The following is a 531,566-nucleotide window of genomic DNA, read 5'->3' on the forward strand; positions in this document are numbered from 1 at the left end:
AATCACCCCCCTTTCCCTAGGACTGATAGAAATCTAAATAAACAGTAAAAATCATAAACATATTAGGTATTGCCACATCTGAAAATGCCCGATCTATCAAAATATACTAACGTTTTTTCACTGCGGTTAACCCTGTAACGGAAAATCCCGCCCAAAGTAAAAAATGGCACTTTTTTGCCATTTAAAAAAAAAAATTCTATAAAAAGTGATCAAAAGATTGTAAAGTCCTAAAAATAATATAATTGAAAACATCATCAATTGGAATTTTTTTCCCCGCTTCCCACTACATGGCAGGGAATATTCCATGCCACCATTATGAAGTGCAATTTGTTACTCAGAAAACAAGCCATAACACAGCTCTTTCCGTGTAAAAATTAAAAAGTTATTAATTTTTGAAGGTGGGGAGTGAAAAATGGAAATGATAAAACAGGAAAGGGCCCGGTCCTGAATCGGTTCAAGCTGCTCTGGGTATACAGACCCAGTTAGTCATTCTCATAGCAATGAAGTATTATGTTAAGAAAAGTCTAGAAGTACTGTGTTAGGGTTCATTCACACGACCGGTTGGGGGGGCCTACATGTGGCCGCATATAAATCCCCATAGACGGCACATGCTCTATCGTTTCCCGTGTGTGTGGCTTTGTGCCTCTATTTCCTATGGAGGGAGGAGGGGTCACCTCCTCTTCCTCTCCAGCACACGTGTGAATGAACCATTATCCAAGAATCAAAAATCTGATGTAAATACTTTTGTGTAAAAACTACAAAAGTGCTTAAGGAATTACACCTTTATTGGCTAACCAGAAAAGTTATATTTGTTGCAAACTCCTGTTTTATTGCCCCATGCTCATCTTAATTGTGTGTCACCACATGTACTAATTATCTTAGTTTAATATCTCTCAAATGTTGTGTTTTTGTCTCAGTACTTCATTTGTTTCCTTGCCCGATGAAGGAGCCTGTGTGCCCTGAAAGTTTGCAAATATTTTTTCTGGTTAGCCAATAAAGGTATCATTCCTTAAGCAAAAGTATTTACATCAGATTTTTGATTCATAGCAAAAAAATTTAAATCCACCTAATGCACAAGTATAAATTTAGAAATGTTGAATTTGAGGATTTAAAATTTTAATTCAGTAAATGTGCAATTGTGAAATTTCAAATTTAAACTCAGCAAATACACATTTTGGTCATTTCAAGTTTAAATTTAGCAAATTTAAAACTTTATGATTTTTTATTTAAATTCAGTGAATACGTCATTTACAAATTTAAAAGTTAAATTCACTCTGTGAAAGCTCAATTAGGCGCTGGCACTGCCAAGTCACGTGGGATTCATGCCTTGTTCATCTTAATGAACGTTGGGATATCCATGTTTTGTGTGAACAGTCAGATCCTCTTGTCAGTGATGACAACAACGGCAGTGTAGAACACACTCGGACACACTAGCCGCAGGGCAGGACAGAACCTGCAAGGCATAGAGGGCATAGAGGGCAAGCTAGGGTCTTGAAGCTAATTTCACCTCCCAGAAATTGAATGCGGAGGACACATCCTTTAGTACCTGGAGACGTGTGGACAATTAATCGTCCACCATTTGAGTCAGTCTGCATTCTGGTACCATGTGCCGTATCCAAAGTTGGTGAAGGTAGTGGCGAATTGAACATTGTTTTCCACTATGTGGCCATGTGGCCACTCTCCCGCCTGAGTTGTTGTTGGTGTTCATAGTGTGCTATTGACTTTCCACTTCTCCTTGTGCTACCACTGAGCTGTGAATGTCAATGTCAGATGGGGCCTCCACCAATCTGATGTTCTACTCCCTCATTTTTCACTCACACTCTAGTAGAGTAAAGAAGGATGCTATGCTATCCTTGTATCATGGATCCAGCAGGTGACCACCCAATAATCAGAACTAGTGATTATCTAGGCAACCCTGTCAATATGCAGGCACTGAAGCATATATTGGCTCATGTGGGCCAGTCCCCATCAAATCTTTAAAGCTGACCATCTCCACAAACCTGAATGGGTGATTTTCAAAGGCCAGAGATTTTTAAATGCTCATATTCAAGGCCAGAACTAATGAGTGAGAAGGCTCAAATTTCCATTTTCTCTAAATTATTTTTGGGACTGAAGCTAAATGGATGGTGTGGGCAGGCTTGTTGATGTTGACAGTTGTGCTGTTGGTGGTGTTCTGACATCCTCCCCTTGCGGGAAGACAGGTGGTCTTGCCAATTGGGAGGCAGTGGTACCAGCTGAGCGGAGAGAGCCTCAGGTGTCTATAAGCTTTTTTGGCATCTCATCCACTGCAGCTCACATTTTCTTTGCATGTGCTTGGTCATACATGAGGTACACAGATTGTTCAGATATTGCCCTCGATTTTGACATTGCTGTCACAACTTGAATGACACATGCTTTGTCTTCACTCTGGCAATAAAAATGCCACACCATCGACACACTGTGGGTTGGTCATTTTGTTCTGCATCCCTGGGCGACAGTGGGCAGTAGCAGGCAATCTAGTGGCCACAGAGTGACCATGACATCTACACACCCTTATGCCTTTTCTGCTGGCTGCCAGGAGCTTTCTGACCAACATCTCTTCATTTAAACATCCAATCCAGCTTTGTGTTCGTCATCACCCCTAGCTTCTTCTACCACCAAACCCCAAGCACTGTCCTTCTTTTCAGAAAGCATTTGGCAATTGGGTGTCCTCTCTTGTGATGTTCTACCATCCACACCCTAATTCTCCAAAATAAGTTCTTGGGAATGTTGCAACTCTATGAGGCATATTTATCAGGACCTCTAGCTTGTTGCTAGCACTTGCGATTATTTGCCCCAAACTGCCACCTTCACGTCAGTGGGGTGTGATGGGGAGTGATGGGGGGTACGGCTGGCCGAGCAGAGGGCGTAGCAGGCCGGGAGTAGGCCGGAGCACAGCGTTACTGTCCCCTCGCTGCCGCAGTCGCAGCAGCACTTGCTGCCATTGGCAACTTTTCACATATGAAAAGTCTCGGGCTGCGTTTATTTTGCAGTTGCCGGCTGCCTGGTGTTGAATTAACGCTGCACGGCAGCCTCCCCGATACATCAAGAGGGGGAAGCCTCTTGATGCATGACGCTGCGAAAATGCAGTGGCGGGTATTTCATATACCGCCACAAAAACGCTGGTGTATTATAAATATCCCCTATGTCTGCAACTGGGGCAGGTGAATGAGCCATGGAATCACAGCTAGGAGAGTCATTATGCAGCAAGAGTGCATCTGGATGAATTTTGTCTGAGACAGCTTTGCTGTTTTGAATCGTGTTTTGGGGTGGAGAGCAGAAAGGGAGGAGAGTTCCCAGCTTATGAAGTCTCTTGATTGGAGAACTTCCCTGCTGTTGCACATTGACGTCAGGTCCGCATTCCTTAGCTTCAAAACTTTGAGGTGTGGTCTAAGATCTCGGCACCATCTTGAGTTCATTGTTTCTATTACAGTACTTTTTAGGAAAATAAGACAAGTAGAAATGACAGGATTTGATCTATCAGCTAGGTTTACCTTAACATAGGCTGTGGATAGTCATGTGCCTTAACCTTCTATGATAACTCTTTAACATTCAGTTAAAAAGATAAAAATCAGAACATAAAGTTAAGAACGTGTAACAAGCAGCACTTATATCACTTTCAGGCATCTCAAACTACTTGCTCAGCAGCACATTATATTCAAGAACATAAACTATACACTGCTTATTGACAGTATTATACTACTTGTTCATTCACTCTTATAAAACACAACTTCTGGGTTTATCAGACAAGACGATCAACTTAGTATTTCCATCAGTGTCTACAATCAGTCTTTCCTTTTTTTATCCTGTTAAATCACAGCTCCTGGGAGACTTTTTCCCAACCATGAATGGCGGGCCGAGCTCATTGATAAACTAAGATAACTAAACTCAGAGTTCTAGTAATGGTTTTAATGTGTTTCTTGCTTTAAGAAATATTAAATATGGGGCATAGAAAGGCCTTTTTTATTCTATCTCACTCCTTTGTGTTTTATAACCATAAATGTAAACATTTGCCTAACCACAGTTTTAGAGGATAATATACTGGCCGTTTATCACAAACTTTTACCCAGAAGCAGAAGAATGAACCTGAGTGAACTTGCCCCCCCCCCCACCTTGTTCAAAAACTAACAAAATTGGTGTCAAACTTTTGTGCTACGTTTGTGATGTTTTGTGCAGCAGACATTTTCATTTGGAAACTTTTATTAATATCTTAAAAACAATAGCGTTACAGAGGTCAACCAGCCCCCCCCCACACACTTTGCCCAAATCAAATAAAAATGGTGCCAATCAATTGTGCTACATTTATGCTGGTTTGTGCTGCTCAAATTTTTGTTTGTGCTGGTTTTGTTTTGAAGATATAAAGCAATTTGTAAAATCAGGAATTTTTTCAAAACATTTTCAAAACCAAACCAGCACAAACAGAAATGTGAACAGCACAAACCAGCACAAACATAGCCCAATTGATTGCCACCGGTTTTGTTTGATTTTGGCAACGTGGGGGGGGGGGGGCTGGTTGACCTCTAATGACCTCTGGAAACTTTTATTAATATCTTAAAAATGATAGCGGCACAAATGAAAATTTCTACTGCAAAAAACAGCAAAAATGTAGCACAAATGTTTGACACCAATTTTGTTAGATTTGAACAAGGTGGAGGGCCAACTTCACTTCACTTCAGGTGTAGAATGAGTATCCTGGAGAAGGAGTAGTACTTCAGATGCCACTATCTTAGTCTCTATAGCATCTAGAACCATGCTTTTGGTATATTATTGTGGTCCAAACTACATCTTCAACTACCTGTATCTTTATTTCTATACTGCATGGAAATCCTGATGAGATTCTCATCTCTAACTTTCTAAGGACCAGGCCGATATCATCATTTTTTGTGTTTCCATTTTTTCACTCCCCATCTTTAAAAACAGAAACTTTTTTTTATTTTTCACTTTACAGAGCTGCATGAAGCCTTGTTTTCTGTGTAACAAATTTTATTTCCTAGAGACAGCATTTCATATTCCATGCCGAGAAGTTAGAAAAAAAAATTCCAAATGTGATGAGATTGTAGAAAAAACGCATTTAAGCCATTTTCTTGGACACCGTTTTTTTTACAGCTTTCATTGTGTGCTCCAAATGACATCTTTGCTTTATTTCTTGAAGCGTTGCGCTCACAGGATTACAAAACTGATATAGGTTTTATTGTGTTTTAATAGATGTAGAAAATTAAAAGATTTTGCTCTATTCTGATGTTAACTTTTTTATACTTCGCGGTATGGATCTTTTTAAGATGTCATGTTTGAGGGACATGATGACATTTACATTGCTACCATTTTGGGGACTATACAACCTTTTGATTTTTTGCTGTTGTAAAATGTGGCCTTCACCACCGGGAATAACCATTTTTATATTTTGGATAGATCGGTTTTTTTTTAATTTTTTTATAATTTTTTGAACTTTTTTTAACTTTTTATACACCTAGCGGCACTTTAGCCCCTGGGGGTCTGATTGTTCCTACTACATGGAGAATTTACTAAGCATATAAGAATTTGTGCCTCTAGGACACTTCAGAGTGCTATCGGAATGGATAGTTGATCCCTGATGACATCACAGGGTGCAACAATCCAACCCGAGGTGGTGGCGCCATGGTGACAGCCATGGTAACAGCCATCGGTTGGCAGCGCTGATGCAGCTAACACCCACCATGTATCAAGATGGCTTAGCATGGACTATTTTTGTGAACATACAGTTTAGAATTGGATTAAACACTGGTGACATATGAACCACAAAAAATGGACCACAGTGTTTCTTGTTGATTTGACTAACCCTATGTGAAGCACTCACAGTAAAAAAGCACTGCTTTAGAGTTGATTATATTAAGTGACATGTACTTCTCATTAGAGCGCGGTAACCGCGGTGTTTAGTGTCACTTTGTGAAGGCAGCGGCTACGGATAAATTAGAACGTCACTGTGATCTAAAATACACTGCGAGTACCGACAATATAATAATGAAACTCCCATTGTTATGAATCTTGATAGCACTACAGTAAAAAGCCGAATGCCATCTATCAAAGAGCTGTCATTTCTAGCTCTGTGTTTTCAACTGTGTTATAAGCTGTGCTAAGATTTCACATTCTCAGCATGTTTGAGCAATTCTTTAGTAAAATTATGGCTTAAATACAACTGCATCTGTATAAAAGCCACTTTGAAACACTTATAAACATTTAAATTTGCATAAGCTGACAACTTGTCAAAGTTGACTTCCAGGTGGACTGAGAATCTCTTTCTATACATGGCATATGGCTTTCTATATATTCGTTGCAGGTAATCCTTTCCACATGTCACAGGCATTAGGACCTGGGTTGTCATGTCCTGAAAGACATCACAGTAGGTTGATGCATTATCTGGACTTTTGGCAACTGCTCTGGCGGATTACAGCAAATGTTATTCTGCCTCATTAAAGAAGTTGTTCGGGTGTTTAAAAAAATGAGTTTGGATGGTTTTGAGTGCTCAAGTTGTCCCGGGCCACCTGTCAGTGCCGTGGCCCTTTTGGTTTACAGAGGAAGGCACGCTGCACCCCAACATTTTCTGCCTGGACGGTTGGGTGTGCCAGCTTGGTGGAAGTTGTTGGTGTGGAGCCTGTCTGCCTCTGTAGGGACACAGTTCTCACAGGCTGCCTGGGAAAACGGGAGTGTCGGAAAAGGTAAGGTCGTTTTTTTTAAACTCTTGGACAACCCCTTTAAGTTTATTGCATACTTGAAACTGTAGTTATCCTACTGTGCATGGGTTATGCTCATCTTCATCTAGATATGAACAATGTATTTATAATGTAAGCTATGTACCAGGAGAAAAAAAACTGTAGTGAGGAGCATGACCACTAGGGCTTTTTTTAGGAAAAACATAAAAATCATATTTTATGTTTCCTATGATTCCAGCTGCCCTATCTGACAGAAGCGTAATATCAGATGTAGAGAAGATGAACTTCTATATGATATATGAGTTTTGAGATATATGAGATATATGAGTTTGGTGAAAGTCCTGCTTAGTCCTCCCTGTCGTTGTTGAGATTTCTTGGAAATCAAACTAGTTTTTTTGAGTGGTTAAAATGAAATTAAAAAATATATAATAATATATGTATATATTAATTAGATTATATTTTTTCTGCACTTAATTTTTATTTCATGCATATAGTGGGTGAAATAAGTATTGAACACATCCACAATTTTCTAAGGAAATAAAGTTCTTCAGGTGCTATTGACATGACCTTCTCACCAGATTGTGAATTTCTTTGTGATTTACATTGGGCCTTGGCCAGTAACTTGTCCAACTGGGGGCAGTGACTGGGCCTCAAAGAATCCTCTACAATGTCTCTCTACAACCTTACAAACATACTGATGTGCAGGGTCGGTGTAAGTAGGAGTCTCACTGCGTCTTTTGGGAGTTCTGTCAAGACTTTTAACTTGAAAACCCTGCTCCATTGCCACCCAATGCGGCAGATTTATCAATATTTGTATCACATTTTTCGGGTGTACAAGCCCTTAGTGGCAATTCCAGGCACAGGAGTTGCAACTATTTACCCTTTCACACCAACTCCATGGCAAACAGGCTGCTCTGCTGCTTATCAGAGTGTGCTGGCAAGGTGCGTTCCTGTCCTGTGCCTATGCACTACTTAGGAACTGGCATAGGCTATAGCGCAACTGTAGACCAGGTAGGAGCTCCAATCTCTTCATCGATGCACCAGCATATCCTAAATCCCATTAGGATAAAGTTGTTATCCTTGTCCCCTTCCTTTTATATATACACAGAATTAAAATAAAATAAATGAAATCCATATTTGAAATGAAATGTATGGACAGTAATGAAATCACTTGTTGAAACCTAATGGTTTTACAATACCTATTTGCATTCCAAAATTTAGTAAATCATTTTGCACATAAAGATATAATCCTGTGATAAATAATATTCATTTAATGAAGCCGGCTGCTGTCATAATCATATTTTTCTGCCTTTCAAATCGAGTAAGCAGAGCTTTATCCTTCAGTAAAGTGACACATTCCAGTTCTAATCTCCCCACACATCCTGGAGGTTCACATATCCCATTAGCGGGTTCCTTGTTACCCCATTGTTTATATTTTGAAAGATGTGTTACTTTGTCATTGTGCGGATGTATGAATACAATAAGTGAGCACCTCATAAACTTCATACCATTAATTATAATTCATACTTTAAGAATGGTTTCTGGGTCTGGTCATTGAATATGTGTGATTATTTTGGATTATAGGGAACATTTGAGGACATGTGGGGAGGGGTTTATGTATGTATTGTAAAATCAGTCTACAGTTCCTTTTTGCAATTTGAAATTTGAAAATTAATAAAAAAAAAAGTTCAAGGAAATCTACCATCAAAATCAAGCATGATAAACTATGGGCACTTTTTCAGGCACCGTGACTGTGTAATCTTATATTTGTTATCCATAACATACAAATTATGTTAATGAGCCAGAAGTGCTCCTGGGGCTGTTACTAGAGCGCTTCATGCTGTAGATTCACTGGCCGTTACACTGTACAAGGAGCACTTTCCCCCTCCCACTCTCTACTGAAACTTCCTGCAGTGAGATTAGTGCCCCTGGTTTATCATGCTTGATTTTTTATCTTAGATTTTCTTTAAATCTACCACAGACCCATTTGCATAATTGTAAAACCTTTTTTTCCTTAAAAAAAACAAGGGAATAGGAAGCTAAAAGAAGAGCAGATCCTCCCAGAGGGGACACACACCAGTATGTCATGTGCTTGGTTTACAATCCTTCATCCTGGTGGTAGATGTGTTTTAAGACAAAGAAAAACCCCCTGTAAGATTTCATTGATCCCATTTGATGCATATCACTACCCTCTTAGTCCCCTTAAATTACCAATCAAGCAAATACAGATTCCATCAGCACAGTTTACATGCAGATCTATCATGTACATGTAATTTGGTGCTTCTGCTTATATATCATGGAAAGCTCTTTCCATTGCTTTAAACTGTATTGGTGTTCTGAGGAGATTATTAGGAGATTATTATGCCCCCCTCTTCAGGGCCCAAAACAATTGCTTGAGTTGATTTATTGGTAACCCATCCTTTAATCATGCATCTGCACAGGATCCCATGGGCAGCTAAAGACGGTGCTATATCTACCAGCTGGGGACAGTATGATCAGCCTTTATCTAGTATATAAAGCTGAATGCATGTGTGTGTATGTATGTATGTCAACATACATGTATGGAGAGAGATAGAGACAGAGAGGCAGGCAGGGAGAGTAAGTAAGTGACAGAAAGACAGGCAGAGAGTAAATTAGTGAGTGACAGAGAGAGGTGGGGAGACTGAGACACAGTGAGACAGGCAGGGAGAGTGAGTGACAGGCAGTCCGGGAGAGTGAGTGAGTGAGTTACAGAAACATAGGCAAGGAAAGTGAGTGAGTGACAGGCAGGGAAATGGGCAGGGATAGTAAGTGGAAGAGAGAAAAGCAGGGAGAATGAGTGACAGACAGACAGGCAGGGAAAGTGACAGGCAGGGAAAGTGACTGAGAGATAGGCAGGGATAGTGAGTGACATAGAGACAGACATGGAGAGTGTGTGAGAGACATATATATATAGACAGGGAGAGTGAGAGAAAGGCAGGGAGAGTGAATGAGTGAGAGACAGAGAGACAGGCAGGGAGAGAGAGTGACAGAAAGAAAGGCAGAGAGAGTGTGTGAGTGAGTGACAGGCAAGAAAACTGGAGAGTGTGTGAGAGACATATATATATAGGCAGGGAGAGTGAGAGATAAGCAGGGATAGTGAGTGACAGAGAGACAGGCAGGGAGAGTGAGTGACGGAAAGAAAGCCAGGGAGAGTGAGTGACTGGCAGGGAAAGTGACAAGCTGTAGTTAGTGATATAGGATCCTTGCGGATAACCAGTGTATGGAACAGATCATAAGGGAAGTGAGAGTCTGACAGGTGTTGCTCGTTCAGCAAAACTGATGTTTGGTCCAAAGATAGTAAATTGCAATATTTTGACAACTTGTATCTCTTATAAATCTTTGACTTGACTGGCACTGGTCTGCAGGTAGTGCATCCCCCCCCCCGTGATTCAGCAATAGACATGGCTGCCCCACATTGCAGTGTGATGTCTCAGCTCACCTTCTCTATATAAACAGAGACCATCGGGACAGATGACTGAAATGGAGTGACATAGTGTATATTGCCTTCAAAGAGGTCGTTTGGTGTCTGGAACAAAGAGTTTGTAAATCCCGAGGAGCTACTCCCAAAAAAGCCAAGGATATACAAAACAAACAAAAAGTGTCAGTGCTCTACTCCATAACAGGCTCTTATTCCCAATCGGCAATGAGGAATCTCACCACCTCTTTTTCTGGGTTAGGAATAAAGGTCTCCTATGTTCAACATCCCTCTCCCTGTCTCCACTCACTGGACCGAAGTATGCACCCGTCCCACTCTCGTATCTGAAGTTCACCGCCGTCCCTGTGTTGCAGATTGTGGACAGATAGTGTAGAACGCCAGCAAAAACAGTACAAACGATTTGTTTTGTATATTCACAAAAGAATATTAAATGGTTCGCGGTCGGGTCGCGCTGCATGGAGAGGGCTCACGGGCTTACCGGCAACACCCACGATCGGTGCTAGCAAAGCAGCCGGCAGCCTCAAAAAGATAGCGCCGCATGGGCGCCGCCGTCTTAAGAAGACCCTAGGCTATTTTGTTTTAACGCCTTCATTACAATGTGCTGATAGCACATTGTAATGTATGAGGAGGAAAATCCCCATATACTGCCATACTGTAGTATGGCAGTATATGATAGGATCGATCAGACAACCTAGGGTTAAAGTACCCTAGGGAGTCTGAAAATAGCAAAAAAAAAAAATTAAAAAAAGTTTAAAAAAAAATTATAATAAAAAAACCTAAAAATTCAAATCACCCCCCTTTCCCTAGAACTGACATATACACTGACCGGCCACTTTATTAGGTACACCATGATAGTAACGGATTGGACCCCTTTTGCCTTCAGAACTGCCTCAATTCTTCGTGGCATAGATTGAACAAGGTGCTGGAAGCATTCCTCATAGATTTTGGTCCATATTGACATGATGGCATCACACAGTTGCCGCAGATTTGTCGGCTGCACATCCATGATGCGAATCTCCCGTTCCACCACATCCCAAAGATGCTCTATTGGATTGAGATCTGTTGACTGTGGAGGCCATTTGAGTACAGTGAACTCATTGTCATGTTCAAGAAACCAGTCTGAGATGATGCCAGCTTTATGACATGGCGCATTATCCTGCTGAAAGTAGCCATCAGATGTTGGGTACATTGTGGTCATAAAGGGATGGACATGGTCAGCAACAATACTCAGGTAGGCTGTGGCATTGCAACGATGCTCAATTGGTACCAAGGGGCCCAAAGAGTGCCAAGAAAATATTCCCCACACCATGACACCACCACCACCAGCCTGAACCGTTGAAACAAGGCAGGATGGATCCATGCTTTCATGTTGTTGACGCCAAATTCTGACCCTACCATCCGAATGTTGCAGCAGAAATCGAGACTCATCAGACCAGGCAACGTTTTTCCAATCTTCTACTGTCCAATTTCGATGAGCTTGTGCAAATTGTAGCCTCAGTTTCCTGTTCTTAGCTGAAAGGAGTGGCACCCGGTGTGGTCTTCTGCTGCTGTAGCCCATCTGCTTCAAAGTTCATCGTACTGTGCATTCAGAGATGCTCTTCTGCCTACCTTGGTTGTAACGGGTGGCGATTTGAGTCACTGTTGCCTTTCTATCAGCTCGAACCAGTCTGCCCATTCTCCTCTGACCTCTGACATCAACAAGGCATTTCCGCCCACAGAACTGCCGCTCACTGGATGTTTTTTCTTTTTCGGACCATTCTCTGTAAACCCTAGAGATGGTTGTGCATGAAAATCCCAGTAGATCAGCAGTTTCTGAAATACTCAGACAAGCCCTTCTGGCACCAACAACCATGCCACGTTCAAAGGCACTCAAATCACCTTTCTTCCCCATACTGATGCTCGGTTTGAACTGCAGGAAATTGTCTTGACCATGTCTACATGCCTAAATGCTAAATGGAGTTGCCGCCATGTGATTGGCTGATTAGAAATTAAGTGTTAACGAGCAGTTGGACAGGTGTACATAATAAAGTTGCCGGTGAGTGTATATAAATAAACAGTAAAAATCATAAACACATTAGGTATCGACACGTCCGAAAATGCCCGATCTATCAAAATATATTTACGGTTTTTCAATGCGTTTAACCCCGTAACGGAAAATAGCACCCAAAGTCGAAAATGGCACTTTTTTGCCATTTTGAAAAATATAAAAAAATCTATAAAAAGTCATCAAAAGGTTGTACAGTCCTAAAAATTATATCATTGAAAATATTATCAAATTTCGCAAAAAATGACACCACCCGCAGCTCCGTAGACCAAAGTATAAAAAAGTTATTAGCGCCAGAATTTGGCAAAATCAAAAAAATAATTTTTGGACAGGAGGTTTTAATTTTTGTAAATGTCTGAAACATTAGAAAACCTATACAAATTTGGTATTCCCTAAACCGTACCTACCCAAAGAATAAAGTAGACAAGAATAAAGTCATTTGGGGCGTTTAGTGAAAGACGTAATATCCAAGCCCACAAGAAAATGGCGCAAATGCGTTTTTTCACTATTTTCACTGCATTTGGAATTTTTTTCCCGCTTCCGAGTACATGGCATGGAATATTTAATATCATCACTATGAAGTGCAATTTGTTACGCAGAAAAAAAGCCATCACGCAGCTCTTTTTGTGTAAAAATAAAAAAGTTATAGATTTTTGAAAGTGGGGAGTGAAAAATGGACATGAAACAGAAACGCCAAACCCCCTACTGACCCAGGTTTCGCCTCTTCAGGCTTCTTCCGGGGCTTCAAAATATATCGGAATTTCCGTTTTCGGGATTTGCGCTGCTGTGACAGGTATTTATTAGGTGATTGTGTCACACGTGATTTTGCCGTTCATGCAACAGAAGCTGGGGGGACATGCCATCGGATGATCCGACTGATTGGGACTGATTGCGGGATTTAACTTTCAAATTGTGTCGCAAGATCAATCGCTTACATGCACCAGGAAGAAGTAGGTGAACTCCAGCGGACCTAAGCGGGGAAGCGACACATGTGCCCCAATGTGTCTGCTTCGAGAGTCCCCGCCCACACTTTGGAATTTTACACTGAACATTACTGAGTGATAGGAGCTAAAACAGCAATAAAACTGAGTACAAATTGTAAAGTAAGGGGTTTAAAAATGATCTTTATTGTATAAACATCTCTAGGAGGTTGAAATTTAAGAATTTTCTTTTATGGTTAAACTCTCATGAGCCTGGAGCTCCACGGGTTCATTTGCATAATTTTTAAAGACTTTGTTTGCAAAAAAAACAAGAGCATAAGGAGCTAAAAAGAGAGTGAATCTTGTCAGAGGGGGCACACACCAGTGAAATTGATTCTGGGGGAAATATGGAAATATTAGCAGTAAATTCTAAGACCAGGTTTACAGGATGCGTTTTCATTGCGTTTTGAAAGGCACAGCAAATGCATCAGGTAAAATGCATCCCAAAACACATCAGTATAAAAGGGGTATTCCCATGTCAGCAAATAATTATTATTTTATTGTAAAATAAAGGGTTTTACAATTCTCCAATATACGTTCTGTATCAATTCCTCACTGTTTTCTAGACCAGTGATTTTCAACCTTTTTTGAGCCGCGGCACACTTTTATACTTAGAAAATACTGGGGCACACTACCAACCAAAATGACACTAAAACAGTCATATTATACATATAGTTAATAATATAGATTCTAAATTTACTCCGCATATGAGCTGGTACTTGTAGTACTCCAGCCTCATGACTATAGTATTTCTCATTTTACATTTCTCATTGTTATATGCAGTATACTGCTGGAGTACTAAAAGTACCAGCTCATATGCTGAGTATTCTGCCAACACTTCATATACTCAGGCAAAAGCTCATATAGTCAGCATTATTGGTGGGCATTACCTTGGCGGTGGCCAAATGCGAGATTCTCTCCGCTCTCAGGATGATGTGCCTCGGTGACATCATTTTGTTGCGCGAGGTTCAAAGCTTGCGCATGTGTTATTGTACACGTCTCCTACATTGTAAGAAGCCGTGACTGCGCATCGCTGCACATTGCCGGGAAACAAAACACAGGGGGCACCATAGTTTGGGGAAATTTCCCCGCGGCACACCCAACCATGTGTCGCGGCACACTAGTGTGCGCGGCAGACTGGTTGAAAACCACTATTCTAGACCATGGTCAGATTTCCCGCCACTGGAAACACTGAGGCTTTCTATTGAATGGCAGCAAGCAGAGATCTTAAAAACTGTGAGGAATTGATACAGAAAGTATATTCAAAAAATGTATAATTTTCATCATGCGAACAATAACAATAATTTTCCAAAATGAGAATACCCATTTAATGACAGTTAAAACAAGGATGTATGTTCAGATATTTTGCAATGTAATTTAAAACGCAACACAAATACAAAATGGGAACGGAGCAGCTAAAGACCATGTGCCCAAAATGAGTTTGAATTGTGTTTTAAAATGCATTTTAGGCGCATCTGGAGAATCTCCTCCCAGAATGTCTGCATTCAGATGTCAGGGAGGAGAGTCCCCAGATGCGCCTAAAATGTAATTTATTCTTGTGAATATGAATGTAAGGTCCAGCTTTAGGGTTGGACCTATTGAAAGCAACCATTCCCTCTGCAAGCTCCTATTGTGACCCCTCCCCTCCCCCTTATATTGTGGCCCCTTATCTCCCCCTTATATTCTGACCTCTGACCTCCCACTTACTTTGTGGCCCCTTCTATCTCCCCCTCATATTATGTCCTCTCATTTCCTCCTCATACTGTGGTCCCTCATCTTGCCCTCATATTGTGGCTCCTCTCATCCCCCTCTCATAATGTGGTCTCTCATCTCCCCCTCATGTCGTGGCGGCTCTTATCTCATCCTCATATTGTGACCTCTCACCTCCCCCTCATATTGTGGCCCCTCATCTCCTCCTCATATTGTGACCTCTCAAGTCCCCCTCATATTGTGGCTCCTTACCTCCCCCTCATATTGTGACCTCTCACTTCCCCCTAATGTTGTGACCCTTCATCTCCTCCTCATATTGTGACCTTTATCATCTCTCCTTTATATTGTAGCCTCCTCTCATACCCCCCTAATTGTGGGCCATATTTTGGCCCCCTCTCATACGTTTCATATTTTCCCCCTCTTATTACCCCCATAATATGGGCCTCCACTCTTACCACTATAATGTGGGCCTCTCTCATATCCCTACCATAATTTGGGCCCTCTCTCATACATCCCCCCTAATTGTGTAGGCCTTCTCTTATACCCCCATATTGTGGGCCATCTCTCTCACCCACAATATTGGGGCCAACACAGTCACCCTCTTCTCCCTGTTTCAAATTAATTTAAAAAAATAGACACCACATAGTAACCTGTCCCTCAGCAGCTCTTCTCTTCTTATGTTCCTCTGTGCTGTGATGCTGGCAGATGATACATCATCACTCCGCACCTGCTGAAATCCTCAGTCCAAAATGACAGTAAATCTTATGGAATATTTAAGGTGTCCTGTAGCTTTCATCTTTAAGAGTTATGTATCATTGACACTCTAGTTTTTATTTTTTTTCTTTATTAAAATGGATTTTTAATCAATATTTTCTCTGCAAACACTTGGAAGCTGGATTTCCCCCTTTCTTTATTTTCCAACTACTGCTGGTTCCCCAACCTAAACATCTGTGCTACCCTTGTGCAGATGATTATATGTCACCCACTGCCATAAAAGACACAACAGGAAAAACCAGGTCCTTCCTCTCACTGCCATCAAAGATGCAATGGGAAAAAGTGGCCCTTCCTCTCACTGCCAGAAAAGATGCAATGGGAAAAAGTGGCCCTTCCTCTCACTGCCAGAATAGATGTAATGGGTATCCCAATAATTTTTTTTGTCCATTCATCACTAAACAGGACAATTGCCATGCAAAAAATGTAGGTAGGCAACACTTTATCCACTCATCCAGGCGCTGGCAAAGCCAAGTCCCGTGGTATCCATAGATGGTTTATCTTAATGAATGCAAGAATGTCCACATTGGCTTTAGATAGTTGGAACCTCTTGTCATTACCAGGAGACGTGTCATCAGATAATCATTCACCATGTGAGTCATTGTCACGGGTGCTCCCTCATTGTCACGGGTGCTCCTTTGACCCATATCGCGCGTTGTGGGCTCACCCGTGCCCCTCGGTGTCCGCCGGTGCAATGCCTGCACTTCTCACCTTTCCCCGTTCCGGATTCCCGTTCCGATTTCCCGTCCGCGGCCTGTGCGCACGTGTGTCCCCGTCCCCTAGGGCGAGCGCCGGCTTCAGGAGATTTAAAGGGCCAACACACCGTTAATTCACACTGGCAATTTCCCAGAAGGCTATTTAAACTTGCCCTCTTCCGTTGGGTAGTTTGTGGTCTTTTGGCCTGAGAGATTCAGCATTGCCTGATGCCATTTCCCCATGGGCTGTCGTCCACTGCATCTCGTTTTTTGTTTGTAGGGGCCTGATCATACATGTGGTACTCATATTGTTACTCGCTGGCAGCACATTGCTTGAAAAATGCCCTCAGATCTCATTCTATACATCACCGCTGTCCACATCCTCCTCCTCCAATACAAGGTATCATGGAAATCTATGCCTGCAACTCGGAGGGTGGCCGGTGGATGGCCTGTGGAATCCAAGCTAGGAGAGTTATCATAGCACATTAGTGACTGCTTCATGACCTGTGGATGAGATGACCTTGCTGTTTTGAACCAAAGTGAGGTAAAGGGCTGCGCTCCAGGGGTGGAGCAGATTAAAGACAATCCAATGGAATTTGAGGCAATCCTTGCAAGACATTTACCAATGACTCAATTTCGTCAGGCCTCTCCATTCAGAGAGCGCTATTATGGCCTACAAGAATAGGCTATAGAGCGGGGCACCTGCGTGCACCAGAGGAAGTTGTAGCAGGCATAGATGTAAAATGTCCTCTCCCTGCAGCAGCAGCAGAACCACGTCCATGTCCCTTATTTGCTGCTTTCCTCATTTTTACACCCTTGTAGTTCTTGTCAGTGTGCTATAAGACAGTACAAGTATACAGCCGCTGTTACTGTCACTGCGCTATAAGAAGGTGTGTGAATACACAGTCAGTAAGTACTTCACACTGCCCCGAAAAGGCCAATTATTTACAATTTCTAGCTGCACTCACTGTTGTTCTAGCAGCCTCCTCTCCCACGAACAGTGCGGTTCGGGTCCGCTCATCACTACCTATACCCTCTTCAAGCGCAGTGTTTTTTCTTTAATATTTTTACAATTATTTCTTTGTTTATTTCATTTTTTTATGTTATTATTTTAAGTATTTTTAGTCTATTTTTTGTCTGGACAACTGCCCTATTATTACGGCCCTATTTTAAGGTGTTAGAATTCAGGTCCTGATTGATTTTAATGTGGTTCATGTTCAGGTTTAAGTTGGGGATCAAGTACAGGTCTCAAATCGAATTTTTTTTCCAAAGTTTGGCTGAACTTGTCAAAGCCAAATTTCGACAAACCCGCTTATATCAGTGATCCATTGAAATAACTGTATCTTTTTAATGCATCAAACATTTTTGTACTTTCTGGTATATACTACTGTCAGATTATTAATAAGTCATACTAATTAATTTCTTGTTTTTGACTTGTTTTTGTTTTATGGTTTATGTAATTAGTCTTTCTGATGCCCAGCACCTCTCCGGACTATGCTGCTTTGTCCATAATCATGCACCCACTGGTCACCCCAGGGCGCCCGGCTCCCTCACATAACAGCAATGTCACTTCTTAGGATCTGTAGTACATACATTCCTGAAATCTCTGCCTCTTTCCAGGGATTCCCCATGAGTAAGTTTCCACAGTTAATGAACTAGTTATAGTGTGAATAAGCATCAGAATAAGCTGCTGCCAGCACAACCGGCAGTGGAGAGGTTAATCCCCTCTCGCTCTGTGATCACTGAAGTGAATGAACTCATCCACAAGTCTGAGCCCTCGGCCCCGCCCCCCGGCCAGCGGCAGCCTGTCATTGGCTCCCCGCGCTGTCCTTCAGCACATCCAGCCCTCTATTCTTTTTACTATGAAATGGGGAGAGTTGTTGGGTTTGGGGAAGGAGCTGAGGACCAGAGCGGGGAGGGATGAGCTGCGGGGGCCAGCAGCAGCATCTTCATCCCTGTACAGCCCTGGGATGGGGGATAGAGAAACTTCTGACTCATCTGTAACAATCTCCAAGTACTGACAGAGCCCCCAGCTGGGTGCAAGTGGGCACAAGCTTGGACTACACATGATCTGCACCCAGGACAGATGGATCTCCTGATGCCCAGCTCCTACCTGTGAGCAGTCCTTTATGCCCCCCCTGGCACTGCCAGCCTGGCAGCCTCATCCTCCATGTGATGGCAGCAGCTATGGGCACACTGGGATTGTATAAGTGGAGCTTGAAGCAGAGCCTGGCCACACTTGTCACACTTGGGATGCTGTTTTGCAGAGGTAAGCCCATAGCCCAGGGATGCCAGTCTCCCTGTGCCCGGCAGAGAGCTGCAGCCATTCAATCACATGTGCTTTTCATTACCCCTTAAAGGGCACTGCCTTTAATGCTTTATTGTTCTTTATTGTATCAGGAGTGGATTAGTGGGCTCAGATGTGGATCCTATTACATGCTGAAGTACTTAGGGCGATCACATACTGCACTGTAGTCTACATGTTTATTTCTTTACTACAACATTGTAACTAGATTCATGTAACTACAAGAGAATTCCCAACACATACATATTAGGAATGTTCTACTTTCTTTGACTTCTGATTTCTTCATATAAGACACAAAGGACTCAACATTTAAGTGACAACTTGTTTCTTAATAAAGGTGGATATACTCAGGAGTGACATGTTCTAGTGGTTGTACATCAGCAGAGGATCCTATGATGTTTGACATCTTCTCATCCTGCCAGTCCTCTTGTCTTTCTTGAGCGTTGCCCCTGTGGGCATGCTTTGGTGGGTTGCTGTGACCCAGGGGATTACAGCTGAGAGACTGCTTATTGTTGAACAATGTTTAAATCCCCTGCCAGCCCTTTTCTCACATGGCACTTGAAGACACCATTTCTCCAAGTTTGAATCCTGAGGGGACTCAAAGACACCATTTTGTCACATTCCTGCCCCACATAGATTGTACGGTGTAAAAAGCAGAATGTAGCTTCAAGAAGCAGTTGTGTCAATGTGTCAGTTTAGGTCAGAGAACTTTATGTGAGAGCGCATCTGCCAATAAATATATATCCACACTCTGGATAGCCTACATTGATTTGTGGAGACATCCTGAACTTGCCAGAAGCATAGCGTGTGTAGAAGCCTTGAAAACCATTGAATATCACAATATATGAACTACTATGGTATTTAGCTATAAGAACTAAATGGATCAAAACTTGTGAATATATTCACTCATTTGCATTGTAAATATGATTCATTACACTTTCATGTCCTTGACTCTACAGCCTTCGAGAGACAGCTAGCCCCAGATCATTGAGGGCTGTGCCCAGATAAGGGTCATATAGAGGCTGGATAGCTGTTCTGCTATCATAGCGGAGATTCCTGTCCCTCAGCTGGGACATACCTGTAATGCAGCTGTGCGCCACCTAAGTGCTTGGCGCTCACATTCATGTCATACATTGGATCAGTGCAATTTCTTTTGTGCTGGCGAATGTCTGTGTGCAAGTTACATCTCCAAGAGCTCAGCAGATCCCTGGTAGTCTCCTGCTCTTTATTGTATTAACCATTTAGTGTCATTGGCTATGGTAGTAATTGTGAACTCAGATGAGGTTCAGGAGTTTAGTCTCTCTGTTGGTGTCCTTTATATTCTAAGTCGCAGTTGTATGATGCTTTTGTTTGTTAGCATTGTTCTATAATGGAGTGTAATGTAAAGAATGTTATGTATGACCTCATTGTATTGTGTGAGGATAAGTTATGGTTTTCAGGTAGCGGAAATCAATAATCCCTTTACATTTTCTGTAATGCTTCTTTTTATTCCTATTTTACCTGAATGTGTCAATGTGGAAATCCCTTATAAGAGCAGAATTAGGGACTTATGGGGACTCACGCTCATATAATAAGAATAGTTTAGTCCATCTGATGTCGTAGTGTTGGGTTTCTCATGTGGAACAAATTGTGGTTATATCACACTTTGTGATACATGAACACAAGAAAACACAAAGTTCAGCTTTGTTATGTATGCATATTCATCCCATCTATAGCTGTAGTATTAAATATTATTATTTTATTAATGTAACACCTTATCAGACAAAGATGTACATAGATACATATATTACATAAATTGTCATTACTTATTGTCCCCTTGAAGCTGACAATCCAAATTCTATATTTACCATTCTACAGGGGAAAACCTATACAAAGTGGGGAGATTATACAAATTCCATTTAAATGTGGCTCTTGCTCAGATTTGTAACAACCCATTGTGCTGCAATACTACTTAACACTAAGTCATCATATCAATGTCCCATGTTGGGTGCATACGGAAAAAAAGAGAAAACATGATAACTTATACTTCATTGATTCAACTTTGTATGCCACACATTCATTATGGCAACTAAGAAGGTGGCAAGGCCAATACAGAGAGGCTTAGTTAAGGGAAAGGTATGTCAGCCCCCCCCCCCCCTCCCAGCTTTCAAGATCTCTTAATATTTAAACAGATTTCCTGGGAAACAATTGGGCATTGTGAGGGCATCTCCCTCTGCAAGAACTAAGATCAGCTTCAGCTCAGTGTTACTGCTTGGAAGGCAGTGATTGTGCCAGGATCTACCAACACCACCAGCAGCTGCTGAGAGCCCCCGATTATGGCTCATTGAGATAAAAGGGTAAGATATTAATTTCCTGCAGGGAGCAGGGAACACTGTCTGCATCAGGCGGTGTGATTTTATACTTCACGGGCTCTTCTGAAAGGCCCTGCAAACTTATTACAATGTCAGCGTGCCTGAGCTCCAAGAGAGCTTTAATTGAGTGATCCTGGCCCCCCTCATCCGGCTTGCAATCCCTCTCTGGGTTTTGTCTGCTGAACTGTAGGATTAAAGCTCTTAGAAGGATGTGGTTCTCACAAGCAGCGAACAAGCTAAATTCCAGGACTAGTTATTTCTTTTAATTAGATGTGTAGTATCAACACAAACATTTCCCTTCACAATTGTGCACTGTTATTATGTGCCCTTGCATTACATTATACAGTATGCTTGTCCCAGGATGGGTTTCGTTTATGATTCCGCCATTGCTTATATTCGTGGGGGCCCATTCTATGTTGTTGGCTTGTTTTCCTCTTGAGGCTGAAAACAGAATAGTTTCACATAATCACTTTAATTACACATAATGTTGTTCCTTCAGATGGGACCAGCTCAGAACATGGATTATTAATGCTAGACTAAATACTAAATATAATATCAATACACAGGGTGCTGATGTATTTAGAAGTATTCTAACAGACTAAACAAAGCTCTGCAATCTATCATGGTGGATTGGGAACTTAATGTGGCCCTATGCTGTGGTGGGCCAAGATAAATGGTCAGACTCGGCCAATTACATGCTGGTGGGGTCGATCAGTGTTGCCGATAAATGCTGCTGGTACAAATTGAGGTGTAGGACATATATTAATGACATATGGTAATCATAAACTCCATTTGTAAACCACTGTGGAGTGGATCTATATACTACCATTATATGATCTAACCTATGTCTCCATAGATCCAGTATAGAAATACACCAACTAAAAATAATGCATATTTTCTTTGATTTTGTGAAACATTGATTATTCTGGTTAAAAATGTTTTGAAAAATGTAAAAGCTTGAGTATGGTTTGTAGGACAAGCCCTACGTAAGGTGATGTGCATCAACAAAGGCCTCTAGGCAGTCATGGAGCAAGACCACATACACCAGTAATTACCAGGGACTGACAGCCCAAATACTCAGGATCATGTCCCACAGACCATTAGGCTTGTAGTCTACGTTCTTTTTAAAAAGGTGAACAGACAGGCTAACCACAGAAACCTTATCATCTGCTCTTTAAATATATGTGGTATAAAAATGTAAAATATATCAAAACGTTTGTGTAAACATGTCCAAAAAAATTCTAAAACCAAATTTTCCATTTATTGAAATCAAAACTCAATCTTGGGAAATTTTTCCAGGCACAGTTGTCCCACTGATCAGGAAAGGAAATTCCAAAATTTTATATATTTAGTGTATGGTATGATATGTCATTATTAACCCCTTCTCGACATGTGGTGTAATGGTACGGCGCACATCGGGTGCATGGAGAAGGCTCACAGGCTGAGCCCTCTCTATAGTCATTAAGTCTTTGCTACATATTGCTAGCAACGATCACCACAGTCAAAGCTGCCGGCGGCTTCAAGAAGATGGCGGCGCATGGGCACTGCCATCTTTGTGAAGATCGTTGCTCCCGTGACGTTATTGGGGACAGAGATCAGGTTGTCATGACAGCCTTGAATCTCGATTTGCACATTGTAATGAATAAGGAGGAAAACCTGTAGTATGGCAGTATATGGTATGATCAATCAGACAACCTAGTGTTAAAGTACCCTAGGGGGTCTGAAAAATAGTAAACCATAAAAAAAAAACTTCAAAATAAAAATTATATTGAAAAAACCTAAAAATTCTAATCAACCCCCTTTCCCTAGAAGTCATATTAATATAAATAAACAGTAAAAATCATAAACACAAAATAATCACATAATAAACACATAATAATCGCTGTGTCCGTAAATGCCCCAATCTATAAAACATATAATAAAGTTTTTTCACTGCGTTTCAACCCGTAATGGAAAATAGCGCCCAAATTAAAGAATTTACCTTTTTTGCCATTTTGAAAAATATAAAAAATTCTATAAAAAGTGATCAGAAGGTTGTACAGTCCTAAAAATGGTAGCATGAAAACATCATCAAAAGTCACAAAAAATGACATCACCCACAGTTCCATACACCAAAGTATAAAAATACAGAAGATGGCAAAATCCCCCAAAATATTTTTGTACAGGAGAATTTGATTTTTTTAAATGTATGAAAACAATATAGAACATATACAAATTTGTTATCCCTGTGATAGAAAAGAAAAAAAGTAGACATGTCATTTGGGGCGCACAGTGAAAGCCGTAAAATCCAAGCCCAAAAGAAAACAGCACAAATGCGTTTTTTTCACCATTTTCACTGCATTTGGTATTTTTTTCCTGCCTCCCAGTACATGTTATGGAATATTAAATACCATCACTATGAAGTCACTATGAAGTGCAATTTGTTACGCAGAAAATAAGCCTTCACAGAGTTCTTTATGTGTAAAAATAAAAAAAGTTATAGATTTTTGAAGGTGGGGAGTGAAGAATGGAAATGTAAAAAAAAACGTCCAGGTCGTTAAAGGGTTAAAGGTTTATAAAAATGTAAAAATATGGCTGAGGGGGCTTTAAAAATAATAAAGATAATATAATTATAGCTATCCCACTCATCTGCAGCACTGGCCTGCACCGTGACCCTGAGCCTGCTACAGCTTGAAACTAACGCTGTAGCATTCACACAACTGTGGTAACAGAAACTGTCAGTGACGCCCGCCTCCACAGCTAAGCAGGAGGAGAGAATTAAGTATGTGCTCCTTATTTTTAAAGCCTCCCCAGCCAAATATTAACATTTTTATAAACCTTGATAACCCCTTTAATGTATGGGCCTCAATACACACAAAACATCACTACATCAGCTAAATGTGTATTACACAGGACACAGTAGGGAAATATGATGTAAGTTGCATGATTGAAACCGAACATTGTACAATAACTAATGAAAATAATAACCATCATACAAATGGCAGCTCTACGGTTTCCTTTTACTGCTCAGATGGTTTGGTAGCCTACTCCATGCACCTTTAAGGTCACATCTAGAATGCTGTTATTTCCATCTCCACTGATGAGGAGGTTCTGGGAGGAGAACACCACTGAGTAGCCAGGTTATGGATGTTTTTTCAGTAATCACTGCCATTTTTGACCATTTCTTACCAATAACATAGCAACCAGAATATTCCATAAATTACCAGTATTCCAGCTGCTTTACCTACCCTAGTCATGCCCTCCAACCCCCACAGTGCCTAGTATTGCTTCTATTATACGGAGAAGTCTGCAGTGTAAATAGCCAATTTACCTATGAGATTGGTTGTGGTGTATCTAGCCGGGGGAGTACCATGAGATCAAACAGTCACAGCAAAGAAATACTTCCATTCTTAAATTAGTAGAAAATCATTGCTTCTAATCCTTACCCACTGCACCTTCCTATTAAATCTGCTCACCTTCCTATGTAGATTTTTTGTGTATAATTTTCTATGGTGTGAGAAAAAGCATATCACAAGATGATGCATAACCATAGTATGAGCCTTGCGTGTATGTAAAAAATCTATTTTTCCAGCAGCAGATTGCACCTATGGCTGGAAGAATTACTTCTAGGATGTTTTCATCAGTTTCATATTCATTTGTCTAGAAAGACTAGTAGGATTTATTGACGCGCACTGCCCTACGCCAGCTAATATTCAAGTGTGTTTAGAAATGTGAGGGCTCTTTCTCACTCCTATCTTGAAGGAAGCTCTTAATTGGACAAGTGAAGCCTCTTGGATTGGTGCGCTTTCTGTCCTCTGGTTTACATTTGTCTGCCACTGTCACTTGAACGAGTCTTCTTTGCTGATTTAGATATTTTCTTGTGTGTGATCAGCTTACTTGTGTTACCAACCAAGCAGCAATCGGTTTCATTCAGCAAATTATGACACATAACTGACACCTCTTAATGGAAACTGCTATTAGTAATATTTCTTTTCAATTATTGACTGGATTTCCTGAAATATTTCACTAAAATAGAATAAAGAGTACAATTTTTTGGTTTATTTTCTCTATCATCATTATACTTTATTGTAGATGATAATGAAAGAAATCTGCTAGTCTCGGCAAGTTTTAAAAATTTTCGTATAGTGTCAGAACCTCCTGAATGGATTCTGGCTGCAGTGTTCTGAGCTTGTTACCACACCCAGCTTTTGTGGAGCTGTGATTGACAGCTGCCTGCAGAGTTGATTTCCCAGGCTGAGCTGGGTGTGTGTTTTGTGGAAAGCTGGGTGGTTGTATCTTGCTTCTGAGCAGCATCCAACAACACTCAAATATCCAATCCTCAGTTTAATAAGTCTGGTTATACTTTCTCCTTTGATTTCTAGTACTTCTATGTTTGTGTTGTCTTGAGCCTGAATAATGTCTGATCTGGAACACTATATACCATCCTGATCCAGAAACCCCAAACCTGAGCCTTAATCTAGACAGACTGCCAAACCCTACCCGAGCCTGAATTTCGTCTGAACTCCGAACCTCATTCTTGAGCCTGTTTCCTGATTCTCTTGTTTCTGTATATTTATGTGTCTCTATATTCATTTTCCTCTGTTTTGGGGACATACTCAGAGTAGAGATTGTCAGCTAGCAGTCCCTTACCACTAGGGTTTTCAAGGCTATTAGGTAGGGAATCTGGGTTGTCGGTGAGCTCAGATCCTGCACCCCTTACACTCCCATGACAGACAGGTTGTGTTTGAAAGTGGCTGGCTTAGTCCTATAGCTAAACAAGCATATGGAAAGAAGAAGCAGTTGAATTAGCTATTCAACAAAAGATAGTCAGCAAGAAGAAAAATGTTTTTATATCTATGGGTCATAAACCATCCTGTTCTGTTAATCTTATAACATAAAAGTAGGAAAATATACTGTATTACCAGCTTCTTGTTGTATCAGTATCACCCTCAGATCAAGGGAGGGAAACTGGAACATGCTGTACAGGGGTCTGGATATAAGGAGATTCACCACATAAGGGAGGTTTTTCAGGTTGCTGCAGAAAACCTATCAAACTGTTCCTGTTGCCTACTGTAAATAACATAATCCCACCCTGATGTGGTATTCACTTATAGATTCCTCAGAGAGTCTATTGGGTTAATGTAGAGCCCAAATGTACAGTTAGTAACACCACAACATTATTACTGTATGCTACGGGAATCCAGAGTACCAGGAGAATCCCCAGGAGCTCCCATCGGGTGAGCTCTGGCAGGCAGAGACTATTTAACCAAAGCCAGTCCCCTTAATACAAGTCATCAACACAGACAGAATCTACATGAAAATGAGGTTCCGTGACCTGGAGAAGTGGTCTGAAATAAGCGTGATAGTGCCCCATTTGTTTTGTAAGGTTTGCTACAGTTCATACAAACCAAAAATTAAAGGTATGGCGAAGGATAAACTTTAATAGAATGTACAAATTGAGGTCAGATTCATTCAGCTGAAGGAAAAATGCTTTGTCTCTAGAGTTATTGCTGTTGCTGACTTTGTCTTACTGTCTCCTTGTTGATATTCAGCTTGTCTTCTATGATTTGCTGTTATTATCAATTTTGACTATGCCACTGCCTAATGATTTTGTACTTCACCTCAATCTGGTTTTTGGACTAAACTTAACTGACCTTGCCTTGTTGTCTACTACGAGTATGTTTTTCTTTCTGTACTGATGCCCATTTATCACCTGTGATTTAATAAAGGGTTGGCAAGTCGGTGGGAACAGAGGTTGTGGGAAACTCAGCGCTCATGTCACTGGTGCTCCTGCGACCCATGTTCCAGGTCGCCGGTGTACCTGTGTGCCTCTCCACACCCCTGCAGCCCCACGGCAGCACTCACCTTCCCTTTTTCCAGTGGAAGTACCCTCGCTCTGGTGCGCGAATTCCCATTTCCTAAGGCACTCACAGCGCCGGCTTTCTGAGATTTAAATGGCCAGCACTGATAATTGGCGCTGGCCAGCCGCCTTCAGTGTTGAATTCTGTGCCTAGTAGCTTGTCCCTTATGTATAGTGCTCGCCTTGTGAATTCCCATTGTGACCTGTGTTCTGTCCCTGACTATGTTCCTTTGCTGCCCTGACCTCCTGCTTTGCCTTTGATGTTGATCCCGTGCTGCCTGTCTCGACCTCCTGCCTGTCCCCGACCATGGTTCTGCCTGACGACTCTGTACCTTATCTTGGCAGCCACCGCGAACATAGTTGTGCTTTTGGAGCGACCTGGTGGTACCACGCCAAAGCAAGTCCAACCCGCTTTGTAGCATGCTCTGGTGAAAACCGGGTGCCACTTAGATTCTGCTCCCAGGTGTCGGCTTACGTCATCATCCGCGGTAGTACAACAGGTCCTATCCTGAATCCTGATAGTTCACACTTCTTCCCTGTCTTGCCAGTTATTATGGTTGATAGGTTGCACAAGTGGGGTCTGGATGCCATTCTTAAGAAAAAAAATTAGTCTTTATCGGAAAAATACATTTTCTTATTTTAATAGCTTGAACTGTAATTTTTCCAACCTTATCTACTATAAAAAGTCTATGGTATATAACAATTACCATTTTTTTTAAAAAAAATTGCTTGTTCAGTGGTGCATTGGACTAATAAAACAATGATATTTTGCTTGTTCATTCATTCATGGTGTTTAATTTTAATCAGATGCGAAGATCACCACTTCATCTATACTAGTTTTTCAAATGCTAAATTTTCAGTTTTCTTATATTCTAGATGTACAATTCCTAATAAATAAAGTACATTTCTATTTGCTGGGGATCACAATTATGGGGCTCACAATTGTCCAATGTGAATAGAAAAGTGGTACTCATGCTCTGCTACTTCTGAGGGATGATAGAGGGTGTTGTTTTCAGCAGTTGTGTTGAATAGAATGAAGGCTGAGCATGTGCACCACTGTGTTATGCACTTGAGCGGCACTTAGGGGCACTTGCAGACCCTGGGCTTCTTGTGATTCAACCTATGTTTTCTATATTTCCTACTCAAAATATAGGCACAAAGGAAGATTCAATCATCGGGGAGTTAAGGAAAGTAGGTTGACAGAACTGTTGAAATGTAAAGTTCATATGACTTAGTACCCAATTTTACAAAAAGATAACCTAGCTATAAATTTAACAAAAATTCCAGTACACGAGATATGTGTTTTTTTTCTACATGACTTGGATTAGCTTTTCTCTCTCTATAAAATAATATCATATGCCTATTTGTATGGGAACAGGATGTCATTCAGTAGACTTGGTACATTTGTGTGATTGGCTGTGAAGGAAGACATCATAAGCTGGACAGGAAATACAATTAAATGCCACTTTGCTTTGGAAACATTTCCTTGGCAATAGAGAAGTTGAACAGCTCACTTAAAACTCCCTTTTACCTTAATTCAGTAAGTAATTTTCCAGTATAAGTAACTTATATAAAGAGTGACTGTACGCAGCTTATTGAAAGTGCACTTAAAACTTCATACAGATAAGCAATGGTGGATATGGTCAATCGAGCTCTCCACATATAAGGCAGGTATTGAGGTCATTGATCCTGATATCTGGATGTCTGTTCTTCATTGACATGTGAAAACTTCTACAGATTACAACAGGGTAACCATGAAAAATAGCAGATAAGTAAAATAACAGTTTACAAAGTAAGGATATGCGCCCAATTTTAACCTTCATTCAAAAAACTACGAACATGACAACAACAATACTTGGGACAACCCCCCTAGATTGTTGTGGTCACAGAACACCGCTCCCGACTGCAGACTCTTTACCACATTCCCGATAAGCAGAGCCTAAGCGACTAAATTTGTTTTGGAGTCACGTCCACATTATACAAATTTAACGCGCAGAATAAATAACCACTGTGCTGAAGATAATATGATATTGACTTCTTGGGCTGTGTTAATTTCAATTGATCAACACAGCATGGAGAACTTATGCAGTATGTGACAGACCGCCTACCAGCGACAGGAACGGTGCTTCCAAGTAATACTACTTTGTTAACTCAGAGGGGGATGCTCTTGGGACTAGATTCATCTAAATTCCCAGATAGATTATTGGTTGCATGATTTCATAATTCCTACAAATAATTTAGGAATGCCATGCTTTGCTTGTCATCCGTTTCCTCACCAGAATCATAACTCTTTGGCACGGTTTGGAATCAAAGCAAGCCTCCTACTCTATTATAATAAGGTTGTCTCGTACATATGACTCATGATTATTCATTGTATTTGGAAAGTTATTATTCTTGGTTGCAGAAAAAAGGTACAGCTGTCAGTGGTAACATATGTTACCTAAGGAGTTAAATTTTACTGCTGAATTGCTGGTCTATTATCTTCCAGTGATTTCACCTGCTATCTAGTTACTGGTAGATACAGCGGGGTGCCCAGCCAACTCTGCAGGGTGCTCAATACTGACACTGTTTGTCTTATAACATTTAGCAAATGAAACTCCAAAGGGAAATTTAATGCTGTACATACATCTAAGTCATCAGGTACATATGTCAACATAGGTGCATATGCTTGTGTGAACCTAAATACTAATAGGAACCACAGCTCATATACAAGTATGTTTGACATATTTAGTGGCTATTCACAATTCCCTTAGGTTTATAACCTTATTAAATCGGGCTCTTCTACTGAAAATATTATAGATATGTTTAGCTGTTATGTAAATTAATACATGTATTTTTTACCTGTATATTTGTAGTGTATCTTATTGTACATCTATATGGAAGTTACTATTGAGATAAACAAGAATAAAACGAATACACAACAACATGTAAAATTGATAAATAAATTCAAACCAGTGATCCCCCCCCCTCTACATTTTATTCCTAGTCCCCATTTATATATTTATTGCTTTCTATCTGTCACTTAGGTCATGCAATCTAATTATGACCTATTCAGAATTACATACCTTCTGTACCATAGATGCTCTACATGGAGTGGTGGTCAACTCCTATCACAACTACTGATTATTATCAGTTACACAGTTCTAAGGATGGGATAAGGAAAAAATTGCCTCTTTAGCTACCTTCTCAGCAGCTCCCTTAACATAAAGCATGACTTTCAGGAACCCTAATGACATAATGTTGGATCAAAGCCAAATCGGCATATCTATTCCAGAAGAAGCAGATTCGCAACTGTTTAACTGTTTACCCAAACCTAGAAATCTAACATTCATGTTGGTGTCTGATGCGAGCGTAGAGGATAGTGCACTTCAGGGCAGCGAGTGTCTTTTACACCGTGTACTTCCATGTACTCTGCCATAAAAAGAACATAGAGATAGATGTTTTTGGAAGTCTGTAGTTCAATTGACTGACTTTTATTATGTTCCTCAAAATGACAATTCTAAAAGTCCATAGGGCACATTAGATACTAGGATCCTTCCACCAGTTTTCTGTCTGACTTTTCTTAAATACATGTCCAAGCAGTTTGCACATAAAAGAACATGCAGAGTCGGCGATGCATATGTGTTGCACGGCACTCATTTGTACACAACTAATTTCTGCACTGAAGGGGGTGTTCCGGTGCACAGTCGAATTGTGCAACATATCTAGTCTGACAGAAGTGTGTCACACGCCCCATGCTAAAGGTGCACCATAAAACAGTTTGGTGCACTCTGTTGGGGCAGTGCAGGAGGCATTCATGAAGAACGTGCACGTTTGTGACCTGGACTTATACTAACTTAGGCTACATTCACACAATGTATGCCCGCCATACCATAGTACGGCGGGCATACATCGGCGCTGCGGAGAGGAGCAAGGGATGAGCGCAGCTCACCCCCGCCCCTCTCCATAGGGAGATTCAGCGCACGGTGCCGTATCACAGGAAAAGATAGGACATGTCCTATCTTTTCCCGGGCTACGGAGCGGTGCGGTGCCGCACGTGTGCTGCACCGTACCGCTCCAATACAGGGCCATGAGCCCATAGAAGTGTATGGGGGACGTATATCGGCCGTATATACGTCGGCCGTATATATACGTCCTCCGTACATGTGTGTGAATGTAGCCTTAGAATGGGCCCAAACCACACCAGGACGCGGTAAGATAATGAGATAATCCAAGCTGCGATGTGACAATACACAGAGTGCAGATGAGATAGTATAAGATAATGCGCACAGTGATGTTATAAAGGGATGATGCATACTGCCATGTCACAGTACATGTATAATATTGTGATGTCACATCTACAGAGTAATATAACACAGAGGAAGAGGCATTCTACTATAAATTACACAAGAGCTGATGCACACAGCTCCTGGAAAAAATTCTGTAGAAATAAATTGAATTTCACATCCTCATCACTGAGTATGCCTTAGTTTAAATAGGCCAACTTTATTGATGGGCACCACAGCAGCTGCTATTCCAGCCACTCTGGTAGTAATGGCCATGGCCAATAAACTTTGATAAGTGTATACAAAAATTTGCGAGCCTTTGCTAAAATTGTAAGAAGGCGTTGACTTATATTGCAGGGAATAGTAACAAGGCATAGTAAATTTATCAATTGTTTCTTCTTTTAACAAGAAATACTGCATATTAAAAGATTAGAGCTCACCACATTGTCACAGGTTAAAGCACTACTTTAGAGTAATATACAAAACCTGTAGCTCTTACCAATCCATATGTATGTAGCATTACAGCTACAGCCATCTAAAAATAATTCAAATAATTATCAAATTCCGAATTAAAATAATTAAAAAAGAAAAGAAAAATAAATGCTCATTTCATGTGTTATTTATGCATTACATATTTTTCATTTTTTTTCTGAAGATAAACAGGACATTAAATCTATAAATCTTCCAATTCAATGCAAGCTACTGCCAAATTTTATCGAAATGTCACGATAATTTGCAACTACAGATATTAAAACATATTCTGAAGAAGCAAAGAGCATTGCACAGAATAGCGGAGGAGAGTTTAACACTTAATGCCTCCTCTGTGATTGACAACATGGATCGGACTTCAGGATATCTGCTGTTCGGACTTCAGGAGATCTAATGTCTCTGGATACAGGACCATCAGTAAAAGTAAAGGGGACTTTCTGAGGAAGAGAGAGCTTGACTTCAGTGTAAAATTCTCCGCCTCCTTGACATTATACAACCAGTTTACATCCTTCTTCAAAGTTGATTTTCTGGATGATGACACCACACTGGGAAAGAAACACAATCAGGAAGGTGTTCAGCTACTTAGCAACATACTGGTAGTGGTTTATTATGTCAATATCTGCTGACAGGTTCCTTTTAAGCTACCACAGAATGATAGCCATTAGTTTGCACATTCTGCTTTTGGATCAGGAACAATTTGGGCAACCTGCTTAATATTACAGAACTTGATTATAATGTTGTGTGTTTCTATTATAAAACATAGGGCTTTTTAACTTGGATTATGTGTCTTTATTCTTGGTGAAGAGAGATATGTTACAAATAGCATGGTATCAAGCAAAAAAATCTTTCTGCCCTTTTCTCTTTCTCATATTAATTTTCATGTTTTGATAATGGTATGCCTTGACAATCATGAGAATGAGGAGTCCCATCCCATTATAGCCACATATGTGGTCACTTTACCTTGAAATGAATGAAAAAAAACATATTGGGGCAGATTTACTTACCCGGTCCATTCGCGATCCAGCGGCGCGTTCTCTGCGCTGGATTCGGGTCCGGCCGGGATTTAATAAGGTAGTTCCTCCGCTGTCCACCAGGTGGCGCTGCTGCGGCACCGAAAAGCATCTGAACGCACCGGAATTCACCTAGGCTGGCTGAGTGAAGGTAAGTGCGTCCCGAGCGACACATTTTTCGTTTTTAAATGCGGCGTTTTTTCCGAATACGTCGGGTTTTCGTTCGGCCGCGCCCCCCGATTTCCATCGCACGCATGCCGCCGCCGATGCGCCACAATCCGATCGCGTGCGCCAAAATCCCGGGACAATTCAGGTACAATCGGCGCAAATCGGAAATATTCGGGTAACACGTTGGGAAAACGCGAATCGGGCCCTTAGTAAATGACCCCCATTATGACTGAAAAGTGTGATCAGAACCGGTGGTGTTGATGAGGAGGGGGTCTGTAGTTTGAGGAAGTTTATTGATGCACAAACAGAGGCACATGAATCTGTTCTCTGTGTGGTTATAGCATAGCTATATACCACTATTGGTGTTATTTTGGTATGTGTCAAGGGGCTGACCAATAAACCTGAACATGAATTAATTTCCTATGCAGTAATCACATGGATAGGAAGAACCAAAGAACCTGACAATACTTGGAATACAGTCTAGATTACAAGTAAAAGAACAAGTCATCACCAACTTTTACATAAAACAGTTGATGAAACAAATAAGAAAATCGAAGAGCTTTATATTAAACACATACATATAGGACTAACCTTCTTCTAAAGAGAAATGGTAATGTAGTGGGGGCTGGAAAGGTTGGAATAGAAAAAGGGAAATGGATAACTGGATCTCTGCACTATTTAAATAATGGGGATTTAACTGAAATGGATTTGTCTGTATACACATAAGGCTCCGCGGACCACATTTCCGTCGGGTATCCCGATAATTTCCAATTTGCGCCGCATTTAACAGGGGTTTTTGGCGCATGCGTCATCGAATTTTGGCGCAATTGTGCCGACTTTCATGCAGCGCAAATCGGACTGTGGCCATCGGACAGCCTGATGGATTCGGACTACGCGTGGGATTTAAAATTCAAATTGTGTCACAAGACACGCACTTACAAGCGCCAGGAAGAAGAAGGTGAACTCCGGCAGACCTGAGGGGGGAAGCGACAGGAAATATGGCGCACGAGCTACCTGAATCGCGCTGGACTTCATCTTCTTGAAGGACCGGGTAAGTACATTTGCCCCAATGTGTAAATAATGTGTAAATACTATGGTTTAGAAATGGCAAACAGTCCAATTGTGGAGCAGCACAGCGAGTGTAATGGATCAAGTCCAATGGTGGGTGCACGCCTCCAACAAACCCGGTCCACCGGTTTGTAAGGTCAGATATTAAAAAAAAATGCAATGAGGCAGCACTCCTGTAAGTATAAAGGTGATCTTTATTCACCCATGGCAAAATAAGGTGCAACGTTTCAGCTCATCCATGCTTGATAATGGCTCTATGGATGAGCTGGAACATTGTACCTTATATTGCCATGGGTGAATAAAGATCACCTTTATACTTACTGGAGTGCTGCCTCAATTCATTTTTTTGGATATGGTTTAGAAATGTATGTTATATTGTTTTAAAAATATTATGATACGGATGTATAAAAGGCCATCAGAAGTCTATGGAGTGGTGAAACTCCTGGATTGGGCATTGTTGTTTGGAAATATGTACTATATTCTGAATGACTTTTAAACGTTTGTTTTTAACGGAAAACCTGGTGAAACAAGCAGATTTAGGGTGGTTTCACATTGGCTTTTTTTCACATCAGTGATTTTTCACTGAAACCATTTTGGCTTATGTACACAAACAGATCTTCTTTCTCTTCCTGGATTTAGTTTTTCACTGATGTCTTACTGACCCATTTCTTTCACTTGGCTTTTTCACACTACAGTTTTTTTTCACTGATCAGTGATCTGCTTAGAAACTTTTTGAATCAACAACTGATCACTGAAAAAAAAACTGATGCGTGAAAAAGTCCATTGAAAAAAATGGTTCTGTAATACATCAGTGAAAAATCACTGAAGCCAAGAAGAGAAAACCAATCTGTATGTGTCCATAAGCCAAAATGGATTCAGTGAAAAATCACTGATGTGAAAAAAAAACGCCAATGTGAAACCACCCTTAGAGAGGGCAACTTTGTTGTGTAGAGACGCATTGGCATCTAGTCTGCACAGTGTTCGATTCTCCTTCAAGAGAGTTGTTCACTGTGGTGGAAAGAATCTACAGTTTTATATACTTTTTTATAGAGACGTTGGTTTATATGTCTCAATGTTAATAGCAACAGTTGAAAATACCGATATGGTAATTAAAGACATTTATCTATGCCAAATGCGTAGGCAGTTATTATTGCCAGGGCACATTATAATAGGGTAAACAAGTTATATAGAATCGCACACATTGGGTATAAGAATCACATGTGCTACAAGTATGACATATTAAATGTAATTGGGCCCTTGTTGTCAGGCCCATGGAGACTTGGAAGATAAGACTTTGTGACTTTCACTGTTCTCCTGTTTTCATTGCCAGTAAAATAACAGTGGAATAATTGGAAGGAATTCACTACTGAGCAGAAAATAGGTCATCACTTGCATGTCAGCACATTACAGAACAAGGTGTGAACAGGGCAAGTGGAAATACATTGAGTTTATTATCTTTGGTACAAAGCACGTGATAGGAAGGGAGAAGAAACAAATTGGTATTATATCAATATATCTGTCAGTACATGGTAATCCAGACAACAGATATGAAGCACTTTCTTTTTTTTCCTTTATTTTTATACTCTGTTTTGCAGGGTTTTTTTAAAATATTATTTTTCTGTTTTATTCTGTCAGGTAAACTTACGGTTTAGTCTTAACAATGTGAGCATTTTATGAGCTCCCATAATGCACCGCTCTCTGCTACTAGCTGAATTTGTAAGTTCCCCTTGCTGTCTAAAAAGCAGCTTAATCATCATGCAAGTGAAAAGGAACACAAGATGAGTAAAGAAATGCATTTACACAATTATATAACGAATCCATCAACACATCCTGCACTAGAAGCCTTGTTTCTCGGGGATGACATAGTCTTGTTTGAGAAAGGTAGAATTATCCTTCAGAAAATGTTCTTTGTATTCTGATTTCGGAACCATACTGAGATATTATAGCCCCAAAGATTTCTGTAGATCCCATATTATAAGCTGTTATAACATAAAATCTGTAAGACTACAATGTACAACTACATATAGGCAACTGTGCATTTTGGTTCATACTTTTAAGGTACAGTAATCTTCACTAAATCTTCAACATACATAAACATATATCACTAGTGCAGTGTGTGTACATAAGAAAAAACACTGTTTCTGACAATTAATCTCCACAAGCTTCCTTGTGAACTGACCTCTATTAGTATATATTTGTCTTACTGGCAAGATGGCAGAGATTGATTCCAGTTTAACATGGAGAAATGGAACTAATAAGTTTAGAAAGAAGCTTTGATAAGACATATTGCAAAGTTTATTTATTAATTTATTCTGGTCTGTTGCAAATTTAGTCACCATGTCATTGATATATGTCTAAGGTTACAAACGTACGGCTGTGTGCTACCCGTACCATTCCATTTTCATACATATAGCATACAGCCACGTTCATTTCAATGGGCGATATAGCTATCCATTTAAGTGGCCATATTGTCCACTGTACCGTACCGTCAGCATGTCATGAAAAAAATGTAGATCATGTGCTAAATTCTCCAGTATTTCCATTTTTACACCCCATAGAAGTCTAAGGGATGTTAAAAATACAAATTGCACATGTGCTGCATGTGGTTTTGTACCGTATGCTGCCGTACCGACATGCAGTATGCAGGTAGACCAGAGCCAATGGGAGGTGCATTCTGTCAGCCAGCCAATAGTCAACCAGCCATCATTTGTTAGGCTACCATATTTTATACAGATGCAGTATAGATATGGTGATATACAGGCGGTCCCCTACTTAAGAACACTCGACTTACATACGACCCCTAGTTACAAACGGACCTTTGGATATTGGTAATTTATTGTACTTTAGTCCTAGGCTACAATAAACAGCTATAACAGTTATCAAATGTGTATGTAATGAAGCTTTAGTGTTAATCTTGATTCTTATGACAACCCAACATTTTTAAAATCCAATTGTCACAGAGACCAAAAAAGTTCTGGTTGGGATTACAATGATAAAATATACAGTTCCGACTTACATACAAATTCAACTTAAGAACAAACCTACAGACCCTATCTTGTATGTAACCCGGGGACTGTCTGTACATGCACATGCGGATGAAAAACGTCACATATATACAGATTCACATGGCACAGAAATAAAGGACTGGAGAAACAATACATTCTTATGAAAGGGTCTAAAGATGTAGGCCATCATATTGAAAAGTATTCATTTTACCATTTGCAATTTCACAATCCCAAAGTTTAGCATTTTAAACTTTTAAACAGAAATTGATTAAACCATACAAAGTCCAACTTGTAATGCTGAGGAGGTGACAATTTAGCTGACAATGCAGCGCAATAATCTTACTCATCTCGAATATATCCACACACATATTTGTAGACCGTTTTTTTCTTAGTAAATGTATAACTTGAACGTGAATCTAAGATCTTTTTTCTTTTTGCCAAATTCATGAGCGCTCTAATTATATTGTGCCATGCTGTAATTCTTTTGCTTGAGCTATGTGGATTCCATCTTTGTAATTATACTTCAGATAATTATAGAAAAGATTGAGAATGAGTAAAAAACATGTTATTGCATACTGACAGCCCAGCTTACATAAAGATGGAATCGACTGCAGCTAAATCTCTTTCACTTCTCTGGAGCTGCAATGAGCGATGCAACATGGACAGGATTTTTCCGGAAGTAGGTAGCCATGATGTTAGTATCCTGCATTACCCTTTAAATGAAATCTACCATGAAAAAGATACAGGATAAACAAGGGACAGTTACTCCTAGATCCAGGCAACATGACACTGATAATCTTCTTATATTTGTTATCCATGGCCTCCTTCCTTCTAAAATCAACTTTTAAAATTATGCCTATGAGCCCGAAAGGCTATGTATTACAGAATCCCATAGTGTCTTGATCTATTAGTAGATTGATATTGATGGTCAATTTCTTTTAAGATGGTACCTATGCAAATAGTCGGTAGCTTCTAGTTTCTGCAACTTCCAGCATCATCACTGTATCTTTTAAGATTACCCATCAATACGGGTCTTTCCACATGCATTGAGGGAGTCTTAAAAAAACCCAGAATACAAATATGTATGTTTCAGAGATAGCTTATTCATTGTACAGTTGCTTTAACATAAAATGCTTACATATCCTATCTGTATGATTCACAGTGTACCTTTATATACCACTGCTAGTAAAAAAAAAAAAAACAGATATTAGTTTTTCATAGTGATAAGTTATTATGATGCAGTTACATCCTGTACCTTACAGACAGGGCCGAATTATAGTAGGATCTTCAAGGGCACGCACACTGGGGTCCCCAATATTTTACAAATTTTACTCCACCGGCAATGTTTAACAGTTAGCTCACTGCTCTGGTGGTGAGCCGCAGGGTACCCCTGATTCTAAAATGTGACATTGACTCACCCAGCCGTCTCACACTTTATCACATTCTGCAATGCAGCTTGCATTTTAAAGGAAACCTACCACTTGAAGTGGTAGGTGTAAGAAGGCAATACCGAGCACCAGCTCAGGGTGAGCTGGTGCCAGAGCTTATTTTTGTTAGTGTTTTAAACCGCTGTATCTGTAAATCGCTGTATCTGCTTCGGCGCACCATGCGTGCGACCATGCACGCGGCTCTCCTTCACTTCTTATGTAGCCGCGCGCAAAGTCACGCCCATGGTGCGCCGAAGCAGCTTCGGCCACAAAGTTTATAAAGCGTTTTAAACCGCGATACAGCGGTTTAAAACACTAACAAAAATAAGCTCCGGCACCAGCTCCCCCTGAGCTGGTGCTCGGTATTGCCTTCTTACACCTACCACTTCAAGTGGTAGGTTTCCTTTAAGAGCTGCACTGCATGCTTAGTGACTTCTGCCCCCTCACTTAGTACCCAACACCGGTTGGCTGAACTCATTGCCAGTCATGTCCTAGGAAATCAGTGTTAGGTCTAAATCCTCACCATCATTTAACCTAATCTATGAAAGGAGGAAAGAGAACTCTCAGGGAAGCAGTGGTGTCTAGGACAGGCTTGGCGACTAGGACTAGTAGTCAGTACTACTGCCACTGTCACTGTGCCAGCTAGACCAGCAGCTAGGCTAACACCACTGCCACTGTGCCAGCTAGGCCAGAAGCCAAGCTAACTCCACTGTCACTGTGCCAGCTAGACCAGCAGGTAGGCTAACACCACTTCCACTGTGCCAGCTAGGCCAGAAGCCAAGCTAACTGCACTGCTACTGTGCCAGCCAGGCCAGAAGCCAGGCTAACACCACTGCCACTGTGCCAGCTAGGCCAGAAGCCAAGCTAACTCCACTGCTACTGTGCCAGCCAGGCCAGAAGCCAGGCTAAAACCAATACCACTGTGCCACCTAGGCCAGAAGCCAGTCTAACACCACTACCACTGTGCCAGCTAAGCCAGAAGCCAGGCTAACACCACTACCACTATGCCAGCTAGGCCAGAAGCCAGGCTAACACCACTACCACTGTGCCAACTAGGCCAGAAGCCAGGCTACCACCACTACCACTGTGCCAGCTGGGCCAGAAGCCAGGCTAACACCACTACCACTGTGCCAGCTAGGCCAGAATCCAGGCTAACACCACTACCACTGTGCCAGGTAGGCAAGAAGCCAGGCTAACACCACTACCACTGTGCCAGCTAGACCAGCAGCTAGGCTAACACCACTGCCACTGTGCCAGCTATGCCAGAAGCCAAGCTAACTGCACTGTTACTGTGCCAGCTAGACCAGCAGCTAGGCTAACACCACTGCCATTGTGCCAGCTAGGCCAGAAGCCAAGCTAACTCCTCTGCTACTGTGCCAGCCAGGCCAGAAGCCAGCCTAACACCACTGCCACTGTGCCAGCCAGGCCAGAAGCCAGGCTAAAACCAATACCACTGTGCCACCTAGGCCAGAAGCCAGTCTAACACCACTACCACTGTGCCAGCTAAGCCAGAAGCCAGGCTAACACCACTACCACTATGCCAGCTAGGCCAGAAGCCAGGCTAACACCACTACCACTGTGCCAACTAGGCCAGAAGCCAGGCTACCACCACTACCACTGTGCCAGCTGGGCCAGAAGCCAGGCTAACACCACTACCACTGTGCCAGCTAGGACAGCAGCTAGGCTGACATGTTATAGGATAGTAATGTTCCCCCACCAGATTATGTGCCCACCACCTAGATCCTGCTTACAGAGGATGGCTTCTCTGATTCTATCCATTCTATTTATACTATGATAGTTCTTCATAGCTTGGTCTATCCTGGACAGTCCAATCAACATAGTACAACATAGTATTAACTCCTAGTTATGCTTTAAATAGTTTTAGTCTCCACAAAGAACAAAGCCCTCATTATGCCCATTGCAAAATTAGTATGCTTCCTTTGTGACCAACTATTATTATTACCCTTCTTGGTGTTCCTAGACAGTAACATTGTAACAATAACCATGTGCGCCCCCAAAGTAACAGTTCCCTTTTATATCACCATTGATGTGCCCCAGAAAACAATCCACCCAATACCCTGTACTTCATTCTCTGTTCATATATTCTGAAGTCATATAGAAAGCCCCATTTAACCTTGTACCAGGTTTTTCTGCATAGTGGACTAGTAAAGAAAATGTCTACCACATGCCAAGGTATTCTGCATAAGACTGCTAGTAGTTTATGCACTGATGGAAGTAAACCTTGAGAAAGTCTCTGATATTGGTATACTACATGCTTGATGAAAGGCTGAAATGTTTCAGGGAAAGAGACATGTTTACACAGAATAGCTATAAATCACTAAATTATGTATATAAGGACAAATGTGCAACTGGGAATAAATCACTTTTTGGATCAATAGAGAAAATGGATTACTACATTTAGAGGGGAAATGTCTGCATATGAGGGGCATTTTATTGGTAGGTAAAAGCCATACACGACCTAAATCCACCTACTAATGAGAGTCTCAAACAGTGTGACTGTCTACAGTGTTTGAGTTTATTAAAAAATACAATGCCGAGAAATCTAAAGGTTACCAATGAATTAGTTTATTGAATGGCTCTGTGTAATAAAGTATATAGTTTGTTTCCTACAACAGTTCCTTTGATAAAGCCTCATGAAAGTCCTCTGCTTATCTCTGTATTCATATATACAGCAGGTCCTGTTTTGTTCAGACAACAGACTGCAGGCAGTGCATGTTCAAAGGCTGTACCATACCCGATGCTGTGTGCATGAAGCTGAGATTTCCTACAAGTGACCTCTTTACCAGCTTTGTCGTGTCTTTGATGACAGCATTTGATGTTCCTGTGTATTGATATGTACAATTTTCAAACTCACAATAGGATTAGATAAGCTTATACTTTAATGTTTAATGAGATTAGACCACATCAGATGCACTACGGACAAGAGGAAATTAGGTGCATAGAAAACTATTCCTTATGGCACTGCTAATAAGAAAATCATTATACTCGCGTAGGATCCTAGTTTTCTAACTAAAAATTGCTTGCTAACTGTAGATGGGTATAACATATCGCAGCCTCAGCATCAATGTTATTATACTCTTGAAAAAGGGGGACTTCATCCTGAAACGTGTTGTAACATATAGACTTCTACTCATTATATTGATTCCGGAATATTTTATCACGCATATCTACCCTTCCTTGAGTGTGACATTCAAAAAAATCACTTCCAAACATTTTTAACCATAGATGGATGACACACTAGTGCGCTTACCCCACGGTACTTGTTTTATAAAGAGGAAAGAATTGACCATACAGAACACTTTATACGGTGTCTATGGACCTGTTGCCTGCAGGTCCCTTTTTCAATGGAAATTCATATTTGCAGATAATGCTTCCTGCAAGAACATAAGTACAGTTCACAACCCACTGAAGCAAATCTCTAGGAAAATTCAAAGAATGGGCGGTTGTACATTTTGTTCTGACAAATTTGCCCTATTTGTCTGCAAGGTGTAATGGGCCAAATGTCCAGTTCAGTAGTTCAATGTTTGTGCTGGTAAATCCCTGGTGATGAGACATATCACGGCTTTTATGGCAAGGAATTGGTACTTTTCCCCCAAGTATTCCACCACCATGCCAAAAGTAGCATGGAAAGAACCATGTCAGGGGTGCAATGGGCCAGGGATGTCTCACACTGGAGCAATTACTATAGCCTGCTTTTGGTTGCTGGCAGAGTGGCAAAGACTCTTAGTGTATCCGATGGAACTAGCAGGGTGGGGGTACAACTACAGCTGGCACACATATTGATAGGTTGAGTTAATTTTGCTTGTGTACAACTTGCAGTATTTTGTGAATGACCCTGTAAATTTAATAATGGGTCAAGTTAATAATGTTGCATGTAGTAAAACAACTGGGCTAGTGCATACATGTGCTGGAAAGCTACTTATTAATTAAAGGACTTCTCTTTTCATATTACTTTAGAATCCCTATGTGTATGGGAGATCCCATATAAACCAAGTACATTTGTTTAGTTGTGTTCAGAACACTCATGGAAGTGAACAGAAAGAGTTCTTTCTGTGCAGCTATATCAACAGTGACACCCCAGTACAGGTGGTAACGGTGCTCCCATTCTAGAGTACGGTGCAAAACTTAATATTGAAAAAGAAAAACTGAATATTTAGTAGTTGTATTAGTTGTTTTGCCTTGAAAACAGACTGCAGTTAAAACAGAAGCAAAAAAATAAAAAAAAAATTCCGGCTATCATCCGTCAAAATATCCTCTGACACATCCTTCGTGCTGGGAATATATATTCCAATTAGAGATCGTTTGGCCTGTGTGGTTAATGAATGATTAATACCTGGCAGTGCACCACATGTCAGGGATATGTTTTACACATTATAGATTTTTTTGCATACTGTCTGAAACTCAATCAACCCCTGATTATAAAGAGGTCACAGGCACATTGTGGCTGCAGCCATTTTTCAGCTGTGTAATAAAGACAAGGGATTTGTTTGTTTCCTATGTATTCCATTTTTTTTCCCTAAGGTTACTTATAATTACCAGCTTTTCTTGTAAAACAGTAACAGAAAATTCTTAGAATGAATACATTTCAGGATTATTTGCAATGCTATTCACAGAACGGGGGACGTTTACTTACCCGTCCCTGGCGCGTTCCCTGTTGTGCGTTGTCCGACTTCAATGCACTGTGCCACAATTCGCAAAGATTGTGTGCTCGATATCCTGCATCTGTCGCTTCCTCGCTCAGGTCTGCCGGAGTTCACCTTCTTCTTCCTGGTGAATGTAAGTGCATTGGTTACGACACAATTTGAATATTAAATCCCACGCTCTGTCCGAAACAGTTGGATCATCTGACGGCCCATCCCCTGATTTCTGTCGTGTGAAAGCCGGCATGACTGTGACACAAAATGATCATGTGCGACACAATTCCCGGCACGATCCCCGAAAAGTTAGTAAAACCGAAGAAAATGTGGCCGCAAGACCCTTAGGAGATAACCCCCAATATGTTGTAAAAAAAATATCCCATCCACATGCTACAAAAAAGCCAGGCACCTTATCATAACCATAGCAGGACAAGGGGGTATGAAAAAGTGACCATAAAATCCCTGCAGTAATGGAAAATATTGTCAAATCCCTTTTGCTTGTGAAGGGAGTAAAAGAAAAGAAGTTAGAAATTCACTTTGAATAAAATTCCTGCCCTGACAGTGACATTTGCTTAATATCTTTTACACATCATTGTTTGGAACATACTAGAAGTAAATACATGAGCAATTAAAGAAAATTCTGACAAGTCTGTTCTGTCGAGAATTAATTCCAATTTGAGACTAATGGCCTAGAACAAAGTAAAGTAACAGATCACTGGGGCAGCAATGACCAGAAAGATTTCATTATGTCTCTTTGGATATCAATGAAAATAGAAAATATGTAAATTGTCTCTTAAATAATACAAGTCTGAAGTGCTCAAATTTCGTAGTACAACAATTGTAATCTTCATGCTTATACTGTATGAGGATGAGGGGCTTAGAAAGCCTCTTGTTTGGTTGATACATCAAGTGGCATAATGAATTTATAAAGGGACACAGATGGGTTGTGACTGGAAGAAGCATCCAGAAGCTGTGTTCAGTGGTGGGCCATAGATGGATTTGATAAACCCACTGTACTGGTCCATGCCTTTTATTGGATATGGGCAGATGCATACAAAAGTGAAAATCTGGGTAAGTGTCCATGGCTCTAAAAAACAGCTGTATACTGATGCAAATTGGCTGTCAAAAATTGACTTTAAAATCTATTTAAAGTCTATTTTTTATTTATAACGTTCAGTTTTTCTATGTTCATGTGAAGGCAGCCTAGGAGAGGTGAGGATTACACTACAGTCTTGCAATTTGTCATCCAGCTGTGAGCCTGAAAACCACTGCAAACTGCATTGTATCACTAAAGCAAAAAACATATTATAGAATTGGGTTATTTTTCTTTGTCCTGCCTTAAAAGTGGACAAATGCACACGAATGTATGGGGAATGTATATACGGCCGCAAATTTACCTATAGTTGTCTATGGCACCCAGCTCGGTACCGTGCCTTGGCTGGAAAAAAAAGTGTGCTCTATCTTTGGCTGTTAGAAAGGCCGTCCGCCACTATTCTCTATGGAGAGGGGAGGGGCGAGCAGTGCTCACTTCTATCTCTCCAGCGCACCCGAGGTGTGCATGGACCCTAACAAGGGTCACCCAGTATTACCTTATATGATAGGCTCAGCTATTCTCGTAAGTCACATACAAGTGAATGGAGATAGCACTTCAACTGTTTGCCACATTCTGTTACTTACACTTCCTTCTCCTCAGTCCTCGCTATTTATTTCAAAGTTTTCTTCTCCCAATGAGCTAGTTTAGTTTGATTTATTCTACAGTCAAAGGTTTGGCTTATTCTTGTCAAGGACTCACTTGTTTTCTCTGTTTGTAGAACATATTACATTGAAAGTCTTTACCAATAAGCTTGAACTCTTGTTTTCCTTTCCCCTTCATTTAGTACATGTCTTTTACAGTAATCCACATATAAAATTAGAATTTGCTTTGCTAAAAACATTACTTTAAGAAGTCTATCTTCGAGAAGCCTATCTTCTGTTGCTATGATCCATTATAGATGTTAGATGTTAAACTTAGCTTGCAATGGCCACTATTCCATCAACCATGATGTTGTGATTACCATCAAAATCAAGCATGATAAACTAGGGACACTAACACATGAATTCAGGCACAGTGACGGTAGTAATCTTCTTAAATTCATTATCCATGGACTCCTACCTTCTGAAAATCAACTTCTGAAATTATGCTAATGAGTTTGAGGGGCTACCCTAGCCCCTCTGTGATCTCACTTTAGAGGCTGTTGCTTTCTCACACTACCCCTTCTCCCTCAGCACTTGTTCAATGAGCAAGAAGTGCTCTCTACATAAGTGAGGAAGCAGGCGAAGGATGAGACAATGTGACAGCCTGTGAAGTAAGAGTACGGAGGGGCTCTGGTAAAGCCCCCCAGTGCCCTTCTGTCTCATTAGTATTATTTTAAAAGTTGATTTTAGAAGAAACGAGGCCATTTATAAAAAATATAAAAAGATTACCACAGTCTCAGTACCGGGATCTCGTTTATTATGCTTGATTCTGGTGGTAGATTTTCTGGCTGTCAGAGAATGGTCAGCATCCACAATGTATTGAAAGATTAGTTTTTCATTTTGTAAACCATATAAACCCTTACCCAGTAGGGCAAATATGATTTTGATGTAAATTACAAGAAAATTCTAAGGATCTGCTAAATGTTAAAATATGGCAGATAATGGGGCACATTTACTTACCCGACCCTGGCATGATCGCCGATCAGGAATGTCCGACTATAATGAACTCTGCCGTGATTCACCTAGATGCGCCCCAATTTCGTGCATGTGTCGCTTCCCCGATCAGGTCCGCCGGAGTTCACTTTCTTCTTCCTGGTGTATGTAAGTGCATTGTCTTGTGATACAATTTTAAAGTTAAATCCTGAGCTCAGTCCGAATCCGTTGGATTCCCTTTTAAATACCTGTCCCAGCAGTGCAAAACCGGAAAACGTTGGAATATCCGACGAAAGTGCGGTCCGCGGACCCTTAGTAAATAAACCCCAATGTGTTAATTAGCAGAATGACAAGTAAAGGGCAATATGAATAATTGTATGTTCTGTATAATGTGTTCTTTTATGACCTGCAGTTTATTATGGAACATTCCAGCAGATGAAGGGTGTATTGAGGGAGCACATCCAGGAATAGCATTATGCTATGTAATTACTCATTAAACAGTTTGTTACTATATGTGGCTCAGATGTGGACCTCATTTTCCTAAATGCTTACTTGAACATGAATGGACACATCATTCTGCAATGACTATACCTGTGCTTAGGGGTAATATCTCCAGGGGTTGTACTATGGGAAATTACTAGAAATCTCCTTAATTCACATCTTGTGAATTCTCATACAAATGACTATATTCAGTTGTGGCTGTTTAGAGACATTTTCTGTGAACGGTCTATTTCGATACATAACAGATCGCTGAACTGCGGCTGTAATATCTATTAAAGCAAAGACATGGGTCACTTATTTGTAACATTTTCCTCTCCTCTGGCATGTCAACTAATAGCAACCGTCGCCTCTGATGCCTTACGTCTTTGTAGTTGGTAAGGTTTCAAAATTCACAATGTCTTAAGCTAAGATCTCTCCTGGGAAGCAGCGCTGCGGGCAGTTTCTGAACTTATATGTTCAAGTCCTTTATGGAATTTGCGAAAATCAAATCATTTGCAGTTACAGAAACCCTGTAGATTTACAAGAAGCATGACCTGGCATTTCCATTTCAAACGATCTTCTGCCTCCCTGGAATATTAACACTGACACCAGTAGAAAAGACAAAGCTAATGTTCACTTCTTGATTAGTCCTTAATTATGCAAATGATACATTTCACCACCTCTGCTAAACTGATTTCTTCAGAAGGAAATCGGTAGCATTCATTGACTAATTCTTACACTGTTGACATTGATCCTCATTGTGGAAATGAGCACGTAGTATTGATAAGCTGAAGCAATCAATAGCGGTCTCTACCCTCCTGTATACAGTATGAATATGCAGATAGAATAATATACAATGGAGATGGTTTTATCACAACCACAGTTGTAAACATACATACAATATTTTACACAAAACCGTGATTACTGGTCGTTGCAAAAAATATTGTGAATGAATATTTAACTGTACTTCAGCATTACACATATTTGCTCAGATACTCCACCAAAATTACAGATGAAAAATTCTAGCAAAGAGGACAGACTCCCTAAAAGCCCAACAGACCCTACTATAATCAATGGGACCATGTGGTCTGTTATTGGTGTCCCTTTTCTAAAGTATGTAGTTTTCATTTTCCTATTGTTTTGCTCATGTAAGCAGAAAACAGCCCAACATCTTGTCTTCCTTCATTGCCATTGTCCTGCTCTCCAATAATTATCCAATTATCCAATCGTGTTGCATTTTGTCCGACACCTTTGAAAACTGTGCACATAAGGGGTGTGGTGGTATGTCAGAAGAACAGGGGTCCTATATACCCTCGTTGCTCCCTGAGATGACCGGATCAGCCAGTCGCTGCTTTATTCATCTCTATGGAGCTGACGGAGATTGCTAAGTACGGCACTCGGAAATCACCGGCAGCTCCGTAGTGATTAACAGTGAAGCCGCTCATGTGTAACTGGCTGTTCTGGTCATTTTTGGGAGCGACAAGGGTACACAATAGATCTAGTGATCTGTGGAGTCCCATCACTGAGACCTACACCGATCATCAAGTTAGGCCGTATTCTGTGGGTAGGGTCTAATTTGCTTCGTGGGACAACCCCTTTAAGCTTTTGCACCATTATTAAGTGTGGCCCCAGGACGGTAAAACTATTAAAGTCTGAACATGAACTTCAGTTGCATAACAATTAGAAAAGTGGTTTTGCAAAGGTTTTTTTCTCATAAGCCAGTGATCACGTTCTTAAGATTTACCATCCAAATAGCACTTATTCTCCGCTGGCCACACGCCGAAATGGATTTCTTATTCTCTTAATGGGCCCTTATATACTCACCTTGGTCTTTAGAGAAATCTTTTGCTTTATAATGGAATGGAGTTTTTGTGGTCTACATTTAACTTGTGACCCAATGTAACTGGTCACTGTTCTTGTAGATTGTCAAAGCTAAAATTACATTAAAACCAAAGCTCTGTATACTTTCAATGTTACAAGTGTAGCTGTTAAACGTTTTTAGTTATACAAGTCTTCAATGACAGACACATAAAATTGGTTCCTACGGAAAATGCACATAATTGCACGGTGCCAACCATTTCCCTTTGTAAACCAGACAATAGGGAGTCCTTTGCAAGACGGGTAGGGCAGTGAATATGATGAAGCGGGCACTGAAGGTACAGGACATTAGTTAGATATAGAATTTTTCATTTTTTATTTTTCTTTTCAAAATTATATACTTTACACTCCTCCCTAGTTTATCTCAAGAGTTGATAAACAGAGAAATGATCAAGAAGCAGAGAGTGCCATTCTCTAAAAAGTGGCTGAATCATGTCACTGTAGCTCAGCAGCCACTCAACTAAATGGCAGTTCATCTGCAGTAACCTGCTCTGAACAGAACACATAGAAGGAGCTTTATCAGGACTTGTGCAACAGTTTTTATCCTGAAATATTCCCAATTACTAGCAAACTGCTCAGCCCATTCTGCTGCCGGCTGCACCCCCTTCAGACCCCCCACCCCCACTTAACATTGACATACCAGTGCGACCAGTGAATGGTCTCTCCTGCCTCAGGTTAAAAGTTTGCAGGTTATAGCACAATTTTATCATCCACAGGAGCAACCAATCTGCTAGATACATCAGGATGCCATAGCCTACCAATGTATCTGGTAGCGTCAGTAGGGCTCATGTGCCGGTGAATGATAAATGTCCCCCATAGAATGAAGCTGTCTGCTTCCTGTTCCATTCCCTGATTAACAGCTGCTGAGTAAAGTTGATCTGTGGGGTTACTGGGTATTGGACCCCAATATTTTGATGGTGTTGACCTATTTTATGGATGTTAACAATGTTTACATTAATGCAAAATCCCAATACCAGCAATACGAGTGGTCAGCAGAAGTGTTGGGAGTTGGACTCCCAATGGTCCAGGAAATCTACTGAGATCTTAAATATGTGACATTAAATGAGAGCAGTTGGATCCACAATAGATGAAGATGGCAGCACAGCAGTGTGGGATCTGATGGAGAGTCTTATTGCCAGCAGGTTTCTTTCTGCTCTTAACACGATCTAAAACTTCCCATTAAATATATTGGAGTAATCAGTAAATAGATACATATTGTTATTTGTTAAAAATAAGCCAATAAATGAATCATTGAATTTCATAAAGTATTTGTGTGGTCTCATGGACTGAAACGATCTACATGAAAACAAACTTAATATCCTTTTATAGTGTATTATGTGAGTTTAGGATGATTTGCAGTTGTCATTTTCCCCAGGAACAGGGAAGGCATAGTATAAATATTTAATGGCACGGAAGATTTATAGCAAGTTGTAAATTAGCGTATTGCCAAATGATCAGGAACACAGTGATGTTTAATAGCAATAACAGTGTTCTGCATGCAGCTCCCGAATAGACAAACAGCATTATGTGATGTGGATACCTTAGCATAATGCAGAAAAAGCTAAACCAGGACATTGTCTCTTCTTTGTTTTCTGTGGTTCACCATTTTGAGACGGAATTCAATAACCTTAACCTCTGTAAGTCCAGGTATGTTTGCAAGGACATATACAATCTTGACACAAATAGAATAGAGTGTACTTGTTTTGTATTGTTGTTTCATAAACCACCTCTACATAATGGTTATAGAGTTGCATTTAGGAGGAAATTTGGGAACTTGAAATATACCAGAATGATGCAGTACAGTTTCTCCATATGGCAGTGTATTACTTAGCCTACCTGTGTTTGCCAGGTTCCATTCCCCCTTCTGTTATCAAAATAACAGAAAAAATAGTGCATGGTACTTTAGTGCTGCTATTGATAACCATAATGTTATATTGAAGACAATGGGGAATGGAAGGTGCATCTAACACCTTCTTTTTTAGTTTCTGTTAATAATAATAATAATAATAATCTTTATTTATATAGCGCCATCAAATTCTGTAGCGCTTTACAAATCATAGGGGGCATATACAACTATATTACATTACAAAGAACAAACAGTCATATGGAACAATAGGAGTGAGGGCCCTGCTCACAAGAGCTTACAGACTATGAGGATGAGGGGGTGACACAAGAGGTTGTAGAATGGTCCAGCCATTCTTTATAAGGGAACAGTTTCGCTCTCTTAATTACACAGAATGTAACGGACACCCCCAACGCAAGTGTGAACTAACAGACGTGTCGACACTAACTCAGTTTGAATTTGGTTAAATATTTATATTTTTATTCAACGTATTCAATATAATATTGCAATAAGACAGCAAAACCTTTGATAATCATGGTCGCAGACATACAGGATATTAGTTTTTAACACAATATTGCAAAGTATTGGGTGTGTCTTTATTTCTAAGACTGTCTCTACCCTCTTTACAGTCCCGGGGCTATCTGCATTCCGTTCCTCAAATCCCTTACAACCTCATAATATTTCCAAGAGTTGGTTTGTCTGTCTATTTTATAAACCTAACCTCTATACCTATACAAACTACTGTTCTACTGAGACAACTTTGACAGTATTACAGCTACAATAGAACTCCCCCAGCATGTAAAGGAACTAGATTTTTGCGTATTCCATTGATGACATAGACCGCTGTTTTTTGATCCGCCAAGACCAGACATGACTAAACTTATACTAGCCTAGAGGTAACAACTTGATGGTTTCTTACACTGAATATGAGATCCTTATATAGGGCTTAAAAGGTAAAATCTAAGGGCCACAATGGCAAAGCCCAAACTAGTCCTGAATAGGGTTCTGTATGTGATAGGAGTTAAAAATAATAAAAGTTGTAAGTCCTGAATCTGGCTTTGCATGGCGTTGCACTAGCAGTAGATCCATGTTTACACCAGTATTGTGAGTGTCAGAAATAGTCCTGTGCGACTTTTTAGTAATGAAAAGTCACAAAAACCTCTATGTGACTTTTTTGCTACTTTTTTACTCAAAAAAAAAAACAAAACCAAAGATAAATGTCCCCCATTGCTAAATTTTTGTACTTTGATGTGGATTCCAGCCCTAATTCTTAAAAAAAAGTAAAAAGTTATTTCCTCCTGTCTGTATTAGTAATGCTTCATAGCAGGACCCAAATTGTCTTTTGTGCTCATGAACTGCATTAGAATGAGGAAATTAAACATCTTTTAGTAATTTCCAATAATTTGACATAACCTGTCAGACACGTGGGTGGAAACTTAATTACCTCTTACGTTACAGATTAGCCCTTGCAAGTTATCACTGAGGTTGCTGGCATGCTTGTACAAAGAGTATCACTTTTCCACTGCCAGCTTGTTCCCGGAAAGGTGTCATTCTCCCAATATGTCATCATCCTTAGCCTGATTCAGTCTTGTCTCTGCCCTGGGTAGGCTCCACATATATCTCAGAAAACTCTAGAAAGTCATGAAAAAATTCTTATACTGCTGTAAATTAACTCATGTTTACTCATTTTTGGTGATAACATTATTCGGTCACAATCCACAGCTGCAGTTTATCCTTTAACCAATGAATTTCTATGTACATTTAGGAACCTGTATATTTCACCAATTTTCTTCTATACAGCTCAACAGAGTATCATCACATTCTATTGGAGAAAACATAAGGGAATATTCCAACCTTGGTTTCTGAATCGAGACAACATGATAAAGAGGGTTATAATAATAATAATTAAAAAATAATCTTTATTTATATAGCACCACCATATTCTGCAGTGAGTACATGAACAAATAAAACAAGACATTACAGAGTAAGAATTTTAATTTATTAATATAATAATCAGATGAAACAATAGAAAAAGCCAGGTAGCTGTGTTGAGCTGTCGTAGAGAGGAACCAATCTTTTAGATATTTTTTTCTCGTTTATTCCTCCTTTTCTTGCTTGTTTGCTCTCTGCAATTGGTTAGTACCGTTGTGCTTTTGACCCAATATATTTATCCAACCACTATCTGCCTTCTGTCTTGTTTCTTCTACAGTCTATAACTCCAAAGTGTTTGTAATTTGGATTTTATATTTAACTACTGTTTTTTGACTGCATAAATCATCACTCTCTCCCTTCATACCTGTCTATGCTTGCTGCCAGTAGCTGTTTGGTGAATGCTACATTTCCTACCCCACTAGCGGGGATTACTCACTTGTAGGGCAAGTTTATCAAAATCTAAGCAACTAGCCCCAGGTAGGCCTACTTCATTGACATTTAGAACCTATGTGACAGATTTATTTAGAAATGCCAAGTAAAATGATGGACACCATGACTGAAATCAAATCAACCCCCTAATAGTCAATGGTCCAGTGGATAATATTGATGTCATTAAGCCTACATTCATGCCTACATTCAGGCCTGTTCAAAATGGAAACATAATGAAAGTGATCTTTAAGTCATGTAAAAGTAATTAGCATCACTTGACTATAATAGGGCCTGTTGGGTTTCTGTTATGGTGTCTTACTAGACAAAATAGTAACATCCTGACTCATTTTGGCTGTCATTTCTGATGGAATCGGTAACCAGGATTCCCAATGTGAATGAAACCATATAAAGAATGTGTGCACCCTCTTCCCTTCCATATCTTTGCACGAATTAAACTTGCTTCACTGCACCTACCAGTATAGCTAGTTACACTCTGATTAAAAACAGATCCTATAGTTACAGTCTTTTCAGAGACAACCCATACCTTATTAAATGCTAACATTTATATTGTATGTATAATATAGTGCAGAGCATGTAACGAATAAAGAAACATCTTGTGAAAGTAACAGTGTCGCATATGACTTGTACCAAAAGGTGGGGGCTAACCTATAGAACACGAACCAACCACCAAAATTAAAGCCCTTAGTACCCCTACTTGAATGGAGAGTATCCCACTCTGCTCAATGGGACAATGGGAAAACAGTATAGATGAACAAATCATCCAAGAATCACTGAAGAATCATTAAATTTTTCAAACAATTCAGGTCTGGTCTCAACTCGGGCCAAACCGATGTTGCTACAATTGCCTTGGAAATTGTCATATAAACCCTTCTAGTTCTCTAAAGCATTTATTCATTAAAAGCTCCTATCTCGTTTCATAATTTGTTTTTATTTACCCTTGCCCCATCTGTAAGCTCTGGGATGAACTACCTTCCATTTTCCAATTCCAATTTTATTTGTTTCCATTTATTGGTACCAAATCTTTGAACCAATGGCTATTGCGATTGGTTATAAAGCGATATAATAGCGATTTGTTATAAAGTTGAATGGAGTTGCAGTGAACTTGTATGACAAGCACTCCAATTTAAAAGATGGGATTGGCTCTGGTGGAAAAGTGGTCAGTAGAAATCCCAACAGTTGAACCCCCAATAATCCAAAATTTAGTGTTTTATGTAGAACCCACTTAACTACAGATTATAATAACATTTGTCATTGAACTACCGGTACATCTCTAAACATGCTCTATATTCATCGCTACTTGAATAGCCGCCTAAGATCCTCAGCTCGCCTATACACTGTGAGCACTGTATTTTCTCTCTTGTATTATTACTTTCTCACCTCCTAGCAGCAGGCATTATAGCAAATCCATCATTCTTTGTGAATCATTGTCCTCCACAGTGGGAAATACCGTAACTATGTACATCTTTTTTTAATCTTCTATTATATCACTGGCTCTTAATTAGATCATGAATTGCGCGGAGCAGATTCATTTTGACGGTATTGTTCGAGTATGAATGGTGTGACATGCTTTGTTACAGACTGTTATATCTATCATGTAGCATGGTGGATTAAGACATGCTTTTCAATTGCACTGATTTCTCAGATAATTACAGTCGCAACAATAGTTTCACTTTCTGTCACTTTTATATTACAATTTTCTATCATCAATATTATGTCGGGATTGCTCTAAATATATTTCATATTCAGACACAACTCATGCTGTCTTATACACCACAATGTTACTTTTTGTTTGTACTCTATATTAAAGTCACTCTTATATTTGGCTGATTGACCCATTTTCTTTCCATCTTTCCAATGGCAAGAGTGAATAAAGACTGAATACCACCAGAAAATGCCTGTTTTCAGAAAAAGCGCCATAAAATCTATGGTTGAAATATTGTTATTTATAGATGGGACCAGGTGTAATTCAGTTTAATGTTGTGGATGATGGATAAAGGTGGCTGCATAGCAGGGGAATAATTATGTAGTTACCTTCATTTATTCCATGCAACAACAACATAATTGCCAGTCAATCTATTACTAGCAGAAATCAATATGGGAGAGAATCAAAAACTAATGTAGACTGTTATTGCAACCCATCCACTATTGGGTATCATTTCATTATGCATTGTAACATGTGATGAAGTTGTCAAGTATCATCACTGATCATTGTAGTCACTGGGGCAAATACATTGTATGTACAAACTGTATTTGTAGCTGTAATATTAAGCCACCCATAATGGGCACCCATTGGTTCTTTATCTATGATTATCTAGGTATATATACTAATGGAACGACTTTATGTTTTCATTCTTCCATCATCATCTGATGAACTTTGTTTATTTATCTCTTATCTATTTAGTTAATTAAATATTTATTCTGGTAATTTGCCATTTATCCTGGGATTTCTCTGTGTTCATATACAAGTAATTTTATTGACAATCTTTAGATTACCTACTGCGCTTTTAATATATATTTGTTGTCTACTATCTTTTTACACTATATATACACACATTATATAGAGTACAAAATGTATGTATTATTATATACAGTATGAATGTATATATGTATTTAATTACATTTTTATCAATGCTTTATATAATTTTATTACAATCAGCATTGATTATAATAATAATTTATGATCTGATGAAGATGACAATAAAGCGTTGAAACCTGTTGCCCTGACCTTTGTGTCTTATTCCTTGGACCATCACACAGTAGAACACAAAAATACCAAAAAAAAAAGTACCAAAGGGTGACAGCCTAAGAGTATCTACATAATGACAGATCTTGTGGGTTCTTTTGAGTATGCGTGGTTGATAAAGCATTTATATAGATGATGAGCAGACCTGAACAGCAGAACACAAACTCAGAAGCCAAAGAAATGGTCGGTTACACCAGATGCCCACCATATGTGAAGGAAAACATCTGCAATCGATGTTCTAATTGGTTGGTTTACTGATATGATTGATTTTATTCCATATATGATAATTTGTCTATTTTTAACTGTTTACTTCTGAAAAAAAGTTATTAAGTAAGTGCCCCTTCCAAACCTAATGAAATAGGTGATGATAAACCACCAGGTCGCCTCCTCATCATACAGCTATTTGCTATGACAGTGTTTTTGGAATGCAGAGAATTCGAAATTGAATTCCTCCCCTTGTTTGCTATTTCCATTTAATAAGATCTTGCTTCTCGCTGACGTACTGACCCACAGTCAGTGATTTAGTTAATTACATTTCAACAACATGAAATGTGTAAGAAATCATTGCAGATACATGATGTTTGCAGTGAACAGACCTGGAGCTCAAGAAACAACAAACTTAAAAGCAAATCTATTGCTTATTTCAATAGTAATTGGAGGATAATTTTCATTGGATTGGTGTAGAATGACCAATGACAGTGATGTAAAAAGTAGGTAGGTAGATAGATTTAAAACATCCCCTGTTGTGGGAAAAAACACCCACCTATTTGTAAATTTGCTATGTAAACAATTAGAACAGATGCAATTAGATTGCAGATGTTTTCCTTCACATATGGTGGACATCTGGTGTAACCGACCATTTCTTTGGCTTCTGAGTTTGTGTTCTGCGGTTCAGGTCTGCTCATCACTAGTAAACATCTGTATCAATGCTTTATCAACCACGCATACTCAAAAGAACCCACAAGATCTGTCATTATGTAGATGCTCTTAGGCTGTCCAGGTCTACATGATGTGACATGGTAGCGGTGGCATGATTTATTCTTCTATTATATAAATCTTATGGCTTTTACAAAAGATTGTATACACGATAGATATAAGGACTGTCACGGGTGCCCCTGCGACCTATGTTCTAGGTCGTGGGCACACCTGTGCCCCCGGCGTTACCTGTCCCTGTTCCTGCTCCAGCAGCCCAGCATGCCCCCCTCCCCCTCCTATGGTGTGCGCGCATCGGCACTCAAAGATTTAAAGGGCCAGCACACCGCTGATTGGGCCTGGCCAGTTCCAAGAAATTGATAAAAGCTTGCCTCTCCCAGCATTCCCTGCTGGATCTTGATGCCTAGTGCCACTGCTGTTGTGACCCTGGTTCCACTATAGTTTCTGGTCCTGTGCTGCCTGTCCCCGACCACAAGTTTGCCTTATGATTCTGTACTTTGCCTGTGGAACGACCTGGTGGTACCACGCCACAACAAGTGCAACCTGCTTTACGGTGGGCTCTGGTGAAACTGACGTCACTGATCCTGACAAGGACAATTTATACCTGGGTCTTTACACTGTGGTGTCAACATACAGTGAGTACCATGATAGTGGATTAACTTGACTTTTAACTCTAGTCCTTAAGAATACATTCTCCTGGTCTGGGTTGTATCTAGAAATCCACAGCAGAATATAAAACAATATACAGTATGTGAATGATTTGGCAAATACTAATAGTGTATGGCAAAAAATTTAACAGCTTATGATAATTTTCAACCAGATGAATCCTCTAAGCAAGGAATGCACTCCTATCAAAAAAGACAACAAGGGGCAGATTTATGAAGCTGTCTGAAAGTCAGAATATTTCTAGTTTCCCATGGCAACCAATCACGGCTTTAATATATTCATGAGCACTGTTAAAATGAAAGCTGAGCTGTGATTGGTTGCCATGGGCAGCTGGAAATATTCTGACTTTCATAAATCTTCATAAATCTAGCCCCAAATGTCTATACTGACAGCTCACAAAAGTATGTAAAAGTAGTGGCCGGTAGATACTAATATTGGTGTGCAGTTATGCTGTGAACTTATCCATATATTGATAAAACCTAGTTACAATATACAACTCCTATTTTTTAACTTTGCTTATTTTCTCTCTCTCTTTCTCTCTCTCTCTCTCTCTCTCTCTATCTATCTATATATATTTATATATATATATATATATATATATATATATTTTTTTTTTTTTTTTTTTTTTTAACACTTATGGCCAATGTTGTAGCGTCAATCTATAAGTGAATTAATAATGTTCTCAATTTCTACATATTAAAATCCAGTGCCAAAATAACTCGACAGACGAAATGTGGGTTTGCTGATTGGTGTCATATAGAATGAAAAAGCTGAGCATGTTGTGCCGTTATGACCAAGGCTACAAATGCAGATATGAACAGTACCTAGTCTGAAGTTTTTATAGGTCTTCTCTATTTTTAAAGTGTAATTTAAGCTTGCCCCCACACTGCCTGGGTTATCTTGTAGCTTGTTTTGGCTCTTTAGCACTCCCTTTGAGACAGACAGAACAATTCCATTTTATTGGATCCCAAACTTATCAGATGTTAATGCCACTTTTATGAGCTTTTCAGGGATCATGTCCTTCTATACAAGAGCACTTTGTTCTGAAGCGGAGCTTAGCTACGGGGCTTTTTTACCCTTATCTCTATGGCTTGTGTGACAGTTTGAAGCTCAATATCATCAGAGTGCTGATGGATACTTCTCGATACATGCTCAGGCCTTGTTACGATGGCAATCGCAAACTTTATTCTCATTGCTTCATACTGTTACTGGGCCTGCAAAGCTGACATGTGTGCAGAAAAATCTTAAATCCTGCTGAGCAGAGATCCAAAGGCCATTAAGAAGTCCCAGGGTTGTCTTATATCCAATGTTAACTAGAATAATATTTTCAGGCTTTGCATCTTTTCTAGTGCCACCTTTTTCTTGTTATAAAGCACATTCATTCTAATCCTCTAGCCTAGATTCTTCCTATTGTTAATTTTCTTCTAACAACTGTCCTAATTATCTATTTCATTATATCTTCTACTGTATACGGATGAACAAAGGCTTGAGCAAATGTTGGATAAGTGTGAAGGGATGTTTCATTATGATATGTACTCAATAAATTAAAGTCTAAGGAAGCATAGGTATCAGCTCTTTTCACTGAAAAAAAGCTCTTGTTAAAAAGCTCTGTTTTTTTTTCAAGTAGGCAGGTAGATTTCAATTATCTCTTCAAGAAGTAAGGAAGCAGAGTCTTTATTTCCTTTCATGCCCATTAATTATGACATTTTCTTTTTATCTCTTAAAATTAGTTCACTTACTGTTAATTGTTGAGATGAGAAAATGAGACCTGAAAGCATTAGAAGTTCTCTGTATTATCAGACTCTTATTATAAAGCAGGAGGCTTGTCAGAAAGTGCACTTTCAGTTAGGGCCATATCTATGAAAGTGGTGCAACAGTTTTCTGTTTACACTGAAAAGAACATCTTTGGAGCTTGCACATGTTGCACCAGTTTTGTGTCAAGGCTGCACTGTGCCAACAAGACAGAAAAAATTTGCACCTAAAGGGGCGTGATAGAGCGTAGTCAGAGTTTCCGACACATTTAATAAAGTGACTTGACGAAATTGTGTTGCACACTGTAAGTTAAAGGTGCACGTAAAAACATTGGTGAACACTTTCTGAGCAGTGCAGGGAACAGCAGATGATTAAAGACCATGCTCCAGTATTCAATAATATGGTGCACCCTGCAAATTTGTTTTGAGTAATCTGGACCATAGTCTTACCAAATGTGTTGAAATATTTAGTTACAAAAAATCTAATGGTCAAGAGTCAGTTAACACACAACAGTTATGCTCCAGCTAGACATAACTGATGACATCTGGATCTTAAATTTATCCTGTTCTGATTTAACTGATAAGTTTTTCTCCAGAATTTCTCCACAAAGCGGTAGTGAAACTCAGTCAGTCAATTATGACCACAACATAATCTGCTGTGACCTTCAGTACTAGCAATCTTTTAGTACTAGCATCCACATGCTAGACACAGTGGGGGTTATGTATCATTAGGGACAGTTCTGTGTCTGGTCTTGGAGCTCTGTTGCCTCTGTGTCTGGTCTTGGAGCTCAGTGATGAGACATCCACAGATCATGAAAAACGTTGTCGTGACTGTCTGCTCCATTCATCTTGGGGAGCTACCCCCGTTGAACGCCATGTTCACGTGATCGGTGGGGGTCTAATCACTGAGACTCCCACCGATCAACAAGTTAGGCTTTGGCCCTTTAATTAATGTTCTTAAGCTGTAGTTGCTGTGAGGGATTTCTTTTTTTCAAAACATCCTAAAAAAGTTTCAAAATACATAAAAATTTCCAGCACATATGCCAGCAAGGGACTGTAATGAAGTGGGGGAAATAGTCCTGTGCAACTTTTTATCAGTATTAAGTCACACCATCTCTCAATGTGAATTTTTGAGACTTTTTTTTCCAAAAAAAACCAGACAAAATCAGAGATAAAAAACCCCAGTGTCTCCCATCTTAGTCTAAAAGTACTTTCCGATGACACCTTTTTTTATCAAAATAAAAAGTTGAAGTGTTAGAAACTATCTAGAAAACTTGTTAAATGTGCTTCACTAAATATAATTTGGTGCACATTGCACTAGAAGTTTGGTACATTAGGCGTAGTAGATCCCCCCTCCCATTGTAGTCATATCTAGCAGTGTGAGTGAATTGTTGGTTGTAGTGAGTTGACAGCCTATATCAAAGGCTAAGGATTTTGCCAGTGAATCATTTACCAATCAGTGAATTTGCAGTTATTATATATAACTGGATTGGCAGGTTCCAGAGATGTGAAATCTGAAACGTCTGTATATACCATGGGCAGAACTGCTTAGGTAATTTAAAAAGCAATTTTATCCATTACAGATAATGGTTAAAAAGAATGTCTGTATTAGTTATCCAAAATGTGAATTAATGAAATTCACAAATAACATCTATAGTTCTTTATCCTTATGTCACAAACCAAGAATATGAATAAGGTGAAGAATACTGTAATTGGCAGCTCTTATTCCCATATAAAATCTTTTATACTTTATTCCCAAAATAGAGGTTTACAAGATATCTTGTAAGTTGGATATAAAGCCCGATCTGCTGTTGCTGTATAATCAGGGAAGAACATTGTGACTTTCAGAGTCACTGTTGTCACTTTAAATAGAAATTGGTTTCATGTAGGACTTTCCAAATTATATAAATTTGCTCAACAGCCAAAACATGAAAACAGCAAATCATATAATTTTCTTTTTTTTTTCATTATACATCCATAAAAAGAGAACCACCTGCAATCTATATTCTAAGGTACAAAATACCGGGCAGGATCTAATGTGAAAACCATGTAATTACAAAATGCATTCCTCATGTTCCATGCTAAATGCCATTGTAAAATGAAACTTGTAATGGAAATTTTCTCAAAGTCAAAAAAAGGACCGGATTTTTATATATGAATATACAAAAAAAAAAACTAGTGCACAACGATTTACAATTATCTTTTTTTGGTGTTTAATCTTAAATTTACTATGAAGCTTGCAAATTGAAAATAATTGACCTGATGGAATTAGAGCTGTCATTGAAACCTCCAGCCAGTTCTATCTGTAAAATATGAATCTAGACTTTAAAGGCAGCCGCAGATTTGTCATGCATAGTTCTGTGAAATGTAGCTGTACAGAAATATCAGATTTCCCCTGCTTCTGTAAAATAGACTTTCTCTTGCTGTTATCTGAAAATGGTAAACAAAGCAGCTCAATAATCTTCAGCTTTTTTCAGGTATTTGCCTGGTGTTTGAAATGACAAGTCGCTTGTTATCAGATAAGACCTGAGTTATAGCATTTCAGAGACATCCGTAACGCTATGTGTGTAAGTGACTGATAGAGCACCTTTAATTAAAAATAACAATCTTATAACATTAACCAAGATTATACTTTATCCAGTTATTTTATAACAGGCTCATGGAAAACCGTGCACTAATCTAGAGCTTCCACTGCCCCAAGCCGGTTACCGCAGAAAAGTAATTTTCTGCATATCCATATGCAAAATTGTGATTTAGAGTTATATGTAATATAAAATAAGGGAACGGGTTACCAATAAGATTGCATAGGATCAGATTGGGTAAGGGTTCTTACTCCCCCAACCCAACTGTTCTGTTGAAGAATTTGACTCAGTTACTCTTTAGTTACTGTATATATTACCCACAATTATGAGAATGGAACCCCCAGCGGTCCAGAGAATGGGGGTCCCGTTCTCACTCATGGGTGTAGCGGGAGGTTGAGCTTGCATCCTGCTGCTCCATTCAATTTTATGGTAGCGGTCAAGCACAGTGCTCAGCTATCTGCAGTACATCTGTCCACTGTAAAGGAGAATAATAATAATAATTCCTGTATATAGAGCACACAGATTATGCAGCGCTGCATAGAGCTTGCCAAATCAGTCCCTGTCCCCATGGGGCTCACAGTCTAATAAATTTACCAGTATGTTTAAGAGTGTGGGGGGAAACTGTAGGACCCAGAGAAAACCCACTCAAACACAGAGAGAACATACAAACTCTTTGCAAATGTTGACTCTGGGACTTGAACCCAGGTCCCCAGCGCTGCAACGGTGTAATGCTAACCACTAAGCCACCCTATGCCAGAGACAACGGAGTGCTGTGTTCACCAATCCTATGGATAGGGAATTGCCTTCTAAGTTGGTACAACACATTTTACACCAAAAAAAGTAGATGCTGTTTTCACAAACTAAACTTGATACATTTATCCTGCCATTTTCCTTTTACAGTCTCAGGAAATTAGATGTTTTTAAAAATATATATACTAAATGTAATTCAAGATGTGAGAAAATTAATGGACTGGGCTTCAAATAGCCAGTTGAAAGTGCATCCACATAGACATCATTTTTGCTTGATAACTGTAATTTATGAATGTCAGAAATGTTTTAGATTTCTGTCTTCATAAAAGGCTAATGCCTTAAGAAGCATAGGCACGTATTCACCAGCCATGGTCCGTGTGGTTGTGTAGTTATAATTTTCCCATTTGTTGCTGCCCAGGGGTTTGTAAATTGTGTGGGGTCAGCCATTCAGCCCTTCACACTTCATTTCAGTTTGTTCTTGTGACCAAATAGCCCAGCAGGGATTGTTGTGTGCAACCTTTAACCCCATTTAGAAATGCATTTGCTAATGAAGAAAACAATTTAGATAACATTTTCATATCATAAGGCCATTCCTGGGAACATCTTGGTTATATTGTAGGAACAACCTAGTAGGCCACCAGTCTCAGCTGTTTGGTCTTGGGTCATTGGTCGTCTGGTTTTCTTCTAATAGTAATGGGAGTCATTTTCACAAAAGGTAATGAAAATTAAGCAGGAATTGTAAACAAGTTTAATGCATTTTGGAAAAACTTCAAACAGATAATTAAATGTGCAATATTCATTAAGTAGTCTCAATAAAAGACACAAACTACTTAAAGAATTCACAAATTCTCTGTGCTGTTTACTCAACGACTTCTGTTACTCACTCCATTCATTCCACCTAAAAGTCAGTAGCTGGTACACTAGCTCTGACCTTTTAGTATATCCTTGCACCCAATTATTTCTACCGTAGGTCCTGCCTGGAGTATAATTGTGCTATATAGTGCAGGTTACAGTTAATGGTCTGATGCAGGTGTGTCTGGCGCACTCTGTGACCCTCCCCAACCACTTGGCATGGAGATGGCATTTGGAAAGGAAAGTGTTAATTCCTAGCTGTGCGCCAGGCATTGGGACTTTTCATGGCTTGTATGCCAGTAGAAGCCATGATAAATGCCCCTCATTAGTTACAGCATCTATGTACTTATATAAGGAAATATCTAAAAGAGCATGGTCTCGACACAGATGTTTTTATATGTGCAAAGGGAACTGTCCAGTGATCATGGCAGCATCTGCACTCTCTCAAGCCAACAATATCAGTGTATGATATTATGTCACAATAAATACCTTTTTAACTAAACAAGAACACAATCCTAATTCGTGCCCCCCCCCCCCAAGCTGCCCCTACCTGCTTATTGGGCCCAGTAAAATAGGGTCTGGGGACAGTAACTAGTTGTCATTGCCTGTCACTGCCCCAAAGTGTAGCCATGTAACAAGACAGACGAATGCAAAATAAATAACACAAAGGGGAGGTTGACAATCCGAATCACAACAAAATAGCAAGCACAAAAGCACAACTTTAAATAGACAGGGGAAGAATATTCAAGGGTATAGCCAAGACTTGCCGACGACACGCCCTCTAATTTGCTTGGAGGCCAGCTGCCACAAAAGGGTCATGTGCGACACAATAGCGGGCAGACATTTCTTAAATACCTGTGCAAGCTGTTTTAGCCGAGAAGAAAGTGCACAGACTAACAAAAGTGCCCTTAGTAAATGTGCCCCACAGTGTTTAAATCAGAGTGATCCAGTTGAGAGAGGCAGGGCTCTGAACATGTGAAAGCCTTAACCCTTGCTGGTCCAGAGCAAAAATTTTAGAGAGACAGCAGTCCAGCAAATAAAGCGCCATTCAATGAAAGTATGCTTACATTTGTAATGAGAATATCATGGAACCATCCCAAATGTAACAAAAAAAAAATGCAGTTTATATGTGCAGATATATGAATTGTGGCACACGTTCTTCTTGAATCTTGCATACCCTGCACTGCTCCACCTTTTTTTCGTGCAACACAATTCTGTAGGACACTACATGATAAATGTGGAGCACGCTCTGACTGTGCGCCGGAAAGCCCCTTTCTGTACAGAAATTTGTGTTGTGGCATAATACAGCTGTGACGCACTACTGAAAAGAATATGCAACGTCAGACAGAAAACTGGTGCAGGGGCTTTAATAAATCTGGGCCAATTACCTAAATAGATTTCTTTAATGATCCCTAATGGATACTGTTGACTTTCAACAGGTTCTTTCCGACTTCCTGAAGAAAGCATAAAACAGCCCAACATTAACCATATAGTATAGAGAAAGACTGCATCTGCTAACATAGCAAGTCTGTGAGAATAGAAGTATTTTCAAACCAGTGTCAAGTAAATTATGTAACTTTTGTGCTGCAGAAATCATCATTCTTTTCAGATTCTGTTTTTTTAATTTCATACTTTTTGCTTTCAGGTCAACAGCTTTCTACATAAATAATCTTTATTGAACGCTGACATATAATATAATTCCTAGCTTGCAGTTTTTGTGAAATATCTTGCATTGAGAAAAGACGGAGCTTAGTACCTTCAGCATCTGCAGAGGGAAGGGCAATCTTTACATACAGAGGTCATTGGTGCATGCAGTAAATATCTGCCAGACACTTGGATACTATTAGCTGGGTTACAGGAATTAATTTGAATTCAGGTGCAAGGCTAATTCAGGAAGAAATATGACTGTCACTTTTATCAGCACATTCATAGTGTAGGGTATTAAACATGAGCTGTGAGAGGGAACAGATACAAAAAGAAAGGACATGTTTACAGACCTTAAATATTTCTGGGGCATAGAGATGTGACTTATTAGAGGTTGCTAATCCCAATTATACTTGAATAGTCTGCATTCTGCTAAATTACATTATAGCATTTCCAATGTACGTAAAACTAAAATAGTTTCCAAAACCATCCAAAAAATCTTTTTTTTAACCCTTGAATCATCTGGCTATGTAACTTACATGGAAATGAGTAAAATAGACACATGTAGGTGGAAATGATTTACTATCTAATGTAAATACCAAAAGAGACCAGAAATATTCAACCATAATTAGCAAAGCTGCTACTAGAAACATATATACCTACATATAGACTACGCATCAAATATTGAAAGACTACCTTGAACGTAACATGATATTCCAAAATTGAATTTTATTTGTACATAACAATACATATCATAGTCACTGGGACTAAAAAAAACCATACAAACAATAATGGCATACAAGTGGTGTGGCGAAAGATCCTTGGAATGTAAGAATAGAGTATCCAATGTATATTACACAAGAAGTAAAACAAATTTCAGATAAAGTACCAATATAAAGTGGCAGTGCCTACTTCATAGTTACAAGTACATAAACAATTACCATCCAGACTGCATGATGAAGCGAGGACAAATTACCACACCACCACTTGTTGTTCCTGTGAGGCATGGCAAAAATCCCCAAAACACTGCTTTCTGGAATATAATCAGCTCACGTGGATGGATGGCCATTGTCCTTGCTCATCTGTTATACTTACCTAATTTAATGCTGCTCTCTTGGGATAGACAAGGAGGTAAAAGGAAAGGACAGACACAGATAGGGAGCCCTAAAGCTAAACCCAACCCGCTTTACCTCCCTAATTTCTTATCCTACCCTAGAAAGTAGGTGACAACTCGTTCCCCCCCTGCTCCAAAGTAAAGACATAGAAACAAGAAAATGGGGCAAACAAACATAAAAGAAAGGTTGTACAAATATGGGTCAAAAACAAGAAGACAATGCAGTATAGTTTCAAGAGACGAACGGAAGATCAGAAGACTTTCAAAATATCAAAGAATAAGGAAGTCCAGAAAAAGCTATCAAGCTCCATAAAGACTTATAGCAAGCATTGGGAAGTGCGCAGTGAGATATCAGAGTCCTGGTACAGAAAGTGATTGGACAAGTACCCTGGAGGAGGAGGATGAGGCATCCTTCACAGCTATCTTCACCTGCAACCCAGAACAAAAATCTATTGGTGATGGTGAAAAAATTAAGACAAACTGGAATGGGAAATAAGGCACAGTAAACTCGATATATAGATAGTGCTATTGACTAAAACTTTACAAATATGGACAAAGAGGTATCTTTCAATGCAACAACAACTTTGTAAAATTATGTTGGCTTGGCTTCAAGTGGCTGGGATGAGTAGTAGATTTCCTATAAAGATGCCCATACAATTGATTTTGCTTGGGATGGTGATGGCCCTGGATGGCACTGCACCCCCAGTTTGGGAGGCAGAGTGACAACTAACCATTCTTGCCCTCCCCTAAAATGTTTTAGTGCTGATAGGATTTCATATTTCCAAAAAATTCCTAAAACGTAGTCATTTCCAAGGCAAAGTCATTTAAGATTTCTAAGTCTAAATATGGACTAACACTGCTGGCTCATAAATGCACCAACAATTTAGTACATTTGCATGTTGTTTGCATTTACAGTTGTGTGCAACTGCGACACTCTTGGCTAGGACACACGTAGTTGGATCAGAGAAATACACAGCCATAGCAAAATGTATGGGACTTTTACATGACACAGTAATTTAGACCCATGTATCTCAAGACTCAGAATGTTCTTTGTCACAAATTACAAAATACTCCTGTCTTTACATTAACAGAATGACATATCCCAGATAGAGTGAAGGACTTCATTTTTCACTTTAAAAACTGGTGCGTATGCTATAAAAAGGCAAAAAAAAAAAAGGATTTACTCTGGAGATCCAGGAAGTGATCTCCTCTCTATGTAATCTGTGTATAGTAACATCACTTGTAACTGGAGCAGCTTCTGCTGTAATGTAGGGCTCTATTAACCAGGTGAGCATTGGGTTGTGTATACATGGGGCACATGTATCAGAATATATGGGGGAGATTTATCATAAGTCTCTTAGAGTGGAACTGGTCTAGTTGCCCATTGCAACCAATCATAGCTCAGCTTTAATTTTCCCACAGCTGTTTATAAAATTAAAGCTGAGCTGTGATTGGTTTTCATGGGCAACTAGTCCTGTTTTACCCCCTGTATGTGTGTCATAGTTCTGTGTCATTCAGTTTGAAGCCAAAACCCATAAAGGATTATGTACAGTAGTTGTGATGTAGAAAACCATTTGTGAAGGGATCTGCACAGCATGAGACACAGATACCTCCTGTCTACATTCTTAGCACCACTCATTTGTGATTTTAAATCCTTTCAACATCTTTCTACTGATTTCCTAAGCTGTGGCGATCGTCATATTGGGATAAAGAATTAGGCAAAACCCTTTATTGCTAAGTAAGATCTGAGAATGGAATCCGTATCCCTTGTTCTTAAATATCTTGCAGAGCTATTCAGACAATGGTATTAAATCCATCCTCCCCCTTGTGGTTTCATCTGCTATGAAATGTAAAGAGAATAAGTAGACGCAAATGAAATCCGGACCCAGAAAAGTAGTTAAGCTTGGTGAGAATGCACAAATAAATGTTCTGTATAAAAATGGTATTTTGAATGCAGAATAGCTTGTAGCTGCTGTTCAATGCAATTTACAAGAAAAGCTATTTAACCCCTTAAGGATGCAGGGTTTTTCGGCTCATTTCTCGCTCTCCAACTTCAAAAATCCATAACTTTTTCATTTTTACGTGTACAGACCTGAGTGAGGGCTTATTTTGTGCGTAACAAATTTTACTTTCCCATTATGTTATTTATTTTAACATGCCGTGTACTGCGAAGCTGAAAAAAAATTCCAAATGTGGAAAAATTGAAAAAAAACCGTCACGTTCTTGTGGGCTCAGTTTTTACGACTTTCACTCTTCGCTCCAAATAACACGCCTACTTTGGTTCGGTGCGATCGCGGTGATACCAAATTTATATAGGTTTTATTGTGTTTTAATACATCTTCTGATGCTAATAACTTTTTCATACTTTGGCGCACGGAGATGTGTGAGGGGTCATTTTTTGCGAAATGAGACAATGTTTTCATTGCTACCATTTTGAGGTCTGTGCGACATTTTGATCATTTTTTATTTCATTTTTTATGTTATGTAAAAAGGTGTAAAAGTCGCATTTCGGACACGGACTCGGAGGTCACCGCCGCCCGTAACCGTTTTTACATTTTGGTAGATCGGGCATTTTGGGACGCGGCAATACCTAATATGTTTGTGATTTTTACTGTTTATTATGTTTTATATCCGTTCTAGGGAAAGGGGGGTGATTTGAATTTTTAATATTTTATTAATTTTTTTTATTTTTTAAACTTTTTTTTTTCTTTTTTTTTTCACTATTTTTTAATGTACCCTAGATGGTCAGATCGCTCCTACCATATACTGCAATACTTCTGTATTGCAATATATGGCATTTTTGCAGCACATCTTTACAATGAGCCACTGGCATACGAGACCCGAGGCTACCATGGAAACCAATCGCATTAAAGATGGCACACATGGTTTATAGCTGTGGTTATTAGCGGTTGGGGTTTTATGCAAAATGCGAAAACCCCCACCTTTGTATGAAGAGGACTCAGCCCGTGAGCCCTCTTCATACATCCCTTATACCTCTGCGCCGTAGAGCTACGGCGCAGAGCGTTAAGGGGCTAAAAGGGTTAAAAAAAATCCAAAAGAGTTAACATGAATTACACTTCTAAACTCTTCATCATAATCGCAACTATGGTCACTGATTGTTTGTAATCTATTTTACCATAAATGGTGACTGCAAAACAATAAACACTTTGAAGCAGCTAAAAATAACTGGGAGTATGTCCAACACTGCTGAGGGTCAAACCACTTTCATAATCGCATTGGTTCCACCGCGTTGTCAATGTATGTATAAATATTCAAGAACAGTAAACAAAGAAAGAAATAGACAGAAAAGATACTTCCAAATCTATGTCATTATCCTAGTTACATTTTGACAAGGTTACTATTAGAAATGAGCGAGCACTAAAATGCTCGGGTGCTCGTTATTCGATACGAACTTTTCCCGATGCTCGAGTGCTCGTATCGAATAACGAACCCTATTTAAGTCAATGGGAGTCCAGAGCATTTTTTCACTGAAAGAAAACATTAAAAGAACAGTGCAGAATAACACATTACAGATGTTTACTGATGTTTTCCTTGTAAGAACACATTGATATAACACTATTCTTCACTTTGCCGGTGTTCGCGTGTGTCTTCCGCTAAGTTAGGAGATGTGCACGAACATCTGGAATGTGAAGAATAGTGTTCTTTCAATGTGTTCTGCACTTAAATGGTCCTGTGTTCACTGTTTTCACTGTTTTAATTCTATTCTACACATTGCAGGTGTTCGCACGTGCCTTCCGATAAGTTCGGAGATGTGCGCGCACATCTGCAAAGTGAAGAATAGAATAAAAACAGTGAAAACAGTGAACATAGGACCATTTAAGTGCAGAACACATTGAAAGAACACTATTCTTCACATTCCAGATGTTCATGCACATCTCCTAACTTAGCGGAAGACACGCGCGAACACCTGAAAAGTGAAGAATAGTGTTATTTCAATGTGTTCTTACAAGGAAAACATCTGTAAACATGTGTAATGTGTTATTCTTCACTGTAAACACTGTTCTTCACTGTCTTTTATTAATTTAATGCTCGTTCTCGAGTCGGCGAGATACTAGTCCGAGCAACGAGCCGGTCCGAGTATGCTAATACTCGACCAAGCAGTATACTCGGACAAGTATACTCACTCATCTCTAGTTACTATTTTTGCAACTTAAAAGGTACCTATCATCAGGTTTTCACCGTTAAACCTAATGACAGGTTCCCACATAATCTTCATACTGTACCCCATGCTTTTTTGTATAAAAAACCATAGCTCAGATCTACCTAAAATCACTTAAAAAAATTGCTGACACCTAGCCATGAGACTCACCAAGTCACAAGAAATGTGAGGGAGGGAGAAATGAGGGAGGTGTTGTCTCTGTGTGACTGCTGAACAGAATTCCTGAGGAGGGGATTATAAGGGAGTTGAGAGAGACTTTGGCTGTGTGTGACTTGCTGAAGGGAAATCCTGAGGGAGGGTGGAATCAGGTATGAGTATGAAGTATTACGGAAATATAATCATGGTCCAGCCAGGTTCCCGACAGCATAGAACTTTTATTTGGTTACACCATAACCACTCCATGAAACAATTCTTAGTAGGCAACGCGTTTCAAGCGGCACACCCACCCTTACTCATGACAAATATGAGTATGAAGTATGAAGACTTCCGTTGGGAGCCTGTCATTAGGTTCCCCTTTAACATTGTACCACCATAACTTCTCATTTTTTAATTATGTTTGTATTGGTTGAATTTCAATGATTGCTAACCATTTGTCCTACTTTATATAAACTAATGTAGAACTGTATTAAAACATAAATGTATCCTCAGTAGTAAAAAATGTAGACTACAAACAATCTAATTTAAAAATTACTAAAAGCAAAAATGTAAAGTAGAGTGTCCAGAAAAAGTAGGACACAGCAATTTGTTTGAGAGGTTTTGACCAAAGAGCTTATGTTATGTAACATGTCTTATTAATATAGGCTTGGTTAAGTCCTAACATAAATATAGAAAGCCTCATGGCTTACTTTCCAGATCCATACGACATTATAACTAATGTAAAAATATGAGGTCTTTATAATATGAGGGCTTTGTAATTTAAGATCATAGGCCATGCCATGTTAAAGAGGGAACAGTTATCATTTGGAATCTATTTTATTTAACATTTTATTGTTATTAACTGTTCCTCTTCTAAAAACAAATTGTTTATAAATAATGTTATAAGGTTTAATTGAGCAGGCTATCTATTAAAGGTCAATGTATTACATAATAAATAGTACACTTGATTAATCCAAAAATAATTTATAGTATAGAATAATGATAAAGGAATAACTAGTACATAAATAGGAACATAATGGGGCAAGGGGTTTGCGGCCTCCCCAATGGCCTAGAGTTTTTAAATCATCTGTTGTTTATAGTAATAATCTTTAAATATATGGCGCCATGAAATTCTGTAGTGCTTTACAGATTATGGGGAACATATACAAATAAAATAAGACATTAAAGAGTATTTACATCGTCAAATGAAACAATAGGGATGAGAGCACTGCTCACAAGAGCTTGCGGAATATGAGGATGACACGGAGAAACAAAAGATAGAAGAGCTTGTATAATGGTCCTTCCATTCTTTATAAGGGAATGGAATACAAATAATAATTCAAAATGCTGCTGCTTGAACCAGCCATCAGCTTCCATCTTATATACAGAGTCCGAGGTTAATGGGACTGCAGAGAAGGCTTAAGGTTGGTAACATATGGGGAAAAGACATGGAATAGGTTAGTAAAAACAGAGTTAGAGTCGCATGCAGTTGGGCAATGTGATAGGCCTGCTTAAAGGATTGGAGTTTAAAAGCATGTTTGAAGCTTTGGAGGTTGGATATTAGTCTGATAGACCAGGGTAGGGCAATCAAGAGAATTAGTTCAACTCAAGAGAAGTCCTGCAGTTCAAATTAAGGTAAAGAATAATCCAAGATCACTGGCAGATTAAAGAGCTTGGGTTGGGCGATAGACTGAGATGGGAGAGGAGAGGTTGGAGTCCAGCACAACACTAAGACAGCAAGTCTGTTGCTGCATTGTTATGGTGATATCACAGACGGAAATGGAGAGGTCGGTGTTGGTTCTGTAAGTAGACGGTGGAAAGACAAATAATTCCCTTTTGGGAAGATTAAGTTTCAAGAAGGAGAGAGACATAATGTTAGAGAAAGCAGAGGGATGATCACTAGTGTTCCACAGCAAGGTAGGGGTGATATTACTTGCAGACTTATACAGCTGAGTATCATCAGCAGAGAGATGATACTGAAAACTAAATCTGATGATGTTTTTTCCAATGGGGGCTGTATAGAGGAAAAAGACAAGAGGACCTAGGACTGAGCCTTGGGGAACCCCAACAGTGAAAGGAAGAAGAGAAGAGACAGAACCAGAGAGGGAGACACCGACGTGTAGTCATAGAGATAGGAAGAAAACCAAGGGAGTACAGTGTTTAGGCCAAGGGAGCAAAGCATCCTTAGGAGTTGTTGATGGTCCACAGTATCAAACGCTGATGAGACATCCAGAGAATAGTCACTTTTGGATTTAGTATTGAGGAGATCACTGGAGACTTTAGAAAGAGCAGTTTCAGTAGAGTGCAAAGAGTGGAAAATAGATTGTAGGGGTTCAAGGAGGGAGTTAGTTGAGGTCAGTGGCCAGTGAGATGGAGAGCAACAGAGTTGGGAGTTATAATTTCCCTTGCGCCACTGCAAATTTGAACAATTAATCAGAGGGGTAGGGAATGCTGGGACTTCAGGCTAAGTCTCCTTTTCTGTACAGCCTGTGACTAGAGCCCCATTATTTTCCCCCTAATTGCAAACCAGGTCATGGTTAATAGTTATCACCTATGTAAATACAATTGGTAATGAGATATCAAAAGACATACTGGTAGAGAGATGATATCCAAAATATCTTATCCAAACAACCTTAGTTGTGAGAATACTGCCATTTCACACTCACCAACAGGCATAATAATGGTTCTAGTAAGAAGATCCAAGAGACACAAGGAAGTAGAAAGTCACAAATGCACCTTGAAGCATGTTTTCCTCCCAAAGTTGCATTCACAAGATAGCTCATCCACACCACATTGTTGGGGTCTGACACCCCATGCTATTTAATAGCGTTTCCTCATTTTAGAAAAAAATAGCTTTAGCTCATTTTTTTGTGTGTGACCTTGTAAGATGTACAGTAGATTAATTGTATTAAATAAGAAATAAATTAATATTATGAAAGTCCTGTTCAAAACATCTTTACCTTAATTGACTTGTATCGTATTTCCTTCGTATTACCCATCATTGAACTTTCTTTTGTTTCTCCCTACTGGTATAATTAGTTTCTTGTACATTCATGGGAAAATAACTTGAGACTAAACCATGTCTAATTTTAACAGACTAAAAGGACAAAGGCCCGGTTCTGATTTAGTGATCCATGCTCTAATTCAGCAGTCTTCAAACTCTTTAAGGGACAGAAAACTACGGCTTACTTTGTAATGAATCTCACAGTCATTTTGTTCACACCACAGGGAAGCTTTTGTGATCTAAGGTTGTTATAGGCCTCAGAGAATCAAAGATACATATAAAGTATTTTCTTGTTGCAGGTCTTAGACCTGAGGTGAACTTTTAGTTGTAAATTCTTAGGGGGGCAGAAACGGACCAATAAATATCAGTATATAACAAGTGGGTATCATTCAAATCATTACATTTGAAAATTGTATAAATTGTATAATTAACTTACACATAAACCACCATTACACAAATGTTTGTATGTTAATAATAACTAGTTTCAGCTACCAGTTTGCAGCATGCAGTGGTAAAGCCCTTAGCACATATGTTGTAAGGGTTTCCAGTAATGATACTTGGAGCACGTAAGCTAATAAACACAGCCCTTGTACTATGTATGATAACCCCTTTAAACAAATTCATAGGCCCTCTCACAATGAACAGAGATCATTTTGGCCTGATTTTGACAGAAATATTAGGGTTGGCATTTTTTCTTTTTTCAATGTATTGACAGACAGCAAAGAAATGAATAGAATGAGGTATTCAAGTCCGCTAACATGGGAACCGATGGGAGATAGATGCCACATGGCCTTTTGTTAATTTATATTTTCAAGATTTCTGTGAGAAAGTCATCCAAGGGAAATCGTGGACACTTGTTGCACTATGCAAAATGTTTCCTGGCTTGATGAAGGACCTGGGTGGCTGAAACAATCAATGCTTACCCTCAAATTATCCTCAAAATAAGATAAATTAGGGACACTAACTTATCCAGGCACTGTGACTGTGGTAATCTTCTTATATTTTTTATATATTTGTAATCCTTCTAAAATCAACTTTAAAATTATGAGCTAATGAGCCACAAAGCTCTAACAGAGCCCCTCTGTACTCTTGCTTCATGGGCTATAACACTGTCTCCACCTCCCCCTTCTCCTTCAGCACTCCTTCTAATTCTTCCTGTTGTAATCCCACAGCAACAAACAGTAGGCAGGATGAAGAACCTGTCATTGCTGAAGATATGTAACAGTGTGCCAAATTCTCCATATACTGCAATACAGTAGTATTATATATAGTTGCAATATATATAACAAGTGAACCCCCTGGACCACCACGGATGATGACCCACGCCGACACCTGGGACCGGAATCTTAGTGGCACCTGGTCTTCAGAGCCCGCCGCAAAGCAGGTTGGTCTTGCTGCGGCGTGGTACCACCAGGTCGTTCCACAGGTGCAGCTTGTCCGCGGTGGCAGCCAAGATCGAGGTACACAATCGGCAGACAATTTCGTGGTTGGAGGCAGGCAGTAGGTCGATGAAGACAGTGAAGACAGTAGAGGTTCAAGATCAGAGACCAGGCAATAGGTCAAGGCTGGCAACGGAGGAGCAAAGTCGAGAACAGGTCCGGGGTCACAACGAGAAATCCAATATCTACCACGAGGCGCAGGGAACAGCTTTCTCATTGGCAATAGCACAAATATCTGGCGGGAAATGCTTGGAGAGGCCGGTTTAAATCAATTGCCTGGAAATGGCCAGCACCAATTAGCAGTGTGCTTGCCCCCAAGTGCGGCCGGCTGCCGGAGCAGGAACGTGGACAGGTAATGTATGGAGGGGAGCCGGGGACCGCGGGGAGGTGCGGGTGCGCCTGCGACCAGGGATGTGGGTCGCAAGGGCACCCGTGACAAACAACTCTGTACACCAAAGTATGAAAAAGTTATAAGCATCTGAAAATGACAAAACTAATTTTCTTTTTTCGTTTTCATTTTTTTAAAAGTGTATTAAAACAAAATAAAACCTATACAAATTTGGTATCCCACCAATCATACCGACCCAGAGAATAACAAAAAATAATTTGAAGTGCACAGTGCGTTTTTTCACCAACTTCATTCATTTGGATTTTTTTTCCTGCTTTCCAGTTCACGGCATGGAATAATAATAAATACCATCACTAAGTAAATAATTAGCCCTCACACAGCTTTGTACATGGAAAAATTAAAAAGTTATAGATTTTTGAAGGTAGGGAGAGTAAATTGAATGAAAAAAGGGATCCTTAAGTGGTTAATATGATATTCCTGTTCCTGTAGTCCATTAAAGGAGTTTTCCCACAAATGAAAATTCTCTAATTTCAATTAGTTTATCTGACTTTTTAGGGATTTACAGGCAGGATATGGGGCACACGATCTTAGTGCATGATTGTCGGACAATGCACTTTCGTAAGCTCCGCAGGACCGGGTAGTTAAATGTGCCCCATTATTATCCATATAGTCCTGTGGGGTGACAATGTGGTAAGATTATCAGGGTACATTTGTATCTACACTTTCTTCTAGCTTCTGACATTGTACTAACACACTGACACCAGGGCTGATAGAGACCGATTGGACTTATATCTGTGAAATGCTGTATTTTTGTTAATTAACAGTGAATTATAAAATGTGCTATTTTGTTGTCCTGAGTACATATAAGAAACTTGTCTTAGTGGGAATTCTCCTTAAAGGAACGAAAAAAGGTGACATAGTCTTTTTTCTATTACCACATATATTTGAGTATAAGCCAAGTAACTTGGCTTATACTCGAATCTATAAAAAACGCAAAAACTGTACTCACCTTTACACCGGTGCGTGTGACAGAACCGTGCAGGGACACGGAGCTGGAGCATTGCCAGAAGGCAGAAGAGGACCTGTGGAAATGTTGGAAGTACAGTGTCTGTTTGTTTTTTAAAGGCGGGCTATTTAATGAGGACAGGGGGCTGCCAGGCTATAAACTGGAGCAAGGGGGCTGCCAGGCTATGTACTGGGGACAGAGGGCTTCCAGTCTATATACTGGGGATAGGGGGCTGCCAGGCTAAATACTGGGGAAATGGGGCTGCCAGGCTATATACTAGGGATAGGGGCTGCCAGGCTATATACTGGGGACAGGGGCTGCCAGGCTATATACTGGGGACAGGGGCTGCCAGGCTATATACTGGGGATAGGGGCTGCCAGGCTATATACTAGGGATAGGGGCTGCCAGGCTATATACTTGGGACAGGGGCTGCCAGGCTATATACTGGGGACAGGGCTGCTGGCTATATACTGGGGACATGGTCTACCGGCTATCTACTGAGGGCAGGGGCTGGATGGCTTTATACTAGGGGAAAGGGGACTAGCTATATACTGGCTGTGACCAATGCATTTCCAATGCATTTCCCACCTTGGGGTTATACTCGAGTCAATAGGTTTTGTCAGTTTTTTGTGTTAAAATTAGGTACCTCGGCTTATACTTGGGTCGGCTTATACTCAAGTATATACAGTATATTTTCTTAATTATGGTTCTGAAAAGTTCTGTGTCTAAGTAATATTTTCTTTGAGTGTAAACCTAGACTTGTCATCCATCTGAGAACAGTATCAACTTTGAAGCTATTTTTTTCTTCACTTCATCTTTATAACATTAGTTTGATGCCGATCTAATAGAATGGTTACCAGAAAACCATGCAGCATCTCAATTTTTAGACTGAAGCTTGTACTCCTAAATACAAGTCCTACCAGATTGCCTCCCCTTCATATTTTGCCATTGATGGAGGTCTTATGGGTCTTAAACATGTGCTAAGCATTATACAAAAAAGAAAAGCTGATTCAATTGCTCACATATTCTTTGTTCTCGCAGCTTCTCACGATTAGCATAACTGTTGCTTTAGAGAATATGTTTTCATTCAGATCAGCCCCAGTGTGGTAGTCACCGAATTAATTACTCTATGCAGGAATTGGGTTTCTTTTAAAGAGTTTCACAACTTTAGCTTTTAATGGCTCTCTATCCCCTGCTGAGGCTATGCTCCAAGTTGTCAAAGCATTTGCAGTGGGTGTATGGGTCAATGCTTTCCAATAGACAGACAAAGCTCTTGAAGACATTGATTTCAAAGTCTTGATTTTCTTCAAGTTGGGCAACGGGGAAAAATGGAACTGAGAGGCCAAGGTCAATGTTTGTTCAGAGGAACACAGAGAGGACTTCTTTAAAGCATTTGTCACACTTGGACATTGGTGTCAGTTTATGGATGTAATCATCAAAAAGAGCTATTATATTATATGTGCTTTACAGGTGGCTTTCCGAAGATACTTTATGAAATGATATAAAATGTGACAAGTAATGGAGTGCGTCTGCCCACAATTTATTATATGGGGAAATAAGTATGTATAGATTTTAAGGCTCCTTACATTTTTATGTTGTGTCTCAAGGTTTGTTATTGCATTTGCCTGCCTTTTTTATTTTCTTGGATGTCTTTGTTGTCATTGTAATTCTCAGTGAAGTTATGGGGCTTCTTATACTTTGGTTGATATGTCTTACCTGAAAATAAATTAAAAGATATTATTTTATATTATTTTATTATTGTATTTATATTATTATTCTTGCAGTAACTTGCAGTAAAAATGTACTTAAAAAAAAATCAACATTTGTTATAAGTATAAAAGTGGACAATTATGATGCGCCAGTATATAATGAAAGCACCGCCCTCCACTGCACTGGATACATCAGGATGCTTTTACATGATCCGCGGTGGTCCAGTGGGTCCACTACCCCTGAAGCATGACAGGCATAACTAGATGATTGGAACAAATAAAAAACTTTTGCTGTCCTTCACACAGGCCGCCACAATGTACAGCAACCACATTTTTAAAATTCATTTTGTGCCCCACCCCACCACCTAGTGTACTCATAAATTATAATACTACTCGTAGTGCCCCCCTTATAGTAAAATGTCCTCTCTTAATTTTTCTATAGCCCTTCCTACTTATAAAACTCTCTCTGATGGCCATAATTTTTAGTGCCCAACTTGTTATTTATCTTATGCCTCCTTTCCATAGCCATCTGCAACAAACCCCCTTCCTTTCTGGAGCTCCCCAACCCTTGACCTCATTTCTATAACCCCTTTTTTCTCTTTCGCAGTCATATGAGATACTTACCTTTCTCCATTCCCTTCTGTTCCCCAACAGATAGGATGCTATCATCATATTGCCTGGTCCTCAGCAGCACACAGCAGGAGCAGATGCACAACAGTAGAGAGTCAATGGAGATAGAGTGGTCTGCAATGTCGGGCACCTCACTTTGTGATTGAAATATTGTACATGTCAAGTATAATATATATAAATATATATATATATATATATATATATATATATATTTAAAATTATTATTATTTTATTTTTTTTATTTCGAAACAGCTGTTTTTAAATTTTCAATAACATAGAAGTATTTATTGAATGTATTGAATTATTCACCTATACTACTTTTTCAACTGCTTCTAATTATAATAATTACAGATAACTACCAAACGGTTATAATGAAATGAATTATAGTTAACTGCTGCTAATGATAACAGAGATAATCCTTACATTTTAAGGAAAATGTTACATATTCAATCTGTGGGTGGTATTTCATGTTCCCACTATTACTATTATTACTTTCCTTGTAAAACGATTTCCTTTGAATGTACAACTATTTTACATGCTCCATTTATTAACACTAAACCGTTCGACCACATGCTTTTCATATTATGCATAGACAGCTTACAGCAATTGCCTTTGATTATACAGTATAATCTATAATACTGAATTCCCATCATTTATCTACAAAATGTATTGCAAAAGTCTTTTCCTATAGAAGCATTGCTTGGGGAGAATACTACGCAGTATGGTAGGATGATGTAGTGCTAGGTGACTTGGTCTACAGTTTTGTAAAAGGAACTAGAGGAGCACTGAAGCCATAAAGGTGTTCAGGAGGTCACCAAATGGAAAACTTGATTGCAGCATAGAGAACTTTTTAGAAGAGGTAAGCATGGATGATATCATATTGAAGTTTTTTTCTGGCCCCCATAAAAATAATTTATCCATGGAATCAGTTGCATGGGGAGCGCTTTCCTATCAATCAGCTGTGATATACCTTGTTCAGAGACAGGTGAACACTGCTCCGTCTATAGGGGCAGCTCCCATTCACTCCACTTTAGAGGGAACTCCAACTGTAGTTTATAACAGCTATTAATGATCTATCCAAGGAAAAACATTAGTAATATACACCAGAAAAAAATTGCACAATAATTTTTGTAGAGCTTTACTATCTGTCAAAGAGTAAGCGTAAAAAATTGTGTGCTGTAGCAATACATATAATATATATTTAACATAAATGTTTCACTGTGTATATCTGGTTGTGCCATGCCGGGCACAAGCTTCTCATCCTTCCTCTAGATGTTGGTAATGGCTATTGCATGCTTCATTAATGCCAGCTGTCAGAAACATAAGATGTGATAAGTAGCGCGTGGGACGCAACTAATTAAGAGTATTTGCTTTGAAGACCTCATTCAGTTGAAGTGGCAAATCATTTTTCATTTAGTAATGTATATTAGGCTATTCATTTATTAATTTAACATTAGTGAGTTATGTAACCAGTAGAGAGTCATAATAGTGATAATATAACTATTTAGATTGGCAGGTTATGGATCAATCATGTGGTAAAGTTCTGATTTGTTCTGTATTTTAGAATCAACAGAGATTAGAGTACAGGTACATAAATGAAATAGTAAATGGGGGACATTTATCTTACTTTTTTTTTTTTTGGAGTTTTTTGCGCATCTGACTAAAGGCACATTTTGCATCTATGTCCAGCAATGTTTGCTACAACCTTTTTTTCAATGTTGTGCCTCATATATATCTATAAAACCCAAATGTGGATACATGAAAAAGTAATACACTTTGCGAAATTGTGATAAAAGTCACAATTTTTGTGCAAATAAACTTCAGTCCCTTGCATATGTAGGCAATAGAACGGTATGGGTATCATAAGACCCAACTTCATATACTTATGGGTGCGTATATCTGATAACCACTGCCATCTGATAAGTCAAGTGACATTGTTTCTTACATATATCTGAATAATTGATTTATGCAAAGTTAGTTAGTGTGGATTTTACTAACCACTAGTCCTGATGGTACAGGCAAAGAGGGGGCTGCTGTTTAAAGGGTTTGTGAAACTGACAAGTTCTTCTCCGATCTCTGTATTTCCTGCTGCTTTACTACACATTTTCTATAATGTACAGGGAGCAGGGTATTAGTTAACTTACCAATATAAATCTGCTAACAATTCTGAACCACCTTCTTGAAATGTAAAGTGAAATGTCTTTTAACTCCTCAGCTGCCATTACTGTCCACAAAATGGGAACAGAGAGTGGTCATGTGATCCTGTATACCTTATGATAGTGTTCCTGAACATAATCTTAAGGTCCTGGATGGTAGATTGGTCGTGGACTTTTAGGATCTATCTCCTGACAATTTATAGACATGAATGAATGATGAACCAGGAGACTTCATTTTACATTTCAAATGGTACAGAAGACGATTTATTAAAAATGAGAAGTAAAGTTGCCAACCCCTTTAACATTAGAGCAGGAAAATCAAAGATAAGACTGACTTGGAATGTTAGTGATATTGGTAAGGTCAGAATGATTGATCTCTCATAAAAGAACATAGTAGAATGTGGCTTAGATATATAAAACTGGTGCAATGTGCCGAGTTTTTAGTTTGCACTTTCTTTGTGCAAGTTTTGCCACATTATTTAATGTGATCTGGTCAGTTTTCAGGGTGTGCAAATAGTTACACCTTTTTTATTTTAATCTTTGCTTCATATAGTCCTCGATGTATTTTCTTCCAACCTTGCTCATAAGGCTGAATAGAACGCTCCTTGTGCATGATTTACGCTCTACAAGTTGTATTGCTGCGAACGTCGTTAAGGTGACAGCTATTTATGCTTCTCAATTGGTCACAATCTTAAGATATAAATATTGGTCTTTGAGCGTTTTTTTATGCCCGAATAGCTTTTATCTTTATGTTTTATTTATGGAAAACTCCTATATTTATGACTTTCAATTGTGTATCATAGGAAGGTAAAAAAATAATCCTTCGTAACTGGAAAAACAAAGTAGAAAAAGATCAAGCTCCGAACATTTTTTACCCTTCATGTGAGTGTTGATGCTACTTATTAGGGAGTTAAACATTTCAATTACTTTCGAATTAGAATGTGAACAAACTTCAAAGAAACAATCTAGAAGCGATGCTTCTATGGTATGGGAAGTTCATTTTAGAAGGAGATTAATTCCTTAAGGTGACAAACACTTTGAAGGCAACATTGCTGGTAGTTCAATCGTGCAATAATAACACGCAGGAGCCTCGTCTACATCAAACTGGGGCTGTAGATTTGATGTTCTGGGTTAATCTATCTTTTCTATAGGCATAACATTAAAAGGATAGGGTGCAAATCTTATATTTTATAGACCAACCCCATATTCACAGTATGAATTATATTACAGACATCAATGCTTACTTTCTTATACAAATGTTAGCTTCTCTTTCGGAGGGTTTGGTTATATATATTACCGAGCCTAACATCTGTGGATATTATTTTTATGTAAAAATGATTCATCTATGTACTATAGTTACGTAGCTTAGATATACTCATATATACTGTTTCAATTATGTATATATGCAAACACTATGTAAAATCTTTTATCGGATAAGTGTCCATATAGTGTGACAGATATGTTAGGCGATTATCAGTTTTCAATGTCAGTTTCACACATTTCATGAGAACATATCAAACCATGAAAAACCACTGACATAGAAAGTCATTCTTTCATCTTGGCTGGACATATCACGATTTGTGTGTCTAGAAATGAGCAGCCTTGTTTATACCTGAATCTGTAGTATAATATCACAAGATGTCTGTGTATAGCTGCAGCTTTACAGTGGGGGAATTTATAATGGCTCATATGCCAGTTTTTGTTGTACCATGAAAAAGTTCCAATTATTAACGATAGCCTGCACAGGTTATAGCTCAGTAAGAGCCTCTCAGTATACCCAGTGGGATGTGCACAGCAGAGGGCACAATGCACTAGCTATTCATAATAAAAAGTCTTTCTTGTGAATCTGAGTTCATTAATGAGAGAATCAAGCAAATTTAAAGCACACCTGTCTCCAGGAATGTCATTTCTAGCTGGTGACAGGTTCCAAAAGCCTATTCTCTTCTTATTTTAAAAATGTCTTCCTCAGTAGTGTGAATCCTTTCAGTATTTTATGTAAGTTTAATTCACATTACCTGGCTCCCTGTTAGCAATGTGAGTCCCCAGGGAGGGGCAGCCTGTGCCTGTGTCAGTCTCCTCTCCTCCACACTCATGCAGCTCCCTCATCCCTCCCCACTTCCTGTCATGTGCATTGAGCAGGAGAGGGAAGAAGAATAAATAAGAGAAACACAAGCAAACACAGGCCGGGACTCACTACACACTGCTGGAAGGGAGCCAGGTAAAGTAATTTAAACTTATATAAAGTACTGGAATGATTCAGAATGTTGACAAAAGCATTTTGAAAATCAGTGCAGCATAGGCTATTGGAACTTATCGCCAGCTGTAAATCACTGATGACAGGCACGCTTCAAAGGTTATGGGTTAATACTTCTATATACTGAATCTATCTATGTACGAACTATGTCATGCAGATGCAGCATGCTCCAAAGTTGCTTATGCCAGTACATGTCATTCACACAAAGAAACACATCACTGTCTATGTAGAGTTGTATATTAAGTTGAATGATGTTGTGCCACAAGTTAACAGAATCTATTACTAGTTTTAAGTCACTCATGCAAGACCTATGCAATGTAGAAAAGTTGTGACAAACTGTGTGAACACTTTATTATGGCTCCTGATTGTTAGAAGATACTGTGTAGTAGACACACAATATTTACATTCTAGTACTTTATATTCCATTTTTTTGCACTGAATTTACTCACTTGGGGTATGATTTGGAGAGAGTAGACTAACTCTTAGGCACAAGTATTCAACTTTCCATAATCTGACTTGCAATTGGGCAATTTATGAACATAGTCGCTCAAAAATATCAAAGATGGTTTTGAAGTTCAAGTGAGGACTGGTAATGAAAGGATTATGTGTACCCCTATCAGAAGGTTAACAGTAGGTAGCTGTCTTTATGTGTACTTGCTTTGCCATATCTCCCCCTGTCATATACTCCACTGGGAGTTGTATAAAAGCCATCCACTGAGAAAAAAACCTGCTGCGCTACATAGAGTCACCTCTAGAAATTCTCCTTGTCACATCTTCGGCACCTATTGAAACACAAAGTGAGCTTCTTATAACATCACTAAGTATCTTCCAGCACTGGATGTTTTTTCTACTAGAAGATTAACACAGAACATTTAAGGACATTTATAAGCTATCACTATCCCTACACATAATTTTTCATAATTTTTCATAATTATGAATTACAAAGCAGCTAATGCACAATTAATCAAAAGATTTCAAAGGGATCCTGTCAGCAGGTATTTACCTAATAAACCACTACCAGTATGTTGTTCAGCAACTAAGCACCTTACTGATCAAGTTTCTTTCATGACCCAGCATGGTGGCATCATCCAAAAAAACTTTGAAGATTAGGGACATGCATTGATCAGCGCTGAAGTCATGATCTCTCCACCTCACAATGCTCCCTTCACTGTAGTTTGACATTGCTGCATCTAGGAACATCTTAAAGAGGACCTTTCACCTATAACAAAGGCACTTACTGTTTTAAGTAAGTGTTTTTAGTAAGCAGCTCCTAGCCCTAGCCTATTTTTAGCAGTGATAAACTGCTAGCTTTATCAGAACCCTCTGATAAAGCCGGCCTATGTAGTAGGAGGGGCGGTCCGGGGGAGAAGCAGCGGCTCGGACCACCCCCTCATCAATTCGCCGAACCACTTTGAGCATGGTCCGGCGTTGCTAATGTACTATGCAGCAGTGTCTGTGAGCTTTATCGTAGGGTTCCGATAAAGCAAGCAATTTATTACTGCTAAAAATAGGATAGCGCTAGGAGCTGGTTACTTTATGTCCTCTTTAACTGATATATCCAGCATGCAGGAGGAGGGAACATCATATGGTGGCACACTATGCGCCTGTGTTTAATAATTTAGTCCCCAAGCATAATTATTGATCTGATATTGTATGTGTTACAAACACGCTGTCACATGACTTGTGTGCTACTGTAAGGGGTTAATAAATTTAGCTGTGTCAAACTTGTGCAACATCCCCCACCGGGGCCTAGCCTTTGAGGTGAGGCCTGGAGACAGCCGGGGCCCGCGGTACCGGAGTGGCTGGCGGTTGCGGCCTAAGCACGCTTGTGTCACGGTGCTTGGTACGGGGGAACCGGAGGGCTGTCCTACAGCCTGGCAGGTCTCCAGCAGGGTGGTGTTGGCAAGAAATGAAGAGGGAGCGGCTGCTATAGCGGATCTCCCTGGGGCAACCCCTTAATGTCCCGAGTGTGAGTCTCTGGGTGATGGACAGGGTGCCGGTGATGAAGGCAGGGGTAGTAGCAGGGACCAGACGGAGGCAGAGGTTGAAGAAAACAACTTACAGTTCTTTATTGGAACCGACAGGAACATCAGCATTAACGTGCCTTTAACAAGATGGTGGAGCACTGGAGAGGTATTTGGAGGGAGCCACAGGATGTAGTTCACCAGCCTGGATGAAAGAGCAGGCTGGGAGACAGCTGTGTCCTTAGAGGAGGCTTCAGCTCGGTCCTGGATCTCTTCAGGTATCACCCTTGAAGGTAGGATGATACCCCTTTTCCTCACTACACTAACTCTAGTCTAATACTCCACTTCAGGCAGGGGCTAGGCTCTTCCTGCACTGGTCTGGTGTGCTAGAACTCTGAGCTGCTGCTCAGCTAACTATTCTCTGCTTGCGTCCTGCAGACCCAGAGGGCCTGACTAGGACCGGTCTCTTCTCCCTTCTGGGGGAGACTGCTCTCCTCTCTCTCCTGAGAGAGACTCCTCTCGGAGTGTTCTCTAGAACATTCCTGGCCAGGGGGTTTTATTACCTCCCTTTGGTCAGGTGGTGGCTGCTCCTCCAATTACCTCTCAGTTCACAGAGACAGGATGTAACACAGATCATTGGATACTGGACTTTTACATCATATACAGATTTAACTTCTGCCTTGCCAGGCAGGATTAACCACTGCAATTTCCCCTTTGTGATGTGGTGACATGTTATGGGGCTTATTCGCAAGCACCCACTCGCCATTGCATCGGCGAGGGTGTTGCATACCCCGGGGGCAATTGAAAGAGCCGCCCTCGGCTCGACTACAGATGGTTTGGGGCACAGAGGGGGCTAAAGGCACTTCTAGGAAGTGCAGGCTATAGGAGGTGTAGGGACAAACCGCCCATGGTCCTGGAGACAGGCACCTGGGTTCGTGTCGGACTAAGACAAAAATATGTAGCTGTATGACAGTTGGTCGCTGACGCCATTAAACCGAACTGTACAGTAGGAAAGGTGTGGTGTCATGTCCTGTAATCCACTTCTTGCACCAAGGCCTGTATATTTGTTTTATCAACGCTTCTTCCCTGGCGACAATTATATAGTGTGTCTATCTGCATTGCGTTAGCATATGCGACACGAGTACCTCCTGACTGGCATCCTTACCCATGTATGGGTGGCATCCAGGTGCTAACTGTGTAACACCCCCGGTCCCCTTAGGACCCGCAGTTTACGGACTACCCCCACGTGCAAACCTCAGTTTGAGGGATCAGGTAGCGGTCAGTGTTTTACATAAAAGACGGTCCGACACAGCCACACTACAACCTGAAAAGCCTATGAAAGGGTTAATGCAGACTACTGGCAGATATGACAGTGTGCAAATATTTGGCAAAAATCACATTGGCTTAGGAGCCCAATGGGTACACATCTTATAACATTGCAAACGTTACAGAGGTGGATAGGCTACTCAGGGTAGCACGATAGCAAATGTCTCTTTTTCTGCAAAGAAAAGGCATAAAAAGTGCAAGCAGAATGTCCATACCTAAAAATGAAGGCATTAAGTGCAAAATAATAATCAATAGACATAGCAACTTTTCCCTGGAGTATCTGGCAAAAGTCTCTCAGAAGGTCTCTAATGACAAAGTCCATCTTCTGGGTACAGCCCTTGATGTGGGGGAAAAGTGCAATGAAGAAGCAAAGGGTCTCCTCTATTTGGAGAGGGACAGAGTCCTTTGAAGAAATCTCTGCTATAGCAGAGGAAGGGTGCTATCATAGCACATGACAGTGTATAATCTCTTGACTGAGATAAATAAGGGTGAGAGTCTCAGGACAGTTTCTGGCTCTTTGGGGAAAGGACAGAAGTATACACAATATGTACAATACCTGAAGTGGGCTACAGCCCTTCAGGGGTTAGTCAGATGCACCTTCGCTGGGTTCAGCAGGGACAGGATCCAAAGGCAATAGGGAATCCTGTGCGTCCTCAGCGGGAGTAGGTGCCGGCTGGGGACACCCGGCGGCAGTAGTGGGTACTGCAGGTGCAGCAACATCCTCCGAACCTTCAGGGGGAGGAGCGCTGTCGCCCGGGGTGTCGGCTGTTCCAGCCGGGGGCTCAACTGAGCCAGGGACCACGGAGGGGTCCAGGAAGAAATAAACAGAGCCCGGCGGCCGAGCCGCGGCTCCTTCCAGCTCCGGTTCTTCCGGGGCCGGGTCATCACCCCATTGGTAGCCGGCAAGGGGAGATGTGGGCCTAGATGGAACCTCCGGACAAGGTTCGCTAGCCGGAACGTCTTCTCCCACAGAAGAGCCGCGGGACCTGGCAATGCTCCCGGCAGGGGAGACGGTGGGGGTGGCGCCCTGTATCATGCCCGACCCATGGATGGCAATGGGACCCGTACTCACGATTACCGTGGATGGGGCATTCACGTGGGTCACCGCCCGGGGACTCGCAGCCGAGGAAGAAGAGGTGTTCGGAGATTCCGGCCACTCGTCGTCCTCATACCAGTCATCGTGCGGGTAGTAGCGGTCCTCATCGGAGTCGGGGATCCGGATCACACCAGCCGCCCAAGGTCCTCGGGGCCCCTCTTGCAGGGAGAACTCAATGCACTCGCCTGGCTTCAGGTTGTGCTGGCTCTCCGGCAGATCAGGCCTCTTGACGGACCGGCGGGGTATAAATACTTCCCGTCCGGTGTAGTCCTGGGTGGCGAAGCCATAGCCCCGCTGCTTATCAAAGAACCGGACCATGCCGGTGGTGCGGTTCTTCTCCACCCAAGCTCCAGCTGTAGACCGGCCGGCCATGTAACGTTGGGCCTCCTTCTCGCGGCGTCGCTGCTCCGAGACAGCATCCCGGAGTCGCTAGCGGGCGGCCTCACCTCGGCCACGTGGCTGCGGAGGTGTCGGTGCTGGGGCTCGTGGCTCCGGTGCAGGCTCGGACCTCCGTGTTGATCGGGCAGGTGCCGGAACAGGAGCGGGAGCAGCCGGAGGATCAGGAACCGTCACAGCAGGGCTGGTAGGCCGAACAGCAGGGATGGTAGGCCTCGGAGCAGGTGGCACAGCCGCAGTAGGCCCAGGCGTTGGCTCTGCAGGAATCGGAGCCTCCCCACGTGGCGCCTCCACGTGGGCCTGCGGTACCGGGATGGTAACCGGGATAGGTATCAGGAACCGCCCGGGTGGGACCTGGTACTGCGTCACCGTTTGATAACACATCCGGGTGACGATGGCCCGAGTCAATCCTCGGTGCAGCCGATGTCCAGCGGAAGGTCTCCGGACCGGCTGCGCAGAGACCACCACCATAGTCTCTAGGACTTCATAGAACTCAGGCCGCTCCACAGGAGGGAAGGGCGGAGGACCCCACATGATGTTGTCCTCACTGTCCAAAATCCACTCGAGTTCTGGCATTTCTCTGAGGCAGGGCAGGAAGTCCGCCTCTAGCCAGTGGGAGGAGTCCAAGTCCTTCCCGCCAAGAGCTGTGGCGGGCTCTAATTTTTGCTGCGCCACAGGAGGCGGGGTTCGCGCCCTTTGCGCGTGGGTGGAGCTTGATGCGTCATCTGGGTTTCCCGCCAGTGAAGGTTTTGGCGGGCTTGAATTATTTGCTGCGCCACTGTTTCTGAGGTAAAAATCTTCAGGCGCGGCAGCGCCGGATGTAGCAGAGCTGGTACAGTTCTTGCCAGGATTAACCTCTGGGGTGCGGGAGCGGCGCTCGACAGCACATGGCAGCAGTATAACACAGTTCATTCCAGAAACACACAAGTCCTTGGGCCTAAACCCGGATGGCAGCAGGGTTAGGCAGCACAGTTTTTTCAATAAAGGAAAGTCTTTAATGCCGTAATAAGGCACAGAAGTATCAATCCTGTTCGTGACGCCACTTGCAACATCCCCCACCGGGGCCTAGCCTTTGAGGTGAGGCCTGGAGACAGCCGGGGCCCGCGGTACCGGAGTGGCTGGCGGTTGCGGCCTAAGCACGCTTGTGTCACGGTGCTTGGTACGGGGGAACCGGAGGGCTGTCCTACAGCCTGGCAGGTCTCCAGCAGGGTGGTGTTGGCAAGAAATGAAGAGGGAGCGGCTGCTATAGCGGATCTCCCTGGGGCAACCCCTTAATGTCCCGAGTGTGAGTCTCTGGGTGATGGACAGGGTGCCGGTGATGAAGGCAGGGGTAGTAGCAGGGACCAGACGGAGGCAGAGGTTGAAGAAAACAACTTACAGTTCTTTATTGGAACCGACAGGAACATCAGCAAACGTGCCTTTAACAAGATGGTGGAGCACTGGAGAGGTATTTGGAGGGAGCCACAGGATGTAGTTCACCAGCCTGGATGAAAGAGCAGGCTGGGAGACAGCTGTGTCCTTAGAGGAGGCTTCAGCTCGGTCCTGGATCTCTTCAGGTATCACCCTTGAAGGTAGGATGATACCCCTTTTCCTCACTACACTAACTCTAGTCTAATACTCCACTTCAGGCAGGGGCTAGGCTCTTCCTGCACTGGTCTGGTGTGCTAGAACTCTGAGCTGCTGCTCAGCTAACTATTCTCTGCTTGCGTCCTGCAGACCCAGAGGGCCTGACTAGGACCGGTCTCTTCTCCCTTCTGGGAGAGACTGCTCTCCTCTCTCTCCTGAGAGAGACTCCTCTCGGAGTGTTCTCTAGAACATTCCTGGCCAGGGGGTTTTATTACCTCCCTTTGGTCAGGTGGTGGCTGCTCCTCCAATTACCTCTCAGTTCACAGAGACAGGATGTAACACAGATCATTGGATACTGGACTTTTACATCATATACAGATTTAACTTCTGCCTTGCCAGGCAGGATTAACCACTGCAATTTCCCCTTTGTGATGTGGTGACATGTTATGGGGCTTATTCGCAAGCACCCACTCGCCATTGCATCGGCGAGGGTGTTGCACTTGCACTCACCTTTTACTGAGGTCATAAATTGAGCATAAATCGCACCCACAGATAGCCCTCCCACATGCTGCCACCACCTATTGCATTCCGGGCCAATAGATAAATCTGCTCTTACCTCTCAAGCAGTCACCTTACTATCCCACTTGAAATGCACGCACAGCTCTCTAGCAGTCACCCAGCTTACCATACATGGCTTTGGATTCAGAGAGCATTCAGGTTACAACATTAAAGTAAAAAGCTTTAATACAAAGGGGATGCATGTAATACGTATAAAAAGATAATAATAAGATACAAAACATACAAGGGGAATAATTCGGGTGTCTTTGAAGATAGGAGAAACATGGAATACCAATGAAGCATGTTACCTGTTTCAGATTTCAGAACCACCCATTGATAAATTAGTCAAAAGTGTTCTTAATGGATAAAGTGTTCATTAAGGGGGGAATCCATAAATGTTTTATGACATTTCTTTGGATTTATAAATAAAGCTTTGAATTTTAAAAAAGCGAAAGAATGGAGAAATATTTAAAAAGATTATTTGTATCTAATGTTCTTTGGAGGAAGGGTGGAGGGGAGATGTCCATGTGCCCCTTGGAAGTTTGCAGAGACCATGCTTGAGGTAAGGGGCTATCAGGCTGTATCACACCATCCTGTCATAAACTGCGCTAACAAATTCAGAAAAACTCATTGCCCCATAGCTGACCAATCAATTTTTAATATTTTATCACAGTATTACAGATGTTTTTTGCTTGTTATGCCCTTTCTAATTTTAAAACCTTTTAATAACCATTTGTATTCAATATGACTTTGTATAGAAAACCATAGATCTCAAAGATCATGTAGTGCTTCCCTCATATTTTCAGTATGTGCCTTTGCATCACTTGTATTTGTTTATCAGTAAGCAGGCAATACAGACATCTATAAAGGATCAGTTGATTAGAGTACAACATGCTTCCCTTATGCGTACAGAAGTCACTCTATTATTTCTCAATCTCATGACCGAAAATAAACTGAAAAACCTCTTAATATTATTTTCAGTCATGTAATTCTACTCTATCTTCTGGGAAGCTGCTTTATGATGTGGTGGACTGCACACTGGTTGTTGAGCACAATGGACTGCATCTCCTTCAAATTAAAATTGCTTTCAGGTGGCTACACATAGCTAGGATACATTGAAACATTTAGTTCTCCTACTAAGCTGGGGTGGATTAAGGCTGCCATGGGCACTGGGCTATATGGATATTATGTGACCCTTCTGCCTGTTTTCAAACAGTGGTTTCAGGGCCTTTGTGTACAAGTGTATTGGAAGCAGGGGCAGATGTAGGAGGATTTCATGGGTGAAGGTCCTTCTCCGTATAAAATTTGATGGGTGGTTTGGGTGGCCATGGGCCCCTAGGCACTGGGCTACTGCCCAAACCGCCAATATTATAATCAACTACTGAAGCTGGGTCATTCATAATGTCTAAAATCTACTGCCAGGCTGTATCTGTCATTAAAAAACAATGGCAAGTACAGGTATAGGCATACATTTAATGGTAGTCCAAATTGGTATGACAGGGGTAGAATGTATTACCTTAAAAAAATGTTTCATGTTAAAGATTAAACTATATGATGTTTCATATTAAACTATAATTATTTCACGCTTTTTTTACATTAAATACAATTATGTTTTCCTTATTGTCTCAACATTCCATTTCAGATATAACCTAGAACATAGTGAGGGGCCATCTTTATTCATTTGTGTATGTCTTTTTTTTAGTTTTGCCCGGCTTTTGGACTTCTTTGATTTATCTTATAGAGTGATATATTTCGCTTTGAGTTTGATGGTTTTTGTGACTTTGCTAGGTGGGTGAAAAAGTCACAAATTTTTGGACAAATATTCAATAGGTCAAAAAGGCACAAATATAATAGAGAAAAAGAACATATTCAATAAAGACCATATGCCTCATGAATCAATAAGGAAAAACCAGTAAGATACATCAGACCAACAGAAAATCCAGGGAAAGTCCCAAAAAAGCAGACAGATAAAGCCAGTCTTTTGATACATGTCCCTCATCTTTAATCCTAAAGGGGGTTTCCCTCGAAGGAAAGTTAGGCCCTATCCACAGGAACCATTGCTGAGACCCCCGCAGATTGCAAAAACCAGGGTGCGGCTCTTGGTGATCTCCGTCAACTCCATAGAGATTATTGGAGCAAAGCGGTCATGTGCAGCTGTCTGCTCCATTTGTCTGGAAAGAGACGAGGGGTCCGACAGACCTCTCACTTTAACGATCTGTGGGGGTCTCAGCACTGAGATCCCCACTTATCAGCAAGTTAGGCCCTGTCCCATGGCCTTAAAGAAGATTGTTAGTAACACACTATGCTGGCATGCAACGTTCCCCTGCTCATGCCATGCCTGGGTCATGTGGTCAGAAAAAGATCAGAATAGAACTAGTTGTGGTTATTCAGTGTGTTTGGAGGAAGAAGGAGAATAAGCACAACTCACACATGTATTTGTATTATTACATTTATGTAAATTAATGATTTATTTAGCTTTATATTTCAAGACATTATAAAAAATATCTGCAAATATGACAAATTGCACTGGGTCATTACCAAAACTTATCCATAATGCAGAGGCAGTGTTTGAAAAAATGTAACACCGCAATTGCTACTAAAGGAATTTAGAGTGAAATTGGAAGACAGTTGTTGGTAATCAAATGCCCTTGATTGGTAGCCACTGGCAGTTTTCTGAATATTAAGGTTTCTGTTAAGGTGATGGCGAAGAAGAAAGTCTGGTCTCAGACTGTACTTGCCTCAGTTGGCATTGTTAAATGTTCATGACATTACAAATAGTAAAAGTCTAGCATGGCTTGTTTGGGAGGATTGCCAGGATTGGTATCACAGCTGAGGTTGAGGATTTTTGCCATAATGTACCATGGCATGGTTGGCAAAAAAAAAATATATATAACTGTGAAGCACTAAGTAGAACTATAAACATTACCAAAAATAATTGATAAATCAAAAAGACAGAACTGCATGATAGAAATAAAATGTAATGCTCTCCAAGATGCTTTTGCTTGACAATTATTATATGATTTCCAGTCTCTATCTACGATAGTAGTAGAACCTTCTTGACTTTCTATGTGAAGTACCATAGTCAAACAGCTATAAATATTGGCTGCCCCATTATAGTGCATCATGAATCACTATATGGGTCATTTATCTCATCTTTACTTTGCTAATTTATCAATCTCACTTTTTCCTTGTGTGAAATGGTTTTGTACATTATATTTTATATCTTTTTTGTGACATTGGTTACAAATGTCTCAAAAATGTCACACAAATGTCTCTTCTTTTAATATTTTAAGTTTTCCTTAAGCCAAAAAATTTTAGACAGTTGAAAAGATAAATCTCATTTGCGATATTTAGCACATCTGAAATAGAAGATTAATGTGTCTTACTCACGATAAACTAATGTCCGGCGGACTTCAGTTCACACACAAGAATTGTCTGAATACAAGCAAAGTGTAAAAATACCGGGATACAAAGAGTAGGATATATAGCATGCAAATAACTTAGGGCAGGCAGATATATGTGATGGCAAAGACCTGACTCCAGGAAGTGATTGGACCAGAACTCCAAAATCCAGGCAAAAATCCAGATAAGACAGAACAGAAGGGAATAATGTGAATAGAGGAAGAGTTTTAGTAACAGCGAGTTAAATACTGATAATCCAGAGCATAGCAGGAGACAATGGGCAAAATCAATCAAGATTTTCAGAGAAAGAATTACATAAATCTTCCAACAAACAGCAAGAAACAGACTGAAATATCAGTCCATCATCCGCCATACCGTACAGACATAGAAGGACATAGGCACAGATGTTACATGTACATTACAATGTTGCTGGGTTATGTGACAATCTTTGGTTGTAAGACAGGTGTCACTCATGTCACTGAATATCCCCAACCAAAATCTTTGGTGCAAACTGTTATTGTGCAATTTATCCTGCCAATGAAAATAACTACCTGTCCCAGTCCAGAGTAAACAGAATGCTTAGGTATATCGAAAAAATATGATCAAGTACTAATCCTATAAATAAGAACTATCAGAACGATAATTCATGCCTTAGAAGCCTCCTATATATTTTAAATTTAATTCACTGTACTCAATGACATAAACAATGTATGCAATTTCACAGTTAACTCTAACAGGACTCAGCCCTTCATTTTTGCATTTCTGTTTTTTACTCCTCTCATTCCAAAAGAAATTACATTTTTATTTTCACGTTTACAAATGTTAGGGCTTGTTATCTGCAGGATACATTGTATTTTTTAGTGGTGCCATTTAATTTTCCATGCAATGTACAGGCAGTCCCCGGGTTACATACAAGATAGGTTCTGTAGTTTTGTTCTTAAGTTGAATTTGTATGTAAGTCGGAACTGTATATTTTATAATTGCAACTCCAGACAATTTTTTTTGTTCTTTGTGACAATTGGATTTTAAAAGTATTTGATTGTCATAAGAATCAGGATTAAGAATAAAGCTTCATTACATACACCTTTAAAAACTGTTATAGCTGTTTATTTTAGCCAGGGACTAAAGTACAGTAAATTACAAATTACCAGATGTCGGTTTGTGACTAGGGGTCAACTGTAAGTCGGGTGTTCTTAAGTAGGGGACGGCTTATACTGGAAAGCTGTAAAAAAAAAATTCCAAATGTATTTAAATTGACAAAAAACACATTTGTATTTGCATTTGCATTTTTTTGTGGGCTCTGTTTATACAGGTTTTATTCTGTGCTTTAGATGGCACTTTCTCTTTATTCTTTGGGTTGCTACGATCACAGGTTTTATTAGGTTTTAATTAGAGATGAGCGAACATACTCGTCCGAGCTTGATGCTCTTTCGAGCATTAGCGTACTCGAAACTGCTCGTTGCTCGGACGAATACTTCGCCCGCTCGAGAAAATGGCAGCTCCCGCCGTTTTGCTTTTTGGCGGCCAGAAACAGAGCCAATCACAAGCCAGGAGACTCTGCACTCCACCCAGCATGACGTGGTACCCTTAAACGTCGATAGCAGTGGTTGGCTGGCCAGATCAGGTGACCCTGGAATAGACTAGCCCCTGCCTGCGCTGCTCGGATCATTCTGTGTCTGGTTGCCGCTAGGGAGAGAGCTGCTGCTGGTCAGGGAAAGCGTTAGGCTGTTCAATTAGAATAGTGTTAGGCAGGAGTGATTCTACAAGAACCCAACAGCCCTTCTTAGGGCTACAATAACGTTATACTTTTTTTTTTTATTTATTTGCAGCTAGTACCATATTGTGAGGAATTTGCAGGGGGACTTGCTACCGTTGTGTTTAGCTCTTAGTGACACACATATCCACCTCAAACACCAAAGTGGGAAAATTTATTAGGGGTTTGATTTCAATTAGGCACAGTCTGCCATTTACTTTTTATTTTACGTTTATTTTTTCATAACTCAGCGTCATCTCATGTGGCATAGCAGTGTGCTTTCATACTTGGCTAGAAAATAGCCATAGGAGAATCCAAACGGCTTACTTACGCCTACAATAGCGTTATATATTTTATTTCTGGTTGATCTGCTGGTGGCTGTCCTTGCTGCAGTGCATCTACTACCAAATAGTGAGGAATTTGTAGTGAGACTTGCGACCTTTGTGTTTAGCGCTTAGTGACGCACATATCCATCGCAAAGACCGAAGTGGGAAAATTTATTAGGGGTTGGATTTCAATTAGGCACAGTCTGCCATTTACTTTTTATTTTACGTTTATTTTTTCATAACTCAGCGTCATCTCATCTGGCATAGCAGTGTGCTTTCATACTTGGCTAGAAAATAGCCAAAGGAGAATCCAAACGGCTTACTTACGCCTACAATAGCGTTATATATATTTTATTTCTGGTTGATCTGCTGGTGGCTGTCCTTGCTGCAGTGCATCTACTACCATATTGTGAAGAATTTGTAGTGAGACTTGCGACCGTTGTGTTTAGCGCTTAGTGACGCACATATCCATCGCAAAGACCGAAGTGGGAAAATTTATTAGGGGTTGGATTTCAATTAGGCACAGTCTGCCATTTCCTTTTTATTTTACGTTTATTTTTTCATAACTCAGCGTCATCTCATCTGGCATAGCAGTGTGCTTTCATACTTGGCTAGAAAATAGCCAAAGGAGAATCCAAACGGCTTACTTACGCCTACAATAGCGTTATATATATTTTATTTCTGGTTGATCTGCTGGTGGCTGTCCTTGCTGCAGTGCATCTACTACCATATTGTGAGGAATTTGTAGTGAGACTTGCGACCGTTGTGTTTAGCGCTTAGTGACGCACATATCCATCTCAAAGACCGAAGTGGAAAAATTTATTAGGGGTTGGATTTCAATTAGGCACAGTCTGCCATTTCCTTTTTATTTTACGTTTATTTTTTCATAACTCAGCGTCATCTCATCTGGCATAGCAGTGTGCTTTCATACTTGGCTAGAAAATAGCCATAGCAATAGGATAGCATCGTTTGGTGTTAAAAACTAAAAAACACAAAAAAAAAAAAAAAAGTTAAAAAAAATATTAAAGTTATAACTTTCATTTTCAAAATGTTTAACCCGAGGGCTAGGGGTAGAGGACGAGGGCGGGGACGTGGGCGTCCAACTACTGCAGGGGTCAGAGGCCGTGGTCCTGGGCGGGGTGAGACACCACCTGCTGATGAGGGAGCAGGGGAACGTCGCAGAGCTACACTCCCTAGGTTCATGTCTGAAGTTACTGGGACTCGTGGTAGAGCACTGTTGAGGCCAGAACAGTGCGAACAGGTGATGTCGTGGATTGCCGACAATGCTTCGAGCAATTTGTCCACCAGTCAGTCTTCCACGCAGTCCACCCATGTCACCGAAATCGGCACTCCTCCAGCTCCTGCACCTCAGCCTCCTCCCCCCCAGTCTGCCCCCTCCCAGGAAAATTTGGCATTTGAACCGGCATACTCTGAGGAACTGTTTTCTGGACCCTTCCCACAGTCACAAACCACTTGTGCGGTTGCTGCTGAGCAATTTTCCGATGCCCAGGTTTTCCACCAGTCGCAGTCTGTGGGTGATGATGACCTTCTTGACGTAGTGGAAGAAGTGTGTAAAGAGGTGTCCGACGATGAGGAGACACGGTGTTCAGACAGTGGGGAAGTTGTTGTCAGGGCAGGAAGTCCGAGGGGGGAGCAGACTGAGGGATCGGAGGATGATGAGGTGACAGACCCAAGCTGGGTTGAGAGGCCGGGTGAACACAGTGCTTCTGAGACGGAGGAGAGTCCTCGACCAGAACAGGTTGGAAGAGGCAGTGGTGGGGCCAGACGGAGAGGCAGGGCCAGAGCAGGTGCATCAGCGCCAAATGTTGCCCGTAGTCAAGCTCCCGTGGCGAGGGCTAGATTTTCAGAAGTCTGGAGGTTCTTTAAAGAAACACCGGATGACCGATGGACTGTGGTGTGCAACCTTTGCCAAACCAGGATCAGCAGGGGTTCCACCACTACTAGCTTAACTACCACCAGTATGCGCAGGCATATGAATGCTAAACACCCCACTCAGTGGCACCAAGCCCGTTCACCTCCGGCCGTGCACACCACTGCTCCTTCCCCTGTGTCAGCTGATAGTCAGCCCCCTGCCCAGGACCCTGGCACAAAAACCCCATCGTCGCCTCCACGATCCTCCACAGCATCCACCAGCGTTCAGCTCTCCATACCCCAGACGCTGGAGCGGAAACGGAAATATAGTGCAACCCACCCGCACGCCCAAGCCCTTAATGTCCACATCTCCAGATTGCTTAGCCTGGAGATGCTGCCCTATAGGCTAGTAGAGACCGAGGCCTTTCGCAACCTCATGGCGGCGGCCGCCCCTCGGTATTCGGTCCCCAGCCGCCACTACTTTTCCCGATGTGCCGTCCCAGCCCTGCACCAGCACGTGTCAGACAACATCATCCGTGCCCTGACCAACGCCGTTTCTGACAAGGTCCACCTGACCATGGACACGTGGACGAGTGCTGCCGGGCAGGGCCACTATGTATCGCTGACGGCACATTGGGTTAACTTGGTGGAGGCTGGGACCGAGTCTGACCCTGCGGCTGGTCATATACTGCCGACGCCGAGGATTGCGGGGCCTACCTCGGTCCAGGTCTTTCAGGCATACTATGCCTCCTCCTCCTCCCACCCCTCCTCCACCTCCTCCTCCGAACTACCATCCGTGGGCATGGCGCCATCAGTCGCTAGCTCTAGGCACAGCAGCAGTGCCGTCGCTAAGCGACAGCAGGTGGTGCTCAAACTGCTGAGCCTAGGCGATAAAAGGCACACCGCCCAAGAACTATTACAGGGCATCACGGCGCAGACTGATCTGTGGCTGGCACCGCTGAACCTGAAGCCAGGCATGGTTGTGTGTGACAACGGCCGTAACCTGGTGGCGGCTCTGCAACTCGGCAGACTGACACATGTGCCATGCCTGGCCCATGTGTTAAATCTGATAGTTCAGCGTTTCCTCAAGACATACCCCAATCTGTCTGATTTGCTCACGAAGGTGGGCCGCATCTGTGCGCATTTCAGGAAGTCCAGCACAGATGCTGCCACTCTCAGGGCAGCGCAGCGCCGCCTCCAACTGCCCGCTCACCGACTGTTGTGCGACGTGCCCACGAGGTGGAATTCAACATTAACCATGTTTACCAGCAGCGCAGAGCGATTGTAGACTGCCAGATGTTAACTTCCACCAGAACTGGTAGTCAGGTCAGTCAGCTTCCTCAAGTCTACAATGAGGAGTGGACGTGGATGTCTGATATCTGTCAGGTGCTGAGTAACTTCGAGGAGTCAACACAGATGGTCAGTGGCGATGCCGCCATCATCAGCCTCACCATCCCGCTGCTTGGCCTGTTGAAAAACTCTCTGATCAGCATGAAGTCGGAAGCTTTGCGCTCGTCACAAGAGACGGGGGAAGAAGATTCCCTTGTTGATAGCCAAAGCACCCTTAGGTCTGTTTCTCAGCGCATATCGGAGGAGGTGGAGGTGGAGGAGGATGAGAAGGAAGAGGAGGAGAATGTTGGCGAGACACAAGAGGGGGCTATTGTTCAGTCCTTCACTGCTCAGCATGTATGGGCAGAAGAAGAGGGGTTGGAGGAGTTGGAGGAGGAGGAAATGGACAGTCAGGCCAGTGAGGGGAGTGAATTCTTACGCGTTGGTACTCTGGCGCATATGGAAGATTTCATGCTAGGCTGCCTATCCCGTGAATTTATTCCAGCACCGATTACTGGGTATTCACTCTCCTGGACCCACGGTACAAGCAAAATCTTTCCACTCTCATCCCTGGAGAGGAAAGGAGTGTGAGAATGCATGAATACCAGCAGGCCCTGGTGCACAAGCTGAAACACTATTTCCCTTCTGACAGCGCTAGCGGCAGAGTGCGTAGTTCTGCGGGACAAGTAGCGAGGGAGAGTAGGCGAGCAGGCAGCTTGTCCAGCACTGGCAAGAGTACGCTTTACAAGGCTTTTGCCAGCTTTATGTCACCCCAGCAAGACACTGTCACCTGTCCCCAGTCTCGGCAGAGTAGGGCTGATCTTTACAGAAAGATGGTGAGGGAGTACGTAGCTGACCATACCATCGTCCTAAATGATCACACAGCTCCCTACAACTACTGGGTTTCAAAGCTGGACATGTGGCACGAACTGGCGCTGTACGCCTTGGAGGTTCTTGCCTGCCCTGCCGCTAGCGTGTTGTCCGAGCGGGTTTTCAGTGCAGCTGGTGGCATCATCACCGATAAGCGTACACGCCTGTCGACTGACAGCGCTGACAGGCTGACGCTTATTAAGATGAATAAAGCCTGGATTTCTCATAATTTCCAATCTCCACCAGGTGAAGGAAGCTCAACCTGAATAATTTATGCACTCCTCCTCCTCCTCATTTTCCTCCTTCTCCTCCTCTTTGTACACTAAAGCAGAGGAAACTGGCTATTTTTTGACAGGGCCCACTGGCTCTAGCTATAGTACTTTATGCATTTAATTTTTCTGGAGGGCCACCTACCCGGTCCTCTGTTTTAAACAATTTTTGGGAGTGCCACATACAGGCACTCAATCTATTCAATTTTTCTGGAGGGCCACCTACCTGCTCCTCTGGTTTGAAAACTTTTTTGGACTGCCACACACAGGCACTCAATCTATTTCATTTTTCTGGAGGGCCACCTACCTGCTCCCCTGGTTTGAAAACTTTTTTGGACTGCCACATACAGGCACTCAATCTATTTCATTTTTCTGGAGGGCCACCTACCTGCTCCTCTGGTTTGAAAACTTTTTTGGACTGCCACATACAGGCACTCAATCTATTCAATTTTTCTGGAGGGCCACCTACCTGCTCCTCTGGTTTGAAAACTTTTTTGGACTGCCACATACAGGCACTCAATCTATTTCATTTTTCTTGAGGGCCACCTACCTGCTCCTCTGGTTTGAAAACTTTTTTGGACTGCCACATACAGGCACTATCCAAATTAAATTGTCTCCATAGCAGCCTCCACACGTTGTCTCCATTGCTACCTCCAAAAGTCGTCCATATAGCTGCCTCCATACATCGTCCCCTTATCGAACGAGGTGTGCCAGAAATTTGGGTTGTTTTCGTGTAATCCACATCAAAGTTGTTAACTTTGTCGCCACCCTGCTGTGTTATCCACAAAATATACTGGCAAACTTTTACCATTTACGGATATTATTTCAGCGCTTCTTGCGCATCTGTTTACATTCCCCTCACCCGCCATATCCCAAACTTATAAGAACGCTACTACACTTAACTTGGTGCAGGCTGGGACCGAGTCTGACCCTGGGGCTGGTCATATACTGCCGACGCAGAGGATTGCGGGGCCTACCTCGGTCCAGGTCTCAAAGGCCTACTATACCTCCTCCTCCTCCCACCCCTCCTCCACCTCCTCCTCCTCCAAATTACCATCTGTGGGCATGGCGCCATCAGTCGGTAGCTCTAGGCACAGCAGCAGTGCCGTCGCTAAGCGACAGCAGGCGGTGCTCAAACTGCTGAGCCTAGGCGATAAAAGGCACACCGCCCAAGAGCTATTACAGGGCATTCCTCATCAAACTTGTTAACTTTGTCGCCACCCTGCTGTGTAATCCACAAAATATACTGGCAAACTTTTATCATTTACCGATATTATTTCAGCGCTTCTTGCTCACCTCCTTTGGTTCCTCTCTGCCACCCATTGGTTTGAAGCCTGAGTCCATTTAGGGTATGTCGCCATGCCACTCTCTAGCCTGCCGCTGCTGCCGCTGCCTCCGCATGCCATCCCCTATAGTGTCAGGGTCAATTATTGGATGTTTTAGATGCTATCTAGCTTCATTCTGTTACTCTGTCATGGCCATGCTGTTGCCCATAATTTTGGCATAATGGTGCATTTAAGCAGCCTCAGCGGCATCCTGTCCTGCTGTTTCCTGTCCATTTCCGTGGTGTTTCCATCCTTTTCTGAGGTTCCCAGGTGTTTGGCCAAGCTTCCCTGTGCACAGCCTTGGTCCCCTTGAAAAATGCTCGAGTCTCCCATTGACTTCAATGGGGCTCGTTATTCGAGACGAGCACTCGAGCATCGGGAAAAGTTCGTCTCGAATAACAAGTACCCGAGCATTTTAGTGCTCGCTCATCTCTAGTTTTAATAGATTTTTAAAATGTTTTAATTTTTTGTACATTAAATATATTTTCCATTTTGCCAAATTTTGAGGCCAATAACTTTTTCACACTTTGTTGCATGGACCTATGTAAGGTGTCCTTTTTTGCGGTATGTGCTGGCGTATTAGTTTATATCAATTTGGGACTTATATGACAGTTCAATTGCTTTTTTTTTCCAAATATTCATGGATGGAAAAATGGGGAAAAAGTGGCAATTTGGACATTGGGCGTTATTTTCCATTACAGTGTGCAAAGCTGGGAAAAATCATTTTTATACTTCATATATCATGTTTACGATTTTTTCTGTTTATTTTTATATGTGTTCTAGGGAATGGGTGGGCGATTTAAACTTTTATCTTATTTTACTTTTTGTATATGTATACATATATATATATATATATATATATATATATATATATATATATATATATATATATATATATAATTTTTTTTTAAAATTTTTTAAACATTATTTTAACCCTCCAGGATATTTTAACCCTGCAGGGTCTGATTGCTAATACTATATACTACAATACTACTGTACTGCAGTATATAGCAATTTTATGGCTGATCTCTAATAGTCATCTGCTGGCTGTTAGAGATCATTACACATGGCAAGCCTACAAGTCTCAATGAGACTGTAGGCTGCCATGGCAACTGATTGCCGCCCTCCGATGATGTCACAGGGGGGGGCAATCAGCCATCCAAGATGGTGGCGCCCATGGGATGGTAAGTTATTTGCTGCAGTCGGGTTCAGCCACAGCACTTAACAGATTAACTGCCAGCACCAACTGCGGCAGTAACAGGTGGGTGTCAGCTGCAATTTAGAGCTCTCTATACACCCCGGCAGTACCAGTATGTTATAGCATTGTTGTGAACAGAGCTTATCAGGTGACTGGGAACACTTTATCAAATATTATTTTAGGACACAGAAGTATTCCTAAGAGTAATTCTTAGCACCCAGAAAAGGGTACTCCCATTAAGGATTGTCATGTGATCTACAAACGCCAATCATGTGAACTGCATAAAATGTTACCATTGTATGTATATATAAACAATGGTAACAAATTGTTCTATGACTATAAACCATTTTGGCTCAATGGGAGAATAAAGCTTTGAAAACCTTTATCACAATATACATAACTCTTTTTCTTCAAAATATCGTCATGGATTTCCTATAGGTCATTGTATTCTTCTATACATCTTTTAGTAGAGTGTGAATTATATGTACTCAACAATTTTAGTATCTAATATTCACCATTTTAGCATTTATGTAAAAACTTCTATTAGATAGCTGACATCTTAAAATGGCTTCACAAACATTCCCAAGTGATATTTTCCATTTATTCTACAGCCCCAAGTAGAATAACTGCTTAATATGATGTTGGCAAAATCCATTGTGTGAATGAGGGCTTGCTGGGAAGGCCATCATTGTGAGAGGCTTGCTTCTTTAGAGGTGAAAGTAGAGCTGGTTTTCATTTTGATCAAATTTTACGTTTGAAAGCCTCCTACTGCTATGAACCCAATTGGAAGAAAAAATCAGATGAAACACATTGTGGTTTATGTGTCTGGTGCAGTGTTTTAGCTTGTCTAGCTCTCATTCCAAGGTGAAAAAAATCAAGGAATTAGATAAGGCAGTTGTTTTCACTTACTACTGCCGGAGTCCAGAAAATGGAAGATTTCTGTTTATTACTATTTGATGCCTTTGAATAAAACTATCATGAATAGTAATTATACTTACCAAAAAAATGTAAACAACGGCAGTATTAAATAATAATTAGAGATGAGCGAACATGCTCGTCCGAGCTTGATGCTCGGTCGAGCATTAGGGTACTCGAAACTGCTCGTTACTCGGACGAATACTTCGCCCGCTCGAGAAAATGGCAGCTCCCGCCGTTTTGCTTTTTGGCGGCCAGAAACAGAGCCAATCACAAGCCAGGAGACTCTGCACTCCACCCAGCATGACGTGGTACCCTTACACGTCGATAGCAGTGGTTGGCTGGCCAGATCAGGTGACCCTGGGATAGACTAGCCGCTGGCCGCGCTGCTCGGATCATTCTGTCTCTGGATGCCGCTAGGGAGAGAGCTGCTGCTGCTCAGGGAAAGCGTTAGGGTGTTCTATTAGCTTACTGTTAGGCAGGAGTGATTCTCAAAGAACCCAACAGCCCTTCTTAGGGCTACAATAACGTTCTACTTTTTTTATTTTAATTTGCATCTTTTACCATTTTGTGAGGAATTAGCAGGGGGACTTGCTACCGTTGTGTTTAGCTCTTAGTGGCACACATATCCATAGCAAAGACCGAAGTGGGAAAATTCAGTAGGGGTTGGATTTCTATTAGGCAATAACTCAGTGTCATCTCATCTGGCATAGTACTGTGCTTCCTTTGATACTTGGCTAGAAAATAGCCATAGGAGAATACAAACAGCTTCTTGAAGCCTACAGTAGCGTTCTATATATTTGATTTCTGGTTGATCTGCTGGTGACTGTAGTTTCTGCAGTGCATGTACTTGCCAATTCTGAGCAATTTGTAGTGGGACTTGCGACCGCTGTGTTCTGCGCTTAGTGGCGCACATATCCATAGCAAAGGCTGAAGTGGCAAAATTCAGTAGGGGTTGGATTTCTATTAGGCAATAACTCAGTGTCATCTCATCTGGCATAGTACTGTGCTTCCTTTGATACTTGGCTAGAAAATAGCCATAGGAGAATACAAACAGCTTCTTGAAGCCTACAGTAGCGTTCTATATATTTGATTTCTGGTTGATCTGCTGGTGACTGTAGTTTCTGCAGTGCATGTACTTGCCAATTCTGAGCAATTTGTAGTGAGACTTGCGACCGCTGTGTTCTGCGCTTAGTGGCGCACATATCCATAGCAAAGGCTGAAGTGGCAAAATTCAGTAGGGGTTGGATTTCTATTAGGCAATAACTCAGTGTCATCTCATCTGGCATAGTACTGTGCTTCCTTTGATACTTGGCTAGAAAATAGCCATAGGAGAATACAAACAGCTTCTTGAAGCCTACAGTAGCGTTCTATATATTTGATTTCTGGTTGATCTGCTGGTGACTGTAGTTTCTGCAGTGCATGTACTTGCCAATTCTGAGCAATTTGTAGTGGGACTTGCGACCGCTGTGTTCTGCGCTTAGTGGCGCACATATCCATAGCAAAGGCTGAAGTGGCAAAATTCAGTAGGGGTTGGATTTCTATTAGGCAATAACTCAGTGTCATCTCATCTGGCATAGTACTGTGCTTCCTTTGATACCCTGTTTCCCCTAAAATAGGACATCCCCCGAAAATAAGACCTAGTACAATTTTGTTCAAGCTAAGACATATAAGGCCTCCCTTGAAAATAAGACCTAGCGGCAGCCATTGCAGCAGCTGCCCCCATGTGGTACATTAATATAAGTAGATCATTTAGATACCATAAGAGCTTGTGACCTGCGGGAAGAAATCATGGGATAAAGTCTCTGACTGTTGCACTGAAAATGTGATACAAGCAGCTTGATGGAAGAAGGGGATCATTTAAGGAAAGTGCTATTGCTAAACATGAGAGACTGGGGCCAATGATTCCAATAGAAATGGAGTCACAAGAAATTCTGCATGAAATAAGTTTGGAGATTTATAAGGATGCTAGAGAAGTTGAATTTTTTGTCCAACAATAAATGTGAATTATTTTTCATGGAAATATAAGAAATCCCCTGAAAATAAGACCTAGCACCTGTTTAGGAGCAAAAATTAATATAAGACACTGTCTTATTTTCGGGGAAACAGGGTACTTGGCTAGAAAATAGCCATAGGAGAATACAAACAGCTTCTTGAAGCCTACAGTAGCGTTCTATATATTTGATTTCTGGTTGATCTGCTGGTGACTGTAGTTTCTGCAGTGCATGTACTTGCCAATTCTGAGCAATTTGTAGTGAGACTTGCGACCGCTGTGTTCTGCGCTTAGTGGCGCACATATCCATAGCAAAGGCTGAAGTGGCAAAATTCAGTAGGGGTTGGATTTCTATTAGGCAATAACTCAGTGTCATCTCATCTGGCATAGTACTGTGCTTCCTTTGATACTTGGCTAGAAAATAGCCATAGGAGAATACAAACAGCTTCTTGAAGCCTACAGTAGCGTTCTATATATTTGATTTCTGGTTGATCTGCTGGTGACTGTAGTTTCTGCAGTGCATGTACTTGCCAATTCTGAGCAATTTGTAGTGGGACTTGCGACCGCTGTGTTCTGCGCTTAGTGGCGCACATATCCATAGCAAAGGCTGAAGTGGCAAAATTCAGTAGGGGTTGGATTTCTATTAGGCAATAACTCAGTGTCATCTCATCTGGCATAGTACTGTGCTTCCTTTGATACTTGGCTAGAAAATAGCCATAGGAGAATACAAACAGCTTCTTGAAGCCTACAGTAGCGTTCTATATATTTGATTTCTGGTTGATCTGCTGGTGACTGTAGTTTCTGCAGTGCATGTACTTGCCAATTCTGAGCAATTTGTAGTGAGACTTGCGACCGCTGTGTTCTGCGCTTAGTGGCGCACATATCCATAGCAAAGGCTGAAGTGGCAAAATTCAGTAGGGGTTGGATTTCTATTAGGCAATAACTCAGTGTCATCTCATCTGGCATAGTACTGTGCTTCCTTTGATACTTGGCTAGAAAATAGCCATAGGAGAATACAAACAGCTTCTTGAAGCCTACAGTAGCGTTCTATATATTTGATTTCTGGTTGATCTGCTGGTGACTGTAGTTTCTGCAGTGCATGTACTTGCCAATTCTGAGCAATTTGTAGTGGGACTTGCGACCGCTGTGTTCTGCGCTTAGTGGCGCACATATCCATAGCAAAGGCTGAAGTGGCAAAATTCAGTAGGGGTTGGATTTCTATTAGGCAATAACTCAGTGTCATCTCATCTGGCATAGTACTGTGCTTCCTTTGATACTTGGCTAGAAAATAGCCATAGGAGAATACAAACAGCTTCTTGAAGCCTACAGTAGCGTTCTATATATTTGATTTCTGGTTGATCTGCTGGTGACTGTAGTTTCTGCAGTGCATGTACTTGCCAATTCTGAGCAATTTGTAGTGAGACTTGCGACCGCTGTGTTCTGCGCTTAGTGGCGCACATATCCATAGCAAAGGCTGAAGTGGCAAAATTCAGTAGGGGTTGGATTTCTATTAGGCAATAACTCAGTGTCATCTCATCTGGCATAGTACTGTGCTTCCTTTGATACTTGGCTAGAAAATAGCCATAGGAGAATACAAACAGCTTCTTGAAGCCTACAGTAGCGTTCTATATATTTGATTTCTGGTTGATCTGCTGGTGACTGTAGTTTCTGCAGTGCATGTACTTGCCAATTCTGAGCAATTTGTAGTGGGACTTGCGACCGCTGTGTTCTGCGCTTAGTGGCGCACATATCCATAGCAAAGGCTGAAGTGGCAAAATTCAGTAGGGGTTGGATTTCTATTAGGCAATAACTCAGTGTCATCTCATCTGGCATAGTACTGTGCTTCCTTTGATACTTGGCTAGAAAATAGCCATAGGAGAATACAAACAGCTTCTTGAAGCCTACAGTAGCGTTCTATATATTTGATTTCTGGTTGATCTGCTGGTGACTGTAGTTTCTGCAGTGCATGTACTTGCCAATTCTGAGCAATTTGTAGTGAGACTTGCGACCGCTGTGTTCTGCGCTTAGTGGCACACATATCCATAGCAAAGGCTGAAGTGGCAAAATTCAGTAGGGGTTGGATTTCTATTAGGCAATAACTCAGTGTCATCTCATCTGGCATAGTACTGTGCTTCCTTTGATACTTGGCTAGAAAATAGCCATAGGAGAATACAAACAGCTTCTTGAAGCCTACAGTAGCGTTCTATATATTTGATTTCTGGTTGATCTGCTGGTGACTGTAGTTTCTGCAGTGCATGTACTTGCCAATTCTGAGCAATTTGTAGTGGGACTTGCGACCGCTGTGTTCTGCCCTTAGTGGCGCACATATCCATAGCAAAGGCCGAAGTGGCAAAATTCAGTAGGGGTTGGATTTCTATTAGGCAATAACTCAGTGTCATCTCATCTGGCATAGTACTGTGCTTCCTTTGATACTTGGCTAGAAAATAGCCATAGCAATAGGATAGCATTGTTTGGTTTTAAAAACTCAAAAAAAAACAAAAAACACAAAAAAAAAAAAAAAAACACAAAAAAAAACAAAAAAAAGTAAAAAAAAAAATAAAGTTATAACTCTCATTTTAAAAATGTTTAACCCGAGGGCTAGGGGTAGAGGACGAGGGCGGGGACGTGGGCGTCCAACTACTGCAGGGGTCAGAGGCCGTGGTCCTGGGCGGGGTGAGACACCACCTGCTGATGAGGGAGCAGGGGAACGCCGCAGAGCTACACTCCCTAGGTTCATGTCTGAAGTTACTGGGACTCGTGGTAGAGCACTGTTGAGGCCAGAACAGTGCGAACAGGTGATGTCGTGGATTGCTGACAATGCTTCGAGCAATTTGTCCACCACCAGTCAGTCTTCCACGCAGTCCACCCATGTCACCGAAATCGCCACTCCTCCAGCTCCTGCACCTCAGCCTCCTCCCCCCCAGTCTGCCCCCTCCCAGGAAAATTTGGCATTTGAACCGGCATACTCTGAGGAACTGTTTTCTGGACCCTTCCCACAGTCACAAACCACTTGTCCGGTTGCTGCTGAGCAATTTTCCGATGCCCAGGTTTTCCACCAGTCACAGTCTGTGGGTGATGATGACCTTCTTGACGTAGTGGAAGTGTGTAAAGAGGTGTCCGACGATGAGGAGACACGGTTGTCAGACAGTGGGGAAGTTGTTGTCAGGGCAGGAAGTCCGAGGGGGGAGCAGACTGAGGGATCGGAGGATGATGAGGTGACAGACCCAAGCTGGGTTGAGAGGCCGGGTGAACACAGTGCTTCTGAGACGGAGGAGAGTCCTCGACCTGAACAGGTTGGAAGAGGCAGTGGTGGGGCCAGACGGAGAGGCAGGGCCAGAGCTGGTGCATCAGCGCCACTGTCAACTAGTGAAGCTCCCGTGGTGAGGGCTCTTGCGGCGAGGGCTAGATCTTCAGAAGTGTGGAGGTTCTTTAAGGAAACACCGGATGACCGACGGACTGTGGTGTGCAACATTTGCCAAACCAGGCTCAGCAGGGGTTCCACCACTACTAGCTTAACTACCACCAGTATGCGCAGGCATATGAATGCTAAGCACCCCACTCAGTGGCAACAAGCCCGTTCACCTCCGGCCGTGCACACCACTGCTCCTTCCCCTGTGTCAGCTGCTAGTCAGCCCCCTGCCCAGGACCCTGCCACAAAAACCCCATCGTCGCCTCCACGATCCTCCACAGCATCCACCAGCGTTCAGCTCTCCATACCCCAGACGCTGGAGCGGAAACGCAAATATAGTGCAACCCACCCGCACGCCCAAGCCCTTAATGTGCACATCTCCAGATTGCTTAGCCTGGAGATGCTGCCCTATAGGCTAGTAGAGACCGAGGCCTTTCGCAACCTCATGGCGGCGGCCGCCCCTCGGTATTCGGTCCCCAGCCGCCACTACTTTTCCCGATGTGCCGTCCCAGCCCTGCACCAGCACGTGTCAGACAACATCATCCGTGCCCTGACCAACGCCGTTTCTGACAAGGTCCACCTGACCACGGACACGTGGACGAGTGCTGCCGGGCAGGGCCACTATATATCGCTGACGGCACATTGGGTTAACTTGGTGGAGGCTGGGACCGAGTCTGACCCTGGGGCTGCTCATATACTGCCGACGCCGAGGATTGCGGGGCCTACCTCGGTCCAGGTGTTTCAGGCCTACTATGCCTCCTCCTCCTCCCACCCCTCCTCCACCTCCTCCTCCGAACTACCATCCGTGGGCACGGCGCCATCAGTCGGTAGCTCTAGGCACAGCAGCAGTGCCGTCGCTAAGCGACAGCAGGCGGTGCTCAAACTGCTGAGCCTAGGCGACAAAAGGCACACCGCCCAAGAGCTATTACAGGGCATCACGGCGCAGACTGATCTGTGGCTGGCACCGCTGAACCTCAAGCCGGGAATGGTTGTGTGTGACAACGGCCGTAACCTGGTGGCGGCTCTGCAACTCGGCAGACTGACACATGTGCCATGCCTGGCCCATGTGTTAAATCTGATAGTGCAGCGTTTCCTCAAGACATACCCCAATCTGTCTGATTTGCTCACGAAGGTGCGCCGCATCTGTGCGCATTTCAGGAAGTCCAGCCCAGATGCTGCCACTCTCAGGGCAGCGCAGCGCCGCCTCCAACTGCCCGCTCACCGACTGTTGTGCGACGTGCCCACGAGGTGGAATTCAACACTGACCATGTTATCCAGAGTTTACCAGCAGCGCAGAGCGATTGTAGACTGCCAGATGTCAACTTCCACCAGAACTGGTAGTCAGGTCAGTCAGCTTCCTCAAGTCTACAATGAGGAGTGGACGTGGATGTCTGATATCTGTCAGGTGCTGAGTAACTTTGAGGAGTCAACACAGATGGTCAGTGGCGATGCCGCCATCATCAGCCTCACCATCCCGCTGCTTGGCCTGTTGAAAAACTCTCTGGTCAGCATGAAGTCGGAAGCTTTGCGCTCGTCACAAGAGACGGGGGAAGAATATTCCCTTGTTGATAGCCAAAGCACCCTGAGGTCTGTTTCTCAGCGCATATCGGAGGAGGTGGAGGTGGAGGAGGATGAGGAGGAGAATGTTGGCGAGACACAAGAGGGGACCATTGTTGAGTCCTTCACTGTTCAGCGTGTATGGGCAGAAGAAGAGGAGTTGGAGGAGTTGGAGGAGGAGGAAATGGACAGTCAGGCCAGTGAGGGGAGTGAATTCTTACGCGTTGGTACTCTGGCGCATATGGCAGATTTCATGCTAGGCTGCCTATCCCGTGACCCTCGCGTTCAAAGAATTTATTCCAGCACCGATTACTGGGTGTTCACTCTCCTGGACCCACGGTACAAGCAAAATCTTCCCACTCTCATCCCTGGAGAGGAAAGGAGTGTGAGAATGCATGAATACCAGCAGGCCCTGGTGCACAAGCTGAAACAGTATTTCCCTTCTGACAGCGCTAGCGGCAGAGTGCGTAGTTCTGCGGGACAAGTAGCGAGGGAGAGTAGGCGAGCAGGCAGCTTGTCCAGCACTGGCAAGGGTACGCTTTACAAGGCTTTTGCCAGCTTTATGTCACCCCAGCAAGACACTGTCACCTGTCCCCAGTCTCGGCAGAGTAGGGCTGATCTTTACAGAAAGATGGTGAGGGAGTACGTAGCTGACCATACCATCGTCCTAAATGATCACACAGCTCCCTACAACTACTGGGTTTCAAAGCTGGACATGTGGCACGAACTGGCGCTGTACGCCTTGGAGGTTCTTGCCTGCCCTGCCGCTAGCGTCTTGTCCGAGCGGGTTTTCAGTGCAGCTGGTGGCATCATCACCGATAAGCGTACACGCCTGTCGACTGACAGCGCTGACAGGCTGACGCTTATTAAAATGAATAAAGGCTGGATTTCTCAGAATTTCCAATCTCCACCAGGTGAAGGAAGCTCAACCTGAATAATTGATCCACTCCTCCTCCTCCTCCTCATTTTCCTCCTTCTCCTCCTCTTTGTACAGTAAAGCAGAGGAAAATGGCTATTTTTTGACAGGGCCCACTGGCTCTTGCTATAGTACTTCATGCATTTAATTTTTCTGGAGGGCCACCTACCCGGTCCTCTGTTTGAAACAATTTTTGTGAGTGCCACATACAGGCACTCAATCTATTCCATTTTTCTGGAGGGCCACCTACCCGGTCCTCTGTTTTAAAAAATTTTTGGGACTGCCACATACAGGCACTCAATCTATTCCATTTTACTGCAGGGCCACCTACCTGCTCCTCTGGTTTGAACAATTTTTGGGACTGCCACATACAGGCACTCAATCTATTCCATTTTACTGGAGGGCCACCTACCTGCTCCTCTGGTTTGAAACATTTTTGGGACTGCCACATACAGGCACTCAATCTATTCCATTTTACTGCAGGGCCACCTACCTGCTCCTCTGGTTTGAAACATTTTTGGGACTGCCACATACAGGCACTCAATCTATTCCATTTTACTGGAGGGCCACCTACCTGCTCCTCTGGTTTGAAACATTTTTGGGACTGCCACATACAGGCACTCAATCTATTCCATTTTACTGCAGGGCCACCTACCTGCTCCTCTGGTTTGAACAATTTTTGGGACTGCCACATACAGGCACTCAATCTATTCCATTTTACTGCAGGGCCACCTACCTGCTCCTCTGGTTTGAACAATTTTTGGGACTGCCACATACAGGCACTCAATCTATTCCATTTTACTGGAGGGCCACCTACCTGCTCCTCTGGTTTGAAACATTTTTGGGACTGCCACATACAGGCACTCAATCTATTCCATTTTACTGCAGGGCCACCTACCTGCTCCTCTGGTTTGAAACATTTTTGGGACTGCCACATACAGGCACTCAATCTATTCCATTTTACTGGAGGGCCACCTACCTGCTCCTCTGGTTTGAAACATTTTTGGGACTGCCACATACAGGCACTCAATCTATTCCATTTTACTGCAGGGCCACCTACCTGCTCCTCTGGTTTGAACAATTTTTGGGACTGCCACATACAGGCACTCAATCTATTCCATTTTACTGCAGGGCCACCTACCTGCTCCTCTGGTTTGAACAATTTTTGGGACTGCCACATACAGGCACTCAATCTATTCCATTTTACTGGAGGGCCACCTACCTGCTCCTCTGGTTTGAAACATTTTTGGGACTGCCACATACAGGCACTCAATCTATTCCATTTTACTGCAGGGCCACCTACCTGCTCCTCTGGTTTGAAACATTTTTGGGACTGCCACATACAGGCACTCAATCTATTCCATTTTACTGGAGGGCCACCTACCTGCTCCTCTGGTTTGAAACATTTTTGGGACTGCCACATACAGGCACTCAATCTATTCCATTTTACTGCAGGGCCACCTACCTGCTCCTCTGGTTTGAACAATTTTTGGGACTGCCACATACAGGCACTCAATCTATTCCATTTTACTGCAGGGCCACCTACCTGCTCCTCTGGTTTGAACAATTTTTGGGACTGCCACATACAGGCACTCAATCTATTCCATTTTACTGGAGGGCCACCTACCTGCTCCTCTGGTTTGAAACATTTTTGGGACTGCCACATACAGGCACTCAATCTATCCCATTTTACTGGAGGGCCACCTACCTGCTCCTCTGGTTTGAAAAATGTTTGGGACTGCCACATACAGGCACTATCCAAATTAAATTGTCTCCATAGCAGCCTCCACACGTTGTCTCCATTGCTACCTCCAAAAGTCGTCCATATAGCTGCCTCCATACATCGTCCCTTTATCAAACGAGGTGTGTCAGGCAGAAATTTGGGTTGTTTTCATGGATTCCACATCAAAGTTGTTAACTTTGTCGCCACCCTGCTGTGTAATCCCCAAAATATACTGGCAAACTTTTACCATTTAGGGATATTATTTCAGCGCTTCTTGCGCATCTGTTTACATTCCCCTCACCCGGCATATCCTAAACTTATAAGAACGCTACTACACTTGATCTTATACAAAAGGTTCTTAGAAGTGCTGTTTGGGGAGTAGCCTAGAGACAGGGGCTTGGATTGGCGAAAGCTCGCCTGGCAGCGGAACGCCAGCTCCATGCGCATCATGCGCTTCTTGCGCATCTGTTTACATTCCCCTCACCCGCCATATCCCAAACTTATAAGAACGCTACTACACTTAACTTGGTGCAGGCTGGGACCGAGTCTGACCCTGGGGCTGGTCATATACTGCCGACGCAGAGAATTGCGGGGCCTACCTCGGTCCAGGTCTCAAAGGCCTACTATACCTCCTCCCACCCCTCCTCCTCCTCCGAATTACCATCCGTGGGCATGGCGCCATCAGTCGGTAGCTCTAGGCACAGCAGCAGTGCCATCGCTAAGCGACAGCAGGCGGTGCTGAAACTGCTGAGCCTAGGCGATAAAAGGCACACCGCCCAAGAGCTATTACAGGGCATTCCACATCAAAGTTGTTAACTTTGTCGCCACCCTGCTGTGTAATCCCCAAAATATACTTGCAAACTTTTACCATTTAGGGATATTATTTCAGCGCTTCTTGCGCATCTGTTTACATTCCCCTCACCCGGCATATCCTAAACTTATAAGAACGCTACTACACTTGATCTTATACAAAAGGTTCTTAGAAGTGCTGTTTGGGGAGTAGCCTAGAGACAGGGGCTTGGATTGGCGAAAGCTCGCCTGGCAGCGGAACGCCAGCTCCATGCGCATCATGCGCTTCTTGCGCATCTGTTTACATTCCCCTCACCCGCCATATCCCAAACTTATAAGAACGCTACTACACTTAACTTGGTGCAGGCTGGGACCGAGTCTGACCCTGGGGCTGGTCATATACTGCCGACGCAGAGAATTGCGGGGCCTACCTCGGTCCAGGTCTCAAAGGCCTACTATACCTCCTCCCACCCCTCCTCCTCCTCCGAATTACCATCCGTGGGCATGGCGCCATCAGTCGGTAGCTCTAGGCACAGCAGCAGTGCCATCGCTAAGCGACAGCAGGCGGTGCTGAAACTGCTGAGCCTAGGCGATAAAAGGCACACCGCCCAAGAGCTATTACAGGGCATTCCACATCAAAGTTGTTAACTTTGTCGCCACCCTGCTGTGTAATCCCCAAAATATACTTGCAAACTTTTACCATTTAGGGATATTATTTCAGCGCTTCTTGCGCATCTGTTTACATTCCCCTCACCCGGCATATCCTAAACTTATAAGAACGCTACTACACTTGATCTTATACAAAAGGTTCTTAGAAGTGCTGTTTGGGGAGTAGCCTAGAGACAGGGGCTTGGATTGGCGAAAGCTCGCCTGGCAGCGGAGCGCCAGCTCCATGCCAAGATCCAACTAACATAGTTTTAACTGCAGCACCTTTAATCTACTACTAGTTCACTGCCTCCATACATGGTCCCCTTATCAAACGAGCTGTGTCAGGCAGAATTTTGGGTTGTTTTCATGGCTTCCATGTTAACTTTGTCGCCACCCTGCTGTGTAATCCACAAAATATACTGGCAAACTTTTATCATGTACCGATATTATTTGAGCGCTTCTTGCTCACCTCCTTTGGTTCCTCTCTGCTACCCATTGGTTTGAAGCCTGAGTCCATTTAGGGTATGTTGCCATGCCTGCCGCTGCTGCCGCTGCCTCTGCATGCCGTCCCCTATAGTGTCAGGGTCAATTATTGGATGTTTTAGATGCTATCTAGCTTCATTCTGTCACTCTGTCATGGCCATGCTGTTGCCCATAATTTTGGCATAATGGTGCGATTATGCAGCCTCAGAGGCATCCATGCATGCTGCCCCTGCTGTTTCCTGTCCATTTCCGTGGTGTTTCCATCCTTTTCTGAGGTTCCCAGGTGTTTGGCCAAGCTTCCCTGTGCAGAGCCTTGGTCCCCTTGAAAAATGCTCGAGTCTCCCATTGACTTCAATGGGGTTCGTTATTCGAGACGAGCACTCGAGCATCGGGAAAAGTTCGTCTCGAATAACGAGTACCCGAGCATTTTAGTGTTCGCTCATCTCTAATAATAATGTTATTTTAAGAAGGTATCCAGGATTGCAAAAAACCTGTCTGCCATCCTCCAGAAACCGCATCACACCAGCATCACACTGGTAATATAGTTAACTTTAATCTTCCGCACTGGGGCTGCACAGCAATATAGGCATTCCCCAGGTAACGTACAAGATAGGTTCCATAGGTTTGTTCTTAAGTTGAATTTGTATGTAAGACGAAACTGGATATTTTATCATTGTAGACCTAGACAAAAAAGATTTTTTTGCTCCAGTGACAATTGGAGTTTCAAAATATTTGCTACAATTGGACCAATGATTATCAATAAAGTTTCATTAAAGACACCTTACAGCTTATCATTGCAGTCTGGGACTATACTCAAGCTTCTAGAGAGCTTCACCAGAGGTCACAGTGGTCTCTGCTGCTTCATAGAGGAGATGAATTTTGAAGACATATTTGACTTAAAGGAAATCTACCAACAGAAGTTTCTGAGGAATATAGAACAATTATAAAAGTTATAAATATTAGCCTAGGGCACTCAGGATACATCACCTGAGCGCCTCAAGGAGCCTCATATTTTAATGTATGCACACACCCCTAGCATTAGTGGCCCCACCCATCACGTATCTATGCACTCGGGGGAAGGGGGCAGGGCCGCTAGCGCATACATTAAAATACTAGCCTCCCTGAGGTGCTCGAGTGATGTAGCCTCAGCGCCTTGTGTTGCTCTACTCATAGGTGCAGGGTCTTTAAAGCTCCCTTGAAGCTGCAACAGTCCTGTGTGTGCCCGCTGTATTTGCTGGCTCTGAAGCTGGCAAACATGATGATGTCATCAAATTCTGTCAATCAAATTCAGAGTTGGCATGTACAGCTGCTGCACACAGGACTAAAGAAGAAGACTGCTGTAGCTTTGGGGGAGGAGTGAAAGGTGACTAAATGTTTTTGTGTTCCCACAGCAGGATATACATTGAGAAGGGGCTGCTGACTGCTATGAGGTGCACTTTGGCAGCTATGGGGAGCACTTTGCTTACTATGCGAGGCACTCTGGCTACTGTGTGGGGGCACGGTGACGATGTGGGGGCATTGGCTACTGTAGGAGTATATGCTGGCCATGGCGTTTTTTTGGGTCATTTGTTGGGTTTGTTGTGTAGCTTTGTGGTTGCCCTCTGACACTAATAACATTCATATATTTGTGTACAGAGCTGTGTAAGGGGTGGACAGTATTCTTGTATTTATGCCATTTTGGCTAATGAATGTGTATCTTTCTATCACTTTGATATTTACGCTGTATGAAGTAATCATTTTTATATTTTGATACAACAACTGGGGGACATTTTAGGTTAGTTCACAGAATGTATTTTGCCATAGATATTTGTGGTTTGCCATTAAATGAATTGTAGACCACCATTACTTTTTCTGTGAAGGGCATTGTGAGGTGAGATGGAACATAATCTTTATTCCAGAAAGAATTCCAGCAGGTGATGCTCAGAATATATAGTATTTGACACCCATTTTCAAGCAGAACACCTCTGCCATATACAGCTTGAACATAATATTTCCTTTAGTTTCTTTGTAAAAAGTTGTAAACATGTGAAAACACAAATTCAAAAAGTGTATTATGTATATACCATATTACAGTATATTATAGTTCTGCTTTTGTGGATTACTGGTCTCAATTCACTGTAGATATCATACAGCATCACATATTGTCATAACACCTGTCATATCTGGTCGCAGAGATGTAATAACAGAACAGAATTTACATACTTTCATCGATACCTTATTAAGAAGACAGCCAGCTATGAAAACATGTTGGCATTCCTAGGGAGAAGAAGCTGTCGTGGACCACACATAATGCGGGCAGTGCACAGGTGCATGTCTGAATCCCTGGTCATGTTACACAGGAATAGCGGATATGGTATAATGTTCTGGGCCACTTTCAATGGCACCTTTGAGATCACACAAGAAATCATGATCTCTGCCAAAAACACAACAAAGACCAGACTTGTTATGTGCTGTACATGGATGGTCCAGGAATATTTTATCCAAAGAAAAGACAATTGGCATTACTCACTTATCACTACTGTAATCTTATTTGATTTCCAATTGCTATGCATGTGTATGGTTAGTTATGTAGTTAAGGCCATATTAGATTCTGGCAAAACCCTTTAATTTTTACAGTATCAATCTATGTAACACATGAAACATTACCATTACATGGAATGCACTTTACATTTAACCATATTCTGGATTTTGAGTGCTGCATTTCTCCTATCTATCTATGTATCTATCTATCTATCTGGAAATGTTTTCTGATGGATTTGTAAAATTTGGAAACATTTTTGCTTATTTCACTATATATTCATATATATATTCAACAAAAGACAGTCCCTCATCTATAAAAGTCACAGATTGATAAAGATACAAGACGTAGAAGGTATATGAATTACTTAAGACTTTCTACTGTTCTCACTAGGTAAGTTTTGCAGACCTCCTCAGATATAGCCAGAGCCAGTAATGGTCTATCGTTGAAGAGCTTATCATGTTGTTTTAGTGGAAGCTGTGCATAATGCATGGACTACATGTCATCTTGTAAATGTTGTCCCAGATTTTACAAATTGCTCTATCTACAGGAAACACGTTATAGAAAACAAAGAGCTAAGCAGATTTTACAAAGTAACCTTTCTTCAGACAGCATGTTAAAGAGCGTGAGGAACTGAGCAGATTGTAAATGGTGTTCAATAAGGAGGGAGCATGTTATAGAGCAAGGAGAACTGAATAAAGCTTACCGCGATGTACATTATGGCCTGGAAAAATTGTAGAAATATCCAGCATCCAGGCAAAAGGGGAAAATAAAATCCACTTTATTGAAGAAAAATATATTTCTGGCATGTTTTGAACCACAAGGGTCCTTAGTCGTAGCCTAACAATTATATAGTGCAGAATATTTAAGCATTAGGACACCTGACTGGAAACACAGTCTGCGTTCAGCATGTGATTTGTTTGGCCAATGGAAAAAACTATCAATCGTGCATAGAATATATTCAAAATGTGCCAACAAAAATGCAGTTTATTAAAGATACATCAAATCATACAGTGTCCTCTCTACAGACAGTATTTATAGAGCAGGAGGTGCTAAGCAGAAAATTGTAAATTGTGTTCAACATAGAGTTAGAATGTTATAGAGCAACAAGAATTGAGTACAGCTTATCACAATGTACATTATGGTCTATCTGTAGGTAGAGTCTAGTTGAGTAGGGGAGATTGTACATAGCGTCCTATCCGCAGGCAGCATGCTTTAGAGGAGGAGATGGTACAGGCAGTCCCCGAGTTACATACAAGACAGGTTCTGTAGGTTTGTTCTTAATTTGAATTAGTATGTAAGTCAGAACTGTATTTTTTATTAATGTAACCCCAGCTAAAAATGTTTTGGTCTCTGTGACAATTAGATTTTAAAAGTGTTGGGTTGTCATAAGAACCAAGATTAACACTAAAGCTTAATTGTAGACACCTTTGATAACTGTTATTTTTGTTAACTTTGTTACTAGGGGTCATCTGTAAGTTAGGTGTTCTTAAATAGGGGACCGCCCGTTTTGACAAAATTATACAGAGTCCTATTTACAGACAGTATTTATAGAGCAGGGGGTGCTAAGCAGATTGATTTTTAGATTTTCAGTGAATGAATGAAAAAAAGACTATGGGTTGTGGAACGCACTTTCGTTGGACTGTTTGACATTTTCAAGGATTGCACGGCTTGGAAAGGTATTTAACAGGTGTCTGCGCTAAAATTGGCTTGCATGTGACACAAACTGGGGATGTGCCGTCGAACGATCTGATGGATTCGAACTGAGCACGGGATTTAACTTTCAGTTTTTGTCGCAAGACAATGCACTTACATGCACCAGAAAAAAGAAGGTGAACTCCGTCAGACCTGAGCGGGGAAGCGGCACATGCACGATATCAGGCGCATGATCCCATGATGAGGATGAAGTCCGGCATGATTCTTCAAGATCGTGAGTCCATTTTCCTGCATCTGTCGCTTCCCTGCTGAGGTCCACTGGAGTTCACATTCTTCTTCCCGGTGTATGTGAGTGCATGTCTTGCGACACAATTTGAATTGTAAATCCTGCGGTTTGTCCGGATCAGTCAGGTTGTCCGTCGGCCACGCCTCCCCGATTAGTGTCGCATGCTTGCACCAAAATATGATCGCGTGCGCCAAAAACCCCACTTAAATGCGGCACAAATCGGAAATAGTCAGGAACCCCGACAAAAAAATGCGCCTTGCAGACCATTAGTAAATGTGCCCCATTGTGTTTCACCATTTCCTATAAAACTACAGTATATATCATTCTGCTGCTCTATAACGTACTACCTGCAGATACGTAAAGTAAATAAAACAACAGGATTACTTGTTATTTCTTGTAGAATAACCAATATGACTTCATTAGTTACATACTGCACAAGTTTTACAAAGTAGCCTCCCTTTCTCCGTAGCAGCTTGTCAAACCTTTCTCTCATTGCCACTTGGGATTCTTTTCCGATTATCTGAAACAAGGCTTTAGGTATGACAAGCTCTTGTTGACTACTTTTACTCCATGTACACAATAGCGAGTATGCTGTCCAACTCGTATCAGACTGGAACGTCCAACCCGATTGCTGACAGCCGGAATTGAACTGACATATTGAGTTAAGTTCTGGTTGTTCAGCACTCGTGGTGGTCATTCCTTACAGCACACCCTGTGAGTCTGATGTAAGTTGGACGCACACACTTGCTCATTTTTAAGAGGCCTAACTCTGTGGTCCAGCACATTGCATACAGTCCAGTCTCTTGTCAGAGAAAGGACCTTCTTCCCACATACTTGAATAAGTTTCCCTCAGAGTTTATATATATACTGTATCATGGGTTGTTCTAAATGTCCACCCAGCACTGCTGTGTAGATACTTGCACTATAGCTCTGCTATGTATTACCACTATGTAGGCAGTATAAACTCCCATTGCGCTTGTGGCATTTATATCCATTTTTACATGTCAGTGGTTTTGTCTTTCACAGTTGCTTTGTATCTTTGTGGAAGCTACTGCTGTGTGGGTACAATTGTTTGGTTGGCACAATTTCCATTTAAGCATTTTTTCGTAATAATATATTGCTTTGTTCTGAAAATCATAGAGTAACAGTTTTTAAAACTGTGTTTTAGATTTCATTAGATTGCCTTTGTCTAAAGTACACTTTGCAAAAAATAAAACATTCAGTATAAAATGTAAATAGAATAGGGGTGTGAATATTTTTATATTGTAGATATGTTTTTGATGCTAGGGTCTTATATCTATCTCCTCCAATCCTTCTCTTTTTCCTACATTCCTAACTCTAAAGTTGATGCACATTGTAGCGAAAAATGAGCACACATACTGCCACAAAACAAGAACAAAAAAACCAAGATAAATAGTTAATTTATTGGAGAGTGGTAAAAGGGAAGCCATATGACATAGATATGCTCTCCCTGTCAGTATTTCTCATTCTAATTAGCTATGAAAACACTCAATTTAGACTTTAATGTTAAATTTAGCTGCTGGTCCGAACACTTGAATGCTTTGAATCCTAAACCTTCATTGTGTTGATCTGATTAATTCCAATATCTGTCAATATCACTAGACTATATAAAGTCATGCCTGTGCGATGGCCCCTGCAATGCAATAAAAAAAATCTAAATTAATTTTCATGGAAATCTGCAAATGTATGCAGATTTCTGCCTAATGTATCTTCCTCTAACCTTTATATTAGAAAACAGGGCATTTTATAAGTGTCAGATTGAATGAAAATAATATGCATGCTGCACTGCAAACATTAGCTGGAGAAGTATAATTGTGTCTGCAAAAGACACATAAATTACATGGGGCAGAATTCATTTTAGCAAATTAATCCAGAATATGTGATTTTCCCGTTATTTTTGCTTAACAGTCTTAACAACAACCCAGAAAAATGTAATTAATAAATGTGTATTGGAGACATGACAGATTCAACAAGGAAATGAATATGCATATAATTTCTGTTCGAAACAGGAAAGGCCCATATACCTAACTGTGCATTGTTTACCATGAAATGCTTTCCTTTCCTAGGGAAGAGGTAGGGAAAAAAGGAAAACAACAAAGGACGGCGCCTCGGGTGATATCGTCAGATAATCGGCAGATGTGATGCAATGATCAGGGGTGCTCACCTTAGTTGTTCTTGGTATCAAAGCGTATACTTGTAAAGTAGGTCCACATCCAAGGTGTGAAGGTCCCGAAGTCCAGACTGGTGGTGTCTTTTAAAGGTAGGTATAGTGGTAGGGCAGGCAGCTATAATGAGCAGCTCACACAACTCCAAAGACCGGACTCCCAGGGGGCCGGTAGTGACAATGTATACAGAAAAGTGAAAAAGAACGGAGTACACATGGAGCGCTTATAGTGCCAATACCCAAAAAATCCAAGATACCAATACAGTTATAGTCTTAAAACAGCAACCTTTTAATGCTTAAAACTTACAGTTACAAACACGATTAAAAGTGTCCAGACCCTTTTTCAAATAACGGACCAAGCAATAATTATTGCTCCAGAGGTATTACTTTGTCCACGGTGGTGGCCAAGATGAGGTACAGAATTGTGAGGCAGAGATGTTGTCGGAGACAGAAGGTCAAGACAGACAGCATGTGATCAGAGTGGGGGATGTAGCCAAATATCAGGACAGGCAGCACAGGAGTGCAGTCGAGAACAGAATCAAGGTCACAACAGGAAATCCCTATAAATGCAGAGGACATAGGGAACAAGCTTTTTCTAAGGCACAAGGCTCAAAGATCTGGCAGGGGACACAGGAAGGGGCTGACAATTTATCTGGGTAGATGGCCGGCCAGCGCCAATTATCGGCAAGAGGTGCTCCCGTGTGCCTCGCTGTGCCCCGGAGCCATTCTGCAGCCTCACTTACCTTCCCCGGCTTGAGCGGCGGTCAACGCACTCCATTCACGTTCCTTCGCGGCACGTTCCTGCATTCTAGTGCGCATGTGCTGCAGGGGCTCCGGGGCACAGGGAGGCACACGGGTGCATCTGCATCCTGGGATATGGGTCACAGGAGCACCTGTAGCATATAGGTTCCTTTTATGGGGTAGGCATAACAAGGGAATTTCATTAAATGTTGTTTTATGATCTTTAAAGGAGTTTTCAAAGAATTTTAAAAATTGTTCACTGAGCAAAAAAATGATCATTCTCAGTGGTACTGCTTACAGGAATTTACATTATACGGAGACCTTTAAACTATGTAAGATAATTGATCATATTTTGATGTACGGTCCATAGCATGAAGAAGAAAAACTAATGTTACAGTAGAGTACAGTACTGAGATAGATAAGGAAAAAAGGAAACTAAATGGCCCTAAGCTATGATGGCCTCATTTTAATTCCCTCACATTGACTATGCACATTGTGGTCATGTTATTTTATACAGTAAATTAAAAGTATTTTTAGATGTATTTTAGCTATGTTGCCTATATTTTCTCATATAGGCATGAAATGAATATTACCCGATTAAACAATATTACAATTACAAAGCTATTTCCTTTAGTAAGAGATATTCAGTCAGTAAAAAAATGTCTTTATAGCGTATATTTTTTAAACCTTAAAGGGAACCTACACCACTATTCTACCTATAAAGGTAGAACGGGTAGTAGGTGGATGTTTGGGACATGAGGATAGCCCTTTTTAGGGCTAATCCTCACATCCCTGCTAACTTTTTAACTCTTAATACCCTAATATGTAAATGTTCTCAAGCATCTACTGGGGCGTGGAGTAGCCAGACATGAGGATACACGTTGCAGCTACTCCACGCCCCAGTAGCCTCTTTTCTTCTCCTACCCTGACATCTTTGGCACGCAGCTACGAGGAGCTGCGTGCCCTCGTCCGAGACACTGGAGTTCTGCGCATTCACAGTAGCTCCGGCTTCGGAGCACTGGCCGCACAGCCACGGGCCGGCCGTTCTGTGCATGCCGAAGATGTCAGGGTAGGAGCAGAAAAGAGGCTACTGGGAAATGGAGTAGCCACAACGTTTAGCCTCATATCCAGCTACTCCACGCCCCTCTAGCCGCTTGAGAAAATTTACATATTAGGGTATTAAAGATTTTTAAAAGATAGCGGGGATGTGAGGATTAGCTCTATACATCCCATACATCTACCTACCACCTGTTCTACCTTTATAGGTAGAATCGTGGTGGTAGGTTCCCTTTAAATGTATCCACTATTTACCGAACTATTATTTTGGCAACAAGTTTTCTTAAGAAGTTGTTATTTTTAAGGAAATTATGCACAAGTCCAAAATTAGATTTAAAAAAAGTTTTTATTTGCCTTTTTTATTCTTTCCTACTGGTAAAAGTACTTTCTTTAATTGCAACCAATTTCTGTAAAATCTGGAAAGAAATACCTTAAATGTAAACCTGTTTTAAATCTAGGTCATATACAGCATGAAGTTATTGGGTTCTGTAGATAAGAGGTAAAGTACTACCCACATTTTCAAAAATGTTTAGCATTTCATAGAGACATGACAAAAGTTTTCATCTCTGAGGATTAAAGAGCTATTCCCTCAGAAACTGCTAAACTCCTACAAGAATACAGTCCAGGTTCTGTTGACTCTGGGGAGATATTCTCTCCCAAAAGCATTGCTTCTAAAGGAGAACACCTCTTAATTTATAAAGTCTCATGTAATATGACACACTTATTTCTCTTACTTGTGTATGGAAAGACTAAAACTAAGATACTCCATGTGACTCTGTACAACATTGAAGACTTCCATGTAGACAGCCAAGTTTCCTTGTACCACTTTAACAGCTCCCTTATGACCCTGTACAAAATGACTATGTAAATGATCCCAGAGTGTCCTAAAGTACAGCTGGTTAACCTGGAAAATGCTTGATGCTTCAGTCCTCCGAAAACATGTTCATTTTTCATGCTTTTAACTTTCACCAAAACTTTCTTCATCTCAAATACTAAAGCTGTAGTTAACTAAACAAACTGCATAAAGTTTTTTTTATTATGTATACTCTATCTCCTTACTGACAAACCTAGCTTCCCTTTATTAATGAGAGACATGTAACTCTCTGAAGACAATTTCTGAGGTTTATTTCTCTTTACGTAGCCTGGTCTTTCTCAGGCCCCACCTTTCTGAGGGAGTGGTCAATGATGTAGCAGGGCTATGTCACACACAGAACCTGGGCTGGAGGATAGGTCACTGGTTGTGCCACCCTATGTGTAAAAATGGGACGTCAGAAAGGCGCTGGTCATCAGGGTTAAGAGGTTTCCTTTTATTCAAAGATATTTTGGACAACGCGTTTCGCACTCCAACAAGTGCTTCCTCAGGTCTAGGCTTGTTGTGCTGGAGAAGCCTAGCCAAGCCTAGACCTGAGGAAGCACTCGTTGGAGTGCGAAACGCGTTGTCCAAAATATCTTTGAATAAAAGGAAACCTCTTAACCCTGATGACCAGCGCCTTTCTGACATCCCATTTTTACACATAGGGTGGCACAACCAGTGACCTACCCTCCAGGCCCATTTGCTATACGCCCTTGTTACCCAACCTTGGGGCGAGGGTGGAGACGCGGCAGCGGTTTCTTGTCACATATGCCTGACCCAGCGTTGTGCCTGTCTCTAGCACAACCAGCAAAGGTGAGTACCGAATCTCACCCAAGAGCACCTCTTCCTCAAGAGCAGCCCCGAACTAACCAAGGATAATCTCGCACTAGGTAGCGCTGTTTCCCTCTGTCACCATCCCTTTTTCTCTGCATATCCACAGTGAACACACAGAACCTGTTTTTCTCTCTCAACATTCCAGAAAGGGATTATGTAGAATTTGTCATTTTGGCAGATGCTGGGGAAAGTAAAGGGAGCTGTATATGTCTGAACAATGGCAGATGGATCCTAAATATTAGTTCCATACAGTCAGCATGTCCTAGCAGTGAGACCTGTCAATCAGGAACAAGGGGAAAGGGCACATGCAGCACCCCATTAATATCATTGGACTCCCATCAGTGGAGTTGCATATAAGTTTGCAAACAGTTTTTTTGCAGACATGTAAAAGAACCATTTAGGCATAAAGGCAATACTTTTTAATCAAGTTTTTTTTAATTATGTATTTATTTTGGGTGGGTTATTTTTAAAGGCAGTTTCCCTTTAAAGAAGAACAACACTATTTTAGACATCAACATTGTCCAACAAATCTGATATACACTCACCGGCCACTTTATTAGGTACACCATGCTAGTAACGGGTTGGACCCCCTTTTGCCTTCAGAACTGCCTCAATTCTTCGTGGCATAGATTCAACAAGGTGCTGGAAGCATTCCTCAGAGATTTTGATCCATATTGACATGATGGCATCACACAGTTGCCGCAGATTTGTCGGCTGCACATCCATGATGCGAATCTCCCGTTCCACCACATCCCAAAGATGCTCTATTGGATTGAGATCTGGTGACTGTGGAGGCCATTTGAGTACAGTGAACTCATTGTCATGTTCAAGAAACCAGTCTGAGATGATTCCAGCTTTATGACTTGGCGCATTATCCTGCTGAAAGTAGCCATCAGATGTTACAGGGTACATTGTGGTCATAAAGGGATGGACATGGTCAGCAACAATACTCAGGTAGGCTGTGGTGTTGCAATGATGCTCAATTGGTACCAAGGGGCCCAAAGAGTGCTAAGAAAATATTCCCCACCCCATGACACCACCACCACCAGCCTGAACCGTTGATACAAGGCAGGATGGATCCATGTTTTCATGTTGTTGACGCCAAACTCTGACCCTACCATCCGAATGCCGCAGCAGAAATCGAGACTCATCAGACCAGGCAACGTTTTTCCAATCTTCTTCTGTCCTATTTCGATAAGTTTGTACAAATTGTAGCCTCAGTTTCCTGTTCTTAGCTGAAAGGAGTGCCACCCGGTGTGGTCTTCTGATGCTGTAGCCCATCTGCCTCAAAGTTCAACGTACTGTGCGTTCAGAAATGCTCTTCTGCCTATCTTGGTTGTAACGGGTGGCGATTTGAGTCACTGTTGCCTTTCTATCATCTCGAACCAGTCTGCCCATTTTCCTCTGACCTCTGGCATCAACAAGGCATTTCCACCCACAGAACTGACGCTCACTGGATGTTTTTTCTTTTTCAGGCCATTCTCTGTAAACCCTAGAGATGGTTGTGCGTGAAAATCCCAGTAGATCAGCAGTTTCTGAAATACTCAGACCAGCCCTTCTGGCACCAACAACCATGCCACGTTCAAAGGCACTCAAATCACCTTTCTTCCCCATACTGATGCTCGGTTTGAACTGCAGGAGATTGTCTTGACCATGTCTACATGCCTAAATCCACTAAGTTGCCGCCATGTGATTGGCTGATTAAAAATTAAGTGTTAACGAGCAGTTGGACAGATGTACCTAATAAAGTGGCCGGTGAGTGTAGTTCAGCACATAGACAAATACAAAAAAAAAAAAAAAACAGAAAAAATACATAAAAAAGGTTAATAAAAATACAACCCATAAAATAATTATTCTACCTACCTCTAATGTTTCTCCTCTAGTAACAAGGAGGGATATGGACTCTAATGATCTTATATCATATCACATCTGAGGTGCGGGAGCCTGAAATGCATCACACTATTTCTATTAATAAAATGGGTGCAGCACAACTTGGGTTCCCGTGGCACATGTCGTGGCATCAGCATGTTGGAGTGTAAAGACTCCTTCATTTGTAAAGAAATTCCCACACTACCCCTGGGCTTATAAAAAGTAAGTGTCTTATCATATCTTATTTTGGTGAAAGCTACATCTGTTTTATGTATGTTAGAGCTAGAATTCAGGAAACCTGACCAGTAATCTAGAGTGTTTCTCACGGCTCTGCTTCAAGCCTATCAATGGTTTGTACTAGAATATTTCAAGCCCCTATGGAGATAAGTGTGCCAGCCTAGTATGAACTGTCATATGCTGCCAGTTTACAGGACAAAATGATGTCTAGATATAGTCGGAGGAGAATTTTAAACAAGTTATTTATTAAGAATCAGATATGGCATATTCTCTGAAATACCATTGCCAGATCCGTCCAGGTCGGGGATGTACACATTGAGAACTATTGCTATAGTAGATAAATATACAACATGCTCTTGTATTGTAATCCTGAAATGACATTTGATTCCAGATAGAGACTGGTTATGCATTTCACTGCACTGACTTGTCAGTCTAGTAAAGCTGAGTCTATCAGACATGTCCTCCCTGTCAGTATTGATAAGGTGAACGATTCCTATGACCTTCACAGACCTTTCCAGCTGAGAAACGAGTATACACATTTTTAAGGTCATCAAATGATTGAGAGAAACACTATAAATTGGAAGTGAGACAGATCTGTAGTTAGTAGAATAAGAAGAGTGTTACATGTAGTAAGATACTTGTTTATCATCCATCAGCAGAGTATTGCTTTACAACTGTGTTGTACTGTATTGCATTGCTCGTGGTCTTTCTTCTCAGCTGGGACGAGTCCTCTCCAGTTCTCATTTTACTTGACTAGCTGTTTTAAGATAAGAGTTTATGGACAAGTCAGATGGACTCATTCCCTATTTTAACCCATTCCCGTTGATGCCCTTTTACGTTTTTGCATTTCCATTAAACCCTTAATATTTATTTCCCGGTGCGATTACGTGGATACCGATTTTTTTTTTATAGGTTCTAAAAAATGTAAACCTTTTATGCGAAAAAAATATTTCTTAATTCTAATTCTTAGATTCTGAAGCTAATAACTTTTTTATACTTTGGCATTTGATACTGAGTAAAGTTTCATTTTATGCAAGATGTTTTTTTTATTGATACCATTTTTGGGATTGTTTGACCCTTTGATCAGTTTTGGAATGTTGCGAAATGACATAACAGTAATGTTTTGGACATTTGGGCACTATTATCTGTTACAAGATTTACTACCAGGAATTACTGTTTTTAGGTATAAATATAAAGCGGGACCAGAGGTGTAGCTACATGGAGGGCAGGGGGAGTCCAGCTCTGTCTGTGTCCCTGGAACACAGGGTTGTATGCAGGGACTATGCTCTCTATTGTAATACATGTGTACCGGCTCCTGACACACATGCAGTACTGTAGATCTTTCAAAACTTGTAAAATGAGTCATCCATAGGTCCTGTTTGTGAACGGAGACAGAGCACATGTGTGTGGTACGTAGTATGTGTTTTCTGTGTGTGTGTGTGTCTATTTCTTTGTAACTCATTCACTTTTTTTACACTATCTTGTATATATAGGCATATATATATATATATATATATATATATATATATATATATATATATGCATAGGTCAGTTCTACTTCCCTTATCCTGTATATAGGGGCACAGATCAGTACTACTACCCCTATCCTGCACATCTGGGTACAGCACAATACCACTACTCCCATCCTGTATATATTAGCACTGATCAGTAATATTACCCCTATCCTGTATATATGGGCACAAATCAGTACTACTACTCCTATCCTGTATATTTGGGCATGGCTCAGGACTAGTAATGAAAAAGCCATGTTGCTATTACCCCTATCCTGTATATGTGAGCCCAGATCAGTACCACTACTCCAATCCAGTGTATATTGGCACAGCTCTGTACTACTACCCTTATCTGGCATATTTGGCTATGGATCAGTACTACTACTCCTATCCTTTATATATGGACACAGCTCAATACTAATACTTATGTCCTTTATATATGGACTCAGTACTACTAAATCTATCATATATATATATATATATATATGGGCACAGCTCAGTACTACTACCCTATTCTTTATATATGGGCACAGATCAGTACTACTACATCAATCCAATTGTTTCATATGACTCTGTAAGTCATTAATCTGTAATGTCTTATTTTATTTGTACATGTTCCCTGGAATCTGTAAAGCGCTATAGAATTTGATGGCGCTATATAAACAATGATTATTACCCTGTATATATGGACACATCTCAGTACTATTACCCCTATCCTGTTTATATGGGCACAGATAGGATCGGACTGGCCTGCCAGATACCTGTCAAAACCTGGTGGGCCCTTATCATAAGTCACCATCTCCTGCCTGTGTCTGTGCAGGCACATTCAGCTGAGGCTGGAGGAGGGGGGCAGCAGGGGGGACTATGACGTCCTGCAGGAGGGAGAGACTCTCTGCTCTTCCCACAGCAGCGCTGGGGCAGTGAGTAAGACATGTCCTCCTCCCTGCACTAAGCACCTCAGACCCTGCGTCACTGCAGGAGAACCTAGCCCCTGATTCATTGCTGCTGCCTCCCTGGAGGAGCAGACAGTGAGCTGTCACTAATTACAGACCAGGAGCTTGATGAGGAGCTGCTGCTCTCCACATGATGGCTTCCAGCACAAGATAAAGGTATTTCTTACAAAATAAAAGTGCATCACATGTACACACACACAGTGCACCTCATTACATCCCTGCAATGTGTATATACATACAGAATAACTGAAGAACTACAACTCCCAGCTGTTGAATTTGATGCTGAAAGTTGTAGTACTTTGATTGACTGTATTAAGTATTGCTGTAGAATAAGGAGTGATGTCACATGTAACACGCTGACTCTGTTTAGAAATGGAATCAAAGCGCAAGGGGATGGGATGGGCTTCTATGCAAACGCGTGCGATGGGTAACCCGCGCCCAATGTCCTGTATTGACCCTAGGGCTGGAGGAATCAAAGCGTTACATGTGACCGCAGCCTCAGTATTACCAGCATACCCCGCGTTACGTGTGGCTGCAGCCTCAGTATTACCAGTATACCCCGCGTTACGTGTGACCGCAGCCTCAGTATTACCCGTATACCCCGCGTTACGTGTGACCGCAGCCTCCGTATTACCAGCATACCCCGCGTTATGTGTGACCGCAGCCTCAGTATTACCAGCATACCCCGCATTATGTGTGACCGCAGCCTCAGTATTACCAGTATACCCCATGTTACGTGTGACTGCAGTCTCAGTATTACCAGCATACCCCGCGTTATGTGTGACCGCAGCCTCAGTATTACCAGCATACCCCGCGTTATGTGTGACCGCAGCCTCAGTATTACCAGCATATCCTGCATTACATGTGACCGCAACCTCAGTATTACCAGCATACCCCGCGTTACATGTGACCCCAGCCTCAGTATTACCAGCATACCCCGCGTTACATGTGACCGCAGCCTCAGTATTACCAGCATACCCTGCGTTACGTGTGACTGCAGCCTCAGTATTACCAGCATACCCCGCGTTACATGTGACCCCAGCCTCAGTATTACCAGCATACCCTGCATTACATGTGACCGCAGCCTCAGTATCACCAGAATACCCCGTGTTACTTGTGACCCCAGCCTCAGTATTACCAGCATACCCTGCATTACATGTGACCACAGCCTCAGTATTACCAGCATACCCCGCGTTACGTGTGACTGCAGCCTCAGTATTACCAGCATACCCTGCATTACATGTGACCGCAGCCTCAGTATTACCAGCATACGCCGTGTTACGTGTGACCGCAGCCTCAGTATTACCAGCATATCCCGCGTTACGTGTGACCGCAGCATCAGTATTACCAGCATATCCCCCGTTACGTGTGACCGCAACCTCAGTATTACCAGCATACCCCGTGTTACTTGTGACCCCAGGCTCAGTATTACCAGCATATCCCACGTTATGTGTGACCGCAGCCTCAGTATTACCAGCATACCCCGCATTACGTGTGACCCCAGCCTCAGTATTACCAGCATATCCCTCGTTACTTGTGACCCCAGCCTCAGTATTACCAGCATACCCCGAGTTACTTGTGACCGCAGCCTCAGTATTACCAGCATATCCCGCGTTACGTGTGACCGCAACCTCAGTATTACCAGCATACCCTGTGTTACTTGTGACCCCAGCCTCAGTATTACCAGCATACCCCACGTTATGTGTGACCGCAGCCTCAGTATTACCAGCATACCCCGCGTTACGTGTGATTGCAGCCTCAGTATTACCAGCATACCCTGCATTACATGTGACCACAGCCTCAGTATTACCAGCATACCCCGTGTTACTTGTGACCCCAGCCTCAGTATTACCAGCATACCCCGCATTACGTGTGACCCCAGCCTCAGTATTACCAGCATACCCCGTGTTACTTGTGACCCCAGGCTCAGTATTACCAGCATATCCCACGTTACGTGTGACCGCAGCCTCAGTATTACCAGCATACCCCGCATTACGTGTGACCCCAGCCTCAGTATTACCAGCATATCCCTCGTTACTTGTGACCCCAGCCTCAGTATTACCAGCATACCCCGAGTTACTTGTGACCGCAGCCTCAGTATTACCAGCATATCCCGCGTTACGTGTGACCGCAACCTCAGTATTACCAGCATACCCCATGTTACTTGTGACCCCAGCCTCAGTATTACCAGCATACCCCACGTTATGTGTGACCGCAGCCTCAGTATTACCAGCATACCCCACGTTATGTGTGACCGCAGCCTCAGTATTACCAGCATACCCCGCGTTACGTGTGATTGCAGCCTCAGTATTACCAGCATACCCTGCATTACATGTGACCACAGCCTCAGTATTACCAGCATACCCCGTGTTACTTGTGACCCCAGCCTCAGTATTACCAGCATACCCCGCATTACGTGTGACCCCAGCCTCAGTATTACCAGCATATCCCTTGTTACTTGTGACCCCAGCCTCAGTATTACCAGCATACCCTGAGTTACTTGTGACCCCAGCCTCAGTATTACCCCCCCACCTGTCGTGGTGTCCAAATTGCAGATTCATCACCATTTCAATGCACTGAAATCACTGGCAATGTCAGCTTATCCAGCTCCGTACATCAAAGTTTCAAAAAGTAAGAGATGTGTAAAAGTTGTAAAACCGAGCCTGTAATAAAAATAATGCAACTTTTTTTGTCATTTATACCACATTTGGAATTTTTCTCCAGCATCCTAGTACTCTGCACGGGTTTGATTTTCCATTTTTACCTCCCCGTCTTCATATAAATCCATAACTGTGTTATTTCCATGTACAGAGCTGTTTTCTGCATAACAAATTGTCCTTCCTAGTGATGGTGTTTAATATTCTATACCATGTACTGGAAAGCGGGGAAAAAACCCCAATGCGGTAAAATTGCCAAAAAAACGTACTTGTGCCATTTTCTTGTGGGCTTTCACTGTATACTCCAAATCATACCTCCCCTTAATTCCTTCAGTAAGTGTGATAACGAGGACACCAAATTCATAAAGATGTTATTCAATTTTTATATAAAAAATGAAAACCTTTGGTACAAAAAAAAATGTCTTAAAGGGGTTTTCCCACGAAGACAAGTTAGGCCCTATCTACAGGCAGATAACAAGCCTCAGGCCCCATCCACAGGTCGCAGTTCTTGATCTGTTTTAATTCCAATTAAAAACACAACAGGGAGGGGCTCATTCCAGAACAAAAGTGTTTCAGTAGAAAGACACATGTATTCTGACAAAGCCCTTCCCTTTTGCGGTTTCCAATGCAGTTAAAACTCATCAAAAAACAAAAAGTATGCATGGGGCCTGAGGCTTGTTTTCTGCAGGATTGTTGTACACATCCTCATTCACTTCTATGGGCTCATGCACATGGCTGTGAATTTCACAGCCCTGTTTATGAGCTGACTGCCTGAGCTGCAAATGACAGAGCAGGTCCTAACCATGTTGTACTTACATCCCGATGACAAGCAACCCATGGCACCATTGTTTGCATGCCAAGAACTGTAAAAGTGTAGTGTGCAGAAAGCCTGAGGCTGCGTTCACGCATTACGTTTTTTTTTTTGTTGCAGAAACTTTAAGTTTGTGTGCTGAATGGCAAAAAGACATGCATTCCAATTGACAGATCGTCTTTCCAAAGCGTAGAATATGCAACAAAAATTGCAATGTGTCAACATGGCCACGGGCTGCATTCACACCTTGTATTTGCAGCACGTTCAGAAACGCAAAGAAAATATACATGGGGGCGGCTCGCACGTATCCATGAAGCAGCTGGTGAGCCCCCAGAATTAATTTCACTGGTGGGCCCTTGGCACCCCAGTCTGACCCTGGGCACAGATCAGTACTACTACTCCTATCCTGTATGTTTGGCCATGGCCCAGGACTAGTAATGAAAAAGCCATGTTGATGGATATCAATCGGAGATTCTTCTTTCATATCTGCCATCATGGACACCGTTGTCACATGAAAGTGATGGTTTCACCAAGTACATCTTGTTGTAAACTTAAAGGGAATCTGACAGGTGGATTTGGGACACTAAACCACCCACAGGTCTTTATGGATTGGTGGCTAAGTGTTCCAAATCGCCCTGTATAATTCCTGTTCGTGACCACACAGAAAAATGTTTATACCTACCTCTGTCTGGGGCTCTTGATGCTGGTAGTGAGGCTGGAGTAGTACACCTTGGCTTCACTGCACAAGTGTTGTAGGTACACAGCGTGTAGTATGAAGTTGGAGTAGTACACCCTGGTTTTGCCACTGATCTGGACCTTTGGAACACAGTGATACCTAACATGTTTATAATTTTTATTGTTTATTTTTTTAGCAGTCCTAGTGAAATGGGGATGATTTGAACATCTAAACATCTAGATTTTTAAATTTCTTTTAACTTTTTTTTTTACTATTTTTTAGATCCTCAAGAGTACATTTAAGGGTGATTGATGCTAACATATTCTGCAGTAAATAGCAAGTGCTGGGGTCTAATAAAAACACCAGGCTTTCATGATTTATGATGTCATGGGCAGCAACAATCACAGCCAAGATGGTAGAACCAATGCACCTCCGACTGTTACATGCTGCTGTCAGTTTTGCCGTAAAGAATCAATGGTATAGGATTACCACTCTATGCTGCAAACACCTAGTCTGTATGAAGAGTTCTCAGTCCATGAGCCCTCTATGTACACCCCTTGCCGGACTATTACGTCGGTTTGCGGAAAGGCACTAATTGGTGGATATTTGTCCTTACAGTGTGTGATCACTGTATGTCATGAGTATTTTCCTTAGACGCATGGACATATATTGTTATACTGTACTTTTTATGGAAATATAGGATTCATTTTCATTGTTTTCAAGGTCAAGAGATATTTATTTGTTACACTTTTAAAAATGTCTCTAGGGCACGACCAACCAGACACAAGAAATCAATTAGGGCTCTGAGCATGCAGAAAAACCTGAGCAGCTTGTCTGCTTAGCGGAACAGCATGGGGGACAGGCTGATCAGCCACCATTCAGTCCCAGGAAAGTGCCCTGTAGTTCATAGTAATTAATTACTCTGGAGGGAATCACCGAAAGCAGAGATAATAGAGAGCGATGGAAAAGTAGAAAGCTGGTGGGAGGAGAAGAGGCTGATCTAGTAAATGCTGCCTGATACATTGCTAATGAATGTGGCTGCCAAACAGAACATCATCCCACCAATGTCTATAAATAAACCGCCAGCACCGAGCAAGTTATGAAATATGACGGTAGAGATTTATAATCCAGGAGACATTACACCTTTGGTTTAAAAAGGAAGCAGCCGAGTAGTACAGTCTATAAAATATATCACAGAGAAATATAGGTGTCAGCTTTCTATATTTATTTTCTGGTGGGCAGCACTTGGTGTGAGTGCAATATTAATTGTTAATGAAGCTTTCTAATTTCTTACATTTTTTAAGTTTTCAAATGTTTTTTTTTTACTTTTCAAATGGGTTGTTCATTCTCTCACATTAAAAATAGCCACATTATAATAATGATATTTATTTAATTGCATAGCGCCAACATATTTCACAGCACCATACAATTGTATACGATTCATGAACAGACAAAATTAATGTTAACCTTTATAACAATAGGAGTGGGGGGAGTGACTTATCTTCTGCAGATCGATGGCCATTTCGGATCACATTCACCTAGATTAGGCTGTCTGATTGATGTGTGTTAAAAGTTGTATTTTTAAAAGCAAAGTGCTCTCTCATTGACTTCATGCTCAAAGCTGCCACACTGTCACCCCCAGAGCACCCTTGATGACTGAGTGGGTCCAGGAACTCCTACACCTTCAGATAATGGAAGAGATGATGCTATCCTATGATAAGCAACCCATGAGATACTATACGACCTGAGACCCCTGATTCACTTTCCAGCTTTCGGACAGTTTTGCATCCTACTCCTAAGTAGCTAAACTCCCAGATGTCTATCTGGATTGCCTTACATGTGCACACCCCGACACCCTTTCCTTACCTCTCTCACCCCTCCAATCCCCCCATTACTGCCAATCTCTGTCTTCAGCAGTATACAATCCTTGCCTGTGATGGCCCACTGTATTATGCTTATCAACAACACTGTATGGGTTAACTATGTTGTTCATTGGTATTTATACTCATGATTATAGTTCTATTGTGTAATAAGCATTTGCCTACTTTTACATCTCAACCTTGTACTTATCATCTGTTTGCAACTTTCTTGATGTAGACATTTATATTAACACAATGGTGGGTATTTATCATACACCTGGGCTTTGGTCTCTTGATGTATCCAGCGACTTCTCAAACATGAGCTGCAGCGAGGGCGTTGGCACAGGGACAAGAAAGTCCCACAATGGTTCACTCCCCCACTGACATTTGCCATTATTTCACAGCTTCTATACCACTTTAGTAGCGTAGAAAGTAACCCCCAATGTTTTTTACTTCAATAAACTTTTGAATGAAAAAAGAAAATGTTTGTAGATGTTTTTTTAGTATATGGAACAGCACATTTTGTAAATTTATCTGTGCTAAGACAAATCACTTTGTGGTTAAAACCAAAAAAGTTTTGATAGAATTATGAAGTGAATCAGTGCAATGATATACAAGATAGGGGTGCAGTGAGATGGCAGATTGATAAACCTGCATACAGGAAAGATTGGAGGGATATAGTAACAGTTTAGTGAGGAATGACCCATTAGTAACAGTAAAGTATTGGAGAATTAATTGAAGGCAACGATAAGAACTGTACATGTTTTACACCAACTAAGCAAGGGATTCTGGAGATGTATTTGAGGCTGATGGTCCATGTGTGCAAAGTATGGGATAATTATGATCGAACTTAAACGTGCAATTTTCTTCAGCAAGAGTTTCGAATTCATCTTGAAAACCCTGTGACACCATCAGGGAGCGACAATCCTTAGTTACATGCCAAAAATTTGATCACTTGCGCCAAAAACCCCACTTTAATACGGTGCAAATAGTCTGGAAACCCGATGAAAATGTGCCATGCGGACCCTTAGTAAATGTGCCCCACGAAGTTCAGTTTTAGAAATGCTTGTGTCAGTAGTCCAAAACTGCAGACAGGCAATTAAAGTGTTTTGATATAGTGCAGGAGAGACACAATGGTAAGAATTACATATATGAGTATCATCAACTTAGAGATATTATTGAAAGCCAAATCTGCTGAAAAGACTGAGAAAGAAAAAGAATTAGAAATAAATTCTAATGAACCGTAATAGCAAGTGGAACAGGAAACATTATTAAATCCTAAATGTGTGGGTCTGATAGAAGAAAAAACTGTGTCTTTTATGCCAATAGTGTGCAAAATATTGAGAAGTAGTCGGGGGCTATGATGTGTGTGCAGAGATGCAGGAGCATCAATAGGAACTCATTTTATTAGATTTTGTTGTAAAGGAACCAATTGTCAGGGAAGTTGCCTGGAGTGTATAGTATGGAAATCAGATTTTCAGGAGTCAAAAGAAATTCAGCAGTCAGATAACAGAATAGAAGAACATTACGAGGCATTCCAAGAGCTTAGAGATCTATTGGTAGTTAGAAGCATAGGGTCTCAAGATATTTTAGTAATGGTTTATGACATCATACTTTTAAGAGGAGGACAAGAAACCATAATATTTTACATAGATGGGAAGTGACAGCCAGAGATCTAGAGAATAGCATCACTAATACTGGCAGTAGTAGGGCAAGAAGAATACACGATCCTGGAAACTTCTTTAGAAAATGTATTCAAATGTTGCAAGCACAGGAACAAAGACGTCATGCGTAGAACAGTACAAAATAATTAATCCTAAACTCTTCACCACTAACCCCATTCTGACACTTCCTGGGTCCTTACAATTCTCCCATGTTTCTGATCCTGTAAGAACCTATTGAGACATACAAAATAGAGAAACAGAACATCATTGCAGAAGCAGGAATAGCAGCAGCACAACAACAATGGTTTTCCATGCTCCGGCTGAACTGAACACTGGTCACACTCAGTTATGCTGAGGGCTACATCAGTACTATGGTGGCCTTTAAAGGCCCAATTCTAGTTAGAACTGTTTCATTTATAGTCTTATAACAGAACAGCTTAAGCCTAGCCAACAACCATCTTTGGCTGAAAGTTAAGGAATGTTGGGGGGGAGCCAAGTTGATGTTTATAGCACATGGGCTTTATCTGCTAAGGTTGTTGTGGGTGCCTGGAGTGTAATCAAGGCAGAGCTTCTTTTAGGGTGCTAGCTCTTACTGAATGACTGGTAAAATAATAGGAATCACCCAGGAGGTGGGACAGAATTTTTTTTTTAATTATTTAAAATCAAGATTTTTGCCATCAAGTAGAGAAATACAATTTTAGTCATAGGGGAAAACCAGAAGCTTTCATTTGTATTGTGAGTATTCTACTCAGTAGTGTCAACAAAATTGTGGGAATTTGATCATATATTCTAAAAGGCAGTAAACATTTCATTTTGACCTGTAAAACAAATATTACCCTGCAGATGTAGAAAGTAATTTATTGCTAGAGAATTATTGATACAAATTTGTATTGCTTTGTACTGCAACATCCCTTTTTTAAGTTATTAACATACTTGTTCTGATTTTATTTTTTTGCCAGTGGCACAATCTAGAGGGGTCCCAGAAAACTTCCAAAGGTTTTCAGCACCATCAACATATCTACCTGTAAATTATCGCATTTCATCTGCAGAAACTGCCTTTCTCTTGAAGGATAACAATCAAGATTTTATGCGAAATTCCAGCTTGCAATCCCGAGTTGAATCCTTCTTTGTTCACAAATCTCGTAGAACTCCTGTCTTGAATGCCAGTTATGGACCTTTTTCAGCAGAAAGAGAGATTCCAGAAGATCTTCTTGTGTCGCCTTCTCTTTTCGCATCCAATAAATTTACTTTCAACTGGAAACTTAAAACATATGTCCTAAATGAAAAGGTATATCCCAACAATCCCAAAGTGCAAGTTTTATTCTACATCACAGGCAGGGACTGGGATGATTACAGTGCCACAGAAAGACTTCCTTGCCTGAGACTGTTTGCCTTTCGAGAAACCAGAGAAGCTAAAGGAAGCTGCAGATTACAAGGAATATTGGGCCTATGTGTGGCAGAACTAGAATTCCAACCCACTTGGTTTACTTCACCTCCAGTAGTAACAGGTCGCAAGAGAAACCAAGAGCAGTCTGAGGGCATTCCTGTAGAACTTTACTACAGCATTCATTCCGAGGAAGAAAAAAGTGAGTGTACAGCAGAAGAAGCTAGAAAAGGAAATGCGATCCGTCCTGGCAGAGACCAAGGAGAAGACTCAGTTTCACAGTTACAGCGGATCACAAGTATAACTTTATATCGTAATCCAGAAAATTCTCAGCTAACTGAACTCAGGCTGGACAGTAATGTTGCTGTCTGGTTGCCATCAAGGCCTGCTAGGCAAGGAGATGTTTTACATGTTTACGTCACAGTGGCAAACAACTCAACATTGGATCAGTTCACATTGAGGTACACTGAGTTATTTTGTTATATTTTTTACTTATTATGTGCAATATTTTGGTATGCCACCCATTTTAAAGAAATTTGTCACAAAAAGAGATGGATTGGTCAAACCAACATCCTCTAATAACAAAATCTGATGTCACCACTTATCTAATCCTCTCCCCTCGTCTACAACTCTCTCATAGCCCTCCACGAGTTAGCTTCAAGGCCTTAAAGCTACTTTCAAGCATTTCACCAAATGAAGCTACAAGGGATGTCCGAGAGCATAAAAAATCCATTCTTGTCCAGGAGGGGGCTGGTTAGAAAAATAAACATTTACTCACCTCCATGGTCCCTCCCAGCATCCCACGCTGCCATCTCTCCGGTCAGTGCCCCATGCAAACAAACAGGAAAATGGAAGCTGCACTGTCGGCCACGCCCAGCCATCCCTATTCCCAGCGTTGTATAATGCGGGACAGATGAACGTAGCCAGCCACTTTGACCGGCGGGAAGCTAAACGCAGCACAGCTTCCATGCCACTTTTTGTTTACATGGAGCACGGACCAGAGAAATGGCAGTGCAGGATGCCAGGAGGGAACACGGTGGTAAATAAATGTTTATTTTTTCAACCAACCCCAATGGGTTTTTTACGCTCTCTGACGACCCCTTTAAGAGAAGTTCAGGTTATCAGCGCCATAGTAATGAACAGAAAATAGAAGGAAAAAATGTATGATCAGGAGATTAGAAAAAAATGGTATCTGGTTTTAACAAGTATAAAAGAATGCTGATATATTCCCTCTAATGACTAATGGTATCACGTGGAACAATATTATATTGATTTTACAAGGACATTGCCATTAAACTAGAGCAACCCCTTTACCTGAGGGTTTGCTTTGTTCCATTTTCATTAAAAAAGAAGTTGTGATGAGACAATTGAAGAATTATTGTCACAGCCCTATATTGCCATATAAAATGCATGAAAGTATAAAACTATCCATTATGAAGTAATTACAGTGGTGCCTATTGTGTCTGCTGTGTTATCTGAGCACATTGCCGCAATGTCTTGCTTGATATGCCTATTATACAGTGAAAAATTGGGATTAGCATTATGGCATTATGTCATATTTTATTTTATGTACAAAATAGATATAACATGTTTGCACTTAAAGAGGAACAAATACTCATCATAATTGTTTTGTTTTGTACAGTTTGTTTTCTATTCAACATCCTTAAATAATATAGTACTACATTAACAGACACAGGCCTCGCAGAAAATGGGCAACTATTTCAGTCAAAATATATACATGGGCGTAACTAGGCTGGGCCCTATAGCAGATTTCTGAATTAGGCCCCCCTTAAAGAAAACCTACCATGAGGAATATCCCATCAGAAGTAGATCTATTGCAAGATTCTTCCTGCCTGTCCCTGCCCTAATCCGTTATTTAGTAAACCTAATAACTAACCTAACTTGTTAAAAACTTTATTTTAGTATTATGTTAATTAACTGCATAGGCTACTGGGGTGCATATAAACACATATGTACAGAACACAGACATACATTATATACACACCCAATATCACAAATGCTGGGGCCCCCTCACAAGGTGGGTCCCATAGCGGCTCCTATAGCTGCTACCACTGTAGTTAAGCCCCTGTATATACATATATAACTTTAAACCCACTTGTATAACATGTTGTGGTTTACCTTCTTGCAGTGAACTGTAATCCATGAAGACATGCACTATATATTGTTACATCTCTAAAGTTGTCCATTAGCTACAGGTTCTTTAAGTCCATTAGGTTGCTTGTTGTGTCATGATGGATCTATGAATTTTCGTAGTTTTTTTTTGTAGACCAAGTGAACACTTTGAGCTAAAAACCATTTGGTGAATGCTTTTAATGCTACATGTACATGAATATAGTTTTTATTATATTCTCTCTGTTGATACAGTGGATAGCGCAGGGAAATATACATTTTACGGGTTCATGCACATGTCGACCCACATGGAGAGACTTCACACTCTGATGCCAAACAGGTCACAAATAACAGACTTTGGAGTTTAAGCACAGAGTTTAACACAAGTGCATGTATTCTAAAAAGACAAATGCCTACAGGGAATTTGGGAATTTAGGTAGATGGTCAAAATAGTCACCGGAATGTCAGCATCCAAGATATCTCCATGGACATTGTCCGGAGCACAACACTGCCTCACAAGCAAAAACTGAGCAGAAAAGCAGACCCTTTCAGGTTCAAGTTCGGTTTGTGTCTGGGTTTAGGCATTGCCACTATTGTGTCAACACTAGACTGGAACCAGAACTTCTTGCTAAAGTTCGGTTCCCCGAGTCCACTCATCCACACTCATAAAGGCTAGCCTTCAATTCCAATATGCTTTAATCTGTCAGTGCTTATATGTTTATCATTCCTTGGACTGCTTTAGGTAACTTATGCACACTTTGGTCATTCCACAAACTTACTATTTTGAAGGTACTCTGACTAGAGATGAGCGAGCACTAAAATGCTCGGGTGCTCGTTATTCGAGACAAACTTTTCCCGATGCTCGAGTGCTCGTCTTGAATAACGAACCCCATTGAAGTCAATGGGAGACTCGAGCATTTTTCAAGGGGACCAAGGATCTGCACAGGGAAGCTTGGCCAAACACCTGGAAACCTCAGAAAATGATGGAAACACCATGGAAATGGACAGGAAACAGCAGGGGCAGCATGCATGGATGCCTCTGAGGCTGCTTAATTGCACCATTATGCCAAAATTATGGGCAACAGCATGACCATGACAGAGTGACCGAATGAGGCTAGATAGCATCTAAAACATCCAATAATTGACCCTGACACTATAGGGGACGGCATGCAGAGGCAGCGGCAGGCTAGATTGTGGCATGGCGACATACCCCAAATGGACTCAGGCTTCAAACCAATTTAAAAAATTCCTTTTGACGAGGATAACGTGTAGCACTGTATGTATCAGTATTTTGCCTGGTTAAGGTGGCAGAGAGGAACCAAAGGAGGTGAGCAAGTAGCGCTGAAATGATTTCCTATGTGGACAAAAGGTTGATGGTATATTTAGTTGATAACACAGCATGGTGGCGACATAGTGACTAAGTTCCATAACGAATTTGGTGAAACAACCGAAAAATGAGCCTGACACCGCTCGTTTGATAAGGGGACGACATGTGGAGGCAGCCATGGAGACGACTTCCATGATTAAGAGTGACAGTATGGGGCATCCATATTGCCCTGCTATGATTGAAACTTCAGGTCTCCAGCATGGCGGCAACAGATGCGGCGAGTTCCATTATGTATCTGGTGAAACACCTGAAAATTCTGCCTGACACAGCTCGTTTGATAAGGGGATGATGTGCTGTATTTCCTCTCGTGCTCCAGCGTCTGGGGTATAGTCAGTTGAAAGTTGCGCATGGAGACATTGGTGGACGCTGTGGAGGATCATGGAGGGGAAATGGACAGGAAACAGCAGGGGCCGTATGCATGGATGCCTCTGAGGCTGCCTAATCTTGGGATGGAGCTGGCGGTCCACTGCCAGGCGAGCTTTCGCCTGTCCAAGCTCCTGTCACTCGGCTCCTCCCCACCCAAAATGGGCTTGGGGGCCAGAAGTGTTTACTTTGAAAAAATTATAATTTTCAAAGCAGACGGGGTCGTTTGAATATTTCATCTAGGAATAATGGAATAGCATAGCGGTTCTATTTTAAAATGTTTTTTTCGGAAATGGTTCCATGATTAAGAGAGACAGTTTGGGGCATCCATATTGCGTTCACCCGGCCTATCAACCCAGCTTGGGTCTGTCACCTCATCATCCTCCGATCCCTCAGTCTGCTCCCCCCTCGGACTTCCTGCCCTGACAACAACTTCACCACTGTCTGACAACCGTGTCTCCTCATCGTCCGACACCTCTTTACACACTTCTTCCACTATGTCAACAATGTTATCATCACCCACAGACTGCGACCGGTGGAAAACCTGGGCATTGGGAAAGAGCTCAGCAGCAACTGGACAAGTGGTTTGTGACTCTGGGAAGGATCCAGGAAACAGTTCCTCAGAGTATGCCGGTTCAAATGCCAAATTTTCCTGGGAGGGGCAGACTGGGGAGAAGGAGGTTGAGTTGGAGGAGTGCTGATTTCGGTGACATGGGTGGACTGCATGGAAGACTGACTGGTAGACAAATGGCTAGAAGCATTGTCTGCAATCCACGACATCACCTGTTCGCAATGTTCTGGCCTCAACAGTGCTCTACCACGAGTCCCAGTAACTTGAGACATGAACCTAGGGAGTGTAGCTCTGCGGCGTTCCCCAGCTCCCTCATCAGCAGGTGGTGTCTCACCCCGCCCAGGACCACGGCCTCTGACCCCTGCAGTAGTTGGACGCCCACACCCACGCCCACATCCTCTACCCCTACCCCTAGCCCTTGGGTTCAACATTTTAAAAATTAAAGTGTAAACTGTAAATTTTTTTGTGGTTTTTTGTGTGTTTTTTTTGTGTTTTTTGTGTTTTTTTTTGTTTTTTTAACAAAACAATCAGAAGAAATCACACAACAACCACATGATGATGATTGCTATGGCAAGTTTCTAACCTACACTGACAGCACTCAACAGGATTTTGTGCTGTGCCTGTGATGACTTTCAGTTTTGAAAAAAAAAATAAATTGGCAGACTGTGCCTATTTCAATAAAACCCCTGATAAATTGTCCCACTTAGGTGTTTGAGATGGATAAAATAAAATACATAACGCTTGTAATGATGGCTCGGGGATACAGGGACAACAAACCAGACAGTGAGCCCTAAGTCTGAGCCCCCCAATGCTGTCACCTGCCTACTTGCCTCCGGTATCCTATTGATACGGGACAACCACGAAGACGATCCCTTCCTAGGCCACAGTGCAGACAAAGAACACGACAAACAAACAATACACAAAGGTAGCGAAGTCAGGTAAACCGGGTCACAACGGAGAGAGCAATATATAAGCAGAATCAGAAAGCGAGAGCCGAGGTAAGTAACGAAAGCCAAAGTCAGAATGCCAGAGAAGTCAATATAAGAACAAAACGCTGAAAGGACTGGGGAGCTGAAAATACGAATATTACCAGCGCTGAGGAACCTGTGCTGGGAAGTAATATAGGTGACTGGGGAACCTCCCCTCAAGGTGACTGGAGGAGAGATCTGTCATTCACAGCAGGTTAACTGTTGCTAGACTGCAGGGAAAAGGGTGTGGTGCGACAATAAACCATGCAGCAATCTCAGTCCCAGTTCACACACAGGAACACTGAACAACCTCAACGCCTTCTAAGCCGCATACCGCGGACAGAAGACGATACAGGCAAAGACGTAACAGTACCCCCCCTTTTATGAGGGGCCACTGGACCCTCATTATTCCCACCTGGTTTAGAAGGATTTTGGCGGTGGTATATGTTGAGGAGACGTGGAGCATGGAGATCTTTACCAGAGACCCAGGTACGATGTTCCGGGCCATAACCCTTCCAATGGACCAGATATTGGACAGAGTTTTGTACCCTGCGGGAATCCAAAATCTTTTCTACCTCAAACTCTAGTTCACCTTGGACCACCACAGGAGCTGGTGGTTTAGTCACGGGTAACACGGGAGGGATATATTTTTTCAGAAGAGATTTGTGAAAAACATTATGAATGCGAAGAGAGCTAGGTAATTGTAACCTAAAAGAGACGGGATTAATAATTTCATTAATCGTGTATGGCCCAATGAATCGAGGAGCAAATTTCCCAGATGGCACTCTGAGACGCAAATTTCTAGTAGATAGCCACACTCGTTCCCCCACATTATATTCAGGACCAGGAGATCGTTTTTTATTAGCCTGACGCCGTTGGGTATCTTGGGCTTTCACCAGGTTCGACAGAACCCGTGCCCAGACTGAGCTCAGCCTTTGGAACGTTGCTTCAGCGGAAGGGTTAACAGACTCAATGTCTTGGCAGGACGAAAACTTTGGGTTGAACCCGTAATTACAAAAGAACGGCGACATTTTAGATGAGGTACTAACCCTGTTATTTAAGGCAAATTCGGCGAGCGGGAGGAAGGATCTCCATTTCTCCTGGTTATCGGAAATAAAGCATCTTAAGAACTGTTCAAGCGATTGGTTAAGTCTCTCTGTCTGCCCATTAGTCTCAGGATGGAAAGCGGAAGAAAACGAAAGAGAGATTCCCAATTGACCACAAAATTCTCTCCAGAATTTAGAGACAAACTGTACCCCCCGATCAGAGACAATATTTTCTGGTATACCATGAAGACGCAAAATATTGTTTATGAACAATGAGGCCAATAATTTAGCACTGGGTAATTTCCTGAGGGGTACTAAATGACACATTTTCGAGAATCGGTCACAAACCACCCAAATGACAGTTTTCCCTTGAGAGACAGGTAAGTCAGTTATGAAGTCCATGGAGATATGAGTCCAGGGTTTTTTAGGCAGAGGGAGAGGTTGGAGAAGTCCCTCTGGTACTCTTCTGGGCACCTTAGACCTGGCACATATATCACATGCTGCTACGAACTCCTGAACGTCACGTGACCACGAGGGCCACCAGTACAACCTTTCTAAGAGATACTTAGTGCCTGCAATACCAGGATGTCCGGCGAGCACAGAGCAATGGATCTCCTCCAAGACCCGGAGCCGAAGATTATGTGGCACAAACAATTTACCCATAGGAAGATTACTAGGCGCAAGATCTTGAGAGTTCGAGATAGCGGTGGCGAGGTCATGGTCAATAGCAGATAACACAATACCAGGCGATAGAATCTTATCTGGGACAACCTCTGGGGTATTGTCGTTACCAAAGCTACGTGATAGAGCATCAGCTTTGATATTCTTAGTGCCTGGACGGTAAGTAACAACAAAATTAAAACGAGTAAAGAAGAGTGCCCAGCGAGCTTGTCTGGGGGACAGTCGTTTAGCATTATCTAAGTATAACAGGTTTTTATGGTCAGTAATCACAGTTATGGGATGTTTAGCTCCTTCTAGGAAGTGTCTCCATTCCTCGAATGCCCATTTTATGGCCAAAAGCTCTCTGTTACCCACATCATAATTATGTTCGGCAGAGGAGAACTTCCTGGAGAAGAACGCTACAGGTTTTAGGTTAGTGAGAGCCTTTGATCCCTGAGATAACACTGCTCCCACCCCTACTTCGGATGCATCAACTTCAACTACAAAAGGGTGATTCAAATCAGGTTGAGTCAAAACTGGCGCGGTTACAAAACATCTTTTAAGCTGTGCAAATGCTTGCTCCGCCTCTGGAGTCCAATTGGTCAGATCAGCACCCTTTTTAGTGAGATCCGTCAACGGCTTAGCCACAACAGAAAAATTCTTAATAAATTTGCGGTAATAGTTGGCAAACCCTAAAAACCGCTGAAGGGCTTTAAGAGTGTTGGGACGTTCCCATTTCTCGATAGCCGTGACCTTGAGTGGATCCATACAAAAAGATTTAGGGGTGATGATATAACCCAAAAAAGTAATCTTTTGGACCCCAAACAGACACTTAGACAACTTAGCACATAAGGAATTCTTACGTAATCTAGAGAGAACATCCCTGACCTGTCGGATATGGGTTGACCAGTCAGGGGAAAAAATCAGAATATCATCCAGATAGACTACCACATATTGACCCAGGATATCACGAAAAATATCATTCACAAATTCTTGAAATACTGCTGGTGCATTACACAACCCGAAGGGCATCACACAATATTCAAAGTGTCCTTCGGGGGTATTAAAAGCAGTTTTCCACTCGTCCCCCTTTTTGATGCGAATCAGGTTGTAGGCCCCACGGAGGTCAATTTTGGAGAACCAGCGGGCACCCACCACCTGGTTAAGCAAATCAGGGATAAGAGGAAGAGGGTATTGGTTTTTGACAGTGATGTTATTCAGTTCACGGTAATCAATACAGGGTCTAAGTCCACCATCTTTTTTCCCAACAAAGAAAAAACCAGCCCCCATAGGGGAATTGGAGGATCGTATATGACCCTTTTGAAGGCTCTCTTGTATATACTCTCGCATAGCCTCTCTTTCTGGGGAAGACAAATTAAAAATCCTTCCCTTGGGATATTTAGACCCGGGAATGAGATCGATCCCACAGTCATAAGGCCTATGAGGAGGCAGGGACTCGGCAGTCTTTTTATCAAAAACATCAGAGAAATCAGAGATAAATTCAGGCAGAGTTTCTTCCTCTGACTGACATTTAGAGAGGAACAGCGTATTACAATGGGAGGAACACAGCGGATCCCATTTAACCAGTTCTCCAGTGGTCCAATTAAATACAGGATTGTGTACAGATAACCATGGAAACCCCAAAATGACATCAGCGGACAAGTTTTTTAAAACAAAAAACACTACCCGTTCGGTGTGGATAGCACCAACCTGCATGGTTATCTGTGGAGTTCTGAAACAAACTCTACCCCCCCTTAAAGGGGTAGAATCTGCCCCCACAACCAGGACAGGAGGATTCTGGTTAACCAACTCCAGCCCTAGGGCTGAAACAAAAGCAGAGTCAATAAAATTAGCAACGGACCCAGAATCAACCATAGCTTGTCCAGATATAGACTTATCATTAGCAAACAGAGACACTGGCAACAAAATTTTAGATACAGAGTCGGAAGATACCTGTGCGCCTGAGTGACACTCCCGATTATCACTCAGGCGCTGAAGTTTTCCGCCTGTGGCCTGGGTCTGGTAGGGCAGCCTCTCAGGAAGTGTCCAGATTCACCGCAGTAAAAGCAAAGACGATTCTTCTGGCGATGCTCTTTCCGGGTTTTGGCTCTCGCCGTGCCCAACTGCATAGGTTCTTGTTCAGATATAGGAGAGACAGAGTTTTTAGGAGAGAGTAAAGGTGACCCGGAGGAGTGACTCGCATCTACTCTATCTTTTCGTCTGTCCCGTAGGCGACGATCAATGCGGACTGCTAAGGCCATGGTTTGCTCCAGTGAGTTTGGATCAGGATGACCAATCCAGGCATCCTTTACAGGTTCTGACAGGCCTTTTCTGAAAAGGGCTTTCAAGGACGGTTCACACCAGTTCAAGGTTACGCAGTGTTTGCGGAATTCCATGCAGTATTCCTCCACAGAGCGGGTACCCTGCGAAAGAGACAGCAAACTGGACTCCGCAAGCCCAACATGATCGGGTTCTGAGTATATGGCCCCCAAGGATTGAAAAAAGCGTTCCAAAGAGGACCACTCCTCTGCGGCTGGAGGTAGTTTCAGGGCCCATGCCTGGGGATCCCCCTGGAGTAAGGAAATAACCACCCCCACCATTTGAGTTTGGGAGTATAACGGGTTAACCCGAAAATAAAGCAAACAGGATTCCCTGAAAGTCTCAAATTTCTCTCTATCACCTGAGAATCGATCCGGGAGTAACATTTTTACCTTGTTAATACTGGGGAGTGGAGGTTGCGGAGCAGCAGGAGACGTGGCAGGGGTCTCTGCTCTAAACTGAGTTAGAACATGGACCTGGTTAGCCAGATCAGCCACAATGCCTGCTAGGCCTTCCATGCGATGCACAAGATCCGGGATGGAGCTCATCCTGGCGGATCCGGAAGACGTAGCAAACTAAGGATTTTTAAAGGGCTGGTAATAATGTAATGATGGCTCGGGGATACAGGGACAACAAACCAGACAGTGAGCCCTAAGTCTGAGCCCCCCAATGCTGTCACCTGCCTACTTGCCTCCGGTATCCTATTGATACGGGACAACCACGAAGACGATCCCTTCCTAGGCCACAGTGCAGACAAAGAACACGACAAACAAACAATACACAAAGGTAGCGAAGTCAGGTAAACCGGGTCACAACGGAGAGAGCAATATATAAGCAGAATCAGAAAGCGAGAGCCGAGGTAAGTAACGAAAGCCAAAGTCAGAATGCCAGAGAAGTCAATATAAGAACAAAACGCTGAAAGGACTGGGGAGCTGAAAATACGAATATTACCAGCGCTGAGGAACCTGTGCTGGGAAGTAATATAGGTGACTGGGGAACCTCCCCTCAAGGTGACTGGAGGAGAGATCTGTCATTCACAGCAGGTTAACTGTTGCTAGACTGCAGGGAAAAGGGTGTGGTGCGACAATAAACCATGCAGCAATCTCAGTCCCAGTTCACACACAGGAACACTGAACAACCTCAACGCCTTCTAAGCCGCATACCGCGGACAGAAGACGATACAGGCAAAGACGTAACAACGCTATTGTAGCCCTAAGAAGGCCTGTTGGGTTCTTGTATTGCTAGTTTCTAACCTACACTGACAGCACACAACTGGATTTTGTGCTGTGCCTGTGACTTTAAGTTTTGAAAAAAAAATAAAAAAATCGTCAGACTGTGCCTAATTCAATCAAACCCCTAATAAATTGTCCCACTTAGGTGTTTGAGATGGATATGTGTGTCACTAAGAGCTAAATAGAACGTTCGCAAGTCTCCCTGCAAATTCGTCACAATATGGTACTAGCTGCAGTACTAGTGCCAGCAAGGCCAGCCACAAGCAAAGAAAAAAAGAAATTCTAGCCCTAACAAGGGCTGTTGGGCTCTTGTAGACTCACTCCTGCCTAACAGTAAGCTAATAGAACAGCCTAACGCTATCCCTGACAGCAGCTCTCTCCCTAACGGCATCCAGACAGAGAATGATGCGAGCAGCGCGGGCAGGGGCTAGTCTATTCTTCTAGCCATCACAGCATTAACAATGAAATCTACATCTGTTAGTAGTTGTAATGTTATGGCTGATCAATGGCTGCATTTAGTATTTTATAAATCATATATTTTAATCTTGTCCTACCAAGTTCCATCCATGACATTAGTTTCCTTCTCTAGAAAGGTTAATCACTGTTAGGAGATGACAATTGAGTCCACATTGCCACTCTTCAGAAATATGTACCATACCATTATTCCCTCAACTGACTTGCCGTAGAGAAGCCAAGAACAGCAATAGAGGCATGTATGCTTGACTACTGCTCCACATATTTCCAGAGATGCAGTAGAACACTCTAACAAAGGTCTGGGGTCTTCAAAGTAGTTCTGATTCCTCTGATCAGACAATTATCAACCTTAATTTAGATAGAGGTTAATTTTAACCTTGAGAAGAAATGCTCATTCTTGATACAACTAGATTTTTAAAGGAACTCTTCATGATTTCGAGTACAGTTATTCTAATATTAGGCCTTTAGAGGCAGCAATGGACGCCTGAACCATTTTCTACATTTCATTGTGGTCATTTAAAAAATGTTATAAAAAGTAAGTGTGAAGATGTTTCTTCGCTGTCATACACCTTACTACGCCTCCATTATATATAATAGTTGCTGCTATATGTCCTTAGTCTTGTACCAAGAGAACTTCATTAATGTGGTTATTCTCTCCTTTAAAATATTGTATTAATAGAAAAAAACATAATTGTACAACTTACTTTTTTTATAATACTGACATTCGGTTCCCTGCCAAATACCCCATTTAATTAGGTGGTAGTAATTTGACTTTTCGCTGTGAAGGAATATCTTGTTAACGTCTTAAAGTCTTAATGAGATTCCTTTACATACGTTGTAAGTTCTGAGAAATGTAAATAGGGTGTATCTGCTGCAGAGTATAAATCTAATGGGAACTGCATTAGTTAAAATGATTTCTCCTTCTCTTAAGCAAAACTTGTCCCATAGGATTACAGCAGTTAAGTGTTTAGAACTCAGAGCACTGAGAATTAGACTAATGGGCAATGATTTGGAGCAAATGAGGCCTTAGAGATGTAAAACATTCATACAGTTCACAAATGATTAAAAAAAACTATTATATTTACCAATGCATGAGTGCATGTCATATACAGAAGGGAAAACTTGAAAAATTAACCGAAAACCTTTGCAAGTTACAGAGATAAGAAATAGACTTATTTATAATTACGGTACTTGATGATGATGTCATTCTTTTAGTATTATCATTATACAAATTAATGTTGAACTTGAACTTATGGAGATGATTTGTTAATATTTTTATTGTTACTGTATAGTCATAATCCTGAAAATATTTCTGTTATTTACTTATAGCATTTTACTTTGTCTTTCTTAAACTCCCACATCATAGATAAGACAAGATAATCCCATATAATAAAAGCTAAGCCAGAAAGCTGTAATGGAGACTTGGATTGTAGTGTGTTGCCACATTCCCTTTATGCTGTATATATGCTTTTCTTGTAGGAATTCAGCAGTGAGCCTCTATTATAAAAGGTTCCATTAAAAAAATGGTAATACTATCAGAAAATTGTAGTACGCTAATGTTTGTAATACTGGGGGGAGTTTAGTCACAAGGCAACATTGCAACTGCCAGGTAAACCAATTCAAGACAATAGAATGCAAAAGCAAGAAAAGATAATGTATAAACATGAAGATGACAAAAAAAACACTATATACAAAAAAACCCACAATAGAAAGAAAGTTCATCATAAAAATAAATTCTACTTTAATTGTTAGAAGTTGTTTTACCATTTTTTATTTTTGGGATCTACCCAGTGAGTGATAGCATTCTTTCCTAGTCGATTATACATATTTTATTAAATATTCATGCAGGATTGTTTTTATTACTAAATTATTATCATTGTTATTATTAGATTATAATAATATAAATATCAGCTGTTTTAAAGAGTCACTCTGATAATAGTTTTTATTTCACAAATCAATAGCTTGTGCCAATTACTTTAATTTCTTGCAGTTTCTTTGCAATCCTCTTCAGTTTAGCCTGTTCCTGCAGTTGTTGTCTATCCTGTACTATTATCTCTGTGAAACTGTATTTAGTTTATACAAGGAATTGGACTGGAGTAATTGCCAAAGGGTCCTGCTCACACTTGAGGTAGGGAAGGGCACCTGATGCTGCTTTGTGTAGCTAGCGTGAGAACCTTGTGTATGCAGCTTTGTTAATGCATAAGTCTTGGGCTAAGAATAATTAGTTAGAAGGGCTCCTTTGCTCCCTATCAGTCCTGCCATCCTAATCTGTTTTTCTGCATAACTTCCCTCTTTGTCTCTACGCACCTATCATTGATGCTTTACTCCAAGCCTAGGGAAAGGAGTGAAGGTATCATGGGTACTATGACCAGCATGTAATTGACTCAGCTCAGGGAAAAGACAAGTAGATCTCTTCCTACTTCACTGCTGCTGAGGAAGATTTCTGACAAGTAGCTTTTTAAAAGAAATATGCCAGAACACAGGGAAAAAGTTGAGCAGCATAATATAGTCATCATACTTTTTGTTTTGAAAGGTGGAATCATACATGACATATTGGTGAAAAGCATTTTCTTTATTCACTTGAAAATTGGCCTATCAGTATGTTTTTAATGTATGAGACTGAATTGTTTTGCTATGAAGGAGAAGCATCTTCCTCAAGTAGGACCATGGTGCTAGACAATGAAACAATGGTAATATATGTGTCTCCCTTGACTTGCCTGGGAAAATTACAGCTCCATAACAGAAAATCTGCCACAATAAAATAGATAAATGTCAGTTCTTGTAGATCTACCATGTTGACAAATCTTTTGCTGCTCTAATTTCTACTATTTTAACAAAGTTGCTTTGTATGTTATATTAGCTAACCAGCTTGCTGGTTCACAACATGGTACTTTGTAATGTGCAGCTCGCTGTTCACAGCTAAAATGGGTAGGGGAAAATTGTAGGCAAAAATCCACAGTGAGATGTATGCGGCGGCCTATTATAGCTGAGAGAAAAGCATAGATTACTTTATTTAATAAACCTTTTTTTCCCTTACATATTTATATGGTAATTTTCACCTCACACCTTGTACTTGATGGTTTGCTTTTTAATATGTAAATTACAGTATATATTCATCATTATATTGAAATTTTGCAACCTAGCAACCTGTGAGTTCCCAGTACATTCAATGTGTGGAGAAAGCACACAACCAAATTAGCTTTTCAAGGCACCATTTGTTTGTTTTGGAGCTTTATCATTTCAAAAAAAGGAATATTTGAAAAGTGTTTGCAAAAAAAAGCCAACTGTGCTATCTAAATTATGCATATAAATGCGCCACTCTATATTTAATTCAAAAATTTGAAAGGAATGAATGTGCTGTATGGCCTGTTTTTTATTTTCTAGTAGTTTCTGAATGAAAACTATTTAAAAGGTTGAGAGCATTTTCCTTATTCTATGAAAAGGACAAGATTGTTCTACTGACTAATAAAAGGTTAGGCAATCATAATATATTTTATATATTTCTACTAGCTATTCCAACTGAGTCTGATGTTTGGATTGTAACAATCCAGAATGTTGTGACATAAGTAACTCAACATGATGTATTGCACATTTATTAAGCATGTAAAATATAGCTATTTGTAAATGTCTACTCCATTTTTTACAACTTTTTACAACTTTGAAGCAACAACTGAACCATGGTTGTTAATCCTGTATGGAGAGGACTCACAGACTAAGGTCCCTCTGTACAGGGGAGGTGTCACTATAACTAAAATATTTTTACTTTTGTATTTAAATTTTATTAAAATAAACATGTTGCCACTTTGTGACAAATAAGTGGCTTTTTTTTAATGTAAATTTTTATTCAGAATTTTTCCCAAACATACATACAGTCGAGAAGTAATACATTTACAATGTTTCTTTTTCCTATATTCTAAATATATATGCATTTCTATATATTAGATGTTTACATATTGGGTAGTTAGTTTTGTTAGTTAATGCTTATTTATCTTCTAATTCTTCTCGGGTTTCACCCAGGCTGAACTTTTGTGCACTCAGTCAACAAGGTTTATCATCAAGGGTATAGGGCAGTGCCATCTCTGTGGGCACCCAGGCCTGTCACCCCAGCACAGAGTTTTCCAGAAACTTCCTGCAGGAAGAGGAAGTAGGTGTACATAGGGCTAAATTATCATTGGAGCTTCTGCCCACAATTTTTCTTTCTCAAAAGGATCCTGGAGCAAAGCTACATTGATTATCTGAATATCCCCTCCTTCATTTACTGGTATTGGTCCTCAATACCAATATTGGTCCTCAATATGCCAATACGATTGAAAGCTGTGGAAGAGCAGTGAGCAATAATTTGCTGATTAAATTACCCTGTTGGCACTTTGTGATAAATAAGTGGGTTTTTGGCTGTAGTTTGGGCACTCGGCCTCTAAAAGGTTCGCCATCACTGGTATAGGGAATACCAATACGTCTTGGTACAGGCCCTTTAAAATGAATACATAATTGTAGTACAAATCCTACTAGCGCTACACAGTTGTTAAATTATTCATTTCATTTCTTAAAGGAAAAATTGAGGAATGGCAAAATATATGAAAATTTGGTTCTCAGAAGTTTATTGAAACTTGTCAGAATATGGCAATATGGAAAAATAAATTCTAAATATTTTAATTTTCTTTTGTTTCTGGGGACTGCTTGTTTACTATACCTCTGTTGTTACCTATGCTCTTGTATTATCAACATACTCTTATATATACCACTTGAGCATCCACCCAATGAGCAAACAAAAGAGTAGTTATAACATCTGTAACTTATGTCCAATATGGATATAATCTTGTAATCACATGCTAGCAAATATTAAAGAGGTTGTCTGTAGGTTAAAAAACATGGCCGCTTACCTTCAAAAACAGCACCACCCTGACCATGTTTTGTGCTGGTAGAGCAGATGTATGTAGATGAATGGAGCTTAGTTGCATTGTCATGCACTACCCGTGATAAGGAGAGGAGTTGTGTCTGGAAGAAAGCAGCCACGCTTTCCCACCTCTTTAAAAGCACTCAATTTTAACAAAATATGAGACATTTCTACAAAAGCAGGCGAAGATATCAGTTTTTCTTTTCATTCTACATGTTACCAGATTTTCGGCATGCCATCTCCGGGTTGAGGCATACACCACCTCTCCCAAGAAAGCATGGATAATGCATTTATAGAAATGTGAGATCACCTTATGCTTGCATACTGAACCCACTTTTCTCCCTATCCATAGAATAAGAGTAAAGAATCTTAAAAACCTCAGTAAAACCTACCAAATTGAGCAATAAGCTTTTCAAAGTGACTGGATCCAATAACCGCTATCCGGTATGGATCTCAGTTCCTCAAAGTAGAAATGATCCCAAATTAGGGTACAAGAAAAAAAAACCTTAATATGCACATTTTTGAAATTTTGAAAGCACCCCAACTCTTATCAGTAGCATATCTTCTATAATTATTGTGGGAAAGTTCCCCACTTTCGAGAAGTGTGAAAATAAAATCCCTTTCTCCAACACTTAACTTTATTTATCTATCAAAAGCACTATTCCTCATTGTGCAATCTGTGCAGTAAAAATATATCCCAAAAAATATTGTACACCTGAACCCCCTTTCTCTATAGTGCAGTATCCTTAATAATAATAATCTTTATTTATATAGCACCATCAAATTCCGCAACACTTTACAAATCATAGGAGACATATACAAATATAATATTACATTACAGAGTAATAACTGTCATATGGAACATTAAACTTCAACATCCGTCAACACTTCCACCTGTCTCAATGAGGTATTCTTTTTTAACCACTTCTCAGTCTGTCTAAATTCCTTCTTTTTCCAATTTCTTTCTGAAAAGTAGATCCCACGTACAAATTACTTCAGCGAATCCCAAACCAATATAGGGTTACAACACCACAAATTAACAAAAAATCCTGTATCAACCATGACATCCTTCCCACGCTGTCCAGAATTGAAAGCCAATGAAGATTGAGTCTAAAGAGTTTCCTCCTAGCCACTAACAGGTTGATTTCCATATTAATCTGAACAGAAATGGGAGCATGGTCGGAAATTACAATGGATTCGTATTATATCCCAAAGAGCTATCATTAACAAGACAGAGATCATTTCTAGACAGTGTGGAATGACTGAAGCAAGAGAATGTGGTTTTATCAAAATACTTAGTAGGCCAAACATCCCTCAAATTCCAATTTTTCCCAAAAATTTTAAAACTTGGGGAACCTCCCCCAGTCTGTAGAGAATGGTGTCTCAAATCTCATCATCAAGAACCATGTGAAAATCCCCAAAAGCCAAAACTGGACAATCCGGCTTGTCACTTAATTAAAAGATAAAGAAAGTGAAACTTTAAGGAAAATAAAGGGAAAAGGCAAAATTGAATGATGAATCTCCTATGTTTATTAACCAAATGGAATAATACAATTTATCCACTTTACTATGGATTAAAACCGAGACGCCCCTGTAAAATGAGGATTTGTTTCTAAGGAAAACAAATAAAAGCCTATTTCCTGTCTAACCAACAAGATGTTTTGGGGTTAAATGGGTCTCAACCAAACAAATAATTCCAGGAAGATGGCTACTCAGTATATCATTCTCCATACAATGTTTCCTTTGAAAAGAAAAAAAAACAGAAAAACATAATACAACTATCATATTGTGTCATTTGCATCACATAGCGAAAGCTATAAATAGGGCACCTTAGAAAATGACACAACTATGTTTTGTTGTCAGTTGTACTACCTTTGGAATTTTTCCCAAAGCACATTACATGAACTAGGAAGTAAAGCAGATAACAAGCCCTTATATGTCTCTTTAAAAAAATAAAAAATGATAAGCGTTGTAAGGAGTAAAAATGCACAAAAATTAAAGAGAGCATCTGTGGAGACGTAATGAGAACTGTTGCTTGTTGTCTACTAAAAAGGGTCTTACTTGTCTACTGTGAAACTGATCACTGGTATACCTTACACGCAGACATTTTCATTCCTGCAAGTTTATTTCAAACAACAAAAGATTGAAAGGAAAATTCTTATCTGAACTGAAACAGTAATAAATCATGAAAACAGCTCCAAGAAAGGGAGGTTGTCACTGCTATGTGGATGTCAATGGTACAAATTGAAGATATGAAAACTCCATGGAAGTTGTTCATGAAAAGTTTAGATTTGTATGAGTTAATTTAACATTTATGCCAGTATCTACCTCTGTCAGCAGAATGCAGCTTTGGATGCGTTCACATTTCTTAGTGTGAGCTGTGTACAGCTAGTACATCGCAGGTTATATTCCGGGCTAACTTCACATTTTCTGCTCTGGTGATTCTTCTGTATCCCTGTTAACCAATATTGGCTTTTGTATATTGACTATCCCTTTGTGCTCTGATTTTGTGCCTTTTCTGCCATCTCTTCTGTGACCCAGACCTCTGACCAGGCATTATTGTGTTTTCCATTCGTCTATCTTATTTTATTCCTGCACAGTGACTTAGAGAGGAATTGTTTTCAGGGTAGTCCTGTATAACGTAGGAAAGACAGGCAGCAGTTTGGGGGACTCAGTTTAGGGCTCCCTCTACTGCCTCTCTTCCTTAGTCTCGGTTCCCATTACATTTAATATCTACAACCTTACACATAGGAAATAAATACCGGTATGTGTGTTTTACCCATTACCCTAAAACTCAGGAGGTAATCAGGATTATCCAAATTAAAATTTATGTATAGGGGAACTCATAAATATATTAACCCCTTCCCGACATTTGACATAATAGTACTGCATCGCGGGAGGTGCGTTCACGCAAAATACAGTACAATTACGTCATACTTCTGGCCCCGGCTCCGTTCAGGATCTTCCGCGCAGCATGCTCAGTGTGTTGCATTACACAGTGTAATACATTACATTGTGTAATGTGAAGAAGAGCTTGAACAAGCGATCGGTGGAAAAAGTAAAAGTAAATTAAAAAAGTTAAAAACATTAAATAAAAACATTTTTTAATAAAAAGAATTAATTAAATAAAGTTAAAGTCCCCTAAACACAAATAGTCCCTATACACATGCAATAAAGTGAAAAAAACACAAAATCGTCAAACGCCGTAAAAACGAAATCCGAAAAACACGCCAAAAACGTACATTTTTCATAAAATCTCTCCACAAAAATGTTCTAAAAAGTGATCACAAAAAGTTATGTGCGCCAAACTGGTACCCCTGAAAAGAACAACTTAACACGTAAAAAGCCCTAAACTAGCTCTGTAAACCAAAAAATATTAAAGTTAAGTCTCCGAAAAGATGGTGATGCAAAAACAAATGAGATTTCCTCTATATTAGTTTTTATCCAGTTAAATTGTAAAAATAAATGAAAAACTATATAAATGAGGTATCACCGTAATCATAGTGATCTGTAGAATAAAGATAATATTGTATTTTTAGTGTACGTGTACCATCCACAAATATACGAAACGAAAATAAACCAAAATTGACAATTTTCTTTTCCTCCATACATTCAAGAGTTAATAAAATCTCAGCAATAAGCTAATGACTCACTAAAATGAAGTATTTGTAAAGTGCATCTCATGTTGCAAAAAATAAGCCCTTATATGTCCAAGTTGCCAAAAAAAATAAAGATTGTACAGCCAATAAAAAGGGTCAATGCATAATCTGTTCTGAATGGCGCAGCTTCCCTTTGATGCCCTGGCGTGTGCCCATACAGCAGGTTACCACCACATATGGGGTATTTTTATACGCGGGAGGGATTGGGTATCAAATTTTGTGGAGCGTTTTGGTATTTTATCCACTGAAAATTTGTACATTTTTTGAAAAACACATTCATTTAGCCCAAAAAATGTTACTTTCAAAATTGCATCCGATTTTGTTTTAACCCCTGTAAAACAAGGGCTGCGCGCCCTTGTGCGAATCCCCTGCAGGCCTATGGGTGCGCGGCCGTAGCTCCAAGGCCGGCGCTACTGCGCAAGCGCAGAACGCCGATACTCGGACGAGGTCGCGCAGCTACGAGGAGCTGCGCGCCGAAGATTACCTGGTAGGCAGAGGAACGAGGCTACTGGGGCGTGGAGTAGCCGTGACTAGTAGCCTCATGTCCGGCTACTCCACGCCCCAATAGCCGCTTAAAAAAATTAGCATATAAAGTCATTAAAGTTTACAAAAGGATAGCCGGGACGTAAGGATTAGCCCAAAAAGGGCTATCCTTATGTCTCATTCAACCACCTACCACCCGTTCTACCTTTATAGGTAGAATCGTGGTGGTAGGTCCCCTTTAACCTATTCCTTATACCCCATTACAGACTTTGTAACCCAATGCTGAAAATTTACTCTGAACCCAATGTTTGACCTTGTATCCTGATCCTGAGTCTGTACCGTTATATATGCCTGTCCCCTGATATTCTTGTGTCTACCTAGTTTTCCACCTTTACATAATGGGCTCCATCCGGAAGTATTAAAAAATATCAAAAGTAGTAAAATCCTTCATACATTCCTAGCTTCAAGGGGTATACCTATTAGATGTATTGCTTAGTTACCTCTGAGTCTCACATCTGTCACATCAAACCCCTACATGAAGCTGTGCCCCAGATGGCAATACTGCTATAAGAATGCATGTATTCCCTCTGCAAAGAATTGAGGATAAATGTCTGATTGCCGATAGTCCAAATGCTCTTCACATGTGTTCAGGAGATCATCCCTCTGAGTTTCTGAGTCCTCACTGTGAAGCAAGTGCTGGCACATGCATAATCAAACTCAACACCTTTGGCTTGTTAGCGGCTATATGAAAATTTGTGGCCAACCAGTGACCTCAACTGTCACAGAGGAATGCTAACACTCTAATCCTACAGCAAACAGCTAATTACCTTGTAACTTGCTTTGTCTTTCCCATGTTCTTGCCAGAGTATAAATGGAAAATCCCTTTAAAATACTATTGACTAATAAAAAGGCCATAACCTTGTGCATTGACATAAGCCATATCTATTTCGGAGTATTTGTAGAAATGATCTAATTGATCCTGAGCTGAAATATTATTGTTATCTGCCATTTGAAGCCATCAAACTATTTAGAATAGAATTACTTATAGAATTGTATGGAAAAAAAATCACATCTCGTTTTGTTACTTAAGGGAAAAGTTTTAAAGAGGAACATGAAAGAAAGTTCAAGGCAAGACATCCCTCATGCACTGCTTGAGGTGTTTTATGTCTGCAGCTCTTCTGTTCTATCGTGACCTGTACATTGTTGTCTCACAGCAGTCATAGACTTGGGAGACCAAACCTATTTTTAATTCTTTAGACCAAAGGATGTAGGCTAAGATTTAAGGGTATTTGTAATATGGAAATAAAAGTGGGGTCACAGTCCTTTGTCCTACTTGGTTTTATTTTCTAGCAGTGGGTGTGGGCACATAAGCTTCCTTGAAGTATGGATTTGTACTGAATGCAGTGGTTACGTATCCTTTTGTATTGCTGCATATATCCTGCATATAAAAACAGTCTAACACTGAATTTGTTAAAGGAAATCTACCATCAAAATCCATCATGATAAACCACTACTTAATCATATATCCAGGCATCCCATTTACAGCAACCAAGTGGGAATTTAGGCCATCACTGGCTCTCACACAAGGAAATCTATCAGCAAAATCCATCATGATAAAACAGGGCCCCATTACGTATAGATCCAGGCACTGTGACTGTGGTAATATTCTTATACTTGTTATTCATGGCCTCCTTCCTTCTAAAATCAACGACCTCTGGGGTATGTCTGGCTTACCCCCTGACACAGAGGGATGGGTGAATTGCTCCTTTACAGTTAAACAGTCAGTGAAGCTACAACCCGGGGGAGATCTGGTACCAGCCGCTAGAGCCACTGGCTTGGCAGTTTTTATAAGTTGATTTTAGATGAAGGCAGGACATGGATAACACATATAAGAAGATTACCACCGTTTCAAAGATTACCAAAGATTCAGAGAGAAATCAGGTTTTCCTTCTCATTCTATCAATTATAGTGTCCTCGTTAGGACACAAGTTGTCATCTAAATCCTTGTTTCTTTCATTGTTAATTGATTTTCATTTTCCTGTTTGCTCTTTCATATATAAAATGGATTTTAATAGAAAAGCAAAAAAAGGTGTCAAAATAAGCTAAAGTTGACCACACAGCCGTATGTCTTTCAGTCAGACAAATCATGGATAGTCTAATGCTGTTTATGTTTGATAAAGACCACCTATATGGTCGAAACGTTGCACCATAGCTCTGATAAATAAAGGAAGACTTTTGATTTAATACTTCATCCTGGAGTGCGGCTGATATTTTCTGATTAACTACAATTGGATTCTGACAACTAGGATCAACATCTGGCGTGCACTAATTTTTGGCTGACTGGATGCTGCTCCACACATGAATTTACATAGATTGTGGTGCAAGGGGTAAATGAATTGGTACAGGGCCCAAAAAGGTTCTGAACTGTCTCCACATTCATGAAGGGGAATTAAAACCTGGTAAACCAACTTTTAGCTCCTCTATTTGAAAGCCAAAAATTGCACCAAAAAAGTTTTGGAAACCTAGAAACACAGGAGAATTACTAAGCTGCACCTACATTGAGCAACCACAAAAAAAAAAGCGTAAATGTTGTAAAAGGAGCAATATTGGAGACTTTAGAAAAGACAGTGTCAGTGGAATACATAGAGCGGAAACCAGATTGCAGGGTGTCAAGGAGGGAGTTAGCTGAGAGATAGCGGGTTAGTCGAGAATAGACCAGGCGTTCCAGGAGTTTGGAGATGAAAGGGAGGTTAGAAACTGGTCTGTAGTTAGTAGCATTGGATGGGTCCAGGGAAGGTTTCTTCAGTAAAGGGGTGACTACAGCATGCTTGAAAGAAGAGGGGACAGCAGCAAAGAGAGAGATTTTCCATAAACTGTTTTGAAGCTCATGAACAGAAGAATATCTGTCATCAATTCTGAACATAACTTCCAATAGTTGTAGGGCTACCTTTATCAAGTAAAAATAAATACCAGGGGCAACTACCATTATTAACCATATAAAGCCAACAAAATCCTCAACCAAATTTGCCCGCAGATAACTCAATTTTCCATCACAGACTACTACTGAGTAGTATATGTTCATAATGTAAAACATTAAAAGTGGTCGAAGTGATTGAATTTACTACGTTTCCTGTCTACAGATAATCATTTTTATAAGATTGTGGAGAATGTGTAACTGGCGTGTAGCCATACTAGGTCATTACTGCCTGTAGTCTATTACCATCAGGGCTCCTTCTGATTCTGAAGTATTTTAACACCACTCTGACAACAAAATACCAGTGTGTGATTCATTAGTACAATCTATTTAATTGAGAAGGGGTCTACTTATTAATCAAGTGCTTCATTCAGTTTAATAGCCCGGCTTCACAGGATTACTAATACACCACATGGCTCCTCATCAGAGAAAAAGATGTCTGTCTGGCATTTAAGCAAAGTTTAGAATTTTACAATTTTACATTTACAATATACTTTTTTTGGGAATCGTTGTAGTTTTCGTTTCTATCTTCTACAAAGTCTTATCTATTTGGTGTGGAATTCTTCTTTTTCAAGGACCTTTAAAACAATGCATTCATTTGATCCATTTAAAAGAATCACAGACAGCATACAGAGCTGGGTTGTGTCTTTTCCACAATTTTATGACTTTCTTATAATCATGACACATTGATCTGCCTGCTTTTTCACCAAAGTATTTGCAAAAAATTCTAATACCAATAGAGAACAAAATATAGCTTTCAAGTAAGGTTATTCAATAGGATACGATGAAGTACAAGTCTTTTTCTAAAATTAGATCTGATAGTGCTCAGGTGTTCTGAGATGAGGCGCTGTGGGGGTCATCACTTTGTTCAAATATGTGTCAATCGGGTTAGTACTTCTCTGTGAAGTGTCCATGGTTTAAAGATTATGATTAGAGATGAGCGAGCACTAAAATGCTCGGGTACTCGTTATTCGAGACGAACTTTTCCCGATGCTCGAGTGCTCGTTTCGAGTAACGAGCCCCATTGAAGTCAATGGGAGACTCGAGCATTTTTCAGGGGGACCAAGGCTCTGCACAGGGAAGCTTGGCCAAACACCTGGGAACCTCAGAAAAGCATGGAAACACCACGGAAATGGACAGGAAACAGCAGGGGCAGCATGCATGGATGCCTCTGAGGCTGCTTAAATGCACCATTATGCCAAAATTATGGGCAACAGCATGGCCATGACAGAGTGACAGAATGAAGCTAGATAGCATCTAAAACATCCAATAATTGACCCTGACACTATAGGGGACGGCATGCAGAGGCAGCGGCAGCAGCGGAAGGCTAGAGAGTGGCATGGCGACATACCCTAAATGGACTCAGGCTTCAAACCAATGGGTGGCAGAGAGGAACCAAAGGAGGTGAGCAAGAAGCGCTCAAATAATATCGGTACATGATAAAAGTTTGCAAGTATATTTTGTGGATTACACAGCAGGGTGGCGACAAAGTTAACAAGTTTGATGTGGAAGCCATGAAAACAACCCAAAATTCTGCCAGACACAGCTCGTTTGATAAGGGGACCATGTATGGAGGCAGTGAACTAGTAGTAGATTAAAGGTGCTGCAGTTAAAACTATGTTAGTTGGATCTTGGCATGGAGCTGGCGCTCCGCTGCCAGGCGAGCTTTCGCCAATCCAAGCCCCTGTCTCTAGGCTACTCCCCAAACAGCACTTCTAAGAACCTTTTGTATAAGATCAAGTGTAGTAGCGTTCTTAAAAGTTTAGGATATGGCGGGTGAGGGGAATGTAAACATCTGCGCAAGAAGCGCTGAAATAATATCCGTAAATGTTAAAAGTTTGCCAGTGAATTTTGTGGATAACACAGCAGGGTGGCGACAAAGTTAACAACTTTGATGTGGAATCCATGAAAACAACCCAAATTTCGGCCTGACACACCTCGTTTGATAAAGGGACGATGTATGGAGGCAGCTATATGGACGACTTTTGGAGGTAGCAATGGAGCAAACGTGTGGAGGCTGCTATGGAGACAATTCAATTTGGATAGTGCCTGTATGTGGCAGTCCAAAAAAGTTTTCAAACCAGAGGAGCAGGTAGGTGGCCCTCCAGAAAAATGGAATAGATTGAGTGCCTGTATGTGGCAGTCCAAAAAAGTTTTCAAATCAGAGGAGCAGGTAGGTGGCCCTCCAGAAAAATGGAATAGATTGAGTGCCTGTATGTGGCAGTCCAAAAAAGTTTTCAAACCAGAGGAGCAGGTAGGTGGCCCTCCAGAAAAATGGAATAGATTGAGTGCCTGTATGTGGCAGTCCAAAAAAGTTTTCAAACCAGAGGAGCAGGTAGGTGGCCCTCCAGAAAAATGGAATAGATTGAGTGCCTGTATGTGGCAGTCCAAAAAAGTTTTCAAACCAGAGGAGCAGGTAGGTGGCCCTCCAGAAAAATGGAATAGATTGAGTGCCTGTATGTGGCAGTCCAAAAAAGTTTTCAAACCAGAGGAGCAGGTAGGTGGCCCTCCAGAAAAATGGAATACATTGAGTGCCTGTATGTGGCAGTCCAAAAAAGTTTTCAAACCAGAGGAGCAGGTAGGTGGCCCTCCAGAAAAATGGAATAGATTGAGTGCCTGTATGTGGCAGTCCAAAAAAGTTTTCAAACCAGAGGAGCAGGTAGGTGGCCCTCCAGAAAAATGGAATAGATTGAGTGCCTGTATGTGGCAGTCCAAAAAAGTTTTCAAACCAGAGGAGCAGGTAGGTGGCCCTCCAGAAAAATGGAATAGATTGAGTGCCTGTATGTGGCAGTCCAAAAAAGTTTTCAAACCAGAGGAGCAGGTAGGTGGCCCTCCAGAAAAATGGAATAGATTGAGTGCCTGTATGTGGCAGTCCCAAAAAGTTTTCAAACCAGAGGAGCAGGTAGGTGGCCCTCCAGAAAAATGGAATTTATTGAGTGCCTGTATGTGGCAGTCCAAAAAAGTTTTCAAACCAGAGGAGCAGGTAGGTGGCCCTCCAGAAAAATGGAATACATTGAGTGCCTGTATGTGGCAGTCCAAAAAAGTTTTCAAACCAGAGGAGCAGGTAGGTGGCCCTCCAGAAAAATGGAATACATTGAGTGCCTGTATGTGGCAGTCCAAAAAAGTTTTCAAACCAGAGGAGCAGGTAGGTGGCCCTCCAGAAAAATGGAATAGATTGAGTGCCTGTATGTGGCAGTCCCAAAAAGTTTTCAAACCAGAGGAGCAGGTAGGTGGCCCTCCAGAAAAATGGAATAGATTGAGTGCCTGTATGTGGCAGTCCAAAAAAGTTTTCAAACCAGAGGAGCAGGTAGGTGGCCCTCCAGAAAAATTGAATAGATTGAGTGCCTGTATGTGGCACTCCCAAAAATTGTTTAAAACAAAGGACCGGGTCGATGGCCCTCCAGAAAAATTAAATGCATAAAGTACTATAGCTAGAGCCAGTGGGCCCTGTCAAAAAATAGCCAGTTTCCTCTGCTTTACTGTACAAAGAGGAGGAGAAGGAGGAAAATGAGGAGGAGGAGGAGTGGATAAATTATTCAGGTTGAGCTTCCTTCACCTGGTGGAGATTGGAAATTAGGAGAAATCCAGGCTTTATTCATCTTGATAAGCGTCAGCCTGTCAGCGCTGTCAGTCGACAGGCGTGTACGCTTATCGGTGATGATGCCACCAGCTGCACTGAAAACCCGCTCGGACAAGACGCTAGCGGCAGGGCAGGCAAGAACCTCCAAGGCGTACAGCGCCAGTTCGTGCCACATGTCCAGCTTTGAAACCCAGTAGTTGTAGGGAGCTGTGTGATCATTTAGGACGATGGTATGGTCAGCTACGTACTCCCTCACCATCTTTCTGTAAAGATCAGCCCTACTCTGCCGAGACTGGGGACAGGTGACAGTGTCTTGCTGGGGTGACATAAAGCTGGCAAAAGCCTTGTAAAGCGTACCCTTGCCAGTGCTGGACAAGCTGCCTGCTCGCCTACTCTCCCTCGCTACTTGTCCCGCAGAACTACGCACTTTGCCTCTAGCGCTGTCAGAAGGGAAATACTGTTTCAGCTTGTGCACCAGGGTCTGCTGGTATTCATGCATTCTCACACTCCTTTCCTCTCCAGGGATGAGAGTGGAAAGATTTTGCTTGTACCGTGGGTCCAGGAGAGTGAACACCCAGTAATCGGTGCTGGAATAAATTCTTTGAACGCGAGGGTCACGGGATAGGCAGCCTAGCATGAAATCTGCCATATGCGCCAGAGTACCAACGCGTAAGAATTCACTCCCCTCACTGGCCTGACTGTCCATTTCCTCCTCCTCCAACTCCTCCAACTCCTCTTCTTCTGCCCATACACGCTCAACAGTGAAGGACTCAACAATGGTCCCCTCTTGTGTCTCGCCAACATTCTCCTCCTCTTTCTCCTCATCCTCCTCCACCTCCACCTCCTCCGATATGCGCTGAGAAACAGACCTAAGGGTGCTTTGGCTATCAACAAGGGAATCTTCTTCCCCCGTCTCTTGTGAGGAGCGCAAAGCTTCCGACTTCATGCTGACCAGAGAGTTTTTCAACAGGCCAAGCAGCGGGATGGTGAGGCTGATGATGGCGGCATCGCCACTGACCATCTGTGTTGACTCCTCAAAGTTACTCAGCACCTGACAGATATCAGACATCCACGTCCACTCCTCATTGTAGACTTGAAGAAGCTGACTGACCTAACTACCAGTTCTGGTGGAAGTTGACATCTGGCAGTCTACAATCGCTCGGCGCTGCTGGTAAACTCTGGATAACATGGTCAGTGTTGAATTCCACCTCGTGGGCACGTCGCACAACAGTCGGTGAGCGGGCAGTTGGAGGCGGCGCTGCGCTGCCCTGAGAGTGGCAGCATCTGTGCTGGACTTCCTGAAATGCGCAAAGATGCGGCGCACCTTCGTGAGCAAATCAGACAGATTGGGGTATGTCTTGAGGAAACGCTGAACTATCAGATTTAACACATGGGCCAGGCATGGCACATGTGTCAGTCTGCCGAGTTGCAGAGCCGCCACCAGGTTACGGCCGTTGTCACACACAACCATGCCTGGCTTCAGGTTCAGCGGTGCCAGCCACAGATCAGTCTGCGCCGTGATGCCCTGTAATAGTTCTTGGGCGGTGTGCCTTTTATCGCCTAGGCTCAGCAGTTTGAGCACCGCCTGCTGTCGCTTAGCGACGGCACTGCTGCTGTGCCTAGAGCTACCGACTGATGGCGCCATGCCCACGGATGGTCGTTCGGAGGAGGAGGTGGAGGTGGAGGAGGGGTGGGAGGAGGAGGAGGCATAGTAGGCCTGAAACACCTGGACCGAGGTAGGCCCCGCAATCCTCGGCGTCGGCAGTATATGACCAGCCGCAGGGTCAGACTCGGTCCCAGCCTCCACCAAGTTAACCCAATGTGCCGTCAGCGATATATAGTGGCCCTGCCCGGCAGCACCCGTCCACGTGTCCGTGGTCAGGTGGACCTTGTCAGAAACGGCGTTGGTCAGGGCACGGATTATGTTGTCTGACACGTGCTGGTGCAGGGCTGGGACGGCACATCGGGAAAAGTAGTGGCGGCTGGGGACCGAATACCGAGGGGCGGCCGCCGCCATGAGGCTGCGAAAGGCCTCGGTCTCTACTAGCCTATAGGGCAGCATCTCCAGGCTTAGCAATCTGGAGATGTGCACATTAAGGGCTTGGGCGTGCGGGTTGGTTGCACTATATTTGCGTTTCCGCTCCAGCGTCTGGGGTATGGAGAGCTGAACGCTGGTCGATGCTGTGGAGGATCGTGGAGGCGACGATGGGGTTTTTGTGCCAGGGTCCTGGGCAGGGGGCTGACTATCAGCTGACACAGGGGAAGGAGCAGTGGTGTGCACGGCCGGAGGTGAACGCGCTTGTTGCCACTGAGTGGGGTGTTTAGCATTCATATGCCTGCGCATACTGGTGGTAGTTAAGCTATTAGTGGTGGAACCCCTGCTGATCCTGGTTTGGCAAATGTGGCACACCACAGTCCGTCGGTCATCCGGTGTTTCCTTAAAGAACCTCCAGACTTCTGAAAATCTAGCCCTCGCCGCAGGAGCCCTCGCCACGGGAGCTTCACTAGTTGACACATTTGGCGCTGATGCACCAGCTCTGGCCCTGCCTCTCCGTCTGGCCCCACCACTGCCTCTTCCAACCTGTTCTGGTAGAGGACTCTCCTCCGTCTCAGAAGCACTGTGTTCACCCGGCCTCTCAACCCAGCTTGGGTCTGTCACCTCATCATCCTCCGATCCCTCAGTCTGCTCCCCCCTCGGACTTCCTGCCCTGACAACAACTTCCCCACTGTCTGACAACCGTGTCTCCTCATCGTCGGACACCTCTTTACACACTTCTTCCAGTACGTCAACAAGGTCATCATCACCCACAGACTGCGACTGGTGGAAAACCTGGGCATCGGAAAATTGCTCATCAGCAACCGGACAAGTGGTTTGTGACTGTAGGAAGGGTCCAGAAAACAGTTCCTCAGAGTATGCCGGTTCAAATGGCAAATTTTGCTGGGAGGGGGCAGACTGGGGGGGAGGAGGCTGAGGTGCAGGAGCTGGAGGAGTGCCGATTTCGGTGACATGGGTGGACTGCGTGGAAGACTGACTGGTGGACAAATTGCTCGAAGCATTGTCGGCAATCCACGACATCACCCCTCAACAGTGCTCTACCACGAGTCCCAGTAACTTCAGACATGAACCTAGGGAGTGTAGCTCTGCGGCGTTCCCCTGCTCCCTCATAAGCAGGTGGTGTCTCACCCCGCCCAGGACCACGGCCTCTGACCCCTGCAGTAGTTGGACGCCCACGTCCCCGCCCTCGTCCTCTACCCCTAGCCCTTGGGTTAAACATTTTGAAAATGAGAGTTATAACTTTAATTTTTTTTTTAACTTTTTTTGTGTTTTTTTTTTTTGTGTGTTTTTTAGTTTTTAAAACCAAACGATGCTATCCTATTGCTATGGCTATTTTCTAGCCAAGTATGAAAGCACACTGCTATGCCAGATGAGATGACACTGAGTTATGAAAAAAATAAACGTAAAATAAAAAAGGAAATGGCAGACTGTGCCTAATTGAAATACAACCTCGGGCCCTAATAAATTTTCCCACTTCGGTCTTTGCGATGGATATGTGCGTCACTAAGCGCAAAACACAGTGGTCGCAAGTCTCACTCCAAATTGCTCCCAATTTGCTAGTAGATGCACTGCAGCAACTACAGCCACCAGCAGATCAACCAGAAATCAAATATATATAACGCTACTGTAGGCGTAAGTAAGCCGTTTGGATTCTCCTATGGCTATTTTCTAGCCAAGTATTAAAGCACACTACTATGCCAGATGAGATGACGCTGAGTTATGAAAAAAAAAAACGTAAAATAAAAAAGGAAATGGCAGACTGTGCCTAATTGAAATCCAACCCCGGGCCCTAATAAATTTTCCCACTTCGGTCTTTGCGATGGATATGTGCGTCACTAAGCGCAAAACACAGTGGTCGCAAGTCTCACTCCAAATTGCTCCCAATTTGCTAGTAGATGCACTGCAGCAACTACAGCCACCAGCAGATCAACCAGAAATCAAATATATATAACGCTACTGTAGGCGTAAGTAAGCCGTTTGGATTCTCCTATGGCTATTTTCTAGCCAAGTATTAAAGCACACTACTATGCCAGATGAGATGACGCTGAGTTATGAAAAAAAAAACGTAAAATAAAAAAGGAAATGGCAGACTGTGCCTAATTGAAATCCAACCCCGGGCCCTAATAAATTTTCCCACTTCGGTCTTTGCGATGGATATGTGCGTCACTAAGCGCAAAACACAGTGGTCGCAAGTCTCACTCCAAATTGCTCCCAATTTGCTAGTAGATGCACTGCAGCAACTACAGCCACCAGCAGATCAACCAGAAATCAAATATATATAACGCTACTGTAGGCGTAAGTAAGCCGTTTGGATTCTCCTATGGCTATTTTCTAGCCAAGTATTAAAGCACACTACTATGCCAGATGAGATGACGCTGAGTTATGAAAAAAATAAACGTAAAATAAAAAAGGAAATGGCAGACTGTGCCTAATTGAAATACAACCCCGGGCCCTAATAAATTTTCCCACTTCGGTCTTTGCGATGGATATGTGCGTCACTAAGCGCAAAACACAGTGGTCGCAAGTCTCACTCCAAATTGCTCCCAATTTGCTAGTAGATGCACTGCAGCAACTACAGCCACCAGCAGATCAACCAGAAATCAAATATATATAACGCTACTGTAGGCGTAAGTAAGCCGTTTGGATTCTCCTATGGCTATTTTCTAGCCAAGTATTAAAGCACACTACTATGCCAGATGAGATGACGCTGAGTTATGAAAAAAATAAACGTAAAATAAAAAAGGAAATGGCAGACTGTGCCTAATTGAAATACAACCCCGGGCCCTAGTAAATTTTCCCACTTCGGTCTTTGCGATGGATATGTGCGTCACTAAGCGCAAAACACAGTGGTCGCAAGTCTCACTACAAATTGCTCCCAATTTGCTAGTAGATGCACTGCAGCAACTACAGCCACCAGCAGATCAACCAGAAATCAAATATATATAACGCTACTGTAGGCGTAAGTAAGCCGTTTGGATTCTCCTATGGCTATTTTCTAGCCAAGTATTAAAGCACACTACTATGCCAGATGAGATGACGCTGAGTTATGAAAAAAAAAAACGTAAAATAAAAAAGGAAATGGCAGACTGTGCCTAATTGAAATACAACCCCGGGCCCTAGTAAATTTTCCCACTTCGGTCTTTGCGATGGATATGTGCGTCACTAAGCGCAAAACACAGTGGTCGCAAGTCTCACTCCAAATTGCTCCCAATTTGCTAGTAGATGCACTGCAGCAACTACAGCCACCAGCAGATCAACCAGAAATCAAATATATATAACGCTACTGTAGGCGTAAGTAAGCCGTTTGGATTCTCCTATGGCTATTTTCTAGCCAAGTATGAAAGCACACTACTATGCAAGATGAGATGACACTGAGTTATTAAAAAAATAAACGTAAAATAAAAAGAAACTGGCAGACTGTGCCTAATTGAAATCAAACCCCTAATAAATTTTCCCACTTTGGTGTTTGAGGTGGATATGTGTGTCACTAAGAGCTAAACACAACGGTAGCAAGTCCCCCTGCTAATTCCTCACAATATGGTACTAGCTGCACTACTAGTGCCAGCAAGCCCAGCCACAAGCAAATAAAAAAAAAAGTATAACGTTATTGTAGCCCTAAGAAGGGCTGTTGGGTTGTTGTAGAATCACTCCTGCCTAACAGTAAGCTAATAGAACACCCTAACGCTTTCCCTGACCAGCAGCAGCTCTCTCCCTAGCGGCATCCAGACAGAGAATGATCCGAGCAGCGCGGGCAGCGGCTAGTCTATCCCAGGGTCACCTGATCTGGCCAGCCAACCACTGCTATCTACGTGTAAGGGTACCACGTCATGCTGGGTGGAGTGCAGAGTCTCCTGGCTTGTGATTGGCTCTGTTTCTGGCCGCCAAAAAGCAAAACGGCGGGAGCTGCCATTTTCTCGAGCGGGCGAAATACTCGTCCGAGCAACGAGCAGTTACGAGTACGCTAATGCTCGATCGAGCATCAAGCTCGGACGAGTATGTTCGCTCATCTCTAATTATGATGTATTTAATTGATATACCCTAATTATCATATTTCATATTTTTAATTGCTCAGACTACCACCTTTTGCAATGTTGTTCTGGTACTAAGAAAATAAACATTGTAATCAAATAAAAATATGTTGGTCCAACAAATTGAACATCTACAAAAGCATTTTCATTGGGTTTCCCAAAAATTTTTTGTTGTGCGCTGAATTGCCCCGGGTTTTTTGACATAAGCACATTGTGGGGCATCGGCACCAGCTTGCATGCAACACAAAAAGGTGGGCATGAATGCCGGACAACCCGACTGATTCGGACAAACTGTGGAATTTAAAAATGAAATTGTGTTGCAAGATCAGCACTCACATGCACCAGAAGAAGGTGAAGAAGAAAAAGAAGGTGAACTCTGGCGGACCTCATCGGGGAAGCGACACATGCAGGAAATTGAACGCACGATCTTAGTGAATCGTGGCAGCTCCGAATCCTCGTTGGACATTCCGGATCGGCGGCGTCAACAGGACAGGTAACTAAATGTGCCCCGATATCTCAGTTAAAGGGAGTCTACCACAGATATGACTATACAAAGCTGCAGGTAGGCGCACTGGACATTTTTGTTATCATACTTTTATATGTTTTGTTAGGAGCAAGACTGTGAAAACTGAATTTACATTCCAGGATTGTAGCTGGACCTTGAGCACTAGGGGTTTTTTTTCAAACTACTGTGTTCTATAAGACTTGTTCTTATAAGGGGAGCTATGCTGTGTTCAATGAAGAGACCTCGCACTGGAGTACACTACAGCGTTCCAAGCCCAGTTACAATCCTGGAATATAAATGCAGTTTTCATAATCGTGCTGCTATTTATTTACAATACACACTGCGTTTTGATAACAGAGATATCCAGTTCTGCTACCTAAAACTGGCTGCCACTTTGTATGGTTACATCTGCTGGTAAAATCCCTTTAAACTAAAGGTCGGTACATGCAATGCTGCTCAGGTCGATTCCAAGTGACATCTAAAGCCTTATGCCCTGCAATAGTCAGATGCTGTTCTAGGAACAGTGTACATCGGCAGACCAAATCAAGGACTTTACACAAAGTGGGAATCCAACCCGAGCTGCATCATTTGTTTTGGAAGCTTTCATATACTGTATGTGAAGATGATTCCAAAAAAAGACACGTCCCTTTATTATAGTTGCTCCTGTGGCCCATACTATTGCCTATATTAACATACTTGACCCCTTTTCGCTCTTTTGTAAGATATATTTTGGAATAGAACCTTGATGGAGTAATGGTAGATTATATTTGTTAATATTAATTAGAACTCCTTGATCTTTTCTATAAAGCACATGGAAAATATGCCACCCAGAAGTCAGGAAGCATAGCCCATTGGCAGATTTTACCATATAAGAAAAGTATGTCCTTTAAAGAACATCTACTACCAGGATGAAGGAATAGTACACCAAGCACACTGACTGGTGTGTGCCCCCCTCTGCAAATTATCACCAATTAACACCAAAAAGCCTTTTCTTTTGTCAAAACCAAGGCATAAGAAGCTAACAGAAGAGCAGATCCCGCCAGAGGCGGTACACACCAGTATGTCAGTGTGCTTGGTTTACAATACTTCATCCTGGTGGTAAATGTCTTTTAAGCAATATATAGGTATTATATACATTGTTTCCTAATGACAGTGTTTTGCACTTTTAATGTAATGCAGCCCTTTTCTTCTATACTTTTGACCTCTCATCCCAAATACTTGTGCACATCAGGTTATCCCAGAGTATTCAGAGGATGTGTCAGACTGTGAGGAACTTGGCTGCCGCCTGCTCATTTGGAATATATCCTGTCATAATTAATATGGTTTTAGTTTGCTGCCTGGGGTATGTTAAAAGGACACTCCGAGGAAGAAAAAAATGAAGCTTAATGAAAGAGCTCTGCCAAGTTTGTCCAAGCAAATGAGGAACATATGTTCTTGAGAGCAGTCTTGACAAATTCTGAGTTCTTTGTTCTCTGACCTTCTGCCTGTTATCTGCCTTTGTGACACAAAGAGGAAAACATGTCAATTCGGTCTCTTAGGCACATAGCTAATAGTCTAATGTTACGGTGCTCAACACTAATGATAGGAAACACTAATATATGGTTGATGTAATTAAAAATTACTTCCAAGATGACAACTAGCACATTGCATCTCAATAACAAGTGAAGTAAAGTGTAACAGTTCTCAGTAAATATAATTTCCTTATTAAACAGGGTTTGGGACTACCTATTAATAGTAGTAGAGATCACTTCTTCCATCATTCACCATTATCGATAACTGTTTCCATACATATGGATGTGAGTCGCTGCGGCTTAGGACACATATCTTATGCATAATGTAATTTAGATACCAATAACCGTGAATGGTTTGTATTGATTATTGTAAGGGATTATTTCCCAATTTACAGTGAAAAACTGTGATCTTGAAACATTCTTGTAGTTTCATCCAAATTAAGTTGTGATAATTTGCTCATGTGACCACAAATATAAGCGCACAGTACTGTGTGTTGCAGCCCTAAAGGCTGTTATGAACAGATGAGAGTTAAGTATAAATTCCTCAGCCATGTTGTATTGTCCTGTGACCATACAAATACAACATTACATTACCATCACATCACTGAGGTCATACTCTTACCATTTAGAAACTACCAAATATACAATTGTGTCCTTATTCACATCAGCTTTTGGTTCAAGATATCCTAGGGTGTGTGTTATCAAGTTACAGCTTGGAAAAAATATCTGTTTCTGCAGACTGTGTGATTATGATATGACATGTTTCCCATCAAGGGTTGGATAAATATGTATCTGTAAATGTGCTTTATATTTTAACTCATAGTAAAATAGCACATTTCAGTCCTGCAAGGAATGGAAAATATCTTTAATAACAGTAAGAGGAAATCTTTATAGTGTGGCATCGTATTCTGTAGTTCAAATGCAGATCATATAGTATGTGTGTGTATATATATATATATATATATATATATATATATATGACCAAAATTAGACTTACAGTCATGGTTTGAAATAATAGGTATAGGAACAAAGAGAGATTCAGAAAAGGAACACTAAAAGTACAGTCAGAGAAAAAGGAAGAAGAAAGAGTAATGTCCTTAAAGGGGTTTTTGAGGAATCTTCAAAACCCCTAGTGAGCTGGGACAGGGATGGAAAAATAAAGAACACATACTTACCTCAATAGTGTCCACTTAACTCCAGTATATTAAATTTTATCTGCCTGACTGAGAGTTTCAGGTAGGTAAAAGGACCCACTCGCAGGATTTAAATTCTGTTTTTCAGGGGACTTCTCTTCCTTTGTTGTCCCCTTGTCCAAGAAGGCCATTCATTGAGTGAAATGGGTCCCATTATACACTTCTGGCCTGTGATAGGTTGGAACTTTGAGTCGGAGTTGTATGTGTCTTTTTTCCCCATCTGGGGCTAAAAACCCTTTAAAGGAACACTCCAATTAAAGCTGATTTATTGAATCACACCTTTTGCAGGGCCTACAGGGACAAGCATGATACTGGATTTTAGCAAGGTTCTAGGAATACAATGGAAGTTATGCATTATGCAATGAATTAGCTTTGACTGGATTGTTCATTTAAGGCCAATAGATTGAAGCGTTCTGAGATGGAACTAGAACAGCATTTCAGAGACTTTAAAAGTACATTTAATTGGAAAGGCCATTGAGTTAGGTCAATCATTTGACCCCATACATTGGTGTTTCATATGTGTAGCAGCACATCCTCTATCTAAAGCGAAAAACTCACCATCTTGCCCCTACAAGTCTTTGAATTCTTTTACTGGTGTTGCTCCTCAGATTCTGGGGCAGGTGGAATTTTTTCTCCAGTCTTTACTGCTGTTACTCATGCCATCGAATATGCTACTAAGGCTCTCTACTGTCATGTGAGTGGTGGGGCTCCAGCATTGGACTCTCTGGCTGGCAGCCCAATTAGTATGCTGGGTGGCAAAATGAACACAGTGAGGCTCATTTACTAAGGGTCCCCGTAGCGCATTTCTGCCAGGTTTCCCGACGATTTACATTTATCAGGGGTTTTTGGCACATGCAATCGGATTTTGGCGCATCAATGCCAGCTTGCACGCGACACCAATTGGGGGCGGACGGTCGGACAACCCGACGGACTACGCGCAGGATTTAACATTTCGAATTGTGTCGCAAGACACAGACTTAAAAGCACCGGGAAGAAGAAGGTGAACTCCGACGGATCTCGGCGGGGAATCGATGGATGCAGGAACTTGGGCGCACGAGCTACGCGAATTGCGCCGGACTTCATCTTCGACGGACTGTCCGAATCGGGGATCGCAACACGAACAGGTAAGTAAATTTGCCCCAGTGTTCTTTGCACAGTGTTACAGAGTGAAAATGTATTCCATTATAGAGAAGCTGTGGTCAGAGAGACCCTGTGTAACTGCAGAGAACATACAGAATGAGAACAGTGGTTTACCCTCGGTGGTACTTGGAAGAGTTACCTGGGGGTTAAATATCTGTAGCTGCCTATTTTGCTTTATTTTTCAGAAATAGAATTACTGAATTTCTAGGATGGATATCAAAGCCAGTTTCATTTCCTTTCCATTAGGAATGACTTTGGTTTGTTATCAAATATGGTACATTTATAATCCTGGATTAATTTGAATGAGTAAATTATATTTGTCTATAATTCAATGTTGTGGAGAAATCTATTAGCCTCCCCTCATTATTTCATCTGTAATGATGCACGGTATCCATTACCAGTGATACATGTCAGCTCCCTATCTGGTTTGTGATTTCATTTCTCCTCCAGTCCATTTCCAGAGCTACTGTATAGTTCCATCACAAATATCAATATTGTCTTTGATCTCTTAAGAACATGTAGCCAGCAGTGATAAACTACCATTTTATTACTTCCATTTTTCCTTGTTGCATCTGTCGGACTGAAAGCTTTTCTCATGGCTGTGAAATCTTCTCCTATTTAACTAGTTGTGCACCACAATTGTTCCTTTCCATAATAATCAAGTTGAATGTCTTAAAAAAAACATATAAAGGTTGCTTTATTAAGCAGCTATATTGTCAAAGCCTACTAGGTGTGACCCGGAACAGGATAACCATGTCTTATTTGTAATAGAGATGTATCCACGCAACCATAGTCACCTCCATGGGGCATGCAGCATGCATGGCTGGTTACCTCATCATACCTACCTCTCAAGTCATGTCCCATTATGAATTTATTCAAAACTGTCCAGGAAACCTTACATTTATGGTGTAAATTTTAAAAATTGGACATCTGATGGGTATTATGAAATAGGGTTATTGTCTAGGCCATAAAAAAGTGTTTTTAATAATATCTTTATACTCATTATCGCCAATCTTGATACACCCATGTCATCGCCACATCAATTGACTAACCTAAGTCATGTCCCCTGCAGCCAGTAAAGAAGCCAGTCACATAGCTTCATAATATTGTCGTAGCTGGAGTTCTGTATAAGAATATCTGAAAGCTGTGAAATGGAAGTGAAGTCGTAAAAAGACAAGTTATTTTTTTACAACATTCTGAAAGCTATTGGCAACAATTTTCTATGGATTTCCCTATTTACAGGCCTATAGTTACTCTCTCTAAACAGGTGAGTTTTACATCATAAAAATAATTCTGAATGGGTCCATTGACTAGGCTGTATGTGTAAGTATAAAGTGATTTATCATACACACAAAAATAGAAAATGAAAATCAAATTTTTAGCAAAGCGGGAGGCATTTTCTCCTGAGTAGCACATTAGGCTGAATATCTGAATTCATTTTATATAGAGAGTAATCCCTTCCCTTATTTTGTACAGGCAGCTGTATCATTGCTTCACACTTCCTTAATGTCTGTAGACAGTTATTATTTTCTTTCGGTAACATTTTATTTTTCTAGCAACCCAATTTCATTTATTATGAACTAATCACCAATTGTCTGATATAATGACTTTACAGCACCCAATCACTTGATTGAAAAGTAAACTAAGTACAATATGTATTTAATGTAGTCATGAAATATTATTTAAACTAGAACAATACACAGCAATGAAGTGGAATATTCGCCTCCAGTAAGTGGCTGGCAGCCTGCCATGACTAGCTCTGCTGTCTGAACTCTAATGTTATGCTGTTTTATTGAAAACTCATTTTTCTGGGTTTTCTAAACAATAAGAAAATAACTTTTCTGTTTTTCTCAATCTGTGTACAATCAGGACTGGTGGAATGGTGGTATGGTACAATCTTATCAAATGAAACCTGTTTGTGCCTTGACATCCTGACACTGCATTAGTTTATGTCTGACTGATATACTTGGGTACATCTGAAACTCAAGAAATATAGTTCTTCGGTATCTTATTTCAAAAAGTTTTTATTACTCTTCTAATAGATTTCTTTCTTCTGAAGCTCTTAGTCATCCAATTACTCAGAGATCTGTTTCTTTATTTAAAAAAAGGAATAATACTTATATTGTTAAAGTAGAAGTTTTTGCTGTGTGTTTTTCCATTCTCTTCCCCGCCAATATAGAAGGCACTGACACGTGTCTCCCATGTTTGGCAGACTTATATGTATACCTCTCATTCTCATGCATACTTAGATGAGTACACTCTAACAATAAAGTTAGAACCCCTATAACAGCCTATTTTCAAAATGAGACATATTAAGAATCTGCAGAATTCACTTCTACATGAGTTGGTTACTGCAGGGACACTAGAAGATTTCTTAAAGGGTCAAGACTCAAGAAAACATGGATGATTACATATTTACACCCCTCATGACTGCTCCTTGTATGTCATGATTGAACATGATAGACGCTTATCATTTTCCAACTGCACTATGTATCCAGTAGAAGAAACTCTTTTGTGACCGGAGCTCAAAAACGAAAAAGACGATCCATTCAGGTTTCCTCCTTATTTGTGCACCAAACACAAGGGATCACTTTCAGGGATAAGTCACCATTCAAACCAGAAACCATCAATATTTTCACTCCTGTCCTAGTCTCCTCCACTCACTGCATATAAGAAACATATCCAGACATAGTGTAGACAGTTTCAAACTTTTAAAACTTTTATTTCCAGTTCTACTCACATATGTAGATAAAAAATGCGCATATCACAAATGACTCCACGAGGACGCCAATCCTCGTGGCAAGGATTGGCGTCCTCGTGGAGTCATTTGTGATATGCTGAAAAGCAAGTGCAAAGTCAGACAAAAAACTGTTGCTGGGGCTTTAATAAATGTGGACCATTGAGTCGTTGTTGGTAGGGGTGACCACTGAACAACAGATTTGTTATAATTTTCTGCAAGCAAAGTTTGCATCTTACAAAGATATGAAATGTGTAACTTAAAGCCCAATAGGCCCTGTCTGAAATAATAGTTAAAAAAATGTAAACATTTAAATCACCCCTTTTCCCTAGAACACATGTAAATAAAATAAACAAAAAAAATGTTTAAAAAAATAATCATAAAAAAACATCATAAACAAGTTAGGAGTGTGGCAGACCCCCCCCCCCCCATCAGTCCCTGTCAGCCTGCTCGCATTCTCTTCCTACCCTCCAACTTTGGGACTATTTTGGGTATTGTATGACCAGGCTCAGGGACACCACTACTATTGCACTTTATCTGCACAGGTCACTTTGTGTATTTTGTTGACACTATACTGTCTACACATGATTTGTTACTGTACTTATCACCTGTGAGCAGATATTTGATTGACCAGCTTGGGATAGGGAGTTTCCCTTGGTAGCCGCATACATCCGCTGGATGTATTTTTAAGTGTTTTTAACCTTGATTGTCTTGTATGTTTAGTTTTTGTGATGAATTAATAAACATTGTCATTATTGTCGTATCCTACATACGCATCCTTCTTTGTCTCTGTTGTGGTTATATATCGTCCATTGGGATGCGTGGATGTTATCACATATGACAAAAATTACATTGGTAGTGCCTGCTCGTTTCTTGCTTCATTACCATGCACCATATACTCATCACATACACACACATATACACCATATAAACATCAAATATATTTTATATATCTTTAGTGTCTGGTTGGATGACGGGGCCACCTCAAACTGCAGGCACTGGGATGTACCAATTATATGACAAGGTACAGGCCTCATCATACATTAGGCACAAGGCCTCCTTGCCATTGTCCCCAGTAAGGGAGTAGTATGATTTCACTTTAGAAAACTCACGTAAAAAATAGTAAATTGAGTCCCCACCCTTTCCACTGTACCTTTCGAGCACTTACTCATGGCTCATGGCTTTTCTAGGGCCCATGATACCCTTAATCCACTCTTGCAATTGGCCAAACATGTGTTTCACTAAAAATTTACATACATGCTTATCCTGGCTTTGTTCTCATGGAGCATCATCTATAAAAGTAGAGTCTTGCTATCAAGACACATCTAATGTTCATGCAGTTTTTCCACAATTGGAGCTTTCAGTCCAATCTATGTATGGTCACATTTAGACACATTTAGCACAATTACACAATAACTATTCACACAGCATACGACTGCACAGAAAACTGTACAATATGTTAAAACTGCACAGACGTTCATAAAAGTGTTCTTAAAAAATGTAGTTCTGATTATTTTAATACTTTAGGTATTTTATAACACCCATTTACTATATTTATGATCGCTTTAATACTTTGATGGGTACCATACTTTATTAGTGAGTCTTTAGTGCCTTATAAATACTGCTGCTCTAAAACTGCTTTAAAATATACTTTCTATAAAGCAGCTTGATATCACAGGACAGGTTCCTGGGGTTTACTTATCTGCACTTAAAATATAGTCTGAGCTTATACAGCAAGTTATGGAGTACACTATGTCACTGTGTATCTCTCCCTTCAGGTCACTGTAAGGCATGTTCAGTGAGCGGGACCACTGTTTTGCCCGTGGGCGGCAGTCAGCAGGCTAGGTGCAGGAACCCCTCGCTCATGTGGAGAAGGCTGCTGCGGGGTTAACACGGGCACCGTAGTGGGCCATGCAGAGACTTTAGGATGGTGGGTCCCTCGTGTGGCGGTCTGCTTAGCGTGACTTGTTAGCTGTCTCAGTGGTTAGCGGGTTGATCCCACCAATCTATGGCGACTAAAGGGGGGTGTGGATTAATGTAACCCCCAGAAAACACCCTGCTTATAATCTCCTGTCTTATAGGTGGTGAATCAGGTGGTGCCCTGGAGGCAGGAGCGGTGATCCAACAGGCCAAGCTCATGGCTCAGTTTACTTCAAACTTACATATGTCCATAAAATAAAATCGCATTTACACTTATTAAACTACAGTCCTGTATCTTTGCTGCATTCCCCTATTTCTGTGACAGTGTGCTCTCTATTGTCTCTGGACCCTTATATCTGGGTCTGAGATCCTCTGGCTTTTCTATAGTCTCCTACAGGCCTTGGCCTCTGTACAGAGACATTTTTCCAGCAGCTCCTGGAGACTGGATGACTTTGGGGATCCTTAGTCTCTCACCTTGGTGATGTTGTGGGCTGTCTCCACCTCGGTGAGCTGCAGATGATGAGATTTTGCCTATTATTAAGCTCCTACTGCTGACACTCTCCTCACTGTCTCAGTACACACTCACTGACTGAGCCGTACTAGCTGAGCACATGTCTGGGGGGTGGTCCCTCTGCTCTGACATTCATAATATTAGGTAACTTCTACATATACAGGTTCTACCTCCCAACCTAGAAGAGTGTGAACCTTAAAGTGGTACAACCAATTTACATAGCACACATGGATAATGACATAGGAACAGTGTTATCACATTGCAAACAGTGCAATTCAGTATAAAACATCACATTAATGAACGTTAACCCTTCACTCATGTGGAAAGACTTAAGTGGAGACCCACGTGGGTGTATGCGTTGTGAGTTGGGAAGAGAAGTGTGGCTGAGCTGCAGGACTTACTACAGCTTGAAGCTAAGGCTCCTGCATGAGGGGAGAGAGGGAGTTGACTGTCTGAATCTTAGATTTTAGAAAGATAAACAGGAGGGATATGCTGTGTATTTCTATACACGTAAACTGCCTGGCACAAAAGGTAGGGAATCCATAATACATCTCAATTGGGAAATTATTTTATGACCCATTATACACTCACCGGCCACTTTATTAGGTACACCTGTCCAACTGCTCATTAACACTTAATTTCTAATCAGCCAATCACATGGCGGCAACTCAGTGCATTTAGGCATGTAGACATGGTCAAGACAATCTCCTGCAGTTCAAACCGAGCATCAGTATGGGGAAGAAAGGTGATTTGAGTGCCTTTGAACGTGGCATGGTTGTTGGTGCCAGAAGGGCTGGTCTGAGTATTTCAGAAACTGCTGATCTACTGGGATTTTCACGCACAACCATCTCTAGGGTTTACAGAGAATGGTCCGAAAAAGAAAAAACATCCAGTGAGCGGCAGTTCTGTGGGCGGAAATGCCTTGTTGATGCCAGAGGTCAGAGGAGAATGGGCAGACTGGTTCGAGCTGATAGAAAGGCAACAGTGACTCAAATTGCCACCCGTTACAACCAAGGTAGGCAGAAGAGCATCTCTGAACGCACATTACGTCGAACTTTGAGGCAGATGGGCTACAGCAGCAGAAGACCACACCGGGTGCCACTGCTTTCAGCTAAGAACAGGAAACTGAGGCTACAATTTACACAAGCTCATCGAAATTGGACAGTAGAAGATTGGAAAAACCTTGCCTGGTCTGATGAGTCTCGATTCGGATGGTCATGACAATGAGTTCACTGTACTCAAATGGCCCCCACAGTCACCAGATCTCAATCCAATAGAGCATCTTTGGGATGTGGTGGAACGGGAGATTCGCATCATGGATGTGCAGCCGACAAATCTGCGGCAACTGTGTGATGCCATCATGTCAATATGGACCAAAATCTCTGAGGAATGCTTCCAGCACCTTGTTGAATCTATGCCACGAAGAATTGAGGCATTCTAAAGGCAAAAGGGGGTCCAACCCGTTACTAGCATGGTGTACCTAATAAAGTGGCCTGTGAGTGTATATGTGATAGACAGAACATGTCATACTTTTCACTATCCTCACTGATATTTTAAAATTGGTTTGCCTTATTATCCCTCCTAAGAATTTTCTGATAGGCTTATAAAATGAATGCAATTATTAAGTATGTATTCATTGACATAACTAGGATTTGTTTTATAGGGCTTGGTTGCGATGTCATTGTACTATCCCGCAGATGATGAGCTTTCTTGCAGCACAGTAAAGGCAAATGTTATCTATTAACTGACTTTTCTTTTAGAAAACCCATGTTATTTATAATAATGGGAGCGTCGGGCTGTCTTATTTGATTACCGATGATGCCACATCTTCCAGTTTGAATGACAAATCTGGTCAGCTTAAGCTAGATGGTCCTATCACCAACAAGTGACACATCTGATAATGCTAGGAGACAGGTTTCAACGTTAAAACACAAAGGTTTCCAATCACTCTCTTGAGATAGCAAGTAAAAAGGACAAATAGATTTAATGAAGTTTACCTTAAAAGGATATTCTTAATGAAATAATTGCTGTGCCCGGAATACTTCTACCTGATCTATCCGTTAGTGTGTTGCATTTTTAGACTATGACATCTGTGTTGCTGCAGGCTTTATAGTAAAGTGCCAATTAGCCCTAGTACACAAGCATGGTGTATGCTTAGAAAACTTTGCCATGGTGCCGTCAGATAGTCCCACAGCTGCTGTGATTTCTGTCCCATGATCACCGTACAGACTAATAACAAGTAACGAGAACTAATCTTGCCGATGGTAATATGTGTATGTCGCATCATTGTGACCCTAAAGTCACCACAGATGCTTAAAACCAAGCTCACTGTGCATGAGAAGAATTTGCAGATGGGTGAAATATATGCCAGCCTTAGTTTTACCTCCGTTTTTAATGAAGGTAAAACAAATAGGCAAAGTATCTGAGGAGCTCAGAAAAACGTTCACGAAGACATATGTTTTGGTGACCTCCAGAACTTCACTAAGGGAAAGTGGAGATGTGTCTTATAGGTGTGAAATAGGAGCAAAAATACAACAAAAAAGTAATTTATCTTTTAATCTTTTGATCTTTTTCTTCCTTTTTTTTGCTATTTTTTTGAGAAATTTTTTGACATTTTCTGCGCTTTTTTGGAGACATTTTGAAATGTCTGCTGGACATTTGTTTTTCGGCCTTAAGACACATTTATCTTCTATTCCAGATGTGCTAAATGTCACAAATGACATTTATCCTTTCAAATTGTCTAAAATGTGTTACATTTTTTTGGTGCAAAAAACTCCAGACCAAATCATACTTAAGGAAAACTTGGCAAATGGAAAGAAGTGACTTGTGACATTTGTACAACATTTTTGAGATATATGTAACAAATGTCTCAAAAAGAGTTCTGGAAAAAAAAACTAATTTAACACAAGGAAAAAGTGTGATTGATGGATTACCAAAGAAGCTGATCGAATTAGAGAGGCAAAAACTAACCAAAACAAACAGAGATGAGATAAATGACCCCCATTGAGGTAAGAAAGAAGTTGTGAACTACATTAGTTTGGAGAAGATTAGTGATAATTTATTAATCCACTTCCAGAACATTTGCATAAAAAAACTCTATCACTTTGACTAGTCTGAGTAAGGGGATGTGACATCTACAAAAGGTGCCCAGATTCTAGGTAAGGGACATGGCTGTGTGGAAAATCTGTGCGTCAAGGGTGGTGACCACAAAACGCAATATAAGCGTAACAATGGTGCATCTTGTTAGTAAACGCATGTTAACATCTTGTTAACATCGCGTTTACTTTGCATTATGTAAATGCAAATGTTAACAGAACTGTAATTAGGCAAATCACCTCTCCTCAGCTGTTGTAATGTGTTTCAAAACGTAATAAAAATGCAAGGTGTGACCTCACCCTTAGAAGTAACCAAAGGTGTTTCAAAACAAAATTAAAACACAATCAAGACACAATGTGTGACTGCACCCTTAACAGCACGTGTGACCACAGCCACGTATGTCATCATCTCCCTGGGTGTCACTAGAGGGCTTAAAAATGCAGGACACAGCCTCAAATCAAAAATTAACAGTAGTGTCCACTCCTGCATATAACCTCCTCACGTGGCATGTGTCCATGTGGATTTGAGACATTTGCAACAAAAAGTCTCAAAAAGAAGCCCAAATCTGTGCCTGCCAGGATAGGAGAAACTGAACATGTATCACAAGTAAAAAGACAGGATCATACATAAGGTGCAAAAAAGAGCTGCCAAATGTCTCAAAAATTCACCAAAGAAAAAAAAACTATGATACATGTGCCCCGATGTCTCCTATAACTCTGCTACCTTCCTCTCCTATCCTTCTGCCCATGTAAAGTATGTGGTTTGAGATGTTGTATATGATATATATGCATAAATATATTTGATTTTTATTTGCCACATGGCCATACTCTCATAGATTGCTCCACTGTGAACAATCGCTCTGTGTTGGCATAAATTCCATATCAGACAGTTTATTTGATAAGGCATCTTAATATTTCAAAGGGAAAGTGGAAGGGTTGACTTTTCATTTAATTTAATTTATGTCTGTCTGAGACAGAACACATATCACAGAACTTAGCTGTCAAAGCTTGTGTCCAGCAAGAAGAGCCAGAAACACCGTCAAAACGGTTTAACTCCTTCACTGTCAAAGCAATCACTTGATGTCATCAATAATTGTGACTTTGCTAAAAAGGAAGGTAGAATTATAAATGTGGTACATTTTCTATATACCACTTGTGTCCTCCTGGAAACTGTGCGTGAAAAAAAATTAAAAAAGTACATTTTAAAGTGCCACAAATGATATAGTCACGGTTGGCTATCAGAAGCCAAATCAACATTTGGACTATGGTTGGCTGCTGTGGCACATCACGGTTATGTATTTTTTTCTTTTAGTGAAATTTATGGGTCCAAGGTGTTTTATAAAATAAAGCATATTATCATTTTTTTCAGATACATTCCCCACTGTGAAAAAGAAGGCAAAAATTTAGGAAGATTTAGTATAACTTATCGGATATTTATTCTATGTGTGCGCTTTTAATGCTCAGAAGTCATGGAGGCAGTTCCATCAGTAATGAGTAGTAGGAATGAGCGGTCCTGAACTGCAAAGTTCAGGTTAAGAATGAACTAATATACTGGTACGCTGTGCACTGCAATTTTGGGGAGGAACGGTGCCGACCAATGGTGGTGAGCAGCCCGCCGGCACATTGGTTCCAAGGCGCACACGCCGCATTAATTTAAATCCATCAGAGGCATTTAAACAGTTACCAACCACGATCGGTGGCAGCAGCAATAGTGGGTGTTACTGGGGACGTGGTCCTGGTCAGGATTTGGAAACGGAACCCGGGCCCCAACAGTGATCTGCTCATCCCTAAAGCATAATCATGGTGGAGAGGATGGCAATCATTGTAATAATCACTTGCTTGACTTCTCAACATAGAAAGAGGAGGAATGTTAATCACAAGTTGTACAAAATGATATATCAATCTGCTCAGTTCATCCTGCTCTATAATATGCTGCCTGCAGACTATACTACATTTTCATGATAACAGCTGTCTGTTACGCCTGTGCATATGGTATAACCTAGAATTGTGTGAGAAATGAGTTGTTGGCAGTTGAAGCCACTTCTTCTGGCACAACCTGACCTAGTACAGCGCTGAATTTGATCATTTTTGCCTTCTTTAGCAAATAACATCTGTTCACACATGAAATGCACCTGCTAACTATTAGGTTTTTTAAATTGATATGGGTTTGGGATTAAAATTATTAAAGCCCAGGCAAAGTAATCTATGTTGTACCGTGAAAATCATGTGTTGGGTGTGTAATTGGGTGTAATTAGTGTAAAAAACTTTATCTTTTTTAAAATTTTCATTATTACATAATTTATCTGAACACAGCAATTCATGTTTGTAGTCTGCCAACTGCTTTATACATAAAGTTTCCACAGTGGACTAATATATTTTGCTTAACTAACATTCACCAGCTTCACCAATATAGTTTTCTGGATCCTTGAACAAGTGCTGCTCCAGAAAAGTTAATATTTATCTCTAGATCCCACCTGTTCCCAATCAATATTTTTATTTTCCAATCGCTACTATTAAATGGTGGTGCCAGACTGCTTACTATAACCCAGTACCACTCATCTGATGGTAATCCAATTACCATGAACAGTTTGGTAGTGCCCATTTTACAGTAGATCAAGACCAAAATTAACAGCAGGGGCTCAAGAGAAAAAAGACAAAATTGAATAGATGATTTCTTCAAAACATTGGGGGGGGGATTTATCATTGGGGTTTTTGTCTATATTTGATGTTGTTTTAAACATAGGACAGTGCAGAGTCATAGACCCTTCTCATGCCAAATTTATTATTTGCATAGACTCGTTTTCATAATATGAGTTAATTCATGATTTGCAATTTGGCACAAATTTCCATTTACGCCAGTCTCCACCCTGGTCTATGTTTCAACTTTTGTTTTTTTGCGACTTTTCATGCAACTGTTGCACACAACCCACACAGTAAGAAACACTGCCAGAAGATTTATCAAGGGCCAAAGCCACTTTAATGAATCTGACGGAGGCAGAGCTCCAAAGACAAACATAGAACTGTCCAAAGGAAACACTTACCCCCATTAAGTTTTTGAGAAATTATTCAGCATTTAAGAAACAAATCTTTTGAACAATATTATAGAAAAGTACCATACAGAGAATCCAAGCCATATGGGGATGTTCTAAATAAAATTACTGGTGAGGTTATACTGATCCAGAACAAGTGATTCATACTAACCATCATCCAAGGAGAATAGGGACTAGAGATTTATCTAAGAGCACCATAAAGCTCTCAGTAATTTATTGGAAAGATAAAAAATAAACATCTTAAAAACCTCAACAGAAAAAAATTACTTGTGCTGGTATAGTTTATTACATAAGTCCTTGTGCATACTATTAAATCGGTTGTCCACTTTTAATTTCTAGTAAATAATTTATTTTGTTTGTGTAATGAAAAGTAATACAATTTTGCAATATAATTTCTGTAAAAATTCTTAAAAATATAAAATCTTCAGTTTTCTAGATCTTTGCTTCCTGTTTCAACAGGAAGCTTGATTTTTTTTTTACTTCCTGTGAACACCAGTCCATGGTTATGTGATGTCACACAGGTGCATGGATCATTATATTACAGAGAGTAATCAAAGTTATTTGATATAACAAGCCGTGTTACATGACATGACCAGGAGCGGGTGTTTATCCACTGGAAGTTAAAAAATTTAAGGCTCCTGTTGAATGATGGCGAGTAGAGATCTAGAAAACTGTGAAGAATTGGAAAAGAAAGTAAATTGGAAAATTGTATAACTTTTTATTTAAAAAAAAATATTTAAAAACTTTTTTATTTTTCTGTTTAAGGAGCTATTTAAGGTTTCTGTTTAACAAATTGTACAAATAGTGACAGCATTTTTATATTCCATGCTGTGCACTGAGAAGCTGAAAAAAATTCCCAATGCAATGAAATTTTATCAGGTTTTAATAGATTTTTTAAAAATGTAAAACTTTTTGTGCCAAAAAAAAATTCTGAATTTTGCCCTAGTTTCTTCATTAAGTTGTTAATGGTCCATCTTCCATTTATATGTCTTTATTCAATATAAATATTTAATTAACTATATAATAACACATAACACATAAGTCCATTACAAGTAATAAGTGGCCTCAATAGGCCTGGGTGACTTGGATGAAGTAACATTTCCGGGGCGGCTGAGGTCACTGATTGACTGCAGTGGGTCTCATGAGTGGCTATATGCACCTGGAAAACTCCTTTCAATTAATGGGGAAAAAAGGGTTGTTCACAAAATAAAATTGCATTTAAAAAACGTATCTTAAAAAATAAGTGGAAAAGTATTAAAACTAGGAAAGCAAGATGATTTACTGGTAACCAGACTGCCTACGGCAGCGCTCCTCCTGATCAGTCGATGTGGGCAACACTACCACAGCTTCATCTACTACAGCAAGTAACACCAGCTGACTTTATAGATGTTACACCCCATAGTTCATCTGTTGCTTTTTCTAGTGAAATCTCCCTAGTATTGCAGTAGATATTTGTTTATTCAGGCTTCGTAACACAAGTGATAAGTTAATTTGCTATAGGCATGTTTTGTGCCTGATCGGTATAGAGAAAGTTAATACACTTTCCAAAATTGATTACTTTAAGACTTCAAAGGGCGGAAATATTTCAGTCTAAAGCAACTTAAAAAAAGAGAATGGATGAGACAGTAGGTTTTATACTGTAGTCTGTATTGCTCAATATCAGATCCTATGGCAAAGTTTATGAAGAAAGAATTCTTAATCGTATATTATTGTTTCTACTTTTCATAGCACACTTAGAAGGGGAAGGTGTGTAGTGTCTATTTGGCAGCTGCCCGTCATCTTCTGCATGCATGGCTTGACTTGATTAAAAGATCGTTCTTCATACCAAATGTTTACCTATTTGTATTGATGGAACCTGTGTTTTTTGCATGCTGCATGTGGGTGAGAAACATTAATGTCCAGCCAGACATCCATTAAATGTTTTAACCAACAGCAGCCAAAACCCATTATGATATCTACTATTTTAAACATAAATTAAATTTATTTCAGTCCCCATTTGATATTTAATGGTACAGATTACACGCACATTATTAGATTTTTTGCAAAGGAAGGTCTATTGGAGGCAATTAATTGCATGACAATACGAATTACAGAGACCAACAATCTGTTGTTCAGTCTCTGTCCAGTCTCCGAATCCCACTCATTGCTTTCCATTTAATCAGTTTGACAGAGGTATCTAATTCAGCAAAAACATGAATACTGTTACCCAATGCAGGTAAACTTTGTTAGATCAAATCTCGTAATTGTCCTTATTATGTAAATCTGGAGTGAAGAGAGTAGTCAGTAGCTCTCCAGCTTTCAAGGGCTATCTGTCTCACATGGTTACTGTACCTTGTAAATGATATTTCTCCTTTTCTGTAAATATATCTTAAAATAAATTAGACTTTGTTATCTTTAAACAATGAGCCGTTCCTTCTGCCAATATCATAGTGAAATGCATAACTGAAATATTCTAGAATTCATTAGCAGAATCACTGAGATAGAATTTTATGGGCGATTGGTTCAATGCATTAACTTTTCTCAGGGAAATTATTTAACATTTAGGATAAATCCTTTTTTTTAGAACGTGAGTGAATTAGTATACAAAAGCACAATACAGAGAGACTGAATCCAAGCCTTCTGGGGAATGTGCTGGAAAACATTTACTAGTGAGGTTATCATGATCCAGAGCAAGTGATTCATACTTCTCTTTATCCATCGTCCAAGGAGAATAGGGACTGGAGATTTATCATTCTAAGAGCACCACTTCTACCCAAAAAAGCTCTCAGAAATTTATTGGACAGATAAAAAAATAAAGCATATTAGCAGAAAAATGAACTAGTGCTAGTTCATAGTATATGTCCTGGTGTAAACTTTGAAATCACAACTACATGTAGCATATAAAAGAGCAGAACACAGCTATAAATAGGCTGAATGTCTACTATAAAGAAGTAACAACTTAAAGATTTCTGATTCTTTACATTTATTCCCAGACACATCAGAATAGCAAAACCAGATATGCAGTAAAATTCCTTTGAGACTTAATAGATACCAGATCATGAAATACCCTGAATTGTTGGAGTGTGCTATTAAATATAACATTGCTATGCCTTTCAAGTCCTGTCTAAACATCCATCTGAGTTTCATATCAAAAAATTGTTTTGAATCTATATTTAATGTATTACAGCTATATTACGTGTAACAGCTCTCTTTACTGCACATGCACTGACTCTTTACACAGACTCCACGTCTCCACATGTCTAAATTGGTGGGAGAAAACCCTAATCCATTCCCTCTCCCTTGAATTCAGAAGAAGCACTGGGACTACTGGGTTAGACTCTCCTCCTTATCCACGGTTAACGCCCATGATCGTTATTGGCATTGATTTTGAGTGCTAACTCTTTAATGCCACTCACAAAGATGCCAGCAGCATTTAAATCACAGGGCACCTTTGTGTTGGGGACAATCGTTGCTCTCTGATGATGTCATACTGGTGAGTGGAGTGGACGAACTTGAATTTTAACAGGTTCACTCCTCACTAGTCAACTGTTAATGATATATTCCTCTCCGTCGGCCATATTGGACCAAGATAACCAAACAGAAGCCATTTTAGGTCTGACCTGGGGGGGTTATGTTGCCCACTCAGAAGCTATGTAGTTAAATGTCATGATTCAAACTCCATCCAGTGTGAAAGTGTGAAATTTCTGTGTTTTCATTTTCAGCGCTTATCTGTCTGAGGTTTCTCTGCGTGAAGGCCATGTTATGACTTAACAGAGCTAACACTAGGGCAATTTGTCTGAGAAACAAGGCCTGGGAAGACAGTGCATGATTTATTAACCTTTTCAGAAAATGTCCTGGTAAATTAATTATGGCCAGTAGCATTACAGTATTCTATCTCCTTGTCACGCCCCTTTGATGATAATGTTTCTGTCTTTTATATATGCAACTGCGGACTAATAAACTGGAAGAAGATTACCACATACACTAAAGACTGATGTGTCTAGGTTTGTTCTCTCCTCCTGTTACCGGCACAGCCATGAAAGAGTTAATTTGAAAGTCACCTGTAAGACTGTTTTGAGTCCTAGATAAAAATCTCTAACATCAACCAATTTACCTGAGAGGGAATTTCCACCTTTGCATTGTAGTTTGAATTCTGTCCTAAGTATCCACAGCAATAGTTGATATGTTGCAGCATTTCCAATAACTGCTAAATTTTGTGAGCTTTTTACTCAACATGTGAACAGTATTTGAATAGTAAATGCCTTCCATGATGCTGTCATTGTATATCAGTACAGCTTAGTCACCAGTGATTCTTCAGCAGGTAACCTGCAGCAATTGTATCTCCTGTACCTACAGACTTTAGGGGAATTCTTTTACATCAATCTACCAGGGAGCCCTGTCTGCTTTTTGCTGTGTGTCACTAAGGACAATGCATTCTCTTCATGAGGCAAAAAACATGTGATGTTTGAGAGTAAAAAACAAGATTTGAATTCTTTTAAAATAGTTTTCAGCCAAAGATTCTGAAAGAGGCACATTTTTCAGTCACTGGAACAGAGATGGATATACTGTGCCTAAACCCAAATATTAATGTCAGTCTTCATAAAGAGATATATTATTTAAGATGTCTTTTGTTATTATTTATTACATTCCTTGTTGTAGCGGAAAGAAGTCGGGCTGTAACAAACGTCCAACTCGATGACGGTTCTTCCCATTATCTGCAAATGTGCAGGAAGAGGAATATTTATGCTCCAATTTTTACTTTTGTTACATTTGTTTGCAAATTCCAATGTTTCTACACATTTCAGCACTAAAATAATCAACCCAAAATATGTTTATATTCAACATTTGATCTATACATTCATCATTTCATACATCTTTTCCTCCACCTGGCGCACAAGTAGACAGTGAATTGTAACTTAAAACTTACTTAAAGACATTTGAAACAAATGTGTTTTTCGCTGTTTTCAATTTCAGCTGCTTATCAGCATTCAGGCTCTGGCATTTTAGCGGCTTTGGATTTAATAAACAAAGAGGATAAGAGCATGCTGCCAGTGGGAATATAATATTATTGTGAAGAATGGCATCCCACTGTTAGATATGCAGTGGTGAGAATATTGATTTCTCCTACGTGGGCTGTAGGTACGAAGCTTTGTTTTCAGACAGTTCCTTCACATGGAATAAATTCTTGCTTTATGCCTGATTTTACAGTAATATAAATGGGATCCGGCTCAAGCTTGTCTTTTCATCCCCTAAAACAATTGATATGCAAGCGGTGACCTCATTCGCTGACCTGAAACATTCATATTTTCAATTCCCACTCAGGTTCTATACAGCTCCACTAACAATTATTATTATGGTAATGTATTTATCTTGACAGGTCTGATTTGTGTCTCCTTTATTTCCATGAAATGTTACAATTAGTTGTAAAATATATTTTTATCAAGGTTAAAATAAAGGGCTTTTGCATACATTATCGTGTTTAATGTTACAACTCTTTAGATGAGTTATGTCAATCAAGAGAAATTAATCTCTTGACTGTGGGATCAATTGCCAAAAACGCTTGATTTTCTTCTACTAATACAATATAACTCTACTATTAAAAGGGATTGTTGGAGATAGAAATAGAGGTGCATCGCTTGTTACCCACCATGTATTTATCACAGTGTATAGAGGATAGGAAGAATGTCCTAAGGCCTCCTACACACAGGTGTGGTTTTTGGACATTTACTATCTTTTGTTTCAAGGCTTATGACATGTTCCCTTCCATTTCTATAGACTCACACAAATGGCTGATGTTTCTATGGCTCTGTGTAGGAGGAGAACAGCCTGAGTAAAAAACTGATAGCAGTTCCTACCTTGGCTTTAAAAAAATTGTCCAGGAGTTGAAAAACATAGCTGCTCTCTTCCAAAATCAGCCTCTCTCCTGACCGTGGCACTGCAACTAAGGTCCATTCATTTCTATACAGATTCTAGTGATACACAATGTTTTTATTCCTATTTTGAATAATACTACTACTTTGGGTCCTGATGATTTATTTGTGTTTCTTTGTAACTTATTGCACCCTGTTCACACCAGTACTCGTGGAACCTGTTTCTAGGATTATGGGGGAGTACAAACTGATGCTTATTGTAGCTTTTTTGAACTATTCACACATACTACAGGGTGTTTTTAAATGTTTTTAAAGCATACTTAATGAAAGATGAACATCCAATATGTGTTATGTTTTAGTGTAATATAATTTGATGTTCTTTTTTCTGATGTAGGGCTGTTTATATGATGTAGAGCAGTTACTGGATTATTTTGGACATGAGCTGCAATACTGGCACAAACCATGGTCAGGTGCGACAGAGTTTTTTGAAGAAAGCAGCCAATGTTATTAACCACTGGACCACCGAATCATCTTCACTGCAGCAGGAGATGGAGCTGAACCAAGGGTATCAGCACACACAACACTAGGGCTGTGGGATTTACCCCAGTGGTAACACAGAACCTGCCCCGTCTGTCTCCACTCATTCACAGTATAGATAAATTGGACTTTCCTAGAAAAAACTACCGTACATACTACAATCACATAAATTCTTGCCTGTAGTGACCACTAAGTTACAGGCAAAGTTACCTGAAGACTGTAGTAGGTGTATTTGCACTGTTCTGACTTCAGAAGAAATGAAACCACCAAAGTAATGGTCAATTCACAGAATGTCAAATGCTAAAAATCTTATTCATAGCAATATTATCCAACAATTTTCTAGGCTGCCGTTTTCCTGTCTCTCTTATATTTCTACCTTATTAATAGCATTGGCAGAGATTCCCTTTTAGCGTCCAGAGTGGTAAAGTACTAGCCAAATGGCAACTCCGCTTCTTTCTGATAGCCAGATGAGGTCAGTAATGAATTTTAAATGGATTGAAGATAACAAGTTTCTTCTCCAAGAAAGATCATTACTCAGATCCATCAGAGTACTCAAGTCTAATGGCAGATCTCTCATGTTAGAAGTTCTCCTTAAATACACTAAACCTTTTACTAGCAGGCAGAGGCTCTCTCGCACATCTCTGTGGTACTCTAATCTTCCAGATAGGCACGGATCAATGCCTCTTGAAGTTTCAGTGCAGCATATTAGATACAAGGCATCTAAGAGTTTATGGTATTAAAGACAATTCCATTATATTGCGGAGCTTGTTGCTTACCTTAGATCTTATCTGGCTCAATGTCAACTCCTGTTTTCTATTATAGCTGTAGGAGTATGCTCACTGGAGTGGTTTGAAGAGACTCTTAGCAACTCACATGCTATAATTCTTCGATCGGTACTAACCAGCTGATCCAAGTTAAATAGCACCCAAGTGACAGATTTCGTGACTATTATGAGTGTGTAATGTTTATCTATGCTCCAGGCACAATGTTAACAGGTTGTAAATCCAGACAGATTAAATATACCACTGTGAGTTATTCCTAGTCTGGAAATACATCAGTCTCTTTGTATCTGCCATGAATTTCTTTTTCCCAGCCTCTCTTCTGTATGATTTGCTTTGCTTTGCTGTATTGTTCCTCCATGCTCCTTTTTCTTGTCTTCATTAATGTAATTATTGTTTTGGTTGATTGCTTTTCGTTTATTCATCTCATTGTCAGATAATAGAAACAAAGAGCGCCAGCTTCATGTTGTCATATTTTAAAAATTGTCTGCAAAAGATGATTAAATAATAGTTTTTTTAATCTTTATTATAATATTTTTTTTTCCAAAGAAGCTACAACAAACAGTAAATGCATATTAGATGTTATAGCTTTTTAAATTATGTATTTATACATGCTGTAACACATAGGTTTTTTAAGTTTTTAGAATCTTTTCAGCCACAAAATTGCAATTATATTACAGGACAAAAGCTAGGCTCATCATGCAAGAAGATGGATTTTCTTTGATAAGGAGGATCAGGACGAAGCAATAATCCAGAACTAGTGAGGCATCTTGGGTTAAAAAATGTCCATCCTTTTGGCTATTCTTTATTGAAAAATGATGTAATAAAATCATTTAGTTTACAAAGAAGGTTACAGAAAACCTATGTGTTTTGAAGGCTATAATGCGTTCTTACTCATGGATAATGTTGTCAATTGCACACTGTATAGATATATCCTTCATTCTTTGTTCACTAATTCACCACAGTTTTAAAATGTTTCTTACCTTAAGTAAGTACTTCATGATTTTCTATAGGTTGTCATCTTTTTCAGTGGGATTATTGCATTCTTAATGTGCACATCTAAAAAATTACCAGACTCCATTTCCTATACAATATAATAAAAAGGCAGATACTCATTTTAGAAAGAAAATATAAAAATAGAATTACATATCTTTAATTTGTAGTCTATGTACTTACAACAAAATGTAGTCTGGACATTGTACGTGTCTTTACTTTTCTTATGCAAAAATGAAGCTAGGAATGTTCAGTCACTCAATCTAGCTTCCTTATTGGTCACAAATAAGATGTACTTTGTAGGGGAATAATCAGTGACAAATTAGGTGCACAATTTGGCGCAATTCAAATTCACTTTGTGAACTTTACAGTTATATTTTAGGACAAAAACTAGGGTCATCATAAAGGAAGGTGGATTTTCCTTGGAAAAGGAGGATCATGAAATAATATTCTGAGCGTGTGTTCTTTTAACCTATTTACATTGCAGAATTTATAACTTTATATATCTTTGATATATATTTTGTGGCATTTATTATTATTTACATCTTTTAAAAGTTTATTTATTTTTTCTTCATTACTAGAGAATGCAAGCATTAGCTTGTTAAAGACTTTTGTGACCACAGTGTTAAAACATTCTCTACAGAACAATGTTACTGCAATTTATACCTAATAGAGTTGTTTTTTCATGATATATATGCACTCCCCATGTACTTTTAAACTTTTTTTTACTATACCAAAGTATATTGATTTAATATACTTTTAAGTAAATACTTCAAGTATATTGATGATATTGGTATTAGGGCTGATATTGATCTGTTCTCCTTCCAATAGATCATGAAGCGCATGTGGTTTCTGGGTCTTTGATAGAGATGAGTGAATAATTCAAGATTTGACTTGCCAAAGTTTTGACATATTTTTTAGAAGATTCAGTTCTGTCCGAATTGTAGGCCTTTAAAATAAAGATTTTCCTTATTAAAAAAATTTTTTCCATGAATTTTTGCATTACGTTAAAGGCAGGTTAACAACAACAAAAACCCTAAAGAAACAAAATTGTTGACAATTAAAGAAAGGGCAGTATTTTAGAGGACCAGACGGAAAAAGGTCATATTTGATTTGATACTCGAAAATTCACAGATACCGTTCCATTACACATCTCAAATCATTGTACTGGGTCACTGGGTCAGAGAAAATGATGGTGGTGCTTCTTTTATTGTTTCTGTTAAGTGTAACTATAAAGGAGCTGCTTTTGTGTTGTGTAAGGCGACTTCTTAAAATAATATATTTCCAATACTGATTATTGTTTTATAAAATATATTATTTAATAGCAGGTCAGCAAAATAAGCACAGCTTGGGGCTATTATATACTGGAGTATGAGTGCAAGGAATTGCTTTTACATACATATTTAACAATATTCAAATTTGGAATGACCATCAATTATTGACAGTTTCTGACAGTATGAGATAAACAAACATGAGAATATTCAAATTTAGAATACTTCAGTGTGTTATGTTGGGGTATTTTGTGTGGGCTATTATCAAGATGTGAATGTTCTAGCTCACCAGCCTTAATAACCAGTCTCTATAACCAGACCAGTTACCACTCTCCTTGAGCACGGTTCACCCCACTGCAAGGGGCAGTGGGGTGAAAATTAGTAAATTGGTATTTATTTGCACTCAGGTGACATCGAGGTATACAGAGTTAAAAGTCTACGCATTTCAAGTGGTTCAACTACTCTTATTCATGACATGTGTAAAACCATTTACAACTAGTACGTCATGGGCAGCAGGGACTTGCTGCATTGTGACATACTCTGACATCTCATTTCTGGCACCGACTGCAGAACAGAGCCAGTGCCAGAAACTGCGGGTGTCGGCTGTATATTACAGCTGACACCCGCCTCTAACACCCGTGATCGGAGATTAGTCACGTATGACTGTGGTATGTAAGGGGTTTCTACACTAGATCAGACCCCACCCTTCCCCGTTGCGCTTATCAGGTGGGTACCTGGCTCCGAAGGCCGCCCGCGGTCTGTCAGTGGCTCGGGGCTGCGTGATCTTCTCCAGGAGCCAGGTCCTGCCTCCTAGCAGTACATCTGTATTACACTGTGTTAGGTGAAGAAGAGCTATGGGGTTTTACTATAATTTAGGCCTTTCAAAGTGACTTGAAATCTGAGCAGGTCCCTTAGAAGCATGATTTTGTGTTTTTTATGAAAACGTGAAAAATCCCACCTAAAGTTGAAAACCCCATAATTTCCTACAAAAATGAGAGGGTGCATATAAAAACCATGTCGACATAAAGAAGACATTTGGTGAAAGATTTTTTTGCTGTTCTGACTCTTTTGAATTTTGAAAAATGAAGATTTTTTCCAATATCATTTTTTTCATAAGTAAACGCAAAACATACCACCAACATTTTTTATTTCACATGAAGTACAAAGTGCCACAAGAAAACATTTTCAAAATCACTTGGATATGTTAAAGCGTTCCAAAGTTAGAACTACTTATAGTGACACATGTCAGATTTGCAAAAAAGGGCCTTGTCAGGAAGATAAAAAGTGGCTTTGGCGGTAAGGGGTTAATTAGGAAATTCATAAAGAAGTAATTTTGTTCATAGAGATTTTATTATTTGTCTGCTAATAATACCATGAAAATAAAAAACTGAAGGTGTTCTATCATTGGAGTTTGTGTTTGCTTTTGGCATGTTTTGGTGCAGTCGTGGTACAAATGCTGTTTCGCAACTTTCCATTGCGCCAAATGAACATACAATAGAACAATGAATTTGGCGCAAGTAGGGTCTATGTCAACTTACTTTGACAAAGAGAAAGAGAAAAAGATATATATTTTTTATATCCACCTGTTGATGATGTGCACGGAGGAGAGAGAGGAAATCCACCCTATTGGACACGGTAACATACGAAAAAATGTGAAAAACTTCCAGGACTCCAAATTCTTGTATAAAACTCTTCCTTTATTTCAGCATGTTAAAAATGGAAATACATTTGATATTTGCGTATCGACCTACACGTTTTGAGCTTTTGTAATCGGCTTTTAGTCATGGTCTAAGCCCGAACAAGCTGTTTACGTGGTTCTGACTCACTCACAACCCAATAAAGTGAGCACATATCGAGTAGAACTATACAATATTGCCCTTTCTCTGTGAACTATTTACACCATATATGTGCTTGTCTCTTTTCCTCTGATCCTTTTTTCTATGTAAGAAAAATGTATCCCTTTGTCGTATGCTGCTCCTGTCCTGTAGACCATTACTTATAATGTCCCCCGTTTAGTTCCTACTTATATTACTCACCATTCAGTAGTGCCACCACTTATAATGGCTAATTTTATGTTCCATTTCATGTAGCCCTTCCCACTTATAATGCCCTATTTTATGTAGCCCTTCCCACTAAAAATGTTGTAGTCCCTCTTTCTAATGTGCCCTTTTCTGTAGTACCCCCATACAAATAAAGCCCTCTGCTTTTAGATCCCCAATGTATTCCCCTTTTTCTTATACCTTCTTTACACCTTCAAAACCTGTAATTAATCCTGTCCCCAATCTGCTCCTGTATCGCTTTATTGCCTAACTATACCATCTTCTACAGGACTGTTCCTAAAGGTGGAACTTCCAGCAAATCGTATCTACTCTAATCTTTAGGTACAGATTAAGACTGCAATGGGCACTGGCCTTTATCATTATTATAGCCCCTACAAGTCAGGAAATCACTTCCTACATATGGTCCAAGATTCAGGCTTAGTAGATGCATTACTTCTGCCTGCCCAAGCCGCCTATATTATAATCGACTAGTGCTAATAATCTACCACTATCCCTATCGGGATTTCCCAGCTGATTGAGTCGGATAACATTAAAGACACATGGAACTGAGTACTGAGGTTTCAAATATTTCTGAGATGCCAAGATTTATGTTTATCCATATAAAAAAAGCAATAATATGATTAATACAATTTTTAACAGTAACAAAGCATTCAGAATAATTAAGAATGCCATGAGGGACAATCAGCAATGAGGGTATATCATGGCCATATTTATGTCAATTTTTTTCCAGCAACACTCCCTTTGGGCCTAAGTAATAGGAACAGGCTGGTCCTACCCCCTGTCTTATTCCTCCTTTTGCTGCAGTCAAAACATCTCATTGAAGCCTCATTGAAATCGTACCCTCAAACTGCCACTGGTCAATGGAGAGAAACAAAAAAATTTCTAATTCACAGTTTATAACCCATTTATCATTCTAGGAAGAGTGACTACTTTGATATTGCATGGTAGTAGCTTTCTTGCCATAAAAAGCCTCTAAAGAGAAAATAGCTTTTTATATGTTTCCCCTGTGATTCCAAAATTTCAGGAACCATGGGACCAGTAATATCTATTGTTTAGCTTATATTTTTTAATACTCAAACTCCAAAAGGTGTAATAAATCTGCATAAAGAGATAAAAATATTTGAGACATTTTTATAAATAATTATTTGTATTTTACATGAATTTGTTTGAATATATAGTGTTATGACATTAGGGGTATGTTGGATTGATCAATCTTTAGGTGAGTATTTCTGACCCTTATTTTGTTTATTCTTCTTTATTCACGGCTTGCAGTTAGTGCTTTTATACCCCTTCCTTGATATTTTTTAAAGGCTATATATTGAATTGAAAAGTTTTTGTATATTGAACAGTACAAGTGGTGCTAAGTTTATTTGTAGAGATGAGCGAACACTAAAATGCTCGGGTACTCGTTATTCGAGACGAACTTTTCCCGATGCTCGAGTGCTCGTCTCGAATAACGAACCCCATTGAAGTCAATGGGAGACTCGAGCATTTTTCAAGGGGACCAAGGCTCTGCACAGGGAAGCTTGGCCAAACACCTGGGAACCTCAGAAAAGGATGGAAACACCACGGAAATGGACAGGAAACAGCAGGGGCAGCATGCATGGATGCCTCTGAGGCTGCTTAATCGCACCATTATGCCGAAATTATGGGCAACAGCATGGCCATGACAGAGTGACAGAATGAAGCTAGATAGCATGTAAAACATCCAATAATTGACCCTGACACTATAGGGGACGGCATGCAGAGGCAGAGGCAGCGGCAGCAGGCTAGAGAGTGGCATGGCGACATACCCTAATTGGACTCAGGCTTCAAACCAATGGGTGTCAGAGAGGAACCAAAGGAGGTGAGCAAGAAGCGCTCAAATAATATCGGTACATGATAAAAGTTTGCCAGTATATTTTGTGGATTACACAGCAGGGTGGCGACAAAGTTAACATGGAAGCCATGAAAACAACCCAAAATTCTGCCTGACACAGCTCGTTTGATAAGGGGACCATGTATGCTTACAGTTCATGCCAGTCGCTGCACTGGCTGCCAGTCTCCTTTCGAATACAGTTTAAAATAATAATAACCCTCATCCATAAAGCTCTGTATAATGCTGCACCCCCCTACCTCTCCTCTCTTATCTCAGTCTATCGCCCAACCCGTGCTCTTAGATCCGCCAGTGATCTTAGATTAACCTCTACCCTAGTGCGGACCTCCCAGTCGCGTCTCCAAGACTTCTCTAGAGCTGCACCAATTCTATGGAATGCTCTGCCCTGGACTATCAGACTAATACCTAACCTCCAAAGTTTCAAACGTGCTCTTAAAACCCATTTCTTTAGGCAAGCCTATAACACTCATTAACTGCATGAAGTTTTAACTCTTCTACTAACCCGTCCTGTGTCGTCCTCCCATCTGTTATCCAGCAACCAACAGGCACCAGACTTCGCTGCAGTCCCATTCACCCTGGACCTGGTATATAAGATGACGGCTGAGTGGTTCAAGCGACAGCAATTCCATTTATTATATTTTTTTCTATTCCCTAAGAAGAATGGCTTGACCATTAAATATTCTTTTACCTCGTGTTACCCCATCATCTTCATAAACCGTAAGCTCTGGCGAGCAGGGACCTCACTCCTGTTGTTCCATACAAATGTTGTGCTCTGTTACATTACATTTGTATTTGTTTCCTATGATTTGTAAAGCGCTACAGAATATGATGACGCTATATAAATAAAGATTATTATTATTATTATTATGGAGGCAGTGAACTAGTAGTAGATTAAAGGTGCTGCAACTATGTTAGTTGGATCTTGGGATGGAGCTGGCGCTCTGCAGCCAGGCGAGCTTTTGCCAATCCAAGCCCCTGTCTCTAGGCTACTCCCCAAACAGCACTTCTAAGAACCTTTTGTATAAGATCAAGTGTAGTAGCGTTCTTATAAGTTTAGGATATGGCGGATGAGGGGAATGTAAACAGATGCGCAAGAAGCGCTGAAATAATATCCCTAAATGGTAAAAGTTTGCAAGTATATTTTGTGGATTACACAGCAGGGTGGCGACAAAGTTAACAACTTTGATGTGGAATGCCCTGTAATAGCTCTTGGGCGGTGTGCCTTTTATCGCCTAGGCTCAGCAGTTTCAGCACCGCCTGCTGTCGCTTAGCGACGGCACTGCTGCTGTGCCTAGAGCTACCGACTGATGGCGCCATGCCCACGGATGGTAATTCGGAGGAGGAGGAGGTGGAGGAGGGGTGGGAGGAGGTATAGTAGGCCTTTGAGACCTGGACCGAGGTAGGCCCCGCAATTCTCTGCGTCGGCAGTATATGACCAGCCCCAGGGTCAGACTCGGTCCCAGCCTGCACCAAGTTAAGTGTAGTAGCGTTCTTATAAGTTTGGGATATGGCGGGTGAGGGGAATGTAAACAGATGCGCAAGAAGCGCATGATGCGCATGGAGCTGGCGCTCCGCTGCCAGGCGAGCTTTCGCCAATTCAAGCCCCTGTCTCTAGGCTACTCCCCAAACAGCACTTCTAAGAACCTTTTGTATAAGATCAAGTGTAGTAGCGTTCTTATAAGTTTAGGATATGCCTGGTGAGGGGAATGTAAACAGATGCGCAAGAAGCGCATGATGCGCATGGAGCTGGCGCTCCGCTGCCAGGCGAGCTTTCGCCAATTCAAGCCCCTGTCTCTAGGCTACTCCCCAAACAGCACTTCTAAGAACCTTTTGTATAAGATCAAGTGTAGTAGCGTTCTTATAAGTTTAGGATATGCCGGGTGAGGGGAATGTAAACAGATGCGCAAGAAGCGCATGATGCGCATGGAGCTGGCGCTCCGCTGCCAGGCGAGCTTTCGCCAATTCAAGCCCCTGTCTCTAGGCTACTCCCCAAACAGCACTTCTAAGAACCTTTTGTATAAGATCAAGTGTAGTAGCGTTCTTATAAGTTTAGGATATGCCGGGTGAGGGGAATGTAAACAGATGCGCAAGAAGCGCATGATGCGCATGGAGCTGGCGCTCCGCTGCCAGGCGAGCTTTCGCCAATTCAAGCCCCTGTCTCTAGGCTACTCCCCAAACAGCACTTCTAAGAACCTTTTGTATAAGATCAAGTGTAGTAGCGTTCTTATAAGTTTAGGATATGCCGGGTGAGGGGAATGTAAACAGATGCGCAAGAAGCGCTGAAATAATATCCCTAAATGGTAAAAGTTTGCCAGTATATTTTGTGGATAACACAGCAGGGTGGCGACAAAGTTAACAACTTTGATGTGGAATCCATGAAAACAACCCAAATTTCTGCCTGACACACCTCGTTTGATAAAGGGACGATGTATGGAGGCAGCTATATGGACGACTTTTGGAGGTAGCAATGGAGACAACGTGTGGAGGCTGCTATGGAGACAATTTAATTTGGATAGTGCCTGTATGTGGCAGTCCCAAACATTTTTCAAACCAGAGGAGCAGGTAGGTGGCCCTCCAGTAAAATGGAATAGATTGAGTGCCTGTATGTGGCAGTCCCAAAAATGTTTCAAACCAGAGGAGCAGGTAGGTGGCCCTGCAGTAAAATGGAATAGATTGAGTGCCTGTATGTGGCAGTCCCAAAAATTTTTCAAACCAGAGGAGCAGGTAGGTGGCCCTCCAGTAAAATGGAATAGATTGAGTGCCTGTATGTGGCAGTCCCAAAAATGTTTCAAACCAGAGGAGCAGGTAGGTGGCCCTGCAGTAAAATGGAATAGATTGAGTGCCTGTATGTGGCAGTCCCAAAAATTTTTCAAACCAGAGGAGCAGGTAGGTGGCCCTCCAGTAAAATGGAATAGATTGAGTGCCTGTATGTGGCAGTCCCAAAAATGTTTCAAACCAGAGGAGCAGGTAGGTGGCCCTGCAGTAAAATGGAATAGATTGAGTGCCTGTATGTGGCAGTCCCAAAAATTTTTCAAACCAGAGGAGCAGGTAGGTGGCCCTCCAGTAAAATGGAATAGATTGAGTGCCTGTATGTGGCAGTCCCAAAAATGTTTCAAACCAGAGGAGCAGGTAGGTGGCCCTGCAGTAAAATGGAATAGATTGAGTGCCTGTATGTGGCACTCACAAAAATTGTTTCAAACAGAGGACCGGGTAGGTGGCCCTCCAGAAAAATTAAATGCATGAAGTACTATAGCAAGAGCCAGTGGGCCCTGTCAAAAAATAGCCATTTTCCTCTGCTTTACTGTACAAAGAGGAGGAGAAGGAGGAAAATGAGGAGGAGGAGGAGTGGATCAATTATTCAGGTTGAGCTTCCTTCACCTGGTGGAGATTGGAAATTCTGAGAAATCCAGCCTTTATTCATTTTAATAAGCGTCAGCCTGTCAGCGCTGTCAGTCGACAGGCGTGTACGCTTATCGGTGATGATGCCACCAGCTGCACTGAAAACCCGCTCGGACAAGACGCTAGCGGCAGGGCAGGCAAGAACCTCCAAGGCGTACAGCGCCAGTTCGTGCCACATGTCCAGCTTTGAAACCCAGTAGTTGTAGGGAGCTGTGTGATCATTTAGGACGATGGTATGGTCAGCTACGTACTCCCTCACCATCTTTCTGTAAAGATCAGCCCTACTCTGCCGAGACTGGGGACAGGTGACAGTGTCTTGCTGGGGTGACATAAAGCTGGCAAAAGCCTTGTAAAGCGTACCCTTGCCAGTGCTGGACAAGCTGCCTGCTCGCCTACTCTCCCTCGCTACTTGTCCCGCAGAACTACGCACTCTGCCGCTAGCGCTGTCAGAAGGGAAATACTGTTTCAGCTTGTGCACCAGGGCCTGCTGGTATTCATGCATTCTCACACTCCTTTCCTCTGCAGGGATGAGAGTGGAAAGATTTTGCTTGTACCGTGGGTCCAGGAGAGTGAACACCCAGTAATCGGTGCTGGAATAAATTCTTTGAACGCGAGGGTCACGGGATAGGCAGCCTAGCATGAAATCTGCCATATGTGCCAGAGTACCAACGCGTAAGAATTCACTCCCCTCACTGGCCTGACTGTCCATTTCCTCCTCCTCCAACTCCTCCAACTCCTCTTCTTCTGCCCATACACGCTGAACAGTAAAGGACTCAACAATGGTCCCCTCTTGTGTCTCACCAACATTCTCCTCCTCTTCCTCCTCATCCTCCTCCACCTCCACCTCCTCCGATATGCGCTGAGAAACAGACCTGAGGGTGCTTTGGCTATCAACAAGGGAATATTCTTCCCCTGTCTCTTGTGACGAGCGCAAAGCTTCCGACTTCATGCTGACCAGAGAGTTTTTCAACAGGCCAAGCAGCGGGATGGTGAGGCTGATGATGGCGGCATCGCCACTGACCATCTGTGTTGACTCCTCAAAGTTACTCAGCACCTGACAGATATCAGACATCCACGTCCACTCCTCATTGTAGACTTGAGGAAGCTGACTGACCTGACTACCAGTTCTGGTGGAAGTTGACATCTGGCAGTCTACAATCGCTCTGCGCTGCTGGTAAACTCTGGATAACATGGTCAGTGTTGAATTCCACCTCGTGGGCACGTCGCACAACAGTCGGTGAGCGGGCAGTTGGAGGCGGCGCTGCGCTGCCCTGAGAGTGGCAGCATCTGGGCTGGACTTCCTGAAATGCGCACAGATGCGGCGCACCTTCGTGAGCAAATCAGACAGATTGGGGTATGTCTTGAGGAAACGCTGAACTATCAGATTTAACACATGGGCCAGGCATGGCACATGTGTCAGTCTGCCGAGTTGCAGAGCCGCCACCAGGTTACGGCCGTTGTCACACACAACCATTCCCGGCTTGAGGTTCAGCGGTGCCAGCCACAGATCAGTCTGCGCCGTGATGCCCTGTAATAGCTCTTGGGCGGTGTGCCTTTTGTCGCCTAGGCTCAGCAGTTTGAGCACCGCCTGCTGTCGCTTAGCGACGGCACTGCTGCTGTGCCTAGAGCTACCGACTGATGGCGCCGTGCCCACGGATGGTAGTTCGGAGGAGGAGGTGGAGGAGGGGTGGGAGGAGGAGGAGGCATAGTAGGGCTGAAACACCTGGACCGAGGTAGGCCCCGCAATCCTCGGCGTCGGCAGTATATGAGCAGCCCCAGTGTCAGACTCGGTCCCAGCCTCCACCAAGTTAACCCAATGTGCCGTCAGCGATATATAGTGGCCCTGCCCGGCAGCACTCGTCCACGTGTCCGTGGTCAGGTGGACCTTGTCAGAAACGGCGTTGGTCAGGGCACGGATGATGTTGTCTGACACGTGCTGGTGCAGGGCTGGGACGGCACATCGGGAAAAGTAGTGGCGGCTGGGGACCGAATACCGAGGGGCGGCCGCCGCCATGAGGTTGCGAAAGGCCTCGGTCTCTACTAGCCTATAGGGCAGCATCTCCAGGCTAAGCAATCTGGAGATGTGCACATTAAGGGCTTGGGCGTGCGGGTGGGTTGCACTATATTTGCGTTTCCGCTCCAGCGTCTGGGGTATGGAGAGCTGAACGCTGGTGGATGCTGTGGAGGATCGTGGAGGCGACGATGGGGTTTTTGTGGCAGGGTCCTGGGCAGGGGGCTGACTAGCAGCTGACACAGGGGAAGGAGCAGTGGTGTGCACGGCCGGAGGTGAACGGGCTTGTTGCCACTGAGTGGGGTGTTTAGCATTCATATGCCTGCGCATACTGGTGGTAGTTAAGCTAGTAGTGGTGGAACACCTGCTGAGCCTGGTTTGGCAAATGTTGCACACCACAGTCCGTCGGTCATCCGGTGTTTCCTTAAAGAACCTCCAGACTTCTGAAGATCTAGCCCTCGCCGCAGGAGCCCTCGCCACGGGAGCTTCACTAGTTGACACATTTGGCGCTGATGCACCAGCTCTGGCCCTGCCTCTCCGTCTGGCCCCACCACTGCCTCTTCCAACCTGTTCTGGTCGAGGACTCTCCTCCGTCTCAGAAGCACTGTGTTCACCCGGCCTCTCAACCCAGCTTGGGTCTGTCACCTCATCATCCTCCGATCCCTCAGTCTGCTCCCCCCTCGGACTTCCTGCCCTGACAACAACTTCCCCACTGTCTGACAACCGTGTCTCCTCATCGTCGGACACCTCTTTACACACTTCCACTACGTCAAGAAGGTCATCATCACCCACAGACTGTGACTGTTGGAAAACCTGGGCATCGGAAAATTGCTCAGCAGCAACCGGACAAGTGGTTTGTGACTGTGGGAAGGGTCCAGAAAACAGTTCCTCAGAGTATGCCGGTTCAAATGCCAAATTTTCCTGGGAGGGGGCAGACTGGGGGGGAGGAGGCTGAGGTGCAGGAGCTGGAGGAGTGGCGATTTCGGTGACATGGGTGGACTGCGTGGAAGACTGACTGGTGGTGGACAAATTGCTCGAAGCATTGTCAGCAATCCACGACATCACCTGTTCGCACTGTTCTGGCCTCAACAGTGCTCTACCACGAGTCCCAGTAACTTCAGACATGAACCTAGGGAGTGTAGCTCTGCGGCGTTCCCCTGCTCCCTCATCAGCAGGTGGTGTCTCACCCCGCCCAGGACCACGGCCTCTGACCCCTGCAGTAGTTGGACGCCCACGTCCCCGCCCTCGTCCTCTACCCCTAGCCCTCGGGTTAAACATTTTTAAAATGAGAGTTATAACTTTATTTTTTTTTTTACTTTTTTTTGTTTTTTTTTGTGTTTTTTTTTTTTTTTGTGTTTTTTGTTTTTTTTTGAGTTTTTAAAACCAAACAATGCTATCCTATTGCTATGGCTATTTTCTAGCCAAGTATCAAAGCACACTACTATGCCAGATGAGATGACACTGAGTTAGTGCCTAATTGAAATCCAACCCCTACTAAATTTTCCCACTTCGGTCTTTGCTATGGATATGTGCGTCACTAAGCGCAGAACACAGCGGTCGCAAGTCTCACTACAAATATCTCAGAATTGGCTAGTACATGCACTGCAGAAAGTACAGCCACCAGCAGATCAACCAGAAATCAAATATATAGAACGCTACTGTATGCGTAAGTAAGCTCTTTGTATTCTCCTATGGCTATTTTCTAGCCAAGTATCAAAGCACACTACTATGCCAGATGAGATGACACTGAGTTAGTGCCTAATTGAAATCCAACCCCTACTAAATTTTCCCACTTCGGTCTTTGCTATGGATATGTGCGTCACTAAGCGCAGAACACAGCGGTCGCAAGTCTCACTACAAATTGCTCAGAATTGGCTAGTACATGCACTGCAGAAAGTACAGCCACCAGCAGATCAACCAGAAATCAAATATATAGAACGCTACTGTATGCGTAAGTAAGCTCTTTGTATTCTCCTATGGCTATTTTCTAGCCAAGTATCAAAGCACACTACTATGCCAGATGAGATGACACTGAGTTAGTGCCTAATTGAAATCCAACCCCTACTAAATTTTCCCACTTCGGTCTTTGCTATGGATATGTGCGTCACTAAGCGCAGAACACAGCGGTCGCAAGTCTCACTACAAATTGCTCAGAATTGGCTAGTACATGCACTGCAGAAAGTACAGCCACCAGCAGATCAACCAGAAATCAAATATATAGAACGCTACTGTATGCGTAAGTAAGCTCTTTGTATTCTCCTATGGCTATTTTCTAGCCAAGTATCAAAGCACACTACTATGCCAGATGAGATGACACTGAGTTAGTGCCTAATTGAAATCCAACCCCTACTAAATTTTCCCACTTCGGTCTTTGCTATGGATATGTGCGTCACTAAGCGCAGAACACAGCGGTCGCAAGTCTCACTACAAATTGCTCAGAATTGGCTAGTACATGCACTGCAGAAAGTACAGCCACCAGCAGATCAACCAGAAATCAAATATATAGAACGCTACTGTATGCGTAAGTAAGCTCTTTGTATTCTCCTATGGCTATTTTCTAGCCAAGTATGAAAGCACACTACTATGCCAGATGAGATGACACTGAGTTAGTGCCTAATTGAAATCCAACCCCTACTAAATTTTCCCACTTCGGTCTTTGCTATGGATATGTGCGTCACTAAGCGCAGAACACAGCGGTCGCAAGTCTCACTACAAATTGCTCAGAATTGGCTAGTACATGCACTGCAGAAAGTACAGCCACCAGCAGATCAACCAGAAATCAAATATATAGAACGCTACTGTATGCGTAAGTAAGCTCTTTGTATTCTCCTATGGCTATTTTCTAGCCAAGTATCAAAGCACACTACTATGCCAGATGAGATGACACTGAGTTAGTGCCTAATTGAAATCCAACCCCTACTAAATTTTCCCACTTCGGTCTTTGCTATGGATATGTGTGCCACTAAGAGCTAAACACAACGGTAGCAAGTCCCCCTGCTAATTCCTCACAAAATGGTACTAGATGCAAATTAAAATAAAAAAAGTAGAACGTTATTGTAGCCCTAAGAAGGGCTGTTGGGTTCTTTGAGAATCACTCCTGCCTAACAGTAAGCTAATAGAACACCCTAACGCTTTCCCTGACCAGCAGCAGCTCTCTCCCTAGCGGCATCCAGACACAGAATGATCCGAGCAGCGCGGGCAGCGGCTAGTCTATCCCAGGGTCACCTGATCTGGCCAGCCAACCACTGCTATCGACGTGTAAGGGTACCACGTCATGCTGGGTGGAGTGCAGAGTCTCCTGGCTTGTGATTGGCTCTGTTTCTGGCCGCCAAAAAGCAAAACGGCGGGAGCTGCCATTTTCTCGAGCGGGCGAAGTATTCGTCCGAGCAACGAGCAGTTTCGAGTACCCTAATGCTCGACCGAGCATCAAGCTCGGACGAGCATGTTCGCTCATCTCTATTTATTTGTTAGCTGAGGCCAGATGTAAAATTAATCTCATTTGGGGCAATTTATTATTGTTGCTAGTTTTCTCACTTATCAATATCTTACAGATGTCGCATCTGCCAATTTGTGCATTTTTGGTGACTACCCAATGCCACGTTTCACTGCATCTAACTTGCTACAGACTTTATGACATGTATCTTCTCAAAAAGTAACAAATCTGGGTGCAAATCATTCCCTCCCTCCTGACAAGGGGTTTGGGTAGCCTAACACACTAGGGTAACTGCGCACCATTCCTTCACATGATGACCCTCCTAAGTTGGGGGTACTGGTAGGATTCTACTCCTTCAAGGAAGTCTACCATCAAAATCAAGCATGACAAACTTACTTTCAGATCCAGGCACTGTGACTGCTGTTATCTTCTTATATATGTTATCCATGGTCTCAGGCCCGGCTCCAGCACCCGGCGTACCTGGGCAAGTGCCGGGGCCCAGAGAGCTGCCGGGGGCCCACACACGCTGTGAACATCTTCACTTCCTGTTTTGACTGAGGAAGTGTCCTGTGCCCTGCACTGTTCCTCCCTCACTTGGACAAGGCACAGGAGAGTTAGAGGCTGCTGAGCAGCCTGTGAGATACAGCACATAATAGGTTAACCCACCCTTCCCCCATCTCTTCTTCACACGGAGCTGCAGTATAGCAGAGATCTGGCAGCTTAGAGATCGGGACGAAGAGATGGAGGAGGAGGAGGAGGAGAAGCCTGAAGACTCCTCTGTGTGATGCCAGGGCTGCTGCAGACACCACAGGGTGTGTGATGGTATGTCACATGTATGGATGTGTATATAGTGAGTGTATGGTATGTGTGATGATGTGTTTGCCTCCATGCTTGTCTGTATGTAGCTATACTTGCTGCATGTGTGACTGCCTGTATATGTCTTGCTGCATGTGTGACTGCCTGTATATGTCTTGCTGCATGTGTGACTGCCTGTATATGTCTTGCTGCATGTGTGACTGCCTGTATATGTCTTGCTGCATGTGTGACTGCCTGTATATGTCTTGCTGCATGTGTGACTGCCTGTATATGTCTTGCTGCATGTGTGACTGCCTCTATATGTCTTGCTGCATGTGTGACTGCCTCTATATGTCTTGCTGCATGTGTGACTGCCTCTATATGTCTTGCTGCATGTGTGACTGCCTGTATATGTCTTGCTGCATGTGTGACTGCCTGTATATGTCTTGCTGCATGTGTGACTGCCTGTATATGTCTTGCTGCATGTGTGACTGCCTGTATATGTCTTGCTGCATGTGTGACTGCCTGTATATGTCTTGCTGCATGTGTGACTGCCTGTATATGTCTTGCTGCATGTGTGACTGGCTCTATATGTTTTGCTGCATGTGTGACTGCCTGTTGGTTTGTATGTACATGAGAAGGAGAGAGGCTTCTGTTTCAGCAGTGATGTGTATTAGGAGGTTCTGCAGCAGCTGAACTGGTATTGTGATGTATTGAAGCAGCTGAAGTGTGTATTATGATGTTAGGCAGCAGCAGTGATCTGTATTATGAGGGGTGTATTATGAGGTTCCGCAGCAGCTGAGGGGTGTATTATGAGGTTCCGCAGCAGCTGAGGGGTGTATTATGAGGTTCCGCAGCAGCTGAGGGGTGTATTATGAGTAGAAGCTTCAGTTTTATTACTTGGCAGAGGGGCACAAAGTTTTAGGCTTGTCCTGTTGGTTAAATGACCTCAAAACTGCCCTTTCCGTGATACGGCTGTTTGGGATGATAAATTAGGGAATATTTTAGGAAACAGGAGACTGTTTTAGTTTCTGAATTTTAAATGCTGCCACGTGAGTTCACTGCAAAGGGGCCCCCTGAGGTTCTGTCGCCCAGGGGCCTACTGAAACCTGGAGCCGGCCCTGCATGGTCTCCTTCCTTCTAAAATCAACTTTTATAATTATTGTTATGAGTCTGCAGGTCTCTGTTGGGTGTTTCTAGATCCCCTCAGGGCTGTAGATTCACAGGCTGTTTTAATGAGCAGAAGCAGGTCTTCCTGCTACTGCTAGGTTACCCTGGCAGGAGGCAAAGAGTAAATGGTTGGTTGAAACATGTTCTTCTAATAAGTGGCCTGAGAACCTGCAGCTATTCAGGCGAATTAGCATAATTTTAGAACAACATAGTTGTTTTTAGAAGGAAATAGGCCATAGATAACAAACATAAGAAGACTTTAACAGTCAAAGTACCTGGAACTATGAGTATCATGCTTGATTTTGATGGTAGATTTTCTTTAAACTTACATATAAAAAAAGGATGAAGCAATCCCAAGAATTTGTGTAATATTTTCTCCTATGCGACCTTCATTGGTCAGCGATTGCTAGCGTGGAGGAACAATACAATAGAAATGTTAAGGAGGAGGCATCTGCCCCACGAGAGAAAACACTAAGGCTAGGGCTCCTATAGGAATGCCCCATGACAATGAGGACACTTTAAATGAGTTGGCTGACCCTCCTGGTAATTGTGTCTGAAATATGAAGAAAACCGACCATCATTTTTCCTACTAAGCCACTGACTTAGAAGCATATGAGTTTTTCTTAATAGAGCAGAGCCAAGACTTTATGATGAGATTAAGGCATTAAAGGCATTAGAACAAAACAAAACCTTTTGGTTTGAGTGCAATTTTGTTTAAAGCAGTGCTTCAAACCCAACCAGGCAGCTCAAGCCTATAAATCTGAGACAAAATAGAAACCGTCTGTAGAGGAGCAGATGGAAAATACCAGCTGTGACACATCCAGAGCTATTCTTCCAGTTTAAGACTTCTGCAAAGTAAAGCAGTTTGTACTTTCTGTACAGCAAATCAGCATCACCCCTTAAAAATAAACATTCTATTATCCATGGGGTATCCAACATTTCTGCAGACTAGGGCTGCTTTTCATGTCACACCAGCAATAACCTAATCTGTAATTGTTAATAAAATAAACCAATATGTTTAGCACAGTCTCATTTTTAACACATTCTAGGAAGGATCAGACTTCTCAGGTTATTAGGAAGAGATTTGCTTTAATCAAACCAAAAAGTTTTTCTGCAAAATCAATCTATACTTTAAAAATTACCATTACCATTTTCCACCATCATTTGGTTTTATGAATGAAGTTAAGAAGATATAAAGCTTAATGATGGTCTCCTCATTAGATTATATTATATAATCTGATATTTTGTAATTTATTCTGACTAGTGATGAGTTGAGCCATTAATATTCTATTTTTTTTTTTTTAATAATCAATTTAAGTGTACTGAACTTGGAACCGGACCCCCACCAGGGCACCAGCTATCCATGTAAGCACCGATCATGTGTGTAACTGGTGGGGGTTCGGTTCCAGGTGTTTAAATGCTGCTGGCAAAGTTGCCAGCAGAATTTAAATTGCTGCAGTCGCACACACTGGCAGTAAAATTTTGTGGAGGGTCTTTGCTCCCAATGACGTCATCGGAGGCAGCAGTGATTTAAATGGCACTGGCTTTATTGTTAGGCAGAGCCCGTACTTTAGTGTCGAGTGCTGAGCAGAGGCAGCAGACAAAGCTATAAAGGTTTCCTGTGACATACATTGGAGCCCCTGAGGCAAATCTACATATTTTCAAAACTGATTTTTCTTTGAAACAAAGCCTGTGTGGGATAAATGATGAACAAATCTTTTTTCAGCATCCACATTCCAACATGTAAGTGTGATTAGGTTAAAAGCGCTCCACACTGGTGTTATATTACCTTTAAATGTTCTGCATCTAGTCTAGTTCTTACCAGCTCATTGTCCATATGGAATAAAAATGTGTGCCCCCGTGCTGAATATTTGTGCACATGACCTAAAATTTTGTCCATATGCATGAAATTCTGTTTCCAGGGGATAATCTACAGGAGAGGTTTATAAAAAATTCCTGAAAGACTGACAAAAGGATGTTTGCTCTCAAAAGGCCAGGAAGATAGCTTTTCCCTATTTGACTAGGCTCACACCACATTTTTGAAATATCTATCTTTAGGGTATCCTTCTGGTTTCCATTTAGCCAGTGTATTGTCTGTTAGTGATATGATTTTTACACGTACATTGGAAATCTTAATAAAACTTAATTAAAATTTAATAAAAAATCAATATTCATCTAATGTCTGACAGAAGACACTGGATCTGTATCTGGCACTACAACTCATTTTATGTGGTCTCAAGCTCCTATAGCAGTGGTGGCGAACCTTTGGCACGGGTGCCATCATCCCAGGGCAGAGTTCGCCAGACAGGACTCAAGGCCTCTTGCAGTCCCAGGCAGCCTAGGACCCTAGAAGGAAGCTACAATGATAGCCAAAGCTTTTTCTCCTTCTTTCTACTGTATTGGTGTCCTCAGGGTCCTATACAATCTAATCCTGTGACAGAGCAGGGAGTAATAAGTTACTGCTTTAATTGTCGCATCGGCACTTTGCGAAAAATATGTGGGGTTTGGTTGTACTTTGGGCACTATGTGTCTAAAAGGTTTGCCATCACTGTCCTATAGGAATTAAAGCCAGCTTTAGATTTTAACATGCAGTGTCATAAACATAGGGCCAGATAGTAGCACTGTAGTAGCATTGCAATCTACTCTTTGAAGAAAACCATTAGTTTGCCCTCGACAAAAATGAGTTTTTGACACCCCTGACTTAGGGAACGCATATCTGATCTCATACTGCTAGCCTAGGGGTTGCTTCATATCACAAAAACAACACAACCAATGACTACCCAGTGTTGTGCACATTTCGCTGCCAACATTAAACAGGGATAAGAAAAAGTTCTGAAAAAGTGTATAACCTGCTTTTTTTTTTCAAATCCAGTGTCTAACAACCCCTTTAAGGATAAAATACTTATTCTGAAAGCGGTTGCACAATAGGCAGTCATTGGCTTTGACAGTTGTTAAAACCTTGTATAAAGGGCTGCCAGTGGGCAGCTCGGTGACAATTATATCCGTTCCCTCTTATCTGACTAGGGGGTCGGATGCTTTCAAGTCATCACAGTGAGTTCACAAAATGAATATTTCCCTTTTTTATAAAAGAAAAAGAAAACATGTTCCCAATAACTGAATGAGCTGCTGTATCCTCGACAATGATCACCTGTTCATTTCCTATTTATAGAGCTGCATTATACAGAGGAGAAGGTCAAGCATTTTAGCCCTTGTGCTGTTTTCAGTGCATCCATGTAAATATCTAGAATTTGCATTGTTTTACATATACTGCTGCTCACCAAAGGCTGTCCAAATGATTGTGTATGCTCGGAGCAAACGGTTAATATGTATGTGGCTGGTCAAGTGCAGGCAGAAAAGCACTGTAGTCTGTACATATCCCAGGAGATGTCATTTAATGCACATGATGCTCATTTATGTAGCATATTTATTATTTTGAATGCCCTTTGTTCCATCATGTTACAGGATATGTATACTGAACACATTGGAAATGAAATGTAAAACTTTACTGCAAAATCATTATTTAAAAGAATAATATTTAAAGACATCTTTAGAAATTACATTTGAGGGAGACTAAATCACCACCAAGTAGGAACGGCACATTTTACATTTTCCAAATATCTGCACCCATCAATTCTAGGGTAGCAATGCACAACATACCCTTCTTCCAGCGGCTGATTTGCAGAAAGATAAAGATTAAGATTTTTCTCTTAAATGACAATCACTGGAAAACAGAAAATGTGCGTCCGGACTTTCTTTGAAGAACACAATGCAATATTGGAAAACCTAAATGACCGATGCCATGCCTTGGAAATAGGGGTATGCACATAGATGGAATTCATTTCATTTTCCCAGAGCAGTTATTTAAACAGCTAGTTTGGGGAACCAGAAAAACTGTGATGCCGACCTACATCCTCCCTGCATGCTTCACCTTTATTGGCATCTACAGTACACCAAGGAAATCTACCATGAAAATTAAACCACGGGCACTTAGATCCAGACACCATGACTGTGAAATATTTTAAATTTGTTACCCATGGCCTCCTTCCTTCAAAAATAAACTTTTAGAATGATGTTAATGAGGCTGAAGGGCTCTGGGTGGATTACCAAAGCCCCTTCGTACTGCAGATTTTCTAAGCTTTTACACTGTGCAGGAGCACTTACCCCACCCACTGTGTGCTGAAACTTCCTCTGATGCAGTCGTATTACACAATCAGAAAGTGGGGGAAGTACTGAGGGCACAGATGGAGTGTCTATGTTAACCACCCCAAGAACCCTTCAAATTTATTATCATAATTTTAAAAGTTGATTTTAGAAGGAAGGAGGGCATGAATAACAAAAACAAGAATACAACCCCCGCCCCCTCACACCGCCGGTGCTACAGTGCTCGTATAGTACAGTACTCTGGTCTCTTGGTAAATGCAAGCACAAACTCCGTCCATCCTGCTTCCCACCTATTTAACAACATGACACTTCAAAGTAACATACGGGTTGTAGAAAACTGTTGCGGAGAGAGAGATTTGGTTTCTCTGCCAGTAAGCCATTATTTATTTGTACCAATATTTTTTGATGCTCCAAAAAAACCAATAAATGTATAACAGAGGATTGTGTATAATCACAATGTAAAACATTGTATGTAGTGTATTTGCTATCAAGTTAATAATTCCCATGTAATTACTGTGTTTATAATTACTAGAGATGAGCGAACATACTCGTCCGAGCTTGATGCTCGATCGAGCATTAGCGTACTCGTAACTGCTCGTTGCTCGGACGAGTATTTCGCCCGCTCGAGAAAATGGCAGCTCCCGCCGTTTTGCTTTTTGGCGGCCAGAAACAGAGCCAATCACAAGCCAGGAGACTCTGCACTCCACCCAGCATGACGTGGTACCCTTACACGTAGATAGCAGTGGTTGGCTGGCCAGATCAGGTGACCCTGGGATAGACTAGCCGCTGCCCGCGCTGCTCGGATCATTCTCTGTCTGGATGCCGCTAGGGAGAGAGCTGCTGCTGCTCAGGGAAAGCGTTAGGGTGTTCTATTAGCTTACTGTTAGGCAGGAGTGATTCTAAAAGAACCCAACAGCCCTTCTTAGGGCTACAATAACGTTATAATTTTTTTTTTTTTTTATTTGCAGCTAGTACCATATTGTGAGGAATTAGCAGGGGGACTTGCTACCGTTGTGTTTAGCTCTTAGTGACACACATATCCACCTCAAACACCAAAGTGGGAAAATTTATTAGGGGTTTGAGTAGAATTAGGCACAGTCTGCCAGTTTCTTTTTATTTTACGTTTATTTTTTTCATAACTCAGCGTCATCTCATCTGGCATAGTAGTGTGCTGTAATACTTGGCTAGAAAATAGCCATAGGAGAATACAAACGTCTTAATTACGCCTACAGTAGCGTTATATATATTTGATTTCTGGTTGATCTGCTGGTGGCTGTACTTGCTGCAGTGCATCTACTATCAAATTGGGAGCAATTTGGAGTCAGACTTGCGACCACTGTGTTTTAGTGACGCACATATCCATCGCAAAGACCGAAGTGGGAAAATTTATTAGGGCCCGGGGTTGTATTTCAATTAGGCACAGTCTGCCAGTTTCTTTTTATTTTACGTTTATTTTTTTCATAACTCAGCGTCATCTCATCTGGCATAGTAGTGTGCTGTAATACTTGGCTAGAAAATAGCCATAGGAGAATACAAACGTCTTAATTACGCCTACAGTAGCGTTATATATATTTGATTTCTGGTTGATCTGCTGGTGGCTGTACTTGCTGCAGTGCATCTACTATCAAATTGGGAGCAATTTGGAGTCAGACTTGCGACCACTGTGTTTTAGTGACGCACATATCCATCGCAAAGACCGAAGTGGGAAAATTTATTAGGGCCCGGGGTTGTATTTCAATTAGGCACAGTCTGCCAGTTTCTTTTTATTTTACGTTTATTTTTTTCATAACTCAGCGTCATCTCATCTGGCATAGTAGTGTGCTGTAATACTTGGCTAGAAAATAGCCATAGGAGAATACAAACGTCTTAATTACGCCTACAGTAGCGTTATATATATTTGATTTCTGGTTGATCTGCTGGTGGCTGTACTTGCTGCAGTGCATCTACTATCAAATTGGGAGCAATTTGGAGTCAGACTTGCGACCACTGTGTTTTAGTGACGCACATATCCATCGCAAAGACCGAAGTGGGAAAATTTATTAGGGCCCGGGGTTGTATTTCAACTAGGCACAGTCTGCCATTTCCTTTTTTATTTTACGTTTATTTTTTTCATAACTCAGCGTCATCTCATCTGGCATAGTAGTGTGCTGTAATACTTGGCTAGAAAATAGCCATAGCAATAGGATAGCATCGTTTGGTTTTAAAAACTAAAAAACACAAAAAAAAAACAAAAAAAAAAAAAAAGGTAAAAAAAAAATACAAGTTATAACTCTCATTTTCAAAATGTTTAACCCGAGGGCTAGGGGTAGAGGACGAGGGCGGGGACGTGGGCGTCCAACTACTGCAGGGGTCAGAGGCCGTGGTCCTGGGCGGGGTGAGACACCACCTGCTTATGAGGGAGCAGGGGAACGCCGCAGAGCTACACTCCCTAGGTTCATGTCTGAAGTTACTGGGAATCGTGGTAGAGCACTGTTGAGGCCAGAACAGTGCGAACAGGTGATGTCGTGGATTGCCGACAATGCTTCGAGCAATTTGTCCACCAGTCAGTCTTCCACGCAGTCCACCCATGTCACCGAAATCGGCACTCCTCCAGCTCCTGCACCTCAGCCTCCTCCCCCCCAGTCTGCCCCCTCCCAGGAAAATTTGGCATTTGAACCGGCATACTCTGAGGAACTGTTTTCTGGACCCTTCCCACAGTCACAAACCACTTGTCCGGTTGCTGATGAGCAATTTTCCGATGCCCAGGTTTTCCACCAGTCGCAGTCTGTGGGTGATGATGACCTTGTTGACGTAGTGGAAGAAGTGTGTAAAGAGGTGTCCGACGATGAGGAGACACGGTTGTCAGACAGTGGGGAAGTTGTTGTCAGGGCAGGAAGTCCGAGGGGGGAGCAGACTGAGGGATCGGAGGATGATGAGGTGACAGACCCAAGCTGGGTTGAGAGGCCGGGTGAACACAGTGCTTCTGAGACGGAGGAGAGTCCTCGACCAGAACAGGTTGGAAGAGGCAGTGGTGGGGCCAGACGGAGAGGCAGGGCCAGAGCTGGTGCATCAGCGCCAAATGTGTCAACTAGTGAAGCTCCCGTGGCGAGGGCTCCTGCGGCGAGGGCTAGATTTTCAGAAGTCTGGAGGTTCTTTAAGGAAACACCGGATGACCGACGGACTGTGGTGTGCCACATTTGCCAAACCAGGATCAGCAGGGGTTCCACCACTACTAGCTTAACTACCACCAGTATGCGCAGGCATATGAATGCTAAACACCCCACTCAGTGGCAACAAGCGCGTTCACCTCTGGCCGTGCACACCACTGCTCCTTCCCCTGTGTCAGCTGATAGTCAGCCCCCTGCCCAGGACCCTGCCACAAAAACCCCATCGTCACCTCCACGATCCTCCACAGCATCCACCAGCGTTCAGCTCTCCATACCCCAGACGCTGGAGCGGAAACGCAAATATAGTGCAACCCACCCGCACGCCCAAGCCCTTAATGTGCACATTTCCAGATTGCTAAGCCTGGAGATGCTGCCCTATAGGCTAGTAGAGACCGAGGCCTTTCGCAGCCTCATGGCGGCGGCCGCCCCTCGGTATTCGGTCCCCAGCCGCCACTACTTTTCCCGATGTGCCGTCCCAGCCCTGCACCAGCACGTGTCAGACAACATAATCCGTGCCCTGACCAACGCCGTTTCTGACAAGGTCCACCTGACCACGGACACGTGGACGAGTGCTGCCGGGCAGGGCCACTATATATCTCTGACGGCACATTGGGTTAACTTGGTGGAGGCTGGGACCGAGTGTGACCCTGCGGCTGGTCATATACTGCCGACGCCGAGGATTGCGGGGCCTACCTCGGTCCAGGTGTTTGAGGCCTACTATGCCTCCTCCTCCTCCCACCCCTCCTCCACCTCCTCCTCCGAACGACCATCCGTGGGCATGGCGCCATCAGTCGGTAGCTCTAGGCACAGCAGCAGTGCCGTCGCTAAGCGACAGCAGGCGGTGCTCAAACTGCTGAGCCTAGGCGATAAAAGGCACACCGCCCAAGAACTATTACAGGGCATCACGGCGCAGACTGATCTGTGGCTGGCACCGCTGAACCTGAAGCCAGGCATGGTTGTGTGTGACAACGGCCGTAACCTGGTGGCGGCTCTGCAACTCGGCAGACTGACACATGTGCCATGCCTGGCCCATGTGTTAAATCTGATAGTTCAGCGTTTCCTCAAGACATACCCCAATCTGTCTGATTTGCTCACGAAGGTGCGCCGCATCTGTGCGCATTTCAGGAAGTCCAGCACAGATGCTGCCACTCTCAGGGCAGCGCAGCGCCGCCTCCAACTGCCCGCTCACCGACTGTTGTGCGACGTGCCCACGAGGTGGAATTCAACACTGACCATGTTATCCAGAGTTTACCAGCAGCGCCGAGCGATTGTAGACTGCCAGATGTCAACTTCCACCAGAACTGGTAGTCAGGTCAGTCAGCTTCCTCAAGTCTACAATGAGGAGTGGACGTGGATGTCTGATATCTGTCAGGTGCTGAGTAACTTTGAGGAGTCAACACAGATGGTCAGTGGCGATGCCGCCATCATCAGCCTCACCATCCCGCTGCTTGGCCTGTTGAAAAACTCTCTGGTCAGCATGAAGTCGGAAGCTTTGCGCTCCTCACAAGAGACAGGGGAAGAAGATTCCCTTGTTGATAGCCAAAGCACCCTTAGGTCTGTTTCTCAGCGCATATCGGAGGAGGTGGAAGTGGAGGAGGATGAGGAGGAAGAGGAGGAGAATGTTGGCGAGACACAAGAGGGGACCATTGTTGAGTCCTACACTGTTGAGCGTGTATGGGCAGAAGAAGAGGAGTTGGAGGAGTTGGAGGAGGAGGAAATGGACAGTCAGGCCAGTGAGGGGAGTGAATTCTTACGCGTTGGTACTCTGGCGCATATGGCAGATTTCATGCTAGGCTGCCTATCCCGTGACCCTCGCGTTCAAAGAATTTATTCCAGCACCGATTACTGGGTGTTCACTCTCCTGGACCCACGGTACAAGCAAAATCTTTCCACTCTCATCCCTGGAGAGGAAAGGAGTGTGAGAATGCATGAATACCAGCAGGCCCTGGTGCACAAGCTGAAACAGTATTTCCCTTCTGACAGCACTAGTGGCAGAGTGCGTAGTTCTGCGGGACAAGTAGCGAGGGAGAGTAGGCGAGCAGGCAGCTTGTCCAGCACTGGCAAGGGTACGCTTTACAAGGCTTTTGCCAGCTTTATGTCACCCCAGCAAGACACTGTCACCTGTCCCCAGTCTCGGCAGAGTAGGGCTGATCTTTACAGAAAGATGGTGAGGGAGTACGTAGCTGACCATACCATCGTCCTAAATGATCACACAGCTCCCTACAACTACTGGGTTTCAAAGCTGGACATGTGGCACGAACTGGCGCTCTACGCCTTGGAGGTTCTTGCCTGCCCTGCCGCTAGCGTCTTGTCAGAGCGGGTTTTCAGTGCAGCTGGTGGCATCATCACCGATAAGCGTACACGCCTGTCGACAGACAGCGCTGACAGGCTGACGCTTATCAAGATGAATAAAGCATGGATTTCTCCTAATTTCAAATCTCCAGCAGGTGAAGGAAGCTCAACCTGAATAATTTATCCACTCCTCCTCCTCCTCATTTTCCTCCTTCTCCTCCTCTTTCTACAGTAAAGCAGAGGAAACTGGCTGTTTTTTGACAGGGCCCACTGGCTCTAGGTATAGTACTTTATGCATTTAATTTTTCTGGAGGGCCACCGACACGGTCCTCTGTTTTAAACAATTTTTGGGAGTGCCACATACAGGCACTCAATCTATTCAATTTTTCTGGAGGGCCACCTTTCCGGTCCTCTGTTTTAAACAATTTTTTGGGACTGCCACATACAGGCACTCAATCTATTCCATTTTTCTGGAGGGCCACCTACCTGCTCCTCTGGTTTAAAAACTTTTTTGGACTGCCACATACAGGCACTCAATCTATTCCATTTTTCTGGAGGGCCACCTACCTGCTCCTCTGGTTTAAAAACTTTTTTGGACTGCCACATACAGGCACTCAATCTATTCCATTTTTCTGGAGGGCCACCTACCTGCTCCTCTGGTTTGAAAACTTTTTTGGACTGCCACATACAGGCACTCAATCTATTCCATTTTTCTGGAGGGCCACCTACCTGCTCCTCTGGTTTGAAAAATTTTTTGGACTGCCACATACAGGCACTCAATCTATTCCATTTTTCTGGAGGGCCACCTACCTGCTCCTCTGGTTTGAAACATTTTTTGGACTGCCACATACAGGCACTATCCAAATTGAATTGTCTCCATAGCAGCCTCCACACGTTGTCTCCATTGCTACCTCCAAAAGTCGTCCATATAGCTGCCTCCATACATCGTCCCTTTATCAAACGAGGTTTGTCAGGCCGAAATTTGGGTTGTTTTCATGGATTCCACATCAAAGTTGTTAACTTTTTCGCCACTCTGCTGTGTTATCCACAAAATACACTGGCAAACTTTTACCATTTACGGATATTATTTCAGCGCTTCTTGCGCATCTGTTTACATTCCCCTCACCCGCCATATCCTAAACTTATAAGAACGCTACTACACTTGATCTTATACAAAAGGTTCTTAGAAGTGCTGTTTGGGGAGTAGCCTAGAGACAGGGGCTTGGATTGGCGAAAGCTCGCCTAGCAGCGGAGCGCCAGCTCCATGCGCATCATGCGCTTCTTGCGCATCTGTTTACATTCCCCTCACCCGCCATATCCCAAACTTATAAGAACGCTACTACACTTAACTTGGTGCAGGCTGGGACCGAGTCTGACCCTGGGGCTGGTCATATACTGCCGACGCAGAGGATTGCGGGGCCTACCTCGGTCCAGGTCTCAAAGGCCTACTATACCTCCAAATCCTCCCACCCCTCCTCCACCTCCTCCTCCTCCGAATTACCATCCGTGGGCATGGCGCCATCAGTCGGTAGCTCTAGGCACAGCAGCAGTGCCGTTGCTTAGCGACAGCAGGCGGTGCTCAAACTGCTGAGCCTAGGTGATAAAAGGCACACCGCCCAAGAGCTATTGCAGGGCATTCCACATCAAACTTGTTAACTTTGTCGCCACCCTGCTGTGTAAGCCACAAAATATACTGGAAAACTTTTTTCATTTACGGATATTATTTCAGCGCTTCTTGCGCAGATGTTTACATTCCCCTCACCCGCCATATCCCAAACTTATAAGAACGCTACTACACTTGATCTTATCCGAAAGGTTCTTAGAAGTGCTGTTTGGGGAGTAGCCTAGAGACAGGGGCTTGGATTGGCGAAAGCTCGCCTGGCAGCGGAGCGCCAGCTCCATGCCAAGAACCAACTAACATAGTTTTAACTGCAGCACCTTTAATCTACTACTAGTTCACTGCCTCCATACATGGTCCCCTTATCAAACGAGCTGTGTCAGGCAGAATTTTGGATTGTTTTCATGGCTTCCATGTTAACTTTGTCGCCACCCTGCTGTGTAATCCACAAAATATACTGGCAAACTTTTATCATGTACCAATATTATTTGAGCGCTTCTTGCTCACCTCCTTTGGTTCCTCTCTGCTACCCATTGGTTTGAAGCCTGAGTCCATTTAGGGTATGTCGCCATGCCACTCTCTAGCCTTCCGCTGCTGCCGCTGCCTCTGCATGCCGTCCCCTATAGTGTCAGGGTCAATTATTGGATGTTTTAGATGCTATCTAGCTTCATTCTGTCACTCTGTCATGGCCATGCTGTTGGCCATAATTTTGGCATAATGGTGCATTTAAGCAGCCTCAGAGGCATCCATGCATGCTGCCCCAGCTGTTTCCTGTCCATTTCCGTGGTGTTTCCATCCTTTTCTGAGGTTCCCAGGTGTTTGGCCAAGCTTCCCTGTGCAGAGCCTTGGTCCCCTTGAAAAATGCTCGAGTCTCCCATTGACTTCAATGGGGCTCGTTACTCGAAACGAGCACTCGAGCATCGGGAAAAGTTCGTCTCGAATAACGAGTACCCGAGCATTTTAGTGCTCGCTCATCTCTAATAATTACCTTAAAATATTTTCGAAATATGAAAATTGTTTTTGAAAATTAGCATTTATTGTTTTTGGGCATAATGCATGGTTCTTTGTGATACTTAGGTAGTATATATACAAGTATACTTAGGTATATATATATATATATTATACAGTCAATATATTTTTCATACAATTGCTCTTGAAGTTGCTTCTCGAACAACATACAAGTCAACATATTTTTTTCCTTCTTCAAAACAGGGCCAAAGTAAAGAAAGGGGTTAACATTCTAAATGTAAAGATCAGTGACACAAGACAGTGGGATGTTAAGCAAGAGCTGGGCAACGGTGGTAAACATTCTACTACAACTGTGACCTGTCAGCGACTTGGACCTAATCCTCGAAATAGGTATGTCATAATTGTTTTTACTTTATTATATAGGTTAAAAATGATGTTCAAAACAAATCCATATTCATTCAATCAACACGTAAAATAGTAAGATTCTTGCTACTTGCTAGAGGGAGTAATAGAGATTATATATTAGAACTTTGATAAATCAGTTAGCTACAGTGCATAATATAACTTGTAAACTTTCAGTATAGCCTGGCATAACACATTTGCATTCAATTTGATCTAAAGTAAAGCAGCATAATATGTTATCAATCATTTTGGATCTTCAAAACTATCCACTCATTTGACCTATAGATTAGTTCCATTGCAGGAAGAAGAAATCTATGGGGGTCATTTATTAAGGGCCCGATTCGCGTTTTCCCGACGTGTTACCCGAATATTTCCGTTTTGCGCCGCTTGTACTTAAATTGCCCCGGGATTTTGGCGCACGCGATCGGATTGTGGCGCATCGGCGCTGGCATGCGCGCGACGGAAATCGGGGGGCGTGGCCGAACGAAAACCCGACGTATTCGGAAAAACCGCCGCATTTAAAAACCGAAAATGTGTCGCATAAGGACCGCTTACCTTCACCTGGTCCAGCTCGGTGCATTCCGGCGCGATGAGTTTACTTCCAGCGCAGCAGCGCCACCTGGTGGACGGCGGAAGAACTACCTTATTAAATCCCGGCCGGACCCGAATCCAGAGCGGAGAAGCCGCCGCTGGAACGCGAATGGACCGGGTAAGTAAATTTGCCCCTATATCTTTGTGTGGTACCTGTTGGGATTTGCTACACTAAAAAACAATGCTCTCAACGCAGGGGCATCGCTAGGTCAAAAGATCCGGGGCTCGTGCCCCTGATCTTTTGGCTGGAGCCCCGGATCTCCCCTGCGCATCCTCCTGTGTGGGAGCACATTACCTACTGGGGGGGCTGTGTGGTGGCACATTACCTACTGGGGGGCGGGCTGTGTGAGGACATTACTGGGGCGCTGTGTGGGGGCACATTACCTACTGGGGGGGCTGTGTGGGGGCACATTACTTACTGGGGGTAGCTGTGTGGGGGCACATTACTTACTGGGGGTAGCTGTGTGGGGGACATTACCTACTGGGGGGGCTGTGTGGGGGACATTATCTACTGGGGGGGGGCTGTGTGGGGGACATTATCTACTGGGGGGGCTGTGTTGGGGCACATTACCTACTGGGGGGCTGTGTGGGGAACATTACCTACTGGGGGGGGCTGTGTGGGGGCACATTACGTACTGGGGGGGCTGTGTGGGGGCACATTACCTACTGGGAGTAGCTGTGTGGGGGCACATTACCTACTGGAAGTAGCTGTGTGGGGGCACATTACCTACTGGGAGTAGCTGTGTGGGGGCACATTACCTACTGGGAGTAGCTGTGTGGGGGCACATTAGCTACTGGGAGTAGCTGGGTGGGGCACATTACCTACTGGGAGTAGTTTTGTGGGGGCACATTACCTACTGGGAGTAGCTGTGTGGGGGAACATTACCTACTGGGAGTAGCTGTGTGGGGGCACATTACCTACTGGGTGTAGCTGTGTGGGGGCACATTACCTACTGGGAGTAGCTGTGTGGGGGCACATTACCTACTGGGAGTAGCTGTGTGGGGGCACATTACCTACTGGGAGTAGCTGTGTGGGGGAACATTACCTACTGGGAGTAGCTGTGTGGGGGCACATTACCTACTGGGAGTAGCAGTGTGGGGGCACATTACCTACTGGAAGTAGCTGTGTGGGGGCACATTACCTACTGGGAGTAGCTGTGTGGGGGCACATTACCTACTGGGAGTAGCTGTGTGGGGGCACATTACCTACTGGGAGTAGCTGTGTGGGGGCACATTACCTACTGGGAGTAGCTGTGTGGGGGCACATTACCTACTGGAAGTAGCTGTGTGGGGGCACATTACCTACTGGGAGTAGCTGTGTGGGGGCACATTACCTACTGGGAGTAGCTGTGTGGGGGCACATTACCTACTGGGAGTAGCTGTGTGGGGACACATTACCTACTGGGAGTAGCTGTGTGGGGGTACATTACCTACTGGGAGTAGCTGTGTGGGGGCACATTAGCTACTGGGAGTAGCTGTGTGGGGGCACATTACCTACTGGGAGTAGCTGTGTGGGGGCACATTACCTACTGGGAGTAGCTGTGTGGGGGCACATTACCTACTGGGAGTAGCTGTGTGGGGGCACATTACCTACTGGGAGTAGCTGTGTGGGGGCACATTACCTACTGGGAGTAGCTGTGTGGGGGCACATTACCTACTGGAAGTAGCTGTGTGGGGGCACATTAGCTTCTGGGGTAGCTGTGTGGGAACACATTAGCTACTGAAGGTAGCTGTGTGGGGGCACATTACTGGGGGTAGCTGTGGGGGACATTACTGGGAGGCTGTGGGGAACAATACCGGGGGTTTGTATGGGGGACATTTCGGGGGGGTTGTATGGCGGACATTACTGGTGGTAGATGTATGGGGGTCATTACTTTGTGGCTGTGTGGGGAACATTACTGGGGGTATCTGTGTGGGGCACGTTACTGGGGGGCTGTGTGTAGCACGTTACTGGGGGGCTGTGTGTAGCACGTTACTGGGAGTATCTGTGTGGGGCATGTTACTGGGGGGCTGTGTGTAACACGTTACTGGCGGGCTGTGTGTAGCACGTTACTGGGGGTATCTGTGTGAGGCATGTTACTGGGGGGCTGTGTGGGTGACATTTCTTGGGGCATGTTCACACGTGGCACTAGGACAGTCCTCGGTTTGATCTCATTTGCGTTTCTAGTGATACCAGTGTGATGGATAACAAACTCCTGGTGTTTAAATGCAAGCCTTACAGTATTTGGGGGAGATTGTTGGGGGCAGCAGCAGGATAACACTGTCCAAGATGTAGGGACAATGAGGAACAAAAGATGTGGTGATGTCTAATGGAGAAGATGGAGGATGCGTCACCAGCAGTCACTGGAGGGAAAAAGTAGGGGTTTCTCCTGCGGTTTCTGTAGCTGTATACACCGTCAGTAAAGTTGTTATTGGCACAAGCACATGTGAGGGGGTTGTGTACAGGAGGGGGCATTACTGAAAGTGTGATACACATGCATTGGGACGCATGCCCCAGATCTTTTACCACCCTAGCAACGCCCCTGCCTCCAAATGCTTCTTAAGAAGTATAAACTGTTATCTGCAGGCAGCTGTTTTCCTAATTTTTCCCTCCTCAATACAGTGGAGGGCAATCTCTACATCTGAGGGAGATGCCTATGATACACGTCTTGAGTGAAAACAGTTTTCCTTGTAGAGACTAGCAGCTGGCATTGAGAGTCTAATATCCCAGAGCACCCAGTAAAAGATAATATAATAGACAGGTAGTCTCTGGTGACTCCCAATAGAGGTGCTGGTGCCACCTCATGAACCAATGTCTGACCCTGTGACTGATCTAACAGAAACTTGAATACCACCATGTCTACAATAACAGAAAACAGAGTGTCTTACAATTAATGGTTGGATTTTCCTCATGCAGGACAAAAACCTGTCAAGTTGAAGCACCAAAAAATGTAAAATCATCTTGCAGTTTCCTGTCAGCCACTTCTTCCTGGTGTCTTATCAATGTCTGTATCTCAGCCTCCAGCAATGACATCCTGAAATGGATATGTGACCGTTAAAGCTCAGCACTGGCTGAAGTAGTGTAGTCTTTTCCACGTTGGAACATGGAAATGTGACAATGGTGACCTGGCGTTGACAGCCAGCAATTTACCGTAGACTATTTTAGGATGTTATTGCTAGTTTGTAAGTTACAAGGAAGTAGAAGAAAAGGACAGGTGGGAGATCAGTAAGGTGAATATTACTTCCTTTATTCTCTTAGTCCCCATGAAGAACCTTAAAAGGCTCGGCCATTACTTTAAAGACAACTGCCTTGTACATAATCCTTGAATGTTCCTCCAGTCAATAAGTAGTCCTATAAGCACGTACATCTTTTAACAAGCCTCAGCTGTGCTGAATAGGAGGAGCTGTAACAATACTCTCCTCCCTCTCGGAACAACATGACTCCCTCTTCCTCCTCCCCCTCCCTCAGTCAGTGTGCTGCTTACAGGAAGTAGATGAAAGGGCTGCAGTGGATGTACTGAGTGAGAAGTGAATTGAGAGCGATGTCACATGGATATCCATGGATATCTCTGGAAAAGAGCAGTCTGTTTATGCTCGAGGCAGCATGCTGATTACAAGGAATGACTCAACATAGGAAAAGTGACAGGTGCATATTCATGCAGGGACATGTTTTATAAGAGATCTATTGAGTGGCCAACCCTTTTAAAGTTTTATTCAGATAGAGTCAGTTTTAGTCAGTTACAACTAGTCCTAGACAGCAGTGTCAGGGATCCCATACTGCTTACCAGAAAATACTGATTTCCCCTACGGAGTCTATAGAGAAAAGCTACACGGCAATAAGCCATCTGAATCTTACAAACCTGCTTGTATCTGAGCAGGTGTTAACTTCATCACAATGTCATCCGATTTCCACAAAACGTGACATATTTCAATTTAGATTTATTTACATGTCTAAAAATCCATATATTAACCACTAATAACACAAATGCAGTGCACTGAACATCATCTAAAATTAACTCCTTACAGTAGACATACCAATGTTCAGAAGGTATTGAATTAACTTACAGGGGTGAACAAAGACCACACTGTATTCTTGCCCTGTATAAGGATATCAGGTTTTATTACTACTGAGCTTCCATTTTTTAAGGGAGTAACGTGACTCCTATAATAGAGTGAAAGCTAATATAATTCACAATTTAGAATACTTCAGGGAAACAGAATGTATCCTTAGTGTAAAAGGTAGACAACTGGATAGAAATAATGGTGGTGCTTATTAAAGGCATACACTGTGACTCTTTAAGAGACCCGGTTACTGTCTTATAGATCAAATAAAAATAGATATAAGTATTTTATTTTATATGCAGCGGCATTGTTAATAATCATGATTATTGGAGCACTTCTGTACTTCCGGAGTATGTGAACAATATCAGTATTAAAGCACTTGAAAGCTGATTTTCATACTGAGAGCATAGCCCCAGGAGAGAAAATGTAACATTGCCCACTTTTTTCCATAACAGATATAGAACAGTACAATCACAGCGCCATTTACATAATGTCTAATTAACCCATGAAAAATGGTAAGCACTGATTATGCAAATGAGAGCTAATGTCCTAATTACCATCAACTGCATTAGCCTATGTAAATGGTTCTGTTATTTTTATTAAGTAAAGTCGAGATTGTGTTTCATGTTGTTTTATTTATTGAATTAGGGAAGGATTAAGCCAGTCAGGAAAGTCGAAATACAGGGCCCTAAGCCCACAGTAAATTTGCCTTGATCACAGACATACTGCTCAGTTTGGGAATGAACATAGTTTCAGCTTATTAGTTAATGGTAATTAAATTTGTTTTTGTCTTTCATTTCCCACTGGGACATATCCATTTGATGTCATGACAAGAGAAGCTTCCTTCAGAATGCTGTAGCCCAGACATAGCAGTTTAATGGCCTGAAAAAACAATGCATAAACGCTCTGTAAAGATAATCCGCATTCTGTTATTCTACTTTTCCACCATCACATTTTAATTTTTTAGCGAACCTTTTTGGGAATCACATATACACTGATGCAGGTCCTGAGGACAAAAGCTTGACACGGGGGTTACAAGAGTAGATCTTTATACTGTGTGCTGCCATCAGAAACAAACAGTCATGTCTCTGGCCAGAAGGTTGGGAATTGCACGGAATAACATCCCGGGACACGTGTGGTCCCTGAGAAGAGGCATTATTTTAAATTCTTTGGTCCCAGTGCAAAGTTTGTAACATGGTCACTACTGACAATCTATAGAGATTTGTAGCTGCTGCTACCTCTACACCCATATAGCCATGCCGCTGCTGTCTCTCAGCTACAAAGGCTGTAAACACCTTAATTATTATTTACTTTAAAAAATACTTGACCAACCAGTATGACATTTGTGAAGGTTTGTACATTTAAAAAGTAAAACATATAAAAAAAGGTAAGCAGTAACTGAGCTGCAGAAATTATTTGTTGGCCATTCATAATATTGCTTGCTTTGATAATGACAGTAAGAATGGCAGCCATTCTCTTCAATACATAGCATGAGGGTCTGAAAACTGGATCATTTACAATAATATAAAACAAACAACCTAAATAGACCAATAACTCTATATAGGGCCGGCTCCAGGTTTTAGTGGGCCCCCCTCTGTGTGTCGCCCTCCTGGAGTTCCTGGACGTCTTCCCAGCAGCTGATTAGTTTAGCTGTCCATCACTCCAACAGGCACCTGTGACACATCCCCAGCTTCAGAGAGGCAGCAAGATGTCAATCACTTAGCCCTCTGAAAGTATACGCCTTTTTGTGGTACTCATCCAGTAGAACAGCTTCTTTAGTGTAAACCATTAGTGTAACCATTAGTGGTTCCTTAGTGTAAACCATTGGGATTAAGCCATTACATGAAAATAACTAAAACTGCATTACACCAGTGTTTTATATCTGTGTGTGTGCATCACTGTTTTTTAAGGCACAGTTATTTTTTCTGATGTTTACACTGTGATAGCAGCAAGCACTGCCCTGTCCCTCCTTAAAGGAGGTTGTGTACTCTATAATGTTTACAGGTTTGAGAATGGGCTACATGTGCAGAACAGCCTTTTCCATGAGGGACTCCATTGTCCCGCCACATCCAACTGTTTTAACTGCCTTATAAAGAAGTATTGAACCACGTGATTGCCACCATCTCCTTCTCTATAGTTGTTTTGCATCTTGTTGCTGCTCCACTGAAAAACTGAACCCTTCAATTCAACCTTGTACATATACCACCCCTGTCTCACATGGGTATAGAGTGTACAAGTTTGTCAGTGAAGGTAGAGCCAGTTAATTTTTGTTGCTCTATTTTTAAGTACTGTGTCACAGGTGTTTTGATTCCCTTAGTTTCCCAGACTTTATTGGCTGTGTCTTGGTTGCTTCAATCCTTCCCAAAGAGTGGATGTATACTTCATGTCTATATGGAGGAGAGAGGAAGAGGGGGGCAGCCTGATTGCAGGCATAAATACAAGCTGGGTTTAACATGACTGAATTAGTTTAGATTCAGCTAAGGAAGAGTTCAGTTTGTTTAATTACTTTTTCTTTATTACTCCACCTTCAGGATATAATTAAACTGTGACACAGCTACCTCCAAGCAAGAATATTTAATTTCAGTGGTAATAAGTGTACCTTTCCACCCCCCCCCCCTATGGGGTATGCAAGGTCAGTTAACAATGGTCTTAGGGGGGAACAGGAAGTGAGAATGAGGGTTCCACACGACTTCCATTTTGGCACAACACTTGATCACAAACATGAAAGTCTGAGAGTCTTTTTACAATGGCCTCAGTGAAACGGTCCTGAAAGTTTGCTTGTAACATCTTATATTTCAGTTAGCCATTAAGGTTAGCCATTAAGGTATCTTAATCTCAAGATGCTGACTTTATGTGACCTATCAAAAGCAACAGGAATTTCTTCAACTTGTGAGTTTTCTTCCAAGTGTGCAATGTTCAGCATGAATCTCCCTCAGAAGACAACAAAAACTCCACATAGCTCTAGATATTTTGAACTCCATCTTGAACATACCAGTCCTACCCAGGAAGGTGCTAGGGCTCCTCCCAGCTTGATCCAATTTTTGTAACCTCAGAATCCAAGATCAGAACTCATCAATGAAAGATCATTGAGCACTGGTTGAGGTTTCCTCAGACATTTCCTCTCCATGCACTCCTCACTGCCACTAGATGAAAGAATCATTCTCCTCAACTTAGTTCTCCCACAATGGCCTAAAAGGTTTAACAAGCCATTCTGGTTGCAATTGATTCTGGCTGCTAAAACCTGATCCATTGGTTACACAAGGTTTCACATTTGTACCGCCTAGAAGAAATCACAGCATTATATAACAGGAACAGTACTAGATTTCAAAGGGTATGGTCACTCTGGCTAAAATTACGACAATCCCCCTCCCCTAGACTTGTTCTTGTCTGAATCTTCACCTGGTTAACTTTAGTTGAGGTCTGTTTTTTTGTGTACTAGTGACAATCTCTATTATCTCTGGGTAATGCCCTCATTAACCCCTTAATGCACCATGACCTTGGGGAATGGTTTGCTTGTATGTAGCGCACCATCACGTTCCCCCACGTCATGGAGATCACATGAGCTCAGCCAGTTGAGCTAATGCACAATAGTCATTATTCGGTCTGTTTAACCCTTTAAGCACCACAGTCAAACATAACAAACATAAAAGCCTTACCCACCCTGCATGGGGGTGCTGATTAACCCCAGGGCTGTCAAGTCTGAATGGGCAGGACCAAACAGTGCCAGTGTCAGCCTAAATCAGCATGACTTTCCTTCCCTTCCGAGTCACACTGTGCGCCCTACAGCAGTTTGTTATAACATGTGGGATATTACTGCATTTAACAGAAACTGTGTAATAAACTATGGGGGTAATTTTATAGCTTAATAGTTTTAAAAATGGGGTTATTTGTGGGGAGTTTCTAATAAATAGAACTTTTTCTAGAAACTTTGAAAACCCCTATAAAGGGGTATAAATGTGAAAAATTGCTGTTTGAATTCCTAATGTCCAAATGAAATAAAATAAAAAACAATGTCAACATAAGACGGGCATATGGTTAAGGTTACTTAGTAACCAATTTGGGTTGTTAGACTAACTAAACTAGACTAAACTTTTCACCATTTCTTTATATATAAGTGCTAAATATAAATTAACAATGTAAAGTACAGCATGTCATGAAGAAACAGTAAAAAAGTCATGACACATGGCAGATTTGGGCTGTGTCCTAAAGGGAAAAATGAACTGTTTCCTAAAATGAAATCTACCACCAGGATTAAGTATTCTATAAAAAACACAATTACATGCAGGTAAGTGTCCTTCAATGTCCCCTGGCAGGGTCAAATCTTCTTAAGCCTCCTTTGCCCTTGTTTTGGAGGAAAAAGGCTTTTACAGTATGCAAATGGAGCTAAGGGACTCCAGGCTCCATTTACACCTATGGAGCCTGGAGCCCCTCAGGCTCCTCAGGTTCATTTTTAGAATAAAAGTAATTTTTTTGTTAAAACCAGAGCAGCAGAAGCTAAAGGAAGAGCTTATCCTGCCAGACGGGGCACATACCTGCATGTAAGTGTGCCTGGTTTACAATCCTTTATTCTGGTGACAGATTTCCTTTAAGGGGGGAGGGGTTCTTCGTGTATGTACCCTTTTTCCTGCAGGATTCCTTTTAGTCTGGTTTATGTGTAACAATTGCTTTGTTGGGATTTAACAAAGTAAAATTTTGGTTAAAAAAATGATTGCAAAACACCCAATAAAAACAGATTTTCAAAGTTAATAGGGACTCTGCACCACATCAGTGACGAAGAAGCCCAGAAATAATCGCAAATACTAGCTTATTGCTAGCACTTGCAATTATTCAGCCCTCTGTGCCACCTTCACACCAGTGAAGTGTGATAGGGCGTGAAGGGGGGTGCGGCCATCGTCATGAGTGCCGGCGTTTGATAAATATCCCCCATATAAGTACATATGTATATACATATATATATATATATATATATATATATATATATATATATATACTTACTCAGTGGCTGTGTGTAAGTACCCCTAACAGGATTTAACAACTTGGGACTTATTCATATTTTGAGTTACCTAGCTGTAGCTCCCGCTTGGGACTGTTACTTTTGAATTTATTTTTTTTTTCTTATATAGCTCCACCTTTATGTCCTGCTTCATTTTGAAATGTTAGTTGTGTTTCATGCACAGAAAAGGATAATGACCCTAATCCTGCCTTTATAAGCTGTATATGAAAAATCTATGTCACATCTTGATAAACTATGTATACTTATAGGCATAGACCTAAAGCACCAATATCAAGTTCTAGATTTTTCTGCTTAATTGCTTCCATATGTTATGAGTTAAAACATTCTAAAATTTAACAGAACCAGTCTGTCTGCCCCAAAGTACTCATTCAACCTCTTTGTTATGTTATCTCAGTTTGTAGAGCACTTTCATGTAAGTGCTTATTAAAAAAAAAGAAATAAGATCTAAGCTGAGTTACACAGTCTGTTTGGCAGCTTATTTCAAGGCATCATAAGAGACAGTTTGTGTCTATCTAAAATAAGCTAGGAATTGTAGATTCAGTTATTTGTATAAAACTAAGTAGAATTCAAGTTGGTTGTATTAGGTATGTAAACAATTTAAAAGGGTTATCCAAGACTACCAATAAATTAGGGATGTATACTCACTTCCTCCATGGCTCCTGATTTCCCACGTCGTGGTCCCTCTGATCCGTGCCCCTGTTTGTTTACAGGGCCACAGAAGCGGGCTCGGTGGGCTTCCGGCTGGCAGAGGCAGTCGGCCACTCCCATCCATCCCTATCTCTCAGCATTGTAGGCGCTGGGATATGGTGACAGATGGGAGTGGCCAGTCCGTCTGGAAGCTCCCAGAGCGCAGCTTCTGTGCCCTTTGTAAACAATCAGGGGCACAGATCAGAGGGACCACAGCTTGGGACATCAGGAGTGACAACCCCTCCCTAATTTATTGTTTTTTTATTTAATTCTGAACATGAAAGACTATGACTATAAGAACTACTCTGTAGGAGTCCCAAAAATGGCAGATACACTCGTAGATACATAACGCAGAATAAATATTTCAATATTTATATTTACTTCTTTGTAGCATATTTTATTTTAAGGGATATACAGGTCTACCTATACTATCCTGTGGATAGGATTCAAGTTTTTAACAACAGGTTTCCAACTGTTCTTAAAAAGATAAATATGGGACGCCTGTAGTGTCTCACACTGTGGAAATGTATTCCTTCATTAATTAGTAAATAACATAGTTACAATGCTCAAAATGCATTATATATTAATGTGAATCTAAATAAATATATTTTTTCACTAAAACAAGACTTCATAAAGTGCCTGTTCCAAGCTAAGTAAAGAAATACAACACCAAAAAGGTACTGCATTTTAAAGTACATTTTGTTTCGGAAAAAAGTTATTGATCCAGTTTTCTTGCTTCAAAAAGATGATTTTCTCTTTATTGACACATATTTAGTGGACAGTCCATACAGTATTTCAAGAAAGGACAATGAATTTCTGGTGCTCACTGTACCAACGTATAATGTAAGCCCTGCCCTTCAGGCCGGCCGGATATATTAGGTAGCTGCTCCTGTCGGCAATTCTATGTCAGTCCCAGTTATACATCAAGTGTACAGGGGCACAGTGTGGTAGGAATGTGCGGCTGTCCCAATCCACCACTCGCCATGCCACCTTCACCCCCTTTGGTAGGCGGCGCCAATGAGTATAACCCCCCAATGAGTATAACTCTTGCCTTTTTGGTTTGTTTAATTGTAAACTGTCTACCAGTATAACAAGAACAACAATAACAGTGGTAGTCTGGTACTTATGACCACCATCTTGTGGCAGATCATATGAGTGGTTACATGTCCTTACATGCTGACATTTAGGCACATACAGTTGATGTCTTCTCGGATTAAAACATTTGTCCTTTTCTTTTTCATTTAGCCCACACTACCATGATGACTTCTTCCACTCCCTGAACATTATGCCACACACTATTCTCCTTGAAAAGAAAATCATCATAGATGGCACTACTATAAAATGACAATGTCACACACAGTCCCCTTAATATAGTGTTCTGCTTCAAACCTGGTAATAATGCCACACATAAGGCCCCTTTTAAATGGAAGCCCTCACACTGACCTTCAAAAATAAGAATCATGTCCATAAGTTCCTTTGAAATGTGAGTATTAAACATAGTTCACCCTGAACATATAAGTACTGCATTTGAGAAGACTTCTGGCTGATAAGGTACCTTCAAAATATAAGCTCCTACAAAGCACCACAATTAAGATGGGGCCGGTCAGCCGATGTGGGGCCCCCTCCCATAACAATATATGTAAAAAGATACCACAAAGTTATACTCTTTCAAATATCAGCCCAAACTCTAGAGATTTTAGAAACAATGGTATCTTTAGTTTTAGATTGGTTCATCAATTCCTACCTATTGGTTACCAAACCTATTTCAATTTTGGTCCATGACAAACAATAAAATATTAGCAGGAAAAAAAAAAGAAAAACAATAAAAAAGGAAAATTGCTACCGTCGTTCTATTACCAAATAATGATACCACAATACTGTTACCAATTAAAACTACCATAAGACCAATATTTCAAGAATTAGCGCTACAACTTCCAAATGATCCCTTCAAACCGAAACCCATAGCATTACCACAACAAAAAGAAAATACCAACATCCTGATAATGAACACAAGACTCTATACACAGACCAGTATTACCAGTTTTATTGATGATCTTTACCACCATATTGTTAATATAGAAACCCACCATGCAAATGACAACATCACAAATGACACCTCAATACAAGGCCAAAATAATAACAATAAATCATGATTTTTATGGCTACATAATTACTGAATAATACTGCAATAATATATGTTATATCACACTGTCCCCTACAAATATCATAACTACCTCACACAACACAACTGACCACACTTTACCCTCACATATAGCATATATACCCCTCACACCACAACTGACTACACTGTACCCCCACATATATCATATATACCCCTCACATCACAACTGACCTCACTGTGCCCCCACATATTTCATATATACCCCTCACACCACAACTGACCACACTATGCCCTCACATATTTCATATATACCCCTCACATCACAACTGACCACACTGTTCACCCCAAATCCATTATGCAGGTTCCCCCCTTAGTATTTAACTAGACGGACTCTCTTTTAATAAATCATTAGGTAGACCCTCCTCTTAGAAGTTTATTAGGCAAATTGGTTAATATAGACACATTAATGTCACAGCACATAAGGTTAATACAAACATACACACACATTGTTGCTCCCGAAAATCAACCACACGCCGCCGCCTTTTGACTGGAACTGGCAGCTTCTCTGGCTGTGATCAAAAGGTTAACACCCACATGTTTGTACCGATCATGGATGTTAGCAGTAGGTGTTTGCTGAAATATGACGAGAGCTTTATTTACACATGCTTAACAGCTCCATGCCGTAATAGTACAGCGTGGAACGTTAAAAGGTTAATATACTGGGTAACCATATGTATTATATATACTGGGCCCCAATTAATTTTATATACTGATCCCCTTAATTATTTCATATAAATTTATTCAAATTTTATTCAAATAAATTTAGGGTATGGTCACAGGTATCGCTAGTGCAGGGGCCATTCCTTGGCCTGTTCTCATTAGTGTTTCCAGTGAAACTCATGTGATTGCTCACTGCAAATGCAAATGCATGTGACCACACCCTTAATGTACTAAGCCCCCCTCAATTAATTATTGAATATAGGTGCAGTACAGGAGAAGTCCTGCAGACTTTATTGAAAGGTTTGAATTAAGGAAGAGAACAATCTAAGGTCAGATTGAAGATCACAGGTTGGGCGATAGACTTAGATGAGAGAGGAGAGAAAGGGAGGTGCAGCATTGTGCAGAGCTTTGTGGATGAGGGTGATGTAAACTGTATTCAGAAGGAGACAGGCAACCAGAGGCATAGACTGGCATCCGTGTAGCGTTGGCTTCTGCATTGAGAATATATTGTAGAGGTTTAGTGATTGGAAGGCCAATAAGTAGGTTAGATGAGAATCAGAATTACCTTAGCATTTTAGAGGTTTCAATTGCAAGAAATGGGGAGATTCTAAAGATGTTTTTGATATGCAAGTAGCAAGAACATGAAAATGATTGAATATACAGTGTAAAGGAGAGTTCGTGGTCCAGCACTTCCCCCTATTTCCAATTCTTTATCATCCTTTCCGTGTAAATGTATGGTGTATGAATGTTTGCAGAGCACACACAAGAGAAGGGAATTACAGGTGGTTGGAAGGCCTAGGAAATGCCAGTTTTGCCTAAAGATACAGTATATTATATCTAAGTGTAATTTGTTATTTTTTGTGTCCACATTTCTTTTATCAAAATGAAATAGAAAGACACCGCAATCAAGGCTTGCTATGAAATGCAATGGAAATCTAGATCTATTGCTAGTGACAGATGGATGGACTGCAGCTTTGGAGACCTGTTACTGAATTGCCCAGTTCCAAGTCCTAAATATATAAACACTTTTTAGAATTAGCAGCTGTCCTCAGTGATTTAGAAGGTGTAATGTTGAGCCAAGCATGGTTGTGGTACAAGGCACCATGCAGAAGACAGTATCCCTCAGGGAAATAAAACAAAATAGAAATTAAACTTTCCAGTGTCTTGTTATTTTTGTCTTGAAGCATGCCCAAGGGTTTTAAAGCAATCTGCATGCTTCCCTTGTCCATAGACACAGATGGTCTCCAGTAAGCAGTGAATGTTCCCGCCAACTTAGCTATAAAACTGTATACCGCCATTGTTTTGTAGTCAAACTTTACTTTGAGATTTTACTTGTCATTTGGCAGATTTCATTGAAAGATTTAGGCTTTTCAGGACACACCTATATGTGTTAATGGATGTGAAAATGTTGGATTATTGGCAAAAGTTATAGAAAAAAAATGTAAAGACACTATTTTCCAAGTCTCCAGTAGACACACTATAGCAGTGCCCAAAATGCAAATCAGACCCACTTATTTATTTAAAAGTGCCAACACAGCAATTCTAGTATTAAATTATTAAAATCTTCTTGCTTGGCACTATTCCACAGCTTTCAACGGTCCTGAGGACACCGATATCGTTGACAGAAGGTAGGAAAATTCTGATTCCCATTGGAGCTTCCCTGAACAGAAAGAATTGTGAGGCCAAGAGCAGGAGCTTCAATGGCTCCAATGATAATTTGACCATTTCCACACCTTCTCTTCCTGCAGTCTCAGGTAGACCCAGATGCCTCACATCCTGGGCTACCTGGGCCTGCAGGAGGACCCCTCAAGTCCTGTCTGATGAATTCTGTGCTGGCTCAGAGTGCCACCTCTGGCACCCGTGCCATAGGTTTGCCACCACTGCACTATAGCATAAGATGGATTTATTCTCCAGCCATTATTGATAGCCAGTTTGCTTAGCATTCCCCATATGGAAGCCTATACTGGAGTTCTCTCACAAACAGTAACACACGGGATGCCTTGGAGCAGATTCCTTCTTATTCTTATTCCTTATTCCTTCTTCTGACAATATACTGCTTCACACATGTGAACCTTGTATATACTCTTTACTAAGAGTGTATTATTTTACCCAAAACAGGACAGAAGTGGTTTACAGCTATGCTGGTTATAACTCGATTGGATAGATTTATCAAGGTTTGTGCATATTAAATCTGGCGTTCAAGCCCTGAAATAGGTGAATAGGCAGAATTCCTTGTTCACAGTAAGGAATTGTGGCTCTTTCACCCCTTATTCCACCTCCAAGTGGTCGTGGAGGGAGTATGGCTGGTGTTGGAGTAAGCCAACGCAAGGTATTGCAGACCCAAACCTGCTCACAAGTGGCTACACCAGTTCAGGCACAGGCTATGGACCATGCACAGAACTGCACAGCGCTGCCGCTTGCCAGGCCACAGCCTCCTGATAAATCCAGGGTGGAAATAACATTAGAGTATGATAAATCTCCCTATATCACAATATGATAAATCTCACTATAATTAAACATTTTTTTAAGATAAAAAAATAAAAACAGGTAAGTACTCATGAAGAGACATTAAACATTCTCATCAAAAATTTTCAAATATTTGTAGTCTTGTCATGAAAGGGTTATTTCAACTGCAAAATAACAAAACGCATTTACCTGACTGCAGCTCCTGTGCAGCTGTTATCAGGTGACATGGGGATGGTCATGGTGGGATTCAATCTCTGGCCTCAGTTGTAATTTCCATACATAAGACTAAGGCTACCTGCTGCTGGCACTGGAACAGAAGAGACATGTAAAAAGTATCATTTATTTTAATAGTTATTTAATTACCGGTAACTATTAATGTCCCATCCGAAGGTTATTCACAGAAAAGGAAGTGTGAAAGCAGTTACAGTTTGCGGCAGCTACTCAGAGTTATTGCTACCCTTGTTTGAATAACTGGGGAAGGAGCAGGGGTGTCATTGAAAATTCCAGACAACCCCTTTAAAATTTCAACTTGAAATGTAACTTTTAAATTGGATCAAATTTATACATGTGTGATGTTTTCTACATCAAACTAGCCACTTTTCACAGGTCTGCCCAGACGGTGTTAGACAGGAATATTACATTTGCACTACTTTCAAATACTTTTTTATGTTCTTACACTAAAATTCTTGACACAAATTAACATTCTGTAATTCATTGCAATTTATTTCAGTGAATTCAGAAAACATCTAATACATGTCCTTACACCAAAATGTCAGCAATCAGACATCCAGCTCTGGACTAATTTGACTTCCCGCTAGGTAGAAGAAAATAAAGTTGAAAGTATACTTCTTAGCCATTACTTTGTTTCTATTCACTTTTTTTTATTGTTTTTATACTAGACAACATGCGTTGTGAATTCTGAATCCTTTAATCTCCTAAGTGTCTGTAAAATGTTTAGCTGTTTGCAGACAAGGCACATATTAGACGTAGATTATGGTCTTTTTAGGACACAGTGAGAGATGTAAAGCCAGAGTTCATTAATTGAGCATTGACTGGCTCTTCCAGGGGCAGCTGTCCACAAAGGAACGTGTTATATGGATGAGGGAGCAGATATATGCCAACAACTTCTGTGTGTTTCTCTAATGGCTTCACTACAGTATGATGCTACATGGAAAGGCCGTGCTTTGCAGGAGAATATTCTGTTCAGTTGGAAGGAGAAGCTGATTTTTATGTGAGTTAGGAAAAGGCCTTTTCAGTGCCCTGCTAGACAGATGGTCTAGAGACGCGAGCCTTTGGGCATCTTTAAGTATAGAAGCTATGGGGATAAACTGCCAAACCCAGATACGGGAACCCATCTGTCACCATCCCTCTAATGTCAACATTTAAGCAACCTAGGAATCTTTGACGTTCAGCAGTGTTTACTTGAAGGGCAGCAGATCACGATTTGTGCTTACACAGTGGATGCTATTATGAGGATGTAGACATAATTAACAGCCTGTTTAGCTTGTTTCTTTATCATCTTCATATGATGTTCCATCCAGAGCAACGTCTTTAATAGTAACAAGCGACTACTCGTACCTTGGATGTACCCAGGGAATGTAGTAATCATGTGCAGCAGCCTTGTATCCGTCTCTCTGTATAATTTTTCAGCTCTGATCTTGCTCATTAAAATGGCTTATTACAGTTTTATGTTAGTGCAGTGTAACGGTGCATGTAATCTTGGTTTTTACTTGTGGATCACGACTCAAGACAAAATGAGATTATGTGATTCTAGTTTTTGCTCCTTTGTGACTCTATTTGGAATAAACTTAGCAAAGGATAAATCAATGAGAAATATATAAATTCTAACGGTCTACACTTTATATTTAGAGGAGTCATTGAACAAAGAGGCATACTATTTCTTTGGATCTTAAAAACCTTTCCAAATATTGACCATGTTACACGAATTGTAGTCATGTTTCTGACAAGTTCATCCAGAACTGTAAAGGTGACAATGACTGTAACACATTTAAAGAAATTGTATTGATCCACCTGAGAAATAGACCAATCTTTGATGTAAAAAGGAATAAACATTAATGACACATAAAGCTGCGCTATGATGCTTAAGGCTCATTCAGACGAACGTAATGGGGACCGATATCTGGCAACAAATTATATTGGTCCCCATTGACACCTATGGCACCCGGTCACATTGCGGTGAGCACACGTTGTCTCATTGCACCATAGGACACCTGCTATATTTGGCCGTATTACAGTATCGTCCACTTGCTTCTCTCCTGGGCATGGCTGTACACTTCGAGGCGAACATACGACTGTCTGAATGCACCTTTAGTCATACAAGTGTGACATGCCTATGGCTCTGCTGATGGGAGCCGGTTTTGGATAGCACTATTTTGGATATGATAGTTTTCTTAAATTTGAATGCAGTAACTTCTTGTATCCACAGTGGGAAAAAGTTTCTTACAGAAAGTGACTAGATGCTTTTAGTCCATTGCTAGCTCATAAAATAATCTTTTGCCTGAAAGGCATATTACCTCTAAAAATCACTATCTTGCAAACTCTCTTTTCCCAAATCCTTTAAAAAATCAGTCTTAAAATGTTTCCTGTCCTAAACCTGACACCTTATTTGGTACTTCTTATTAAATGAGACACTTGTTTCATCCACCCCGACCTTGGCAATTCCACCAAGCTCTTGACATCTTGTATTTCCATGATGGCATCCCTTGTCGCTTCATGTCTACTTCTTTACAAGTCCGTTGTAGTTAATTTGCACTATTTCTTTATAACGTAGCTTCTTGTTGCATGTCATGTTCTAGCAATTTGCCAATGTCAAAAGTGTTACCATCCTTCTTAGAAATGTTTTAGAAATTTTATGTGCCATCGGATTGTTTTTTGGACTTACTTTACATGTAGTAAAAATCAATAAAATGAAGATCTCAATAAAGATGTACGTTGTATCTACTGATGTACTTATTTTTAGGTTTTAACTTCATAAACTCATCATTCTACTTATATTGTTAAGGTGGACATTTTGCCTGGAAATAGTGTATGACAATACCCAACATCATTAAGGTGCTTATAGAGGGATAATGTAGATTAGGTAATTTCAAGCTATAGTATTTGTGATACTGATTTGATCAGTTATATAATATACTGCAATACAAATGTATTACAGTTTATTGGGAATATACTGCTTCTATATTACCGACTGTCTTTTTCTTTCACTTTTTATTTTTATTTAAAGGAAACCTACCACTTCGGGTAGGGCTTATAAGCTGGACATGCCGTGCACCAGCTCAGGGTGAGCTGGTGCCGGCGCTTATCTCTGTTATGTTTTTAAACAGTTTGAAAGTGTTTTAACAGTTTATTAATGTTTATATCCTTACTATCTTCCCCGCACAGATGCACGCACGGTGGCGCGCATGGTGCGCCCAGCGCGGACCACGGTGCGGGGAAGCCAGTAAGGATATAAACATTAATAAACTGTTAAAACACTTTCAAACTGTTTAAAAACATAACCGAGATAAGCGCCGGCACCAGCTCACCCTGAGCTCGTGCACGGCATGTCCAGCTTATAAGCCCTACCCGAAGTGGTAGGTTTCCTTTAAAAATTTTATTACATTTCCTTTCCCATACAAAACAGATTTACAAGTCTTACATAATAAAACAACACATTAATAGGCTTATCACAGAATGACAAGGATTCACATACACATCTCTTAGTAATACTGTATTACACATCCGCTTTTGTTTATCCGTAGTAGGAAAAATTCCTTAAATGCAAAATCTTTGGGAGAGACTTCTCAGGACTTGTGCGCTAGTTTTCTGTCGCACAAGCCCTTAAATAGTCCCAAAGTCTAGTAGTCATATTCCCCTTTATGCCACTGGCACAGAAGTTATCATGGAGGGGCCCGGTCGGCAGTGGAGTGGGACAGCATTGGGCATTCCTGCCCCATGCCTGCTACAGCCTGCAATTGTTCAAGCCCGAATGGTCACTGGTAATAGCCCAAACTGAGTACAATTCGGGACCTGGTGTAGAATTGTACACCAGCTAAGCCGGCCTCCGGATACATCTATAGATTTATTCCTGGTGCCACTAATATCTGCAGAACATGACATAAGAAGCCCCATACAAAGACTTAAGATTAATAAGTTGAGTTGGGGGGGTCAATAAGGAATAGTGTTGCACAAATGTATTATTGTCGTTCAAAAAAAAAAAAATATTTTAACATAACATTTCTACACTCTGAATTAGGTTTTCTGTTCTTAGCTGCCAATATTCCTTAATGAAATGTGTGTTTTCCAATTAAGTTGAATGTTCCCCACCTCCAGTTGTTAGTATGACCAGAGCATCCACTATCCTGTTTCACAACATACAGCATGACAGATGTATTACAAAATCCTGTATCAGTGAGCGGCGGATTCCTTCATGCAGCCTTTTAGATTTGTACTGTGTGGCCGGATGCAGCCTGTGTGAGAACAAATTACAGGGAAGATACAGCCGAGTTGTGAGAAAGCAACCTGATTTACTATTCCTGTGGGAATAAGAGTCTTAGATCTGTATGTGCATCTACAAGTCAGATAATATTTTAAAACCCACCATGCAGTTGCTTTCCTTTTATTAGCTTTCCATTTTCGTGTTTTCGGCTTGCCTCGTTGTATGTGGTTATTGGTAATGTTTCTCATTTTCATCTGACTTCCAAGTGAATTATATCCAGCAGCTTTCATTCCAGTCTGTTTCAGCTTTACAATGTTCCACTGAAGTTTAGGATATTAAATTAGGTCCAGAAAATGGCAACTGTTCTGCTACATATATTTGTGTTTATTTAAAAATGTGTTCGTAATACAAAATAATTCAATCCTAAAATAGTTTTGATCAATTTTCTAGGGTGAATTTTAAGGATTTAGCAATTTAAAGAGACTGCAGCATTTCAGCACAACTTTCCGAGCACAGCGCCATACATTGTTCAGTGTCTGCACTTGGTATTACAGCACAGCTCCATTCACTTGAAGGGCTCTGCACTTTATACCTTTATGGACACAGCCATTTTATAGCTTAAAGCTTAGCCCCATCTGACATGTGTCACTTTACGTGGTTATAAAGTTTTGAACACTTTAACATACCAAAGTGATTTGGAGCTTTTTCATGACACATAGTGGTAAATAGTGGTATAATTTTTATCAAAATGATAAATTATCTCTGAAAGATATATTTTTACCATCTAAATTAGGTACCAAGTAGCATTTCCCATATGTCTGCTTCAGGTTTTCATAATTATTAAAATGGCCTTTTATTTTGATGTTCCACGCCTTACAAATCGAATATCAGTTTTCAGAATTTTTTTGGCAATAATTTCAGTTTTAAATGAGCTTTTAAGTATATAATATTAGAATCCCCCAATATATCACCCTATTTTCAAATTCACATCCATCAAACTATTAACAACAGTTAACCCTTTAAGTTAACCCTAAGTCTTAAGTGTTAACCCTTTAAGAATAGTAACTAAAAGAAAATAGAGGTGAAATGTACAACATTCTAATTTTGTGTGTAATAAATCCACTTAGCCATAAATGTACGCATTCACCAAAGAGGGAAAGAGAAAACCTATCTTATAATTTGTTATGCTAATTCTTTTGAGTACGGAAATATGCCACATGTGGACTTTATTTGTTGTTTGGACGCGTAGCCTGGAGCAGAAGTGAAGGGCCATTCAGCAGACAGTTTTAAGGGTTTTTGTGAGCTATATTAGTTTTTTCATTATTGTGGACTCGTGAGGGTTTATTTTTTATGTAGGATGAGCTGCATTATTTTAGTGATACTGTTTTGTATTGTGACACATTCAATAAAGTGAAATGTGTTTCACACTGTATATTAACCTCCTAACACTCTGCCTCCGATATATCAGATGCTGAGCGCTGTAACTTAGCGCTCAGCATTCAAAATATCGGGTTCAGGGCTGATGTCGGTTTGGTTCAAGATCGGTTGGTTGTATCACCATCTAACAAGAGGCATAAAGCTTTTGTAATTTTGTCTATGGAACTAATTGAGGCATTTTTTGCAGGACATTCTGTACTTTACACTGTACAGTTTTTTATCCATTTTTATTGCATTTCTTGTTGGGCATAATAGGTAAAAATCATTTTTCTTTTTATGGCATTCATCTTACAGGATCAGTAATGATACACTTTTATTGTACAGTCATCACAGACACAGTAATACCATTTGTGCATGATGAATTTTACTTTTTCCCCATTATATGTAACTTTTATATGTAATGGGGGCTTTGGAGCACTTTTATTCATTTATTTATATTTAAAAAACTTTAACTTTTTTTTTTTATTAGTCCCACAATGGAACATAAATAATTGCTTGTTCATCATAATACCCTGCGATACTGATGTAATGGAGATGCATAAGCTGACACATCTGTGTGATGGGATCTTTCACGCTATGACTGTATGTACAGCCCAGAGGTACAGATTGGACCCCAGGATTACCATAGCAATGATGGGCGCCACTGAAAATTGGAGAGCACTTCTACCATGGTTGTTACACTGGGGTGTCAGCACTCTACTTATGTATCATGAATCACTACTCAGGACAATTCCCCTAGCCTTAAAATAGACTAATTCATTAAAAATATGAAAATGTATCTTTAGTTTGCATTAAAGGGGCATTTACATTTAATTAAATTAATTTGCCATATGTAAGCATTTCTTCAATTGGATGTTAATAGAAAAAATGTTCCTGTGTGAAGATAATTTCACATAAATGTAGCCATATGGTCCCTTAGAAACGAGATAGCTTCCTCGGATACGACCACGTCACACTCTGGCAGCGGTGGCCAGACCTGCGCTATTGAGCCCTGCTGGACCACAAGGATTCAGCGATCATTACCACAGGACGGCTGTGGGACCTGCAGTAACTCCTGGACATTTCATATACAAAAACTTTTTGTTTCTTTGTGCAATCTCTCCAGTAGAGGTGGCCGTATCCGAGGAAGCTATCTCGTTTCTAAGGGACCACATGACCACATTTATGAGAAATTATCTTCACACAGGAACATCCAACTGAAGAAATGTTTATATATGGCAGATTAATGAAACTGAATGTGAATGCCCAGACGAGAATACCCCTTTAATGACATTTATTCCCAATTCTCAAGATAAGGAATAAATGACAGGAAAGCCTTTTCATCATCTGTTCACCCAACATAAATATATGACATGATGATAATTAGGTCAATCTGTGCACAATTTTGTATAAAGAAAGTACCAGAATATTCAGCCATGAACACCTGAATACTCTGGAAATTTTGCAGAAGATTTACTTGAAGCTGCTGGGACCCAATAAAAGCTTGGTAATAAGCCCCTAACCAATCAAATGCCAATAATAGAAATATATTCTTATTAGCTAATGAAGCATCTGGGCCACCTCAGTCCTCTGGGCCCTGTAGCGATTGCTAATGCTGCACTTTTCTGGCAAATACTGAGATACATAACAGAGATTGAAGTAACTTCCGACTGAAGACATATAGATGGTAAATGAGTGACACATTCTTGATCCCTCATACATATACAAAGTTAACACCAGATACAAGGCATGCTGTTTCTTACTGCTGAGGCAGCGAGCTTCATTAGCATGGAGGAGTTCTCTGACCCTGGAAATAAAATAATGATCCTGGTATAAATTGGAAGCCCTGGTGAGTACAAGTGTCTGTTTGTGCTTCTCATCAAGATAAACTGCTTCCTCATCAGCAATGAGAACACTGCTGCGTTGATGAAGAAACCGGACAATCGAGACACTTTCCCATAGGAAAGACTCAAACCACTTTCATGCAGTATCTGTGTGTTACATGCAGCCAGCAAGGTAGCGCATGTTAATTTTCTCACTGTCTTTATTCTAACTGATATCTATAAACCTGAGCTTTAAAATGTGAGCCCTCTATAGCATAATCTTTGTAGCTTATAGTGAACTTATTAATGCATGATCTAAATAAGTATAATGAATACCAAGCCACAATTTTCCACACTACCACACAACCAAATTATCAGTCACCTATTCACCATGCAGTCTTAACCTAAAATACAAGAGTTAAATTCAATGTTCTAGTTTAGTCTTAATGTGTCCAAAAAATTATGTTAGTTAAAAACCAGATGTTCTTGCACAGATGTTGTATGCTTGTTCTTGTGCTGTTTATCCTAGATTTACAGAGAAATATACAGTTCTCAGTATTTGCAGGATTTAGGACGGCCTTTCATGAAATATTTGGAAGGACTTATAGATCAGCCTGGCTAGGCACTGATTTAGCAGACAAAAGCTGTGAAATTGCAGAAAGTTTCTGAAGGGTAGAACATTTATAGAAGGAAGACTAGCAGGAGGTTAGAACATAATGGACAGTGCCCTGGAGAAATTCAAACTGGGTGCAGTTTTGCCAACATGGGGCATGATTATATTGAAGTATTTTCTTTTAAGGCAAAGATATGAGGCATAACTTGGCAGAAAGGCAGTTGATAAATATGCCAGAGGAAATGATTACATATAGGATGTGAAACAGATGGAAAACAGAAAGGTCTTCAGTAAATAGAAAAGTAATAGTAAATTACAAAAATTAACTCCATATAAGATCTCTATACCTGTATTGAGTGAATACATTATAAAGTTCTTTAAAGGGGTTTGTCCATGCAATCAAGTTCTCAAACTTTAATCCTTAAGTGATTTTTACAAAATAAAGATAATTTTTAATCCCCTTACTTTACAATATTACTCAGTTTTACTGCTGTTTTAGCTCCTATAAGTCAGTGATGGTCAGTGTAAAAGTGGGTGGGGACTCTCTAAGCAGACACTTCATGATTCTTCTGTGCTACAGGATGCTGTGTGCTGACAATGTGTTTAGATTATCGGTGTACAGGGTTTATCTACACTTTCATTTAGCTTCTGAACATTCACTAGTATCTGACAAAGAGAGATGAGACAGATAAGAGATGATGAGATTAATGAGATGGATATAAAACACAATGATACTCTCATATTCATGAGAAAAATCTTCCATACCCTATTATAGAAGATACCCAGGGCAACCAAAATTGTATACACCAGGACTGATAATTATATCTGTGAAATGTGGTATTTTTGTTAATAACAGTGAACTAGAGTATGTGTTATTTTGTTATCCTAAGTATATTTAAGAATCTTGCTTCCTTTAAGGGTGTATTCACAAGAGGTTTTGGGGATGTACATGGCGTCCATGGTGCCCAGGCTCCAACTTGTGCTCATCATACCGTGCTGTGGCCGCAAAAAAGATGGAGCATGCTCTATCTTTTGCAGTAAGGACAGCTGTGGAGCTCTATTTTCTATGGAGAGGGGAGGGGAGAGCAGCAGCGGCGTATGGCCGGGCGGGCATACATTCCTGTGAATACACTCTAAGGCCCCTTCTACACTTGGGTTTTTCACATGCGTGTTCTGCGCATGCTTTTGACGCGCAGAACTTACATTGCACTCTGACCCATTGAAATCAATGGGCTTTTTCAGACTTGCATTTTTTTCACACACACACGCACATTTTTTTTAACCTGCATTTAAATCTCAGCATGCTCTACTTTTGCATGTCACGAGCGTGAAAAATGCACCATACAAGTCTATGGAGATGCAAACACATTGCACTCTGAGACACATGCAAGTGCAATGCACTTTTCACACATCAATTGCCATAAATAGACCCTGAGTCCTTTTCAAGCGCATTATCTGGGCTTCAAAAATGCATTGAGATTGCATTGAAAATGCATTGAAAACTTGCAGGAAAAACTGAGACACTGAACAAACTCTGAAAACTGATTGAACTCTGATGCAAAATGTCAGTTTTTCACTGATTGTAGAAGGAGCTTAAGTGTTCTGGCTTTCATTTAAAAAAAAAATTGCCAAACAGAATTGTTTTCTAATCCCAGTCTGATTTTTTGACTGTGCATATATTGTAAAATGTCTACAAGGTATCTTGGGTCAAGTGACAGACAAATACTAATGCAGTCTGGAATTATTCTTTATTCATGTGAATTTTGTGTCACTGATCCACCAGTAAGGGTTTGTCCCACTGTTGCTATATCTAATGGCCTTGGTTATAGAAAATCTATCATGAAAATTTTGCCACCCAAGCTAGGAATTCCGGCTTATTGACCATTTCTTCCCTAGCCCAGGCACGTATATAATATGCTTCTCATTGTTCATTATCGCAGAAAAAATCTGCTTATGAAAATATAAAAAAGACTTTGAAGTGCAGCACATAAGATACACCCATCACTTCCCTAGGGCTGCCTACCAATCACAGGTTAAAGCAGAAGACGCCCCCAAAAAGTTATCTCAGAGTTATTTTAAAATAAGATTTTTCTGTATGATAAAGAATTGGGGTTAGGTATATGAAAGGGATGCCTGGGTTACTGAAGAAATGATCTACAAGCAGGTATCCAGGGCCGGATTAAGGATGGTGGGGGCCCCTGGGTGCAAACTGGTGGGGGCCCTGTCAACAATGTTTTTGGAAGTATAAAGACTGCCAGCCCCCTGTAGTATATAGCCTGCCAGCCCCCTGTTGTATATAGTCTGCCAGCCCCCTGTAGTATATAGCCTGCCAGCCCCTGTAGTATACAGCCTGCAGCCCCCTTCAGCATACAGCCACCAGCCCCCTGTAAAATACAGCCACCAGCCCACTGTATCACGGTTCCGAACCATCAGAGGGTCTATGGGCAGAGTCTGTGGACTCCCTGGACCACCGCGGGGTATAACGATACTAGCCGCAACCCGGGAACGAAGTCTAAGTGGACTCTTGGTCTTCGGCAGAGCCCGAAGCAAAGCATGATGGTCTTGCTGCGGCGGGGGCCTAGCTGAGCTGAGTTGCTGACTGTTTTAAAAATTGAAAATGGTGGGGGCCCTGGGGCTCCTCCTTTAATCTGGCCCTGCAGGTATCATTAGTTTGGGTTATTTTTGTTAGTTTAAAAAGGCCAATGCTTTTCTTTCAATTTCCTCTTTAGTAGTAATATACTAAAGCAAAAGCATACAACAATTTTTCAGGCTTTCTCTACTGTCCTCTTTCCAATGGACCCAAAAAAATTTAAAGTGTGAAAACATTTTATTCCCTTGTACTTTTCTCCCACTGGGACTTTCAAACTAAGATTGATAATGGCAACCCCCCCCTCCAATATTATACAATGGGTCACCTAATTGTGAAGTGGAGATATGAGGACCCTATATTACTCTGGACACAAGAGGGAAAGTAACAAGTCTTTTTAAGTATGGATTTGTAGAACACAGGATGGGGAATGGGAGCTTAATGTTAGTAAAGTGCTGGCTAATATTTACTAGATTGGTAAAGCATGTATCTTTGATCCTGTTAGCCCTGTGTTTTTTTCTGTTAGATATTGAATTGGAATGAAATACTAAGGTACATTCATTCGGTTGCCCTATGATTCTTGCATGTGAAAGGATGATGGATAGCGATGTGTAGAAAATGCTCTAGCTCAGTGGCCCACATCATTACGCGGCATATGTGCTTAGAGATTCTTATGTTTTGTGCTAAACAAATTATATCCCATTTGATTGTATTGGCCTAGGGTCATGAGAGGGCACAATGGGTTAAATAAGTGTTCCGGTAGTCCTCTCTTCCAATTGATCTCACTGCCTGAAAGATGAAAATTGCCTCCATTTAAAATGATCTGTTATAAAATTGTTGTGAGCCATATTATCTACCAATTAGTTGTCTTACCAAACACAGACACAAGGTGGCCCAGGTCCGCTGCATTTATAATTTAGGTAAGAGATACATTTCCTGTAGTTCCGCTGCTGAACTTTATAGCTCCTGCCAAAAATGTTCAACGACCCAACCAGTGTTGAAGCGGATTTGAAGAGTAAATTTTAAGATTTATGCTTTTTATGAGGGGGACTTTACTTTAAAATGATATACAGTTTAACTATTTCATTAGTTTGCTAACATAAAATAGCTATAGAATAAATCTTAATAACCCGTTAAGGACGCAGGTTTTTTTTGCTCATTTCTCGCTCTCCACCTTCAAAAATCCATAACTCATTTTTACGTGTACAGAGTTGTGTGGGGGCTTATTTTGTGCATAACAAATTTAACTTTTACGTAATGTTATTTATTTTAACATGCCGTGTACTGGGAAGCTGGAAAAAAATTCCAAATAAGGAAAAATTTTTTAAAAACCACATGTGCGGCACATTCTTGTGGGCTCAGTTTTTACGACTTTCACTCTGCCCTCCAAATAACACCTCTACTTTATTCTTTGGTTCGGTACCATCGCGGTGATACCAAATTTATACAGGTTTTATTGCGTTTTAATATATTTTCAAAAATTAAACGAATGTGTACAAAAAAGTAAAACATTTTTGCCATTTTCTGACGCTAATAACTTTTTCATACTTTGGTGTATGGATCTTTTTGCAAGATAAGCCAACGTTTTCATTGCTACCATTTTGAGGACTGTGCAACATTTTGATCACTTTTCATTACATGTTTTATGTCATGTAAAAAGGTGTAAAAGTCGCATTTCGGACTTTTGGGCGCATTTTCCTGTCTCTGCCGGTTATAACTGTTTTTATATTTTGATAGACCGGGCATTTTGGGACGCGGTGATAGCTATTGTGTTTGTGATTTTAACTGTTTATTATGTTTTATATCAGTTCTAGGAAAAGGGGGGTGATTTGAATTTTTAATATTTTATTAATTTTTAAAAAAAATTTCACTTTTTTTTCTTTTTTTTCCCACTGTTTCTTAGACCCTCTAGGGTACATTAACCCTAGATGGTCAGATCTTTCCTACCATATACTGCAATACAACTGCAATATGACAATCAAGCCAGAAGGGCTTTAGGGGTTTTACAGCTGCACCTCCATGCTGCAGATTCACAGACACCTTCACAGGTTCATCATCTAAATTGCATCTTCCATTTTATTCCATGTTTCAAAGTACAGCAATGTTTCGGCTCATTTAGAGCCTTTTTCAAGCCAAATAACAAGAGTGTGCATCATACATATATACCCCATTCAGGTGATCATGTGATACATTTGTTCCCACCCCCTAATTAGCATATTACATCATCATATTGAAATTACATAGTGAACATCAGATAAAAATACTTAAATTCATAATGACATGTGTTACATACAGCATATTAAAGTGCATGTGCCTATGTAGTGTCTGAATTGACTGGTGCTTAACACCTAGTGTAGCAATATCGGTAAAGTGCTAAGTGAATTAAAGTAAAGTTAATCAAATATCTTTAAAAACAGTCCGGGTGTCTCACCACCTCGTCCACCAGCAGTGTACAAAAAAAGGGGAAAGCGATCTGTTTGTCACTGCCACTGTTCGGAAGTTTGGCTTGGCGCGCCGGTGTCTGGAGGTGCTTGACACGCATGATTGGAACGCAAGCACAACGATGCCTCATTGCGCATGCGCGGACTTGTCCTGTAGTCAAGGAGATGGCTCACGTCATAAGTAAACAAGGCGGGTGCAGATCGCTGGATGTAACAGACGTATAGCCAGATTGGGTATATAATGCCAACAATTATATCAAAGGAGGAGGCTACTGGCACAGCACGGAGTATGCAGATAATAGTAAGATAATATAATGAACAACCACATATATGGGGAAGCGGCATGATTATTAACCCCTGTGATCCGGGGAAAGGAAAGATCCATGTTTTCTAATCCCTGATGGTCCTGTAGGGACCCTATAGGGAAAAACGTATGCTGCTTGCATTTTCTTCAAGTATATATATATATATATATATATATATATATATATATATACGTGTGCTGCTTGCATTTTCTTCAAGTATATATATATATATATATATATATATATCATAAGTTGCTAGTAGAGGTATAATGGGGCACTCCTGTCCCTATTTGCACACTTGTCCTAGCTGATCATGTTTTCAAGATTGTAATAGTGCAGCGTAACCACTACATGGTGTGTGGAGCTGTACTGAACCTGCGTTAAAACTCGTTGCCTTATCAAATAATAATAAAAAATTATACTTTTTCAACCATTTACTTTTCCTTGTTTCAGAGAAGTATCGCTTCCAATCGCAACCCTAATTTTTTTACTGGTCTTTCTTCTCATTATTCACTGGGCCATCTCCCAAATTGGGGCTAAGACTCAGCAACTCCATAGATAACACCAACCCATATGTCCTTTTCGTATACCAAACCCTTATATCCCTTTCCCCTTCAGCTAGTCGGTCCAAGTACATGTCACTGAGGCGGCAGCCTCATGAGTCTCTGCTTTTTTCTTTTTCCCATAACCATTTTCTTATCATTGTCCTTTAATTATTGGTTTTGTGGAACCCCTTTAATATATGTGACTTAATGAGGTATTTTAAACTCTATTGCTTTTAGGTAAGAAAAAATGCAAAGTTTGAACTTCTGTACTGAACAAAAAGTGGATCAATATTTGTTACATGATAAAAACCATATGGTAATGTAAAATGACAATAAATGTGATGATGGTGAAAATTATGTAGGGGAAATACAAAAGTAAATCACTGGACTGGAAGTTTTTATGTAACTACACTATTTATTGATTAAAATAGATGCTTTAAGATATATAGTTGTGATATAAAAGAAGAATGTTAACAAAGATCATTTTTACTAAATCTCTAGTTCAGTGATGGCGAACCTTTTAGGGCCGAGTACCCAACCTACAACTAAAACCTTCTTTTGTGTCGCAAAGTGCCAACATGACAATTAAAGCAGTAACCTATTGACCCCAGTTGTATCACAAGTTTCAACCAGGGGAAGAATCAGGGGACCCAGAGCAGGAGCTCCAATGATAATCCATCTCTGTCTACACCTTCTCGCTTCTTGTGTAGTCCTGGCAGCCAAGGAGATGCTGTTTTCAAATAGCACTGAGCGTAGCACTCAAGCCTTCCTCCTGCGATCCAAGACAGCCATGGGTCCTGGATTGCAGGAGGAAGGCTTGAGTCACATCTAGCAAATGCTGTGCTGGGGTGAAGGCCTGGGTGCCCACAGAAATGGCTTCCAGTGCCACCTCGGGCACCCGTGCCATAGGTTCGCCACCACTGCTCTAGTTTCATTCTCTAGCACAATTGAAAAAAATCTGATATAGTATAAGCTTTCTAATTTATAGTGAAAAAAGTAGAGTTGATAGACGTTAAAATATAAAGTAGACTCTTTGATAAGTCAGTACTTCTTTTATTATTTACACTTCACAGTAAAAGTCAATAACGTGTATTAAGAGATTTGACCAGAGTTTGACTATAACGGTAAATACAACTTTTCCGATATATTCATATATAGAGATGCCTATTATCCATGTATGTACAGATTATAAATCACTTGTCTATCGCTTACTGTTTTAGCATCCAGCACAGATCTAGTCTAGTTACTAGCCCATCAGTCTTACAGAATGTAATATGCAATTTAGAAACATGCCCCATTTCTCACTCAGTTCAGCGTTTAGCTATACAAGGAAGAAGTGGGTTAATACCTGTTCAGAAACACATTCATAAGATCATCTAATGAACAAAATGGTGCGTAAACAGATTTTCCTCTCCTAAAAGCAGGAACATCTGCTGGAATCATGAACAGATGAGTTCAGCACTGGGGCATTGAGCAGCTGGGAGATTCCATGTCACCGGTCATTGACGCTGTAGTCAATGGGTATATATCAGCCAGAAGAAAATAGGGCATTAACAATGCTCTGTGACACAATGAAAAGAGATTGTGGCCTGCTTTCAGAATGCTGAGCCTAAGAGCAAACATTCAGATACAAGGTAGACCGCTTCTCCAGAATGTTCCCATGGCAGACTCAATGCCTAATCACTGGTGCATTCCCAGAACCGAGGCATAAAATCTAACCTTCTTCCAATAACTACCGATATGTGTAAATACCAATATAATATGGTACAAGTTTATATATTTCCATTCAAAAGTTGTACTATTTACTCTTAATGTGCCAATGGAATATTACACACTAAATAAAAATGTAGCTTTATACTATACTAGGATTGCCAAGGCAGATAGTTCATGTTATATAACTCTCAATGTAATAGAGATTGTGATGTTGGCCACGGTCAATATTGGTAAATATACTTCATACTGCCCTATGGTCCACATTGTCAGGGACATGTAAAAGGTAACTCAAACTGAAATTTGAGCATGTGTCGATGTATGTCAGCCGCACTAAAAGGGTCTATTTAAGTTGATCTCATGTAGTAAATGGAACCTATTACAACTTTGAAACATGTCATGACCTAAATGTGATGTGAAGCATGAAGTGATTGTGAGCAAATGTAATTATTCTACATGAAAAAGCGAGGTCAATTGCAGTTACCGATACCTGCCACAACCCACCAATGAAATATCCGGGTTAAAAGAGTGGAGGATGTAAATCTACAGGCTACATATGGAGGGCTTTCCCGTATATCATAATTGTCTAATGATAGATTGGGCTTTCCTGCAGATTTGGGCTGTGAAGCTTTTACACATTTTATAGCAAAAAAAAACTAAATACCTTTGTAAAGCTTAGTTACCTTTATTGTTTAGCAGCCCTTTCAGGGAGGCCACAGGCTGATCTATGACCAAAAACTGCTTGCGCTGACCATCCTAAATTGCCTAGGATCTCTTGGGTGTAACTTGAGTGAATGATGTATGAGCAAATTTCTTCTCCTCTCCTCCATTCCCTCTTATACAAAATGATCTTCTTAATACAGAAGCAAAGTTATGCTACCATTGAGTTGCCATTAACATGACCCCTGGGCTGAGACATTGGAATCTCCAATGGTAGCTTCAGCAGTAACACCTTAGGAGGTGTACATCAGTATCTTGGTAGTGCTAGCCCTAATGAATTGTTCTGCCATCCATCCCCAGCCCCTGCATAGCACAGGCCCTGTCCCGCTACAGCTGCTATAGATGATGTTACGTCCCTGGAAGATACTTATACTTATAATATCAGCCCTGCCTTAATGAAAAATAACTGATTGTCTCTCTGCTGTCTCTAACCTCAAATCCCCTATCTACCTGAAGCAGGGTTTTTTCGCAAATTTCTCGTTTTCCACCTTCAAAAATCCATAACTTTTAAATTTTTCCGTGTACAGACCTGTGTGAGGGCTTATTTTGTGCGTAACTAATTTTACTTTCCTGTGATGTTATTTATTTTAACATGCCGTGTACTGCGAAGCTGGAAAAAAATTCCAAATGTGGAAAAATTGAAAATCACGTTCTTGTGGGCTCAGTTTGTGATACCAAATTTATATTTAAATTTATTAATACATAATTTATTAATACATTTTCAAAAATTAAACGAATGTGTACAAAAAAGAAAAAAAAATTGCCGTCTTCTGACTTTTTCATACTTTGCAAAATGAGCCGATGTTTTCATTGCTATCATTTTGAGGTCTGTGCGACATTTTGATCACTTTTTATTCCATTTTTTATGTGATGTAAAAAGGTGTAAAAGTCGCATTTCGGATATTTGGGCGCCATTTCCCGTCTTGGAAGTCACCGTCGGCCGTAACTGTTTTTATATTTTGATAGATCGGGCATTTTGGGATGCGGCGATACCTAATGTGTCTGAGGTTTTTACTGTTTATTATGTTTTATATCAGTTCTAGGGAAAGGGGGGTGATTTGTTTTTTTTATATTTTATTATTTTTTTAAATTTTTTTTTCTTTTTTTTCTCACTATTTCTTAGACCATCTAGGGTAAATTAACCCTAGATGGTCAGATCGTTCCTACCATATACTGCAAGCCAGTGGCTCATTGTAACGAATCTGCAGAAGCCATGTAGCCTCAGGTCAAACGAAGACCCGAGGCTACCATGACAACCATTCGCCCACGTGCCGCCGTCTTTTAAATGCCGCCGGCGATTTTGCCGGCGGCAACGGACGGGTTAATAGCCCTTATTAGCGGTGGGGGTTTGTTGCAATATACAACATCCCCCATCATTGTATGAAGAGGACTCAGCCTGTGAGCCCTCTTCATACATTCCCTGTACCCCTGTAGCTCTACGGCGCAGAGCGTTAAGGGGTTAAAGAAGATATGTCACCAAAATTTTAACACCCTAACAATGCCTACTGATAAAGGGTTATAAGTACTCCCCATATCACCTAAAATTAGCTTTTCTGACTCATGTCTAGTAGTTTGACTCTTCTCTCTGGCAGTGAACTACACCCCATTATTTTGACTGACAGCTCTGTGTCTCTTCAAATCACTGCCCTGCCCCTTGTACTTAGGGACTGTCTGCTAATATTCAACTACAAACATACAGATTGCTATTGTTGAGAGGCTAAAGGACCTGAGATTATGTCACCCTGTTCACATTACATGAACTGCTAAATAGTAAGGAGGCATAAAGCATGGGAGGGAGTAGATGGGAGGGGCTGGCAGAGTAGGACATGCCCCATCTGATGTCAGGGAATATAAGATAAAAAGTGATTTATGTGGATTTAAGGGAATCTATTTTTAGCTAAAATAAGGGTGTCAGTTATTTAGGAACCTGTCACTGGCTGTATATGTGACATGTCAAATATATGTTGACATGTGACATATGACAATGTGTTGACATTTAACCCTTTAATCTTTCTAAACCTGAACTTCCGGTCTTTCCACCATCTACTCACCAACTGAATACTAGCATCTCCATTTCCAAATGGGGTATGCTCTGAGGCAGTGAGCCCATTATCATGGGGTTGTGCTGGTCTCCAATGACAGCTGGTGATTGGTTCATTCAGCATTTCTATTTATTTAATTATTTTAATATATATTATATTTATATCTGTTCCTCATGATCTGTGTAGCGCCGTGGAATATGATGGTGCGATATAAAGATTTATTATTAATTAATTAAATATTAACTCAAACACATTGGGGGAATTTATCATGAGCATTTATGTAGTTGCACTGTAAAAGTCCCTCTCCATCATTTTGTCATCTTTTTTGGTGAGAATGGGACTGGCAGGGGTGTTAACACCCTAGCCTAGGTGTACAGGCAGTCCCCGGGTTACGTACAATATAGGGTCCGGAGGTGTGTTCTTAAGTTGAATTTGTATGTAAGTCGAAACTGTATATTTTATAATTGTAGATCCAGAGAAAAAAAAAATTTGGCCCCAGTGACAATTGGAGTTTAAACATTTTTTGCTGTAATGGGACCAAGGATTATCAATTAAGCTTCATTACAGACACATTACAGCTAATTATTACAGTCTGGGACTATAGAAAAGCATTCAGAAAGCTTCACCAGAGGTCAGAGGGTTTTGTCTGTAACTATAGGTTGTCTGTAAGTCGGGTGTCGTTAAGTAGGGGACCGCCTGTATTTACTTTAGTCTCCACCAGAAAACCAGAGACAGGAGACTACATCTGAAATATTCTCTAGGTCTAAATTGCCAGACATTTTATTCTGGTAGCAGAACACGCTTAAGTAAAACCGGAGCCTCTTAGTATATTCAGCATACAGACAGCCTTAATAAATCCCTCCCCCCCCCCAGTAACTTAAAAAAAACTCAGCATAACCATCTGTTTTTCCAAAGTTCCTTTAATAAAATTTTGAACATATCACTGGTCTCAGCAGTGGCCTCTGCACAAATGGTATGCCAATGTCTTACCTCAGAAGTGATTTGTCCATTTTCAAATGTATTTGATAAAACCAGATTAAAAATACAGTTGTACCTGATGTCTGCATTGGATTTGTCTGCTCATACTTATTAACAAGGAGGAACTGAAGAAGAGTCCTGTTTCACCTTGACATGTTCTAAAGCCTAATAAAGAATGTTGCTTATACATCGCTAGTTTAAAGAGTAACTGTAAAGGGTTTTTTTCCCAAATCAATAACTTTGCCTATTATCTTTGCTACCTGTATGCAGAAGTTTCCTTGCTATACTCCTCAGATTACTTCATTGCTACAATGGCTGCTTCCTTTCCATGTACTAATAAGCCCTGAGGATCCCTACTTTGCTTAAACTTTGTTTCTCAGTTGGTTTCATGGGAGGGGAGGAGCTGTTTCTCCATGCTCACAGGGAAGGAGGTCATGTGACAGTGTATGTAGCGGAGCTGGATGTGTGAATGCAGATGTCTCCTGCACAGAATAGTGAGGTACAAGATCTCCATGCTCCCTATCAGTTCCTGGAGTCTTTCATTCTACAACACTTTCTCTGTCTCTCTCCTCTCCTAATTCTGCTCCCTCCCCCCAGCTTGTCATAGGCAGTATCAGCTCCATCCAAATAAGCGATTAACCTTTAGTCTCCTTACAGCTCAGACATAGACTTCATGTACTAATGATTTCTTCCGCTTATTACATGTTCCCTTCTCCTCCATGTGATGGAAGCTGCCAGCCTGGTCACCATATACATCCTGTATGTGCACCGTGCAGTGTTCACTGGATTTACTCGTGGGAAACGAAATGGATTTAATGCTAAATTACTTTGAGAACACAAGGTATCATGGGATCTATGGGAGAGCTAACTGGCCTCCGCCTGAGGGCATAGACTGACAGATATAAGTCTCCGCCCACTTAACCTCTAGTGAGAGGTTTTGTCAAACACTTTCAGAACAGAAAATGTCTAAACTTTGGAAAGAAAAGGGTGAGCAACACAAAGTAGACATAGTTCTGTTTGCTTTCAAAGGGGTAATCACATTATTACTAAACAGTGACGCTTTAAAGCTTGTAATTCTTTTTCTGGCCACATCACAAAAAATGGTTGCTATTCTTTGTAGTTGACATATCTTTACTAACTCATAGTTTCTTGTATAGATGATAGATGTAGATACGTGATAAGTGAACATCAGTAATAAATAATGGACCCAAACTCCTCTGTCACTTCCACCTGCCCAATACCCACCAGCGTCTCTAAGGGAGCTGAAGGTGGCTTTATAGGCTTCTGATGCATTCCCTTAACGTATTATGATTGTATTGTGATTATATTAGTTCACATTTCCTGACCACTACCTTCTTCTTGGATTTGTAAAGTTTACAACATATATTTGGTGACATCACAAAAGGCATGATTTTACACCTTTATGTAAAATTGATGTCCATGTTGACAGATATGAAAGTAAAGTCTTAAATTGACATCTATCAACCTGACATTTTTTATTGTGAAGTAGCACTGATTTGTACCCATATATAAAGTATATGGGTACATGTATCAAACTTTTGGCTTGCCTTTTTCTACAATTTTTGAGACTTTTCATGGTTATTGTGCCCATTTGCGATTTTTTTTTTGTGTGTAAAACAGTCTCCCTTCAAAGTTCGCCATTGTCTAGTTTCTGCAGTGCTCCATGAGTTATCAATTAAATTCAGATGTGAAAGTTGCGACTTTTTTAAAAAGTCACCAAAAAGTCAAAAATTTTTGCACAAATCTATGGCTGCCCCTGACCAGGCGAAGAAAATAGTTTGGGACTGTTTGCAAATTTTGGAAACTTTTTGCAACTTTTGTTTTAAAAATTCACTACCGACCAAACGCCACGTGTATTAATAAAGAAAAAACGCTAAGATACATCTAACCAGCAGGAAAGCCAAGAAAAGTCTCAAAAAACAGATGGAAAAAGCCAGACTTATGATACATGTGTCCCTATGTGTAGTAGTACTGTGCCCATATGTGCTGGATAGGAGTAGTAGTACAGTTTCCATGTAAACTTGTCAGAGGTAATAGTACCATGCTCATATACACCATATAGGGGTAGTATCACTGTGCAGTTTCCATTTATACAGGATAGGTCAGTGATGGCGAACCTATGGCACTCAGAGCCCTTTTTGTGGGCACCCGGTCCATCGCCCCAGCACACCAGACAGGACTCAAATCTAACTGCAGTTCCAAGCAACTTAAAAGATGCTGCTTTCAGTCATATTTTGATACTTCCTTCGCTACTTGGGACTGTAGGAAGAGGGAAAATGAGTAGATGGGGCAGAATTATCTTTGGAGGAGCTCCTGCTGGACCCACAATTCTATGTGTACAGAGGAAAACTAGAAAGAAGTGAATTTTCCATCTTTCTACTGTGTTGCTGTCCTCAGGAGGACAATATGATTGAAAGTTGTTGAACAAGGAGCAATAAGTTACTGCTTTAATTTTTAGTTGGCACCTCGTGATAAATAAGGGGGGTTTGGGGTTCAGTTTGGGCACTCGGCCGCTAAAAGGTTCGCCATCACTGGGATAGGTGTAGTAGTGCCATAGAGTGTCCATATATACAGGATAGGAATATTAAAGGGGTTCTCCGGAGGTGGAAAAACATGGCGGCATTCTTCCAAAAACAGCGCCACACCTGACCATGGTTTGTGCAGGTATTGCAGCTCAGCTGCATAGAAATGAATGGAGCTTAGTTGCAATACCACACACTACCCATGGTCAGGTGAGGCGCTGTTTTTGGAAGACTGCAGCCATGTTTTTTCACCTCCGGAGAACCCCTTTAATTCTGTGCTATGCCCAGAAAATGTAGGATAGTAGCAGCACTGTGTTATAGCCTGGTATGTAAGATAGGGGGAATAATAGTGTACTGGAGGAGTAGTAGTGTGGGAAATACACTAATAATACTATATTATGTTAGAACGAGTACTGTAAAATAATCTACTCTATAGGAAGCTGGGTTTATTTTAGGGTTTTTTAAAGAAATGTCCAGTATTTCTAAGCATATTCCATATCATAAATTAGGCCTTTTCTTAAATCTTTAGTTTCGTACTTCTCAGACTTGAAATCGCCTGCTGTCTTCTGCGAATGGTGTGTATTGATGGAATTTTTCTGTGTTAAACGTTAAACACAACCTGAAAATTGTTATAACCTCTCTGGTCTTTAGTAGGCAATGAATCTTGAAACCTTTGAGCAGCACAGAATTGGCCCATTTGTTTGTTGTGTGTATCTCTAATATCGTCCATTTTCTTCCTTCAAACAAGGTCAAACTTTGCAGTAACGGGGCCTTGTGTTTTCCATCAAGTGAATGTGAAAGAAGCTTAGCATTATTTTGTTTTATTGATGACTATGATTCTGAATTTATCCTGGAGATTTCTTCCTTTTCATTCATGTTGTAGTTACAGTTTTTTTTTTTTATTTCAAGTCAGCCAGAATCAAGGCTGTGTAAGTGACTATTACTTTTCCTCCATCTGCAGGTGACAGTATGGCACCCCTTGTGTTTCATTAATCTCTTGCTGACAACTAAACAATGACTGGATTTAGGAATAGCAGAAATCTGCATGAACGCAAGGCGCTTATTTTAACCATTTTTATTGCAGTCTCATATCAAAATTGCTTTCTAGACATTACACTTGAAATTATACTCTAGAAATTACACTTGATAGATATTACAGTACATATCAAAAAAATTCTTGACTAGGAAAAGAGCTACAGATTTCAGGGTTTTTTTTGGTACATGTGGACAGAGTTTGGAAAATCCCATCAACATTTATTACAAAATACCACCTGTTCATTATACAGTGATTTATTATCAATGGTTTTATCTTTATATCGTTATCATATAGCAGTGATGGCTAACCTATGGCACTGGTGCCAGAGGTGGCACTCGGAGCCCTTTCTGTGGGCACTCAGGCCATCACCAGAGATGACTCCAGGCATCTTCCTGCAGTCACTGACAGCCCAGGACTTGCTGTGCAAAGAGGTATTTTAAAGTGACAGCTCTACCTGGGACTATTTTCTGCTATATTGGTGCCTCAGGGGCTGGTATCAATGAAAGCTGTGACAGAGAAGGCAGTATAAATCACAAATTAAATTTCTGTATTGGCACTTTGCGATAAATAAGCGGGTCTTTGTTGAAGTTTGGGCACTCGGTCTCTAAAAGGTTTGCCATCACTGTCATATAGTATCTGTGGTTTTAAGTAAAGTGTTAGGCTACATTCACACGAACGTATGGAGGACGTATATACGGCCGACGTATATACGGCCGATATACGTCCCCCATACACTCCTATGGGCGCACGGCACCCTACGGGAGCGGTGCGGTGCAGCACACGTGCGGCACCGTACCGTTCCGTACCCGGGAAAAAGATAGGACCTGTCCTATCTTTTCCCGTAATACGGGGCCGTGCGCCATAGGTTGCTATGGAGAGGGGCGGGGGTGAGCTGCGCTCACCTCCTCTTCCTCTCCCCGTACACTGCCGTTGCCCGCTACGGTACGGTACGGGCGGGCAACGGCAGTGTGAATATAGCCTTAAGGTAAGTGAAGGGAATAAAGTGACTTTTTTAAACTCATTTAATATAAATAAGAAGAAGCAAATGATGTATGCAAATGGTATTACAAATGAACCATTGTATTTACTGCTAGAAAATTAATCTCCAAATATATAAGCCCATAAATCAGCATTATCAAAGGGGCATTACGGAAACTCCTTGCCTAGAGGATGTATTCTGTAGTTACCTACAGGCTCCATGCACTGAACAGAAACAACCCATTTCAGAATGTATCCCCCAGAATGATCAGATGATCATTTTAGGTCATAATGGGGAGGTCCTGCGTCAGGGAACTCCCTTTATGAATCCATATATTTCTTACCCATTTCCCAGTGCAGAATTTTTTCCTTCATTTTTTGCTTCCCACCTTCAAAAATCTATACATTTTTAATTTTTTTTATTTTTTAAATTTTTAAATTGTGGTAAAATTTTGGGCTCAGTTTTTACGAATTTCACTGTGCACTCCAAATGATGCTTCTACTTTATAATTTGGGTTGGTTACAATCTCATTGAGACTAATTTTATATAGGTATTATTGCGTTTTAAATCATTTTATGTATACAATGAGCCACATGTATCATTACTTCTGCTAGGCAAATTGTCTAATGTTAGCAACATTTGGCATTTTTGCGCCATTTTTGTGACTTTTGTTTCTCAAGTACGCCTTGGCTGCAACTTTGTGCAGTGTGCCTTATGTATCATTGTTTCCCAGATGTTCCGTGCGACACTTAAGTTTCACTTTTTAGCACCATTTTTGTGACATTTTTGGTGCAAATCTGCACCTGGTCCAGGGCAGGTGCAAAGGAAGATTTTTTTCATGGACCCTATTTTAACATTTAAATTGGAATTATTTCACATGCCTTATATGTTTAAAATTTTGCATAGTAACCTGTTTTGTCAAAATTCTGAAATTTTTGCATTTACATTTTTTTAAATTTATTAGTTACTTCGAGCGGTCACACGTAGCTGTTTAATTGCGTTTTTAATGCATTTTGAAACTAATTACAACAGCTGATAGGTGATTTGCCTTATTTCATTACTGTTAACATTGTGTTTACTATGCGTTTTGTAAATTCAAATGTTAACAGTAATGTAATTAGGAAAATCAACTCTCCTCAGATGTTCTTATTGGTTTCAAAATGCATTAAAAATGAAACATGTTAAATCCCAAATAAACAGTAGTGTCCACTCCAGTATATAACCCCCTCATGTGGCTTGTGTCCACTCCTGTATATAACCCCTCACATGGCTTGTATCCACTCCTGTATATAACCCCTCACAAGGCTTGTGTCCACTCCTGTATATAACCCCCTCACATGGCTTGTGTCCACTCCTGTATATAACCCCCTCATGTGGCTTGTGTCCACTCCTGTATATAACCCCTCACATGGCTTGTGTCCACTCTTGTATATAACCCCCTCACGTGGCTTGTGTCCACTCCTGTATATAACCCCCTCACGTGGCTTGTATCCTCTCCTGTATATAACCCCTCACATGGCTTGTGTCCACTCCTGTATATAACCCCCTCACATGGCTTGTGTCCACTCCTGTATATAATCCCCTCCCATGGCTTGTGTCCTCTCTTGTATATAACACCCTCTCATGACTTGTGTCCACTCCTGTATATAACCCCCTCACGTGGCTTGTGTCCACTCCTGTATATAACCCCTCACATGGCTTGTGTCCACTCCTGTATATAACCCCTCACATGGCTTGTGTCCACTCTTGTATATAACCCCCTCACATGGCTTGTATCCACTCCTGTATATAACCCCCTCACGTGGCTTGTATCCTCTCCTGTATATAACCCCTCACATGGCTTGTGTCCACTCCTGTATATAACCCCCTCACATGGCTTGTGTCCACTCCTGTATATAATCCCCTCCCATGGCTTGTGTCCTCTCTTGTATATAACACCCTCTCATGACTTGTGTCCACTCCTGTATATAACCCCCTCACGTGGCTTGTGTCCACTCCTGTATATAACCCCTCACATGGCTTGTGTCCACTCCTGCATATAACCCCTCACGTGGCTTGTGTCCACTCCTGTATATAACCCCTCACATGGCTTGTGTCCACTCTTGTATATAACCCCCTCACATGGCTTGTGTCCACTCCTGTATATAATCCCCTCCCATGGCTTGTGTCCTCTCTTGTATATAACACCCTCTCATGACTTGTGTCCACTCCTGTATATAACCCCCTCATGTGGCTTGTGTCCACTCCTGTATATAACCCCTCACATGGCTTGTGTCCACTCTTGTATATAACTCCCTCACGTGGCTTGTGTCCACTCCTGTATATAACCCCCTCACGTGGCTTGTATCCTCTCCTGTATATAACCCCTCACATGGCTTGTGTCCACTCCTGTATATAACCCCCTCACATGGCTTGTGTCCACTCCTGTATATAATCCCCTCCCATGGCTTGTGTCCTCTCTTGTATATAACACCCTCTCATGACTTGTGTCCACTCCTGTATATAACCCCCTCACGTGGCTTGTGTCCACTCCTGTATATAACCCCTCACATGGCTTGTGTCCACTCCTGTATATAACCCCTCACATGGCTTGTGTCCACTCTTGTATATAACCCCCTCACATGGCTTGTATCCACTCCTGTATATAACCCCCTCACGTGGCTTGTATCCTCTCCTGTATATAACCCCTCACATGGCTTGTGTCCACTCCTGTATATAACCCCCTCACATGGCTTGTGTCCACTCCTGTATATAATCCCCTCCCATGGCTTGTGTCCTCTCTTGTATATAACACCCTCTCATGACTTGTGTCCACTCCTGTATATAACCCCCTCACGTGGCTTGTGTCCACTCCTGTATATAACCCCTCACATGGCTTGTGTCCACTCCTGCATATAACCCCCTCACGTGGCTTGTGTCCACTCCTGTATATAACCCCTCACATGGCTTGTGTCCACTCTTGTATATAACCCCCTCACATGGCTTGTGTCCACTCCTGTATATAATCCCCTCCCATGGCTTGTGTCCTCTCTTGTATATAACACCCTCTCATGACTTGTGTCCACTCCTGTATATAACCCCCTCACGTGGCTTGTGTCCATGTGGATTTGAGACATTTGCAACAAAAAGTCTCAAAAAGAAGCCAGAAATTTGCGCCTGCCAGGATAGGAAAAACTGAAGATGTATCACAAGTAAAAAGACATGATCATACATAAGGTGCAAAAAAGAGCTGGCAAATGTCTCTAAAATTCACCTCAGACCTCAAAATTATGATACATGTGGCCCAATGTGTACAGAACAAAAATTTCATCTTTGAAGCTAATAACTTTTTCATACTATAGTGCAATGATTTTCAACCTGTGTACACATGGTTGAGTGTGCCACGGGGAAAGTTCCCTGAACTATGGTGCCCCTGTGTAGCTGTGCCACTGCGCCCCCATGTTTCGGCCCCCATTCTTACAAGTCCCGCGTCAGCGATCCGCCCACCTTCTGTAGCTCCTGCATCACGCAGCCCATGTCCCGTGACCAGAGGCGCGCGGTGCAACCTGGAGGAGCCGAGCCGCCATTAGGAGTGAGGGTACGCGGAAGAAGACATCACCGGAGGGTAAGTATATAAGGTTATTATTTGTATATGGAAGGCAGCTAGGGTATTTTTTTTTATTAGTAAAGGGAGGCCTGTAGTGCCTTTTAATTAATAAAGGGGGGCCTCTAGAGCCTTTTAATTAGTAAAGGGGGGCCTCTAGGGCCTTTTAATTAGTAAAGAGGGGCCTCTAGAACCTTTTAATTAGTAAAGGGGGGCCTCTAGGGCCTTTTGATCAGTAAAGGGGGGCCTCTAGGGCCTTTTAATTAGCAAAGGGAGGCCTCTAGGGCCTTTTAATTAGCAAAGGGAGGCCTCTAGGGCCTTTTAATTAGCAAAGGGCCTCTTAAGGGCCTTTTAATTAGTAAAGGGGGGCCTCTAGGGCCTTTTAATTAGTAAAGGGGGGCATCTAGAGGTTTTTTATCAGTAAAGGGAGGCCGCTAGGGGTTTTTTATTAGTAAAGGAGGCCGCTAGGGGTTTTTTATTAGTAAAAGGAGGCCGCTGGGGGCTATTTATTAGTAAAAGGAGGCCGCTAGGGGGGTTTTATTAGTAAAGGTAGGCCGCTAGCGGTTTTTTATTAGTAAAGGAAGGCCGCTGGGTTTTTTTTTATCAGGAAAGGGAGGCCGCTAGGGGCTTTTTATTAGTAAAAGGAGGCCTCTGGGGGTTTTTTATCAGGAAAGGGAGGCCGCTAGAGGCTTTTTATTAGTAAAGTGAGGCAGCTAGGGCCTTTTTATTAGTAAAGTGAGGCCCTAGGGGCTCTTAATTAGTAAAGGGAGGCCGCTAGAGGTTTTTTATTAGTAAAGGGAGGCTGCTAGGGGCTTTTTATTAGTAAAGTGAGGCAGCTAGGGCCTTTTTATTAGTAAAGTGAGGCCCTAGGGGCTCTTAATTAGTAAAGGGAGGCCGCTAGAGGTTTTTTATTAGTAAAGGGAGGCCGCTGGGGTTTTTTTTACCAGGAAAGGGAGGCCGCTAGGGTCTTTTAATTAGTAAAGGGAGGCCGCTAGGGTCTTTTAATTAGTAAAGGGAGGCCGCTAGTGCCTTTTTATTAGTAAAGTGAGGCCCTAGGGGCTTTTTATCAGGAAAGGGAAGCCGCTAGGGGCTTTTTATTAGTAAAGGGAGGCCGCTAGTGCCTTTTTATTAGTAAAGTGAGGCCCTAGGGGCTTTTTATCAGGAAAGGGAGGCCGCTAGGGGCTTTTTAATAGTAAAGGGAGGATATCCCTTTTGTGTTCATCGAAACAGGCCAGGTTTCACACTGAGTGAGTAAAGTAAATGTAGAATCTATATTATTAACTATATGTATAATATGACTGTTTTAGTGTCATTTTGTGCTATTTTGGTTGGTGGTGTGCCCCAGGATTTTCTAAGTATAAAAAGTGTGCCCCGGCTCAAAAAAGGCTGAAAATCACTGCTATAGTGCAAAGTGTACAGAGCTGTGAAACACATCATTTTTTGCAACATAAGCTGACTTTTTAATTGCTACCATTTTGAGGACTGTGTGACCTTTTGATCACTGTTAATTAAATTTTTATGTCATGGTAAAATGGTGTAAAACACACATTTAGACACTATTTTTTGTTTGGAGTTCACTGTTATTAATAACCATTTTGATATTGTGATAGGGTTAAAGTTGTATGAATGTTGCCATATCCCAGCGTCTACAATGCTGAGAGATAGGGATGCATGGGAATGGCTGGCCAGGAAGCTACCCGAGCGCAGCTTCCGTGCCCCTGTAAGCAAACAATCTAATCTCAGATAACCCCTTTAACATACTGGAGATTTTACTGGAGCTGAATTCATTGTAAAACGTTGTGCCGTTGTCACTATGTTCAAATCAACAAGGTTAGAGATTGCAGAAATCACAGAACCTTGGTCTGCAAATTAGGATAGAAAAAGTCAGTGGGAGATTATTCATCCAGTATAAGGAGGCTGATCACTCAACTTGTTGTTGCATATATCCTCCCTATTTCAATCCTAACAGGCGGTTCAGTGACCCGTTAATATAATATGAATTTTATGGATTAATTTACCAGGCGGTCTATCTTGCTATTTCAGCTTCCCTGGGGCAGTGAGAATTATTGAGGTGAGTCCAAACCTACATTAACTGCAACAACTAAATTGTGTGGATTAGTTTAAGGGAAAAAATCCTGAGAAGGAGGACGAAGAAGCAGTGGATGGGGAAAAAAACTTGATTTCTTTGAATGTTCATTGCTGAATATGCATTTGGTAAATAAGTTAAGACTTGTGTATTCAGTGTATCATCTCTAAAGCAAAATCACATTTCTCGGATTAAACTGTGTTGCTCTGCCTCTCTGCATCATGTTTTAGCATTTTTAGCATTAGTTCACATGAAAATTCCCATTTTTAAACATTTTGACCTTTTAAACTTCTCTTTGCCGGAGGGTTACAAAATGGCTCACTAATTCTGTAAAACAAATAAGGGAAATATTAGCTTGAAATAAAACTTTATCCAAGACTTATTTATGATATGATTGTATTACAGCATGCAGATTAAAAAGGATTTTATTCATTTTCCTGAACGGCAGCACTCCAATCAAAGTAAAAAATTCAAGGTACCAAAGGACTGGAGCCTTTCTCAAGCACCTTTAAATTGATTGGAGTGCTGCTATCTTTTTCTATTTCCACTCATAACATCAGATATCCAAAGATTATAAAAGTAGACAATAAAAGTATACATTGGTCTTTCCAATGATTGGGCGATCCGATAAACACTTTTTCTATTGAAGGTATTATTTAGGGAGAATGGAGAGAGTAGCAGGATTAGAGTAAACACAGTCTAAGGGAGAAAGACAGACACAGGGAGCCCTCCCCCTCCTCTACACCAATTGTAGCACCCTGAGACTATCTGACATGGGACGCTGACCTACACACCCTGACCCAGGGTGCACTATTTAGGACAATTGACTTTATTTATCCTTTTACTGTTACAACAGGTTTTGTGTAGTGTCTAGATCCTTTGAGACCACTTATTTTGTCCACTTGGTATTAGGGTTGTTCTTGGAGGAGGTGTATTGCCAGTCATCCCTACACGGATTGACTGGCTAGTGATTCTATTTATGTACTTTGTACATTTTTATTTGGTTTTATATTTTCCCTTTATCCAATGTCGGAATATATGTATGTTTTGTTTTTGTTATTTCAATAAAGAGATTTTGTACATTGTCATATGAAACATTTCTTGCCCTTTTTGAATTTGAAGATTATATTTGATGTGTCGACATATACCGCTTTTTCATTGTGGTCTACCCATTTACTTTTTGGTTGTGCACTGTCCATTGTAGATTACTAAGAAAGACAGACACAGACATAATTTGCTCCCCCAAATTTGCTACTCGGTCGCTAACCGGGCTGGTACGATGCCAGTATTTTTATCAGCCTGTTATTTTTCTGAACTTTTGGTAAGGGATAGAATAAAAGGTGGCCTGCCAGAAGACCACAATGAAAACCCTGGTCTGTTAAGGTGAAAGAAGGAGAACCAAGACAATCGGGAAGGAGGAGGGTGAGGGAACACAGACGCCCTTTAATTACCCTTGAATCAGCTGAGTCATCTTGAGATATGTACCACTGTGGAGCCATTAGGCTCTGTCTTCTCTGAACCAGTGGCTGACCCTACTGTTGTACTTTATAACTTATCACTATCCGTCTACCTCTGCCTGAATCCCTTTGGCAGCATGATGACATATGGTACCGACTAGAGATAAATGACAAACGAACTTGGAAATTATCAGTATACACATAACAAGGGAGAAAGCAACACTGTTTCATTACATTTCATTGCAAAATTTAGAGTTTCCTAATCTATCTACATAACACACAGGGTGAGTTCAGAAACAAAAATTACATATCTGAATACCAGAGCAAGTAATCTTTTATGTTTGGAACATTTCTGCAATCTTGAATTTTTTCCGATAAAAAGGGGGTATTATAGCATGCAAAATAATTGGAGAATTGCCTTTAAAAATGCTTACAGATTTGCAATGTCTCTTTCAATAAGTTTCAACACAAAGATGTATATAGTACCTGCAGCTCAGTGTTCAGCACCATGGACAGAAACTTTCTGATAAGTTTTTAACCACAGGAGATATTACAAATCTGATTGGCGCAGTCAGTTTCTGAGATGTTCTTCTATATTATACATGAGCACCCATTGGGAAAACTCGCTCTTGATCCAATATGGTGGCTTTCATGGACCTAACCTTAAAATAGGTACCCTTATTCAATACTTTCAAAAGTATTCAGATTTGTCTCTACGGATGTTGACATCAACTATGACAATCCACAGAATTTCCTGCTGGGGTTCTGCAGCAGGATGCAAATTGGAAAGCTGCTAAACCTGCAACATAAAAGTCAATAGAACGTTCAGATACAGAGTTATTATGCTTTCTGCAAAGCCTGTCTAAAAGTGAGGTGCACTCATGTCCAGATTTCTTCTACACCGCCAATTAGGCAAAGTAGCATAAATCTATTTACAAATTCATATTGTTGGATCTCGAAGGGCATGTAAGGATAAAAATAAAAGAAAAAAATCACCCTTTAAGGAAATAAAAGCAAACAATTCTAATAATGAAGCATTACTTCATTCCAGACAGTGCCAAATTATACAAAGTTAAAGGGTTATTCTCATTTCAGCAAATTAACTTTATTGTTTGCAAGATGAAAAATTATATTTGTCAATAAAGTTTCTATATCAATTCCTCGCGGTTTTCTAGATCTCTGCTTGCTGTCTTTCTATAGAAAGCTTCTATGTTTACTTTGGGTGGACAGAAATCTGACCATGGTCACACAGGTGTGCGGCTCGTTAGTATGAGAGAATAATCAGAGTTGTATGATATAACAAGCCGCGTACGTGTGTGACCACGGTCATATTTCTTTCCACTGGAAATGAACAATTAAGCTTTCCATAGAATAACAGCAAGCAGAGATCTAGAAAACTGTGAGGAATACTTTAACCTTTAACTACTTTAATACTTTAACCTTTAACAAAAAATCAATGCACGCAATGTAAAAAACTTTTAAAGGTTTTGAGAAATTGTTTCGGAAAGCAATTCTTATTTTGACAGGAAATAATTTAATACTTAGTGTTCTAATGATGTACATCGGGATATCCAGGGTCAAAATTGGGTGTGACCAGCCTAACAGATGCATTGATCTTGAGAATCAACCCTCCATTCATAAAATCTACTACAGGCAGTCCCCGGGTTACATACAAGATAGGGTCTGGAGGTTTGTTCTTAAGTTGAATTTGTATGTAAGTCGAAACTGTATATTTTATAATGGAAGTTCTAGACAATTTTTTTTCTTTTGCCCCAGTGACAATTGGAGTTTCAAAATTTTTGGTGGAATTGGACCAAGAATTATCAATAAAGCTTCATTACAGACATCTTACAGCTGATCATTGCAGTCTGGGACTATAGTAAAGCATCCAGAGAGCTTCACCAGAGGTCACAGTGGGCAGAGGGGTCCGTCTGTAACTATGGGTTGTCTGTAAGTCGGGTGTCCTTAAGTAGGGGACCGCCTGTATTTAGGCCCGTTCCACACTTGCGAGTGTGATGCGATGAACTCGCATCACACTCGCAACGCATGCTGCCGGGAACGCATGGCCCGAACGCTGCACCGTTCGGGCCGTGCGTTCCCAGCAGCTTGCGTTGCGAGTCTGATGCGAGTTCATCGCATCACACTCGCAAGTGTGGAGCTGGCCTTAGTGTGAAGTGATAGTGTCAATTGATTGCTTCTGAATGGTTTTGTATTCTGCTGGATCTCAAGTGTCAGAGTTTGAGAGCCTGTGCCCACTGGAAGATTCTCGGGTGCCCTGTTGGGACGATCAGAAATGGGTGATGTCACTTACAGCAGTCAATGTGACTGCATCTTTTAATACCTACAGCAATGTACATCAATGGAAAGACATGACCCGCAGATACAACATCTACAAAGGCTGTAAGTTTTTTTTTTTTATGGCACACTTCCTGAGATGAGAAAATCTTTTCAATTGCACTCTGTATTCACCTACACAGATATAGGGGGTCATTTACTAAGGGCCCGATTCGTGTTTTCCTGATGTGTTACCCGAATATTTCCGATTTGCGCCGATTCTCCCTGAATTGCCCCGGGATTTTGGCGCACGGGATTGGATTGTGGCGCATTGGCGCTGGCATGCACCCGACGGAAATCGGGGGGCGTGGCCGAACGGAAACCCGACAGATTCGGAAAAACCGCCGCATTTAAAACAAAAAATCTGTTGCGGAGCTTGCACTTACCTTCACTCAGCCCGGCTCGGTGAACTCCAGTGCGTTCCGATGCTTTTCAGCACAGCAGCGCCATCTGGTGGACGGCGGAGGAACTACCTTAATGAATCCAGGCCAGACCCGAATCCAGCACAGAGAACACGCCGCTGGATCGCGAATGGACCGGGTAAGTAAATCTGCATCATAGTGTTCTCACAAAAAAGTGAATCCCAGGCAGATTGCATGGCTCCAGGGAAAACTGTATAGTAGTTAAGGTTCTTTAATGTGGCCAGTGATCAACATAGGATGTGTAACTTTAAGAGCGTTATTGAAGAACTGTACATTATATATGTATTTGAATTTGTAACTTACCAATATACTTTTAACCCCTTAACGACCTGGCCCTTTTTAGTTTTTTCACTTCCATTTTTCACTCCCCACCTTCAAAAATCTATAACTTTTTTTATTTTTACACGTAAAGACCTGTGTGACGGCTTGTTTTCTGCGTAACAAATTGCACTTCATAGTGATAGTATTTAATTTTCCATGTCTTGTACTGGGAAGCAGGAAAAAAATTCCAAATGCAGTGAAAATGGTGAAAAAACTTTTTTAAAACTTGGATTTTACGGCTTTCAGTATGCGCCCTAAATTACATGTCTACTTTATTCTTTGGGTCAGTGCGATCATGGGGATACCACATTTGTATAGGTTTTATAATGTTTTCATAAATTTACAAAAAATAAAACCCTCTGTACAAAATATGTTTTTTTTTTATTTTGCCATCTTCTGGCGCTAATAACTTTTTGATATACCAGGCATTTTTGGACACGGCAATACCTAATATGTTTATGATTTTTACTGTTTATTTATAGGTACTTTAACCCTAGGTTGTCTGATCAATCCTATCATATACTGCCATACTACAGTATGGCAGTATATGGGGATTACCCTCATTCATTACAATGTGCTGATAGCACATTGGGGCACATTTACTTACCCGGTCCTGTCGCGATCCCCGATCCGGAGGCTCCAGCGAAGATCAAGTTTGGCACGATTCACCAAGATAGTGTGCCCGAGATCCTGCCTAGGTCCGTCTGAGTTCACCTTCTTCCTCCCGGTGCATGTAAGTGCGTGTATTGCGACACAATTTGGTATGTTAAATCCCGCGCATTGTCCGAATCCGTCGGATCGCCCATCGGCCCACCCCAGATTTGTGTCACGTGAAACCTGGCGCCGATGCGCCAAAATCCAATCGTGTGCGCCAAAAACCTTTTCTAAATGCGGTGCACATCGGAAATCGTTGAATATTCCGATGATAGTGCAGACCACGGACCCTTAGTAAATGAGCCCCATTGTGCTGACAATGCCCATGTGTCGGCAGTGTTCGCAGGTGTTACCATTAAGTCTTTGCTGCAATATGCAGCAAAGACTTACCACCTATGGAGAGGGCTCAGCCCTTGAGCCCTCTCCATGCACGGGGACCCTACGCGCTCCATACTACTACGGCGTGTGTCGGTAAGGGGTTTTGTGTATGTGATTGTCATTGGACCCTTTCAGAACAAATCAGAAATTCTGATTTGTACTGTAGTAATTTCCAGGGCTCAGCAACAATGTGCTGCTTCTTTTATAATCCCTTTCCCAAATGTGTTTTTAATAAATTTTAGTCTCCTTGTAAGGTTGTGTTACCTTCCAGAGTTAGTATGGCTGCCAGTGAACAGCTGTCTGTACTGCTGTTGTTACCTGGCTGATCACTACTTTCTACAGTTTTGTAGCTGCATGGTTTCCCCTAGTTTTTGGTGTCATATTAAAGAATCTAATCTTTCCGATCACGACACACTGGTGATTTGATGATGTACAGAGCTGGAGATACATGCAGTTAAAGATATTTATATACAGCTCGCATTTCCGACTATGTCTTTAACTGCCTGTATCAACTGCCAGTTGATAGTGATATTGCAGGATGGATGCGAGATCGAGAAGTCAATGAGGCTATTGAGGGTATAAAAAAAATGAAAGCATTAGGCATTGCAGGATAAACAGCAGCATATTTTAAGGTATTGAAGAATAGTACTGTATATCCTCCACAATCATCACATACTAGATAATGACACCATATTTCATGCTTCATTCCGGGGAAATCTTTGCTAACAGGGCTATCACCTGCTGGCAAAAATAATGGCATATCACCTAGCATTTATGTCTGCACTCGTGAAAGATGCAGAGGTGAGATTCATTAGGGGATGAACTGCTGTCACCAATAGGAGAATAAGGAAATTCCAGCAACCTTAAAAACTAGTCCAAAGTCTTAATTGAGAATGCATTTAAAATCCATAAAGTGATATGGGGGCTAACAAAAGGGGTGAAGGCTAAGATTTAGGAAGAGGAACAATAAGTTCTTTGTGAAGCAAGGTCACAATGCCTATTCCTAAATGCTAGTCTTCATCCCGTTTGTTGTAACCCCACATCATTTTTTGGATTTTTAAGGCATTTTAATAAAGGAGTTGGAATCCCCTATTTTTATGCTGTCTATCTGGTAATCAATTGGCTGTTGCAGGCAACCCATGACAAAGTATGTGAGCGTGTTTGATCATAAGGTAAACATGCATCTTTTTTTTTTACTTTAATGTATGTCACCAATGGGGCTAGCCCTATGCCACCAACCTCCCTCCCACTGCCCATTTGTGCATACTGGCTACACAAAGTTAAACATTAGATATTGTCTATAAACTAAACTATCCCATAATCATTGAAATGATTTTTGAGAATCTGCACTGATGGGATATAACAGTCTAAAAAGAAACAAAGTTCTAAGATGAGAAAATGGTGGAGGCAGACAATGAAGTTGATAAATGGCTTTAGATCTTGGTTGTTTATCATAATCTCTTAAATTAAGGACGATATGGAAAATAGTACTTTTGGAAATGCTTTTGGATGGAATGGTGGGGAACTAGTTTGTTTACTTTAATATTTTGGATAATTGTTATGTACATGCAAAAATTGAATTGATTTGTTTACTTGAAAAATTGTCCTAAATAATTAAATGGTCACGGACTTGTAGCACAAATCAACTTTACAATTAATTATAAGAAACAGAAAACTAATATAGAATATGTTATCAGCATCAGTGAGAAATGTCTTGTTCTACTACACCTTGACATCTCTAGTGAATGCCATCTTAAAGAAATATATGATTTTTAGGGTGGAAAAAGGAAAACCATGTCTCCAGTGCTACCTCAATTAACACAGCTGGCTCTACATTACTGACTGACTTTTAAGAAGGCTGCTAAAAAGAACTGTAAGCTCGCCGAAGTATTGGTTAACATGTTCCCATGTACCCTGTGAAAATCTTTGGGGTGAGGGTGGGTGTAGTGAGGAGGAGTAAAGCGAGGGAGAAGCAGAGAAACAAAGAAAGACTAATAAAGTACAACAGAAGAGGGATAAAGGAGTTATGTTGTGTGTAGCCATTTATGGAATGAAGCACAAAGATTAGGACATTTTATTTCATCCCTATTGGTAAAACAGTTTTAATCTATTTGTAAATACAATAGGCAAAGCAAAAAAACAATTGTACAGTTGTAATGAAATGGGACCCTTAGCGATCATGAAGACAGCGGTAGTGATCTCCTCTTCAATTACCTTATATACTCGAGTATAAGCCTAGTTTTTCAGCATAAAAAATGTGCTGAAAAACCCAAACTCGGCTTATACTCGAGTCAAAAAAATAAATATATCTAAACTCAACTTTCCGGCGACCCCTGTATATCTTCTGTGCGATGTGTCCGGCAGCGGCGGCAGGCTATATACACTGGGGCAGGGGCTGGCAGGCTATATACACTGGGGCAGGGGCTGGCAGGCTATATACACTGGGGCGGCTGTGACCAATGCATTTCCCACCCTCGGCTTATACTCGAGTCAATAGGTTTTCCCAGTATTTTGTGGTAAAATTTGGGGCCTCAGCTTATACTCGGGTCAGCTTATACTCGAGTATATACGGTATGTTTGAAGTAAATGAAGCAGTGGTCACACATGTATACCACCACTTCATTTACTTGCAGAACTTGCAGGTCCTGGAGATGATCGCTGGAGATATGAGTGATCATCAGACAGTTGTCATCTGTGGTATTTATCCCTTTAACACAATCTTACATAAATACCAATGATTAATGTATAATTGACTAGGGTAAGAAGCTATAGCTACTATAGACTACTATATATCAAACATATTTGCATGTTGAAACTTTAACAAATCAGTGACAGTTGAACACATCCTAAATATGTCTAAATATGGCTTTACTTTTCTGATAAATTTCTCAGGCCAGAAAAACCTTGGAAACATTGCTCAAATTTTGTTGTTCAAAATCAAGACCAGATCCCATAAAGGACATTATTTATTCTGGGCTGAGAAATCGCTGACATATCTGTCAACAATGATACAGCTCATCCATCACGAATGTAATTTAATAAAATGATGCCTTTTCTTTAAATTTGTGACATGGCATTCGCTCTTCCCGGACAATGCTCATTACACCCACCTTGTTTTAGCCAGACCTCAATATTTTTGCACAGCCACATTATGAATCCCAGCCAAATAAATAGAAGATGTAGCTCATCCATCACTGCTTTAATTCCAAGCCTTACAGGGAATAGGATTCAGCATGTACAATGCTTCTAACAAGCCCTTCTAAACTTCCGTGGGGAAAGGGTATGACTCTACCAGGAACTGAAAATAGAATCTGTCAACTTCTGCCCATGTCATCCCCTGGCCTCTGCAATCCCATAAGTTGTACTGTGCTTTGTCTCTTGTTACTGAAATCTCTGGAAGCCGGCCTTTTAACCCCTTCATGCACTTGACCCAAATGTCTACGGAAAGAGTCATTCTTAACTGATGACTTGTATCAGTTGTCCTAATTCTACCTTCCTACTCTTCTCCTACTTTGGTACAGGAATACCTTCAGGTATTTATGTCTGTGTCGGCTTCTCTAATCTGCTAATAACTGGTATTCTATAATCTTTTCCAAACATTTCATTTGTTCGCTCTTCCTCCGGCGTGGAGAGAGGTAGCGACATGTTCCAGCACCTGTTAGTAATTAAAATGATAGGGGGAGCATCAGTATGTGGAGGCAGATTAATTATGGGCGAGGAAACAGCATGTATAACCCTGGGGGTCCTAAACACATGTGTAAAAATAAAATATAACCTTTATTATGATGCATTGCAAATGAGTGAGTCATAAAGACACAAAAAACATTTAACATAACAAACACTGTAGAACGCAGAATAAATAATAAAAGTTTTAGTCTTGTAGAGATATTTCTTTGTTTGTACATGAGATTCTTTTTAACTATGTGATATGGGCACAGATGAGGTTAAAGTTATCCAAAATGAATGTAACATACCTCATAGGTATCTCTGGGATCGTTTTTTTAAGGATCGATTTCACTAAGATAACACTTTCTGAATGCTGTATTATAATAAAGAATTGGATGTTTTTCAATGGGTTTTATTGCCATGGCACAAGATGTAAAATTCTATGTTTAGTATCTCCTACATCTAAAGCCATTTTTCATATTATAGGCAAGTTCAGGTATTATTTCTGCCTCAATCTCCCTTCAAGAATAAATTTACAGACTTAATGGCCCCTAAAATACAAAATAGGAAGGAAAAAATTGTGGGACTGATATATGTTAGGACCGTATTCTGTGGTTACAATCTCTGTGTATAATATAACACATACTAGACTAAGAAATTACACCAGGCTTCTTCATAATAACATAAAAACATGAGTATGACAACAAGAATGTAATCCAGATACTGAAGTCTGAATTTGACTAGCAACAAGATAAAATATTTCCATAACATTAAGGAATTTACTTAAAACTCTGTGGTGAGATTCTAGTGATATGAAGAGTGCTACAAGGCTGGACTAGGGGGGCTCTACCTTCTTGTTTAAATAACCAGGACATGAGAACAATGGGATTTTTTTTAGCTCTGAGTTTGAATGACATTTGTGGTATGAATAAAATATCTACATTAATATTAACATATATAGAATTTTTCATGTTTATACAATAGTTGGTCAAACGGCTCTATAGATTATTTCTTAGAGGAAATCTACCACCTGATTTAACCTCTACAAAGCACTACCAGTGGCTAAAGGAACTAAAGGGCTCTGGATGGCATTACCAGAGCCACATCCGGGACCCAGCATTACAGCCCCTGCAGTACTTCTTACCCATCTGCTGCCTTCTTATTCCCCATCTACTGTCATTAGGAGGGGTGAGGCAGTGGGTCGGTTAGAAGGGATGTGGGGGATGTGATTCCAGATACTGAAGGGGCTTTGGTAGCACCCCTAAAGCCCTTCATTCTAATTTACATACAGATAAAAGTATTTTTCAAAATCAAGCAGCCAGCGGTTATCAATAATAAAGGGATGCTGGGATTAAGGTTTTCAAAGTCTACAGAGCGTAAATCAGATGGTAGATTTACTTTAAGCATCACCATTTATCCTTTTCATATATCTCCATCTACACTGGAGATCAAAAATGGAGAACAATTTATGATAGCTTGATTAAGTTCAGAAATAATGTAATCTACATTGATCAATACTTGGTGGATTATTTTTGTAAGGAGTACACTAGAACTGTTTTACAAAATAACTGAAGTATATCAACATAAAACCTTTATTTTGCAAAAACGTTAGGATCATGATTAGAGTACAGCAATAACTATCTCAGAGGAAGAGGATCACATTTTCTACTAGTTACAACAGTCACCAATCAATAGTAAAAGTACAGACCTTTGCCGTGAAAGACTTCAGCACATCTGCGGCCACAGGACATTACTAGTCTCTCACACTGCTCTGGTGTTATTTTGGCCCACTCTTCTTCCTTTTTTTCCCACACTTCTGCTACTGTTGGGGGTTTCTTGGCTGTAACTTTGTCACCAAGGATTTTCGAGATATTTCCTATTGGGTTTAGATCAGGACTCTGGATCAGGACTGTAGTGTTTTCCATTTCAAGGAACTGCTTTACCCATTTTTCTGTGTGGCAGGGGCTATTGTCCAGCATGAAAATTGCTGGCTGATAGAGTGACAAATGCAATGGAGCCACATGTTATTGAATAAGGTTCTTGTGCACAGTTGCATTCACTCTGCCATTTAGCTGATGAGAGGTCCAACTCCGGCTGCAGAAAACATTCCTTAAACCACTTCTTCCATCACCTTTCTCTGACTTCTTTACACATTTTGTCGATGAACGTAGTATTTTCACTATGTTAGGCTGCCAGTTAAATAGGGTTTGTCAGATAATTAAGGAAATTAGCATTAGGTGCATGTTTCTGAAGGTGATTTCTAATTTTGATTAGTGTCCTTTTACAATTATGTAATTTACATTTTGACTTGGTGCTTTATACGATTTATGAAATAAACTTCAAATACTGCTATTTTACTGATGTTAGGATATATTCACTTAGGACTACACAATGACAATGGCCAGGGGCATTGCATTTGTATCACACTTTCATTAATGCCCAATCCTGTACATAACCCCTCACATTTCGTTGTGCCAATAACAACTTTACTGACGGTGTATACAGGTACAGAAACCACAGGAGAAACCCCTATTTGTTACATCCAGTGACGGCAGATGATGTGTCCACTTCACTATGAGGGCACGTTCACACGATGCTTTGTGTCACGTTTCACGCATTCCAAAGGCTTCAGCCTTGATCACATGCTGAGGTTGTTATTTTAACAAGTGAACAACATTTCAAGCTCAAATTCACCCGTTCAGTTCATGTCTTTCACTTGTTAAATAAACAAAACAGGTACCTAAAACCACTTCAAAACTGATTGTGATGCAGTTGTACTTGCAATGTGTGAATGTACCCTGACAGTGTTTTCCTGCTGCTGCCCCTAACACTCTCCCAAAATACTGTAAGGCTGCCCTCACACGTTTTCACTTAAACAAATACAAAACACCACACGCTCGTTATCCATCACATAACATTCAATGGAAACTCATGTGAGATCTAACTGAGACCCGTCCTACTGCCACATGAGAACACGGCCCAAGAAATGTCCCCATAGCACCCAGTAATGTGCTCACACAGCCCCTGTAATGTCCCCCACAAATCACCCAGTAATGTCCCCCACACATGTCACTCACACAGCCCCCAGTAATGTCCCCCTTATAGCCCCCAGAAATGTCCCCCACACAGCCCCCAGAAATGTCCCCCACACGGCCCCCAGTAATGTCCCTCGCACAGCGCCTAGTAATGCCCCCCAGTAATTTCTCCCACGCACAGCCCCCCTGTAATGTCCCCCAGTAATGTCCTCACACAGCCCCAAGTAATGTCCTCTACAAATACCCCCAGTAATGTCCCCCATAAATCTCCCTGTAATGTCCCCCAGTAATTTTCCACACACACAGCCCCTCTGTAATGTCCCTCAGTAATGTCCCCCAGTAATGTCCCCCACACACAGCCTCCCTGTAATATCCCCAAATAATTTCCCACACACACAGCCCCCCCTGTAATGTCCCCAGACACAGCCCCCTTTAATGTCCCTCAGTAATGTCTCCACATACAGCCCCCCTGTAATGTCCCCTGGAATGTGCCCCACACAGATCCCCCTATGTTCTCCCTCTCACCTCATTTGTGCAGCTCTGTGCACTGCTTCCCCTGCAGGTCATGTGATCGTGACGTCATCACAGGTCCTGCAGGAGAAAGCAGTGTGCACTGTGCAGTTTCTCATCAGAATCTATGTCCTGAGGGTACAGATTGGGGTCAGAGAGGGTAGGATGCCCAGGCAGCGGGACAAATGTCCTGCTGACCCAGGGAGATCCGGGGCTCTGGCCAAAAGATCCGGGGCATGAGCCCCAGATCTTTTGACCCAGCGACGCCCCTGACCTTGACATTTAGGAAATTGTGTGTTATTCTCAAATTTTGATCTCCAGTGTACACTAATCCATGTACCCCATCTGTGGCTACTAATGACTCTAGTTCCTGTCATCTTCTATTAGTCATATAGGCATTCACTCTGTAAAAATATTTCTTTGTGCCAATGGTATACAGTTTTAGAAAAGCAGGGTTGGGGTTTATGTATAAAATATGGTGATATATAAAATATTTCAGAGATAAGGTAGCTTGAGGGCAATGTCAGGGTCATTATAATAAAGGAGTTTGTCCATCTTCTGGTATTGACTTATGTATGTCCTGCCCTCCTGGTAGAAGTCCCTAGCAAGCACAGAGGCACTGTGAAACAAAATCCTCTCTTTGCCCTCTCATAGTACAGAAAAGTCTCCAATGGTATTCTGGGACTGAGAGCTGCTGGTAATCCAGGCCTTGAAGACCACTGGTATACTATTATGCAGAATAAAATAGTTATATATGTGAGATGGATCCATAATAATTTAACTATGCTACAACATCTAGTTCCAGACTTACTCAACTTTTACAGTAACAACTTCTTTATTTAGATGCTGTTTTAGTACAAGTTCTTTAGTGAGAATAACTGTATGGTACATAGTCTAGTGGGAACCTGAACTCGTTTGAAATCCATCTTACTTCATTTTTAATGCTGCTTTGTCCTTTGCCCATACTTTACATAGCTACTTCCTCACTTAAGTTCACCGCAGATGTTATCAGAAAAACTGCTTCCCATGATAGCAAGTGCAGAATGAGTATGAACTACAGGTATACTGTAAGATCTCCATTCTGTACAATATTAAACATGTGAAACGACACAGTGGTTGGCAATCGTACCAAGAATTTCATTTTAGGAAGTCTTTTATGAACACATCAAACACAAACAGCGTATCCAGGATTTCTGTCTTTTTTCTTTTTTTTGCATACAACTTGATTGGTAATTATGTAAATGGAGATAAGCCAAGGAACATCTGTTGAGCACGATAATGCCAAAGTGGTTCTGCTCCTGCAATTTGTACGAAACTTCATCTGACTTGTTCCTATATGAATATTCCATTACTCTACAGTAGAGGGTTACCTCTTCAGCTATAAAGCCTTGATTTCCTCTTAAGTCAAAGTCCCTGTAGGCATATAACATGCTTTAAAGGCTTCTATTTTGCTAAGTTAATTAAAATGACTTGGATGTTTTCTGCTTTTGGACTGAGGCATTCTCTCCTCTTCCTTTTAACAGTGTTTTTCTGAGAAGATATTTTTATGGTACTTAAAGATCATGCAGAAACATTATATTTCATAATTTTTTGACTCTTAGATGGTCAGTATTAAAGATTACATTTTCCACATAATTTTCACTGCATAGATAAGGTTCCATCTTGTCAATGTTCCAGCTTGTGTTTCTAGGTCCCTTTTCATGTGATATTTCCTCTATCAAAAAAGGAATCCAGGTCCCTCTTGAACATGTCCAGTGTAACCATACATACTTAAAACTCCCTAGAGAGGTCATTAGTCATAGACCATGCTGTATATGTACAACAAGTCTCCACGTCCTCGTCTTTTTTTTCATTCCTTTACTTGTGCCTGACCTTGAACCATGGGAGATATTGTTGACTAAAGTCAATTGTGAACTTAATATTATCAAATTGTTCTGTCAGCCCATTTCATTTCCATTTTGACAGAATGGGCAAAAAGGATGCAGTTAAATTGTGATATGTATCAAATTTCACTTTTGTACAGCACCCTCTGTTCAAGCAGTGGTTAAAGAAGTGTGCTTGTCCTGGGAATTGTGTAACAGTAAAATTATTAATAAAAGCCACATATTCTTTGGTACATAATGTAGGGGTCATTTATCTTAGCTTAAATTGGAGTAAAAACTTCAATATCTTATGAAAAGTTTAATTCACTATCACAACAAGTTGCCAAATCATCAAAGAGCTGTGCAGGTACTGACCCTACTACAAGGAGTATCTTACCCATAATCTCAATATCACAACAAACTATGAAAGCATCATAAACATAATAGGCTGTCATTACATGAATATATAAGGAATTGATTAATAAGGGATGACTGATAAATGCTGGTCAGTGCCCTCTGTGATGTCATCACAGGGCACCAATTGGTACACTGACAGTTGGGGGACTATTAAGGGCTACCATAATTGTCATTATGATTTATGTAGTACAGCCTGCTGGAGACAGACTTTAATATATAAGCAGTATATCTGGAATAAACTGCAATACAGTTAATAGCCAATCTATTAAAATATAAAAACTATTATTTCCGGGGTCTAAATGTCCAGATCAACACTTTTTTTTGCCATTTTGTTTCACATAAAGATATGAATAAAAGGTGATCAGAAAATTGTACAGTGAAACAATGAAAACATCATCCCATACTGCAAAAAATGACAACTCATACGTCTCTTTACAATGAAATATGAAAAAATTACAGGTGTAAGAATATTGTGATGCAATTTATTTAAAAAAATTTTTTTAAATGAAAGGCATTAAGACATAAATTAAACTACATAAATTTGGTATCGCTGTAATCATACCGATCCACAGAATAAAAGAGAGGTGTCGTCTTGACTGTACGTTGAAATATTTATAAATAGAGCCCATCAGAATTTGGCACAATTGTGTTTTTTACCAATTCCACCACATTTAGAATTTTTGCCAGCTTCCAAGTGCATTGTACAGAATATTAAATAGTGCTACTAGAAAGTACAATTTGTCTCGCAAAATGCAAGTCTTTATATAACTTTGTAAACGAAAAAATTAGTTACAGCTCGTGGAAGGAGCAGGGGGGAAAAAAGCACCTTGGTTTTGAAGGGTTAAAAAGGAGTTTTAAAGCTAATTTTTCTTATGTGTAAGTCATTTTTATCAATAATTCCTGCGGGGCCCAAAGCTCCTGATCTCAAAATGCAGCAGGCTTCTGCTCTAAATATGCGTCTATGCTTGTCACCTCTATATTGTAATATAGGAACATGTTCTATAGCAGCCATACTGTGTGCCCTGGAATAGCCCCATGTTCTTCCCAGGGTACTCAGATTTGCTAGCCCAGTCAGCATGCAGAATAAATATTTTTAAGATCTAATTTCCACAAGCACCTTGATAAATACTTACACTTAATGAGTGTCACCGTGATTATGACCATGTTACTCCGCGTCCCTGCTTGCAAGCTGCTTTGTCAGCCTTGTGAAAAAAGCTTCCTTACAAGGTGCTTCTGATTTTGCTCACGTCTACTGCATTTGTCTTCTTGAGATATTGAGGACACATCACTCTAGCGTGGCCTGACAGGAGGACAGCAGCACCTGAGCTGCAACTGATGACCAGTATTGCAAGATGAGCAACGTTTTATCTGTAAGCACAAACAGGGGTTATTTAAAGATTGCAGTCAAGTCACAAGGTTAAACCACTGCAGGCCGATAAGACACGTTACACGATATTGATACCTTTTATCTCATGCCACTTCTTAACCGGGTTGATTCAGCTGATAATGTTTTATTGTTTTACCTAAGATGTAATCAGTAGTTACTTGTGGAAAACTAAACAACAAATGCACAGCAGGTAAAATGAATTGTCATAACCCAATCAGTTCTGTTCTATCAATAACAGAACCCAACTATAAAGTAACTAAGGAGTAAAAGTGAGGTACTATATCCGCCCACAGCACTCTATGGTTGTTGTATTAGGCTTTCTTCACTTTTGCATTGGAGGCATCATCATGGCACTACCATAACAGAAACCTCATGGACCCTTTTATAGTATTTGGGGGTCCATTTGGAACCATTGGTGGCCATCGGAATTGAATACCAATTGAATGTATATGCCTTTAGAACAAAGTTTAAGTTTAAATAAAAACTTTCTCCATCCAACCTTGAAGGATATTTCTAGTGTATAAAGGGGTCATTTATCAATTCATTTATTTTATAATTTTTAACCCCTTATGGACCAGGCCAATTTCAGTTTTTGCGATTTTTATATATCACTTCCCCCGTTCCAAAGGCCATATCTTTTTTATTTTTCCATTTATAGAGATGTGCGAGGGCTTGTTATTAGCAAGACAAATTGTACTTACTTGTGGCTGAGACGCTGGAAAAAAATTCAAAATGATCAGTTATGCCATTTTATAGCGGGATTTGCAATCACGGCTATAATTAGGCAGCCATATTAGTTTACCAGAGGCTCTTACCTGTTATTGCAATCAATCCCGACTCTGATAATGTCACTGGGGGGTGCAGATTTGTAGCAATATGGCAGCTACCATTTAAGGCTGCTGCTTAGGTGAAATGGTTGGCTTTGACCATGGCATCTAACAGGTTAACTGCCATGATTGTTGCCAGTATGGATCGCAGCAGTTAGCAACAGGTTTCTCGTGTGTAATACTACAAAAACCTGTCCTGTATCGAGAGGGCTAAGTCTGTGAGCCTTCTACATACAGCCTCCCCTTGACCAAATTGTTTTAGCTATTGCTTTTATTTCTGGTTTGTAGACAGTCCTTGGAAAGTCCATTTCAGAAACACTTAAACAGAGATATCTGGAGGTACTTTGTGACCACCCGGAGAATATTTCCTCTGTAAAACTAGACAGATCAATAACATGTGATAAAATTTCAACTATGAAAGTCAACTCCTTCGCTTCACATAGAGTTCACTTTCACAGCCCAGCTCTATGATCATTCTGCTAGGGAAGTGTGTACATTAAATTGGGAGTCTAACCAGATACTCCCAGCCCAGGAGTAGGCCCATTAATGCCTTTGATTTGATGAATCCCTTTAGTTCCTGTGCTTTTTCTGGTAAATGCTGAAAAAGATGGAGTAGCAAACGTAACATTGTGAAGAAGCAGATATTTTCCATGTACTTTAAAAAAGGAAAATACTGGATATCTATCAGATTATCTTGAGAGATTTCCCCTGATGTCCTCTGTTTTGTAAAATTTTATTACCTCTTCCCCTTGCTTCATCTTTGATACTTGGCAATAGCTCATCGGAGTATATGTGTATATACTTAAAGATGTCAAATTCAGGCTTGTTTGTAATCGTTCTTTAACTTTACCTAAATCTTCTGGTGACTTTTACAGTGAACTATCAGTATGACAGGTTTTAAAATATTATGTCCCTCTACAGACATGTTTTTAGTATCCATTTTAAGAAAACAAGTCATATTGGGGCACACAATTACTAAGAATGTAGTAAGCTACGCAGTAAGCTAAGCATGCGCAGAACTTTGGCTTCTCGGACGAGGGCGCGCAGCCCTCTTCCAATCTTAGGGTGGGAGGAGCAAAGACGCTACTCGGGCTTGAAGTAGCCGCCACGTGAAGCCTCATGTCTGGCTACTCCACGCCCCCATAGCCGCTTTACAAAATTTACATATTATGGCAATAAGGTTTTCAAAAAGATAGCGGGGAAGTGGGGATTAGCTCTAAAAAGGGCTATCCTCATATCCCATACATGCACCTACCACCTGTTCTACCTTTATAGGTAGAATCGTGGTGATAGGTTCCCTTTACATCTGGTGCACGGTCTGACTAAGCACCAGAACGCCCCTAATTTTTGTCGCATGGTGCCTAGTGCAGCTGCTCCACAAAACAGTCATGCGCTATTCATTTGCGGTTCAGGCACTGCTTAAATACCTTTGCAAGCAGTTTACACCTAAAATAACTTGCAAAGTCTGTCAAAAAACTGGTGCAAAGTCCTTAGTAAATGTGCCCCACTATATCTAGGCAATATTTTGTTAATGAGAATTTAAAGGATGTTATGTGAAGAGATTTTAGTCCACTAAAATATGGATAGATTGCCTGGAAAAGAAGTGACTGCTGAGCTCAGGTATTGAGCTACAATACAGTAGTCCCTACAAGTTACATCTGATCAGAGAGGTTGTCAAGCACTTCAGGGTTAGCCTAAAGAAAAGCTATCAATACTAAAGTAACACAAAACATGTTTGATATATCACTGTAGATCTATCTTTTTTTTTCGGGTTGGCCATTTTACCTCTTGTTTTTTTGTAATGTGTGTGTGTGTAAGTGTGGGGGGCAGTATATTAGGTAATTTACCAATATATGTATATATATATATATATATATATATATATATATATGTATATATATATATATATATATATGTATATATATATATATATATATATATATATATATATATATATATATATATATATATTAAAAGTGCTCTGCTTTCTTGATGAAGTCTCCTGTCTTATCAGCCTGACATTCCTGACCATAAAATGAACAGGAGGCTTCACTTTAAGTATTGCAGAACTTTTCATTAATGTATATTCGAAAATTACCTAATATCCTGCCCAAACATACATTACAAAAACATGAGTAAAAATGGAAAACCCCTTTAAATCAAATTTTTTTATTATTCCGGCCCTTTGTGTGTCTTTCAATATCGCGGCTACCGTATGAATTTTATTCCCATTTCTTCTCACTACATTGGTATCAATTTAGTATAAATGTTTTTATAATAGTATTAGAAATACTATAATTTCAATTGTTCCTCCATCAAATTATTGGGTTAAATGAAAATCATTTATGAAAACATAACTTCCATAATACACAGAGATTTAGCCAAAATGCATCTAGAAATGGGAATAGAAAAACTGTCTTTCATCTGATACTTGATGAAGTTTGACTGTATTTGGCTGAATGAATGAAACTTGTCTTATAATGGCATTGAAGCCATCACTCCACTGTCTCTTCTGTTTGTAGCCATGTTTAGTAATCTATTTAACAGTGAAGTCTGCCTTTTAGTATTCCTCTCTGCAGTCTGCATGTCAATCTCAATTTGCTTTTTACATTTTGGTGGGTGGAGCTATGGCTATAGTCTATCACCCCTCCCCTCTGCAATGAACAGAACTTTTACATATTCTAATAAATTCTGTGCCTCTTGCTAGTAAAACTGAATTCAGCAAATATTTAAGTGTGAATAACAGATTAGCCAATAAAAAAGGAGGATGATAGGAAAGTAGAGAAAATAATATATTTTACAGATATTTATTTGTATTACTGGTTTAAGGTTTATGGGGGAGATTTATCATCAGGTTTCTGAGGTAAAACTGGTTTTGTTGCCCATGTAAACCAATCAGAGCTCAGCTTTCATTTTATAAACAGCTGTTGGAAAATGAAAGCTGAGCTCATGAGCAACTAGAACAGGTCTGCTTTAAAAGACTTATGATAAATCTCCCCCTATGAGTTTGATAAAAAGTCAGTGACCATTTTAATCACAAAATTCCTTAAAGGGGTTGTTTTATGAAAGAAAGTTCTTAAATTTAATACCATAGTGATGTTTACACAATAAATATCACTTTTAACTTTACAATTTTACTCAGTTTTATTGTTGTTTTAGCTTTTAGTCAGTGTAAAATGTGTAGGCGGGGACTCTCTAAGCAGACACTTCACGATTCCCTATGAGATGCTGTGTGCTGACAATGTGCTTAGATGATCATGGCACAGGGTTTATTTACACTTTTATTTAGCTTCTGGGCTTCCTCCTAGTATCTGACAAATAGAAAAAGATAAATGATACAAATGAGAGATGATGAGATCCATGAGATAAAACACAATGACAATCTCAGCTCTGCTAACTCACCAATAACATACAGAGTCAGCCCTGCTGTGCCTCCTTCACCTCCCCTGGATAAGGACCTTATCTGTCTGTAGCTTGTAGAGTAAGTCTCTGCATGCTGTTTGCTGGTATGAAGGGCAAGTGCCTGAACTGGTTTTGTAATGCAAGAGGGAGGGGCAAAAGATAGAGAACACTGCAGTGTGCAAACAAGAGAATTTATTCATGAGAAGAGTCCTACCATAAGATCAGAAAAATCACGGCCGGATCCAGGGCCAACCATATTGTAAACAGCAGGAGTGATAGAGACAGTTTGGAATTACATCTGTGAAATGCTGTTTTTTGTTAATAGCAGTGAATTACAGAATGTCATTATGTTATTTTGCTATGCTGAGTTTATGTAAGTATCTTTTCTTTATGGGAATACCCCTGTAATCAGGGAAAAATTTAGTTACATTTGGTATAGTCCTCCACACACACTAAGGTATAATATATCCATAATGCCTCAGATGGATGCAATATGGTGGCCTTCCTAACAGGGTCGGCTCCAGGTTTCAGTAGGCCCCTGGGCGACAGAGCCTCAGTGGGCCGCTTTGCAGTAAACTCACATGGCAACATTAAACATTCAGAAACTAAAACAGTCTCTTGTTCCCCAAAATATTCCCTGGTTTATCCTACCAAACAGCTTCCTCATGGTCATTTTTATACAGCCCCCCCCCCCCACATGGGTGTTTTATAAAAGCCCCCCTCACCCCCTATGGATTCATTAGATAAACCCCCAGGCATACCCCAGCACTGCCGCCGGCCCTGCATTCTGATCCCCAGTACAGTGTTCCAATGTTAAATAAACTGTTTAAAATAGCATTTTTGGTAGTGGATACTCCTATATTGTTTTTTCTGATGTATTTATGGACAAACAGAAAACAAATAAACAGAATCCAAGCAAACACATTAAACATACAATAATTCTTGAAGTGAACAGAGCCTTAACTGTCTTATTAAAAATATATTCAAAATATATGAATAGTACAGATAAACTTTATAATACATTTTATCAGCAGGAATACTACCTCTATACAGTGAGGGACACTACCGCCATACAGTGAGGAACACTGAATCCCATACACCACACAGCGCAGGTTGCAGTGCAGTGAGCACATAGAGTTTAACAGTGCCGAGTCTGGGGGCTGTGATACTGCAGTAAATTGTACCATTGTACCATTGTGTACATAGAACCGTTTGCACCAGACCTTTGTGTTGGATTGCATTTTAAGAGAACATTCTGTTGCCTACTGAATGATTTACAGTTGTTTTATACTTAACTTTTGCCTACATTGTGTTAAAGTGTAAACACTGTCTAGGATAATTTTTACTATTAAATTTTTTGTATTGTGTAGAAAATATTTTTCTATTCTTTATTAATAAATTCAGCTTAGGCCCCATTCAAAAGATCTTATTGGGGGCAGTTGTCAGGCTGCACAAATTGCAGCCATATAGTGCCCCCCATAGAGTTCTATTATACCCAATCGCGGTGCAGTGAGCACAAAGTGTCTCACCACATTGTGACCAAGATACGCCACAAAAGATAGAGCAGGTCCTATTTGGACCGTTTGTGGCACAGTTGAGCCTTAGTTGTTAAAAATCAGGCTGCAGAGTTCTCTCCTGTATATATCCCGTATCCCACAATCCGATCGCGTGCGCCAAAATCCTGGGGCAATACAGGGAAAATCGGCGCAAATCGGAAATATTCGTGTAACACATTGGGAAAACGCGAATCGGGCCCTTAGTAAATGACCCCCTATATGTCAAAACTGCAAGGGAAAGTGACTAGAGGGTACTGGTGCACAGTTTGGATCAGTAGCAAACATTGCCAAGGAAAATCAAATATACAATGCACCAACAGACATAGATGCACATGACATATAACATCTGACACATCACTGGTCAGACCACACATAGAAGACAGTGTACAGTTTTGTTCACCAGTGTATAAGAAGGACATAGTTGAACTGGAATGGGTGCAGAGGAGAACAGCTAAGACTATTAACCCTTTAGTGACGGGGCCTGAAAAGGTTCTAGCAACTGAGTGCTTTTTAGCGAATTGTTTTGCGTTTGCGCCGTTTTAAGGGCCATAACTTTTAATTTTTGCATGCTACCTTACATTATTTGTGTTGTTTTTTCAGGACACATAGAGCTAGTTAAAAAGATAATACAATTTAGATTTTTTTTTTCATTTTTATTTTTTTATCTGGTTAAAAATGAAAAGAAGGTTTTTTTAATTTATGGTACTTTTTTAAAAAAAAAATTCAAATTAATTCAAAATAAATATTATTAGTATATTCCATTTTGTCTCGGTCGTTTTGATATATAATATGTATAGTCTCGGGAAAATGTGGCGACCATGGTGATGCTTTTTGTAGTGTAGCAGGATTTTTTTTTATTATATGGGGAAACCAAGACTGTCCTTGGATACAGCCACCTCTGCTGGAGTGCACAAAGATACAAAGGGTGTTTGTATATGAAATGTCTGGGAGTTACTGTGTATACTACCGCCGTCCTGTGGTAATGATTGCTGAATCCAGGGGGTCAGGCAGGACTCAATAGCGCATGTCTGGCAACCGCTGCCAAAATGTGAGGTGGTCGTATCCGAGGAAGCTATCTCGTTTCTAAGGGACAACATGGCTACATTTATGAGAAATTATCTTCACACAGGAACATTTTTCATAATTCATTTGTGGCAAATGAGTTAAATTAAATGTAAATGCCCACATGGGAATACCCCTTTAAGGTTGTAGTAGATCACACTAAAAAGGCTATCGATCTTATTACTATACAGTTTGGAGGAAGAAACATTTATGGGGTGATCTAATAACAATGTATAAATCCTGTAAGGACAGTAAAAAGATTGTTCTTATAATATTTTTACACCCTTGCGTGTGGTCAAGACAAGGAGGCAGCGTTTACGCCTGAAAACAAAGATTGCTTTACAAATGGCATAGTGAGGAATTATTTACTGTAAGATCAGTGTGACTATAGACTCAAAAATACTGTAATGGATGATACTTTGTACATGTTAAAAAAACATTGTTCAGCAAAAAAATCTTGTGTCACCTCTTGTCTAGATAATAGATTTTGTAGATGAGCTGTTGATCCAGGGATTTATTCCAGGCACAGTCATAATTTGATTCTGGAGGGATTTGTTTTACTACTATGGGGTATTTGACATCAGTCTTGTAGAAATCCTCTGGATCGACATGGTAGGAGTTAGGTGGGACTTAATGGACCTGCATCTTTTTACAACCTTATTCACTATTATACTATGTTTTTGCACTAAGCTATGGTATCTTTAATAAATGGCAGTTATTTTTGACAACTATTCCTCTACTCAGCTTTTTTGCAATTTATCTGTGTAACCGTTTTCATTAGACAGTCCTGTCCTCAAGGATATATAACTAGTGACATCTAGCTTTCAATACAATATTGAGTTTGTACATCATCTATTTTGGAACTGGCAGGCGACCAATTGATCCTTGAGATGTGGAACTTGTTTTGCTTTCGCTCAAGGGCTTGCAGCAAATTTCTTGTTTAGTGCCTCATCTAACATCAGAAGTTGCACTTTCTTTGTTTTATATATATTGATCTAATCATAGGCCAGTGGTCATTGTGTTGTGTAATAAAAATGGATCTTGGAATCTGTTTTATCCCAGTGGCCATAAACTATTTAATTTTCCAATTTTAGTTTTGCGATGGACTTCTCATCCATGTTTTATACAAGCTATGCTTTTCTGCTGAGACAAGAAATAACACTCTGGGATGGATTTTTGTTGTAATTTACCAAGTCGAACTGAAAGTTCAGAGAGATGGATGAACTTGGAGAGGATAATAAGGCTATTTTAGAGGCAACACTTTGACACCAACTCTATGCTAATTACCCTTAACTCCAATAACGTAATGATAAAGACACATTTTACAAGCTATGAAAGTGCTATTATAGTCTTGCTTATGATTATGTAAATGAACACTAATTGGTGCATTACCTGTGGTGCATATTATTACATTATTTCCAAATTACATTTTGTCATCTTTAAATATGTTCCACAATACATAAAAATTAAATTGCTTGTGAAGCATTATTATCAAGGTGCCAGGGCTGATTATGCACAAGGAAGGTTACAGTTGCAACAATATTAGGTCTTATACCCACAACAGGCCTATTAATATTAAGAAAAGAACAAATTGTATCCTATTATTGTTACAAATTGTTATCCTATCTTATGTTATTGGATCCATTACATTGGTAAGGACTTTAATTTCTTATTAAACTATGTTACCAGAAGGTAGCAAAAGCAGGCAAAAATAGAGGAATTAAAGTGGAAAAAATTCCTTGGAACATGACACAAGGCTTATTTAATATGACGTAATCGTAAAGAAACTTTTTGTAATATAACTGGTTTATGGTGACTCAGCAGCACTGATGGTTACATTCAAAATATGTAGCTGATTTTAAAAGTATACAACCATACGCCAACCATGAATGCTAGCTATATAATATATACTTCTTAGGCTACTTTCACACGGCCCTATGGGGGTGTGTATATATACGGGTGATGTATATACGGCATATATTTGTCCCCTATAGATGGCAATGGGCGAACTGCACCGTATGGGAGCCTATATGTCCTATATTTCCCAGTAATACGGCGCCATGCGCCATATGTCACTATGGAGAGGGGTCGGGGGTAAGCAGCGCCTCTCCCGGGCACTAACATGTGCCCTGCATACTATGGTACATCGTCATGTGAGTGTAGCCTTAGACCCATTATTTCATGGTCTGGCTGGTACAATGACCAAATGCAAAAGGCACCCACCGAATCCTAACCTTAATGGAGTATTCTCTGTTACCAACAGCAGAATGTCATGCTGGTGAGTCAAAGTTTAGGAACAGCAGTATCAATTTGTAGTCAATTGGATAGAGTATTGTTGTAAGCAGATAATGACATAGGTCAGGTAGGTATTGGAAAGTAGATGAGGTCAGGATCACAAGCCAATTTGTAAACCAATGAAATATGAACAAACACCATGTAGCAGACTCATGAGCCCAATAGGTTTATTACTCAGTGTTTTGAGATAGACCCTAATAAAGCCTGTGACTCTACTAACATCAGATGAGGCAAACTGTGGTTTAAAGGGAAGTTTTAATAGAAAACCCAGGATACAGTTTGAGTATTTGTGCAAACTTTGGGAACAAATTAACTTTATTTAATTGTATAGTATTTTTATTCTTGGTAAACCATTTAGTGCCTCGTAGATTCAGAATCTACACAGCACACATCTCTCATGCACCGATTCACATCTGAATTTTTTCTCATTCACTTTGATGAATCTAGTAAAATACTTTGGTCAATCATCATAGAGCTTAGGGAGGTGGGACAAGCAAGGAAAAAATTTCAAAAATGGATAAAACAAGAAAGGAGCTTTTCACGACAACCGCACAACAAAATGTGTGACTAGGAGGGGGATTAGGGGTGCAAGGTATGGTATCTAGGCTTTTCGGACTAGTGGTATACCTTTCAGGAGTGGTGACACTTCCTGTTTGATTGACCACCATTTATACTCTGACATATTTTGTCATACTTTATGTGTATTTGATTCACATACGTTTGTTTTATTTCCGATAGAATGTTCACTTTTTATGTGCAATTATGATAACTGTGACCATAAAACACATATGGACACCATTATTCTTTAGCAATGTCCAGACACATTTCTAACCAGGCTTGTACAAGCTTGATTTCATGTTATGTTACTAGATCCATTTTATGATATCACTTTTTATGTTCTTCCATCTGAATCCCTTTCAGCACTGCTGTTTTTCACAGCTGTTAGTTGACTGCAATTGAATATTATTGACCTGTAATGTCTTAAGCCCACATAAGTGTAAATGTAATACTTTATTTCATAACTATCAAACAATGGCTACTTTAGTCAATTGTGAAATGTTTATTCGAAAATCCTTCTGATATAGAAAATGGTTGGCGAAAGAAAAGCGCTATCTATTCAAAGGTAATAGAGCAAAGTCTTGTGCTTTGTGTTTATCAAGTGTAATATTAACCGAGATGTTTCAAAATCAATTTGCATTCAGAAGTATTAAGGCATTTCATTGTGTGAATCATTTCAGTTGACTTGATATTCTCTGAAGTCGTACATTTTTTTCTCAAGTGCAGTATAACACCACAATGATAAGTATTGATGTAATTTTTATGCCCGGGCAAACAAAGAACTGAAAGGCTAAAAATACCACGGTGACTTGAATTTGTATCAGCATTTTTTTGAAATGTGAAAAGAGGTGTATAGTTTCCTTTCTTTTCATATGTTGGGGGAGTGTTGTTCCACAATCTATCTATCTATCTATCTATCTATCTATCTATCTATCTATCTATCTATCTATCTATCTATCTATCTATCTATCTATATATCTGTGCAGGCTGTGGTAAAGTCCAATTGTTAATTTTAATCATAGCTTTCTAGGAGGAAATAATAAATGCTGCAACACAGAATTATATGAAATGATGCTTCAGAATTACTTAATGATTAATTAAGATAATGTAATTAATTATTAATTAATGTAATTATTTAGATAAACAATTCACTTTCAGATATTTCTAAACTAAAATTGCCTTTTAGGGTTTTCTAGTTTGATGAAGGCTGCAGGTTTCCTTCGTTATGAATTATGTATACATGTATACAGACTGGTGTCCTGCAATGTTTGTTACTTCTTGTACATGTGTTCAGAGAAAATAGATTGCTCAGTACCGTATTTTGGATTAAAAGGATAATTTAGCATTTTAGGAAAGAATTATCTAGTGTACAGATAAGGACAAATCTAATATAGTAAAATAAATCTAACCAATAATTTTATTGTAATAATTAACTTTGGATTGATTGAAGAAATTGTCCCAAGTTTTTAAGTTGGTGCCTGTCCATGAGAGGTTGTTTGGATCCAACCGTTGGAACCCCCACGATCACGAGAACAGCTCCCAGTGATCCAGAGAATGGAGATTCTTTTCTCAATAATTGGTGTAGCAGCAGGACAGGCATACAACCTGCTACTTCATTTACAACTATGTGAGTGCAGAAGATAGCCAAGTGCAGCACTCTGTGTTCAGTTTTCAAAATTAGTTTCTTACTTTAACTCCTTAACATTCCATGATGTACCTGTACGTCATGGAGCTGTTAAGAATATATGAAGGAGTCTCACAGAGTGAGCTCTCATCATACAGACATCGGGTTTTCTGTTGTGAGCAGTCGCATCATAAGTAATTGTGACCATAATTCTTGGAAATATTATTTATTAACATTTTTATGTATTGCTAAATACCGTAATCATTGATGTGGCTGGCTGCAACACAGTCACATCTCTGGCACATTACAATCACATCAAAGCTGCACCATTTAGTTTGCACCCTCAAAGTACTATCAGCATGAATTCCACGACGAATGATCCATAAGAAGAACATTGTCCTAAGCATCTTACTACAAATCGAGATGTGCCCTCTTCCCATAGTGCATGCTGGAGGCATCTCATGCCCAGCCAAGCAACGCACGTGCATGCACCTAGCCATTAACTTGATGTTAAATGTAACGTAATCATATCAGACCACCTTCCCCAGGTCATAGGCCAGTTCTGGTGCTCATAAGGCAATAGTAGACTGTAACACAGGAGTTGAATCTCTAGTCTGTGGCTTTGCAGTTCCATATACCATAAACTATAATGCTCTGTGTTCTTCGTGATAAGACAATTTGTGGGTTACTTTAACCCATGCAAATTTGATTTACTAGTTGGCCTCCTTCATTCCTATACAGTGCCTACAAGTAGTATTAAACCCCCTGCAGATTTAGCAGGTTTGATAAGAAGCAAATAAGTTAGAGCCTTCAAACTAGAGCAGGATTTATTAACAGATGCATAAATGTTACAAACCAAAAAGTTATGTTGCTTAGTTATATTTTAATAAATTAACATAAACATAAAAGTATGGGTCAATTATTATTCAACCCCTAGGTTTAATATTTTGTGGAATAACCCTTGTTTGCAATTACAGCTAATAATCGTCTTTTATAAGACCTGATCAGGCCGGCACAGGTCTCTGGAGTTATCTTGGCCCACTCCTCCATGCAGATCTTCTCCAAGTTATCTAGGTTCTTTGGGTGTCTCATGTGGACTTTAATCTTGAGCTCCTTCCACAAGTTTTCAATTGGGTTGAGGTCAGCAGACTGACTAGGCCACTGCAACACCTTGATTTTTTCCCCTCTTGAACCAGGCCTTGGTTTTCTTGGCTGTGTGCTTTAGGTCGCTGTCTTGTTGGAAGATGAAATGACGACGCATCTTAAGATCCTTGATGGAGGAGCGGAGGTTCTTGGCCAAAATCTCCAAGTAGGCCGTGCTATCCATCTTCCCATGGATGCGGACCAGATGGCCAGGCCCCTTGGCTGAGAAGCAGCCCCACAGCATGATGCTGCCACCACCATGCTTGACTGTAGGAATGGTATTCTTGGAGTCGTATGCAGTGCCATCCAGTCTCCAAACGTCACGTGTGTGGTTGGCACCAAAGATCTCGATCTTGGTCTCATCAGACCAGAGAACCTTGAACCAGTCTGTCTCAGAGTCCTCCAAGTGATCATGAGCAAACTGTAAATGAGCCTTGACATGACGCTTTGAAAGTAAAAGGTACCATACGTGCTCGTCTGGAACGGAGACCATTGCGGTGGAGTACGTTACTTATGGTATTGACTGAAACCAATGTCCCCAACTGCCATGAGATCTTCCCGGAGCTCCTTCCTTGTTGTCCTTGGGTTAGCCTTGACTCTTCGGACAAGCCTGACCTCGACACGGGAGGAAACTTTCAAAGGCTGTCCAGGCCGTGGAAGGCTAACAGTAGTTCCATAAGCCTTCCACTTCCGGATGATGCTCCCAACAGTGGAGACAGGTAGGCCCAACTCCTTGGAATGGGTTTTGTACCCCTTGCCAGCCTTGTGACCCTCCACGATCTTGTCTCTAATGGCCTTGGAATGCTCCTTTGTCTTTCCAATGTTGACCATGTATGAGTGCTGTTCACAAGTTTGGGGAGGGTCTTAAATAGTCAGAAAAGGCTGGAAAAACAGATAATTAATCCAAACATGTGAAGCTCCTTGTTCTTTGTGCCTGAACTACTTTACTACTACTGAAATACTTTAGGGGAACCAAACAGAATTCCGGTGGTTTGAGGGGTTGAATACTAATTGACCCACACTTTTATGTTTAAAATGTATTAAAATTTAACTGAGCAACATAACTTTTTGGTTTGTAAGATTTATGCATCTGTTAATAAATCCTGCTCGTGTTTGAAGTTTGAAGGCTCTAACTTATTTGCTTCTTATCAAACCTGCTAAATCTGCAGGGGGTTGAATACTACTTGTAGGCACTGTATCTAGTAGGCATTGACTCTAAAAACAAAGTCTACCTGTAGATATGTGTATGGTTCTAGCTTCAGTAACTTGTGAGGTTTTTTTATGCCAAAGGAGTAAGAGTTCAATCTATGTAATCTCTGTACAAAGTTGTGCAACTGTTGGTGCTTTATAATCAACATGGTCAAAATGGTTCAATGGCAGTGCGCTATAACTTTATTTACAACAATTTTATATCAGTGACAGAGGAAATGATGGGCTAGGTGTATCAAGCTTGGGTGCATCATTCCCTTTACCCCTTTCGCCTGCTAGATATATCAACAGGCTCCGATCTCTTTCCGGAGCCTGAACTTCCAGCTATGCAATTCTGCACCAGGTCCTGCCTGGCATATAATTGTGCTATAACCTGCTCCAGGAATGGGCACTGGCTGTAGTTAGTCCCCTCTATGCAGCATGCACGCCCTTCCAAGATCACTTGGACAAAAAATTTGGCCAGAAATTGCAATTTTCTCAAGGTTTGTATGCAGGTACAAGCATTGATACCCCCAATATATGCAAGTAAATCTTATCTAGTTTTAAAGTCTTTATGAACTCAATCTTTGGATATTTAGACATTGACATCTCTATCTCAACACTCTGTTCACATTTAACACACTATAGGGTGTTTACGCATGGATATAACTTCCTCTGTAAGTGTATTGTAAGTAATTCCCAGCAGATGGATCTGTCTGTTCTCTGCAACATTAGCCTCTGAGACAAGATCAATATGTTTGATTCAAGGGTAAGAGAGCATGCAAGGGCTGATATCATGTCAAGAGAGTTTCTATGACAAAAAGAAAAATTGATGACATGACAGGACCCTCGACCCTTATTGTTGACTAGTAAAAAAAATGTTGGTGTAGATAAAAGGTTTCATCACTTTGTTTTAGATGAGGAGCGTTCTAAAAGGATATAGTACTGCTATTTTTACTACAGTAGACACAACACCTGTGTACATTGTGTGACTCGGAAAAATAGACTTTGTTGAGGAATGATTCTATAAAAATAATGTGGGCAGGATAATAACCTTGGTAGGAGGGGATCTTTGAGGACACTTACTTTCCACCAAGTTAGAGAGAATTGATTTCTGTGAAGGAATAAATGGCAAAAAATCTTCTCTCAGTAGAATCAAATAGTTTCTACAATATTTTTTCTTTGTTCTCCGAAATGTTCCTGCAGTTGTACTTATATATAAAAAATAACCTTTGTAGTTCTGGAAGACTTACATTACTAATGGAGGACATCATGGCATGGAATACTGGATGGCACATGAAAAATATGCACTAATAGCCTGACGTCGCATAAGAGGTTATTATTTAAAGTGGTTAACTGATACAAAAAAATATATCATTTTTAACTTAAAGGGTATGGAAATAACAGAGTGAGTTTTTTTTTTATTCAAGGTCTCAATTATTCAGGCTATTATGAACTATTATGAGGCTGCATTTACATGATTTTACATGTTAAACACGGGGTGCTCATTCCCGATCTCAGGTGGTTAAGTGTAAACACATATATTTTTACAGTAGAAACTGCTTATTGCTGCAGTCGAATTGCATTTCTAAACAATTCAAGCAGAGAGTGAATGCAGCCTGAAGAACGTAGCACATACAGTACATTGAAGACCAAATGATTGCTTTGACTTTACTGTTGTATCCATTTTCTTTCCATAGGTGACTATCAATTTCCTGAACCCGTGCTTTAACAACCCTTCTTACAAAAAGTTGTCACCGGCTGGTCATTATTCTATATCCTTGATGGTTATCTTCTTATGAACAAAACACATAATTCTCATGTTGTGTTATGTAGAATAATTTTTTTTATTAACCTTATAATTAACCTCCAAAAGCTTGTAAAAAATCTGATGATATACAGCATAGCTGCTTACCCTAGAAATGGCAAGACAGTAAAAATCCATTTTATCCAATTCATTTTTCAAGCTGACTTTCAAAGAGTTACACTAACTCTGATACCTTAGACCAGTGATTTTCAACCAGTGTGCCGTGGCACACTAGTGTGCCGTGACACATGGTCGGGTGTGCCGCGGGGAAAGTTCCCCAAACTATGGTGCCCCCTCTGTTTTGTTTCCCGGCAATGTGCAGCGATGCGCAGTCATGGCTTCTTACAATAACACATGCACAAGCTTTGAACCTCGCGTGACAAAATGACGTCACCGAGGCCGGCGCATCATCCTGAGAGCGGAGAGACTCTCGCATTTGCCCACCGCCAAGGTAATGCCCACCAATAATGCTGACTATATGAGCTTTTGCCTGAGTATATGAACTGTTGGCAGAATACTCAGCATATGAGCTGGTACTTTTAGTACTCCAGCAGTATACTGCATATAACAATGAGAAATGTAAAATGAGAAATACTACAGTCATGAGGCTGGAGTACTACAAGTACCAGCTCATATGCTGAGTATATGAGCTGGCACTTGTCCTCTGGCCTCATGGCCATAGTACTTCTCATTGTACCCCTTTATTTTGCAGTACATGAACCACATAATAATCAGCACCATATACTAAAAACAGGGAGAAACTGAGAACTGTTGAGGAAGAGCTTTGTGTGTGTCTTTCCACCATTCCTGCCAGGATATCCCTTTTGTGTTTATCGAAACAGGCCCAGGTTTTCACACTGAGTGAGTAAAATAAATTTAGAATCTAGATTATTAACTATATGTATAATATGACTGTTTTAGTGTCATTTTGTGCTACTTTGGTTGGTGGTGTGCCCCAGGATTTTCTAAGTATAAAAAGTGTGCCGCGACTCAAAAAAGGTTGAAAATCACTGCCTTAGACATTACAAAAAGGGCTAACTTTAACAAAATCAGTGGCATTCTTTAATTTCTAAAGACGTCCAAAAAGTATTTTTTTAAGATAAATAGATGGGTAGATGAGTAAAAAGGAGCAGCACAATATGCAAAAAGTTCCAATAGGATACAGGTCCAGCATCATGACAAGGTCCACCCAACAATAAAACATAGAAAAAATGGTAGCACTCCAGCAATTTCAAAGCAAAAACTTTATTGCCTTTATTGCCATGTGTCCATCCACGTTCCTGCTCCTAAAGAGCCTATCTCAAGGCTTGATACATGTCAAGAAAAGCACCTTTATTTTTGCACTTTTGAATTGGCTGGAATGCTGCCGTTTTTCTAAGAATTGCAACTTCAATTTTAGCCAAATCCATTTAAAAATCGCCCCTTTCCAACTCCAAAGGCAGCCAATGTAGAAGAGTGACAATGCGCATGGCAAACACTATACACTATTTTATAATCTGTTTTGTACTTAGCAAAATCTCTCAGAATTATATTATTGTTACCTTTCTACTGCAGGGTATTTGCATTACTACATTTTCTATGTTCTAGCCAATGGCATGATCTCCATTCTCTGATGTAAATATGATCTATGAGGTGGATCATACTGAGGTGGATTGTCTATATTACACATGTCCTTTAACTACTTGAATAGTCACTGTCACTACATTCAGTCTCTTCTGAACTGTGGGAAATGTTCTAATCAACCCTTTCATTTCAGTGGAGCAGTAGCATGTGACCCATGTTCTTAAGATTGATGGGTACCCAGCAAAGGAACCATCAATGAATAGCCACTTATCACCTATATTGTGGATAGGTTTTTTGTTGTTTGTCAGTGTGGAACACCCCTTTTGTGTTCTTTTAAAGCTTCAGGACATAAATCTATTTTTCTGTTACAGATTCCACAAGGTGTGACTTTCCGTATGAGGCTTCTAATGGAGATGGTGAAGCTGATTCTATCCTAGTAATTCTAACTCTTGCTCACTCCCATCTCTAAGATCTTACATGTCAGTGACATTCATTGCAAAGATATATCCGTTCTTGCAGGTTCCTAATGAGTTGGTATGACTTATTCTAGTACAGGCATGTTGATTGCCAATCTATTGTAATATTCTTTGTAATGATTGTAATACACTTTCTTATTGTCTCTTGTCTTTAAGCCCATTAGAGTATATATATATATAGAGTATATATATATATATATATATATATATATATATATATATATATATATTTTAGGAGCAATTCCTGTGCTATAAGTCACATTGTCTCATTTTTCTAAATGAGTCAGAAACTGAAGCAGAGAAGGATATGGCAAACATTAGGTCTTAGTAGTGCTATGTAAAAATTCATTTACTATATGAAGCTTATATAAATGAGAGTATAATTGTGACAATATATGTGACAATGTTGGCAGCATGGGGGCTAAGTGAGTAGCATTTTTGCCTTGCAGCGCTGGAGTTCTGGGTTCAAGTCCGACCCAGGTCAACATCTGCAAAGAGTTTGTATGTTCTCTCTGTGTTTGCGTGGGTTTCCTCCAGGTCCTCCGGTTTCCTCCCACACTCCAAAACATACTGTTAGGATGATTAGATTGTGAGCCCCATAGGGACAGGGACCAATTTCTCATGCTTTGTGCAGTGCTGCGTAATCTGTGTGCGCTATATAAATAAATGAATTATTATTATTAGATTATGGCTGGGCAATACACAGAACAAGAATTTAACATTCAGTAATGTTAACCTACTTCATATTTTAGCAAGACAGCAAGAACACCGGGCATTAAAGGGTTGCTTAGTTTTTGTTGGGTAAGTCTTTCATAATCACTGAAGCACAGGACATATCACAAATAGCACATGCGGAAGCAAAGACACATTTGATACATCACTGGTTATGCAGAATTCTGTTGCAAAGACCAGTGATTTCTATAATAATAGACAAGGGGATTCACTTGTTTACAAACCACAGAATCACATCACAGAAAATGTTTCCAAATGTGTATTTACATTTCCCTTAGAAAACTTTTTTGCTCTCAGTATGTTAGATTTCTAGGTGTACATTCTCTGGACCACCTTTCATATACAAGCTGTAGCTTGTCCTTTTTGTTAACATTCTTATGTGTATGATTAGATTATTAGACCCTAACAATTTCTATAAGGGCATCTTAGTTCTCTATTATTGCCTTGACATACAGTATTTTCATAGATGGTAACTTTATAGGTAATACTGACTTATCACAGCACAGCATACTGACCTGTCACATGTCACAGACCTTACTTCTAGTGAACATAAATTGATTCTTGCAGAGACATAACCAGATAGATTGGGCCCCAAACCATAGTGTTTAACCTCCCATGTACATTGCAATTTGCCAATATACTGGGCATCACGGCGGACACTTACCCCTCCAGGAGTGAACATTAGCAGCAAACAATTATTTGCTGCGCATGAAGTCCAGGAAGTCTCCTTATTGACCATATTTGAAGAGCTACTTCAACCAAGGAGCATCCATAGTACATTCAGTAGAAGCAACAAATGGGTTCCATACTGCACCATTAAGCTAAACATATACTTTTTTTCCAGCAGGAAGCAGGATGGAAAAGCATAGTCTACACTATTCCATTCAGTGTTTCCTGCTGGACGCTACATATACTCAGCAAGCAGAGGCCAAAAAGGCCTTCATCTGTTGGTATATGTATGGCATGGAAACGTTCAGCATATATGCTGAGAGCTTTCTTGGTATATATATATACTCAACATGTTCAAAAATAAGACATGAACATGATTTGATTCATGTCCACCTACCTAAAAGTGAATATATGGGATCATATTAGTAATTTGAATAAATCCATAACAATACAAATACGTACATGTTTCACACTTAGGTATATGATTACATACAACAATTTTATATACATTTCACTTTACATACATTCGAACTAAGGCTGTGTTCACACATTGCACCTTGCTACACTACATGCAGAGGCGCATATGTCTATAACCTGCCCAACTAAAGATTCTTGGGATGGATGCACTTAATTAACCTTCACTAAGCCTTTCCAAAGCAATTATCTAATTAACCCTCACTATGAAAGTACTGATGTAAGTCCAATATGAAACCTGCAGGATTCTTCTCAGCGATTTTCTGAAAAATGATTTCCGATTTTTGTTTGTTTTTCATTTCTCTATAATCCACCCCATATATTTTGCACATGACCTAATTATTTACCATTTACTCAAAAATCAATGTTTTTCTTGATAAATTTCTCGATACATTTTGCTTGCTTTGCTGGCATAGAGTTGACAGTGACTTTGAATAATGACCCCGGCTTCTGTTTTGCAATATTCCATATACATAATTGATGGCATTGTGAGAGCTGATACATAATAAGTACAGTTAAAAACAAAACAGTTCATTCACTTTATTTAAGTATTTAGTAGGACTCTTCCATCATTTAAACAAGCTCAGACTGTGTGTTTATATCGCCACTGGAGAGTACATAGCATTATAATGAGAAAAATAAAATCCTTTTTACTGTCTTGGGTAATTGCAAAACGTAATTATATTTGCATTAATGAGAACTCAACATCAATACTATTGGACAACAATAAAAAATAATAATAGCGTAGCTGGCCTGCCGATCTAGCACATATGGTAATGATTTCTCAGGCTGTATATCACCCTTACATGGCAATATAAACTAGAAAATGAACCAAAAGCTCAGGTCAGAATTTTATAAAATAGTAAGTCATTATGTCACTATAAAAGTCATGAACAATATTGTGCTTCCCAGACACAGTGAGGTCTGTAATTTTGAATATATTTACCATTTTAATTCCCTTTGTGTCTTAAAATCTCCACTTGCAGTCATTCAAAAGGAACCATCAGTGCTTATTTCTACAGAATAAACTCATGCCATGATCAACAGAATCTTGGCTTCATACAAGAAATAACTTTATACTGTATCGGTGCTGTATCGGTACAAGCCGTCCACCTATATGATCATTACATGACAGGAATCATTTTTATTCTATAGAAATTAGCAATTAAGGCTCTTCTTATATTGTGATAAAAGAACCTATCACTATGGATAAATATAATGTTCCACTACCAGAGGAATTTTTTGCAAACATTTATACTTGTAATGAATATAATGTTTATCTATTTTACTATGGCCTGGATAGAACAAAATACCTTTGGATCAAAACTAGTACTAGAGGAAGATAGAGTAGGGATCTGAAGCAGTTTTACAATGTTATGTAAGTATCTTATAAAATAGGGTTAATCTGTGCCTATCTCCTTTATTTTATAAAAACTGGTCTATATCTCTTAACCCATTGACCAACCCACCGTGAGCCAGAATGGATAGCTTTTCAATAAAGCCCTCCTTGTATGTTCTGTGACCTTAAATGTAAATGTGACAACTGCAGACATGGCAATGTCTTTGACATTGGCCTATCAACAAAACCAAGGCTTTAGCTCTGGCCAGTATGGTAATTGGCTGCAGCCATCACATATCCATGTTGGTTGGCCATAGCTGGAGGTCAGGGTATAGAGACTGATAGGGGGCTAGAAAGCTTTATAACATTAGCAGCGGGAGATCATTGACAATTGCTTTTGTCAATTTAAGGGGGTTTGCCCATGAAATAAAGTCCTCAAATTTTAACCTCCTAGTGATGTTTACCCAATAAACTGAATTTATACCCAAATACTTAATAATTGTACTCAGTTTTATTGCAGTTTTAGTTCAAATAAATAAGTGGGGGTCAGTGTAAAATTCTAGAGTGTGGGTTTTGACTCTTTAAAGATAAACCTCATGATCCCTGTGTGCCAACAATCTGGTTACATTATCAGGGTCCAGGTTTATCTACACATTTATTTAGCTTCTGAACATTCACTTGTATCTGACACAGAGAAAAAGAGATGAGACAGATCAGAGATGAGAGATGAGTTTCATGAGAGGCATATAACACACAATGACACTCTCCAGCTCTGCTACTTCTGAGCTATGACAAAAACTGTCAGCTCTGCTAACTCAGGTATATCACACACAGTCAGCTTTGCTGTACCGCCTTCCCCTGATATATAGATTTTATCTTGCCTGTAGCTTGTAGATTTGCTCTCCTCAGGCTGTTGTTTTGTGGTTTACCAGCAGGAAGCGTGAGAATCTGTGTGTGTGTGTGTTTGAGTTTGTGTTGGAATGGAGGGGTGATGCAGAGACACTGCAGGAGAATCTATTCATGAGAAGAATCTGTCCTGCTCGACCCTAAAGTCAGTAGATTAACGGTCAGATCCAGTGGCAACTGAAATTGTATACACCAGGACTCATAGAGACAGGTTGGAATTATATCTGTGAAATCCTGTATTTTTGTTAATAACAGTGAATGAGAGAATATGTTATTTTGTTATCCTGAGTATATTTAAGAATCTTGTCTTCATGGAAATACCCCTTTAACATGGCGATGAAACCCATATTTCCTGGTTTATCAGATCTCATAAATATATTCTTATATTCAGCCTCTGTTTACCCACATGTAGACTAGTAAAATAAACATATTAGATTTCTTTTAACAGAAACAGAGGCCTTTTTTTCATGTAAATTTTTTATCTTGTAATTTATGAAGTCCTTGGACTTAATGTGCCAGTGCATAAAAATAACTGTAAAACTTAATAAAAGAGTAATTAGAAAAACTATTTGTATCTGCGCCAATGCGTATTGAATAGAAGGCTTCATGTAATTGTGGCTTAGAGGACAATATATCCAGTTCATGTTTGTTCCTCTGCTTGCTAGTAAAAGAATTGTGTTTATCTGTATTCTACGGCCACGCAGTAACGTCAGCAATTTATCTTCGCCTGGCAAGTAAAAATGATAATGACTGCATCTCACTTTTTAAAGTACATTCTTGTAGAGCTCACAGGGGAGGAACAAATCTTTGACCACGATTTCTTAGATTTTCAGGCAGTGCACAATGTATACAATGTAAGTGGGAGCTGAAAAAATAATTTCCTGACTACAAGTGGAATTCTCCGTACTGGGTTATTAATCTCTGATGCTCTGAGGGCTCAGAGATCATTGGGCCCCTTTATTTTTTCTATCTTCATCAGCGACTTTAGGCACAATACATTTATGAATTTTCAGTTACCCAAATATTTAAATAAACCTAATTAAAATATAATGTTAGATAGCTATTAGATTAGCGTAGTGTACTAGAATGACAAATAGTGCAAAGACAGACTCACAAGGCATTGTATTCCTCTCCTTTCTAATCTCAGTCTATTGCCCAACCTGTTCTTCGATGTTCCAGTGATCTAAGATAATTGTAATCTTTAAAGGGGTTATCCGGGTTAAAAAATTTTTTTATGGCCAGGCTGGGGAGGGCTATTTAAACATAATAAACATGTACTTACCTCCTCCGGTGCTGCCGATGTCCCGCGCCGCGGCCCGTCTTCTCCGTGCGCCGGTTTCAGTAACAGTGCGCACAGGGAGCTTCCGGCCGGCCGGATGCTCCCATGCGCACCATCTCCCAGCGCTTACAACGCTGAGAGATAGGGACGGATGGGAGGAGCCGTCCACAACGCGGACCGGAAGCTCCCTGTGCGCGGCTTCCGTGCCCCTGTTTGTTTACAGGGGCACGGAACGAAGTGACTGCGGCGCGGGACATCGGCGGCGCCGGAGGAGGTAAGTCCATGTTTATTATGTTTAACTATCCCTCCCCAGCCCGGCCATAAAAAAAAATTTAAACCCGGATAACTCCTTTAATTCAAACCTCCCAGGACTTCTCCCAAGCTTCACCAATTCTCTAGAATGCACTACCCAGGAATATTAGACTAATACATAACTACCAAAGCTTCAAACATGCTCTTAAAACCCATCTTCTCAAGCAGGCCTATCACATTCTCTAGGTGCAAGTAATTTCTACTCACTAACCAACCAACCATGTGCACTCTCCCAGTATATTATCCTGCAAGCACTAGATATCGATATGCGGCTACTCTGCAGTCCTATTCACTTTGGACTCTACAGTATATATAAGATAACATATGATGACTGGTTCATAAAGCACCATTTATTAATAATAATAATCTTTATTTATATAGCGCCATCATATTCCGTAGCACTTTACAAATATGTGTCTCCCCCTCATCCTCATAGATTGTAAGCTGTTGTAGCAGGCTCCTGACTCCTAATGTTTCATATGACCATGCAATTGCACTTTGCAATGTCTTATTTGCTTTGTATATTTGCCCCCATGATTTGTAAAGCGCTGTCACTATAGAAATAAAAATGTATTATCATTATTAAAATATATTGTAATACTGAAATATTGCTGTATATATACTAAAAGTGATCACAAGTTCAAGGGGCAAAAATATTAACAAAATAAAAATTAAGTTTAGCCCTGTACTTTCCCCTTTTGTGCTTCAAGATGCAGCATTGGATAGCCACCTTCAAGAACAAGTTTTTCAGTAGTTTTTATTACATCTCCGTTTTTCCCTCCGCTCTGTCCACAACCCGTAATTTTTTTACTTTTCCGTTTACAAAGCTATATGAGAGCGTTTTATCTGTGACACAATTTGTGTTTTCTAGTGGCTCCATTTAATATTCTGTGCCATAATCTGATGGTCGTTATTTTTATTGCTTTCAATATGTGCAGTTGAGATAACCTCATATTTTGGATCAGTACAATCACAGTGATACCAAATTTATATAGTTAAGTTATACTGTATCTTAATACGGCTAAAAAAAATTAAAAGACCTTCATTAAAAAAATGACTTGCGTCGCCATATCATGTCACCCGACACTTTGCCATATGATGTACAGAGCCGTGTGAGGTTTACAGGATGGGATGAGATTTTCATTGATACTATTTTGAAAACTGTACCCCCTTTTAACCACTTGTTAGTCAAAGTTTTATTGGTGAAAATGTGTTGAACCCCAAAATGAAAATTGGAACCTAAGTGTCCAACACTTAGGTTCCAATTTTCATTTTGGGGTTCACCGCCGGTAATGCTTGTTTTATATATTTTACATATTTATATTTATATGGAAACAGATATTACATTAAAGCACTCCCAAACTCAAACTGGAATATGGGTTAACCATATAGTGTTAACCCTTATACTGTAGTAAAACTGTATTTCTGTTTTTTGGTGCTGATACATATAATATCTGTTTTCTATTAGTCTTTTGTCTTATTATACCTAGGACAGTATTCCAATACAATTATCTGCTTATTGTTATCATTATGATGCCTCCTAGTTTTTGAAATGTTATTTTCATTTGTGTTCTAGGAAGGGGGACAATTCGAATTTTTATTTTTTAAATATTTTTTTAAACTTTTTTTCATTTCACTGTATTGCAGTATATTGTGAATATACTGCTCTGTCTTCAACACACTAATAGAAAATGCCGAATGACAAAGATGGGTGCCTTTAAGATGCTCAAAATGTCCAAGATGGCAGCGCCAAAGGTGTGATTGGCGCTCGAACTCACTATGGCCGGTGGCAGCAGCATAATAAAACTGTCATTCTCCACATATGGAGAGGGCTCCATTTGATGAAAAGCAGATTAATACATAGGTTAACTATACATGAACAGCAGATGAATATATATATGTTGGCAGTTACCTCCAATCACTTACATTACAGAATGAGTTATCATGTCTGGTTAACGGGTTAAGCGAGTCATGTTATTTAGTGCACATCTGCATAAGAATAAAGAGAAAACGCAGCACTCCAGAGTATATAAATCTTTTTTCAAAAGAAAGAGGTATTGTAGAAAGAATACAAATTATTATATTTAATGAGGCCAAGAAAACAGGTTTGTTATCATTGATGAATATTAACATTAATTGACTAAGTATAGGTGTGATAATTCTGACTCTGGAGTGCTGCTTCTTTTTTTTTTCTTTTTCACACAAAACTTTTAATAGACATTATTATATGTATATTTTGTCCAATATAATACGATGTTAGAAAAAAAAATGCTGAACCATCTATGGTTGCCTTCTTCAACAAAAGTATAAAGCTTCCTTGGCTCCATCCAGTGCTACTAACTACCAACCAGTCCCTAATCTCCCTTTCATTTCCAAACTCCTGAAACACCTGGTTTATTCTTGACTAACCCGCTATCTCTCAGCTAACTCCCTCCTTTATCCTCTACAATCTGATTTATGCTTTATGCATTCCACTGAAACTTTTCCTTCTAAAGTCTCCAATGATCTCCTGACTGCTAAATCCAAAGGGCGCTATTCTCTCCTTGTTCTTCTGGATCTCTCTCCAGTGTTTGACACTGTGGACCACCAGCTCCTTCTCCCTCACCTTCAGTATCTCCTTCGCTGGATCTTTCTCTTCTCATCTTCTTCTCACTGTTGGGGTTCCTCAGGGATCAGTCCTAGGTCTTCTTTCTTTTCCCTCTATACTGCCCCCATTGGACAAACCATCATCAGATTTGGTTTTTAGTATCATCTCCATGCTGATGATACCCAGCTTTATATTTCTGCACATAATATGACTCCTGCCATACTGCAGAACCCCAGTTAATGTTTCTTTGTCTTCTCTAAAATCATGTCCCCTCTCTTCTTGAAACTTAATCCTTACAATACGGAACTCCTTGTCTTTCCACCTTCTACTAACCAACCGGACCCTGATCTCTCCATTTTTGACTGTTATGTTATAATAACCCCAAGGCAGCAGGCCCGCTGGACACTTTTGCCGGATGCACCTTAGAACATCTCCAGAATCCGCTCATTTCTCACAAATGAAACCTCAAAAACACTAATTGTTGCTCTGATTCACTCTCGAATTGATGTAACTCCCTACAAATTGTATGTACCACAAAATGATATAACTAAAAAGCACAGCTTTCTCCCCAAGGTCCCTGAAATAATGCAATAGCAAAACTGATATATACTGATAAATATAACGGGGCATATTTACTTACCTGATCTTGGACTAAGATTGTGCGCCCGATTTCATGCATGTGTCGCTCCCCGCTCAGGTCCGCCGGAGTTCACCTCCTTCTTCCTGGTGCATGTAAGTGCATTGTCTTGCGACACAATTTAAATGTTAAATCACGCGCTCAGTCCGAATCCGTCGGATCGTACAACGTCACGTCCCCTGATTTGTGTCACATGAAAGCCGGCGCAATTGTCACAATAGCCTTTTAAATGCGGTGTAAACCAGTAATCGTCGTCCTTTTGTCCTTTTCTACAGGTAGTATCTAAGTTAAAACAATTCGGATATAAACACTTCTACCATAGAAATTATTATACATCAAGTATATAAAGTATATAAAATACTAATATACATGAAAACATTACATGAACCTTGTACATGGTACCAACTAAAAATATAACTAAAAGCTATTAAAAGTAATGTAATGTAAAAAGTAATACTATATAAAAAAAAATATCAGAATTATCAATCATTAACAAGTAGCTTAATTTTGCAAGAGTCTTGATTTTTGGCTGTGAAAGCTATGCTTGCTGAGGTTTGTAGTTCAATGACAGCTGGAAAGACATAGATTACCTCCGCTTGGTATGCTATGGAGGAAGTCCCTGCTTCACTATGCACATTTACATTTCCTTCTCTAAAGTTCTTTGAAACTCTCTTAGAAAAGACGTTTCATCTCTAAGTGCAGCTGATTATTCTTCCATGTGTTTGCACAAGACAGCTAACGTAACATGGTGATCCTTTTCCATATTTAACACCTGTAGAAATGTAAGCATTCAATCATAGACAGAATGCATGCATCAAGCTGTTTATGGCAGGCTGAGAAAATATCTGCTTTTCCAGAGACTGTGAATCAAGGAAACGGCAGCATTTTGAAAGCCAAAAAGCACATTCCTAGCAGCTCAGATGCCAAGGGTAACATCAATCGTCTGATGTCCGCAAGAAGATTATAGAATTTGGAGTGATTTGTATTAACTTCTGCTTCAATCCAACCTGTTTCATGGCTTCAGAACAGTACAATTTATTTTCTTTTAAAGGATGGTGTATAGCATCTAGAACTTAAGTTTTATGGACTTCAAAACATTCAACATGTACGCTTAACCAGCCAAACACGCCAAGCAAGGGGGCGGCGAGGATGCTGATAATTTTATTTATAGCATGGGGAAATCTTGGACAAGCCTCCCAGTTGAAAGAATTCTAATTCAGAAGAACTGGCTTGTGTATACAATGTATTTAGGAACCAAAAAGAAAGCATATCATATAAAACAGGGAATATTTAGATTGACAATACCCAGGGCCGCATCTGCCATAACAATATGATATGGATTTTCATGACAATATGTTTCGTTAAGCATATGGAATAATTCACATTTTTGTCTGATGTCAAAGTTATTGTAGAAAGAATACAAATTATTATATTTTATGACACCAAGAAAACAGGTTTGTTATCATTGATGACTATGAACATTAATTGACTCAGTGCAGGAGAATGACAATTAGACCAATGATCAATGACTATAATTGGCTGAGATTTATCAGAAGTGCCTGAGAGAGGAACTGTTCTAGCTATGGCAACCAATCAGTGCTCATCTTTCATTTAATAGACAGCTGTGGGAAAATAAAAGCTGACCTCTGATTGATTGTCATAGGCAACTAGAATAGTCCTGCTCCCAGGCATTTCTGAATAAATCTCCCCAATGATACAGTATATCAGGGGTCCCCAAACTTTTTACATAGGGGGCCGTTCACTGTCCCTCTCAGACCGTTGGAGGGCCGGATAAATAGCGCATCCGTAATACACTGGGCCCCCCTGAATTAATTATTTAATATACCGCACCCTCTTGTGAACTATTTTATATATTGGCCCAATGAATTAATTTTATATGTCCCCCCAGCATTAATTATTTCATATGCTGCCCCCACCATTAATTATTTCCTATGCTCCCCCACACCAGTTATTTTATATACCCCCCACCATTAGTTATATTTCCCCCCCCCCACACCATTTGTTGTTTTATATACCCCCCACCATTAGTTATTTTATATACCCCCCCACCGTTGGTTATTTTATATACCCCCCCAGCATTGGTTATTTTATATACCCCCCCAGCATTAGTAATTTTATATCCCCCCCCGCACCATTAGTTGTTTTATATGTCCCCCCCACATCATTAGTTGTTTTATATACCCCCCACCATTAGTTATTTTATATACCCCCCCACCACCACCATTAGTTATTTTATATATTGCCCCAACCATTAGTTATTTTATATACCCCCCACCATTAGTTATTTTATATACCCCCCACCACCACCATTAGTTATTTTATATATTGCCCCAACCATTAGTTATTTTATATACTCCCCCACCATTAGTTATTTTATATGTCCCCCCCGCACCATTAGTTATTTTATATGTCCCCCCCGCACCATTAGTTATTTTATATGTCCGTCCCCCCGCACCATTAGTTGTTTTATATACCCCCCTCCCCCACCATTTGTTATTTTATATGTCCCCCCGCACCATTAGTTATTTTATATGTCCCCCCCGCACCATTAGTTATTTTATATGTCCCCCCCCGCACCATTAGTTTTTTTATATACCCCCCACCATTAGTTATTTTTTATGTCCCCCCCGCACCATTAGTTATTTTATATGTCCCCTCCCCCACCATTAGTTATTTTATATGTCCCCCCCGTACCATTATTTATTTTATATGTCCCCCACGCACCATTAGTTATTTTATATGATGCTCCCATAATGAATTATTTCATATATTAGGGTCACCCCGGTCGGCGCAATGTTTTTAGTGCTGTTTAAAAAATAATTAAAAATCATACACTCACCTCTGGCTCCCGTGTCTTCTTTCTTCTTGCGGCTGTTGGACAGGAAAAGGTACGCGGCCGCGTGATGACATCATCACGCGGCCGCGTATCCAGGTTCATGGAGCGATGTGCGCCAGGGTTATTTTCCGGCCACATTCCTCCTCCTGCAGTAATAGTGCTCGAGTGGCCGAAAACGGTCGCATCGAGCACTATACAGTGACGGGCAGGAGCTTCCTGTCCGGGTGGACGGAGGCTCCTGCCCGACTGCCGGAGGCCGGATGCGACAGGGGGCCGCATAGAAGCGGGCCGCATGTGGCCCGCGGGCCGTAGTTTGGGGACCCCTGCAGTATATGCATCTGCAACTTAGACAACCTGCAAGGAAGTCAAAATTTTAAAAATAATTTCATAGTTGAGAGACTTATCCTAAAAATATTTTCCCCTTGTTAATCAAACTATAGGTAGATGCTATTAATAAAGAGAAGAGGAGAACTATGGGGTAACATAATTTGTGGTTTTACCAGGAGCCCATTATCTAACTGGATTATTTTAATGTCTTGCTATGAAGTACGGTTAATACCCTCATAATCTAAAAGAAAACTAAACTGTGAGAATATTGTATGACTTTCTAATATGTCAAACTACAGGCGGTCCCCTACTTAAAAACACTCGACTTACATACGACCCCTAGTTACAAACGGATCTCTGGATATTGGTAATTTATTGTGCTTTAGTCCTAGGCTACAATGATCAGCTGTAACAGTTATCAAATGTGTCTGTAATGAAGCTTCAGTGTTAATATTGATTCTTATGACAACCTAACATTTTTAAAATCCAATTGTCACAGACACCAAAAAAGTTCTGGCTGGGATTACAATGATAAAATATACAGTTCCGACTTACATACAAATTCAACTTAAGAACAAACCTACAGACCCTATCTTGTATGTAACTCGGGGACTGCCTGTATATCAATGCAAACTGGATGCATGAAATGAACATGTTTCCAAAGACTGTCCAAGTGTATATGACTAAAAAGTGTATAAGTTAAAAAATCCCTTATAATAATGTACATTGAAACTTCTCCAAAATACCATCCTTTATTTTTTCTTTGTCTGATTTTTTTTTTACCCATTATACTCTATGGAAATAGCCTCACTATGAGCAGACCATCTCTTTAAAGGGCAATTTTATGTGCAAAATTGGAAAGTCTGTTCTAAGATTGTTAAAATTTTACGTTGAAACATTTCTAATGAAGTTCAGGGTTGGGTACGGGAGACTCGAACCCACAGAGTTTGGTATCACTGTGTATCTTGCTGTTCAGGTCCACTCAACAATACTTACAACCACTGACAGTAGACCTGTATAATATTATGTTAAAATTTAGTCCAACCTCCACCTCCCTCATAAGTTTTTCTAGGGCATTGAATTATTTTTGCAATATGTGTGCATAAATATGTCTTTTCATTTACATATGAAATCTCTTGACACAACACATCTGCCAGGAAATATTTGACTCTATTTCTGGTCATTAGATCACAGATGTTTACTACTGTATGTAGAGTCTTCCAAATTATGTCAAGTGTAAGAACTTATATTAACTGACATAATATCTAAGATATGAAAATTCATCTCTGTGATATAAATACACTTTAACTGAATAAAAGTGTAAAATAAAGTAAATTATGAATACAATATTATATCCAGACACCTTAAACTAGTCTAATGTAAAGATTTTCCTATATTTTTGTCTTCTAGGAGCAACAATCTTTTCACAGAAGTTGTTCAAATGAACTTTGAGATCACCAGTTTTAGCAGCCTGTCTGGTACACAACCAATTTCATGGCAGCTGGAGTATCTTGGAAAGGCGACAACTGACATGGTCCTATCTGAAGTATATATAAGCCAGAAAGACATTTTGGGAATAGTTCCCCTCTCTATGGTAAGAACATTTCATTACATTTTACTGTGACTGATTGAATTGTCAATGTAGATAGTGTCAAGGCAGTGAAAGATGTGCAGATCCTGAGCTTAGCCAGTAGCGTAGTTCTTACCTACTTGTCAGGCATTGTGCTAAACCACAGGTGGAAACTGGGTGTCAGTCCCTACTGTCACGGGTGCCCCTGCGATCCATGTTACGGATCGCGGGCACACCCATGCCCCTCTCCGTTGTGCCACTCCTCCCAGCCCACACTTACCTCTCCACAATCCTGTCCAGGCTAGGCCATGCACATCACCACTCCATAGGGCGTGCACGGGCCAGCACTTGAGGATTTAAAGGGCCAGCGCACTGCTGATTTGCGCTGGTCACTTCCGGGTTTCCATAAAGACCATCAACTCCCATCATTCCCCACCGGATCTTTGCACTCATTAGCCCTAGAGAAAGCTTTCCAGTGTGTTCCCGTGACCTTCCTTGTTCCCTGCCTCTCCGTTGATCTCTCATTATGACCTCGGACCTGACCTGTGACCTTGCATCTCTGTGGCCAGCCCTGACTACATGCCTGTACCTGACCTCGAGCCTGGATACTGATTCTGTACCACAACCTTGGCTGCCACCATGGGCTAGTCGCTCCTGTGGAATGATCTGGTGGCACCCTGCCGCTCTGGTGAAGACCAGTTGCCACTTAGATTCCGTTCCCAGGTGTCGGCTAGTACCATCTCCTGTGGTGGTCTAGGGGTTTCACTGATCCAGAACCCTGACACCTACTTTGATGTGCTCAGAACAGATGACAGACAAACAAAGAGAGACAAACAGAAAGACATATAAACAGAAACAAGCAAAGCAGCATAACCAGGTAAAAATCAAGGTGGCGGTGAGGTACGGAGTTAGGAAAAAGGAAGTTGACTAATAAAGCAAGAGAATCACATATAGCAAGAGACCAGTATATCCAGCAACTAGATGACAGCAGAGCAGATTAATGAGAAGTTCTTGGGCACTGTCCAGCAGCTGATTACTATGGCTGTCTATTACTCAATCCCCCAACACAAGACTCCAAGATATAAACATTCAGCTTTAAACCCCTAGCTCAACTAAACTTTGCAGACCAAGCTATCTGTCACAGCCCCAAGCAAAGCAGCCCTGGTTATGGTTCACAAGCTCAGAACCCTGCAGTAAGAACCCATTCTGAGGTGGATATACATTAGCATTCCTTTGTTTGCATATGACTAATTTACCGGCCCCCTTCTCCCCCATCACTGAGGGATACATCAAGAGGCTTCGGTGGCTGACTGTAAAGCCTATATATTTCTATGTCTACCTGGCATACATTTCAGCAATTAATTAGTGCCTGTTGCTAATTATAGCAAACTTGCAGGTGTGGAAATGTTGTGAAGGGGGAAATAATCTCATTTGCTGGTGCTTCACTACCAATTGCGATTTATCAGGGCAAAGAAGCCCTGATAAATGTCCCCCAGAGTTTTGTGATGCCAGGTATGGGTGATTGTGTCATATCCTAGGTTGGGCCGGGATATGATAATTCATCTGCATCCAATGAACCAGATAGATTAAAGGAAAAAAGAGGGATGCATATGTGCAAAATCAGCAAGATAATTTTTATTATACATACACATAGACACAGTTTAAAAACCATTAAAAAGTCCTCACTCGGACATACAAAGTAAACCAACAGACAATGGTATGGGACTTATAAATGGTAACAAATACAGTATGTGCACTCAATATATGTTATAATAGGCTATTACATATATGTGGGGGCCATCAAGGAATGTTACAAGGAAGCACCAGTAAAGGTATAAGGTAAACTATATATATATATATATATATATATATATATATATATATATATATATATATATATATATATATATATATATAGAACAGCAAAAAAATGGCAGCACTCCGAGATTTGTGGAAATCAGCAAAACGTACTCATTTATTCACACATGTGTCAAGGCTACGTTTCGGCTCCTTGCATCTGGAGCCTTTCTCAAGCCTTTTGCTTGAGAAAGGCTCCAGATGCAAGGAGCCGAAACGTAGCCTTGACACATGTGTGAATAAATGAGTACGTTTTTCTGATTTCCACAAATCTCGGAGTGCTGCCATTTTTTTGCTGTTCTATGTTTTGATGGACCTTGGTTCAGGTCCTGGGAATTGCACCCGAGTTGATAACTTTTCCCGAGTGCTGCCTCACCTCTTTATATCTATATATATATATATATATATATATATATATATATATATATATATATATATATATATATACACTCACCGGCCACTTTATTAGGTACACCATGCTAGTAACAGGTTGGACCCCCTTTTGCCTTCAGAACTGCCTCAATTCTTCGTGGCATAGATTCAACAAGGTGCTGGAAGCATTCCTCAGAGATTTTGCTCCATATTGACATGATGGCATCACACAGTTGCCGCAGATTTGTCGGCTGCACATCCATGATGCGAATCTCCCGTTCCACCACATCCCAAAGATGCTCTATTGGATTGAGATCTGGTGACTGTGGAGGCCATTTGAGTACAGTGAATTCATTGTCATGTTCAAGAAACCAGTCTGAGATGATTCCAGCTTTATGACATGGCGCATTATCCTGCTGAAAGTAGCCATCAGATGCTGGGTACATTGTGGTCATAAAGAGATGGACATTGTCAGCAACAATACTCAGGTAGGCTGTGGCATTGCAACGATGCTCAATTGGTACCAAGGGGCCCAAAGAGTGCCAAGAAAATATTCCCCACACCTTGACACCACCACCACCAGACTGAACCGTTGATACAAGCTTTCATGCTGGATCCATGCTTTCATGTTGTTGACGCCAAATTCTGACCCTACCATCCGAATGTCGTAGCAGAAATCGAGACTCATCAGACCAGGCAATGTTTTTCCAATATTCTACTGTCCAATTTCGATGAGCTTGTGCAAATTGTAGCCTCAGTTTCCTGTTCTTAGCTGAAAGGAGTGGCACCCGGTGTGGTCTTCTGCTGCTGTAGCCCATCTGCCTCAAAGTTCGATGTACTGTGCGTTCAGAGATGCTCTTCTGCCTACCTTGGTTGTAACGGGTGGCGATTTGAGTCACTGTTGCCTTTCTATCAGCTCGAACCAGTCTGCCCATTCTCCTCTGACCTCTGGCACCAACAACCATGCCACGTTCAAAGGCACTCAAATCACCTTTCTTCCCCATACTGATGCTCGGTTTGAACTGCAATGGTCTCCATGTATCAAATATACAAGGCAAAGGTCATCATAGCCGAATATAAGTTAATCACAATATGTGCACATAATAAGCTAATAAACGGTGAGTTACCAGTCCCAAACTATGTCAGGAGAGAGCGGCCAAGTAGGCTTCATCAGGAGTTGATGAAGCCTACTTGATAGGCAATACGCGTTGGTCGCTCTCTTCTGACATAGGTTGGGACTGGTAACTCACCCTTTATTAGCTTATTATGTGCACATATTGTGATTAACTTATAATTGGCTATGATGAACTTTGCCTTGTAAATTTGATACATGGAGACCATTGTATTAGATTTATATATATATTGTTTACCTTATACCTTTACTGGTGCTTCATTGTAACATTCCTTGGTGGCCCCCACATATATGGAGTGCACATATTTGTTACTTTCATTTATAAGTCCCATACCATTGTCTGTTGGTTAACTTTGTATGTCCGAGTGAGGACTTTTTAATGGTTTTTAAACTGTGTCTATGTGTATGTATAATAAAAATTAGCTTGTTGATTTTGCACATATGCATCCCTCTTTTTTCATTTAATCTATCTAGTACGGGTGATTGATGAAATCCACTGTAGATTGGATTGCTGCATTACAGGGGTAACTTGAAGGTCCCAATGCTACTTCTTTTACATGGTCTTTAGATATAACTTTAACTGTTCATTTTTTTATTCACTCAACCATTTGTTACTTCTGAAGTGTATAATTTCACAAATCTATCGTTAGGTGTGATGAGAAGGTCAGCCTGCACCAGTTTGGCCAGGATTTTTCTATAGTACTTTATGTATGTCATATAGTGCATTGAATATCTTCTGCAAAAGTTTTTCATGAGTAGAAAAAAACTTTCTAAACCACTGCAGTAGAGAGAGGTACATAGCACCATAGACAGGAACGAATCATATAATCATTTTTTTCTAAAACTAGGAGTCAGCATTTCCTCAAAGTAATTTGATAAATTTTCCTATGTGAAACTCTTCAAAACCTCAATTCCAACCCTTCTTCCAGTAAATTAGGATTCAGAGACCCTCTTAAGACGAAAGCTGATGTCCTGCAGTATCTGACATTGCTCTCATACATCCAATACCTTCCACTACTGTTAAATTCAGTCCATTTGTATCCATTAGTTGTGCTATGACATCCCTCCAGCTATTCTTTGCTGCACATAACAAAATACAAGAGAATCAATTATCTGCCAGTACATTACAGTTGGTTGCAGATTCATCTCTAAAGGGCGGTTTGGGGAGTTATATGGTTTATGGTATTTAGGGTCTTTGAAAATAATCTAATAGGATAAAAGTCCTTTCATTAATCCCACATGTTCCCTTCTTATTTTATTAACCAAAACCCCATTGTGTCTGACAACATTTCACTTTAGCTACAAGACTCTTGGAAAGAAGAAGAGAGTTCAGCTCAGTGTGAGAGCTAGATTTCCAGAATCCATGCAGGAGTTTAAGTCATGTTCACTATGCTTAGCATATGCTTAGCACTACTACATCTGAAATTATACATTGAAAAAACTATACATTGATGCATGTCAAAAAATTTTATCGGATCCCAACTTGCTAAAATTAAATCCCTCTACCGCATTACTTTTGATTGGCTCCTTGTTTTTTTATTGACCTTAATGAGCTGCTATATTAAGACTGGTGCATTGTGCACCAGTCATAATAATTGGCACAGCCAGAATTAAAATCTTCATAAATCCTGGGCAGCAATGACCAGTTCCAGTTTCCTGGTTAAGTTTACAGTAAAAGTATCTGGCCAGATCATAAGTCTTTAATTTGAAATTTTGTGCCACGTTTTAGAATTGATAAGTGGGGCAAAATGACTAAAACTTACAGTTTCCATGGCATGCACCAGAAATTGCATGTTCATGTCTAGTAATCCAAGAAACCGGTTTGCAAGGAACGATACTCCAGCCCCACAGACTTCTGAGCGATTGCTGTTGAAAGCGAGCGATTGCTGTTTAACTTGCTAAACATTGGAGTGGCTCATAGTAGTCACAGAACACAGACCTCTACCGATTCCAACAATAACATGTATCATGTGACATAAAGAGAGGAAATTGAAGTTTTTCCACCATGATCATAAAGTTGAGAATCAGTTTAAAGGCATAGGATCTCTTAGTCTATTATATCTATCATGTCTTTGATTTTGTGTTTTTTGTATGTGGAGCAGTGTGTTGCTTAGGGTTATAATTCCTGTATAATTTCCTATATCTTGTCTCTATTTTACTGGGAGATTCATTGCATGACCTTTCCATGGTAGACTTTAGTGCTTTTTTCTCCCTCTTGCTTTCTGCTTACCACACAGGATTGCGGTCTGTGATCCCCAGTGCATATCTTCCCTGTTTAATCACACTTTTGTTAAGATGGATTCATTGTTAAATCTGCAGTGGCTTCATTAGGCGCTTGTTTACTACCACCATATGGTAACTGCTCCTTGGTAGAGTGGAGACAGGTTCTGCTACGCTGTGTAGCATATTGTCACAGTGCATACACACATTCAGCATATAATTACTCTATTTAAAGGAGCATTCCCTCCGCCAACAACAGATGCTGACAAGTTGTGTTTTCATTTTTCCTTTACGCCATTCAAGGTGACCTGTCTAAAACTTTATTTAAAGGGAGCCTATCAGTAGTTTTGATCATACAAAACTGTAGACAAAGTTACATGGAGGCCTTGGAGATCAATTTGTAAATATGCCATACATTCTGTGTATTGTTAGTAGCAGCAGGACTGTCACCAGTGCATTTATATTACAGGATTGTAGCTGGACACACTGCTACAGAGCCCCCTTTTTGGTGTTATATCAACTTGATGCAAACTGCAGATAGAGGCACGTTTTGGCACAGACATTACAAAACCCCAATAAAGTTGTAAATAGATAATGCATAGTTCTTCTATTGTTAAAGGGCTTGTACCAAGTTTGCAGGTTATCCCCTATCCTGTGACAAGCTGATTGTTGTGTGACCAACTGCTGGGACTCTCACCTATCGTGACAATGGGACTACTCAGTAATCTGGAGAATCAGTGTCACATTTCCTCTCCCATTGAAGCCAAGCACTGTGCTCAGTAACTCACATACTATTGATGACCATTCGTCCTGCTGCTTATCCGACGAATGATAATGGGACCCTATGAAACTTTCCAGTTTGGGTATTTAAGGGGAACATTAACTTGTAAACTTTGGAAAAGTGAAAACCAGCATTTTATCCAGAGTTTTGCTTCTCTATTGCATTTTTATACACATCTCATTACCAATAGGTAAACAAATTGATACATTTAGAGCATTGCTAAACGGTATTGACAGCCACTCTGTATCCTTAGCATCCCGCTGTTATCATCTAATTGCTTGATATCCTGGCTTTGTCACAGGTCTATCTTTGGTCTAGTAACTCAGGAACCAATAAGTGTGCGCAGAACTCCTGTGATTTTTATTTGCGTTAAACAGCTGACTCAGAGGACACAGCCACCTTCACTCGATGTTAGCCAACATAATAACTCATGCACTGCAGGATGTCTCTTAGGCTTCATCACAGCTAGACAGATTTTTGCTTCATAAACTTGCAGTTTTATTTGGTTTTGTTATGTTTTGCTATTTCACATCTTAAAGTCTCTAATTTTTTTACACCACATCCTATTTAGCTTAACTTTAAATTATAGCGTGTTCTCAGCAAACCTGAAGGTTCCTGTAGATATGAGAATTTGCCTATTTAATCCCTTTATCAGCAGCAACAGTGTTAAGTTCTCAGGGGTTTATAAACACATGACTTGTGCCATGGTGGCATTACAGAGCACAGATAACTTTAATAATTGCAAATCATTAATGGCATCACAAAGTGTCCATCTTGGATGTATGTGATGCATGTTATAGCCAGCAGCAGGAGGCTGCAGGACTGCAAGCACCTAGAATAACAAGCAAGAAGTTAGTCATTGCCAAGACTTGTATTAATACAGAAAATGGATCGAAAATTACATGGCAACTGTTGCCTATGTACCTTGTTTATTACAACGATTTTGAGTATCATCCAATTTCATCTCATTCACATTAAAAACAAGGATATTCAGATCTTAAGATAAATTTAAAGTGCAAACCATTCCTGTCGCAGTAATGAAAGAAGAAATAGTAGATGGTAGTCTACAAAAAAGAAAAATGAGGTTGGCACATGATTTACAGGGTAGCCCTGTACAGGGGATTGGGAGATGCTGCAAAATAAGTAAAAAAATAAGTGGTCCCTATGATGATGAGCTAAAATTAGGGGGTACAGATAGATTAGCTCCCCCATTTTGACATAAAGGACATCTGACATCAGATTCATTAATGGTAGCCTGAACCAAACTTACATGCTTGTCCTTTATCAAAGTCACTGGCCCAGTTTTTCATATGTAATGGAACGCCCATAAACTTCTAAAAAACACTTTATAAAAATATGAAAATGAGTCGTGGGACTTTGTCTACAAAGACGCGGCTCTTGGCTTTGCCATATGATAAGATATGCACACATCCACTCACTTCATTTTTGCCTGGTGAAATCTAGCATTTATTGTAGATGCTAGACCAGTTAACTTAAATATGAATGTTTTTTTTCTAAAATATTTAACCTTTTTTTCCGATGATAACATTACTTCTCTCATTAACTCTAGAACTCCACACTGCTTCCTCAAATTCATGTCGCAGTAACGATAATGACCTCTTATTTTTGCTTGGTGACTTTTAATTCCTTACCTTGTTTTCAATTCTCACTTAAATGTGTTGCTCCATGAAAGTTACTTCTCCCCTAGCCACAGTCTCTATGTGAACCATGTTCCTGAGCACAAGGGTAAAAATCCCACTATATTGCAAGACCATTGATCAGCACCCCCAAACTGAATGGACCACCATTAACGGCTCTGTAGTCAAGGGAACAGTTTTGGTTCCCTGTTCTTTTGAATGTTGGGGCTTCCAGTTTACATCTCGACTTTGGCTTCATATCAGCTTTCCCGTGATGTAATACCAGAGATCTGTAACAAAAAGCTGTATACCAATAACTTTCTTTTCATCCACATGATTTTCTGTGAGGTGGAATTCTGTGAAATAACAGAAATCAGAGTGGCTTATAAACATTAAAAACAAAAAAACTATTCTCTTCTGATAAATTATCAGTTCTACAGGTACCCAGTTCCCAGTGCTACACCATCCAGTTCTTCTCTCCTTCTTAAACCAAAAGTGATAAGGACACATCCATCATGTATGTTACATCTTAGCCAATCACTGGACTCAGATGTTCATGTGCACATAACTGCTGAGAACAGTAACTGGCTGAATGGGAATGATGGATATGTCGCCATTGTCCATCAGTCCAATGAAGGCTGGAACCCTGAGAATTGGAGTGGGAGGTCCTTAAGCAGGGGAGTAATGTTTTGCTATAAGGCTATCTACTCTTTGCTTATATTTGAAAATCCTCAGTTATACCCCCATAAGGATGAGATAAGTACTCAACATCCCAAATGAGCTTTTATCATACTGATAGAATGGATAAATTCATATTTATTTGATAAATGAACAATGACTATACCAACATTCATCTGGGAAAATGTGAATATGAAACTCAATCAAATGCAAAGTGACATAGCCATTGGAAAAAAAAACAGGCCTTAGTCCATCTATTTGATACAGCCAGAAATTGCTCTATTGATGGCAGAGATAATTTTCCATAAAGTAGCAAAAAAACATTCTTGACCCTGCTCACAATAAACAGCTCAATGGATCAACATACTACTTTAATACCAATAGATGCAATATCTTACTATATTATTTCATAGCGGTCACAATCTCCAGTCATATCTTGTACATCCCAGAATGCTGGAAACTAATACAGGATAAGTAGAACATAAGTGAATAAGTGGATTATGAATGGTTTGAATGCATCGGGGCAGATGCCCAATATTGGTCCATTTTTTTTGGAAGGCATAAAAGTGCGGTGTCTTTTATAAAGTGTGCTGACTGGATACTACAGTATGTCATGGCATGCCTTGGTGCAGAGGAATATCTCACCAGACAAGCTGTCTTTACACATCCTGGCAGGTAGACATTAACCATCAAAATAATAATCAAATGGACTTAAGAAGGGCTAGAGTAAAAAGTATGCTCCTGAAGCGTATCCAAACACTACGAAGTAAAGTAGACTCCTGAGTGCTTTGAGAGTAGCACAGTGTAAGGGAGTTATCCGCAATAACAGGAGCTGACAAGATAATGTGGCACTTTGGCAAATAGCAGCAGCAGCAGACGATAAAAGCTAATATTACTAGCTAGTCATTCTCCACTAAACTGAAATGTGTCATTTTGGCCTAAAAAAGCTTTCAAGGTGTGTGATAACTTGTTAATTACTATAACTCCTTCTGCACTAGGAAGACAAAGCATGTGTATGCATCTCATCATGAGTGCCGCACCTTGCTGATTTCACCAGAGAAGATTAGATTGAAATTTCTGTAATTATCCATACTTTCAAAATTGTTTTGAATTTCTCTGGAAGCCTTCACATTAGCACCTTGCATATCTCTAAGACGGATCTTGTCGACAATGGCTATTTCCATGACTAATACTGATTGGTTTTCTTTGGATTATTGAAAGTGTAGCTATCACTCAGGCAGAGATGAATCTCAACTCTCTGCACCCTGAGGCAAGCTATAGAACCCCCCACCACCCCATCCAGTAGTAATATATCAGATGTTTTTTTAGTAAGTGGGTTCTCTATGCAGTGTCTCACACCCATGGTGACATCTGGTATGAGGAGACACTAATTTTAGGTGTCAAGTCCTGCTTTATATAAAATGGTTGCGCCCTTGATGCTGCCCCCATCTTGCTGCAGCTGGTGCTGCTGGAGGCAAGATGCAGGGCTCTGTTTTTTTGTAGAATAAACCCTCACAGCAGGGCCGGATTAAATGAGGGGTGCCCGAAGCTCTAGCCCCGGGGCCCCCACCGCTTTCACTTTTTAAGCGGCCCCCACCAGTTTTCAACAGTCAGCGGCTCAGCAGTAGCACGTGGCCGCCCACATCGCACATAGGAGGTCTAGAATGTGAGACACAGCTGCCATAACTGGGGGAGTTTGCCGATGCACTGTTTTGGCGGCAGCAGGTTGTGATGGTACGCCACCGGCGAGTGATGACGTGATGCTGTCGGCGTCTGATCACTACATGCTGCTTCAAAAACAGTGCATTGGCGATCTCCCCCAGCGATGGCAGCTGTGTCTTTAGTGGCCGGCTGCCTGAAGAGCCGGCAACGTTGTGGGATCACTGGAAGGGAGGGTAAGGTAAGTATGAAGTTTATTATTTTGTGGCCATTTTCTACAGGGGACTGGCGGCTAAATTCTACAAGGAATTGGTGGCTGTACACTACACGGGTCTGCAGGCTACAGGGGTCTGGCATGCTATATACTACAGGTAGCTGGAAGGCTATATACTACAGGAGACTGGCAGGTTATACACTACAGGGGGGCTGGCAGGCTATATATTACAAGGGGCTGGCAGGCTAGATACTTCCAAAATCATTGTTGGAAGGGCCCCCACCAGTTTGCGCCCAGGGGCCCCCTCCACCCTTAATCCGGCCCTGCTTCACAGCCATGAACATATTCTCATGTGTGGTAGTTGTTGTTTTCGCAGGTAGCTCACACACCCATGTATTCCTATGTGCTCATACACATAGATGTGGAGCCTGAGAAAAAACTCTGGGAAGGTCCTATTGTTGGCCTTGTCTAAGGAGGCTGTTAAAAATACTGATGGCACACCAGTGTCATCCGGGTTCCATCCACATTTAAGGAAAAATTTCTAGGTAACACAATCATGTGAGACTCCAAGGGGTTGTGACATGCTATTGATATAATTTGCCAGGATCCTGTGTCAGGAAAAACAATTGATTTACAGCTGACACTCAAACTGTTTTCGTAGACAAACGGGTCAGGTAAAATTCTGCAGGCACATGACCCACAAAACTCTTAAATTAGCTTTGGAGGGATAACACTATTACTGATTTCTTAATTCTTCTTAATAAGAATTATCCATGTTAAGCATCTGCAATGTGTTCTTCACACATATTGTTCTTCACATACTATTGTGAAGAACACCGTTCGGCACTAATGTCTTCTGATAAGTTAGCAGATGTATGGAAACATCTGCAATGTGTTCTTCACTGTGTTCTTCACTTAAATGATCCTGTGTTCACTGTGTTCACTGTTCTTCACTGTGTTTCCTTAAGTAAAAGCTCGATCTCGAGCAGGCGAAATACTCGTCATGCTCGCTCATCTCTACTTACAACCTTTTAAAATGTTTCATTTGTCACATCTACTATAAGTGGAGACTATCTGCTATGATGTCTCCTATAGGCAGATTACACAGAGAAGATGACATACTTTCCTTTGTCAGGTAAATACCCAAACAAAGAAGTCATAGTTACATATAGGGGACACTAAGCTCTACTGAACAATGATGCTGTGAATCCAGCATTGAGTCAGGTTAAGTACTTAAAGGGGTATTCCAGGAATTAGCATAATTCATATACAAGTGGGCACTCAAAATATAAGCTAATATGTAATTAGTTGTTATTTAAAATTTTGCTCCCGTTAGCAGAAAATGCTGGTGACATACACAGTGATGAAGAATTAAAATGCTACTGGCCCTTTAATCAGTCCGTTAATTTCCTCCGCGCGGTCCGTTGCAGGATAGAAGATGGCTGCTGGTCACATGTCCACATCACATGTCCTGCACCTGCCTGGGCAGGTCATGTGACCACCACTATTTTAGGCTGTAGTCAGTTGGTTGCAGTGCATCCAGTATGGCCAGTGTTGTGGTGATGGCAGTTACACATCATTACTATGGTAACAGAGCAAGAAAACCTGTTACATCATCACTGGGAGCAGAGCCTGAGAGGTAGGAGGAGTTACTGAGAACTAAAGGATCATGGAACTTGTAGTTTCCAGTGGCGGCCATCTTAGTGATAACTCCACCTTCTTTAGAGAGGCCATAAATTTTGTAAATCATAAAATCTAATTATTTCATCTAATGACATTGAGTATTGTTGCATTCATTTATTTATATCATCATGGGTTTTTGTGTCAGATGTTCATATTCCCGGAATACCCCTTTAATAGAAAATGCATCTTGGTTTGTGTTTTTCGCTTAATAGTTTTGTTAACCTGTATCTTAAAACTTGGTTTGGTAGTAACTGTAACTTGATATTCATCTGTACTCACTGACTTAAGTAACCAATTCTTACCCAGTAAGTGATCATTAACTAATTTTGTCCAAATTGGTGACCCGCTCTACAGATTTGTACTGACAACAATTTTACATATAAAAATCTTATAATTATTACTGGCAGTCCCCTGCTTATGTACAAAATAGCTTCTTTAGGTTTGTTCTTAAGTTGAATTTGTCAGAACTGTATGTGAATTAGCCAGAACTGTATATTTTATCATTGTAGCTCCAGACTAAATATTTTTTGCCCCAGTGTTGCTGTAATGGCAACATAGATTATCAATAAAACTTAATTACAGACTCCTTACAGCCGATCATTGCAGCATGAGACCAAAGTAAAGCATCCAGAGAGCTTCACTAGAGATCACAGTGGGTTCGTCTGTAATTAGGGGTTGTCTGTAAGTCGAAAGGGGAAGCCTGTATTATTAATGAGCCTATTAATGTGTTCAACAGTAACTTTTCAAGCAAAACATTTGACACCATGTTAGAAACCAGTAGATCCTATTATACATCACCAGAATCCTTTGGAATCATTGGTGTCCAATGTACGACAGATCCAGAATGAAATCATAATGCAAAAAATTGTTCAACCCTGATCCGCTACCTTTGTGTATCTGCTGGAAGTTTATGTAGTGCATTGAAAAAATGGATGCCTCTGAATGGTGTTCATATTGAATGAATATAATGAATATATTCTCTAGAGGCTGCATCTATATTATGGATCCACAATACAGATGCCATACCCATGACACACTGATGTGATGTAATCAATACTGTGATTCTGTTGTGGATCCATATCACACACATTTACATAAATGTTTGTGTTAAATTGACTTATCTGTAGTATCTCTTATTCTTTTTGCCACACAATATAGATTTCTTGTTCCACACATCCTGAAGTCAACTGTAGGAAAGAACGTGAACTCCTGAGGATTTTTACATTGTATTATCAAACAGATAACCTCTGTAATAAAGCACCACATTAGTCAGCATGATGAGCTTTCATTTTGTCAGCCAAAGAACTTGTAGTAATATCCGGCTTCCCCTTGCCTTACAGTGATCATTTTTTCATACTTCTTTTGATATCTTTAACCTTTGAAAATAATGCAACAGGATGTGTCGGCTTCTCCTGACTTTTAATGCTGCCAGTAATAAAGGAGATATGGAAATGTGACTCGAGGAGGAGAGTCATTAAATTCCATTACTGGTCAGGTATTCCTCTTCTGGGCAGGACATTCTTTTTTTTCGTAAATTAAATGTCACTATTTTAAAATAATGAAATGTAATGTTTTATCTCACTCAATAAGGTTTAACCTAGAATCATTCAAAAGAATGTTCACTTCCTGACATCAGTACCAAATTACACGGCCATAAAACACACCCCATTATTAAACATTTAAAGCAGCTCTTTTATGACTGGTAAAAATAATAGCAGGAAAGCTAGAGACAAGTCCAATTCTGAACAATTTAGTAGGGCATTAGGATAAGGCGTAGTAGCAGTACTTACTTTCCTTAGTGTATAATATATATATATATATATATATATATATATATATATATATATATATATATATATATATATATATATACACTAAGGATATATATATATACATGCAGGTTACAAAGCACCTTGCAGAGAGGGGGTCCAACCATGGTTGTTCCATTGCCCTTTCTACTGATGAACATTGCAAATCATATTGAATGGACTTATATTTTATGTTGGTAAGAATATCAATAAATCAGATATCAATAAACATTTGCAGAGCACAAAACCAGTGAATAATAGATATCTATCTATAAATAGACTATGCATTAGATGTATCAAAGCATCAGTTCAATCCCAAATACAAATTTTATTAATTCATGTAGGACAAAAAATCAGTCACTAGGCCTTAAAATAACAATTAAAACATACATGGGGTACAGGTCATGGTCCTCCATACAAAAGATAAGGCACATACTATATCATTAAAATATCACAAATAGATACAGGCCAGGGACATTACACATAGTATAGCCAAGTACAATGTGAGGGCATCCATCCACTTATAAGCAATAGTAACCAGCTGCTGCATTATAGAATGGGGACCAGAAATGACCACTCCACCACAGAACCCCGACGCCTGTTTTGCCGTGGGTTTTTCAAGGGGTACTGTTATATTTTATGTTGTATTGATTTTTATTGTTAGAGATAACTTTTAAATTCTTCTGTCATTCCACAAATGTTTGAACACATTGGGGGGAGTATATAATGGATTGAACACCATTCCCCATACACTGCTTCCACACAAGGGGGTGGGGGTGAGGTATTAGTGGGCCTGGTGTGGAGGGGAGATGACTGGGGACAGTCCAGCCTGGCATATTTTCTATAGCTTTCACCAGTATCATAGCGCATGCTATATGGCAGAATTCTAAGCCAGGCTGGAGCTAGAAATAGGATTTATCCAGGCCGGAGCCTCTTAGTATAGAATAATGATAGTAAAATGATATAATGGTAATGCACAGTTTTAAATTATGCATGTGTTTCAGGAAAGATACCAAAACAATGACACAATATGATGAATACAAACTACAACAGTATTGCGAGGCAGAAACAAAGTATTGTCTAAAACAGTTGTCTAAGGAACCATTTACTGATTTAAATGTTAAAAATCACATTTTTTTGGTAGTTGTATGATGAGATGAAAGATAACTTTACCTACTGGAAGTACTTGAAGTTACCATCCTGGACTAGGACCTAGACGAGTCATAATTTAATTCCACTTAACACTCTGAACTAACTGAAAACTGAAAAGAACACGAGAGTTTGCTTCCTCGAGACACAAAGAATGGATCCATGGTCTGTTGTTTTCAGCCTATGATTTATCTGTGACTAAGGTATGCTCACATACTGATGCCCACAAAAATGACTTTGTGTGATTTTGCGGCTCCCGCGTAACATCTTTTTCAGTGTAGTCTCCGGTCCATTGTATGCTAAAGAAAGGCTGATTTTGTCTCTGTTTTTATGAAGACAGATCTAGTTTGCTTTTGGAGTTAAATGCACCACTCCTTTCTCCTCTTGCAGTATACTCTGGTGGAAAGACAGAGCTGCTCCATACCTTGATTGTGAGACTCTGCATTTCTGGTGTTCTGGAGCTCCTTTTCAGACTACTCTTCTGCAATTTCCTACTTCGTTGCTATCTCTGTTCTGATCCTGTTTTTCGACCATGCTTCCTGTTTGTTTGTATTTATTTGCCGTGGTATGTCTTTGCACTTTGGTGCAGGGATGGACCGCCTTCTAGTTGTCCCATACTATTTAGGACACATGAGGTTAGTAGGTAGGGACTCAATGTCCTGTTTGTATATCAGAATCTTGTCCCTGCATTACATAGGCAGTCAGCTCACTCATGAGTCTTTGAAAACCACGGTCTTGTGTATGAGCCCATAGAAATAATTGTTTTCCATATGTTATCCATTTAATCCACAGATTTTGCACAGAAAAAAGCAACATCCAAGAACATGCAAACTAACAAATATTAATAAACATGTCATATATGTAACATGAAATATATATATGTATATATATATATATATATATATATATATATATATATATGTATATTCTATATAGCGCAAGCTAATTCATTCCATCTTAAACATATAAAAGTCATTTATGGTAGCAACTCATTGCGTGCATTTACATTTTGTAAATGCATTTCTTTAAGAAAAAACTCAGACTAGATTAAAGCAGTGAGCCACATGTGGTTTTGACTTTATAACCAGCATGTAAAAGATGAAATGTGTAACACACACTCAGAGGTTATCCCCAGTGTCCTTTGGGTTAATATTATTGGCACCATCTCTTCAGCTCACTTACTACTCAGATTATGTTTTCCAAGGGAGCCCATGTGAGTAGAAATCTCTTTATCACGTCCCCTTAAAGTGGTGCTTGTGTTGATATGGGTTGTGAAGATGCTAGAACTGAAGTGTTGATAATAGCCATTTCTAAAATTTCAAGGGCAATTTCATCTGCTGGCAACTGGCCCAGCTTTGCAAATCATTTGACCCTCTGCTCGTACTGGTATTAACATCTCACCAGCATCTAATGAATGAACATTAGCAAAATCACCTGGCACGTCAGCCTGGCCACCACTAAATCTCCCCGCTTCCCAAAACACATCATCTTGATTATATAGACTGTAGCTGAGCCTGATGCTACAACATGCCTGCTATCTATTACATAAACAAATACATTCTTAGCATCATTTATTTTGTATCTGTCGTACGCGTTATTATCACCCCATACCTTAATTACTACATTAAACTTAACATTTTCCTTTTGGAACAGCCAAGCTCTTTGCCGTTAAACGAACTCTTCAATTACCTTACTTGTAATGGAAAAAGTGTAATTAACATTGTCTTGAGGCTAATTTTTATTTATGCTGCAATCCTTCAAAGATTATACAGCTTTGCCTTCCTTGTCATCGTATTTAGCTTGTTTGCACTTTCCAATGCAGCTAATTAATTCAGGCGGTGTTACGGTAGTTAGCTGGGAGTAAATATGAAATATGAAATCATTTCAGTTTGTCTGCGCTACATATTCCCCGGCAATGCTGTAGGATGGTTCTTAATGTTACACAGCCTAGATAATAAGTGGATACCAAGAAAGGAAACGAAAAACAAGTCTTCTGTTCTTGCTGGCTCTGTTTTCATTCTAAAGGGGAAACATGACTATTCCTGGACTACATGCCAGATTCAGGTCTTGACAAACACATGCCAAATGAAAGGAATGGAATGAAACCCAGAAGAACAAAGGCTACAAAGAACACAGTGAGATGCTGTAAGCCTGCTGTTTATGGTTTTGGTGTCAGTCATGACATTTTCTGTTGACTGTTCATTTCAGGTTAAAGGGACTTTCCAATTAATTAAAATATAGCTTATCTAGTGAGTGTTCCTTGCTACTAATACTAGTAGAGGCCACTAAGCCATTCACTGGCTGACCTGGGTCAACTTTACAAAAATTAGTTGGCTGAGGGGCCTTCCCCGAATGTCTGGAGACATCTAGGCATTTCAGTATAGCAGGAAATGGGACCAGCGCTACCAAGAAGGGAGGGAAGCAGGAAGTCATAAGTACATTTTTTATTGCAGTTTTTTGTGTAACAGCTGGCAGAAGACAATTTAAGCGTTAAGTTTTTTGTTTCATTCTGAAAAACATGAAAATTTGGAAACAATTCTGAAAAAGTCTTAATTTTCAAAGTTTTAAATGTTTTGCTTTCTAGGTTAGACCACCCAAATAGCTTGATAACTAACATTTCTGAATTAATTGCTTTATGATGACTTGTTTTTATATGCATCCTCTCAAGCTGGGTATATACTAGGGGCACGGGCTAGCTATATACTAGGGGGCACAAGCTGGCTATATACTAGGAGCTGGAGGCAGGCTATATACAGGGGGCTTGAGCAGGCTATATACTAGGGCAGTGATGGCCAACCTATGACACGCGTGTCAGCACTGACACACGTAGCCATTTTCAGTGACACACGGCTGCTGGAGAAAATTTGCTGTAGTGCAGTTGTCTGTTGTCTGGGGCCGGTCGGGCGGTCTGTTGGCGATGTGGTCTGCAGCGAGCGGCTGCATCTCAGTCAGAGAGATCGCAGCTGCTGCTCCTGTCCTCCTCTCCTGCTCTGCGGAGGCCGCCCAATGACGCCAGAGTGGAGCGTGGAGACAGAGCAGCCCCAGCTCGCAAAGACGCAACCTATGCTGTGCCTGCGCGGGAACATCTACACAGGAGCTGAAGCGGCCTGAAGAGGAGTAACGGAGGCTCGTGGTGTCGTTGGAGCCTGTGCCAGTTAGGTAAGTTAATTTATTGAGTTGAGCTCTGCCGGGCTGGGCTGTGATGTACACTCTTTGGGGGGCACTTCTCAGGACACAAATGTCCTTAAAACTAGCTGTTGCTGGACTGCCACAGGTTCGCCATCACTGGAAGAATTCCCCCTCCCCCTCACTTATCTTAGTTCATGGCACCCCACACAAGTTAAATAACAGCAAGACCAACAAAAGAAACCAACTGACAGATTAACAAAGAAGTCACTAAGCAGGTAAGTTAAATAACTATACGTATTTGTTATTTAAACTCTAAATATCACAAAATTAGGGTTTTTTTCTCAAGGGGACACACCACCCGAGTTATGCTCGGTTTTTTGACGAATTTTGACACACCATGCTCAAAAGGTTGCCCATCACTGTACTAGGGGGCACAAGCTGGCTTTATACTAGGGTGCAGGGGATGGCTATATACTAGAGAATATGGGCTGGACAGCTATATACTGGGGGCAGGATGCTGTCTAGCTATAAACTGCGGGCCTGCTGGCTAGATACTAGGGGCAGGAGTACCCTTAATGGCCGCTGTAAAAACACAATACGGCAGTCAAAAAGGGGTTAAATCACAGATCCCCTAACTTTATGAAATGCAGTCTCACCAGCAACAATTTGGTTGAGGCAAAACAAACCTTAGTAATCTTTATCTTTACTTTATCAATATAACATTAACAAACACAACATTTATTTTATTCCAATGCATAGTTAAGTAGATCCTTGCCATAGCTTTGATCATATTATATATAAGACTTGGTAGGTGGGTTGCCCTAATTCAGATTATGGATCTTGAAGTCACATCTCAGGTAACATCAGATTATGTATGTATTCCTGTGGCATCTGGCAGCACCCACTATAAATACAAAGTGTACATACATGCTTACAACTTTTCTTTTTGTCATAAAAATCATATGGAAATTGACCGAAAATGATAGAGGTATGCAGGAAGCCTTCAGAAGTCACAATAGAGTAAGAACTGATTATATGACATTTCCACTGTCTGTCTACATAGAGAAATATCATAGTTTTGAATTCCGGAGGATACAGAAGCAACATAAAAACCTGCTGGAAATAGTAATAAAAAAATAGCAATACCTGCCTTTACCCTGAAGTGGATTTCATTCTTCTTAATGTTGTAGCTCACCAAAACCAACAAAGCACATGCTCCAGGGACTTCATATATATGAAGAACATAAAATAAAAATAGATAAAATCCAAAGACCGATTATGAATGTGACTGTTCCTTAATCTTAGTTTCAGTTTCTGTTATAAAATGTATCCCACATATCACTTTACATGCAATTTTCTGCACTGTATTCCGCACAATTGGAGGCCACACTATTTGTATTCAATGGAGGCCAGATATGGTGCAGTTAGCACATCGGCGCTCATTTACTAAGGGTCGCCGGCACACTTTAGTCAGAGTGTGCACCTTTTTCGGGGCTAAAACAGCTTTCATAGATATTTAATAAGTGTGTGCACTGGGATAATGGCGCACATGACCCTTTTTGTTGCGCAGCTGCTCTGGCTTTCATGCGACACAAATTAGGGGGCGTGCCATCAGACGGTCCGACTGATTCAGACTAAGTACCATATTTAACGTTTAAGTTGTTGCAAGCCCTAAGTTTAAAATTCACCACAAAAAAGATGATGAACTCTGTCCTACCAGAGTGGGGAAGCGACACATTCACGACTTCAGGCGTACGATCTTAGTGAATTGCTGCACACTGCATTATAGACGGACAATGCACTTTCCGTGAACTCTAGTGACCCTGTAAGTAAATGTGCCCCATTGTGTCTCACCACACTGTGCCTGAGCGAGTCGGCTGCACCGCAAAAGATAAAGCGGGCCCTATTCCTGCCCTGATTAGCACTGCTCAGCTTCCTTTGGAGAGGGGAGGGGTATGCAGGCAGGGCCGGTTCTAGGCAAAGTGGGGCCCTGGGCAAAACTAAAAGTGGGGCCCAAAATAAAACTATTTTATGACCAGTCACAGTCAGCAAGAGGCTCCCTTTAGTATGGTAAAACAAACTGTAATATGGGAGAATTTTATAGGAGATAGATAAATGATAGGGAGATTTATGGGCAGCATGGTGGCTCCGTGATTAGCACTACAGCCTTGCAGCGCTGGTCAACATCTGCAAAGATTTTGTATGCGTGTGTCTGCGTGGGTTTCCTCTGGGTCCTCCGGTTTCCTCCCACACTCCAAAAAATTACTGGTAAGTTGATTAGACTGTGAGGCCCTTTGGGGAGAGGGACCGATATTTTCTGAAAGCAGACACTTGCCCCATTTTCAAAATTGCATCAAAAATTTTATAGACATAGGCGCCTTCATGCAATTTTGATTCAAATTGAAACATTTTATTAAAAATACTTAAAATTTTACTTTGATGGCAAAAAATTTGATCCAAACAGAAAATGTTTACCTTCACATCTCCTAAATGTAATACATGGACATTTGCAGAGTTCACAAATGTCCCATATTGATATGTTCACATAAATAAATCCACATAATATCACTAAAACTGTAATAACTAGATATCTGCTTTTCAGCTACACATTTTTAGACAGTCACAACCTGCAAAATATATCAATAAAACAGAATAAAAAGTAAAAGCGCCATAAACCTTTATCATTTTGAAAGCAGACAACCAGGCAATGCATTTGGCAATTAACATTCAAAATTTCCTCTAAAATATGTACAAATCCAGATACTTATATAAAGAAAATATACTTTCCTAAAACAGTATCACAAAATAAAAGGGAATAAGAGAGAAAGGGCCACATTTATCACTTTTGTGCGCCTAAGTGTAGTAGTTGCACCTAAATTCTGGCGCACTGTTTTACAGAATTATCACAAGCTACAACCATCTGTTATAAGTTAATTTCCTGCCTCTTATTAATCACTTTACTTTAACATAGTTTAGGCGCAATTTTGGCGTAATGTTAGATTCAGGCACTTACATGTGATCCTGCTACAAGCTCCTCTCTGCTTCTCCCACAGCCCAGAATGAGAATGACCCTAACAGCAGCACCCAGGTGTGTGACACCCTGCACCCAGTGACCTCCTCAGCAGGGGCTTCTCCTGGAGGGGATCCCCCAGTGCTGATCTCCTGCTGCACCCCTGTAATTCTGCTCAGTCCCCTCTGAAACACTGGTGATACTGTGCAGAATTACATGGGGGACACTTGTCAGTACTATGTGCAACATTCTGTAACGTTCTCTTCTCTCTTGCTTTGAGCTCAGGATTCTGCAGAATGTTTTGTAAATAGAAGGTGATGAACTGTAAATAGAGTCTGCAGCTCCTGTCTGCAGAGCATCTCATGTCTGTATTATATGTTCTAGTGTCTGCAGAGCATCTCATGTCTGTATTATATGTTCTAGTGTCTGCAGAGCATCTCATGTCTGTATTATATGTTCTAGTGTCTGCAGAGCATCTCATGTCTGTATTATATGTTCTAGTGTCTGCAGAGCATCTCATGTCTGTATTATATGTTCTAGTGTCTGCAGAGTATCTAATGTCTGTATTATATGTACTAGTGTCTGCAGTGTCTGGCTGATCTTTGCTGCTAGAAATGAGCTGTTCTGCTCAGGGGCTCAGTGCTTTCTTCTCAGATAACGCCACCTTCGGGCTGGAGTGTTTTTGCGCCAGTTTTTGCGCCTAAATTAGAAGTCGCAAATGATGAATATCAATAGGCACAGCAAAACATCAGGATTGCTAGGATAAATGAGGGAAAGCTGGGTATTTTTGCTGCGCAGCTAATTTGGCGTTTAGTCGCAAAAATAGCACAAAAACAGTAAGCCTGATTGAAAAGGCGCAAAAACAACAGAAAAAAAAGATTGATACATGTGGCCCAAAGTGTTTTCTTAGATAGTTCTGCATAGAGAAGGGTTAAAACCATGAATATTAGTTGATATTATCCCTTCTCAAAATGTAGTAACATATAAAGTGAATATTTCCATTATCTGTGAGGTGCAGCAGCTCCTGTGTGCAGCAAATGCTCCCTGCAGCCTGATGGCTAAGAATCTGGATTTGGGGGGTTTAATTTCAGGGGGCTGTATCTCTGGCTCTGTGACACATAGAACCTTACTTCTGTTTTCCTATGAAGGAAGAGAGTCTCCTCTTTTATATGCATCTAAATTTGTGTTTCTAAAATGTAGGAAAACGGAGATATTGGGGCACATTTACTTACCCGGCCCATTCGCGATCCAGCGGCGCGTTCTCTGCACAGGATTCGGGTCCGGCTGGGATTTAAGATGGTAGTTCCTCCGCCGTCCACCAGGTGGCGCTGCAGCGCCGAAAATAATCTTAACGCCCCGGAATGCACCATCCCATAGAAGGTGAAGGTGAGCGCTCCCCAAGCGACACATTTTCGGTTTTTAAATGCGGCGGTTTTTCCGAATACGTCGGGTTTTCGTTCGGCCACGCCCCCCCCCATTTCTGTCGCGCGCATGCCGGCCCCGATGCGCCACAATCCGATCGCGTGCGCCAAAAACCCGGGGCAATTCATGTACAAGCGGCGCAAATCGGAAATATTCGGGTAACACGTCGGGAAAACGCGAATCGGGCCCTTAGTAAATGACCCCCATTAACTGTTAAACTGCCGTTGGGAGTGATTTTTATATATAAAAATGGCACCTGATATTCTCACTTTAAACCTGAATATCTCTGGATCCATAGCACCTAGAAACAAAATTCAAGATTCATTTGAAAGAAGAGATTCTCCCCTTTCTCCCAGTGGCCCTGGGCAATTGCCACCTTTGCCTACCCATAGCGCCGGCCATGTATGCAGGGCTCACCATTCTCCTCTCCTCCTGGCCTGCGGCTCAAGGCACACTCCTGTTGCTACGGCAGTGTAGCTGTAGCATAACAGTATTAAAAAAGGGGCAGACTGTAAGGCACATACCTTATAATCTATGAATATGTTTCAAATCATCTCTCCTGTGCTGTTTTGTCTAGTGACATGAGTCCTAGCAGTAAAATTCACATTTTTTTTATAATTCAGAGAATTATAATAATCCTACTTAAAATCTGACCTGTCATGTCTGTCACATGTACATTACAGACAGTGTCACATGATCAAGGTCATAACTAGGGAAGGCTGAACCCAATAGCAAAATTAAAGTCATTTTCCTGGATTATAACTTTTAGAAGACTAAACTGTGTTTTCAACCTGTCTCAAGCTTCAGTTTTAGTTTTATTAAATTCTTTCTTTTCTCATATGCCAAGGAGGCGCAGTTGTCCCCATCTCTTTGTCATTTGAAGTAACTAATTGTTCTTTTACTGCTGAGACCTGTTTAAATTAGTTTATTTACTAAGTAAATCTTAGTATCTTAGTAAATGCTTACAAAATTAATCTAAGTACCGAAACCACAAGGAACTTTAACAGCAAATAATATGATGGGAAAAAGTTATAATCAACACTCCTTGTCCCATTGGGTTAAACATAAACCCAATGGGTTTAAATTTTCAAAGGAAAACATTTGCTAGGGTTGATTTTGAGAGACTGTGCTTTGGTAAGCCAATATTTACATTACAATAGAACTGGTTAATTCAAGAAAAATGTTTTCTAACTATTGTGAAGACTTCCAAGAGTTTTCTTCTAAATTACAGGAAAAAGATCTGGAGAACTATGTATGTAACTTTTTTTCTTTTGATTTTTTTTCTCTTGGCAGAAGCACAAAACTTAATATTAACTGATAATGTAATTGAATTTTAGTAGTACAGGCAAAATTATACTCTACATCAAAGCATGGGTTAGTTTGAATCTATTTTTTCTTTGCATTTTTATTAACTGTGTGTACTTCAAAGACGCCATGTCATGAGCCAGGCTTCTGAAATTGCAGACAGCTTAAGGCCACAGTTTCCTGATTTCAAGCCTATTTTATTTGGCTGTCCTTATGCTAACTATAAATAAAAAGTATTAATTCAGAAAAATGTCCACTAAATTGGACAAATACTGTAAAATATAGGCTGTTGTAATTCAGCACTGGATGGCAGAACTGAAACATGGATTATGGTAATTGGAGAGTCACAAGGAGCCTCAAAGACAGTGCCTAAGAGGCCAAGAAAGGAACTGATAAAATAATGTAACTCTCTTATCAACATCAAACTATGTCTACTTTTAGAACTATTTTTAATTGCCTCAATACCTCTTAAATAAAAGATGAAGAAACTTTGTGATATCCTGAAGTTTAGTTTGTACCAAGTCTTGCGACTTCGGTTCTATGAACCCAAATCTAGACTTCAGTCAGAAGTTGGGGTTCAACTCAACTCACTCACCAATAACAATAAAGGTGTTATCTCTTTAAATGTTGGTGGCAACCTTTAAATAATAGTGGCGCCGATTGTCATTCCCCAAAATGGTGGTGACAATGGCAACAAATAACGGATTACTGTCACGTCTGCGCCTGCTGTCTCCTCTAACCGTGCTGGTAGGATTAGGAGACACCGAATTCATCATCTTTCAGCAGTGTGAACTAGGTCCTATGCTGTTTGACATGATGTCTGCCACTCCCCTCACTGAGTCTGTCTTGCAAGAGTTAACACTGTGATCTGTAATTGATTGCTCATTTCACCTGTGGCAGGGCTGAGTTCCCTATAAGTCTCCAGTGTTGCTTTGACTCCTTGCTGGTCAAACTGCTATCTTGCTGTGTGTCTAGCTCTCTTATATTTCTGATTTCTAACTCCTGGTTTCTGAATTCTTGCCTGTTTATTGACTAGTCTATTTGGATTGTGATTTGGTTATTGTTATTCCCCCGCTGTTGCCGACCCGGATTGTATACCTCGCCTTATTGTGTTTGTTTGTCTGTTTTGTTACGTGTTCACACCTTACCCAGGGAGGGAACGCCGCCCAGTTATTGGCCTCCGTTTAGGGGGGACCCAATAAGTAGGTAGGGACAGATTGGGGGTCTCAGTGTCAGGGCTCACTGTCCTTGTTTGTGTCCTGCCATTACAATTACCACCTGAGATTGATGCCAGCAACGATCACGGGTGTTACTGGTGGGGGTGTGGGTCTAGGTTCAGGTTTGGCCCGAACCCGAATACAATTTTGAAGTTAGGGTTCAGCTGAACTCAGCCAAACCTGAACTTTCTCGCGTCGACTCATCACAGCGAATCTCCATTGTGCAATGATTTATAAAATACTGCAGGGGGTCCCCTACTTAAGAACACCCGACTTACAGACAATCCTTTGTACGTAACCCAGAGACGGTCTGTATATTCAATATCTAAAATAAAATATATACACCAAGTAGGGGCCATTCTTACTAAGCTCAAAACTGGTTCAATAAAAGATAATGAGAGTTTCCGGTTTATATGATAAAAAAAACTCACTGCAAAACACTGATGCAAACCACCATGCTAGTTTGTAGCCTGTTAATGATGCCCACACTATTCACTCAGATGTGCTATCCATCCAGCTCCGATAAAAAACATTACATGCACCATTTGATCATTGCCATAACTCTGCTGATACCTGAGATACTGGTTTTAAAAGGCACCTTTTCCCACAGCAAGATACCTGAGCTTTAGGGTATCTAGCATTTTAGTCCTGTGCAACAGTGTTTGTGATCTGCTACTGTCTAATTGCTGAAATACTGATCCTTGCTTTCTTGTAATCTGATTTGAGTTTGCAATTCTGTATTCTGTATTAGTTGACAACTTTGGGGTGACCTGCCCCTTACCTTCTACCTTGGACTTGGCCAATCCCTTATGTCTGTGATTATTCCTTGCCTTACCTCAGGTGCTTCAAACCGTCATCTTCAAACCTCCCTGCATTGAGATCCAAATGAAGCAAAGTCCGGATTCTATTAAAAGGGTTTGCCCATGAAAGAAAATTCTTAAATATCAATCCCCTAGTGATGTTTACACAATATAGATAATTTGTCCAATTTTACTCAACTTTATTGCTGCTTTAGCTTAGTGGTTATCACTCAGTGTGGGCCAGACTCTCTAAGCAAATATTTTATTATTCTATTGTGCTATGAGATGCTGTGTGCTGAGAATGTGGTTAGATTATCAGAGTACAAGTTTATACATAGAATGAGAGAGATGAGACAGATCTGAGATGAGAGATGGTGAGATCCATTAGATGCTTATTACACATGACATTCTCTGCTATAACAGTCATGCCATACACTATCAGCTCTGCTATATGCTACACACCCTCTCCCCTGGATAAAGATAAGTCTGTAGCTTGTAGATGTACTTTCGTCAACATGTGTTGCTTTCTGGCAGGAAATCTCTGTGTGAGCTTGTCTTGGAATGCAAGAGTGGGGGCTGGAGGCAGAGAGAAGCTCAGTGCATCATCAGACAGGAGAACAAATTGTTTACCAGACCCTAACGTCAGAAGATTTATGGTCGGGTCAAGGGGCAACTGAAATTGTGTGTACAATGACTGATAGACAGGTTAGAGTTAGATCCATGAAATACTGTAATTTTGTTAATAACATTATATTAGAGAATGTGTTATTTTGTTATCCTGAGTATATTTAAGAATTGTGTCTTTGTGGGAATACCCCTTTAAGGGGTTAAAGCTAGCCCCAAGTAAAATCATGGTGGTAGCACCACATGCCATATGGAATACACCATAAATTAAAGTCTGATTTTATATTTTATCTTTATTATATCTTTATTTTTGTGCTTTTGTTTCATTATAATTATCAACATGTTTATAACTTACCAGCTGAAGTCCATCTAGCCTTTTCATGATATTCATTAATTGATATTGTATATTTATCCATGTAATACCCATAGTGATACTTGTGCACTGGTTTTACTACACTCCCATTGGTCCAGAGAGGTATTTGAGTCTACATGATGCACCTAATAGTTGAATGATATATTTAATAGCAAAATCACCCACTGTTGAAAGCTAGCTTGTACCTACCCTGTGACTATGCAGACTATTTACATGAGATGCGGCTGATACATTTTGAGTTGAATGGCTGAACAATTCACACATTAGACTGGCAGATGATGGTCAAGGTAAAAAAATGTGTGGTAAAGAAAAAAAGATTACATAGTAGAAAATGTTACATGTTTTCTAGTTATATCCATTCATTCACATCCAATTTTTAACAAATTGCCCAAAATAATGAATTTTATGTAACATCTTTGCAGGGCTTTTGTAGGGAGGGAAAGTGGCCTCAATATAAGGGACAGCCCAAGAATGAAACAGCACAGACAGTCCTGGAGTTTACCTGCAGTTTGGAGAACCTGTAAATTTGTGGGTAGTGTGATAACCCTTTCCTGTTATTATCTTTGGAAGTTTCTCCATATTGTACCCAACATAGTATTTGGCTGGTAAATAACCATTTACATGCAAATGAGAATAAAGGCAAACTTGATAGATGTATTATAATGTAATCCTACCAAGAGATTTGTCTCTCCATAACCAAATGACACCATAGGCCATAAGCGGTGGCGAGTTCTTTTTAGTAGCTGTCATTTTACTTCCTCATTCAGCCAAAGTTAATGTTAAATTAGTACCTAAATTAGTCCCACTTGAATGCTTTGCAGCTTACGAGTGAATGGCAATTGTCTACAAACCAGTGCTAAGAATTAATTGGCTAATTCCTTGGAGTAACATAAGCTCCAGTGTTAGGAGCTTGCATGGTTTGTTGATAATAATGTAACTCGTACATGGTTTTAGTTTTATTATCTAGTTGAAAAGTGGGACAAATCTCCTTTGTAGAGTCTAAACATGGAGTGTAGGTGGTATGCATAAATTACATCTTCATACTCATTAGCAACTTGTTGTGTTAACCCTTTTTCCATTACGATTGTTCTCAACCCCGACTGTGCTTAATTAAACAGTACATTAAGGGATAAGGAAAGCCAGAGTGAAAGCATTTAGTTTTACATTGAATGATGCATTAGAAATGAAACAATACCGTAATTGTAAAAGGAAAATTTGCTTATTAATTAATTAATGACTTGCTGAAACAAAGGATATAATCAGATAAGTGTTATCTTGTAGCGGTTATGTGTTCAAGAGGTAGAGAAATACTCTTTATGATAATTAATTATTAACGATATAGAGGAGCAAAATTGTAAAGCAGCAATTATCACAAAGCAACAAATACCGTATATGCCGGCGTATAAGACGACTGGGCGTATAAGACGACCCCCAACTTCTGCCCTAAAAATATAGAATTTGGTATATACTCACTGTATAAGACTACCCCTCTCCCAAATGAAAAAAAGTCTGCTTAAAACTTTGCAAAACAAACAAGAGAGCAAGTGCCTGGTGATCATAACTGTAAGCTGCGATATTAATGAAGATCCGACATGCTTCTGTAAGTGCCGCCTGTGACCCCCAGCTCTGTGATGCTGATCGCTGTGACAGGGCGGCTGCATTAGCATACAGCGCGCCGCCCCGTCAGCGCGTACTAAGCCTCTTCTAATGACTGTGAGAGGCGGACTGCCGCGCATGCGCGGCGGTCCCAGGAAGCGGCTCTCTGCGCGCTGACGGAGAAAAAAAAACACCTCACACAGTGCGGCCCCCGTATATCCGGCGTATAAGACGACCCCCCACTGTAGCCATTATTTTAAGGGGTTAAAAAGTAGTCTTATACGCCAGTATATACAGTATATTCCCTTTTATTAGTTTAGTATGGTGGCCTGTAGTTACTGGGAAGAGGGGGTGAGGAATAGCATAGTATGGATGTCTCCGATGATAACAGACCAATATTTTTGACAATGCCTAAAGCTAACCGGCTTACCGTAATTAAAATGGAAATCCTTTTTCTCAAATACAAAATATTGGAGACATTTTGTACTATTCATTTTGCTCATACATTTCAATATTTTAAAGACCTTTTTTTTTGCATTAGCACAAGTGTAATTATTTAAAAAAAAAAATGACTAGACATAGTCCCAAAGACATACAAAATTCTAACACATTGTCAGTATATTTAGGTGTATGATTCTGTGTGTTATCAATATTGTATAAGTTTTAGATTCTAGATCAAGCATCACCTATTAAAGAAACAAATGCAATTATAACTCATCTAACAACAAGAAGAAGTGTTGGCATTATCACGTTATTTATATATATATATTATATTTCCTAGTATATATGAAGTTTTCTCTTCTACAGGTTCTATAAGAAAATAAATAACATACATTCTGTATCTCATATACATATAAACAGATCTGCCAACAGAATATTTTCCCCCTGTCCCCATGACAGCACCCAACCAGAGAGAGGGATCCGCCTCCAGGGACAGGAAATCCAGACTTTAAAATGTGCGGTACGCCCCATCTCCTTCAGTGGTTTCCTGTCCCTGACGGGGGATCCAGTGAGTCTCGGTGAGGCTCAGGAGTCGCGGAAAAAGGGGGGAATGGGAGTCCCAGGTACCCCCAGGTGGCTGCACAAAATCCCCCGCCGAGGCTTACCGGAGGGGGGTCGCTCGGCGGGGCGCGTATGTGAATGCTGCGAGGTGCAGCGCAGTCTGTGGGTGCAGACGGACTCCAGCACGCCTCCGATCCCGGCGTTGGAGGCATGCGCAGGATTGAAGGCGGCTGAGCGCAGGTTTTCTTCCTCCCAGCAGTGGTCTTCTTGAAAATGGCGCCGACTCCACTTCCGGCGGGGACCGGAAGTTGCGCGCCGTTCAGCGTCCCGCATGGGTGTGACGTCAGAAGCGGGAGATTTAAAAAAGAGATCCCACACAGGAGTCCTGTGTGTTGTTTCTAGCACCCACAGCCAGCCACAGGAGTTGCTCCAGTTGTGGAAGAAACGGAGCTGTACCCTCTCCACTGAATAAGATGAGTTCTAATGAAGGTAGTAGAGAATCGGTGGACACCGCTACGGTAAAGTTTGAGTAGGGGGATAGTCCGCTGATTGGTGAGTGTGGCCTTACCATGCCTTTAAACTGGTTCTGATGATGTCTTATGTGATTCTTGTTTTAGAGGGAAGAATCTCGTAAGGGGAAAGCCACTGTAAAGTCTAGGAATCATGCATGTAGAATCTGTGGAGATAATCTGCCTGACTCATATTTAAAACCTAATTGTGACCAATGTGTTCAGCGCCTGTTAGCACAGGATCAGTCAGCCTTGTTTGAATCCATGCGTATGCTAATCCAGCAGGAGGTGCGTAGTTCTGTGCAGGAAATAAGGAGATCCCTCAGGTCAGAGAATTCCCCAGGCACTTCCAGGCAACTTGAAGATTCTGGCCCTAGTTCGGAAGAGTCATCTGAGTCAGAAGATGAGGATAGGTCAGGCAGACCCCTGTTTCCTGTTGAAGATATTGATCATCTTGTTAAATTAGTAAGATCGACCATGGAATTGGAGGAAGAAAAGGAGGAGAGCTCTGTAACGGACGTTATGTTCCAGGGTCTAGGAGAAAAGAAGAGAAAGGTTTTTCCCATCCATGAGAATATTTCCTCCCTTATCCAGGCAGAATGGCGCAAGGCGGACAAAAAGGTTTTTGTCCCTAGGGCAATGAAGAGGAAGTATCCTTTTCCGGAGAAAGAGACAGAGATTTGGGACAAGGCACCGAAGGTAGATGTTGCCGTTTCTAAAGTTTCTAGGAAAAGTGCGCTTCCAGTGGAGGATTCAGGTGTGCTTAAAGATCCCATGGATAAAAAGGCAGATAGCTTTCTAAGGCGCTCCTGGGAAGCAGCAGCGGGCGCATTCAAACCCAACTTCGCTGCTACATGTGTTTCTAGGTCCTTATTTGTTTGGCTTTCCCAGCTGGAGGAAAAAATTAAGACCGGTGCTTCCAGGTCACATCTTATTTCAGAGGTTACCACTGCGCAAAAGGCCTCTGCCTTCTTAGCTGATGCCTCGGTGGACGCCTTACGGTTATCAGCAAGATCGGTGGCCTTATCCAATTCAGCCAGAAGGGCCTTATGGCTGAAAAACTGGACAGGTGACCTTCCATCTAAGAGCCATCTGTGTAGTATTCCTTGTGAGGGGGAATTCTTGTTTGGATCTGCTCTGGACAACATCTTGGAGAAGGCAGCAGACAGGAAAAGAGGTTTTCCTAGTACAAGGCCTCAGGAAAGAAAATTTTTTCGCCCCTCAAGGCGATTTAGATCTCCCCAGAGATCTGGAGACAAGAAGGAGGGGTGGCGATCCTCTAGGAGGTCTAAGGGTTTCATGTTTTCCCGACCTCAGGATTCCAGTAAACGCCCCGGTCAGCAATGACGCCAGGGGTCCTGTGGGGGGAAGGCTCTCCCTGTTCAAGGAGGAGTGGAGGAAAATTACAGGGAGCAAGTGGATCTTGGGGATCATACAGGATGTCCTAAAGTTACCTTTTCTATCCCCTCCCCCACAGCGTTTCAGGATAACATCAGTGGCCGGAAGAGCAGCAAAACAGGCTCTGGAAGCCGAGGTGAGATCCTTATTGAGGAAAGAGGTGCTCTGGCAAGTGCCACTTCAAGATCGGGGGACAGGATTCTATTCAACCCTGTTCCTTATAAAGAAGCCGGATGGCGCCTTCCGGACCATCATAAATCTAAGACCACTAAATTGCTACCTGTAGGTGGAAAAATTCAAGATGGAATCAATAAAATCAACCATAAACCTGCTCTTTCAGGATTGTTATATGGCTTCCATAGACTTAGCGGATGCGTATTACCATGTCCCTATTCATCCAGACAGTCAGAAGTTCCTGAGAGTGGCGGTGATAATGGATGGCAAGATAGAGCACCTTCAGTTTAGGGCTCTACCCTTTGGAGTGGCTATAGCACCGAGAGTCTTCACAAAACTAATATCAGAAGTGGGAGCCTATGTACGGAGACATCAGGGCACTTTTGTGCCATATCTAGACGACTTCCTGCTGATTGCAGGTTCGGCAGAAAAATTAGAGATCCTGATAAAGGTGGTAATGAAGATTCTACATCGCCTGGGTTGGATGGTGAATCTGAAAAAATCCTCCCTTACTCCGGCCAAGTCAAAAATATTTCTGGGCATCAGACTGGATTCCATTCAGCAGAGATCTTTCCTTCCACAGGACAAGGTGGTGAAGATAGTAACCTCGGTGGAGAAGTTGTACAGACTGCCATCCCCTACCATAAGGGAGATTATGAGGACTCTGGGTCTCTTCACAGCAGCAATTCCAGCGGTACCTTGGGCGATGTATCACGCAAGACCCTTACAGCTCTTCATGTTGGAGAACTGGAGGGGGGACCAGTCCTCCTTGGACCACAAGATTACACTTCCCCAACAGATCCTGGATTCCCTGGGATGGTGGCTAAGAGAAGAGAACCTCCAGACAGGCAGACCTTGGAGAGAGGAGAATCCCCTATCTATGATCACGGATGCGAGCTCCACGGGCTGGGGAGCCCAGGTCATGGACCTCCTATTCCAGGGGTCATGGAACGAGGAATCCAGGAAGAGGTCCTCAAATTACAGAGAACTAGAGGCCATCCTGCAGGCAATCAGACGAGCTTTGCCGATGATTCGGGGGACAGACCTGAAGATTGCCTCGGATAATGTCACAGCGGTGGCATTTGTGAATCGCCAGGGAGGTACCAGAAGCGGGTCCTTAATGAGCCTCTCAAGTCAGATCCTAGAGCTAGCAGAAGCCAATCTAAAATCAATATCGGCAGTACACATAAGGGGCAAGGACAATTTGGAGGCAGACTTCCTAAGTCGTCATCTCTTACGACAGGGGGAATGGTCCCTGAATCGGAAGGTGTTCTCCAAGATAACAAAACTCTGAGGTCAACCAGAGGTAGATTTATTCGCCACAAGAAGGAACAGGCAGGTCAGACTCTTCTGCTCCCTAGACCCGAGAGATCGATCGTTGAGTCTGGATGCTTTCTCAATAAAGTGGAACTTCAGCCTCTCCTATGCATTTCCACCTCTGTCTGTCCTCCCGAGGGTTCTGAAGAAGATAAGGCAAGACCAGGCCAGAGTCATTCTTATAGCCCCCTTCTGGCCCAGGAGGGCATGGTTCTCAATACTGAGAGAACTATCGATATCAGACCCTTGGATCCTCCCAGAGAGTCACGATCTCCTCTCCCAGGGCCCAGTATTCCACCCGCAGATTGCGAACCTCCATCTGACGGCCTGGAAATTGAGAGGCGTATCTTGAGGGAAAAAGGCCTCTCGGACAAGGTAATTACAACCCTGCAAAAGAGTAGGAAGTTAGTTACCTCTAAAATATATTTCAGGGTCTGGAGAGTATTCTCAGATTTTTGTACTCCAGACAAAATAGACTTAGCTCATCCAAATATAGCTAAAATATTAGATTTTCTGCAAGCAGGATTAGATAAGGGCCTAAAACCGGCCACCCTTAAAGTACAGATTTCTGCCCTTAGCTCCCTGTTTGAGTCCCCCTTAGCCTCTCATCCCTGGATATCTCGGTTCATAAAAGCGGCATCTTGTATGACCCCATTTAGTAGATGTACGGTGCCCCCTTGGGACCTCACTCTGGTATTAAATTATCTGATAAAAGACCCCTTTGAGCCCCTGGAGACTTGTTCACTAAAGTGGTTGACTATTAAAGTAGTATTTTTGGTAGCAATCACTTCAGCCCGTAGGGTTGGAGAAATATCGTCTCTATCCTGTAGAGCGCCTTTCCTTAAGGTTCTAGATGACAGGGTAGTTCTGACGACAGACCCGGCCTTTTTACCAAAGGTAGTCTCTAGATTCCATAGATCCCAGGAGATCAGGCTCCCATCCTTCTGTAGTAACCCTTCTACGGATAGGGAGAGAGAATTTAACAAATTAGATGTTAAAAGGGCCATTGAAGTTTATTTAGATAGGACTAGAGATTGGAGAAAATCTGATAGTATTTTTGTTCTTTTTGGAGGCAAGAATAGGGGGCAAAAGGCCTCAGCTGTAGTTTTAGCCAGGTGGATCAGGCAAGCTATTAGCTCTGCTTATGTAGCAGCAGGCCAGCCAATACCAGAGGGTCTTAAAGCCCATTCTACCAGAGCAGTCTCTTCCTCATGGGCAGAATTCAGAGAGGTATCGGTTAATCAGATTTGTCAGGCTGCCACCTGGTCTTCTCCTCACACTTTCTACAGGCTGAACGTAGTAGGTGCACAGGATCTTTCCTTTGGGCGAAGAGTTCTTTCTTCGGTAATCCCTCCCTAAATTTTTCATCTATGTTATTCTCTCTGGTTGGGTGCTGTTGTGGTGAGAGGGGGAAACTGGTAATTACTCACCGGTAATTGTGTTTCCTTGAACCACGACAGCACCCTGGTTATTCCCTCCCTTGTAAATTCTTTTCAGTTTCACACTTGGGTGTTAAACCTTATGTGTGTGTCACAGAGGTGTGAGATTCTCTCATTGAAAGTGATACTGAATGATACGGTGGTCAGAAGTAATCAAGAACATTAAGTCCCATACAGTCTCTGTAATCCACTGAAGGAGATGGGGCGTACCGCACATTTTAAAGTCTGGATTTCCTGTCCCTGGAGGCGGATCCCTCTCTCTGGTTGGGTGCTGTCGTGGTTCAAGGAAACACAATTACCGTTGAGTAATTATCGGTTTGCTTAATTTTAAGGTAGCAGATTGTGGCTTCAGATCCATAGAGGTGTACTGAGCCTTATGTTAGCTGAAGCTTTTGGTTTAACCCTTTAACGACCTGGCCCCTTTTTTTCATTTCCATATTTAACTCCCCACCATCAAAAATCTATAACTTTTTTATGACACGTAAAGAGCTCTGTAACGGCTTGTTTTCTGTGTAACAAATTGCACTTCATAGTGATGGAATTTAATATTCCATGTCATGTACTGGGAAGCAGGAAAAAAATCCAAATGCAGTGAAATTGGTGAAAAAACGCATTTTCACCTTTTTGTTGTGGGCTTGGATTCTACAGCTTTCACTGTGCACCCCAAATAGCACGTCTACTTTATTCTTTGGGTCGGTGCGATCACGGGGATAACAAATTTGTATAGGTTTTATAATGTTTTAAGCCCATGAGCCCTCTCCATGCACCTGCAGGCAACCAGTGATGTGCTATTACTTCAAGGGTCGTTAAAAGGGTTAAGATAACCTTGAAAGGCTATTTCCCACAAGACATTGTCTGGGTAGTTACATTTACACACATCTGCTCTATAAGACTACAATAAAACACAATGGGGAAAATTTATCATGCTGTCTGCCCCACGATTCTGGAAAGGCCTTGCGCCACATTTGTTAAAGGTTTAAGTACATTTTCAGGCACTTTTCCAACTTGTATAAATTAATATGTGCATCAAAAAACTATTATTATCTACTAGACAAACTGATAGATAGGGCATAGTATGACTCTTTACACTGCAGAAGATTAGCATCAGACACAGTGATAAATCTGGAGCAGCAGAAACCTGCCTGGTACTACTCTACACTGGTCTATAGTGTGACACATTGATAAATCTCATACACAATTGTTAAATAGTGTTGCCTTGAAAGCCATTTATATCATAATAAATAAAGTTGAACATGTTCAGGTAAAGAAAGACACTTTAAGAACCATCATATAGGATACACCAAGAAGTAGGAAGAAAAAACAAGAAGCATTAATCTAGATTAATCTATATAGAGATTCATAGGTTTTTTATTTGTGGGTTCTCTAATTTCCTGGCACCAAACTCAGGGGGGGATTTAACAATGTGTCTCAGGTTCCGCCAGTTCCTAGCTTGAAAACATTAATCTTTTGCTGCACCAGATTATAATAATAATAATAATAATTCTTTATTTATATAGCGCACACAGATTACGCAGCGCTGCACAGGCATGTCAAATTGGTTATCATGGTCTTAATTCTGGTGCAGGATAAGACTGTTGGTTCCTACTTCAGACCTACTTTTAGTTAAGCCACATCCCTTTTTTGAGAGGCCATGTCCATTTCCCCGAAGGCCACACCCCTTATTCAGATGAGTCAGAAAGGTGCCAAAAAATGGCCTAAAAGCCTTGATAAATGTGGTGCAAGGCATTTTAGACAGTGTTTTAGGTGCAAAAGCACCAGAAGTGTGGCGCAAGGCAAATCTCTCTTCAGCTGTTGCAGTGTGTTTTTAAACACATGCGTTAAACGCGATGTGTGACCGCACCCTTAGCAAATAGAATTTTGAATGATTGGCTCATCTATACTGATAAATATTTAGACTTATATAATAACACGTCTCCAGTATAGTGTCAGTGCTCCTTTATTCCACAAGCTTTTTTCTGCCGGCAGCTATAAGTGTATACTTTAGTCTATAACATGTCCCCTTAGTTGATGAAGCATATTATGATGACAGATGACCTTGAAAGTCATTATATGTATATCTCACTTTAAAAAAATGTCCTTGATAAGAAATGTACATTTTATTATAAATTATTTGCTTTTTAGCAAAATGAAACATCCATTCGTGGACCATGTATCCCCATGTGAACTTTTAAATGGAGGCTTCAAAATATAATGAAAGCCACCTGCAAGTGTATTAACATGTTTTAACTTTGTTGTAGGAAAATATTTGACTTAAACTAGCTTGTATGTGTTTGTCAGTATGTACTGAATGGATTCTGTATGTGAGGGTAACAATGCATCTCACTTCAAGAATGGCTTATAATGAGATATTTACATCAAAACATGTACTTCACAGAAATATTTTTAATAAATAAATAACTAAATATGCATAATGGACTTGTGTTTCCCCATCTGAACCAGGCTTATGGATTAAGAAGTGCCTTGGGTAGGAAAAAATCCAATACAGTTTGGCTTTTATGAAAATATTGGGCTAGAGCTGACCTTAGAAATATCTTTTCTGTTCCATTTGCTATTATATTTTTAGCTAAAAACATGCCTGGCATTTGGAGAATGGAATTAATTATAGTAGGCATTTTTACAAACTGTTAAGAAGGGCTCCTGTACATTCACACATGATGGAAGAGAAACCACAATGGTGCTGCTAAATTCATGTGTAAGAACACATAATGGCGCAAGAGTTATGCCTTATAATGTAGAAATCGCAAATTAGATTTGAGAAAATAAAGTGAGAAAAGGATAAAAGCTTAAAAAATTCCCCATGGGTAGAATATTTTAATTTGTGTTTGGGATTCAGTACTTGTAAACATTAATGTAGGTGTTAACATCTATTGTTATACCGTATGTTGTTTTTCGACTGTTCTCCCTTCTCCATTCTATGAATAAAAAGTTTGAGCTTGATTTTTATATTGGTTCTTCTTCTTTGTAGGACACAGAAATTTTGAATACTGCAATCCTTACAGGAAAGACAGTAGCAGTACCAGTAAAGGTTGTTTCAGTCGAAGAAAATGGGTCAGTGATGGATATTTCGGAACTGGTGGAATGCAAATCTTCAGATGAGGATGTGGTAAAAGTAAGTGGTATTGTAGCTTTAATCATGGAAAGTAAAACATATGATAACGCCTTTACAATGGATCTTGAGGTGTCTATAGATTTTGGCAGACAAAAACAGTGGATGGAAAACATCCCTTCATGTCTACAATATTTTCCACTTGTCTGGACATAAAAATTTTTTTACATGGCCAAGGGGGCTGTAAAAATAATAAACTGTTTCTACCCTCTCCATGCTCCTGTTCTTACATGATACTCTCCTTGTATATAGAGGACATTGGTGCTATCCGGATCACAGCTATGGCAGCCACTCCTGCTGCATCAGGTGCTGCTGTGGTTGTGGCATTACCATAAGCCTCTGTATACAAGCAGTGACAAGAGACTCAGCCCCTGAATGGGATACACGTTTAAGTAGATTATTATCATAGCCCCCTCCCAACCAAGTACATTTTTTCATCCCCAGACGACCATTTCAATAGAAACATGAATCATTCTAACTCAATGGGACAGAATTGTCAGTCTGTCAATGAAATCTGTAGAAATATGAGCTAAATAAAATCTTTTGGCCAAAAAAACATAAATGCATAAAAGGGGTGTGGTTAACTGAGGAAGGGACATGGACTAAGGAGCATCTAAATTTGACACCATTTTCTAACTTGGACTATGCCAACAAATAGGAGATATAAAATTAGAACGGATGGTAAAAGTCACAGAGGATCATGTTGTAGCCTCTTCGTAATAGGGTAAGTCTCTAATTCTATCGTTCACTAGTGGGGGTTCATAGGATTAGCAAACTATTGAATCTCTGACAATAACATTTTTTTTCTTATACATATTATATTGACATGTATGTTTAATAATAAGCATTAAGTTCAATAAAAGTGAAGTTAATATGGCCACATCAGATACAAACCTTTCATATATATTCTCTTACTTCTGTTGTGAAGTTGTAGAGATACATAAATGACATCTGTCTCTGTATGAGTGTCTTTAAATCCCTGACATTTGTACTAATAATTCTGGTCTAGTCCCATGAGTCCTATGAATTTCCCCAATAAAAATGAATGATGCTCTTGGGTCTTGATCCATGCTGGTGGTGTTTCCACTGTTTGGATGATGTTCAGTCTCTCAAAGTTTCTGGGAAAAAGTTTACCCGTCATTAACATTTATTAATATTTTCAAGTCAATATTAACAACCTCTTTTACAGAATTTTTTCAAAGCAGTAGTATCAAAATATTACCAAATGTATTATAAAAATAAAATGTGAATACCCTACTGTCCTACGCTCAATAATAGCCATCAGAAAGTCAATAAAGCAACTGCTAAAAAAGAATAGATCTTTAAACCTGCAAAGATCTGATGTAAAATATTTATTGGGCATTTATCTAGCTTTTCATAATGTACTGAATAATTTTTATTAGCCGACACTTTATCTGTTGCGTAGGGTTATATCTGGTCCATCACAGCTAAGACAAATATGACAGATATCATAGCATTCCTATGAATATGGTTGGCACATTGTTTTATTCAAAAGAATTATCTCAAAGGGAACCTGTCAAGGTGGTTTAGGATGCTAAACTACCCACAGTTCCTTATGGACTGGTGGTTTAGTGCCCCAAATCGCCCAAAGTTTTCTATGTGGTCTCATAAAAAACAATTTATACACATGTTGCCTGCGCCATGCAGCAAATGAAGTCGGCATAGTGCAACCCGGCATGCACAATGAAGTCGGGGTATTATACCAAGTGGCGCCAGTGGTGGGATATGCATACGTGAGTCCGATGTTTCTCATCTGGGTGAGTATAAATGTTTGCTTTTTTAAATTGAAGCCAAGGACAGCTGTCATACAGGTTGTTTTGGGATCCTAAACCACAGTGTCCCAAATCGACAAGTTCTGTTTAAGTTAACTCATAATTGAATGCACTCGGGTGCCACTGATGTGGTCTATGCAGCTTCTCCCCTCCTGGTCCTGTAGCACTGGGATATTTTACTTCATGGGACCTTCACTCCCAAGCACTGGTCTCAGTAGTCATGTGCCAGATATAATCAAATGATTGATGAGCCTAATTATTGACTACATGACTCATGTGTACACATACCATGCTTATGATGTTGTCACTTGTATTGGGACAGCAGTGCTGAAGTGACAGGACATTTCAATGATACATGAGTAACTGGTGCATTTTTGTATTATACAGTTGCCTACTTATTGAACAACACCTTTAATTCTTAACCCATAAAACTCCAATATAAGCAAGTATCCTTCTTTAATTCATCCTTAAGGAGGCTCTGAATCCATCTGTATGAAGACAGGATTGTTCTTATAAATTCTGTTATTAGCATTATACATAGCAGTCACAGTGCACTGATAGGGGTACTACTCATGCATAAATTTATGCTTATCCTATAAATATATTATTTTCAGGGGGGCCTCAGAGGATTAGCTGGTCTTCAATAAGGCATTTATTTCAGGTTGATATAACTCCTATTAATCATGGAGCTTGAGGAGTCTGCATGATAAATATGTGAGTGTGCCCAGTACATCCTTGGCTCAGGGCACAAAGGTTGTTAGTAATAAACTCAATGCATTTGATGCAGCTCCAGTCTTCCAATTGTATGATTAAAATGGGGTTGGAATACAATACCACTTGTAGAAAATCAAATGACCCAGTGAAGGTTAGTCCGAAGGCTACTTGAAAAAACACTCTATAATGAAGTCAGGGCGTAAAGCAGAGCATATTAGCAGAACTGGGGCTTATGGCTTAGGTATCATACACATCATACTAATTGTGACTTCACAGTACTTTATTTATTGGTCCTCAGAAAAGTGTACAAAAAATTGCAAACCTAGAATAAACTATCCACAATTTGCTCTTTAAATACATAACAGTTACTGTAACTCAATGATATATTTGCTTAATTATCTATATTTAGGAAATCTACAGTGTAAACTACACAGAATTTTTTTTCTCCTTTAGAACTAATCTGAGTTCACATCCATGTCAGGGGCTCTGACTTCAGCCAACATCACAGCTGAAGGAAAGATAGCACTACAAGCAGCACTTGTATTATTAAAGGGATGGACACCTTAGCAAAAACAGAAGGACCCCATCATATGTCCATGGGTTTGACCTAGTGGTCATTGATTAACCGTTGCTTAACTCAACAGTTGAGCCTGCTTTTGTCCCTTTGTTCCTGTAAGCCCTACCTATTTTTAGAATATGACATGTGTCACTATAAGTAGTTATTTCGCAGTTCAAAATATTCGGCTTTATGACAGATGACTAACATTTCCCACATCTCTTTTTTTCTAGGATGATATGGTGTTTAAAACTTTAGGTGCGATTTTCCAGATTATTATGAAAATCGCCTTCAGCCTGCACTGCTTTCAAGTGACTTTGAGAGGCCTATGTAATACTCAAGCTTCATAACCTACCCCATTATAGGAATTGCATCCCTCAAACTTTAAAAAACAACTTTTTGTGAAATTTGTTATGCTTTACATTTTTCATAGGGGTTAAAACAAAAAATGCATTAATTTTGGGCCAAAAATTACACATTCACAATAGATTAAATTACAAAATAGTGAAGTGATGACTGTTTATCAGTGGTTTTATTTTGGGGTACATAACTATTTTTTTAGCACTCTTAAGAAAAAATTTTGTTAAGGGTATTGATAAATCTTACGAGCCGGTTCCAGACTTACTGTTATAGTACAGTGGTTTGCAGAACCTTAGTTCCCGCAACGCTGTATTATTAGAGAACCTGTCAGGGCAATTTGGGACACTAGTTCAACTATAGCCCCTTATGGACCTGTCGCAAATTGCCCTGTTAAAGCTTTATCTATGACCACTATTAAAAAAAAAACCTTTACATTTTCCTAGAGATGAGTCCAATAACATAATCTCTGATGTTCCACGCAAATGCGCAGTTTCAGTGAAGCCAGAGTATTACACCTCGGCTTCATTGTGTTTGCACCGCATCTACATAACTTACGCCATCAAGCCATAGTGTACTACAGCGTCTTCAGTGCATCACTGCACAGGCACCAAGAACACTGGACACAGCTAAATATTTCCCAAATCTTCCCTTCTCTTACAACCTATAAAACTCTAATTGGCTCTCTCACTCACTCTCATCACATTGACGAAAAAAAAAATTAAAATTAGTCTGGTCAGTAACATGGAAATGGGGATAAATAATTAATAAAACAATGCTGCATGATTTGGGACACCCGCAAAGTGTAAGTAAAGATTCCATTAATAACTTGTTTAACCTTTTAATTGGTATCAATTGCTGAGCTATATGAAGATTCTAAAGAACAAAGAGGGAAGTGTATAGGATATATATCATAAACACTAAAAAAAACTAGATTTACATATGGAATACTCCTTTTTTGAATATAAACAGCACAGACAACTAAAAATATCTAAAAACACATATTGTAGTGTATGTCTGTATGCATTGTGTCTCATAGCAACATGCATACCGGTACACTCCTATCCCCAAAGGCTTGTGTAGCATGTCCCTGGTATGCTTGTGCAAATCTATGCCTATCTGAATTTATGTATATGAGATGCAAAGGAAATAAATGGGGAAGGAAAAATCTCCAGAATTTTCTGCAGTAAAAGATCACAATGGTGTTCAGAATAAGCTTCAAATAATAGATAATATAAAAAATGGATATCACCAGGTTGGCTGGGCAAGGAGCCGAATTCAACATGCATTCCGCTTCATTAGGGGTTTATGTCCTGCTTGTGTCAAGAATTATTTATATATACAGGCAGTCCCCGGGTTACATAAGAATCAACATTATTACTAAAGCTTCATTACAGACACCTGTGATAACTGTTACAGCTGATCATTGTAGCCTAGGACTAAAGTACAATAAATTACCAACATCCAGAGGTCCGTTTGTAACTAGGGGTCGTATGTAAGTCGAGTGTTCTTAAGTAGGGGACAGCCTGTACATTTATTGTGGTGGCTCACCTGTTGGGTATCAGCCATTGGCCATCTTGTGTGCTACATATGCATGCCTGGGCCGCGGTCACACCGCGCATGATCCCACCTAGCGATCACGAGGTTGCCACAATCCTCCGCCTCTTGCATCGACCACACATCACCAGGCAGACCTACCCCCAACACGCCTAAAGCACAGCACTGAATCAAATGCTTGAGAGTGAGTTCTGAAACATATAATACATAGTAATGATACACGGGGATATAGTATTATAGCTTGTGAAGTAGGTCTCTAGGAAAAAGATAAGCATCATAAGAATATACAGTATAAAATCATGGGAATATAATGGGACCAATTGCGGTTTATATGATGGTAAGATACAATAACATAATGTCATCTGGGAAATGTAGCAAGTGTCTAGCACTTAATGCTGTGACAAAAACTATAAAGATCTTTTACAAAATATGAATATACAGTGCCTTAATAATATTAAACAAATAGATAAATAACATTAGTTGATCCCAAACATATTTACCCATGTGGATCATTGCTGCATAAATAAATTGAACATCCAGAACATCATAATTCATCATATGTCACTTCATGAGATGGACATGAATGTAAATGTCAAGGGATAAAGTGATGATCTGATGATCTGGGTTGGATATATTGTCAAACCTCTTTAGAAGCTACTTATATCAGTGTGTCCTTGATTGCCAAATCCCATGCTGGTGTATTTGAAGACGATATTCCTCCACAAAAAAATTGTTGCTTGCAAGTGCCATTGATGTGCTACTGGATGGTGAGGAGGCATCTGTGATATTTTTGTATTTGTTTGTTTTAAAACTGTTTTTATTAGGTACAAATATATTATTCTCCACACTTACAATTGATACAGTTGTACTAATTTTTCTTTTTAACAGTTAACATTGTTATAATAAAACATATCCAAACATATAAATTTAAGGATTAGAAGAAAAGAGGGGGGGGGGATGGGGGAAGGGAAAGGGGAGGAGGGGTGTATTTGAGCAGGTAAATGAGAAGTGTAACTAAAGGGGTGGGGGAGGGTCAGGGAGAGTTCTGTTGTTCCTTTTCTAAATTTTGTCTTTCAAACCAGGGTGACCATATACGTAGATATTTTGCTCGAGTGTCATTTGCCCAGTGGAAAAGTTTCCTCGAATCTGCAGATTTCGCTTACTTTCATTTTCCATTGTGCAATGGTTGGTGGTGATGTGGATCTCCATTGTGTATGGATTAACAGTTTAGCTGCTGTTATTAAATATATTTTTGTATTTAAGGATGTAATTGCGCCGCAAAGATTGTTCATTTCAAGTGCCATTAATACAATTAAGTGATGAGTATATATTCGTGATATGCCGTGATTAAATATAGAACTGTTAGTCTCAAAGAAAAAAATAACAAAACCATTAATATAAAAATAAAACCATGAATACTGTGCATATGTTATTATGTTCAATTCATATGATATTAGTACTTACTATTTCTGAATTATCTAGAACTAATTGAGCAGGAGTGGAACATAAGGTCTTGTATGGGCCATCTTGCTCATGAACTGAACTGCACTTAATATTTACCAAAAAAAAAAAAAAAAAGAAAGAGAAAAAAAAGAGAAAATATGAATTAAAAAAAATATATTTACAGGAGTTGGAGGATTGCGGTGTCTTCATGTTAAATGAGCAAAGAAAGAAACAAAAACAAAATTACAATCATATATTCAAATTATTAGTGACAGAACAACCTTCAGCGCTCGCCGATGCAGGAAAACATTTTGAACATAATGGGGGTCATTTACTAAGGGCCCGATTCGCGTTTTCCCGTCCTGTTACCTGAATATTTCCGATTTGCGCCGATTTCCCCTGAATTGCCCCGGGATTTTGGCGCAAGCGATCTGATTGTGGCGCATTGGGCGCTGGCATGCACGCGGCGGAAATCGGGGGCGTGGCCGAACGAAAACCCGATGGATTCGGAAAAACCACCGCATTTAAAAAAAAAAGTGTTGCGATACTCGCGCTTACCTTCACCAGGAATAGGCCGGTGAACTTGAGTGCATTTCGGCGGGCCTCGGGGAACTTCAGCGCAGCAGCCCCACCTATTGGACGTTGGAGGAACTACCTAAGTGAATCCCTGCCGGACCAGAATCCTCCGCAGAGAACGTGCCGCTGGATCGCGAATGGACCGGGTAAGTAAATCTGACCCAATATGTTAAGGTATATGTGCCTGCATATAGAAATTTAAATATGCACAGACTGTTGAACCAATATAGGGGAGACATTGTGCTTGCAAATTATAAAACATAATATTTAAGGGAAGCACACAGAAAGTGCTGTTTAAAACAAACAAAAAGAAATATATTAGAGATTATGCAGTATGTGATACCTAAGAAAGGGGAATGTCATGGGTCACAGGCGTACCCACGCTCCTCTCCGTGCCTCCAGACCCCTGCCACTGCTCTCACCTTCCCTCGATCCAGCGGTGGCTGCGGTGGTCCGATAATTGGCACTGGCCGGCTCCCAATTCTGTTAAATTTCCAGCCCCTTCCTCTGTCCCATGCCTGATCTTTGTGCCCCATAGCCTTAGAGAAAGATTTATCCCGATGCCATTGGACTGTTTGCTGAATTCCCATTGTGACCCCAATTCCATTCCTGACTCTGCTCCTCCGCTGCTTGCCTTGACCTTTTGCCTTGCTCCTTACTCCTTTCTTGTGCTGTCTGTCCTGACATCCTGCCTGTCCCCGATCACGATACTGTCTCACGATTCTGTGCTTCGCCTTGGCCGGCACCACGGACAAAATCAAGACTGTGGAGCGGCATAGGGGAATCAAGACGCAGCAAGTCCAGCCTGCTTTATGGCAGGTTCTGGTGAAAACCAGGTGCCACCTAGACTCCACTCCCAGGTGTCAGCTTACGTCATGGTTTGCATTGGTTACAGAGGATCCACTACCACTGATCCTGACAGGGAAAGGATAAATGGGGGAGACAGGGGGGGGGGCATAAGGGATCTGCAAACTACTCTTAGTTTTCCCGGGCCACTTTGGACCCAGTGGTTTTGTCAATACGTTTACATAAAAGAGGAATATGCTGGGGAATGCCTGAGGTCTGCTCATTGGTTTGGTGGGAGTCTGCCATGTTTTCTTCCATCCAATGTAGAAGTGTGATTTCCAAGAGCAGGGGGCATCCTAGTATCAAAGTCCTTGTTGATATTTTGATGCCCTGAGAGATACCTTCCAGAATACCATTCGGTTTAGGAAGAAGGAAATGAGTGGCTCACCACCCATTTGACTGTTAGCTAACCTTGTTTGTTTATTTAATGTATTATTGGTATTAGTTATACTCTTATGTCAAAAGTTAGTTCAGTTACAGTAACTTTACATGTCACAATTGTACTTCTGAGGCAGAACCCCAGTACTAATGAAGCCCATTATACCCAAATGGGCTGCCAATATCTATGCACAAGGCTTTTGTGCTTTCACTATGCTTTGCTAAATATATTTTTTGGCTATCATTTAAAAACTCCATGCGCATCACATCTGGACCATCGAGATTCGTTGACTATGCAGCACTATGTTTCTATAAAATCCCACTTATACCTCTATTACTGCTCTATGTGACACAGCCATTTATTTAATGATTCTTAAAAAATCCCAAGGCAGATTCTGTTTAAATCAATCTCAGCTTCATTCTGCATGACAGAGAACAGATGAGAAAGATAAATGTCGCTCGTTCCAAACATCTCAATCTCTCCATAAATGTGCTGCCATAAACCAAATGTAGCGCAGTGTTTTGTAAAATGTATGTCATTTTACAGTATGATTTCTCAACAGTCAACTGTTCAATGATGACTTTAAATGCTTTAATCCTATGGTATGGTATTGCTGGATGTAACAAATTCCCAATTGATTTGCCCATTATACATTGTATATTACATGAGAGAGAGATGTATCTTTATGATCAGAGATGTAAGTCTTTGACTCCAATACAAAATCTTTGGAGGGTGCCTCCCTATGTGGCAGATAGACCTATGGACCATCTATGTACCATCTATAGCAGTGGCGGCAAACCTATGGCACATATGCCAGAGAGGGCACGTGCACCATTTCCGCTGCCTTCTCTGTATTGATCATTGGAGCTGCAGCCAGGCAGGAAATGCTGTCGCTCAGTGATCTATCACACTTTAGGCTGTATCTGACCTATTCTAGTGCTGGCTTAGAGAAAAAGCAGCAGCACTCCCCCCCCCTCCACTCCCTCCCCCCCCCCTCCTCTCCTGCAGACTATGAAGGTGGAGGAGAGTGATGCAGAACGGCCAGAGAACCCTGCAGCAGTGCTGGGTACATATAAGTTATAAGTGCAGTCACTCAGTAGGAGGGAGGAGGTCAGGTTTTTCACATGCAGCAGTTGAGTGTTCAAAGTTGTACATTTTTAAAGAGGACCTGTCAGGCATCTTTGGGACACTAAACAACTATAGGTCCTTATTGTTTAGTGTCCCAAATTGCCCTGTAAGGCAGTTATCCATGGCCACATATACACTGCCCTTGGCCTGGATCTCTTGGCGCCGTGCGATGCTGCCAGTGACTCCGGGGTGCACTTCACTGCCCTCAGTGACAGCAGGACACAGGTGCCAAAAGCTCCGGAGCAAGGGAAGTATACAAGTGTCCGCAGACAGCTTTCATATGTGGTGATTTGATGCAAAATTCACCTGCCTGGTTCCAACTTTGCTGCCTAGTGCCCACACCCTCCACCTCACAATACACACTTTGCCCTACATACCCCCTGCCAAAATGGATTCCCCAATCCTTCATATTACCTTTGCTACTGGCAATATTTGATCCATAAGTAGCTAAAGTATCATAGCCCGCTCCCAGCCCCTGCTCAGGACAACTGTCACTGTATTGGTGTAAGATTCATCACAGTATGAAGGTAAAAATGATTATATCGCAGTAAATTATTCAATGTAGGGCAGTTATATTCCTTACTGTATATTGGAGATATTCCCCACTGTATGCAGGTAATATTCCCCACTGTATGCAGGTAATATTCCACCCTGTATGCAGGTAATATTCCTCCCTATATGCAGGTAATATTCCTCACTGTATGCAGGTAATATTCCTCACTGTATGCAGATAATATTCCCCACTGTATGCAGATAATATTCCTCCCTGTATGCAGGTAATATTCCTCACTGTATGCAGGTAATATTCCTCCCTATATGCAGGTAATATTCCTCTCTGTATGCAGGTAATATTCCTCCCTATATGCAGGCAATATTCCTCACTGTATGCAGGTAATATTCCTCACTGTATGCAGGTAATATTCCTCACTGTATGCAGGTAATATTCCCCACTGTATGCAGGTAATATTCCTCACTGTATGCAGGTAATATTCCTCACTGTATGCAGGTAATATTCCTCCCTGTATGCAGGTAATATTCCTCACTGTATGCAGGTAATATTCCTCAGTGTATGGAGGTAGTATTCCTCAATGTATGCAGGTAATATTCCTCACTGTATGGGGGTAGTGCCCCTCCCTGTATGCAGGTAATATTCCTCACTGTATGCAGGTAATATTCCTCACTGTATGCAGGTAATATTCCTCACTGTATGCAGGTAATATTCCTCACTGTATGCAGGTAATATTCCTCACTGTATGGGGGTAGTGCCCCTCCCTGTATGCAGGTAATATTCCTTACTTTATGCAGGTAATATTCCTCAGTGTATGGAGGTAGTATTCCTCAATGTATGCAGGTAATATTCCTCACTGTATGGGGGTAGTGCCCCTCCCTGTATGCAGGTAATATTCCTCCCTGTATGCAGGTAATATTCCTCACTGTATGCAGGTAATATTCCTCACTGTATGGGGGTAGCATTCTTCACTGTATGGCGGTAATAATCCTCGCTTTATGGTGGCAGTATTCCTCATCATAAGTGTTTTCATTTCATCGCGCTTGGGGAAAGGGGTGTGTGTCCATGTCCGGTCATGTGATTGACATCACGTTCCTGTGACGTCACACACCCATCCAGGGCGCGATCATTAAATTGCTCTCCCATAGTATGCAGCATGCAAAACCATGATTAAGCTCTAAATGAGTGAAACGCGTTGATTATAGCCTGCTGGTCCACTCACCTATGTACCGTGCCATGTTCAAGTTTTTATATGGATTATAATAATAAAGAGGACTTTTAAAAATTCAAAAATCTCCTGGAGCGCTGGTACCTTCTTTTGTTTGGAGTTCTGTGCCCGAAGTCCATGGGGTTGTTTGCTGTTCCGTGCGCTGGAGTGAATCGACTGGAGAGGTGAGCTGAAATAATGCATCTTTGTTAATCCTCAGTATTCCTCACTGTATGCAAGATATATTCCTCACTGTATGGCGGTAGTGTTCCTCACTTTATGGCCGTAATAGTCCTCATTGTATGGAGATATTATTCCTCACTGTATGTTAGTAGTATTTCTCACTGTATTGTGGTAATATTCCTCACTGTATGGCAGTAGTATTCCTCACTGTATTGTGGTAATAATCCTCACTGTATGGCAGTAGTATTCCTCACTGTATTGTGGTAATAATCCTCACTGTATGGCAGAAGTATTCCTCACTGTATTGTGGTAATAATCCTCACTGTATGTCAGTAGTATTCCTCACTGTATTGTGGTAATAATCCTCACTGTATGGCAGTAGTATTCCTCACTGTATTGTGGTAATATTTCTCATTGTATGTCAGTAGTATTCCTCACTGTATTGTGGTAATAATCCTCACTGTGTGGCAGAAGTATTCCTCACTGTATTGTGGTAATATTCCTCAATATATGGCAGTAGTATTCCTCACTGTATGGTGGTAATATTCCTCATTGTATGGGGGAAGTGTTCCTCATTGTATTGTGGTAATATTCCTCACTGTATGGTAGTAGTATTCCTCACTGTATTGTGGTAATATTCCTCACTGTATGGTAGTAGTATTCCTCACTGTATTGTGGTAATATTCCTCACTGTATGGTAGTAGTATTCCTCACTGTATTGTGGTAATATTCCTCACTGTATGGCAGTAGTATTCTTCACTGTATTGTGGTAATATTCCTCACTGTAAGGCGGTAGTATTCCTCACTGTATTGTGGTAATATTCCTCACTGTATGTCAGTAGTATTCCTCACTGTATTGTGATAATAATCCTCACTGTATGGCAGAAGTATTCCTCACTGTATTGTGGTAATATTCCTCACTGTATAGCTGTAGTATTCCTCACTGTTTGCAGGTAATATTCCTCACTGTATGTTAGTAGTATTCCTCACTGTATTGTGGTAATATTCCTCACTGTATGGCGGTAGTATTCCTCACTGTATTGTGGTAATATTCCTCACTGTATGGGAGAAGTGTCCCTCACTGTATTGTGGTAATATTCCTCACTGTATGGCAGTAGTATTCCTCACTGTATTGTGGTAATATTCCTCACTGTATGGGAGAAGTGTCCCTCACTGTATGGCAGTAGTATTCCTCACTGTATTGTGGTAATATTCCTCAATGTATGGCAGTAGTATTCCTCACTGTGTGCAGGTAATATTCCTCACTTTATGCAGAAAACGTTCTCATTGTATGGTGGTAATATTCCTCATTGTATGGGGGAAGTGTTCCTCATTGTATAGTCTAATATTCCTCAGTGTGTGGGGGTTATATTCCTTACTGTATGGAGGTAGTGTTCCTCACAGTATGGCAGTAGTATTCCTCACTGTATAGCGGTAATATTTCTGTTAAGATTGGTACACAAAAGACAGGGGATAGTGAGCCCTGAGCTTGCCCCAACCTCTGTCCCTTCCTATAGCCCCCCCACGCTAAACCGTGGGGCGACTACTTGAAGACTTCGAGATACGCTGGAATAAGTGTGGAAGGAAAACACAAACAGACTGACAACATAAAACACAAAAGAATGGTAAACAAGCCGGAATCACAACGAGAGGGTACGTCAATAGCAAAATCAGTAAGCAAAGAGTCAAAGTCAAAAACTAGCCGAGGTAACAACAATACAGATAAAGATACTGAGCAATACAACCTAGAGCAGCGAGTGGAGAAAGGGATTTTCAAACACTGGCACAGGTGACTAGTGAAGCTGCAATTTATGCAGCCAGAACTCCACCTCCAGAACCTGATAGGTGCTGGACAGCATCTGGGAATTAACCCCTCATGGTGCAGAAACAACCAGGCACCAAGCAGAGGTTCAAAGTCCCAGCCACTCCTAGACAGCGCGAGATCTTAGCAGCCGCTGCCCAGGACGAGAGGTGGAGTTTGCGCGGATACGTGCCGGGGTTCGGAGAACGCTGCTGGTACCACCAGAAGAACCAGAAGTCCCAGCAATCTCCCTAGCGAACCTGACAGTACCCCCCCCCCCCTGACGGGGGGCCTTCGGACCCCTAGATCTTAAAGATGGCTTCTGAGGGTAGGTCTGATGAAATAACCTGAGTAACCGTGGAGCATGAACATCTCTAGCCAGAACCCAAGACCTATCCTCAGGACCAAAACCTTTCCAATGGACCAGGTACTGCAGGGAGTTACCTACCCATCTGGAATTCACCACTTTTTCCACCTCAAATTCCAGATTCCCCTCCACAATAGATGGAGAAGGAGGGTCAGAAAGAGGCAAAACAGGCTCAACATAGCGCTTCAGAAGACTCTTATGGAAGGTGTTATGGACCCGCCACCCTGCTGGAAGTGTAATCTTGAAGGAAACCGGGTTAACAATATGAGTAACAACAAACGGACCCACAAACCTGGGCGCAAACTTCAAAGAGGGGACCTTCAATTTAAGGTTTTTTGTTGATAACCACACTTTATCCCCCACCACAAACGTATCAGATTTAGTGCGCCTTCTTTCAGTTTGTTGGACCATAGAATTTTGTGCCCTCTGAATATTCTCCCGAACTTGTGACCAGAGCGAGCGCAACTTGGATGTAATAGCTTCCGCTCGAGGAATATTAGAGACAGGCACAGATGAAAAAGAGAAACGTGGATGAAAACCATAATTGCAGAAAAACGGAGATACCTGTGTGGACGAACTACAGTGGTTATTAATAGCAAATTCTGCCAACGGAAGGAATTTCACCCACTGGTCCTGACTGTCCGAGACAAAGAGTCGCAGATATTGAATCATCTCCTGATTCATTCTCTCAGACTGACCATTAGACTCAGGGTGAAACGCCGACGAGAACGACAAATTAACTTCCAGTCTAGAACAAAATGCTCGCCAAAATTTGGAAACAAATTGTACGCCCCTATCTGACACAATATCATCTGGTATACCATGGAGGCGTACAATATTCTGTATAAACAATTCAGCCAATTCTTCAGCTGAAGGCAACTTTTTTAATGGAACAAAGTGTCCCATTTTAGAGAAACGGTCCACTACCACCCAAACCACTGAACAGCCTTGAGATGCTGGCAGATCAGTGACGAAGTCCATAGACACTTTAGACCATGGCCTGGTGGGAACTGGAAGCGGAAGAAGAGGCCCCTCAGGACGTCTCCTGGGAGTCTTTCCTCGCGCACAGACCTGACAGGCTTGGACAAATGCGTGCACATCCTTAGTCATGTGAGGCCACCAGTAACTTCTCTTTAAGAGATCCAAGGTACTCCGCATTCCCGGATGACCAGCCAATACCGAGCAATGCGTCTCCTCCAACACTCTCAAACGACAAGAAGGAGGAACAAATAATTTGCCTTCCGGAAGGTCTTTAGGTGCAGATCTTTGTCCTGCTAAAATTTGAGAGGAGAGGTGGGAGGAGACAGCTGCCAGCACAACCCCTGGAGACAAAATATTACTGTCAGCAGCCTCTGGAAGCTCAGGAGTCCCGAAGCTACGGGACAAGGCATCAGCCTTCACATTTTTTGACCCAGGTCGGTAGGTGACCACAAAATTAAAGCGAGAGAAAAACAAGGCCCACCTAGCCTGACGTGAGTTCAAGCGCTTAGCAGTATCCAAATATACTAAGTTCTTATGATCCGTGAGCACAGTTATCGGATGAAGAGCTCCCTCCAAAAAGTGTCGCCAGACTTCAAATGCCCACTTAATGGCCTAAGTCTGGTGAGAGTGGAAGACCCCTGAGACAACACTGCACCTACTCCTACCTCGGAGGCATCAACCTCCACAACAAACGGTAGAGAGAGGTCAGGTTGAACCAAAACCGGGGCTGACGAGAATGCCGCTTTTAGAGTTTCAAACGCTGAGTAAGCGGCAGGGGACCAATTGTTCGGATCAGCACCCTTACGGGTCAGATCCGTGAGGGGTTTGGCGATCACGGAAAAGCTCTTTATAAAGTTCCGATAATAGTTAGCGAAACCTAAAAAACGTTGTAGGGCCTTAAGATTGGTAGGCCGAACCCAGTCTGTGAGCGCCTGAACCTTACTCGGATCCATCTGTACATCAGAGGGAGTCACAACATAACCTAAAAAGGAAACCTTCTGGACGCAAAAAACACACTTTTCCAGCTTAGCGAAGAGATGGTTTTTGCGCAACCTGGTAAGTACTTGGCGGAGATGTTGCTGGTGAGAAACCATATCAGGAGAGAAAATCAAAATATTGTCTAGATATACCACCATAAACACACCGATGTAATCATGAAAGATGGAGTTCATAAACCCTTGAAAAACCGCTGGGGCATTACTCAAACCAAAGGGCATAACCAGGTATTCAAAGTGCCCCAAAGGTGTATTAAATGCGGTTTTCCACTCATCCCCTTCTCGGATCCGAATCAGGTTATAAGCCCCTCTGAGATCTAATTCAGAGAAAACTTGGGCCCCAGAAACCTGATTTAAGAGATCCGGGATCAAGGGGAGAGGACCTGAGTTTTTTACCGTTATCTTATTTAATTCTCGATAATCAATACACGGCCGTAAACCACCATCTTTTTTCTCAACAAAAAAGAACCCGGCCCCAGTGGGCGACTCAGAGGGACGGATATGTCCGATTGCCAAACTCTCATCAACATAACTCTTCAGTGACTCCCGTTCTGGTACTGACAGGTTATATATACGACCCTTTGGCAATCTAGCATCAGGAAGAAGGTCAATTTTACAATCAAACTCCCTGTGAGGAGGAAGGACTTGGGACAAGGGTTTTGAAAACACATCTGAGTAATCAGAGAGAAAACCTGGAAGACTCTGATCTTCCGCTACTACTGTACATAATGAAACTTTGGACAGGTGATCCTTACAGTGAGGACCCCAATGAACCAGCTCCAGAGTTTCCCAATTAATTACCGGATTATGGATCCGGAGCCAGGGTAGACCAAGAATGACATTTTCAGACAAGTTTTCCATAACTAGGAAAGAACACCACTCTTCATGCATAGCTCCTACCATAAGCTTTATCTGCGGGGTTCTGAATTTGATCAACCCTGCCTGTAGAGGGGTCAAATCCGCACCCGACATCTGGATAGGAGTGGACAATGGAATCAATGACATGCAAAACTGAGAGACAAACTTATAATCGATTAAATTAGACGCAGCACCTGAATCCAAAAAGGCGCGACCAGTGCAGGAAACAGACTGAAACTTAACTGTACAAGGTAAATACATTCTAGACACAATTGGGAGTACCTGAGCTCCTAAGCAGTCCCCCCGACTACTGCTTAGGAGCGGAAGTTTTCCTGCTGCTGCCTCTTGGAACAGGTGTTGACCAGATGATCAGGACTTCCACAGTAGAAACAAAGATGACGTCTCAGTCGATGTTGCTTCCGCTGTGCAGGAGAGATGCTATCCAGCTCCATGGATTCCAATTCTGGACTACCTGGAGACAGACTGGCCGCTGGCTGACAGTCAGAGGACACCCGAGGTGATCGCCTGGATCTTAGGCGACGATCAACTCGGATGACCAGAGTCATAGCATCATCTAATGTCTGAGGCTCGGCATAAGCTAAGACTAAGTCCTGTACTCGGTCTGACAGTCCGGACATAAATTGGTCTTTTAGGGCGCAGTCATTCCATTGCGAGTCAGTCACATACTGTCTGAACTGGGCACAATAATCTTCTGCTGTCCGTTTTCCCTGACACAGAGATCTAAGGTGGGAAACTGCAAGTGCTCGGCGGTCAGGTTCGTCATAAATCTGGCCTAAAGCAGAAAAAAAAGCGTCAAGAGAAGAACGGGATGGAGAGTCAGGTGGGAGAGAAAAGGCCCAATTTTGCGGATCCCCACGCAGCAGGGAAATTACCACGCCCACCCTTTGAATCTCTGTGCCCGATGAACGAGGACGTAAGGAAAAATAAAGTTTACAGCCCTCCCGAAATGAAAAAAATTTCTTACGGTCACCAAAAAACACGTCAGGGAGAGGAACCTTAGGTTCAGGTGTGGGTGGCAGTGGATCCTGCGGTGATGTCTGCCGCGGAACCTGCATAGATTCCTGAATTTGGAGACGGGAGGCTAGATCCTGAACAAACTGAGTTAGGGTCTGGACCTGAGTGACCACAGCTGACAAAGGCTCCATGGGAGGAGAGAATGTAGCAGGTCGGATACAGGATGCAGACCTATGTGTGGCCAGTGTTTCTGTTAAGATTGGTACACAAAAGACAGGGGATAGTGAGCCCTGAGCTTGCCCCAACCTCTGTCCCTTCCTATAGCCCCCCCACGCTAAACCGTGGGGCGACTACTTGAAGACTTCGAGATACGCTGGAATAAGTGTGGAAGGAAAACACAAACAGACTGACAACATAAAACACAAAAGAATGGTAAACAAGCCGGAATCACAACGAGAGGGTACGTCAATAGCAAAATCAGTAAGCAAAGAGTCAAAGTCAAAAACTAGCCGAGGTAACAACAATACAGATAAAGATACTGAGCAATACAACCTAGAGCAGCGAGTGGAGAAAGGGATTTTCAAACACTGGCACAGGTGACTAGTGAAGCTGCAATTTATGCAGCCAGAACTCCACCTCCAGAACCTGATAGGTGCTGGACAGCATCTGGGAATTAACCCCTCATGGTGCAGAAACAACCAGGCACCAAGCAGAGGTTCAAAGTCCCAGCCACTCCTAGACAGCGCGAGATCTTAGCAGCCGCTGCCCAGGACGAGAGGTGGAGTTTGCGCGGATACGTGCCGGGGTTCGGAGAACGCTGCTGGTACCACCAGAAGAACCAGAAGTCCCAGCAATCTCCCTAGCGAACCTGACAATTTCTCATTGTATTTGCCTAGTGATATTATTGATGATGTTAGTCTTTCTATGGGGGTCTGTTTATTATCCTTGTTATGGTATTTATTTTGTTATCCTGGTAATGCAGCAATATTATATGTCCCTTATAAAATGCTATTGTCTGTAATTATAGGCTAAATAGCCATCTTGGCACTTTGCGATAATTACATGGACTTTGATTTGCAGTTTGGGTCTCTAATAGGTTTGCCATCACTGATCTATGTTGCTGTTCTTTCTGTATAGGTAGGGTCTAGGGCAGTGATGGCTAACCTATGGCACTGGTGCCAGAGGTGGCACTCAGAGCCCTTTCTGTGGGCACTCAGGCCTTCACCAGAGATGACTCCAGGAATCTTCCTGTAGTCCCAGACAGCCCAGGACTTGCTGTGCACAGAGCTATATTAAAGTGACAGCGCTACCTGGGACTATTTTCTGCTTTATTGGTGTCTCAGGTGCTGGTATCAATGAAAACCATGACAGAGAAGGAAGTATAAATCACAAATTAAATTTCTGTGTTGGCACTTTGCGATAAATAAGCGGGTCTTTGTTGTAGTTTAGGCACTCGGCCTCTAAAAGGTTTGCCATCACTGGTCTAGGGGATTTTTATTTAGACATGGGGGTATTTATCAGGACTTTTCCGCCACAACCACGCAAGGGTGGTATGGAGAGGTGTGAAGGGGGAGGGGGTCGTTGAGGAAGTGGGCTTCGTGTGGGGGAGTGGACCAGCGAGCAGCATTCCTGTCCCCGCATCAGCGCACTTGCTGCAGCCCATGACTCTTCACGTGTAAAGATTATCTGGCTTCCCCAGCTAAGACCAGGCGTACAAATAAAACTCTGGAAAAGTGGTCAAGCCATCATACGCCATGGCTCGTTATGAATAACCCCCAGGATCTCCATACTTTACACCCAATACCATACACCCAATTATACAGTATATGTGACAATTATAAAACTTTTTTATCTCAGAAAGTTTCCCAATTTTGTTTGGGATGGTTTCAGGCATCCGTCGCACCAGTTTTGACACCATGGTACAGTTTTCTATTTGGCTACAATCGATCTGTTGACACATAATATAATACAAAGCTTATGGTTCAAAGGCATAAAAAAGACAATTTTTCTTAAATATATTGTATTAAATTGGCAATTACTTTCTATGGAGATGGAATTAAAATAGATTTCTCTGCCTTATAACAGCTATAGATTTTTTTACTGCTTAAAAGTAGCTGACGCTACTGACAAGTTACAATAAATCTCTCCAACGCTCATGGCAAATTGTGGATTACATACAAATGTTTTTTCTTTACACTAAATATAATGTACGATATAAGGCACACTGTTTATAGGAGAGGGAAAACAAATATTAAAAAGCATTTTTAGTGGATAATAGAGGTGCCCTATGGACTTGTTTGCAATGTAAATAAGTTTGACAAATGAGGCATGTTGAGCAGAACATGACAATGATGGATCGAGCTTTGAAACTTTCAGAATATGTGACATATTTCAATTGCAGTGTTTGATTGGTGACATAGCAAAACTGTCAGGTTGTCACAAAATTGTATGTGCCTTCCAAGTTAACATCTTGTTAGTTACAGTACAGTACATATCTGCTGTTCAAGCACAATACTGTATGTACTTACATTGTATAAGTTCATTGACTATATCACGAATTATGGCATGAAAGATTACTAGAATTAAAAAAACATCTATTATAAATATACACGAATTTGTATTTGAAAGGTGAATAATATGTTAAAATAAAGTCATAGGAAGTCTACCAACTCATCAGAGTACACTAGAATGACCATTGATTCATATATTTCGGTAGCAGAGCAGCAGAAAATGGCAGCATCTGTGGTTGGCTTCTATTGTAGTGCATGTCCATAGGCAGGGCCAATTCTAGCTTTTTTGCTGCTCGAGGCAAAAATTTGTATTTGAGGACATCCTGACAAAGTGTCATCGGATCATTGACATCCTGCAACTGACACTACCCATGCTGTCTGTCACTGACTGAACTCCTAGTGGGTTAAACAGCAGGATCTAGTACCTTACAGGTGATGATCTGCTCAATCAGGAGCATGTCCTTATTACAATTTCTCCTATGACGTATCACTGATGAATTCGCTGCTAGATGTCTTTAACTCCAGCAAATACCCCACACTGTGCATCTAAAATTACCAAAGTCACATACAGTGTAATGTAACCTGGATACCATCCTATGTTTAGTCCCCCCAATAAATTAAAGTATGTAGAGCAACCATAATTTATTATATATACCAGACCCCTCATTCTAAATATATAGTTATTATATTAAACCAAATAGATAATAATATATAGTAATTATATTAAACAATAGATAATAAATACAGCCAGACCCCATCATGGGTAGTATATAATAATGATGATGATAATAATACTATTTTTATCGCTTTCAGGAAATTTAGTGTTGCCTACATCTCCAAGTTAACATGATAACAATAAAAATATAAAACATATATATATATTACAGGCAGGAACCCCCATAAATCCTATATACAGGCTGCCCTCCATAATGTTTATACAAGATGCCCCCTCCTCCCCAGAGAGTATAATCAGGCAGGATCTCCCATAGTATATAGAGGGATACCCTTTATATACTAAAGCGCCACAATAGATAATTTGTACAGACATAGGGGCAGATTTACTTACCCGGTCCGTTCGCGATCCAGTGGCGCGTTCTCTGCGCTGGATTCGGGTCCGGCCGGGATTCATCAAGGCAGTTCCTCCGACGTCCACCAGGTGTCGCTGCTGCGCTGAAGTTCCCTGAAATGCACTGAATTTCACAATCCTATCCTGGATGAAGGTGAGTGCAAGCTCCGCGACACAATTTCCTTTTTTTAAATGCGGTGGTTTTTCCGAATCTGTCAGGTTTTCGTTCGGCCACACCCCCCGTTTTCCGTCGTGTGCATGCCGGTGCCAATGCGCCACAATCCGATCGCGTGCGACAAAATCCCGGGGCAATTCAGGTACAATCGGCGCAAATCGGAAATATTCAGGTAACACGTCGGGAAAACACGAATCGGGCCCTTAGTAAATGACCCCCATAGTGTTTTTCTGCTATTACCAGAGGCCCCTATGCATGTTCCAGGCTTCTCTGCAGTATTTTTCACCTTGTAAATAAGATGGCGGCTGAGGGCTGGTTCAAGCAGCAACATCTTTATTTAGTAAATCATTTTATATTGTTCCCTTATAAAGAATGGCTGGACCATTCTACAACCTCTTGTGTCACCCCCTCATCCTCATAGTCTGTAAGCTTTTGTGAGCAGGGCCCTCACTCCTATTGTTCCATATGACTGTTTGTTCTTTGTAATGTAATATAGTTGTATATGTCCCCTATGATTTGTAAAGCGCTACGGAATTTGATGGCGCTATATAAATAAAGATCATTATTATTATTATTATTATTATTATTATATGTGACACAATTATTAGCCTTAGAGGTGTTTGGGACCACATATCTACTTTACAAAAGGATGAATTTAGCATGAACCAGTAAAGGACCTTTAAAAAAATATTCTAGGAAAAAAATTCAGTTAAAAAATTAAATGGGCCAAACTGACTTTAAACAATTACCGTATTTTTTGCACTATAGGGCGCATTAGTCCGATGCGCCTTATATATGTAATAATTACATATATAAGGCGCATCGGACTATAAGGCGCGGGGGCCGGGGGCGTGGCGGAGGTCCGGGGGCGTGGCGGAGACCCGACGGGACGCGGCGACGGGACGCGGCGACGGGACGCGGCGACAGGACGCGGTGCCGAGACGCGACGGGGAACGCGGGGAAGGTGAGCGGGGAAGGTGAGGGGGAGGTGGAGGAGGGCAGCGGACCATACTTACATACGTCCCCGCTACCGGAGACAGCAGATCTCCCGCTGGAGATCTGCTGTCTCCGGTTGCGGGGACCTATGTAAGTATGGTCCGCTGCCCAGCGCCATACATAGGGCGCACCGGACTATAAGGCGCACTTTGGATTTCCACGGAAATCCAATGCTTTTAAGTGCGCCTTATAGTCCGGAAAATACGGTAAGCTGATCTATGTGATATCCTATGTTATTTCTGGATGGCGACCTGATCTTTCTTGCTAGTACTGGCATCTGTGGCATTAATGGTAGGCTGCTAGGACCATTTATCTACCAACAATGCAATTCTTCTCTTGATCTACTAGTTCTCTAATTCCAATGTTTTTCACTCATTTTCTCTACATTGTTATACTGTTTGTAAAAGCTTTGGTGTACAACAATGATAATGCTACAAATAATATACCATCCACTACAGTCCAAAGAGTATAAAGTAGCATTTTATTTTATACAAACTCTTCTAAACTGAGCAATAGTCATAAAATAAATGGGCTTATGAAACTCTCTATTACTATTAGTTGCTGCAATGAAAGTGTTATCGCTGTGTTCTGGCCTCTGCCTTCCTTTGTGTGTCTGGATGTAATTGCTCGTCTCATACAAGTGTTGATGACAATAGCAGAGGTTGGCAGACACTGTACAATAGCCTAAGTGCCTCAAATGTTACCCTTGTGCACACTAAAGGACCGAGCTCATCCTGTGTGACTCTTATCCTTCCCCGAACACAGAGAAAAAAATGAAGTGGCTTCAATGAACCTTCTGCTGCATATATAGACAACTTTTCAGAATTCTGGAACATAAAGTTTACAAGATCCAATTCTGAAGTATCCAGAAACAAAGGTAGAATATTAAATAATGTTAATTAGTTATCAGTTATGGAGCAAGAAACTAATATTCCATCCAAATTCAATCTGTCATTTTTTTAATTCTATAAGCAAGATGTTTAACGGGGTTGTCGACTCTTCTACATAACTTTACTACGTGCCTTTACTGCCTTAATAATAATTCCTGAATGTTCATCAAGTGATTTAGCGTTCCTGATACTTACTTTAGTTCTGTCTGCAGACTACGTGATTCTTTGCTTACATATTTGAGTACTGATGAAAAGGAGAGGTCTGCAGCAGCAGAGTGATGACTCATCCTGCTCCTTCCCTCCCCTCTTCCTTGTCTGTTAGGGCGTGATACACAGTGGACAGGATGGAGCAGTTGGAGAGAAGTTGTGTATATATGCAAAGGTCAACTTGGTGAGAACTGGGAAAGGTTGAAGCTCTCCATGGAGGCAAAGACACAGGCACATATACATGCAGAGACATGTCTAATGGAAGAGAGTTACTGAAAAGTGCTCAGCCCCTTTAAACTATGGAAGAAGAGACACATGTATCACCTAATCCCATGCCAACAAATGCCTGGTTTTCCAATAGGTAAATTCTTCCCAGAATGTATCTCATTACTAAACTGCCTGAGGCACCTGAGATCATGAGCACCCCACACAAAAGGGGAAAGTAGGTTCTAGGTAGAGCCTATGGATCTAAGAGTTACCCCCAACCCCCCTCTTCACTGTAAGCTCACTAAGAAACAGAATTCTGCTATTAATTAAATTAAATCTAATCCTAATATTGACAAAGGTTAGGGACAGGATATCTCAAAGTATATGTTTTTTCACATGTGACGTAAATTTCTATTCATCAATTCCTCGTCATCTAGCTTTGACAGCAGTAGAACATCTATTCAAATACAGTACATATAATGGGGAAATGTAATATTTCATCATTACAGCTATTGATTTTTTACTCAAGCATAATTTTTTCATGTTCAATAAAATTTTTCCAATAAGATCTGTGGTGCCCCAATGGGGTCAAAATTTTCTACCTCTTTAGCCAACTATTTTTGTAGCCTGGGAAGAATTCTTATTTTTTTCTCAAAATAATCCTTTTTTTCCACAAATCATTTGGTACGGAATGTATGTGGATGACGTGCTGCTGGTGTGAAAGGGCAGTGCGTCATCTGCAGCCGTTTTCGTTGAATACATTATTGACAATGAGGTAAATCTAAAATCTACGACTGAAACCCCTAAGGTCATTTTTTGGATTTAGAACTTACTGGCAATGTCACAAATGCCTCAGTTGAGGTTAATATGTATTGCAAGCCATTATCTGGCAATACAATATTAGCAGAAGCTAGCTGTCCCCCTTCCCACACTATCTGATCTATGGGGAATTCTTAAGAGCTAAAAATAATATAAAATAAAAATAAAAAGAAGTTCAAATGAAAGATTTTATCAGGAACAAAGTATGCAAAGAACCCATAGATTACTCGATAGGGGCTGCCATCTTACTCGATAGGGGCTGCCTGGAGAAGTCCAAGGGCAAGTTTGACAATATGAAAAGAGACAATAACCTTTTTAGGAAAAATAAAAGAAAAAGTCTCAATAATAATCTAATTTTGACCTAATTATTATCTAATATATGCATCCAATCACAAATCTATTTACCTATTTATCAGCATATTGGGGCTTATTTACTAAGGTCCCGCGGCCGCATTTCCGTTGGGTTTTCCAATGTTTTTGAGGATCGTGAGGGGGATTGCATCACACACGATTGGATTATGTCGCAATCACGCAGGCTTTCACGTGACACAAATCTGGGGGCAGGCTGACGGACGATCCGACGGATTCAGACTATGCACGGGATTTAACAAGTCAAATTGTGTCGCAAGACATGCACTCACATACACCGGGAAGAAGAAGGGGAACTTCAGCGGAACTCAGCGGGGAACCAACACATCCAGGATCTCGGGCGCACAATCTTGTTGAATTGCAGAAGACTTCATCCTCATCAGACTACGCACCCCGGGGATCGCGCAGGGACAAGGTAAGTAAATGTAACCCATTGTGTTGGATGGTATTCATACTTTGGGGCACATTTACTTATCCGCGATCCCCAATCCGGACTGTCCGACGAGGATGAATTCTGATGTGATTCATGAAGATCGTGTGCCCGATATCCTGCATGTGTCGCTTCCCCGATCAGGTCCGCCAGAGTTCACCATCTTCCTCCTGGTGTATGTAAGTGCATGGCTTGCGACACAAATTTAAGTTAAATCCTGCAGTTTGTCCGAATCTGTCGGATCGTTTAACAGCCCGCCCCCCGATTTGGGGGGCACAATCCCATTCTAAATAAATCTCTGTCCCAGCGGCGCAAAACAGAAATCAGCGGGATGTCCTACAAAAGTGCGGTCAGCAGGGCCCTTAGTAAATGAGCCCCTATATGTCCAATGTGTTTACTCTGTGCTTTACTAGCACACTGGGGCAAATTTACTTACCCGGTCCAGTCGCGATCCCGCGACGTGTTGTTCGACGCTGTTTCGGGCCTGCCGGCATTCACTAAGATTGTGCGCCCAATATCCAGCAGGTGTCACTTCTGCACTGAGGTCCGCCAGAGTTTACCTTCTTCGTCCTGCATGTAAGTGCTGATCCGCGGTTTTTCCGAATCCGTCAGGTTGTCCGACGGCCACACCCCCGATTTCTGTTGAGTGCAAGCTGACGCCGATGCGCCACAATCCAATCGCTTGTGCCAAAAGCCTGGGGCAATTCGGCGCAAGACGGAAATATCCGGGAAACCCGTCGAAAGTGCAGCGTTCGGACCCTTAGTAAATGAGCCCCATTGTGTTGGGAAGTATGCACACATATGCACAAGGATGCATTTTATCTGTTGAAATAATTGGTGAATTTTGTTGGGCAACATTCACATTACATGTTTGGCAAAGAGTTCTACCTGCCATTTACTAACACTTTATGTGGGCCAGTAGTCACACACTGTATTTGGTAATGTATTTAGCCTATGGTTAATTAACACACTGTGTTAAGAAACATTCACATTATGAATTTTGCGTGTTTAGTTCAGGATTCACCAGCACACTGTGTTGGGAGATATTCACACTATGTATCCAGTAGTGTGGTTACCTTTTCTCTCTTTTACTCTGTTCATTTGAGTTTTCACATATGTTTTGCATTTGTATCTGTAATTGCTGTGTGATGGGTCTCTGATTGGCCTCATGAATCTTTTTAATGCTGTAGCTGTTTGATGTTTTTTATACCATGAATAAGAACCACCTGGTTCGGAACGCAAAGGTCTAGTCCAGTTTCACCATGATGTCTGTACATCTTTATAGTCTACTAGGAAAAGTGCAGCAGTTCCTGCTGTATTTTTCTAGGTTCTACCAAAGCAGCTGTTAAAAAAAAAATCTGTGATTTGAGGGAAATGCAAGATTTTTGAATGCTTCAAACTATATGGGTGTCCTCAGACTAGTTGAGAGACTAACTGTTGTGAAGAGACTTAGGCCCCTTCCACAATTGTGTTGCAGATCACGTCAGAGTTTGATCACGGTGCGATCAGTGTTTGGTCAGTGAAAAACGCGCATTTTGCATCAGAGTGCAATCAGTTTTCAGTCAGAGTTTGTTCAGTGTCTCAGTTTTTCACGTGAAATGGACTCAGGACTGAGCTCTATCTTTTCTATGGCAATTGATGCGTGAAAAAACGCATTGCACTTGCATTGCACTTGCAAGTGTCTCAGAGTGCAATGTGTTTTTGATGCATCTCCATAGACTTGTACGGTGCGTTTTTCACGCGCGTGACTTGCAAAAGTAGAGCATGTGTGCGTGAAAAGGCCCATTGATTACAATGGGTCAGAGTGCAATGCAAGTTCTGCGCGTCAAAAGCACGCGCAGAAAACGAGCGTGAAAAACGCAAGTGTGGAAGGGGCCTTAGACTTCAAGTCTCTACAACAACTCTAGACCAGTTTAACATATTGAATCATTAGAACACTTCATTGCTCTATACTACAACCATAGCCAATTCATCTTAAATCATAGGATATAAAAATATAGCCATCCAGAGTTATTAGTCATAAAACTTAAACCTATGAGACCATCATGTTTTTTCACTAAGCATTAATGCATAAAAATGGTACACAACTTAATAGATCATTGCAGAATTGATAAAGATGAGTGGACCTGAATTTGAAATTTGTGTCCAGGGTTTGGGTGTGTCCTGCGCCACCCGCACATATTACCGAATAGGCGGACGTGCAGCCAATCAGAAAAATTGACGCCCCCAGCTACTAGCCATAGATGTGATTGATCAGAGTGTATGTAGCTAAAATAAGTGACCAGTGTCATCAGTTGGCGCCAGGTGCCATAGCAAGGTGTTCTGCTGGGATGTGGAAGCAGCCAGGAAAGCGAGTGCAGGCATTCAGCTGATGTCATACAACCCAAGAAAGAGATTTCCCCAGCATTTGACTTCCAACACCCAACTCAAAGATCTTACTCTTAACTAGCTACCTAAATTACCCCACCACCACCATTGAGAGATAGAAAATAATTGTTTCTACTTTTATATTATTAAAATATAAAACTATTTCCAGCCTGGACTAAATGCAAAAGGGAATTTATAAAAACAAAAACTTACATTTTACTATGTGAAAATGCAGAGAAAGGTTTGTTGAACCTTGGAATTACAGTGAGCTAGAATTATTTTCAGATTGTCATTCCAAGATAAGTACAATTTGAGAAATGAGAAGTCCAGGTCAAGGATTTGTCCTCCTTAAGTCTATTTAATACATACAGTTGGATTTCGGGTGCTTTAAAAACAAGTAATGGGAACAGAGAACTCCCACTGAGAACCAACCGGCTCAGGGATTGTTCTCACCAATCATTAAAGGGAAATTAAATCACACATGACCTACATCTCCATCAGCATCATCCCTGCCGAAGTTAATAAAACAACATGCCGTATCCATAATATGACAAAGCAGACATGTCTTCGCTGACCTTGTGCACATGCCACTACTTTATTCAGGGCTGATTCCCAGGTGGCTAGCAGGATTCCTCTTGTTCTGGTGGAAGTAGAGCACAGGAGGGGCTGTTACTAGAGATTACACACTCGTTGGCTTGTTTATTCTTCTTAAATCTAGTTCATACAATGCCTTTGGAATCGGCACAATTTCCTGCAAATATTTTTTTAATCTTTTGTTCTTTAACGTTTAATGAAAAGCAAAGGCGGAAAAGAACGCTACAAGACTTCTGAAATCTGCCAATTTGTCTGTTTTATGGCATTGTCCCTCCTTCTGGAAGCCTTTATAAAGCAGATTTAAGGCTTCATAAAAAACATAGAGAAATACATTAATGGCAATCGATTCGAAGGAGCAGCCTAGAGAAGAGCTAAAGCTAATGTACAGCAATTTGTGTCCATCCCTGCATAAAATACTGATCTTACTTTCTGGGTCTGGACAATGCATAAAGGGTATTTGAAACCAAAAAATCTTTTATTCTTAAAGTATCTCCTCCTTCTATTGTTTCACATTCAATGGTGCAGGATTTTTTCATATTAGTCTATTCAATATCACTTGCAAATCTTCTAGTCTATGCTTTTTACTTAGTAGAGAGTCTTTATCCATTAAAAGAAGTAAAGCGATCATGTGATCAATATGTTAATTTACACACCATTTACATAAAAGGGAGAGCGTGAATTTTCTCACATAAAAGAAAAAGGTATATGTAGAGACAAGCAGACTGTCATGGGTGCTCCTGCGATCCACATCTCCGATGGCAAGCGCACCCGTGCCCCTCTCTGTGGTAGCAGCCCTGACTTCCTGACTTCACTCACCTCTCCACGGTCCTGCTCCCATCCCGGCTGCCCAATGCGCGCGTCCCCGCTGGCTAGGGCGCACGTGCCCCAGCACTCGCAAATTTAAAGGGCCAGCGTGCAGTTGATTGACGCTTGCCACTTCCCGGGTTTCCATAAAGGCCGCCTTTTCACAGCATTCCCTGCTGGATCTTTAAGCTACCTCCCATTGTGACCCCAGACCTATCCTCGACTTTGCTCCTTCACTGCCAGCCCTGACTACCTCCTCCATCCCCGACCTTGAACACCCACCTGTCCCCGACTACGAGATTGCCTGCTGATTCTGTACCTCGACCTTGGCTTCCACCACAGACAAGTTGGGCCTGTGGAAAGACCTGGTGGCACCACGCCGCAGCAAAACCAACTCGCTTCAGGGCAGGCCCTGGTGAGAACCGAGTGGCACTTAGATTCCAGTCCCAGGTGTCAGCTTTTGTCATAGGGGTCCAGGGGGTTCACTACCCCAGAAGCCTGACACAGACTATTGTATATTGCTCCTACTGTGGACACATGGACGCAGAAATTTTGTCCCCGCACTCCATTCTACTGATTATAAGTTTCTTTTCTAGGTGATCAAAATGAGGTTGAAGATGAAGAGGAGCATAGGTTTGTATATCTAGTTTTTTTGTGGAAATTTCCTTTCAGTTACCGGATACTGAACATCAAAAACTCTGTCCTATAATCACCGTTTATCTAAGCTCAACATCACCACAAGCCTAGTTTACCCACAGATCACTGATTTTTTTTTTCTGACTCAACCTCTGTAGGTGGCATGGAAATTAGGATTCCTCATGTGACATTGACTAACCAGTTTGCCATGGCAAACCAACTCTGGCCTGTGCTAAAGTGCCCCCCCCCCACAAGTTAAAGGGGTATTCCCATCTGGGCATTTGCATTAAATTAAATTCATTTGCCTTATGTAAACATTTCTTCAATTGGATGTTAATAAAAAAAAATGTTCCTGTGTGAAGATAATTTCTCATAAATGTAGTCATGTTGTCCCGATAGCTTCCTCGGATACGACCACGTCACACTCTGGCAGCGGTGGCCAGACTTGCGCTATAAAGTCCTGTCGGACCACCAGGATTCATCAATCATTACCATAGGACGGCTGTGTGACATGTAGTAACTCCTGGACATTTTAATTACAATAACCTTTTGTTTCTTTGTGCACTCAATCCATCTTAGGTGGCCGTAACCAAGGAAGCAATCTCGTTTCTAAGGGACAACATGTCTACATTTATGAGAAATTATCTTCACACAGGAAATGTTTTTTTAATAACATCCAATTGAAGAAATGTTTACATATGGCAGATTAATGAAATGTGAGTGCCCAGACGAGAATACCCCTTTAACATTGGCACCAGATAAGCGAACCTGACTTTTCCCATGGATTTCAATGGCTTCTGGTGTGTGGTATTACACCAGGACAGATAATCAGATTCATATTAAGTATGGCTACATTAGTATTAACCTCCTATAATATATTATTTTTATTGCTGTTGCAATCCAGTCCTGAGCTGGTGTCCCTGGCTTAAAACTGTTTACCTGTTAGCATACAATATCTAAGGATGTTCACTGTTTTATTGCAGGCAGATAACAGAAACTTCACACACTTGTGTTTATCTGCCTCTTCAGAGAGGAGCAATAGCTGTACGAAGAGAATATTACGATTATTTCTGTTTTGTTTAAAAACTAATAGTTTACTGCAGAAGATGGCTTCCCAGCAGCCTAAGTTTGTTCCTTGTAATCGAAATGAGATATTATCATTGTTTTGTGACAGGAAGAGAGGACGTTCCACTCTGAATGTTACATCTGAAATTGTTGAAAACTTGCACTGCTCTAAAGTTGTTCACATTCCTGGGGGGATAGGTAAATCGTCATGATGTTTTTGTTGACAAGTATTTCCTCACATATAACAGATGAGCTTTATTTCATTCTCATTCAGGTATGAGATCTCCACACAAAACTGTAAATATATATTTTTTAAATAAATATATCAGTCTGACTTTTTGCATGAATCAGTTGATAAACCGAGGCTTCTATTTTCTTCTCTTAAAATGTCACATTCCGAGTGGATGTGTTTGAACAGCGTTGTTGTTGTCCTGCATATAACTCAATCTATAATATATTGTCCTTTTGTCCTTCTAGTGAAGCATTGTATATTCCAGCAGCAAAATTATAAATAGTTAAAATATTCCAAAAAGCATAACAGGGTGTTTCTCATAGATACAATAGGTAGAGTAGTGAAAATATGTAACAAAAACAATAATAATAGAAATTTATATCACGTTTCTACGCTTGTAAATTACGTCCAATCCACACAAATCATAGATAAAGAACACCTAAATACTGAAGGATTAGCCGTCACAAATACTACCATAAATCGGTCAATGTCAGATAATTTTTATGGCAATTTTTTTTAAAAGACTCCCCCTTCAGGGAAACAGGTAAACAAAAGAAACTTTTAAATAAAGTAGAAAAAGACATACACACACCAGTGACAAGAAATAAAGACAGTCCCCGGGTTACATACAAGATAGGTTTGTTCTTAAGTTGAATTTGTATGTAAGTCGGAGCTGTATATTTTATAATTGTAACCCCAGCCAAAAATGTTTTCGTCTCTGTGCCAATTGGATTTCAAAACTTTTCGGTTGTCATAAGAACCAGATTTAACAAAAAAAGCTTTATTGCAGACACCTTCAATAACTGTTATAGCTGATCATTGTAGCCAATGACTAAAGTACAGTAAATGACCAACATCCAGAGGTCCGTTTGTAACTAGGGGTCGTCTGTAAGTCGGGTTTTCTTAAGTAGGCATTTTCCCATTCATTTCCAAAAAGTGTTTAAAAAAAAACTTACTGAAACCATATATTGAGCAAAATAAGAAAAATTCTAAAACTTTAAAAATTTGGATATTTTTTATATCCTCCAGTCTTTATAAAAATCATTAAAGATCATCAACATGTTCACATATTACCTAAAATGGTTCCACTGCAAACCACAAAACCACTTTGCCCACAAACATTAAATCCCTATATGGCTACACTGATAAAAAAATGAAACACTGTGGGGCTCATATACTAAGGGTCCACGGACAAACGTCAGATATTCCGACTATTACCATTGTGCGCCGCATTTATAAGGGGATTGTGGCGCACGTGATCGGATTTTGGTGCATCGGTGCCGGCTTTTTTTTTTTGCGACAGAAACCGGGGGGGGCTGGCCGTCGGAGAATCCAACGGATTTGGGCTAAGCACGGGATTTAACATTCAAATTGTGTCGCAGGACAATGCACTTACATACACCAGGAAGAAGAAGGTGAACTCCGGCGGACCTGAGCAGGGAAGCGACACATGCAGGATCTCGGCTGCACGATCTTGGTGAATCGCGCCGGACTTCATCCTCGTCGGACCGTCCGAATCGGGGATCAAGACAGAACCAGGTAAGTAAATGTGCCCCTGCATATTTTTCCCTTAACGTTTTAAAGAAGGTTCTCTAATACTGGATCTATATCTCTATATTACTGTATTCTTGGCAACATGTAAAATAAAGCTAATCTATTATTTATGACACATGATAAACGGCTCAAAATGTTAAATTTTCATTTATTCCCATCCTCATTCAGAAAACTTTGATAAGAATTTCATATTACAAACCCCAAACTACAATTTAAAAATAAAACTTGCGCTGCAAAAATTAGCTACATTGATAGAAAAAAAACACAACTGAATAAACTGATGTAACATGAGCTGTGAATTTTGAATGTATTTTCCAGGCTTGCTCAATATCAGCAAGGTGGAGATCCAACAACCAGCACCCCTAAAGATTAAATGGGAATGGAACAGGAAGCTAACAGCTCTATTCTCTGAGTAGTGGCTGGACCAAGTCATTTCACATAATTTCTTTAAGATTTAGCCTAACCCCGTAGACAAATTCTGTTTAAAGGACTTTTTTTTATTCAATACACAATTGCATCTTTAATGTGTTTCGGAAGTGTAACTCGGTGATGCAGAAACTTTGTAACACTTTTACATTATCTTGCACATTCTGGCCAGAAGTTACACCACTCTGCTTTCTAAAGATAAAACTGTCTTGCATATACAATGTGATAAATGACACACGGCTTTGCATTAAGACATATTCCCTGGATGACAAGTCACTTCAAAGAGAAAAAAAAAATGCTGGGTATTTTTAGTGTCAATATGCAGAAATACCTGAACAAAAGAGCAGCCTTCATATCTCCCTGCAGTGTTTTGTTCTAGAGGTGAAGCTCTTGTCAGAAAGTTGTGATGATGGGCTGTCCACTTCTAATGCTGCTTCTGTGCTTGGGCTGCAAAGTAGATCTCATTAGAAATTCAGCGGAGAAATTCTGGAAGTGTCTGTGTTTGCATAACATACCAGGAGCCCCATAAATAATGCGCAAGCTTGTAGGCACACCTCGGGATCAGCCTGCTGACACGGGAAGCAATGCAATTGCATTTCCACTGGTTCCTTCACTGCTCAAGAGACTTTCATTAAAATGTTGCACTTTGTATTGTACTGCTGTCTTTCAGAGGACTGCATTATCACCTTACTTTATATTCTCCATCTACAGAGAGTGTATTGGTGAATATCAATCACTACAGATTCTATGATCACACTTTTTCTGGCTGTAAAATGAAAATAGACATAAACCGCAGAACATACGAGACATAACTTGAAATCATTGCGTTTCACTACTCCAAATAAATAAAAGTAACATAAAAGAAGTAATGTACAATATAGGAAAACGAGACTCTAATAGTGTTTTTTTTCATTTCCAGTAAACTAGCATTATTTATTGTAGTAGACGTGTTTAGCTAAGTATTTCAAATGTTACCTAGTATGAAATGTGGTTGTTCAGATTACATTCTTGAACAACAAATTGTAATGGCCTCATTCTATGGCATTATCTTTTCTACCTGGCGTGCTGTCCCTCATATCCAGTAGTGGGTCCCTCTTCCCTCGTTTTCCCTCCTCCACTTGGAATATAGGGTGTAAGTTTGTGTAACTCCAGTGCCCAGGCCTCCAGGGCCCAAATATTTTCCCCTACAAAACAGGATTTGTTAACAGGAGTGTTAAAGGGGTTGTCCAAGATCTGAAAAAAATATATGTGGCTGGGAAGGGGCTGCTTAAATAAATAAACATTTACTGACCATGTGGTCCCTCGCGGTGTCCTGTGGTGCCTTCTCTTCCTGCCATTCCCACATAAATACATAAAGGAGCCAAAAGAAAAACCCTTTAAAGAACAATTGTAAAGTATAAAAACGTTTGCCTAACTCTGGGCTATCTATCTCTAGGCTAATATAAACAATTTCCTAATATACTTTTATTAGCTATCTGCTGTTGTTTGCTTGCGAGCAGAGATATTACCCTGTCCCCCTGGCAGCTCTCTTTCACTTAGTTTGGATTGGTTGCCATAGAAATCTGTATTTGTAGCTTGGGATGAAAGGTAAGTGGGTGGATCAAAATGGGAGGGGCACTAGAAGATGATGCTGAGTGCAGGAGAATATCAGTCTTCACTATTGCTGGCAGCATGTAAAAAAACTCCAGGATCTTTTTGTTGTCACAAGTATGTGACACATGCTTCAGGTCATCCAATTACAAGTAGGAAGTCTCTTTATACTGCCCCGGGAATGGTATGTAGCAGAGCTAGTTGTGTTTGAAGTGGAAGTGTGGAAGTTTGAATGAACAAATGAAGACAGGGCTTAGGCTCCCCATCAATTCTAATGAATGGTTATTAGATCCACACAGTGATAAACAGTGCAACCTCTTTGCACAGTAAAGCAATGGTCTGCAGATAGGGGGCAGTACATTGTGATGTTGTCAAGTGTTCATCTTTTTATTCCTTTTTAGGTGTTTCATAGTGTAGTTGGACATGTTTTGATATATCTTTTTCTTTGTGGTGTAATAGATTACTGTATGATCATTTTTACTATGATGCAGAGATCCAGGGCTCCGTGCTGTCAGCTCTGTGCCTTCGTTGCATTGTCCTGCACTAGATCTCTGTACAAGCAGTAACACTGTTCTGGGCTGTTTGTTCATGTGAATGCCTTCAGTGTTCTGGCCTCACTGCCCTTAACTGATGTCACAACCAGGAAGTGCCCGCCCCCTTTTGGAGAAGCTGAGAGGATTTTACAGATAGGGCTGATAGATATATGAGGTTATATCTCAGGATAGGAAGAAGCCAGAAGCAAGATATATGTACCATGGGAATTGTTGTCAAAGGCTCTTTCCACCTGTGCTAATTTTTTTGTCAAGTAACTTTGAAGTTACGCTTCAAGCATTTTAAACAGTCTGCAACTATTCATTGGGAAATACCAAGTTGAAACCAGAAGTTTACATACACTAAATAAACAGACACATCTGAATGTTTTTCTCACTATCTGGCAGGAAATCAGAATGAACCTGTCCTATATTAGTTTAGTTTACCAAAATCATTAACTTTGTCAGAGAAGTAATTTTTAAGGCATTTTTATTACTTTCTGCAGCATCAAAAGTTTATATACACTAAGATTACTATGCCTTTAAACGATTTGGGACAGCCCATATGATGAGGTCATGTTTTTGAAAGCTTCTGGTTTATAAGCAACATCTTTAAAAGGAACCGGTCACCAGGGACTTCATTTTCACAAAAGACAGGTTGTAGAAGTCCATCACAGGGGCATTGCAAATCTGCCTTTCTGCCTTTTCTAAGCATTTGCATTACAATATAATTGTCTGTTCTAACTTAACTTGCATCCTGACAGAATCCTCATGCACGGACGGTCAAGCATGGCCATCTGCTGCATTAGTGTGATGGAGCAGCACTGAGACCCCCACAGATCAGTAAGTTAGGGCCTATCCCATGGATAGGGCCTTACTTTAGTTTGTGGGTAAAACTATTTTATGGAATCTAAAAACACATGAGTTGCAACCTGCAGGAATTGTAATAAGTAGAACATAAGTGCATGATGTGGATTTCAGATTACTTGAAGGATACATACAGGGCCTTTATAATGTGGTATGTGGATCACTACTGCTCTTTTTTTGCTAATTAATTTTCTTGAAAACCTCATCACATGAAGTGCTTTGAGAGTCAGTTCTTAGTAATAGTCTGCAGTGTATTAAAACAATGTTCATTCATATATTAAATATTGTATTGGAATCGTTTATTAAGGGCAAGTGACACCATAGCAATTCTGCTGTATGAAATCTATTATTTTCAGATAGATGGAACAACACTCAACCTTGTATTTTACGTGAATATAGAACAAACTATAGACATACATCTCACCAGAGCCTGCTTATTACTGTCAGTCCTCTGAATGTTGCTTTCTTCCTTAGGTTTCAGAAAGATGTGACTATGTTTTTGTCAACGGCAAGGAAATGAAGGGCAAAGTTGATGTGATGGTGAACTTCACATACCAGTATCTGAGCGCACCTCTGCTGATTACTATCTGGGTTCCACGACTGCCACTCCAGATAGATATCTCTGATACTGAGCTTAGTCAAATCAAAGGATGGCGGGTACCCATTATTTCCAACAGGAGGTTAGTATGTCTTGTTTCATGCAATTCTATTATCAAATCAAAGAATAGAAATGTTGCATTTTTCATCCATGTGGATGAACATTTTGTCTTCATGTAAACCACTTCTCATATAAAGTGCATTATCCCAAGTAGTAGTAGGAACCTGAAGAATATTTGATGCTAATATTATTCAAGCATACTCAGTAGAGTATATTAAGATATCATTTGATCTCCTAACAAAATCTTCCCTTGCAGGCCAACCAGAGACAGTGATGATGATGAGGAAGATGAACGCAAAGGGAGAGGATGTTCTCTTCAGTATCAACATGCAATGGTTCGGGTTCTCACTCAGTTTGTGGCAGAAGACACAACACCTTTTGGACAAATCATTTCTTTGCTGGGCTCTGATTGGCAGGTTGATGTCACGGACATGGTCAAAGAATTCATGAAACTAGAAGAGCCTCATATTGCAAAGCTGCAAGATGGAAGACTTCTGATTGGGAAGGAAATTGGAATGACCACAATTCAAGTATGAAAAATATGAATTACTCTAAAATAAGTATGGCAACATTTGCTTTAACTCATTGTCAGTTGTATCTGTTAGGTGGTAAATTAGCAGACTTAAAACAACATTCAATGGTTCCAATTTGCATTAGATGCAATCAGATGAAGATAATGGGGCAGATTTACTTACCCGTCCCTGCGCAATCCCCGAAGTGCGTTTTCCCGACTCAATGCACAGCTGCCGTGATTCACTACAAGCCCGCGCCCGATATCCTGCATCTTTCCCTTCCCCAATCAGGTCCACTAGAGTTCACCTTCTTCTTCCCGGTGCATGTAAGTGCTTGATCTTTAGATACAAATTCAAAGTTAAATCCCACGGTTTGTCCGAATCCATTGTATCATCCGACAGAGCACACCCCCCCCCCCTCCCCTGATTTCTGGCGCATGAAAGCTGATGCGGATGTGGCAAAATCCAATCACGTGTGACACAATCCCCGACGCGATCCCTGAAAAGTCGGAGAACCCGATGAAAATGCGGCCGCGGGACCCTTAGTAAATAAGCCCCGATGTTGTATTTCAACATGCAGTTCCTTGGCTTTGTCCTGTCTCCCCTCACATATATTGAATGTGTATGGGATTGGACATCATAAGGGAGGCAAACCGTGAAGGATGGCAGCACAAAATGCAATAATATAATCTCTGTGGCCAAAATTTTGCAACTATGTTGAATTAATTTCTGTAATTATCTTCTGCTCGTTCCATGCTATCTTGCACTATTTTTACTGGAAAAGATTTATTTCTCTAAAATGTTTGCCCTCAACATGCAACTAAGGATTGTTTGGCATATACTTTATGTTGATTGTATACCACAAATTAGTAGTGGTTAATCAAGTTTTTTTTGTAATTCGGACTGCCACATTACAATATTTTACTGTACTAAGACTTGAGGAGGAAAAGCCTATCTAAAAACCAATGTTTTATACAAAAAAAAGCAGATTATATATGTGGGATTAGTTTTAGTTTGTCATCATCATGTATGTATACATATATACTGTATATGCAAAATTGCAAACAATGTACTGCATTAATAATTTACTACTTTGTAATATTAAAGGAACCATATATAACCCTTTGCACATAGGATATCACTGCACATCATTAGTTGTATACAGAACTTAGCATGAGCATTCAGCACCAAAGCAGTTAAACCCTTCTGCTAATCTTTTATGACTGTATAATAAGTCAGCCCCATAGGAAATTATTTTATTTTGTTTATTTGAGCTCAGTGGGGAATATGTTATAAATAATGGATATGCTCACTTATTATTAAATCAGTCTCTTTGTGTTTTGTAGGTGATGTCCCCTCTCTCCGATTCCATCCTGGCAGAAAAAACCGTGACAGTGTTGGATGAGAAAGTGACAATAACAGACCTAGGAGTGCAGCTTGTCTCTGGACTGTCACTCTACCTTCATTCTAGTACAGCAAATAACAAGGCAGTTGTAGTCACCTCCATGGCACAGGAGCTACTGCATACTCCTAAACAGGTAGCATGCTGAGGGCTATCCGAGGGCATCTTATTATTCGCAGATAATTAATGTACACTTTACAGTTGTCTCTACTATGCTCAGAAACTTTTGTTGAAATGAAAAATGGCTAAAGAAAAAAATTAGCCTGTGGTATACATTTAACTACATTACGTATAGTAGTATTGAATATATAGTATTTACCGTATGTATCCTGCTGATGGATGTGGTTCGGGTCCAGACCTGGCATTGTTTTCTACCATCTATAAATTATGTACAGTAATGGTAAAAAAAAAAAGTTGTATTCCAGCTCATCATAAAGCCAAGGTATTGTGGTTTCCTGCATTATTTGATGTTACTTTTATCATATATCTATATAAGAGAGAAGACTGAAGAGTTGTAAGCAAATAGACCTAATCACAAATAAAAGTTGGGATAAAATTAATAAATTGTATATTAATTGTAAAAGAAATGACTTTTATAACGAGTTATATAGGTCATAGAGAGGATAGTGATAGCCTGCAGCAGAACCATAGAGTCAGTATAGAGTACACACTATATACAGACACAGGCTCTCCTTATCAACACTCAGCTAAGAGAGAGAATTTATGTACTGTGTTTCATAGGATACCTGTTCTCTGGTATAGTATATTACAATATGTTTACTTACCCATTTAAGGAAAAAGCAATCAAATTATAGTTCAAACAGATATAACTGTGGGACATTGGAATCCCCAGACATTTTCTTGGTATTATTCTGGGTAAATTATTGTTGTGTTTCTCAGGTTAGTTAGCGAAATTGTGATGAGACTACTATAATATTATACAGCAATTTATCTGTGCCACTACACGGATTGTGATATGAGGCAGTAGCAATGTACATGAGAAGCTTTTGTTTTGGCTGAGACTGCAGGAACGTTAATTAGAACATTGATTTGTTTCCATATCTACATTTCTAGCTTTGTGTTCATAAGGAACCTCTTCTCTGTAGTAATGATTTATAAGAGACTTTTCCATTCTTCTTTTGTGTTCTTGTACTGTTTGATTTATTTCTATTGGCTAAGTATAGGAATTAAAAATGTTTTTAGGAATTTACAAAGACCCCCATTTTTATTTTCTATACCTAATATAGTATAAACTATACATAACGTTCCCTGTGGAGATGAAGGTGATAAGATGGAGCAATAAGATACAAAAAATACAGAAATAAACGCTTACGGTATCCGCGCTACAGTTCAACTGGCAGACAGGGAGTCCTTGCATCACATTTATGTATGACAAAAGTACTTCTGTAAAATGTGTTAAGTCAATGAAATTGGGCCAAAATATGAGTCTGTTTCCACAAGCTGAATGCGATTGTGTACAGCCGGCAATAAAACTTAGTCCTTAGTGTTAAGTTGTTAGTTTTCTATTATGCTACTGCAAGCCAATCGACAGAAAACTGAAAGTAATAAATGGACACTTTATAAATGACAAGAAAATCTGTATTGGATGATGTTTCTTGAGTTTTGTTTGGTAATATTGACTAGAACTCTAGCATTTGGCATCATATCGAAATCTAACTAAATCTAAAATGATGCTTTCAGCCAGCCCCCTGGATCTCTACATCGTCCCAACTATAACATACAGATTCATATTGCATTATTATAGCCAAATTTCTATAATCAATGGGAAAAAGAGAGGGGCTTAAAGAGGACCTGTCACCCTGAAAAACGGCACTAGGAGCTGCTTGCTAAAGTAATCAGCTCCTAGTGCTAAAACAAACGAAACACTGTTACAATGTTAGCGTTATCGGAAACCTCCGATAACACTAACAAACACCGCTGCGCTGTACACTAGAAAGGCCGGACCGCTCTCAAAGCAGTCTGGCGTATTCATGAGGGAGCGGGATTGGGATTAGAGGCGGTGACTGACGCATGACTGGTGGCCTATGGAGCAAGTGGGGTGGTCCGGGGAAGAAGCAGCGCCTTGGACCGCCCCTCATGAATATGCCAGTGTGCTTTGAGAGCACATGGAGAATGGTAGCAGTTATAATAACCTAAAAACAGATCTGAAGATCTGCTTGTAACTTGTAAAAACTAAACACGCATGAAGTAGTTGCTAGAAACAGAGATTGTGTTAATGCAAACAAGTAGGTAAAAGATTGGTGATGTTAGCCTAAAATGGATAAAGTTGTATTTGTACAATATGTAGCAAACCAACTAGAATTGGAGCAGCTTATATTCTATAAGGCATTACCATCAGTATATGGGTTCAAAATTATAATTCAGGGTAATTTTCATGAAAAATGCAATATGCAAACAGTCAACATAAAAATGTGAACATTTGAATAGCACTAGAGCACGCTACAAAATTATTACTGTATCGCTCTTTATGTACAAAGGGGCACATGTAACCCCAGTAAGTGTCCATACCCTTGTATGGGCAAATTATTCAGACCTAGTTTAGACCATAATATGTACATATGCAAGCGCAACAGGGAACCTGTCACCACATTTGCACATATACTGCCAGAGAGAGGTTCCCCCTCTCTGACTGAACCCCTTCGTTAAGCTAAAAAAAATTTAGCTTACATCCCCTTAAATCACCTTTTATCTTATATTCCCTGGCATCAGAGGGGGGCATGTCCTGCTTGGCCGGCCCCTCCCATCTAATCCTCCTCACAGTCCCTAAGTAGAAGGAGGCAGGGCTGTGATTTGAAGAGTCACAGAGCTGCCAGTCAGAATAATGGGGTGTGGCTCACTGCCAGCCAGAGAGAGAGAAGAGTAACAATGACCAGACATGAGTCACAAAAGCTAATTTGCACATCACAAAAATGTCTGTTATAATGGTACAGTGCCCCACTTGCAGCTGATTTTAGGTGAAAGGGGAGGGCTTGTAAACCTTTATCAGCAGGCATTGTTACTCAGGGTGGTCAAAATCTGGTGACAGGTCTTCTTTAAATCAGAATGACAAATTCATATGTGTCCTGTTAATACCGTATAAATTATAATAAAATGGATAGACCACAAGACTGTCATGAAAAATAGAGACACATATAAAAATGTCCAAAAATATTTGCCCATTCTTTTTTTTAAAAAAAAGTATGGAGCTACCAATTAAAAATTGAAATTGTTTAAAGTGCATGAGGAAAAACATAGTGATTCAGTGGTGTGTCCTTCAGAGAGCTGCTTCTGCAAATCCTGCAAACTATGTCGATAAATTCAGTCCTGTTCCTGACAAGGTTCTCCAATTACTATCAACAGATCAAGATGAATAGGAGACAGCTTATCTGAAGAGGAAAAAATCCAGCCCTCACTCTGATCGCTCAAATACAAAGTACTGACAGATGATCGTGTTTGTTAATTACCGAACAGCTACATCTCATTTAACTTAATTGGAGATAACATTGTCAGCTTTTATTTCAGGGAGTTTCATTTATTAAGCACCTGCCTACTGCTTATTTAGTCAATGGAGAGTACCGATTGTTTCATTGTAACTAAGAAGTTTAAAAAATGGGAACCGTGAGGGTGGCTGCGTGTTGTTATTTACCAGCGGTGGAGATATCTTCTCTGCATCTGGTTCATCCATGCTGGGGAAAACCTGGACTTAGAAATATTCAGAAAAATTTGTCCTCTCTTATGGGAGGAACATAGTGACAATGTACAAGCAGAACCTTGAAATCAGTGGCGCTTCACTCACCAGATTCAGTTCCTCATGGAGCTCTGTCCTCCTGGATTTTGGATGTACATTAATCCAGCAACATTTCAATTCAAACTGTCCACAAAATTAGGTGTAGTATTTTTTAAAACAATCATTTTATTAACCGTAAATCAACTCTTTACAGTACCAATACAATCTATATGCCAATATAAAAAAATCTTTTTGCAAAATACACAACATTCATGTCCAAGAACATATAAATGATGTCATTAGAGTGGAGAGGTGTCCTGCTACCTTTTCCTGGAAGGACTCTAGAACTGAGCCTGAAAGTAGTTTAATCAGTCAGGCAAGAAAGGAGAGTGGAGGTGAAACACAACTGGAATCAAAGCCTTTGGATACACTATTTGTTTGCATGATGTCTTCTGTTTCTAGAGGCTTCCCTAAAGGCTTGCCAGGGAAAAGGATTAGGGGACCTGATATTGTTGAAGTGTCCATTGATCTACATTTTGGTACTTTACGGTATTTTCATTTCTGAGGTCTGATCTGTTGCACAGCCAGACATTTGTTTCTTTTGCTGGTAATAGAGGTTTAGTTCTATTATGGCACAATTAAACTTTATTTGAGACTAAGCCATTTTAGTACAGAAGAAAGTAGGTGTGATAGACCATTCATTGTGTTCTTTTATTTTCTCTAAGATTATAACATAATTAATTGAACAATGCAGTATTGGCAAGAATACTTTATGAACGCGTTAATTATCTTGACAGGAATAGTTTTCTTTATTTACATATTCTGCTACATCTGATATTGACTCCTAATACACTAATTGGCTGGATAATACATCAATAACCCAAGCATGACCACAATTAAATGCCAATAGTGCATCATGACTAATGGATATAAATCTGCAGATAAATTAAAAAGCCGCCTCAAAAAAACGTACTAGAGCCAGAAAGCAGTTTCTGTGGCGCTAAGGCTTACAAACAAGGGGCGCGCAACCCTCAGACAGAATTAGGAAAAGAAACCCAGGTTGCTGTGTATGGTAGGAATGGTTTTCAGAATAATTAATCATGTAGTATCCAGATTAAGTAGTAACTGTAATACAATACGTAGACCAGGAAATAAATTAAGATTTGGAAAGCAGGTCAAAGATTAAATAATTATTCAGCTCCTATGTCAGATGTCATTAATAATGCAGACATCTCCCTCTTTATCCTTTTAATAACACACAACATACCAGTATAAGGAAGGAGGGCTCACTGGCTGATCCCTCTTCAGACAGAGCAGGTGTCTGCGATTTAAGCATCAGACACTTATCGACACTTAAGACAACTTACCACTCTTATCTCTCGAGATAACCCTTAAATTTAATTTTCCTTTCCTTATAGAGCTCTTAGCCTAAACCTTTAGAGCTTTTTCTCTTTCCCCGGGATGTTGCAGGGAAATAAACTCTTATGTCAGGATTAAATAGATTATAGGGATTGGCTGGAGGAAACTGTGATCTGCTTATTTCTAACAAAGGACAATGGTCCTCCGATCCTACAATAGTGGCAAACAGCTGATACAAATTAAACAACCAATCCCAAGCCAATGAGATGGTTTGTGGGGCAGCTATATTTGGCAGTGTAAAGTCTACCAAATATTATACTTATATTGGACTGCAAATATAAAATAAGTACACACAGTTGGAAATAGACGGCGTGTGGAACTAATTTGTGTATCGCATACCAAGTCTTGTTCAATGCAGCTTCTGAACACAGGTCCTCATTGCTGGCTATATTAGGGATAAGGAGGACTTGCTTGATGTGCGCACATACACAAAATAATATCTAATAGCTTACGAACTACAGTCACCTTGAGATCTTGAGTCTCGAGCTTGTTTATTAGAAATATTTTATTGCTTTTAATTTTACCTGAATTGAAGCTTGCCCTTGTAACAATGAACAAAATGCAATACCATAAAATATGTGAGAAAAAAGAAAGTCATTGAGCTCATATATCTTGGTTTATTAAAGTTTAAATACAGCTACTTGCGCTTTTCTATAGGTTCAGAGGTGCATGAGACTGAATATTAGTTCACCTAAAGATCTCACATGGAGGCAGCTTAGTCCATATTACAGCCCAAAAGCTTTACGATGTACATGTCTTTTTAGAAAGGCAATTAAACTGTGTTATAAAGAAGTTTGACTAATAATCATAATATAAGAACCCTAGTGACCTGCAGCACCAATGCTGCCTATATGTTTCATGTAGGCAGCATTTCACGTAGAACTACAATGATTATCAAACGTATATATGCAACTTTTAGGTAATGATTTTCCAGAAAAAGTGATAAAATGTTATGTGTACATCACATACTGGTCATGTACCTGTTGCCCAATGGTTGCAGTTGCAGTAACCATAAATGAAAATGTTGTCTATAGCCGCTGATGCTTTAGAGGTCAGTGGTACCTACCTATTTTTGCCCTTCCCTCTCATTTTTAGACCATCTGTTTATCCATTTGAAACGTATAGCTGTTATGCATATAAAATGATCCTTGACTACAGAACATGATTACAATGGCTTTTTACAATCTGTATGGTCACTGAGTTTTTAACAAACTGTACAAATCAATAGTAGAGTACAACGGAATACACAGAACTTTGGTATATATCTGATCTGAGAAAAGTCATTTTTTTTTCTCCACTTATCTGGACTCATCTCATAGTTCCTTTCCTGGTAAACTAAGGCTTACATTTAAATTTGTATTCCAAAGACCAGAACTATCTCTATAAGGTGTCAGATTATATGTACGTTCTATAGGGAAGGAAGGGGTCATAAGAAAGAGATGTGGCACTGAAAATGGCACTGCTCAACAGGACATTCATTCAGGGGTTTTCTATCTTCTCTTGCAACCCCTTGTATGCTCCATGGAAGAAAAAGTGTACATAGTCTCCAACTGGGTTGTGCTCTATTCATGTAGTAAAGTACTTCACAAAAATCAAAACCAGGTATTGGAAAAACTCACCGACGTCTTTTATTTTATTTTCTGCTTTTATTATAAACATACTCATACAAGGGAAGATTTAGGGAGAGAGGACGTGAGGAGCACCCCACTGGTGAAGAGTTTAATCCCAGTAGGGTGCTCCTCACTTCCTCCCTCCTTAAATGTCCACTTGTTTGAGTATGTTTATAATAAAAGCATGAAGTGAAGAAAATAAAAGACATGGGTGAGTGCCATATTTCTTATCCCTCATTTGGATTTTCATTTCTTATTTATGACAGATTTTACAAAGATTGATGAAATGTTAGGTACAGTTTATAGAAATTTAAATGCACTACTTGACGAAATTGCATACATAAAAATGAGTGATTCTTATTATTTATTATTTTTCAGGAAGCAGTGGTGAGCATCTGGATACAGTTCAGTGACGGCGTGGTGACACCTCTTGATATTTATGATCCCAAAGAGTTTACAATATCTGCAACATCTTTGGATGAATCCACTGTCTCCACTTTCCAGAGCAACCCAGTAAAGTGGCCCATAGTAATAGCAGAAGGTGAAGGGCAAGGTCCTTTAGTAAAAATCGACTTTATGATCTCTGAGGCTTGTCAAAAATCAAAAAGAAAAAGTATTCTTGCTGTGGGGAATGGTTATATAAAAGTAAAATTTGGACAAAATGATGCCATTTCCCTTGGCGGATCTGAATATGACGGGGAAGAAATAGAAAACCACACCAGTGACCGTAGGCAGAAAGTGGCAGACCCTGATCGCTATGGTAATGATGGAAGAGTTGATGGATCTCTACTGGATCATGATAAAAGTGCCATAAGAAAAGGAAGCACTACAGCTAGATCTGTGATAAATGGTAGAATGGATGGCAATAAACTTTCTGAAGACAGTCCTCTTCAAAATATCCCAATAGATTTTACCAATTTTCCTGGCCAGGTGGACTTACCAAAAAGTAATGGAGACATGGAAGATAATGACCTCATAAATGCGCCAAGAGGACTGAGTGATCTCGAGATTGGAATGTACGCTCTGCTTGGTGTTTTCTGTCTTGCCATATTAGTCTTCCTGATAAACTGTGCAACTTTTGCCCTCAAATACAGGCACAAACAGCTGCCAATAGAAGGCCAAGCTAATATGGCTCATTCTCATGACTGGGTATGGCTTGGTAATGAAACAGAGTTGTTGGAGAGCACACCAGATGTGTCACCACAGCAGGATGAACACACTACTATCATAGACAGAGGAATTACCTTAGAAGAGGGTAATCATCTTTTTAATGGAAACTCCCAGAAGAACCTACAGAACCAAACTCTTCGGCCAATGGAAGAAACTGAGAAAGTAATGAAAAATAAGAAAAATGATCCACTTAATTCACCAACTTCAAAAAGAAAGCGGGTAAAATTTACTACATTCACAACTATACCAGCTGATGATAGTTGCCCAACAGTCAACTCATTGTTGACAGCCAATGAGGATGATATTAAGTGGGTATGCCAAGATATGGATTTGGGAGAATCCAAAGACCTGAGAAACTATATGCAAAAGCTCAAAGATAAAATATGATTTTTGGGAGGGGTAGAAGAATTGCCACAAATTTTGATGCCTTTGGTTTTATAGGTCATGTTAAGATGAGAAGGTTACGGAGATTAAAACTAATTATTTCAAAATAAATGCCAAAATGAGCTCAGTTTTCCAAGAAACTTTACTTTAAGGCCCGTGGTATAGATTTTAACAACTCAATTAATGAATGTCAAATGTACAGTGAGACACTTGAGAGAATGAAATGAAGTTACAAATAAAGTGGACATACCAAAAAATGGTTTCTATAAAAAAAATTAAAAAATTTGCAAAAAAAAAAGGAATTTTATATTTCTATGAAATTGTAATAACAGGATTGGAAGTAAAATGATATTTTCAAAATCTAGGAAGGAAAGATTTATTGCTTGTTCCATTTTCTGTAAATATGTACATTTATTTAGGGAATAAGAGACAATTTCCATTGCCACAATCAAAATAAAATTCCATCAGGTAAAAATGATTAATCAATTGCATTACATATTAAGACTGTCATCATAGTTTTACACTGACTTATCAGGCTAATGTATGGCCTCATACTGGATGAATTTAGCCCAATATGATGGAATTTTGTCATGCATTCTACTTTGTTACATCGTAATATTCCGATAAAACTTTGCACAATTTGGCTGAAATCTTATAATGTCTCTGAATAACAGATTTGGTTTGAAAGAAAACATGTTTTTAATTTTTTTTTCCTTCCTATTGATGAGTTTGTGTGCCATTTGCCTCTGAGGCATTGCTGGAAATCCATCTCTGTATTGAATTTGAATTTATTGTATAAATCTTGGTGTTAACTCTTAAGATTGGACACACAAATTTTGCTTTTTCTGACATATTATTATCATTTTTACCTTTGGTAATTAAGGACACATATTAGGGAGTAATTACTCATTTGTCAGACATCTATGATCTCCACCTCTCCCATATAAACAGATTCTGGGTTCAGCAAATGTAAGTATAGGGAGAGAGGAGTTAGGTATTACCTGACACATATCATCCCTGATGTCTACTATCAGGGTAGAGTCTGGGACTCTTCATACCCAGGTAAGGCCAGGCTTGCTGATATCTGTAGATTCTACTAACTTTTATCTAATGTGTACAGGCAGCTTTGGACTATATTTTTTACATGAGCCTCTCTCACTTGTGAATTCATATCTTTAAAGTTTACTCTCAATTCTGATATTGGCAGTAATAATCATAAACCAGAATTTAACAAATGGCTTTGAATTATGTAGAAAGGTAATTATTTGATATCAGGTGATTTTTTTAGATATCTTTTTGCTGCAATATTTCTTGGGCTAACAAAAAATTTTACACTTGATACAGAAGGCGTTGGGCAAATTTAGTAGACATGCTTAAAAGAAATAGAGGAAAAGGTTCTTGGGTCCTGATGCTACAATAGTGTAGCACATGAATTTTGGAAACCTCTACAATGATTTTAATGTTCATTGGGATGTATCTGTTCCATACTGTCTGACTAGAAGCGAAATACGAAGTCATACTATAGCACAAACCAAGGTCATTTTTTTAAACCTTATACAGAATGTCCATTGTTTTGGAAAAAAAGCATATTAGTTGACATTCTCTGCTCATATGTATTTAGGTCTGGTGAAGCTATAAACCCCATAATCAAAGTGCACTGGTAGCCTAAATTAGCCCAATCCATGGGATTAAAACATAATTGCTTGGAGAGAATTTTGGTAATTCCAATAAATCAGAATCAATGCCAGCTAACATAGGTGGGAATATTTGACATGCATATAATGTATTGTAGACTGGAAGAATGTAATATTTATTTATATATAAACATATATAACTATACAAATTGTGATTAAATACTTCATGTCATTAAAGCTGCCTCCTGTCTCATAACTACTACTAATGTGTATAGTCATTTCAGATCATCAATATTTTATCACTGTAGCCCTAATGAAGGTGTGTATGTACAGAATATCCTAAATAAATGTAATATTAGAAGGCTTGCCAGCTGATGGGTAGCAGATTTCTCCATCTTGCTATGTGGCTCAAATTTCCAATGTTAAGGGATATGAGGCAAATGCTGCTGTATATGAGGCTTTTTATTGACATCCAGGGCCAACTTGGTTACCCTTATTCTGGTAGATTCTTTTTGGCTAAGAAATATACTCTGCAGAACTTTGAGCTACTCGCCTCAGGGAGCAGATTGCAGGTCCTTGGCATCACTACCCTCTGAAAATAGTCAATTGTAATCAAAATAGATGGATAAATATTCTAAATAGACTATACAAGGTAACGCTTTGACCTCAAAGATCAACATGGCCACCTGGAACTATCCTACTACCTTTTCTGCAACTCGCTTTTGACAAACTGCAATCTGGTTTCTGACCCAGTCACTCCAGACACAAGATTTGTAATTTGCCAAGGCCAAATAACACAACTCTGCTCTCCTCCTTCTTTATCTCTCCTCTGCCTTTGAAACAGTTGTTATAAATGCTATAATGCTTTGAAGTCACCGATCTGGGCCATTCTTGGATCTACTCTTACTTCTCCAACCATGTTTATCACTCACATGACACCTCTTCACCTTACATCCTCTCTGTTGGTAGCCAACAAGACTTTGTCCTAGGAGCTCTTACACTTTTCCATCTCTATCTCTGGCCGAGACATTCCAGCCTTCTGGTTCCCGAGTTTCATACATATACTCCTTTTTCTCATCCCACTTTCTAAAAGTTAATATGAAAAAATCATGATTCATAATCTTTCCTCCACTGATGCCTTAACAATCCTAGCCACTATAATTCGTGAATCTACACTCCCTCTTGTCCCAAAAGTCTAGTGCATTGGAGTAATCTTTGGTTTTGTCTTAGCTTTAAAACCCACATCCATCCCTCATCACTTACTATATCCTGACACCTCCACCTCAAGAACATCTTGCATCGTATTCTTCCTCAACAGGCAGCCTTCAAACTTGCTCATCCATCTATTTAGTGTTGACTACAACTCATCTGTTAAGCTACATCAACTTGTGTTGCCATCTGACCTTCCATACAAAGCAAGCAAAATAGCAGGACTCCAAGATTAATTTTAAAAAAAGGACTTTATTACCATAGCAATGTTTCAACTCCTTTCTCAAGTTACTTCATAAGTGCAATGGTGGGTATGTTTAGTGAGAGTAATTGGCAGATATAAAAAATATTTGTTATTTCATCATGACAATATACAAACATACTAAATATAAGTACAATCTCTTCTATAAAAACTTGTATACAATCATTCAAACCCATCAGAGCTGCATACAGTACAGTAATTTTGATCGCTGCCCTGAGCTGTAATCAGTTGTCAGATCACCCTTAACATTCAATGCCTGGACCTCACATGCATATTAACAGTAGCAGATCCTCATGCTGCCATCTTGGAAGGTAGCCTCCTTCCACTTTTTTAATTTAAGGTGACTTCTATCTTTGAACTTTCATTTGTTCTTAAGTATGTGAACCATTTATCAAATGTACAGCATCATGGAATTAATGGTACTCTATAAATAATAATAATAATAATTAAAGTATGTGCATCTTTATGGCTGAGATGTTGCTGTGTTAGATATGAATGATTCGGGGAAGCTGTGCTACATATGTTAACATGATGAAGTTTTAAAGGGTATATATTTTTTAGAAGAACAGTATAGCATATACTCGATATAGTCGTTAATCAAGACACTTTATTATAAGTGACTGTGGCATTTTCAGGGGCACATATTGACATGTGCTCCATAGGTTGAAGGTACAAATTCTTCAGTCAAATGGCATCTTTCAAAAATACAAGGATTGGCTAGAGTAGCATAGTTGGAAAGGCAACAATATGACTTAAAGATTTTAATAGTAAGTGATTTTAGTGCTGCTTCCTTGGATTCTTTATTTTTGGCTTACACACATCTCAGATCCAGGTTTGTTTGAGGAGTGCAAGTAACAGAAAGAAAATGTTCCAGCTCACCAGCCTCTATAACCACAGTCTCCTCAAGCATGGCTCGCCCCACTGCAAGGGACATGGAAACATGAGATGAAAAAGTATGCATCCAGCTCATGGAGATCTTGTGAATTGGTATTTCTTTATTTGATAAAAGTCTATGTATTTCAAGTGGTTCACCCACTCGTATTCATGACAATGTTTATTTGAGCAGTGCACCTACCTTTGAACAAAAATCCATTGTCACCGTGCTGATCTTTACCCCCACTATTGCTGATTTATATGTTTGGTATAGTTGCTGCTGGTATATGTATGTATGTATGTATGTATGTATGTATATATATATATATATATATATATATATATATAGGAAAGAGTTCAGAAAGCACAGGCCTGGATGGGTGCAGGCAGCTGTAAACCCCTTGGCTGGGGGCTCCCAATAGTAAATCCAGTAAATAAAGACTCACCCTCTCTTCATTTACTTTGGAGTGCTGCCTATTTACTGTATATATATATATATATATATATATATATATATATATATATACTGCAGGTATATATATTTATATGCTATGCATTTACTGCTGGTATGCTTTTCCTTTTTTTATATAGGCTTGTGTGAATGATGCAACAACGGTTGGTTCCTTAAATTTCTTTTTTTAGGATTTTTAAATGGGGAGGCTCCATTTAGGGGCCCCATACTTGAGTGAACACCACAACTTGTTAGATTGTATGAAAACTGCTAGATCTTAAAAAACAAGAATGATGTCATAATAGGACACAAAATAAGAAGAGACCCACATACAATAGGCACATAGCCCAAGTATAGCATTTTAAGTGTTATACCTCACATTAAGGCAGCAATGTGACAATTTTCATAGTATTTTATCAAGTACTTGTAATTCTACCTCTCTTGATTCCATGACCAAAGCAAATAACAGAGCATCTGAAGTACAGTGAATTGTGATGTATTGAGTTATTCACGCATTGAGTTATTCACGAGAAAATTAGATTTCAGTAAAACATTTACATGTCAATTTCCTTTTATTCATGTGTATGTCACATGCATTTCTGTGTAAGATACAGATTTTCCACTTAAACTTTATTTGTATAAATTATTTTACAAGCAATTTTTGAAAGAAAATACATGTAAATACTGTACATCTCAAGAAAAGATACATAAAAGCATGAAGTATGATCTAAATTAGATGTTTAAAAAGACAGCACAAATCAAACTTAATCCCAAATGAACCCCCAGCCATGGATCCCCCAGCCATCTTAGAGAACTAATATTCATTCTAATCAGGAAAGTCATCTTCCCTCAAAACACTATCGAAGACAGTGTTGTGGGGCACTAGCTAGAAAATCATTATAAGTGAGTCTCCACAGAGTGCCTGCATGCTGACTCAACACCATTATGGAACTGCGAAAAAAATCACCATTTGTCAAAAAAAGAAATGTTTATTATTAATAAGCAGACAGGTAATGGCTTATGTCTAGCTTACCAGTATATGATTTTGACTTTATGGTGCCTAATGTATTTCAATACACTTTTGTATTAAAATGCGTGCCCCCATTATTTAATTCTATGCAGTCCTTCTAAATCACAGATTTTATTGATGCTAAACATATATGTTTAAAAGTACAAAACCACAAGGCATTTTGGGGATTATATGACACCCCTTTTTCAAATGGAAATTTATGGAATTCTACTTTGTACTTTTAAAAATATACTTTTAGCATCAATAATACTAATCTTACAAGATATCCCATTTGGATCCTGTACTGTGTGGCCCATCTCCTACACCTGCAACATCAATACTCCACTTGACCTAGCACCCCAAACTCGAAACAAGACATTGGCTGCAACCTCATGGACCCTCATAAAAAGGCCTATATGAGAGTTGTGCCTTAGAAACATGCACAACAAAATCTGGTGAGCAGCCTATATATTTTATTCGGTGCTTCTTCATATATGTTTTTACCCTATGACACTTTTTTTCTTCCAATCTCTTTTTTTCTTTTTCTCTTACCATTTTTTAAAACAGAATGAGGTGCTAAATCGGGGCATTTGAAAAGAGTCAGCTCCACTGTTCTGGTACCTCAGAAACTATTCTGGGGTCCAAATAATAAATAACACCTGAAAACAATGCAAATCCAAATATGAAGTATCATCACTCATAAAAAACTTCACAACTAAGTATGAGATATCTTTTCTTCTTTTTTCAGATATGAATGTGTAAATTTTAGGGTTAAATAAACATAAAAGTCTAGTCTAAAATGAGAAAATTCCATATACAGGCGGTCCCCTACTTAAGAACACCCGACTTACAGTAAACCCCTAGTTACAAACGGACCTCTGGATATTGGTAATTTATTGTACTTTAGCCCTAGGCTACAATAAACAGCTATAACAGTTATCAAAGGAGTCTGCAATTAAACAATTGTCACAGAGACCAAAAAAAAAATCTGTCTGGGGTTACAATTATAAAATATACAGTTACGGCTTACATACAAATTCAACTTAAGCACAAACCTACAGAACTGATGTTGATTATGATCTTGTACATAACCAGGGGACTGTCTGTAGAACCTCCATTTGCTTTAATTCATGTGAGGTTTAAAGGGTTAACAAGCTTACCAAAGGCTGTTTTGAATAGTTTGAGGGGTGCAGTTTAAAAATGGGGTGCTTTGTGGGGACCTTCTAATAAATAGAGCTTTTCAAACCCCTATAAATGTGAATAGGCAGGGGAAAATCAATGGATGACTGCTATTAGAGGTTTTAGGATATGTAGACAGAACACTATGACATAAGAAACAATTTTGCAGAATAAAAGCAGGGAAACAAGTTTTGTATGGATTCTCCAGGTTATGTAAATGCATTATTAAGGTTTCATTATAATGTATCTGAATCCCAACTAAGTCCCCATTCTTCACATCACAATTCTGTACCCCACAGCCATCTTGGTTTTGACCCAGTTAACTTGACCTCACGTTCTATCTGTCTATTTGTTTATCCTTTCTTTGTACGCCTTAGTAGTAGACACTGTAGTCCAGCTGCACCTCTACCCTGCTTTGACAAAGAAATCTGGAAATTTCACCAGTCATTTGGCATTATGTTTGGATCAGTTTTTTGTGGTTGCAGGGAAATGCATCTGTTCCTGTTAAAAGAACAATGTTTATTTGTCAATTATTTTTTGCAGGTCAGGAGGTTTCTCATAGCACAGAAGAGGGGGGGGTGTTTGTCCCTATCTGTATGTAACAACTTGGCTGTAAACAATGGATTTATTTGTATTTGTGAAAGAAAAACTATCCTATATGATCTGTTCCATTGGGTAATCAATTGGCTTGTAATATTTATCGCTACAATTGTGTTAAACAATGCTTGAAGCAGAAACCTAAGTACTCTGGAAAGCTTGCAAATGTCATCAAGTTAATTTTAATTTTTCTCTAACCACTGGCTAACACTATGCAAAGAACATTTTTTGTTAATGAAACCATTACTCAACTTCTGAATCAGTCATGTAAAGTGTTACTTATGTACAGTGATGTGCAGTACATACATATGTGACCCCCACCTTCTAAAACCAATGATTATCACTGCAGTCCACTTTAATATAGGTCAATGGAGACCATCAGTGCCAGAGAAGTACTGCATAAGTATTTTGTTGTTGTTGCATTTCCATATTTTTCAGAAGGTAAAATTAACATAGTCTCAGACAACCCCTTTAAATTATGGTTGAATCAATAAATGGAGCAAATATAAATATACTGTTAATTGTGTTAAATTATATTAGTAGAGCACAAATAACGGCATCTAAATCTGTCTGACAGACATCATTTTTTTTCCTAACACAAGCTGAAGAATCAGAAATGTCAAAGAGCAGTGAACTGTGAACACTCTGGCTCCTCTGGGATATAGAGAGACAGGAGCGCTAATTGAAACCGTCAATTTCCTAAATTCTATGTTGTGTTCCTACTGATCTTACAGTAACTATGCAAGATAGCTACCTTGGACATTTGATGCATTTGATAATGTCATGTGAAAGAAACATATGAAAGAAACATATGAAAGAAACATATGTAAAAGAAAAAAAATGTTGTTTGCGAGTAACATAAATTATAATGGTAGCAGCAAAAATTAACCACTGTTATCACCACTTAATCAACTTTCCAAGACCTATCCTTCGGTGAGCCCCCATTGGTGTTTGTTTAGACCCTGGCAGGAATAACCTTGCCAATGCTTGTATACAGTGCAGTTATTTATTTGTAAGGCCACGTTCACATCTCTATTAGGTCTTCAGTTATTTAATTCAGGAGCCCAAATCAGGAGTGGTCAAACACACAGAAAGCGTGAAAGCGTTACCATAATAACTCTGAATAGCTGCCGGAAAGAATTGCACATGTTCTGTGTGTTCTGCCTCACCTGTAGAGATGTGAACTGGACCTAATCTAATTTAATGCCACTAATTGCTAAGATGGGGAGACTGTCTATGTCAGGGTGTAAATGGAGAATAACCACAGACACCCAGATGACATTGACATAAGAGACAGGGGATTTATGAGGCTAGTTATAAAATGAAAGAGTAACTGTATAGCTATAGGGATTTTACCAAATTATTATAAGTGATTCCCCATTTGAAAACAAACAGAAGATCCCTACTTTGTGCTGCTCGTCCGTTTCTTTCCAAAGTTATGGCATTTCCACTTTTGAGTGTGTTTGACAAATCTTTGTTAACAGAGGTGAAGTGGGCGGAGACTAATATCTGTCAATCTATGCCATCAGGCATAGCTTGCCCACAGATCCCATGAAGCCTTGTGTTCTCTCTCCAAGTAATTTAGCATTAAATCCATTAGGTTTTACACAAGTTAATCCACTGAACACTGCACAGTGCACATACAAGAGGTATATGGTGACCAGCCTGGCAACTTCCATCCCATGGAGGAGCAGGGATTATCTAATAAGTGGTAGAAATCATTAGTACATGCATGTGGGGGAAGGGAGCAGCAAGAAGAGCAGAGACAGACAGAGAAACTTCTGTAGAATCACAGACTGGGATAGAGGAGCCGATAGGGAACAGGGAGATATTGTACGCAAACGCAGACAAAGCCGCACCCACCTGGGCGGGCCGCGGCCTGATTGCATCGACGTTTCTATGGAAACGATCGGAAACGAGCTGCCGGTGTTTTGCATTAAATTAACGCAAAACACCAGCGGCTCGTTCCCGATCGCAGGCGTTGCAAACACCAATGCAGACAAAACGGCACGTGTGCCACCAACCTTAGGGTGATGGCACACGTGGCGTTTTGAACATGTTTTTGGCCCATTTTTAAGCTGTCCGTTTTTGAAAACGCATCCGTTTTTGACAGGTTTGATCAATTATCTAAATTCAAACAGGTCAAAAATATAAAAACGTAAAACGTTTTTGAATGGCTGCTTAAAACGGGCCAAAAACTATTTCAAAAGTCACATGTGCCACCACCCTAATAGTGAAGTGGACATGTCACCTGCAGTCACTGGATGTAAGTCAGGATTTCTCTGGTGTTTCTGTAGCTGTGTATACCGTCAGTAAAGTTGTTATTGGCACAGCCACATGTGAGGTTGTTATTTACAAGAGGGGGCATTACTGAAAGTCTGATACAAATGCATTGGGGCCCGTGCCCCGGATCTTTTACCTAGCAATGCCCCTGGCTGAAACAATGCAAATGCCATGTGTATTAATATGTATCATGTGTATTACGCCATGCAGCCTTAACATTAGTGTCCGAATATATAGGCTTCTGTTATTGGCCTTTGGCAATTGAATATGAATCGAATTCTATGCAGGAGACATCTGCATTTGCACATCCAGCACTGCTACATTCACTGTCACATTACCTCTTCTGTGAGCAGGGAGCAGCAACCCTTCCCATGAAACCTATTTAGAAGCAAAGTATAAACAAAGTAAGGATTCATAAGGTTTATCAGCACATGGAGAGGAAGTAGCCATTGCTGCAATGAGATAATTTGAGGAGTATAGCAAGGAAACTACTGCACATACACTCACCGGCCACTTTATTAGGTACACCATGCTAGTAAAGGGTTGGACCCCCTTTTGCCTTCAGAACTGCCTCAATTCTTCGTGGCATAGATTCAACAAGGTGCTGGAGGCATTCCTCAGAGATTTTGGTCCATATTGACATGATGGCATCACACAGTTGCCGCAGATTTGTCGGCTGCACATCCATGATGCAAATCTCCCGTTCCACCACATCCCAAAGATGCTCTATTGGATTGAGATCTGGTGACTGAAGAGGCCATTTGAGTACAGTGAACTCATTGTCATGTTCAAGAAACCAGTCTGAGATGATTCCAGCTTTATGACATGGCGCATTATCCTGCTGAAAGTAGCCATCAGATGTTGGGCACATTGTGGTCATAAAGGGATGGACATGGTCAGCAACAATACTCAGGTAGGCTGTGGTGTTGCAACGATGCTCAATTGGTACCAAGCGGCCCAAAGAGTGCCACGAAAATATTCCCCACACCATGACACCACCACCACCAGCCTGAACCGTTGATACAAGGCAAGACAAATCCATGCTTTCATGTTGTTGACGCCAAATTCTGACCCTACCATCCGAATGTCGCAGCAGAAATCGAGACTCATCAGACCAGGCAACGTTTTTCCAGTCTTCTACTGTCCAATTTCGATGATCTTGTGCAAATTTTAGCCTCAGTTTCCTGTTCTTAGCTGAAAGGAGTGGCACCCAGTGTGGTCTTCTGCTGCTGTAGCCCATCTGCCTCAAAGTTCGACGTACTGTGCGTTCAGAGATGCTCTTCTGCCTACCTTGATTGTAACGGGTGGCGATTTGAGTCACTGTTGCCTTTCTATCAGCTCGAACCAGTCTGCCCATTCTCCTCTGACCTCTGGCATCAACAAGGCATTTCCGCCCACAGAACTGCCGCTCACTTGATGTTTTTTCTCTTTCGGACCATTCTCTGTAAACCCTAGAGATGGTTGTGCGTGAAAATCCCAGTAGATCAGCAGTTTCTGAAATACTCAGACCAGCCCTTCTGGCACCAACAACCATGCCACGTTCAAAGGCACTCAAATCACCTTTCTTCCCCATTTTGATGCTCGGTTTGAACTGCAGGAGATTGTCTTGACCATGTCTACATGCCTAAATGCCGCCATGTGATTGGCTGATTAGAAAATAAGTGTTAATGAGCAGTTGGACAGGTGTACCTAATAAAGTGGCCGGTGAGTGTAGGTAACAAAAATAATAGGCAAAGTTGTTTTGCATGCCAAGAGCTATTGATATGTAAAAAAGCTTTACAGTTTCTCTTTAAGGTTTGTTTGTCTTTCCAAATTTCTAAAAGTTAGCTTTTACTTTTTATTCTCCTCACTACTACAGTACACATAAGAAATTGTAAATCAACATGTTTCTTATTTATTAGCTTATAACCTATTGAAAAGCAGTCAAACTAGCTTACTAAATGGTATATTTCTTTCAACCTTACTAATAGTTAATGAGGATAAAACAAATTTGAATTCAAATATAACTTTTCTTTTTTACCGAATTCAGAATAATTATAAGTACATCTGGATGGTTACTTCAGGTAAAGAATGGCTTAAGTGTTTATTATTAGGGGCCCTGCTTATGAGAAGACTTTTCCTGTCCGTATGCTCTTTAGAAAAAAGTGTTTACGGATATTAAAAATGATATCTAAGTTATTTAATAAATTGTGTATTTTGGACAAGTTCATATTCTTCGTTCTAAATAGGGACAGCCTTTCTTGAGATAATCTTTTACAGAAATCTAAGTTGTTGAAACATGTTTACCAGCCTCAAACTCATCCCACAGATAAAAACAGAAGTTTAGCAGCTTTTTAAACTTACCATTCCTGCCATTTTTTAAAATAGAAAATGATGTTGTCATCCTTGTTCTTATTGCATTGAGGAATGGTGTGTCATACCTGCAGTTGCACCTTTTGTCATCTTTTTTTGCCATTGAGCCATTCTAGCCTCAAATGTGACGGGTGCTGCTACTCTTCTTCCTTTCTCAATTCCTATTCATATCTCCAGAGTGAGTATTCAAAACTAAATCCCCTGGTCTGTTAGCTCTCTTCGAGCCCTATAAATTGTGGAAGATAGACATCCTTTTAAAAATAGAGCTGACCGTTTGGTAATATTCTGTTATTACAACCCTCTATGCTGTAGCTCCAAAGAGACTAGGAACGTCTCTTCCATTTTGCAAGATGACTTGTTGTGGCTATAAATTTATTTTGCGATACATTGGAAATTGTGTTTCCATTAATCTGATAGTTTTCTGTTTGCGGGTGTTTGAAGATAAGTATGTGAACCATAGAGGGATAGCCGTGGCATTGACTTTGTTAATGTGAAATACTGGTGAACTTTAGTTAATGAGATCTTTAGAGACATGAAATCATCCTAAGAGAATGAACATTGTTTTAAGGTAGTTTCGTAAAAAATGTATTATTGTTTTGTTATTATTATAAAGATTTGCCAGCTTCATAAAAAGTATTGTTCTATTTACTAGTGATAAAATCTGGCAAATGTTATCTTCTATTTTTCTCATACAGAATCAAATTGTGCAGGGCATGTCCAACGCTCTGTAGAAGGGTTATATGCATAAATAGCATCTCACTGCTACCAGAAATAGTGCTGACATGTTGTATAATAATGATAAAGCTTTATTTATATAGCACCATCACATCCTGCCGCGCTGTACAAATCATGGGGCACATATACAAACAAGATAAGACATAACAGAGTAATAACGTGGTCATATGAAACAATAGGATCAAGGCCCTTTCTCGCAAGAGTTTACAATCAATGAGGGGTAAGGGGTGACATAGGAGGAATAAGAGCCTTAAGCAATGGTCTAGCCATTCTACATAAGGAAAAAGAAAACAACAAAGAAAATAATCTCAGATTGGGGGAAGATTGCAGTGTATGGGTTGGGTGATAGACTCAGGTGCATACTTCAAGAGTGTGCAAGTGAGGTCAGGGTTCAGTACCACCCCAAGACTGCGGGGCTGCTGCCTCAGCATTGTGGTGATACCACAGCCATTAATAGAGAAGTCAGGGTTTGGTTGGATAGTAGATGGCGAAAAGACAGACATACAGGTTTAGGAAGCTTAAGTTTCAGGTAGAGATAGGACATGATATTAGAGGCAGCAGAGGGAAAACCAAAAATGTTCTTCAGTGCAGACACAAGTAGACAGCAACAACCAAACAACCTGCACCACATGCTAATGGTGTCCCCTCTGTGGATTTCGAAGCACATCTATCTCCCACAATGATTGATAAGTATATGTTTATTAAATGTGTCTTATTACTTTTGCAATGTTTAGCTGATAACATTAGCATACCCACACCCAGAGGTTTCATTGTTGTTTACTGATAATATATTTCTTGTAATAGATGGTTGTGTCTGCACCCACCAGGTGAAATATCTTATATATCTTACAAATCATCAAGAATCCAGGCTAATACACAGCTGCTTACACATCCACATTTTTTGGTTTCCTATTAAAAACATGATGGCTCCATTAAAAAAAAACCTGACAAATTGATGCGTTTTGGACAAACTATTTCCTTAATTGTAGCAGGTCTGTACACATGTAATTTCTCGTCAGTTTCGGCACTTTGTCCAACAAAGTTGCAAATTGCCTTCGTGTGGTTTAGAAAATTATTTATTTGATACACAACACATTTCCGCTCATCAGGTGAAGGCTCCAGCCTGGAGTTGAAACGCCTGTGTGTTTCAAATAAATGATTTTCTAAACCACACGAAGGCAATTTGCAACTTTGTTGGACGAAGAGCCGAAATTGACGAGAAACTACATGTGTAGAGATACCTATTCCGTGGAATCCCGTCATTCTGGGTTTGGCGGGTTGAAATTTAGTGGCTAGCAGTGTCTGATAGCACCAAGCAGGACAGATTATAGTCCGATAAGCTTTTACTTCATCAACATAAGAATCACTCCATATGTCCATACACTGCCTGTTGTACTCCTACACTTGAATCCTTTTGCGCTTCTCTTCCCTCTCTTTGTCTACTGATCTCTATGAACGTAGAGTTTCTCCATCAGTCATAACTTTCCCAGACTGTATTCTTAATCGTAGCAGGTGTAAATAGCTACTAGACATCATTTTTAAAGACATCGCAAAGACATGACTAAGGGGGAACTTGATTAATATATATATAGGCACTAGTAGTGCAGCTAGTACCATATTGTGACGAATTTGCAGGTAGACTTGGTAACGTTCTATTTAGCTCTTAGTGGCACACATATCCATCTCAAACACCTAAGTGGAACAATTTATTAGGGGTTTCTTTTTTTTCTTTTTTCTTTTTTCTTTTTTTTTTATAACTCAAAGTCATCAGGCACAGCACAAAATCCAGTTGTGTGCTGTCAGTGTAGGCTAAAAACTAGCCATACGAGAACCCAACCGGTTTTCTTAGGGCTACAATAGCGTTATATATATATATATATATATATATATATATATATATATATATATTATTTGCTTGTGGCTGGCCTTGCTGGCACCAGTAGTGCAGCTAGTACCATATTGTGACGAATTTGCAGGGAGACTTGCGAACGTTCTATTTAGCTCTTAGTGACACACATATCCATCTCAAACACCTAAGTGGGACAATTTATTAGGGGTTTGATTGAATTAGACACAGTCTGCTTTTTCTTTTTTTTTTTACTTTTCTTTTTTTTTATCACTCAAAGTCATCAGGCACAGCACAAAATCCAGTTGTGTGCTGTCAGTGTAGGCTAGAAACTAGCCATACGAGAACCCAACCAGCTTTCTTAGGGCTACAATAGCGTTTTATATATATATATATATATATATATATATATATATATATATATATATATATTATTTTTTTTTTATTTTTTATTTTTTATTAGCTTGTGGCTGGCCTTGCTAGCACTAGTAGTGCAGCTAGTACCATATTGTGACGAATTTGCAGGGAGACTTGCGAACATTCTATTTAGCTCTTAGTGACACACATATCCATCTCAAACACCTAAGTGGGACAATTTATTAGGGGTTTGATTGAATTAGGCACAGTCTGCTTTTTCTTTTCTTTTATTACTTTTCTTTTTTTTATAACTCAAAGTCATCAGGCACAGCACAAAATCCAGTTGTGTGCTGTCAGTGTAGGCTAGAAACTAGCCATACGAGAACCCAACAGGCCTTCTTAGTGCTACAATAGCGTTATATATTTTATTTTTGTTGATTTGCTTGTGGCTGGCCTTGCTGGCACTAGTAGTGCAGCTAGTACCATATTGTGACGAATTTGCAGGGAGTCTTGCGAACGTTCTGTTGGGCTATTAGTGACACACATATCACTAAGTGGGAAAATTTATTAGGGGTTTGATTGAATTAGGCACAGTCTGCTTTTTCTATTCTTTTTTTTTTTTTCAAAACTAAAAGTCATCAGGCACAGCACAAAATCCACACAAATCACAAAAAAAACACAAAAAAATACAAAAAAAATTTACAGTTTACACTTTAATTTTGAAAATGTTGAACCCGAGGGCTAGGGGTAGAGGACGAGGGCGTGGACGTGGGCGTTCAACTACTGCAGGGGTCAGAGGCCGTGGTCCTGGGCGGGGTGAGACACCACCTGCTGATGAGGGAGCAGGGGAACGTCGCAGAGCTACACTCCCTAGGTTCATGTCTCAAGTTACTGGGACCCGTGGTAGAGCACTGTTGAGGCCAGAACAGTGCGAACAGGTGATGTCGTGGATTGCGGACAATGCTTCTAGCCATTTGTCCACCAGTCAGTCTTCCAAGCAGTCCACCCATGTCACCGAAATCAGCACTCCTCCAGCTCCTCCACCTCAGCCTCCTTCCCCCCAGTCTGCCCCCTGCCAGGAAAATTTGGCATTTGAACCGGCATACTCTGAGGAACTGTTTTCTGGACCCTTCCCACAGTCACAAACCACTTGTCCGGTTGCTGCTGAGCTCTTTTCCGATGCCCAGGTTTTCCACCGATCGCACTCCGTGGGTGATGATGACATTGTTGACGTAGTGGAAGAAGTGTGTAAAGAGGTGTCGGACGATGAGGAGACATGGTTGTCAGACAGTGGTGAAGTTGTTGTCAGGGCAGGAAGTCCGAGGGGGGAGCAGACTGAGGGATCGGAGGATGATGAGGTGACAGACCCAAGCTGGGTTTATAGGCCGGGTGAACACAGTGCTTCTGAGACTGAGGCGAGTCCTCGACGAGAACAGGTTGGAGGAGGCAGTGGTGGGCCCAGAAGGAGAGTCAGGGCCAGAGCTGGTGCATCAGCGCCAAATGTTTCACGTAGTCAAGCTCCCGTGGCGAGGGCTAGGTTTTTGGAAGTCTGGAGGTTCTTTAAAGAAACACCAGATGACCGACGGACCTTGGTGTGCAACCTGTGCCACACCAGGATCAGCAGGGGTTCCACCACTACTAGCTTAACCACCACCAGTATGCGCAGGCATATGAATGCTAAACACCCCACTCAATGGAACCAAGGCCGTTCACCTCCGGCCGGGCACACCACTGCTCCTTCCCCTGTTGTCATCTGCTGCCTCTGCTAGTCAGCCCCCTGCACAGGACCCCGGCCCAAACACCTCCCGTGCGAAAACCACACCTTTGCCTCCACGATCCTCCACAGCATCCACCAATGTCTCCATGTGCAACGTTCAGCTCTCCATACCCCAGACACTGGAGCGCAAGAGGAAGTACGGTGCAACCCACCCACACGCCCAAGCCCTCAACGTCCACATGTCCAAATTACTTAGCCTGGAAATGCTGCCCTATAGGCTGGTAGAGACCGAGGCCTTTCGCAAACTCATGGCAGCGGCCGCCCCTCGGTATTCGGTCCCCAGCCACCACTACTTTTCCCGATGTGCCGTCCCAGCCCTGCACCAGCAGGTGTCAGACAACATCATCCGTGCCCTGACGAACACCGTTTCTGACAAGGTCCACCTGACCACGGTCACGTGGATGAGTGCTGCCAGGCAGTGCCACTAAATGTCGCTGACGGCGCATTGGGTTAACTTGGTGGAGGCTGGGACCGAGTCTGACCCTGGGGCTGCTCATATACTGCCGACGCCGAGGATTGCGGGGCCTACCTCAGTCCAGGTCTCTCAGGCCTACTATGCCTCCTCCTCCCACCCACCCCTCCTCCACCTCCTCCTCCGAATTACCATCCGTGGGCATGGCGCCATCAGTCGGTAGCTCTAGGCATGGCAGGCGATGCTCAAAATGCTGAGCCTAGGCAAAAAAAGGCACACCGCCCAAGAGCTATTACAGGGCATCACGGCGCAGACTGATCTGTGGCTGGCACCACTGAACCTGAAGCCAGGCATGGTTGTGTGTGACAACGGCCGTAACCTGGTGGCGGCTCTGCAACTCGGCAGACTCACACATGTGCCATGCCTGGCCCATGTGTTAAATCTCATAGTTCAGCGGTTCCTCAAGACATACCCCAATCTGTCTGATTTGCTCACGAAGGTGCACCGCATCTGTGCGCATTTCAGGAAGTCCAGCACAGATGCTGCCACTCTCAGGGCAGCGCAGCGCCGGCTCCAACTGCCCGCTCACCAATTGTTGTGCGACGTGCCCACGAGGTGGAATTCAACATTAACCATGTTATTCAGAGTTTATCAGCAGCGCAGAGCAATTGTAGACTGCCAATTGTAGACTGCCAGTCAGGTCAGTCAGCTTCCTCAAGTCTACAATGATGAGTGGACGTGGATGTCTGATATCTGTCAGGTGCTGAGTAACTTTGAGGAGTCAACACAGATGGTCAGTGGCGATGCCGCCATCATCAACCTCACCATCCCGCTGCTTGGCCTGTTGAAAAACTCTCTGGTCAGCATGAAGTCAGAAGCTTTGCGCTCGTCACAAGAGACGGAGAAGAAGATTCCCTTGTTGATAGCCAAAGCACCCACAGGTCTGTTTCTCAGCGCATATCGGAGGAGGTGGAGGAGGATGAGGAGGAAGAGGAGGAGAATGTTGGCGAGACAGAAGAGGGGAGCATTGCTCAGTCCTTCACTGTTGAGCGTGTATGGGCAGAAGAAGAGGAGTTGGAGGTGGAGGAAATGGACAGTCAGGCCAGTGAGGGGAGTGAACTCTTGTGAGTTGGGGCTCTGGCGCATATGGCAGATTTCATGCTAGACTGCCTATCCCGTGACCCTCGCGTTCAAAGAATTTATTCCAGCACCGATTACTGGGTATTCACTCTCCTGGACCCACGGTACAAGCAAAATCTTTCCACTCTCATCCCTGGAGAGGAGAGGAGTATGAGAATGCATAAATACCAGCAGGCCCTGGTGCACAAGCTGAAACAGTATTTCCCTTCTGACAGCGCTAGCGGCAGAGGGCGTACTTGTGCGGGACAAGTAGCGAGGGAGAGTAGGAGAGCAGGCAGCATGTCCAGCAATGGCAGGGGTACGCTTTACAAGGCCTTTGCCAGTTTTATGTCACCCCAGCAAGACACTGTCACCTGTCCCCAGTCTCAGCAGAGTAGGGCTGATCTTTACAGGAAGATGGTGAGGAAGTACGTAGCTGACCATACTATCGTCCTAAATGATCACACAGCTCCCTACAACTACTGGGTTTCAAAGCTGCACATGTGGCACGAACGGGCGCTGTACGACTTGGAGGTTCTTGCCTGCCCTGCCGCTAGTGTGTTGTCTGAGTGGGTTTTCAGTGCAGCTGGTGGCATCATCACCGATAAGCGTACACGCCTGTTGACTGACAGCGCTGACAGGCTGACGCTTATCAAGATGAATAAAGCCTGGATTTCTAAGGATTTCCATTCTCCACCAGGTGAAAGAAGCTCAACCTGAATAATGTATGCACTCCTCCTCCTCATTTTCCTCCTCCTCTACGTACACTAAAGCAGAGGAAACTGGCTATTTTTTGCCAGGGCCAATTGGCTCTAGCTATAGTACTCTATGTATTTAATTTTTCTGGAGGGCCACCTACCCGGTCCTCTGTTTTAAACAATTTTTGGGAGTGCCACATACAGGCACTCAATCTATTTAATTTTTCTGGAGGACCACCTACCTGCTCCTCTGGTTTGAAAACGTTTTGGACTGCCACATACAGGCACTATCCAAATTTAATTGTCTCCATAGCAGCCTCCACACGTCGTCTTTATAGCTGCCTCCACACGTTGTCTCCATTGCTACCTCCACACATCATGCGCATAGCTGCCTCCCGAAGTCGTCCATATAGCTGCCTCCATACATCGTCCCCTTAGCAAACGAGCTGTGTCAGGCAGCATTTTGGGTTGTTTTTATGGATTCCACATCAAACTTGTTTACTCTGTCTCCAACCTGCTGTGTTATCCACAAAATATACTGGCAAACTTTTATCATTTACCGATATTATTTCAGCACTTCTTGCGCATCTGTTTACATTTCCCTCACCCGCCATAACCAAAACTTATAAGAACAGTACTACACTTGATCTTATACAAAAGGTTCTTAGAAGTGCTGTTTGTAGCCCCCGCCTGCTTCGAAAATTATATTTTTTTCAAAGTAAACGCTTCTGGCCCCCAGGCCCATTTTGGGTGGGGTGGAGCCAAGATACAGGGGCTTGGACAGGCGAAAGCTCGCCTGGCAGCGGACCGCCAGCTCCATCCCAAGATCCAACTAACATAGTTTTAACTGCAGCACCTTTAATCTACTACTACTTTACTGCCTCCATACATCGTCCCCTTATCAAACGAGCTGTGTCAGGTAGAATTTTCGGGTGTTTCACCAGATACATAATGGAACTCGGCCCATCTGTCACCGCCATGATGGAGACCGGAAGTTGCAATCATAGTAGCGCAATATGGATGCCCTATAGTGTCGCTCTTAATCATGGAACCATTTCCGAAAAAACTATTAAAAATAGAACCGTTATGCTATTACATTATTCCTTGATGAAGTATTCAAACGACCCCGCCTGCTTTGAAAATTATAATTTTTTCAAAGTAAACGCTTCTGGCCCCCAGGCCCATTTTGGGTGGGGAGGAGCCAAGAGACAGGGGCTTGGACAGGCGAAAGCTCGCCTGGCAGCGGACCGCCAGCTCCATCCCAAGATTAGGCAGCCTCAGAGACATCCATGCATACTGCCCCTGCTGTTTCCTGTCCATTTTGCCTCCAAAATCCTCCACAGCATCCACCAATGTCTCCATGCGCAACAGACGCTGGAGCACGAGAGGATATGCAGCACATCATCCCCTTATCAAACGAGCTGTGTCAGGCAGAATTTTCAGGTGTTTCACCAGATACATAATGGAACTCGGCGCCATGCTGGAGACCTGAAGTTTCAATCATAGCAGCGCAATATGGATGCCCCATACTGTCACTCTTGATCATGGAAGTCGTCTCCAAAGCTGCCTCCACATGTCGTCCCCTTATCAAACGAGCTTTGTCAGGCTCATTTTTCGGGTGTTTCACCAGATACGTTATGGAACTTGGTCACTATGTCGCCACCATGCTGTGTTATCGACTAAATATACCGTCAACCTTTTGTTCACATAGGAAATCAATTCAGCGCTTCTTGCTCACCTCCTTTGGTTCCTCTCTGCCACCCATTGGTTTGAGTCCATTTGGGGTATGTCGCCATGCCACTCTCTAGCCTGCCGCTGCTGCCGCTGCCTCTGCGTGCCGTCTTCTATAGTGTCAGGGTCAATTATTGGATGTTTTAGATGATATCTAACCTCATTCGGTCACTCTGTCATCGCCATGCTGTTGCCCATAATTTTGGCATATTTTGGCTGTTTCCTGTCCATTTCCGTGGTGTTTCCATCATTTTCTGAGGTTTCCAGGTGTTTGGCCAAGCTTCCCTGTGCAGACCCTTGGTCCCCTTAAAAAATGCTCGAGTCTCCCATTGACTTCAATGGGGTTCGTTATTCGAGACGAGCACTCGAGCATGGGGAAAAGTTCGTCTTGAGTAACGAGCACCCAAGCATTTTAGTGCTCGTTCATCTCTAGTTATAATATAGAATTTTTTCCTCACATCCATTCCTCATCCAATCCTTTTCCATTCCTTACTTGGTTGAACTTGATGGAAATATTTTTTTTTTAACCGTACTAACCATGTAAGTATGTAATATACAGTCAGTCAGGAGTCAGGAGTCTTCTTGGGAATGATGCCACAAGTTTTTCACACCTGGATTTGGGGATCCTTTCCCATTCTTATTTGCAGATCATCTTCAGTTCCCTCAGGTTGGATGGTGAACATTGGTGGACAGCTATTTTCTATTCTCTCCATGTATCTCAATGTGATATAATGCCCACCATATTTCAATATACAGCCACTATAAAAATAGACTAGTGGACTCTACTTAATTGCAATGAATATTTAAAAAAAAAAAAATTAAATCATGGAACACATCAACATGAAAGTCATGTGGTGGCCCTTGGTGTTCATGCACATTGTGGTGGATATACTATGAGGCTCCTTCCTGGCATAAAATTGTGCTGTAACCCTTGCCAGGAATCTGGTGCAGGCTATAGTTAAATAAAATCTGTTATATGAACAAATATTTAAATATTACTTCGAAATTACCAAAGCTGGCTCTCTGCAAATCTTGCACAAACTGGTGAGCAGTCGGCTGCGCAAGAAGCATGCAATTGCACATGCTCGAGATTTCCTCCACCGGCTCTTTACCTGGAATTAGGGTGCGGATGGGCCTGCAATGAGCAGAGTGCAGACGTGCATAATTGAGATACATGGGGGAACATTTACTCACCCGTCGCGATCCCCGCTGTGCGTTGTCCAACGAGGATTTGGATCTTCGCAATTCACATAGTTCGTGCGCCCCAATTTCCTGCATCCGTCACTTCCCCCGCTGAGGTCTGCCGGAGTTCACCTTCTTTTTCCCCCAGGTGCATGTGAGTGCTGATCTTGCGACACAATTTCATTTTTAAATCCCCCCCCCCCCCGATTTGTGTCACAAGCAAGCCAGTACCCATGCACCACAATCCAATTGCGTGCGCCAAAAAACCAGTGCAAAACAGTAAAAAGTCGGAAAACCTGACAAAAATGCGGTGTAAATGTGCTTAGTAAATGTGCCCCATGGAGTCCGCAGGGGCTCGGGCGAATCCCCCAGAACCCCTCAGGCTCTTTTGAATATTTCTAAAAACTTCTTTAGAAAAACACAGGGGTCCGAGGATATAAGAAGGAGGGTTCCATAAAGGTGATAAAGAGCTATGGATAACAGTGTAAGTGGTCTATGATACTTAAATCTGATGGTATATTTGCTTTAATGTGCTTTGCTTTCATTCTCTCGTAACTAGAGAATGGGGGATTCTGCATGGGAAAGCCTTGCAGCATCTCAGTTACTAGAAGCTTGGTCCTTTCTATTCACTTGAAAGAGCAATAGAACTACTGTAAGCTGCAGTACTACACATATCGGCAGGAAACTACATGGTCCGGTAAACCGATAATCTGACATTGATTATCTATCCTAGGTATAGGCCATCAATATTAAACTCGCAGGAAACCCCTTGAACATAGAATTTCTTTACCCTATTGATCTTTGATGGATGAGTGTCACTGAAGACATTGCTACTTTGTTAAGGAAATCTAAGCATTTGCTTTCTTTGATTTTTCTGTAAAACTTCAATTAGCTAAATATAACTGTTCCTTGCTGGGAAATATTGCAGAGTGACCACCATTGTCTACGCTAACTGCCGGGGTCATTTTAATGGAGATACATTTCTTCCCACAACATTGTACATTTCATTGGGGCAAAACAGAAACATAGGACTCAAGCAGTTTTAATAGCCATTTTTTGTCTGATAGAACATTAAGGGAAAACTGTTCAACGTGCATCTGCATGAAATGTAATTTATCTCCCGCTGACCACAACTGTTGTTGAGAGCCTTTTCTATCAAAGGCTGTCTAAATGGTTATCACAGTGGGAAAACTGGCAGACTGTGAAATATTTTAAAGTTATTCATATCAGGTCGTGGATCAGGATTTGCATTTTTAGATCATTTTGCCATCATTTGTGTGCAAAGCTATGGGGATGATCTTAACTACTATCTTCAGGTTATTTCATGAGTGATGGATATCAAATAATGTATCTTTCAAAGGGGAGAACTAAATATATATATATATATATATATATACACACATCATGATGCCATGTATTCATGTTTTTTTCAAATCTTCCAAAGCATTGAAAATTATCAGTAGGTGGTGCTTACCAGGGTCAGACTGGCCCACCAGTGGACCGGTGAATCCACTGGTGGGATGCTGACAGCTGACGCAATGGCTGGGGCCTCCTCCCATTCCCATAATAGGCCCTAGCCAGTGATTGTTTTAGTACCTGATAGGGCTGTACGGGAATGAGACACATTCCCGGTGTATGCCGCACTCTGAGCCTGTGAGCACCAGGGAGAAGAACACTGGAGAGAAGATGAGGGGAGCCAGGTGAGTAAATTCAAGTTTTCATTTTTAATTGGGGTCCAGCATGTAAAATGAAGGGGACCGGGGGTGAGCCAGTATGGAAAATAAAGAGGGGAGAAGAGGGGAGTGAGGCAGTATAAAAATACAGGGCCTGGGGGCATGTATGAAAAATACAGGAGAAAAGAGGAGGCCCAGTATATAAAATACAGTGGTGGGGCAGTATGGAAAATACAGGGGGGCTTCGGTAATGGGGTGGCCAGTACAGAAATTAAGGGGCAGAAGAGGGGGCCCACTCTAGAAAATGCAAGGGAAGGCAGTATGGAAATGCATGGGAGGTAGGGGGGCAGTATGGAAAATACAGGTGGACCAGTGAGGGGACTTATTTTGGAAAATGCCAGGGAGGGTGGGAAGCACATTATAGCAATTGCAAAGGGGAAGACAATAAATAAAATGGAAGTGGACAGTCTATGTAATTAATAATAAGGAGAACCTGTCAAAGAGGAGTTTTCTAGTAAAAAAGAACCATTACCTTGTGCAGTATGTAATCCCCATCCGTTACACATTCTTGTTGCTGCAGATCGCTGTTACAGCATGGAAAAATGTAAGTTTAATTCATGTGGTAGTGAGCATGATAAAGTCCGAGGGGCGCGGATTAGAACACTAAAGTCAATCTCACCACTGCCCCTACATTGTGATGGATGCCTTTTTTTTAACTGCCAGGATTTGCTGAACTCTTGCGCATGCGTTGTGACTTTATCATACCCTACACGGATTAAATGTTCAGTATTTCCCACAGAAACAGCGCAATAAAAAGTGGATAAAACTGATTACATGCTGCACAGTGTACTGGTGCGGGTTTACTGGGGTAATTGTTTCTGACAGTGGTAATAATAAATAGTAAAAATAATTAGAGGGGACATTATAATGCTAAATTAATTTATGAAGGGGTCATATATGAAATAATTCATGGTATATTTAATATTGGGGGGGGGGGGGCAGTGTGATAAATTTTGTTATGCAAGTCTGACTTATAATTGAAATGTTGTCACTTACATCCCTAATTAAAGCCCATCCCAGGTAGCCTTACACATAAGAAAAATATACCTGCCCAAGGACCAGATGTCCATTTATTGTATATGAGTACCAAGGTCAAAGACCAGGGAGGTGCCTAAGACAGTGCCATGGGACACCTGATTCTGGAGACATTTTATAGCGTAAGGACCATTAGGGGGCAGGTCAGGTATTATACTTTGTGGGAACACAATTGGTTGCCATAAGGGCAGGAAAAGTTTAATTTACACCTCTAACCCCTTCCATTAAACCTGGTGAAAATGTTTGCTGGCATCCGTTCCCTGGGAATCTTTCAGCTGCACCATCTAACCAACCATATGTTTATGTAATGTAAATGAAGAATAGTTCCGGCACCTTGAAGTAGATACATTGCCTTTATTCCAAATCCATATTCTAATAATAACTGTCAGGGTCGCTAGGGAGAATGCTGGGACTTCTGGTTCTTCTGCTGGTGCCAGCAGCGTTCTCCGACCCCCGGCGCGTATCCGCGCAAACTCCACCCCTCGTCCCGGGCAGCGGCTGCTAAGATCTCGCGCTGTCTAGGAGTTGTTTTCGGAACTGCTGGGATTTGTGTACCTCTGCATGGTGCCTGGTTGTTCTGCACCATGAGGGGTTAATTCCCAGAAGCTGTCCAGCTCCTATCAGGTTCTGGAGGTGGAGTTCTGGCTGCATAAATTGCAGCTTCGCTAGTCACCTGTGCCAGTGTTTGAAATCCCTTCTCCACTCGCTCTCAGCATTAGATTTGACTCACTCTGTATCTGTATCTGTATCGTTGTGACCTCGGCTCGTTTTTTGACATTGACTCTTTGCCTACTGATTTTGCTATTGACGTACCCTCTCGTTGTGAATCCAGCTAGTTTACTATTCTTTTGTGTTTTATGTTTGTCAGTCTGTTTGTGTTTCCCTTCCCACACTTATCAGTGTATTTCAAGTCTTCAAGTAGTCGCCCCACGGTTTAGCGTGGGGGGGGCTATAGGAAGGGACAGAGGTTGGGGCAAGCTCAGGGCACACTATCCCCTGTCTTTTGTGTTACCCAATCCTAACAATAACATCTGTTGAGAAAGGCTCAGGTGAACCGAAACACTTCAGAAAACATAGGATGCTATTATGTTATTGGTATATGTTATTGTTATTGTATACCTGGTCTGTGTCATGCCTGACCCAAACACTCAACTTCTCACAGGGATTCAGAATATGGACATCTACTGATTGCAAAACTGCTGAGCATTTAGTAAAGTCATTCCTGAAATATTCAGAAGAATACATAAGAGGAACCTTTACCTCTATAATTCTTTTTTAGAAGTTAATAAACGGCAGTTTTAAAGGAAACATATCACCAGCATCAACCACAAAGCCATCAGGTATGGTATGAAATATCGTTTTTAACATTCCAGTTTTTAAAGGGAACCTAGAACTATGCTTCTGGTATCATTATAAAGATGTTATTTTGCTGGTGAAAAATCATCTAGTGACAGGTTCCTTGTAAGTACAACTTCTTACTGGCATGTTTTTATTTAATTCAACAATAAACTTAATTTAAGGGATCACAAGGGAGAAAAGTTGTGCTACAAATAAGGCACCTACAGGTTGGTTATGCAAGAGCCAGCAAAGCAAGGATAGGAGGAGACAAGAAAGCACAGACAAGAAATCAAGAGCCACATAGAAGTAATGTATTTTCCACAAAACCATACTGCATACACATTGTAACATGAAGCAGAGCAGCATAATTTCGACATAAATAAAAATGTACAGTAGTGAAAACACTAATGCAACACGGAGCAAGAACAAGGTAGAACAAACTAAACAATGCACCTTTGTCACACTATTACCTCCACAGCTACAACAGGGACGACAGAATATCAAAGATAATGGGGCTCATTTACTAAGGGTGTGCGGACTGCACAAACGGCGGATATTCCGACAATTAGCATTTTTTTGCCACATTTAAAAGGGGATTGTGGCGGGTTGTCGGACGATCCAACGGATTCAGACTGAGCACATGATTTAACATTTAAATGGTGTCGCAAGACAATGCACTTACAAACACCGGGAAGAAGAAGGTGAACTCCGGCGGGCCTGAGCGGGTAAGCGACAATGCAGGATCTCGGGCGCAGGATCTTGGTGAATCGCGCCGTACTTCATCTTCGTCAGACCGTCCGGATTGGGGATCATGACAGGACCGGGTAAGTAAATGTGCCCCAATGGGGTCTAAAAGACAGTCACATAGCTTAGTAGAAGTTTTAGGAACAGCAGTGTGCCACCTGCACACTGTTACAGATCTTTATCAATGACAGGTCCTCGAGTTTTATAGAGACTCAAGGCTGTCATGGTGACAGAAAAAAGTTAAAAAAGTCACCTCTCTACTCCTTCAAAAATTAAGTGTTCTTACTACTCCAAAAGTCTGTCTCACCTAACCCTATGCAGGTCAGAAATGGAAAATGTTCTGATGTTTCTTTGGTTTCTTAACATTTCTAATGCAGAAGCCACTGCAAACCTCAAGACACCTCCATGTTCGGGGCTAGCTGTGGGAACTATAGTGAGAAATGGCTGGATTGTGCAGATCAAAAGAGTTTAGAGATAAAAATTAATTTATCATACTCAGAAATATCACTTAAAAATTGTGCATGACCTTATAAAGCATGGTCTAAATATAAATATATTTATCATTTTCTGAAATATACAATATTGATGCTACTGAGAAATACAACTAGTCCTCTAAAAAGAAAGGCCTCAAGTAGCTATAAATAAGAGTTACAAAGGAAAATGATTGTGGTTTTTGGAAGGTACAATGGAATAATAGAAAAGACAGATAGGTAAAGGAAGGTAAAGGTGTAATGCACTACCTTTTGCCATAAAACGACCCATTAGCAAAGCCCAAACCACAGTAGTAAAAACTGCAAAGTGTGAATAGCACTACATAAATTCATACTCATTACCAGTGCATTTTTCACCTATGCTGTATATACCCTATAGTCAGAATAGCTGAAAATATGTGGATTTATTAGATTTTTTAGTGATTTGATCCTAATGTGCAAGAAAAACATGTTGTCATCCATATTTTATATCATGATCATCAGGGGGGATTTATTAAGACTGGGCACATTTGAGGCACATTAGGGATTTCAGAGTTCTCCTATAGCCAGCACCAGATTCCAGGACAAACTATAGCTGATGGGAATCCATATCCCACCCTGTCCCCTGGCCCACAAGCCCCCTCCCCACACTTGTTGTGGAGGTGGCATAGGGGGGTGCAGGGCAAGGATTGCAACTTTTTTATACCTTGTACGAACTATCAAAATGTTTCAGATTAACATTGCCAAACAAACTTCCTGGCTGTTTCTGTAAATCTATAGATTTTCTTCATCTGAGAAATACAAGTTGAAAATACAGTGAAATGAATATATGGTAATAAACTCAGCAATCGCTCACATGTATCAGAAAACAGATGCTCAGATATGGATGGATGGGCTATGCCATTATTTTAGCGATTAGTAAAACAGAGGAATGTACTGCATAAATATCAGCTCTAATATAAACAACACAGCGGCAAATGTATTCCAAAATGATTATGGGAAGTTGTCCTGGGAATTAGATAAATTCCAAGAGTGAAATATCAAGTGAAAAGCTGACCTGTCGTTATAGCTGACGTTATAGATGTTTACCATTATAATGCATGTATTACAGGACAGGCTTCCATAGTTACAGATTCTCAAAGATCACAGGTGTGAACTGTTCTTAGTGATGTCCATGGGTACCTGTTAGTAAGACATTAGTAGGCAATCTTATTAATGGAGTCTTTGGACTTGAGAGGACCAGACATATGATTTCAGTCTTATATGCCTTAGCCTGTTCCCCAGCTGCTTTGTGCCGTTTCTGATATTGGCATCTTTCCAAACAAGTAACAACCACCAGATAACAGTCTCTCCACTGTTTATGCATTGCACAACAAATTCAGTTTAAAATACTAACCATGACTTACAAAGCCATCGAAAACCTGTTCCCTCCATATAAAGTGCCTTGCGAAAGTATTGCCCCCCCCCTTGAACTTTTCTATATTTTGCCACATTCAGGCTTCAAATATAAAGATATAAAATTGTCATTTTTTTGGTGAAGAATCAACAAGTGAGACACAATTGTGAAGTGACTAAACTGAAAAGTGGGGTGTGCAATATTATTCAACCCCCTTAAGTTAATTCTTTGTAGCGCCACCTTTTGCTGCAATTACAGCTGCAAGTCGCTTGGGGAATGTTTCTATCACATCGAGAGACTGAAATTCTTGCCCATTCAGCAGGTGTGTACGAGCATTGATGGTGAACCATTCCAACAGTGACAGATCTGGGCTGTAATGCTATTCTGACAATACACTGCAAATAGAGCTGTCTGCTTCTGCCTCTGACCGTATTGAACAATGTGGTTCATTTACTAAGGGTACGTCGGATGCATTTTGGGCCAAATTGCCCCGGGATGTTGGCGCACGCGATCGGATTTTGGTGCATCGGAGGAAGCTTGCACGCGACAGGAGTCGGGGGACGGGCCGTCGGACAAACCGTGGAATTGTGTTGCAAGATCAAGCACTCACATTCACCGGGAAGAAATAGGTGAACTCCGGTGGGGAAGTGACGGATGCATGAACTCGGGCGCACGATCTTAGTGAATCGCGCCCAACCTGAATCCTCGTAGGACAGCGCACCGCGGGATCGCGACAGGACCAGGTAAGTAAATCTGCCCCGATGTGCAGAAGCAGCTAATTGGCTACTACACTCCCACCACCAGAATGGTCATAAGGATTCTCAAATCCTATCCTACCCTGTGGACATGTGATCAGCTTAAACTATGGTTAGGGAATCAGACAACCCCTTTAGTCCAGGGATATTACCTGATTTATACCCTGCACTATTTTTCATCATAAAGACATCTGCCTGGTTTTATATTTCTTTCCTCAGTATTTACAATGTAGGGTAATGCTGCAGCCTGAACGTACTGCTATATACATCCATATACACTTTATATTTCCCCAGTCTTCATACTTATATATCTACATTGATACATCTATAGCTGTGTTGTATGATGAATGTTTTTTTCTTATGCTGTTGTGAATTTACTCTGTTGTTGAGTTTTATTATTACCTTTACTCTGAATGTAGGTTAACCCTATTTCTAATATTATTTCATAGGTAATATTGTGGCATTACTGAAAGTTGCAATATTGTTGAAAACAGAGTGCCTTATTCTGCTTATATCCTTTCATATCTCTAGAGCTCTCGTACACTGGCAGATAATATAATGAAAAAACAAAGAATATTAACCATGAATCAGTCATAATGTGGATCTGTCGCAAACTGTGAAATGGCAATATATTCTGATTCATATCTGAGTGTGGGATGGCTTACTATTACCATATATTCAGATTGATTAATAGCTTTGCAAGTGGGTAGTAGATATTCTTAGAGTTCAAAACCATGTAGCAGAGGTGAATGTGGCATTTCACTATGTGTCATTTGTACTGTGATAACTCAGCGGGAAGAACTCCTAAGGTTTCCTTATACAGAATACAGAAGGAAAAATTGTACTAAATAACAATTTCATTTCTGCTATATCTCTACAGTTATAAAAAAAAAAGTCCAGACATATTTTTCAGACACTGGTTCGACAATTCCTGTACACTTTTTAGCTTGTCATCTCTACCCTGGAGGGAAAAGGTCATCAGTTATCTTATAAAGAGAATGCTGAATCTAGATAGATAGATAATTAGATAGATGGATGGATGGATGGATAGATAGATAGATAGATAGATAGATAGATAGATAGATAGATAGATAGATAGATAGATAGATAGATAGATAGATAGATAGATTTAAACAAGTCATGGTCAGCAAGCAGAGTTGTTCCAAGAGAGTGTGTTAGAGAGAAATTCTGATTCAGTAGTGTACTGTAGTTTGAGATTCAAAACAATTCAAAAGTCATAATCAGATGGCAATACAGTACAAAATCAGCAGGCAAGGGGCAGTCAGAAAGAAATGAAGAAGACGGGCAACTCAAATCCATCTCTAGACGACTAAAGACTGCAAAGTAGGTAAATTAAATATGAGTAAAATAGAGCTCCAAGGAAACTTTAAAGCTGGCTGATGAGCTGAGATGAAGCACATAACCCGTGCCTACCTCAAAGCCCAGCACAACAAATAGAGATATGACATCTGTAGGTAGATCCAAAAAATTGCTCTGAAATCTTTACTTATACACCTACACACAAAGGCCCTTGTCCCCAAGGGGATAATAAGCCCATCAACAATAGAAAAATGATGGTTTGACCACTAGTATTCTGGATAACACATGGCAGGAATACTGGAATCCAAAAGCTATGAATCCAGTAGGTATGCTCCTGTAACGCCAGGGTTCATTGGGATGTCAAGATTGGAAACACTGTAAATTAAACAGTTCTATCTTCCCTGGTGGCTTCCTTGCACTCACCTACCAGCCATATCTTATTAATATTTGTTGCAAGACAAACTCAGAGAAGTGTCCATTCATCTCCATTACCATAAGTGCTACGTTGAACGCTACTATAAGAGGCATCCTGCTTAGTGATATGTTGAGGGTCTAGTGAGAAAAAACATTAAAGAGGTAGGGGAAAGACAGTAATGGTAAATGGTTTTAAAAGTATAAGAAAAAATGGGATATAGGAAGTAGATATACTTCATTGCAAGGAATAATAAGCCTATATATAAATTGAAGAGATGACATTTAAGCAATGTTATGTAGCCTCAGAGAGAATTGGTTCATACATGCCTTTAAATGCCATTATGAACAGAATTTAGGGCTTCGTTTGCAAAACAGCAGCCACCAATGGCTCACAGTATTACCTTAAACTAGATCCTTTGGGCCTACAAAAGGATTGTATGAAGTACTGATGTTCCAATCTCAAACAACCAAATTCTGCAATAGAGGTTGCTAACAAATCCTCTGATGAAGATGTGTGTAAAATGTTACTGTCATGGGTTCCCCCGCGATCCATGTCACGAAACCCGGGCACACCCGTGCCCCTCTCCGTGGTGCTGCCCTGTGCCCCTCTCCGAACTTACCTCTCCACACACCACTCCAATCCGGCCTAGGCCCCGTGCAGATAGGACGCACGTGCCGGCACTTGGAGATTTAAAGGGCCAGCGCACGGGTGAATGGCACTGGCCACTTCCAGGTCTATTTAACTCGGTGGCTCCCACATTCCCCGCCCAATCTTCAAGCCATTCTTGTGTAGTGAAAGCCCCTCTGTGTTCCTGCTTTCCAGTTCCTATTCCTGTGTTGCAGTCTGTTCCTGTATTCCTGTTCCCATGTTCCAGTCTGTTCCTGCGTTCCTGTTCCATGTTCCAGCCTGTTCCTGTGTCCCTGTCCCGTGTTCCTGCTGTGAGTTCCAGTGTTCCTTCCAGCGATATTCTCCCGCTGTCATCCCGGGCTCGGACTGTGTTCTGCATTTCCACCTTGGCTGCCACCACGGGCTAGTCGCACCTGTGGAACGACTTGGTAGCACCCCGACACAGCAAGACCATCTAGCTTTGCGGTGGGCTCTGGTGAAGACCAGGTGCCACTTAGACTCCGGTCCCATGTGTCGGCTAGTACCATATCCCACAGTGGTCCAGAGGGTTCACAGACCCAGAACCCTGACAGTTACAGTTGCTGTTAAGTATAATTCACACCACAAGCCAAAACGGTAAATGATATTTTAGTATTAGCAAATACACTTAAAGGAAACCTACCATCATCTACTTACTTAGCAGATCCTTCTGGTAGATTACTCTAATCTAATTTATCCCTAATCACCTTTTGTTATTTTCTAAAACCTTACTTGTGTGTTAAAATTGTTTAATTTTATGCCAATTAGCTGCAGAGGATAATGGTTCATGGAGTAGTTTTTTTGAGCTCAGGCTATGTTATGCCCCCAGTAACCTATGCAGAGCTGCCGCCCTGCAGGTGACTTTCAAATTAAATGAGTCTGTGTCCAGCGCTGGAATTTGACTAACTTGAAAGAAAAGACAAGACCTGTCCTTGCAGGAAGTTAGCAAACAAGACTGATAAGTTTATTGAGGGACCGACATTTATAGAAAACCATAAGGCACTTTACATAAGGCGTGTAATTAGGAAAGCAGCAACTATAATTGGGAGTTCTCACCCAGGAAATATAACACTATTGGATGTAAGCACACAAAGGAATGTAGAACCATTGGCTGTCTTCACATAAACCAAATGTCCAGATGTTCACCTGGATACCTTCCACTAGGTGGTGCTAGCGAGCACTAAGTCTTTGTGTGCTGAGGGGCACACCCAAACTTAGTTATCACTACACAAAGTTATATGAAATGAATGCTGAGTCTTTAAAATGTCTGACAATATGTAAAATGGCGTCTGAGTCCAGTGTAATATCTTTAACATTTCCCTCCTTTTGAGCTTTGCATGGCCTGTAACTTTTGTCCAGGGTGACCTCCTCAAACTCCAGGTACCCACAGGTAGGCTAAACCCTTACCTGCTGGACTTGTTAACTCTTCACCAGATCCCCTGGAGGCCAGTCACTCAGGGGTTACAGACCTGCATACTCAAATTACATAATTGTGTTTCCATAGTTTATGGGTTTATTAACAGGCTGGTTCTTCAACAAGACGGTATCCTCCACACCGGGATTTCTCCTGTCATGGTTCTTACCACCTGGACGGCCATCTGGGACATGGTGGACTTGATGAGGGGGACCACACAACACGCAATAAGTGACGAGAGCAAAATCACAATCCCCAATATCACCCCCACTTATAGGAAACCCTTCCAATCTCCCAACCACAAAGTGAAGGACAAAGTGTCCACCCCAGAGTTTCTCTTGAGTTCCCTGGACAGTCCTTCAATCTTTTCAAGTGCATGGGTAATGGATCCATAGGGGGCGATGTCATCTGGGATGTATATGCGACAAGCCACTCCCACCATCTTACAGACTCCTCCCTTCTCAGCAAGGATCATGTCCAAAGCCATGGGGTTCTGGGAAGCATCTCGGATACAATCACAAATCTCTGTTGATTACAATACAACCAGTTAACCCAACCAACATCTTTGCTCGTAGCTATCTGGGGAATAATGGACTCTAGACCTGCCCATATCTGATTGTGGGCCTTTTACTCATCTGGGACCCCCCTTGGTGCTCCCACTGTATCTATATAAACGTTGTCATCTAGGTGCTTCTTTCGGACCTTCAGAATCCTTTGGGATTCTCTACCTTTTCTTATGTGTCTGATCAAACTTATCCCTGGGGATCACGAGGAAGGAATGCAGAAGTTTTATCGCAGTACACTCACCTTCCCAGCCTCTAGGCCTGACCTGACTCTCCTATCCCCACAAATCCTGTACACATCAGACACTGCTAATACAGGGTTACCTGTGCTGTCAATGTTAAAGAAGGTCATTGTCTTTTTGCACCAACCGTAGGTAAAGTCTCCTACCCTGAGGGCATCCTGGTCAGCCCTATAGATACAGTGATAGTCATGGTTGGGGTGTCCCAGAGCATACAGTCAGTCAGAAGAGACCAGCTAGCAAGAAGAATAAGTAAGTTTGGAATAGAAAGCGTGGAAGCGTGCTGACTTCCCTCTAGCTTCACAGGCATGGCACTGGTCAGCAGGACTTGGAAAGGACCATCTTAGCGAGGCTCCAGACTCTCTCTCTGGAGCTGTGCACCTTATCAGTGTGTCCTGGGGCATCAGGAGTGCACAGTGGAGTCTGAGCTGTCTGGCCTTTGCTCAGATGCTTGGGCTGCACTTGGGTGAGGACACTGTGCAAGGTATGTGGGGTTTGCACTGTAACTGAATAATCTAGGATCTGGGATCAACTCACTGGCCTTGCTGAGCAGATTGCTGGCTGCAGCTACTGATACATGAGGGGCTCCCCTCACGACTGAGTCCAACCGGGCCTAATAGTGGGCCACTTGGGAGGCCACCACGTTCCTGGACTCGACAACTGTGGCGTGGCCTAGATACTCAGTGCAAAATAAAACAAAAGTTTGATCCAGTGGGATGTACCTAGGGCCGGTATAGACAGGATTTGCCAGCTTAAGGCTATGAAATGCATCAATTGCCTCCTGACTAAGGGCAAATGGGGAAGAGGCAATGCAATTATGAAGGGGCAACATCAGGCTCGAGGCAGACCTTATCCCAGGCCTGTAGGAACCGGCCAGTCCTAGAAACATGTGCAGAGGCTTAGGGCCTCGGGGGAGGGGCACTTTCTGCCAGCTTTCTTTCTGGTGTCTGCCTGTGGCTGAGAAGCAGTGGCCTAGGAGGACTACCTTCTCCTGGCAGTACTGGAGTTTTTCTCAGGAAACTTTGCAACCCTTCTGGAACAGAAAACACATAAGGTCAATAAATGCATCCTAACAAACAAAAACAGTAGGACCTCCGCATACTGATAAGGAGAACATCCAGTAAGGGGCTAGTCTACTCCCTGTAGGGCCGTGTAGTATGGAGTACTGGCTGGGGAAGTTTTACCCCCCTTGTGGGAATCTGCACCAGATATACTGGAATACTACACTGGTAAAGGCAAATAGGTACTGGTAATCCTGATGTAGGGGCACAGAGAGGAAAACATTTGCCAACAGGGAAGAGTTCTACAATGAAAGGCACTAACTCTAGTTGGGGGGGGAGGCTTTCAGAAGAGGGGGACTGTTCTTGCTGACATCCTTGTCCATTACCACCCCCCTTGTCCCGCCCTGTTGGGGCCGTCTACGTTTCCTAGAGTGTGGGAAGTCACTTCAGTAATGTCTCCTGCCCGTAACCCAACTTTCTCTCAGTCTCACTTTGGCTCGGTCTGTGAAACTTGACTCTGTTCTTCCTGGCTTTCTGTCACAAGTCTGGCAGAGACGTCTCTAGTCTGCTAACACCGGTCTCCGCTTTATCTCATCTAGACATATAGGATTCTCTCAACCATCTCTAGTTCAGTGTTCTGTGCTCTCTATAAAGTTCTGGCCAGACTCCAAGTCTCAAACAGAAGTCAGGTACACTTGTTGTTTTTTTTTTGTTTTTTTGTCATAAAAGTCAGTCATAGGCTCTGTAATACAGTTAGGGGCTTCTTCTTGCTTAGTCTGTTCATGGGGTACACAGGAGGACGTCACATCATACTGTCTTTTTGTATTCTTATCACAAGCAAATTCCTCGACGTCTTTTAGGCTGTCAGCTCTGTCTCCCCCACTCAACACAGATGCTTTCTGTGTGCTTCAAGGCCACTTCTCACAGACACAGATAAGGCAAAGCCCAGCCCAGCTGCACAGCTGCCCACAGATCTGACCCTGATTAACTCTTTCAACTCCAGAAAGCAGGTACCAGAGACATTGCAACACTTTTCCTAGTAATTTTTCTGCAATTGTCAAGATCAAATAAAAATAAAATAAACAAACAGCATTGCACACTCAAGACCCTTAGCAAATGTTTGAAATTGGTGAAAATATTCACCTGGGGGCATTTTATCTCAAACATCCGCCAGGATGCCTAAAGGGGGTAGCTGCTATCCTACAACCAGCCATTATGGCTGCCTACAGTGTAGGATCATAGGCAATTAACTTTCAGGGACTTGAAGGAAATATACTGTCTTAAGATGGCCGCCACTGAAAAATGGTAGGGCGTGTCATCTTCTCTAACCCCCAGATACGGGGGTGGAGTCTAAGAGGGTGCTGGTCTGCATTCCAAAAGATGCCATGTTTCTATCTTTTCCCTCAAATTCTTTCCACATCAAAAACTTTGAAATATCCCTTATTGCCCATCTCTTCCTTTAATGGGCACTCTCTAGGATTCCTGTCCCTCTGTCCTGGTCCGTCCGTAGTCACTGGTCTAAGTCTCCAGTAATCAACCCCATCCTCTTTCCTTTGTCATTAACTCTCTACTTACATCAAAACAACCTTCTGCCTGGGTGTGCCACTTTTTGTCTTTGAGCCAGCCACCATTTTCATCAAGTGCTGTCTCCCACCTTTGCACACTCAGGGGATCATCTAACATACCCAAAAACTTCAATACCTCATAACTTCCTTTTACCCACTCTTTACCTTTCCTGTGTTACACTATGTCAGTCGCCTTTTTAGGTCTGCAGTGTCCAGCTACAGTCTTACTTTGCTCACTACCCATTTGTGGGTAGTGAATCTGTGGAATACCTGATTTTGTTCAAGGGCTATAGATATCCTCCGTACATACAGCTCCAGACTACCCCGCTAACTATCAGTAAGTACAAATTAGAGACCTTCACACAATGTTTCAGAAATCAAGGAGAACGCTCAACTGTAAAATTCCCGTCAGTGTCCCTCTTGTCTCTACTGTCCCTGCCGCATCACGGGGCCGATCCCAATCCCGAAGGAAAGGTATGCGTAAATTTGGCCAGAATTCGTCTCTGCAAACTTCCAGATTCTATCCGCGCTTACATGAACAAAAATCTCAACATCACAAACTTTCTGAACTACATCAACAATTCACAAGAGGGCACTGCAGACCTTTTTCTACAACATACATAGTCACATCCAGTCTCTGTCAATCACCTTACCAGAGATCCTTTGCCAAAATTAAAGTGAACATACTATTAAATATGGACATGTAAGGCAAAGTACATATTATCACACAAGGAGATGACCTTACCCAGTCCCTTTCAGCCAGTGAAACAGAACTACAGTCAAGGTAGACAAAAATAGACTTGACTTACCCCGACGAGCGCTCATTGTCAGTTCTGGTCACTGGCCGCCTGGACTCTTGCGGAGGTCACCTCTATGGTTAGATGTCCATAAAAGTATGGCCACCCAGGAGACGCCAATTCTTATAGATTTTTATCTGGGGCTCAAACCCCTAATCATTGTAAGGTGACTTTCAAATTAAATGAGTCTGTGTCCAGCGCTGGAATTTGACTAACTTGAAAGAAAAGACAAGACCTGTCCTTGCAGGAAGTTAGCAAACAAGACTGATAAGTTTATTGAGGGACCGACATTTATAGAAAACCATAAGGCACTTTACATAAGGCGTGTAATTAGGAAAGCAGCAACTATAATTGGGTGTTCTCACCCAGGAAATGTAACACTATTGAATGTAAGCACACAAAGGAATGTAGAACCATTGGCTGTCTTCACATAAACCAAATGTCCAGATGTTCACCTGGATACCTTCCACTAGGTGGTGCTAGCGAGCACTAAGTCTTTGTGTGCTAAGGGGCACACCCAAACTTAGTTATCACTACACAAAGTTATATGAAATGAATGCTGAGTCTTTAAAATGTCCGACAATATGTAAAATGGCGTTTGAGTCCAGTGTAATATCTTTAACAACGTCCATGTTACTAGTGAATGCAGCAGCATGATCCCATAAGCGCAGTGGCTCCCACCGCTTTGTGAAGCTGGAAGAGGACCAAGAGCTTCTGAACATCTACACAGCTCCACTATGGTCAGGGATGCCCTAGGAACATATGTTGATGAGATTCAGTTTTTGTTGGGATTTTGACAGGCTAAATCCTGTGGATAAATGTATGCAAAATAGCTCCTCTCCTGAAGAAAGACAATGGGGGAGATGTATTAATGTGTCTTTCTTTATACCAGTGCAGAGCAGAACTAAACAGGTCTCTGCCGCTCCAGATTAATCCCTGTGTCTGATGCTGGATGATTATTGTGCTGCAGTATAAGACTGGAAAGTCCTGCATAGCACCTCCTATTAGTTGGTCTAGTTTGCTGCACCACAATATTGAATTTCCTGGCGCTTGGGTTATTTTCTGTCCAGTCCCGCCTGCTAGTTACTGAGAACACACCACCTTTTCAGAGGAGTCAGAATTTTTCTACCAGTTTTCTGTCTGACCTTGCGCTAGAAAGAACGTGCAAACTGCTTGTTTGTGCCAGTTTTATGTTGCAACAAGATAGAAAAAATGTGCACCAAAAATGAATGCTAGTGCTTAGTCGGACCGTGTGCTACAATTCTGTCCGACATTTCTACAACATAAACAAAGTGCAGAGGGCGCCAGTTTAATTTATTTAACACTGATTTAATTTAATTAACACTTCATGAATCTGTTGCACAGGCAACCTGCACATAGTCCGATATTTGATAATGTTACGATAAATGTGACATAATGGGGCACATTTACTAAGAGTCCGAATCAGGTTTTTTCGTCGGGTCTTTAGAATTTTTCCGTTTTGCGCCGAATTGCCCCGAGTTTTTGGCGCACGCGATTGCATTGTGTTGCAACGGCGCTGGCTTCCATGCGACGGAAATCGGGGGTGTGGCCATCAGAAAACCCGACGGATTCCGAAAAATCGCGCTATTTTTAAAAAAAAGTGTCGCTTGACCCACACTTACATGTACCAGGAAGAGGATGGTGAACTCTGGTGGACCTCGGCGGACCTTGGCGCAGCAGTGACACCTAGTGGATATCGGGCGCATGACCTTAGTGAATCTCGGCAAGCTCCGAATCCTTGTCGGGTAAGTAAATGAGCCCCAATGAGCCACATTTACTAAGATCAGTGCAGTCTGCACTTTGCACAGTTTGCCTGTGTAGTGTGCAGGCTGCGCCAGTTTCAGGATTTCTGGCATCGTTCTTCATGAATCTGGGGCTCACTGCACTGCCCTGTCAGAGTGCACCACTTTTTTTGGTCCACTTTTAACATGGGCCGTGCAACACACCCCTGCCTCCCGGGGTGTCCGGGAGGCAGCCACAGACGACGCATAATGGGTAGGACACTTGTCTTTTCACTTAGTACTGAGGTGTGATTCATATCGAACTTGTATACCCTGTTGTACATTCATGTGGACATTTGTCTCTCCGGACCTTTTTTTGTTTTGGATTTCCTCTGCACAATCATATTGTTTTAATTTATGACAATACAATTTTGTGTTGTCTTGTGTGTATAATAAAGATTATATGTATTGATTTTATAAGAACGTTGCAACTCCATTTTCTTTGTGGTAGTATACATTTCTGTCTGACTTTGCATGATGAATCTGGCGCACTGTCCGATTGAGCACCGAAATAACCATTTCAGTGCAGAAATCTGTGGCGCAGGCACTTCTTAAATGCATTTTCAAGCAGTTTGTACAGAATAGAATGTGTAAAGTCCAACAAGAAACTGGCGCACAGTAAATGTGGGTCAATAAGTGTGGCTGGTGCTCATCATTTCAGGTGCTCATTACTCCAGTTTTCTGGCATAGACAGATACATCTTTCTCAATGGTCTCTCTGGTGCCGCTGATTGATTGTTCAACTAGTGAAATTAGTTAAATAGAAACAATCTATACAGTTTTTGTTCCTCGTCAGTTATGAATACAAAAAGGATTATTGTTGGCTGGGTGGTACTTCAAAGACGTTTTATAAAGATGCTTATTTTCCTTGTGGAGAGCTAGAGGAGTTTCCTAGAAAACCCCTATAAGTAATCCATTAAGATTACAGGAAATATGTGGCAAGAAAGGGACAGTCACTGCAGTTTTTAAGAATCTACAACCAGTAACAACTAACAAATAGACAAGAATATACCTGAAAAAGGTCACTCGTATAGACATGAATAAGCCAGTATGTAATCCCATATATCAGTTATACTTTGTGTTTATTAGTATTTTACTGTGTAATTCTATACTGTACAAGTTAAATGATGGATATTCATAAAATGTAGGTCAAACATTTGGATCTCATAATATTGTTTCTCAGACAAACAGTAAATGTGGGCAGCTTAGTTATGTCATTTTCTCTATTTTCGTGCTTGATGATTCACAGAACTGATGCCTCAACTATGAATAATGAGCAGCAATTTTCTTCTAAAGCCTCTACCAGCCTAAGCATCCTACATAATTGTTCCGCACCTTTCAATATTAACTATAAACATAAAAATTAGGCTTTTCATTATAAGAAATGTTTTATAACAAGTTTTGGATGAAAATAAGATACTATTTTAATATAAAGATTCATAAAGATAATTGTGAGCTATACATAATGCCAAAAAAAAATACCTCCAGTAAGGTAGTGTTATATGAAATATAGTAAAACCTTCCCCAAAGATCTTTGATTTTAGAATACCTTAAAGATCTTGTTATCAATTTCCATCTATGGAAAGTGCCTCTTTATAGACTACCACCTACAGCGGGATTTCAGGATTTTTAAACTGTTTAAATCTTGCTTGAATAGTTTCAAGCGGCATCTATAATAATGTGGCTGTGCGAATCACTAGTATACAGTGGTGCAAGGCGCCACCATTTTGGGGAGGATAGCCGGCTACATGATGTTTTCAGCATTGTTTAAATAATCTGAAAAGATTTTAAACATTTAATGGGTTCATTCATCGCTTGTCACTGGCATCAGACTAGAGCAGAGAGCCTCAACATAACTGCTGATTAATGGAGACTGCCGCTGATTTGCCAAGAATATAATGCCGATGATTCAGATTTTGTAGATACAATACATGCAATTGGGCCACAAAAAGATGGAATTATGAAAATCTCAGCCCAAAATGAACATTCTTGAGACAGTTTCCAGCAGGGCTTTAATGTTTTCATTTTAGCCAAGGAAATATCAGCAAGTGCAGCCACAGTTGGTAGTGAAAGGGAGAAATAGAAAAGAGGTCCATTTTGTATAAAAATTAGAGAGGAGTCCTGCTGTGAACCTATAATAAGAGTGCTGAGAATCCAAATTAAGAGGAACATTGTTATTGACACCAAGAATAAGAGACTAACCAGGAATCCTGGGGGCCAAGCTTCAGAAAGGTGCCATGCTGTGGAGACATAATGATGGGGCTAAGTCTTTCAAAGAGTTCCTAAGAGTCCATCTCAACTGGGATAACTTATGCACTGAACCAAAACGTATGTTTTATTATTAATACTGGTGTAGACATGGATCGGTGTACTATGCTAATGTAATACCAATAATAGCAATAATTCCCTAACTAAGGAAGGGAAGGGATTTGATGAGGAAGGGATTTGAGGGAAACTATTCTATATAACATAACCATCAATGTTATTTAGATGTAAAAAGGCATCTAGACCCTTCTTGAAGCTCTTTGCTGTCCCTGCTGTGACCAGCGCCTGAGGCAGGCTATTCCACAGATTGACAGTTCTCATAGTAAAAAAGCCCTGTCGCCTCCGGTGATTAAACCTTGATTTCTCCAAACAGAGACAGTGCCCTCTCGTCTTTTGATATGATTTAATCTGGAAAAACTTTCCCTCGTATTTTTTGTATGGACCATTCATATATTTATATAAATTAATCATGTCCCCTCGTAGTCGTCTTTTTTCCAGACTAAATAAATCAAGTTGTTTTAATCTTTCCTCATAACTGAGACCCTCCATACCCCTTATCATTTTTGTGGCTCTTTGTTGAACTCTCTTCAGCTCCAGGGCATCCTTTTTATGGACCGGTACCTTTAACTGAATTCAAGACATATTTTTCTTTGGAAGACCATCCCATAAAAGACCATAAGAGATTTCACTGTATCATAGTGTAGTCTTGCTGATGCCATTATATTTATGGACTACTCATAGAAAATTTAAACTAAGTTTAATGGTCTTCTCAGAAAAGTCAGCAGGATAAGAGTACAGGTTCCCTGGAATGAAACCAATAGTGAAGCATCCGTAAAGCTGTGGTAGAGAATATGATATTCCTAGAATACAGAAATGTAAATAATCACGAGAGATTTACTTATAATATTGTAATCTTACCAAGTAATTGAAGTGACTACACTGACACTCCCCCTTCTATTACCTTACAGTGATGTACATATCTGCCTCAGATAAGGTCTTTCATGGTTTCTTGCCATTAAATCACAAGAAATCTGACATTCTCCTTTCTTCTGATGAGGCCCTGCTATCAATACTAATATTAGGTAGTCACAGTATGGCTAAAAGGTGCCCTTTTGTCAAATATGGCATAAGAATCCCCCTGTGAGTGGAGAACGCTATCATTATAGGTAGATTGAAAGGAAAGTGATTCTTATATATTGTTCTATGTCAACCACAGAAAGAGTAAAGAGCCCATTAAATGTGGTGGTATTGACTCTTCAATCTCTATATTGTACAAATTGTACTTCTTTCGTTATAGGATTGTATGACATGTAAAATGTCACACTTCTGCTATTTATAGGTAATGGCTAGAATATATGATATATTGACAGTGCTATATAGCAGACATGTAATCCAACTGCCGGCTTGTACTGCTGAAGTGCTGCGTTTCATGAAGAATGTAAGTAAGAAGTTTGTAATTAGGGTTTTAAAACTCAGACACTGCCAGATGCTCAAAAAAGATAGTCAGCTTACACATGAGCAAGTTTAACTTGCATCAAACTCGCAGCTTGTGCTGGCAGGAAGATCTGGCCCAAACACTGAGCAACTAGAACTGAACTGAGGTGCTGAGTTCAGGACAGACGTTCCAGCTGCACATGCTGCAAACTTGATGTTGCATGTTTGATGCAAGTTGAACGCATCAAACTCGCTCGTGTATAAGCGGACGTAGGATTTACACGATTCTTAACTTCTGTTACATTGATTGTTGAAAGTTAGAAGGTTCTTGCTGACATTGATAGGTTGGGTCTACATACATCTAATATATCAGCTTTACTGGCTTTTCTCATCATGTACAACTATAAAAAATGCTTGATTTATGTTTCAAGACCACTATTACTACTACTAGTTATGCTTGTTGCATAAATTAACCCCTCAGCTTTCTGTAGTTTACAGGCAGTAGTGGATTGCAATATGGGCAGCATCCTGTGGCCCTAGGCAGGGGCATTACTAGTAGAGGCTGGGTCCCTTAGCATATTTCCACCTGGGGCCCCCCCATCCCCTTAGAAAAAAACATTTGTACATATTTGTACACACATGTTTATATTTATATACTCACATAAAGTTCTACTCATACAGATTTATATACACTTACACACATTTATGACCTCATATATACATTTATACATGAGTATATACAAACTCATCCACTATATACACACATTTATTCACACATACAATGTATATATAAATCATATGCACACATAGTATATACACATCAAATGTGCATGCAAAATGTATAGTACATACACATTTTATACATACATATTATATATTTATATACATTATCATACACTTAGACATGTAGCATATGCCCTTTATACATATTCTATATACATATGCATACAGTATAAATACACAATGCATACAGTATATAGACATCATACACACATACAGTATATACACATTATACAGCATATACACACTGTTAATATGCATATGCACAAACATGCAGTACATATGCACATACATACAGCATATTCACAGATACAGCAAATACACATAGTATATACACACCTGCTGATATATATAAAATAGAGTTATCGCAGAGCCTATATTATTCTGCATTTCAGTGGCCGCTCCTATATTTCTCTCCTCATACTCTTCCTGGCTCCAGGGGCTGCACTCTGTCCTGATCTTGTACCTTGTTTAAGGAACAAAACGTCCAGGGGCTTTCTATATGTTCCGGCTCGAGCACAAGTTACTGGAATATTTAGAACTTTATTAACTTTTTAAGAAAAGTGAAGAGGTAATAGCAGAGTTTTAGTTATTTTATAATTGCTGTTGTTTGCCCTTTGTATGATTTTGGTATTATGATTTATTAAGTTTAATCCCTTAAGGACGCAGGGTTTTTTCGCTCATTTCTCGCTCTCCACTTTCAAAAATCCATAACTTTTTCATTTTTCCATGTACAGAGCTGTGTGAGGGCTTATTTTGTGCGTAACAAATTTTACTTTCCCGTAATGTTATTTATTTTAACATGCCGTGTACTGCAAAGCTGAAAAAAAATTCCAAATGTGGAAAAATTTTTAAAAAACTGCACTTGCGTCACGTTCATGTGGGCTCAGTTTTTACGACTTTGACTGTGCGCTCCAAATTACACATCAGCTTTCTTCTTTGGTTCGGTGCGATTGCGGTGATACCAAATTTATATAGGTTTTATTGTGTTTTAATACATTTTCAAAAATTAAACGAATGTGTACAAAAAAGAAAAAAAAAATTTTGCCATCTTCTGACGCTAAGAACTTTTTCATACTTTGGGGTACGGAGCTGTGCAAAATGAGCCGACATTTTCATTGCTACCATTTTGAGGTCTGTGCGACATTTTAATCATTTTTTATTCCATTTTTTATGTAATGTAAAATGGTGTAAAAGTCGCATTTCGGACATTTGGGCGACATTTGCCGTTCCGGAGGTCACCGCCGACCGTAACCATTTTTATATATTGATAGATCGGGCATTTTGGGACGCGGCGATACCTAATGTGTCTGTGATTTTTACTGTTTATTATGTTTTAAATCAGTTCTAGGGAAAGGGGGGTGATTTGAATTTTTAATATATTTTTTCTTTTGTTTTCACCATTTCTTAGACCAGCTAGATGGTCAGATCGTTCCTACCATATACTGCAATACTACTGTATTGCAATATATGGCATTTTTGCAGCTCATTCATTACAATGAGCCACTGGCTCATTGTAACGAATCTGCAGAAGCCATGTAGCCTCGGGTCAAACGAAGACCTGGGGCTACCATGGCAACCGATTGCCGCCCCCGCGATGACGTTCGGGGGAGCGACGATCGTAATAAAGATGGAGGTGCCCGCGCCTTGTTTTAAATGTTGCGAACGGGTTATTAGCGGTGGTGGTTTGCTGCAATATGCGACCACCCCCACCCTTGTATGAAGAAGACTCAGCCCATGAGCCCTCTTCATACATTCCCTGTACCTCTGTGCCGTAGAGCTACGGCGCAGAGCGTTAAGGGGTTAATACTTGAATGATGCCCAGAGAGTGGGCATGACTATGCAGAAACAATGCAGCTCTGAAGGGCTACCTTCTTTAGTAATGGAAAACTCCTAATTATAAGGAGTATGATCATAAATTAAGACACGTTGAGAAATTGCAAATTGCATATTTTTTACCCTTACACATACACACATGTATATACTTATATAAACATATGTACCTATACAGTTATAGCACTAATACTCTGACACTAATATTTATATATTTTTAAACACATTGACGAATACACATATACAATTATAGACTTATACAGACACACACATAGCGTAGGTTAAACACTGCGCTGCTAGCGGCTCGACACATCAAGATGCAGAAGCCTCTTGATGTATCTGGCTGCGAATTTGCAGCAGCGGGGCTATCATACGCTGGCCCACGAGCGCCAGCGTATGATAAATATCCCCCATACAGTATATACACATCTTATACACACAAAGGGGGTTATTTATCATTGGTTTTCCTGGACATTTTTTGGTGCAAACATTTTTTTTAAGTCCCATTGAGGGCTTTTTGGACTATTCACTGCTAAAAAGTCTCACAGGACTATGTCCACCTCTTTATTAATCTGGCATAAGCATACAACTACGCCAACGACGTGAAACACTGTGCAATGCCAGATTCATGACTTAGGACTTTTGCAAAAAGTCCCATAAAAAGTCTCATACTTACTCCAGTCCCCTGCAGGTGTATGCGCTGAGACTTTTTATGCATTTTGAGTCTTTTTTGGGACTTTTTGAAAAAAAAATCCCAAACAGAAAGTAGACCATAAGAACTTTGATTAAAGGGCCAAAGCCACTTAAATGAATCTGATAGGCAGCAGAGGTCCAAAATAGACATAGAACTGTCCCAAGGAGCCTGACTATCGATAAATAAAACCCATAAAGTTCATATACACCATAAATACACATGTTTACAGTAATAATGCACCATATACACACATACAGCATATAAACAAATCTTACACCATATACACACATACAGCATGTGCACACCATGTACCATGTATACTATATACACACCGTATTACTTACACACAGTATATACATATCACATATGCACACACAGAATATACACCCATACATACAGTACACAAAACAGAAATACAGCATGTATACACACATATACAGTACACACCACAAAGCATACATACACACTAATACAGTATATATACAGCATATACACACATATACAGTATCAACACATTGCATATACAAACCAATATAGAGCATAGAAACGTCTCTACATATACACACATATAGAACATATACTTCACATGGTGGACATCCTCCAGTTTTTAGTGCAGCAGTACAGGTGGCTGGGCCCCCTGACCCTAAGGGCCTTGTAACAAATGTTATGGCTGATACTCCTGTGGTTTTGCCCCCTGGTAAGGGGCAAAAATTATCCGTCGTTTCAATATACCTTGCAGGGGGGGTTGCTTAGTGCAAAGAATTGGAAATTTCAATGCATGGAGCTCCTACTAGTGGTGGTTATTTCTTCCTTCAGAACTGTATATGTGATATTTATCAGTGTATTCACAATAGCTGTCTGGTATATACACTGAAAAATATGGTGTTTTATAGGAACAAGTGTCATATTTCTAATGTGCATGGCTGAGAACGAGTGGGAGACCTGTGCTACATTTCACTATAGGAACAAATGATGTACACTCCTGCACCCTAGAATAAAATAGCAGCTATTTCAAAACTACAACTCTGATCAAGCAGGGACAGCACACAACTTTCAGAACATGCTGGGAGTTGTAGCTCAGCTGGAGAATCACAGATTGGAAATCAGTGTCGAGGAGTCAATCTTTTTTCTGCTGACTAGCGGTGCAGACAGAAGGGCAGAGGTAAGGAAAAGACATACTATGAACAGCATTGCCCTTCACTAAATGAAAGTCATTGGAAAATATGGAATGAGTAGGAGGCATGTACGATGAGGAAGAGCTGTCATTAGTAAACGTCACTTCAAGCCAGAGAAAAAATCTATTGCTCCTCTCTACTGTATTTGCCCTTTTCAGGAAGAGACAGGCATAAAATGTATTAGACTTGGCCAGAAAAAGTTTGATAACTAAAAAAAATATAAATTCTAATATAATAAAATGATGACTTACAGTCTCCACTTTCGAAATGATCGCTTTTCTTTTGCCCTTTGTCCAGTGTTATTGGAACTGCAGAGAGTATGCAAGAATTATGGAAATAGTGCGATTGGAAAATAGGATACATTAAAGATTTTAGAGCTATTTATTGTGCATATTCCACTGGTCCAATATTCTGGAAATAAACTGCAAATAGTGTCTGGAATGTCACACTGCATAATCAAAACTTTCTTCTTGTTCTATCAGAAGCCACCAAGTATTTTAGGACCCTATAAAAGCATTATACATACAGGTCACACCGGTCTAACCTCCTTAGGTGATAAGTATTCCTCATAATACACACCATATATGATGCAGAACTTCTCTTGTGACTAAAGATTCCTCAGTTATTTGCACTAAGTATTATGAACATAACGATGTTCTGCAGCAGCTGGGGTACACAAATGTAGAATAGATAATGCAACGGCTGAAGTACTTCTTTCAAAGTAGAGAGAAGCACAAGAAACAAGGGCACTTCCCGCAAAAGTTATCTGCAACAAACTTCTTTCATATGTACGATTATTAATATTTCACAGGATATATGATCACATACTGTATCCTACTGACTAGAATCAGGGTGAGCAGTAGTCAGTAAGATACTAGAGTACATCAAGGGAAGACCTTAGCAGTAGTGATGCTTCATATACAGGGCTCTAAGCTGAATACAGCTCGACTCTGCTCTCTTAACTGGAACTATTTCCCCATCTTCAGAACATTTGCTGTTACTACATCCAGAAAGCTTCAGAAACAACTTCTAATACAATCCTGTGATGCTGGACCTTTTACACAAATTTTTCTAGACACATGATGATGACCCCAGCGAGGCAATTAATAGCATCATTATCAGGCAATATTATTCAATATTCATATTAATGGTTTCTGATTTCTCCCCGTATGACGCAGTACTACCTGGTACAGCTGTAGTTTTCCTGTTTCTGCACATATCAAGACCAGAATAAACTGTGCACTTCTATGTGTAAGGATCCCAAAGCAGCTTGTGTCACTGATTCTGTCAAAAGTCCTTGACAGAATATACTAGTCCATAAAGACCCAGAAGTTCCCAAAAGTCCCAGTATAATCAGTGGGTTTATTTTTGTGGTGCATCACTGACATAAGGTTTAAAGTGGTTGGCAACACATTAAAAAAATATCTTCTATTAGACATGACTCGTCGTCTTTATGTACCTGTGTCTTTAACTTATTCGAAAGCTGCAGCCTTCCTCTGCTCTCAGCATGCTGCCCTCTGCATACACAAAAATATGCCATCTCTGTCTCTTCTTCAGGGTTACTATGGGCATCCCCCACTCTCTCTGCTCACAGTCCATCCACTGGGATTATGCTCAAAAGTAAAAAGACAGAGAAAATAGTGCTACCAAAAACACAATAAATTAAGGAAATTAGGAATAAAGGTATACTAACCTTCTCAGACACAACTCTGAAATAAAGCCTGTGTGATCGCAACCTTGTCCTTTCTCATCTAGTGTGTGTGAAGTATGAAGAGGTATGAAGTAGCGATAAATGAACCTAGGGTAGGTTGTTGATATACCCCAAGGCATGTAAAATGGTCATATTAGAAATGGCGCTGATCCAAAATGTTTCCAAAATGGTGTCCATTAATTGGGAAGATAAAAATAGTGCACACTCCTTTGGTTTTTGTATACTCCTTGGGGTACGTCAACGACCTACCCTGAGTCCATCCACACTGACAGAGAGAGAAAGGAGGGTGGGAGAATGATAAATCATGATCTCCTCCTGCAGCTCCTCCTATTCAGCAGTCGTAGATGTATAGAAAGAAGTGTGGAGGGTCTAGCAGGGATTAACCTTCAGGGATTATCTACAAGGCAGTGAAGACACAAGAGTAATTTAAAAGAGTGGACAACCATTTGAAACTAACTAATCAATTTAATGTATCTGTATTAGTATACATCCTTTGCTATTAGAAATATGTTTCTATTCTGCATATATTTCAGGTATACCTGCTTATCTTATTTGAATGTGAACACTGATGCATTGTTGCAATTGTACACAAATGCTATCCTCATCCTCAGCTATATACTTACCCACAATTCTGTGAGTATGGGGGGGAAGCAAAATTTATATATATTGCCAAAAGCAGAAATAAAGTAAGGGGAATAAAAACAGGACACAATTTCTTTAATAAGATTTATTAAGAAGTCATTTGCACTATTGATTTACGTTATCTGGGTTGAAATTTTTCTAGCGCTTTGAAGCACCTACAATATAAGCAATAGCAACAAAAAATTATGCTGATTTGTGAGACTCATAAGGATTCTAGGTCAGCAGGTGCAGCCAAACCTGAAACAAATGTTTGGTTCCGGTACCTCAAACCAAACCCACCCCTAACACCTAAGATTGCCGCTGGTAAACCCTTTAAATGGCATCACCAGCAGGTTTTAAAGGGTGTTGAGTGGACCCTTACCAGGGTTTTACCAAATTTTGTGGGTTCATTAGAAGTTCTGGTTCGATTCAAGCCACACAAGCCACTACTACCGTTAACACCCACGATCACTGCTGACACTGATTGCGGGCGTCACTGGTGGGGACTCTGGCCCGGATTTTAAAAATTCTGCTACAGCCAAACTTAGGGCAGCAAACAATGGAAGTCACATGCCGATGAAGCATGGTTCAGGTTTGTACCGAACTTTGCAGGTTTAGGTGCCATGGACCTGACCCTAACTTCATTGGAATTTAGGGTGCAGGTCCATGTTCGTCTCATCACAATGTTTGGCTGGAGTAGGTTGGAGTGCATCCTGTATGGCCAGTGTTATGGTGAGACGTCATCTCAGTGGGGTAATGCGCAGTGATGGCAGTTACACAACATTACTATGGTAACAGAGAAAAAAAAGTCTGTTAGATCATTACTGGGAGCAGAGCATAAGAAGGAGGAGTTACTGAGAACTAAAGGATCATGGGACTTGTAGTTTCCAGTGGCAGCCATCTTGGTGATAACTACACCTACTTTAGAAAGCCTATAACATTTTGTGAATCATAAAATCAAACGATTTAAGCTCTATTTTGTGATTAATGATATTGAGTTCTGTTATATTCATTTATAGCATTATGGGGTTTTGTATAAGACATTTATATTCCCGGAATACCCCTTTAAAGATTGATGTACCCTAAAAAAATTGGGGTGATAAAGTAAAGAATAAAATATACTAAAACATTTTTAAAGTTTAAATAACCCTTCATTTCCCTAAAATGTATATAAAAATAAATAAACAAATAAAATCATAAATATGTTAGATAGTGCCACACCCCAAAATACCCAATATATCAAAATATAAAAATGAATTTTCCAGCATGTATGAAGCATGTAATGAAACATTGCATCCACATGAATGAATCTGCACTTCATAAATATTTTAATAAAAAGTCAAAGATACAGCTCTGTATCTGAAAAGATTTCTTAACACGTAAAGGCTCAAGAAAATGGCAGAAATGTATTTTTGTGTCAATTTCATTGCATTTGGAAGGCACATTGAATATTAAATGTTGACACTAGTTAGTATAATTTGTTTTGCAGAAAACAATACAGCTCATACAGCTCTGTACACAGAAGAATAAAAAAGTCTGGGATTTTTTAAGAAGGGAACATAAAATTCAAAGACAAAAATTAAAAAGGGCATAGGTGGACAGGATGACATAGGTGATAATGGTGAACTCTAAGAAATTCACCTCACAAACAAGTTACGGTAATTTGCAGCTTTCAAGTAGCCAAAACTATATTCTACATGACAAGTGCAAGATGATTCATTTAGCCAAAGGAGTGGAATCTGCTCCTATAGATAACATTAATAGAATCATTTCAGGGAGGTAATTATTCAGCATTATACAGAGTAGCCAAAACTTAACATTCAGAGCTCTCACTTCTTTGGTAAGCTCAAAGTGTGAAGTTTCTTGTTTACGTAAAGGATACGAAGGACCCACATGCCCTCCTCATATAGAATGTGCCTCTATGAAGCTGGTATTGTCAGGATCTGGTGCCAGGATCCCGGGCTGTAAGACCGTTCACATCCAGCAATAGAAAGCCTAGATATGTCACTGCCTATTTTTGTTAGTGATACAGTGGTGAAGTTGGAAACTCTAAGTACTTTTGGTATGTTTTATGTAACCATTACATGTACATATATTTTCTAGTTGCTGAAGGTGACATTTCTTTCTAATGCTTGTTAATTCAGAAGTTTCAGTGAAATACAGTAAAATATATTATATATTCCTGTTAACACCTGCAGGGGTTTATTACATTCATGAACCCTTACACAGTAAATGAGTTATGAAAATGCATTTTAAGGAAGCTGAAGTACCCAGTACTGGCTTACAGTAGCACAAAGCTATAACTCTCCTCTTACCTTCCACAAGGAGGGATAGTGAGGACACAATAATACAGATGCAACCTAAACTTCAGTAGTGACCTTGTGCCTAATATACATACAGCGCTAATATTTGGATTATATTGGATAACAAAAAACACACGTGTCAGGCTCGAGGGTTGTGGATCCTCTGGATCACTGCAGACAATGACACAAGCCAGTACCTGGGACCCGAGTCTAAATGGTACCCAGTTTTCACGAGAGCCCGCCGCAAAGTGAGTTAGACTAGCTGCGGCATCTGCAGTTGCGGCCAAGGTCAAGGTACAGAATTGGCAGACAATCTCGTGGTCAGGTCCAGGCACAGGGTCAGGGCAGGCAGCAGAGATGCAACGTCAAGTCCATTCCGGGGTTGGCAACGGGAGGTCCAAGCAGATGGGTACGGGAACACAGCACACAGGACTGCAGCACGGAGGAACACTAGTACACAGGAACACGGAGGGACTTAGGTAGACACAGAAACATGGAGGGACTCAGGTAGACACAGGAACACGGAGGGACTCCGGAGCACAGGAGACACTGGAATGCAGGAGACACTGGAAGGCAGGTAAATCGCTATAGAGCTTTCTCTCGGGCTGTGAGGCACAAAGATCCGGCAAGGCAGTAAGGAAGGTGCTGGACTTTTAAAGGGGAAGTGATCAGCCAGCGCACCAATCAGCGGTGCGTTGGCCCTCTAAATTTTTTGAAGGTGCCACACGGAGCTCGGCTGAGAATCCGGAACGGGGGAAGGTGAGCTGCGCTGGTGCCGCGCCTGGGAGTCTGTTATATCCTTTTATACTTGATTATTAAAGTCGATACTAAGATTCACATACTATGGACACTGAAATACACTCACCGGCCACTTTATTAGGTACACCTGTCCAACTGCTCGTTAACACTTAATTTCTAATCAGCCAATCACATGGCGGCAACTCAGTGCATTTAGGCATGTAGACATTTTTCAAGACAATCTCCTTCAGTTCAAACCGAGCATCAGTATGGGGAAGAAAGGTGATTTGAGTGCCTTTGAACGTGGCATGGTTGTTGGTGCCAGAAGGGCTGGTCTGAGTATTTCAGAAACTGCTGATCTAGTTGGATTTTCACGCACAACCATCTCTAGGGTTTACAGAGAATGGTCTGAAAAAGAAAAAACATCCAGTGAGCGGCAGTTCTGTGGGCGGAAATGCCTTGTTGATGCCAGAGGAGAATGGGCAGACTGGTTCGAGCTGATAGAAAGGCAACAGTGACTCAAATCGCCACCCGTTACCACCAAGGTAGGCAGAAGAGCATCTCTGAACGCACAGTACGTCAAACTTTGAGGCAGATGGGCTACAGCAGCAGAAGACCACACCGGGTGCCACTCCTTTCAGCTAAGAACAGGAAACTGAGGCTACAATTTGCACAAGCTCATGGAAATTGGACAGTAGAAGATTGGAAAAACGTTGCCTGGTCTGATGAGTCTCGATTTCTGCTGCAACATTCGGATGGTAGGGTCAGAATTTGGCGTCAACAACATGAGTTGCATGGATCCATACTGCCTTGTATCAACGGTTCAGGCTGGTGGTGGTGGTGTCATGGTGTGGGGAATATTTTCTTGGCACTCTTTGGGCCCCTTGGTACCAATTGAGCATCATTGCAACGCCACAGCCTACCTGAGTATTGTTGCTGACCATGTCCATCCCTTTATGACCACAATGTACCCAACATCTGATGGCTACTTTCAGCAGGATAATGCGCCATGCCATAAAGCTGGAATCATCTCAGACTGGTTTCTTGAACATGACAATGAGGTCACTGGACTCAAATGGCCTCCACAGTCACCAGATCTCAATCCAATAGAGCATCTTTGGGATGAGGTGGAACGGGAGATTCGCATCATGGATGTGCAGCCGACAAATCTGCGGCAACTGTGTGATGCCATCATGTCAATATGGACCAAAATCTCTGAGGAATGCTTCCAGAACCTTGCTGAATCTATGCCACGATGAATTGAGGCAGTTCTGAAGGCAAAAGGGGGTCCAACCCATTACTAGCATGGTGTACCTAATAAAGTGGCCGGTGAGTGTATATGTATGATCAAGGAGTAGTCTAGTGCTAACTAACTAATGATGGACTAATTATATAGTCTTGTATCTGTTAGTCATGTAGTCTAGAGTTTGTAGTCAGATTTTGTACTTATTTTTAATCCCAGAATAGCACATTGAGGAGGCATTTTTTTGTATTATATCCTTTTGGACTCTGCATTTTCAAACAAATAGAAGGAAAACCCCACTTATTACACCTCCTGTCACTAGTTAAATGCCTGCCCTGCCCGTGTACACACTATAATGTCATGTGCATGCAAGCAGAGAAGGTTATGCACAAAAATTGTGGTGAGAAACTAAGCTTATACTTGATGTATATAAAGCAGTTAAAAAACATTCTTTCTTTGTCAGGTTTTGTGATCACACAACTAATAAGTAAGCAGTATAAATATGCTAAGATCACTTCCTGGGTGTGTTCTCCTATGCCCCAATAACAGGTATAAATCTAGTTCAGGATTAGACGTTTCAGATGTAAGGAATGACCTGTTTTGAGTTCCAAGAATAAGCTTCTATTGTTACATGCTTTGCAGCCCAATGCTACCATCTACGGAAAATTTCATTTGTTTGTCGAATACAGAAAATATTATAACATTTTATCTATAGTCAAACTAAAGTTTTGGGGTAATATCCGTTTTGTGGGCTCCAGGAGCTTCATCCATGGTGTCCAACTGTGGCTTCTAGTGTTTGTTTTCCAGGGTTAAACTACAGGTTTATAGTTACATAAAGTAACCAATTTAGACACAGAAGAAATTATTGATATTGCTAATCGCATAAACAATAATTTCCTAACATTATGTAAAAATTAAAAAGACTCCATTAAAAAGCATAGGCAATATTCATGGGATCTTCCATGATGCCACTAATATAATACTTTACTGTTATAATATAACAGTTACTTTATCGGTAGAACAAGAGGTACAACTAATAGTAATATTTGATCAGTTCTTTACTAGTAGTTAAGATAACTTCTTATATATTCTTGAGTGTGGAACTTAACCAGAGATTCAGTGATGATGGTTACATTATATTTTTGCTTTGTTTTTATGCTGCAAGGGAGTGCACACATTTATAACCTGTAAAATATACACAGATATGACATTTGTAAGGACAAATTTAATAAGAAGGGAAAAGCCGGCTTCTTTTTTTTACATGTAGATGAATTGCTACGAATGGGAATTATCAGCAGGGAAGAGACTGATCTGTGTTTTCTTGCCCCTACAACACAGCTTTTATTCTCTGTCCTGATGAATGGTTTTTAATGTGCAGGAGTGCTTCACAGTAATACATATTGGTGCAATAAACCTCCAGCTCTGCAGTGCCTTATTTATTATTGAAATTGTTTATTTTATCACTTTAGAAGTGAGTAATAGCATCTGATATCCTACTCTCTCCAGGGACATCTATGCATATTGAGAGAGATAAATAGTCATGCTTACAAAGATGCAACCAAAACACATAGATAAATGATAGATGTTTCTTCTAATCCTGTAAGTATGTTGCACTAAGTTGTTTAATATTCTGAGCACCCTGTGAAATGTAGGTAGGTGCATACTGGAACATACAAGATCCAACTTCTACAAGTTCCCACTTACCTCTGTACCTAGTGCGAAATATACTCTGACCTTCATAGATCTCTTTTCATTTTTATGCTCACGGCTTTATCTTTTCTAATGGTCCTGAAACAAAAGTTCTACCATTTAGCATAAGTTGGTCCCCTATTTAGTAGAAATAGTTCTCATTATTCACAAATTTCATACTACACCCTTTTTTAATGCCTCCTCGACTTGGTAGTTGAAGCCATCTCCCAGCACTAAGCAGCCAACATTTACATCAATAGCAATCTCCAAAAGAGCAATTGAAGCAGAGGTGGGATATTGTCCCAAACTCCTCTAAGTAACAATTAAAGTAAATCTGTAACTGGTACTAAATATATAAAACCTACTCAAAAGAAAAAAACAGATTTGCATAGCAACATAATACCATAAAGCTTTATTAAATGTATATTAAAAATTCAGACAAAAATTAAAGTGTACAAAACAGACGTTAACACACTGGGGAGCGACCAGCTAACACTGGGAAAGAGGTAAAAACATCAAGGAGGCATGGATAATGACAAGATGTTTTAAGCTTATTTAAAGTGCCAGCTCAAGCATTATAAAGTGAAAATCGTAGAAAGTAATAAAGTCATAACAATTACCTGGGCACTAGAAATGTACAGCCTCCAAGGTGGATAGCCAACATTTACACCACAGACTCCATATGGCCCCTTTTAAGGTTAACAATGGGCCACAATTAGTAAAGCCCCTGTGTTTCCTGTCAGACTTTGCACATTCTTTCTAGTGTAAACTGCTTGTATATGTATTTAAGAAGTGGCAACGCCACATTTGTCTTGCACACGACTCATTAGTGTCACGGTTGTACTATACCCAGGCGTTTCGACAGAAATGGGTCACACTCACTATGTTATAGGTGCACAAAAAAAAAAGTGCACATAGTTCAGTTTACACTGTTGTTGTAAAGTGTGGACCAATCTGTTCATTCCATGATAGTCTGAACAGTACCCTGCAAACTGCCCCTTTCTATGGCTGATGTTATCCCAACTTATTCTAAATTGCAAACATTTTGTGGTGAGATAAACCTCTCCTCTCCAGAGTTATTCTCTGACTCTTGTTAGGTGATGCCACAACGGCACTAATAGCTACCCAAAAACAAGTTTCTACAGTCTTCAGACCATCATAAATTTCACAATGATCTACCCCCCTTTACGTTATTAACGGACAGACCCAACACTAGCAGCTGCAAATGATTATTATAAGCATTCCAGTCACCAAACAGATACACACTTTCCAATGATACTTCCATAAAATGGTATGAGAAACAGTGGTTTGGGGACCTACAGGCTCTTTTTTCCAGTTTGGCTTTAAGCATATCTCAAGGGCATCATCAAAGTGTCCCCATTGGTTTTCCTTCTTTAAACCCTCTAAAGGACTACATTGCAATGAGGACAGAAAGTTGTGCCTGTTTTTTGTCGGCAATGGCGGGGATTTTTCATTTGCACCTGTTCCGACAGACTTACAAAGTGTCAGCACCACAAAACAACACATAACACCAAAAATAATAAAGGCCCCCAAAAGTCTTTAGATCCAATGAATATTAAGATAGATTGGATATGGTATTTTTAGGCCTAGAAATGTAAGAAAATGGGGAAAACTGATGCACTGGTGGCCAGATCGTTTAATTAAATTGGTTTTAACTTTGTTTTCTTTTATTTTGTTACACATTCAACATGATAGAATCATTTGGCTTTTGTTCTAAATAAATAAAATTGAAAAAATGTCTTGACGTGAAGCCTGTGAACTGAATAAAAAAGAATAAAAATGAAGCTGCTTTAGCTTTCCATTTATAGTTTGCATTGTCAATCGTATAAACTATCTAGCCTTATGTTATTACGTTTTGAGCCATATGCATTAAAATAGCAGACAACCAAGTTTCATTTTTCAGAGGAAACTCCATTTACTTTCAGCTTTCTCCATTTTCATTTAGCAGTTAATTTATGTAGATATTTATTCCAAGAATGGGCAAAGTTAATGACATCATGTATCATCTTCTATGAATGTCATAATGTCATATAAATATCATTATCTAAGCAAATCAACTCCTTGTGGAGCAAATAAGCAGTTATTTCTTTCTCTGCAGACAGAACAATTCTGTTTCATATTGTGGCTGCACTGACTGACTGCATCAAGTTTTACTAAAGCACCACTGATATTTTCTCCGTATAAAATGTTAAAAATGTACAGGCAAGAGATAAGACCATGTAAAAAATATATCCAAAGGAAAATGCTAATTTATTCCCAATTAATCATTTGAATATGTACATTTCTAAACATTCTCCAAGCTAAGATCAAAAAATGCCCCTAATTGTCATGGTGCTGGTAAATTGTGATACTCAGGAACTTGTTGTTGTGAAAAGCTGATGTTAGTACCCAAGTTTATATCCTAGGCTTGGCATAGCCTTAAAGAGTAACTGTAAAGTTGTTGTTTTTTTTGTTCCCCACAAATCAATAGCTCTTGGGATGTAAAACAATTTTGCCTATTATCTTTGTTACCTATATGCAGTAATTTCATTGCTATACTCCTCAGATTATCTCAGTGCTGCAGTAGCTGCTTCCTCTCCCTGTAATGACAAGCCATGTGAGTCTGTAGTATACACAAACTCTACGGACTCCTGGGAGGAATGCTGTTCCCTGCTCACAGAGAAGGAGATCATGTGACAGAGCTCTCTCTGTGTATGTAGCAGTGCTGGGTGTGTTCAAGTCTGTGGATAGAGATGTCTCCTGCAGAGAATAGTGAGATGCAAGATCTTCCATGCCCCCTATCAGTTGTTTCATCCCAGTCTGTGATTCCACAGAACTTTCTCTGTCTCTCTCTGCACCTCATGCTGCTTCCCTCTCCCATCTTGTCATCAGCAGTATCAGCTCTGTGCAGATAAGCTATTAACTCTTAGTGCTCACACAGAATAGGCTATACACTTCATGTAACTGGTTTACTTAAGATTTCTTCCACTTATTATATGTTCCCTGCTCCTCTGTGCGGGTGGAAGCTGCCAGGCTGGTCACCATATAATTCCTGTTAGTGCACTGTGCAGTGTTCAGTGGATTTTCTTGTGGGAAACTGAATGGATTTAAATGTGAAATTAGGCACCCACAAGGCATCATGGGATCTGTGGGCAAGTTAACTGGCCTCAGCTTTTGGGCATAGACTTACAGACATTTGACTTCGCCCACTTCACCTCTGGTACGAAAGGTTTTTGATCAAACACTTTCAAGAAAAGGGCAAGCAGCACAAAGTAGGCATCGTTCTGCTTCTTTCCAAAGGGGGAATCACATATAATAATTTGGTAAAATCACTATAGCTTATTAGTTAAAAACATTGTGGCAGGGAAGTCCCAAGCTAGGAAGTGACAAACATTTATATAGAAAGGTGAGGACAGTATTAAGCAATCAAATAATTGACTTCCACCAATAAAAGAAGTTCACACCTAGGAAGGGCATGAAAGCTGCAAATTTGTGATGATGATCCATCTTTCCCTCATGAATTACCACAGAAAATGAAAAATAATTTGGTGATACTATAACAGAGACTTCTCATAGCTTAACATGAACAGGGTTAAAGGGTTATTGTGGCTTTTATCATTGAATTTTTTTCATTTTGAGCATATAACCTAAGCACATTGAAGCTTTTCTGGCACACCTTCCATTATTGCTAGTGCCCATTTTTTCTCAGTCATGTAACCCAGTAACCTTTATCAGTTTTGCTACACAATATTACCCTTTTTTAAAGCTGTTATTTGTCTTTAGGGCACAATATTTCAGACTGAATGTGTTCCAAACGATTATGAGTGATGGGTGCTCCTAGAAGGGACATCTGTGGGCCAAATTGCTTTGTTGATGGATGTGTCGAGGTCTACAGTTTCTTTGACATGAGGGACAGAAGAGTGAATTGTAGCCTAAAATACATAACTATGGCCAGTCACTTTACTGCAGAGATGAATGTCAGTTTGAGGATTCCAGTATGAGTAATATGACATGGATTGGTGAAGATAGCATAGCAGCTCTAGAAGAGTCGAGAAACTGGTGAGAGACAAAAAGATAACACAATCTGTATAAAAAGTATCTCCTGAATTTAGGCACCTAGATGATAACATTGGGACTTCAAGATTCCCCAATATATGATTTGAAGAGTTTAGATTCCCAAATTCCCCACTAGTTCTCATACACACAACCATTTTTTTCAGATGCAAAGGTGGTCACCACAACATTTTTGGCTATCTATATGATATAATATTTATCACCACACTGTGAAATGACCATGACACTGCAACATTAAAGATAGAACATGTCCTATTCTTGGACATTTTTGTGGTATGGTCTCTTCATAGAAGTCTATTGGAGTGCAAAAAAAAATAGCCTGCATATGATGGTGCACCACATATGGGTCATTTTTGTGGTGGCTTACCCAGGAGACCAGGTTATGTGGTAGGACCTGAACAGGCTTTAGTTTGCAGCAGTTTTTGCAGAAGAGACAGGATGATGGATGTAGAGAGACCGAATGCTTTAGTCCAGCAGCACTACTGTGGGGCAAGAGGGAAGAAGACTAGGACGATCATCGCAAAAAATAGAGTGTGGAAAGAAATAACTTCTCTTATGCTTGCTAAGTAGTTTAATACACCCAAAACCCAAAATGAATTGCATTCAAGGACTCAGTTTTTATCACTTCATATTGCAACACTTTGGTGTGTATTCATATTGGTAGAAGTGCATAATCTGTCTGCAGTAATGTGCCCCATTCATGTTAGGTTTTTTTTGTAACTTGCATGCTAATATTTATTTTGTCAGTTTTTTTTACTTAAGATGGAAAAAAAATCAAAAAGGTAGGTATCTACATGGGACCAGTACAGGAGGGACAGACTCAGAAAGGATGCAGTGGGTTGGAAAAATTGAACAAGGGCACATATAAGTTTTCCAAGTACCTCTGGTTTTTGGATGCAGTCATGGATTTAAACATGTCTCTTTTTTTGCACTTCATTTTATGATATAAAACAGACTGGGGCTACATGGCCGCATGCAAGTGTGAATACAATTAATAATTGTAATGAGCGTATTTGAACACAGTTATTGCCATGTATCTGTGCTGACCTTTGCCTACGTATAGAACTGTTTGAATGACAGCCTTACATAAATCATTAGCCTTACATAAAAGACTTATATGGCATTGTGCGTGCACTTATGTCATCTGTCATGTGTTTTTAGGCTGTGAGGGGCAGTCACTATCAGTAATAAACATCATTTGAATGCTCTCGGAGGAACGAGATGCAGCACTAAGCAACACATCTCATGTGTCTCTATTTCTACCCCACCATCTCCCCAGGGGGTGAAAGGGATGGTTCTATTCTCCCTGTCTGTCAGTCTGGCCGCCTGTCTGTCTAATTTTCCCACCCACGGACAACTGGTCATTGCAGCATTACAAGGTAGAAGGGAATTTATTTCTACCTTGCATAATGCCACCCTAGAAGACTCTTGCAGTCTTCATATGTGGAATCTTTTTTCTGTTTTTAAATTTGTAGCACAAAAGACAACCTGGAAGAGGCTGTGCCTGAGGAACTGTGGTTTGCCGCCAGAGTTGCCATCCTGTGGGTATTTCAGGTTTCAAGACTCCTGAATCACGTCCAGATATAGAGTGTATAGAGATACAGTGACCACAGCGTTGACCCACCTGAGCCACTGAATGAGTTTCCTATCCAGGAAGCAGAGACAAGTTAGGACCCAACAACACAATGGGAGTTATGGGAAATTAGTGATGTTGGGCATCATTTTTCTTTTAAGCTTTACAGAATTTTCACCCTATTTAAAAATATTAATATCAGCTCTTCAAACCCTTTAGCTATGTGTACCAACTGGTCATTTTGCAGTCTGTGGATATCTATGGATTGCTATACAACACATTTGGTAGATGGAGTTAAACACTTATATAACATTTATTGCACCTGCTCAAGCAGTGAACATAATGTCCCGGAGGCAGGAACCAGCTTGTATTTAAACTCAATTGTAACTAGCAATTCAGTCGTAAGCATTTGGCACAGGGGAGTCAATGTTGTTGGATGCACATACTTTATTTAATTTTCTAACTTGAAATCTATTTTCCACTGCGAGATTTAAGAAATATAGGTAGTCCGCCTGGACTCCCTGCTCTTTCCTTATTGATCAGGAATGTGCTTGGTGAAAAAACCAGACTGAATAGAAATTCCCCAGTGCCGTGAAAAGGGCCTGATTAGATTCTGCTCATTGTAGCCCCATCAGTAGTGAAATTGATGCACGTTTAATAGCTGTTCTGTGACATGTGAATGTAAAGCAGTGATCTGTGAAGGACAGGGAGAGTCTGCTTGGGTCTTGAAAGGTTGTTACCTTATTGATCTTAAGCAGCAATTGATTTAGGTTCATTGGATAATTACCTGTGCTTGAGCCTTTCTTACTCGTGATTAGCTTTATTATAGTACTTAACATTTTTTCTGAGTGATCCCAAGTTTAAGCCTATTCAAAATAATTGTTCTTTGGGAGTAAATTACATTGTACACTGAAGGGAAAATTACTGTTTTAAAAGCTGGTGAAAAAACATTCATGAGAATACATTGACATGAAGCCTACTTTGTGCAGTGCAGACAGTGCTTTTTTAAGTGATCTAAAAAGATAGAAGAAATGAAAGCGTAGGTTGCATTATCTAGGGACTTCAATGAACTTTGACATGATGAATTATCTATATTATAGTGAAATGTCCAGTTGTTTTACCAAATAAGGACATTATCAAGGCCTTCATTTACTCCAAATATTTATAGGTTACACCAGTGCTGCTCAAATAGGAGTGTAGCCTATACATAAAACCTATATGTAAAGGCGTAGGGGAGGGAGAGGGATTCACCTGGTCTATCTCTATATTAATAGCAGTCAAATGCCAATGACTTATTCCAATATCATGATAACACACTGTAATAATGCCAATACAGTGTCCAGAATTAATTAGGATACACTCTGCTGAATGTCAACATACAGCAATGGCTACAATGCATGTGGAAAAGAAGGTACTTGGAAATTGTAAGATGTATATATCAGGGCAGTGAAGCATTTTCCATTGTTTCACTGCATCAATATATTCATCTCGCAATATGTCTGTTATCAATATATTGGGATATGTCATAGTCACATAGGGAGAGAATCCCTCTCCCTCCACTCTCCCTTTTATAGGTTTTATGTATAGGCGACACCCTATAAATATATCTTTATTGTTAACATGTATTATTAGTTACTGGGTTGGGGTCACCCGGTCACACATCTGCAGAGCCAATTATACTTCTATCATTTTTCTACCACATTGCATCTGTGTTCCATTTTTCTTTTCATACTTTGTGTCTGCTGATAAAATTTAACAGTAAAATTCCAGAATTGAAAAGTCTTAACAATGCTATCCCAAACAAGGTGGCAAAACCAACCAATCACACACTTAAGAACACTCGCCTTAAAGACATTTTCTGGTGACAGCTCTCTGGATACTGGTAATTTACTGTACTTTATCCCAGGTTGCAATGATCAGCTGTAAGATCTCTGCAATTAAGCTTTATTCTTAATCTTTGTTCTCATGACAACCAAAAATGTTGAAATCCAATTTTGTCTGGAGTTGCACATACAGAATATACCGGTTCCAACTTACATACAAATTCAACATAAGACCAAACCTACAGAATCATGTATGTTGGCATTGGAAGAAAGTAGTTGTCCTGGTCAATAGCAGATGTCAGGGGTAAAAAAAATTTGAAAACAAAATGCTGTGGGAAATATCAGGTATCTTATGACAAAAATATGTGTGTGGAGAAGCCAGGTGGAACCTAAAGAATATGAGTGCCTTTAGAAAACTAACAGCCAACTTTTACATATCTGAAAATAATATAAACTATTACAATCTCCATCCATTTGTAATTGAGATAATGAGGGAGGAATTCATCAACACTTGCATTTCCTATGCCACTTTTGATCTCCTCAACTGGCTTTTAGTAATCTTGGAGTTTAATCTCAAAAAATTAACAGTTAGGAGTTCATACACATCTACAAGATGTCTATACAGTAAAATTTTAATACATCTCAACATATCGGACACGTATTTACAGCACGGATCATATTACCCTAGAGACTTGTTCATACCTTTCATTATGGAAAAAAAGCTTTCACGTAGACAGTACTATGGTATAAGAACAAAGAGTCCCTAGGGAGACCTATGTAGACTTACTAATGTATAGAGAAAAAAGATGTGTAAGGAACACAGCAGCACACTTTTTCACAGGAGATCTTTGTTCTTATACTATATAAATAACTGCTTACTTGGTGACATTTTTGCATGATGAAAAGTATGAACAAATCTCTATGGTAGTATGATCTTTGTTGTCCATACATATCTGATATGTTGAAATGTTGTTAAGATTTACTGTATGGATGTCTTGATGTTTATGAGTGGCCCCAGAAGAATTTAAATGTTACTCCACTGTTATAGTGATTTTTATTAAATTGTCATATGTGATTCCCCACTTAAAAATAAACAGAACAATGTCTATATGGTGTACCTCACCCCTTTTCTTTCTTGAAGGGCATTTTCTTTTCTGCAGCTGGGTGTCAAAAATCTTTCTCATCAGCAGTGAAGAGACTAAACTCTTGCTGTAAATGCACGGAAGCTGAGTCAAAGTTAGATTTCAGTAATTTAGCAATGATCCAGTGAGATTATAATCCAGTGATATTGCTAAAAGTAAATCCACTGAACACTGTATAGTGTACATACAGGATATTTATAAAGACTGTCTTGCAGGTTCATCCTATGGAGGAACATGCAGGATGTAATAAGTAATAGAATCCAGCAATGAAATAGTTACATAAAGGTTATAGTCCGTTCCATGTGAGCACTGAGGATTAACAGCTCTCGATGTGCAGAAATCATCCTGAGAACAGAAGGCGGGGCAGGGCTACAGAGGAGTCTATGACACAACACAAGGTGCAGATACAGAAAATTCTGCAGTATTACAGACTGGGGTGGAAAGGCTGAAACCTCACTATTCTGTGTAGAAGACATCTGTATCCACAGCTCGGAATACACTCAGCTCTGCTACTCCTCTCAGCTACACACAGATAGCACTGTCATATGATCTCATCCTCCTGTGTGAGCAGAGAGCAGTAGTCCCTCTCCACCTGTGAGCCCCCTATCTCTAAACTAATAGATAATAAGATCTATCACAGACAGGAGACACAGCTACCGTAGAGCCAGGCTAAACTGAGGAGGATAGCAAAGAAACTGCTGCACATAATTAATCAAGAGCTATTGATTTGTGAAAAAAGTTGGAGTTTCGCTTTAACCTGCTGTCTTCCTTCTTTTTCTTTTCTTATCTTTAGTAAGTCACCAAAAGTATGGTTCTAGCATGGTCCCTAGTCAAAGATGACACTTCTCTACTCATTTGCATGTGACTTTAGAGGGTATTTTTTATCGGTTACATTTCATATAAAAAAGGGAATTCAAGAAAAAAAATCCATACAACCTGAGGGGGTTTGTAGTTTAACCCCTTAACGACTTGGCCTTTTTTAGTTTTTTCACTTCCATTTTTCACTCACAACCTTCAAAAATCTATAACTTTTTCATTTTTCCACATAAAGAGCTCTTATTTTCTGCGTAACAAATTGCACTTCATAGTGACTGTATTTAATATTCCATGGCGTGTACTGGGAAGTGGGAAAAAAATTCCAAATGCAGTGAAAATGGTGAAAAAACACATTTGCAATGTTTTCTTGTGGGCTTGGATTTTACAGCTTTCACTCTGCATCCCAAATGACATGTCTACTTTATTCTTTGGGTCAGTACGATCACGTGGATACCAAATTTGTATAGGTTTTATAATGTTTTCATACATTTAAAAAAATTAAAACCTCCTGCTCCAATAACTTTTTCATACTTTGGTGTACGGAGCTGTGGATAGTGTCATTTTTTGCGAATTTTGATGGCGTTTTCATTGCTATAATATTTAGGACTGTCCGACCTTTTGATCACTTTTTGTTAATTTTTTTATATTTTTCAAAATGGCAAAAAAAATGCCAATTTCCACTTTGGACGCTATTTTCTGTTACGTGGTTAAACGCAGTGACAAACCGTTATTATATTTTGATAGATCAGGCATTTTCGGACACGGCGATACCTAATGTGTTTATGATTTTTACTGTTTATTTATATTTATATCAGTTCTAGGGAAAGGGGGGTGATTGAATTTTTAGTTTTTTTTATTATAATTTTTTGTTATAACTTTTTTTTATTTTTACTTTTACTATTTTTCGGACTCCCTAGGGTACTCTAACCCTAGGTAGTCTGATTCATCCTATCATATACTGCCATACTACATTATGGCAGTATATGTGGATTTTACTCCCCATTCATTACAATGTGCAATTAGCACATTGTAAAGAATGGGTTAAAACAAAGTAGCCTCGGGTATTCGGAAAACACCTGAGGCTACCATGGCAACGGATCGCCACTCCCCGTGACGTCATCGGGGAGCGACGATCCGCGGCAAGATGGCAGCGCCCATGTGCCGCCATCTTTTTGAAGCCACTGGCAGTATTGCCGGCGGCGATTGAGGTGAAAACACCCGCAATCGCTGCTGGCTCCGCGAGCCCTCTCCATGCACCGGGACCCGGCGTGCGCCGTACTAGTAGGCTGAGTATGGCAGTGTTATGGTACACAATAAAGGTAATACATAACAGAAATAACTTGGTTTAGCTATGAATTGTATTGGTTTCAAGAATTGAGAGGAAAATCAGATGACTCATTGCAGAAGTACTTACAATAACTGCATAAAAATGTGACTCTATACATCAAAGTTACCTTGAAATTCTTTAGGATACATCTGCACTTAGTCCCTTAAACACAGGACACTTAAAAGTTGTGATTTAATGATGCCCTTTCGTTTGAAATGTGAACAGAATTAATTCATTTCCTGTAAAAAAGGGCACATAGGTTAAATGGCTGTCATCCATGTGTACTTTACATCATTGTAATGGAGTTTTCTTTTTGGCAAATTACTGCAGATAGAGATGAAGATTTTTCTGGTATAATATCCAATTTATGGCGTAAAAAAGTTCATTTTCTTATTTTATTTACTTAAGCAATTGGTATGATGATGAGACATTATAGAAAAAGACTGGCAACATCAGAGCAGATGAGATGATGCCATAAGAAGATAATTTGTAAATGAGTTTTTGGGGTAGTTAAGCAGATGGTTTGTGTTCTCCTTGTACCTTCAGGAGCTGCGTAACGCTGCTGAAGCTCATTGCACACAGTCAGATGGAGGCAGACATTTATATTTCTGTTTTCTAAAACTACATGTTACAGAATGTAGGACTTGAGGCAAATGGAAAACTTCCCTTTTTTAGTTAATGAATGAGAAATCTGTACACAGCTATACAATTACAACAGCAATTTCACTTCCATTCACTATCATCATCAGTGGCGTAACTAGGAGAAGCGGGGCCCCATAGCAGGCTTCTCCATGGGGCCCTCCTTACCACTTAAAAAATATACATATTTGGATACTCACACTTGCAAGTTACAATTACACATTTATACACTCAGGCACAAGCATATAGAGAATTTACACACAAATACAGTGCCATATACAAACATTCAGCATATATACACACATACATACAGTATATACAGACACCATGCACTGTATGCACATCACAGATACAGCATCTATACATCACATATATGTTATATACATATTATGCTGTAAAGGGTGCAGCATAATATGTATATAATCATGCACATTCACCATTCTTTAGTGTGTCAAGTGGGATGATGGGGCCCCTTGACACTGCGGGCCCCATAGCGGCTGCTATGGCTGCTACCACTGTAGCTACAGTGGTAGCATCATTTCTAAGGTTTGAAGTGTAAATAATGCAAGTTTTTTTTTACCAATTAAAGGAAATCAACCACATGGTTTTAGTGGTTTTAACCCAAGCATACTTACCCACTGGTGCCCCCTAAGACAGGATCTGTTCTTCATTAAGCTGTTAATGACTTAATCTTTCCCATCAATGTCTTTTTAGATTTAGTGTTTCCATTTTTGCTGCCCCTTTCAAAAATATATAACTTTTTTATTTCCCCACACAGAGCTGCATAAGGGCTTGTTTCTGAGTAACAAATTGTACTTCCTGGTGAAAGTTTTTTAAAAAGACAAATATAAGTCCAAAAGAGAAAGACCATTACAGCTGACCCCCTTCTCCAAGTCCTGCAACTATGTCCTCATTGAAGGTAAATTGTGTCACTGTGCACGGATATACTGGTTGAACTGTACCATAATTATAGCCACTTTTCTGACATGAGTGAGAGAAGTCCTCTTCCTGTCCACTACCTGTTGTTACCAGAATGCTGTCCCTCTTGAAAAACTGCAGTTCTTCTCACCATTCCGCTCACCTCGGTGGAACCAAGCAGCAGTGGGCAGAGACATACACAAGTGGGTGAAGCAGAAAAAGTTTTGAGAACAATTTTACTGGTGGAAGGAGGCAGATTCAATCTGGAGGTGAATAAGGCTTACCACACAATGGTAAGCAGGAAAAAGCATCCAAAAACAGTGAAATTTACAAAGAAATGTATTTGCACCATTTTCTTACGGTCTCCACTTTTCTTTATTCTTTGGATCAGTACTATCATGGGAATACCAAATGTATATAGGTATTATTATATTTTAAAAAAAACTAATTTAAAACTTTTCCCTTTTTTTTTAATTTAACTTTTCCATACTACAGCATATGGAACTCTGAAAAGTGTCATATTTTTTGCAGGACAAGATAGTGTTTTCATCGCTACCATTTGAAGAACTGTATCATCTTTATATTATATTTTCTATGTGTTGCAAAATGGCAAAAAAGTATTGACTGTTACAGGGTTCACCAAGTTTTTTTTTTTTTTTTAATTTTTTACTTTTTCAATTATTTTTTAAAATGTTTTTCAGCCACCCTTTTAACCCTTAGGGATCGGATCATTCCTACCATATAGTGCAATACTACTGTTTTGCTCTGCATTGTAATTGGAGTAATGTCATAGTTCTGTACTTGCCGGTCATCCGAGAATCATTGGTAATTGTTGATTGATTTTCAGCTAATTATGGTGGCCTAAATGATCACAACACGTGAATAATTTCACCAGGAACATTACAGGTTATTAAGTAACACAGGTTTGCATTCAGTATACCTAGTGGTGTTATGTGTTGTTATATGATTGTGATCCCAATAATGAATAAGCATATATTGCATTGGACCATTATGTGGAATAAAAGATAACTAATATTTGTATGATTAACACAGAGAATATTTTTTCTTCCTCTAGTGTAGTACAGAAGGCAGATTATTAGCAAATTGTGGCCTTTATATTCCCTCTGGGCACATTTAGAAAAAACTATACACTCAGTTTATACTAGTTCTTTCTTTATTAAATACTAAATGTATGCAAAGGGGGTAGAAATAGGTTTGTAAAATATGGCGTGTATAAGGAAGCTGACATAGCTATTGCCAGTAGGAGTCTGATCTTGGCAAGGTTCTTGCACAGAATACACTGTGCTGTCATTTCAATCCATCATAATAAGTATAACATCTATTACACATCCATCCAAAGTAGAAATGAAACATCTGCTTAGAGTACAAACCATTTCCTTACATATATTCATCAGCCTAACGTAAGTCCCGAGATAAAGCGGAATATAATCAAAGCATGCTAATGAAACTGTTATGAAGGGGAAAACAAGAGAGCTGTTCATGTTCATTAGATGATTGGGTTAAGCTCATTTTCTTCAGGAAAATCTTTGCCATCAGCTGAAAAGTTGATGTCCCTTGAACACGTTCTGGCTGCTGATGTATTTGTAACGGCATTATGTGTACAGTTATTTTTTGTGTACATAAAATGTGCTCCCGTTTCTTTGCAGTTTGGTTTATTTGCATAAATGGGGAACATTTACTATTGTGGTTGCTCAAGGCATCTGCAATTGCAATAAATACTGAGTGACCAATGACCTCCCCACAACAATATTACAAAAGGAACAAGCTAGGTAAAGACCCTGCTATGGGTTTAGCACTGGAAACTATGTCATTGCTTTAAATAAATGTTATGTGCCATGGATATCAATTATCAAATATCAATCTTAAAAAATGAATTAAATTAAAGTACCCCTACTACAGGTGTGAGCTGTACAGGTGTGATGGCACTAGTTGAGTTCCTGAGCTACAGGAAGAACTGCGAACCAACTATCTGCACTGTACATGATTGACAATGAGCTCTAAGGTTACACATAAGTGATTGAATGGCACTATATGGATTTATGTCCCACTAAATAAATAAATGTGATATAATTTAATTAAACGGAATCTACCACCAGGATGAAGGATTGTAAACCAACCACACTGACTTACTGGTGTGTGTATTCTTTTACCTTCTTCTACCTTGGTTTTTCCAAAAAAAAAGGCTTTTCAGTTATGCAAATGAGCCTAAGGGGTTCCAGGTTCCATAGGTGTTAATGGAGCCTAGATCCCCTCAGGCTCATTTGCATACTTTTTAAAGCCTTTTTTTCCTTTAAAGCAAGGGTATAGAAGGAGTATTAAAGAAAAGTCGATCCTGGTAGAGGGGACACACACCAGTATGTTAGTGTGCTTGGTTTACAATCCTTCATCCTGGTGGTAGATTTCCCTTCAAACAAATTACATATTGTGCTGTAATAATAAAGCATGCTGCATTAATGGCGGGTTTTCAATCTCTCCTTCCACTATAATGCTCCTCCCTGGGAACAGGGAACAGGTCACAATGGGAAATAAATAAACAGCACAAGGCAACAATACAAGCTTTAAGAGGCATATAGCACAAAGATCTGGCAAGCTTTGTTGGGAGAGGCTGGGTTAAATAGGATTCTGGGTAAGTCCAGTGCCAATTAACGGCGTGTTGGCCCTTAAAATCTTCTGAAGCCGGCGTGTTGGTCCTCGTCTCCTAGGGAGCGCGCGGCACATGCCCATGGACCCGGAAGCAGGAGAGAGGGTAAGTGGATGTCGCGGGGGGCGGGGGCACACAGAGATGCACAGGTGAGCCCATGACACGAGACATGAGTCGCAGGAGCACCAGTGACACACAGGGCCTGATGTGGGGGCAGGAAGTAAATTTCTCTATTTATTCCTATGTTATTTTTTTTCGATGTAAACAGACTTCCTGTACTTAGATAAGATGGTACAGTATTCTTAAGATTGTTGGGTATGATGTTGTGCATAATAAATACCATTCCAATACACACCTAAAAGATTCATGGCCCCTCTGGCGCCAGATTTTATACACAGCACTGCATACGACTCCAAAACAGGTTCTTTGAAGGAAACTGAGACCCCAGTAAAAAGTTTGATGCCGTTGTGTCTGTGCAGTAGGACCCACATATCCTACAGTTAAACTACAAAAGTGAACTTTGGTTGCACAACAGTGGGGTTTTTTAGGGTTGTATTTACGCTTTTATCCATGTAAAAGTAATTGCACACTTGATCACAAAATGACGTAGGCTAAATGACTAACTTATTGCCCACTTCTCTTTTAATGTAACTTGGCATCAAAAAGCTAATGTAGGCAAGGGTGGAAGATCACAGTTTTGCTACATTTATGCAGTCAGGAGCCGTTTACTGCTGCAAATGTGATTTTAAAATTATCATCATCATTTCTTACTAGCGAAAGCTTAGTGTTTATTTTCTGGTAATGAACACTTCACGGTAGACGGAGCAGAGTTCAGCTTCCATCGAGAGCTTTAAGTTTGTTTACTACTTTTATTAGAAAAGGTGCTTGCGGTTGTTTATTTTGTAGGCAATTGATTAAAAACCATGATTTTTATTTGGAATTTTAGTGTGTGCTACTAAAGACATTGGTCTGATGTTATGAACGCAGCCTTTGCTTTATAGTTAGAAATATTTAATCCGCTAGTCATTGGCAGCATAAAAAATACATTCAAACAAACAGAGCTTCTACCCACTTTCAGAGAGGAACTGCAGACGTAGTCGGGTTCACCAACATTAATGTTTAAAATATAATTGAAATATAGATGAGCTAATTGTGGAAACATTGACATTGCAGTTATATGGAAACAATCTAAGCAATATGTCTACCGTTCCTGTTGTCACAAAATTGTGTATTGTCTTTTTTCTTAAAATACTAAAGTTCTCCAAACACACTCACAACAATTTTAGAACATGATAAATTCATTTCTTTAGCTTAGTTTCCTTGCCCTGATCAAACCTGTAGATGTTCAAGGGCTTTGACAGACTCATGAATTTCTACTTCCAGGGACTCTAGAGAATACAATTAGTTATAAGGCAGGGCACCTTTGACCAGAACAAGGCCAGTAGAGGACCTCGCAACACCTTTGGAACTCCTCACAACACCGTTGCACCTGATAGCGATGAGATGAAAAAGGTTGTTTCTATTGATATCTGTAGAAGTGGAATATGGCTGTGCAAGCAATTCCTGTAAGAAGGTAGAGCTGCAGGATACTTAAAAATTTCTAAAAAAAATTATAAATTTAACATAAAGCTTGGTTTAAAAAAAATATTAATAATAATTTTATTGACCCATTCACTTTCAGATGATGACCCAGATTACGGTGATCAAATGTTTTATCACACTATGATATAATTAGAGGGACTTCTTGTCTCTTAATTTTTTAAAATTCTATTATTAAAAGTAGGCTCACTGGATAATTTAATATATTTAAATCCGGATAAAATGTGGTGCACATCAGAATACGTTTGCATTAAAATTATTTCTGCTTCTTCTCGTATGATTATTTTTGAAAGTAGATGAGAATTATAAAGGAAATCATGCAAATGACAGCAATGATTTACTTTGGAAGTCAGGAAAGGTTACAGTTACATGTCATATTATGTCATTAATATTTATATTTGTGCAATCAGATCTTACCTTAGATAAATATTCTGTCCAGAAATGATGGGCAGACCAGAGCAAGCCCTCACCATTTTAACCCTTGACTTACAACATCTGCCTGCTTGGCTCACCCCAATTTTAAATTTTTGCACGTATGCATGTGTCAGATTTATTCATGTCACTTTGACAAAGGGCAAATATTAATACAGTCTGAATTTCGCTGTTGTTTTCTCCGAGAAAGATAGTTTTGAACTTTCTCACCCTTGTAAATAATAAGTGACAGCTTAATGCCATGAAACTGTAGTCTCTGTATGAAAACCTGGGTCATGAATATTGCAGCAGCAATTTATATTCATATCACTGTACTTATGAAGAACATGATGTATCACATGATAATAACATATGTAGAAAGCAGACAATAGATGACTCTATTAAACTAATACATAAATTAGCTGCATGTGTACCTCAGTGACCCCAACCTTGAACTTATATACATGCAATGATCACAATGCAACACAGTTATGCTATGCTTTGTTAGTATAATTACATGCTCAAATTTAATCTGAAATACATCTAAGGCTACAATATACTGCTGCAAATTTTAGCACCAAAATTGTTGTCAGAAGTAATGGATAGTTAGTTAATAGAATAGGCAACATTTGACCTAGATGTAATAACGTATGGATCATGAGAAGTTAGGAGTTTATATATTATACAGGTGCACGTCAGTTGAAGAGGTGACATACATTAGATAACAACCTCCACATATTCACTCACTATCCTCAGTCTCGGAAGTAAGCAAATACACTTTCCAAGGTGTTAAATGGAAAACAATGCCTCCTTTTGCTACCTTGAAAGGCAGCCCCCTTAACACCAAGTATGACTTACAAGAAGTCTAAAAACATGTTGTGGGATTAAGCCAAACCAGTATATCTATTCCAGAAGAACTGACTCCCACCTGTAGACAGCACTGTGTCTACTGGTTTGGTCTCTTAAGTACAGCGTAGGAAACTGGTTTGGCTGTGTGAGAGGGTATTGACTAGAGTCAAAAGGTAAGAGTTCTCCTTATGGAGAGTTTTCAAATTAAGATCTCCTTATAGGCATGTGAAGACTTAAAGCCATAGATGCTCCACTAGGGAATTCTGGGAAGTATGCAAATATGTTTTCCAAGGTGTTAAATGAAAAAAAATGCATTCTTTTGCTTCACTGAAAGCATACAGCAGCAATGTCAAGTCACCTGGATGACATCATTGCAGGTCCTTTAGCCTCCAAACATTAGCAAAGTATATATTTCATGAAAACACAGCAGTCCGCATTTAGAGGAGTAGAAGTCCATGCAGGCATGCTGTGATTTTTATTTTGTGGTCATATATGTGCATGGGGTACAGTTTGCTAATGTCAAGAGGATAAAGGACCTGTGATGATGTCACCTGGTCCCCCCATGAAATTAGGCCATGCCCCTCAACTCGCTTTATAGATCCCTAGAAACCAAGGAAGTTTATAACTCCGATTTTATGGGGATCTGAGGGAAACAATTTTTTGGGTGTCAGATAGTTACTTGGGCTCTATAGGAATCTGGCACTAGCTTTGCTTGTGAAAAATGTGGTTGCAGATTTCCTTTAAGGTGCAATGGAAATTTTTCCATTTTGGAGGGGGTATTGAATTAACCCCCAATATTTGCTTGATATAAAATGATAAAAGAGTGCATACTCATTTCGCTTATCCCTCGCAATCCCATGCTAGCAATGCCTGGTCATCCTGTACTTCCTCTACACCCTCTTCTAGTGATGACATCCCAACAAAGAAACATGTCAACAACATCTATATCAAGAATCAGGGTCCCATACCTTCTATTCTAGCCCAATGACAGGGGAGTGTTGTTTGTTTTTAAACCTCCCAGAGCTTTACGACGAGTAACAATCATTACATAAAGCGTTACGAAACCTTTGAAGATAATTTGTTTTCATTTTAGAAATAAACAGGTGATAATAGTAAACCCTTTACTGTACTTTATTAAGTAAAGCAGCTTAGCTGTGCCTTTTTTTCTTCTCTTCCTACTATTTTTGATTTCATTGTTTATTCTGCACATTTGGCATCTTAAAGGACACCTGTCATCAGGTCTGTGTCACTTGTCATGTCACTACTACCTGTTGGAGCAGCTCACAAGGATCTCATCCCAGCCTTTATCTAGTCTATTCATACATTAATCATTATAAAATCATCTTTTCTTTATTATGTAAATGAGGCCGGTCACATGGTCAGAGGCAGTGATGTCACCCCTGTTCCCCCTCCCCTCTCCTCCCCTGCTCATATCTGTGTGTAATGTATAGTAAAGCATTGCTTGGGTCTGTGCTTTATCTGCTGACATGCTCTCCCTCCTAATACACATGTGTGAGACAGAGACATCAGCTACACCAGTACCTGACATGTTCTGCTATAACATGGCTGCCTAGAGCTGTTGTATCTCTCCTATACACACACAGGCTGCAGGGGGCGCCAGCACCAGGAAGCACATCATTATACAGCCTCACATCATTATACAGGCTGTCAGTCATGCACTGGGAATGTGTCTGTACCTCTCACTCATGAATAAGCCGGACAGCTTGAATGTGCTAATGACTCATTGGACATTTCACAGGTCATTTGCATACAGCTTTAGGACCTTATTGCTTAGGTTTACAGGCATGTAGAAGGACAATGAAGGAATAGAGGCAATGTTCTCTAATGGCAGTTTATGAAAATATATTTAGTTTAGGGGGGTTATTTTGCCTGGCGGGTTCTCTTTAAATTTATTTTTTAAGCCTCTTTTGGTATCTTATTGAACTTATATTTGCATAGTTCTTTTTTATATATCATGTCAACTTTACTTCTGATTGACTCTGGATGGGTTTCGTTAATTCATAGGGGTCAGGTGGTTTGAATAGTTTCAATTCAGTGCTGTCTGTGTTTGTTCTTCCGCAAAATAAGATTTTTCTCATTTTTCTATGCATACAGCCATTCGCTTCATAACTGCATAAATAGTGGAAATCTTTCTCTTGTTTGTTATTCAATGGACAAAGATGAGCAGATGATCAGCAAAAGAAGCTGATTTATTCCAGCAAAAGGCACCGAATATACTGTATAAAAGACTTACAAAATACTATTTACTTTACTACAGAGTGTATAATTATCATGATTGCTTCTTTCATGCAGTTCAACCTCTACAACAATAAATATGGTGTATTATATAAATGTAGGCTTTTAAGAGATTTCCCAAAGAGATTTTGAAATAAGCCACTATAATATACGGTATATATATATATATTGTGATTTGAAGGTCCGCTTTTAGTAATTCATTCATATTTTAGTTGTTCAGATTGTTGCCTTACCACAGATGCACAAAATAAATAGTTACATTGCTTTTATTAAACTGCCCCAGTTTTGTAATCAGTTCTGGGGAATTAATATTTAAAAAAAAAAAAATAACCCCTTAAACCAAAGGCCATGGGAGCATGGGAAAGAGGTGATGTCACCCGAGAGATGTGAATTCATGCTTCTCACCTAACGTCACCAGCATGGGAGAGGGAGGCGTGCCTTATTAGCAGCCCGGAGAGCCGGACATCTTGTGCCCATGCTGCTGATTATAACTTTATTTTCCAGGTCATCCCAGTATGTCAAGACTAGCAGCGGACAGTACTGGGATCAAGACAAAAAGGAGCGGAGGTGAGTATTTATAGGGTTTTTTTGTTTTTTCACTCCTTGATTTCCTTAAAAGACACAACTGTTTTTTGTTTTTGAATTTCCATTTTTTATTACCCACTTTTTCATTTTTCTGTGTACAGAAGAGCTTGTTTTCTGAATAATAAATTGTATTTTTTAGTGATGGAATTTTATATTCCATGCCGTGTACTGGGAGGCAGGAAAAAAATTCCAATCCCGTGAAACTAACAAAAAACACATATGCGCCATTTTGTTTTTGGCCCTGTTTTTATTGTGTGCTCTAAATGACACCTCACCTTTATTCTAGATTAGTAGATTTAATATATGAAATACTTTTGTACAAAAACTATTTTTTTCACTTTGCCATATTTTGGTACTAATAACTTTTTCATACTTCAGTGTACAGGGATTTGTACAATATAATTTTTTTGCAGTAACTGGCATATTTGGTTGCTATTTTTGCTACAAAGTTCACCGTTGGGAATAACCATTTTATATTTTGATAGATTGGCATTTTGGGACATGGGTGATCCCTAACATGTTTATGATTTTATTTGTTTACTTATTTTATATCAGTTCTAAGGACAGGATGATTTGAGCTTTAGGGTTTTTTTTTTAATTTTTTACTGTATTTTTAGACCCCCTAGGGCAGTGGTGGCGAACCTATGGCACGGGTGCCGGAGGTGGCACTCAGAGCCATTTCTGTGGGCACTTAGACCATCGCCCCAGGACAGAGTTCACCAAATAGGACCAAATTCTCCTGCAGTCCTGGCAACTTAAGCGACACTTCATTGACTGTTTGGAACTCTGGGAAAATTGAGAAGGTGTTGACAGAACCACATTATCTGTGAAGCTCAACCTGCTGGACCCACCATTCTTTCTCTACAGAGAGAAGCTATAATGAGAGCCTGAATTTGCCCTCCTTCTTTCAACTGTATTGGTGGCCGCAGGGGGCCGATACGATTGAAAGATGTGGAAGAACAGGTAGAAGTAAGTTACTGCTTAAAATGCCATGTTGGCGCTTCACGGTGAATAAGTGGATTTTGGTTATAGTTTGGGCACTCTGTCTCCAAAAGGTTCGCCATCACTGCCCTAGGGTACCTGAATCCTAGTGTGTCTGATGGATCCTAACTTATACTGCAATAATACAGTGTACAGTACTGAACAGTACATATACTGCCAGCACAGTGTGACTTTTGGCTTTAATTTAGTAGATGGTATCATACGTACCATATACTATGATAGTATATGGGGATTTCCCTCCTCATTCATTACAAAGTGCTGATAGCACATTGTAATGAAAGGGTTAAAACGAGACAGTCTCGGGTCTTCAGAGGACGACATAGCACCCACGATCGGTGCTAGCAATATGCAGCAAAGCCCGTGAGCCCTCTCCATGCACCGGGACCCGATGCGCGCCGCACTACTATGGTGCACGTTGGTAAGGGGTTAAAGCAAATGAACACATTTAAATGTTGAGTTTATTTACACAAAGTTCTGAAAGCAATTACATTTATAATCCAGAAAAGAATTGCTGATGACCTTTACTGAAAAAAATATTCTGAACCTGAAACATTAACAAAACATCATCATCCACAGATTGCTACTATAGTTATTATCTGCAAAGCAATTTGTGACTCCAGGGTTCTTCCCCAATGTCATGCAAATAAGTACTAGAACTTTGGCAGATGTGGCCTTGTTCTGTCTGAATGAATATCTCAAGTTTTAGCTTTCGATGTTCCCTGCAGCTGTGCTATAACATTCATCAGATGTAACTAATATGCTAATGACAATGTTTAAAGCCATTGGCTAATATTTATTCACCTGACTATAAGTACTGTATCTCCTGCCGCTAAACTTGTAATGAAATTCAGAACACAAAGCTTCAAAAAAGTTTTCTTTATCCAGTAATTGTCACATGAAATTACATCCTTACTGCCAGAACATGTAAAGTTTGTTTCTAGGATCTCTTACATTTCTCATTGCAAAGTTTTGTTTATGCCAGACCAACCTTAATTATCGACCGAACAAAGGTACCAAAATTATTGTTCAGAAAACTTGAACTTTTACTGTTTACTTTTAGTTTAGATATGTGCCATATTTTTAGACTATTAGATTAGACTTTGTCCTTTAGATGGTGCTGAAGTTCCTTGATGCATCTAGTGATCTGACTGCAGACATCTGCAAAGCACTGGCACAGTAAAGGTTTCTGGCAGTAAAGTAATTCAGGAGTAGCAGGTACAACTAAGGCTACATTCACACTGCCGCATGGGGGGGGCGTATATACGGCCCTATAATTGATAAGTCATGATGACAAGAGAAAAAATCCCATCCCTGCAATTTTGACACCTATAAAAAATTTTCTAAAAAGTGATCAAAAGGTTGTACAGTTCTCACAATGGTATAAATAGGATGAGATATTAGATACAGCCCTAAGTACAACATGTGCTGCACATAACAAGCCTCCTACTGCTCTGTAAGCTCAAAAACTAAAAACCTCTGGCTTTTGGAAGATGAGAAGTTAAAACCCAAAACATAAAAATGGAATAGGACTGGAAAAAGTCTGTAGTGTGACCAACTGTGCAGTGGCCCCAGGTCGTCCCTTCATGTTTTCTTTTTTTTCTTCTTCGAATAATTGATCATCAGCTGTTGAGAGAAGCAGATAGACTTTCACTAATCTAGTTATAGCCCTAGACTACTAGACTTTTTGCTGTTTACTATAAAGACTATGGGGGAGATTTATCCATGCTTCTACGCAAGTTTTATGGTGTAGAAGAACTGGCATAGTGAGCATGTAGTGTCATGTGGGCCTGAAGGGGGCAAAGAGGGCCATGGCTGTCAGCAGAGTGAGCAAGCACCAGGCGTTCCTGTGTACTTTATATATTTGTTCACAGGTTTTTATGCAAAACTACACCAGGTTGGACCTGGTGAAGTTCTGCCTGGCTATCCAACACATACGTCAAAAGGTGGTGACTCCTGATGTATTGTCTTATGAATATATGCAGATTAGTGTCGGGCGCTTCTGTGTATGTCACTCAGGGCGCTGGGTGCTATTCTTCTAATAATTTATTCATGCCTCCTGATAATAATATAGCCCGTCCCCTTTCTCGGACTCACATATGCAGGATCAGCTCACTGTGGGAGGGAGGACAATGAAGTATCTGAATCTGAGAGAGTGGGCAGGATATAATATTATCAAGAGGGATGAATATATTATTAGAAGAAGAGAACCTGGTGCCCTCTGTGACGTGCACAGGAGTACTCGGCACTATTTAGCATAAATTCGAAAGTCGATTTTTACTGAATTTATAGTTCAATCAAGTTTATTGAACAAGAAACATAGAAGCTAGAACATTATAGCAACAATAAAACAAGGATTTAATACTAACATAAAAACAAGCAAAGAAGGATAGATATATCAAAGTTTGAGGTGTAAATAAAATACATGTGTGAAAGTTATTTATGTTCCATACCTAGGGGCTCAGTCTGGAGCTGCATAACAACATTATAAATTGCCCCAATTATATAAAATGTGAGTGCTTGACCACTACCTGGCTACCCTAATCGAAGGACTACGAAAGAACCAGATCAGGAGGCATGGCTAGAATTAGGTATCTATCAAAATTACAGTTGTTGCCTGAAGCGCGAGGATAGATAGCTACCTCCGGAAAGGTGAGGCAGGGGAAGGGGACAACCATCCTTTACCTATCACTTAGATGTCATGTGGGACATGAGAGGCAGCAGTAACATTATGGTATATAATCCAGGGTACATGTACACAAGAAAACCAAATGAGGTAAGATCGGCAGTAGATGGGAGAACAAGCGTTGAAAGAATACTTATAGATCGGAGTGTGCTGAGAAATAGGAAAGAAGTGTAGCTAGGGGAAAAAAAGAAAGGTGGGGAGAGCTTAGTATGAGAAGTCCGAGACAAAAGGGGTATGGCAAACAGGGGGGATGAAACAAAAAGAGGGGGAGGAAGGGATATTCGTGGCCTCACTACTCTACACTGGGAGGGCTGGTGAGAAGGTCCTTGAACGATGGAGACAGGGCCGGCTCCAGGTATTAGTAGGCCCCTGGGCGAAAGAGCCTCAGTGGGCCCCTTTGCAGTGAACTCACGTGCCAGCATTAAAAATTCAAAAACTAAAAAACTGTCTCCTGTTCCCTGAAATATTCCCCAGTTTATCATCCCAAACAGTCGTGTCACGGTCAGGGCAGTTTTGAGGTCATTTAACCAACAGGGCGAACCTAAAAATGTGTGCCCCTCCACTCTGCCAAGTAATAAAACTGAAACTTCAACTCAGCTGCTGCGGAACCTCATAACACACACCTGAGCTGCTGCGGAACCTCATAACACACACACCTGAGCTGCTGCGGAACCTCATAACACACACCTGAGCTGCTGCGGAACCTCATAACACACACCTGAGCTGCTGCGGAACCTCATAACACACACCTGAGCTGCTGCGGAACCTCATAACACACACCTGAGCTGCTGCGGAACCTCATAACACACATCCCTGCTTACACAGAACCCTCTCTGCTTCTCATGTACATTTGAGATGATTAATATCATTCACACATCCACACAAGCAGCAAGACATATATACAGGCAGACAGACATGCATACAGATACAGGTACATGCAGATAGATACAGAGACATGCATAAAGATAGACATGCATAAAGATAGACAAGCATGGAGGCAAACACACACACACTGACAGACAGATACATGCAGGCAAACACATCATCACACATACCATACACTCACTATATACACATCCATACATGTCACATACCATCACACCCTGTGGTGTCTGCAGCAGCCCTGGCATCACACAGAGGAGTCTTCATGCTTCTCCTCCTCCGGAGTCTTCAGGCTTCTCCTCCTCCTCCTCCTCCACCTCTTCGTCCCGATTTCTGAGCTGCCGGATTTCAGCATTACTGCAGCTCCGTGGGAAGAGGTGATGGGGGGAGGGTTTAACCCATAATGTGCTGCACCACACAGGCAGCTCTGCAGCCTCTGCCTGTGCTGTGTCTTGTCTGAGTGGGGGAGGAACAGTGCAGGACACAGCTCAATCACAGGAAGTAAAGATTGAAGATGTGCACAGCGTGTGTGGGCCCCCGGCAGCTCTCTGGGCCCCGGCACTTGCCCAGGTATGCCGGGTGCTGGAGCCGGGCCTGGATGGAGATTCTTTGTATACCAACCAAGGTTTCCCGACCTTAAAGGCAACCAGTCATCAGAAATGGCCCTAATAAACCGATGCCAAGCTGCTGTACACATTCCAGATCATGTTTCTTTCATGACCCAAGGTAGTATCATCCAGAAAATCAACTTTGAGGTGAGAAGTAATTTGGTTGTATAAAGTCAAGAAGGCGCAGATTTTAACACTGACGTCAAGCAATCTCTTCCACAAAAAACCTCCTCTACTATAAACAATGGTCCTGCATCCAGAGCATCACTAACCAGATCTCCGGAAGTCCGATGCATGATGTCAATCATAGAGGAGTAGGCGTTCAGGGCTACCCACCTTGACTTCAGTGTTAAATTTTCAGCCTCCTTGACTTTATACAACCAAATTACCGCTCACTTCAAAGTTGATTACCTGGATGATGCCCTCACATTGGACCATGAAAGAAACGAAAACTAGAAGGTGATACACTGCTTGACAATATACTAGTAGTGGTTTATATGACCAATTGCTGATGACAGGTTCCCTTTAATATACTTACTTTGTGTGCATGCCGCCTCTGCTGCGAACCCCTCCAGGTGAGCTATGATATTTGCTGAATTTACATTGCTTTATGGATAAAGAAGATAAATCCCTGAATCAGCATGCACACTGCTAAATGTGAGTGTGCTTGATTTCCTTTAAACGATATATTGAATGGGGACTATTTAGTAACTATATTATGGCAATATTAGGTCAGATAAGGGCAGTTTCATGTGGAGATTACATAAAAATTATTTTTGTATTTTATGGGTAAAACAGGAAATGAGTGTTACATTAATAAGGATTTATAATACAATTCTGTAAGCAGCATGTGAGAACCAGTGAGAGTCCTGATTAACCCATCCACTCACAGTGATTCATAGGTCTTCCTGCATCAGTGTGAGTACACAGGCTGTTGGTCATTGAGTGAAAGCAAGACTTGCCAGGTGCCAGGTGCCTGCCGGAGTGTGTCCCCGGGCCCCTACTTCTGTGGCCCATCCACCCGCCACCTCCCTGAAATCTGCTATGGAGCCCAGCCTCTCCTAGTTACGCCCCTGGTTGAATTTGTATGTAAGTCGGAACTGTGTATTTTATAATTGTAGCCCCAGCCAAAATTTTTTTGGTCTCTTTGACAATAGGATTTTAAAAATGTTGGATTGTCATATGAACCAGAATTAACAATACATCTTAATTGCAGACACCTTTGATAACTGTTACAGCTGTTTATTATAACCTAGGGCTAAAGTACATTAAATTATCGTCTGTAAGTCGAGTGTTCTTAAGTAGGGGACCGCCCGTACTCATTTTTCAATCAAACATCCAGGGCGTTTCTTGTTGCCCAGAGTCAATTTTTTTTTTTAATAAAAACCAGCACAGACCCCTGCATGAAGATAAGTCCATTATATAAAATCTAATATTATTTTATAGGCTTTTACTCTGCAGTATGTTTGTTTCTCTTTGTAAGAAATATGCAGACCTGACCTTGATAGAAAACACAAATATATGTGAATACATTGAATGACTGTGAGCAAATTCCTCCTTTTTCCAAGTGTTTTATAAAAGCATTTACATTATTAAATATTCTGCACAGAAGTCTTAGCCTTGGTCCGCAGTGCTCGTCAATTCCCTGATGCTATTATGGCAGCTCTTTTTGCTAATAAATATAGTCAATATTTAGCCAGTTCAGAACAAACAGCAAACTATTTTCTTATTCCCTGTCGCTGCCAGTTAGATGGTGATCTATTTGCCTTGTACAGAGATTCTTCCTTCAGAGGCCTTGCTTTAGTTAAAGTAAGCTATTATCAAAATGAAAAACTGCAGAGAATTCCCAGCTCTGGGACGCTGTGGCATCAGACTAACAAATCTTATTCACTGCCTCTAACTGGATTACCCATCAGGTTTCACAACCAGTTCTCTGAAGTGAGTTACATGGGCACAAATTACTCTCCAGGCTGAAAGTAGGTCCCCTGTAGGGAGGCCAATGATGTGGCAGGCTTTATACATCTTAAATTGGGAACATCAATCAGGTGTTTTGGACACGTTTGGCAATCTTTGCAATCAGCATGAACAAGTGAAACCGATTATCAAATAGGAGGAAAAAAAACATTTGATCTGCACAGAGCAAAGAAACTGGTTAAGAACAGACAGATGTGAAATACAGGAAATATCTCAAAGATAATTGCAGATTATTGATTATTAACCTGTTCAACACCATATGCTGTATATTTACAGTGGGTGTGTGCAGGAACTGTATGGGTTTGGCTTAAAAGTAGAGACTGGTCTATAAAGGATCAGTGCATGTTACAGCTCTCACTAAGCTGGGATTGGACAATGATCCAGGCCACTTAACTCCTTAGACGACGTCAATAGCTATATTCAAGTCATTACGACCTTATGTTAAGTATGTGGCTAAATATTTCAGTGGATTGTACAATTGATTCATTGAATACTAAAGTTCCCTGGTGAAAAAAAAACAATATTTACTCCTCAAAGCGTAACTGTAAAGTTACTGACTAAAAATAGTTTTAGCACAGCTGGAGAGAGTCTTTGACAACAATTCCAACAATACCTGTATCATAAATACCAAAAACTAGACGAAAAGAGGGAAATCCATGCCAATAATAATCTTATAAAATAAAGAAACTTTATTGATAACAAATTGATTCTTTAAAATGTACTAAAAAATTCACTAAAAAATTCCAGGAGAGACAATGCATGAACAACCCAAGTAAAGGTACACAGCTGTATATAGAGTAGTGCAAAGGGAGCGCAGCTCCTAATGGCAGTAATGTGTACTGCACCACATAACAAAAACTCATACCCAGACACAGAAGTTAAGCAAATAAATACTACAAATAAACATGCAGTTATTTGAAAAAGTATCAGACCCAAACAAGGATGAAAATCTGTGAGAGGGAAATCCCGTTGTTAAGGAGGTCGCACTGGTTTCGGACGCCATCTTGACTACTGTCCGCCATCTTAGATACAGCGGCCATGTTCCCTGACCATTGTCAAGTTAATGTCATGATTCAAACTTCATTTTATGTAACCTGTTTGCTCGCCTGTCAGCTAATACCTTTTGACATTTAATGAGAAGCCAGTCTGTCCTCGAAGCTGTATAATAATATGATTCTGGAGCCACTTATCTTCTTCTTAGTATAAACAATATCTGTGTACAAGGTCTCTGAGAACTGAGCACAATTAAGTCACTTTTTTCCCAGAATATACTGATGTCCAATAGCTTTGCAGTATACTATTCACGCCCCTTTGATGACTTTTCTGTCTGTTATATATTATGCATTTTGATTATTAAAGGGGAGAAGATCTTGACTAAGAGATTGACATGTCTTGGTCTCTATGTTCAATCATGAAAGGGTTAATTAGGACTCACCTTACAAAAGTCAAGAGGGCTGTTGGGGCCCTGCATAAAAATCCCTAACACCGTGGACCACAGTACCTGGTGTTCAGCCCCCGACGCACGTTTCAACCTGCTGGTCTTTCCCTTCGCACTACTCTATATACAGCAATGTACCCTTACCTGGGTTGTTCATGCATTGTCTCTCCTGGAATTTTTTTGTGAATTTTTTAGTACATTTTAAAGAATCAATTTGTTATCAATAAAGTTACTTTATTTTATAAGATTATTATTGACATGGATTTCCCTCTTTTTGTCTAGTTTTTGGTATTTATTCAATAATTGTGAGGGCCACCTCTGACCACTCTGGCATAGTGGAGTTACCTTAGCAGTCTGTAGCTTGTAGAGTAAGTCTCTTTACACTGCTGCTTGCCAGCACTAAGTGTCTGTTTCTGAGCTGGTCTTGTAACCCGCGGGAGGTGGGGGGGGGGGGGGACACTGCAGTTTGCAGACAAGACACAAGTTTGGTTGTATCCAGGGTTATTCTGTTATCCTGAGTATACATAAGAATCTTGTCTTTATGGAATTAACCCCTTTAAGGAAAAAAATAGTTATAGCTCTGAGAATATGGCAACACATAGGCAAGTTCGGTTTGTATAAAAAAGTGTTCTTATTTGTTAAAGAAGTAAAACAAAAGAAAACCTAAACATGTTTGGTGTCATACTACAAAATAATTTGTGGCAAGTGGCAAAACAGCTGTTTTACTTTGTTCTGCTATAGCAAAAAGTTAATACATTTTAATCATTATACTATATTTACAATAAAATTTAAACCATTTGCCCATGTCATATACAGGCGGTCCCCTACTTAAGAACACTCGACTTACATACAACCCCTAGTTACAAACGGACCTCTGGATATTGGTAATTTATTGTACTTTAGTCCTAGGCTACAATAAACAGCTATAACAGTTATCACAGGTGTCTGTAATGAAGCTTCAGTGTTAATATTGATTCTTATGACAACCCAACATTTTTAAAATCCAATTGTCACAGAGACCAAAAAAGTTCTGGCTGGGATTACAATGATAAAATATACAGTTCCGACTTACATACAAATTCAACTTAAGAACAAAGCTACAGACCGTATCTTGTATGTAACCCGGGGACTGCCTGTATAAAACAAAAACGTTAGGAAAGAAAAAGGGCAATTTCCTGATGGCATTTTTACATGAAAGACGGAATTCTAGAAAGGACATTTCATAACCTACATGAAGGAGCTAGTAGCTTAATGGGGTAAAATCTGGTTAACAAGTTTAACAATCTTATGATTTGCTGGAACTTGAATCTTGAGTAAAAGTATTCTGCTCTTTGCTTTACTAAATTCTGTTTACTCTGAGGAACCTATTCCTAACTATACTATAGGGTCTTATGAATTGGAGTAAACCCCCCACTTCAGTTTAGTTCTAAAATTGCTTTCCTAGTAACATCTGTTACAAAGTCATTTTTCTGAAATGCTTTAAAACAAGTAAAGGACTGGTACAAGTGTGGAAATTTAATATGCTTCACATCAAAGTTTTATTACTTCTTTATTTTAAGTGATGTTCCTTGATATACAATGCAATTTCAAACGGATTAAACTGGGGCTTAAATATTTTAGACACTTTAAATATTTGGTCAATGAGAAGAATAATGGCTGCAGGCTATAAACTAAATACAGGGATTTAATTCTGCGATAGTTTCCAAATGATAATGGCTGAAGTTTTACTCTTCCATAAAATGTACGTTTGTCCTAGATTCACGATCTGTCCCTGGCAAATGGTTTAGTACGGAAAGTCTTTAATGATGGAGATCTAAAGTAATGTTATTGAAAGAGAATACAAGATCTTCTGGTTTATGCCATTAATGTTTGACCTTTTTTGTCATTTAAAACATGATAGAAGAAAAAATTACTGGCTGCATTTTATAGAGGAAGCAAAGTTTAATGTAAGTTTAATGTAAAATATTTGCAGCTGTAGAATGAGGGCCCTATTAGGCATGGCATTCACACAACCATTATTTGCAGGATATGTCAGCACTATAGGAAAAAAGTATGAGAGCTTAGCTTCTCTTGCATCTGAGAAGCACATATTTGCTGCAGACACTTAAAAGGGAACCTGTCAACAGGAAGGTGATTTTTAGCTGTTTACAGCTTCCAAAAGCCTGAGTTATTAATGCCTTTGTCCACATTCTGAATCATTTCATTAGTTTATATAAGTTTTATTCACAGTACCTGACACCCTGCCTGCAGAGTGTAGAGAGTCCCCGGGGAGGGGCACCGGCAGCCTGTGTCTTCTCTCCTTCACACTTATGCAGCTCTCCCTCACATCTCCCCACTTTGTCATATGCATTGAGCAGGCAGGAGGAGAGGAAGAATGCATGAGGTGACACCGCCTGCCCATTTCCCCCCGGAACTCACCACACACTGCTGGTAGGGAGCCTGTTACAGGCTTTCTGTCAAATGTAAAATAGACTATTATAAACTACTGAAATGATTGAGAATGCTGACAAAGGCTTTTTTTAAAATCAGCATAGCATAGGATATTGGAACCTATTAGCAGCTAAAAATGGCATTCCTGGTGTCAAGTTCACTATAAAACATATCTTTCGGTCCATAAATCGCAAACCGGGTGGTGGCTGGATTTCACATACTGAGTACCGTACATGGACAGAACTCCATGCATCATGATATACATGATACAAGGAGCAGCTGATGAGCTGCTACTATAATCATTATTACAGTTTGGCACTGTTGTTCTGTGGGGAGGCAGGGACTTGTTGCACCATATATGACTATGATGCTTGGTGTCCTGTCCCCAACAGTCTGTTTATACAGGCCTATGTGACCAAACACTATGCCGGACATAGGTACACCAACAAGTTTGTGTTTTTAAGATGACTCAGTGGAGGTCATTCATATGTGATTGGTGGGGTTCAGAGCCCATACCAATGAGGTAGCTTGCTGGCACTAGAACATACAGGTAGGTTTATAAATATTAGTACACTGAAACAAATTTCTTAACTGCTTACTAAAACATATTGAAGCTATGGCTATATATTGGACATAGAGACCAGACTTTCAGTTTTCAACTAAGGGAATCCACATTAAAATTTGATGAAGGGTTTAGGAATTTCACCTGTTTTTAGAGGGTATAAATATCAGATTGGGTAGATAAAAGGCAAGTAGTTGGTATTCTGCTTGCATTTGGAAAATTTTGCTGTGAAGTAAACATGCTGTCAAAAAATTTCTTTATGCAGGTGAAGCAAGCCATCCTTAAAGGGGTTTTCCCAAAAACCCTCAAAATTCTCAAATCTCAATCCCCTAGTGATGTTTACACAATAAAGACAGAAATTCAGTAGCACGGCCTCACTCAGGAATCCAAGATGGCGGCCACACGACCCTAGAGTCAGAAGTTACAGGGTCGTGTCTAGGGGCAACTGCAATTGTGTACAGCAGGACTAAAAGAGACCGGTTGAACTTATATCTGTGAAATGTTATATTTTAATAACATTGAATTAGAGAATGTGTTATTTTGTTACCCTGAGTACAGGAAAACATGAAAAAAAAAACATCTGGGAATTTGCTACAATATTAGGAGCTGGATGGTGGATGATTGCAGAATAATTTACATTGTTAGAGTAACCCCTTTACATCAGCCAACCAAGTCAACAGCATTCCTCATTATCCAAATCTACCATAAAGAGAAGACTGAATGAAAGTAAATACAGAGGGAGAAAATATCTAAAAAAGCCAGCACAGTTCCGGAAGAACATACTTTCACAGATGTTACAATGATCAACCTTTACCAGAATGATGGATAGAAAAACGTATGGCAAAGGCTCATGATCCAAACCACCCAAACTGTAAAACAACGCTGATGTAAGTGATGGCCTGGGCATGGATGGCTGCCAGTAGGTCACTATTGTTTATTGATGATGTGACGGAAGCAGCCGGATGAATTCTGAGGTCATCAAAGACATTTGATGGCCCACATTTACTAAAGCCCTTGCGTCACTTTTCTGTTGGATATTTTTATGTGCAAACTGCTTGCACATCTATTTAAGAAGTGTCCGCGCCACATATGTGTTGCGGCTGCATTATTCCAGATGTGACACAAATATCTGCACTAAACGGGGTGTTCCGCTGCACAGTGGGACTGTGCAACACATTTATCATGCAAAGTCCAACAGAAGTGTATCACACCACCTATGATAAAGGTTAACCCCCAAAAAGTTGGTGTACTCTGTCGGAGCAGTGCTGGAAGCGCCAGATTCATGCAGAATGGGTGCCACAATTCCTGAATCTTGTGCCCCTTGCACCCTACACAGGCAAACTGCACAGAGTGCACTGTTTTTAGTAAATGTGGCCCACTGTGTGCTAATATCCAGCCAAATACAACCAAACGGATTTGTCGGCTTTTCATAGTACAGATGGACAATGACCCAAAACATAAAGCCAAAGCAACCAAGGAGTTTACTAAAGCAAATAATATTTTTGAATGGCTAAGTCAGTCACCTGATCTGAACCAATTAAGCAGAAAGGTCTATAAAAAAAAGCTGTAATAACTACTTGGAAGAGCATTAAAAAGGAGGAAACACATTGGACCACATGTCTCAAAGGTGGGGCAGTTTGCTCGTGGCACGTGCAGAGTGCACCAGATACATCAAAACCATTGCAGGGTTCATTAATATTGGCCACCCTGCAGTGCACTGGAAGTGTGCACCTCTAACATACAAAGTGCAACACAATTCTGTCAAGTCACAGTAAAAAATGTGGTGCACCGGAACACCCTTTTATGGGTATAATTATGTTGCAGCAGACACTTACAGATGTGATACTACCACTGTACAAGGCATTGGTTCGGCCTCACGTGTAATATGCTGTCCAGTTCTGGGCACCGGTCCATAAAAAGGATTCCCTGGAGCTGGAGAGGGTTCAACGTAGAGCCACAAAAATGATAAGGGGTATGGAGGGTCTTAGTTATGAAGAAAGATTAAAACAACTTGATTTATTTAGTCTGGAAAAGAGACGACTACGAGGGGACATGATTAATTTATATAAATATAGGAATGGTCCATACAAAAAATATGGTGGTAAGTTGTTTCAGATTAAATCAAATCAAAAGACGAGGGGGCACTGTCTCAGTTGGAGAAATCAAGGTTTAATCACCGGAGGCGACAGGGCTTTTTTTTACTATGAGAACGGTCAATCTGAGGAATAGCCTGCCTCAGGCGCTGGTCACAGCAGGGACAGCAAAGAGCTTCAAGAAGGGTCTAGATGCCCTTTTACACCTAAATAACATTGATGGTTATGTTATATAGAATTGTTTCCTCTAAATCCTTCCCTCATCCAATCCCTTACCTTCCTTGGTTGAACTTGAAGGACAAGTGCCTTTTTTCAACCGTATAAACTATGATACTTGTGTGAGCAGTTTGCGCCATCTTTTCAGTGCAAACTGGCACAAATACATTAATTTTTTTGTTCAAAATTCATTGTGGTAATGTACAGGACCAAAATTAGAAAAATGTAGCCTCTGTCCAAATATTTGTGCACCTAACTGTATGTGGTGAGTGGAGTTGGACATAGAACACAATGGAGCACATGTATAAGTTTTTTGTCTGCCACTATTTCAATTTCCTGAAGTTGGCTTACTTAATCATTGCAATGTATATAAAGTTTTTTTTCCTTTGTGATACATGTGTGGAGTTGCCTGTTTAGCCTCACTTCTGCAACTTTTTGTGGTTTGCAACTTTTTAGTCCCAAATAGTAGTTTACCAAAAGTAAGTCTGGGTCTAGCATGCTCTGTTTTGGGACTTAGGTGCATGAATGGGACAATTACAAGGCCAACAGTCTCACAAGTTGAACAAACACCTGTGCTACAAAGATAAATCCGACACACTGCATTAAATCCTTGAGATGGTGCAGAGAAAGAAGAAATCTGCCGTTATGGCCATTATCCAGGCAAACAGGTCTGCTTTGACATGTGCTGCAGACATAGGGCAATACTCTATGTATTACTGTATATAACCACTGGTTAGCTCATCATGGTGTAGTCTAAGTACCAGGCTTAATTGTATATTCAGATGTGCTAGATTTGTTGCAGAAATTTGTTTGTAATGAAAAGCACATGGATATCTGAAAGCCCTGTAAGGGCAAAAGAGGCAGTCACAAACACTTCTCCAAAAAACCCTCCGCATGTGAATTAATCCTTAAAACTGAGCCATTAGACTTTGAATGCTTCCTCAAAACATCTACCACCCAAACCCAATACAATTCTTATGACTTTTAGTATAACTTAGGAAAAAGAAAGTGCTACAAATGTATTAATGAAGAAACATTCTAAAGAAACAGAAAATAGAGAGTAAAGCTCAGCTACATGATGTTCGGGTAATTACTAACAGTGCTTACACAGGAAGGGATTTGATTATTCCCAATTTACCAGAATCACTGGTGTGCAGTTTAGAAACTGGAAAGAGATTAAGCAGAAGCTTAGCACAACAAAATGTGCCTTTTTACCTGGAATTGAAGAGAATTAATCTTTATAAAACTTTCATACTGACTTGCACATGGAATTTGGCCAAGACAGTGGAAAAGATAAATCCCACATTTAACGGATTTACAGATAATACGATTGTAAAAACAAGCGTTGTGTAGAACTGCAAAAATTGTCTAAGTGGAGGGTGGGGACAAATCTGCTAAAACTTAGCTCCTTTGCCCACAAGCTTTTTTTTTCTCTTGCTCCTGCAGTCAGATAAGTCATTGGATTGCGCTCCATCTGGACTCCGACACATTGGCCCACATTTATCAAAAAAAGAGCAAACTGCACAGCGTGCGCCTGATTCATGAATTGTGCCTCCTGCACTGCTCCAACAGAGTGCACCCTTTTTTTGTGCACTTTATTCATGCTGTAGAATTGTGGTGCACGGTCCGAATAAGCACTTACACTTTACATGCACATTTTTCTGTCTTGCTGGAATCAGTGCAGCGACGACACAAACCTGACGCAGACACTTTATAAATACATGTGCAAGCAGTTTGCATCTTTCTTCTAGTGCCAAGTCAGACAGCAAACATGTTTAAACACTTTAATAAATGTGGGCCATTGTCTATTCAAGTTTTTTTCACTGACTTTCTGCAAAGCAGCTAAAAAAACACAGCATGTCCTATTCTGTTCCGATTCCTGACAGAAAAATGCCAATTGAAGTCAACGGGTGAAAGAAAAAATAGTGACACAACCAGGACGTATCCTTCATGTGATGAGTATTTCCTGCACAAGTTTCAAGGTAAAAAAACTGAAAGGAGGGAAAACGTGGATGGTTTAATAGCACTAGGGCTGAAGTCTGAGCATTGACCAAAATCATACGATGCAACAATCAGCTCATGCAACTGGCCTTGGGAGGTCATGTATAAATCGGAATAAAACCCTTCCTAAGAAAACCTCATCTGTGGGAACAATCATTTGACATAATGCATAAATATTACAGATGAGCTAGCACTAAAATGCTCGAGTGCTCGTTATTCGAGATGAACTTTTCCCAATGCTCGAGTGCTTGTCTCGAATAACATACCCCAGTGATGGCGAACCTATGGCACTGGTGCCAGAGGTGGCACTCGGAACCCTTTCTGTGGGCACTCAGGCCATCACCAGAGATGACTCCAGGTATCTTCCTACAGTCCCAGACAGCCCAGGACTTGCTGTGCACAGAGCTATTTTAAAGTGACAGCTCTACCTGGGACTATTTTCTGCTTTATTGGTGTCCTCAGGGTGCTTGTGTCAATGAAAACTGTGACTGAGCAGGGAGTATAAATCACAAATTACATTTCTATGTTGGCACTTTGCGATAAATAAGCGGGTCTTTGTTGTAGTTTGGGCACTCGGTTTCTAAAAGGTTCGCCATCACTGACATACCCCATTGAAGTCAATGGGAGACTCGAGCATTTTTCACTGAAAGAACACATTGAAAGAAGAACACATTGCAGATGTTCGCTTACATCTTCTAACTTATCCGAAGACACGCGTGCCGAACGGTGTTCTTCACAGGTGTATGGAAACATTTGCAATGTGTTCTTCACAAATATTGTTCTTCACATGCTATTGTGAAGAACACTGTTTGGCACGCGCATCTTCTGATAAGTTAGCAGATGTACGGAACATCTGCAACGTGTTCTTAACCGTGTTCTTCACTTAAATGATCCTGTGTTCACTGTTTTCATTGTATTCTTCACTGTCTTTTCTTAATTAAATGCTTGATCTCGAGCAGGGGAAATACTCGTCCAAGCAACGAGCCGTTCAGAGTATGCTAATACTCGAACGAGCATCAAGCTCGGACGAGTATGCTCGCTCATCTCTAATAAAGATATATTTGAAAAGGAAGCGTGTTCTGTAAGCATTTTCACCATTTCATTCTGGATTCCTTCACTTAGTTTAAAGAGTAACTCTAAAGTTTATAAAGTTTTTTTCTATAGCTGTAATAGATAAAAACAAACATTTTTCCAATTTACATTAAATTTCAGGTCATTGGCCTGCTAATCCTTTCTGCCTGCCTCAGTCCATCTCCCTTCAGTTCTGCCAAGATTCATCCATACAGGAGGCAGCAGGACAGTCTCCAGTGTGAAGCTTGGGATGCACTAAGAAAAGGAAGGCAGGAGCTGGTGTACATGTCTGCTCTCTATACTAGGTCTCATGTTCCCCGACACTATTTAATTAGAAATCTACTATACGGATCCACAAGTATCATCCATAAACCTGCTCTGCACACCTCTGACAAGTCGGAGCGGTGAAGGGGGACAGTGAGCATGGCAGAATGATACAGAGCATGAAAGCTATTCATTGTGCAGTGACTCTCCTGTCCTCCTCCTGGATGTATGCAGCCATTTTCTTATTTTCTGTACTCTGCCTTCCCCACTGTCCTGGAAAGAGGGGAAGTAAAGGCATCTATTGAAAAGCCTGGCTGTACCATCAAAGCAGGCAGTGTGCACAGAAGTCAAATCTGTATTCTTTGTCCACATTGGCTGGGATATTTGTGCATGAGAGGATAGCTCAGCATTATGGAAAGTGAGGGAAGCTGCTCTGCCCTCAGCGCCATTAGTTGAGGTTACAACAAGGAGAAGTTGGAAATGGGTGTACAAGTAGTGCTGATAAATACATCAAGCTGGATCACAGGCAAGGAGAAAAATAGCAGAATGACATAGCATAGCTAGAGAGTCACTGACGACAATACCAACAATGCCTAATAGCTGTTAGCAAGATAACTTTAGAGTTACACTTTACAAAATAAAAGATCACCCATCGTAACCTCTTCGTGATATCACAGTTTCAATTTTGGTATCTCGTAAGAAATTGTACTATGAAATTTCAGCAAATCCCGGCACACAACCTGATCGCGTGCGCCACAATCCCCAGTTAAATACCTGTCCCAGCCGCGCAAATCCAGAAAACGTTGGGAAACCCGATGAAAGTGTGGCCACGGTACCTTATGAAATAAATCAATTCTGTTTGTGGCGCATACATATTGGGGTTTATTTACTATGTAATCCTATGAAGAAAAATCTGCCCTCTTACTACAGATCACCATCACAATAAGTTCTGGGCCTGGTGAGGTATCAGGACTAGTTCTCCTATGAGCCCTCCAAAATCTACTCACGCCATAACAAAGGCAGTACGGACAATAAGCTTCATTTATGTCAGTCCAAATACACACACCTGCTTATAGAGTTTCATCCTCTCACTTTTTTTTTTTAGGAACTCAGAGGGATGTCGGCGGTCAGGGAAATCTAAAAAGCAATTGTGAAGGGCATATTGATTGACCAGGATACAGTGTCCACAGGACCTGGTCTAGAATAAGAGTCGTATGTATGATTAGGCCCAAAGCTGGTTCAACTACCCCGTTGCCTTCTTCGTCAGGAAATTTGACTAGTTTCTGTAACACTCTGTAATGGCCTCCATAGTGTGCGTCAAAGTCCAAATATCTTAATAAAGGAAGGGAACAACTTTGCATCCTGGGTCCTTAAGCACCTGTACACAAACTGTTTAATATGCTTAATCCTCACTTTTATCAGTTTCCATGGTTATTCCTGGTGAAATATGTGCTTACATTCTAATAGTAGAGTAGGCATAAATTCTAATAATACAACATAAATAATTTGTAGAATTTTATAGTAAATACAAATAGCAAATTACAAGTAAAATAGGTTTATTTGTTGACAAAACATTTAAAAATGTAACTATTCCAAAAAGGCACAATAAACATATTCAGGTATTTACAGAGTTCTATGCAATAAAATAGCATTTCTCAATTTACATTTATTTGTAAAGAAAAGAAAAAAAGGAAAATACTGCAGATCTAGTGACATATAACTCTGATGCCAAGGCATATTAAATCATGATAAAAAGTGGAAAAAAACACATCACTGGAAAGCTGCTCGTAACACATACAACTCTTCGCAGCACAGATGTGAAATAATTTTGCTAATCCGACAAACTTTGAGGTTTACAAGTTTGTAGCCTCGGGCAAAACTCAAAGTGTATTAATCCAAGTTATCAGAAGGCCAAAAAAGTGCAGATCGTGCAAATTTTGTTGGATTCTCCCCAATATAGAATCACCTTCAGGGTGAAGTAATAACAGGACAATAACAGCTTATTAGCTGTAGATTTGCTGTGTGGAATTTACATACAGAAAATCTAGAATACAGTAGCAGTGTAGGGTATGAGATTTAAGGCAATACCACACACAATGCAGAATTTTTTTTTTTTTTTTAAAACACCTTTTCGGTCCTGCTAAGTATCAAATCACAGCAAATAAGTGACCTTGCTACAGAGATATCAACCTCTGCAATGGAAAGGTTGATCTCCACCAACTGACCGTAGCAGAATCGACCATTTAGCCTTTGCATAAGGGATTAGATGGTTAAGGGGAATTTAATAAACAAACATAGGCAGGTCAAGGGACCTACAGAAACAGATTACAGGCGGTCCTTCTTAAGGACACCTGACTTACAGACGACTCATAGTTACAGACTGACCTCTCTGCCCACTGTGACCTCTGGATGCTTTACTATAGTCCCAGACTGCAATGATCACCTGTAAGGTGTCTGTAATTAAGTTTTATTGATAATCCTTGGTCCAATTAAATAAAAAAATTTTGAAACTCCAATTGTCACTTGGGCAAAAAAAAAAAAATGTCTACAGCTACAATTATAAAATATACAGTTTCGACTTACATACAAATTCAACTTAAGAACAAACCTACGGACCCTATCTTGTACGTAACCCAGGGACTGCCTGTATATGGATAAAACTACCGGCTCACCTATATGTCAGTATGTGAGGTCCAATGGTGCCCTATCCACAAAAACAAGGGCACAAATAGGACTTGCTCCAACTTTTGCAGCTTGGAGCAGTGAAACCCACTGGCGTAGCTCTTACAAATATATAGGGAGTGAAACGATGGCTAGCACATGCCCCAAAACATTGCCCCAACAAGCAGGGGCCCAAGGCTGCTGGTTGGGGACATTAGACCAGTGGTTGGGATTTGCAGACGGAATATAGACATAATACAGCAGTAATTACAACGAAATGCAATACTTCTATAAGGCGTCCAGTTTACTCGTTTTCATACCTTCTGTAAAGAAGCAAAACGTAAAGGAGGGATCCTTCGTGTGGCATAGATGCCCCACAAGATATACATTCATTTCCAGGCTCAACACCATTTCTACAGGAGGCCCTGAATAGTAAACAATAGGAGAGGAAGATCCTCATTCCAGTATATTAACAGCAAAATGTGATGGTTTCTGTAAACTATTTTTGAACATCTTACTAGATGGCGATCAGATGATTTTTCCCAATGCACCAAAGATCTAAAGGATCACATGAACAGCCTATGCCCTATGGCAACTCTTCGTAGAAGATGTCCTGCCCAAGGTCTGCAACGTGTGAGGACTTATTACCACTTTAATGAAATGAAATCATGACAGAAAATTATGCCATATTGCTAGGATATACCACCATGGGATACTACTGCCATTTGGTACAGACGTATGGCATTTTTTTCTAAAGTTAGTAAAAGTATGGATTAGGCCATTTTCTGAGCGTCTTAAGGGCATATTACAGCGATCTGGATAATGGCAGTCAGCCTCTGCTCTATTCCCCTCTATACAGGTATCTACATAGGTGGAACATTGGCTGCACTAAAGTTTTGTCCAGCATATCTGCAAGGCAGTACAGTAGTATTGTAGTGTATGGGACTGAAGGCAATCCTATCCACTCAATACTGAAGAAATCTGGAATGGAAATATCTTTCCGCAGCAGATATATTTTACTATGTGTGAAGATACCAGGCATCAAGGACGGCCATCGCTGACAGCCCAATATATGCATAGGCCTTCTTTTACATGAATGTGTGCCAGGCGCCAGGCATAGCACATGTTCAGCTGGAGAGGGGGGGGGGGGGGAGGGGAGGGATGAGCACTGCTGACCCCTCCCCTCTCCATAGGGACACCTGGTGCCCAGCTTTACTCAAGGGAAAAAGATAGAGCACGCTCTATCTTTTTACCGGCAACGGTATGGTAAGGTGACACACGAGTGCTCACTGCATCGTGGCCAGACACCATAGGAGTCTACAGGAACGGATATCCGGCCACAATGTGTGTCAGCAAGGGGTGTAAAACGGTCAAAAAGATCCATCACTGCTGCATTAACCTCCAGCATTTTCATGTTCTTGTAACCGATGGGCGTCCCCGCAGTTGGTCTACTGAGACTCCTTAAAAGGTCATTAATTAGAAAGGAGACCAGTTTCTTATTTTTATCAGGTCAAACTCAAAGTCAGAACATGATATTAAAAGGGAACTTTTATAAAAAAAAAAAAAAAAAGGCAGTCATAATATAATCGCTAATAAACTCATTGTCGTTAGTAGTATTTGGTTTAGTATTAGACTTTCCCATCTGTATAATTTAACACTTACCATTACATAATATAATACAAGTACTAAGAACCCAATACAATAGCTATGTAAATGCCAGTGCAGCCCAGCTGTGCGTTCAGTACCGGTCCAGCGACCTGCACGACTACCAACATTCTCAGTGCATCATAGAGGCTTAGTTCAATCCTGTAGAGCAAGTAGTGCAATGGAAGTCACCTTTAAAATTTAGTCTATGTATCAAAAGAGCACTTGAAGTTGTGTATGTTGCAGGTGGACATCATGAGTTGGATGAATTATGCGGGCAGTCACTTCAGCCCTGGGTAGAAATGCTCCACCATAGTTCTTATTTGATTTGCAAATATTGCTAGAGTTTTCCATTCAGTCTCGTCTGCTGGCGCTCATATTTCACAGAAATGATGAGAAAAAGCAGGAGGGTCACAGCCTGGATAGCAGCCAGTAAGAAGAAATAATAGTTCAAGTGACATTCATTGATGTTACCTGCAGGAAAAAAAAAAAAATCTATTATTAAAAGATATTTAAGGGCAATGCATCACATTACAGTATTATTGATGGTATACACTTTTAGCTGATTGGTGCTGTTCTGTTCGGCCTAAACACAAAGACGAAGCAGTCAGCGCCACACTCTGTGCAGTGGCCTGCAGCCGCTACTGCAGGATTCAGCAGAATACAGAAGTTATTGGAGTGGATATTTGTGGTCCATTTGTTGTTTAACCCCTTAGTGACGCGGCCTGAAAAGGTTATAGTGACCGGGTATTTTAACAAATTTTTGTAGGCGGGATCAGTACAAAACAGCAGCGACAGCTTAAGACGTCACTGCAGACTCCGGAGCTGCGCCCGCTGACGTCTTAAGTCAGCGGTCGGTCCGAGAAGAGTTAAAACAAGGACAAAATATAAAACCTTCAAGAACAACTCCAGAACAGCCTGCAATGTAACAGACGTGCCACAGAGTTTCTGATCCAAACACCGGATGTGGATTTGTGAAGGTTTTCTAGGCAGAGTTGACAGGTCATTCTGCTGCGGAGTATAACTGCTATAGAATATTCGGAAAATCCAATGTATTAAAATCTCTTCTACACACTAGAGAGATTCTGAGTGGACGTCTTCACATAACTAAAACAATAAGAACAGAATAAGGAACTCAGAAAATATCTTGTAACTCTATGGGGGACACTTCTCTATTTTGACTGGTTTTTGTTCTTTTTGCGCCATTTCGGGAGTATTTGCACTTTTCTTTTGCGCTTATGCGAGGGCCTTAAGTTTGCAACACACATACACACTGGCAGTGTACCCAATGTATCTTTGCAAGACAGATGTTCTCTTTCATTTGCGCCTTCCTCACCCCATGTTTTTACGCAAACTGGAGACTTTTTAGATGCAAAGTACAACAGACCCATACAGATATATATATATCCCACTACGTTGAACTTTATAGAAGGGAGAGGATATTAATCAAAACCAGCAGATACCCCACCAGAATAAGAGGTGCTGCCTCACCATGTTCTACAGTGGGTACAGAAATTATGCAGACCCCTTGAAATTTTTTCACTCTGTTTCATTTTTTGTAAGATCAAAAAAAGTTAAATGTACACTGTGCCATCTAGACAAAAAAAAAAAAAAATATGTAGATATGTTTGCCAATTAAAACAAGAAAAACTGAAATATCACAAGTATTCAGACCCTTTTCTAAGTATTAAAGAGAACCCGTCATGCAAAATAACCCCCCTAAACTAAATATATTTTCATAAACTGCCATTAGAGAGCTTTGCCTCTATCCCTTTATTGTCCCTCTACATGCCTGTAAACCTAAGCAATAAGGTCCTAAAGCTATATGCAAATGACCTGTGAAATGTCCAATGAAGCATTAGCATATTCAAGCTGTCCACTCTATTTATGAGTAGGAGGCACAGCCACACCCCCAGTGCTTGACTGACAGCCTGTATAATGGTGTGAGGCTGTATAATGATGTGCTTCCTGGTGCTGGAGGCCACGCCCCCAGTGCATGACTGACAGCCTGTATAATGATGTGCTTCCTGGTGCTGGTGGCCACGCCCCCTGCAGCCTGTGTGTGCATGTGTGTGTGTATATAGGAGAGATACAGCAGGTCCATGCAGCCATGTTACAGCAGAACATATCAGATTCATGTGTAGCTGATGTCTGGGTCTCTCACCTGTATATTAGGAGGATGCAGCATGTCAGCAGGTACAGCACACACACTAGCCATGCTTTACTAAACATTACACACAGACATGAGCAGGGGGAGGAGGAACAGGGGTGACATCACTGCCTCTGACCATGTGACCAGCCTCATTTACATAAGAAAGAATAGATGATTTTACAATGAATAATGTATGAAATAACTAGATAAAGGCTGGGATGGGATCCTTGTCAGCTGCTCCAACAGGTAGTAGTGATAGGACAAGTGACACAGACCTGATGACAGGTGTCCTTTAAGCATAAGCAGCCATAAGTCTTCTTGGAAATGATGGGGACAAGCTTTTCACATCTGGATTTGGGGATCCTCTGGCTCTTCCTTGCAGATAATCTCCCTCAGGTTAGATGGTGAACATTGGAGAGAACTATAAAAGTCTGTCCACCAGAGATGCTCAATTGGGTTTAGGTCTGGGCTCTGGTTGGGCTAGGCAGGAATGGTCACAGAGTTGTTCTGAAGCCACTGCTTTGTTATTTTAGCTGTGTGCTTAGGGTCATTGTCTTATTGGTTGGCAAACCTTTGGCCCATGCCCATTCTAAGGTGCAGAGAACTCTGTACTTGGCTGCATTCATCTGCCACCCATGTGTGTCACTGTTGGGATTTGTATTTGGCAGGTGATGAGCAGTACCTGGTTTTCTCACATAGAATGCTTAAAATCAACACCAAAAAGTTCAGTTTTCATCTCATCAGACCAAAATCGTATTTCTCATAGTCTGGGAGACCTTCATGCGTTTTTTTTCATGCAGTGATACTTTGATTTACTTTGTGGAACTTTCTCCCATCTCCTGACTGCATCTCCAGAGCTCATCCACAGTGATGTTGGCGTTCTTCTTTACCTCTCTCACCAAGGTTCTTCTCACACCACTGCCTAGTTTGTCTTGAGGAAAGCAACACAACTGCCTATACAAGTCCTATCAGTTTAATTCAACCCACCTCAACTCCATTGAAAGAGTAGAAGCATCTCAAGGAGGATCAGAAAAAAAAAAAAAAAAAAAAAAAAAAAGACAGCATGCAAGTTAACTATGAGTATCACAGCAAAGGATCTGAATACTTATGACCATGTGATATTTCAGTTTCTTGTGTAATAAATTAGCAAAAATATCTACATTTGTTTTTGGCTAGAATGAAACAAGGAGTGAAAAATGTAAAAGGGGTTTGAATACAGGCGGTCCCCTGCCTAATGACACCTGACAAAAGACAGACCCCTCTGCCCCCTATGACCTCTGGTGAAGCTCTCTGGATGCTTTACTATAGTCCCAGGCCACAATTATCAGCAGTAAGGGATGTGTAATGAAGCTTTACTGATAATCCTTGGTCCCATTAAAGCAAAAAAAAATGTGAAACTCCAATTGTTACTGGGGCAAAAAAAATTGTCTAGAACTACAATTATAAAATATACAGTTACGACTTACATACAAATTCAACTAAAGAACAAACCTTGTACCCATCAAGTACGTAACACAGGGACTGCCTGTACTTTCCATTCCCAGTTCATTGTCGGCAGAGATTACCAGTTTTCTGGAGTGATAATTACTGCAGAGGTTAGTGTTCTCATCCACCATCCATGTTGTAGCAAGTGGCTATTAAATAATACATCTTCCATTATATGTCAACTTACACCATGAAATCAGATTGTAACTTTTATATCTATAAAGTTTCTTCTGCTCATTTAATGGACTATATTTTGAAACATTTTGAAGGACAGGATTAGTTTTACACAAGGAATAGAAGTGCGGACAGATAGATATGGAGACACCTCTGGCCATGCATTTCTGCATAATCAGTATATTCCCCTTCTAATGACTTACCTAGATCTGCGTGACTACTCATCCAGCCAATTGAAGGCAAAGCGACTAAGGCAAGAAGACCGGAGCCTACAAACGATCCAATCCCAGAGAAGAAAAAGAAGAGTCCCATAATGGCGCTCTGCATGGTTTTAGGTGCCGCCGAATAAGCAAACTCCAGTCCTGTTGAGAAAGAAAGAAACTGCAGAGGATCAATCAAGACGGATAAACCCTATTATGTAAGAATTTCTCACTCCTGCCCAAATGTTTCAATGACAAAAGAATGAATTAGTTACTCACCGGTAATTCCATTTCCATTAGTCCACCATGACGGCCCACCTGGAGGATGCCCCTTGACCTCTGTAGGGACAGGAAGAAGAGAGGTTAAATTCCCCTCCCCGCATCCTCCCGCCAGTGACTTCAAAATAACCACACTGAGGAAGATGCAACAATGATTTATTTATATGTTTTCATCACATACAGTTTCATCATTGTGAATACCACATAACCTATAACAAGCAAGGGAGGGAAACTATAGGCCGTCATGGTGGACTAATGGAAATGGAATTACCGGTGAGTAACTAATTCATTCTTTCCACTTCGTCCCCCATGACGGCCCACCTGGAGACTTACAATATGAGTAGTCTTTTAGGGAGGGATCACTGCTTGAAGCACTTTTCTCCCGAAGGACAGATCCTTCGAGGAGGGCAAGTCAAGTCTATAGTGTTTAGAGAAGGTAGAAGAGGAAGTCCAAGTTGCTGCTTTGCAGATCTGTTCTAAGGAGGCCCCTCTTTTCTCTGCCCAGGAGGTGGATACGGCTCTTGTGGAATGTGCCCTTATTCCTGATGGTACTGGAATCTCTTGGATGTCGTAACAAGAAGATATCGCCATCCTTAGCCATCTAGCGATGGTTGCCTTGGACGCCTTCCTCCCCTTATTTTTCCCCTGGAATTGGAGAAATAGGTTAGAATCAACTCGCCAGGATTCAGTTATTTCCAAGTATCTAACGACAGAACGCCTTACATCTAGAGTGTGCCATTCGCGTTCTCTTTCTGAGGACGGATTCTTGCAGAAGGAAGGTAATATGATCTCTTGACCTCTATGGAACTCCGAGACCACCTTTGGGATGAAATTTGGGTCCAGTGTGAGAATAATTCTATCATCAAGAACCCTCATATAGGGTTCCTTGATAGAAATTGCCTGGAGTTCACCTAATCTCCGTGCTGAGGTGATTGCTACCAGGAAAACTGTTTTTAGTGTCAGGTTTTTTACACTAGCAGAAGAAATTGGTTCAAAAGGCTCCTTAATTAAAGCATTTAAGACCAGAGAAAGATCCCATGAAGAAGTCCTTTTAAGGACCTGGGGTTTTAATCTAGAGGCTGCTAGAATGAATCTTTTCACCCACCTGTGCTCGATGAGGGGTTGATCGAAGAACGCACTTAGGGCTGATACCTGGACCTTTAGAGTACTTGTGGAAAGTCCCAACTCCAAACCCTTTTGAAGGAAGTTAAGAACCTGCAAAATATTGGGGTTAGATTGACATGGTGGATTATCTGCACAGAAAGAACAAAACTTTTTCCAAATCTTGTGATAAATGGCAAAAGTTACAGGTTTTCTACTTGCCTTCAGGGTGTTTATAACAGCAGAGGATAGTCCTTGGGACTTCATATAGTCCGATTCAGGATCCATGCTGATAACTGGAGTCTTCCTGGATCTGGATGGGATATTGGACCCTGTACCAGGAGATCTTCTGACACTGGTAGCATGACTGGGTCCTGAGTGGACATCCGCTTCAGAATCGGGTACCAGCTCTTTTTGGGCCAATTTGGGCACACAAATATGGTCTGTGTCTTCTCTAGATAAATTTTCTCCAATACTCTGGCGATCAGGGGAATAGGGGGGAAGGCGTAGGCGAGAGTGGTGTTCCAAGGGTGGGAGAATGCATCCAGACGATCTCTTGTCTCCCCTTTTTCTAAGGAAAAAAAGTGTCGACACTTGGAGTTTCTTTTTGTCGCAAACAAGTCTATTTGAGGTTCTCCCCAAAGAGAGGATAGGTACTGGAATATCTCCTCTTTTATGCACCACTCGTTGGGAAGTATTTTCCTTCGGCTGAGGAAATCCGCCCTGGTGTTCTCTGTTCCCTTTAGATGGGTAGCCGAGATTGATAGGACATGGTCCTCTGCCCACAAAAATATTTGCCTTGTTAAGGACATCAGTAATGGGGATCTGGTTCCCCCTTGCCTCTTCAGGTATGATACTGTCGTGGTGTTGTCGGACAGTATCAACACATGATGTCCTGCCAATTGGGCAGTGTTTGAGCTGAGCACTTCCCATACTGCCCTTAGTTCTCGATAGTTGGACGACCTTCTGGAGATCTCCTCTGTCCAGGAGCCCTGCGATAACTTTTGAGGAAGCACTGCTCCCCAACCGCTCTTGCTGGCGTCTGTCTGTATGGTGATATACGGACTGTTCCTCCAGAAGATTCCCCTGTCTAGATTTGTGTCCATCAGCCACCACTTGAGATCTTCCTTGACTGATGCGGGGATTGATACCTTTTTGTCCAGTCCCTTCGAACTCCTGTTCCAGGATCTTAGAACCCATTTCTGGAGAGCTCGAGTATGGGCTTGGCACCAGGCCACTGAGGGGATGCATGCTGTTAATAGTCCTAGGACCTTCATAGCGCCCCTGATGGAGATAAGAGACCTTCTCCGGAACCTTCTTAACTCCTCCTTGATATGAGCCCCCTTTTCCGACTCCATCCTGAACTTGTTGTAGACGATGAAGTCGTTGAGTCGTTTCAGGTTGATTATCAGCCTGTTCGATCCGTTCGGCTTCTTTACAAGAAAAAGAGAAGAATAAAATCCTTGCTTTTCTTGTTCCTGAGGAACCTGGGTAATAACTCCAGAAGACAGTAAAGATGATATTTCTTGCCAGATTAGATAGTGGGACATTTCTGATGTATGGGGAGGGGGTGGTAGGTAACTGGTAGGAGGAAGCTTCTTGAAGTCTATCTTGTATCCTTGAAGAAGGATGTCTAGAACCCAAGGATTTGAGGTGATTTTTAACCATTCCTCTCTGAACTTCAATAATCTTCCTCCTACTATGGCGTCACTGTTTCTTGTTTCTGTTGGGATCGGATGATGTTGAAAAGAGAAACCCTTTACCTTTTCCTCCTTTCGGGTAGCTCCAGCGACCCCTTTTCCCTTTATCTTTGTATTCTTCTCTTTGGCTCTTAAAGTCCCGAAAGGGCTGCTTCCTGGGTATTGGCTTATTCTCCGGGAAACCCTTTCTCTTATCTGATGCCCTTTCCAAGATGGTGTCAAGTTCAGGGCCAAAGACGAATTCACCTGAAAAGGGAAGACCACATAGCTTTGTTTTTGAGCGGATATCCCCACTCCACTGCTTCAGCCACAGCGCCCTTCTTGAAGCATTTGTCAGGGCTCCTTCTTTTGAAGAGAACCGTACACCTTCAGCTGCCGCGTCTGCTAAGAAGGACGTTGCTGATTTTAATAGAGGGAAATTCTCCAAAATTGTAGTTCTGGGAGTTCCTTCTTTAATATGAGATTCGAGCTCATTTAGCCAATACAGGAGATTTCTCGCGACTGAGGTGGCCGTTAAATTTGATTTCAGACCCCACATGGATGTTTCCCAAGCTTTTTTCAGCAGAGAGTCAGATTTCCTGTCCATGGGGTCTCTAAGCTGCGCTGCGTCTTCAAACGGCAGGTCTGTCTTCCTTACTATTTTAGTAACCTGCACATCCACTTTGGGACAGGAATCCCATAGCTTAGAGTCTTCAGGCTCAAAGACCAATCTCTTCCTAAAGTTTTTTGATATAAGGATCCTCTTCTCTGGTTCCTTCCATTCCTCATACACTAACTCTTTGAGGGTGTCATTTAAGGGAAACACCCTCTGGCGCTTTGCTTTTAACCCACCAAATAGCTCATCTTCTTTAGATTGGGGTACGACCACATCCTCAATTTCTAATGTCTGTCTGATGGCCTTCAATAATTCATCCAATTCATCTATTGGGAAAAGATGTCTGGATTCAGTAGATTTTACAAAATCCTGGGGATTTAAGGAGTCTTCCGTTTCTATTACAGAACAAGAAGGAGTCTCTGAATCACTTCCTGCTCCGGATGGTGACGACCCCAGTTCCAATCTGGGCTTTTTACACGGGGGAGCCCTAGATGTAGCAGCGGCAATAGATGAGACCACCTTCTCCTCTATGAACCCTTTGAGCTCGTCTAGGAAGGATGATTTCTCCTCTCGCATGAAGTTGTCAATACATACTTTACAGATTGGTTTCTTATATGAATCTGGCATAGAATGGTTACACATGTTACATTTTCTGGTCCTGGTTTTATCCGATTTCTCGGGTCTTTCAGGCCTGCTAGCCTTATCCCCCTTCTCCTCCTTGCCTTTCCCCTTAGACCCCAGGTCTTTTTCCTAAAAGGCAAATATAGGAGACTAATAACCCACAACATTGCATACATAGTGGCAATATCCCCTGCGATTAGCCCACTTACGGATACTGGAGGGTGCAGGAAGATTGGGTTAACTTCGTCAGTCATAGTAGACAGCGGAAGATTTAGATGCAGATACTGGAGCCGTAGTCACTTGAACAACTAGACCTCAGATCATAGTGATCTACCTGCTTTAAATACCTTAATGGGGAGCCCATCCCCCTTTGAAGCGGCTGCCGGTCCGCGTCCCACGGCTCCCAGTGATGCTGCGCGGTTTCCCCGATCACTTCCGGTCGCGGCCGGAAGTCGTCATCAGACTACGGGCTGCTGGGAAGTGTAGTTTTCTTCAGCCGCGCGCGCGTGCAATCGGAATTTGCAGCGCGGCGGCCCTGTCAACGGACCCCCGGACGGCTACAGGGAGGACCAGGATCGACCGAGAGCCGGGGCCGCCGGGATTTCGCCGTGGACGGCATACCCGTGAGTAATTCTTCGTCCCCCCCCCCCCCCCACCTGGAGGAGAGAGGGCACCTCTCTATGACCTGCCTCGGTAGGGACAGGAAGAACACTGGCGGGAGGATGCGGGGAGGGGAATTTAACCTCTCTTCTTCCTGTCCCTACAGAGGTCAAGGGGCATCCTCCAGGTGGGCCGTCATGGGGGACGAAGTGGAAACTCTTGACTTCAGTCAAAGCCAATTCATTGAATGTGTGGGGGCCTGAAGAGGGGAGCATGACCAATTTTCATTGGAGTAATCTTGTATCAAATTTCTTTTATTTGCCATTCAGATCTATTACAACAACATCACACAGTATATAATATTATTATTAATAGTGTATTACTCTTAGATGTGACATCCTAAAGCTGTAATAAACTATATATAAATGTTACAGAGCTTAATACTGGCAGCACCAGGGATGTTTACTTTAAGGGTTAAGAAAATGAGAGATTTGAGGCGTTTCTCCAGGGGTGGTTTCACTTCTCTCTACAGGGAAAGACATCACTATATAGCCGGGCAGGCTGCACGTAACATGTAATGTGGAGGACGCTGCAGTACCGCTCATTTCCTGCAGGAGGCAATGTAGCACAACGCAAATGCTGCACAAGACACAGAAACCTTGTTCACTCGCTTTATACGGCTGCAGAGTCAATATTCAGTACAGGGTTAATGAATAAAGAGCTACTGCATTCTAGTGTACAGTCACGTCACAACATTATTTTACAGACAAACTGCAAATCTAAAAGCAAAACCTGAACATACATAACATGATGTTCTCACACTTCTGGTACCCTCATTATACAGGCCATACACAGGCCGACCACAGATGGTCATGGGGGCATTCGGACTATCCCTAATGGCAGAGGTTATGGGCTATAGGGTAATTTCATTTCAAACATTCCTGATCCTTTTGTTTTTTATGTAGGAGATTAGCACATGCATCCTCTGCAGAGGAAGGGAATATTATTCATTATATACACCCGTATTTGCATATTCTGCAGCTTGTCCCATTCCTGGTTTTGAATGAATATATATATATATATATATTTTTTTTTTTTAACTAAATTGTAGGTTTGGTGGTTACATAAACTACACTGTCACCACATAGTGACAACTAAGGTTGGTCTCCCACTCTATCTTATTAAAGAGAACATTTTTTTTTTTTTTTTTTTAATAGATCCAAATGAGGGCCTTGCTAAAAGGAGATTTAGGACACTGAACCACAGGTCCATAATGACCTATGGGTGGTATAGAATCCCAAATCACCCTGACAGGTTCCCTTTAAGCCAAACCCAAGCGTGGATCCAAAACAGGAAAGTCTGTAGTCACATTTATATTTGGCTCAAAAACTGTAAAACTATTTGAATTATTCCAGCATGTAGGGGTTTAGACATGAAGGGTCCTGGTATTACAGATACCGTGGTGATAACCACATTCAGCCAGAAGCTTACAGATCCTGCTATCCTAGCACGTACACTCAGACACAACTCATCAGGTTCCCATTAATCTCATCCCTAAGCATAAAAGTGGTCTGTGCAAAACGTTACTGCTAACCCTTTCTACAACGGAGATGCTTTGTGAAAAGGAAACTGTAATAACAGGACAGTGTGCACAGAGGTTATAGTATATATAGCTTATAACAGGTTTCAAGAATCTTTTACACCCAGATTACTCACCCGCTATACTCGCAAAGATCTCACTAACCCCAATGAGCAGATACTGCGGCAGCTGCCACCAGATCGGGAGGTCCGCAGCATAATACGTGACGTTACCAATGACCTGGGGCTGCACATTGTGTTTGACAATCGCCAATCTTTTACTTTCCAAAATACCTGCGTGAAACATACATAAGAGAGAGAGCACAGTGGTTTTATGAAGGGTTGTCAGCCATTTTTAAATGATACATATAAAAAGCATTTTTATCTCTTTCTTTTTAGACTAAGTGGAAGAGTGAATATATGGGGGTATAGAAATTAAAAAGATGTTATGTGGATAAGTCACCGATATCAAGGAACTAGTAAAACCCCATCCTAAAAGTGGGATTTGCTGATGTTTGGGCCACAGAATAAGGTTACTTTTGGTTCTCCTATAAAGAGAAGTCCTGCACATCCAGAGGTACCGTAGGTCCCCCAATATGGATGCACGTCTGCCTACGTGTATTTACAAGCTCTGGCACAGAGATGACGGACACGGCCTCAGATTCCTCTTACCTGCAGCTAAAACAGAGCAGGTTACAAAAAACATCCCAACAGCAATTCTCTTGAGAGATGATGGTAATAAACCTTTTCTCTTCAAGACTGGGTCCACCACCTTATCCTTCAGCGGTATCAGGATCAGAATAAGCACCGCATCAAACATGGTGAGCCACGCTGCGGGAAACTGAAAGAGAATAAAGATGGAATCAGAGTCATAGCTTTATGTGCCGATACACAGAGACCTATTCATGTACAGATGTACAGTGTTGGGGATTCTTTAATATGTTTTCCATGTGCCTCTATGGAGCACTTTAGTACTCATTTTACATATGCCATGGTATGCAGTATAGACTATACAAATGTGGAAATACAGGTCCCCTACTTAAGGAGATCCGACTTACAGACGACCCCTAGTTAAAGACAGACCCCTCTGCCATCTGTGACCTTTAGTGAAGCTCTCTGGATGCTTTACTATAGTCCCAGACTGCAATGATCAGTTAAAAAAAAAAAAAAAAAAATTTTAAACTCCAATCGTCACTGGGGCAAAAACATTTTTTTGTCTGGAACTACATTTATAAAATATACAGTTTTGACTTGCATACAAATTCAACTTGAAAACAAACCTTTGGAACATATCTTGTACATAACGTGGGGGCTGTCTTGTATGTGTTTATGAGATTTTATGAAGTCTTGCTTAGCCTTGTGGGAAGTGATTTAACCCCCATTTTGACATTGGTTATGTCACCCATTTACAGGGCTACCTAAGTAAGTAGGAAGAGATATCTGTGATTGCTTCTGCTGGTGTGTCTTTATGTGTATTGGAATGTATTCATTTGATCTACTTAGCTTGACAAAGAGTTATTTGCTGTAAATGCCTGAGCATGCAGACTGTGATGTGGGAGCTGATCATTGCTAGTTCCAGGCCTGTCATAACAGGACCTGCATACGACCCAGAGGCTAGGTCTCATACAGATGCGGTAAATTATCTTAAATTCACCCTCTTCCCCTTGAAAGCATATAAAAATAAAATATTATGATAAACATGTTTGGTATTGACAGTCCCCGGGTTATGTATTGCGTCTCATGCCGCAAAAAGTTAAACCTTACACAGGGCCATTGAAGTACGAATAAGTCATCTGCAATGCCATGTGGAACACAGAGAACATTGGCCACTTCATGTAATGTGGTCGGGGTAATGTCATCTCAGGTCCTGTTACATTTGCAGTCTACCCATGTATATGTCTGATCACATGAAATCACACTATGCCTCCATGAAGGCTGTGGAGAAGTAGAAGTTCTTGGAGGCATGCTGTGATCATGACAAGTGATCAGATACATACCATGACATGGTCACATGACAGAGCCAATGCTGATGCCAGGTAATATTGGATGAAGTTGATTTATGGGGATGTAGGGGAAAACTATTTTTAGCTAATAGAAGGGTGTCAGTTAATAGGGCACTACTGGAAATTGTCACTAGCTGTTAAAGGAAATCTGTCACCAGTTTTACAAATTCACATTGATGAATCTGAAAACAGGCAGAAGTGAAAAGGGGCACAAAGATGACTTGTACATGAATTAACACATATGAATTGTGCTGGGAAGGTTGGACAATGCAAATAATAAATCCCAAGATTCGTAGACTTTTTTTGGGGATAGACAAATTCCATTATGAGGGTCTTTTATAGTTTAAGACTATAAGATAAGCACCGTATACGCAAACAGAACTGAGACTCTGGGAGATCAAACTATTAAGATACGCAAGATAAAGTTTGATTAAAGTTGAAGGCCTCATTTCTATTTGCACTGCTCATCCACCCTTTAAAATGTTACCTTAAGAGTAATCCTTTGTTATTTGGCAAGTAATGACTACTCGTTTAGCTATACATGAAGCAGAGATGTAATCTGTGGGTCAATAATCATGGGAACATCGAACAAGGCCAAAAATGTTATGTGTTATTTGTAGCAGAACACATTTATTGCAGGTCCTATAAGTGCTTCAAAAGGTCAAAGTACACTATGTGGTTTCTTCAAACATAGAAAATGGCTTGTGACTGGCTCACGCTGCATTTATACAATCATTCTGATCCCTTATAGATTAGCTGGACCAAGCTCTCTTAACGTCCCCCCTTCGACATACATTGCAAGCTCTTGTGAGAAGTGCCCACAATCCTATTGTTTCATATGACCATTTAATTAGGGCTGTGAAGTCGGGGTCGTGTCAATTTTGGTGGATTCGGAATAAAATGGACCAACTCCACAAACAGATAATCATTTATAAAAAATATATATATAATATATATCCTTTGAAATGTCTGTTCTATTCCTGATCTAAGAATTTAGGCCAGGAGTGAACAACATTTACTGGTCCAAAGGCCATAATATTAATACTGCTCAACTTTAACCCCTTTGCAACAAAGCCTTTTTTCATTTATTTTTCGCTTCCATGTAAAGAGCTGTGGGTGGGCTGACATCACAGTGTATGCCGAAGGCAGCGCACACACTAGAACGTCAGCAAGCCACTGAGGTCACAGCTCGAGCGACGGCACCACATGAAGAGAGGGAACTGGAGCCGGAACATCGATGGACAGGAGAGGACCTCTTTTCTTATAGGCTGGGCAGGGGCTGTATACTGGGGGGCAGGCTAGGGGCAATGCATTTCCTACCCTCGGCTTATACTCGAGTCAATAGTTTTCTCCAATTTTGTGTGTTAAAATTAGGTACCTCGGCTTATACTCGAGTATATACAGTACTACAATACTACTGTATTGCAATACATGGCGTTTTTACACATGATTTAATACAATATGCCACTGGCACATTGAAACAAACATGAAGAAACCAGATTGCCTCAGGTCTTACAAAGCCCATGCTCCCATGCGCCACAGGATTTTGACAGCCACATACCGATCGCAGATGTTTGCAGGAATAAACAATGGGCATTTGGTGCAGTACGGGGAAAACCCCACGCCTGGAAGACAAGGGATGACCGTGTGAGCCAGATTAATACATGATTAACAGGTCCGTGCCGTATCAGTAACCAGCACTCTAGATGCACCAACACCCATGGTATAGCACAAAAGGTCAACCCAGAAATTATAAATAACACATTACAACAATAAATATCACCCCAGAGACCAAATACTACAATCAAAGCAGACAGTAATAGTACTGGAGACCCCCAGGGCAGGCAAATATTGGAGCTGACAAGTACTGACCACTCATGGTTCCTGACCTAGATGAATACAACCAGTGTCAGGACAAAGAGCAGAGCACCAGGAGATGACATGGGAGCAGCGAGAATGCCCTATCCCTGCTAACCGACACCAAACTATCAGTTATGTTCCATCAATTATGGAAGTGCCCATTGGACAATCAGCAGGGTGTGGACCACAACTCATGGCTTGACAGGCTTCATCTGACCCGTCAGTCCTGCTTTTGGATGAGATGAATGTGGCTGCACTTTATGGATAGATTAGAGGAATAAGGCGCTGGGAAGGAATGCCCACATTTATCTCGGAACTACTAGAGTGACCACAGGAAAAGGACTGTGGAGCCGCTGACCATTTTGGTGCCACTGGAATCTGAATTCTGGCATACCACAGCCCTGAATGTAAATATTCTGTAAAGGTCTTATATTGGAATATTATGGTGCAAATAAAGGTTGTCTTATTATTATCATCCTTTCTCTGAATGAAAGCTGTAGAAAACTCCTGGTTGGGCTCAACAGCTTTTACTTCGTGCAGAGGAAAAAAAGTTGGACAAGAGTAGAGGGAAATTTAGATTGAAGGACCTTCAAGGGAAAATTATATTATACATTAAAATATATAAAGGGAAAAACACTAACCGTATGACTTTCCTTGCTGAATATCTGTGGAATTTTCAAATGCAGACTCTGAAGAACATATGTGGTTTGCATCTATAAAATAAATGGGAAACATTCATACAGTTTTCAGATAGGAAGGTTACAGCAACAGTTTCCAGTTTTATGTAAAAGAACATTGTAATCGGTGAGATTAATGATATGTAATTCTGCCATGTTATACCATACATATGTCCATTCAGTAATCTTACAAATAACATGTCTGCTCTATAGATTGGGTCACACCAGAGATAAAGACACACACCTGAAAATACACAGTCCAATAAGGAATAAGCGCCAGGAAAACTGGTATTATCTTTACAAGTGCTTTCACGTCTTCTACTTTCTCTTCTCTAAATGGCCCACCACGTGAAGCCTTTGCCAAGTCCAAAATGCTTTGGTTGGGTCTCTGTGTGCCATTATCTTGCCTGTCGATATTTAAGGAAAAGGAAATAGTATCATGTAAAATGTAGGAAGGAAAAAAAAAATATATATAAATAATAATAATAATAATAATAATAATAATAATAATAAGCTCTGTGCACACCTGTAGCAAAGTCTCCACAATGCAAATTCCATTACAGTAAAAAAATACAGAAATCCACCCAGTACTCAATATAGAAAAGAAAGTCTTCAAACTTTGTGAGGAGTTTACAATGAAGGAGTACAAGCGCCTACGTGCTTCAGATTGTTCTTACTCATGTAGGTGCATATATTATACCCACCATATATTGCCCACTGCATGACTCACAATACCACAGGGCTGTCTCGCTGGCAAGGCAGCTGGGGAAAACATGACCCATACAAAAATTGTGAACACAGCATCCTCAATAGTCCCAATTCTTCTCTGAAGTTATGGAAGAAGAAACTCAGGAAACCATTAACGGATACCTTCCTTTCAGCATCATTTCCCTCCATGAATAGAGGACTGCCTTCCATCATACTTTTAATGGTTTGATACCTGTTCGTACATAGAAGTCAGTGGTGCCCAATACTAAACCGGAGAGTTTCATTATTCTAGTCCTATTACAAAAGAATCCTAATACCCAGAGAGGTAGCGAGAATCTCAAATGTTTTTTATTAGCGATACAGAGCATATAATAAACTTATCACAGATACAGGAAGTTATACTATTTGTACAAATCTAGAGCTTATTCTGTACAAAGTAGACAGGTGGCTCATAGGTACAGATGTAAATGTATCGCCTTATCCGGTGTGGGACTACCGAGTTGTAAATAGGTTTGTAAAAGTGGAGTGAAGTGCGCACAATGTTTGCTGCTTGAAATATTAGGGATTGTAACAAAGTTCTCTCTCAATCTATAAGATTATACTTACGATCTCTGGTTCTGTGGCTTCTTCGTACAGCAGGAGTAGCCCAGGATCCTGAACATGTCAGTAAAGGCACTGCCATCAGCTGGCTTGGTAACAAACACAGCCTGTCCACACATGAACACCACAAAGGAAACCCCAATGCAGACAGTGGGGATTATATAACCAGTGAGGAATCCAATGTTCTGCTGCACATAGGCAATGCCACCCAGAGAAAGGATCGCTCCCAGGTTAATGCTCCAGTAGAACCAATTGAAGAACCTGCGAGTTGCCTCTGGTCCTCGGTCTTTCACCTAAACAAGAACAGTAGGAGACATGGCGTTTACAGATGTGGATTTGCCATATACCCATGACATCACTCTGGTCACCCAGCAAGCTTTATTTCATGCAATATATTGGTATTTTAATTACAATTTGTACAATTTTTTTCTGCCAATGACATCAGCAGCTCTGAATTTATGTTTCAAAGTAAATTGATCCTGGTCTTATTTCTGAGGCCCTCGCAGGTGTACACCACCTCTAGACTTCACTTTTATACGTTTTAGTCAAAAGATATGTAGAGCCCCATATTTTGAAAAGAATGTATAAAATGTGCTTTTTTGACTTGACAAAGGAGTCCGAAACCTAATCTACCATTCTATCCAAACCTAATCCAGACCGATTTGGCAACCATGTCTTGATGGCCTCTGTCTAAAAGCAGCATCTGAAGGCACCCTCACTTAAGTAATTTACATTTTTTTTCTGCCCTTGGCAGAAAAATGTTGTGGACATACACTAAGACGGAGAATTAAAATGCTACAGGCCCTTTAATCAGTCCGGTCATTTTGTCCTATAGATGAAACACGTGACAGAAGATGGCGGCTGCCTGGGCAGGTCATGTGATCATCACCATGTTTGGCTGTAGTCGGGTGGTTGCAGTGCAGACAATGTGCAGTGATGGCAGTTACTATGGTAAAAGAGCAGGACAGTCTTATATCACTTGGAGCAGAGCCTGTTACAGAGAACTGAAGGATAATGGGACTGACTAGTTTGCATTTTGGAGACACCTACTTTAAAAAGTTTGCTTTTATGATTCACAAAATGTTATGGGTTTTAAAGGGGGTTTTGCCCCTAAGAAAAGTTAGGCCATATCCATGGAGTGCCAAGACCCCCGCAGATCCGTTGCTCCATCAGATTAATGGAACAGACGGCCGCGCATGACCGTGCTGCTCCATTAATCTCTTTGGAGCTGACGGAAATTGCCTTGTTTTTGCTATCTGCGGGGGTCTCAGCACTGAGACCCCAACTGATCAGCAAGTTAGGGCTTATCCAAGGGATAGTGCCTAACTGTTCTTCATGGGAAAACCCCTTTAAGCTCCATTATGTAAATAATGACATTGGGTTTTGCTGTATTCACTTATTTGTAGCATTACTGCATACCCCTTTAATGATAGCACTTTCTACGGTAACAATAAAGAGAGCCGAAATATTGAAAAAACAGTTCATATCAGTGCAAGGAATTTCATTTTTCTGTCACAGAACGGAATGTAATGGCGCAAGTTGGACTCTGCTGACCTTTAGTGAGGACTGATGGGTATTGTCAGGTTACTGTAAGAAAGCTGTGCTGAGCTGTACTCCTCATGTGATCTTGGCCTAAGGGCAGTTGCACATGGCCGGCAAACTGAGTTCAAGCGTTGGCTGAAATTAGCTCGCTCAGCCGAAGTAAAATGAAGCAGGATATTTCTGTCTAGCTGACTTGGGTTCAGGCCAATAATCCTAGCCAACACATGGACTAGGCATGCAGGCCCAAACTCTGTGCTGTAAAACTGCCGGAAGCTGTTGAATTTTTAATTTTTTTTTTTTAGGTGGATTGTGTGTTAATTTTTTATTTCAGGATTCTTTGAAAAGAGATACTGCACCATTCCTATTACCTCCATTGTCTTAAAGGGGGTTGTCTAGGATTGGAAAAACGTGGCTTCTTACTAAATAGAACAAAGTTCCAAAAAATTGTTTTACTGGACAAACTGCACATGTGGTCCAATAGTCTTAGAGTATGGCATGAAAATGAAACAGGTAAGTAAAATGAAATCCTAACACTCCAGGCACCTTTTAATCTGATAAACCGAAAAAAAATATCTTTCCAGCCTGTAACAAAATGCAAAATTGAAGCGACGTATCTCTTATACCAGCACAGGAGACGTCAGCAGCATAGAGGAGCCAAGGAGATAATTTATGGTGGCCTGTCAATAATGAGCATATCAGGTACTGTACTACAGAGGTGTAGTAATAGCACTCCCAAAATACACCATCAAGGTTTCAATTCCTGGAGCGGAGAGACCTCATAGCAATGATGTCCATTTACAACAGATTGCAAAACAGGAACAGAAACCCAATGTTACCATGTGCCACATATAACGTGAGCAGTCTAAAGGGGAAATAAATTTCACCGACTCTTTTGTGGTGTTTACAGCTCCTTTAGTCCCAATGAAGACAGTTTGGGTCCGTCTTTAGTTAGTGTTCCCAAACACAAAATGAACTAAAGACCACTTCCCTGTCCTGCAAGGACTCTTTGCACCATATATCACCCGTCTACACAATGGTTGGTCCATGATCCACTACACCCCCACAGCCTCTGTCCTCTGAAAAGGGTCCCAGGCAGAGGAAGGACCTTTTCCCCATGACCATCATGTAGAATGCACTGGATTCACAGCATCATAGCCATTTGTGTTACTAGGAACTGAAGTTATACTGTACGGTACCCGCAGCAGTGCAAGAGTAATGTGCAGTCCAGCCGCAGTATGCCTGATGCCCAATGCTCAAAATATCAGCACCCACAGATCTTATGTCATCAGCATCTGAGAATAAAATCGGAAGTAGACAGCTCGGTTCTCTTTGTAGTCGTCAGCCAGTATAATAGATCTGGGACACAATATGCAAGTCGTGATTTTTTTTTTCTATAGTCCTCTTACTTTATCATTTATCACTATATGTTACAACGTGTGAATTACCGTATATAATCCAGTATAGTGCTCTTCCTTTATCTTCTTATGCCCTTGAAAAAAAGGCTGCAAAATTATGCGAATGAGTCAGAGGGGGCTCTGGGCTCCATAGATGTTAATCTATGAGTCTGGAGCCCCTCAGACTCATTTGCATAATTTGTAAAGCCTTTTTTTCTCAAAAGGGCATACAAATCTAAAAGAAGGACAGATCCTGCCAGAGGGGACACAGGCCTGTATGTCGGTGTGCTTGGTTTACAATCCTTCATCCTGGTGGTAGATGGCCCTTTAAAATGTATTCTTCTTGGTTATAATAATAACTTTATTATCCCAGAGGGAGCTTAACGTGTTGCATGCACACTACACAATTCAAACTAAAATATTGACAAAAGATAAAACACACACACACAAAATAATAATAATCACAGGTTACACATGAATAAAGCTATCTGACAGCTTGAGAGCAGCCGGTATAAATGTTTTCTTAAACCTCTCCGACCTGCACCGCATAAGAATAAAACTGTGCCTGAAGTACGCCATATGCATGGGGTGGTCGATATTATTTCTAATTTTATCTATTTTCCTCAATATTCCACATTGTATCAATTCCACTATCGAGGAAGCCTTCTTAATTATCTTATCCAACCGCTGCTGGAGATACAGTTACCCAAAATTGCTAATGCAAAAGCAAATGCACTCATCAAAACCGTACGATAAAAACCTACCATCATTGTCCTTGACACATCAAATGACCTTAATCTACGTAAAAAGAATAGATTACCATCTGCATACCTTTTCGATGTGCTCATGCCAGTTTAACTTATTGGCTATGACAACGCCCAGGTATTTGTAACTTCCAACCTGCTCCACCTCTGACCCTGCTATATTCAATGGTTGGGACGTGTCACCCAGTCTCCGCAAAACATTTATAACCAATTCTTTCATCTTAGTAACATTCAGTACAAGACCATTTGAGTTACACCACTCACTAAATGTGGTCACTGTCTGTCTATTCACTATCATCCCCCTCCTTAATACAGCCCACCAGTACAGAGTCATCCGAATATTTCTGAAGAAAGCAACCCGAACCATTTTCCCCCGAAATCTGAGGTGTACAGGATAAACAAAAAAAGGAGCTAACACTGTACCAGTACAATAACAAGGACTATAGAGAATGCTACAAATCAATGAATAAAGATACAGAAATCTCATGATGGAGAAATGATCCCCGACTCATAATATGTAACATTATATCAAGGCTAGGAATTCAGTGCACAAAGCTCCAGGCACATCCCATGACTGGCCACCTCAGGACATGGTTCACACCACTGTGACCACACTGGACCTTTTTATTATCAAGATTTAGCTATTTTTACTTAAAATACACACTGCACCAAAACTCACACTAACACTTATTATAAAGCAGGAGTCCTACTCAGTGACCCACAGCTTTCTCTGACTGAACATATAGTGAAGACTGTCATTTACAGAGTAGGCCCACCCATAAGACTCCTAAGCCACCAAGCCAAGGTGAAAGAGATCTAAAATGAATAGAACATAAATAGTCCATCATAGGGGGAGATCCATCACAGCAAAACTGTTCTTGTTACTCATGGCAACCAATCAGGGCTTAGCTTTGAGTTTTTGAACTGCTGCAGGAAAATTACAGTTGAGCTATGATTGGTTGCCATGAGTGAGAACAGTTCTGCTCTTAGACACTTTAGATAAGTCTCCCCCATAGTATGAAGTACATGTACTATATGTATGAGGGGAAGTTCACATTTGTATGAAAAACATGACACCAACGCTTCTCGGATAGTCCTGAAACCACTCATGATCTGCATGTATCACTGCAGCTGGTGGCTGTATAGAGGGGGAGTGTGAATCATAGTGGGGATCCCCTTTTAGAACATTCCCCACCCCTAGGGATGAAAAGACCCAAATTGGGATCTGAACATAAAGGTAGAGAAATCTATGTGAAACATACAGGGTATGCATACATCGCATCACTAATAATTCAGATAAGATAAAGGAATCCTATCGCTACACTTTATCACAACATGGATATTTCTATGGCAAACCCAAATGATGTGTGTCTACAGTGTTCTGGAGCTACGCTCACCTTAGGCTGCGTTCACATGTGGGCTTTGCCTTGAGTTTGGCATGCAAGACAGAGGTTCTCATTACCGATAACATGTGTTTCTATGGAAACATGTATGTGATTGGACAGAGCACCACCCTGGGGGGGGGGGGGGGGTTGCGGTCCATTGTTTCATAGACATCAGGTCTGCTCATGTGCCAATGACCAAACAAGGAGAAGAATAAGAACTAATTTGTGTCTTTCAGTTCAGGCAGTTGGCTCATACATGGGGCTGTGGAGACCACCGCTGTGTGTATGAGCCCATAGAAATACAGAATACTAAATGGCTCCTGGTCAGGTAGTTTATTTCTAGACATTCTGATTGAGAGACTGTGTGACCAGCCACTACTATTTTGAGTCGGTTCACACGTGGAAACACAGATGCGATTGCATCCCTCCCTCCGCCTATTGCATTGCATTTGTAAACACAAAGCAAACGCCATGCGTGTACAACCCTCATGACTGGAGAAACAGAACCTATGATAGAAGGCTGGTCACAGTGGGACTACACGGGTGCGCTGAGCCCCAGTATACCAACAGTGCTGAGAGGCACCACGCTGGACAAGTTTCGCCAGAGAAAGATATTGTTGTTTTTACAGCAACTGGGGCCAGTCCTGAAAATATCATCGATCCCAGATAATCTATAATAAAATTACCAAGAAAACAGAGGTGAAGTGACATGTATTCCATGGCAGCTAAATAGGAACGGTGACCACAATATCATAAGATCTGCACACATCCCTTACAGTCACTTCTGCTTATGCAGCAGACAGAATAGTGATACATATTTGCCACATTATATGTACTATGTCCATGGCTTTTGGAAAGCAGATCCTGAGAAGCAATATGGCCGCCCACAGGAGAATCTACTATCTACTGGATAGTCCAGAACCGTATACCAGAAGATTAGACTCTCTCCAAGTCCTGGCTCACCACTACTTGGTACTGTCGTCTTTTCCACTCAGAAAATTACCTGGTGTCAGAGAATTTGTATCACATCACACTATGGTACTGAGGGCCCTATTTTAGATGGTGAAGCATTGCTACCTGTTCCTCCCTGTGATCCCCAAAAAGAGCTGTGCAGCTTAGACATTATAGCGCTGCCTCCAATCACATGGTACCTAACCAGAAGAAATACCTGATATTTCAGAATTGTGTTAAGGTAGAATAAGTAACAAAAGTGATTAGACCTGACTAGAGGCCATGCAGTGAAAACAGCTTCAAGGGATTTTCTACAATTTATTTTGTTCCACATAAGAAACATGTATTCTGGTTAGAAAGGTGTAGTTTGGCTATTTTACACCCTGGGGTATAGTTTGGTCTAGGAGAGTTAATCCCAGGGGTCTGTGTCAATCTATACCTGGGTTTAATCTGGGAAAGGGTTACACTGGCCTGCTGTTGCAGGATCACATTGGACCATCAGCACTGGAAGTCTACAGAACCAAATTGAACAGAACACAACGGAGAAGATAGTATCAAGCAGTGAAAATATTCTGATCAGCTCCAGGACTTTGGTACCATTTGCAGTTAAAAAAACAAAAACAACCTAAACTGAGTAGAATCAGGTACAACCAGTAGCATTGGAAGAACTGCCATGGATGGAAGGGGTGGTTTTCTACTCATCATGGCATTCATAAGTTTCCAAACAAATTATAGTTCAGATTTGAACAGAGCCTTAAGTAGCAGTGGTCTCAATCCTTTAATAGCAGGTGGGTATAAAACTAACGCACCATATTGGCCCTCTCCAGTTCAGTCAGGCACCTACTACAGCAGAGGTTGCTGTCTGTAGCGGATGTGCACCAGAAGTGATGAGAGGTGCCAGTACATTATTAGTTTTTTAAACCCCCCTGAGTATATGGCAGCCTCTTATCTCCATGATAGGTTTCCCTCCTATGAAGTAATGAGATCCCCAGCAGATCCATCAACATCCACAAGAACCGCAACGGGATCAAGAAAAGCGCATGTACCTGATCGGCTCCAAATGGGGTGATGTTCGCCTTGACAGCGCCCACGCCCAGCGCCACGACCACCAGTCCTATGAAGACGGAGGTGGCGCAGTAGCGGTGCGGCTGCTCCAGGCACTGCACGGAGGAGCCATTGCTGGTGGCATTGGGGCTGGTGCAGTTCTCCACCAAACTCATGGGGATGGCCCCGCAGAACTCGTCCCGGGTGTTGGGGTAGACGATGAGCGGGAAGAAGAGCATGCCCACCAGGTACAGCACCATGCTCAGCAGGATGGTACAGAAGCGACCGATCAGGGCATCCGCCAGCCAGCCCGCGAACGGGGACACCAGGTAGGTGATGCCCATGAAGAGGAGCAGCGCCTGCGTGGCCTGGGTGCCCTCCCAGCTGTACACCGGCCCATTGAGAAAGAGCACCAGGTTGGATGTGATCCCGTAAAAGGCCACTCGCTCCAGCATCTCGGACACCAGCACCGCGGCACAGGCCAGGCGGCGGCCGGAGAACACCGAGCCCGGGACCGGCGGAGGCTCGGCGCGGCTGCCCAGCAGCGGGCTCTGCTCATCGGAGTCTTCCATCCCGGAGCTCACCGCGGAGATCCCATGTACCGACACCCGACTACTAAACCCGCAGGAAGCGTCTTGAGTGACGTCACCATCCACACATGACGTGTACACAGCTCCGCCTACTTCTCCTTCCCTCAGCCAATGACTGCGTGCGCTCCCCCTACTCTCCGCACCACAACACATTGCACTCGTGACAGCCGCCACACCCCTGCCATGACGCAGGCGAATACCATTGGCTGATGTCAGTAATACGACCGCTTTTATTGGTTGTTAGTAGCGGCGGTCATGTGATGTTTTTAGGGGGATCCTGAGTGTACACACGGCATCACGTGCTGACGGCAGAGAATGACGTCATATACGTGATAGGAATAGCTGCTTATACCGGGCAGGAGACTGTGTAGTAATGCGGGCACAGGTGTCACAGACATCCGGTACAATCTACACATACACACGATATAAACTGTCTGATCGGGGGAGATTTATCACAAGTGTCTGAGAGCAGAACTATTCTAGTTACCTATGGCAACCCATTAGAGCTCAGCTGTTTTATAAAATGAAAGCTGAGTTCTGATTGGTTGCCAAGAACAATTAAAAGAGTTCTGCTCTCAGGCATCTGTGATAAATCTCCCCATTTATACAATGATCCAAGTGTAATTCCCCCAGATGAAGAAGCGTAGACCACAGCTATGCTGGAATCAGGAGAGAGTAAGTACACCTCACACCTGCCCACACCCCAGGAGGTACAACTATTGGGCTAGAGGAAGAGCCCCTTTTTCCTAAACCATAGCAATTGACCCACCCCTTATCCCACCCAAAAGCACCGTATATTATCAACTTTACTGATTGCCACTTTGTATAATGTGCCCTTACTGTGGCCAACTCCTCTTAATAATACCCCCTAATGCGACTCAGCAACATATAATGCCCTTTCTTTAATTGTATCCTTTCTTTACTTTTGGTCCCCCACTTTTGTGTTGCTATCTCCTGCCTCTCTTCCCATTGTGGCTCCTGCCCTCTCTTCTCTTCATTTCATGGCCCCATCCTTCATCCCTCTCCTTTGGTGGTCTCTGTCCTCTTTCCCCCTCATATAGTGGCACCCTATCCTTCATCCCCTTCATATTGTGGCCTTCTGTCCTCCACCCCTTCATATTGTGGCCTCCTATCTTCACCCCCTTCATATTTTGTCCTCCATTCCTCTACCCCCCTCATATTGTGACCTCCTGTCCTCCATCCCCTCATATTGTGGCCTCCTATCCTCCATCCCCTTTATATTGTGTCCTCCTGTCCTCCATCCCCTCATATTGTGGCCTCCTATCTTTCATCCCCTTCATATTGTGTCCTCCTGTCCTCCACCCCCCCCCCCATCATATTGTAGCCTCCTATCTTCCATCCCCCTCATATTGTGGCCTCCTATCTTCCATCACTTCATATTATGGATGCTGTCCTCCACCCAGGGGCTGACTGGCCATATGGCCAACTAATCTGGGGTCGGTCGAAAAAGAAAAAAACACATACTCACCTTTCCTTTGCTCCCCCGCAGCTCCGCTACTTGATGCAGTCTGGCCTGCAGTGACAGCTCTATGTGCGCCAGCATCGCACAGGCTATGACATTGGCAAGCGGGTGACATCATAGTCTGTGCGATGCCAGCACACTGAGCTGTCACTGTCGGCCGGGCTGGCATGCTGTATACTCAGTGCTGGCTGTATACTGAAGGGACTGGCTGGTTATATACTGGGGGGCTGGCTGTATACTCGGTGGTCTGGCTGGCTATATGCAGGGGGGGCTGGCTGTATACTGGTGGGACTGTCTGGCTCTATACTGGGGGCTGGCTGCATATTGAGGGGACTGGCTGGCTATTTAGTGGGGGATTGTCTGGCTGTATACTTGGGGACTGGCTGGCTATATACTGGGGGGGCTGGCTGTATACTGGGGAGATTGGCTGGCTATATACTGGGGGGGCTGGCTGGCTATATACTTGGGGGGCTGGCTATATACAGGGGACTGACTTGCTATATACTGTAGTAGTTATATTCTTGTACATAGGGCGCAGTATTATAGCAGTTATATTCTTGTACATAGAGGGTAGTATTATTGTAGTTATATTCTTGTACATAGGGTGCAGTATTATAGTAGTTATACTCTTGTACGTAAGGGCAGTATTATAGAGTTATATTCTTGTACATAGGGATCAGTATTATAGTAGTTATATTCTTGCACATAGGGGACAGTATTATAGCAGTTATATTCTTGTACATAAAATGCAGTATTATAATAGTTATATTCTTGTACATAAAATACAGTATTATAGTAATTACATTCTTGTACATAAAATGCAGTATTATAATATATTTTACATAGGGGCAGTATTATAGTAGTTACATTCTTGTCTATCGGAGAAGGTATTGTAGTAGGGTTTTTTTGTGTAAATGTATGTCAGTATTAAGTTGTGTTCTTTTAAAAGAGAAGCTTTATTCCTGTATAAGGGAGTTAGTATGAGTCTTTTTCTCTGTGCTGTACATGATGATTTAGAACATCTATAAACAGTTTGTGTGGAGTTTAGTAACTCCACCCACATCACATGGACATGCCTACTTGTTTGACCGTTTACAGTTTTTTCCTGTTCCACTTTAAATTCCCAGTCTCCCCCTGCCTCAACCCCCTCATATGGTGGTCTCTGTCCTACATCCCACTCATTTTGTGGCCCCTGTCCTTCATCCCCCTCATATTGTGCCTTCTCTTATCCACCCCCCCAAATTTTGTCCCTTGTTCTCTTCCTGTTGCTAGGTGTTTTACAAAAAACTTTTGTTACTTACTTTTCCCTTGTTCCCTCTAAAGCAGTCCTGCATCTTCCATCTCAGAAGCTGACTCAGGAGGGGGCTGCACTGGCTCTGCAGCTATAGGGTGTCGGGACTGGGCCCAGGAACAGAACAAGACAGACTGGGACAATCATCCAACTGCCTGGGATGGCAGTGAAAAAGCAGTACTGTTCTGCCAAATCTTTTAACCTATTATGGACAGAGTCCTTTTTCTTTTTTGCGTTTCCATTTTGCACTCCCCACTTTCAAAATTCCATAACTTTTTTATATTTTTGTGTACAGAGCTGTGCTTGTTTTATGCGTGACAAATTGTACTTGCTATTAATGGAATTTAATATGGAATTACAAATACAGTCAACTTGAAAAAAACACATTTGCACCGGCTCTTACTGCATGCTTCAAATGACACGTTACCTTTATACTTTGAGTCGGTACAATTATGGGGATACCAAATTCTTTAATTATGTTTTAGTACAGGGGGCCACATGAGAAATTAGAATTGGTTTTAGAGGGTTAAACTAATATAATTAAAGGAAATCTACCATTTGTTTTTATGCATTGTGAACCAAACATACCTTGAGAATGCTGTAGCGACACTGATGCAGAAACATATCTTGTTTAATTCCTGAATGGAGTGGGTTTGCTCAAAATCTATTATAACTTTCAGGACCTTGGGAAAGCTGGATGCAGGATGGCTGCCATATAAACGCATTGCTTCCATATACACAAGAGCTGCCTGAACCGTCTAGAAAGGACTACTGAACCTGAGCTGGATGACTCATACACAGCAGCTGGAGGATGGTGCAGCAATTGATTTTCCTGCCTGTCATTGACAACACAGTGATGACATATTAACCCCTTAAGGATGCAGCCATTTTGCAGGTTAAGGCTCAGCCCGATTTTTTGGATTCTGACCTGCGTCGCTTTATATGGTTATAACTTTTGAACACTGTTACTTATCAAAACGATTCTGAGATTGTTTTTTCCCCACATGTTGTACTTCATTTTAGTGGTAAATTTTGGCTGATACGTTTTGCGTTTATTTACAAAAAAAAAGAAAATATGATAAATTTTTTGAAAAATTTGCCATTTTCGAAATTCAAAATCATTGCGTTTCCAGACAGATAGATTTACCACCTAAATAAGTTGCTGAATAACATTTCCCATTTGTCTACTTTACATTTTCATAATTTCTGAAATGTCTGGATAATTTATTTTGATGTCACGCGGCTTACAAAAAGAATATCGCTTTTCCGGATTTTCAGAATTGACTATTTTGGGGATAAATACAGTTTGGAATGAAATTTTACATATTTAGCATCAAAACCCCCTATATAACCAACCCATTTTCAAATCTGCACCCCTCAAGCTATCAGAAACAGCTTTTACGAAGATTGTTAACCCCTTGAGATCTTCATAGTAATTGAATCAAAATGGAGGTGAAATTTAGAATGGTCAAATTGTTCCCTTATACGTTCATTTAGCCCTAAAATTTACACATTTCCAAAATATAAAAAGAGAAAACCCACCATACAATTTGTTCTGCAATTTCTCCTGAGTACAAAGACCCCCCACATGTGGCCGTTACTTGTTTTATGGGCGCACAGCGAGACGCAGAAGGGAAGGAGCGCCCTGCAGCTGCCAGGATTTTAGTTTCCTCATTGGCCCCTTTTGAAGGCTATAAAATTTTCACTTTTGCGTTATTGGGGCCATGTGATGCCATTTTTTTTGCGCGATGAGATGCTTTTTCCATTGTTACCATTTTGGGGTTGGTATCACCTATTGTTGAAAATTTAGGAACTTTTTTTGAGGGCAGGAGTAGAAAAGCATCAATTCTGTACTGGATTTTTTACTCTTTTTTTTTTTGGTGTTCACCGTATATCCTAATAATCATGTTATCTTTATTCTATGGGTCGATACGATTACGGGGATACCAGACTTGAATATATTTTCTTACGTTTTACTAAATTTGTCAAACAAAACCCTAATGTGGGGAAAAATCTATCATTTATGTATTGCCGTCTTCCAAGTGGCATAACATTGTTACTTTTTTGGCTACGGAGCTGGTTGATGGCTTATTTTTTGCGGGACATGTTGTAATTTGCACCAGTATCATGTTGGAGTACACATGGTTTTTTGATCGCATTTTATAGCATTTTTTGTGGGATTGAATAGCTAAAAATCATAATTTTTGGAAGGTTTATAGCAGTTTTTTTTTACGGCATTTATCGTGGGGGTTCAATAATGATTTACTTTTATTCTACGGGTTGTTACGGACGCGGTGATACTATATATGTGGGGTTTGTGTTATGATTTAGACTTTTTTTTTTTAGTTATATGTCTCTTTATATGTTTTGGGGGTTTGGGGCATTTTTAGTGATTTATTACTTTATTTTTTTATTGAATAACATTTTTTTTTTTACTTTTTCACTTTTATACCATGGGACATGAAGAAGCAATCTTCTGATTGCTTCTTCATGATAATATTCTGCAATACTGATGTATTGCAGAGTATTATCAGTGTCAGCCTATACACTTGCATAGGCTGGCACTGTGCCAGTAAGATGACGTCACAGACGCCATCTTACTGGCAATTCTAGCAAGTAACTCTGGGGTCCAGATCGGACCCCAGAGTTACTATAGCAACGATCGGCGCCCCCCGAAAACGGTTCGGGGGGGCCGATCGTGGGGGAAAGACCCCCCAGAGGCATGTTAGATGCCGCGGTCGCGCTGACCGCGGCATTTAACGGGTTAAGCACCCGCGATCGGAGTCAACTCCGATCGCGGGTGTTACACTGGGGTGCCGGCTATTAGTTACAGCCGGCACCCCGTGTTTCCCGATGCCGGTTCGGCTCAGATCTTGAGCTGAACCGGCATGGGCTCAGCGTCCGATATATCGGACGCTGAGCGTTAAGGGGTTAATGGCTTAGGCTGGGCAGGATAAGGCTGGAGCAGTGCATAGATAGGGTAAAAGGAGAGCCGGGCCAGCCACAGGAGTGACAAAACGTCATTATCATAATTTTATAATAGTTTTTTTCAGCAGAACCACTCAGTTCAGGGATTAAACAAGATAGGTTTCTGCATCAGTGTAGCTACCGCATTCTCCAGGTATGTTTGGTTCATAATGCATAAAAACAAATAGTAGATTTCCTCAATTACCTATATCAGTGATGGCGAACCTTTTAGAAACAGAGTGCCCAAACTGCAACCAAAACCCACTTTTATGTTGCAAAGTGCCAACATAAAAATTTGAGCAGTCCTCACATTTGGATTGAAGCTTCCCTCCTGGGTCCTCTAAAGAGGAAGATTGAGAGGTCCCAAAGCAGGAGCTCCAATGATAATCCATCTCTGCCACATCTTCTCACTCCTCCTGTAGTCTTGGCAGTCAAGTAGGTCTCACCTTAAAATAGCACTGAGTGTGGCGCTTCCTAGGATGTCTTGGACTGCAGGAGGAAGCCTTGGTAAATTCTGTGCTGGGTGCCCACAGAAAGGGCTCCGAGTGCCATCTCTGGCACCCGTGCCATAGGTACGCCACCACTAACCTATATACTGTATTCCGTAAATAACCTAGACCTACATAAAAACAACAGTTAATAAAACATTACCATGATTTAATGAAAAAAAGAAGGACCAAATTACCTTAATATTTAATGATGAGATTCAAATGTTTCAACAATATCATGGGGGGCAGGTTAGAGATAGTTAGAGGGTCAGATGTGGCTTGCAGGCTATACAATGCCCAGGTCTGTTTTAGTTGATTTAAAAAATCTTTTTAAATTGAAATAATCTTTTGTACCAAAAAAATAAAATAAGAATTTATTCATACTTTGGTGTATGGAGCTGTGTAAAGTGTCATTTTTTTTGTTGGATGAGATGATGTTTTCAGTGCTTTTTATTAAAATTTATATGTGTTGTGAAATATGTGGCAGTTTGCTGGGAACCATTAATATTTTGATAGATCGGGCATCGTGGGATGCAACGATAACAAACATGTTTATGATTCATTTATTTTTATATGAGTTCTAAGGAAAGGGGGGAATTTAAACTTTTAGACATTTATTACACTAACATGTTTCTAATGTATTTTCAGACCCCCTAGGATACTTGAACCTTAGGTGGTCTAACTGATCCTAACATATACTGCAATACAGTATAAGGGGATTTTCTTACTAATCTATAACAATGTGCCACTGGCTGGGGATTCTCACATAGACTCCCGGCTGTCACAGAAACAGATTGCCGGCCCCTAAAGAGACCATGGGCCGCAAAGATTTGGCCCACAATTTCAATGCCACTGGCTGCTCTGACTGAGGGATAAATGTTTAACATCCGCAGTCAGTGCCATCACCGATTGCAGGTTAGCAGTGGGTGTTTGCTGCATTATGCCTGTGATCCCTCTTCATACACCTGCTGCCACACCTTGACATTGGGCAAGGGGTGTGACAAGTGGTTATTATTATTTTTTCAAGTACATTACCTCATTCATCATTCCACTCATAGATGTATTCCACTACTTCCCCCTTCTGAGCTAGGATTAAAATTGGGTTCAGAGGAACCTGGAAAACCCCTAAGAGACCAGGGAAGGGGTGGTAAAAAAAGTGCCAGCTTGGTACTTCTTTTTTTTTTCAGCACTGCACCAACCTGGTTGTCCTCCTTGAACCACTTCCTCTTCCAAGAGATGTCACCTACCTTGTTGTCCTATGGTCTTAGGAGGCCTCTCAGTAGCTGAAACAGATTCCATTCTCACCACCCCTGTCCACTAGGGTCACAAATGACCAGGGAAGGACCTGAGACTTCTATACCTGCTCCCTACACTAGAGCTACCTACCCTGATTCAATGGGTGGGGCTGGGAACCTCTCCAGTTAAAAGTCAGCTTTAGCTATTGTATAGATGGCCTCACTTTTGACTTTATAATGCTTATATTGTACAGAGGAGTTCAAGAATTTTGTAGAAATTAGATTTTTCATGCCTAATGAAGCTCTGCTCCTGCTTCAGTATTTGCACATTTGGACAAAATACTTTTTAGTGAAGTCGCTGATTTCCTTTAAAGGAGTTAACCAACAAAAGAACTATCCTCTATCCATGAGAGTGTCCATGTGGAAGTGCCAGTCACATCCACAGTGATCAAGAGAATAGGGGGATTGAATGTCACGTGAATTGTCCTGTAAATGACTGGAGTCTAGGTGAGCATGATGGCCTGCATAGAATTACTATGGGAGTTCCAGAATGGCTGTCGCAGAACTCACCTAAAAGCTAGTTTTGGCATGTCAACTTGTTTTCCTTTATATATGACCCATGCAGTTGTTTACGTTTCTAGAAAGTTTAACACTACCAACTTAACCTTCTGTCTGGTTCCTGGTTTCAACAGCATCATCAAGGTTTTCCCACTAGGATTTAGGAGAGGAAATACATGTACCTCTCATTATGCTGCATTGGGACATGACCGCTGGCTCATCACGAGGCGTTATCTGCCTTCTTTTCCATAATAGCCTTTTAATGGAGAGATACTCCTGCAAGAAAAATGTTAGAAATACTTGCCTTATGCCCTAATAATCGTTTTGCTAATTGAAGCATTTACTTTACTCCCGCTGCTTTACTAATGCACTCGGCTGCCATTGACTTTCAGATCTGCTCTCTACACTTGACAGCAGGATGACAAGCAGCTGGCAAGAAGACACACTAAATGGGAGCATTAAGAAAAATTGCAAGATATTTTTCTCTGATTCTACATTTGAAACACATCTTTGTGAATTCAACTGGCTACACCTACGCGTTCGAGTCTAACCCCCTCCATATGTTGTATATTGATCAATGGGAAAATACAGTAGAATTTACAGGATTACCTGGGGTTGTAATATACTGTAATAAATGCCTTCCGTAGCAATAAATTGACATCAAAATCAGTCAGGGTCCATACTCCAAGCCTGTTGTATTAATCTGTGGGAACATATTTAGGAAGTTTTCTGCCAGTCCAGGATATAATAAAAAATTATTCCATCATCTAGAAGACATTACAAGCAATTGAGTTAGGGCAGTCTATCATCAGTAATCTGATGGTAGATGTCCTTTAAAAAAATCTACCAACAAGCACACTGACATACTGGTCTACAACCCCATCTGCTCTTCTTTATGTTTCCTATGTCCTTGTTTTTTTCTTTTTTTAAGTCTTTAAAAGTTATGAAAATGAGCCTGAGGGGCATTAACACTTATGGAATTTTAGATTATATTATGGAACTACTATACAGGGACAAGTGATGTACTTTATTTCTGTCCACCAATATGTTGTTTTTATGGGTTGTTTTTATGTCCTAGTGACCATACATGTGTGTCACGGGTGCACCTGCAACCCATCTCCCAGGTCGCAGGCGCACCCATGCCCCTCTCCGCTGCTCCAGTCCCCTGGCAATCCAATCACCTCGCCTGGATCCAGCGTTGACTCTTCAAGAAATTTAAAGGGCTAGCCACTGGGGCAGATAATTGGGCCAGATAATTGGCGCTGGACTGCCAGCCATTTTAGTTCAATTCCAGCCCCTTCCTGTGTCCCCTGCCAGACCGATGTGCCTAAGCCTTAGAGAAAGCTCCCAAGCAATATTCCTGCGTTCCTGTGTCTCCTACGTTCCTTGTTTGTTCCTGTGTATCCTGCTTCCGTGTGTTCCTGCTCCTGAGTTCCCGTGTCCTGTGTTCTTGTTCCCATCTGCCTGGATCTCCCGTTGCTGACCCGGATTGGACTTGATGTTGCATCTCTGCCTCCTGCCCTGACCCTGTGTCTTCCGCTAAGGTACATCGACCTCGGCTGACACCACGGGCTAGTCGCACCTGTGGAACGACCTGGTGGTACCCCGCCGCAGAAAGACCATCTCTCTATGTGGCGGGCTCTGGTGAAGACCAGGTGCCACTTAGACTCCGGTCCCAGGTGTCGGCTAGTACCACCTCCCGCCGTGGTCTAGAGGATTCACTGATCCGGAATCCTGACAGTAGATCCGGCCATGGATCCTGCCGAGATTCCGCTTCCTGTTCGGGCAGATCTTGCCACCATCGTGGCTCAGCAGACCCGGCAAGAGAGACCCGGTCACGGCTAATATCGCCACCTTCTCTGCTGAGTTCTGGTCCATCTTTAAGGAACCAGCCCGGACGTCTTCTGCTGAGACCGCCCTACTGAACTTGTGTCAAGGGGACTCATCTGTC

At 40.9% G+C, this 531,566-nt stretch overlaps 3 protein-coding genes across 5 annotated transcripts; 1 reads left to right on the plus strand and 2 right to left on the minus strand.

Annotated features, from left to right (window-relative positions):
- The first annotated feature begins 18,233 nt into the window (after positions 1–18,233).
- Positions 18,234–400,736, plus strand: TMEM132C (transmembrane protein 132C). Of its 2 annotated transcripts, XM_072144366.1 has the most exons (9): positions 18,234–18,630; positions 137,102–137,987; positions 222,615–222,761; positions 315,733–315,916; positions 353,384–353,527; positions 389,557–389,762; positions 389,997–390,270; positions 391,599–391,790; positions 398,789–400,736. In XM_072144366.1, exons 1-9 carry the CDS (start codon positions 18,537–18,539, stop codon positions 399,965–399,967), a joined length of 3,306 nt encoding a protein of 1,101 aa, XP_072000467.1. In that variant the 5' UTR covers positions 18,234–18,536; the 3' UTR covers positions 399,968–400,736. The 2 variants fall into 2 exon arrangements, with proteins under 2 accessions (XP_072000467.1, XP_072000468.1); XM_072144367.1 differs by lacking the exons at positions 18,234–18,630; positions 137,102–137,987; positions 222,615–222,761 and adding an exon at positions 274,381–274,457.
- Positions 400,737–497,092: 96,356 nt separating this feature from the next.
- Positions 497,093–521,728, minus strand: SLC15A4 (solute carrier family 15 member 4). Its single transcript, XM_072144370.1, has 8 exons — positions 521,006–521,728; positions 513,930–514,216; positions 512,860–513,022; positions 512,580–512,651; positions 508,748–508,916; positions 508,214–508,369; positions 501,605–501,763; positions 497,093–498,064 (listed from the first exon to the last, which is right to left on the minus strand). Exons 1-8 carry the CDS (start codon positions 521,573–521,575, stop codon positions 497,931–497,933), a joined length of 1,710 nt encoding a protein of 569 aa, XP_072000471.1. The 5' UTR covers positions 521,576–521,728; the 3' UTR covers positions 497,093–497,930.
- LOC140123903 (uncharacterized) lies at positions 501,857–504,649 on the minus strand. 2 transcript variants are annotated; one of them, XM_072144368.1, is made up of 2 exons: positions 502,604–504,649; positions 501,857–502,525 (listed from the first exon to the last, which is right to left on the minus strand). In XM_072144368.1, the coding sequence occupies exons 1-2, from the start codon at positions 504,647–504,649 to the stop codon at positions 502,229–502,231; spliced, it is 2,343 nt and encodes a 780-aa protein (XP_072000469.1). In that variant the 3' UTR covers positions 501,857–502,228. The 2 variants fall into 2 exon arrangements, with proteins under 2 accessions (XP_072000469.1, XP_072000470.1); XM_072144369.1 differs by having other exon boundaries at positions 502,438–502,525; positions 502,986–504,649.
- Positions 521,729–531,566: the final 9,838 nt, after the last annotated feature.

The sequence above is a fragment of the Engystomops pustulosus genome, chromosome 1 (genome assembly GCF_040894005.1).
Source record: "Engystomops pustulosus chromosome 1, aEngPut4.maternal, whole genome shotgun sequence".
Lineage (NCBI taxonomy): Eukaryota > Metazoa > Chordata > Amphibia > Anura > Leptodactylidae > Engystomops > Engystomops pustulosus.

Excerpts from the sequence above, each read along its gene's own strand:
- TMEM132C (XM_072144366.1), top strand. The coding sequence starts at position 18,537 with ATGGCAGCAGCTATGGGCACACTGGGATTGTATAAGTGGAGCTTGAAG. Across the intron at positions 137,988-222,614 it reads TTGGATCAGTTCACATTGAG|GGCCAAAGTAAAGAAAGGGG; the intron begins GTACACTGAGTT and ends TCTTCAAAACAG. Across the intron at positions 389,763-389,996 it reads CCCATTATTTCCAACAGGAG|GCCAACCAGAGACAGTGATG; the intron begins GTTAGTATGTCT and ends CTTCCCTTGCAG.
- LOC140123903 (XM_072144368.1), bottom strand. The coding sequence starts at position 504,649 with ATGGTTAAAAATCACCTCAAATCCTTGGGTTCTAGACATCCTTCTTCA. Across the intron at positions 502,526-502,603 it reads GCGAATGGCACACTCTAGAT|GGGAAAAATAAGGGGAGGAA; the intron begins GTAAGGCGTTCT and ends CTCCAATTCCAG.
- SLC15A4 (XM_072144370.1), bottom strand. The coding sequence starts at position 521,575 with ATGGAAGACTCCGATGAGCAGAGCCCGCTGCTGGGCAGCCGCGCCGAG. Across the intron at positions 508,917-512,579 it reads TCAGCAAGGAAAGTCATACG|TTTCCCGCAGCGTGGCTCAC; the intron begins GTTAGTGTTTTT and ends ATTCTCTTTCAG. Across the intron at positions 508,370-508,747 it reads CTGCTCTGTTTTAGCTGCAG|GTATTTTGGAAAGTAAAAGA; the intron begins GTAAGAGGAATC and ends TGTTTCACGCAG.